At 45.2% G+C, this 576716-nt stretch overlaps 1 protein-coding gene across 1 annotated transcript; it reads left to right on the top strand.

The window, feature by feature from the left end:
• The first annotated feature begins 117393 nt into the window (after positions 1-117393).
• On the top strand, positions 117394-370659 carry SSC4D (scavenger receptor cysteine rich family member with 4 domains). The gene is made up of 9 exons (XM_069759824.1): positions 117394-117508; positions 257718-257750; positions 335734-336039; positions 346762-346833; positions 348235-348549; positions 354077-354157; positions 357796-358107; positions 366437-366514; positions 370343-370659. Exons 1-9 carry the CDS (start codon positions 117394-117396, stop codon positions 370657-370659), a joined length of 1629 nt encoding a protein of 542 aa, XP_069615925.1.
• Positions 370660-576716: the final 206057 nt, after the last annotated feature.

The raw sequence follows: 576716 nt of genomic DNA, 5'->3' as shown, positions 1-576716 counted from the left end.
TTGTGTGCCAGTCTTGACTCCTGGGTGTGCCATCTCTCTCTCTCTCTCTCTCTCTCTCCAATTGTGGTCCATAGAAAGCCTATATTTTTTTTCCTTGATTTGGGTTCCAAAATCTACCAGAGAAAATAACTCCATCAATCATTGGTAGAAAAATATTGGCCTCTGGGCTTGTGTGCCACTCCTGATTCCTGTGTGCGTCATCTCTCAGTCAGTGGGCCATAGAACGCCTATTTTTGGTTTTATTTGTTTTATAAATTCTCCCTGAAAAAATCATTTTATTTTATTTGGTTTCTAAATTCTTCCTGATAAAATCATATTTTTTTTATTATTTTTTTTTCTAAAGTCTCCCTGAAAAAAAAAAAAAAAAACAGTGGGAGATTAATATTGGCCTTTCTGCTTGTGTGCCAGTCTTGACTCCTGGGTGCGTCATCTCTCAGTCAGTGGGCCATAGAACGCCTATTTTTGGTTTTATTTGTTTTATAAATTCTCCCTGAAAAAATCATTTTATTTTATTTGGTTTCTAAATTCTTCCTGATAAAATCATATTTTTTTTATTATTTTTTTTTCTAAAGTCTCCCTGAAAAAAAAAAAAAAAAAAAAAAAAACAGTGGGAGATTAATATTGGCCTTTCTGCTTGTGTGCCAGTCTTGACTCCTGGGTGTGCCATCTCTCTCTCTCTCTCCAATTGTGGTCCATAGAAAGCCTATATTTTTTTTCCTTGATTTGGGTTCCAAAATCTACCAGAGAAAATAACTCCATCAATCATTGGTAGAAAAATATTGGCCTCTGGGCTTGTGTGCCACTCCTGATTCCTGTGTGCGTCATCTCTCAGTCAGTGGCCCATAGAAAGCATATAGTTTGTTACATTTGTTTTCTAAATTCTCCCTGCAAAAATCAATGTTTTTTTTTGGGGGGGGTTTCTAAAGTGTTCCTGAAAAAAATAAAAATAAAAAAAAAATAATAGTGTGACATTAATATTAACATTTGTGCTTCAGTGACAGTCCTGCGTGTGGGGCATCTCTCTAATTTGCAGCCACCAAAAAAAGAGTGTGTAACATTGGGCCTGATTTTCGCTGTGGTCTCACCAACCTGTAAAGGGGTAGCTAAATCATACTGAAGTTATAGCTCACCGTGTAAGTTGTGTGACTGCAACAAATAACGTTAGTTTGGTTACGTTTTTAAAACAATGAGGAAGTCTAGTGGAAGAGGTCGTGGCCGGGGGCGTTCATTGTCAGCTGGTAATGAGGGTAGTGGTAGTGGTGGAGCATCAGGTGGTCGTGGGGAAAAAAATATTGCACCTAAGTCTGGAGCTGTGGAGCCAGGTTCGTCGTCCGGCTACACAAGGCCTCGAACGCTCCCTTTTCTGGGATTAGGAAAACCGCTTTTAAAGCCGGAGCAGCAAGAGCAAGTTTTGGCTTATCTTGCTGACTCAGCCTCTAGCTCTTTTGCCTCCTCTCGTGAAACTGGTAAAAGTAAAAGCAGCGCGTCGTTAGTGGATGTTCACGGTCAGGGACAAGTCACTTCCTTGTCCTCTTCAGCAAAAACAACAACAGAGAAGAATGCAGCAGGCGACACAACGGGTTACTCCATGGAGCTCTTTACACATACCGTCCCTGGCTTAGAAAGTGAAGCAGTTAACAGTCCATGCCCATTACAAATTGAATCTGACATGGAGTGCACTGACGCACAGCCACAGCCAGACTACTATGCTGGTCCTTTGACTCAGACCACAACATTGCCCTCGCAGGGTGCTGATCAAGAATCAGACCCTGATGAGACTATGTTGCCCCATCACGAACGCTATACCACCGAACGACACGGTGACACAGACGAAGTTGCGCAGGAGGTACAAGAAGAGTTATTAGATGACCCAGTTCTTGACCCCGATTGGCAGCCATTGGGGGAACAGGGTGCAGGCGGCAGCAGTTCTGAAGCAGAGGAGGAGGAGGGGCCGCAGCAGGCATCAACATCGCCACAGGTTCCATCTGCCGGGCCCGTATCTTGCCCAAAACGCGTGGCAAAGCCAAAACCTGGTGGAGGACAGCGTGGCCATCCGGTTAAAGCTCAGTCTGCAATGCCTGAAAAGGTATCCGATGCTAGAAAGAGTGCAGTCTGGCATTTTTTTAAACAACATCCAATTGATCAGCGCAAAGTCATCTGTCAAAAATGTTCTACTTCCTTAAGCAGAGGTCAGAATCTGAAAAGTCTCAATACTAGTTGCATGCATAGACATTTAACCACCATGCATTTGAAAGCTTGGACTAACTACCAAACGTCCCTTAAGGTTGTTGCACCCTCGGCCAATGAAGCTAGTCATCAACGCAACATCCCTTCCGGCAGTGTAGGACCACCATTTAGCGCACCACCTGCTGTATCTGTGCAGGTATCTTTGCCAGGCCAAAGCAGTCAGGGTCAGGGAATCACCAGTTTCGTAGTAGGAAACACTGCATCTAGGGCACCGGCGGCAACAATACCATCTCCCACCGTCTCTCAGTCTGCCATGTCCACCGGCACCCCCGCTAGTTCCACGATCTCCATCTCTCCAGTCCAGCTCACCCTACATGAGACTATGGTTAGAAAAAGGAAGTACTTAGCCTCGCATCCGCGTACACAGGGTTTGAACGCCCACATAGCTAGACTAATCTCGTTAGAGATGATGCCCTACCGGTTAGTTGAAAGCAAAGCTTTCAAAGACCTGATGGACTACGCTGTACCACGCTACGAGCTACCCAGTCGACACTTTTTTTCCAGAAAAGCCATCCCAGCCCTCCACCAGCATGTTAAAGAGCGCATCGTCCATGCACTCAGGCAATCTGTGAGCACAAAGGTGCACCTGACAACAGATGCATGGACCAGTAGGCATGGCCAGGGACGTTACGTGTCCATCACGGCACACTGGGTAAATGTGGTGGATTCAGGGTCCACAGGGGACAGCAAGTTTGGGACAGTTCTGCCTAGCCCACGGTCTAGTAAACAGTTGTCTGTAGCCGTTCGCACCCCCTCCTCCTCCTCCTCCTCCTCGTCCTCCTGCAGAAGCAAGAGCTCGTCCACAGACCGCAGTCGCACAAACACTCCATCCGCACCTGCCACTGTTGCACACCAGGTCTCCCATTATGGGGCAGCTACTGGCATATGTCAGCAGGCTGTATTGGCTATGAAGTGTTTGGGCGACAATAGACACACCGCGGAAGTTCTGTCCGAGTTCTTGCAGCAAGAAACGCAGTCGTGGCTGGGCACTGTAGATCTTGAGGCAGGCAAGGTAGTGAGTGATAACGGAAGGAATTTCATGGCTGCCATCTCCCTTTCCCAACTGAAACACATTCCTTGCCTGGCTCACACCTTAAACCTGGTGGTGCAGTGCTTCCTGAAAAGTTATCCGGGGTTATCCGACCTGCTCCTCAAAGTGCGTGGACTTTGCGCACATATCCGCCGTTCGCCTGTACACTCCAGCCGTATGCAGACCTATCAGCGTTCTTTGAACCTTCCCCAGCATCGCCTAATCATAGACGTTGCAACAAGGTGGAACTCAACACTGCACATGCTTCAGAGACTGTGCGAACAGAGGCGGGCTGTTATGTTTTTGTGGGAGGATACACATACACGGGCAGGCAGTAGGATGGCAGACATGGAGTTGTCAGGTGTGCAGTGGTCGAAGATTCAAGACATGTGTCAAGTCCTTCAGTGTTTTGAGGAATGCACACGGCTGGTTAGTGCAGACAACGCCATAATAAGCATGAGCATCCCCCTAATGCGTCTGCTGATGCAAAGTTTGACGCACATAAAGGATCAGGCGTCTGCACCAGAGGAAGAGGAAAGCCTTGATGACAGTCAGCGATTGTCTGGTCAGGGCAGTGTACATGACGAGGTACCGGGCGAAGAGGAGGTGGAGGATGAGGAGGATGATGGGGATGAGTATATTTTTAATGAGGAAGCTTTCCCGGGGGCACGGGAAATTGGTGGCGTGGCAAGGCCGGGTTCTGGTTTTTTGAGGGACACAAGTGACGTAGATTTGCCTGCAACTGCCCCTCAACCAAGCACAACCGCAGATTTGACAACGGGAACTTTGGCCCACATGGCGGATTATGCCTTGCGTATCCTCAAAAGGGACACACGCATTACAAAAATGATGAACGATGACGATTACTGGTTGGCCTGCCTCCTTGATCCTCGCTATAAAGGCAAATTGCAAAATATTATGCCACATGAGAACTTGGAACTAATATTAGCAACAAAACAATCAACTCTTGTTGACCGTTTGCTTCTGGCATTCCCTGCACACAGCGCCCGTGATCGTTCTCACACGAGCTCCAGGGGCCAGCAGACCAGAGGTGTTAGAGGGGCAGAAATCAGAAGTGGCGTTGGCCAGAGGGGTTTTCTGACCAGGTTGTGGAGTGATTTTTCTATGACCGCAGACAGGACAGGTACTGCAGCATCAATTCAAAGTGACAGGAGACAACATTTGTCCAGTATGGTTACAAACTATTTTTCATCCCTTATCGACGTTCTCCCTCAACCGTCATTCCCATTTGATTACTGGGCATCCAAATTAGACACCTGGCCAGAATTGGCAGAATATGCATTGCAGGAGCTTGCTTGCCCGGCAGCTAGTGTCCTATCAGAAAGAGTATTCAGTGCTGCAGGTTCAATACTAACAGAAAAAAGGACTCGTCTGGCTACCCAAAATGTAGATGATCTAACCTTCATTAAAATGAACCACAACTGGATTTCAAAATCTTTTGCCCCACCCTGCCCGGCTGACACCTAGCTTTCCTATGAAAAGGTCTTGCCTGTGGACTATTCTGAATGACTTTTCCAATCTCGTAATTTTCTTCACCTGATTGTCCAGCATACGACATGTTTCCACCTCACGAAATGGCCAAACTCCCCACACGGGGCCGTGCTATCGCCACTTTGCGCTTGGACCCTTGAGAGTGCTGTTTGTCTGAAGAGGTGGGTGTGGCCGCTTTTGGTCGACGGTACTGCCACTGGGTCCCTCATAGTACAATAAAGTGTCTCTGGCGGTGGTGGTGCGCACCCAACGTCAGACACACCGTTGTAATATGAGGGGCCCTGTGCCTGTACCGCCGGCCACAAGCCAGTTCCCCCCCAGCTCAAACAGTGCTCTACCACTAGCAAAATGATCTCTCACAGCTTCACCAATGTGTAGTCTAGGCGCTGACATCCTTCAATGCCTGGCACTGACAATACCATTGTTTTGACATTTTTGTTATGTTAGGCCTTCGAAGCCTGTCTGCGGTCCCTTCTTTCTACAACTACTACACTGACCAGGCCACTGCTGGCCGTGTTACCCTGGAACCAATTTAAAAGTGCCTACAGTCAGCCCAATTTTGTTATGTTAGGCCTTCGAAGACTGTCTGCCGTCACTCCTTCCACTAGACTTCCACTGACCATACACTGCTGCCCATGTACCCCTGGAACCAATTTAAAGTGCCTACAGCCAGCCCAATTTTGTTATGTTAGGCCTTGGAAGCCTGTCTGCGGTCACTCCTTCCACTAGACTTCCACTGACCAGACCACTGCTGCCCATGTACCCCTGGAACCAATTTAAAAGTGCCTACAGCCAGCCCAAGTTTGTTATGTTAGGCCTTCGAAGCCTGTCTGCGGTCACTCCTTCCACTAGACTTCCACTGACCAGACCACTGCTGCCCGTGTACCCCTGGAACCAATTTAAAAGTGCCTACAGCCAGCCCAAGTTTGTTATGTTAGGCCTTGGAAGCCTGTCTGCGGTCACTCCTTCCACTAGACTTCCACTGACCAGACCACTGCTGCCCATGTACCCCTGGAACCAATTTAAAAGTGCCTACAGCCAGCCCAAGTTTGTTATGTTAGGCCTTCGAAGCCTGTCTGCGGTCACTCCTTCCACTAGACTTCCACTGACCAGACCACTGCTGCCCGTGTACCCCTGGAACCAATTTAAAAGTGCCTACAGCCAGCCCAAGTTTGTTATGTTAGGCCTTGGAAGCCTGTCTGCGGTCACTCCTTCCACTAGACTTCCACTGACCAGACCACTGCTGCCCGTGTACCCCTGGAACCAATTTAAAAGTGCCTACAGCCAGCCCAAGTTTGTTATGTTAGGCCTTGGAAGCCTGTCTGCGGTCACTCCTTCCACTAGACTTCCACTGACCATACACTGCTGCCCATGTACCCCTGGAACCAATTTAAAAGTGCCTACAGCCAGCCCAAGTTTGTTATGTTAGGCCTTCGAAGCCTGTCTGCGGTCACTCCTTCCACTAGACTTCCACTGACCAGACCACTGCTGCCCGTGTACCCCTGGAACCAATTTAAAAGTGCCTACAGCCAGCCCAAGTTTGTTATGTTAGGCCTTGGAAGCCTGTCTGCGGTCACTCCTTCCACTAGACTTCCACTGACCAGACCACTGCTGCCCGTGTACCCCTGGAACCAATTTAAAAGTGCCTACAGCCAGCCCAAGTTTGTTATGTTAGGCCTTGGAAGCCTGTCTGCGGTCACTCCTTCCACTAGACTTCCACTGACCATACACTGCTGCCCATGTACCCCTGGAACCAATTTAAAAGTGCCTACAGCCAGCCCAAGTTTGTTATGTTAGGCCTTCGAAGCCTGTCTGCGGTCACTCCTTCCACTAGACTTCCACTGACCAGACCACTGCTGCCCGTGTACCCCTGGAACCAATTTAAAATTGCCTACAGCCATGTTTTATTATTTTAGGCCTTCGAAGCCTGTCTGCGGTCACTCCTTCCACTAGACTTCCACTGACCAGACCACTGCTGCCCGTGTACCCCTGGAACCAATTTAAAAGTGCCTACAGCCAGCCCAAGTTTGTTATGTTAGGCCTTGGAAGCCTGTCTGCGGTCACTCCTTCCACTAGACTTCCACTGACCAGACCACTGCTGCCCATGTACCCCTGGAACCAATTTAAAAGTGCCTACAGCCAGCCCAAGTTTGTTATGTTAGGCCTTCGAAGCCTGTCTGCGGTCACTCCTTCCACTAGACTTCCACTGACCAGACCACTGCTGCCCGTGTACCCCTGGAACCAATTTAAAAGTGCCTACAGCCAGCCCAAGTTTGTTATGTTAGGCCTTGGAAGCCTGTCTGCGGTCACTCCTTCCACTAGACTTCCACTGACCAGACCACTGCTGCCCGTGTACCCCTGGAACCAATTTAACCCTCCGTCACATACAATATTCGGACTAACGAGTTCACATACAATGTGCCTGTCAGGCGCCTGCTGGAAAAATACCTATAATATCTAATGTTTGCAATTTCAGTGCTCTAAAAGTGATCAGTGACCTTCATAGGGATGTAATAAAAGAGACTACACATAATCAGTTGCAAAAAAAAACATTTACTTAACATAAAACTAATAACTATGAAATACAAACTTTTCAAAACTCCCGCCAAATAGTCCCCAGTTCGACTCTCTCAAAAAAATGTACAAAGAAAATTTTTGAACACAAACTTAATTTTAAGGTACCTTAAGTACTATTAAAAACATATTCAATCAGAAGTAGATACTGAGGTTTCCCCAGAAAAGTCACACTTGCAGAGCAAATAGCAAGAATTACACACCATTTTTGCATGTGTCAGGCAAATTGCTTTATGACATTTGAGACATTCATAATTTGAAAGCCTTCTGGTTCCGCTTTCCGTTTGGCAGGTGGTGCATCTCCTTCTTTTGTGAGGTGGTGCAGATGGTGACTTTTCACCATCATCTTCTGGGCGGAACCTTTTGAGCTGAACTTGAAGGCGAGAGGGGATACCGATTGTTTTCACGCTTCTCCTGCGTAGCTCTCCAAGTACTAGTTCATGGGCCAATTTTTTCAGATACAATTGTCTACGGAGTGGTTCAAGCTTGTTTTCAAGATAAATTACTTGTGAATTTATACCACCCAAATTCAACATAGCAAAAAATATGACCATTGGCCAGCGTTTGATGTTTCTGCTGACGTTGAAAGTGGAGCACATCTGATCTGCTGTATCCACACCCCCTTTGGTGGCATTGTAAAATGTAATTATCTCCGGTTTTTTTTCTGCCCCAGTCCCAGGATCGATGGCAGCATCATCATGAAGTGTTGATAGAAGAAGTACGATTTTTTTGGCATGTGGTACATAGGAAACTAAAGCCTTTCCATTATGGAATGCAAACATACTGCTGTACTGTTGTCTCTCTTTCACACTTACAAACTGTGGCGGCAATTCCCTTTTGTTTTTTCTTACAGTTCCCACATATGACAGCTTCTGAAATTTCAGATAATCAATCAGATCACAACTTGTAAACCAATTGTCAGCTGTAATATTGCGACCCGATCCAAATAAGGGTTCAGCCAGTCTTTTTACAACATCAATGGGTTTGTTGCTCACACAGTAAGGACCTTCTGGTTGTTTTCCTGCATAAACTTCCAGGTTGTAAGTGTAGGTCTTACTGGCATCAACAAGGGCATACATTTTTATTCCATATTTGTTTGGCTTTGATGGAATATATTGACGAAAGGCACATCTACCACAAAAACCAGGGAGCATTTCGTCAATAGTGAGATTCTCTCCAGGGTAATAACTTTGTTTACAGTTTACAACAAATCTTTGAAATATATCACGAATTGGAGCAAGTCGGTCATGTGTTTTGCGTTCGGTTCGGGTAGTTCTGTCGTCAAACCGAAGGGAACGAATTAGAATCTTGAATCTGTTTATGGACATAACAAGGCTAAATTTTTCAACTCCATCCCCATCTTTACCCCAAAGTTCCTCCAAACTTTGTCTATTTGCCCTATAAGCTCCTGCAAGGTACAGTAATCCAAAAAAAGCACGCAGTTCTATTTCATCTGTGGGCTTGATGGTTCTGTTGCAGATGTACTTGTCCTTTATAATGTCTATATATTGGTTGGTATATGTGACAATAGAGTCCAGAATGTCATCTGTAAATATACTGTTCCAGCATTCAACTGCAGTTTTTGCATTACGTGCAGTTCCTATTACTGCAGGAAGGTGAGTAATAATGTTTAAAGGTTCCCTACGTTTTTTCTGGAATGGCTTCTTGTTCCATTTAGTATTTTTATCTTTTCCAATATAATATGATCCAACTTCTTCATCCTCACCACTGTCACCATCTTGCTCTGTTTCAGAATCCAGGACACATTCTTCCACCTCATCATGAGAATCAATCTCACTTTCCTCTCCTAAATCCTCATTCAGTGTGAGGTCTCTATCATCTAACAGCATGTTTGTTACTTCCTCAACATCAAGTTGTTTGGATAAATTGTACATTTTCCTCTCCATTTCAGCAGATAATCTGAAGCAAGAGAAGGAATATGTTAGGGAACTACTGTATATGCCTGAGCAGCACACTTTCTTTTATAAAATCTCCCTTATTTCTATGAAATATCCTCACATTTTGTGCTATACATTCATAAAACAAGCTAAATAAACTATCGTGATGAATAAAAACATAAAATACCAACCTTACTGAATGTGACGTATTCACATACAATGAGCCTGAGAGATCTGTGCAGCTATATCCTCTCCCCTGAAGCTCTGAAATCCAACTGTGATATCAGGTTTCACAGACCTTCAAGAGACAGGAGACTACCTGGAGGGAGGGGGTTTCCTCACAATCTGGTGAGGAAGGAGAAATGAAAGTAAAAGAGAAGCGCCTGTCAGATCAGTTGTATGTGACGGAGGGTTAAAAGTGCCTACAGCCAGCCCAAGTTTGTTATGTTAGGCCTTGGAAGCCTGTCTGCGGTCACTCCTTCCACTAGACTTCCACTGACCATACACTGCTGCCCATGTACCCCTGGAACCAATTTAAAAGTGCCTACAGCCAGCCCAAGTTTGTTATGTTAGGCCTTCGAAGCCTGTCTGCGGTCACTCCTTCCACTAGACTTCCACTGACCAGACCACTGCTGCCCGTGTACCCCTGGAACCAATTTAAAATTGCCTACAGCCATGTTTTATTATTTTAGGCCTTCGATGCCTGTCTGCGGTCACTCCTTCCACTAGGCCTCCACTGACCACACCACTGCTGCCCGTGTACCCCTGGAACCAATTTAAAATTGCCTACAGCCAGCCCAATTTTTTTATTTTAGGCCTTCGATGCCTGTCTGCGGTCCATTCTTTCAACTACTACTACACTGACCAGGGCACTGCTGCCCAAGTACCCCTGGAACCAATTTAAAATTGACTACAGCCATGTGTTAATATTTTAGGCCTTCGATGCCTGTCTGTGGTCACTCCTTCCACTAGGCCTCCACTGACCACACCACTGCTGCCCATGTACCCCTGGAACCAATTTAAAATTGCCTACAGCCATGTGTGATTATTTTAGGCCTTCGATGCCTGTCTGCGGTCACTCCTTCCACTAGGCCTCCACTGACCACACCACTGCTGCCCGTGTAACCCTGGAACCAATTTAAAATTGCCTACAGCCATGTGTTATTATTTTAGGCCTTCGATGCCTGTCTGCGGTCACTCCTTCCACTAGGCCTCCACTGACCACACCACTGCTGCCCGTGTACCCCTGGAACCAATTTAAAATTGCCTACAGCCAGCCCAATTTTTTTATTTTAGGCCTTCGATGCCTGTCTGCGGTCCATTCTTTCAACTACTACTACACTGACCAGGGCACTGCTGCCCAAGTACCCCTGGAACCAATTTAAAATTGACTACAGCCATGTGTTAATATTTTAGGCCTTCGATGCCTGTCTGTGGTCACTCCTTCCACTAGGCCTCCACTGACCACACCACTGCTGCCCGTGTACCCCTGGAACCAATTTAAAATTGCCTACAGCCATGTGTGATTATTTTAGGCCTTCGATGCCTGTCTGCGGTCACTCCTTCCACTAGGCCTCCACTGACCACACCACTGCTGCCCGTGTAACCCTGGAACCAATTTAAAATTGCCTACAGCCATGTGTTATTATTTTAGGCCTTCGATGCCTGTCTGCGGTCACTCCTTCCACTAGGCCTCCACTGACCACACCACTGCTGCCCGTGTACCCCTGGAACCAATTTAAAATTGCCTACAGCCAGCCCAATTTTTTTATTTTAGGCCTTCGATGCCTGTCTGCGGTCCATTCTTTCAACTACTATTACACTGACCAGGGCACTGCTGCCCGTGTACCCCTGGAACCAATTTAAAATTGCCTACAGCCATGTGTTATTATTTTAGGCCTTCGATGCCTGTCTGCGGTCACTCCTTCCACTAGGCCTCCACTGACCACACCACTGCTGCCCGTGTACCCCTGGAACCAATTTAAAATTGCCTACAGCCATGTGTTATTATTTTAGGCCTTCGATGCCTGTCTGCGGTCACTCCTTCCACTAGGCCTCCACTGACCACACCACTGCTGCCCGTGTACCCCTGGAACCAATTTAAAATTGCCTACAGCCATGTGTGATTATTTTAGGCCTTCGATGCCTGTCTGCGGTCACTCCTTCCACTAGGCCTCCACTGACCACACCACTGCTGCCCGTGTACCCCTGGAACCAATTTAAAATTGCCTACAGCCAGCCCAATTTTTTTATTTTAGGCCTTCGATGCCTGTCTGCGGTCCATTCTTTCAACTACTACTACACTGACCAGGGCACTGCTGCCCAAGTACCCCTGGAACCAATTTAAAATTGACTACAGCCATGTGTTAATATTTTAGGCCTTCGATGCCTGTCTGCGGTCACTCCTTCCACTAGGCCTCCACTGACCACACCACTGCTGCCCGTGTACCCCTGGAACCAATTTAAAATTGCCTACAGCCAGCCCAATTTTTTTATTTTAGGCCTTCGATGCCTGTCTGCGGTCCATTCTTTCAACTACTACTACACTGACCAGGGCACTGCTGCCCGTGTACCCCTGGAACCAATTTAAAATTGCCTACAGCCATGTTTTATTATTTTAGGCCTTCGATGCCTGTCTGTGGTCCCTCCTTCCACTAGGCCTCCACTGACCTGTCTACTGCGGCCCGTGTACCCCTTGAACCAACCTAATAAAATATTTAAAAAATTAATTTGATTATAAAAAATAAGATCGTGTTGAGATCTCAAATGCAGACATTTTAACAATCAAAACAAACACACAACAAATATCTGGAACTGTACTACAAAGGTCCAACAGCTACAATTTCTTTCTCCTGCAAGAAGTTAACTGAAAGTTTTTTGGAGTTGTTAACACAGATATGGCATCCACCGAGTGTTGTCCTGTCGCGTCTCCTTTAAATTATTTCCAATAAGATGTTAAACTATTAATTTAATAAAATCAATAATTAAAAAAATAATTGAGTAAGTCAAAAGCACATTGCAAATAAACATTAATTACAAATCAAGAAGCATGGCGCGTCCGAGGGTGAGTAGATACCGAATAAGAATATAATCACCCTCGGACGCGCAATTTACAACAGCCTTCCTTCCTAAGAATCAGCCCTTCCGTGGTGTAGAGAGAGGTTGTGTTACACTCCAAGGTGTTCCCCAGGTTGCCTTTCCTGAGCTTCGATCTTCCGGCTCTCGTTTAGTAGCTGTTGGAAACTACGCTGCATTAGGCCTACTAATTGTGTATGGGGTGTAGAGACAGGTTGTGTTACACTCCAAGGTTTTCACCAGGTTGCCTTTCCTGAGCTTCGATCTTCATGCTCTCGTTTAGTAGGTGTCGGAAAGTAGGCTGCATTAGGCCTACAAATTGGGTATGGGGTGGAGAGAGATGGTGTGTTACACTCCAAGGTGTTCCCCAGGTTTCCTTGCCATTGCTTCGGTCTTCCGACTCTCGTTTAGTAGTTGTAGAAAAGTACACAGCATTAGGCCTACAAAATGGGTATGGGGTGGAGAGAGATGGTGTGTTACACTCCAAGGTGTTCCCCAGGTTGCCTTTCCTGAGCTTCGATCTTCATGCTCTCGTTTAGTAGGTGTCGGAAAGTAGGCTGCATTAGGCCTAAAAAATGGGGAATGGGGTGGAGAGAGATGGTGTGTTACACTCCAAGGTGTTCCCCAGGTTTCCTTGCCATTGCTTCGGTCTTCCGACTCTCGTTTAGTAGTTGTAGAAAAGTACACTGCATTAGGCCTAAAAAATGGGTATGGGGTGGAGAGAGATGGTGTGTTACACTCCAAGGTGTTCCCCAGGTTGCCTTTCCTGAGCTTCGATCTTCATGCTCTCGTTTAGCAGGTGTCGGAAAGTAGGCTGCATTAGGCCTACAAATTGGGTATGGGGTGGAGAGAGATGGTGTGTTACACTCCAAGGTGTTCCCCAGGTTTCCTTGCCATTGCTTCGGTCTTCCGACTCTCGTTTAGTAGTTGTAGAAAAGTACACAGCATTAGGCCTACAAAATGGGTATGGGGTGGAGAGAGATGGTGTGTTACACTCCAAGGTGTTCCCCAGGTTGCCTTTCCTGAGCTTCTATCTTCAGGCTCTCATTAAATTGTGGTTAAATGGAACAACTGCATTTGGCGTACTAGTTGGTTTGGGGCCTACTATCGGTGTCTGCCACTCCTTGCTGTTCTCCTGGTTTCCTGTCCTGAAATTCCATTTTCAGCCTCTCGTTAAGTAGTTGTTAATGTTAGACTGCATTTGGCCTACTAGTTGGGTTGGGGCCTACTATCGGTGTCTGCCACTCCTTGCTGTTCTCCTCCACTGAACAAAGCTGTGCCGCCTGTTTACTACGGTTGCCAATTTTGAACTGCATTTCGACTACTTACTGATTTGGCCCTACTCTCTGTGTCAGCCTCTCATTCCAGTTGTCCTCCACTGCAATGCCCCCTGGTTATTCCTGTGTTACCAATTTTGAACTGCATTTAGCCCACTTTCTTCTTTGGGCCTATATCTGTGTTTCCACTTCATCGTGCCCATTGCCCAGCCAGTGATAGATGAGTCTGCTGGTACATTGACCCATAACGCAACATTCCCCGTGCACGCTACACAACAACATTGTGACCCTGCTGAAAGTCAGGTTGCTCGTCCCGCATACCATACCACCTTACACGGGGACAAAGAGGAAGGTGCAGATGAAAGTGCAGGTTCCTTCATCAGGTGGGGGGAGGAATACTAGTTGGCGACGTCACTGGCACAGGGCCTCTCATAGTACGCAAAAGTGTTGCTGCCGGTGGGAGGCGCCCCCGCCGTGCAAACACACCGCTGTACTTTGAGGGGCCCTGTGCCAGTGCCAATGCCAACGAGTGGGCCCCCCCTGCTTGCTCAGGATCACAGCACTTGCAAAGTTGAAATACTTACCTCTCCCTGCTCCACTGCCGTGACGTGGTCCAGATTTACTGGGCCCACTAATTACTTGAACCAGCCCTACCCCCCACAACTTTAGCCAAATGACCCCCAATTTCAAATGCCTTCCAATTATTTTAAGGTAAATTACGCTTGACAAGCTTCATTAAGAAGAATGGATGGTTTTGACATTAAAATGGGCACTCTAGGTGTTTTCCTGGCCCCCACTCACTGCCGACTATGCTGCCCCATTGACTTGCATTGGGTTTCGTGTTTCGGTCGATCCCGACTTTACGTCATAATCGGCCGATTTCACTCGACCCGACTTTGGACATAGTCGGGTTTCGCAAAACCCGGCTCGACTCTAAAAAGGTCAAGGTCGCTCAACTCTAGTTGTCGGAAAGTAGGCTGCATTAGGCCTACAAATTGGGTATGGGGTGGAGAGAGATGGTGTGTTACACTCCAAGGTGTTCCCCAGGTTTCCTTGCCATTGCTTCGGTCTTCCGACTCTCGTTTAGTAGTTGTAGAAAACTACACTCCATTAGGCCTACAAAATGGGTATAGGGTGGAGAGAGATGGTGTGTTACACTCCAAGGTGTTCCCCAGGTTTCCTTGCCATTGCTTCGGTCTTCCGACTCTCGTTTAGTAGTTGTAGAAAACTACACTGCATTAGGCCTACAAATTGGGTATCGGGTGGAGAGAGATGGTGTGTTACACTCCAAGGTGTTCCCCAGGTTTCCTTGCCATTGCTTCGGTCTTCCGACTCTCGTTTAGTAGTTGTACAAAACTACACTGCATTAGGCCTACAAAATGGGTATCGGGTGGAGAGAGATGGTGTGTTACACTCCAAGGTGTTCCCCAGGTTTCCTTGCCATTGCTTCGGTCTTCCGACTCTCGTTTAGTAGTTGTAGAAAACTACACTGCATTAGGCCTACAAAATGGGTATCGGGTGGAGAGAGATGGTGTGTTACACTCCAAGGTGTTCCCCAGGTTTCCTTGCCATTGCTTCGGTCTTCAGACTCTCGTTTAGTAGTTGTAGAAAACTACACTGTATTAGGCCTACAAAATGGGTATCGGGTGGAGAGAGATGGTGTGTTACACTCCAAGGTGTTCCCCAGGTTTCCTTGCCATTGCTTCGGTCTTCCGACTCTCGTTCAGTAGTTGTAGAAAACTACACTGCATTAGGCCTACAAAATGGGTATCGGGTGGAGAGAGATGGTGTGTTACACTCCAAGGTGTTCTCCAGGTTGCCTTTCCAGAGCTTCGATCTTAATGCTCTCGTTTAGTAGTTGTTGGAAACTACACTGCATTAGGCCTCCAAATTGGCTATGGGGTGGAGAGAGATGGTGTGTTACACTCCAAGGTGTTCCCCAGGTTTCCTTGCCATTGCTTCGGTCTTCCGACTCTCGTTTAGTAGTTGTACAAAACTACACTGCATTAGGCCTACAAAATGGGTATCGGGTGGAGAGAGATGGTGTGTTACACTCCAAGGTGTTCCCCAGGTTTCCTTGCCATTGCTTCGGTCTTCAGACTCTCGTTTAGTAGTTGTAGAAAACTACACTGCATCCGGCCTACAAAATGGGTATCGGGTGGAGAGAGATGGTGTGTTACACTCCAAGGTGTTCCCCAGGTTTCCTTGCCATTGCTTCGGTCTTCCGACTCTCGTTTAGTAGTTGTAGAAAACTACACTGCATTAGGCCTACAAAATGGGTATCGGGTGGAGAGAGATGGTGTGTTACACTCCAAGGTGTTCCCCAGGTTTCCTTGCCATTGCTTCGGTCTTCCGACTCTCGTTCAGTAGTTGTAGAAAACTACACTGCATTAGGCCTACAAAATGGGTATCGGGTGGAGAGAGATGGTGTGTTACACTCCAAGGTGTTCTCCAGGTTGCCTTTCCAGAGCTTCGATCTTAATGCTCTCGTTTAGTAGTTTTTGGAAACTACACTGCATTAGGCCTCCAAATTGGCTATGGGGTGGAGAGAAATGGTGTGTTACACTCCAAGGTGTTCTCCAGGTTTCCTCGCCATTGCTTCGATCTTCCGACTCTCGTTTAGTAGTTGTAGAAAACTACACTGCATTAGGCCTACAAAATGGGTATCGGGTGGAGAGAGATGGTGTGTTACACTCCAAGGTGTTCCCCAGGTTTCCTTGCCATTGCTTCGGTCTTCCGACTCTCGTTTAGTAGTTGTAGAAAATTACACTGCATTAGGCCTACAAAATGGGTATGGGGTGGAGAGAGATGGTGTGTTCCACTCCAAGGTGTTCTCCAGGTTGCCTTTCCTGAGCTTCTATCTTCAGGCTCTCGTTAAATTGTGGTTAAATGGAACAACTGCATTTGGCGTACTAGTTGGTTTGGGGCCTACTAACAGTGTCTGCCGCTCCTTGCTGTTCTCCTGGTTTCCTGTCCTGAAATTCCGTTTTCAGGCGCTCGTTAAGTAGTTGTTAATGTTAGACTGCATTTGGCCTACTAGTTGGGTTGGGGCCTACTATCGGTGTCTGCCACTCCTTGCTGTTCTCCTCCACTGAACAAAGCTGTGCCGCCTGTTTACTACGGTTGCCAATTTTGAACTGCATTTCGACTACTTACTGATTTGGGCCTACTCTCTGTGTCAGCCTCTCATTCCAGTTGTCCTCCACTGCAATGCCCCCTGGTTATTCCTGTGTTACCAATTTTGAACTGCATTTAGCCAACTTTATTCTTTGGGCCTATATCTGTGTTTCCTCCTCATCCTGCCCATTGCCCAGCCAGTGATAGATGAGTCTGCTGGTACATTGACCCATAACGCAACATTCCCCGTGCACGCTACACAACAACATTGTGACCCTGCTGAAAGTCAGGTTGCTCGTCCCGCATACCATACCACCTTACACGGGGACAAAGAGGAAGGTGCAGATGAAAGTGCAGGTTCCTTCATCAGGTGGGGGGAGGAATACTAGTTGGTGACGTCACTGGCACAAGGCCTCTCATAGTACGCAAAAGTGTTGCTGCCGGTGGGAGGCGCCCCCGCCGTGCAAACACACCGCTGTACTTTGAGGGGCCCTGTGCCAGTGCCAATGCCAACGAGTGGGCCCCCCCTGCTTGCTCAGGTTCACAGCACTTGCAAAGTTGAAATACTTACCTCTCCCTGCTCCACTGCCGTGACGTGGTCCAGATTTCCTGGGCCCACTAATTACTTGAACCAGCCCTACCCACCACAACTTTAGCCAAATGACCCCCAATTTCAAATGCCTTCCAATTATTATAAGGTAAATTACGCTTGACAAGCTTCATTAAGAAGAATGGATGGTTTTGACATTAAAATGGGCACTCTAGGTGTTTTCCTGGCCCCCACTCACTGCCGACTATGCTGCCCCATTGACTTGCATTGGGTTTCGTGTTTCGGTCGATCCCGACTTTACGTCATAATCGGCCGATTTCACTCGACCCGACTTTTGAGATAGTCGGGTTTCGCGAAACCCGGCTCGACTCTAAAAAGGTCAAGGTCGCTCAACTCTAGTGACCATCATACTGTACATAACACAATTCACTATACCAAGACCAATACCACATGCAAGGAAGACATACCTCCACTGTTGTGAATTCTGTGGCTGAATTCACTCCTGTGGTCACAAGTGGTACTGCAGCTTCTGAGCTTCCTCCCTCAGGTGTTCTGGTGAGCTCGTTAACTGCTTCATTACTTAACTCCGCCTGATGCTGCTATCCTTGCTCCTTGTCAATGTTTCAGTGTTGGATCTGAGCTTCTCCTGATTGTTCCTGTGACCTGCTGCTCTGTATAGCTAAGTGCTTTTTGCTTTTTTGTTGCTTTTTTTCTGTCCAGCTTGTCTTTTGTTTTGCTGGAAGCTCTGAGATGCAAAGGGTGTACCGCCGTGCCGTTAGTTCGGCACGGTGGTTTTTTTTTTGCCCCCTTTGCGTGGTTTTGCTTTAGGGTTTTTTGTAGACTGCAAAGTTCGCTTTACTGTCCTCGCTCTGTCCTAGAATATCGGGCCCCACTTTGCTGAATCTATTTCATCCCTACGTTTTGTCTTTTCATCTTACTCACAGTCATTATATGTGGGGGGCTGCCTTTTCCTTTGGGGAATTTCTCTGGGGCAAGTTAGGCCTATTTTTCTATCTTCAGGCTAGCTAGTTTCTTAGGCTGTGCCGAGTTGCCTAGGTAGTTGTTAGGCGCAATCCACAGCCGCTTTTAGTTGTGTTTAGGATAGGATCAGGTGTGCAGTCTACAGAGTTTCCACGTCTCAGAGCTCGTTCTTGTATTTTTGGGTATTTGTCAGATCACTGTGCGCGCTCTGATCGCTAAGCACACTGTGTTTCTGGATTGCCTTCATAACACCTGTCATTAGCAAACATAACAGTACAAGGAGCCAAACTAATGATTCTCAATAGAGGGAAAGAGAAAATTCTGACATCATTTTTTTTTTTTTTTTCTCAGCTCTGTGTTCACTTTTTTTTTTTTTTTCCCCCTAGACATTTGGGTGATTCTGGACACAGGTGTGGACATGGATATTCAGGGTCTGTGCTCTTCAATGGATAATCTCGTTATAAATGTACAAAAAATTCAAGATACTATTGATCAGAAATCTATGTTAGAACCAAGAATTCCTATTCCTGATTTGTTTTTTGGAGATAGAACTAAGTTTCTAAGTTTCAAAAATAATTGTAAGCTATTTCTGGCCTTGAAACCTCATTCTTCTGGTAATCCTATTCAACAGGTTTTGATTATTATTTCTTTTTTGCGCGGCGACCCTCAAGACTGGGCATTTTCTCTTGTGCCAGGAGACCCTGCATTGAGTAGTGTCGATGCGTTTTTCCTGGCGCTCGGATTGCTGTACGATGAGCCTAATTCAGTGGATCAGGCTGAGAAAAATTTGCTGGCTTTGTGCCAGGGTCAGGATGATATAGAAGTATATTGTCAGAAATTTAGGAAATGGTCAGTACTCACTCAGTGGAATGAATCTGCGCTGGCAGCTTTGTTCAGAAAGGGTCTCTCTGAGGCTCTTAAGGATGTCATGGTGGGATTTCCTATGCCTGCTGGTTTGAATGAGTCTTTGTCTTTGGCCATTCAGATCGGTCGACGCTTGCGCAAGCGTAAATCTGTGCACCATTTGGCGGTACTGCCTGAGGTTAAACCTGAGCCTATGCAGTGCGATAGGACTATGACTAGAGTTGAACGGCAGGAATACAGACGTCTGAATGGTCTGTGTTTCTACTGTGGTGATTCCACTCATGCTATTTCTGATTGTCCTAAGCGCACTAAGCGGTCCGCTAGGTCTGCCGTCATTGGTACTGTACAGTCCAAATTCCTTCTGTCCATTACCTTGATATGCTCTTTGTCGTCGTTTTCTGTCATGGCGTTTGTGGATTCGGGTGCTGCCCTGAATCTGATGGATTTGGATTATGCTAAACGTTGTTGGTTTTTCTTGGAGCCTTTGCGGTGTCCTATTCCATTGAGAGGAATTGATGCTACACCTTTGGCCAAGAATAAACCTCAATACTGGGCCCAGCTGACCATGTGCATGGCTCCTGCACATCAGGAAGTTATTCGCTTTCTGGTGTTGCATAATCTGCATGATGTGGTCGTGTTGGGGTTGCCATGGCTACAAACCCATAATCCAGTATTGGATTGGAATTCCATGTCGGTATCCAGCTGGGGTTGTCAGGGGGTACATGGTGATGTTCCATTTTTGTCGATTTCGTCATCCACCCCTTCTGAGGTCCCAGAGTTCTTGTCTGATTATCAGGATGTATTTGAAGAGCCCAAGTCCGATGCTCTACCTCCGCATAGGGATTGTGATTGTGCTATCAATTTGATTCCTGGTAGTAAATTCCCTAAAGGTCGATTATTTAATTTATCCGTGCCCGAACACGCCGCTATGCGCAGTTATGTGAAGGAATCCCTGGAGAAGGGACATATTCGCCCATCGTCTTCACCACTGGGAGCAGGGTTCTTCTTTGTAGCCAAGAAGGATGGTTCGCTGAGACCGTGTATTGATTACCGCCTTCTTAATAAGATCACTGTTAAATTTCAGTATCCCTTGCCATTGTTATCTGACTTGTTTGCTCGGATTAAGGGGGCTAGTTGGTTCACTAAGATAGATCTTCGTGGTGCGTATAATCTGGTGAGAATCAGGCAAGGAGATGAATGGAAAACTGCATTCAATACGCCCGAGGGTCATTTTGAGTATCTAGTGATGCCGTTCGGACTGGCCAATGCTCCATCTGTGTTTCAGTCTTTTATGCATGACACCTTCCGTGAGTATCTGGATAAATTCCTGATTGTTTACTTGGATGACATTTTGATCTTCTCAGATGACTGGGAGTCTCATGTGAAGCAGGTCAGAATGGTTTTTCAGGTCCTACGTGCTAACTCTTTGTTTGTGAAGGGATCAAAGTGTCTCTTCGGTGTGCAGAAAGTTTCATTTTTGGGGTTCATCTTTACCCCTTCTACTATCGAGATGGATCCAGTTAAGGTCCAAGCCATCCAGGATTGGATTCAGCCGACATCTCTGAAAAGTCTGCAAAAGTTCCTGGGCTTTGCTAATTTTTATCGTCGCTTCATCTGTAATTTTTGTAGCATTGCCAAACCATTGACCGATTTGACCAAGAAGGGTGCTGATTTGGTTAATTGGTCTTCTGCTGCTGTGGAAGCTTTTCAGGAGTTGAAGTGTCGTTTTTGTTCTGCCCCTGTGTTGTGTCAGCCAGATGTTTCTCTTCCGTTCCAGGTCGAGGTTGATGCTTCTGAGATTGGAGCAGGGGCGGTTTTGTCACAGAGAGGTTCTGATTGCTCAGTGATGAAACCATGTGCTTTCTTTTCCAGGAAGTTTTCGCCCGCTGAGCGTAATTATGATGTGGGCAATCGAGAGTTGCTGGCCATGAAGTGGGCATTCGAGGAGTGGCGTCATTGGCTTGAAGGAGCTAAGCATCGCGTGGTGGTATTGACTGATCATAAGAACTTGACTTATCTCGAGTCTGCCAAGCGCTTGAATCCTAGACAAGCCCGTTGGTCGTTATTTTTTGCCCGCTTCGACTTTGTGATTTCGTACCTTCCGGGCTCTAAAAATGTGAAGGCGGATGCTCTGTCTAGGAGTTTTGTGCCCGACTCTCCGGGTTTATCTGAGCCAGCGGGTATCCTCAAGGAAGGAGTCATTGTGTCTGCCATCTCCCCTGATTTGCGGCGGGTGCTGCAAAAATTTCAGGCGAATAAACCTGATCGTTGTCCAGCAGAGAAACTGTTCGTCCCTGATAGGTGGACTAATAAACTTATCTCTGAACTTCATTGTTCGGTGTTGGCTGGTCATCCTGGAATCTTTGGTACCAGAGAGTTAGTGGCTAGATCCTTCTGGTGGCCATCTCTGTCACGGGATGTACGTACTTTTGTGCAGTCCTGTGGGATTTGTGCTAGGGCTAAGCCCTGCTGTTCTCGTGCCAGTGGGTTGCTTTTGCCCTTGCCGGTCCCAAAGAGGCCTTGGACACATATTTCGATGGATTTCATTTCTGACCTTCCCGTTTCTCAAAAGATGTCAGTCATTTGGGTGGTCTGTGATCGCTTTTCTAAAATGGTCCATCTGGTGCCCTTGGCTAAATTGCCTTCCTCCTCTGATTTGGTACCTTTGTTCTTTCAGCATGTGGTTCGGTTGCATGGCATTCCTGAGAATATTGTTTCTGACAGAGGCTCCCAGTTTGTTTCAAGGTTTTGGCGAGCCTTTTGTGGTAGGATGGGCATTGACCTATCCTTTTCCTCGGCTTTCCATCCTCAGACTAATGGCCAGACCGAACGAACCAATCAGACCTTGGAAACATATCTGAGATGTTTTGTTTCTGCAGACCAGGATGATTGGGTGTCCTTTTTGCCGTTGGCTGAGTTCGCCCTTAATAATCGGGCCAGCTCGGCTACCTTGGTTTCTCCATTTTTTTGCAATTCTGGGTTCCATCCTCGTTTCTCTTCAGGACAGGTTGAGTCTTCGGACTGTCCTGGTGTGGATTCTGTGGTGGATAGGTTGCAGCAGATCTGGACTCAGGTAGTGGACAATTTGATCTTGTCCCAGGAGAAAGCTCAACTTTTCGCTAATCGCAGACGCCGTGTGGGTCCCCGACTTCGTGTTGGGGATCTGGTTTGGTTATCTTCTCGTCATATTCCTATGAAGGTTTCCTCTCCTAAATTTAAACCTCGTTTTATTGGTCCGTATAGGATTTCTGAGGTTCTCAATCCTGTGTCTTTTCGTTTGACCCTCCCAGACTCCTTTTCCATACATAATGTATTCCATAGGTCGTTGTTGCGGAGATACGTGGCACCTATGGTTCCATCTGTTGAGCCTCCTGCCCCGGTTTTGGTGGAGGGGGAATTGGAGTATATTGTGGAGAAGATTTTGGATTCTCGTGTTTCTAGACGGAAACTCCAGTATCTGGTTAAATGGAAGGGTTATGCTCAGGAAGATAATTCCTGGGTTTTTGCCTCTGATGTTCATGCTTCCGATCTTGTTCGTGCCTTTCATGCGGCTCATCCTGGTCGGCCTGGGGGCTCTGGTGAGGGTTCGGTGACCCCTCCTCAAGGGGGGGTACTGTTGTGAATTCTGTGGCTGAATTCACTCCTGTGGTCACAAGTGGTACTGCAGCTTCTGAGCTTCCTCCCTCAGGTGTTCTGGTGAGCTCGTTAACTGCTTCATTACTTAACTCCGCCTGATTCTGCTATCCTTGCTCCTTGTCAATGTTTCAGTGTTGGATCTGAGCTTCTCCTGATTGTTCCTGTGACCTGCTGCTCTGTATAGCTAAGTGCTTTTTGCTTTTTTGTTGCTTTTTTTCTGTCCAGCTTGTCTTTTGTTTTGCTGGAAGCTCTGAGACGCAAAGGGTGTACCGCCGTGCCGTTAGTTCGGCACGGTGGGTTTTTTTTTGCCCCCTTTGCGTGGTTTTGCTTTAGGGTTTTTTGTAGACTGCAAAGTTCGCTTTACTGTCCTCGCTCTGTCCTAGAATATCGGGCCCCACTTTGCTGAATCTATTTCATCCCTACGTTTTGTCTTTTCATCTTACTCACAGTCATTATATGTGGGGGGCTGCCTTTTCCTTTGGGGAATTTCTCTGGGGCAAGTCAGGCCTATTTTTCTATCTTCAGGCTAGCTAGTTTCTTAGGCTGTGCCGAGTTGCCTAGGTAGTTGTTAGGCGCAATCCACAGCCGCTTTTAGTTGTGTTTAGGATAGGATCAGGTGTGCAGTCTACAGAGTTTCCACGTCTCAGAGCTCGTTCTTGTATTTTTGGGTATTTGTCAGATCACTGTGTGCGCTCTGATCGCTAAGCACACTGTGTTTCTGGATTGCCTTCATAACACCTGTCATTAGCAAACATAACACTCCACACCATGACTGGAGACTACATATTACTTTACCACCACATAGTGACAGAATAATATCACATACTGTACAAAGGAGAAATACCACCACACCTTAACCAGACTACATATTATCACAACATATTGACCAAATAACACTGCATACAAGGGAAAAATACCACCACACCATGACCAGATCACATAGTGATAGAAAAATACTACATACAAGGGAGAAATACCGCTATACCATGACCAGACCACATATTACCACCACATAGTGACTGAATACTACAATACAGATCATGAATAGAAACCACAATACTAACAACACTGTTATTACAACCAGTGACATTATACACATGAACTCTGTATATGATGTATAGTGCACAGGTAATAGTGATCACCAGTGACATTATACACAGGAGCTCTGTATATAGTGTCAGTGTACAGATAATACAGTGACTGATCATCAATGACATTATACACGTGAGCTCTATATATAGTGTCAGTGTACAGGTAATACAGTGATGACCAGTGACATAATACAAACAAGCTCTATATATAGGGTACAAGTAATACAGTGATCACCAGTGACCCGATACACAGGGGCCCGTGACAGGGCATCCGCATTTCGCTGTGATTTCCCCACCCGATGTTCCACTGAGAAGCTGAAGTTTTGTAGGGATTCCCCACCCGATGTTCCACTGAGAAGCTGAAGTTTTGTAGGGACAAGATCCATCTGGTGACTCGGGCATTCCTCTCTTTTGCATTTCTTATCCAGACGAGGGGTGAATGGTCCGTTACCAACCGAAACGAACGCCTGAGCAAATAGTAGCATAGGGACTCCAAGGCCATTTAAACGCCAGCACTCCTTCTCCACTACGCTATAATTTTTTCAGCCAGGGTCAGTTTCCGGCTCAAATAGTGACTGGATGCTTGTCCCCGTTCACCTCTTGTGACAGCACCATTCCTAAGCCAACCTCTGAGGCATTGGTTTGCACAATAAAGGTTTTCTTGAAGTTGGGGCTGATGAGGAAAGGCTGTTCACACAAAACTGACTTCAGAGACTGGAACGCTTCCTCCGCTTGAGGATTCCACTTGACCATCACCGTTTTCTTCCATTTCAACAGGTCCGTTAGGGGTGCTGATTTCCCAGCAAAATTGGGTATAAATCGACGGTAATACCCAATGATGCCAAGGAATGCCCTCACTTTCTTGGTACTTAAGGGCTTGGGCCAGTTTTGAATGGCCTCAATCTTGTTCACTTGGGGCTTGATAACCCCGCGGCTGATCACGCAGCCTAAGTACCGGACCTCCGTGAAACCTATCGCGTATTTCTTTGGGTTTGCTGTTAACCCTGTGACTCTAAGAGACTCCAGCACTGCTTGTACCTGGGACAGATGGGTATCCCAGTCAGTACTAAAGATGACTATGTCATCCAAATAGGCTGACGCGTAATCCCGATGAGGCGCTAACACAATGTCCATCAGCCTCTGGAATGTGGCTAGAGCCCCATGTAGCCCAAAAGGCAAGACAACGTATTGATAGAGACTCTTTGGAGTTATAAAAGTGGTCTTTTCTTTCGCTGACTCTGTTAAGGAGACCTGCCAGTAACCTTTTGTGAGATCCAGCGTGGTGAAGCCCACAATGCCCTTTTCCTGGCCAATATGCCCCTTGTAATGGCTTATATGCCCCTTGTTCTGACCCATATGCCCCTTGTTCTGGATCATATACTCCTTGTCCTGGCCCATATGCTCCTTGTTCTGGCCCATCTGCTCCTTGTGCTGGCCCATATACCCCTTGTACTGTCACATATGCCCCTTGTCCTGGCTCCCGCATCATGCTGCATCCACAGAAGAAAAAAAAGGATTCCTCTTACCGGCCTGCACTGCCTCGCCATGTCCTCTTCTTGTAGATCTGGTGCATTAGTGTAAAAATGGCCACTGACCTAGCAGAGGTCAGCAGCTGACGTGCATATGCCCATTGCAGGCGACGCATGACAGTGGTGTCATATGTCGGCGATGTCATTGTCATGTGCCGCCTGCAATGGGCGCTCTGAATTCAACCACCTGCCTCTGGACGGAGGCATGATTAACTATTGCAGTCGCGCCAGTGGGCCCCCTCTACATTATGCTTGAGGGCCCACCAATGACCATTGTCTGTACACAGGAGAACTGTCAGCCCTGCACTGTCTCTTCAAAATTCCCTTCCTACTCCCCCCTTTTCCTGACTGCTTACCTGCTTGTGAACTAACATAGGATCTCCCCCTCCTGTTATAACAGCAGCCACAGGTGGGAGAGGGCAGCACTTATCTCCCATTTCCTCAGAGCCTGCAACTTATTGTCCTCCAAAGAATAGGCCCACGCATCCTTTCCACTCACCTCCTCATGATGCTGTGTAGCAGCTCTGCACATGAATGAAGAATTCCTCTGCTGCACCTGATTCCAAGAAGAACCAAGGATTGGGAGAAGGAGCTGCCAGCAAACAGCGCAGGGCTGTGTGAGAGAAAACCTGGGTGTCTGCAAAAACTTAAAACGCTAACTAGAGATTTGGGGCAGTGTACTCATGATCTGGGCCCAGAATCTAAATACCTTGCAACGCCGCTGGTGCTTTTCATTATGGTACTTCTGTGAAAGCCAGCCTGTAGCTTGCGTTCATACTGTAGATGACCATGATTTTTGCTGCACATAACAGTGCTGCAGCACTGCTGTGTGTAGCACTGCTGTGTATAGCACAAGTGATCAGATGATTGCAGTTTCAAGTCCACTAAGGAGACTAAGATGAACAGTAAAAAGTTGCATTTAAAAAAAAACATGAAAAAATAAAGAAAATGAAAAAGTTAAAGTTACCCCTTTTTGATCCATTAGCAATAAAGCCATTCAAAAAAATAAAAATGCACAACTTTGGTATTGCTGCGTTCATTAACCCCTCTGTGACCTTAGACGTACTATCCCGTCGAGGTGCCCTGGGCTTATCTGACCCTGGACGGGATAGTACGTCATAGCCGATCGGCCGCGCTCACGGGGGGAGCGCGGCCGATCGCGGCCGGGTGTCAGCTGCTTATCGCAGCTGACATCCGGCACTATGTGCCAGGAGCGGTCACGGACCGCCCCCGGCACATTAACTACTGGCACACCGCGATCAAAGATGATCGCGATGTGCCGGCGGTGCAGGGAAGCACCGCGCAGGGAGGGGGCTCCCTGCGGGCTTCCCTGAGCCCCCCGCAGCAACGCGATGTGATCGCGTTGCTGCGAGGGTCTCCTCACCTCCCTCCCTGCTCGAGCCCCGGATCCAAGATGGCCGCGGATCCGGGTCCTGCAGGGAGGGAGGTGGCTTCACAGAGCCTGCTCAGAGCAGGCACTGTGAAGGCTGCAGCGCTGCATGTCAGATCAGTGATCTGACAGAGTGCTGTGCAAACTGTCAGATCACTGATCTGTGATGTCCCCCCCTGGGACAAAGTAAAAAAGTTAAAAAAAAATTTTCCAAATGTGTAAAAAAAATTAAAAAAAATATTCCAAAATAATGAAAAAAAAAAAAAAATATTATTCCCATAAATACATTTCTTCATCTAAATAAAAAAAAAAACCAATAAAAGTACACATATTTAGTATCGCCGCGTCCGTAACGACCCGACCTATAAAACTGTCCCACTAGTTAACCCCTTCAGTAAACACCGTAGGAAAAAAAAAAAAAACGAGGCAAAAAACAACGCTTTATTATCATACCGCCGAACAAAAAGTGGAATAACACGCGATCAAAAGGACAGATATAAATAACCATGGTACCGCTGAAAGCGTCATATTGTCCCGCAAAAAAAGAGCCGCCATACAGCATCATCAGCAAAAAAATAAAAAAGTTATAGTCCTGAGAATAAAGCGATGCAAAAATAATTATTTTTTCTGTAAAATAGTTTTTATCGTATAAAAGCACCAAACCATAAAAAAATGATATAAATGAGGTATCGCTGTAATCGTACTGACCCGAAGAATAAAACTGATTTATCAATTTTACCAAACGCGGAACGGTATAAACGCCTCCCCCAATAGAAATTCATGAATAGCTGGCTTTTGGTCATTCTTCCTCACAAAAATCGGAATAAAAAGCGATAAAAAAAGTCACGTGCCCAAAAATGTTTTCAATAAAAACGTCAACTCGTCCCGCAAAAAACAAGACCTCACATGACTCTGTGGACCAAAATATGGAAAAATTATAGCTCTCAAAATGTGGTATTGCAAAAAATATTTTTTGCAATAAAAAGGGTCTTTCAGTGTGTGACGGCTGCCAATCATAAAAATCCGCTAAAAAACTCGCTATAAAAGTAAATCAAACCCCCCTTCATCACCCCCTTAGTTAGGGAAAAATAAAAAAAAATGTATTTATTTCCATTTTCCCATTAGGGCTAGGGTTAGGGCTAGGATTAGGGCTAGGGTTAGGGCTAGGGTTAGGGCTAGGGCTAGGGTTAGGGCTAGGGTTAGGGCTAGGGCTAGGGTTAGGGTTAGGGCTAGGGTTAGGGCTAGGGTTAGGGCTAGGGCTAGGGTTAGGGTTAGGGCTAGGGTTAGGGCTAGTGTTAGGGTTAGGGCTAGGGTTAGGGCTAGGGTTAGGGCTAGGGTTAGGGTTAGGGCTAGGGTTAGGGCTAGGGTTAGGGTTAGGGCTAGGGTTAGGGTTAGGGCTAGGGTTAGGGCTAGGGTTAGGGCTAGGGTTAGGGTTAGGGTTGGGGCTACAGTTAGGGTTGGGGCTAAAGTTAGGGTTAGGGTTTAGATTACATTTACAGTTGGGAATAGGGTTGGGATTAGGGTTAGGGGTGTGTCAGGGTTAGAGGTGTGGTTAGGGTTACCGTTGGAATTAGGGTTAGGGGTGTGTTTAGATTAGGGTTTCAGTTATAATTGGGGGGTTTCCACTGTTTCGGCACATCAGGGGCTCTCCAAACACGACATGGCGTCCGATCTCAATTCCAGCCAATTCTGCGTTGAAAAAGTAAAACAGTGCTCCTTCCCTTCCGAGCTCTCCTGTGTGCCCAAACAGGGGTTTACCCCAACATATGGGGTATCAGCGTACTCAGGACAAATTGGACAACAACTTTTGTGGACCAATTTCTCCTGTTACCCTTGGGAAAATACAAAACTGGGGGCTAAAAAATAATTTTTGTGGGAAAACAAAAAGATTTTTTATTTTCACGGCTCTGCGTTATAAACTGTAGTGAAACACTTGGGGGTTCAAAGTTCTCACAACACATCTAGATAAGTTCATTGAGGGGTCTAGTTTCCAATATGGGGTCACTTGTGGGGGGTTTCTACTGTTTAGGTACATTAGGGGCTCTGCAAACGCAATGTGACGCCTGCAGACCAATCCATCTAAGTCTGCATTCCAAATGATGCTCCTTCCCTTCCGAGCCCTCCCATGCGCCCAAACGGTGGTTCCCCCCCACATATCGGGTATCAGCGTACTCAGGACAAATTGGACAACAACATTTAGGGTCCAATTTCTCCTGCTAACCTTGGAAAAATACAAAACTGGGGGCTAAAATATAATTTTTGTGGAAAAAAAAATATTTTTTATTTGCATGGCTCTGCGTTATAAACTGTAGTGAAATACTTGGGGGTTCAAAGCTCTCACAACACATCAAGACGAGTTCCTTAGGGGGTCTACTTTCCAAAATGGTGTCACTTGTGGGGGGTTTCTACTGTTTAGGTACATTAGGGGCTCTGCAAACGCAATGTGACGCCTGCAGACCATTCCATCTAAGTCTGCATTCCAAATGGCGCTCCTTCCCTTCCGAACCCTCCCATGCGCCCAAACGGTGGTTCCCCCCCACATATGGGGTATCAGCGTACTCAGGACAAATTGGACAACAACTTTTGGGGTCTAATTTCTCCTGTTACCCTAGGGAAAATACAAAACTGGGGGCTAAAAAATAATTTTTGTGGGAAAAAAATTTTGTTTTATTTTTATGGCTCTGCATTATAAACTTCTGTGAAGCCCTTGGTGGGTCAAAGTGCTCACCACACATCCAGATAAGTTCCTTAGGGGGTCTACTTTCCAAAATGGTGTCACTTGTGGGGGGTTTCAATGTTTAGGCACATCAGTGGCTCTCCAAACGCAACATGGCGTCCCATCTCAATTCCTGTCAATTTTGCATTGAAAAGTCAAACGGCGCTCCTTCCCTTCCGAGCTCTCCCATGCGCCCAAACAGTGGTTTACTGCCACATATGGGGTATCAGCGTACTCGGGACAAATTGGACAACAACTTTTGAGGTCCAATTTCTTCTCTTACCCTTGGAAAAATAAAAAATTGGGGGCAAAAATATAATTTTTGTGAAAAAATATGATTTTTTATTTTTACGGTTCTGCATTATAAACTTCTGTGAAGCACTTGGTGGGTCAAAGTGCTCACCACACCTCTAGATAAGTTCCTTAGGGGGTCTACTTTCCAAAATGGTGTCACTTGTGGGGGGTTTCAATGTTTAGGCACATCAGTGGCTCTCCAAACGCAACATGGCGTCCCATCTCAATTTCTGTCAATTTTGCATTGAAAAGTCAAACTGCGCTCCTTCCCTTCCGAGCTCTCCCATGCGCCCAAACAGTGGTTTACTGCCACATATGGGGTATCAGCGTACTCAGGACAAATTGGACAACAACTTTTGAGGTCCAATTTCTTCTCTTACCCTTGTAAAAATAAAAAATTGGGGGCAAAAATATAATTTTTGTGAAAAAATATGATTTTTTATTTTTACGGTTCTGCATTATAAACTTCTGTGAAGCACTTGGTGGGTCAAAGTGCTCACCACACATCCAGATAAGTTCCTTAGGGGGTCTACTTTCCAAAATGGTGTCACTTGTGGGGGGTTTCAATGTTTAGGCACATCAGTGGCTCTCCAAACGCAACATGGCGTCCCATCTCAATTTCTGTCAATTTTGCATTGAAAAGTCAAACTGCGCTCCTTCCCTTCCGAGCTCTCCCATGCGCCCAAACAGTGGTTTACTGCCACATATGGGGTATCAGCGTACTCAGGACAAATTGGACAACAACTTTTGAGGTCCAATTTCTTCTCTTACCCTTGGAAAAATAAAAAATTGGGGGCAAAAATATAATTTTTGTGAAAAAATATGATTTTTTATTTTTACGGTTCTGCATTATAAACTTCTGTGAAGCACTTGGTGGGTCAAAGTGCTCACCACACATCCAGATAAGTTCCTTAGGGGGTCTACTTTCCAAAATGGTGTCACTTGTGGGGGGTTTCAATGTTTAGGCACATCAGTGGCTCTCCAAACGCAACATGGCGTCCCATCTCAATTCCTGTCAATTTTGCATTGAAAAGTCAAATAGCGCTCCTTCCCTTCCGAGCTCTCCCATGCGCCCAAACAGTGGTTTACTGCCACATATGGGGTATCAGCGTACTCAGGACAAATTGTACAACAACTTTTTGGGTCCAATTTCTCCTGTTACCCTTGGTAAAATAAAACAAATTGGAGCTGAAGTAAATTTTTTGTGTAAAAAAGTTAAATGTTCATTTTTATTTAAACATTCCAAAAATTCCTATTAAACACCTGAAGGGTTAATAAACTTCTTGAATGTGGTTTTGAGCACCTTGAGGGGTGCAGTTTTTAGAATGGTGTCACACTTGGGCATTTTCTATCATATAGACCCCTCAAAATGACTTCAAATGAGACGTGGTCCCTAAAAAAAATGGTGTTGTAAAAATGAGAAATTGCTGGTCAACTTTTAACCCTTATAACTCCCTAACAAAAAAAAAATTGGTTCCAAAATTATGCTGATGTAAAGGAGACATGTGGGAAATGTTACTTATTAAGTATTTTATGTGACATATCTCTGTGATTTAATTGCATAAAAATTCAAAGTTTGAAAATTGCGAAATTTTCAAAATTTTCGCCAAATTTCCGTTTTTTTCACAAATAAACGCAGGTACTATCAAAGAAATTTTACCACTATCATGAAGTACAATATGTCACGAGAAAACAATGTCAGAATCACCAGGATCCGTTGAAGCGTTTCGGAGTTATAACCTCATAAAGGGACAGTGGTCAGAATTGTAAAAATTGGCCTGGTCATTAACGTGCAAACCACCCTTGGGGGTAAAGGGGTTAAAGTCTGATCTATCGAAATATAAAATAAATTAATCTCATCAGTAAACAGCATAACAAGAAGAAAATCAAACTGCCAGAATTACGTTTTTTTGGCTGCCACAACATTGCAATAAGAGGTGATCAAGACATCGTATCTACCCCATATTGGTATCAAAACAAACCCTCACAAAGCCCCATGTCGCAAAAATGTAACGTTACAGGTCTCAAAGAATGATGACACAAGCAAAATCTCTTTTTTTTTTGCAAATTTCCTAAAAAATGTTAATGCGGCGCCCCAGGGTCCTGGTCGTCACAGTGGTATTGCTTTCCTCTCGGGGAGAATGATGCTACGTTTGGAGGCAGTGAAGGAAAACTCTTTGTCAGGTAACACAATGCATGCAACATGTTCACACTCCAGACCAGAAGGGGGAGCTCTAAGCCTATTTAAGGTGAACTCCTCTAAAAGAACATCCTGATCTGGAGGGAAAGGGGTTCAGGTCCTGTCAGGAAGATGGAGGGAAAGGAAACAGAGGAGCCCTGTGGCCTGAAGTTCTGCAGCTCCTAGAAAACAGACGGATAGAAAGCAGAACATATTGCAGCAATCGTAAAGGAAGTCAGAGCAAAGGAGAGGATATCAGAGGGAGCCCAGCCAGGAGCAGGCTGCTTCCTTCTGAGACGCAGAAATCCGGTAGCCAGCACACCGAGGGAGTTAAGACCTTTATGCTTTACTTCAGAGACCGGCAGGACAGCTAATCGTAGGTTACCTGTCCGCACCTACACCCAGGAGGCACGGTGGCACCCCTCAGAGGCTGGGGCATGCTAGAGTCCCTACAAACAGCCTCAAGCCACCAGTCATACGGGTTTGTCCTATCCATTTGGGGGATAGAGAGAGAGACATAACATCTATAACATCTGTGAGGACCTTATGAGAAGCTTAGCAGTGAGGGACTACAACACCGCAGCGTTAGAGGAAGGCTACTAATATCCACCTGAAAAAAAACAAAACACCTAACTATATATCCTAATGGAAACCACTAGACAATATATAAACACCTATACAAGAAAAGCTCCATATCAAATCAAATCCATTTAAAATATATTATTTCATTTATTATTGTTTTAAAAAATCACAAAGAACTATTAAAAAAGTCCAGTATAATCCAAGGGTGAGGACCACATGTCCAGGAAAGAAAGGGTGGACACACCTGGAGGTAATACATATGTATGCAGTCACAAGTAGAAATATATATACATATGAGGTAATGAGTTGTTGAACATCACATAATACATGTCAAACAAAAGTCCTGTTTTATACAGACAACACACCCCTATCAAAGCTAGGCTAATGTTTATATAGACATTGTTTAGCCATACTGGAGAGGGTACTCACAACAAAATTAAGTAAAGGGGGTTTAGTATAGTCTAATTAATCCTATTAGCATGTATTCAACACATTAACATATATACAAAAGACGTAGACATTACCAGAGGTGACAGAGAGTCCAGGCGTCCACCCCACCCGACGCGCGTTTCGCAATGAAATGCTTCGTCCAGGGGTTAGGACCTTTATGCTTTACTTCAGAGACCGGCAGGACAGCTAATCGTAGGTTACCTGTCCGCAACTACACCCAGGAGGCACAGTGGCACCCCTCAGAGGCTGGGGCATGCTAGAGTCCCTACAAACAGCCTCAAGCCACCAGTCATACGGGTTTGTCCTATCCATTTGGGGGATAGAGAGAGAGAGACATAACATCTATAACATCTGTGAGGACCTTATGAGAAGCTTAGCAGTGAGGGACTACAACACCGCAGCGTTAGAGGAAGGCTACTGATTTCCACCTGGACAAAGGGGACTCTGGACTTGCCTCCAAACTGGATGGACTCTGCCTGCCCTGTGGTCTGGTGCTCTGGACTGTGGATTCTGATGCCTTGAGTAAAGGTAAAGAGACTGCAACCTTGTGTCCTCGTTCTTCACTGCGCCTCTCACCATCCACCATCTACACACTGGGAAGCCCTGGGAACACACTTTACCTGTGGGAAGGTATACCATCTAGCTGCCATAACATCACCCCAGCAGACCCCTTAAAGCAGCGTCGGTCACCCTGACCGAATACCACAGGTGGCGTCACGAACACAAACTTTACCCGATTAAAGACCTTTCCCTTTCACACGGACATCCTAGGGCCACGGACCGGGTCAGCCACCGTGACATATCCCTGAGAACCGAAGGACCCGGTACCAAGTACCCCGCTGCCCTTGGGGGCGATCCATCTTTGGCATCACAAACAGGATCTACTTAAGCCTGAAAATCGTGTCATGTGCGCCTAGAGACTGTGCCAGAATCGTGCTTGAGCTGTGATTTACTAAAGGACTGTGCATTGCGCATTGCCACCAAAAATTGCCGCCAAAATCCACAATTGTCGCGTGGAGCGCGAGGGGGAGGAGATGTACCTTCGTGGGCGGAGCTAGCCAAAAAGAGCGTGAAGCAGGAAGAACGGGTGCCGCGCTGCTGCCTGGAATGCTGGAAGTGAAGACTTCGTGAAGCAGAGCCGAAAGAAGAGACGCTGCAAAGAGCGGAGCACCGGAGGAACCGCTGCAGATTCCAGAGAGGAGCCCCGACTTCCGCCAGGTTAGCGAGGGGGAAGAACCATGTCTAACTTGGGAGGGGAGTTGGCGGCGGTCGCAGCCGCAGACCTAATAGCACCCCCATGCCTCACTGCGGACGGGCCCATCAGGCCCTGCGATAGATGCAGCCGCAGGCCTTGTACCGCCGCCAGGTCCCGCAGAGCCCGCCGCTCCCATCAGCCAGCCGGGCACCGCCCCAGTTACAGCGGCCATCATGCCCCTCTCCATGCCGTACATACCTGGAGCAGCCTGGCTCCCGAAGTATTCTGGAGAATCGCATACATTAGATGACTTTAAAGAAAGACTCTGCAGCCTGCTTGAAGTTTATCCCCTCACAGAGTATCAGAAAGTTCACATTATAACGGGCCAACTGTTTGGAGCGGCCCTGAGGGAGGTGACATTCTGGCCAGCTGCGGATAAAGAGACTGTGCAGCGGATCTTTGCTAAGCTTAAAACCACTTTTGACACCCGCACCACTACAGAAATCAAATTGAAGTTTTATGGGTGCAAGCAGAGGCTGCAGGATAGCCTACGGGACTATGCCCTTATTCTCCAGGAAGCACTGCGGACAATCAGGCAGGTTGATCCAACCAGCGTGCAAATGAAGACATACTCTTTAAAGAGCGGTTCATTGAGGGACTCCTGTGTAATAACCAAAAGGCCCAACTGCACCTCCTGGCCATGCAGAATCCGGACCTAGCCTTTGCGCAATTCAAAGACAAGGCCATCCAAGTGTTACAGGAATGGCAGCCCAGCCGTGCAGTACCCCCTAGGCATCAAGCCCTCACGTACCACCAGGAGGTGGCGCCAGATCCTCAAGTCCCTGCTTAGGCCAATGCCCAGATCCTTGAAGATGATTCTCCCGCAGGACTACGCCTCCAGCTGCGGGAGCTGACCAAGAACTTTGCTGTGCTAGCCCGGACTGTGCAATCCCTACAGGAGGCCCCCAAGGAGAAGATCAAGCTGGCTTCCAGACCAGAGGATGTTCCCTGGAGACGACAGAAGAGGATCCCGCCGACCAAAGGAAGAGACGACGATCGCTATCATCAGGACAGACGACCCATCTGCCGCCGCTGCAATCAGGCAGGCCACATTGCAAGGTACTGTCATTTAAACAAGCGACCCCTGGGGCAGAGGGCCAATCCCCAGGAGTAGGATGACCAGGCACAAACAACTGGCGAGCCAAGTATGTTGGAGGACGACCTGTTCTCCCCATTGTGATCGACGGTATCCCCATGAATGCTCTGTTGGACACGGGTTATAACTATGTCTTACATCCTTTATAAACGTTATTGGGCTGACACAGACATTACTCTTGGCCCTGATGATGATTTCACCGTAGTAGCCAGTAATGGTCAGCCCTTACCACAACTGGTATACAAAGAGGTCACCATTAAAGTGGGGCAGGTAAAGTTGAGATCCCAATTGATAGTGGTTGTTGATATTGATCACCGTGAATGTAACCCTATGATGACCATTGGTACTAATGTCATAGAAAATTGTCTTGCAGAGGTTATTGTCCTATTACAACAGGTGGCCAATACTGCGGGTTCCAGTGAGCAACGTGTTTTGCAGAAAGAAATGAGAGCTCTGGTACAGAGACAGCAAGTAGAACTATCTGGTGGAGAAATCGGCCGTGCCACAGTGAGTGATTCAATCCCCATCACAATACCCCCCATGAGTGAAATGTTAATATGGTGTCGAGAAGCAATAGGCCTCAGAGGTAAAGACTACCAGGCCTTGGTAGAACCTGTGTATTCAGACAGTAGGCCCACAATCCTGACAGCCAGAGGGGTGGTTGAAGTCCGTAAGGGGAGGGTGCCAGAACGTGTCCTTAACTGTGGAGAGAAATAGGTCCACCTAACCAAATATGCCACACTTTATTATTATTATTATTATTTATTGTTATAGCGCCATTTATTCCATGGCGCTTTACATGTGAGGAGGGGTATACATAATAAAAACTTGCTGTTAATAACACACTTGCTGTTTACTGATGATAATAATGTGATACAGGCAACAGAACCTTTGGTCCCGTCCAACCAGACAGAGGTCAATGGCTCTGCAGGACAAATGGAAGATTGGTGTCAGAAATTACACGTGGGCACTGACTCTACACCATCACACCAAAACAAGGGGCTTACAGGGTGGTCCATGAGTATGAGCGGGTATTCAGCAAATATCCACTAGATTATGGGCAGGTAAAAGGGATTCAACGTCATATCCCCACGGGAGATCAACCGCCCATTAAAGATAGATACCGTCCTGTACCTCCAGCTCATTATCAGTGTGCCAAGGACATGTTGCAAGAGATGAAGGAGGCTGGGGTAATCCGAGATAGTTGTAGCCCCTGGGCAGCTCCCTTAGTCCTCGTCAGGAAAAAGGACGGCACGATGAGAATGTGTGTTGATTATAGGCAGATAAACCGCATTACACACAAAGATGCATACCCACTGCCCAGAATAGAAGAGTCATTAGCTGCTTTAAAATCTGCTAACTACTGTACTTCTCTACCTTGGATCTCACCAGTGGGTACTGGCAGGTTCCCGTAGCAGAGGTGGATAAGGAAAAGACAGTCTTCACCACACCGATGGGTCTCTGTGAATTCAACTACATGCCGCTCGGACTGTGCAACGCCCCAGGAACATTACAGAGGATGATGGAGTGCTGTCTTAGACACAAGAATTTTGAAACCGTCTTGCTGTATCTGGACGATGTCATCGTCTTCTCCAAGACCTATGAGGACCACCTCAAGCACCTGGCAGAGGTGTTCGAAGCCCTGTCCAATTTTGGCATAAAGGTAAAACCATCCAAATGCCATCTGTTAAAGCCCAAAGTGCAGTACCTATGCCATATAGTGAGTGCTGAAGGAGTGGCCCCAGACCCTGACAAGGTCACTGTGATCAGAGACTGGCCGAAGCCCAGCAACCTCCATGAAGTCCAACAGTTCCTTGGGTTGGTAGGCTACCACCGAAGATTTATCAAAGACTTCACAAAGAAAGCAGCTCCACTACAAGACCTGTTAGTGGGCCAATCCAAGAAAACCAAGGGTAAGAATACCCCATTTGACTGGGACGATGGACTGGAGAGATCCTTCACTCATTTGAAGTTGACTCTGATGGGAGATGAGGTGCTGGCTTACCCTGAGTATGACCAACCGTTTGTGCTGTACACGGACGCCAGCAACCTGGGACTAGGAGCCATGTTGTCCCAGGTGCAAAGAGGCAAAAAAAGGGTAATTAAGTATGCCACCAGGAAACTTCGTCCCACTGAAAGGAACACTGAAAACTACAGTTCCTTTAAGCTGGAGTTTCTCGCCATTGTCTGGGCAGTGACGGAGAGATTTAAGCACTACCTGGCCTCGGCAAGATTCACCGTCTTCACGGATAACAATCAACTGACACACATGGATACAGCAAAACTTGGTGCCCTGGAGCAATGATGGATGGCCCGGTTGCCAATTATGATTTCACCATCACGTACCGCGCAGGGCACAAGAATGTGAATGCCGATACATTGTCCAGAATGCCCAACTTGCCAGAGATGGGAGAAGATTCAGAAACACTCGAAGAAATAGAATTGCCAGCTTTCCATTGCCCCAAGGCAACTCAGTATTCTCATCATGTGAGGAACCAGCACAGAAACAAGCCAGAAGCCACGCTGAATCCCCTGTCCCGCCATGGATGGGCAGAGACCCAGGACAGTGACCCCGCGGTCTGTTTGGTGAAAGAACTCCTGACGCGGGCAGGTGCACGCCCTGGTCTGGATGATCCACAAGAGACGCAACAACTGTGGAAGGAGAAGGGCAAACTATTTATCTACGATGGTAAGCTGTGCCGGAGAAACATCGACCCACGCACTCATGAGTTAGTTTGGCAGATAGTGGTCCCAAGACAAGATGCGCCAATGGTTCTGGAAGCATACCACGATGGAGCAGGACACTTCGGATGGAAGAAGTTGGAGAGTCTACTTCATGGAAGGTTCTACTGGGTTGGCATGAGAAAAGCCATCAAAAAGTGGTGCCAAGAGTGTGGCCCATGTAGCCTGCGCAGAAAGGACCGTGACAGTCAGAGGACTCTCCTACAGCCCATAGTCACCAAACAGCCACCTGAACTGGTGGCCTTAGACCACGTGAAGCTAACATCCAGCCGATCAGGCTATGTCTACGCTCTGACCATCGTGGATCACTACTCCAGATTCCTGGTAGTTGTACCTGTCAAGGATCTGACGGCAAGAACAGCAGCCAAGGCCTTCCAACAGCACTTCTGTAGACCACACGGATACCCAGAGAAGGTCCTTACTGATCAAGGTCCAGCCTTTGAAGCGGAAGTGTTTCAAGAATTCGGCAACCTGTACGGATGCAAAAAGATCAGAACAACACCGTACCACCCACAAACCAAAGGAATGTGTGAGAAGATGAACCAAATAGTGATTGACCTACTGAAAACCTTACCTATACAGGAAAGGAACTTATGGCCAGAAAAGTTGCCAGACTTGGTAGATTTGTACAACCACATTCCAGTGAATTCCACCAACTGTACTCCAGCATACCTGATGAGAGGAAGATCCAGCAAACTACCTGTTGATCTAGATATGGGAGTCCTAACCCCAGAAAATACCTCATCTGATGCAGATTGGGATACTGAGAGACAGCAAAAGTACCGTCAAGTACAAGAATGTGTAGAAAGAAGTCTATCTCAAGCCAGACAAAAACAAGAGAGAGACTACAACCAACGTGCTCCTGCAATTCACCAGGTGAACAAGTGTTAAAGCGTAAAAGGAGAATGAATAAACTTGATGATCAGTGGGAAGCAGAAGCATATACCATCTTACCTGTTATGATTAGGTAATTCAGTACCACAATGGACATGGAAGTCAGAGCACATACAGTGACCTGACAATAACCCAAAAACATAGAACGAGCTCTGAGACGTGGGAACTCTGCTGACCGCAATCCCTAATCCTCTCCAACCACACTAGAGGCAGCCGTGGATTGCGCCTAACGCTCCCTATGCAACTCGGCACAGCCTGAGAAACTAGCTAGCCTGAAGATAGAAAATAAGCCTACCTTGCCTCAGAGAAATACCCCAAAGGAAAAGGCAGCCCCCACATATAATGACTGTGAGTTAAGATGAAAAGACAAACGTAGAGATGAAATAGATTTAGCAAAGTGAGGCCCGACTTTCTGAACAGAGCGAGGATAGGAAAGGTAACTTTGCGGTCAACACAAAACCCTACAACAACCACGCAAAGGGGGCAAAAAGACCCTCCGTACCGACTAACGGCACGGAGGTACACCCTCTGCGTCCCAGAGCTTCCAGCAAGCAAGAAAAACCAAATAAGCAAGCTGGACAGAAAAAAACAGCAAACAAAATAACAAAAGCGGAACTTAGCTATGCAGAGCAGCAGGCCACAGGAACGATCCAGGAGGAAGCAAGTCCAATACTAGAACATTGACTGGAGGCCAGGATCAAAGCACTAGGTGGAGTTAAATAGAGCAGCACCTAACGACTTCACCACATCACCTGAGGAAGGAAACTCAGAAGCCGCAGTACCACTCTCCTCCACCAACGGAAGCTCATAGAGAGAATCAGCCGAAATACCACTTGTGACCACAGGAGGGAGCTCTGCCACAGAATTCACAACACTTACCATCCAACTTTGACAATACTAAAGTCTGTCTTATCAGCAAAGATGGAGGAGAAACTTCGACTGCAGTATCCAGAGACCATCTCAAGAAATGCCCTAATAAATTGAGGAACAGAGAAACTGATCCAGGAACATCTCCGCCTATGGAAGAGAAGATGATACATACTGTTCTTGGAGATTTTCCCCAGTCTTGGACTCAAGTACATCAGGTCATCGGGATACGTTTCTTAACGTTTCTTCAGCTGGAAATGCCAGAACAAAATGTGACTCAGAACCATCCAGAACCTGAAGAGATTCTGTACCAACAGGTTCAAGCAGCAATTGTCACCCCAGCAGTGGAACCAGACAATCCACCCTCTGCTATTAGTGAAACTGTTAGACCCATGGTGAATCTGAGACCACGCAGATTACTACCTAGTATACCTACACATAGTACATGCACTAGTGGGTACGCTACAACAGACACAGTAGATCAGGAACTACGCAGGACTACACGTAGCACCAAGAGTAAAATTCCAGCTCGTTACAGGGATTAAAAATGTTAATGACTGCTGTTATATGTTTGAATTGCTTGCTTATCTTTGTTACAGGTTTAAATATGGACATTGCGGTAATGGACAATGTTTACCCAAAGACTTTTCTTGTAAATAGTTTGGCACCCTCAAGGTGCACATTGGTTCTGCCCACTTTGCCAGCGTGGGTAGAGCTTTTCTGTGCTTCATCTGACCAAAGACAATAACAGATGTCCTCTTATAAACTTGTTTTCGTAACGTTCAAGTGTTCTTACCTCCCATAAAGGGAAGCACAGTTATATTAACTTGTTTTACAGCATTCAAAAATTTGTATGTCTTTTGCTAATGTATTGTTGTTTTCTTTTCCCAGTTCAGGAGTTCTGGATTTAACGGGGGTGGGGTGGGGGGGGTGTATTGCGGCGCCCCAGGGTCCTGGTTGTTGTAGTGGTATTGCTTTCCTCTCGGGGAGAGTGATGCTACGTGTGGAGGCAATGAAGGAGAACTCTTTGTCAGGTAACACAATGCATGCAACATGTTCACACTCCAGACCAAAAGGGGGAGCTCTAAGCCTGTTTAAGGTGAGCTCCCCTATAAGAACATCCTGATCTGGAGGGAAAGGGGTTCAGGTCCTGTCAGGAAGATGGAGGGAAAGGAAACAGATGAGCCCTGTGGCCTGAAGTGCTGTAGCTCCTAGGAAACAGACGGATAGAAAGCAGAACATATTGCAGCAATCGTAAAGGAAGTCAGAGCAAAGGAGAGGATATCAGAGGGAGCCCAGCCAGGAGCAGGCTGCTTCCTTCTGAGGCGCAGAAATCCGGTAGCCGGCACACCGAGGGAGTAAGGACCTTTATACTTTACTTCAGAGAATGGCAGGACAGCTAATTGCAGGTTATCTGTCCGCACCTACACCCAGGAGGCACGGTGGGACCCCTCAGAGGCTGGGGCGTGCTAGAGTCCCTGCAAACAGCCTCAAGCCACCAGTCATACGGGTTTGTCCTATCCATCTGGGGGACAGAGATAGAGAGACATAACTGTTGTGAATTCTGTGGCAGAGTTCACTCCTGTGGTCACAAGTGGTACTTCGGCTGATTCTCTCTGGGAGCTTCCGTTTGTGGAGGAAAGTGGTACTGCAGCTTCTGAGTTTCCTCCCTCAGGTGATCTGGTGAGGTCGTTAGCTGCTTCTCTACTTAACTCCACCTAATGCTTTGATTCATGCTTCCTGTCAATGTTCCAGTGTTGGACTTGTGTTTCTCTGGATCTTTCCTGTGGCCTGCTGCTCTGCATAGCTAAGTGCTTCTTTGCTATTTGTTGCTATTTTTCTGTCCAGCTTGTCTATTTGTTTTGCTGGAAGCTCTGGGACGCAAGGGGTGTACCTCCGTGCCGTTAGTTCGGTACGGAGGGTCTTTTTGCCCCCTTTGCGTGGTTTTCTTTAGGGTTTTGTGTAGACCGCAAAGTTATCTTTCCTACCCTCGTTCTGTCTAGAATATCGGGCCTCACTTTGCCGAATCTATTTCATCCCTGCGTTTGTCTTTTCTTCTTACTCACAGTCATTATATGTGGGGGGCTGCCTTTTCCTTTGGGGTATTTCTCTGAGGCAAGGTAGGCTTATTTTTCTATCTTCAGGCTAGTTAGTTTCTCAGGCTGTGCTGAGTTGCATAGGGAGCGTTAGCCGCAATCCACAGCTGCCTCTAGTTGTGTTTGGAGAGGATTAGGAATTGCGGTCTACAGAGTTCCCACGTCTCAGAGCTCGTTCCGTTATTTTGGGTTGTTGTCAGATCACTGTGTGTGCTCTGATCGCTATGTACATTGTGTTCCTGAATTGCCTAACACAACAGTACAGGAAGCCAAAAGTACTAATGTTTCTCAATAGAGGGAAAAAAGAAGTTCTGAGACCATTTTTTTTCCTTTGCACTATGTTTTGTCTTTTTTCCCCCCTAGACATTTGGGTGGTTCAGGACACAGGTGTGGACATGGATATTCAGGGTCTGTGCTCTTCAATGGATAATCTGGTTATAAATGTACAAAAGATTCAAGACTTGGTGGTTCAGAAGCCTATGTTAGAACCTAAAATTCCTATTCCTGATTTGTTTTTTGGTGATAGAGTCAAGTTTATGAATTTCAAAAATAATTGCAAGCTGTTTTTGGCCTTGAAACCTCACTCCTCTGGTGACCCAGCTCAACAAGTGAGAATTATTATTTCTTTTTTGTGTGGGGACCCTCAAGACTGGGCATTTTCCCTTGCGCCGGGAGATCCTGCATTAAGTAATATTGATTCGTTTTTCCTGGCGCTCGGATTGCTGTACGATGAGCCTAATTCAGTGGATCAGGCAGAGAAAAATTTGCTGGCTTTGTGTCAGGGTCAGGATGAGATAGAGGTATACTGTCAGAAATTTAGAAAGTGGTCTGTACTCACTCAATGGAATGAAGCTGCGCTCGCAGCGATTTTCAGAAAGGGTCTCTCTGAAGCCCGTAAAGATGTCATGGTGGGATTTCCTATGCCTGATGGTCTGAATGAATCTATGTCTTTGGCCATTCAGATCGGTCGACGCTTGCGTGAGCGTAAAGCTGTGCACCATTTGGCGGTATTACCTGAGATTAAACCTAAGCCTATGCAGTGCGATAGGACTTTGTCCAGAGTTGAACGGCATGAACACAGACGTCTGAATGGTCTGTGTTTCTACTGTGGTGATTCCACTCATGCCATTTCTGATTGTCCTAAGCGCTCTAAGCGTTTCGCTAGGTTTGCCACCATTGGTACTGTACAGTCAAAATTTCTTCTGTCCGTTACCTTGATATGCTCTTTGTCATCTTATTCTGTCATGGCGTTTGTGGATTCGGGCGCTGCCCTGAATTTGATGGACTTGGATTATGCTAAGCGTTGTGGGTTTTTCTTGGAGCCCTTGCAGTGTCCTATTCCATTAAGAGGAATTGATGCTACACCTTTGGCCAAGAATAAGCCTCAGTACTGGACCCAGCTGACCATGTGCATGGCTCCTGCACATCAGGAGGATATTCGCTTTCTGGTGTTGCATAATCTGCATGATGTGGTCGTGTTGGGGTTGCCATGGCTACAAGTCCATAATCCAGTATTAGATTGGAAATCCATGTCGGTGTCCAGCTGGGGTTGTCAGGGGGTACATGGTGATGTTCCATTTCTGTCAATTTCGTCATCCACCCCTTCTGAGGTCCCAGAGTTCTTGTCTGATTACCGGGATGTATTTGATGAGCCCAAGTCCGATGCCCTACCTCCGCATAGGGATTGTGATTGTGCTATCAATTTGATTCCTGGTAGTAAATTCCCAAAAGGTCGATTGTTTAATTTATCCGTACCTGAGCACACCGCTATGCGCAGTTATGTGAAGGAATCCCTGGAGAAGGGGCATATTCGCCCGTCATCGTCGCCATTAGGAGCAGGGTTCTTTTTTGTAGCCAAGAAGGATGGTTCGCTGAGACCTTGTATAGATTACCGCCTTCTTAATAAGATCACGGTTAAATTTCAGTACCCCTTGCCATTGTTATCTGACCTGTTTGCTCGGATTAAGGGGGCTAGTTGGTTCACAAAGATAGATCTTCGTGGTGCGTATAATCTGGTGCGAATTAAGCAAGGCGATGAATGGAAAACTGCATTTAATACGCCCGAGGGTCATTTTGAGTATCTAGTGATGCCGTTCGGACTTGCCAATGCTCCATCAGTGTTTCAGTCCTTTATGCATGACATCTTCCGAGAGTACCTGGATAAATTCCTGATTGTGTACTTGGATGACATTTTGATCTTCTCGGATGATTGGGAGTCTCATGTGAAGCAGGTCAGAACGGTTTTTCAGGTCCTGCGTGCTAATTCTTTGTTTGTGAAGGGATCAAAGTGTCTCTTTGGTGTGCAGAAGGTTTCATTTTTGGGGTTCATCTTTTCCCCTTCTACTATCGAGATGGATCCTGTTAAAGGGAACCTGTCACCCCGCTTTTTGAGATTGAGCTATAAATACTGTTAAATAGGGCCTGCGCTGTGTGTTACTATAGTGTATGTAGTGTACCCTGATTCCCCATGTATGCTGAGAAATACATTACCAAAGTCGCCGTTTTCGCCTGTCAATCAGGCTGGTCTGGTCAGGTGGGCGTGTTCACAGCGCTCTTTTCTTCCCCAGCTTTCCGTTGGTGGCGTAGTGGTGTGCGCATGTCCAGAGTTCCGACTTCCCTGCGCCCACGTGAAGACACAGCGCGCGATCTGCGCTGTAATCCCTTGCATCGGTGGGGGCGGCCATCTTCCTGTGGCCGCGCGTGCGCAGATGGAGTACTCTGCTGCACGGGGCTTCAGGAAAATGGCCGCGGGCAGCCGCGCGTGCGCATTAGAGATCGCGGCGGCCATTTTCCCAAAGCCGAGTTTGCATCTCGGCTTTGGGAAAATGGCCGCCGCGATCTCTAATGCGCACGCGCGGCTGCCCGCGGCCATTTTCCTGAAGCCCCGTGCAGCAGAGCACTCCATCTGCGCACGCGCGGCCCCAGGAAGATGGCCGCCCCCACCGATGCAAGGGATTACAGCGCAGATCGCGCGCTGTGTCTTCACGTGGGCGCAGGGAAGTCGGAACTCTGGACATGCGCACACCACTACGCCACCAACGGAAAGCTGGGGAAGAAAAGAGCGCTGTGAACACGCCCACCTGACCAGACCAGCCTGATTGACAGGCGAAAACGGCGACTTTGGTAATGTATTTCTCAGCATACATGGGGAATCGGGGTACACTACATACACTATAGTAACGCACAGCGCAGGCCCTATTTAACAGTATTTATAGCTCAATCTCAAAAAACGGGGTGACAGGTTCCCTTTAAGGTCCAGGCCATCCATGATTGGACTCAGCCGACATCTCTGAAAAGTCTGCAAAAGTTCCTGGGCTTTGCTAATTTTTATCGTCGCTTCATCTGCAATTTCTCTAGTATTGCTAAACCATTGACCGATTTGACCAAGAAGGGTGCTGATTTGGTCAATTGGTCTTCTGCTGCTGTGGAAGCTTTTCAAGAGTTGAAGCGTCGTTTTTCTTCTGCCCCTGTGTTGTGTCAACCAGATGTTTCTCTTCCGTTCCAGGTCGAGGTTGATGCTTCTGAGATTGGAGCAGGGGCTGTTTTGTCGCAGAGAGGTTCTGATTGCTCAGTGATGAAGCCATGCGCTTTCTTTTCCAGGAAGTTTTCGCCTGCTGAGCAAAATTATGATGTGGGCAACCGAGAGTTGCTGGCCATGAAGTGGGCATTCGAGGAGTGGCGTCATTGGCTTGAAGGAGCTAAGCATTGCGTGGTGGTATTGACTGATCATAAGAACTTGACTTATCTCGAGTCTGCCAAGCGCTTGAATCCTAGACAAGCTCGTTGGTCGTTGTTTTTTGCCCGTTTTGACTTTGTGATTTCGTACCTTCCGGGCTCTAAAAATGTGAAGGCGGATGCTCTGTCTAGGAGTTTTGTGCCCGACTCTCCGGGTTTATCTGAGCCGGCGGGTATCCTCAAGGAAGGAGTAATTGTGTCTGCCATCTCCCCTGATTTGCGGCGGGTGCTGCAAAAATTTCAGGCTAATAAACCTGATCGTTGCCCAGCGGAGAAACTGTTTGTCCCTGATAGGTGGACGAATAGAGTTATCTCTGAACTTCATTGTTCGGTGTTGGCTGGTCATCCTGGAATCTTTGGTACCAGAGAGTTAGTGGCTAGATCCTTTTGGTGGCCGTCTCTGTCGCGGGATGTGCGTACTTTTGTGCAGTCCTTTGGGATTTGTGCTCGGGCTAAGCCCTGCTGTTCTCGTGCCAGTGGGTTGCTTTTGCCCTTGCCGGTCCCGAAGAGGCCTTGGACACATATCTCTATGGATTTTATTTCTGACCTTCCCGTCTCTCAAAAGATGTCAGTCATTTGGGTGGTCTGTGATCGCTTTTCTAAGATGGTCCATCTGGTACCCTTGTCTAAATTGCCTTCCTCCTCTGATTTGGTGCCTTTGTTCTTCCAGCATGTGGTTCGTTTGCATGGCATTCCAGAGAATATTGTTTCTGACAGAGGTTCCCAGTTTGTTTCGAGGTTTTGGCGAGCCTTTTGTGGTAGGATGGGCATTGACTTGTCTTTTTCCTCGGCTTTCCATCCTCAGACTAATGGCCAGACCGAACGAACCAATCAGACCTTGGAAACATATCTGAGATGCTTTGTTTCTGCTGATCAGGATGACTGGGTGTCCTTTTTGCCTTTGGCTGAGTTCGCCCTTAATAATCGGGCCAGCTCGGCTACCCTGGTTTCACCGTTTTTCTGCAATTCTGGGTTCCATCCTCGATTCTCTTCAGGACGGGTTGAGTCTTCGGACTGTCCTGGTGTGGATACTGTGGTGGACAGGTTGCAGCAGATTTGGACTCAGGTAGTGGACAATTTGACCTTGTCCCAGGAGAAGGCTCAACTTTTCGCTAATCGCAGACGCCGTGTGGGTCCCCGACTTCGTGTTGGGGATCTGGTTTGGTTATCTTCTCGTCATATTCCTATGAAGGTTTCCTCTCCTAAGTTTAAACCTCGTTTTATTGGTCCGTATAGGATTTCTGAGGTTCTTAATCCTGTGTCTTTTCGTCTGACCCTCCCAGATTCTTTTTCCATACATAACGTATTCCATAGGTCATTGTTGCGGAGATACGTGGCACCTATGGTTCCATCTGTTGACCCTCCTGCCCCGGTTTTGGTGGAGGGGGAATTGGAGTATATTGTGGAGAAGATTTTGGATTCTCGTGTTTCAAGACGGAAACTCCAGTATCTAGTTAAATGGAAGGGTTATGCTCAGGAAGATAATTCCTGGGTTTTTGCCTCTGATGTCCATGCTCCCGATCTTGTTCGTGCCTTTCATGTGGCTCATCCTGGTCGGCCTGGGGGCTCTGGTGAGGGTTCGGTGACCCCTCCTCAAGGGGGGGGTACTGTTGTGAATTCTGTGGCAGAGTTCACTCCTGTGGTCACAAGTGGTACTTCGGCTGATTCTCTCTGGGAGCTTCCGTTTGTGGAGGAAAGTGGTACTGCAGCTTCTGAGTTTCCTCCCTCAGGTGATCTGGTGAGGTCGTTAGCTGCTTCTCTACTTAACTCCACCTAATGCTTTGATTCATGCTTCCTGTCAATGTTCCAGTGTTGGACTTGTGTTTGGCTGAGTAGATTACACAAGAAGGAAAACACACAGCAAGTCAGCAGGATCTAGGAGCAACATGGCAGATGTGACAACCTACATGGTGAGCTGCAGCATGTGCTACATGTTCACAGATCGACCAGAAGAAGAATCAAATTTCACCTGTCAGAAGTGTAGACTAGTGGCCCTTTTAGAAGAAAAGGTGCGGGGTCTGGAAGAAAGAATAGCAACTTTGAAACTCATCAAAGAGAATGAAGACTTTCTAGACAGAACAGAAGCATCTCTACTGGTCACAGAAGGTGAAAAGAGTGTCAGAGAACCTCCAAAAGCAGATGAGTGGAAGCATGTGACCAAAAGAAGCAAGAAGACCATGGAGAAATCACCAACCACACAACTGAAGAACCGATATCAAATCTTTGTAGAGGATGAAGATGGCACACCTAAGGATGAAGCAATACCAGCAAGCAAAAAAGAAAAGGGCACACAGCAACAAGTGACAGCAAAAAGTACAGCCAAGAAGCAACGAAGAGTGGTGGTGTTGGGAGACTCACTACTGAGAGGCACAGAAGCAGCCATCTGCAGACCGGACATAACTGCAAGAGAAGTATGCTGCCTTCCAGGTGCGATGATCAAGGATGTGACCGATAGGATACCAAAGCTCTTCAGCTCCAAGGACGTCCACCCATTTCTTCTGATACATGTTGGCACCAATGACACGGCAAGGAAGGACCTACTGACAATCTGCAAAGACTTTGAAGAGTTGGGGAAGAAAGTAAAGGAACTGGATGCACAGGTAGTTTTCTCTTCTATCCTTCCAGTAGACGGGCATGGCACCAGGAGATGGAACAGGATCCTTGATGCAAACAACTGGCTAAGACGATGGTGCAGACAACAAGGATTCGGATTCCTGGACCACGGTGTGAATTACTGGTACGATGGACTCCTCGCCAGAGACGGACTACACCTCAACAAACCTGGGAAACACACATTCGCCAGAAGACTCGCTACACTCATCAGGAGGGCGTTAAACTAGAAGAAGAGGGGACGGGAAGAAAAACATTAGACTTGAACAAAGAAGACCCAGGAAAACATACTCAGAAGGGAGGTAAGAACATTTCTAAAACAATCCACAGCGAGGAGATTGGAACAAAACAAAATCCTCTAAACTGCATGCTCGCAAACGCCAGAAGCCTGACAAACAAGATGGAAGAACTAGAAGCAGAAATATCTACAGGTAACTTTGACATAGTGGGAATAACCGAGACATGGTTAGATGAAAGCTATGACTGGGCAGTTAACTTACAGGGTTACAGTCTGTTTAGAAAGGATCGTAAAAATCGGAGAGGAGGAGGGGTTTGTCTCTATGTAAAGTCTTGTCTAAAGTCCACTTTAAGGGAGGATATTAGCGAAGGAAATGAGGATGTCGAGTCCATATGGGTCGAAATTCATGGAGGGAAAAATGGTAACAAAATTCTCATTGGGGTCTGTTACAAACCCCCAAATATAACAGAAACCATGGAAAGTCTACTTCTAAAGCAGATAGATGAAGCTGCAACCCATAATGAGGTCCTGGTTATGGGGGACTTTAACTACCCGGATATTAACTGGGAAACAGAAACCTGTGAAACCCATAAAAGCAACAGGTTTCTGCTAATAACCAAGAAAAATTATCTTTCACAATTGGTGCAGAATCCAACCAGAGGAGCAGCACTTTTAGACCTAATACTATCTAATAGACTTGACAGAATAACAAATCTGCAGGTGGTCGGGCATCTAGGAAATAGCGACCACAATATTGTACAGTTTCACCTGTCTTTCACTAGGGGGACTTGTCAGGGAGTCACAAAAACACTGAACTTTAGGAAGGCAAAGTTTGACCAGTTTAGAGATGCCCTTAATCTGGTAGACTGGGACAATATCCTCAGAAATAAGAATACAGATAATAAATGGGAAATGTTTAAGAGCATCCTAAATAGGCAGTGTAAGCGGTTTATACCTTGTGGGAATAAAAGGACTAGAAATAGGAAAAACCCAATGTGGCTAAACAAAGAAGTAAGACAGGCAATTAACAGTAAAAAGAAAGCATTTGCACTACTAAAGCAGGATGGCACGATTGAAGCTCTAAAAAACTATAGGGAGAAAAATACTTTATCTAAAAAACTAATTAAAGCTGCCAAAAAGGAAACAGAGAAGCACATTGCTAAGGAGAGTAAAACTAATCCCAAACTGTTCTTCAACTATATCAATAGTAAAAGAATAAAAACTGAAAATGTAGGCCCCATAAAAAATAGTGAGGAAAGAATGGTTGTAGATGACGAGGAAAAAGCTAACATATTAAACACCTTCTTCTCCACGGTATTCACGGTGGAAAATGAAATGCTAGGTGAAATCCCAAGAAACAATGAAAACCCTATATTAAGGGTCACCAATCTAACCCAAGAAGAGGTGCGAAACCGGCTAAATAAGATTAAAATAGATAAATCTCCGGGTCCGGATGGCATACACCCACGAGTACTAAGAGAACTAAGTAATGTAATAGATAAACCATTATTTCTTATTTTTAGGGACTCTATAGCGACAGGGTCTGTTCCGCAGGACTGGCGCATAGCAAATGTGGTGCCAATATTCAAAAAGGGCTCTAAAAGTGAACCTGGAAATTATAGGCCAGTAAGTCTAACCTCTATTGTTGGTAAAATATTTGAAGGGTTTCTGAGGGATGTTATTCTGGATTATCTCAATGAGAATAACTGTTTAACTCCATATCAGCATGGGTTTATGAGAAATCGCTCCTGTCAAACCAATCTAATCAGTTTTTATGAAGAGGTAAGCTATAGGCTGGACCACGGTGAGTCATTGGACGTGGTATATCTCGATTTTTCCAAAGCGTTTGATACCGTGCCGCACAAGAGGTTGGTACACAAAATGAGAATGCTTGGTCTGGGGGAAAATGTGTGTAAATGGGTTAGTAACTGGCTTAGTGATAGAAAGCAGAGGGTGGTTATAAATGGTATAGTCTCTAACTGGGTCGCTGTGACCAGTGGGGTACCGCAGGGGTCAGTATTGGGACCTGTTCTCTTCAACATATTCATTAATGATCTGGTAGAAGGTTTACACAGTAAAATATCGATATTTGCAGATGATACAAAACTATGTAAAGCAGTTAATACAAGAGAAGATAGTATTCTGCTACAGATGGATCTGGATAAGTTGGAAACTTGGGCTGAAAGGTGGCAGATGAGGTTTAACAATGATAAATGTAAGGTTATACACATGGGAAGAAGGAATCAATATCACCATTACACACTGAATGGGAAACCACTGGGTAAATCTGACAGGGAGAAGGACTTGGGGATCCTAGTTAATGATAAACTTACGTGGAGCAGCCAGTGCCAGGCAGCAGCTGCCAAGGCAAACAGGATCATGGGGTGCATTAAAAGAGGTCTGGATACACATGATGAGAGCATTATACTGCCTCTGTACAAATCCCTAGTTAGACCGCACATGGAGTACTGTGTCCAGTTTGCATCTCGGCTTTGGGAAAATGGCCGCCGCGATCTCTAATGCGCACGCGCGGCTGCCCGCGGCCATTTTCCTGAAGCCCCGTGCAGCAGAGCACTCCATCTGCGCACGCGCGGCCCCAGGAAGATGGCCGCCCCCACCGATGCAAGGGATTACAGCGCAGATCGCGCGCTGTGTCTTCACGTGGGCGCAGGGAAGTCGGAACTCTGGACATGCGCACACCACTACGCCACCAACGGAAAGCTGGGGAAGAAAAGAGCGCTGTGAACACGCCCACCTGACCAGACCAGCCTGATTGACAGGCGAAAACGGCGACTTTGGTAATGTATTTCTCAGCATACATGGGGAATCGGGGTACACTACATACACTATAGTAACGCACAGCGCAGGCCCTATTTAACAGTATTTATAGCTCAATCTCAAAAAACGGGGTGACAGGTTCCCTTTAAGGTCCAGGCCATCCATGATTGGACTCAGCCGACATCTCTGAAAAGTCTGCAAAAGTTCCTGGGCTTTGCTAATTTTTATCGTCGCTTCATCTGCAATTTCTCTAGTATTGCTAAACCATTGACCGATTTGACCAAGAAGGGTGCTGATTTGGTCAATTGGTCTTCTGCTGCTGTGGAAGCTTTTCAAGAGTTGAAGCGTCGTTTTTCTTCTGCCCCTGTGTTGTGTCAACCAGATGTTTCTCTTCCGTTCCAGGTCGAGGTTGATGCTTCTGAGATTGGAGCAGGGGCTGTTTTGTCGCAGAGAGGTTCTGATTGCTCAGTGATGAAGCCATGCGCTTTCTTTTCCAGGAAGTTTTCGCCTGCTGAGCAAAATTATAATGTGGGCAACCGAGAGTTGCTGGCCATGAAGTGGGCATTCGAGGAGTGGCGTCATTGGCTTGAAGGAGCTAAGCATTGCGTGGTGGTATTGACTGATCATAAGAACTTGACTTATCTCGAGTCTGCCAAGCGCTTGAATCCTAGACAAGCTCGTTGGTCGTTGTTTTTTGCCCGTTTTGACTTTGTGATTTCGTACCTTCCGGGCTCTAAAAATGTGAAGGCGGATGCTCTGTCTAGGAGTTTTGTGCCCGACTCTCCGGGTTTATCTGAGCCGGCGGGTATCCTCAAGGAAGGAGTAATTGTGTCTGCCATCTCCCCTGATTTGCGGCGGGTGCTGCAAAAATTTCAGGCTAATAAACCTGATCGTTGCCCAGCGGAGAAACTGTTTGTCCCTGATAGGTGGACGAATAGAGTTATCTCTGAACTTCATTGTTCGGTGTTGGCTGGTCATCCTGGAATCTTTGGTACCAGAGAGTTAGTGGCTAGATCCTTTTGGTGGCCGTCTCTGTCGCGGAATGTGCGTACTTTTGTGCAGTCCTTTGGGATTTGTGCTCGGGCTAAGCCCTGCTGTTCTCGTGCCAGTGGGTTGCTTTTGCCCTTGCCGGTCCCGAAGAGGCCTTGGACACATATCTCTATGGATTTTATTTCTGACCTTCCCGTCTCTCAAAAGATGTCAGTCATTTGGGTGGTCTGTGATCGCTTTTCTAAGATGGTCCATCTGGTACCCTTGTCTAAATTGCCTTCCTCCTCTGATTTGGTGCCTTTGTTCTTCCAGCATGTGGTTCGTTTGCATGGCATTCCAGAGAATATTGTTTCTGACAGAGGTTCCCAGTTTGTTTCGAGGTTTTGGCGAGCCTTTTGTGGTAGGATGGGCATTGACTTGTCTTTTTCCTCGGCTTTCCATCCTCAGACTAATGGCCAGACCGAACGAACCAATCAGACCTTGGAAACATATCTGAGATGCTTTGTTTCTGCTGATCAGGATGACTGGGTGTCCTTTTTGCCTTTGGCTGAGTTCGCCCTTAATAATCGGGCCAGCTCGGCTACCCTGGTTTCACCGTTTTTCTGCAATTCTGGGTTCCATCCTCGCTTCTCTTCAGGACGGGTTGAGTCTTCGGACTGTCCTGGTGTGGATACTGTGGTGGACAGGTTGCAGCAGATTTGGACTCAGGTAGTGGACAATTTGACCTTGTCCCAGGAGAAGGCTCAACTTTTCGCTAATCGCAGACGCCGTGTGGGTCCCCGACTTCGTGTTGGGGATCTGGTTTGGTTATCTTCTCGTCATATTCCTATGAAGGTTTCCTCTCCTAAGTTTAAACCTCGTTTTATTGGTCCGTATAGGATTTCTGAGGTTCTTAATCCTGTGTCTTTTCGTCTGACCCTCCCAGATTCTTTTTCCATACATAACGTATTCCATAGGTCATTGTTGCGGAGATACGTGGCACCTATGGTTCCATCTGTTGAACCTCCTGCCCCGGTTTTGGTGGAGGGGGAATTGGAGTATATTGTGGAGAAGATTTTGGATTCTCGTGTTTCAAGACGGAAACTCCAGTATCTAGTTAAATGGAAGGGTTATGCTCAGGAAGATAATTCCTGGGTTTTTGCCTCTGATGTCCATGCTCCAGATCTTGTTCGTGCCTTTCATGTGGCTCATCCTGGTCGGCCTGGGGGCTCTGGTGAGGGTTCGGTGACCCCTCCTCAAGGGGGGGGTACTGTTGTGAATTCTGTGGCAGAGTTCACTCCTGTGGTCACAAGTGGTACTTCGGCTGATTCTCTCTGGGAGCTTCCGTTTGTGGAGGAAAGTGGTACTGCAGCTTCTGAGTTTCCTCCCTCAGGTGATCTGGTGAGGTCGTTAGCTGCTTCTCTACTTAACTCCACCTAATGCTTTGATTCATGCTTCCTGTCAATGTTCCAGTGTTGGACTTGTGTTTGGCTGAGTAGATTACACAAGAAGGAAAACACACAGCAAGTCAGCAGGATCTAGGAGCAACATGGCAGATGTGACAACCTACATGGTGAGCTGCAGCATGTGCTACATGTTCACAGATCGACCAGAAGAAGAATCAAATTTCACCTGTCAGAAGTGTAGACTAGTGGCCCTTTTAGAAGAAAAGGTGCGGGGTCTGGAAGAAAGAATAGCAACTTTGAAACTCATCAAAGAGAATGAAGACTTTCTAGACAGAACAGAAGCATCTCTACTGGTCACAGAAGGTGAAAAGAGTGTCAGAGAACCTCCAAAAGCAGATGAGTGGAAGCATGTGACCAAAAGAAGCAAGAAGACCATGGAGAAATCACCAACCACACAACTGAAGAACCGATATCAAATCTTTGTAGAGGATGAAGATGGCACACCTAAGGATGAAGCAATACCAGCAAGCAAAAAAGAAAAGGGCACACAGCAACAAGTGACAGCAAAAAGTACAGCCAAGAAGCAACGAAGAGTGGTGGTGTTGGGAGACTCACTACTGAGAGGCACAGAAGCAGCCATCTGCAGACCGGACATAACTGCAAGAGAAGTATGCTGCCTTCCAGGTGCGATGATCAAGGATGTGACCGATAGGATACCAAAGCTCTTCAGCTCCAAGGACGTCCACCCATTTCTTCTGATACATGTTGGCACCAATGACACGGCAAGGAAGGACCTACTGACAATCTGCAAAGACTTTGAAGAGTTGGGGAAGAAAGTAAAGGAACTGGATGCACAGGTAGTTTTCTCTTCTATCCTTCCAGTAGACGGGCATGGCACCAGGAGATGGAACAGGATCCTTGATGCAAACAACTGGCTAAGACGATGGTGCAGACAACAAGGATTCGGATTCCTGGACCACGGTGTGAATTACTGGTACGATGGACTCCTCGCCAGAGACGGACTACACCTCAACAAACCTGGGAAACACACATTCGCCAGAAGACTCGCTACACTCATCAGGAGGGCGTTAAACTAGAAGAGGGGACGGGAAGAAAAACATTAGACTTGAACAAAGAAGACCCAGGAAAACATACTCAGAAGGGAGGTAAGAACTTTTCTAAAACAATCCACAGCGAGGAGATTGGAACAAAACAAAATCCTCTAAACTGCATGCTCGCAAACGCCAGAAGCCTGACAAACAAGATGGAAGAACTAGAAGCAGAAATATCTACAGGTAACTTTGACATAGTGGGAATAACCGAGACATGGTTAGATGAAAGCTATGACTGGGCAGTTAACTTACAGGGTTACAGTCTGTTTAGAAAGGATCGTAAAAATCGGAGAGGAGGAGGGGTTTGTCTCTATGTAAAGTCTTGTCTAAAGTCCACTTTAAGGGAGGATATTAGCGAAGGAAATGAGGATGTCGAGTCCATATGGGTCGAAATTCATGGAGGGAAAAATGGTAACAAAATTCTCATTGGGGTCTGTTACAAACCCCCAAATATAACAGAAACCATGGAAAGTCTACTTCTAAAGCAGATAGATGAAGCTGCAACCCATAATGAGGTCCTGGTTATGGGGGACTTTAACTACCCGGATATTAACTGGGAAACAGAAACCTGTGAAACCCATAAAAGCAACAGGTTTCTGCTAATAACCAAGAAAAATTATCTTTCACAATTGGTGCAGAATCCAACCAGAGGAGCAGCACTTTTAGACCTAATACTATCTAATAGACTTGACAGAATAACAAATCTGCAGGTGGTCGGGCATCTAGGAAATAGCGACCACAATATTGTACAGTTTCACCTGTCTTTCACTAGGGGGACTTGTCAGGGAGTCACAAAAACACTGAACTTTAGGAAGGCAAAGTTTGACCAGTTTAGAGATGCCCTTAATCTGGTAGACTGGGACAATATCCTCAGAAATAAGAATACAGATAATAAATGGGAAATGTTTAAGAGCATCCTAAATAGGCAGTGTAAGCGGTTTATACCTTGTGGGAATAAAAGGACTAGAAATAGGAAAAACCCAATGTGGCTAAACAAAGAAGTAAGACAGGCAATTAACAGTAAAAAGAAAGCATTTGCACTACTAAAGCAGGATGGCACGATTGAAGCTCTAAAAAACTATAGGGAGAAAAATACTTTATCTAAAAAACTAATTAAAGCTGCCAAAAAGGAAACAGAGAAGCACATTGCTAAGGAGAGTAAAACTAATCCCAAACTGTTCTTCAACTATATCAATAGTAAAAGAATAAAAACTGAAAATGTAGGCCCCATAAAAAATAGTGAGGAAAGAATGGTTGTAGATGACGAGGAAAAAGCTAACATATTAAACACCTTCTTCTCCACGGTATTCACGGTGGAAAATGAAATGCTAGGTGAAATCCCAAGAAACAATGAAAACCCTATATTAAGGGTCACCAATCTAACCCAAGAAGAGGTGCGAAACCGGCTAAATAAGATTAAAATAGATAAATCTCCGGGTCCGGATGGCATACACCCACGAGTACTAAGAGAACTAAGTAATGTAATAGATAAACCATTATTTCTTATTTTTAGGGACTCTATAGCGACAGGGTCTGTTCCGCAGGACTGGCGCATAGCAAATGTGGTGCCAATATTCAAAAAGGGCTCTAAAAGTGAACCTGGAAATTATAGGCCAGTAAGTCTAACCTCTATTGTTGGTAAAATATTTGAAGGGTTTCTGAGGGATGTTATTCTGGATTATCTCAATGAGAATAACTGTTTAACTCCATATCAGCATGGGTTTATGAGAAATCGCTCCTGTCAAACCAATCTAATCAGTTTTTATGAAGAGGTAAGCTATAGGCTGGACCACGGTGAGTCATTGGACGTGGTATATCTCGATTTTTCCAAAGCGTTTGATACCGTGCCGCACAAGAGGTTGGTACACAAAATGAGAATGCTTGGTCTGGGGGAAAATGTGTGTAAATGGGTTAGTAACTGGCTTAGTGATAGAAAGCAGAGGGTGGTTATAAATGGTATAGTCTCTAACTGGGTCGCTGTGACCAGTGGGGTACCGCAGGGGTCAGTATTGGGACCTGTTCTCTTCAACATATTCATTAATGATCTGGTAGAAGGTTTACACAGTAAAATATCGATATTTGCAGATGATACAAAACTATGTAAAGCAGTTAATACAAGAGAAGATAGTATTCTGCTACAGATGGATCTGGATAAGTTGGAAACTTGGCCTGAAAGGTGGCAGATGAGGTTTAACAATGATAAATGTAAGGTTATACACATGGGAAGAAGGAATCAATATCACCATTACACACTGAATGGGAAACCACTGGGTAAATCTGACAGGGAGAAGGACTTGGGGATCCTAGTTAATGATAAACTTACGTGGAGCAGCCAGTGCCAGGCAGCAGCTGCCAAGGCAAACAGGATCATGGGGTGCATTAAAAGAGGTCTGGATACACATGATGAGAGCATTATACTGCCTCTGTACAAATCCCTAGTTAGACCGCACATGGAGTACTGTGTCCAGTTTTGGGCACCGGTGCTCAGGAAGGATATAATGGAACTAGAGAGAGTACAAAGGAGGGCAACAAAATTAATAAAGGGGATGGGAGAACTACAATACCCAGATAGATTAGCGAAATTAGGATTATTTAGTCTAGAAAAAAGACGACTGAGGGGCGATCTAATAACCATGTATAAGTATATAAGGGGACAATACAAATATCTCGCTGAGGATCTGTTTATACCAAGGAAGGTGACGGGCACAAGGGGGCATTCTTTGCGTCTGGAGGAGAGAAGGTTTTTCCACCAACATAGAAGAGGATTCTTTACTGTTAGGGCAGTGAGAATCTGGAATTGCTTGCCTGAGGAGGTGGTGATGGCGAACTCAGTCGAGGGGTTCAAGAGAGGCCTGGATGTCTTCCTGGAGCAGAACAATATTGTATCATACAATTATTAGGTTCTGTAGAAGGACGTAGACCTGGGGATTTATTATGATGGAATATAGGCTGAACTGGATGGACAAATGTCTTTTTTCGGCCTTACTAACTATGTTACTATGTTACTATGTTACTATGTTTTCTCTGGATCTTTCCTGTGGCCTGCTGCTCTGCATAGCTAAGTGCTTCTTTGCTATTTGTTGCTATTTTTTCTGTCCAGCTTGTATATTTGTTTTGCTGGAAGCTCTGGGACGCAAGGGGTGTACCTCCGTGCCGTTAGTTCGGTACGGAGGGTCTTTTTGCCCCCTTTGCGTGGTTTTCTTTAGGGTTTTGTGTAGACCGCAAAGTTATCTTTCCTATCCTCGTTCTGTCTAGAATATCGGGCCTCACTTTGCTGAATCTATTTCATCCCTACATTTGTCTTTTCTTCTTACTCACAGTCATTATATGTGGGGGGCTGCCTTTTCCTTTGGGGTATTTCTCTGAGGCAAGGTAGGCTTATTTTTCTATCTTCAGGCTAGTTAGTTTCTCAGGCTGTGCCGAGTTGCATAGGGAGCGTTAGGCGCAATCCACAGCTGCCTCTAGATGTGTTTGGAGAGGATTAGGAATTGCGGTCTACAGAGTTCCCACGTCTCAGAGCTCGTTCCGTTATTTTGGGTTGTTGTCAGATCACTGTGTGTGCTCTGATCGCTATGTACATTGTGTTCCTGAATTGCCTAACACAACACATAACATCTATAAAATCTATGAGGACCTTATGAGAAGCTTAGTGGTAAGGGACTACAACACCGCAGCACTAGAGGAAGGCTACTGATTTCGACCTGGACAAAGGGGACTCTGGACTTGCCTCCAATCCGGACGGACTCTGCCTGCCCTGTGGTCTGGTTCTCTGGACTGTGGATGCTGAGGCCTTCAGTAAAGGTAAAGAGACTGCAACCTTGCGTCCTCGTTCTTCACTGTGCCTCTCACCATCCACCATCTACACACTGGGAAGCCCTGGAGACACACTTCACCTGTGGGAAGGTATACCATCTAGCTGCCATAACATCACCCCAGCGGACCCCTTAAAGCAGCGTCGGTCACCCTGACCGAATACCACAGGTGGCGTCACAAACACACACTTTACCCCTTTAAAGACCTTTCACTTTCACACGGATGTCCCAGGGCCACGGACCGGGTCAGCCACCGTGACATCCCCCTGAGAACCGAAGGACCCGGTACCAAGAACTCCGCTGCCCTTGGGGGCGATCCATTAACCACTTAAATAAAAACACGTTTGGTATGAACAAAATCATACTGATCTGGATAATCATATTACCAGTTCAGTTTTACTGTATAGTGAGCATGGTAAAAAAAAAAAAAAAACAGGCATGCAATTATACTTTTTTTTTCAGTTTCGATGCACTTTTTTTCCCACTTTCCAGTGCAGTACAAAATAAAATGATTCTAAAGCACCATTCGTCCCCCCAACAACAAGCCCTCAGCTGACTATGTGGATGGAAAAATGAAAAACTTATGACTTTTGGAAAAAGGGGAGGAAAAAACAAAAAAGAGAAGGGGTTAAGACACACTAATGTTCATAGGGGCTTTTCGGTAGTCCTCTGATAGTTGAATTCAACATGCATCATTTGTTATACATGCATGTAGACTGAGACCTATTAGTCCAGGGTACTGAGTGAGGAAAATTCACTGTCTCACTAGTCTACAGCACGGGGACTTATATAGTATGTTTTTCTTTGAAATGCCGCATCATTTCGGAGTCAGACATTCCTGGCTTAGTTCATACAGCCAGTTCCTGATAATGCTGCCTGTGGATTAGGCAGCATGTATCAGCTGTGAGGTCATTTTAAGTGCTTCTCATATTTTTAATTTACAGAGCAGTAAGAAGTAAGGCCGTCTGATTTGATCTTTACACTGTAATAACCACTTGGGTATTAAAGATTTTGACTTATTCTATTTGATGTTGATACTGTACTTAGGCTGTGTGCACGGGATGCGGAACTAGTGGGGATCCGCAGCGGATTTTTCTGCACAGAAACGCTGCAGTTCCGCACAGTGATTTACAGTACAATGTAAATCAATTAGAAAAAAAAGCTGTGCTAATGGTGCGGAAAAATCCGCATGAAATCCACTGCAGAACAAAAGAAGTAGCATGCTACTTCTTTTATGCGGAACTGCAGCGTTTCTGACCCTTTCCATAATAGAAATCTGCAGGGGTAAAAAACGCAGAAAATCCACCAAAATCCACATCAAAACCGCACAAAATCCGCAGCAAATCCGCACCTGCGGTTTCTGCCAGGAGATGCAGATTTTGTGCGGAAAAGTGGGCAGCAATGAAACTGTATCTAAATCCCATTGAACACCTGTGGAGAGATCTTGAAATTGCTGTTGGGAGAAGGCACCCTTCAAATATGAGAGACCTGGAGCAGTTTGCAAAACAATAGTGGTCCAAAATTCCAGTTGAGAGGTGTAAGAATCTTGTTTATGGTTATAGGAAGTGATTGATTGCAGTTGCAGGTACATCTCGCAAAATTAGAATATCATCAAAAAGTTAATTCATTTCAGTTTTTTAATACAAAAAGTGAAATTCATATATTAGATAGAGTCATTACAAACAAAGTGATGTATTTCAAATGTTTATTTCTGTTAATGTTGATGATTATGACTTACAATCAGTGAAAACTCAAACATCATTATCTCAGTAAATTAGAATACTTTATAACACCAGCTTGAAAAAATGATTTTAAAATCCAAAATGTTGGCCTACTGAAATGTATATTCAGTAAATGCACGCAATACTTGGTCGAGGATCCTTTGGGATCAATTACTGCATCAATGAGGCGTGGCACATAGGCGATCAGCCTGTGGCACTGCTGAGGTATTATGGAAGCCCAGGTTGCTTTGATAGCAACATTCAGCTTGTCTGGTTGGGTCTGGCGTCTCTCCTCTTCCTCTTGACAACACCTTATAGATTTTCTATGGGTTAAGGTCAGGCGAGTTTGCTGGCCAATCAAGCACAGCGATACTGTTGTTTTAAACCAGGTATTGGTACTTTTGGCAGTCTGGACAGGTGCCAAGTCCTGATAGAGAATGAAATTTCCAACTCCAAAAAGCTTGTCCGCAAAGGGAAGCATGAAGTGCTCTAAAATTTCCCGGTAGATGGCCGTGTTGACTTTGGGTCTTGATAAAACACAGTGGACCTATACCAACAGATGACATAGCTTACCAAACCATCACTGATTGTGGAAACTTCGCACTAGACCGTAAGCAGCTTGGATTGTCTGTCTCTCCTGTTGTGAATTCTGTGGCAGAGCTCCCTCCTGTGGTCACAAGTGGTACTTCGGCTGATTCTCTCTGTGAGCTTCCATTGGTGGAGGAAAGTGGTACTGCGGCTTCTGAGTTTCCTTCCTCAGGTGATATGGTGAAGTCGTTAGGTGCTGCTCTATTTAACTCCACCTAGTGCTTTGATCCTGGCCTCCAGTCAATGTTCTAGTATTGGACCTGTTTCCTCCTGGATCGTTCCTGTGGCCTGCTGCTCTGCATAGCTAGGTTCTGCTTTGCTATTTTGTTTGCTGTTTTTTCTGTCCAGCTTGTCTATTTGTTTTTTCCTGCTTGCTGGAAGCTCTGGGACGCAGAGGGTGTACCTCCGTGCCGTTAGTTCGGTACGGAGGGTCTTTTTGCCCCCTTTGCGTGGTTTTTGTAGGGTTTTGTGTTGACCGCAAAGTTACCTTTCCTATCCTCGCTCTGTTCAGAAAGTTGGGCCTCACTTTGCTAAATCTATTTCATCTCTACGTTTGTCTTTTCATCTTTACTCACAGTCATTATATGTGGGGGCTGCCTTTTCCTTTGGGGTATTTCTCTGAGGCAAGGTAGGCTTATTTTCTATCTTCAGGCCAGCTAGTTTCTCAGGCTGTGCCGAGTTGCATAGGGAGCGTTAGGCGCAATCCACGGCTGCCTCTAGTGTGGTTGGAGAGGATTAGGGATTGCGGTCAGCAGAGTTACCACGTCTCAGAGCTCGTTCTATGTTTTTGGGTTATTGTCAGGTCACTGTATGTGCTCTGACCTCTATGTCCATTGTGGTACTGAATTATCTTATCATAACAGTACTGGAGGCCGAAAGTACTAATTATTCTCAATAGAGGGAAAAAAGAAGTTCTGAGACCATTTTTTTTTCTCTGCACTGTGTTTTGCCTTTTTTTTCCCCTAGACATTTGGGTGGTTCAGGACACAGGTGTAGCGATGGACATTAAAGGTCTGTCTTCATGTGTGGATCAGCTCACGGCAAGAGTACAAAATATTCAAGACTTTGTGGTTCAGAATTCTATGTTAGAACCGAGAATTCCTATTCCTGATTTGTTTTTTGGCGATAGAACTAAATTTCTGAGTTTCAAAAATAATTGTAAACTATTTCTGGCTTTGAAACCTCGCTCCTCTGGTGACCCAGTTCAACAAGTTAGGATCATTATTTCTTTTTTACATGGCGACCCTCAGGACTGGGCATTTTCTCTTGCATCAGGAGATCCTGCATTAAGTAATATCGATGCGTTTTTCCTGGCGCTCGGATTGCTGTACGATGAACCTAATTCAGTGGATCAGGCAGAGAAAAATTTGCTGGCTCTGTGTCAGGGTCAGGATGAGATAGAGGTATATTGTCAGAAATTTAGAAAGTGGTCCGTACTCACTCAATGGAATGAAGGTGCGCTTGCAGCTATTTTCAGAAAAGGTCTCTCTGAAGCCCTTAAGGATGTCATGGTGGGATTTCCTATGCCTGCTGGTCTGAATGAGTCTATGTCTTTGGCCATTCAGATCGGTCGACGCTTGCGTGAGCGTAAATCTGTGCACCATTTGGCGGTATTACCTGAGCATAAACCTGAGCCTATGCAGTGCGATAGGACCTTGACCAGAGTTGAACGGCAAGAACACAGACGTCTGAATGGGCTGTGTTTCTACTGTGGTGATTCCACTCATGCTATCTCTGATTGTCCTAAGCGCACTAAGCGGTTCGCTAGGTCTGCCACCATTGGTACGGTACAGTCAAAATTTCTTCTGTCCGTTACCTTGATCTGCTCTTTGTCATCATATTCTGTCATGGCATTTGTGGATTCAGGCGCTGCCCTGAATTTGATGGACTTGGAGTATGCTAGGCGTTGTGGGTTTTTCTTGAAGCCCTTAAAGTGTCCTATTCCATTGAAAGGAATTGATGCTACGCCTTTGGCCAAGAATAAGCCTCAGTACTGGACCCAGCTGACCATGTGCATGGCTCCTGCACATCAGGAGGTTATTCGCTTTCTGGTGTTGCATAATCTGCATGATGTGGTCGTGTTGGGGTTGCCATGGCTACAAGTCCATAATCCAGTATTAGATTGGAAATCCATGTCTGTGTCCAGCTGGGGTTGTCAGGGGGTACATGGTGATGTCCCATTTCTGACTATTTCGTCATCCACCCCTTCTGAGGTTCCAGAGTTCTTGTCTGATTACCGGGATGTATTTGATGAGCCCAAGTCCGATACCCTACCTCCGCATAGGGATTGTGATTGTGCTATCGATTTGATTCCTGGTAGTAAATTCCCAAAAGGTTGACTGTTCAATTTATCTGTGCCTGAGCACGCCGCTGTGCGGAGTTATGTGAAGGAGTCCTTGGAGAAGGGGCATATTCGCCCGTCATCGTCGCCATTAGGAGCAGGGTTCTTATTTGTAGCCAAGAAGGATGGTTCACTGAGACCTTGTATAGATTACCGCCTTCCAAATAAGATCACGGTTAAATTTCAGTACCCCTTGCCGTTGTTATCTGATTTGTTTGCTCGGATTAAGGGGGCTAGTTGGTTCACCAAGATAGATCTTCGTGGTGCGTATAATCTTGTGCGTATTAAGCGAGGTGATGAATGGAAAACCGCATTTAATACGCCCGAGGGCCATTTTGAGTACATAGTAATGCCATTTGGACTTGCCAATGCTCCATCAGTGTTTCAGTCCTTTATGCATGACATCTTCCGAGAGTACCTGGATAAATTCCTGATTGTGTACTTGGATGACATTTTGATCTTCTCGGATGATTGGGAGTCTCATGTGAAGCAGGTCAGAACGGTGTTTCAGGTCCTGCGTGCTAATTCTTTGTTTGTGAAGGGATCAAAGTGTCTCTTTGGTGTTCAGAAGGTTTCATTTTTGGGGTTCATCATTTCCCCTTCTACTATCGAGATGGACCCTGTTAAGGTCCAAGCCATCCATGATTGGACTCAGCCGACATCTCCGAAAAGTCTGCAAAAGTTCCTGGGCTTTGCTAATTTTTATCGTCGCTTCATCTGCAATTTTTCTAGTATTGCTAAACCATTGACCGATTTGACCAAGAAGGGTGCTGATGTGGTCAATTGGTCTTCTGGTGCTGTGGAAGCTTTTCAAGAGTTGAAGCGTCGTTTTTCTTCTGCCCCTGTGTTGTGTTAACCAGATGTTTCGCTTCCGTTCCAGGTCGAGGTTGATGCTTCTGAGATTGGAGCAGGGGCTGTTTTGTCGCAGAGAAGTTCTGATTGCTCGGTGATGAAACCATGCGCCTTCTTTTCCAGGAAGTTTTCGCCTGCTGAGCGAAATTATGATGTGGGCAATCGAGAGTTGCTGGCCATGAAGTGGGCATTCGAGGAGTGGCGTCATTGGCTTGAAGGAGCTAAGCATCGCGTGGTGGTCTTGACTGATCATAAGAACTTGACTTATCTCGAGTCTGCCAAGCGGTTGAATCCTAGACAGGCTCGTTGGTCGCTGATTTTTGCCCGTTTTGACTTTGTGATTTCGTACCTTCCGGGCTCTAAAAATGTGAAGGCGGATGCTCTGTCTAGGAGTTTTGTGCCCGACTCTCCGGGTTTATCTGAGCCGGCGGGTATCCTCAAAGAGGGAGTAATTGTGTCTGCCATCTCCCCTGATTTGCGGCGGGTGCTGCAAAAATTTCAGGCTAATAAACCTGATCGTTGCCCAGCGGAGAAACTGTTTGTCCCTGATAGGTGGACGAATAAAGTTATCTCTGAGGTTCATTGTTCGGTGTTGGCTGGTCATCCTGGAATCTTTGGTACTAGAGAGTTAGTGGCTAGATCCTTTTGGTGGCCATCTCTGTCGCGGGATGTGCGTACTTTTGTGCAGTCCTGTGGGATTTGTGCTCGGGCTAAGCCCTGCTGTTCTCGTGCCAGTGGGTTGCTTTTGCCCTTGCCGGTCCCGAAGAGGCCTTGGACACATATCTCTATGGATTTTATTTCAGATCTTCCCGTCTCTCAAAAGATGTCAGTCATTTGGGTGGTCTGTGATCGCTTCTCTAAGATGGTCCATTTGGTACCCTTGTCTAAATTACCTTCCTCCTCTGATTTGGTGCCATTGTTCTTCCAGCATGTGGTTCGTTTACATGGCATTCCAGAGAATATCGTGTCTGACAGAGGTTCCCAGTTTGTTTCGAGGTTTTGGCGAGCCTTTTGTGGTAGGATGGGCATTGACTTGTCTTTTTCCTCGGCTTTCCATCCTCAGACTAATGGCCAGACCGAACGAACCAATCAGACCTTGGAAACATATCTGAGATGCTTTGTTTCTGCTGATCAGGATGACTGGGTGTCCTTTTTGCCTTTGGCTGAGTTCGCCCTTAATAATCGGGCCAGCTCGGCTACCTTGGTTTCGCCGTTTTTCTGCAACTCTGGGTTCCATCCTCGTTTCTCTTCAGGGCAGGTTGAGTCTTCGGACTGTCCTGGTGTGGATACTGTGGTGGACAGGTTGCAGCAGATTTGGACTCATGTAGTGGACAATTTGACCTTGTCCCAGGAGAAGGTTCAACGTTTCGCTAATCGCAGACGCTGTGTGGGTCCCCGACTTCGTGTTGGGGATTTGGTTTGGTTATCTTCTCGTCATATTCCTATGAAGGTTTCCTCTCCTAAGGTTAAACCTCGTTTCATTGGTCCGTATAGGATTTCTGAGGTTCTTAATCCTGTGTCTTTTCGTCTGACCCTTCCAGATTCTTTTTCCATACATAACGTATTCCATAGGTCATTGTTGCGGAGATACGTGGCACCTATGGTTCCATCTGTTGATCCTCCTGCCCCGGTTTTGGTGGAGGGGGAGTTGGAGTATATTGTGGAGAAGATTTTGGATTCTCGTGTTTCAAGACGGAAACTCCAGTATCTGGTTAAGTGGAAGGGTTATGCTCAGGAAGATAATTCCTGGGTCTTTGCCTCTGATGTCCATGCTCCCGATCTTGTTCGTGCCTTTCATATGGCTCATCCTGGTCGTCCTGGGGGCTCTGGTGAGGGTTCGGTGACCCCTCCTCAAGGGGGGGGTACTGTTGTGAATTCTGTAGCAGAGCTCCCTCCTGTGGTCACAAGTGGTACTTCGGCTGATTCTCTCTGTGAGCTTCCGTTGGTGGAGGAAAGTGGTACTGCGGCTTCTGAGTTTCCTTCCTCAGGTGATGTGGTGAAGTCGTTAGGTGCTGCTCTATTTAACTCCACCTAGTGCTTTGATCCTGGCCTCCAGTCAATGTTCTAGTATTGGACCTGTTTCCTCCTGGATCATTCCTGTGGCCTGCTGCTCTGCATAGCTAAGTTCTGCTTTGCTATTTTGTTTGCTGTTTTTTCTGTCCAGCTTGTCTATTTGTTTTTTCCTGCTTGCTGGAAGCTCTGGGACGCAGAGGGTGTACCTCCGTGCCGTTAGTTCGGTACGGAGGGTCTTTTTGCCCCCTTTGCGTGGTTTTTGTAGGGTTTTGTGTTGACCGCAAAGTTACCTTTCCTATCCTCGCTCTGTTCAGAAAGTTGGGCCTCACTTTGCTAAATCTATTTCATCTCTACGTTTGTCTTTTCATATTTACTCACAGTCATTATATGTGGGGGCTGCCTTTTCCTTTGGGGTATTTCTCTGAGGCAAGGTAGGCTTATTTTCTATCTTCAGGCTAGCTAGTTTCTCAGGCTGTGCCGAGTTGCATAGGGAGCGTTAGGCGCAATCCACGGCTGCCTCTAGTGTGGTTGGAGAGGATTAGGGATTGCGGTCAGCAGAGTTCCCACGTCTCAGAGCTCGTTCTATGTTTTTGGGTTATTGTCAGGTCACTGTATGTGCTCTGACCTCTATGTCCATTGTGGTACTGAATTATCTTATCATAACACTCTCCACTCTTCCTCCAGTCTCTGGGACCTTGATTTCCAAGGTCTAATGTGAAGTATCCACAATTAATGATGGTTTCAGGAGCCATGTAATCTGCTGGTGTAGATCTACTGTGTTTTATAAAGACCAAAGTCAGACAGACGTCTACCAGGAAATTTTAAAGCACTTGATGGTTACCTCTGCTGACAAGCTTTTTGGAGATGGAAATTTAATTCTTCAGCAGGAAGTGGCACCTGTCCACACTGCCAAAAATAACCAGTTCCTGGTTTAAAAACAGTATCACTATGCTTGATTGGCAAACAAACTCGCCTGACATTAACCCCATAGAGAATCTATGGGGTAATGTCAAGAAGAAGATGAGAGACACAAGATTCAACAATGTAGATGATCTGAAGGCTGCTATTAAAGCAACCTGGGCTTCCATAACACCTCAGCAGTGCCACAGACTGATATCCTTCATGCCATGCCGCATTGATGCAGTAATTGAAGCAAAAGTATGGGCTGCATTTACTGAACATACTTTTCTGAAGACCAACATTTCGGATTTTAAAATCATTTTTTCAAGCTGGTGTTATAAAGTATTCTAATTTTCAGAGATAATGACTTTTGGGTTTTCATTAACTGTAAGCCTTAATCATCAACATTAACAGAAATAAACACTTGAAATAGATCACTCTGTTTATAATGACTCTATATAATAATTGAGTTTCACTTTTTGTATAGAAGAACTGAAATAAATTGACTTTTTGATGATATTCTAATTTTGTGAGATGCACCTGTATTTATTCCAAAGGGTGTGCAACCAAATATTAAGCTGAGTGCCAAAAATTTTGTCCCACCCATTTTTGGGGTTTTGTGTGAAATTATGTCCAATTTACCTTTTTTTCTTTTTTTTTGTGTTGTTTCAATACACCAAAGGAAATAAACATGAGTATAACAAAATGTGTAATTTCAATAATTTTCTGGGAAAAATACTTCATTTTCAGGAAAAATTTAAAGTGTCTCAACACTTTCGCAAATAACTGTATAAACGGCACAAAGGGCTTTCAGGTCTTGGCCCTACTTTATATGAGAAAAACCTGGTGACAGGTTCCTTTTAGATGTTATTTTTTTATGTAGCTATCCCACATAGCTTGAATATGAAGCATTTTCTGTTATGATTGTAAAGCGATGTAAAAAAAATATTTGCAGGAATATTCCGAATGTTTTCCTTCCATGTATTGTAATATGTTCTGAACAAATTAATCACTGTATATTTCGGAGACTCCTCCTGAAAGCCTCTATCAGTCTCCACTTTCTATCATCAACCAGAGATTTGTAATTTTAGGCACTATCTGCTACTGCCTTCCTGAAACTTGAGCCACACTTTCCCTGAGCCCACCTCAAAGTCTTTTTCTAAGGCTCATTTTCTTGTGGTTTTCTCTTTATTTATCCACATCAGTAAGGTTTAGGAATAGAGACTTATTCCATTAATAGAAGCTACACATCAAAGGCATAAACTTTTGTCTAAGCTAGACTGACAAGCACTATTGTCCACATGACGAATGACAATTATTTTGCTTTTTTATGCAAGTTCCATGATCTTACCAAAAGCAGCAAAGCAGGTTTGGAAAATTGATACAGTAGTTCCTTTGGTCTTTGGGACGAAATTGAAGAAAATGAGGTATGTAAGTCTCTTTGTACAACCATATTTTTTTGTGCCGATTATTCAAGTGAAGACATTTATTTATCTGTGTTTGTGATATATAGTAGTATAAAAAATGCTAGAAATTCCAAAACACTATTTAAGCTGAATATATTCTAATCTTCTGTAAAGTTTTGAAAATTGTTGCCGTAAAAGGAATTAGAGAATTCGAAGTTTCAATCTGAATATCCTAGGAAATTTGTTCTATTCTCACTGTAGATAATATTATATAAAAAAATAATGTTACAAAGAATCATTCTACAACCTGTGCATACAAATAATAGGCCTGATGTATTACATGGACATGTAACAATTTCTATCATGTCGGTCCAATAAAAACAGCACGATTTCACAAGCAAAAAGGGTGAGTGCCGCATTTCTTTCAATTTTTTTATACAAATAATAGGACACGTAACATTTTTTGTGTGGCATGCTGTGATAGGCTTCCATGTTTTGAACCTAATGATCAGTAGATTGATAATAATTGCTAAAACAGTATGCAGAGAAATTAATCGTGCAAGGGTTTAATCTAACCTAATGTGTGTTTTGCTTACCTTGTGCAGTCAAGCAGAGCTATTTCTAATAATCCACATAACTGTATTCCTCATTGAGCTAGTATAATGACTGCATTAGTGGAATGACTCTGGTTATGTAAAATTAGGGGTGTGTGTGTGTGTGTGTTTTTCTAGTAAGATTCCTTAGATTAAAAGTAGCATAGGCAAGACCAATACATAAAGGAGACACAAACAATTATTCTTATTTCAGGCATGCTAAGATGAAAAGTATAACTATTTTAATAGCAATCTATATTTTCTAAAATTAAAAATAAAAAAAGTACTCAACTACTCTATAAAGTATACTCTAAAAAGTAATTACCTACTCTATAAATGATTTCATAGATTCACATTTGTCTATGTTTGATGCATTTTTTTACTTTAATTCTGGTCTGTATTCTGGTCTGTAACAAGTAACATGAAGCCTCAAGGCAAAGCATCAGGTGGGGCCTAGTTCTATCGCAATAATAAAGGTCTACCTCATGTCCTCTTTCCTAGGTTTCTCCTCAATATACAGTATATATACCTTTCTAAAAGCTGGTCATAAAGTTTTCTACTGGCTTTACCATAAACCTGCTTCCAGGGTTCTATGTTTAAATTAATTGGAAAAGGAGAATAAACTTATTTTCTGTGGAAATAATCAATAAACATTAATGAGACACCCATACACATGGAAAGTGAAACATCAGTTTTCATTAGCTTTTATCAGAAGTGTTCAGCTACTCATTTTTGCAGTTCATCGTCCACAATTGTCAATAATGATTGATGGACTTCTTAGTTGGTGGGCAACTTAGCAGCTACTATGTCTTCAATCCTGCTAGTAAAAACCCAAGTCTAAAATTATAAGGATATGTGTAACCCAGGGGTGTAACTTCAACAAGTGCAGGGGTTGCAATTGCACCCAGGCCCTGGAGCCTAGGGGGCCCTAAAAGTCCCTTTGGCCTATAGAAAAAGACTATTGCTATTAAAGATTTAAAATATTTGGGGGCCCCGTTTGACCTTTCGCATTGGGGCCCATGAGTTTCAAGTTACGCCACTGATGTAACCAACATATTTTTAGACGCCGGTGTAGCTGCCAAGTTTTTCAAGCTGAAGAATCTTTTTTTTACATCTTTTACGTTATTTGCTGTATTTTTATTTAATCATAGCAATCCTAATGAAGAATGGTCAGGTCAGTTCTTTTAACCACTTTGTTTGGAAAGGTGAAGTGGTTAAAAGAAGCTCTAAAGATTGAACATGCATTTCTCACCATAAGTGAGTTCACCCTCTTTGAAAAGTGAGATTTGAATTAATATCTCACTGAATACAAGAAAAATGTCCAAAATTATAACAAGACTGAGTTTTATAGAACTTTTTTAACCCATAACGTGAAGGTAAGGTTAATAATATAACTTTCATTATAAAATGTTCAATTTTACTCAAATTAGTTGAAGCAAAAAGGAATACACCCCACATCAATAACAACTACATCTAGTCTTTTGTATGACCTCCATGATTTTTAAGAACAGCCCCAAATCTTTTAGGTATGGAATGAACAGGTGGGTACATATTGCAACATCTATCTTTCCCCATTGTTCAAGAACAACCTCTTTTAGAGCCTGAATGCTGGATGGAGAGTGATGCTTAACTAGTCTCTTCAGAATTCCCTACAGGTGTTTGATTAGGTTCAGATCAGGAGACAGACTTCACCTCTGAATCACTTTCACTCTGTTCTTTTTCAGAAATGCAAGGGTACAGAGTGATGGTAGCATCTTCTCTTTCAATATAGAGCAGTACATTTATTAATTCATGATACCATCAAAGAAATGTAGCTCCCTGACACCAGCAGTACTCAAGCACTCATGCAACCCGACATAAGGAATTACCTAAGAAGAAAAACAACTTAAAAAATATGAAAACTGAATAAAGCAACACCTAATCGGCATTCGACGTGAACATTAACTCCTCATGTGTATGGGAGTGTACAGTGATACTGGACCCTCTGAACTATTAGGGTATGTTTCCACGTGCCGGAATGACTGCGCTTTGGATGCAGAGGATACTCTGCTCCGCCCAAATCCCTGCGCTCTTTTGTACATGCAGTGATTCCGCATGTGTTCATTCATCGTATACATAGATATGGTATTGTGGTATTTATCTTGTGGAAACGGAGCTTCTCCGCAAGATAAATAGACATGCTGCAGTCTATAAAGATGCACCAATTGCGGCCCTGCACGCATAGTGGAGACGGGATTTCATAAAATCCCATCCACTATGCTGTAACATCGGGACTCTGTGGATTGGATGCTGCGGATTGGACGCTGCGGCTGTACGCAGTGTCCAATCCGCAGCAAATCCTGATGTAATCCGGCACGTGGAAGCATACCCTAAGGGTCTTCAAATGGATAATGGCTAGATCGCTGACAAAAGCCATGCCATGTTTCCAATCTATGAAAAGGTAATATCCTGGAAAAAAAATATGGTGGTGATATCGAACTCCTGTAATCGTCAGGAGTGAAAATATCGTGAATGTTGGGAATATCATAATTTTCAGAAACTGAAGCCACATTCCATGACCAGCACTGTTGTGAGACATCAAGGGGAGGTGCGTGCGTGTAACGTAGGTGCTGATAAAAGGACAAGGCGAATTATGGTCTGTGTTCCATGCAGAGAAATGCATATCAGTGTATGCATTATAAAGAAGTGCAAGAGGGCAATAGCGTCTTATCCAGGTTAAAAGTTAGATGAATGAAAGGTAAAACCACTCACCTTGTAAGGTTGTGTGAGACAGGTCAATTAAAGAGCCTAGATACCAGATGCAGCGGCTTCCATAGAATATCAATAAAAGTAACTGGATTGAAGTGTTCCTGCACACTCTGGACTTTTGACACAAGTCAGTGGATAAACAAGTTAAATTGCAAATTTATTGTCGACGTGTTTCAGAGTCCACTGACTCCTGTTTCGGGACAACCATACAAAAATTTTTGTATGGTTGTCCTGAGCACTGAAACGCTTCCAATCTGATATCAGTGTATGCATGATTCCGTTCACTGGACGTCTCCTTCGCTAAGCTGAGCCATTTCTCTGACTTGCGTAGTAAGTTTCTTTTGTCTCTCTTTTTATTTAATGTAATTGTATATGATGTATTGTTTTGTCCCCTTTGTATCATCTTTTGTATCTTTTTTATAAACACTGTCTATTGTTTTGGATTAAATATAGTATGGATTAATAGTTCAGTTCCTTTTGTTCTGTAAACCACACTCCTGAAAGCCTTATGCTGCCTGAAATCAGGCGCCCAGTCGTACTGTATGAATGACTGATAGGACTGATGGTTGCAGTGAGTGGTTCTTGGGTTATCATGAAGTTAACAGTGACTGTATCAAGGTATATATATATTCCATGCTTTAAAAAAGGAGGTGTATATACCATGTGCTCACTGTTAGTTCTCCAATAACTGACCTATAAGTGTTAATAACCGCAGCCTCATTCATTAATCATTGGCCCACTGTGTAATTGTCCTGATGATAGGGGGCAGCAGAGGTCTGTTTTTGACAAAAAGGTAACAGCAGGGTAGTTAAGTGTGACACCTCTGGCTATGATCTTTGACAGTTATGGTAATTAATGTAAATACTTTGTGTTAAGGGCCGGCGGAACGCACCGAGTAAATAGTGAGATGATATTTGGTGTGTTCGCAGCCCGGAGTCCACCATGCAGGAGAGAACCTGCTGCTGGCAAATGGCGGCACTATATGGCGGTAGAAGCGAACTCCGTTACTTCACAGAGTCGCCTATAAAGAAAGCACTGTGTCCTGTTTAGCTCACAGGAGTACACAGCAACTGCCGAGCAGATAGCAGTCTGTGGTCATGCAGTCAAAGAGGCACTCATACAATCTCCTCACCGGAGGAGCCAGTATTCTAGTGGCTTATTTCTGCTGGGGCCCTACATACATACACACAATCTCCTCACCGGAGGTGCTGGTATTCTAGTGGTTTATTACAGCTGGGGCCCTGAATACACACATGTATAAACACATTGGCGCAAAACTCATGACATAAATTGATACTAGCGCATGGCCGTGCGGTCATGCGAACCTTTTATAGCTGCAGCAAGTACAGGACCTTCCCAGAAAGTAGCAGCGTACTAAGGACAAATTGCACAACAACTTTTGGGGTCCAATTTCTTCTGTTACCCTTAGGAAAATAAAAATCTGGGGGCGAAAAATCATTTTTGCGAAAAAATATGATTTTTTATTTTTACGGCTCTACATTATAAACTTCTGTGATGCACTTTGTGGGTCAAAGTGCTCACCACACATCTAGATAAGTTCCTTAGGGGGTCTACTTTCCAAAATGGTGTCACTTGTGAGGGTTTCAATGTTTAGGCACATCAGGGGCTCTCCAAACGAAACATGGCGTCCCATCTCAATTCCAGTCAATTTCGCATTGAAAAGTCAAATGGCGCTCCTTCGCTTCCAAGCTCTGTCATGCGCCCAAACAGTGGTTTACCCCCACATATAGGGTATCAGCATACTCAGGACAAATTGTACAACAACTTTTGCGGTCCAATTTCTCCTGTTACCCGTGTTAAAATAAAACAAATTGGAGCTGAAGTAAATTTTTTGTGAAAAAAAGTTAAATGTTCATTTTTTTAAACATTCCAAAAATTCCAGTGAAACACCTGAAGGGTTAATAAACTTCTTGAATGTGGTTTTGAGCACCTTGAGGGGTGAAGTTTTTAGAATGGTGTCACACTTGGGTATTTTCTATCATATAGACCCCTCAAAGTGACTTCAAATGTGATGTGGTCCCTAAAAAAAATGGTGTTGTAAAAATGAGAAATTGCTGGTCAACTTTTAACCCTTATAACTCCCTAACAAAAAAAAAATGTTGGTTCCAAAATTGTGCTGATGTAAAGTAGACATGTGGGAAATGTTACTTATTAAGTATTTTGTGTGACATATCTCTGTAATTTAATGGCATAAAAATTCAAATTTGGAAAATTGCCAAATTTTCATAATTTTCACCAAATTTCCATTTTTTTCACAAAATCAAATAAATTTTACCACTGTCATGAAGTACAATATGTCCCGAGAATTCAATGTCAGAATCATCAGGATCTGCTGAAGCGTTCCAGAGTTATAACCTCATAAAAGAACAGTGGTCAGAATTGTAAAAATTGGCAAGGTCATTAATGTGCAAAGCACTGAACGGGAAACCACTGGGTAAATCTGACAGGGAGAAGGACTTGGGGATCCTAGTTAATGATAAACTTACCTGGAGCAGCCAGTGCCAGGCAGCAGCTGCCAAGGCAAACAGGATCATGGGGTGCATTAAAAGAGGTCTGGATACACATGATGAGAGCATTATACTGCCTCTGTACAAATCCCTAGTTAGACCGCACATGGAGTACTGTGTCCAGTTTTGGGCACCGGTGCTCAGGAAGGATATAATGGAACTAGAGAGAGTACAAAGGAGGGCAACAAAATTAATAAAGGGGATGGGAGAACTACAATACCCAGATAGATTAGCGAAATTAGGATTATTTAGTCTAGAAAAAAGACGACTGAGGGGCGATCTAATAACCATGTATAAGTATATAAGGGGACAATACAAATATCTCGCTGAGGATCTGTTTATACCAAGGAAGGTGACGGGCACAAGGGGGCATTCTTTGCGTCTGGAGGAGAGAAGGTTTTTCCACCAACATAGAAGAGGATTCTTTACTGTTAGGGCAGTGAGAATCTGGAATTGCTTGCCTGAGGAGGTGGTGATGGCGAACTCAGTCGAGGGGTTCAAGAGAGGCCTGGATGTCTTCCTGGAGCAGAACAATATTGTATCATACAATTATTAGGTTCTGTAGAAGGACGTAGATCTGGGGATTTATTATGATGGAATATAGGCTGAACTGGATGGACAAATGTCTTTTTTCGGCCTTACTAACTATGTTACTATGTTACTATGTTACCCTTGGGGGTTAAGGGGTTAAGCACAATCGCAGTATCATGTTTCCAGAAATTCCAAGACAGTCTGTAAAAATTGGTCACTTTTTTGCTTTGTCCATAAAAAAATTAACGCTTCCATGATTTTTTTGAAGCTGAAGAAACTTACACAGATTATTGCAACTAATTATCATTTTACAGGTTACAGCTGATGTTTTTATATCAGAATTATGAACTGGAGACTGATGTATAACTTATGGTTTTTGTGGTAATTCTTTACATGCATGGTAGTGATCCCAGACAAGTACCTATAGAATAATATGTGATGGTGCCCACTTAAACAGCCTTCTTTAGTACTGATGTATAACTTGTAATCATAATGATTTCTAAAGAAAGCAAAAGAAAGTCAGCTTACTGGTGTATAGTTAATCCCTCAAGCCAACCAACGCCCAGCACAGATCGTGATGAGCCGCCACAATGCTTGAACAGGAAGAGAAAAAAATATCCAGCTGGATAAAAAAAAAAATAAAGGACAGACAATATTTTTTACGGACACATTGCAAAACCACCATAAATCATTATGTGAAACAAATATCCAGCTAGAAGCAGAGGTGGCTAAAATATATTTATTTAATCAACAACCGTAAGAAAAAAAAAAAAAAAAAAATATATATATATATATATATATAAATATATATATATACAACAACATGATGTCAGGCACCGGCACGCCATCGACGCAAAACAACCTAAGTTTTAGTGATCATGAACAAAAGTTAGGTTGAAAAACGTCAATCTATTTTTTAAAGTTGTTGATTAAATAAATATATTTTTTAGCCACCTCTGCTTCTAGCTGGATATTTGTTTCTCATAATGATTTATGGTGGTTTTGCAATGTGTCCGTAAAAAATATTGTCTGTCCTTGATTTTTTTTTATAATAGAGAGAAAACTGGGAAGCAAAGAAAGCAAAGCAAGCACAATAGGATCTTATCTGGTGGTAAGCAATGGTAGATGCAACAAAAACTTGCTCACTTGGTACAATTATGTATTACACAACAATATTTTTTTTTAATGAAATAGATTTTTATTGATCTATAAAATGCAATAAACATTTAACAATAACACGTGTTTTTCAATTCCCCCCCAGCATTAACCCCCCTTTACCCATCCCACCCCCCTTAATCCCCATCTCTCCCCCCTTTCCCACTTAGACAGCTCACATCCTTTTTTTTAATATGTCTTGTAGCATTATATACGATAGTATAATATAATGTCCCTCACTATGAATTTATATACCATTATTTTATAGGCGAAACCTCCTCAGGCCTATTTTCCCTTAATCTCCTCCTAACCCAATTCCAACCAAGGCGTCCACAATTTGTCATACAGAACCATTTTCCCTCTTTTCTGATATGCTCCCTTCTCTAAGGCTATGACCTTCCCCACATACTTGATGTATTCTCCCCTCGAGGGAGGCTCCTCTTTTATCCAGTTTCTTGCTATGACCTTCCGAGCCATGTATAACAGTCTAGCGATTGCTGTTTTCAATGTGTTATCTACAATTATCTCATCCACATATCCCAGCACGCACACCACTGGTTCCCTTGGAATTACACATGTATATGCCCCTTCTATCCGGCTGAGAACCACTAACCAGAAGACAGTCAACCTCGGACACGACCAGAGCATGTGGAACATTCCGGCATTATCATTCCTACACCTAGGGCATTCCGAATCAGGTCTCAACCCAGCTCTGTATAGAACATCCGGAGACCTATATACTCTGTGTATAACATAAAGCTGAGAAAGTCTATACGGCTCATTCATTGATAGCTTCGGTACCCATTCTAAAACAGATTCCCATATTTCATCCTCCAAGCGACCCAACTCTCTTTCCCATTTAGCCCTCATCCCAAATGGATATCCCAATAAGTAAGTATGGCGTAAGTCCTTATATAAAGAAGAGATAACATCCCTCGATGTTCCCGCACCGCAGATATATTCCAATACTAAGTCACTTTGGATTTTGAGGCAATCCCCCCTATTCTGAGCCAAAAAGGCAAGTCAACTTGTGCATATTGATAACCCCCGGATGTCTCGAGGCCATACTCAGACTGCAGCTGGGAAAAGGACTTCAACTCCCGTCGCTCTAAAATCTGTAAAACATATCTAATCCCTTTAGCCTGCCATCCTGATATACATCCCATTGCCAAAAATTCTGGTAAATTATTATTAAACCATCGTGGAGAAAACCTGGTAAGACAAGTGACCCCACGAATATGTTTGACTCTTCCCCATATTTTATATATCAAAAGCAATGTTGGATATATTTTCCCAAGCATCCCAAGGGAGCCATCCTCTAAACACTGTACCGCCGGACTTCTTTTGGCAATCTTTTCTATTAAGAGTTGCACCCCGTTGGCAGACGTCACCTGCTCCCAGCCCTTGAAATGTTGACATTGGGCTGCAAGGAAATATATCTCAGGATTAGGCAAGGCCAGACCACCCGCGTCTTTAGGCCACTGAAGCGTCTCCAACCTAATTCGTGGGTGCTGTCTCCCCCACACCAGACTTCTAAATAATGAGTTAATCAGTTTGAATTTCCCACGTGGTATCCAGATAGGTGAATTATGAAGAACATACAATATTTTAGGCATCAGAATCATTTTGATAAGGTTAACTCAACCCACAACAGACAAATGCAGCTCAGACCAAGTCCCTACCTTAGCCTTAAGAGTTTCCAGCACAGGTGTCAGATTCTTGTGCAAGTAATTTGTAATCGGCAAAGAGATTGATATCCCAAAATATTTGAATTGGTCTGCTATCTTAAGTCTACCACTTCCGTAGAATCACCCAGCTCACCTCCCACATCATCCACCATGAATAAAATTGATTTATTCCAGTTTATTTTTAGTCCTGATAGAGAGCCAAATCCCTCAATGAGCCGCATAGCATTGCTCAATGAGTCATGCGGGTCCCCCAGAAATAGCAGTATATCGTCAGCGTAGAGTGCTATCTTTTCTTCTATTGACCCATATTTGAACCCTAAAACCTCGGTGGACTGTCGAATTTTGGCGGCTAACGGTTCCACGGCCAGAGCACACAAAAGAGGGGAGAGCGGGCACCCCTGTCTCGTTCCTCTATGCAGCTGAATCGTGTAAGAAAGCTCGCCATTCACTCTCACTCTAGCTGATGGTTGCTCAAATAGCAGCTGAACCCAAGACGCGAAATGTGGGTCAAAGCCAAAAAAAGTGCAATACCTTCCACAGGTACCCCCATTCCACACTATTGAATGCCTTATGGGCATCTAAGGAAGCAATAACTCTATGCCCACCGCTATCAGCCCCCAGTTGTAAATTTAAAAAGAGTCTTCTTACATTCACTGCCGTAGACCTATCAGGCATAAAGCCGGACTAATCTGGGTGAATTAATTTAGAAACAACTCCTGTTAATCGGGCCGCTAACGCCCCGGCCAGGACCTCAACATCTGTAGTAAGTAGAGAGATCGGGCGATACTATTCAGGCCGTTGCAGATCTTTATCTTCCTTCGGAATTACTACTATTATGGTTTCCCTCATGGAAGCTGGCAAGGTTCCCCTAAGCTTGGCCTCCTCCAATACCACTCTTAATCTGGGTATTAACACCTCTTCCATCTCTTTATATAGCCCATCTACTCCTGGTGCCTTACCTCTTGCCATCGCCCTTAAAGCCTGACTTAGTTCTTCATCAGTAATAGGGCCCTCCAAACTTTCCCTATCCTCCTCACTCAGTCTCGGCATGGCGATGCCCTCTAAAAATGCCATATTGTCTCCCTCCGATGGGACCACACCACAGGAGCACAGATCCGCGTAGAATTCCATCAAGACTCTTAATATCTCAGAGGTCTCCGATACTTTCATACCATTGTCAAGTTCCAATGAATGCACGAATGATGCACTCCTCTGAGCAGAAGCCACCAATGACAACATATGTCCAACTACCTCTCCCTCCTGGTAAAACGCCAGATGTTGGAACTCTCTCTTCCTCTCTGCCCTCTCCATTAGAATTTTGTCCATGCGGTTCTGGGCTTCTTTTAGCAGTTTCCCAGCCTCAGGAGTACCCAGTGTAGTCAAATCATTTTCAGCAATTCTCAGCCTTTCCCTCGCGTCATTCTCCGCCTGTTTTGACTGACGTTTACATCTAGGGTTGAGCGAAACGGATCGGACAAATTCAAAAATCTCCGACTTTCGGCAAAATCGGGTTTCGTAAAAACCTGACCCGATCCTAGTGTGGGATTGGCCATGAGGTCGGAGATCATTGCGCCAAATTTGCATTGCGTATGACGCTTTCAGCGCCATTTCTCATCCAATGAAGGAGGACGCAGAGTGTGGGCAGCGTGATGACATAGGTCTCGGTCCCCACCATCTTAGAGAAGAGCATTACAGTGATTGGCTTGCTTTCTGCGGCGTCACAGGGGCTATAAAGGGGCGTGCACGCCGACCGCCATCTTACTTCTGCCAATCTTAGCATAGGGAGAGGTTGCTGCAGCTTCATCAGAAGAAGGGATATAGTTAGGGAGGGAAGATTAACCCAGAAACTACTTGTGCTGTAGCGATTTCCACTGTCCAACACCACCTTTTCTTTACAGTTCTGTTAGTTTGTCGTACATCTTCCAGCCACGTTCTGCCCCTTACATTGTATAGTGTACTACACTGGGCCTGAGTTTTCTTGCAGTCTCCCCCAAATAAAAGGGAGATTTAAATTTGCACTATGCAGCATGAAAACTTTCACTGGAGTAAGTGGTAACTATACTGACCGCAAATCCTGATCTTAACACCGCAACTAGAAGTAGCTGTGGGGTGTACCTAACAAACCCTAGACACCTCGTCACAGCCGGAGGACTAAATACCCCTATAGATGGAAATAGGAATACTGCCTTGCCTCAGAGCAGAACCCCAAAGGATAGGCAGCCCCCCCACAAATATTGGCTGTGAGTAGGAGAGGAAAGACAAACACAGGCAGAAAACAGGATTTAGCACAAGAGGCCACTCTAGCTAAAATAGGAAAGGATAGGACAGAGTACTGTGCGGTCAGTATTAAAAATATCCACAGCAGATTATACAAAAAATTCCTCCATCTAACTAAAGACGTGGAACGTATATCTGCAACTCCAGAGACTCCTACACACAGAGCAGGAATACAATCAAAAAACAAGCACACAGCTTGTGTGCCATAGAAAAAGAAACAGACACTTATCTTTGCTGAATTGGTAGCTAAGCAGGAGAAGCCAGACAGAGATCCAACACTTCCCAAGAAACATTGACAACTGGAAAGGACTAATGAGTCCTGCAAACCTAAATACCCCAGTCAGAATTGCAATCAGCAGATACACCTGTCCAGGACTGCTGCTCAGGGACAACTGCATTACCACCTACAACCACCGGAGGGAGCCCAAAAGCAGAATTCACAACACTACCCTCATTAATCTCAAAGAACTCCTCTACCTGTCGCTGTATGGTCTCCAAGCTCACACTATGCAACCAGTTAGGATTAATTTTCCACTCTCTCCTTTGTCGCGCCCATGTCCCCGCCGGCCTCAACTCCAACAGATTATGATCCGAGAACGCCCGTGGCAAATACCTGACATCTCCCACCAAAGTGTCAAACATGTTATTCCCGAGGGCCATGTCTATTCTAGATAGCGCGTCATGAGCCGGTGAGTAGCAGGAGTATCCCCTCTCCCCCCCCCCGTGTCGCACTCTCCACAGATCAATCATACCGATCTCTCGCACATATGTTCCAAATGCCGTAGTATGACTTTCCGTCCTACGATGTATGTTTTTATTTCTATCCCAAAAATCATCGCAAATGTTATTAAGGTCTCCAATAATTAAAAGTGGCAAAGGATCTCCCCGTCCAATCAATTCCAAAACTTCTCTAATTTTTTTGCTAGAATAGGGGGGAGGGATGTACATAGCCACCACATACATCAAAACCCCAAGCAGTCTACATTTCACTATCACATATGGCCCTTCCACATCAACATACACCTTCTCCTCTTCATAACGCACACCTGCTGGGACCAGCACCGATACTCCTCTTGCGTACGAAGAGAAAGTGGAGTGATATGACCTCTGCAGCCATCTCCTACTCAAGACACAGACCCTCTCACGTACCAAGTGCGGTTCCAACACACAACTATAAACTTGGAAGCAATCAGATGCTGCAGATCCACCAGTAAAATCAGACATGCCAAGGGAAAGATAAAGTGGTTCCTCTGCGCTGGTGGGGAAAATCCACAGGAATGACCCAGGAGACTCAATAAACTATGCTGTCTTGTAGTTATATCCAGCTGAAGAAGTTTGTGAACTTGTAAAATGCATAGATATTAAAAACCACATATCATTTATTGAGTCTTCTGGGTCATTCTTGTGGATTTTCACAAGCAGCGGAGAGGAACCACTTTATCTTTCCCTTGGCATTTCGTGATTTTTTTTGTAACCTGTCCAGAAAAAATTATAAAGTCAAATTGGCAACCCTGCGTGGTATGCAGTTTGGTTGTTTTGGCAGCTTAATGCCCTCAAGGCTGCCATCATAGTCCTCCTATGACTGAGCTTCATAGGGGTACATCAGTTTAATTATATACCAAAATACAGTAGTACTTCAGTATACACAACAAGTGATCAAATGATCATAGGTTGAAGGCCCTTAGGGATACTAACAAAGTAAAAGAATTAAAACATTTCTAAAAATCTTAATTACCCCTATTGTCCTGCTTTCACTTTCATGACCAGGCCAATTTTTACAATTCTGACCACTGTCACTTTATGAGGTAATAACTCTGGAGTGCTTCAACGGATCCTGGTGATTCTTGGAATGTTTTCTTGTGACATATTGTGCTTTATGATAGCATTAAAATTTCTTTGATATGACTTACGTTTATTTGTGAAAAAAAACGGAAATTTGGCGAAAATTTAGAAAATTTTGCAAGTTTCAAAATTTTAATTTTTATACCCTTAAATCAGAGAGTCATATCGCACAAAATAGTTAATAAATAACATATCCCACATGTCTACTTTACATGAGCACAATTTTGGAAACATAATTTTTTTGTTAGGAAGTTATAAATTTGCAAAACCATTTTTTTAGGGCCTACCTCATACTTGAAGTGACCTATATGACAGACAATACCCAAAAGGGACACTATTCTAAAAACGGTACCCCTCAAGGTACTCAAAACCACATTCAAGCAGTCTATTAACTCTTCAAGTGCTTCACAGGAATTTTTGGAATATGGAAGGAAAAAATAAACATTTACTTTTCTTTCACAAAAATTTTCCTTTAGACCTCATTTTTTTTTACTTTCGCAAGGGTAACAGGAGAAAATGGACATATTCATTTACATTTTGTTGTGCAATTTTTCCTGAGCATGCTGACACTCCATATGCGGGGGGAAAACCATTGTTTGGGCACACGGCATGGCTCAGAAGGGAAGGTTGCCATGTTGCGTTTGGGCGCACATCAGGGCTTGGAAGGGAAGGAGCGCCATTTGACTTTTTGAATGCAAAATTTGATGATTAGCAGACGCCATGTCCCATTTGAAGAGCACCTGATGTGCCTAAACAGTGGAAACCCCCCACAAGTGACACCATTTTGGAAACTAGACTCCTTTGGGAACTTATCTTGATGTGTATTGAGCACCTTTATCCCCCAGGTGCTTCACAGAAGTTTATAACCTTAAGCCATGAAAATAAAAAATAAAAATCACATTTTTCCCCCAAAAATCTTTTTAGCTACAAATTTTGTACTTTCACAAGAGCAAAAGGAGAAAATGGACCCCAAAGATTGTTGTGCAATTTCTCCTGAGTTCACTGATACTCCATATGTGGTTAAAAACTACTTTTGAGGCACAGCACAAAGCTCAGAGGGGAAGTAGTGCCATATTATAGTGCAGATTTTGCTGCACTTTCTTGAGGGTACCATGTTACATTGACAGAGCTCCTGAGGTGCCAGAACAGAAGAACCCCCCAAAAGTGACCCCATTTTACCAATTAAACCTCTCAATGAATTCACCCAGGGGTCCAGTGATTATATTGACACCACAGGTGTGTCACAAACTTTTATAAAATTGGGAAGTGAAGAAAAAATAATTTACATTTTTACCACCAAGATTGTGTGTTAGCCCCAAATTTTACATTTTCACACTGGGAAATGGCTAAAAATGGCACTAGAATTTGTCCCACAACTTCTGCTGAATGTAGAAATACCCCAAATGTGGCTGCACAGTACTACTTTGCCACACGGAGTGACTCGGGAGGGACAGAGCGCTATTTGCCTCCTGGAACACAGATCTTCCTAGACTAGTTTGTGGATTCTATATAAAGAGCCCCTAAGTGCTAGAAGAGCAGAAGTCCCCCTCAAGTGACCCCATTTTGGAAATTATAACCCTTTGGGAATTTATATACAGATGTAATGACAATTTTGACTCCAAGGGTGTTTTCTAGAAAGAGGCAGCAGTGAATGTTCCTGAGTGAAAATCGCAAACTACCATTGTAGTGACCAGTACGGTGTAGTGACCAGTACATTATTCCCATTCCATGCTTCTGGAGACACACACCTGTAAATTAGGCTCTCATAACTACAGAAATGCCAAACATGTGGGCGCTAGATGTTGTTTAGGCACACTGGGGCTCAGATTGACTTGAATGGATGGTGAAAAAATGCTGCAAATATGCAGGTTGACTTTTCTTGCAGTGTATTTGCAAGGTGACTTCACACTCGGCTCTGCTACATCTAGGTGGCAGGCTGCATGATGCGTCCATGCAGCCTGTCATCCAGCAGAGGGGACCCGAACCCCATTCACTTGAATGGGGGGTCCAACAATACAGTGTTTGACACGCTGTCATATGTATGACGGTGAAGCAAACACCGCTTCTGATCGGCGGGGATATTATCCCCGCCAGTCAGAAAGACGCGGTTCCCACGTTGTCAGAAGACAGCAGGGAGCGCTCATCTGTGATCGGAGGTATAAACTTTACCTCCGGTCACTGGTGTCAGCTAATGGGACTACTGCTCCCATCATCTAACAACTACAGCCGCTAATTACAGTGACAGCAGGAGCAGCGGATGGGAGTTTTCATCTGCCACTCCTGCGCTAAAAATAAATTTAAAAAAAAATGGCGTGGGTTCCCCCTATTTTTGATAACCAGCCAGACAAAACTCACAGCTGGGGGCTGCAACACCCAGCTGTCAGCTTCAGCAAGGCTAGTTATCAAGAATGGAGGGGTCCTCACACTTTTTTAAATTATTTAAAGCACAAGCAGGGCGCGGGAGCGCCGCTCAGCACAGCGTCTCAGACAGGTAAACGCACAGGGTCAGGCTTTCCTTGAAACCTTTACCACTGACCACCATTGATGTACACAGTTGTACCCACACATTATTCTCTTTACAGAATACCCTCATCTGGCCAGCAGCCACACATAGGCCATTGCATCTTCATTAGGTACCCTCTTCATCTGTACCTTTGGGCACGTATACTTCTCCTTTTGACTACATACTAATTTCATTTCACTGTTCCTTACAGTGTAAGTGTCACCATTGGGATCTCTTTCCCTCCTCCGTATGTTCCTTTCACACTGGAATAAGGTAATACCTTTTTTTCTGAAACTTGCATTTATATTTTGGACATATGCTTTATTACTGTGTATCCCATGGTTTATATTATCCTCTATATCCATGCTGCTTAGTGGATGGTGCCTATCTCGGGATTCCCTTCCCAGTCGCCTCGTTTGTACCATAGTGATTCCTGTCTTGTTCCCTGGGACAGCTCATAGGCCTCCTACATTGACCCAGAGATAACACTATAGTAGCAAAAGTGTTTTTATCATACGTACACTAGGATGTTGTAACGTCTTTCGTTTGTATATGTTTCTTCTTGTTTTTTTTCTCTCTCTTTATTTTGTTGTTTTATTTATTGGATATATATTTGCTTTATTTCACAGCGATCACGTGAAAAAGGCTCCGGCGGAGCCGAAACGTTGTGTCAGATCGCATGAGCTGCTTTATTCTGTTATGCTCCCAAATGTATAAATAAATCCACACTTTTATCTGCATGAATCCATTGTACAGAATCTAATTAGAGTGTGCGGTGAATTATAAAATTTACTATTATTTAGGACCCTTTGGTCCATTACACCAGCACCTCGCCTCTAGTAGACTGAGTGCACGCTAAAATCTCCCTTTACATTGTCACACACTAAAAGACGCTTTTTATTGCGAAAACTAGTTTTTGCATCACAATATTTTGAGAGCTATAATTTTTTCTATACTTTTTGTGGGACGAGCTGACGTTTTTATTGGTACCAATTTTGGGCACATGACATTTTTTGATCGCTTTCTATTCTGATTTTTTGGAAGACAGAATGAATAAAAACCAGCAATTCAGGAATTGCTTTTTAATTTTTTTATTTTATACCATTCCGCATGTAGTAAAATTGGTAAGACAGCCTTATTCTTTGGGTCAGTATGATTACAGCGATACCTCAATTATAGCTTTTTTTAATGTTTTGGCGCTTTTACACAATAAGAGCTATTTTATGGAAAAAATAATTATTTTTGCATCACTTTATTCTGAGAGCTATAACTTTTTATTTTTCTGCTGATTGAGCTGTATGACATTTTGTTTTTTGCAGGACAAGATGACGTTTCAGCTGTTCCATTTTTGTTTACATCTGTTTTTTTATCGCGTTTTATTGTACTTTTTGTTTGGCAGTATGATGATAAAGCATTGTTTTTTGCCTCGTTTTTTTTTTTTACGGTGTTCACAGAAGGGGTTAACTAGTGGGACAGCTTTATAGAGCGAGTCGTTATGTATGGGATGATACCAAATAGTTGTTTATTTTTTTTTATTTACATAAATAAATGTATTTATTGGTAAAATATTTATTTTATTTTTTTCTTTATTTGGGGATTTTTAAAAAAAAATATATTTTTACACATTATAATATTTTTTTTAATTTCATTACATTGTCCCAGTATGGGACCTTACTATATAATGTCAGATTGCTGATCTGACACTTACTGCTAAGCATCTGACAGGCAGGGAAGGAGGCATGCTGGCGTTTGCTCCTAAGCTTACAAGAGCTACCTCCCTTCAGGACCATGAAGGACCCCACGGCCATATTGGTGCCAGGGATCTCCATGGAGAACATCAGAGCAAAGTGATCGCATTACATTGTTCTGAGGGAAGCGCAGTGGCATCAGAGGGGTTAAATGCCCATCATCAGTGCTAGCACTGATCGTGGGCGTTGCTGCAGGGTGTCAGCTGTCACATACAGCTGACACCAGGACGCGATCGCTGCGGCACTCTGTATGAGGCCGCAGTGATCGCGACACCGTGCTAGTTCTGCTCTGGTCAAAAATGCATCTCCCGTAGAGCAGTACTAGTACAGCGAAGGTCTCAAAAGGGTTAAAGAGACTGAGAATGAGAGACTACAGGTTGGTAACAGTAAATTTGATTTACACAGCGACTATTCAGTAACCCTAAATGTCAATGCTGGATCTCTGGAGTATAAGGGTATGTGCACACGTTGTGGATTCCATTGCAGTTTTTTCCGCATGGATTCTGTAAAACGCCCTGTGCAGATTTTGTGCGGAATTCGTTCGCGTTTTTACACCTGCGGATTCCTATTGTGGAATAGGTGTAAAACGCTACGGAATCCGCACAAAGAATTGACATGCTGTGGAAAAAAAAACGCAGCGTTTCTGCGTGGAATTTTCTGCAGCATGTGCACTGCGGATTTGATTTTCCATAGGTTTACATGGTACTATACACCACATGGAAAACTGCTGCGGATCTGCAGCCAAATCCGCAATGTGTGCACATACACTTAGAGCAGGTTCCCAGAGGAATAAATAACTCCTGGCTCTATCATTGACTTTCTCTCCCTATTCTTATTTGGAGCTACTGGGATTGTGCTTACATCTTACATACTACTTACTTACTTACATACTACTTACTTACTACATACATCTTACATACCTACTTACATCTTACATACATACGTATCTAGAAAGGAACTGGAGTTTTCACAGCAGGGACCCTGGTTATATTAGAAGAATTACAGGACAATATTGCAATTTAAAATATAGATCACGCTTGTAGATAGAGCTTCTTGATAACAGAATATTAAAAAGGTACCGGAATACACTACTCTCATATCGACATAGTGTGGGTAAGGTAATATAAGGTGCTCTCTTACTGAGTGCTGGTAGAAGACATTGAGTTCACTCTATTGTTGTTCTGGTGAATAATTTCGAGTACCTTTTGCTGAAGGAGGTAATACCTAGGTGGACAAGAATATTGCAGATCATTTGGTACATATATGCGCACTGCCGGAAAAGTGTATAAGATTGTGTGAGTTTGCTAACAATAAGTGGTCTTAAAATAGACAGGAGATTTAACCTACTATATAGTTTAACAGCTCATAGCCCTGCCCTTAAGATCTAACATTTTTGAGTGGTTATATAAACAAAATACTATGCTTCATTATGGAATCAGGTGGAGCTAGACCTAAATCTTGTAATAGAACAGGAGAACACTCTACTAATAGAGCAAAAAGCTCAAAAGGGAAAGAAAACCCACGACAACTAACACTGTACCCTACTGAAGATGCACAAAATCTGCTTAGCTCTCCAAGGTCTAAACCACTTCCTAGGAGAGAGGAATTGTTTATTAAGCCAGCCAAATTTTCCTCAATACCCATTTTTAATAAAACCTCAAAAAATGGAAACTATATGAATCACATAGTTTCAAAATCCTGTCCTTAAAGTACTACTAATGGACAAAATGATGCTACTTTGGAGAGCAACATATCAGAAAGTATGGCTCTCTCAAAGACAACTAAAAGGAAGGGTTCAGACTCTAGAGCCCCAGATAACATAGTAACATAGTAACATAGTTATTAAGGTTGAAGGAAGACTTTAAGTCCATCTAGTTCAACCCATAGCCTAACCTAACATGCCCTAACATGTTGATCCAAAGGAAGGCAAAAAAAAACCCATGTGGCAAAGAGTAAGCTCCACATTGGGGAAAAAAATTCCTTCCTGACTCCACATATGGCAATCAGACTAGTTCCCTGGATCAACGCCCTATCAAGGAATCTAGTATTTATAACCTGTAACATTATACTTTTCAAGAAAGGCATCTAGTGCCCTCTTAAATTTTAGTAATGAATCACTCATTACAACATCATACGGCAGAGCGTTCCATTGTCTCACTGCTCTTACAGTAAAGAATCCGCGTCTGTTATTATGCTTAAACCTTCTTTCCTCCAGATGTAGAGGATGCCCCCATATTCCTGTCTCAGGTCTATGATTAAAAAGATCATCAGAAAGGTCTTTGTACTGTCGCCTCATATATTTATACATTAAAATAAGATCACCCTTAGCCTTCGTTTTTCCAAACGAAATAGCCCCAAGTGTAATAACCTGTCTTGATATTGCAGACCCCCCAGTCCTCTAATAACCTTGGTCGCTCTACTCTGCCCCCGCTCTAGTTCAGCTGTGTCTTTCTTATACACCGGAGACCAGAACTGTACACAGTATTCTAAGTGTGGTCGAAATAGTGACTTGTATAGATGTAAAATTATGTTCTCCTCATGAGCATCTATGCCTCTTTTAATGCAACCCATTATTATATTTGCCTTTGTAGCAGCTGCCTGACACTGGCCACTAAATGTGAGTTTGTCATCCACCCATACACCCAGGTCTTTTCCATTGACGGTTTTGCCCAGAGTTTTACAATTAAGCACATAGTTATACATCTTATTACTTCTGCCCAAGTGCATGACCTTACATTTATCCCCATTAAAGCTCATTTGCCATTTATCAGCCCAAGCTTCTAGTTTACATAAATCATCCTGTAATATAACATTGTCCTCCTCTGTATTGATTACCCTGCAGAGTTTAGTGTCATCTGCAAATATTGAAATTCTGCTCTGAATGTCCCCTACAAGGTCATTAATAAATATGTTAAAAAGAAGAGGGCCCAATACTGACCCCTGTGGTACCCCACTGCTAACGCGAACCCAGTCCGAGTGTGCTCCATTAATAACCACCCTTTGTTTCCTATCCCTGAGCCAGCTCTTAAACCACTTACACATATTATCCCCATATCCCCATTATTCTCATTTTATGTATCAACCTTTTGTGTGGCATCGTATCAAAAGCTTTTGAAAAGTCCATATACACTACATCCACTGCGTTCCCTTGGTCCAGTCCGGAACTTACTTCTTCATGGAAATTGATCAGATTAGTCTGACAGGAGCGGTCTCTAGTAAACCCATGCTGATATTGGGTCATGAGGTTATTCCTCTTCAGATACTCCAGCATAGCATCTCTTAGAATGCCCTCGGGGATGTATCCCATCCGGGCCCGAAGATAAGAACTTCTTAAATGCTGATTCAGACTGATTCAGACGAGTTCTCCCCCAGCATAAGTCCAAATAAACAATGTCCCAAAAAATACGCTCAAAGTTTACTAGTCCACCAGACACTCCATTCCCTGTTATAAGTTATGAGGATTTTGTCTCCTCAGACAGACAAGTACAGACTTTGAAAATCTATGCAAATCTTTCAATGACTCCATTAAGTTGGGTTTCGAAGCTTAAAACAAAGCAGGAAATGCAGGGTTCTTTCTCTCAAAGATAACAAAAGACAACAAAAAAAGAATCTCAGAGGTTGAGACAAAAACTAATTCCCTCTTAGATGAAAATTCTGTGCTTAAACAAGAAATTCTCGCTCTGAAGGTGAAACTTACAGACTTAGAAGACAGGAACAGATGCTATAATTTAAAAATAAGGGGGGTTTCTGAAAGCATAATGCAGAACGATCTCTCTAGCTACGTTAAAAATCTATTTAAAAAAGCTATCCCAAGATTATCGAATCTAGACCTCACCATAGACAGGATCCATAGGCTCCCACGACCAAAGAATATTGCTCCAGACAAACCAAGGGACATAATATTTCATATGCATTTCTTTGAAACCAAACAAAAAATACTGAATTATATTAGAGATAGGGGTATTTTCCTGGACCTGTATGTAAATATAAAAATCTTTGCCGACCTTTCCAAAGCGACAATGGAGGCTAGAAGGGATTTTAGAGAGGTTACCACAAAATTGAGATCTAGTTACATAGTTACATAGTTATTAAGGTTGAAGGAGGACTATAAGTCCATCTAGTTCAACCCATAGCTTAACCTAACATGCCCTAACATGTTGATCCAGAGGAAGGCAAAAAAACCATGTGGCAAAGAGTAAGCTCCACTGTGGGGAAAAAAATTCCTTCCCGACTCCAAATATGGCATTCAGACTAGCTCCCTGGATCAACGCCCTATCAAGGAATCTAGTGTATATACTGTTGTGAATTCTGTTGTCGAACTCCCTCCTGTGGTCGTGAATGGTACTTCGGCGAGTTCTGTCCATGGACTCCCTCTGGTGGCTGTTAGTGGAGCTGCTGCTTCTGAGGTTCCTTACACAGGTGACGTGGTTTATCCTTTGGTTGGCTGCTCTATTTAACTCCACTCAGATCGTTACTCCATGCCAGCTGTCAATGTTCCTGCATTGGTTCAATTCGCTCTTGGATCTTTCTGGTGACCTGTCTACTCCAGCAGAAGCTAAGTTCCTGCTAGTTATTATTTGTTCATTGTTTCCTTGTCCAGCTGGATATCATGATTTTGCCTTGCTAGCTGGAAGCTCTGGGATGCAGAGTGGCATCTCCGCACCGTTAGTCGGTGCGGAGGTCTTTTTGCACACTCTGCGTGGTCTTTTGTAGTTTTTTGTGCTGACCGCAAAGATACCTTTCCTATCCTCTGTCTGTTTAGTAAGTCTGGCCTCCCTTTGCTGAAACCTGTTTCATTTCTGCGTTTGTGACTTTCATCTTTACTCACAGTCAATATATGTGGGGGGCTGCCTTTTCCTTTGGGGAATTTCTCTGAGGCAAGGTAGGTTTTATTTTCTATCTCTAGGGCTAGCTAGCTCTTAGGCTGTGAAGAGGCGTCTAGGGAGTGTCAGGAACGCTCCACGGCTATTTCTAGTTGTTGTGATAGGATTAGGGGTTGCGGTCAGCAGAGCTCCCACATCCCAGAGCTTGTCCTGTGTGAGTTTAACTATCAGGTCGTGCCGGGTGCTCCTAACCACCAGGTCCATAACAGTACAGCTGGTCTAAAGTATTAATGCATCTCAATAGAGGGATAAGAGAAGTTCTGAGACCATTTTTTTTTCTTTGCACTGTGTTTTGTCTTTCTTTTCCCCTAAACCTTTGGGTGGTTCAGGACACAGGTGTAGATATGGACATTCAAGGTCTGTCCTCTTGTGTGGATCATCTCACTGCAAGGGTACAAAACATTCAAGATTTTGTGTTTCAGAATCCGATGTTAGAGCCTAGAATTCCTATTCCTGATTTATTTTCTGGGGATCGATCTAAGTTCCTGAATTTCAAAAATAATTGTAAACTGTTTCTATCTTTGAAACCCCGCTCCTCTGGTGACCCCGTTCAACAAGTAAAAATCATTATTTCTTTGTTGCGTGGTGACCCTCAAGACTGGGCATTTTCCCTTGCGCCAGGAGATCCTGCATTGCGTGATGTTGATGCGTTTTTTCTGGCGCTTGGATTGCTTTATGATGAACCAAATTCAGTGGATCAGGCAGAGAAAATCTTGCTGGCTTTGTGTCAGGGTCAGGATGAAGCGGAGGTGTACTGTCAGAAGTTTAGAAAGTGGTCTGTGCTTACTCAGTGGAATGAGTGTGCCCTGGCGGCAATTTTCAGAAAGGGTCTTTCTGAAGCCCTTAAGGATGTCATGGTGGGATTTCCCACGCCTGCTGGTCTGAATGAGTCTATGTCCTTGGCCATTCAGATCGATCGGCGCTTGCGTGAGCGCAAAGCTGTGCACCATTTGGCGGTATTCTCTGAGCATAGGCCTGAGCCTATGCAGTGTGATAGGACTTTGACAAGAGCTGAACGGCAAGAACACAGACGTCGGAATGGGCTGTGTTTTTACTGTGGTGAATCCACTCATGCTATCTCCGATTGTCCTAAGCGCACTAAGCGGTTCGCTAGGTCTGCCACCATTGGTACGGTACAGTCTAAATTTCTTTTGTGTGTTACTCTGATTTGCTCTCTGTCGTCCTATTCTGTTATGGCATTTGTGGATTCAGACACTGCCCTGAATTTGATGGACTTGGAGTTTGCCAGGCGCTGTGGTTTTTTCTTGGAGCCCTTGCAGTATCCTATTCCATTGAGAGGAATTGATGCTATGCCTTTGGCCAAGAATAAGCCTCAGTACTGCACTCAATTGACCATGTGCATGGCTCCTGCACATCAGGAGGATATTCGCTTTTTGGTGTTGCATAATCTGCATGATGTGGTCGTTTTGGGGTTGCCATGGCTACAGGTCCATAATCCAGTGTTGGATTGGAAATCTATGTCTGTGTCCGGCTGGGGTTGTCAGGGGGTACATGGTGATGTTCCATTGTTGTCAATTTCGCCCTCCACTCCTTCTGAAGTCCCTGAGTTTTTATCAGATTACCGGGATGTATTTGAAGAGCCCAAATCCGGTGCCCTACCTCCTCATAGGGATTGCGATTGTGCTATTAATTTGATTCCTGGTAGTAAGTTTCCTAAGGGCCGACTGTTTAATTTATCTGTGCCAGAGCACGCCGCTATGCGGAGTTATATAGCCAGCTAGCAAGGCAAAATCATGATATCCAGCTGGACAAGGAAACAATGAACAAATAATAACTAGCAGGAACTTAGCTTCTGCTGGAGTAGACAGGTCACCAGAAAGATCCAAGAATCCTTGGAGAAGGGTCATATTCGCCCGTCGTCGTCACCATTGGGAGCAGTGTTCTTTTTTGTGGCCAAGAAGGATGGCTGTTATGAAAGGTAATTCAGTACCACAATGGACATAGAGGTCAGCGCACATACAGTGACCTGGCAATAACCCAAAAAACAAGAACGAGCTCTGAGACGTGGGAACTCTGTTGACCGCAATCCCTAATCCTCTCCAACCTCACTAAAGGCAGCCGTGGATTTATCCTAACGCTCCCTATGCAACTCGGCACGGCCTGAGAAACTAGCTAGCCTGAAGATAGAAAATAAGCCTACCTTGCCTCAGAGAAATACCCCAAAGGAAAAGGCAGCCTCCACATATAATGACTGTGAGTTAAGATGAAAAGACAAACGTTGAGATGAAATAGATTTAGCAAAGTGAGGCCCAACTTTCTGAACAGAGCGAGGATAGGAAAGGTAACTTTGCGATCAACACAAAACCCTACAAAAACCACGCAAAGGGGGCAAAAAGACCCTCCGTACCGAACTAACGGCACGGAGGTACACCCTCTGCGTCCCAGAGCTTCCAGCAAGCAGAAAAAAACAAATTGACAAGCTGGACAGAAAAAAACAGCAAACAAATAGCAAAGAGGAACTTAGCTATGCAGAGCAGCAGGCCATAGGAACGATCCAGGAGGAAACAGGTCCAATACTAGAACATTGACTGGAGGCCAGGATCAAAGCACTAGGTGGAGTTAAATAGAGCAGCACCTAACGACTTCACCACGTCACCTGAGGAAGGAAACTCAGAAGCCGCAGTACCACTTTCCTCCACCAACGGAAGCTCACAGAGAGAACCAGCCGAAGTACCACTTGTGACCACAGGAGGGAGCTCTGCCACAGAATTCACAACAGTACCCCCCCCTTGAGGAGGGGTCACCGAACCCTCACCAGAGCTCCCAGGACGACCAGGATGAGCCATATGAAAGGCACGAACAAGATCGGAAGCATGGACATCAGAGGCAAAGACCCAGGAATTATCTTCCTGAGCATAACCCTTCCACTTAACCAGATACTGGAGTTTCCGCCTTGAAACACGAGAATCCAAAATCTTCTCCACAATATACTCCAACTCCCCCTCCACCAAAACCGGGGCAGGAGGATCAACAGATGGAACCATAGGTGCCACGTATCTCCGCAACAATGACCTATGGAATACGTTATGTATGGAAAAAGAATCTGGAAGGGTCAGACGAAAAGACACAGGATTAAGAACCTCAGAAATCCTACACGGACCAATAAAACGAGGTTTAAACTTAGGAGAGGAAACCTTCATAGGAATATGACGAGAAGATAACCAAACCAAGTCCCCAACCCGAAGTCGGGGACCCACACAGCGTCTGCGATTAGCGAAATGTTGAGCCTTCTCCTGGGACAAAGTCAAATTGTCCACTACATGAGTCCAAATCTGCTGCAACCTGTCCACCACAGTATCCACACCAGGACAGTCCGAAGACTCAACCTGCCCTGAAGAGAAACGAGGATGGAACCCAGAGTTGCAGAAAACGGTGAAACCAAGGTAGCCAAGCTGGCCCGATTATTAAGGGCGAACTCAGCCAAAGGCAAAAAGGACACCCAGTCATCCTGATCAGCAGAAACAAAGCATCTCAGATATGTTTCCAAGGTCTGATTGGTTCGTTCGGTCTGGCCATTAGTCTGAGGATGGAAAGCCGAGGAAAAAGACAAGTCAATGCCCATCCTACCACAAAAGGCTCGCCAAAACCTCGAAACAAACTGGGAACCTCTGTCAGAAACGATATTCTCTGGAATGCCATGCAAACGAACCACATGCTGGAAAAACAATGGCACCAAATCAGAGGAGGAAGGCAATTTAGACAAGGGTACCAAATGGACCATCTTAGAGAAGCGATCACAGACCACCAAATGACTGACATCTTTTGAGAGACGGGAAGATCTGAAATAAAATCCATAGAGATATGTGTCCAAGGCCTCTTCGGGACCGGCAAGGGCAAAAGCAACCCACTGGCACGAGAACAGCAGGGCTTAGCCCGAGCACAAATCCCACAGGACTGCACAAAAGTACGCACATCCCGCGACAGAGATGGCCACCAAAAGGATCTAGCCACTAACTCTCTGGTACCAAAGATTCCAGGATGACCAGCCAACACCGAACAATGAACCTCAGAGATAACTTTATTCGTCCACCTATCAGGGACAAACAGTTTCTCCGCTGGGCAACGATCAGGTTTATTAGCCTGAAATTTTTGCAGCACCCGCCGCAAATCAGGGGAGATGGCAGACACAATTACTCCCTCTTTGAGGATACCCGCCGGCTCAGATACACCCGGAGAGTCGGGCACAAAACTCCTAGATAGAGCATCCGCCTTCACATTTTTAGAGCCCGGAAGGTATGAAATCACAAAGTCAAAACGGGCAAAAAACAACGACCAACGAGCTTGTCTAGGATTCAACCGCTTGGCGGACTCGAGATAAGTCAAGTTCTTATGATCAGTCAAGACCACCACGCGATGCTTAGCTCCTTCAAGCCAATGACGCCACTCCTCGAATGCCCACTTCATGGCCAGCAACTCTCGATTGCCCACATCATAATTTCGCTCAGCAGGCGAAAACTTCCTGGAAAAGAAGGCGCATGGTTTCATCACCGAGCAATCAGAACTTCTCTGCGACAAAACAGCCCCTGCTCCAATCTCAGAAGCATCAACCTCGACCTGGAACGGAAGCGAAACATCTGGTTGACACAACACAGGGGCAGAAGAAAAACGACGCTTCAACTCTTGAAAAGCTTCCACCGCAGCAGAAGACCAATTGACCAAATCAGCACCTTTCTTGGTCAAATCGGTCAATGGTTTAGCAATACTAGAAAAATTGCAGATGAAGCGACGATAAAAATTAGCAAAGCCCAGGAACTTTTGCAGACTTTTCAGAGATGTCGGCTGAGTCCAATTATGGATGGCTTGGACCTTAACAGGGTCCATCTCGATAGTAGAAGGGGAAAAGATGAACCCCAAAAATGAAACCTTCTGAACACCAAAGAGACACTTTGATCCCTTCACGAACAAAGAATTAGCACGCAGGACCTGAAACACCGTTCTGACCTGCTTCACATGAGACTCCCAATCATCCGAGAAAATCAAAATGTCATCTAAGTACACAATCAGGAATTTATCCAGGTACTCTCGGAAGATGTCATGCATAAAGGACTGAAACACTGATGGAGCATTGGCAAGTCCGAATGGCATTACTAGATACTCAAAATGGCCCTCGGGCGTATTAAATGCAGTTTTCCACTCATCGCCTCGCTTAATACGCACAAGATTATACGCACCAAGAAGATCTATCTTGGTGAACCAACTAGCCCCCTTAATCCGAGCAAACAAATCAGATAACAATGGCAAGGGGTACTGAAATTTAACTGTGATCTTATTTAGAAGGCGGTAATCTATACAAGGTCTCAGTGAACCATCCTTCTTGGCTACAAAAAAGAACCCTGCTCCTAATGGCGACGATGACTGGCGAATATGCCCCTTCTCCAAAGACTCTTTCACATAACTCCGCATAGCGGCGTGCTCAGGCACAGATAAATTAAACAGTCGAACTTTTGGGAATTTACTACCAGGAATCAAATCGATAGCACAATCACAATCCCTATGCGGAGGTAGGGTATCGGACTTGGGCTCATTAAATAAATCCCGGTAATCAGACAAGAACTCAGGAACCTCAGAAGGGGTGGATGACAAAATAGTCAGAAATGGGACATTACCATGTACCCCCTGACAACCCCAGCTGGACACAGACATGGATTTCCAATCTAATACTGGATTATGGACTTGTAGCCATGGCAACCCCAACACGACCACATCATGCAGATTATGCAACACCAGAAAGCGAATAACCTCCTGATGTGCAGGAGCCATGCACATGGTCAGCTGGGTCCAGTACTGAGGCTTATTCTTGGCCAAAGGCGTAGCATCAATTCCTCTCAATGGAATAGGACACTGCAAGGGCTCCAAGAAAAACCCACAACGCCTAGCATACTCCAAGTCCATCAAATTCAGAGCAGCGCCTGAGTCCACAAATGCCATGACAGAATACGATGACAAAGAGCAGATCAAGGTAACAGACAGAAGAAATTTTGACTGTACCATACCAATGGTGGCAGACCTAGCGAACCGCTTAGTGCGCTTAGGACAATCAGAGATAGCATGAGTGGAATCACCACAGTAGAAACACAGCCCATTCAGACGTCTGTGTTCTTGCCGTTCAACTCTGGTCAAAGTCCTATCGCACTGCATAGGCTCAGGTTTAAGCTCAGGTAATACCGCCAAATGGTGCACAGATTTACGCTCGCTCAAGCGTCGACCGATCTGAATGGCCAAAGACATAGACTCATTCAGACCAGCAGGCATAGGAAATCCCACCATGACATCCTTAAGGGCTTCAGAGAGACCTTTTCTGAAAATAGCTGCGAGCGCACCTTCATTCCACTGAGTGAGTACGGACCACTTTCTAAATTTCTGACAATATACCTCTATTTCATCCTGACCCTGACACAGAGCCAGCAAATTCTTCTCTGCCTGATCCACAGAATTAGGCTCATCGTACAGCAATCCGAGCGCCAGGAAAAATGCATCGATATTACTTAATGCAGGATCTCCTGACGCAAGAGAAAATGCCCAGTCCTGAGGGTCGCCACGCAAAAAAGAAATAACGATCCTAACTTGTTGAACTGGGTCACCAGAGGAGCGAGGTTTCAAAGCCAGAAATAGTTTACAATTATTTTTGAAACTCAGAAATTTAGTTCTATCTCCAAAAAACTAATCAGGAATAGGAATTCTCGGTTCTAGCATAGAATTCTGAACCACAAAGTCTTGAATACTGTGTACTCTTGCCGTGAGCTGATCCACACATGAAGACAGACCTTTAATGTCCATTGCTACACCTGTGTCCTGAACCACCCAAATGTCTAGGGGAAAAAAAAGGCAAAACACAGTGCAGAGAAAAAAAAATGGTCTCAGAACTTCTTCTTTCCCTCTATTGAGAATCATTAGTACTTTTGGCCTCCAGTACTGTTATGAAAGGTAATTCAGTACCACAATGGACATAGAGGTCAGCGCACATACAGTGACCTGGCAATAACCCAAAAAACAAGAACGAGCTCTGAGACGTGGGAACTCTGTTGACCGCAATCCCTAATCCTCTCCAACCACACTAAAGGCAGCCGTGGATTGCGCCTAACGCTCCCTATGCGACTCGGCATGGCCTGAGAAACTAGCTAGCCTGAAGATAGAAAATAAGCCTACCTTGCCTCAGAGAAATACCCCAAAGGAAAAGGCAGCCCCCACATATAATGACTGTGAGTTAAGATGAAAAGACAAACGTAGAGATGAAATAGATTTAGCAAAGTGAGGCCCAACTTTCTGGACAGAGCGAGGATAGGAAAGGTAACTTTGCGATCAACACAAAACCCTACAAAAACCACGCAAAGGGGGCAAAAAGACCCTCCGTACCGAACTAACGGCACGGAGGTACACCCTCTGCATCCCAGAGCTTCCAGCAAGCAGTAAAAAACAAATTGACAAGCTGGACAGAAAAAAACAGCAAACAAATAGCAAAGAGGAACTTAGCTATGCAGAGCAGCAGGCCACAGGAACGATCCAGGAGGAAACAGGTCCAATACTAGAACATTGACTGGAGGCCAGGATCAAAGCACTAGGTGGAGTTAAATAGAGCAGCACCTAACGACTTCACCACATCACCTGAGGAAGGAAACTCAGAAGCCGCAGTACCACTTTCCTCCACCAACGGAAGCTCACAGAGAGAACCAGCCGAAGTACCACTTGTGACCACAGGAGGGAGCTCTGCCACAGAATTCACAACAGATGGGTCTTTGAGACCTTGTATTGATTACCGCCTTCTTAATAAGATCACAGTCAAATTTCAGTATCCTTTGCCGCTGCTGTCTGATTTGTTTGCTCGGATTAAGGGGGCTAGTTGGTTCACCAAAATAGATCTTCGAGGGGCGTATAATCTTGTGCGAATTAAACAGGGCGATGAATGGAAAACAGCATTTAATACGCCCGAGGGCCATTTTGAGTACCTGGTTATGCCATTCGGGGTTTCTAATGCTCCATCTGTGTTTCAGTCCTTTATGATTGTATATTTGGATGACATTTTGGTCTTTTCGGATGATTGGGAGTCTCATGTGAAGCAGGTCAGAATGGTGTTCCAGGTCCTTCGTACGAATTCCTTGTTTGTGAAGGGCTCAAAGTGTCTCTTTGGAGTTCAGAAGGTTTCATTTTTGGGTTTCGTTTTTCCCCTTCTGCTATCGAGATGGACCCTGTTAAAGTTCAGGCCATTTATGATTGGACTCAGCCGACATCTGTGAAGAGCCTGCAGAAGTTCCTGGGCTTTGCTAATTTTTACTGTCGCTTCATCACTAATTTTTCTAGTGTTGCTAAACCGTTGACTGATTTGACCAAGAAAGGTGCTGATGTGGTCAATTGGTCCTCTGCGGCTGTAGAGGCTTTTCAGGAGTTGAAGCGTCGTTTTTCTTCTGCCCCTGTGTTGTGCCAGCCAGATGTTTCGCTCCCATTTCAGGTTGAGGTTGATGCTTCTGAGATTGGAGCAGGGGCTGTTTTGTCGCAAAGAAGTTCTGATGGCTCGGTGATGAAACCATGTGCCTTCTTTTCTAGAAAATTCTCGCCTGCTGATCGCAATTATGATGTTGGCAATCGAGAGTTGTTGGCCATGAAGTGGGCATTCGAGGAGTGGCGACATTGGCTTGAAGGAGCTAAATATCGCGTGGTGGTCTTGACGGATCACAAGAATTTGACTTATCTCGAGTCTGCCAAAAACTTGAATCCTAGACAGGCTCGATGGTCGCTCTTTTTCTCCCATTTTGATTTTGTGGTTTCATACCTTCCGGGATCTAAGAATGTGAAGGCTGATGCCCTGTCAAAGGGTTGTGTGCCTGAATCTCTGGGTGTTCCGGAGCCGGCGGGTATTCTTAAAGAGGGGGTAATTTTGTCTGCCATCTCCCCTGATTTGCGGTGCGTGCTGCAGAAGTTTCAGGCTGATAGACCTGACCGTTGTCCAACGGAGAAACTGTTTGTCCCTGTTTGTCCCTGATAGATGGACTAGTAGAGTTATCTCTGAGGTTCATTGTTCGGTGTTGGCTGGTCATCCTGGATTCTTTGGTACCAGAGATTTGGTGGCTAGATCCTTTTGGTGGCCTTCTTTGTCACGGGATGTGCGTTCTTTTGTGCAGTCCTGTGGGACTTGTGCTCGGGCTAAGCCCTGCTGTTCTCGTGCCAGTGGGTTGCTTTTGCCCTTGCCGGTCCCGAAGAGGCCCTGGACGCATATTTCCATGGATTTCATTTCTGATCTCCCTGTTTCTCAAAGGATGTCGGTCATTTGGGTGGTTTGTGATCGCTTCTCTAAATTGGTACCCTTGTCTAAATTGCCGTCCTCCTCTGATTTGGTGCCATTGTTTTTCCAGCATGTGGTTCGTTTGCATGGCATTCCGGAGAACATCGTCTCGGACAGAGGCTCCCAGTTTGTTTCGAGGTTTTGGCGGTCCTTTTGTGCTAAGATGGGCATTGATTTGTCTTTTTCTTCGGCTTTCCGTCCTCAGACTAATGGCCAAACCGAACGAACTAATCAGACTTTGGAAACATATCTGAGATGCTTTGCTTCTGCTGATCAGGATGATTGGGTGTCCTTCTTGCCTTTAGCTGAGTTCGCCCTTAATAATCGGGCCAGCTCGGCTACTTTGGTTTCTCCTGTTTTCTGTAATTCTGGTTTCCATCCTCGTTTCTCTTCAGGGCAGGTTGAGCCTTTGGACTGTCCTGGTGTGGATACTGTGGTGGACAGGTTGCAGCAGATTTGGACTCATGTGGTGGACAATTTGACATTGTCCCAGGAGAAGGCTCAACGTTTTGCTAACTGCCATCGCTGTGTTGGTCCCCGACTTCGTGTTGGGGATTTGCTTTGGTTGTCATCTCGTCATGTTCCTATGAAGGTTTCCTCTCCTAAGTTTAAGCCTCGTTTCATTGGGCCATATAAGATTTCTGAAGTTCTTAATCCTGTGTCATTTCGTTTGGACCTTCCAGCTTCTTTTGCCATCCATAATGTGTTCCATAGGTCGTTGTTGCGGAGATACGTGCGCCTATGGTTCCCTCCGTTGATCCTCCTTCCCCGGTGTTGGTCGAGGGGGAGTTGGAGTATGTGGTGGAGAAGATTTTGGATTCTCGTGTTTCGAGACGGAAACTCCAGTACCTGGTCAAGTGGAAGGGTTATGGTCAGGAAGATAATTCCTGGGTTTTTGCCTCTGATGTTCATGCTGCCGATCTAGTTCGTGCCTTTCATTTGGCTCATCCTGATCGGCCTGAGGGCTCTGGTGAGGGTTCGGTGGCCCCTCCTCAAGGGGGGGTACTGTTGTGAATTCTGTTGTCGAACTCCCTCCTGTGGTCGTGAATGGTACTTCGGCGAGTTCTGTCCATGGACTCCCTCTGGTGGCTGTGAGTGGAGCTGCTTCTTCTGAGGTTCCTTACACAGGTGACGTGGTTTATCCTTTGGTTGGCTGCTCTATTTAACTCCACTCAGATCGTTACTCCATGCCAGCTGTCAATGTTCCTGCATTGGTTCAGTTCGCTCTTGGATCTTTCTGGTGACCTGTCTACTCCAGCAGAAGCTAAGTTCCTGCTAGTTATTATTTGTTCATTGTTTCCTTGTCCAGCTGGATATCATGATTTTGCCTTGCTAGCTGGAAGCTCTGGGATGCAGAGTGGCATCTCCGCACCGTTAGTCGGTGCGGAGGTCTTTTTGCACACTCTGCGTGGTCTTTTGCAGTTTTTTGTGCTGACCGCAAAGATACATTTCCTATCCTCTCTCTGTTTAGTAAGTCTGGCCTCCCTTTGCTGAAACCTGTTTCATCTCTGCGTTTGTGACTTTCATCTTTACTCACAGTCAATATATGTGGGGGGCTGCCTTTTCCTTTGGGGAATTTCTCTGAGGCAAGGTAGGCTTTATTTTCTATCTCTAGGGCTAGCTAGCTCTTAGGCTGTGAAGAGGCGTCTAGGGAGTGTCAGGAACGCTCCACGGCTATTTCTAGTTGTTATGATAGGATTAGGGGTTGCGGTCAGCAGAGCTCCCACATCCCAGAGCTTGTCCTGTGTGAGTTTAACTATCAGGTCGTGCCGGGTGCTCCTAACCACCAGGTCCATAACAATATACCCTGTAACATTATACTTTTCCAGAAATGTATCCAGTCCCCTCTTAAATTTAAGTAATGAATCACTCATTACAGCATCATATGGCAGAGAGTTCCATAGTCTCACTGCTCTTACAGTAAAGAATCTGCGCTGTTATTATGCCTAAACCTTCTTTCCTCCAGACGTAGAGGATGCCCCCTTGTCCCTGTTTCAGATCTATGATTAAAAAGATCATCAGAAAGGTCTTTGTACTGTCCCCTCATATATTTATACATTAAAATAAGATCACCCCTTAGTCTTCATTTTGAAGGAGTATTATTTAGATGGGGATTCCGCACAAAAATCCTGGTTTGGCACAGGGGCAAAACTACCCTATTATACCATCCATCCTGAAGAAGGAATGCACTTTATTTCTTCCCTTCAGGGGGTCCACGATAATAAAGATAATGGCTGAAGCTCTAAACTAATGGATACCTTGTTTCAATCTGATTCCTCAAATAATAGTGGTTTCCATTTTATTCAACAAATAGATCAATTTAATTAATAGATGGGCATGTCACGGGTTCATGCCCATTTTCAATGGGGATATCAAAATCTATTCCAAAATCTTAGCCGATCGAATAAAACATTTTCTTCCCTCACTCATTAAAGATGACCAAATCGGATTTATCACAGGGAGGTAGGTTTCAGATGGCTCAAGAAGGATATTAAATATATTAAACATAGTTAAGTTCCTGAATACCCCCTCACTTTTTGTAACTTTAAATGCAGAAAAGGCCTTTGATAGAATTAATTGGAATTACCTCATAGCAACTTTATTTAACCTTCCTCTAGTGTTAGCTTTCTGTTACTCATTCTTATGTTAATGGGTCGGTTTTGACCCGTGTCTTAAATCACCCCTAGGATACCCTAAAAACAGTTATTTATGATTCAATTTATTTCTTACCTCTTAGTTACCTTGTTAGGGTTTCTCATCCATGGAATGATTGATTTTAAAGGGACTCTGTCACCTGAATTTGGCGGGACTGGTTTTGGGTCATATGGGCGGAGTTTTCGGGTGTTTGATTCACCCTTTCCTTACCCGCTGGCTGCATGCTGGCTGCAATATTGGATTGAAGTTCATTCTCTGTCCTCCATAGTACACGCCTGCGCAAAGCAATCTTGCCTTGTGCAGGCGTGTACTATAGAGGACAGAGAATGAACTTCAATCCAATATTGCAGCCAGCATGCAGCCAGCGGGTAAGGAAAGGGTGAATCAAACACCCGAAAACTCCGCCCATATGACCCAAAACCAGTCCCGCCAAATTCAGGTGACAGGTTCCCTTTAATATCTTTGTTGTGGCCCCCTGGGCCTTTCATTTGAGAGCATACCCTTCATTTTCAATATAAAAATATTGTCAATTGACCCTCAAGAGAATAATATAAACTATACTCTGCAAAGTACCAACTCTAAAGGTACCGTCACACTAAGCGACGCTGCAGCAATACCGACAACGATCCGGATCGCTGTAGCGTCGCTGTTTGGTCGCTGGAGAGCTGTCACACAGACAGCTCTCCAGCGACCAACGATCCCGAGGTCCCCGGTAACCAGGGTAAACATCGGGTTACTAAGCGCAGGGCCGCGCTTAGTAACCTGATGTTTACCCTGGTTACCATCCTAAAAAGTAAAAAAACAAACGCTACATACTTACCTACCGCTGTCGGTCCTCGGCGCTCTGCTTCTCTGGTCTGGCTGTGAGCGCCGGGCAGCCGGAAAGCAGAGCGGTGACGTCACCGCTCTGCTTTCCGGCCGCTGTGCTCACAGCCAGACCAGAGAAGCAGAGCGCCGGGGACAGACAGCGGTAGGTAAGTATGTAGCGTTTGTTTTTTTTACTTTAACGATGGTAACCAGGGTAAACATCGGGTTACTAAGCGCGGCCCTGCGCTTAGTTACCCGATGTTTACCCTGGTTACCAGCGAAGACATCGCTGAATCGGTGTCACACACGCCGATTCAGCGATGTCTACGGGGAGTCCAGCGACCAAATAAAGTTCTGGACTTTCTTCCCCGACCAGCGACAGCACAGCAGGGGCCTGATCGCTGCTGCCTGTCACACTGGACGATATCGCTAGCGAGGACGCTGCAACGTCACGGATCGCTAGCGATATCGTCTAGTGTGACGGTACCTTTAGCTGATTTGGCCATACATGCCTGGACATGTCCCTAACTCAAGTTGTTGGAGGTAGAGCTGGCTGTGGGCTGTTGGTTTATATTGTGTTTATGAGTTCAGTTTTGGGACTTATTATTGTTTTTTTACTCTTATATTAGACCTGGGTCGAAATTGAGCCTAACAGCACAAATGTTATACTTTTAATAAGAGCATTTTACAATTTAGTAAAATTGTTTTATTTTATTGTATTTTGTTTAACAATAAGTTCCTGAAAAAGTCTAAAAGTCTTGATGCAATAAACAAATGTATGTAGAATTTGTATGCATTTAAAACCTAAAATGGGTCGGTCATGACCCTAACACTAGAGGAAGGATAAATTTGGATTCAATTATAAATTTATATCTTCCATTTTTGCACTATACTCAGACCCAAATGCCAAAGTTTATACCAAAAATCATCTCTCTAAATTGTTCCCCATAACAAATTGCACAAGACAGGGGTGCCCCTTATCACCTTTTCTCTTTGCTCTAGCAATGGAGCCATTGGCTGAAAACCTTTGATTAAATATTTCAATTACGGGATTTAATACTCCACACCGCCAGCATAAAATTACCTTATTTGCTGATTATATCTTTTTAACAATTAAGGACCCTTTAAAATCAATTACTGCCCTTAAATCAGATTTGGATTCCTTTTTGAAAATGTCATACTTTAAAATCAATCCTCAGAAATCTAAAATCCTACCTTTTTGCCTCAACCATACCTTGACCCAAGATATTAAACAGCATACTAATTATCTGTGGGAAGACAAAGATTGCGTATTTAGGAATCACACTAACAAATAAATTCCACTTGTTAATCCCTACGAATATAGACAACCTGACTAAAACCATATCCAAAGACTTTGCCAGCTTTAAATTCTTAAACTTATCTCTAGTAGGTAAAATCCTGGTGGTGAAATCCATCATTTTGCCAAAAATTCTATGCTTATTTCGAACCCTTCCTCCTCCTTAATAAAGATACAAAACTTAATAAAATTCTTTGTTTCGAATAACAGAAAGGCGAGGGTAGCTAACAGCATTCTTTATAAAAAGAAAAGCAGGGGAGGCATTGCCTTGCCAAATAACCTGGCCTATTACCAGGCTTCTATGATCAGGCATAGCCAAAACTGTTTTTGTGACAATTCCCAAGTATCCTGGCTGGACCTAGAAATAACTCAAAACAATAACACGTCTTTACAAGAATCTTTTTTTAGATATTTACTAGGACCTGCTCAAAAGGAGCATCATCAACCCATTTTTCAAGCTGTTTTGTCAGCATAGAAGTCACTGACTAGGCCAGGGAGGGGAGGTTCGAGGCTAAGTCAAATTAAGAACTGTCCCATGTCTTTAACCCCTTTACCCCAAGGGTGTTTTGCACGTTAATGACCTGGCCAATTTTTACAATTTTGACCACTGTCCCTTTATGAGGTTATAACTCTGGAACGCTTCAACGGATCCCAGTGATTTTGCCATTGTTTTCTCATGACATATTGTACTTCATGTTAGTGGTAACATTTCTTTGATATTACCTGCGTTTATTTGTGAGAAAAACAGAAATTTGGCGAAAATTTAGAAAATCTCTCAATTTTCCAACTTTTAATTTTTATACCCTTAAATCACAGAGTTATGTCACACAAAATACTTAAAGGGACTCTGTCACCTGAATTTGGCGGGACTGGTTTTGGGTCATATGGGCGGAGTTTTTGGGTGTTTGATTCACCCTTTCCTTACCCGCTGGCTGCATGCTGGCTGCAATATTGGATTGAAGTTCATTCTCTGTCCTCCATAGTACACGCCTGCGCAAAGCAATCTCGCCTTGTGCAGGTATGTACTATGGAGGACAGAGAATGAACTTCAATCTAATATTGCGGCCAGCATGCAGCCAGCGGGTAAGGAAAGGGTGAATCAAACAACCGAAAACTCCGCCCATATGACCCAAAACCAGTCCCGCCAAATTCAGGTGACAGGTTCCCTTTAATAAGAAACATTTCCCACATGTCTACTTCATATCAGCACAATTTCGGAAACAATTTTTTTGTTTGTTAGGGAATTATAAGGGTTAAAGGTTGACCAGCAATTTCTCATTTTTACACCACCATTTTTTTTTAGAGACCACATCACATTTGAAGTCACTTTGAGGGGTCTATATGATAGAAAATACCCAAGTGTGACACCATTCTAAAAACTGCACCCCCAAGGTACCCAAAACCACATTCAAGAAGTTTATTAACCCTTCAGGTATTTCACAGGAATTTTTGGAATGTTTAAAAAAAATGAACATTTAACTTTTTTTCACAAAAAATTTACTTTAGCTCCAATTTGTTTTATTTTACCAAGAGTAACAGGAGAAATTGGACCACAAAGGTTGTTGTACAATTTGTTCTGAGTATGCTGATACCCCATATGTGGGGGTAATCCACTGTTTGGGCGCATGGCAGACCTCAGAAAGGAAGGAGCGCCATTTGACTTTTCAATGGAAAATTGACTGGAATTGAGATGGGGCGCCATGTCGTGTTTGGAGAGCCCCTGATGTGCCTAAACATTAAAACCGCCCACAAGTGACACCATTTTGGATAGTAGACCCCCTAAGGAACCTATCTAGATGTGTGGTGAGCACTTTGACCCACCAAGTGCTTCACAGAAGTTTATAATGCAGAGCCGTGAAAATAAAAATTCTTTTTTTTTCCACATAAATTATTTTTTAGCCCCCAGTTTTGTATTTTTCCAAGGGTATCAGGAGAAATTGGACCCCAATAGTTGTTGTCCAATTTGTCCTGAGTACGCTGATACCCCATATGTGGGAGGGAACCACCGTTTGGGCGCATGGCAGAGCTCGGAATGGAAGGAGAGCCGTATGGAATGCAGACTTAGATGGATTGGTCTGCAGGCGTCACGTTGCATTTGCAGAGCCCCTGATGTACCTAAACAGTAGAAACCCCCACAAGTGACCCCATATTGGAAACTATACCCCCCAAGGAACTTATCTAGATGTGTTGTGAGAACTTTGAACTCCAAAATGTTTCAATACAGTTTATAACAAAGAGCTGTGAAAATAAACAATATTTTTTTTCCACCTAAATTATTTTTTAGCCCCTGGTTTTGAATTTTCCCAAGGATAACAGGAGAAATTGGACCCCAAATGTTGTTGTCCAATTTGTCCTGAGTATGGTGATACCCCATACGTTGGGGTAAACCCCTGTTTTGGCGCATGGGAGAGCTCAGAAGGGAAGGAGCACTGTTTTACTTTTTCAACGCAGAATTCACTGGAATTGAGATCGGACGCCATGTTGTGTTTGGAGAGCCCCTGATCTGCCTAAACAGTAGAAACCCCCCAATTCTAACTGAAACCCTAACCCAAACACACCCCTACCCTAATCCCAACCCTAACCACACCACCCCTTGTTAGGGCTAGCGGAACGCACCGAGTTAATATAGATGTTTTATTGTAATCGATGCGTTCGCAGCCCAGGGTCCACCGTGCAGGAGAACCTGCTGCTAGCAAACGGCGGCACTATTTGGCGGTATGAACTAGCTCTGTTATTTCACAGAGTAGCCGTGAAAACAAAGCACTGCGCCCGGTTAGACTTCACAGAGGCACAGGCTAACTACACAACTGAGAGCAGTCAGTGGTCATGCATGCACACAAAACTCCTCGCCGGAGGTGCTAGCATTCTAGGGGCTTATTTCAGCCAAGTCCCTGAATATACACAAACACAATCTCCTCGCCGGAGGTGCCAGCATTCTAGGGCCTTATTTCAGCCGGGTCTCTGAACACAATCTTACATGACCACACTGGCGCAAAGCACATAACTTAGAAAGATACTAGCGCATGGCCGTGCAGCCATGCGAGCTTTAAATAGTTGCAGCAAGTACATGACCTTCCTAGAAGGACCAATGAGAGGCTGCCACAGAGCCTGAGCACCTAAAGGACCTTCCTGAAGGACCAATGGATTTAGCTGCAGTATCTGAACATGTGACCCTCGATCTCCACTGAGAGATCGTACTCAGGGATGCTCAGAACGAGAAAAGCAGGACTTAGTTCTAGAAGCGTCTGCTCGCCGCTGCCCAGCACTGGCTTCAATGGCAGAAGCAGGAAAAGCAGCAGTAACTCTTTGTACAGAGTCAGACTGAGCAAGACGCTGGGACTGACGTCTCCGCTGAGCAGGCTCCACTGAGGCAGGAGAAGAATGGGAGACCGCAGCGGAGATGGCCTGAGATTCCCCCTGTGCAGAGGCGGGAACTCGACCCCTAACCCTAATCCCAAATGTAAATGTAATCCAAACCCTAACTTTAGCTCCAACCCTAACTTCAGCCCCAACCCTAACCCTAACTTTAGCCCCAACCCTAACCCTAACTTTAGCCCCAACCCTAACCCTAATTGGAAAATGGAACTAAATACATTTTTTAAAATGGTATTATTTTTCCCTAACTAAGGGGGTGATGATGGGGGGATTGATTTACTTTTATAGTGGGTTTTTTAGCGGATTTTTATGATTGGCAGCCGTCACACACTAAAAGACGCTCCACATTTTGAGAGCTATAATTTTTCCATATTTTGTTCCACAGAGTCATGTGAGGTCTTGTTTTTTGCAGGACGAGTTGACGTTTTTATTGGTACCATTTTCGGGCACGTGATATTTTTGGATCGCTTTTTATTCCGATTTTTGTGAGGTAGAATGAACAAAAACCAGCTATTCATTTATGTCTTCTGGAGGTCGGCGCTTATACCGTTCCGAGTTTGGTAAAATTGATAAAGTAGTTTTATTCTTCGGGTCAGAACAATTACAGTGATACCTCATTTATATAATTTTTTTATGTTTTGGCGCTTTTATACGATTAAAACTATTTTAGATAAAAAATAATTATTTTTGCATTGCTTTATTGTGATGACTATAACTATTTTTTCATTGATGATGCTGTATGGTGGCTCGTTTTTTGCGGGACAAGATGACATTTTCAGTAGTACCATGGTTATTTATATCCGTCTTTTTGATCGCGTGTTATTCCACTTTTTGTTTGGCGGTATGATAATAAAGCGTCGTTTTTTGCCTCGGTTTTTTTTTTTACGGTGTTCACTGAAGGGGTTAACTAGTGGGGCAGTTTTATAGGTCGGGTCGTTACGGACGCGGCGATACTAAATATGTGTACTTTTATTGTTTTTTTTAATTTAGATAAAGAAATGTATTTATTGGAACAATATTTGTTTTTCTTTATTTAGGAATTTTATTTTATTTTTTTACACATGTAAATGTTTTTTTTTTAACTTTTTTACATTTCTCCTGGGGGAACATCACTATATATATGATCAGATCGCTGATCTGACAGTTTGCAGTGCACTGTGTCAGATTAGCGATCTGACAGGCACTGCAGGGAGGCTTCCTGGCGCCTGCTCTGAGTAGACGCTTGTAAGCCAACTCCCTGCAGGACCCGAAAGGCCCCCCCATGGTGATCACATCGCGCTGATTCGAGAGTCTCAGGGAAGCACGCAGGGAGCCCCCTCCTTGCACGATCCTTCCCTGTGCTGCCGTAACGCTACGATTATCTTTGATCGCAGTGTTCCGGGGGTTAATGTACCAGGAGCGGTCCATAACCGCTCCTGGCACATAGTGCCGAATGTCAGCTGCGATAGTCAGCTGACACCCGGCTCCCCCCGTGAGCGCGACTGATCGCACTGGACGTACTATTCCGTCCATGGGAAGTAGGGCCCATCCCACATGGATGGAATAGTACGTCCAATGGTAGAAAGGGGTTAATAGCTATAATTTATAAAAATTTTATCCCATATATTTGGTCGGAAGTTGGATTAAACATCGTAGGCAACATTTACAATGGTGAATCATTCTATTCATACAGCGAAATCAAACATATTTATAACCTGCCTTCCTCCCAGTTTTTATTGTATTTAAAAGAAAATATCCAAAAATTATTATCATGTAGACCCTTAAACTTAGACATAAATTCTTCCCTATTCAAAAACACTGTAATCATTAAAACAGATGGAGCCTTAAAAACATCTACAGCCACTTCAATAAAGATCCTAATGAGACTAAAAATATTTATCTTCTAAGATAGGAATCTGACTTAAATAGAGTTTTTTCTACGGAAACATGGGAAAATGCTATCAAGCACACTTATGCGTCAAATATTTCCATTCCCCTCCATGAGTCCTTTTATAAACTGATCACGAGGTGGTATTTCACACCGATACGACTTTCACACATCAATGGAGATAACTCCCCCCTTTGTTGGAGAGGATTTGGACACCTGCTAACTTATATCATATTTTCTGGACATGCCCCAAAATAAAGAAACTCTGGAAAGACGCTATACTACATATCAATTCTCTTACACACATCTAACTCATAGTTATGCCACAACTGGCACTCACTCGATAGGACTCGAGAGTGTTAGCCAGTCAATTAAATATATAATTATTAATATCTTCCTGGTGATTCAAAATTCAATTCCATTGTGGTGGAAAAATCCCAAACACCAAAATTTTCGGATATTATTAATACAATTCAACTCCACAGCTCCATTGAAAAAAGGCTCGCTTTGAACAACAATTTTCTCCATAAATACCATATAAAATGGGACTTGTGGAATGCAAAATATCTTGCATTGTAGAAAAAATTTGACCTCTGGACGCTTGTTATAATTACTAATTTTCATATATGGTTATTCTTAGGTCTAAATATCTATGTAAATAGTTTGAATTCTCTATTTTTTCTTTTAAGATATCCTGCCCTTGTCTTTCCTCTCCTTTCCCCATACTTCCCCTGCTTCTATATAACTGTTTGAAAAGTTAATAAAAAATATTTGAAAAGAATAAAATAAACCTAAAGCACCACTCTTTTTTTAACTTAAGTGCTGGAGTGGTGCCATTAATCTAAGTTCTCTGACCTTAGTATTATACTCATTAGCCACAGTTTTGAGCTATTTGTGGAGCTGCTCTGGTCCTGTACCACCATCTTGTGATCACAACTTCTGACAGACAAGAAGTCTGAGGCAACAGTTCACAATGTTAAGTCTATGAATGCCTTGTTCTGGCTCTCATAGACTTACATTGAGGTGTGAGTTCTGGCTCGCCCATCAACAACTGTAGTCATCCGGCAAGTCAAAACCTGCAGAAGACTGACCAGAGTGATGCCGAAAACAGAAGAAGACAATGGCTAGTAAGTTTGAGACTAAGGGCAGGGAACTTAGATTACTAGCACCACTCCAGCTGTAAAATGGAGTGGTGATCTAAAGGCCTAGTAAGAGTTACAGATATGGTTAAAAGTTGGTTAACTAAGCTCATGTTTCTGGATGGGGCTGATTCACAAAGTAACAAACCGCTACCAGTTGCAGCAAAGTCTGTCCAACAATGTGCAAAAAGATGATCAGGGAAATCAGTGCATGTTAATAAATGGTTTGATCTCACCCAATTTCTAGGAACAGATATTTGATTTCCAAGAGCATGTAGGGGATCTAAAAGGTTAATGTCAGTCTATACATTTTCTAACCTCCCTGTTATGCCCCATGCATTTGCTCCCCCTCTTATGTAATGAGATGGACATATTGCCCTGTTCCCCTTTGATGACATCAATGTTATTGTTGTAATATGTTATGTGTTGCAATGTGAAGTGTGATGTATAATGTGAATTGTTATGTGTGCAGAAGATATTAGTAATATTGATAGTGAGTGTAGTTTGACAGTAGAGATAGAGAGTTAATTTTAGGGACTAGCCCAAAGTGTGAGGGGCTGAATTGAATAGAAAGTGACAATTTCCTGTTAAGAAATCAGAAAGAGTTTGGAGTACATAGAAAGATTATCTAAGGTCCATGGTGAGCAGTGCCGCATTCCAGGGTGTCCCTAAAGCGAGAGGAGACTGAAGGAAAGAGATAGCAAGATCAGGAGCAGAAGTAACTAAATGACAGAGTGATCTACCAGAGACAGGTCCTGGGAGAGGACGCATAGCAGTAAGGCCCAGAGTTTACAACTCACAAGGTAAAGGGCCTTGATAGGATTGAGTATGTGAGACAAATAGTTTGTCCCCCATGGGAGTTCCAAAGAGTCAGCACTAGAGAAGATAAGGACTGGCCATAGTGGCACCCTAAGGGGAAGGAAGACGCAGAACCGCGAGACGAGTAAAAGACTCTTGCTAAGCAGGACTATAAAGTTGAGCTTGGTTGTGGTGAAGTAGTGAGAAACAGTGGAGACAGAGGACAAGTAGAGAAAGTAAAGAGGAAAAGTAAAAATAGAAGAGAGAGTTAAAAGGAAGGAATCTGTGTATGGAAAATGCTTTGAGTTGTACAGGAAATGTTCATAAGACTGTGTACCCACTATTTCTAGTATATGTTCTGCACCAAGTTCCCATTCAGTAAAAAGTTTTTGCAGACTGTGGGCCTTCGCGGGCAGGGTCCTCCCTCCTTATCTACCTGTAATACTTGTTTTTTGCTCATGTTTAATTGTTTGTATATATTTGCCCCTTTGCACATGTAAAGCGCCATGGAATAAATGGCGATATAAAAATGTATAATAATAATACAATTTTCAAATGGTGGTCTCCCTCATTGAACTATAAAACATCTGGTCCTGGCAAACCAGCAGCATCAGTTACATGTGGTCTGCACAGACGTAGTGCCATCACAGCAAAAGTCCACACACCCAACCAGGAACCCTACCTTTGTGTAATGTACTGGGGTGTAAGAGACATGTACCTTGCCTAAAGGCCCCTTCACATTAAGCGACGCTGCAGCGATACCGACAACGATCCGGATCGCTGCAGCGTCGCTGTTTGGTCGCTGGAGAGCTGTCACACAGACAGCTCTCCAGCGACCAACGATGCAGGTAACCAGGGTAAACATCGGGTAACTAAGCGCAGGGCCGCGCTTAGTAACCCGATGTTTACCCTGGTTACCATCCTAAAAGTAAAAAAAACAAACAGTACATACTTACCTAACGCTGTCTGTCCTCCAGCGCTGTGCTCTGCACTCCTCCTGTACTGGCTGTGAGCACAGCGGCCGGAAAGCAGAGCGGTGACGTCACCGCTCTGCTTTCCGGCTGACCAACGCTCACAGCCAGTACAGGAGGAGTGCAGAGCACAGCGCTGGGGACAGACAGCGTTAGGTAAGTATGTACTGTTTGTTTTTTTACTTTTAGGATGGTAACCAGGGTAAACATCGGGTTACTAAGCGCGGCCCTGCGCTTAGTTACCCGATGTTTACCCTGGTTACCAGTGAAGACATCGCTGGATCAGTGTCACACACGCCGATCCAGCGATGTCCACAGGAGATCCAGCGACGAAATAAAGTTCTGGACTTTCTTCAGCGACCAACGATCTCCCAGCAGGGGCCTGATCGTTGGTCACTGTCACACATAACGATTTTATTAACGATATCGCTGCTACGTCACAAAAAGCAACGATATCGTTAACAATATCGTTATGTGTGAAGGTACCTTAAGACTACTGCCCTGAGCCACATTACACAAGGTCAGGTATGCAAGAGTAGAACTGCAACTAATGCTATACAGTAATCAAAATAGCTTCCTGATGCCAACTATGGAGGCAGTCATCATCTCCAAATGCACATTTAAAAAAAAACAAATGTGACCAGTACTCCTAACAGAATGAAGCAAATGTGAACAGGTTCAAGCTCCTATTACTGTATTATATACATGCCATAGAGTGCAGCAGCGCACTGTGTGCACCAAGATGTATGAAAAGATTGAATATTTTTGAAATTTAAGCTGCATTACTGCCATATTGACTATATTTATAAAATTAAGGTACTATGTGCACAAATTGGTCAATTTATGCAGTTTAACATTTCGTATATTCAATATATTAGCATATATCAGAATGTGTTGCTGCGCTTTTTGGAATTTGTCTATTTATATTGATATGGATAGCAGAATCTACCAGATATACACATAGAAAAAAAAGGATGTTTGTATACAGAGTTTATAGATAAAAAAAGAGAGATTGATTTGCTAACTATTGACTTTGTATTTCTTTTCTTTGATTCCAAATTATTTTTTAGACCTTAGGCACTGCAAGCAAAGATTCTCTACCCTGTTATAAATGTGTCTACTGCGGAGAAAACACAGAGCAAATGCCTTTGGAAGAACAGAACTGGTGTTGAAGTAAGTTTACCTTGCACATCGATGCCTAATAGATAAAAGAATATTATGTAAGCAGGTAGTGGGATGTAGTGAAAGACAGAAGGCACAGCAAGGGTTAACAAATTTAACAGTTTTAATTTAACAGGGGGGTTAACTCCTCGCAGGGAGATAAATGGTTAAATGAGGGTTAAACAGTTCAATGGCTAGCAGTAGGCAAAGTTAATGAGCAATAAACAAGATAACGGCAGTTATTTAAATCACTAATTGTGTCAGAGGCTTCCCAGTTCACAACTGAAGCTTTGAAGGCAGTAGCTCCAACAATGGGTGGCGCGTGCTTTTCCAGTGGGGTCCTGCAAACAACGGTCCATCTTCTGGGAGAGTCGGTCGGTCACTGGCACCTTCCGCTGAGCCCCTAGACCTTAAGTTGGTGTGGCCAAAGCAAACAGGGTCGCAGCACTGACAGAGTCCAACGTGGACTGGCAAGTGTCAACTGGCATGGTAGGCCCGCAAATGTCTGTCCAGTACTTGGCTTTCTCTATGCAGCACGTGCGCTGTACTCACAGTCACGGAGCGCACGTGTCTCTCTCTGAGCAGCTGCCATCACCTAAATGGCTGTTCTGCACGGCTCTGCTCAGTTTGCGCTGCTCTGTGCGTCCACCGATACCAGTAAGTCTCTCACACAGCAGTCCCAGATCTGTGCTCTACGGCTGGAAGCTTTTCCCAACCAACTCTCGCTCGGAGTACTCTGACCAACACGGGTGCTGCTACGTTTCTATTAGTCTTGGGGAACACACCTCAGTATCCTACACCCGGGCCCCGCTCCTCCGCGTGAGCACCGCATTCTGCACAGCCAGGCACACAGTGCTCTGCACACATTGTCTCACCGGAGCGTCCGCTGAAGCTCTGCTGGAGCACTGGTGCCTCTCTCACTGTGGAGCACACCGCACACCTGCCTCCGCTCTCACTGCCGGTGCGGAACTCACACTTTCTTCGCACGCTTTCTCCTCACTGCCCGGCTTAGCCACTCCCCCTCTTCCTGAGTCATAGGGCCTGTCCTGTCCCCTATTCTTTCCCCCAGGCAACATGGGATGCAGCCTCAGCAGTTCCGGTCCCACATGATGGTCTTCCTCCTTACAATTACAGCAAGGATGTCTCTACTGAAAAAAAGGAAAAGAGATTTTACCATTTTGTGCAGCCTGGAGTATATTATTTTCATTTGACACATATTTGTAATGAAAATGATTTTTTTGATTACATATAGTTTAAAAATTAAGATGTACTCCAATTCTACAAGTCTTACAACTGATATTTGGTGCAAGGGATAGGATTGTAGGATTGGATGCAATCCTTTGGGATTGATAAATGTTTTTCTTTTAAGCTATATGCATAACTTCAATGCAAATTTACTAACAGGGCTCCCACCTGTGTCTTTTTATGTATCAAGAGGGCCTCTATACCTTTCTGTCATTCAATCATTGTACTTTTGGATGCCCTTATCTATTTTTCCCAATAATTGTACTGGTAAATAAAGAAAAGAAATCCAAGTGCAGTAAATTGATGGCCTATCCGACATTGTATTCTTATTTTTTTGAGGGGGGAAGAACGTCATTTTTATGGTGTTCATTGTGCAGTTAGAAATCACCTGGCAAATGGGATTATCCAAGTCAGAATTAGTGTGGGGAAACTTATATAGTTTTTCTATTATTTAATTCATTAAAAAAAATTGTAAAAAAATGTGATTTGTGATCAGTGTGGTCAATGGGATCACAGTGTGGTCAATGGGACCCGGAGCACGCGAATTGGAAATTGCTCTATTTTAATGCCACTGTCACTGACAGTGGCATTTAAATTGTAAAATCGCATATTCTTGGTGACACAGGAAGATGTTGACTGTGTTACACAGTCGACATCTGCTGGGTATGGTGTTTCTTGATACACCAGCATCCAATATGTTTCATACTATTACATCACATGTCGGTACTCTGAGGACAAAACACAAGCAAGTCTGATGTCTTAAAATGTGTCTCAGCTGTTTGATAATAGTTGGTTCATTCTTCTTTTTAGGACACAGAAAGACACCAGTATTATAAATTTGTACATGGTAGGTTGGACTTTCTGTTACAGATTTTGTACTGGTGCTGAGAAGCTTCAAGTTACACCTTTAGATCCAGCAGTGCAGGATCAGAAAAGAGTGAAGCACAGACTTAGATATTTCTCCCTGTCAACATGATAGTTTCTCTTGGAACACGGAAAGGCCCTGGTTCCACACTGGCTTCTTTATACTGTTGCACCTGATGACAGTAACAGCAATACACAATGCATTGGAGGAGCTAAAGGGAGAGGGATTTAAGGAGGAGGGAGGTAACATGTCCTGCTTGGTCAGGAGGCTGGAGAAGGGATTCCTCCTTGATACTGATTCACCCTGAATGCATGAGCATCATTATAATGATTATAATGATTTATCAGTATAAAATACTAAAACAGCATACAACCATGTCCAATTTTCTAGAATTATACAATGGAAAATTTGTATTAAATTGTAAACGGTGATAACGATGGGAATAGTTTTCAATGTGACGATAATTTATACTATAATGTCAGTTGTCAGTTGTATTACAGTATTATTTCATAATAACAATGGTTGTAAGGGCTATATTATAGAGTTAAGCAGAAATATTGGCAGAACCCTGGTCCAGCAGCCACTTTGGTAGTCTGTCAGCTGTAACAGAGTCTTGAGAACCTCCTCCTACCCGCTGGTAGCCCCAGTGCCACTTTTAAATAGTGCCGGGCCTACTAATCAGAAGACATGTGTCAGAAGCTGGTAGGTAGTAGGAAGTTCCCAGAGCTCTTGATCTTTTTGCACAATTTTACAACATTACCATACAATTCTGTATTACTACTACAATACTTACTACATATTTCATGAAAAATGTATTTTTTATATATTTGTTTGCAAGTGGAAAAATTGATTAGTCTAATTTTAAAGGCAGGAAACCTAAATAAACCCTTTATATACAATTATTTTTCTTTAGGTTTTGGGACTCCTCCCAGAATTTAGGGGTTAAATGATTATTGGTGCTATAATATGACTAGAGAAATGAAAGAAAGTCCATACCACTTAGCTGAACATCGAATATTAAGACCAACTCTCTGGATGCTGACTGCTCACATTGTTCCAGCTGTTGTTTTCCTTCTTCTTGTCAGTCCATCAGGTATGGAGTTCATGTTTCAAATCTATTTAAATTGCATCTGAAACTTTTTGCGTCAAGTTTACTGTACATGTGAAAAATATAAGTGATGATCAAGGTTCCCTCTAAGCTCGTCCTTTAACGCTGATCAAAAATTTTCAGTAGCTGTCAGCTGAACCCCCATACATGGGTACAATTGACCAAATGTGCATGTGTTCTGATTGCTGAGAGATGAATAAACTGCTGATAGACACCTCATGTGGCAGATTGTCTTCCTTGAGACTCAAAAATCAGGCTTTTTTGAACTTCAATGTTTACCCCCCCAAATATCTGCCAACTGGAGATCACCTGATGAGCGAGTGTACTCGTTACACCATGTATTTTGGGCGTGCTCGTAGATTATGTTTGAGTCCCTGCAGCCGCATGATTTGCGGCTGCTAGACAACCTGAACACATTCAGGGATCGCATGTTTGTTAAGAAAACATAATTTACGAGAACGCCCAAAATGCTCGGAGAACACCTGAGCATGCTCGGAAAACTCGAGTAACGAGTACACTCGCTCATTACTAAGCATCACAAATTATAATTACCAAAATTAGTGCAAGAGGTATGAGCTTAGAGAGGAAAAGTTGAGTCTATTTTGCCATTATCATGCCCCCAAAGGCATGACGATATGATGGCAAGGTCCTCCGGAGCTCACATGTCCCTAAGATCACAGGAAATTGCTGTGACAAACCTCTGAAATGATCAGTATTTGTGGCCCAATGAGACATCATTCAAGTCTTTGTTTAGTATGACATCAACAGAATGGTCTAAACTTTTAATCACTTAGAATGAACCTTTTGGACTGTTTCAAATAATTATATTTTGTGGTACCAAATATTAAAAAGTGAATTTACCAAAACTGTAGGGAACTTTGCATGAATACAATGGGGGTGATAGGAATCAACATTAAAAGGCAAATAGCGCTTTGATGTTAGCTTATGGGTGTAAATCCTGCTGATAAGTTCATTTTAAGAGTGCAGAGCAGAGAGAGAACAGTTATGATGATGTATTGGTAATATGTACATTGACAAGTTGGCAACAACTAATACTAGAAGCAGAAATTTACAAACTAATTTAGTTGCTACATGATTTACATTTCTGTGACTTTGTCCATTGAAAAAATGCTGACGTTAAACTGTATTTATATGGTAATAACAGTTATTTATGATTTTATGCCTCAGACTCATCTGTGGCAATGGGTATTAATTAATGGAGTTTCTTTCACTTTTATCTACTATTAGTCAATGTTCCTACAGGATGTAATGCACAAGACTAATTACGATTTTCTTCTGCGTATCTTGAACTAAAAATTATCTAGCTGCTCTAGCCATCTTCTAGATAATAAATCAGTATATTATGTAATTGCTGTCAAATTGGTCAAAAAACTGCAGAACTAATCAATCAGTGGGATTTGTTTTAGAGCAATAAAACGTGATATCAAACAAAGATAGGAAGACAAAAAAAGAAAATACAGATATGTACCAAAGACTTTATAAAACATCATAAAACCCCATATTCAACTATGATCAAAACACAGTGTTAAAACAAACTATATGGCTTAAAATAAGTCACAACTTTTTATAAAGAACATTTTTAGAGCCGAAATTCTGTCTTGATGCTTTTCTCTTTATAGCAGTTTTAGATCAGATTTTTTTTAATATAAAGTTCCAATAAATATAGATTTAAAGGAGAACAAGCTAGCTGTCTACAGTCAGCACTTGAGTTTATAATTCAGGTATGTTAATCTTTTTTTAATACCATGTTTTTAAAAAAAATAGAAAAAAGGTCCAATCTCTATATTAAAAAACCCCTCAATCTTGAGTTTTGAAACCATCAGTAAGGATGGATACCCAGTTTAACTTTTAGAAAGCTGAAACTCCTGGCAAGGTTGTGGTTGAGAAACCTCTTCTATGCTTGATATATTCACAAATATGTATAATATGCATGTTTCATTTTTAAAGAAATTTGTGTTTTCAGAGGAGAAAGTTTCTGATTACAATGTTTGATTCAAATATACTGTATTGTTACTTACAATATTATATATTATTTGTCTCACCTTCATCAATGAAGAAAATTGTTCAGTGTAGACATTGTTTTCTCCTGTTTCACCATTGTTGTCTGTGAAATTCAGTGGTACTTGTTAATGATTAAGATCCTTTTGGTAGAGATTCGGCTCAGCACCCTAAACCTGTATGTAACTAGTCTAAGGAAAAGTTGCTTGTTGCTTCTGCTCCATCATCGTCCTGACAGCCCTTTTCAGCTATTTTTCTTTTTGGAATTGGAGGCAATAGAAATACAAAATTTTAAAGAAAGGATTTTAATATAATAGGATATGGGCAAATATAACATTGGTGTGACCTGTGCAGTTGTATATGGGCCCAAGAGATAACGGAGTCCACTTCCAATTCCCAAGTAGTGATCTGCTTTTGTCATTGATACATTATTGGGCTGAAAAGGGCCCATATTTTGCTCTACCACAAGGTCCCTCTTCTATCTGTGTCCACCCCTTTGATGGGAGCTATATGCTATATACTTGACTGTATAAATGAAATATATCAGTACATTATGACTCTAAGGCTTGGTTCACATTGCGTTCAGGGGCAATGTTAAACGGAGTACGTTACACCGCGGCATAATGTGGTGTAACGTACTCCGTTAACGCTGCCATTGAATGCAATGCCGGACGCATCGCCTGGCGCACGCCAACAATGGGCGTGCGCTAGTGATGCGCCGTCATTGAGTGACGGACCCGAGACGCTGGCTGCAGCGTTTCCGGGTCCGTCACTGCTAGCGCAGATGGCGCTAGCAGAAGCTCCATCTGCGCTAGCGTGATGTAGCGCCGGCACTTGCATTAGCAGCAGCCCGTTAGCGTATGTGCTGACCGGGCTGCTGCTAATGCAATGTGACCCTAGCCTAAGAATGAAGGTAACTATCAAAACTTTGTAAGTTGACTGAGAGACAGATAATTGGTCAAATGAATTGGATACAATATCTCAGGATTTACAAATATGTACTAGACATAGCTCACTGAGCATCATATAACAGAATGGAAAAATCAGGAATTCTTTCAACTTAGAGAGATGCTGAGAAAATGTCAAGCAAAGTATTGGAGAAATTCTGAATTGGCTGCCAAGACTGGAAACCAGAGACAGACGATTAGACGATAAACTAAAGAGCCAAAGTCATGTAATAGCAGGTTCAGGAAGCCTACAGGTTAGTCAACAGAGCACAGCAAATAGCTGAGACTAGACTGTTTTTTAGAATGGCTGTTGGAATAATCCTTTGCTTGGCACATATTCAAAGAGGTCCTATCTAGCACCTAGTTCACAATATAAAAATAGATGATGATCTTGTCTTGTAGAGCCAGGGGCAATACCTGGTAATGCAGAAATAAGTTGTCCACCCATAAAATTGATTTTAAAAAATACTGTAGATATGATTACAATAGTATGGTTTGTACACATGACAAATCTATATGTCAGTAGCTTGTATTTGGAGTACACGAAGCTTGTACTAGGTGCTATTAGTATTTGCCCCAATAGTCATGGAAATATCTTGGAAGGTAAACCAAACAGAAAATTTGCACTATAATGGGCCCATTTTGATATTTGCATTGTGATTCCATTCTCAATGTTTGGGTTGCAAAGACATTACCTAAAGGTGGTTAAATTGATTTGATTATCAAGTTTGTATCAAATATTTAGATATTTGCTGCACCTAGCAATTTCAAAAATTTACCATTCGCTGCCATCATTTTTTTTTTTAACAAATCCTTTTTATTTATTTTCCTAAATCAAAACATTAACAAAATCAACACAGTCACATTCCCATACAAATGAACAACTGTTAGAACATCCCAGAAAACCCATCCTATTCTTCACCATGTCCCAAAACCGAATAGCACCACCTTGCCTTCATCCCGGGAGCACTTCCACTCAATAAATTTCCTTCACTTATTGAAAAACTTCTCTGTTGGTTTTGTTTTATCCCTTTCAGCTTCCAGTTTTTCTAAATGCAACAACTGTTTAATATTATACAATTACTCACTTACGGTCGGAATCTCTGCTGTAATCCAATGTCTTAGTATACATTTCTTTCCTAGAATATATCATGTAGGAGTGACTTCTCTCTCCCCCGCTATCCCCCTGTGCAACATAATGAAAGATCCAAGACATTGGATCAAGCTCCCAGTCTTCTCCCCCAATCCCTTGGCTAAAGTGACATACTGATTTCCAGAACCTTTGTATGACACTGCATCCCCACAAACCGTGAAACATATCCGTGTGATCTGACCCACATTTCGGGCATTTCTGGATGTTGCTGAACTACCTGAGTGTTGTGGAAGATTGAAGCCATAAATCGTCCTATGTATAATTCTGAACTGAGTCTCCCTCCATTTCTCATTAATAATATTCTTTGTTAGCAAACACAAGCAAACCTGTATAATCTTGTCCATAGCGTCCATATCTCCCATCTGTCTTGCCCATGCTTTTGTGCATGTCTAGCGTCGTTTTGGCGTACGTCGCAATGCGTCATTTTGGAGAAAAAACGCATCCTGCAAAGTTGCCCGCAGGATGCATTTTTCTCTATTGACTTGCATTAGCGATGCATTGCGACGTATGGCCACACATCTCATCCGTCGTGCGACGGATGCGTCGTGTTTTTGGCAGACGCGACGCACAAAAAAATGTTCAATGTAATGTTTTTTTGTGTGTCGTGACCGCTATTTTCGACCGCACATGCATGGCCGAAACTCTGCCCACTCATCCCTGCTCATCGTAATGGGCAGCGGATGCGTTGTAAAACTGCATCCGCTGCCCACGTTGTGCTACATTTAACACACTGTCCGTCGGTACGTCGGGCCGACTCTAGTGTGAAAGTAGCCTTAGCCATTCTCTCAAGATACCATAAATCTTTGACACATTTAAACTGGGAAGGCCGCACTCCATCAAATCATCAAATTCATTCTTCTGTAGCTCTTTGGAGACATCCCGCAGTTCTCTCATTATGAATGTTTTTAATTGTGAATATTGCAAACTCTGAAATTTGTGAAGATCAAACTTCTCGACCACCTCTACTTCGTTCATCCATCTCCTTTCATTCACATGCATCAAGTCTTTCATTCTCAGATCACCCTTCTCCTGCCATGCTTTAAACAATCTGTTTTCCCTTCCTACTTAGAAGTTCGGGTGAGCCCTGGGATTAAGATATTTGGATACCTTCCATAATAGTCCCAGTTTTATCGTATCGCCTTCCAGGACACTGTTGTACCCCTACACGTCATCGACTCAAACAAGAAAAGGGGGAATGTAACACTGAAGCTAGGTCTCAAAGTTTGCAGAACTCACTCTCCAAACTAACGTTCGAGTGTCGGCTAGTCCCGCGCAACCAATCAATCAGATGTCTAGCTAAACAAGAAAGATTGTACCCCCTGATCCCTCCTCCTTCCATAGAAGACATGAGTGTGCTCAACTTTATCCTAGATTTTTTTCCCCCTCCAAAGAAACTTTGTATAAGCACTATTCAGCCTAGAAATCTTGCCATGTTTAAGCAGCAGGGGAATCATCTGAAGGGGATACAACAGCCCCGGAAAACTCATCATTATTATCAGGTGGCCCCTAGCCAGCAGCGACAATGGCAAACCACTCCAGCCTCTTAATAGTGATTCAATTTTTGAGATAAGTGGGCAGTCGAATATTTTGCTATTGGAATTCTCTATACCTCAAAGTGTTGGTTATGGTATATAGTCCGATCAGCTCCCTTCAGGAACAGCAGCTCACATTTTTTCTTGTTGAGCCTGAAGCCCACAAACTCCCCAAACCTTTCTATGAGATTCAGTGTCTGGGCTAAATCCTTATATGGATTACGCATAAATAACACAATGTCATCCGCAAACTATGCAGACCTCATCATTTTAGCCCCTATTTTTATTCCTTCATGGCTATCTCCATTACTGAGTATTCTCGACAAGTGTTCAATGGCCATGTTAAATAGCAGAGGTGACAACGGGCATCCCTGACGTGTACCCTTCCTCAAAGGGAATATATCCAATAAGAATCCAGGAGTGCACACCTGTTATGATCAGGTGACCTTGGAGCAGCATGAAAACTTTCACTGGAGTAGGTGGTAACTATACTGACCGCAAACCCTGATCTTATCACTGCAACTAGAAGTAGCCGTGGGGTGTGCCTAACAAAACCTAGACACCTCGACACAGCCGGAGGACTAAATACCCCTATAGATGGAAATAGGAATTTCTACCTTGCCTCAGAGCAGAACCCCAAAGGATAGGCAGCCCCCCACAAATATTGACTGTGAGTAGTAGAGGAAAAGACACACGTAGGCAGAAAACAGGATTAAGCAAATGAGGCACACACTAGCTAAATAGGAAAGGATAGGACAGGATACTAAGCGGTCAGTATTTAAAATCCTTCAAAAAATATCCACAGCAGAAAATATAAAAACTCCACCATTTAACTAAAGATGTGGAGCGTATATCTGCATCTCCAGAGAATCCAACAAGACCGAGAAAACACTGACACAGTCTAAGCTGGACAAGAGAAAAACAAATGAATAGCACAGAATATAAGCACACTGCATGTGTGCCACAGAAACAAAAACCAGACACTTATCTTTGCTGAATTGACAGCTGAGCAGAAGAAGCCAGAAAGTGATCCAACACTTCAGAAGAAACACTGACAACTGCAAGGACTAATGAATCCTGCACACCTAAATATCCCAGTCTGAACTGCAATCAGCAGATACACCTGGCCAGGACTGTGACTCAGAGACAACTGCATTCCCACCTACAACCACTGGAGGGAACCCAAGAGCAGAATTCACAACACACACCCTCACTTAAGGATTCGAATAGAGCATCTGCATGTACCTGCGTATCCTGCCATCCAGCCATGACCAATCCACATTATCGAATGCTCAGCATCACATTCTCAACATCCAAAGTGACTAAAGCTGGGCACTCTGTTTGATCCTCCTGGTCATAATTAACCGCAGGCATGATCAACATGGCCATTCTAAGATTGGATACTACAGAACGGCCTTTAATAAAACCCGACTGGTGTGATGAAATTACTCTAGGTAGAACCACAGCCAACCTATCTGCCAAGATTTTAGAGTTCAGCCTCAGGTCTTGGCTGATAAGTGAAATTGGTCGCTAGCTGGAAGATTCCCCCAAATTTTTATCCCCCTTTGGCACCAGCCTTATATATGCTGTGTTAGCATGATTGGAGATTCCCTCTCCCCATCATCTTATTAAACATGGGCGTTAGCGTGGGACAGATCTGGTCTTTTAGAGCTTTATGGAACTCACCACTGAATCCGTCGGGGCCCACTGCTTTACCATTGCCAAATCCTTTGATGGCTGTTTTCACCTCATCCACTGAGATCTCAGCATTCAGGAACTCTAGCTCTTGGTCCAAGAAACAAGGCATCTTTGCTTCCCTTAACCATTCCTCACCCCCCAGCATTCTGTGTCACCCGATAAAGCTCTCTGTAGAATTCCCCTAAAATCTTATTTATCTCCCTGGGATCAGAAGTCAGGCCCCCACCATTTTTGTTCAAACTTGGGATTAAAGTAATTTGCCTCCGTCCTATAGCCAGATTGGCCAGTAACTTCCCTGCCTTGTTCCCAAATCTATGGAGAGCCACTTTCTGTGTTCGGAGCAATTGCTCCTTTTTGTACGCCCACGAGTCAAAGCTAGTCTTAGCCTCCAACCACCTCTTTTTTGCTGAAGCAGAGTGATCCACCAGGAACCCCGTGTATGCCACCATTAAAAGTTCACTTGCCTTTGTGTATTGTTCGTTCCTTCTTTTTTTGAGTGTGGCAGTGTACCTCAACAGACGACACTGCAGGACCACCTTAGCCGTCTCCCAATACAGCAATGGATTTTGCTCATGTTCTTCATGTGTCGCCTTCAAATCCTCCCACCACTCTTTCAGTATCCTTTGAAAGTTTTCATCCCTGGTCAGGAATGACGGGAGCCTCCACAGGATGTCCGCTCCCCTTTGAATGTTATCTTGTATCCACAAGCTCACCGGCCATTGATATTACATATTGATTACATATGATCTCGGCTTTTATACTTAGATACAATTCTTTTACTTACTGGGGTATCCAGCTCACATATTCATATATACTTTGTGACCTGCCTATAGTGTTATATACTTATATGTTTTTTATGTGCACGTAAGAAAATTTTCTTTGATATAAATTATACATATACATAGTATTTTTATTCTTATATTTTATTGATTTCTGGCTGTTGCTACACAATAATAAAAGTAATATATTTCAATATTACCTGTCATCCTTTTCCTTTTTGGTCTGATTCATATTCGGTGAATGCTTCTTTTGCTCTTCTAGTGGTTCCACTATACTTTTTTGACACAGGTGGTGGCCAGGTTTATTATTGATACTTATTTATGGGCAAACTATCTATATAGTAGTTATTTATTCTATATATATACCTGGTTTTTACTCCTGTGTTCTTTTAAATCTTCCAGAGGGGCCCACGATCACTAGGTGCTGCCACCTCCCTTCAGAATCATGCTCCTCTAACAGCACCGAGTGATTAAAGCACCTGTTTATCAAAATAAAGCTACCTGCTTTCCTACCCTCAGCTGGTGAGCCAAATACTTTTCCTACCCAATACTTGTTCATTCTAAAATAATCCTCTTTCAGTAGGTGCGTTTCCTGTAAGAGAGCCACATCTACCCCCAACCTCTTTAAATGTCTTAAAACCATGGACCTTTCTCCCGGCGACCTCAGACCCTTGACGTTGAATGAAATAATTTTAACCATTATAAAATTTCTCCCTCTAGGCAACCTCACTAAATTATAATCGGTTTTGATAGAGTCTATCCGGTTCCCAACTTAACTTTTTCTCCTCTTCCCCTTCTCCCTCCCTCCTCAATAACAACCTGAACCTGAATCCCCACAAAAAGATAAAGTTCCTATACAATCATTTGCTTGACTTCCCTTATTCTGGCTGCCACACAAACGGTATTTGACGATGACCTGCCTGGCGTGGGGTATCGGTGTTTGGTCCCTGCCCTTGGAATTCTCTCTGGGGCCAGCTTGATCTCTCAATGGGCCTACTCTGTGGGATCTCTCCACTATACAATTGTACTTCAGGCCTAGTGCTTGTGGCAGCTCAAGTTCGCATAAGCCACCTAGCTGCCACGGCGACACAGACTCCGTAAGTCTGACTATCCTCAGGTTATTTAGCCTAGAGTTGTTTTTCAGGTCGTTAACCTTATTGCGCATGTCATCAGACAGCCGTCAAGTCCCTTATCTGTTTGTTTAATTAGATTAATGTATCCTCAGCGTTTTATATCCTTTGTTCAGCCTCCTTTATCTTATGATCATGTCTCTCAAACTTTGCTTCTAGCTTGAACAGAGCACTTTGGATAGCAGAATCTATGGTGCTCTTGAATTCCTCCGCCAAATGAGTCGCCATCTCATTAGCCAGTCGCCCATAATCAATGGAGCAGTGGTGTGCCTGCTGAATTTCAGATTTCCTGTGACTAGCACCTCGCCTCTTTCTCCTGCCTCTACTGTCACAGCTGGTGCTCCTTGAGCCTCCCTTGTCCCTGCCATCAGCGTCTCCAAAGTCCGCATAGGGCTGTAGGTATGTCTGGTTATGTGTAATGTCCGTTATTGGTGACTCAGGAAACCATGTGTCTTCTCCCCACTTTGCTGGCTCGAAGCCTCCCTTTTAGCCTTTGCAGTCTCTTCTCCAGACAGCCCGCTTTCATTGAGGGTGATCTTTGTTCCCAGCCGCCATTCTGTGCCCGCTCTCTCATCTTCACTGTGCCCATCATATTCTATCTGCGGTCGTGCCCGGCTTTCATAAAAGAGAGATATTCATGGGGTGCACACTATACTCTATTGACCTTAACCCTCTTTAGAAACTTTGGAGTATCCTCAAACAAAAGATTTATGAAGGTGGTGGGAGGCAGTTCATATCAAAATAGCAGCTTTGGGAGGCTATTCTGATATTCTGCAAAGAAATTCAAGCAGAAACTATCCAAAACCTCACAAGTTCAATCGATGCAACAATTAGGACTGTGATATCAAAAAAGGGTACTATGTTGACATGTACAGTTGTGCTCAAAAGTTTACATACCCCAGTAGAATTTTTGCTTTCTTGGCCTTTTTTCTGAGAATATGAATGAAAACACCAAACAGACCATTTTTCTTCAACTGCCTCCTTTATTGCGCATCTTGAAACAGCCATACCGCTAGTTTTCAGAGTCCAGTATTTCAGCTGATGTTATTTGTGGGTTTTTCTCTGCATCCAGAACAATTTTCCTGGCATTTGTCACAGGTCACAGGTGAGGATGTTACCTTTAGTAGCCATTCAAACCTATTTGTGTCAACTTCTGTGCATGTCATTGTGGCGCCCCAGGGTCCTGGTCATCACAGTAGCATCGCTTTTCTCACGGGGAGAGTGATGTTACGTTTGGAAGCGATGAAGGATAACTGTTATCAGGTAACCACCACACACAACATGTTCACACTCCAGGCCACAAGGGGGAGCTTTTGATCCTATTTCATAGGTGACTCCCCTATATATATTGTGGTTTTGGAGGGAAAGAGAGATTAGATTGTCAGAGAGACAGAAGAGAGCAGTCTATAGGACTGGAGGGGCCGTTCAGCCAGAAAAGTGCTGAAGCTCCTAGACAGAGATTATACCGACAGCAGAACATCGTTGAGTGAGCATGAAGGAGAGCGAAGCACAGGGGAAAGATATCAGGGGAGACCAGCTAAAAGCAGGCTGCCTCCCTCTGAGGCACAGATAACCGGTAGCCGGATCACCGAGGTTGTAAGGACTCTACGACTTACATAAGAGACTGGCAGGACAGCTGATCTGCAAGTTACCTGTCTGCCTTAATACCCAGGAGACACGGTGACACCTATAGAGCCCGGGGCATGCTAGAGTCCATGTAAAAAGGCTCAAGTCACCAGTCATACTGGTTATGTCCTATCCTATAAGGGGGACAGAGAGAACAACTGTGAGGACTTTATGTGAAGCCATAGGCAGTAAAGGACTACAACACCACCGCGCTTTAACGAAGGCTTTCAACTCCTACCTGGTAAAGGGGACTCTGGATTTGCTTCCAAGCCGGCTGGACCCTGCCTGCCCTGTGATCTGGTACCCTGGACTGTGGCTGCCTGAAAATTCAGTAAACCAGGTAAAGAGACTGCAAACCTGTGTCCTCGTTCTTTACTGTGCCATTCACCATCTTTCCTCTACACACTGGGAGTCCTGGGGATATACTTCACCTGTGGGAAGTTATACCATCTAGCTGCCATAACATCACCCCAGCATCGGTCCCCACTGACCAAATACCACAGAAGACGTCACAAACATAAGCTCTATTCACTAAATCCCTTTAAAGACTTTTCCCTTTTTACATGGGCGCCCAGGGCCACGAACCGGGTCACCATTGTGACATCCCCCTGTGAACACCGGACCCGGTACCGAGTACCCCATTGCCCTGGCAGGCGACTCATCATCAGGCCTAATTCACCAGTGTATGTAATCTTTTGATAAGGGTCATTTGGATGTTTTGGGTTGCCATTATGATTTAAAAAGAGAAAACACAGTAGTTTGACAATAAATGGCTTCACCCAACCACTAACCATGAGTGGAGAAAAAGTTTTGGTGTTATCATTCATATTCTCTCAAAAAAGGCCAAGAAAGCAAAAATTCTGATGGGGTATGTAAACTTTTGAGCACATCTGTAACTTGGCCAGCTAAAATGTTTTTGATTGAAAAAGCTTTTGATTTTTAGTAATTGTGACTAGAGATGAGTGAATCTTTTAGGCTATGTGCACACGTTGCGGATTAGGCTTAGGAATTTCTGGTGCAGATTCTGCTTCTCCTGGCAGAAAACGCACCTGCGGATTTGTCGCGTTTTTTGTGCGGTTCCGCAGCATTTTTGTGCGTTTTTGCTGCGGTTTTCTTGCGGATTTGCTGCTTTTTACCCCTGCGGTTTTCTATAATGGAATGGGTACAAAAACACTGCAGATTCACAAAAAAGAAGTGACATGCTACTTCTTTTAAACCGCAGCGTTTCCGCAGCGGATTTTGCGCAAAGTGTGCACAGCATTTTTTTTTCTCATTGGTTTACATTGTACTGTAAATCAATTGCGAATCTGCAGCGTTTCTGCACTGCAAAAAACGCTGCGGATCCGCAGAGAATCCGCAACGTGTGCACATACCCTTAAGGTTAGGTTCAGCTGGGATCTGCAAACTTGCCAACGTTCACTGAACAGTTTGCTGAACAGTTCACCAAACTTATCCAAACCCTATTGAATCCAATGGGAGGCAAAGCTCAACCCTTAGACGACACTTTCAAGGAGGCCCAAAAGCTGCCGAAACAGCTCAAATTAGGGGCAGACACCAGAGAAAGTGGCATCAATTGACCCAGAGTACAAATAATATATTTGTGCAGCATGGATGCATGGAACAGGATCTGGGACAGGGCTTGGACCAGCATCTCTAGCTTAAATATTGATTAGTAACAGGTGGATGGGTGACAGGTGTAGGCCTGGTGCTCTGAGAGCCCTGCCAAATTCAGGCAACACACATAAAGGAGACCCAACTTGGAGTACAAACATTTCCAAAAATTAGGGGCAGACACCAGTAAAAGTGGCATCAATTGATCTACAGTAGATGAGGTGGGTGAGGGACCCGTGTAGGCCTGCTGTGCTGGGAGCCCTGATACCTCTTGCAACAGCTCAAAATGCTTTTCTGCTCAGCCACACTCAGGTGGTACAAATATCAGCTTTGTAGACTACTACTGTTAGTGTCAGGACTCTGGATTCTCTGTTCATCTGTGGTGCTTTATTACCCTTTTTCAAGATGGCTTCTGCTGCCTCGCTTCAGCTCATGTGATCCTCCTTCCCTGTCTTTATAACCCTGATTAGCCTTCCAGTCCATGCTTGTGTATTCTGCTTGAATCCCTGACTCTGTGCTGCAAGAGACTGCTCATTTCCAATAGATCCGATTCAGTCCTTGCAGAAACCGCATCTTGCAGCAACCGCATCTGCATGTCTCCACCTGCATGCTTAGGACACGTAAGCTCGGCCTACTTCAGCTAACCTACTTGGTGTGCAGTGGCAATATTTGTGACTGTTGTGGACTTCCTAAGAGACTCACAGCCCTGCATGGTTTTCGGGACTCTTATTCGGAGACTGCCAGCCTTGTTGTGAACTGTGTCTTCTGAATGGCTTTCCCTAGTGTGTGCCTCGCTCAAGAGACTTTGCCTGCAGCATTGCTGCATATGAACTACTTCACTATCTCTGTTTGCTGTGTTATCTTGAACTGTTGCTCACTTGCTGCACCTGCGTTTATTTGTATAAATGCATACTTGTTACCGGACTTCTGTTCAGTTTACTCATTGTCTCAAGCCAAGAGGTTCCTGAGTGTTACACTATAATTGCTACAGTTAGAAACATTTAAGGATAGTAGCACAGGTAGTTTACTGACAGTAAAGGCTGGCTTGTCAGTTTGGGATCCCTACTGCTACAGGCAATACACATGAAGGCGACCCAATTTGAAGTTCAAACATTTCCAAAAATTAGGGGTAGACACCAGGAAATGTGGCATCAATTGACCCACAGTAGAAATTTTATAATGACGCAGCAGTCAGGCATGGGGCATGCATGAGTCAGGGTCTGTGCCAGTATTTACAGCTTTTAAATTAAGTTGAAATTAAGAGGTGGGTGAGGTATCGGTGTCGGCTTGTTGTGCAGGGAGCCCTGCTAAATTTTGGCAACACACATGAATTAGACCCAACTTGGAGTCAAAACATTTCCAAATATTAGGGACAAGCAACAGGAAAGTGGCATCAATTGACCCACAGTAGAAATGTTATAATGGTGCAGCATAGATGGATGGGACAGGGCCTGGCCCAACATTTCTAGCTTACAAATTGATCAGTAAGAGGTGGCTGAGTGACATGACTAGGCCTTGTGCTCTGAGACCCCTTCCACTACAGGCAACCCACCAAATGGAGACCCAACCTGGAGTCTCCCAACATTAAAAAAATATAGGCACACAACATTAAAGTGGCATCAATTTCCCCAGAGTAGAAATACAATAATGATGCACTGAGACCCCTTTCACTACAGGCAACCCACCAGTTGGAGACCCAAATAAGATCCTCCATTTAGCAAAAAAATGACTTGTTGTGATTCAGGAGGAAGCATATTAGAATATTATGTGCTTTAGAAAAAGGCAAATTGTAAAAGTAACAGCAGTGGGCACACCTTCTGATTGTGGCATAACCAATTGTGGCTTGTTAGTAATATCAGCAGCAGTAGCAACAGCAGCCACGACAAAGGTGTTACAGACTGCAATAATGCGAGATCACTGCAGCACACTGAAAACTACACCATTGCCTAATCTGCCAAGTCTGTGACTGGGGTGCAAAAGTCATTGGAGAGCCATGAATTGTTTATTGTGATGAAAGTTAGGCGGTCTACACTTTCACGGGACACATGGATATGCTTATTCATCAGGACACCACCAGCAGTGCTGAAGACACATTCTGAGAGAACGCTGGCTGCCAGGCATGACAAAATTTCCCAGGTGTCACTGGTGAGCTAAGGCTACTCTTCCATTTTTGAGGACCAAAATGAAAAAGGGTTCAACCCCCACTAATGGCATCGAAATGTGTGAAGCAACTCACAGAAATTGCTTCTGCCACTTACACTGCTGCTGCTAATGTTGTTGCATTGACAACTCGATGTTCCCAGGGTTGGAAGTCTAGAACTGCGATGCACACTGTGGGTCTCACTTCTCTCTTGGGAAAAACCACTCTTAAGATTGTCTCCAAGTGTGTTTCGATAGTCCAGCATGCGCATGTCCCTTTCCAGGGGTAGAAGCATCTGGCAAAATTTACTCTTGTACCGTGGATCTAACAGAGTGGCAACCCAGTAGTCAGCACTATTTATAATCCTAACAATACGGGCATCATCTTGCAGATAGTGCAGCAAGAAGGCACTTATGTGTTGGGCGCTTCCATGAGGTCCAAGTCCATGGTGTGTGGGTAGCGGGGTAACACTCAAGGTAGCTTTTTCCGTCCCCTTCCGCCAATCACAGACAACAAAGCAGGGATCATTATCCTCTTCATCTCCTTCCTGTTACCCACCCATCAACTCTTCCTCCACATCCTCCTCCATTTGTCCCTTGGCTCCTGCCACTTCACTAACAGTTTGTCTGGTACAATGAGTCCCTCTCAAATGCTGTAAAGCACCCCCCATGGCACCCACCTATTCAACGACTTTCCGGAACTTAAGGATATTGTTATCCCTTCCGTATCCTCCTCTTCTTTCTCCTCTTCCTCTGGGACCACCACCTTCTCCCGCAGACTATTAAAAAGGTTCTCCAGCATGTAGATGACCGGAATAGTGATGCTGATGATGGCATCATCAGCAATAAATATCTTAGTAGCCATTTAAAAACTGTGCAGAGGTCCTTTATTTGTGCTCACTCCGCAAGCGTGATTTGCATTACATCCGTACTGTGTTGGCCCAAGTTATGCAAAATGACTTGCTGCTGCCCACTTGCTGCAACATGTGCAGGGTGGAATTCCACCATTTGGGCACATCGCATATCAACCAGTTAACCAGCAGTCTGAATTACCTCTGTAGCAATGCAAGTCGATAAACCACGGGGTGCGAATGGCGGAAGTGAACACACAGCAACTGTGCTTTCTGCAGCAGTGCGTCCAGGCTGGGATGGTGGCAGAGAAATATCTGCAGCGGTTGAGGACGTGAGCCATGCAAGGCACCTGTGTGAGGTTGCCCCAATGTAGGGTCACCACCAGGTTTGCACCATTGTCACACATGGCCATCCCTGGCTGCAGGTTCAGTGGAGAGAGCCATTGCTCAAGCTCAGCCTGGAGAGCTGTCCACAACTCTTGAGCTGTGTAACTGCAATATCCAAGGCATAATAATTTAAACACTGTCTGATTGCAGTGAGCCCTGGCTGCGCAGTAGATAAGTGAGGGATTCTCTCTGCACTGTTGGAATGCGTGTCTGATTAATGGAAAGGTTGAGGGCGCAGGTGGAGGCCCTAGAGGAGGTGGAGGAGGCAGAAGCAGTGGAGGAAGTGTTAGGTACAGAGATTTGTCCCGCAGGCCTTAGGGATTTCAAGACTTGTGGAGCAGCCCCTTTCCCGCCTGTACTCACAGCCACCAAAGTCATCCAGTGCCCAGTCAGTAAGATGTAATGCCACTGGCCATGCTTGCTTGACCAGCTGTCAGTGGTGAAATGCACCTTGTCAGACAAAGATTTTTTCAAGGAATAGGTGATGTTATCTGCAACATGCTGGTGTAGCGCAGGCACAGCTTTCTTAGAAGAGTAACGAAGGCAACTGGTACTGGGGGACTGCGACAGCCATCAGCTTTCAGAAACCATCTGTATCCACCAGGTGGAAAGGCAGCATTTCCGTGGCCAACAAATTAGAGATCGTGAAGTTCAAGCTGTTAGCTTTGGCATCTGTAGGATGAAAAAATCTTTTATGCTTCCACAACTGGGGAACCAAGGGCTGGCTGCTGTATTGAGAGAGGTTGGAGTAAGGTGTACATGACAAATTGCTGGACTGTGGGTGAGGTGCAGGAGGAGATGTTATGGTGGATTGAGAAAGATGTGGTGTGCTCGGTGTCTGAGATCAGTTAAGAATGGCAGGCATATCCACTTACGTAACAGTTGACAGGCTCTCACTCACCCTGACTGTAGTGGTTAAACAAATGGAGACCTCTGTGAGAACACTTGCCATGGTGATGGAGGAGGATGAAGCAGTAGATGTGGCTGATGGGGCGGCCAGTGGTTGGCGATGCCCACTAGACCGCATTTTAGTGTAGTGAGACTCCCAGACTAACACATGCTGATTGATGATGTGTCTGTTGATGCATGCAGTAGTAAAATTGTGGCGTTATTTGCCTCTACTGAGTAATTTTTTACAAAGTTTGCAGATGACGAGAATTGGGCCACCCTTTGCAGTCTCAAAAAGGCCTAGGCTAGGAAACCCTAGCCACCCCTACAAATTGCAGACCCATGACCACTGCTGTTTTATAGGATTTTTTAATTTCAATTGAATTTCAAGAACAAAAGGAGAGGTCCACAGGAAGAGTTGTGGCTGAGGATTCAGTGCTAGTTGTGGTTTCATTATTCCATATCTGTGCAGGAAGCTGCAATGTAACCTTCTTATCTTTTTCCTGCTTCACATCCTCTGCTGAGCTACTTAGCTACGTGCCTCTGGATTCACACTAAGTGGGATCTACAACCTCATCATCTTCTCTGTTCTCCCACTCCTTGCCCTGAGAGTCACTATCCTCATCTTCCTGCCCTGACAGTACAGTACGCGTGCACCTCAGGTATCTGAGTCTCATCAAGTTGACTTTCCTCCTTTTCCTCCACCTTAACATCACAGACAGTACAGTCCTCAGAGGTGGCAACCCAAATACCCTTGTTTCCCCCCACATCACAACTCTCCAACCGCCCAACTGACTGGGGGAATCACAGATGGGCGAGTCTGCAGAGCTGTTCGCACATTCTATTCCATGATCATTCGAGGTCTGCTCCAAAGATTCCCAGACTCAAGAGGAGGACAATATCTGCACTGATGCCCCACATTTTTTTCAGTTGGAATGGGGCCAGATGAAGTAGGGTCTGGGTAGAATCCAGACTCTCTTCACCAGACATTAACTCCCGGGTGTGAAGGTGATCCTGATGGAGAGCTTGCCATCTACTGGAGCACATGCTCTTTTTGCCTTTCATCTACAAGGCATACCACTGTGTGGCTGCCAAAGAAAGGGAGTCAAGTAGCCCATCCAATAACAGAAGTTGTCAGTTGTCTTTGGATACGATGAGCCAGTGTTTGTTCTTTAGCGCTTTCAGTAACATTACAAACTACCCTACTACACCTCAAACAACACGCTTACTCCCCCTTCCACCACAAACTTGCTTTTTCCCGCTCATTATGGATGTACTTTTCCCCTCTTTTCACCAGCTATTTCACTACCCTAGGCCTAGACCTGCCAGGCACCCGTCACTAAACTAACAATCAGTATTCATTTGCTGACATAGTGTGGCTGGACCACAGAATTAGCACAAAAGATTTATATGCTGAAATGTGGACTGGTGGCTGGACCACACAATTAGCACAAAGGATTTAGATGCTGAAAAGTGGGCTGGTGGCTGGACCACACAATCAGCACAAAGGATTTATATGCTGAAATTTGGACTGGTGGCTGGACCACACAATTACCACAAAGGAGTTAGATGCTGAAATATGGACTGGTAGCTGGACCACACAATTAGCACAAAGGAATTACATGCTGAAATGTGGACTGGTGGCTGGACCACACAATTAGTACAAAGGATTGATATGCTGAAATGTGGTCTGGTGGCAGGAGCACACAATTAGCACTAAGGATTTAGCTGGTAAAATGTGGACTGGTGGCTGGGATTCAAAATCAGCAGTGTACTGTTTTAGAACTCACCATTTATTCTACTTTCAGGGTTTCAGGGATAGTAGGAATATAACTTGGAGAGATTCCCTATGTATAAAATGTAACTTTTATTTAAACCAAGATAAAATTAACTTTGGGCGTAAACATTGGTGACACAACACAAAATACAACATGCACATGAATAAGGTGCCAGTGCTACAACCAGTGCTCAATTAAAAAAATGGTTTGATCTCACCAATTTGCTGACTGTTCTCTGTAGCAGGTTCAAGTTACGTAGCAACAGCATATACAGATATACAGCTCTGGCAAAAATTAAGAGACCACTGCAAAATTTTCAGTTTGTCTGATTTTTGTCTTTATAGGTATATTTTTTAGTAAAATGTAAATTGCTCTTTTATTCTATAAACTATTGACAACATGTCTCTGAATTTCCAAGCAATACATTTTGTATTTATTTTCCGAAAATGAGAAATGTTCAAAACTCAGGAAGAGTTTAGAAATCAATATTTTGTGGGATAACCATGTTTTTTAATCACAGCTTTCATGCGTCTTGGCATGCTTTCCACCAGTCTTTCACACTGCTTTTGGGTGACCTTATGACACTCCTGGTACAAAAACTTAAGCAGTTCTTCTTGTTTTGATGGCTTGTGACCATACATCTTCCTATTGATTACTTTCCAGAGGTTTTCAATGGGGTTCAGGTCTGGAGATTGGGCTGGCCATGACAGGGATTTGATGTGGTGGTCCTTCATCCACACCTTGATTGACCTAGCTGTGTGGCATGCTGGAAAAAACAGTCCTCAGAGTTGGGGAACATTGCCTGAGCAGAAGGAATCAACTGTTTTTCCAGGATAACCTTGTATTGATTCATACATCCTTCACAAAGATTAACCTGCCCAATTCCAGCCTTGCTGGAACATCTTCAGATCATCACTGATCCTCCACCAAATTTCACAGTGGGTGCAAGACACTGTAGCTCTCCAGGTCTCAGTCTAACCTGTTGTGAATTCTGTGGTCAAGCTCCCTCCTGTGGTCATGAGTGGTACTTCGGCTGGTTCTGTCTATGAGCTTCCTCTGGTGGATGTGAGTGGGGCTGCGGCTTCTGAGTTTCCTTCCTCAGGTGACGAGGTTAAGTGGTTAGGTGCTGCTCTATTTAACTCCACCTAGTTCTTTGTTCCTGGCCTCCAGTCAATGTTCCAGTGTTGGTCTTGCTCTCTCCTGGATCGTTCTTGTGGCCTGTCTACCCTGCATAAGCTAAGTTTTGCTTGTGTTACTTTTGTTTGCTATTTTTTCTGTCCAGCTTGCTATATTGGTTTTTCTTGCTTGCTGGAAGCTCTGAGACGCTGAGGGAGCACCTCCGTACCGTTAGTCGGTGCGGAGGGTCTTTTTGCGCCCTCTGCGTGGTTGTTTGTAGGTTTTTGTGTTGACCGCAAAGCTATCTTTCCTATCCTCGTTCTATTCAGTAAGTCGGGCCTCACTTTGCTAAAATCTATTTCATCTCTGTGTTTGTATTTTCATCTTTACTCACAGTCATTATATGTGGGGGGCTGCCTTTTCCTTTGGGGAATTTCTCTGAGGCAAGGAAGGCTTATCTTTCTATCTTCAGGGCTAGCTAGTTTCTCAGGCTGTGCCCGAGGCGCCTAGGTCTGGTCAGGAGCGCTCCACGGCTACCTCTAGTGTGGTATGATAGGATTAGGGATTGCGGTCAGCAGAGTTCCCACGTCTCAGAGCTCGTCCTATGTTATTAGTAACTATCAGGTCACCTTGTGTGCTCTTAACCACTAGGTCCATTGTGGTTCTGAATCACCTGTTCATAACACTAACCATTGGACAACAGTCTAACCATTGGACAACCAGGTGTTGGGCAAAGCTGAAAATTAGACTCATTAGAGAAGATTAACGTACTCCAGTCCTCTATGGTCCATGTTGTGAATTCTGTGGCCAAGCTCCCTCCTGTGGTCGTGAGTAGTGTTGAGCATTCCGATACCACAAGTATCGGGTATCGGCCGATATTTGCGGTATCGGAATTCCGATACCGAATTCTGATACTTCCCGCGTATCGGATACCGGAATCGGAAGTTCCCAGAATTCAAACTGAACGCAGCAGCCAATGAGGAATGATTGGAAGTGTGGGCACATCCTGTTTAGCATGGTGGGCATGTAAGTACTGGCAAGGCTGTGATTGGCTGCTGAAATGATGTCACTCTGCACTATAAAAAACGCTGCCGCCATTTTGCGCTCACTCTGCTGTGATTTCAGTTAGGGACAGGACGCCGTGTTCTAACTGAGGGCCAGTTGAGCTAGCTAATTGCTTTATTTTCCTTTCCAAAGGCTAATTTAGCAAAACGCTGTGTGTTCTTCACTGTTCACCTTGCTCTTGCCTTGCAGCGCTGTTTTAACAGCGTTCTGCAAGGTCTGTGTGTGTGTGTGTGTGCAGCTCACTCTGTAGTCTGTGTGCAGCCATATACCCGGTTGTATTCAGCTCAGGGGGGGTTCACACTGCCTCACACAGTTGTCCTTTTTTGCTCATAGTGCAGCCTGCTGCACATTTTTTCTCAAATTTCCTATTAGTGTTTTTCCACCAGTCTCCAGCTAAATTGTGGAAAAACACTACATAGGATAACCTAGAGGGGGGTTTTTGGGCCTTGCAGCGCCGTTTACGGCTGTCTGCACGGTCTCCGTGTGAGCCCAGCTCGCCCTGTAGTCTGTGTGCAGCCATAGCCGGTTGGATTCAGCTCAGGGTTCGTTACTGGCTCATACCTTGAGAAAATTTTTCCTTTTTTTCAAATAGTGCAGCCTGTTTAAAAATTTTAAAAAAAATTCCCTATTAGTGTTTTTCCACCCGTCTCCAGCTAAATTGTGGAAAAACACTACATAGGATAACCTAGAGGGTTGTTTTTGGGCCTTGCAGCGCCGTTTACGGCTGTCTGCACGGTCTCCGTGTGAGCCCAGCTCGCCCTGTAGTCTGTGTGCAGCCATAGCCGGTTGGATTCAGCTCAGGGTTCGTTACTGGCTCATACCTTGAGAAAAATTTTCCTTTTTTTCAAATAGTGCAGCCTGTTTAAAAATTTTTTTAAAAAATTCCTATTAGTGTTTTTCCACCCGTCTCCAGCTAAATAGTGGAAAAACACTACATAGGATAACTTAGAGGGGGTTTATTGGGCCTTGCAGTGCCGTTTACGGCTGTCTGCACGGTCTCTGTGTGAGCGCAGCTCGCCCTGTAGTCTGTGTGCAGCTATAGCCGGTTGGATTCAGCTCAGGGTGCGTTACTGCCTCATACCTTGAAAAACAATTTCCTTTTTTTCAAATAGTGCAGCCTGTTTAAAATTTAAAAAAAAAAATTCCTATTAGTGTCTTTCCACCCGTCTCCAGCTAAATAGTGGAAAAACACTACATAGGATAACCTAGAGGAGGGTTTTTTGGCCTTGCAGCACCGTTTACGGCTGTCTGCATGGTCTCCGTGTGATTTAAACTAGCTCTGTAGCCCGATCTGCACAAAAAAAAAAGTAAAGTTCACCAAACACAACTTAACACTTGTGTAGGCCACATTTGAAAAATAATAAAGTTTAGTCCACACTTTACAACATTAGTGTTTCTTACACCTGTTAGGAGGAGCATTTCAGGAATAAGCACACTAAGGCCTTAGTACTTTTCTGCTTATCTTTATCTGTCAACCAAGATGAAGAGGGCAGGGAGTAAGGCACGTGGGCGTGGGCGCGGAGCAGGGAGAGGAGCAGGGAGAGGACGTGGTGATTCTGTGCCTGCTGCGGGCGCCGGTGACTCGTCGTCACTCAGTTTCAGCAGGGAACAGTCCTTCATGCGCAGCTTTGTCGGAGAGCGCCGTGCACCGCTGCTGCGTGAAGACCAAATTGAAGCCGTTGTCGGGTGGATGGCAGCTAACGCCTCGGCATCGACTTCAGTTAGTGCCACATCCTCTCAGGCACAGAGCACTGGAGAGCAGCCATCTGTCTCTTCACCACCTGCCAAATTGGCCAGGCAGTCAGAGAGCCCAGGACAGGAGCCGTCTCTGCTTCTGTTCTCTGAATCTCTTGGCTTTGAAACAGGGGGCCAGCCAAGCAGCATTGGAGAAATGGAAGAAGAGGCAGTGTGCAGTGATGCCCAACAGCTTTTTCTCTCTGACTCTGAAGAGGCAGGTGGGCCAGTGCCTCCGGTGACCACAGCGCAGTACGCATCTGATGATGAAACTCAGGTGCCTCTTTCTGATGCGTACTGTGCTGCCGAGACTACCCAGGAGGAGCAGTTGGTGGTAGAGGGTAGTGGAGATGATGAGGTCCTTGACCCATCGTGGCGTGAGGAACAGGAAGGTGGTGGTGAGGAAGAGCTTCCCCTTACGGGCCAAAGAGGGAGAGGGAGGGGGAAGACTGCAGAGCCTGTAGCCTCCACTTTGGCACCCGTTAGGAGCCTGTCTCTTTCCAAAGCCAAAAAGGGCGCTCCCAAGACTTGCAGTGCCTGGTCCTTTTTTGACACAGTTGCAGATGACATTTGTTTTGTCAAATGCAAGCTGTGTCATCAGAAAGTAAAAAGAGGGAAAAATGTCAGCAACCTCAATACCACAAATATGTGGAAACATGTGCAGACCAGGCACGCGGTGGAGTTACAGAAACAGACTGAAGATGTAGGCCAACCAACAGCGGCAGCTACCACCTCTTCAGCTCGTGTTGCCTCTTCCTCCAGCTCACGCACAGCTGGTTTGGCTTCCTCCCAGGATCGCCATGGAAGAACCTCTGGCACTGTTGTCCAGAGACCTTGTGTAATTCCACCCACAGCACCACCTTCCCAGTCATCCTCACACTCCCAGTCTACTCTACAGCCATCGGTAGTACAGGCATGGGAGAAAAGGCGGGCATTCTTGGCCAACCACCCCCGAGCACAGGCTCTGAATGCAGGCATTGCCAAACTGTTGTCCCTGGAAATGCTCTCGTTCAGGCTGGTGGAGACTGACAGCTTCCGTGACTTGATGGCATTGGCAGTCCCACAGTACAAGGTGCCCAGCCGCTTTTACTTCAGCAGGCAGGCTGTCCCTGCCCTGCACAGGCATGTTGAGGCAAACATAAAACATGCGCTACTGAACGCCGTCAGTAGCAAGGTCCACCTCACCACCGATGCGTGGACCAGTCAGCATGGACAGGGGCGATACGTTTCCCTCACTGCCCATTGGGTTAATGTTGTTGAGCCAGGTACAGATCGTGCGAGTGGCGCAGGACGTGTCCTGCCCACTCCAAGGATTGCAGGAATCCAGTCTGTACGCATCAACTCCTCCTCTTACACCAGTTCCTCAGATTCCTCTCTGCAGGATCCGTCACAGTCCACCTCCACATGGACCCGTGAACGTTTACCTATGACCGACATGAGCACAGCCGTGGCCAAACGTCAGCAGGCCGTCTTGAAACTAGTTTCATTGGGGCATCGAAGCCACACAGCGCAGGAGCTCTGGAATGCCATCAAGCAGGAGAGCGATGTGTGGTTACTGCCAGCGAATCTCCAGCCAGGCATGGTAGTGTGTGACAATGGCCGAAATCTGGTGGCAGCTTTGGCCCTTGGCAACCTCACTCACATCCCATGTCTGGCACATGTGCTCAATTTGGTTGTGCAGAGTTTTCTGAGGGACTATCCGGATCTTGATGCCCTGCTGCACAAGGTCCGCCTAGAGTGTGCTCACTTGCGGCGTTCCAGCTTGGCCAGATCCCGCATTGCTGCTCTGCAGCGCCAATTCCGCCGGAACACCGCATCATATGTGACCTACCTACCCGGTGGAATTCCACGTTACATATGTTGGAGCGGTTGTGTGAGCAGCAGCAAGCAGTTATGGAGTACCAGCTGCATCAGGTGCAAAGAAGTCGCAGTCAGCGCCGATCAGACTTCACAACCACAGAGTGGGCCACTATGAAGGACGTCTGCCAGGTTTTGCGTCCTTTTGATTATTCCACGCGGATGGCAAGTGCAGATGATGCACTAGTCAGCATGACTGTCCCCCTTATCTGCCTGCTTCAGCAAACTTTGCAAGGGTTAAGGGATGATGTTGTGGAAGAGGTGGAGGATGAGGAGTCACCTTTTCCATCAGCTTCTGGAGAGTCAGCGCCACGTGGTTCCTCACAAAGGGGTACGCAGGGGCCAATTTGTGAGGAGGATGAGGAGGAGTCAATGGAGGAGGAAGAGCTCCGTCCAGAGGAGGGAGTGACACAATTGTCCAGTGGTCAGTGTGTACAGCGAGGGTGGGGTGATGACGAGCGGGCAGAGATCATGTCTCAAGCAGGGGACAGCGTTTCTGGGTCAGTTGGCACTCTGCAGCACATGGTGGATTTCATGCTGCAGTGCCTGAGAAACGACCGCCGCATCGACCACATTCTCAACATGCCTGATTATTGGGTGTTCACCCTCCTCGATCCTCGCTACCGGGACAACGTCCAAAACCTCATCCCAGCGTTGACCCGGGAGCGTAAATTGCGGGAGTACTACGACACACTGGTGAATTCCATCATCTTCTCCTGTCCAACTGAGAGGAGTGCTGCTAGTGCTTTACAAAACAGCTCAGTGCGTCGAGGCAGTGGGGGAGGCTCTGCCCAAAGAGGGAGCAGAAGCAGTGCCTCTGCCCAAGGCAAGCCCAGTATGGCACAACTCTGGCACACTTTTGTGTGCCCGCCACAAATGTCTACACCATCACCGGCGGCTCCAGTCAGCAGGAGGCAACGGTTCCGTCAGATGGTGAAAGACTACATGGCTTGCCCTCTTACTGTACTCCCAGACGGCTCTTCCCCGTTCAAGTTTTGGGTCTCTAAGCTGGATACATGGCCAGAGCTAAGCCAGTATGCATTGGAGGTGCTGGCTTGCCCTGCGGCTAGTGTCTTATCGGAACATGTCTTTAGTGCCGCAGGTGGTGTACTAACAGACTGTCGCATGCGACTGTCCTCCGATAACGTTGACCGGCTTACTTTCCTGAAAATGAACCAGGCCTGGATCTAGCAGGAATTTGCCACTCCTCTGCCTGATTAAGTAATTGGGTGTCATCCAGGTCTCCTGCTGTGTTCATCTTTCTACCACCTGAACTGCTATTCCTGGGCTCCAACACCGCCAGTTGCGGCTCAGAAGTGCAGGCTGCACAGTAAAAACATACGACCCAGTGTTATTGGGTTTCAGTAACGTCAGCTGATCCCCAGCTGTGTAGCCGGCAATGTGTCCTGCGACCGCCACGCTGGCACAACAACCTAAATGTAAGGGAACCTGTCCCCCCCCCCCGTCGTTTGTTACTGAAAGAGCCATCTTGTGCAGCAGTAATGCTGCACAAGGAAAAGGTAGCTCTTTTGGTTTAGCTCCTTGCACACGCAGAACTTAACACTTATAAAATGTGTTCACTGATACCGTTATACCGTCCCGGAGCTGGGACTTTCCTTCGTAATGTGACGCAGCACAGCCGTCATTCCTACCCCCTTGGTGCCATGCGCTGCCTCCTCAGCGTTGTTTTAAGCTGTCACGGAGCCTGCGCTGTTCTGTTATCCCTTGGGCATGCCCTATTTGTGCTGCCTGTCTTCTGACTTAATTTGGTGTCAGGCTGGCTGCGCCTGTGCGGCCGCGCTGCCCGAGATCCCGCCTCGCAGTGTCTTCTGATTGAGTCACACTGCGGGCCTTGGATCCATGGGCATGCGCAGTGCATATACTAGCCTCTCACTCCCCTTCTTCACGCTTCTTCAGACTAGGCGGCGTCAGCTGATCCCTAATAGCATGCCACGGCCGTGACACAGTCTGAAGAAGCAGGAAGGAGGTGAGTGAGAGGCGATGATATGAACTGCGCATGCCCATGGATCCAAGGCCCGCAGTGGGATTACGTTAGACGAGACTGCGAGGTGGGATCTGGAGCAGCGTGGACGCACAGGCACTGACAGCCTGACACCAAATTATGTCAGAAGACAGGCAGCGCTAATTGGGCATGGCCAAGGGCTAACAGAACAGCGCAGGCTCCGTGACAGCTTAAAACAACGCTGAGGAGGCAGCGCACGGCACCAAGGGGATAGGAATGACAGCTGTGCTGTGTCCCATTACGAAGGAAATTTGCACCTCCGGGACGGTTGAACGGTATAAGGGGACACATTTTTAGTGTTTACTTCAGTGTTTGCAAGGAGCATAATTAAAAGAGCAACCTTTTCCTTTTGCATCCTTAGTGCTGCACAAGATGGCTCTTTCAGCTACAAACGTCTTGGGGGGGGTTAAAGGTTCCCTTTCAACTTGCTCCAATCAGGCTTCAGCCTACACTCTGTTCCTCTGCTCCTCCTGCTGACCCTGGGCTCTAACACCGCCAGTTGGTGCCTGGAAGTGCTGTGTGCACAGTTAACAGTCGCTCCTCTGTTATTGGGGTTCAGTAACGTCAGCTGATCCCCAGCTGTGTGTGCGGCAATACCTCCAATCTGCTCCTCCTGCTGTCCCTGGGCTCCAACACCGCCAGTTGGTGCCTGGAAGTGCTGTGTGCACAGTTAACAGTCGCTCCTCTGTTATTGGGGTTCAGTAACGTCAGCTGATCCCCAGCTGTGTGTGCGGCAATACCTCCAATCTGCTCCTCCTGCTGTCCCTGGGCTCTAACACTGCCAGTTGGTGCCTGGAAGTGCTGTCTGCACAGTCAACAGTCGCTCCTCTGTTATTGGGGTTCAGTAACGTCAGCTGATCCCCAGCTGTGTATCCGGCAACGTGTCATGCGACCGCCACGCTGGCACACCTAAAATGTAAGGGGACCTGTCCCCCTCCCCCCTAGGCGTTTGTTACTGAAAGAGCCACCATGTGCAGCACTAATACTGCACAAGGGAAAGGTCGCTCTTGAAATTATGCTCCTTGCAAACGCTGAACTACACACTCATGTAATGTGTCCCCTCACACCGTCCAACCGTCCCGGAGGTTGGACTTTCCTTTGTAATGTGACGCAGCACAGCCGTCATTGCTACCCCCTTGCCACCATGCGCTGGCTCCTTAGCGTTGTTTGATTCCGTCATGGACCCTGCGCTGTTATGTTATCCCTTGGCCATGCACAGTTTGCGCTGCCCGTCCTCTGACATCATTTGTTGTCGTCCTGGCTGCGCCTGTGCGTCCACGCTGCCCGAAATCCCACCTCGCAGTGTCGTCTAATGTGATCCCACAGTGGGCCTGGTATCCATGGCCATGCGCAGTGCATATACTAGCCTCTCACTCCCCTTCTTCACGCTTCTTCAGACTAGGCGGCGTCAGCTGATCCCTAATAGCATGCCACGGCCGTGACGCCGCACAGTCTGAAGAAGCAGGAAGGAGGTGAGTGAGAGGCGATGATATGCACTGCGCATGCCCATGGATCCCTGGCCCGCAGTGGGACTACATTAGATGACACTGCAAGGTTAGATCTCGGGCAGCTTGGACGCACAGGCACTGCCAGCCTGACACCTACATGATGTCAGAAGACGGGCACCGCTAACTGTGCATGGCCAAGGGATAACATTACAGCGCGGGCTCCGTGACAGAACCAAACAACGTTGAGGAGGTGGCGCACGGCACCAAGGGGGTTGGAATGACGGCTTTGCTGTGTCACATTACAAAGGAAAGTCCCACTTCCGGGACGGTTTGACAGTGTGAGGGGACACATTATATGAGTGTGTACTTCAGCGTTTGCAAGGAGCATAATTTTCAGAACCACCATTTTCCATGTGCAGTATTACTGCTGTACAAGATGGCTCTTTCAGCAACAAATGCCTGGGGGGGGGGGGGTTAAAGGTTCCGTTTCAACTTGCTCCACTGCAGGCTTCGGCCTACACTCTGCTCCTCTTTGATTCCCTGGGTTTCAACACTGTCAGTTGCCACCTGGAAGTGTTGTCTACACAGAAAAAACACTAGGTGATGTGTCAGTGGGGTTCAGCACCGCCAGCTGTTCCCCTGCTGTGTAGTCGGCAACGTGTCCAGCACAAGCCACGCTGGCACAACAGAACAAAAGCTGCCACCAGTGCAGGCTTCGGCCTACACTCTGCTCCTCTCCTCCTCCTGCTGACCCTGGGCTTAAACACCGCTAGTTTTTGCCCGGAAGTGCTAGCTGCACAGAGAAAAACACCAGCCAATGTGTTAGTGGGGTTCAGCAACGCCAGCTGTTCCCCTGCTGTGTAGCCGGCAACATGACCTGCAAACGCCACGCAGGCACATGAACTGAAATTAAAGGGAACCTGGCCCCACCCCCCCAGGTGTTTCTATGTATAACAGCCACCTAGTACAGCAGTACTGCTGCATTTGTACAAGGTGGCTGTTTTTTTATCCTTGCCCATGTAGAATTAAACACGTAAAATATGTGTCTCATTACAGACCATTACAATGTCCCTGAGGTGTGACTTTCCTTTTTAATGACACGCACCACCCCCCTTGGTAGCGCTGCCCGTCTTCTGACATCATTGGTTGGCTGCCTGTGCCTGTGCGTCCGCCCTGCCCGACACAACCCCCCTCGTTTCATATATTTTGGCTGCGAGGGTGTGATTGATGGGCATGTGCAGTGCATATGTTCGCCTGTCTTAACTCATCTCCTTCCGCCTTCTTCAGACTGTGCGGCCTCCTGGCCGTGGTAGGCGATAAGGGATCAGCTGAGGCCGCCCAGTCTGAAGCAGGTGTAAGGACATGTGTGAGCGGCAAACATATTTACTGCACAAGGCCACGAATCCCAGCCACGCAGTGTTATTTTTTGAAAAACACACTGTGGGCCTGGGATTCATATCCATTGCTAACCGCAACGGCCAACATGAAATGAGGTGAGAAGACAGGCAGCGCTCACAGCGCATGGCCAAGGGATCACAATAGCGCAGACTCCTGTACAGCTAATAACAACGCTCAGGAATCTGCGCCCACCACCTAGGTGTAAATTTTGACACCTGTGCTGCGTCTCCTTAAAAAGACAAGTCACGCCTCCACTACTTTTTGACAGTATAATGGGCTAAATAGTCTACGTGTTTTATTCAGCGTGTGCAAGGAGCAAACTAAATAGAGCAACCTTTTACTTGTGCAGCATTAATGCTGCACAAGGTGTGGCTCTTGTACCTTGCAACACCTGAGGGGGGGTTAAAGGTTACCTTTGAAATTGGTTCAACTAGGCTTCAGCCTACACTCTGCTCTTCTCCTCCTCCTGCTGACCCTGGGCTCTAACACCGCTAGTTTTTGCCCGGAAATGCGAGCTTCACAGAGAAAAACAACAGCCAATGTGTTAGTGGGGTTCAGCAACGCCAGCTGTTCCCCTGCTGTGTAGCCGGCATCGTGTCCAGCACAAGCCACGCTGGCACAACCGACCAAAAGCTGCCACCAGTGCAGGCTTCGGCCTACACTTTGCTCCTCTCCTCCTCCTGCTGACCCTGGGCTCTAACACCGCCAGTTTTTGCCCGGAAATGCGAGCTTCACAGAGAAAAACACCAGTCAATGTGTCAGTGGGGTTCAGCAACGCCAGCTGTTTTCCTGCTGTGTAGCCGGCATCGTGTCCAGCACAAGCCACTCTGGCACAACCGACCAAAAGCTGCCACCAGTGCAGGCTTCGGCCTACACTTTGCTCCTCTCCTCCTCCTGCTGACCCTGGGCTCTAACACCGCCAGTTTTTGCCCGGACATGCGAGCTGCACAGAGAAAAACACCAGTCAATGTGTCAGTGGGGTTCAGCAACGCCAGCTGTTCCCCTGCTGTGTAGCTGGCAACGTGTCCTGCAAACGCCACGCAGGCACATGAACTGAAATTGAAGGAAGCCTGCCCCCCACCCCCAGGTGTTTCTATGTATAACAGCCACCTTGTACAGCAGTACTGCTGCATTTGTACAAGGTGGCAGACTTTTTCTCCTTGCCCACGTTTAATTAAACACGTACTAAATGTGTCTCATTGAGACCATTCCACTGTCCCTGAGGTGTGACTTTCCTTTCTAATGATACGCAGCACCACCCTTGTTAGCGCTGCCCGTCTTTTGACATCATTGGTTAGCTGGCTGCGCCTGTGCGTTTGCCCTGCTCGAAACAACGCCCCTCGGTGTCTTATTTTTTTGGACAACGAGGATGTGATTGATGGGCATGTGCAGTGCATATGTTTGCCTGTGTTCACTCATCTCCTTCCGCCTTCTTCAGACTGGGTGGACTCATGACCGCGGCATGCGATAAGGGATCAGATGAGGCCGCCCAGTCTGAAGCAGGTGTAAGGACATGTGTGAGCGGCAAACATATTTACTGCACAAGGCCACGAATCCCAGCACCGCAGTGTGATTTTTAGAAAACACACTGTGGGTCTGGGATTCATGTCCATCGCTAACCGCATCGGCCGACATGAAATGAGGTCAGAAGACAGGAAGCGCTCACAGCGCATGGCCAAGGGATAACAAGAGCGCAGACTCCTGTACAGCAAATAACAACGCTCAGGAAGCTGCGCCCATGCACCAAGGTGTTATTTTCGACACCTGTGCTGCTTTTCTTTAAAAAGACAAGTCACGCCTCCACTACTGTTTTACAGTAGAATGGGCTAAATAGTGTACGTGTTTTATTCAGCGTGTGCAAGGAGCAAAATTAATTGAGCAACCTTTTACTTGTGCAGCATTAATGCTGCACGAGGTGTGGCTCTTGTACCTTGCAGCACCTGAGGGGGGTTAAAGGTTACCTTTGAAATTGGTTCAACTAGGCTTCGGCCTACACTCTGCTCCTCTCCTCCTCCTGCTGACCCTGGGCTCTAACACCGCCAGTTTTTGCCCGGACGTGCTAGCTGCACAGAGAAAAACACCAGCCAATGTGTTAGTGGGGTTCAGCACCGCCAGCTGTTCCCCAGCTGTGTAGCCAGCAACGTGACCTGCAAACGCCACGCAGGCACAACAGAACAAAAGCTGCCACCAGTGCAGGCTTCGCCCTACACTCTGCTCCTCTCCTCCTCCTGCTGACCCTGGGCTCATAACACCGCCAGTTTTAGCCTGGAAGTGCTAGCTGCACAGAGAAAAACACCAGCCAATGTGTTTGTGGGGTTCAGCACCGCCAGCTGTTCCCCAGCTGTGTAGCCGGCAACGTGACCTGCAAACGCCACGCAGGCACAACAGAACAAAAGCTGCCACCAGTGCAGGCTTCGGCCTACACTCTGCTCCTCTCCTCCTCCTGCTGACCCTGGGCTCATAACACCGCCAGTTTTAGCCTGGAAGTGCTAGCTGCACAGAGAAAAACACCAGCCAATGTGTCAGTGGGGTTCAGCACCGCCAGCTGTTCCCCAGATGTGTAGCCGGCAACGTGCCCTGCAAACGCCATGCAGGCACATGAACTGAAATTGAAGGGAGCCTGCCCCCCACCCCCAGGTGTTTCTATGTATAACAGCCACCTTGTTCAGCAGTACTGCTGCATTTGTACAAGGTGGCTGACTTTTTCTCCTTGCCCACGTGGAACTCAACACGTACAAAATGTGTCTCATTGAGACCATTCCACTGTCCCTGAGGTGTGACTTTCCTTTGTAATGATACGCAGCACCCCCCTTGGTAGCGCTTCCCGTCTTTTGACATCATGGTTAGCTGGCTGTGCCTGTGCATCCGCCCTGCGTGAAACAACGCCCCTCGTTGTCTTATTTATTTTGTCAGCGAGGGTGTGGTTTATGGGCACGAGCAGTGCATATGTTCGCCTGTCGTCACTCATCTCCTTCTGCCTTCTTCAGACTGTGCGGCCTCCTGGCCGCGGCATGCGAAAAGGGATCAGCAGAGGCCGCCCAGTCTGAAGCAGGTGTAAGGACGTGTGTGAGCGTCGAAAATATTTACTGCTCAAGGCCACGAATCCCAGCACCGCAGTGTGACTTTATGAAAAGGCAGTGTGGGTCTGGGATTTATGGCCATCGTTAACCGCAGCGGCCAACATGAAATGAGGTCATAAGACGGGCAGCGCTAACAGGGCATTGCCAAGGGATAACACAAGAGCGCAGACTCCTGTACAGCAAAAAACAACGCTCAGGAAGCTGCGCCAAGCACAAAGGCGTTATTTGGGACACCTATGCTGCGTCTCCTTAAAAATACAAGTCACGCCTCAACTACAGTTTGACTGTAGAATGGGCTAAATTGTGTACGTGTTGCATTCAGCGTGTGCAAGTAGACAAATTAATAGAGCAACCTTTTCTTGTGCAGCATTAATGCTGCACAAGGTGTGGCTCTTGTACTTTGTAACACCTGAGGGGGAGTTAAAGGTTACCTTTGAAATTGGTTCAACTAGGCTTCGGCCTACACTCTGCTCCTCTCCTCCTCCTGCTGACCCTGGGCTGTAACAACGCTAGTTTTTGCCCGGAAGTGCTAGCTGCACAGAGAAAAACACCAGCCAATGTGTTAGTGGGGTTCAGCACCGCCTGCTGTTCCCCAGCTGTGTAGCCGGCAACGTGCCCTGCAAACGCCATGCAGGCACATGAACTGAAATTGAAGGGAGCCTGCCCCCCACCCCCAGGTGTTTCTATGTATAACAGCCACCTTGTTCAGCAGTACTGCTGCATTTGTACAAGGTGGCTGACTTTTTCTCCTTGCCCACGTGGAACTCAACACGTACAAAATGTGTCTCATTGAGACCATTCCACTGTCCCTGAGGTGTGACTTTCCTTTGTAATGATACGCAGCACCCCCCTTGGTAGCGCTTCCCGTCTTTTGACATCATGGTTAGCTGGCTGTGCCTGTGCATCCGCCCTGCGTGAAACAACGCCCCTCGTTGTCTTATTTATTTTGTCAGCGAGGGTGTGGTTTATGGGCACGAGCAGTGCATATGTTCGCCTATCGTCACTCATTTCCTTCTGCCTTCTTCAGACTGTGCGTCCTCCTGGCCGCGGCATGCGAAAAGGGATCAGCAGAGGACGCCCAGTCTGAAGCAGGTGTAAGGACGTGTGTGAGCGTCGAAAATATTTACTGCTCAAGGCCACGAATCCCAGCACCGCAGTGTGACTTTATGAAAAGGCAGTGTGGGTCTGGGATTTATGGCCATCGTTAACCGCAGCGGCCAACATGAAATGAGGTCATAAGACGGGCAGCGCTAACAGGGCATTGCCAAGGGATAACACAAGAGCGCAGACTCCTGTACAGCAAAAAACAACGCTCAGGAAGCTGCGCCAAGCACAAAGGCGTTATTTGGGACACCTATGCTGCGTCTCCTTAAAAATACAAGTCACGCCTCAACTACAGTTTGACTGTAGAATGGGCTAAATTGTGTACGTGTTGCATTCAGCGTGTGCAAGTAGACAAATTAATAGAGCAACCTTTTCTTGTGCAGCATTAATGCTGCACAAGGTGTGGCTCTTGTACTTTGTAACACCTGAGGGGGAGTTAAAGGTTACCTTTGAAATTGGTTCAACTAGGCTTCGGCCTACACTCTGCTCCTCTCCTCCTCCTGCTGACCCTGGGCTGTAACAACGCTAGTTTTTGCCCGGAAGTGCTAGCTGCATAGAGAAAAACACCAGCCAATATGTTAGTGGGGTTCAGCACCGCCTGCTGTTCCCCCACTGTGTAGCCGGCAAAGTGTCCTGCAAACGCAACGCAGACACAAAGCTGACTCCAGTGCAGGCTTCGGCCTACACTCTGCTCCCCCTGCTTACCCTTTGCTCCAACACCGCTAGTTGGGGCTGTAGGAAGACAATGTTTGATAGGCAAAGCATCCGGGTTCCAGCACCGCAAGCTGGTTCTCGGCAGTGTTTTTGTCACAGGTACTCCCTCGTGCCAAACCTGGTTTCAGCACCGTCAGCTGTTTCCGGGTTGTGTCAAACTCGCTGAGACGCCTATGCTTGCCCCGTCGTGTTGCGGTCGGGTTAGCCAACTCCAGGGTGCCTCCAGTTTAGGAGCTTCCTATGTGGGCTGCGTGAACTGGTAGTCAATGCTGGTTCTGTAGTGCCAGTAGGCCCAGCTCCCCCTGTAGGACTGTTGGGGTTTGGTAACTGCGGCTGCCTCGCGGCCTAGCTGTTCTCTCCTCTCCTGTGGGCCTTGGGGTCCACCACCTGGTTCCAGCACCGTCAGCTGGTTCCGGGCCGAGCCTTTGGCTTAGGTGCCTCCTCCTGGGTATCCGAGTTCCGCCAACGTCAGGCGGTCCTTGGTAGTGATTTTAAGCGCGGGCACCTACAGCTTAGTAACCGGGTTCCAGCACCGTCAGCTGGTCCTCGGTCGTGCCATTGGCTCTTGCACACTGGGGCAACGCATCCGGGTTCCAGCACCGCCAGCTGGTTCTCGGCAGTGTTCTTGTCACAGGTACTCCCTCGTGCCAAGCCTGGTTTCAGCACCGTCAGCTGTTTCCGGGTTGTGTCAAGCTCACCGAGACGCCTATGCTTGCCCCGTCGTGGTGCGGTCGGGTTAGCCAACTCCAGGGTGCCTCCAGTTTAGGAGCTTCCTATGTGGGCTGCGTGAACTGGTAGTCAAGGCTGGTTCTGTAGTGCCAGTAGGCCCAGCTCCCCCTGTAGGACTGTTGGGGTTCGGTAACTGCGGCTGCCTCGCGGCCTAGCTGTTCTCTCCTCTCCTGTGGACCTTCGGGTCCACCACCTGGTTCCAGCACCGTCAGCTGGTTCCGGGCCGAGCCTTTGGCTTAGGTGCCTCCTCCTAGGTATCCGAGTTCCGCCAACGCCAGGCGGTCCTTGGTAGTGCTTTTAAGCGCGGGCACCTACAGCTTAGTAACCGGGTTCCAGCACCGTCAGCTGCTCCTCGGTCGTGCCATTGGCTCTTGCACACTGTGGCAACGCATCTGGGTTCCAGCACCGCCAGCTGGTTCTCGGCAGTGTTTTTGTCACAGGTACTCCCTCGTGCCAAGCCTGGTTTCAGCACCGTCAGCTGTTTCCGGGTTGTGTCAAGCTCACTGAGACGCCTATGCTTGCCCCGTCGTGGTGCGGTCGGGTTAGCCAACTCCAGGGTGCCTCCAGTTTAGGAGCTTCCTATGTGGGCTGCGTGAACTGGTAGTCAAGGCTGGTTCTGTAGTGCCAGTAGGCCCAGCTCCCCCTGTAGGACTGTTGGGGTTCGGTAACTGCGGCTGCCTCGCGGCCTAGCTGTTCTCTCCTCTCCTGTGGACCTTCGGGTCCACCACCTGGTTCCAGCACCGTCAGCTGGTTCCAGGCCGAGCCTTTGGCTTAGGTGCCTCCTCCTGGGTATCCGAGTTCCGCCAACGTCAGGCGGTCCTTGGTAGTGCTTTTAAGCGCGGGCACCTACAGCTTAGTAACCGGGTTCCAGCACCGTCAGCTGGTCCTCGGTCGTGCCATTGGCTCTTGCACACTGGGGCAACGCATCCGGGTTCCAGCACCGCCAGCTGGTTCTCGGCAGTGTTCTTGTCACAGGTACTCCCTCGTGCCAAGCCTGGTTTCAGCACCGTCAGCTGTTTCCGGGTTGTGTCAAGCTCACTGAGACGCCTATGCTTGCCCCGTCGTGGTGCGGTCGGGTTAGCCAACTCCAGGGTGCCTCCAGTTTAGGAGCTTCCTATGTGGGCTGCGTGAACTGGTAGTCAAGGCTGGTTCTGTAGTGCCAGTAGGCCCAGCTCCCCCTGTAGGACTGTTGGGGTTCGGTAACTGCGGCTGCCTCGCGGCCTAGCTGTTCTCTCCTCTCCTGTGGACCTTCGGGTCCACCACCTGGTTCCAGCACCGTCAGCTGGTTCCGGGCCGAGCCTTTGGCTTAGGTGCCTCCTCCTGGGTATCCGAGTTCCGCCAACGTCAGACGATCCTTGGTAGTGCTTTTAAGCGCGGGCACCTACAGCTTAGTAACCGGGTTCCAGCACCGTCAGCTGGTCCTCGGTCGTGCCATTGGCTCTTGCACACTGGGGCAACGCATCCGGGTTCCAGCACCGCCAGCTGGTTCTCGGCAGTGTTTTTGTCACAGGTACTCCCTCGTGCCAAGCCTGGTTTCATCACCGTCAGCTGTTTCCGGGTTGTGTCAAGCTCACTGAGATGCCTATGCTTGCCCCGTCGTGGTGCGGTCGGGTTAGCCAACTCCAGGGTGCCTCCAGTTTAGGAGCTTCCTATGTGGGCTGCGTGAGCTGGTAGTCAAGGCTGGTTCTGTAGTGCCAGTAGGCCCAGCTCCCCCTGTAGGACTGTTGGGGTTCGGTAACTGCGGCTGCCTCGCGGCCTAGCTGTTCTCTCCTGTGGACCTTCGGGTCCACCACCTGGTTCCAGCACCGTCAGCTGGTTCCGGGCCGAGCCTTTGGCTTAGGTGCCTCCTCCTGGGTATCCGAGTTCCGCCAACGTCAGGCGGTCCTTGGTAGTGCTTTTAAGCGCGGGCACCTACAGCTTAGTAACCGGGTTCCAGCTCCGTCAGCTGGTCCTCGGTCGTGCTATTGGCTCTTGCACACTGGGGCAACGCATCCGGGTTCCAGCACCACCAGCTGGTTCTCGGCAGTGTTTTTGTCACAGGTACTCCCTCGTGCCAAGCCTGGTTTCAGCACCATCAGCTGTTTCCGGGTTGTGTCAAGCTCACTGAGATGCCTATGCTTGCCCCGTCGTGTTGCGGTCGGGTTAGCCAACTCCAGGGTGCCTCCAGTTTAGGAGCTTCCTATGTGGGCTGCGTGAACTGGTAGTCAATGCTGGTTCTGTAGTGCCAGTAGGCCCAGCTCCCCCTGTAGGACTGTTGGGGTTTGGTAACTGCGGCTGCCTCGCGGCCTAGCTGTTCTCTCCTCTCCTGTGGGCCTTGGGGTCCACCACCTGGTTCCAGCACCGTCAGCTGGTTCCGGGCCGAGCCTTTGGCTTAGGTGCCTCCTCCTGGGTATCCGAGTTCCGCCAACGTCAGGCGGTCCTTGGTAGTGATTTTAAGCGCGGGCACCTACAGCTTAGTAACCGGGTTCCAGCACCGTCAGCTGGTCCTCGGTCGTGCCATTGGCTCTTGCACACTGGGGCAACGCATCCGGGTTCCAGCACCGCCAGCTGGTTCTCGGCAGTGTTCTTGTCACAGGTACTCCCTCGTGCCAAGCCTGGTTTCAGCACCGTCAGCTGTTTCCGGGTTGTGTCAAGCTCACCGAGACGCCTATGCTTGCCCCGTCGTGGTGCGGTCGGGTTAGCCAACTCCAGGGTGCCTCCAGTTTAGGAGCTTCCTATGTGGGCTGCGTGAACTGGTAGTCAAGGCTGGTTCTGTAGTGCCAGTAGGCCCAGCTCCCCCTGTAGGACTGTTGGGGTTCGGTAACTGCGGCTGCCTCGCGGCCTAGCTGTTCTCTCCTCTCCTGTGGACCTTCGGGTCCACCACCTGGTTCCAGCACCGTCAGCTGGTTCCGGGCCGAGCCTTTGGCTTAGGTGCCTCCTCCTAGGTATCCGAGTTCCGCCAACGCCAGGCGGTCCTTGGTAGTGCTTTTAAGCGCGGGCACCTACAGCTTAGTAACCGGGTTCCAGCACCGTCAGCTGCTCCTCGGTCGTGCCATTGGCTCTTGCACACTGTGGCAACGCATCTGGGTTCCAGCACCGCCAGCTGGTTCTCGGCAGTGTTTTTGTCACAGGTACTCCCTCGTGCCAAGCCTGGTTTCAGCACCGTCAGCTGTTTCCGGGTTGTGTCAAGCTCACTGAGACGCCTATGCTTGCCCCGTCGTGGTGCGGTCGGGTTAGCCAACTCCAGGGTGCCTCCAGTTTAGGAGCTTCCTATGTGGGCTGCGTGAACTGGTAGTCAAGGCTGGTTCTGTAGTGCCAGTAGGCCCAGCTCCCCCTGTAGGACTGTTGGGGTTCGGTAACTGCGGCTGCCTCGCGGCCTAGCTGTTCTCTCCTCTCCTGTGGACCTTCGGGTCCACCACCTGGTTCCAGCACCGTCAGCTGGTTCCAGGCCGAGCCTTTGGCTTAGGTGCCTCCTCCTGGGTATCCGAGTTCCGCCAACGTCAGGCGGTCCTTGGTAGTGCTTTTAAGCGCGGGCACCTACAGCTTAGTAACCGGGTTCCAGCACCGTCAGCTGGTCCTCGGTCGTGCCATTGGCTCTTGCACACTGGGGCAACGCATCCGGGTTCCAGCACCGCCAGCTGGTTCTCGGCAGTGTTCTTGTCACAGGTACTCCCTCGTGCCAAGCCTGGTTTCAGCACCGTCAGCTGTTTCCGGGTTGTGTCAAGCTCACTGAGACGCCTATGCTTGCCCCGTCGTGGTGCGGTCGGGTTAGCCAACTCCAGGGTGCCTCCAGTTTAGGAGCTTCCTATGTGGGCTGCGTGAACTGGTAGTCAAGGCTGGTTCTGTAGTGCCAGTAGGCCCAGCTCCCCCTGTAGGACTGTTGGGGTTCGGTAACTGCGGCTGCCTCGCGGCCTAGCTGTTCTCTCCTCTCCTGTGGACCTTCGGGTCCACCACCTGGTTCCAGCACCGTCAGCTGGTTCCGGGCCGAGCCTTTGGCTTAGGTGCCTCCTCCTGGGTATCCGAGTTCCGCCAACGTCAGACGATCCTTGGTAGTGCTTTTAAGCGCGGGCACCTACAGCTTAGTAACCGGGTTCCAGCACCGTCAGCTGGTCCTCGGTCGTGCCATTGGCTCTTGCACACTGGGGCAACGCATCCGGGTTCCAGCACCGCCAGCTGGTTCTCGGCAGTGTTTTTGTCACAGGTACTCCCTCGTGCCAAGCCTGGTTTCATCACCGTCAGCTGTTTCCGGGTTGTGTCAAGCTCACTGAGATGCCTATGCTTGCCCCGTCGTGGTGCGGTCGGGTTAGCCAACTCCAGGGTGCCTCCAGTTTAGGAGCTTCCTATGTGGGCTGCGTGAGCTGGTAGTCAAGGCTGGTTCTGTAGTGCCAGTAGGCCCAGCTCCCCCTGTAGGACTGTTGGGGTTCGGTAACTGCGGCTGCCTCGCGGCCTAGCTGTTCTCTCCTGTGGACCTTCGGGTCCACCACCTGGTTCCAGCACCGTCAGCTGGTTCCGGGCCGAGCCTTTGGCTTAGGTGCCTCCTCCTGGGTATCCGAGTTCCGCCAACGTCAGGCGGTCCTTGGTAGTGCTTTTAAGCGCGGGCACCTACAGCTTAGTAACCGGGTTCCAGCTCCGTCAGCTGGTCCTCGGTCGTGCTATTGGCTCTTGCACACTGGGGCAACGCATCCGGGTTCCAGCACCACCAGCTGGTTCTCGGCAGTGTTTTTGTCACAGGTACTCCCTCGTGCCAAGCCTGGTTTCAGCACCATCAGCTGTTTCCGGGTTGTGTCAAGCTCACTGAGACGCCTATGCTTGCCCCGTCGTGGTGCGGTCGGGTTAGCCAACTCCAGGGTGCCTCCAGTTTAGGAGCTTCCTATGTGGGCTGCGTGAACTGGTAGTCAAGGCTGGTTCTGTAGTACCAGTAGGCCCAGCTCCCCCTGTAGGACTGTTGGGGTTCGGTAACTGCGGCTGCCTCGCGGCCTAGCTGTTCTCTCCTCTCCTGTGAACCTTCGGGTCCACCACCTGGTTCCAGCACCGTCAGCTGGTTCCGGGCCGAGCCTTTGGCTTAGGTGCCTCCTCCTGGGTATCAGAGTTCCGCCAACGTCAGGCGGTCCTTGGTAGTGCTTTTAAGCGCGGGCACCTACAGCTTAGTAACCGGGTTCCAGCACCGTCAGCTGGTTCTCGGTCGTGCCATTGGCTCTTGCACACTGGGGCAACGCATCCGGGTTCCAGCACCGCCAGCTGGTTCTCGGCAGTGTTTTTGTCACAGGTACTCCCTCGTGCCAAGCCTGGTTTCAGCACCGTCAGCTGTTTCCAGGTTGTGTCAAGCTCACTGAGACGCCTATGCTTGCCCCGTCGTGGTGCGGTCGGGTTAGCCAACTCCAGGGTGCCTCCAGTTTAGGAGCTTCCTATGTGGGCTGCGTGAACTGGTAGTCAAGGCTGGTTCTGTAGTGCCAGTAGGCCCAGCTCCCCCTGTAGGACTGTTGGGGTTCGGTAACTGCGGCTGCCTCGCGGCCTAGCTGTTCTCTCCTCTCCTGTGGACCTTCGGGTCCACCACCTGGTTCCAGCACCGTCAGCTGGTTCCGGGCCGAGCCTTTGGCTTAGGTGCCTCCTCTTGGGTATCCGAGTTCCGCCAACGTCAGGCGGTCCTTGGTAGTGCTTTTAAGCGCGGGCACCTACAGCTTAGTAACCGGGTTCCAGCACCGTCAGCTGGTCCTCGGTCGTGCCATTGGCTCTTGCACACTGGGGCAACGCATCCGGGTTCCAGCACCGCCAGCTGGTTCTCGGCAGTGTTCTTGTCACAGGTACTCCCTCGTGCCAAGCCTGGTTTCAGCACCGTCAGCTGTTTCCGGGTTGTGTCAAGCTCACTGAGACGCCTATGCTTGCCCCGTCGTGGTGCGGTCGGGTTAGCCAATCCAGGGTGCCTCCAGTTTAGGAGCTTCCTATGTGGGCTGCGTGAACTGGTAGTCAAGGCTGGTTCTGTAGTGCCAGTAGGCCAAGCTCCCCCTGTAGGACTGTTGGGGTTCGGTAACTGCGGCTGCCTCGCGGCCTAGCTGTTCTCTCCTCTCCTGTGGACCTTCGGGTCCACCACCTGGTTCCAGCACCGTCAGCTGGTTCCGGGCCGAGCCTTTGGCTTAGGTGCCTCCTCCTGGGTATCCGAGTTCCGCCAATGCCAGGCGGTCCTTGGTAGTGCTTTTAAGCGCGGGCACCTACAGCTTAGTAACCGGGTTCCAGCACCGTCAGCTGGTTCTCGGCAGTGTCTTTTGCTCTTGTACCTTCTGCTCCCCATCCTGGTTCCAGTACCGTCAGCTGGTTCCGGGCAGAGCCTTTGGCTTAGGTGCCTCCTTCTGGGTATCCAAGTTCCACCAACGTCAGGTGGTCCTTGGTAGTGCTTTCAGGCACGGGTACCTCCTGCTTAGTAACCGGGTTCCAGTAACGTCAGCTGGTCCTCGGTAGTTCCATTGGCTCTTGGACCTTCGGCTACCCATCCGGGTTCCAGTACCGTCAGCTGGTTCTCGGCAGTGTCTTTTGCTCTTGTACCTTCTGCTCCCCATCCTGGTTCCAGTAACGTCAGCTGGTTCCAGGCAGAGCCTTTGGCTTAGGTGCCTCCTTCTGGGTATCCGAGTTCCGCCAACGTCAGGCGGTCCTTGGTAGTGCTTTTTAGCACGGGTACCTCCTGCTTAGTAACCGGGTTCCAGTAACGTCAGCTGGTCCTCGGTAGTTCCATAGGCTCTTGAACCTTCGGGTAGCCATCCGAGTTCCAGTTCCATCAGCTGGTTCTTGGCATTTTCTCAGCCTTCTTGTACCTTCTGCTACATTTCCAAGTTGAAGACCCTAAAGTCGACGACCCGGAAGACCACCCCGATGACGACGACGACCCGGAAGACCACCCCGATGACGACGACGACGACGGCGGAGACGACGACGGCGGAGACGACGACGGCGGAGACGACGACGGCTGAGACGACGATGGCGGAGATGACGACACTGGAGACGACGACCCTGGAGACGACGACATGGAAGACCGAGAAGCAGAGGAACAAGATGCTGCAGAACAAAGAGCAGAAGAACATTAAGCATAAGACTTAATATCAGAGCAAAAGATATTATCTAAATTATATGCAGAAGAAGACTAAGCAGTGTATGGGGGTGAGTCCGTCCCTCCTCGTGGTGCCCCTGGATAAAGCCTGATGCTGCAGGCCAAACTGAACGCGGACAAATGTAACTTTTGTGACTGGCAGAACGGAAGGTGTAATCTTCAAACTTTTATAGATAACAACTATGGGAATGCCTGTCACAAATGAGAATATGATGAAGAAGTAGAATAGGAAGAATAATAACAGTGGAATAAAAAGAATATGTAGAATAGGAAGAATAATAATAGTTGAATAAAATGAATATGAAGAATGTAATCAAAAAAAAAAAAAAGGTAAAGGATGAAGAAGAAGATGAATAAGGTGAAGAAGAAGTTGATGTCAAAGATGCTGATGATGATGATGAAGATGAAAGTGTGGGAAAAGTAAAAAAAAAAAAGAAAAAAAAGAAGGGGAAGGGCGTGGAATAGTGAAACATCAATATCTGACAAAATAAAAAAAAAAAATTTACATAGTCAATATCTTTGTCACTCCGAACGTCTTAAAAAAAACAAAAAACATGCTATTCTATTTGATTGGGATAAACCTCTATGACTTTAATGTCTCCGCCACCTCCCCAAATACATCCGGCATTATTCTTAGTTGTTTTCCTTCATGTAGAATGAACCTACAAGGCAAGAAAGGGTTTATTTTAATTCCGATATTTTGGTCCCATTGACTTGCATTGGGATCGGGTATCGGTATCGGCAATATCCGATATTTTTTGAATATCGGCCGATCCTATCCGATACCGATACTTTCCGATATCGGAAGGTATCGCTCAACACTAGTCGTGAGTGCTACTTCGGCTGGTTCTGTCTATGAGCTTCCTTTGGTGGATGAGAGTGGTACTGCGGCTTCTGAGTTTCCTTCCTCAGGTGATGAGGTTAAGTCGTTAGGTGCTGCTCTATTTAACTCCACCTGGTGCTTTGATCCTGGCCTCCAGTCAATGTTCTAGTATTAGTCTTGCTTCCTCCTGGATCGTTCCTGTGGCCTGTCTATCCTGCATAAGCTAAGTTCTGCTTGTGTTACTTTTGTTTGCTATTTTTTCTGTCCAGCTTGCTTGGGGAATTTCTCTGAGGCAAGGTAGGCTTATTTTTCTATCTTCAGGGCTAGTTAGTTTCTCAGGCTGTGCCGAGTTGCATAGGGAGCGTTAGGCGCAATCCACGGCTACCTCTAGTGTGGTGTGATAGGATTAGGGATTGCGGTCAGCAGAGTTTCCACGTCTCAGAGCTCGTCCTATGTTTTTGGTCAATGTCAGGTCACTTTGTGTGCTCTGAACTTCAAGGTCCATTGTGGTTCTGAATTACCTGTTCATAACAGTACTGGAGGCCCAAAGTACTAATGCTTCTCAATAGAGGGAAAAGAGAAGTTCTGAGACCATTTTTTTTTCTTTGCACTGTGTTCTGTCTTTCTTTTCCCCTTTACATCAGGGTGGTTCAGAACACAGGTGTGGACATGGACATTCAGGGTCTGTCCTCTTTGATGGATAATCTCACTATAAGAGTACAGAACATTCAAGATTTAGTGGTTCAGAATCCTATGTTAGAACCTAAAATTCCTATTCCTGAGTGATTTTCTGGAGATAGAGCTAAGTTTTTGAATTTTAAAAATAATTGTAAACTATTTCTGGCTTTGAAACCCCGCTCCTCTGGTGACCCAGTTCAACAAGTTAAGATCATTATTTCTTTATTACGTGGCAACCCTCAGGACTGGGCATTTTCCCTTGCGCCAGGAGATCCTGCATTATGTAATATTGATGCGTTTTTTCTGGCGCTCGGATTGCTGTACGACGAACCTAATTCAGTGGATCAGGCAGAGAAAAATTTGCTGGCTCTGTGTCAGGGTCAGGATGAGATAGAGATTTATTGTCAGAAGTTTAGAAAGTGGTCCGTGCTCACTCAATGGAATGAATGTGCGCTGGCAGCTATTTTCAGAAAGGGTCTCTCTGAAGCCCTTAAGGATGTCATAGTGGGATTTCCTATGCCTGCTGGTCTTAATGAGTCTATGTCTTTGGCCATTCAGATCGGTCGACGCTTGCGTAAGCGTAAATCTGTGCACCATTTGGCGGTATTATCTGAGCATAAACCTGAGCCTATGCAGTGCGATAGGACTTTGACCAGAGCTGAAAGGCAAGAACACAGACGTCAGAATGGGCTGTGTTTCTACTGTGGTGATTCCACTCATGCTATCTCCGATTGTCCTAAGCGCACTAAGCGGTTCGCTAGGTCCGCCACCATTGGTACGGTACAGTCGAAATTTCTTTTGTCCGTTACTTTGATCTGCTCTTTGTCTTCCTATTCTGTCATGGCATTTGTGGATTCAGGCGCTGCCCTGAATTTGATGGACTTGGAGTTTGCTAGGCGCTGTGGGTTTGTCTTGGAGCCCTTGCAGTGTCTTATTCCATTGAGAGGAATCGATGCTACGCCTTTGGCCAAGAATAAGCCTCAGTATTGGACCCAGCTGACCACGAGCATGGCTCCTGCGCACCAGGAGGATATTCGCTTTCTGGTGTTGCCTAATCTGCATGATGTGGTCGTGTTGGGGTTGCCATTGCTACAAGTCCATAACCCAGTATTAGATTGGAAATCAATGTCTGTGTCCAGCTGGGGTTGTCAGGGGGTACATGGTGATGTTCCATTTCTGTCTATCTCATCATCCACCCCTTCTGAGGCCCCAGAGTTCTTGTCAGATTACCGGGATGTATTCGATGAGCCCAAGTCCAATGCCCTACCTCCGCATAGGGATTGTGATTGTGCTATCGATTTGATTCCTGGTAGTAAGTTTCCTAAGGGTCGACTGTTTAATTTATCTGTACCTGAGCACGCCGCTATGCAGAGTTACGTGAAGGAGTCTTTGGAGAAGGGTCATATTCGCCCGTCATCGTCGCCATTGGGAGCGGGGTTCTTTTTTGTGACCAAGAAGGATGGTTCGCTGAGACCTTGTATTGATTACCGCCTTCTAAATAAAATTACGGTCAAATTTCAGTACCCCTTGCCGCTGCTGTCTGATTTGTTTGCTCGGATTAAGGGGGCTAGTTGGTTCACCAAGATAGATCTTCGTGGTGCGTATAATCTTGTGCGTATTAAACGGGGCGATGAATGGAAAACAGCATTTAATACGCCCGAAGGCCATTTTGAGTACCTGGTTATGCCATTCGGGCTTTCTAATGCTCCATCAGTGTTTCAGTCCTTTATGCATGACATCTTCCGAGAGTACCTGGATAAATTCCTGATTGTATACTTGGATGATATTTTGGTCTTCTCGGATGATTGGGAGTCTCATGTGAAGCAGGTCAGAATTGTGTTCCAGGTCCTGCGTGCTAATTCTTTGTTTGTGAAGGGGTCAAAGTGTCTCTTTGGTGTTCAGAAGGTTTCATTTTTGGGGTTCACTTTTTCTCCTTCTACTATCATGATGGACCCTGTTAAAGTTCAGGCCATTTATGATTGGACTCAGCCAACATCCCTGAAGAGTCTGCAGAAGTTCCTGGGCTTTGCTAATTTTTATCGTCGCTTCATCAATAATTTTTCTAGTATTGCTAAACCGTTGACTGATTTAACCAAGAAGGGTGCTGATGTGGTCAATTGGTCTTCTGCTGCTGTGGAAGCTTTTCAGGAGTTGAAGCGTCGTTTTTCTTCTGCCCCTGTGTTGTGCCAACCAGATGTTTCGCTTCCGTTCCAGGTCGAGGTTGATGCTTCTGAAATTGTAGCAGGGGCTGTTTTGTCGCAGAGAAGTTCTGATTGCTCGGTGATGAAACCATGCGCCTTCTTTTCCAGGAAATTTTCGCCTGCTGAGCGAAATTATGATGTTGGCAATCGAGAGTTGATAGCCATGAAGTGGGCATTCGAGGAGTGGCGTCATTGGCTTGAAGGAGCTAAGCATCGCGTGGTGGTCTTGACTGATCACAAAAACTTGACTTATCTCGAGTCTGCCAAACGGTTGAATCCTAGACAGGCTTGTTGGTTGCTGTTTTTCTCCCGTTTTGACTTTGTTGTTTCGTACATTCCAGGCTCTAAAAATGTGAAGGCGGATGCCCTGTCTAGGAGTTTTGTGCCCGATTCTCCGGGTTTGCCTGAGCCGGCGGGTATTCTCAAAGAGGGGGTAATTTTGTCTGCCATCTCCCCTGATTTGCGGCGGGTGCTGCAAATATTTCAGGCTAATAGACCTGACCGTTGCCCAGCGGAGAAACTGTTTGTCCCTGATAGGTGGACGAATAAAGTTATCTCTGAGTTTCATTGTTCGGTGTTGGCTGGTCATCCTGGAATCTTTGGTACCAGAGATTTGGTGGCTAGATCCTTTTGGTGGCCGTCTCTGTCACGGTATGTGCGTTCTTTTGTGCAGTCCTGTGGGATTTGTGCTCGGGCTAAGCCCTGCTGTTCTCGTGCCAGTGGGTTGCTTTTGCCCTTGCCGGTCCCGAAGAGGCCTTGGACACATATCTCTATGGATTTTTTTTCGGATCTCCCCGTCAATCAAAGAATGTCGGTCATTTGGGTGGTTTGTGATCGCTTCTCTAAGATGGTCCATTTGGTGCCCTTTTTATAAATTGCCTTCCTCCTCTGATTTGGTGCCATTGTTTTTCCAGCATGTGGTTCGTTTACATGGCATTCCACAGAACATCGTTTCTGACAGAGGTTCCCAGTTTGTTTCGAGGTTTTGGCGAGCCTTTTGTGCTAGGATGGGCATTGATTTGTCTTTTTCCTCGGCTTTCCATCCTCAGACAAATGGCAAGACTGAACGAACCAATCAGACGTTTTTCTGCAATTCTGGGTTCCACCCTCGTTTCTCTTCAGGGCAGGTTGAGTCTTCGGACTGTCCTTGTGTGGATACTGTGGTGGATAGGTTGCAGCAGATTTGGACTCATGTAGTGGACAATTTGACTTTGTCCCAGGAGAAGGCTCAACGTTTCGCTAACCGCAGGCGCTGTGTGGGTCACCGACTTCGTGTTGGGGATTTGGTTTGGTTGTCATCTCGTTATATTCCTATGAAGGTTTCCTCTCCTAAATTTAAGCCTCGTTTCATTGGTCCATATAGGATTTCTGAGGTTCTTAATCCTGTGTCTTTTCGTTTGACTCTTCCGGCTTCTTTTTCCATCCATAACGTGTTCCATAGGTCATTGTTGCGGAGATACGTGGCACCTGTGGTTCCATCTATTGATCCTCCTGCTCCGGTTTTGGTTGAAGGGGAATTGGAGTATATAGTGGAGAAGATTTTGGATTCTCGTGTTTCGAGACGGAAACTCCAGTATCTAGTTAAGTGGAAAGGTTATGGTCAGGAAGATAATTCCTGGGTCTTTGCCTCTGATGTCCATGCTGCTGATCTGGTTCGTGCCTTTCATGTGGCTCATCCTGGTCGGCCTGGGGGCTCTGGTGAGGGTTCGGTGACCCCTCCTCAAGGGGGGGTACTGTTGTGAATTCTGTGGCCAAGCTCCCTCCTGTGGTCGTGAGTGGTACTTCGGCTGGTTCTGTCTATGAGCTTCCTTTGGTGGATGAGAGTGGTACTGCGGCTTCTGAGTTTCCTTCCTCAGGTGATGAGGTTAAGTCGTTAGGTGCTGCTCTATTTAACTCCACCTTGTGCTTTGATCCTGGCCTCCAGTCAATGTTCTAGTATTAGTCTTGCTTCCTCCTGGATTGTTCCTGGGGCCTGTCTATCCTGCATAAGCTAAGTTCTGCTTGTGTTACTTTTGTTTGCTATTTTTTCTGTCCAGCTTGCTATATTGGTTTTTCTTGCTTGCTGGAAGCTCTGAGACGCAGAGGGAGCACCTCCGTACCGTTAGTCGGTGCAGAGGGTCTTTTTGCCCCTCTGCGTGGTTGTTTGTAGGTTTTTGTGTTGACCACAAAGCTATCTTTCCTATCCTCGGTCTATTCAGTAAGTCGGGCCTCACTTTGCTAAATCTATTTCATCTCTGTGTTTGTATTTCATCTTTACTCACAGTCATTATATGTGGGGGGCTGCCTTTTCCTTTGGGGAATTTCTCTGAGGCAAGGTAGGCTTATTTTTCTATCTTCAGGGCTAGTTAGTTTCTCAGGCTGTGCCGAGTTGCATAGGGAGCGTTAGGCGCAATCCACGGCTACCTCTAGTGTGGTGTGATAGGATTAGGGATTGCGGTCAGCAGAGTTTCCACGTCTCAGAGCTCGTCCTATGTTTTTGGTAAATGTCAGGTCACTTTGTGTGCTCTGAACTTGAAGGTCCATTGTGGTTCTGAATTACCTGTTCATAACAGGTCCAATCCTTATGGTCTTTGGCAAACGTCAGCCTGGCTCTCCTTTGCTTATCGTTGATGAAAAGCTATTTTCTAGCTTTGCATGACTTGAGTCCTGCCTCTAGGAGCCTGTTATGAACTGTTCTTGCCGTGCACTTCACCCCAGCTGCCATTAGCCATTCCTTTTGTAGGTTACCTGATGTCATCCTGCGGTTGTTGTGTGACATTCAAATGAGATCACAGTCATCCCGGTCAGTGGAGAGTCGTTTTTGCCCTCTGCTGGTCTGTAGCTTTGTTGTCCCTAATGTCTGCTGCTTAACCTTGTTGTAATGGACTGCCATCTTAGATATTTTAAGAATGGTGTAATGAAACCTCCACCAGGGGGAGCTGGTGAGGGAAGAGAGGTTAAACATTAAGCGAATAAACATAGAGCTCAGGCACAGGTATCACAGGTAATGAGAGAGGTCAGACAAGCCAAAGTCGTACACAAAGATATCAGCACTGTACAGAGGGGCAGTCAGGAGAATAATCAGGGACATGCAAGGAATCAGAGCCTACCGGGAACATGGTAACCAAATTGTGATACGTAAGACAAAGTCGGGGCACAAGCAAAGTCAGAACCAGGAGGTGCACTCTAGTTGGAATTCAACTGACACTGGAATGGATTGGCTGTCAGACATGTAGGGAAGCTGAATTTTATAAAACTGTGCAGTGGTCTCTTAATTGTTGCCAGAGCTGTATATGAGGGTGAGGACGAGTTCTCTGTTATTCCTTGTTGTGCCCCTGCATTGCTCCTGCCCTCACAAGGACAGTCCCCAAGTGTAGGCTGCTACAATTTACCCACCGGTAATGTATATAAATAAAACTCCCATGTGTATATGTTGAAGTAGCATCTGGTCCCTGTACCACAGAATCAGCAGCACCATGGATTTATATGCTGAAGTGGTGACTGGTCACTGTACCACAGAATCAGCAGCACTATGGATTTACAGTATATATGCTGAAGTGGCGACTGTACCACAGAATCAGCAGCACTCTGTATTTATATGCTGAACTGACAACCACAGAATTAGCACTCCAGATTTATATGCTGGAAGGTCGATTTGACACAGGATCCTATCAATCTGAACTAAGTTGAGAATAAACCACCTAGCTAACTACATGACTACTTGCAGCAGCTGCCTCACTATGCTGTTACACTGTCAAAATGGCGCCAAAGCCACTTGTCCACTTTTTATATGGAGAGGGACATGTGACTTTGGCAGCCAATGACACAAGCTCTTGTGTCTGGATGTTGTGGATGGTCTCTGCGCCCTGCTTGGCTGCTGGAATCTCCACACATTAGGTTAATAATAAAAAGAATAACAGTCTGCCGCTCTTCTGAACTCTCCTTACCCCCTCCCATCATCAAACATGTCTCATCATATAGCATCACTATCCTAGCCAAAGTCCTAACAAAACCATTAGTTGAAACTCAATCATTTACCAGACTTTGAATGTGCAAGGTACATGCCGAATTTGAGATTGAAGAACCTTTTCCAAACAAGTTCGCTGATCTCTAATTGTGACCTCTTAGGCTAGTTTCACACTAGCGTTTGGCAGGGCTGCGGAGGGCTGCAACTTCCTCCGTGAGGACCCGCTCACTGCCATGCCTCTTCCTTCAGCTCCGCCTACGGCTGCATGCGTCCTGCGTACCCTATCTTTAACATTGGGTATGCAGGCCATGCGAATGTATGCAGATGCCTCCACATGCATCGTCTTGATGCTGCGCTGACCTGCGTCAAATGCAACATGTTAGGATTTTGTTGCGGTCGGCGCAGCTTCAAAACGACAAATACAGAGGCTTACGCATACATCCGCATGGCCTGCATACCCAATGTTAAAGATAGGGTATGCAGGACGCAGAACCATCATTTAGCCAACACCTATCATTCATGCTTGAGAGCACGAAAATTAGTGTATAGTGTGTCAAGAAAAGGAAATAATATAGAGTTTGAATTGATTGAACAGAGAGATGGGATAGCTGACAATGATTGATAACAGTTGCTACTGTATATTGCTGCTGCTGTATTTCAATTACATATTTTTCTGCATTCATGCTGAAAAAAAATAAAAAAATGTTAACTTTGAGACGTCTTCACAAAGTGTACGTGTCATAAAGTACCAATTTTTTTTGCCATCTGTTATATTAGTCTAATTTGCTGTACATAAACACCAAATATTGTGAACTGTTGCTGCTGTTGTTTTTTGGGCATGTACTCTGCATTCCTTGATCAGTGATTTTTTGGGTAATGCAGAATTGTGTTAAAAAACACACACACAAAAAAAACAATTTAATTGAGTGGATGTTTGCCTCGCAAAGTGTTTGTCACAAACTACAAATTGTTTCTACATTAGTATTATTAGTAAATTGATTTTAATAGCTTGGTAAGGGGCCATAGATATTGCCACCTTCCCAGGTTACCAACATCAGTCCTCAGCTGCCCCAGAAATGATGCACCCACAAGATGAGCCAAATCCAGAGCTTAGCATCCCTCTCCCCACTTTCCCTGTGGCAGAGGCAATTTGGGTAATAGGGATGGAGTTGATGTCCATTTTGTATTGGCAGCTGACATCAAGCCCAGGGGTTAGTAATGGAGAGACGTCTATAATACACCCCCATTACTAACCCCATGGTAAGTTTAGAAATAAATACACAGCAAGAATAAAATCCTTTATTTGACATAAAACTCAGCACCCTGTTTTACACATTTATTTAAAAACAAAGTTATACTCACCTTTACGCCTAGAATCCATTAAAACCCATGTCCCCTTTAAAAAAAAAACTAAAATAATAAACAACTATATCCCTTACCTGTCTGACGTGAAGATAGTCCTCTGATGCCCATTGTCCCCTGTTTTTAATAGGTACGTCAGACAGGTGAGGAATATGGTTATTCTGGGTGTTTTTTTAACAATTTGACTATGGGGTCAGTAATGGGGGCATCTTATAGATGCATCTCCACTACTAACCCCTGGGCTTGATGTAACCTGACAATACAAAGGTGACATCATCCCCCAATACTATGACCTCACTTGCCACCGCACCAGGGCAAGTGGGAAGAGTGAGGCTAAGTGCCAGATTTGGCGCATCTTATGGATGCACCATTTCTGGGGCGGCTGAGAGCTGACGTTTTTAGTCTAGGACGGGGCCAATATTCATGGCCCCTTCCTAGGCTATTAATATCAGCCCACAGCAGTCTGCCTAGCCTTTGGTGGTTACTAATTATAGGGTAATCCTAAGTAATTTTTTGGGCGGGTCCCCCATTTTAACCCCTTCACCCCAAAGCCTGTTTTCACCTAAGTGACAGGGCCAATTTTTACAATTCTGACCACTGTCACTTTATGAGGTCATAACTCTGAAACGCTTCAACGGATCCTGGTGATTCTGACATTGTTTTCTTGTGACATATTGTACTTCATGATAGTGGTAAAACTTCTTCGATATGACTTGCATTTATTTGTGAAAAAAACAAAAATTTGTCGGAAATTATGAAAATTTAGCAATTTTCAAACTCTTAGTTTATATGCCCTTAAATTAGAGAGGTATATCACATAATATAGTTAATAAACAACATTTCCCACATGTCTGCTTTACATCAGCACAATTTTGGAAACATAATTTTTTTTTGTTAGGACGTTATAAGGGTTAAAAGTTGACCAGCGATTTCTCATTTTTGCAACAAAATTTGCAAAACCATTTTTTTACGGACCACCTCACACTTGAAGTGACTTTGAGGGGTCTATATGACAGAAAATGCCCAAAAGTGACACCATTCTAAAAACTGCACCCCTCAAGGTACTCAAAACCACATTCAAAAAGTTTATTAACCCTTCAGGTGCTTCACAGGAATTTTTTGAATGTTTAAAAAAATTGAACATTTAACTTTTTTTTCACAAAATTTTTACTTCAGGTCCTATTTGTTTCATTTTACCAAGGGTAACAGGAGAAATTGGACCACAAAAGTCGTTGTACAATTTGTCCTGAGTACGCCGATACCCCATATGTGGGGGTAAACCACTGTTTGGGCACATGGCAGAGCTCGGAAGGGAAGGAGCGCCATTTGACTTTTCAATGCAAGATTTGCTGGAATTGAGATCGGAGCCCATGTCAGGATTGGAGAGCCCCTGATGTGCCTAAACAGTGGAAACCCCCACAAGTGACACCATTTTGGAAAGTAGACCCCCTAAGGAACTAATCTAGATGTGTGGTGAGCACTTTGAACCTCCAAGTGCTTCACAGAAGTTTATAATGTAGAGCCGTAAAAAAAAATTTATATTAATTTTCACAAAAAATGATCTTTTTGCCCAAAATTTTTTATTTTCCCAAGGGTAAAAGGATAAATTGGACCCCAAAAGTTGTTGTGCAATTTGTCCTGAGTACGTCGATACTTCATATATGGGAATAAACCACTGTTTGAGCGCATGGCAGAGCTCGGAAGGGAAGGAGTGCCATTTGACTTTTCAATGCAAAATTGGCTGGAATTGAGATCGGACGCCATGTCGCATTTGGAGAGCCCCTGACGTGCCTTAACAGTGGAAACCCCCCACAAGTGACCCCATTTTGGAAAGAAGACCCCCTAAGGAACTTATCTAGATGTGTGGTGAGCATTTTTAACCCCCAATTGTTTCACTAAAGTATAGAATGTAGCATTGTGAAAATTAAAAAATCATTTTTTCTTTCCACAAAATGATGTTTTAGCCCGCAATTTTTTTCCCCAAGGGTAACAGGAGAAATTGGACCACAAAGGTTATTGTCCAATTTGTCCTGAGTACGCTGATACCCCACATGTGGGGGGGAACCACCGTTTGAGTGCATGGCAGAGCTCGGAAGGGAAGGAGCACCGTTTGAAATGCAGACTTAGATGGAATGGACTGCAGGTGTCATGTTGCATTTGCAGAGCCCCTGATGTACCTAAACAGTAGAAACCCACCACAAGTGACCCCATATTGGAAACTAGACCCCCCAAGGAACTTATCTAGATGTGTTGTGAGAGCTTTGAACCAACAAGTGTTTCACTACAGTTTATAACGCAGAGCCGTGAAAATAAAAAATATTTTTTTTTCCACGAAAATGATATTTTATCCCCTATGTTTTTATTTTCCCAAGAGTAACAGGACAAATTGGACCCCAAAAGTTGTTGTCCAACTTGTCCTGAGAACGCTGATACCCCATATGTTGGGGGGAACCACTGTTTGGGTGCACGGCAGAGCTCGGAAGGGAAGGAGCGCCATTTGAAATGCAGACTTAGATGGATTGGTCTGTAGGCGTCATGTTGCATTTGCAGAGCCCCTGATGTACCTAAACAGTAGAAACCCCCCACAAGTGACCCCATATTGGAAACTAGACCCCCCAAGGAACTTATCTAGATGTGTTGTGAGAGCTTTGAACCAACAAGTGTTTCACTACAGTTTATAACGCAGAGCCGTGAAAATAAAAAATATTTTTTTTTCCGCGAAAATGATATTTTATCCCCTATGTTTTTATTTTCCCAAGGGTAACAGGACAAATTGGACCCCAAAAGTTGTTGTCCAACTTGTCCTGAGAACGCTGATACCCCATATGTTGGGGGGAATGTTATGAGAGGCAATTCAGTACTACAATGGACATAGCGGTCAGAGCACATACAGTGATTTGACAATAACCCAAAATCATAGAACGAGCTCTGAGACGTGGGAACTCTGCAGACCGCAATCCCTAATCCTCTCCAAACAACACTAGAGGCAGCCGTGGATTGCGCCTAACTCTGCCTATGCAACTCGGCACAGCCTGAGAAACTAACTAGCCTGAAGATAGAAAATAAGCCTACCTTGCCTCAGAGAAATACCCAAAAGGAAAAGGCAGCCCCCCACATATAATGACTGTGAGTTAAGATGAAAAGACAGACGTAGAGATGAAATAGATTCAGCAAAGTGAGGCCCGACTTTCTTAACAGATCGAGGATAGAAAAGGTAACTTTGCGGTCTACACAAAACCCTAAAGAAAACCACGCAAAGGGGGCAAAAAGACCCTCCGTACCGAACTAACGGCACGGAGGTACACCCTTTGCGTCCCAGAGTTTCCAGCAACAAATTAGACAAGCTGGACAGAAAAAATAGCAACAAATAGCAAAGAAGAACTTAGCTATGCAGAGCAGCAGGCCACAGGAATGATCCAGGGAAAAGCAAGTCCAACACTGGAACATTGACAGGAAGCCAGGATCAAAACATTAGGTAGAGTTAAGTAGAGAAGCACCTAACGACCTCACCAGATCACCTGAGGGAGGAAACTCAGAAGCAGCAGTACCACTTCCCTCCACCAACAGAAGCTCACAGAGAGAATCAGCCGAAGTACCACTTGTGACCACAGGAGGGAGCTCTGCCACAGAATTCACAACAGTACCCCCCCCTTGAGGAGGGGTCACCGAACCCTCACCAGAGCCCCCAGGCCGACCAGGATGAGCCACATGAAAGGCACGAACAAGATCGGAAGCATCAGAGGCAAAAACCCAGGAATTATCTTCCTGAGCATAACCCTTCCATTTAACCAGATACTGGAGTTTCCGTCTAGAAACACGAGAATCCAAAATCTTCTCCACAATATACTCCAATTCCCCCTCCACCAAAACCGGGGCAGGAGGATCAACAGATGGAACCATAGGTGCCACGTATCTCCGCAACAATGACCTATGGAATACGTTATGTATGGAAAAAGAATCTGGAAGGGTCAGACGAAAAGACACAGGATTAAGAACCTCAGAAATCCTATACGGACCAATGAAACGAGGTTTAAACTTAGGAGAGGAAACCTTCATAGGAACATGACGAGAAGATAACCAAACCAGATCCCCAACACGAAGTCGGGGACCCACACGGCGTCTGCGATTAGCGAAACGTTGAGCCTTCTCCTGGGACAAGGTCAAATTGTCCACTACATGAGTCCAAATCTGCTGCAACCTGTCCACCACAGTATCCGCACCAGGACAGTCCGAAGACTCAACCTGTCCTGAAGAGAAACGAGGATGGAACCCAGAATTGCAGAAAAATGGCGAAACCAAGGTAGCCGAGCTGGCCCGATTATTAAGGGTGAACTCAGCCAAAGGCAAAAAGGACACCCAGTCATCCTGATTGGCAGAAACAAAGCATCTCAGATATGTTTCCAAGGTCTGATTGGTTCGTTCGGTCTGGCCATTAGTCTGAGGATGGAAAGCCGAGGAAAAAGACAAGTCAATGCCCATCCTACCACAAAAGTCTCGCCAAAACCTTGAAACAAACTGGGAACCTCTGTCAGAAACGATATTCTCTGGAATGCCATGTAAACGAACCACATGCTGGAAGAACAATGGCACCAAATCAGAGGAGGAAGGCAATTTAGACAAGGGTACCAGATGGACCATCTTAGAAAAGCGATCACAGACCACCCAAATGACTGACATCTTTTGAGAAACGGGAAGATCAGAAATAAAATCCATAGAGATATGTGTCCAAGGCCTCTTCGGGACCGGCAAGGGCAAAAGCAACCCACTGGCACGAGAACAGCAGGGCTTAGCCCGAGCACAAATCCCACAGGACTGCACAAAACACGCACATCCCGCGACAGAGACGGCCACCAAAAGGATCTAGCCACCAACTCTCTGGTACCAAAGATTCCAGGATGACCAGCCAACACCGAACAATGAACCTCAGAGATAACTTTATTGGTCCACCTATCAGGGACAAACAGTCTCTCCGCTGGACAACGATCAGGTTTATTAGCCTGAAATTTTTGCAGCACCCGCCGCAAATCAGGGGAGATGGCAGACACAATTACTCCTTCCTTGAGGATACCCGCCGGCTCAGACAAACCCGGAGAGTCGGGCACAAAACTCCTAGACAGAGCATCCGCCTTCACATTTTTAGAGCCCGGAAGGTACGAAATCACAAAGTCAAAACGGGCAAAAAACAGCGACCAACGAGCCTGTCTAGGATTCAACCGCTTAGCGGACTCAAGATAAGTCAAGTTCTTATGATCAGTCAATACCACCACGCGATGCTTAGCTCCTTCAAGCCAATGACGCCACTCCTCGAATGCCCACTTCATGGCCAGCAACTCTCGATTGCCCACATCATAATTTCGCTCAGCAGGCGAAAACTTCCTGGAAAAAAAAGCGCATGGTTTCATCACTGAGCAATCAGAACCTCTCTGCGACAAAACAGCCCCTGCTCCAATCTCAGAAGCATCAACCTCGACCTGGAACGGAAGAGAAACATCTGGTTGACACAACACAGGGGCAGAAGAAAAACGACGCTTCAAGTCTTGAATAGCTTCCACAGCAGCAGAAGACCAATTGACCAAATCAGCACCCTTCTTAGTCAAATCGGTCAATGGTTTGGCAATACTAGAAAAATTGCAGATGAAGCGACGATAAAAATTAGCAAAACCCAGGAACTTTTGCAGACTTTTCAGAGATGTCGGCTGAGTCCAATCATGGATGGCTTGGACCTTAACAGAGTCCATCTCGATAGTAGAAGGGGAAAAGATGAACCCCAAAAATGAAACCTTCTGCACACCAAAGAGACACTTTGATCCCTTCACAAACAAAGAATTAGCACGCAGGACCTGAAAAACTGTTCTGACCTGCTTCACATGAGACTCCCAATCATCCGAGAAGATCAAAATGTCATCCAAGTACACAATCAGGAATTTATCCAGGTACTCTCGGAAGATGTCATGCATAAAGGACTGAAACACTGATGGAGCATTGGCAAGTCCGAATGGCATCACTAGATACTCAAAATGACCCTCGGGCGTATTAAATGCAGTTTTCCATTCATCTCCTCGCCTGATTCGCACCAGATTATAAGCACCACGAAGATCTATCTTGGTGAACCAACTAGCCCCCTTAATCCGAGCAAACAAATCAGATAACAATGGCAAGGGGTACTGAAATTTAACCGTGATCTTATTTAGAAGGCGGTAATCTATACAAGGTCTCAGCGAACCATCCTTCTTGGCTACAAAAAAGAACCCTGCTCCTAATGGTGACGATGACGGGCGAATATGCCCCTTCTCCAGGGATTCCTTCACATAACTGCGCATAGCGGCGTGCTCAGGCACGGATAAATTAAACAGTCGACCTTTTGGGAATTTACTACCAGGAATCAAATTGATAGCACAATCACAATCCCTATGCGGAGGTAGGGCATCGGACTTGGGCTCATCAAATACATCCCGGTAATCAGACAAGAACTCTGGAACCTCAGAAGGGGTGGATGACGAAATTGACAGAAATGGAACATCACCATGTACCCCCTGACAACCCCAACTGGACACCGACATGGATTTCCAATCTAATACTGGATTATGGGCTTGTAGCCATGGCAACCCCAACACGACCACATCATGCAGATTATGCAACACCAGAAAGCGAATAACCTCCTGATGTGCAGGAGCCATGCACATGGTCAGCTGGGTCCAGTATTGAGGCTTATTCTTGGCCAAAGGCGTGGCATCAATTCCTCTCAATGGAATAGGACACTGCAAGGGCTCTAAGAGAAACCCACAACGCTTAGCATACTCCAAGTCCATCAAATTCAGGGCAGCGCCTGAATCCACAAATGCCATGACAGAATACGATGACAAAGAACAGATTAAGGTAATGGACAGAAGAAATTTTGACTGTACCGTACCAATGGTGGCAGACCTAGTGAACCGCTTAGTGCGCTTAGGACAATCAGAGATAGCATGAGTGGAATCACCACAGTAGAAACACAGCCCATTCAGACGTCTGTGTTCTTGCCGTTTAACTCTGGTCAAAGTCCTATCGCACTGCATAGGCTCAGGTTTAAGCTCAGGTAATACCGCCAAATGGTGCACAGATTTATGCTCACGCAAGCGTCGACCGATCTGAATGGCCAAAGACATAGACTCATTCAAACCAGCAGGCATAGGAAATCCCACCATGACATCCTTAAGGGCTTCAGAGAGACCCTTTCTGAACATAGCTGCCAGCGCAGATTCATTCCATTGAGTGAGCACGGACCACTTTCTAAATTTCTGACAATATACCTCTATCTCATCCTGACCCTGACAAAGAGCCGGCAAATTTTTCTATGCCTGATCCACTGAATTAGGTTCATCGTACAGCAATCCGAGCGCCAGGAAAAACGCATCGATATTACTCAATGCAGGATCTCGTGGCGCAAGAGAAAATGCCCAGTCCTGAGGGTCGCCGCGCAAAAAAGAAATAACAATCAAAACCTGTTGAACTGGATCACCAGAGGAGCGAGGTTTCAAGGCCAGAAATAAGTTACAATTATTTTTGAAACTCAGAAACTTAGTTCTATCTCCAAAAAACAAATCAGGAATAGGAATTCTTGATTCCAACATAGCTTTCTGATCAATAGTGTCTTGAATCTTTTGTACTCTTGCCGAGAGCTGATCCACAAATGAAGACAGACTTCTAATGTCCATCGCTACACCTGTGTACTGAACCACCCAAATGTCTAGGGGAAAAAAAGGCAAAACACAGTGCAAAGAAAAAAAAATGTTCTCAGAACTTCTTTTTTCCCTCTATTGAGAATCATTAGTACTTTGGGCTTCCTGTACTGTTATGAGAGGCAATTCAGTACTACAATGGACATAGCGGTCAGAGCACATACAGTGATCTGACAATAACCCAAAATCATAGAACGAGCTCTGAGACGTGGGAACTCTGCAGACCGCAATCCCTAATCCTCTCCAAACAACACTAGAGGCAGCCGTGGATTGCACCTAACTCTGCCTATGCAACTCGGCACAGCCTGAGAAACTAACTAGCCTGAAGATAGAAAATAAGCCTACCTTGCCTCAGAGAAATACCCCAAAGGAAAAGGCAGCCCCCCACATATAATGACTGTGAGTTAAGATGAAAAGACAAACGTAGAGATGAAATAGATTCAGCAAAGTGAGGCCCGACTTTCTTAACAGATCGAGGATAGAAAAGGTAACTTTGCGGTCTACACAAAACCCTAAAGAAAACCACGCAAAGGGGGCAACAAGACCCTCCGTACCGAACTAACGGCACGGAGGTACACCCTTTGCGTCCCAGAGCTTCCAGCAACAAATTAGACAAGCTGGACAGAAAAAATAGCAACAAATAGCAAAGAAGAACTTAGCTATGCAGAGCAGCAGGCCACAGGAATGATCCAGGGAAAAGCAAGTCCAACACTGGAACATTGACAGGAAGCCAGGATCAAAGCATTAGGTGGAGTTAAGTAGAGAAGCACCTAACGACCTCACCAGATCACCTGAGGGAGGAATCTCAGAAGCAGCAGTACCACTTCCCTCCACCAACAGAAGCTCACAGAGAGAATCAGCCGAAGTACCACTTGTGACCACAGGAGGGAGCTCTGCCACAGAATTCACAACAGGGGAACCACTGTTTGGGTGCACGGCAGAGCTCGGAAGGGAAGGAGCGCCATTTGAAATGCAGACTTAGATGGATTGGTCTGCAGGCGTCATGTTGCATTTGCAGAGCCCCTGATGTACCTAAACAGTAGAAACCCCCCCACAAGTGACCCCATATTGGAAACTAGACCCCCCAAGGAACTTATCTAGATGTGTTGTGAGAGCTTTGAACCAACAAGTGTTTCACTACAGTTTATAACGCAGAGCCGTGAAAATAAAAAAATATTTTTTTTTCCACGAAAATGATATTTTATCCCCTATGTTTTTATTTTTTATTTTCCCAAGGGTAACAGGACAAATTGGACCCCAATAGTTGTTGTCCAACTTGTCCTGAGAACGCTGATACCCCATATGTTGAGGGGAACCACTGTTTGGGCACACAGGAGAACTCGGAAGGGAAGGAATCCTGTTTTACTTTTTCAAAGCAGAATTTATCTGGAATTGAGATCGGACGCCATGTCGCGTTTGGAGAGCCCCTGATGTGCCTAAACAGTGGAAACCCCCAATTATAACTGAAACCCTAACCCCAACCCTAACCCTAGCCCTAACCCTAACCCTAGCCCTAGCCCTAACCCTAGCCCTAACCCTAGCCCTAACCCTAGCCCTAACCCTAGCCCTAATGGGAAAATGGAAATAAATACATTTTTTTACATTTTATTATTTTTCCCTAACTAAGGGGGTGATGAAGGGGGGTTTGATTTACTTTTATAGCGGGTTTTTTAGCGGATTTTTAGGGTTGGCAGCCGTCACACACTAAAAGACGCTTTTTATTGCAAAAAATAGTTTTTGCATCACCACATTTTGAGAGCTATAATTTATCCATATTTTGGCCCACAGAGTCATATGAGGTCTTGTTTTTTGCGGGACGAGTTGACGTTTTTATTGGTAACATTTTCGGGCAGATGACATTTTTTTATCGCTTTTTATTCCGATTTTTGGGAGACGGAATGAACAAAAAACAGCTATTCATGAATTTCTTTTAGTGGGGGCGTTTATACCGTTCCACGAGTGGTAAAATGGATAAAGCAGTTTTATTCTTCGGGTCAGTACGATTACAGCGATACCTCATTTATGTAATTTTTTTTATGTTTTGGCGCTTTTACACAATAAAAACTATTTTATATAAAAAAATAATTGTTTTTGCATCGCATTATTCTGAGAGCTATAACTTTTTTATTTTTCTGCTGATGATGCTGTGTGGTGGCTTTTTTTTTGCGGGACAAGATGACGTTTTCAGCGGTACCATGGTTATTTATATCCGTCATTTTGATCGCGTGTTATTTCACTTTTTGTTCGCCTGTATGATAATAAAGCGTTGTTTTTTGCCTTGTTTTTTTTTTTTTTTTTTGCGGTGTTCACTGAAGGGGTTAACTAGTGGGATAGTTTTATAGAGCGGGTCGTTACGGACGCGGCGATACCAAATATGTGTACATTTATTGTTTGTTTGTTTTTTTATATAAATAAATGGATTTATTGGGAAATGTTTTTTTTTTTTTATTTGGGGATTTTTTTTAATTTTTTTTTTACACATTCTATTTTTTTTTTTTTTTACTTTCTAACATTGTCCCAGGGTGGGACATCTCTGTATTAGATCAGATCGTTGATCTGACACTGTGCATAGCACACTGTCAGATCAATGATCTGACAGGCAGTTTAGGTGGCTTTCTGGCGCCTGCTCTCAGCAGGCGCCGGCTAGCCAGGTCACTTCATGACCCGGAAGGAGTCCGGCGGCCATCTTGGATCTGGGCACTCCTTCCGGGTCACCGGAGCAACGCGATCTCATTGCGTTGCTCCGGTGGGAGAGCGCAGGGAGCCCCCGTCCCTGCGCGATCCCCCTCTATGCCGCTGTCACTACTGACAGCGGCATCAGAGGGGTTAAATGCCCGCGATCGGCGATAGCGCCGATCGTGGGCATTGCTGCGGGGTGTCAGCTGTCATATACAGCTGACACCCGCACCCGATCACGGCGGCGCTCAGCGCGAGACCGCGGTGATCGGTGCGCCGTACTAGTACTGCTGCTGGCACTAATGCAGTGTCGGCAGCGCAGTACTAGTACGGCGCATGTCACGAAGGGGTTAATAACCATTGAATGCTCAGTATACTGCTGTGAGCTGATATTAAGAGCCTGAGAAGCTCCATGGGTATTACCCACTTTCCAGGATATAAATATCTGCCCCAAGCTGTCTACATTCCCTCTGCTGGTTAATCCAATTTCAGGAGACCCAATGTAATTTTTTTCCATAAAATAATTTATTTATTAATAAACTACATGTACAGTAAGATTCAAACATACTGACCATTTGGCTATAAAGCCAAATTAAATCAAGAAGTGTCTGTTATTTTTTCTTTTTAAAAAAGATCAACTTACGCATGTTTTGCGTTATGCTTCTTCCTAAGGAGATTCAGGGCATTGGAAGGTCTGGCGTGTCACTCGGCACTTTATCTGTGAACTCGTGCAGCCATTCAGGTAATATGTTTTGTATGGGACTCCTATTTCTCTATAGGCTGTTTTAGCAGCGTTTAAATATGTGATCATACTGTGCACTGTGGTAATTTAATGATAGACTGATTGTGATGATTTCATCTGAGTGAGCCGTCTGGCATAGCTCAGGAGCGGGTGTTCACAGAGCATTTGAAGTTCTTTGGAATACAACCAACTGCTTATCAATTCTGTGATATTTACATGGTATTCCATCTTAATTAATTCATGCTTATGCTACACACGAAATACATCTCTTGAGATTTCTCTGGCTTTTTGCTCTTTAGAATTAGGAGCGTATAAGGCTGCTTTCACACATCAGGTTTTTTCTTTCAGGCACAATCTGGATCCGTTTTTTTCTTACGCCGGATCCGTTTTTTTCCCATAGAGTTGTATTAGCGCCGGATTGTGCCTGAAGGACATGCGTTTCATCCGTTTTGTGACGGATCCGTCCCTTCAGGCTTTTTTGCTGGACACAAAAAACGTCTACTGGCGAAAAAGCCTGAAGGGACGTTTACGGCAATAAATGCATGGAACGGATATGTGAATGAACGTTTCTGGCTACCGAATCCGTCTTTTACACACTGAGCATGCCCAGAAGCTTTGTTTTGATTCTGGCATGAAAAAAATCTCTCTCTCTCTTTTAATAAATTTGTAAATAAAAGTTGAACTTTTTATAAAAAAGAAAAAATAAGAGACACTTCTTGATTTAATTTAGCTTAACCCCTTTACCCCCAAGGGTGGTTTGCACGTTATGGACCGGACCAATTTTTACAATTCTGACCACTGTCCCTTTATGAGGTTATAACTCTGGAACGCTTCAACGGATCCCGGTGATTCTGACATTGTTTTCTTGTGACATATTGTAATTCATGATAGTGGTAAAATTTCTTTGATACTACCTGCGTTTATTTGTGAAAAAAACAGAAATTTGGCGAAAATTTTGAAAATTTTGCAATTTTCCAAATTTGAGTTTTTATGCAGTTAAATCAGAGATATGTCACACAAAATACTTAATAAGTAACATTTCCCACATGTCTACTTTACATCAGCACAATTTTGGAACCAAAATTTTTTTTGTTAGGGAGTTATAAGGGTTAAAAGTTGACCAGCAATTTCTCATTTTTCCAACACCATTTTATTTTAAGGACCACATCTCATTTGAAGTCATTTTGAGGGGTCTATATGATAGAAAATACCCAAATATGACACCATTCTAAAAACTGCACCCCTCAAGGTGCTCACTCAAAACCACATTCAAGAAGTTTATTAACCCTTCAGGTGTTTCACAGGAATTTTTGGAATGTTTAAATAAAAATTAATATTAAACTTTTTTTCACAAAAAATGTATTCAGCTCCAATTTGTTTTATTTTACTAAGGGTAACAGGAGAAAATGGACCCCAAACGTTGTTTTACAATTTGTCCTGAGTACGCCGATACCCCATATGTGGAGGTACACCACTGTTTGGGCGCATGGGAGAGCTCGGAAACGAAGGAGCGCCATTTGACTTTTCAATGCAAAATTGACTGGAATTGAGATGGGACGCCATGTTGCGTTTGGAGAGCCACTGATGTGCCTAAACATTGAAACCCTCCACAAGTGACACCATTTTGGAAAGTAGACCCCCTAAGGAACTTTTCTAGAGGTGTGGTGAGCACTTTGACCCACCAAGTGCTTCACAGAAGTTTATAATGCAGAACCGTAAAAATAAAAAATAATTTTTTTCACAAAAATTATCTTTTCGCCCCCAATTTTTTATTTTCCCAATGGTAAGAGAAGAAAATGGACAAAAAAAGTTGTTGTACAATTTGTCCTGAGTACGCTGATACCCCATATGTGGGAGTAAACTACTGTTTGGGCGCATGGGAGAGCTCGGAACGGAAGGAGCGCCGTTTGACTTTTCAATGCAAAATTGACAGGAATTGAGATGGGACGCCATGTTGCGCTTGGAGAGCCCCTGATGTGCCTAAACATTGAAACCCCCCACAAGTGACACCATTTTGGAAAGTAGACCCCTTAAGGAACTTATCTAGATGTGTGGTGAGCACTTTGACCCACCAAGTGCTTCATAGAAGTTTATAATGCAGAGCCGTAAAAATAAAAAATCATATTTTTTCACAAAAATTATCTTTTTGCCCCCAATTTTTTATTTTCCCAAGGGTAAGAGAAGAAATTAGACCACAAAAGTTGTTGTGCAATTTGTCCTGAGTACGCTGATACCCCATATGTGGGTGTAAACCATTGTTTGGGCGCATGGCAGAGCTCGGAAGGGAAGGAGCGCCATTTGACTTTTCAATGCAAAATTGACTGGAATTGAGATGGGACGCCATGTTGCGCTTGGAGAGCCCCTGATGTGCCTAAACATTGAAACCCCCCACAAGTGACACCATTTTGGAAAGTAGACCCCTTAAGGAACTTATCTAGATGTGTGGTGAGCACTTTGACCCACCAAGTGCTTCATAGAAGTTTATAATGCAGAGCCGTAAAAATAAAAAATCATATTTTTTCACAAAAATGATATTTTGCCCCCAATTTTTTATTTTCCCAAATGTAAGAGAAGAAATTAGACCACAAAAGTTGTTGTGCAATTTGTCCTGAGTACGCTGATACCCCATATATGGGTGTAAACCATTGTTTGGGCGCATGGCAGAGCTCGGAAGGGAAGGAGCGCCATTTGACTTTTCAATGCAAAATAGACTGGAATTGAGATGGGACGCCATGTTGCGTTTGGAGAGCCCCTGATGTGCCTAAACATTGAAACCACCCAAAAGTGACACCATTTTGGAAAGTAGACCCCCTAAGGTACTTATCTAGATGTGTTTTGAGAGCTTTGAGCCCCCAAGTGTTTCACTACAGTTTATAACGCAGAGCCGTGAAAATAAAAATTCTTTTTTTTTTTCACAAAAATTATTTTTAGTCCCCAGTTTTGTATTTTCACAAGGGTAACAAGATAAATTGGACGCCAAAAGTTGTTGTCCAATTTGTCCTGAGTACGCTGATACCCCATATGTGGGGGGGAAGCACTGTTTGGGAGCATGACAGAGCTCGGAAGGGAAGGAGCGCTGTTATGAATAGGTAATTCAGAACCACAATGGACCTTGAAGTTCAGAGCACACAAGTGACCTGACAAAAACCACAAAACATAGGACGAGCTCTGAGACGTGGAAACTCTGCTGACCGCAATCCCTAAACCTATCAAACCACACTAGAAGTAGCCGTGGATTGCGCCTAACGCTCCCTATGAAACTCGGCACAGCCTGAGAAACTAGCTAGTCCTGAAGACAGAAAAATAAGCCTACCTTGCCTCAGAGAAATTCCCCAAAGGAAAAGGCAGCCCCCCACATATAATGACTGTGAGTTAAGATGAAAATACAAACACAGAGATAAAATAGATTTAGCAAAGTGAGGCCCGACTTACTGAATAGACCGAGGATAGGAAAGATAGCTTTGCGGTCAACACAAAAGCCTACAAACAACCACGCAGAGGGGCAAAAAGACCCTCCGCACCGACTAACGGTACGGAGGCGCTCCCTCTGCGTCTCAGAGCTTCCAGCAAGCAAGCAAAACCAAAAAAGCAAGCTGGACAGAAAATATAGCAACAAAAGTAACACAAGCAGAACTTAGCTTATGCTGAGCAGACAGGCCACAGGAACGATCCAGGAGGAAGCAAGACCAATACTAGAACATTGACTGGAGGCCAGGATCAAAGCACTAGGTGGAGTTAAATAGAGCAGCACCTAACGACTTAACCTCATCACCTGAGGAAGGAAACTCAGAAGCCGCAGTACCACTCGTGACCACAGGAGGGAGCTTGATCACAGAATTCACAACAGTACCCCCCCCTTGAGGAGGGGTCACCGAACCCTCACCAGAGCCCCCAGGCCGACCAGGATGAGCCATATAAAAGGCACGAACAAAATCGGCAGCATGGACATCAGAGGCAAAGACCCAGGAATTATCTTCCTGACCATAACCCTTCCACTTAACCAGATACTGGAGTTTCCGTCTCGAAACACGAGAATCCAAAATCTTCTCCACTATATACTCCAACTCCCCCTCCACCAAAACCGGGGCAGGAGGATCAACAGATGGAACCACAGGCGTCACGTATCTCCGCAACAATGACCTATGGAATACTTTATGGATGGAAAAAGAATCTGGAAGTGTCAAACGAAAAGACACAGGATTAAGAACCTCAGAAATCCTATACGGGCCAATGAAACGAGGCTTAAACTTAGGAGAGGAAACCTTCATAGGAATATAACGAGATGACAACCAAACCAAATCCTCAACACGAAGTCGGGGACCCACACAGCGTCTGCGATTAGCGAAACGTTGAGCCTTCTCCTGGGACAAGGTCAAATTGTCCACTACATGAGTCCAAATCCGCTGCAACCTGTCCACCACAGTATCCACACCAGGACAGTCCTGCCCTGAAGAGAAACGAGGATGGAACCCAGAAATGCAGAAAAACGGTGAAACCAAGGTAGCCGAGCTGGCCCGATTATTAAGAGCGAACTCAGCCAACGGCAAAAAGGACACCCAATCATCCTGATCAGCAGAAACAAAACATCTCAGATATGTTTCCAAGGTCTGATTGGTTCGTTCAGTCTGGCCATTTGTCTGAGGATGGAAAGCCGAGGAAAAAGACAAATCAATGCCCATCCTAGCACAAAAGGCTCGCCAAAACCTCGAAACAAACTGGGAACCTCTGTCAGAAACGATGTTCTCTGGAATGCCATGTAAACGAACCACATGCTGGAAGAACAATGGCAACAAATCAGAGGAGGAAGGTAATTTAGACAAGGGTACCAAATGGATCATCTTAGAGAAGCGATCACAAACTACCCAAATGACCAACATTTTTTGAGAGACGGGGAGATCCGAAATAAAATCCATAGAGATATGTGTCCAAGGCCTCTTCGGGATCGGCAAGGGCAAAAGCAACCCACTGGCACGAGAACAGCAGGGCTTAGCCCGAGCACAAATCCCACAGGACTGCACAAAAGAATGCACATCCCGCGACAGAGACGGCCACCAAAAGGATCTAGCCACCAAATCTCTGGTACCAAAGATTCCAGGATGACCAGCCAACACCGAACAATGAACCTCAGAGATAACTTTATTCGTCCACCTATCAGGGACAAACAGTTTCTCTGCTGGGCAACGATCAGGTTTATTAGCCTGAAATTTTTGCAGCACCCGCCGCAAATCAGGGGAGATGGCAGACACAATTACTCCCTCTTTGAGAATACCCGCCGGCTCAGGCAAACCCGGAGAGTCAGGCACAAAACTCCTAGACATGGCATCCGCCTTCACATTTTTAGAGCCCGGAAGGTACGAAACCACAAAGTCAAAATGGGAGAAAAACAGCAACCAACGAGCCTGTCTAGGATTCAACCGTTTGGCAGACTCGAGATAAGTCAAGTTCTTGTGATCAGTCAAGACCACCACGCGATGCTTAGCTCCTTCAAGCCAATGACGCCACTCCTCGAATGCCCACTTCATGGCCAGCAACTCTCGATTGCCAACATCATAATTTCGCTCAGCAGGTGAAAACTTCCTGGAAAAGAAGGTGAATGGCTTCATCACCGAGCAATCAGCACCTCTTTGCGACAAAACAGCCCCCGCTCCAATTTCAGAAGCATCAACCTCAACCAGGAATGGAAGCGAAACATCTGGTTGACACAACACAGGGGCAGAAGAAAAACGACGCTTTAACTCTTGAAAAGCTTCCACAGCAGCAGAAGACCAATTGACCACATCAGCACCCTTCTTGGTCAAATCGGTCAATGGTTTAGCAATACTAGAAAAATTATTGATGAAGCGACGATAAAAATTAGCAAAGCCAAGGAATTTTTGCAGACTCTTCAGAGATGTCGGCTGAGTCCAATCATAAATGGCCAGGACCTTAACAGGGTCCATCTCGATGGTAGAAGGGGAAAAAATGAACCGCAAAAATGAAACCTTCTGAACACCAAAGAGACACTTTGATCCCTTCACAAACAAAGAATTAGCACGCAGGACCTGGAACACCATTCTGACCTGCTTCACATGAGACTCCCAATCATCCGAGAAGACCAAAATATCATCCAAGTATACAATCAGGAATTTATCCAGGTATTCTTGGAAGATGTCATGCATAAAGGACTGAAATACTGATGGAGCATTGGCATGTCCGTATGGCATAACTAGGTACTCAAAATGGCCCTCGGGCGTATTAAATGCAGTTTTCCATTCATCGCCCCGTTTAATACGCACAAGATTATATGCACCGCGAAGATCTATCTTGGTGAACCAACTAGCCCCCTTAATCCGAGCAAACAAATCAGATAGCAGCGGCAAGGGGTACTGAAATTTGACCGTGATTTTATTTAGAAGGCGGTAATCAATACAAGGTCTCAGCGAACCATCCTTCTTGGCCACAAAAAAGAACCCTGCTCCCAATGGCGATGACGACGGCCGAATATGACCCTCCTCCAAGGATTCTTTTACATAACTCCGCATAGCGGCGTGCTCAGGTACAGATAAATTAAACAGTCGACCCTTAGGAAACTTACTACCAGGAATCAACTCGATAGCACAATCACAATCCCTATGCGGAGGTAGGGCATTGGACTTGGGCTCATCGAATACATCCCGGTAATCAGACAAGAACTCTGGGACCTCAGAAAGGGTGGATGATGAGATAGACAGAAATGGAACATCACCATGTACCCCCTGACAACCCCAGCTGGACACAGACATTGATTTCCAATCTAATACTGGGTTATGGACTTGTAGCCATGGCAACCCCAACACGACCACATCATGCAGATTTTGCAACACCAGAAAGCGAATATCCTCCTGGTGCGCAGGAGCCATGCACATGGTCAGCTGGGTCCAATACTGAGGCTTATTCTTGGCCAAAGGCGTAGCATCAATTCCTCTCAATGGAATAAGACACTGCAAGGGCTCCAAGACAAACCCACAGCGCCTAGCAAACTCCAAGTCCATCAAATTCAGGGCAGCGCCTGAATCCACAAATGCCATGACAGAATAGGAAGACAAAGAGCAGATCAAAGTAACGGACAAAAGAAATTTCGACTGTACCGTACCAATGGTGGCAGACTTAGCGAACTGCTTGGTGCGCTTAGGACAATCGGAGATAGCATGCGTGGAATCACCACAGTAGAAACACAGCCCATTCTGACGTCTGTGTTCTTGCCTTTCAGCTCTGGTCAAAGTCCTATCGCACTGCATAGGCTCAGGTTTATGCTCAGATAATACCGCCAAATGGTGCACAGATTTACGCTCCCGCAAGCGTCGACCGATCTGAATGGCCAAAGACATAGACTCATTCAGACCAGCAGGCATAGGAAATCCCACCATGACATCCTTAAGGGCTTCAGAGAGACCCTTTCTGAAGATTGCTGCCAAAGCACATTCATTCCATTGAGTGAGCACAGACCACTTTCTAAACTTCTGACAATAAATCTCTATCTCATCCTGACCCTGACACAGAGCCAGCAAATTTTTCTCTGCCTGATCCACTGAATTAGGTTCATCGTACAGTAATCCGAGCGCCAGATAAAACGCATCAATATTACATAATGCAGGATCTCCTGGCGCAAGGGAAAATGCCCAGTCTTGATGTTCGCCACGTAATAAAGAAATAATAATCTTAACTTGTTGAACTGGGTCGCCAGAGGAGCGAGGTTTCAACGCCAGAAACAGTTTGCAATTATTTTTGAAACTCAGAAATTTAGCTCTATCTCCAGAAAACAAATCAGGAATAGGAATTCTTGGTTCTAACATAGAATTCTGAGCCACAAAGTCTTGAATATTTTGTACTCTTGCAGTGAGAAGATCCACACATGAAGACAGACCTTTAATGTCCATCACCACACCTGTGTCCTGAACCACCCAAATGTCTAGGGGAAAAAAAAGGCAAAACACAGTGCAAAGAAAAAAAAATGGTCTCAGAACTTCTTTTTTCCCTCTATTGAGAAGCATAGTACTTTGGGCCTCCAGTACTGTTATGAATAGGTAATTCAGAACCACAATGGACCTTGAAGTTCAGAGCACACAAGTGACCTGACAAAAACCACAAAACATAGGACGAGCTCTGAGACGTGGAAACTCTGCTGACCGCAATCCCTAAACCTATCAAACCACACTAGAGGTAGCCGTGGATTGCGCCTAACGCTCCCTATGCAACTCGGCACAGCCTGAGAAACTAGCTAGTCCTGAAGACAGAAAAATAAGCCTACCTTGCCTCAGAGAAATTCCCCAAAGGAAAAGGCAGCCCCCCACATATAATGACTGTGAGTTAAGATGAAAATACAAACACAGAGATGAAATAGATTTAGCAAAGTGAGGCCCGACTTACTGAATAGACCGAGGATAGGAAAGATAGCTTTGCGGTCAACACAAAAGCCTACAAACAACCACGCAGAGGGGCAAAAAGACCCTCCGCACCGACTAACGGTACGGAGGTGCTCCCTCTGCGTCTCAGAGCTTCCAGCAAGCAAGCAAAACCAAAAAAGCAAGCTGGACAGAAAATATAGCAACAAAAGTAACACAAGCAGAACTTAGCTTATGCTGAGCAGACAGGCCACAGGAACGATCCAGGAGGAAGCAAGACCAATACTAGAACATTGACTGGAGGCCAGGATCAAAGCACTAGGTGGAGTTAAATAGAGCAGCACCTAACGACTTAACCTCATCACCTGAGGAAGGAAACTCAGAAGCCGCAGTACCACTCGTGACCACAGGAGGGAGCTTGATCACAGAATTCACAACAGAGCGCCATTTGGAATACAGACTTAGATGGATTGGTCTGCAGGCGTCATGTTGCATTTGCAGAGCCTCTGATGTACCCAAACAGTAGAAACCCCCCACAAGTGACCCCATATTGGAAACTAGACCCCCCAAGGAACTTATCTAGATGTGTTGTGAGAACTTTGAACCCCCAAGTGTTTCACTACAGTTTATAACGCAGAGCCGTGAAAATAAAAATTCTTTTTTTTTTTCACAAAAATGATTTTTTAGCCCCCAGTTATGTATTTTCACAAGGGTAACATGACAAATTGGACCCCAAAAGTTGTTGTCCAATTTGTCCTGTGTACGCTGATACCCCATATGTGGGGGGGAAGCACTGTTTGGGCGCATGGCAGAGCTCGGAAGGGGAGGAGCGCCATTTGGAATACAGACTTAGATGGATTGGTCTGCAGGCGTCACGTTGCATTTGCAGAGCCCCTGATGTACCCAAACAGTAGAAACCCGCCACAAATGACCCCATATTGGAAACTAGACCCCCCCAAGGAACTTATCTAGATGTGTTGTGAGAACTTTGAACCCCCAAGTGTTTCACTACAGTTTATAACGCAGAGCCGTGAATATAAAAATTCTTTTTTTTTCACAAAAATGATTTTTTAGCCCCCAGTTATGTATTTTCACAAGGGTAACAGGATAAATTGGACCCCAAAAGTTGTTGTCCAATTTGTCCTGCGTACGCTGATACCCCATATGTGGGGGGGAAGCACTGTTTGGCCGCATGGCAGAGCTCGGAAGGGGAGGAGCGCCATTTGGAATACAGACTTAGATGGATTGGTCTGCAGGCGTCACGTTGCATTTGCAGAGCCCCTGATGTACCCAAACAGTACAAACCCCCCACAAGTGACCCCATATTGGAAACTAGACCTCCCAAGGAACCTATCTAGATGTGTTGTGAGAACTTTGAACCCCCAAGTGTTTCACTACAGTTTACAACGCAGAGCCGCGAAAATAAAAAAAATCTTATTTTTCCCACAAAAATGATTTTTAGCCCCCCACATTTTTATTTTTATTTTCCCAAGGATAACAAGAGAACTTGGACCCCAAAAGTTGTTGTCCAATTTGTCCTGAGTACGCTGATACCCCATATGTTGGGGTAAACCCCTGTTTGGGCGCACCGGAGAGCTCACTGTTTTACTTTTTCAACGCAGAATTGGCTGGAATTGAGATCGGACGCCATGTCGCGTTTGGAGAGCCCCTGATGTGCCTGAACAGTGGAAACTCCCCAATTCTACCTGAAACCCTAACCCTAACACACCCCTAACCCTAATCCCAACGGTAACCCTAACCACACCCCTAACCCTGACACACCCCTAATTCTAATCCCAACCCTAATCCCAACCGTAAATATAATCCAAACCCTAACCCTAACTTTAGCCCCAACCCTAACCCTAACTTTAGCCCCAACCCTAACCCTAACTTTAGCCCCAACCCTAACCATAACTTTAGCTCGAACCCTAACCCCAACCCTAACCCTAGCCCCAACCCTAGCCCCAACCCTAACCCCAACCCTAGCCCCAACCCTAGCCCCAACCCTAGCCCTAACCCTAGCCCTAACCCTAGCCCCAATCCTAACCCTAGCCCTAACCCTAACCCTAGCCCTGATGGGAAAATGAAAATAAATACATTTTTTTAATTTTATTATTTTTCCCTAACTAAGGGGGTGATGAATAGGGGTTTGATTTACTTTTATAGCATTTTTTATATCGGATTTTTATGATTGGCAGCCGTCACACACTAAAATACGCTTTTTTTTATAGCAAAAAAGTTTTTGCGTCTCCACATTTTGAGACCTATAATTTTTCCATATTTTGGTCCACAGAGTCATGTGAGGTCTTGTTTTTTGTGGGACTAGTTGATGTTTTTATTGGTAACATTTTTGGACACGTGACAGTTTTTGATCACTTTTTATTCCGATTTTTGTGAGGCAGAATGACCAAAAACCAGCTATTCATGAATTTCTTTTGGGGGAGGCGTTTATACCGTTCCGCGTTTGGTAAAGTGGATGAAGCAGTTTTATTCGTCGGGTCAGTATGATTACAGCGATACCTCATTTATATCATTTTTTTATGTTTTGGCGCTTTTATACGATAAAAGCTCTTTTATAGAAAAAATAATTATTTTTACATCGCTTTATTCTCAGGACTATAACTTTTTTATTTTTTTGCTTATTATGCTGTGTGGCAGCTCGTTTTTTGCGGGACAAGATGACGTTTTCAGCGGTATCATGTTTATTTATATCCGTCTTTTTGATCTCATGTTATTCCACTTTTTGTTCAGCAGTATGATAATAAAGCGTTGTTTTTTGGCTCGTTTTTTTTTTTTTCTTACGGTGTTCACTGAAGGGGTTAACTAGTGGGACAGTTTTATAGGTCGGGTCGTTACGGACGCGGCGATACTAAATATGTGTACATTTATTGTTTTGTTTTTTAGATAAAGAAATGTATTTATGGGAATAATATTTTTTTATTTATTTATTTATTTAGTATTTTTTTGTATTTTTTTTTTACACATGTGGAAATTTTTTTTTTTTACTTTTTTACTTTGTCCCAGGGGGGGACATCACAGATCGCCGATCTCACAGTTTGCACAGCTCTCTGTAAGATCGGTGATCTCACTGACATCGCTGCAGGCTTACCAGCACCTGCAGGCGACCTGGAAGTACTCCCTGCAGGACCCGGATGCAGCCCCGTGGCCATTTTGGATCCGGGGACTGCAGGGAGTAGACGCTCGGTACACGGTGAGTACGTCACCGTGTACCGATCGTCTCAGGGAAGCACACAGGGAGCCCCCTCCCTGCGCGATGCTTCCCTGTACCGCCGGCACATCGCGATCATGTTTGATCGCGGTGTGCCGGGGGTTAATGTGCCGGGAGCGGTCCTTGACTGCTCCTGGCACATAGTGCCGGATGTCAGCTGCGATAGTCAGCTGACACCCGGCCGCGATCGGCCGCGCTCCCCCCGTGAGCGCGGCCGATCGCATATGACGTACTATCCCGTCACTGGGAATTAAGTCCCAGGTCACCTGGACGGGATAGTACGTCATATGGGATTAAGGGGTTAAACATGTCAGAGAGTCAGAGGTTTAGATCTTAGGGGATCAAATCAACACCCAGATCAAAATTTCTAACATGACTCTATGACATGTCAAAGTGCAGTTACACTTAAACGCTATATTCACACAAAGTTTTTATTTTGTCCCAGTGCTGTCCATGGAAAAAACAGAGCGATCAGACCAATGTTATTCAATGGGGCTGTTGAGATGACTGTTTTTTTTTCACGTGGACCAAATGTCCACATGAAAATTATTGCAAATCTAGTGTTGTGCAAAAAAATTGGATCCCATATGGATCAACTGCACAGCAATTTTTACAGATCTAGTGCAATTCTTTAACATGAGAAACTGTATTTGATCTTGTCACTCAGCTTTAAAAGTGCTGATGTATAAAAATGAAAGCAATACAATACCATATGAATTGCACACAAATGACATTACAGATGAAAAATCGTACACTTTTTTCTGGGTGAACAAAAGCACGATTTTTTTATTGTGTGAACTTAACCTAAAAGGGATCTGTCACCTGATTTCACAGTATCGACTGTTCATATCATCATTACATTTCTTAGATCTTATGAGGCTTATTATCTTACTTTGAAAAATGGCAAAAATACATAAATTTTTTAAAACTGATATAAAAATGATTGTTTTTCTGCATGGTAAAACAATGTCTTCTTTTCTCATTCATCTCAATGAAAAAACAAGCATTAAAAACGCCCGAAAAATTGATATGAGGTGTTTAAAAAAAAATGACACCAATCAAAAAAAATAAATAAATAACTTGTCAGTGAATTTAATGTCCCTTAATATGCTCTGGAGGCTGTCTACTGACTCCAGAGAATAATAAATAATAATAAGTAAAAAATGTAAAAATTCTTTACTTACCGATACCTTACCGCTCACCTCTATGGTCTCTCTGCTCTTCACACCACCACTTGCCCAGTCCTTTCCTCATCTTCAGATAGCTATTCGCACTGAGATCCTTAGGACTATCACGCTGGGCTGGAACTTTCGGCTTAGCTGGAGCCCAGGAAGGTTCTGAGCATGTGACATCATGATGGTATGACCTTTCACGTACTTGCACTGAACCCTCTACTTTACTGTGTTAATGATTTTTTTTATGTTAAAGAACAACAAAAGAAATAGAAATACAGAGAAAGTGACTAGTAAATTAAATTGTAGGACTTCTCTTCAATACATACTGTATAATGCAAAAATCTAATTATTTCCATAAGTACTACTTGACCAGTCACATACCTGACCACCAATTCTCTATGAGGCTGCGGGAAAAAAACAAGCCTAAGGCCTCTTTCACATGTCCGTGTCACCGGTATGTGTGATGATAGTTTTCAAGCGGACCAGAGACACGAACACACGTAGACCCATTCAAATAAATTGGTCTGTGCACATCAGTGTGTTTCCACGGACATACAGCATCATTCACCAGCGGTGATATCATCAAGACCGGGCTGAACTGCGGTGACCTCAGGACCGTGGGAAAAGGCCGATGATGATGTCACCGCTGGTGAATGATACTGCACACTGAGCAGCTCATTAACTGGTGGTTTTCAGTCAGGTCGCATCTTGGCACCGACCAGGTTAAAAACTCCCCCAGACATAGATTACAGTGTGGGACACAATGATGGACATGTATGGTGTATTGTTGGTTTCTTATTTTACTTTTATTGAAAAAAGTAGAAGCAAAGGAGAGATGTTAACCTACCCAGGCATCCAGACAAATGCAGGATGCAGTGGACCCACCTAGCAGAGGTGCAATAAAAGCCAATGAGACAATAACTTACGACCTGCCAATCCATGGAGGAGGTGGTTGCTTGGCATATTAATGCACAAAAAAAAATGTTTGTCTGTCTGTGGCGCTGTTCACACAAAGGCGATGCAGAGCATCTGGCTTACAGCCTATTGGTCACGCCCCTACTATTAGATTAGGCGGGCTGGCCAGTGCTATCCAGAATGCATCCCATGTGAACAGACACCACAGTTCACAGAGTCAAATGGGCCCAACTGCATACTGAAAAATAAAGTGCAAAAAACACATACAAAAATATGTGAGGTATTAGTTGATACTTTGGCCAAAATATAAGCTCGTAACCCACGTCACGGGTCCTCACGCTTACAAGTCCTGACTCTATTCCTAAGCAGCAAAAAAAGGACTTAAAAATCCTACAAAACATTGAGAAAAGTATAAACAGAGTAGAGATGTTTACCTGCCCAGACTTTATTATTTTACTTTTATTACAGGAGATCGAGGGCGTCGGAGAATTAGGTGTTGCAGTAAGTATAGTTTAATTTAGAACATTAAAGGAGTCTGCGTAATTTTTTCAAATAATAATAATTAATCTGGCCGTATCTTTATTTAACATATAACTATAGGATTAGTAATGAATAGGTGTCTTATAGACGCCTCTCCATTACTAAGCCATGGGCTTGATGTCACCTGAAATGTGACATCAATCCCACAAATATTACCCCACTTGCCCCACCGCTACAGGTCAAGTGGGAAGAGCCAGGCAAAGCGCCAGAAAAGGCGCATCTAATAGATGCGCCTTTTCTGAGCAGCTGCCATCTGCTGTTTTTAGGCTGGGGGGCCTATATCAATGGCCCCATACCAGCCTGGGAATACCAGCCCCCAGCTTTGGAGCTTTAGCAAGGCTGGTTATCAAAAATGGGGGGTACCCTATGCCGCTTTTTAAATTATTTAAATAACTTAAAAAAACAGCGTGGGGACCCCTCTATTCTTGATAACCAACCTTGCAGAAGCTGACAGCTGAGGGTTACAGCCCCCAGCTAGCCATGCGTTTTGTCTGGTTGGTTCAAAAAAATAAGGAAGCAGGTGATGGATGATGGGAGTAAGAGTCCTAAAAGCCCCCACCTACTGTCATTTGGACTTTAATATAACTCTCATCATTCTCCTCTGCTCGCCGGCAGAGCAGGGGAGAATGATGAGAGCTGTGGCTTCAGCACCCGGCGCCGGAGAACAGCGCTTACTGTAGCGCTTCTTCCCTGGTGGCTGTTCGTGTAGTACTGATACGGCACACGGGTGGCACACAGTTGCCACACGTGTGCCACACGTAGTACACACATGGACACACGGACATGGATATCTCAGGTACCGTTTTTTTCAGGTACCGGAAATAAACGGACGTGTGAAACCAACCTTAGAGAGTGAAGTGGACAGTCATCACTAGATAATGTTCACAGCCAAGATGAGAAGGACCCACAGTCAAATAGTCAATCATCAGCAATTCTAAGGGAGCAGAGGTCACTATGGTCTGGGTAGGAGCTCTCTGCTCCAGAGGTTTAGTCAATTTGCAGCTTCAGCATCACTGACAGGCCTCCTCTTCTGCAATCTTCAAGCGAGGATGATAAACCAACTTCTCTAGCCACTGCAACGTCTTCTCCGGACCGAAGTGAGCCCCCTCTCATGGGCCTCCGTGGCCACTATACCGATCAACTTGTCGGCAAGTACCACTTGCCAGGTGGTCCCCAGCTCACGTACCAACTGCACTTTTCGATACAGCAAGCCATCTTTCAATTGAAGTCTTTCCCATTATCTGAGAATCTGCAAAGCCCCTGGGGACAGGGTACCTCTTTCCTCTCGGCTGGGGAGCCGCTTCAAAGCTACCCACTGTCTCAGTTGAGCAAGTGCCTTATCTTCCTGCTGCAGCTGCACCCAGTCATCTCGAGGTCGCCCCAGTACCTGTTCCCTGGACACCTCGCCGATCTGTCCCTGCGTCCCGGAAGCCAGGAATTTCTTTTGCCTCCAACTCTTCATCCTTATCACGGTCTGGGTGCTCATGAGTCACTCTAGATAGAGCATCTGCTTGTGTATTTTCAGCTCCCTTCCGATAAGCAATCTTATACCGATATTTCCCCATGCGGGCCACCCATCTTTGTTCCAGGGCTCCCAGTTTTGCATTTTCCAGATGAGCACAAGGGATGTTGTCGGTTCGCACCAAGACTTCGAATCTCGACAAACTTTTCAGTCATCGCCCACACCAGCACCAGAAGCTCCACTTTTAAGGAACTGTAAATGTCAGGGTTCCCCTGGAGGGATCAGCTTGTGTAGGTAATCACTCGTTCTTTCCCATCTTGCATTTGAGAGTGTATGGCCCCCAGATCATGGAGACTTTCATCAGTGTGCAGAATGAAAGGTTGCGAGAAGTCGGCATAGGCCAAGATTGGAGCTTCTGTTAGAGTCATCTTCAAGTCTTGGAAGGCCTTTTCCTGGCTGATCTCCCACTGAATGGTCTGATTCTTCAACCCTGATGGTACCCCCTTGAGTAGTTCCAACAGTGGATTGGCAATACGGGTGAAATTGTTCACGAACCTTCGGTAGTACCCAGTGAGCCCCAGAAAGGCCCAAACATATTTCACTGTCTTGTGTGGGCCAGTCTTGTACTGCCGCTATCTTTTCCTGAGCAGGCCTTACTCCGTCAGCGGATATGATGTGTCCCAGATACTCGATTTGTTTGCGGAAAAGTTGGCATTTTTGGGGCTTCACTTTCAGGCCATGTTTCTGCAGTCAACTCAGTATTTGTTCTAATCACCAAAGATGTTCTTCAAAGGTGGCTGCGTAGAAAATGATGTCATCCAGGTAGATAAGGGTTGCCTCGAAGTTCAGATCCCCCAAACACCTTTCCATGAAGCGCTGAAATGTCCCAAGAGCGTTAGTCAGGCCGAAGGGCATCTGATTGAACTCAAATAATCCCATAGGCAGAATGAACGCTGTCTTTGGCCAGTCCTGCTCAGCCATGAGCACCTGTCAATATCCACTGGCCAGGTCTAGAGATGACAAATACTTCGCCTTTCCCAAGGCAGATAGTGACTCCTCAATTCTGGGTAAGGGGTACGAATCCTGCACTGTGCAGGCATTCAGTCACCTATAGTCGACAAAGAAACGCAGGGTCCCATCTTTCTTCCAAACCAGAACGATGGGAGCCGCCCACGGACTTTGGCTCTCCCGGACGACTCCACTCTGCAGCATCTATGTCAACATTTCCTTCACCTCTTGGTACGTCTGGGGCGGAATCTGGCTGCACTTCCTGTGGGTATCTCATGGGTGATAGCAGTAGTCCACCCGATGTCATCCTCGTGACGGGCAAAGACATCTTGCTAATGCTCCAGCATGGCTTCCACCTGTTGCACCTGCTGTGGGGAGAGTACCGACAGTTCGGCCCGCATCTGTTCCAAGATCTAGCACCCTTCTTTGGTACTTACAGGTGTATGCTCTGGGGTCATGGTGACAGCTGCAGTCCACGGATCTCCTTGTTTCACTGCTAACTGGACGGTCTATGGCGACACCAGTTCTTCTGGCATACCAAGCACCTGTGCCACTTCACTTCTGGATGAGAGGGTCAACTTGTCTTCCCCTAGGTTGACACACCACACCACTGTTACTGTCACGACAGTGGCCAATGTCTGAGCAATGAGGAGTCCCAGGAGTATCTGCAGGGCCGCCATCAGGGCATTACAGCCATTACATGTGTAAGGGGCCCGGTGAGGAGAGGCAAGGAGGGAGGGCCCGGACTGACCAGACACGCAGTCAGTATGTCTCATACACTTTGGGCCCCACCTCTTTTCCTGCCGGTCTGGAGGCATTATGAGGTGATTGCATCGCTCCTGTCTGATGTGGCCGCACTCACTGCAGCAGACGCTGCACAAGGACTTGGGCTTTTGCTCTGTGCAGAGCTCGGTGCCGCCTCCAGCATCTCTCATCCTCACCTACTCCAGAACATAACAGCAGCAGTGACCGGAGCTCTGAGTCTGCAGGAAGAGATTGAAGCCAGTAAAGGTCAGCAATTCTGTGATGCTGCCTCCTAGTGGCTCCAGAACTAGGGCTTCACTGGGCTGCAGGAGGGACCCCGGGGCCCCACTATTCCTGTGGGAACAAGCTGCCGGCACTAGGCTACACTTCTCTGTCCCTCCATAACACCAGTGCTAGGAAACTGCTGTGTAGGAAGTCTCCCTGTACTCATCACTTGCAGTCGGGACAGGGGGAGGGGGTGACCAAGAGTCTGCACTGGAAGAGAAAGCAGCCGCTCCTATTATAGTCTCCTGCTGACTTCTGCCCTAGCTGTCTGCTGGCCTGGGATAATGGTGCAGGTGGTGAAGGCCCTGCAGCATAGGTAAGTACAGTGGGGCAAAAAAGTATTTAGTCAGTCAGCAATAGTGCAAGTTCCACCACTTAAAAAGATGAGAGGCGTCTGTAATTTACATCATAGGTAGACCTCAACTATGGGAGACAAACTGAGAAAAAAAAATCCAGAAAATCGCATTGTCTGTTTTTTTATCATTTTTTTTGCATATTATTGTGGAAAATAAGTATTTGGTCAGAAACAAACAATCAAGATTTCTGGCTCTCACAGACCTGTAACTTCTTCTTTAGGAGTCTCCTCTTTCCTTCACTCATTACCTGTAGTAATGGCACCTGTTTAAACTTGTTATCAGTATAAAAAGACACCTGTGCACACCCTCAAACAGTCTGACTCCAAACTCCACTATGGTGAAGACCAAAGAGCTGTCAAAGGACACCAGAAACAAAATTGTAACCCTGCACCAGGCTGGAAAGACTGAATCTGCAATAGCCAACCAGCTTGGAGTGAAGAAATCAATAGTGGGAGCAATAATTAGAAAATGGAAGACATACAAGACCACTGATAATCTCCCTCGATCTGGGGCTCCACGCAAAATCCCACCCCGTGGGGTCAGAATGATCACAAGAACGGTGAGCAAAAATCCCAGAACCACGCGGGGGGACCTAGTGAATGAACTGCAGAGAGCTGGGACCAATGTAACAAGGCCTACCATAAGTAACACACTACGCCACCATGGACTCAGATCCTGCAGTGCCAGACGTGTCCCACTGCTTAAGCCAGTACATGTCCGGGCCCGTCTGAAGTTTGCTAGAGAGCATTTGGATGATCCAGAGGAGTTTTGGGAGAATGTCCTATGGTCTGATGAAACCAAACTGGAACTGTTTGGTAGAAACACAACTTGTCGTGTTTGGAGGAAAAAGAATACTGAGTTGCATCCATCAAACACCATACCTACTGTAAAGCATGGTGGTGGAAACATATCCAACAGCAGGTTAGAAATTACACGTTAAAACTTAACTTTTACTTATATTTGTTAAAATCACGAACGTGACCGTGAGCGAACAAGGTGCCAGTGTTTTTAAAAACCAAAAAATCATAACAAAGACCACAACACGACGAACAGGTAAGAGTTCAAATGGAACAGTATTTGTGGAGCATATGTTTCAAAATCTATCATACATATGACACTATACCACAATGAGCAAGCTCAAAAAACCGTATAGGGTGGGTCAATCTCCAACCTATTAAATTTATACCACCAATAGCACTAGAATACATATATGCCTCACCACATTAATAATGCACACCAGCATATGTTCGGTAAGTGTCTATGCGTGGATTCATCTAGCAACAGCGTTTATAATTTATACTCATCCTTCTGGGACCGATGCTGCCAGCGGTGCCTCCTTAGAGTTTCTGGGGCTTAGGGGCGGATCATGCCGCACTAGCCATAGTTCCCCGTTATATCCAGTGTCTCCCGACGCGTTTCTTCTTTTAATTCATCAGGGGGGTAGTGACAAAAGATGCTGTCAAATCCTCGAGCATTGTGGAAACATCATGCTTTGGGGCTGTTTCTCTGCAAAGGGGCCAGGACGACTGATCCGGGTACATGAAAGAATGAATGGGGCCATGTATCGTGAGATTTTGAGTGCAAACCTCCTTCCATCAGCAAGGGCATTGAAGATGAAACGTGGCTGGGTCTTTCAACATGACAATGATCCAAAGCACACCGCCAGGGCAACGAAGGAGTGGCTTCGTAAGAAGCATTTCAAGGTCCTGGAGTGGCCTAGCCAGTCTCCAGATCTCAACCCTATAGAAAACCTTTGGAGGGAGTTGAAAGTCCGTGTTGCCAAGCGAAAAGCCAAAAACATCACTGCTCTAGAGGAGATCTGCATGGAGGAACGGGCCAACATACCAACAACAGTGTGTGGCAACCTTGTGAAGACTTACAGAAAACGTTTGACATTGCCAACAAAGGATATATTACAAAGTATTGAGATAAAATTTTGTTTCTGACCAAATACTTATTTTCCACCATAATATGCAAATAAAATGTTAAAAAAACAGACAATGTGATTTTCTGGATTTTTTTTTCTCAGTTTGTCTCCCATAGTTGAGGTCTACCTATGATGTAAATTACAGACGCCTCTCATCTTTTTAAGTGGTGGAACTTGCACTATTGCTGACTGACTAAATACTTTTTTGCCCCACTGTATATATAAAATAGTGTGCGTATGATACTATGTGTATATAGTGTATGTAATATATAGTGTGCAGTATATGTATTTTCTTGTTTGTAAATAAGTGTATGGATATACTGGAGATGATTCTTGTATATGTAATAGTGTATCTGCAGTATATAGTGTAGTTAATGTATAGCATACAGTGTGTGTATGTATATATATATATATATATGTATCTATATATATAATTGCCTAAGGGTTTTTCCGTCTGTCTGTCTTTCTGTCTGTCTGTCTGTCTTTCTGTCTGTCTGTCTGTCCTGGAAATCCCGCGTCTCTGATTGGTCGAGGCCGCCAGGCCTCGACCAATCAGAGACCGGCACAGCATCGACGTAGAAATCCCGCGTCTCTGATTGGTCGAGGCCGCCAGGCCTCGACCAATCAGCAACGGGCACAGCGACGATGATGTCATAAAGGACGTAGACATCCCGCGTCTCTGATTCAGCGACGGGCACAGTATCGACGTAGATGTCATAATGGTTGCCATGGCGACGATGATGTCATAAAGGTTGCCTCGACCAATCAGCGACGGGCACAGTCTGCCGCGAATTCTGGAATCATCATTGTCCATATACTACGGGGACATGCATATTCTAGATTACCCGATGCGTTAGAATCGGGCCACAATCTAGTATATATATATGATCCTTGTATCTGTAGTATATATTGTACGTAATGTATAGTGTACAGTGTGTGTGTGTATATGTGTATGTATATATATTACTAGATTGTGGCCCGATTCTAACGCATCGGGTATTCTAGAATATGCATGTCCCCGTAGTATATGGACAATGATGATTCCAGAATTCGCGGCAGACTGTGCCCGTCGCTGATTGGTCGAGGCAACCTTTATGACATCATCGTCGCCATGGCAACCATTATGACATCTACATCGATACTGTGCCCGTCGCTGAATCAGAAACGTGAGATGTCTACGTCCTTTATGACATCATCGTCGCTGTGCCCGTTGCTGATTGATCGAGGCCTGGCGGCCTCGACCAATCAGAGACGCGGGATTTCCAGGACAGACAGACAGACAGAAAGACAGACAGACAGACAGAAAGACAGACAGACGGAAAAACCCTTAGGCAATTATATATATAGATAGTTCTATCATTGTAGAGATGCCATGTCTACAGAGGAGTGCTTCACTCTGTACCCTAATGCCAGCACACAATGCACGTGTGTATTTTTATGAATTATCTTTAATAACACACCTCACCTATAATGCGTGAGAAGACGTCATGTGCTGGTATACTGTATGTATATATGTGAGCAATTTACAGGGCCGCCATCAGGGCATGACGGCCGTGACTGGCGTATGGGGCCCGGTGGGCAGAGTGGGCCCGCATCGGGCCCCGTCTCATCTGCTCACCGGGCCCCTACCGGCAGCCGCAGGCTAACCGGGCCCTTAGCACCGATGCTGCAGCTGTTTAAAGCTATTGACGCGGGTCAATAGTTAACAGCCGCCAGCCAATCTGAGGCTGGCAGCTGACGTCAGCCGCAGCGTGTGTGCATGTCGCCGGCGTCTGACATCATTGTCAGTTGCCGGCGAGTGCTCGCTGCAGCTGCGTGGAGACAGATAACTTCGCCCGCCGCAGGAGCACGGCCAGGTAAGAAGAACTTTTTTTTTTTTTTTTCCTTGAGAGCGGCGATCCGGGGGGCCCAGGGAAGAACGCTGGACACAGAGGCAAAAAGCTGGACAGAGATGGGGCAGAGTGCTGGACAGAGATGGGGCAGAGTGCTGGACACAGATGGGGCAGAGTGCTGGACACTGATGGGGCAGAGTGCTGGACACAGATGGGGCAAAGTGCTGGACAGAGATGGGGCAGAATGCTGGACACAGATGGGGCAGAATGCTGTACACAGATGGGGCAGAGTGCTGGACACAGATGGGGCAGAGTGCTGGACACAGATGGAGCAGAGTGCTGGACACAGATGGGGCAGAGTGCTGGACACAGATGAGGCAGGATTGGAAACAGATGGGGCAGAGTGCTGGACAGAGATGGGGCAGAGTGCTGGACACAGATGGGGCAGAGTGCTGGACACAGATGGAGCAGAGTGCTGGACACAGATGGGGCAGAGTGCTGGACACAGATGGGGCAGAGTGCTGGACACAGATGAGGCAGGATTGGAAACAGATGGGGCAGAGTGCTGGACACAGATGGGGCAGAGTGCTGGACACAGATGGGGCAGAGTGCTGGACACAGATGGGGCAGGATTGGAAACAGATGGGGCAGGTCAGGATTGGAAACAGATGGGGCAGAGTGCTGGACACAGATGGGGCAGAGTGCTGGACACAGATGGGGCAGAGTGCTGGAGACAGATGGGGCAGGATTGGGCACAGATGGGGCAGAGTGCTGGACACAGATGGGGCAGGATTGGAAACAGATGGGGCAGAGTGCTGGACACAGATGGGGCAGGATTGGACACAGATGGGGCAGAGTGCTGGACACAGATGGGGCAGAGTGCTGGACACAGATGGGGCAGAGTGCTGGTGACAGATGGGGCAGAGTGCTGGACACAGATGAGGCAGGATTGGAAACAGATGGGGCAGAGTGCTGGACACAGATGGGGCAGAGTGCTGGACACAGATGGGGCAGAGTGCTGGACACAGATGGAGCAGAGTGCTGGACACAGATGGGGCAGAGTGCTGGACACAGATGTGGCAGAGTGCTGGACACAGATGGGGCAGAGTGCTGGACACAGATGGGGCAGAGTGCTGGACACAGATGGGGCAGGATTGGACACAGATGGGGCAGGATTGGAAACAGACGGGGCAGAGTGCTGGACACAGATTGGGCAGAGTGCTGGACACAGATGGGGCAGAGTGCTGGACACAGATGGGGCAGGATTGGAAACAGATGGGGCAGAGTGCTGGACAGAGATGGGGCAGAATGCTGGACACAGATGGGGCAGAGTGCTGGACACAGATGGGGCAGAGTGCTGGACACAGATGGGGCAGAGTGCTGGACACAGATGGGGCAGAGTGCTGGACACAGATGGGGCAGAGTGCTGGACACAGATGAGGCAGGATTGGAAACAGATGGGGAAGAGTGCTGGACACAGATGGGGCAGAGTGCTGGACACAGATGGGGCAGAGTGCTGGAAACAGATGGGGCAGAGTGCTGGACACAGATGGGGCAGGATTGGACACAGATGGGGCAGGATTGGAACCAGACGGGGCAGAGTGCTGGACACAGATGGGGCAGAGTGCTGGACACAGATGGGGCAGAGTGCTGGACACAGATGGGGCAGGATTGGAAACAGATGGGGCAGAGTGCTGGACACAGATGGGGCAGAGTGCTGGACACATATGGGGCAGGATTGGAAACAGATGGGGCAGGTCAGGATTGGAAACAGATGGAGCAGAGTGCTGGACACAGATGGGGCAGAGTGCTGGACACAGATGGGGCAGAGTGCTGGAGACAGATGGGGCAGGATTGGACACAGATGGGGCAGAGTGCTGGACACAGATGGGGCAGAGTGCTGGACACATGGGCAGAGTGCTGGACACAGATGGGGCAGGATTGGAAACAGATGGGGCAGAGTGCTGGACACAGATGGGGCAGGTTTGACACAGATGGGGCAGAGTGCTGGACACAGATGGGGCAGAGTGCTGGAGACAGATAGGGCAGAGTGCTGGACACAGATGAGGCAGGATTGGAAACAGATGGGGCAGAGTGCTGGACACAGATGGGGCAGAGTGCTGGACACAGAAGGGGCAGGATTGGACACAGATGGGGCAGGATTGGAAACAGACGGGGCAAAGTGCTGGACACAGATGGGGCAGAATGCTGGACACAGATGGGGCAGAGTGCTGGACACAGATGGGGCAGGATTGGAAACAGATGGGGCAGAGTGCTGGACACAGATGGGGCAGGTTTGACACAGATGGGGCAGAGTGCTGGACACAGATGGGGCAGAGTGCTGGAGACAGATAGGGCAGAGTGCTGGACACAGATGAGGCAGGATTGGAAACAGATGGGGCAGAGTGCTGGACACAGATGGGGCAGAGTGCTGGACACAGATGGGGCAGAGTGCTGGACACAGATGGGGCAGAGTGCTGGACACAGATGGGGCAGAGTGCTGGACATAGATGGGGCAGAGTGCTGGACACAGATGGGGCAGAGTGCTGGACACAGATGGGGCAGGATTGGACACAGATGGGGCAGGATTGGAAACAGACGGGGCAAAGTGCTGGACACAGATGGGGCAGAATGCTGGACACAGATGGGGCAGAGTGCTGGACACAGATGGGGCAGGATTGGAAACAGATGGGGCAGAGTGCTGGACACAGATGGGGCAGAGTGCTGGACACAGATGGGGCAGGATTGGAAACAGATGGGGCAGGTCAGGATTGGAAACAGATGGGGCAGAGTGCTGGACACAGATGGGGCAGAGTGCTGGACACAGATGGGGCAGAGCGCTGGACACAGATGGGGCAGGATTGGACACAGATGGAGCAGAGTGCTGGACACAGATGGGGCAGAGTGCTGGACACAGATGGGGCAGGATTGGAAACAGATGGGGCAGAGTGCTGGACACAGATGGGGCAGGATTGGACACAGATGGGGCAGAGTGCTGGACACAGATGGGGCGGAGTGCTGGACACAGATGGGGCAGAGTGCTGGAGACAGATGGGGCAGAGTGCTGGACACAGATGAGGCTGGATTGGAAACAGATGGGGCAGAGTGCTGGACACAGATGGGGCAGAGTGCTGGACACAGATGGGGCAGGATTGGAAACAGATGGGGCAGGTCAGGATTGGACACAGATGGGGCAGAGTGCTGGACTCAGATGGGGCAGAGTGCTGGACACAGATGGGGCAGAGTGCTGGACACAGATGGGGCAGAGTGCTGGACACAGATGGGGCAGAGTGCTGGACACAGATGGGGCAGAGTGCTGGACACAAATGAGGCAGGATTGGAAACCGATGGGGCAGAGTGCTGGACACAGATGGGGCAGAGTGCTGGACACAGATGGGGCAGAGTGCTGGACACAGATGGGGCAGAGTGCTGGACACAGATGGGGCAGAGTGCTGGACACAGATGGGGCAGAGTGCTGGACACAGATGGGGCAGGATTGGAAACAGATGGGGCAGGTCAGGATTGGAAACAGATGGGGCAGAGTGCTGGACACAGATGGGTGTTGTGAATTCTGTGGCAGAGCTCCCTCCTGTGGTCACAAGTGGTACTTCGGCTGATTCTCTCTGTGAGCTTCTGTTGGTGGAGGGAAGTGGTACAGCTGCTTCTGAGTTTCCTCCCTCAGGTGATCTGGTGAGGTCGTTAGGTGCTTCTCTACTTAACTCCACCTAATGCTTTGATCCTGGCTTCCTGTCAATGTTCCAGTGTTGGACTTGCTTTTCCCTGGATCATTCCTGTGGCCTGCTGCTCTGCATAGCTAAGTTCTTCTTTGCTATTTGTTTCCTATTTTTTCTGTCCAGCTTGTCTAATTTGTTGCTGGAAGCTCTGGGACGCAAAGGGTGTACCTCCGTGCCGTTAGTTCGGTACGGAGGGTCTTGTTGCCCCCTTTGCGTGGTTTTCTTTAGGGTTTTGTGTAGACCGCAAAGTTACCTTTTCTATCCTCGATCTGTTAAGAAAGTCGGGCCTCACTTTGCTGAATCTATTTCATCTCTACGTTTGTCTTTTCATCTTAACTCACAGTCATTATATGTGGGGGGCTGCCTTTTCCTTTGGGGTATTTCTCTGAGGCAAGGTAGGCTTATTTTCTGTCTTCAGGCTAGTTAGTTTCTCAGGCTGTGCCGAGTTGCATAGGCAGAGTTAGGCGCAATCCACGGCTGCCTCTAGTGTTGCTTGGAGAGGATTAGGGATTGCGGTCTGCAGAGTTCCCACGTCTCAGAGCTCGTTCTATGATTTTGGGTTATTGTCAGATCACTGTATGTGCTCTGACCGCTATGTCCATTGTAGTACTGAATTGCCTTTCATAACAGATGGGGCAGAGTGCTGGACACAGATGGGCAGAGTGCTGGACACAGATGGGGCAGAGTGCTGGACACAGATGGGGCAGAGTGCTGGCCACAGATGGGGCAGAGTGCTGGACACAGATGGGGCAGAGTGCTGGACACAGATGGGGCAGGATTGGAAACAGATGGGGCAGAGTGCTGGACACAGATGGGGCAGGATTGGACACAGATGAGGCAGAGTGCTGGACACAGATGGGGCAGGATTGGACACAGATGGGGCAGAGTGCTGGACACAGATGGGGCAGAGTGCTGGACACAGATGGGGTAGGATTAGAAACAGATGGGGCAGAGTGCTGGACACAGATGGGGCAGAGTGCTGGACACAGATGGGGCAGAGTGCTGGACACAGATGGGGCAGGATTGGAAACAGATGGGGCAGAGTGCTGGACACAGATGGGGCAGGATTGGACACAGATGGGGCAGGATTGGAAACAGATGGGGCAGAGTGCTGGACACAGATGGGGCAGGATTGGACACAGATGAGGCAGAGTGCTGGACACAGATGGGGCAGGATTGGACACAGATGGGGCAGAGTGCTGGACACAGATGGGGCAGAGTGCTGGACACAGATGGGGTAGGATTAGAAACAGATGGGGCAGAGTGCTGGACACAGATGGGGCAGAGTGCTGGACACAGATGGGGCAGAGTGCTGGACACAGATGGGGCAGGATTGGAAACAGATGGGGCAGAGTGCTGGACACAGATGGGGCAGGATTGGACACAGATGTGGCAGAGTGCTGGACACAGATGGGGCAGAGTGCTGGACACAGATGTGGCAGAGTGCTGGACACAGATGAGGCAGGATTGGAAACAGATGGGGCAGAGTGCTGGACACAGATGGGGCAGGATTGGACACAGATGGGGCAGAGTGCTGGACACAGATGGGGCAGAGTGCTGGACACAGATGGGGCAGAGTGCTGGACACAGATGGGGCAGGATTGGACACAGATGGGGCAGAGTGCTGGACACAGATGGGGCAGAGTGCTGGACACAGATGGGGCAGAGTGCTGGACACAGATGGGGCAGGATTGGAAACAGATGTGGCAGAGTGCTGGACACAGATGGGGCAGGATGGGAAACAGATGGGGCAGAGTGCTGGACACAGATGGGACAGGATTGGACACAGATGGGGCAGAATGGAGACAGATGGGGCAGGATTGGAGACAGATGGGGCAGGATGGATACGATGGAGACAGATGGGGCAGGATGGGGAGATCATATGGGGCAGGATGGGAGAACATATGGCTGACGCCAGGAATGAGACACACGGGGGCTAGGATGGCGATATTACCATAGGGGCTAATTAAGGGATATTATTATTGCAGTGATGCATTTATTTTATTTTTTGAGTATACTGTTTTAAATGGGGGGGCGGTCCTGTTACTGTGTAGAGTGATACTATGTTGCCTTCTTCATGTGGTGTAATGTAGAAGTTGGGAAAATTAAGTAATGTGTTCTACAAGCGGAACTCGAGATAACTGTGTTATTTCCTGCAGAGACGAGTCCTGGCTGGATGAAGTGATGGCGGTCTGTGCTGGATGAAAGATGAAGGACTTCACTTAGAGACGTCACTGGTGAGTCAGTGTTACCTATACACTGACACTATACACTGTATACTATATACAGAGGTCCTGTGTATAATGTCACCAGTGATCACTGTATTACCTCTACACAGACACTGCATACTAAGTACAGATCTCCTGTGTATAATGGCACTGATGGTGATAGTATTGTGGCTTTTTTTTATTACTGATCAGTATTGTAGTATTCAGTCATTGGTGGTAATATGTGGTCTGGTCATGGTGTAGCGGTATTTGTTCCTTGTATTTTATATTATTCGATCACTGTGGTGGTAATATGTCATCTGGTCATAGTGCTGTGGTATTTGTTCCTTGTATGTAGTATTATAGGTCATTTTAAAAATTGAAAAATAAATAAAAATATACCTAAATTGTATTGCATATTTTAACAAATATTTAATAGGTTACAGCAGAGTAGGGCCCGGCCAAAAGTGTCTACCGTGTTATCGTGGCGGCTTGAAAAATCTTTTGGCCAAAACAAAAGCTGCCGGCTATATGTGTGATCTGGTGATGGGAACTGTTAATGTGTGATAGGTGAGAAGTGAAGATTTTCCAAGAGAGAGCGGTGGGACTGTGGACAGTTCGAGGGGTGGAGCCTGGAGGCGGGGCTGGGGTGGAGCCTGGGCGGAGTTTCAAGGGGGCCCCGAAAATTTTGCCAGTATGGGGCCCCAAAATTTCTAGTGGCAGCCCTGAGTATCTGATCCACTGTGGTTGATTCAATCTGGACTTCCACCCCTTCAAGCGGCATGCAGGCTCATGCAGGTAGGGTGGGCATCGTCTAACCAGGCAGTAAAGTGAGCTTTGTAGCATCAGGGATGACCACCTTTCTTAGGATCTTTCTATCACTTGACGTCTCTTGTGCCTGGGCAACCCGAATCAGTTGCTGGAACACTTTCTTTTGAGGGGTCCGGGGCTCCACCGATCAAGAAAGGCATCTGGTGGCTCACTGATCAGAAGAGTTCCGAGGTCTTTCAGCATATTCATCCTGAGGGTCACCGGAGGGCTGTCACCAGGGTCACCAGTGAACAACACTATTCCTTTTTGGCCTACATCTTTGCTGCATACGGTATCTTGCATCCAGACACCCCATGCGACTGGGATGGGTAATTGGTTGGCCACCTTCAGCCTAATTACTGGGCCCCATTCGGGCCATGTGGCCCCAGAGAAATGACGTCTGAAGTATGCTTCGGGCATAGTCGTGACCTGGGAACTGGTGTCAACTAAGCAGCGTACGGCTCGGCCATCCATTTCAGCCCATATGAGAGGACTCAGGGAAACTAAACTTTTGGGATTACCTTCTCTCCTTCTTTGCTGTTCAGGTTCCAGGCGTTGCCCCCCGGCCATGGAGCCCACTAGTTTAATGGGTGCGCAGTCTTCGACGCTTCATGCACCCTCAGGCATAGTGTCCAGTGTCTCCACATCTGAAGCAGATCGCCTGTCTCTCTGTCTTGGGCAAGTGGGTCTCAGGGCTAGTCCTGTCTCTGGACGGATCTGGGGCCACCGGAGGGGTTCTTCTGAAGTCAGACTACTCTTCTACTCTTCCCACATTCCCTGTATCTCCTTCCGGATCTCTCTGACCCATCTTGGTTCAGCTTCAGGCAAAGCTGGTAACTCCCCACTCCAGACCTTCCTTGCCGAGGCTGCCGTCCCCTGCTCTTGCTCGCACGCGCACGCCTCCTCACCAATTTCTAGAAAGGACATGTGATGATTAATGTGCAAGTGCTCTCGCAGGGCTTGCTTAAGCAATGGGCTTCTAAGACGAGCTATCAGTTGGTCTTTCAGTACCACATCAGGAGGCACTCACCCACATCATCCTGCTTTGTGATTGCTGTTTGAATCTCTTGCAAGGCATTCATATATTGGGTCATGGACTCCCTCTCACTTTGCACTCGGCTAAACAGGCACATGCACAATTCCCCAATATCTGTGGAATCCCCATGCATCGCCTCTAAAATTTGCAGAACCTTAGTAAAGGTGTTCTGCTCGTGGGGGTGGGGGGTGAAACATTACAGAACATCTGGCTTCCCCATCCAGAGCCATCAGAGCAATCTCTGCCTGCATAGCGTTTGTCATGAGGTGACTTCTCAGCATTCCCTTGACTCGCTTGGTCCAATCCCATGCAGTGAATTGGTCCCTGTAAATTTGGGAGATTGCTGAGCAAGACCCCAATGGCAAGCTGGCCCTTGGGGCACCCAGGGCCGCTTGATCTGCTGTCTCTGTGCTTGTAGAATGCATTCTGGCGACTATGCCAAGTGTGAGCAGCTTGCGGGATGCAGTGACGCACAAGAGGCAGAACAAGGGTTAACAATTTAATTTAACAGTGGGATACTCCATGCAGGGAGGCAAACAGTTAAATGAGGGAATAAACAGTTAAATTGTAATGGCTATGCAAAGTTAATGAACAATGAATAAAGTTCTCTCAAACACTTATAGGGTCAGATGTTCCTCAGGCTGCAGATTATTCTTGGGAGTCAGTAGCACCAACAACGGCTTGTCCAATGTGGTCCTGCAGGCAACAGTAGTCTGTCTTCTGGCGGTAGCGGTCAGTCTCCGGTACCTGCCGCTGAGCCTCTAGTCCATAGTTGAATAGTTGTATGCGGCCAATGCAGTACTGTCAGGGTCCCGGTTGAGTGGCGTGGCAATGACCAGCAACGACAGCAGCGGAGTACAGTCCTGCACCCTGGTCAGCTCTTTTGGAACTCCTAAAGTGAACCCGCAGAACCATGACAACGAACCTCCCAAGGGTGAGCTGGCCTGGTGGACCACCCCCAATACAGGGAGTGTTTGGGGCAGGCCCGAGGGAAACTATTGCCGCAGAAGCTGATACCCGGGGACAGGAAGTAGGAGCGGAAAAGACACAGAACTGGCTATGACGGAGACACAGGACAGACTGGCAATGACTGAGACTAAGAATATGCTGTATGTGGTGGACGCCCAGGACAGACCGGATATGGCGGACGCCCAAGATGGACTGGATATGGCGGAAACACAGGTCAGGCAGGGTATGGCGGAAACACAGGACAGGCAGGGTATGGTGGAAACACAGGACAGGCAGGGTATGGCGGACACATAGGGCAGAGCAAGGTACGGCAGAAACACTGGACAGGCAGGGTATGATGGACGCACAGGACAGAGCAAGGTATGGTGGAAACACAGAACAGGCTGGGTATGACGGACGCACAGGACAGAGCAAGGTATGAAGGGACCTGGGTCAAATGAGGACAAATGACAATCAGGCAAGGAGGCAGAGGAAGAGTTACCTTAAATAGAAGACATACAGAAGGACTTCTGGGTCAGGGTCCTCCAGGGTCAAAAATAGGAGAAGCGGTGCACCAGTATATCAAAAGGGAAAGTGCGTGTGCGCAGAGGGAGCTGGAGTGCGAGGTGCGCACGCGTAGCCGGCGGAATCCCAGAAGCTGCGGTGAGTCATGAAGAGGAGAAGGAAGAATGTGCACCAGCAGGAGGAGCGCGCCGAAGCAGGTAAGTATGCCGGTGAGTGGAGAAGGGAGCAAGGGGCAGAGCGTCATGCAGGGCAGCAGGAGCGGCAGCACAGAGCGGAGCCGTGACAGTACCCCCCTTTACTCCCCCTGTTTCTAGGACCTGAAAGAAATCTATCTAACATCTGAGGAGCCTGTATGTTCTCACGGGGCTCCCAAGACCTCTCTTCGGGACCAAAACGCTTCCAATCAACCAAAAGAGGGTTCTACCTCTAGATCTTTTCATGGCAAGAATATCTTTAACCTCAAAAACATCTGGGTCGGAAACAGGCAAAGGAGTTAGAGCAGGGGAAGCATGGAACTGATTGAAAACGACAGGTTTAAGAAGGGAAACATGAAAAGAGTTGGGTATGCAAAGTGAAGTGGGCAACTTCAACTTGTAGGAAACATCATTGATACGAGCCAAAACCTCGAAGGGACCTATGTACCATGGACCCAACTTATACGAGGGGATCTTAAGACGAATGAACCTGGAAGACAACCAGACCTTATCACCCGGCCGATATAACGGAGGATCCAGGCGTCTCTTATCGGCATGTTTCTTAATCCTGACCTGTGCCTGTTCAAGAGCAATTTTGGTCTCCTACCAGACCCTGGAGAACTCTTTGGACAGAAGATCGGCTGCTGGCACACCCGAGACAGGAAGCACCGGCAGAGGAACTCCAGGATGTTGCCCATAAACGATGAAGAAGGGAGATTTGAAAGAAGAGTCATTGATATGGTTATTGTACGTGAACTCGGCCCACGGAAGCAAATCAGCCCAGTTATTATGATGACTGCTGGAAAAATGACGGAGATAGGTCATTCGAATTTGGTTAGTGCTCTTAGCTTGTCCGTTGGTCTGTGGATGGTAAGCAGTAGAGAAATCCAAAGTAACATTCATTAGCTTGCATAGAGCGCACCAGAGTCAAGAGGTGAACTGGACTCCTCTATCAGAGACTATATGTAGAGGAAAACCGTGAATCCGGAAGATGTGAGCTATGAAGGTTCTTGCCAACTCTGGAGCGGAAGGTAAATCAGGCAAAGGGACAAAATGAGCCATCTTGGAAAATCGATCCACGACTACAAAAATGACCGAATGTCCAGAAGAGCGAGGAAGATCAGTAATAAAATCCATGGCGATATGTTGCCAGGGAGCCGAAGGAACTGGAAGTGGATACAAGAGACCAGAAGACAAATGTCTTGGAACCTTGTTCCTTGCACAAGAAGGACATGAGGCGACAAAACTTCAGACGTCTTGTAGGAGAGACGGCCACCAATAATAGTGTGTGATGAGAGCGAGTGTCTTCTTGTTCCCTACATGGCCTGCTAATTTGGAGGCATGACCCCAACGTAGAATTCGAGACCTCTTGTTTGCCTGGACAATGGTCTTACCTGGAGGTAAGGAAGACATGCTGATCGGAGCTACTAGAATAATCTTGCTGGGATCCATGATATGTGACGGTTCTTCTTCAACATCGGATGCAAGAAAAGATCTGGACAAGGCATCAGCTTTGAAGTTTTTGTTGCCAGGACGGAAATGTAATTCAAAGTCAAAGCGGGCAAAAAATAAAGACCATCTGGCCTGTCGGGGATTTAGTCTATGCACAGAACGGATGTATTCCAGATTCTTGTGGTCAGTATAGATCTTGAAAGGGTGAGCAGCTCCTTCCAGCAATTACCACCACTCCTTAAGCGCCAACTTGATGGCCATAAGTTCTTTGTCGCCAATGGCGTAATTTCTCTCTGAGACGGAGAAGATTTTGGAAAAGAAACCACATGTAGGCAGTTGTCCGGAAGATGATCTCTGGGAAAGTACCGCGCCATCGCCAATGGCAGAAGCATCTACCTCAAGGATAAAAGGTGTCATGATCTGGTAATTCAGTACCACAATGGACATAGGAGTCAGAGCACATACAGTGACCTGACAATAACCCAAAAACATAGAACGAGCTCTGAGACGTGGAAACTCTGCTGACCGCAATCCCTAATCCTCTCCAACACAACTAGAGGCAGCCGTGGATTGCGCCTAACGCTCCCTATGCGACTCGGCACAGCGTGAGAAACTAGCTAGCCTGAAGATAGAAAATAAGCCTACCTTGCCTCAGAGAAATACCCCAAAGGAAAAGGCAGCCCCCACATATAATGACTGTGAGTTAAGATGAAAAGACAAACGTAGAGATGAAATAGATTTAGCAAATTGAAGCCCGACTTTCTGAACAGAGCGAGGATAGGAAAGGTAACTTTGCGGTCAACACAAAACCCTACAAACAACCAAGCAAAGGGGGCAAAAAGACCCTCCGTACCGAACTAACGGCACGGAGGTACACCCTCTGCGTCCCAGAGCTTCCAGCAAGCACGAGAAAACAAATAAGCAAGCTGGACAGAAAAAAACAGAAAACAAAAAGCAAAAGCGGAACTTAGCTATGCAGAGCAGCAGGCCACAGGAACGATCCAGGAGGAAACAGGTCCAATACTAGAACATTGACTGGAAGCCAGGATCAAAGCACCAGGTGGAGTCAAATAGAGCAGCACCTAACGACTTCACCACATCACCTGAGGAAGGAAACTCAGAAGCCGCAGTACCACTTTCCTCCACCAACGGAAGCTCACAGAGAGAATCAGCCGAAGTACCACTTGTGACCACAGGAGGGAGCTCTGCCACAGAATTCACAACAGTACCCCCCCCTTGAGGAGGGGTCACCGAACCCTCACCAGAGCCCCCAGGACGACCAGGATGAGCCATATGAAAGGCACGAACAAGATCGGGAGCATGGACATCAGAGGCAAAGACCCAGGAATTATCTTCCTGAGCATAACCCTTCCACTTAACCAGATACTGGAGTTTCCGTCTTGAAACACGAGAATCCAAAATCTTCTCCACAATATACTCCAACTCCCCCTCCACCAAAACCGGGGCAGGAGGATCAACAGATGGAACCATAGGTGCCACGTATCTCCGCAACAATGACCTATGGAATACGTTATGTATGGAAAAAGAATCTGGAAGGGTCAGACGAAAAGACACAGGATTAAGAACCTCAGAAATCCTATACGGACCAATGAAACGAGGTTTAAACTTAGGAGAGGAAACCTTCATAGGAATATGACGAGAAGACAACCAACCCAAATCCCCAACACGAAGTCGGGGACCCACACAGCGTCTGTGATTAGCAAAACATTGAGCCTTCTCCTGGGACAAGGTCAAATTGTCCACTACATGAGTCCAAATCTGCTGCAACCTGTCCACCACAGTATCCACACCAGGACAGTCCGAAGACTCAACCTGCCCTGAAGAGAAACGAGGATGGAACCCAGAGTTGCAGAAAAATGGCGAAACCAAGGTAGCCGAGCTGGCCCGATTATTAAGGGCGAACTCAGCCAAAGGCAAAAAGGACACCCAGTCATCCTGATCAGCAGAAACAAAGCATCTCAGATATGTTTCCAAGGTCTGATTGGTTCGTTCGGTCTGGCCATTAGTCTGAGGATGGAAAGCCGAGGAAAAAGACAAGTCAATACCCATCCTACCACAAAAGGCTCGCCAAAACCTCGAAACAAACTGGGAACCTCTGTCAGAAACGATATTCTCTGGAATGCCATGCAAACGAACCACATGCTGGAAGAACAATGGCAACAAATCAGAGGAGGAAGGTAATTTAGACAAGGGTACCAAATGGACCATCTTAGAGATGCGATCACAGACCACCCAAATGACTGACATCTTTTGAGAGACGGGAAGATCTGAAATAAAATCCATAGAGATATGTGTCCAAGGCCTCTTCGGGACCGGCAAGGGCAAAAGCAACCCACTGGCACGAGAACAGCAGGGCTTAGCCCGAGCAAAAATCCCACAGGACTGCACAAAAGTACGCACATCCCGCGACAGAGATGGCCACCAAAAGGATCTAGCCACTAACTCTCTGGTACCAAAGATTCCAGGATGACCAGCCAACACCGAACAATGAACCTCAGAGATAACTTTATTTGTCCACCTATCAGGGACAAACAGTTTCTCCGCTGGGCAACGATCAGGTTTATTAGCCTGAAATTTTTGCAGCACCCGCCGCAAATCAGGGGAGATGGCAGACACAATTACTCCTTCTTTGAGGATACCCGCCGGCTCAGATAAACCCGGCGAGTCGGGCACAAAACTCCTAGACAGAGCATCCGCCTTCACATTTTTAGAGCCCAGAAGGTACGAAATCACAAAGTCAAAACGGGCAAAAAACAGCGACCAACGAGCCTGTCTAGGATTCAACCGCTTGGCAGACTCGAGATAAGTCAAGTTCTTATGATCAGTCAAAATATACAATCCAAAAACAAAGAACGCACATATATCACTGCACAGCTGATGAATCCAACTCACCGACCAAACAGTGCAACACCAAGCAGGAAAAAATGGGCTGAACGTATCCTCCACACCAAATGGATCAGGGGTGCCGCTTCCAGAAACATATGCAGAGTCCAAAAGTAGAAAAATAAGAAAAAATAGGAGCGCACTTACCCTGGTGTGGTATGCATCACTTTATTGAAACATAGAAAGTGGACAGCAGGGAGGGGCAGGATCGGCCATGGACAACGGCCGTTTCGTGCTTACTGGCACTTCAACGGGACCCGTTGAAGTGCCAGTAAGCACGAAACGGCCGTTGTCCATGGCCGATCCTGCCCCTCCCTGCTGTCCACTTTCTATGTTTCAATAAAGTGATGCATACCACACCAGGGTAAGTGCGCTCCTATTTTTTCTTATTTTTCTACTTATGATCAGTCAAGACCACCACACGATGCTTAGCTCCTTCAAGCCAATGACGCCACTCCTCGAATGCCCACTTCATGGCCAGCAACTCTCGATTACCCACATCATAATTTCGCTCAGCAGGCGAAAACTTCCTGGAAAAGAAGGCGCATGGTTTCATCACCGAGCAATCAGAACTTCTCTGCGACAAAACAGCCCCTGCTCCAATCTCAGAAGCATCAACTTCGACCTGGAACGGAAGCGAAACATCTGGTTGACACAACACAGGGGCAGAAGAAAAACGACGCTTCAACTCTTGAAAAGCTTCCACAGCAGCAGAAGACCAATTGACCACATCAGCACCCTTCTTAGTTAAATCGGTCAATGGTTTAGCAATACTAGAAAAATTGCAGATGAAGCGACGATAAAAATTAGCAAAGCCCAGAAACTTTTGCAGACTTTTCAGAGATGTCAGCTGAGTCCAATCATGGATGGCTTGGACCTTAACAGGGTCCATCTCGATAGTAGAAGGGGAAAAGATGAACCCCAAAAATGAAACCTTCTGAACACCAAAGAGACACTTTGATCCCTTCACAAACAAAGAATTAGCACGCAGGACCTGGAACACCGTTCTGACCTGCTTCACATGAGACTCCCAATCATCCGAAAAGATCAAAATGTCATCCAAGTACACAATCAGGAATTTATCCAGGTACTCTCGGAAGATGTCATGCATAAAGGACTGAAACACTGATGGAGCATTGGCAAGTCCGAATGGCATTACTAGATACTCAAAATGGCCCTCGGGCGTATTAAATGCAGTTTTCCATTCATCGCCTCGCTTAATACGCACAAGATTATACGCACCACGAAGATCTATCTTGGTGAACCAACTAGCCCCCTTAATCCGAGCAAACAAATCAGATAACAACGGCAAGGGGTACTGAAATTTAATTGTGATCTTATTTAGAAGGCGGTAATCTATACAAGGTCTCAGTGAACCATCCTTCTTGGCTACAAAAAAGAACCCTGCTCCTAATGGCGACGATGACGGGCGAATATGCCCCTTCTCCAAGGACTCCTTCACATAACTCCGCATAGCGGCGTGCTCAGGCACAGATAAATTAAACAGTCGACCTTTTGGGAATTTACTACCAGGAATCAAATCGATAGCACAATCACAATCCCTATGCGGAGGTAGGGTATCGGACTTGGGCTCATCAAATACATCCCGGTAATCAGACAAGAACTCTGGAACCTCAGAAGGGATGGATGACGAAATAGTCAGAAAAGGGACATCACCGTGTACCCCCTGACAACCCCAGCTGGACACAGACATGGATTTCCAATCTAATACTGGATTATGGACTTGTAGCCATGGCAACCCCAACACGACCACATCATGCAGATTATGCAACACCAGAAAGCGAATAACCTCCTGATGTGCAGGAGCCATGCACATGGTCAGCTGGGTCCAGTACTGAGGCTTATTCTTGGCCAAAGGCGTAGCATCAATTCCTCTCAATGGAATAGGACACTGCAAGGGCTCCAAGAAAAACCCACAACGCCTAGCATACTCCAAGTCCATCAAATTCAGGGCAGCGCCTGAATCAACAAATGCCATGACAGAATACGATGACAAGGAGCAGATCAAGGTAACGGACAGAAGAAATTTTGACTGTACCGTACCAATGGTGGCAGATCTAGCGAACGGCTTAGTGCACTTAGGACAATCAGAGATAGCATGAGTGGAATCACCACAGTAGAAACACAGCCCATTCAGACGTCTGTGTTCTTGCCGTTCAACTCTGGTCAAAGTCCTATCGCACTGCATAGGCTCAGGTTTAAGCTCAGGTAATACCGCCAAATGGTGAACAGATTTACGCTCACGCAAACGTCGACCGATCTGAATGGCCGAAGACATAGACTCATTCAGACCAGCAGGCATAGGAAATCCCACCATGACATCCTTAAGGGCTTCAGAGAGACCTTTTCTGAAAATAGCTGCGAGCGCACCTTCACTCCATTGAGTGAGCACGGACCACTTTCTAAATTTCTGACAATATACCTCTATCTCATCCTGACCCTGACACAGAGCCAGCAAATTTTTCTCTGCCTGATCCACTGAATTAGGCTCATCGTACAGCAATCCGAGCGCCAGGAAAAACGCATCAACATTACTCAATGCAGGATCTCCTGGCGCAAGGGAAAATGCCCAGTCTTGAGGGTCGCCACGCAAAAAAGAAATAATAATTCTCACTTGTTGAACTGGGTCACCAGAGGAGCGAGGTTTCAAGGCCAGAAACAGTTTGCAATTATTTTTGAAATTCACAAACTTGGCTCTATCACCATAAAACAAATCAGGAATAGGAATTTTTGGTTCTAACATAGGCTTCTGAACCACCAAATCTTGAATCTTTTGTACATTTATAACGAGATTATCCATTGAAGAGCACAGACCCTGAATGTCCATGTCCACACCTGTGTCCTGAACCACCCAAATGTCTAGGGGAAAAAAAAGGCAAAACACAGTGCAGAGAAAAAAAAATGGTCTCAGAACTTCTTTTTTCCCTCTATTGAGAATCATTAGTACTTTTGGCTTCCAGTACTGTCATGATCTGGTAAATCAGTACCACAATGGACATAGGAGTCAGAGCACATACAGTGACCTGACAATAACCCAAAAACATAGAACGAGCTCTGAGACGTGGAAACTCTGCTGACCGCAATCCCTAATCCTCTCCAACACAACTAGAGGCAGCCGTGGATTGCGCCTAACGCTCCCTATGCAACTCGGTACAGCCTGAGAAACTAGCTAGCCTGAAGATAGAAAATAAGCCTACCTTGCCTCAGAGAAATACCCCAAAGGAAAAGGCAGCCCCCACATATAATGACTGTGAGTTAAGATGAAAAGACAAACGTAGAGATGAAATAGATTTAGCAAAGTGAGGCCCGACTTTCTGAACAGAGCAAGGATAGGAAAGGTAACTTTGCTGTCAACACAAAACCCTACAAACAACCACGCAAAGGGGGCAAAAAGACCCTCCGTACCGAACTAACGGCACGGAGGTACACCCTCTGCGTCCCAGAGCTTCCAGCAAGCATGAGAAAACAAATAAGCAAGCTGGACAGAAAAAAACAGAAAACAAAAAGCAAAAGCGAAACTTAGCTATGCAGAGCAGCAGGCCACAGGAACGATCCAGGAGGAAACAGGTCCAATACTAGAACATTGACTGGAAGCCAGGATCAAAGCACCAGGTGGAGTCAAATAGAGCAGCACCTAACGACTTCACCACATCACCTGAGGAAGGAAACTCAGAAGCCGCAGTACCACTTTCCTCCACCAACGGAAGCTCACAGAGAGAATCAGCCGAAGTACCACTTGTGACCACAGGAGGGAGCTCTGCCACAGAATTCACAACAGAAAGGCTTGTTGACCTCAGGACTACGAAGTACAGGAGCGGAAGCAAAGGCTTGCTTGAGAGACCAAAATGCTTCTTCAGCTTCCGAAGTCCAGATGTGAGGATTAGACCCTTTGCGAGTCAAGGCAGAAATTGAGGAGACCAGAGTAGAGAAATGAGGAATAAACTGCCGGTAGTAACTTGCGAATCCGAGAAAGCGTTGAATTGCCTTTACCCCTTGAGGACTTGGCCAGTTAAGAATGGCAGACACTTTATTCGGATCCATCCGTAAGCCCGAGTCAGAGATGACATAGCCGAGGAACGGTAGCGAAGATTGTTCAGACACACTTCTCGAGTTTGGCATAAAGATGATTCTGTCTAAGACGAGATAGGACTTGACGGACATCTCTCCTGTGGGAAGCTAGATCCGAGGAAAACACAAGAATGTCGTCCAAATATACCACCACCCAGGAGTAGAGTAGATCCCGAAAGACATCATTCACAAACTCCTGGAACACCGCTGAAGCATTACACAGACCGAAAGGCATTACTAGATACTCATAGTGGCCATGTCAGGTGTTAAAGGTGGTTTTCCACTCGTCTCCAGAACGAATACTGATTAGGTTGTAAGCTCCGCGAAGATCCAATTTCGTGAAAATTCATGCTCCCATGAGGCGATCGAACAACTCTGGAATAAGAGGAAGAGGATATTTGTTTTTGATTGGGAGATTGTTGAGGCCTCGGTAGTCAATACAAGGACGGAGGAATCCATCCTTCTTCTTAACGAAGAAAAAACCAGCACCTGCAGGAGAGGAGGACTTGCGAATAAAGCCTTTATCCAAATTTTTCTAGACATATTCAGTCATAGCCTGGGTCTCGGTTCAAGACAGCAGATAGATACAACCCCGGAGTGGAGTGGAGCCTGGTACAAGATCGATTGGACAGTCGTATGGTTGATGTGGAGGTAGGATCTCTGCTTCTTTTTTGTCAAAGACATCCAAGAAAGACAAATATGAGGAAGGTAAGTTAGCAGGCACAGAAATTGGACGAGGAGATTTTCTTGGCTGAACAGGAAGCAAGCAGTTACTCTGACAGAAGAGTCTCCAGCGCAGGATTTCACCAGACCGCCAGTCTAGACAAGGCTCGTGAGTCTTCAACCAAGGAAGACCAAGCAAAATAGTATGGGACAAGGAGGGCAGCACATTATTATTATTATTATTTATTTATATAGCACCATTAATTCCATGGTGCTGTACATGAGAAGGGGTTACATCAAAATACAAATATCACTTACAGTAAACAAAACTAAAAATGACAGACTGGTACAGAGGGAAGAGGACCTTGCCCTTGCGGGTTTACATTCTACAGGATTATGGAGAAGGAGACAGTAATAGAAGATGATCTTCTCCCGATGCAGGATTCCAATTTGGAGTTCCAACTCTTCAGTAACCAAGGTAACGGACTCCCGCAGAGGTTGACCATCGACCAACGCAATCTTTTGAGGAGTCTCCAGGGATCTGACTGGAATCTGCAATCTTCTAACTGCCACGAGTTGGATGAAATTCCCGGCCGCCCCGGAATCTATGTAAGCAAAATCAGAAAAATGCTTATTTCCCAGATGCAAAAGAACTGAAAGAGTGAGGGGTTGAGAGGGTTCATGTTATGATACGGTGGTCTAGGAGCAACATGGAACAAGCTCTGAAGGACATGGTAACTGTACTGACCGCAGTCCCTAAGCTCAACAAAACAGTAGAAGTAGCCGTGGAATGCTCCTAACTCTCCCTAGGCATCTCGTCACAGCCTAAGAGCTAACTACCCCTAAAGAAAGAAGCAGGAAAACTATCTTGCCTCAGAGAAAATCCCCAAAGGATAGATTAGCCCCCCACAAATAATGACTGTGAGTGGAGAGGGAAAAGACATACACAGAATGAAACCAGGATGAGCACAGGAGGCCAGTCTAGCTAAATAGATAGGACAGGATGGAATACTGTGCGGTCAGTATAAAACACTACAAAAATCCATGCAGAGTTTACAAAAAAAACTCCACACCTGACTAAAGGTGTGGAGGGCAAATCTGCCTCCCAGAGCTTCCAGCAAGACAGAATAAATTCACACTGATAAGCTGGACAAACATAGAAAGCACAGAATGGATAAGTCCACAAACTATGGACAGAATAGAGCAAGCAAAAACTTAGCTTAGCTGAACTGGTCAGGATAACAGGGAACTCCAAAGAGATGTGAATCCAACCAGGAACCATTTACAAGTGGCACTGGCTGAAGACAGAGCTAGACCTAAATAGCCGAGCAGAAGAGAAGATAAGTGGAGGCAGCTGATGACAGCTAACTCCAAGGAGCAGCCATACCACTAGAAACCACAAGAGGGAGCCCAAGAGCAGAACTCACAAAAGTGCCACTTACAACCACCGGAGGGAGCTCAAGAGCAGAATTCACAACAGTACCCCCCCTTGAGGAGGGGTCACCGAACCCTCACCAGAGCCCCCAGGCCGATCAGGACGAGCCAAGTGAAAAGCACGAACCAAATCGGTGGCATGGACATCGGAGGCAACAACCCAAGAATTATCCTCCTGGCCATAACCCTTCCACTTGACAAGATACTGAAGCCTCCGCCTCGAAAAACGAGAATCCAAAATCTTCTCAACCTCATATTCCAGCTCTCCCTCAACCAACACCGGGGCAGGAGGGTCAACCGAGGGAACAACGGGCACCACATATCTCCGCAACAAAGATCTATGTAAAACATTATGAATGGCAAAAGAGGCAGGAAGAGCCAAACGAAAAGACACCGGATTAATAATTTCAGAAATTTTATAAGGACCAATAAACCGAGGCTTAAACTTAGGAGAAGAAACCTTCATAGGAACATGACGAGAAGACAACCAAACCAAATCTGTTATGATACGGTGGTCTGGGAGCAACATGGAACGAGCTCTGAAGTGTTGTGAATTCTGTGGCTGAATTCACTCCTGTGGTCACAAGTGGTATTGCAGCCTCTGGGCTTCCTCCCTCAGGTGTTTTGGTGAGCTCGTTGGCTGCCTTGCTATTTAACTCCACCTGAGTCTGTCTTCCTTGCTCCTTGTCAATGTTCCAGCGTTGGATCTGAGCTACTGCATCTTTCCTGTGGCCTGCTGCTCTGCTAGATAAGTGTTACTTTGTTTTTGTTTCCGTTTTTTCTGTCCAGCTGTGCTATTCTCTTTTGCTGGAAGCTCTGAGACGCAAAGGGTGCACCGCCGTGCCGTTAGTTCGGCACGGTGGGTCTTTTTGCCCCCCTTTGCGTGGTTCTGCTTTAGGGTTTTTTGTAGACTGCATAGTTCTCTTTGCTATCCTCGCTCTGTCTAGAATATCGGGCCTCACTTTGCTGAATCTATTTCATTCCTACGTTTTGTCTTTTCATCTTGCTAACAGTCATTATATGTGGGGGGCTGCCTATTCCTTTGGGGTATTTCTCTGAGGCAAGTCAGGCTTGTATTTCTATCTTCAGGCTAGTCAGCTCCTCAGGCAGTGCCGAGTTGCATAGGTAGTGTTAGGCGCAATCCACTGCTGCTTTTAGTTGTGTGAGGATAGGTTCAGGTATTGCAGTCTGCAGAGATTCCACGTCTCAGAGCTTGTTCTATTGTTTTTGGGTTATTGCCATATCACTGTATGTGCGCTGATTACTGCACACTGTGTTGCCTGATAGCACAGCATAACACTGAAGGACATGGTAACTGTACTGACCGCAGTCCCTAAGCTCAACACAACACTAGAAGTAGCCGTGGAATGCTCCTAACTCTCCCTAGGCATCTCGTCACAGCCTAAGAGCTACCTACCCCCAAAGATAGAAGCAGGAAAGCTATCTTGCCTCAGAGAAAATCCCCAAAGGATAGATTAGCCCCCCACAAATAATGACTGTGAGTGGAGAGGGAAAAGACATACACAGAATGAAACCAGGATGAGCACAGGAGGCCAGTCTAACTAAATAGATAGGACAGGATGGAATACTGTGCGGTCAGTATAAAACACTACAAAAATCCACGCAGAGTTTACAAAAAATCTCCACACCTGACTAAAGGTGTGGAGGGCAAATCTGCCTCCCAGAGCTTCCAGCAAGACAGAATTAATTCACACTGATAAGCTGGACAAACATAGAAAGCACAGAATGGATAAGTCCACAATCTATGGACAGAAAAGGGCAAGCAAAAACTTAGCTTAGCTGAACTGGTCAGGATAACAGGGAACTCCAAAGAGATGTGAATCCAACCAGGAACCATTTACAAGTGGCACTGGCTGAAGATAGAGCCAGACTTAAATAGCCGAGCAGAAGAGATGATAAGTGAAGGCAGCTGATGACAGCTAACTCCAAGGAGCAGCCATACCACTAGAAACCACAAGAGGGAGCCCAAGAGCAGAACTCACAAAAGTGCCACTTACAACCACCGGAGGGAGCCCAAGAGCAGAATTCACAACAGGTTCAGAGATACATAGGGAGACCTTTCTTACCTGACCTAGGTTGAGGTGTTTCCTGGCCTCAAAGGACAGGAACACAAAAGATGAGCCACACTGCCACAATAGAAACAGAGACCTTGAACCAGTCCCTCTTTCCATCGCTGTTCTGCCAGTTTGAGACGATTCACCTGCATGGGCTTTGGGACAGAAACAGCAGAAGTCGTCACAGGACGTGGACGGAAAGGACTCAGAGTAGCTGAAGGAAGACAAGGAACTCTCCTCTCCCTAGCGGATTCTCAGGTATGCTTTTGGAAACGTAAGTCTATGCGGGTTGTCAGGGATATAAGGAAGTCAGAGTATCCCGACCTGCCAATTCGTCTTTAATTCGAGATGAAAGCCCTCGCCAAAAGGCTCCCACCAATGCCTCATTGTTCCATCCTAATTCAGATGAAAGTGTGCGAAACCAAATGGCATATTGACCCACAGAAAAAGACCCCTGGTGGAGGTCAAAAAGAGACTCGGTGGTAGAGGCCAAACAACCCGGTCCGTCGAATACTTTACGAAAAGTATCTAAAAAGATGGATAATTGAGAGACAAGAGGGTCATCTCGCTCCCAGAGAGGGTTTACCCAAGCTAAAGCCTCTCCCTCTAAGTGGGAAATTACAAAGGCCACCTTTGCTCGGTCAGTAGGATACTGCATAGGGAGCAACTCAAAATGGAGTTGGCACTGGTTCTGAAACCCCCTACATAATTTAGGATCCCCACTGTAACGAGGTGGTTTAGCCAGACGAGGCGGTGGGTGAGGGGCAGAGGACTGAGAGGAAACAGGAGCAGGAGACTGGAGGACACAAAGACGATCATCCACAGATGCCATGAAATTAAGGATGTGAGCTTGAGTGTCACACTTCTGAGCAAGATCCTCTTGGAGGCCTGCCAGTTGCGAAGCACTCCCAGGGTCGGAGGCCTGCAGAGACGAGAGACGAGACTCCATGGATTTCAAGAAGGACATGATCCTAGACTGCTTCTCCCAGAGGAACAGTAGTTCCTTATGGGTAGGAGTCGGGGTACTAGCGGGGTCCATGGCCTGATTGTACTGTCAGCTCTTTCGGAACTCCTAAAGTGAACCCACAGAACCACGACAACGAACCTCCCAAGGGTGAGCTGGCCTGGTGGACCACCCCCATTACAGGGAGTGTTAGGGGCAGACCTGAGGGAGACTATTGCCACAGTAGTTGATACCCAGGGACAGGAAGTAGGAGCGGAAAAGACGCAGAACTGGCTATGACGGAGACACAGGCAGACTGGCAATGACAGAGACTAACAATAGGCTGTATGTGGCGAATGCCCAGGACAGACCGGCTATGGCGGACGCCCAAGACGGACTGGATATGGCGGAAACACAGGTCAGGCAGGGTATGGCGGAAACACAGGACAGGCAGGGTATGGTGGAAACACAGGACAGGCAAGGTATGGCGGACACACAGGACAGAGCAAGGTACGGCGGAAACACTAGACAGGCAGTGTATGATATACGCGCAGGACAGAGCAAGGTATGGCGGAAACACAGGACAGGCTGGATATGACAGACGCACAGGACAGAGCAAGGTATGAAGGGACCTGGGTCAAATGAGGACAAATGACAATCAGGCATGGAAGCAGAGGAAGAGTTACCTTAAATAAAAGAGATGCAGAAGGACTACCGGGTCAGGGGCTTGACAAAGGTCTTCGGACCGAAACGTTGCCGCAGGAGGCAGAATAAATATGTGAGCTGCTTTTCACTATCCGGTGTGGCAATGTCCTTTTCTTCAGTTTGGATTTGGATGTTCTGTCTGGGATGGACCCCCTGGTGAGGACGTGCGCCACAATGTCCACAGAGACTATATAATTATAGGGTGCGGCTTTACTGCTTTCTTTGAAACTTAGGCTGGATATGACAGACACACAGGACAGAGCAAGGTATGAAGGGACCTGTGTCAAATGAGGACAATGACAATCAGGCATGGAGGCAGAGGAAGAGTTACCTTAAATAGAAGAGACACAGAAGGACTACCGGGTCAGGGTCCTCCAGGGTCAAAGAGAGGAGAAGCGGCACGTCAGTATATCAAAAGGGAAAGTGCACGTGCGCAGATGGAGCTGGAGCTTTGGTGACTGGACCACCAGTCACCGAAGCCCCGCTCCCTGCATTTCAATCATTCCCCAGTCGTTTACAGCCGGGAGCAGTCGCATTAGCACCGCTCTGGGTTGTAAATGTATTTAACCCCTTGAGATGGATTACTGCGTGGGACTTGACTGTACGGCGGACAGGTATGGGATATTGTCTCTTTTTTATTTTGGAATTTTTTACTGGAGAATGAGATCTTACTGGAGAAGAGTTAAAACTTAAACATCCCTTTATGGGAGGTACGATTCTTGAACGTTGCATAACATTAACATAAGTGCACACAGGAAAAAGTGTAAACATTTGAATAACAATAAGGTGTATTGACTAATCCTGGTCTCCACTGCGCTGTACAGTTCTTCTGTAAAGAACCAAGGCAAACAAGACCCTACCCACGCCGGCAAGTGGGCAGAACCAGGGTGCACCTTAACAGGTGCCAACTATTTACAGGAACAGTTCTCAGGTAATCATTGTCCATTACCCTGTTGTCTCTTTAACTGTAAAGGAAACATCAATTAATCATTATTTACATTATTTTCACGCAGGTGAATATCTCTTTAATTATTCTACTAGGGCAGGTCCTGGTGTGCACAGCTTCCTGACCGGGGAAGTCCTTTGGCAGATGTCACAACTGGTGACTCAATAGGAAACAGTCCATCAATAGGAGTTTGTGTAGCCTGGGTATGCGTTCCACTTTCAGTGGCTACACGGATATGGATTTGCTGTCCTGAGCACCTTTTTACAGGTAGGGCATAATATCCTGATCCTAATGGTCCACTGTCTGCAGGTTTAGCTTTGCGGGACCTAGTTTTTGCTAGTATCTCCGCACGGTTAGCTGCTGTATGGACCTCTACTGGGAGTGCCATAAGGTCAGTTTTTGGGTGCTTCCAGCGTATGGCTTCTTTTGGTCTGTACACCTTCAGGGGCAATGATTCAGGTGTCATTGGGTCCGTTAAATCATTTCTCAAGTCTATCATGTTATCCCAGGTTACAGTAACTGTGTCTGACTGACCAAGTGGTAAAGTTGGTGGGGTTGCTAAGGGTCTCACTAGGGTGTCTTCAGATAGAAGAGGGTCAGGGCAGTTTGCGTACCTGTCTCGCCGGTGCTGGTGTCCTTCTTCTCCGCTGGGGTCAGGATCACTTGTTGCGGCTCCTGGTCTACGGGCTGCAGGGACTGGTGCTGCAGCGTTGTCATCTCCGTTTGCAGTATCTCACTTTCCGGCGTGCCTTACTTTCTGGCTCCGTCGGGGTTACAGGTGCTGACTCCGGATCTGTCGCTGGCACCATCTCCTGCTGCAGCATCGCTCCTCCTGGCCCTGCTGGGGCTGTGAGCGCTGGTGATGTGGTCTGGATCTGCGTGGTCTTCATCCTCCGGATCAGGGACTCCTTTTCCATGCGGTCACCTCTGTCATCTGGGTCCGCAGGAGTCGTCGGGCCAGCTCCTCCATCTCTGTGCCGAGATGCTCCAGATCCATGGTGGTCATCAGGTCAATGGTTTCTTGCGGCTGCTGACTGGGGACACCCTCTCTGGTGTCGGCAGGTCCTGGCGGCTCTTCACTGCTGTCCGCCAATGCAGTTACTGAGTAGCGTGCAGCCATGCTGCGGCCACGCTTTCCCGCGTCTTCCTCCTTTTTTTACTCCATTTCGTGGGCGGTGTCTGCTCCACTTTCCCGCCGGCCATCTCCTGGGGCGGATCTGTCCTGGTGACAGACATGTTTTATTGGCATTACAGTCTCTGTAGGGGATGGATCCAGCTTTCGCGCCGGTTCTTGAACTCCACCCATGGCAACACATCTTCTTCCTCCTTTACCCACCTCGTGGTACAGCAATGGTGGCCATATTACAATTTCACACAGTATAACACAGTCCATTATAATCCATGGCGCACAGGACCCATTTCAATGGTTCGGTCCATTCTGTTCGTGATGCCAAAGTTGGAGCGCCCCACAAGGGCCGTGGGGTACTCGGTGCCGGGTCCGGTCAGCTATTAAAGGGGATGTCACGGTGGCTGCGACCGCCACTGGTCTGTGGCTCTGGGCGTTTAATTAAAGGGGAAGGTCTTTTAAGAGAATTTGTAATGTTTATGTTCGTGACGCCACCTGTGGTTTTCGGTCAGTGAGGACCGATGCTGCTTAAAGGGATCCTCTGGGGGATGTTGTTGCAGCAATGATGGTGATGATTTCCACAGGTGAAGTGGGGTCCCCAGGGCTTCCCACGTGTATGGCAAGATGGTGTAAGCCGATAAATGAGCAAAGAATGAGGACACAGGTTAGCAAAGTCTTTACCTGGTTTACTGATGGTAGTTGTAGTCCTCAGTCCAGTGAACCAAGTGCAGGGTTGCTGTGGTCTGGCTGGCTTGGAGGCAATAGGAGATCCCTCTCCCAGGTGAGGTCCGTAAGTCTTTCCTACTTGTGCTGTTCAGTTGGTAAGGTCCCTGCTGCTTGAAGCTTAGTGTAAGTCCCCTCTCTCCTGTCCTAAGACAGATGTCTGTATGATAGAGTCCCTATAAACAGGCTCGAACTGCCTATCATGCCCCTTGCTCTAAAGTTACTGCTTCACCTCAGACTTGATGCAGGCAATCTACATACAGTCCTATGCACTCCGGTTCTGCTAAGTGTCCTAGAGTCCCACTATAGCCTCGGGCTCCCGGTACCCGGTTCTGAGCTCTGGCTCCCAGGGTGTCCTTCCGCTGTTCCCCTGCTAGGCCTCTTCATCCTCTGTGCTTCTTCCCTCTAAGCTCCTCCACATTTCAACTCCTCAAAATATCTCTCTTTCCAGACGTAGCAGCTCCCTCTTGGCTGCTTGGCCCCCATGTCTGCTCCAGACATCCTTCTTCCTCTCCTGGAGACCATTTGTCTCCCTCCACTGTCTCCCTCAGATTTACTAGCTCCTCCTCCAGAACAGGAAGCCTATAGCTAAGGGAAGCTCCCCTGAATCCGGGTCCTGAGCTCCCCCTCCTGGCCTGGATTCAGATGTGTTGAATGCGAGTGCCTTACCTGATAGAGAGAATCCCCCTGGCCTACAAGCATGACATAACCCTCCCCGAAGGCAAGGCAACATCACTGCAGCAACCGGTTCATGCTACAGAGTTTATATGAGTTCATGCAGCCAGGGGGCGCAGCTTCGGTGACGTCGCCTCTAGTCATCGAAGCCCCGCTCCCTGCATTTCATTCATTCCCCAGTCGTTTACAGCCAGGAGCGGACGCATTAACACCGCTCTGGGTTGTAAATGTATTTAACCCCTTGAGATGGATTACTGCGTGGGATTTGACTGTACGACGGACAGGTGTGGGATATTGTCGCTTTTTTATTTTGGAATTTTTTACTGGAGAACGAGATCTTTGCTTGGATTGAGCATACAATAAAGATATTAAAAACCTGTGTGTTTGATTCTTTCATTAAAATACTTTATTCTTAATGTGTGTGTATTTGTAACACTTTCATACTAGTGGATTAATAATGGATAGGTGTCTTATTGACACCTCTCCATTATTAACCAGGCTTAATGTCACCTTACAATAGCAAGGTGACATTAACCCCTTATCACCCCATATGCCAATGCTACAGGGTAGTGGGAAGAGAGAGGCTAAGTGCCGGAATAGGCACATCTTACAGATGCGCCTTTTCTGGGGTGGCTGGGGGCATATGTTTTCAGCCAGGGGGGGCAATAGTCCCTTTCTAGGTGATTAATATCTACCCTCAGTCACTGGCGTTCCCTCTCTGGTGGAGAAAATTGCGCGGGAGCCACGCCAGTTTTTTCCGTGAATTAATCCTTTAAATTAACCCCTACAGCTCCAAAATTTTACACACACACACACTACTAACATTATTTGTGAGAAACATATAAAAATCTAATGGATATGCAATGGTTTACTGTGTGCAAACCATGTGTCATATCATGTCGGATTCTGCACTGATTTTACAGTACCCGACAATTGAATTATCAGCTATTCTGCTATCTAACTCTCTGTGGAATCTAGTAAAGATATATATATGTGTCTCACTGACATACTGTATATATATGTATATACAGTATATACATATATATATACATATATATGCGTGCGAGTGCTGTGCAATTTTTTTCTCGCACCCATTGACTTACATTGGCGAGTCTCATCCGAGCATCACAGCAATATGAAGCAGGCTGCGATTTTTTTTCTCAGTACGATATCAGCTGAGAAAAACATCGCAGATGAGATGTAACTCATTGAATAACATTAGTCCGAGTGCAATCCGATTTTTTATCGGATTGCACGTGTCCATTTCTTGCACAAATGAGTATGAGCCATGAGGATCAGAATAGGACATGCTCAATGCGTCTGTAAAATCGGGCAGCACAATGACACTGCACACAGATACAGGCATGTATAGCACGGTCCCTTAGTATATAGCGTACTCACTTAGTATGTAAAGCACAGTCCCTTAGTTTATAGTGTACTCACTTATTAGGTATAGCACAGTCCCTTAGTATATTGTGTACGCACAGTGGTTCAGTGGTTAGCACTGCAGTGCTGGAGTCCTAGGTTCATATTCCACCAAGGACAACATCTGCAAGGAGTGTGTATGTTCTCCCTGTGTTTACGTGGGTTTCATCCTGGTACTCCGGTTTCCTCCTACATTCCAAACACATACTGATAGGGAATTAAGATTGTGAGCCCCATCGAGGACAGCGATGATAACGTATGCAAACTGTAAAGCGCTGAGGAATATGTTAGCGCTATATAAAGATTATTATTACTATGTATAGTACCGTCCTTAGATAGTTTCCTCTTTTATTATATATAACACCATCCCTTATTGCGTACCATTTTCTCTAGTTATATATGGTGCCGTCCCTTATTATATAGCTTCCTCTACTGTTATGTACAGCAGTGTCTCTTACATAGTATATTATTGTTATTTTTGTTCACAGCACCTTCTTTTATTATAAAGTCCTCTCTTGTTTAAATATAAAACGACTGCTGATGGAGCAGTCGGTGACCAGACAACCAGTCCATCAGCTCCTCTGTTAGAAAAAAAGCTTTCCAATGCCAGCCGTCATTGCATTATACCTTTAACAAGACAGGAGGGTATGTAATAAAGACAGAGCTCTATATAATCCGATATGTAAGGGACGGTGCTGTACATAGCAAGAGAGGGCACTGTGTAATAAGGGACATATACATAACAAAGGAGACTATGTACCGTATGTGTGTGTGGCTATATATATATATATATATATATATATATATATATATATATACTAGATGGTGGCCCGATTCTAACGCATCGGGTATTCCAGAATATGCATGTCCACGTAGTATATTGCCCAGCCACGTAGTATATTGCCCAGTTACGTAGTATATTGCCCATTTACGTAGCATATTGCCAAGCCACGTAGTATACAGCACAGAGCCACTTAGTATAATGCCCAGTCATGTAGTATATTGCCCAGCCACGTAGTATATTGCCCAGCCACGTAGTATATTGGCCAGCCACGTAGTATGTTGCCCAGCCATGTAGTATATTGTCCAGCCCCGTAGTATATTGCACAGTGACGTAGTATATTGCCCAGTGACGTAGTATACAGCACAGAGGCACGTAGTATATTGCACAGCGACGCAGTATATTGCCCAGCCTTGTAGTATACAGCACAGAGGCACGTAGTATATTGCACAGCGACGCAGTATATTGCCCAGCCTTGTAGTATACAGCACAGAGACACGTAGGATATTGCCCAGTGACGTACAATAATACCGAGCCACGTATGTCACAGGTTAAAAAAATAATGCGTTACCGCCGGCATTAGCCCTGTGTTAGCGGTGACCGGAGGGGAGTATGGAGCGGGCGCCGGGGACACTGACTGCGGGGAGTAAGCAGCGGAGCGCCGGGGACACTGACTGTGGGGAGCGGAGCGCCGGGGACACTGATTGCGGGGATTATGGAGCGGCCATTATCTTCCGGACTGTGCCCGTCGCTGATTGGTCGTGGCTGTTTTGCGGCGACCAATCAGCGACTTGGATTTCCATGATAGACAGAGGCCATGACCAATGAATATCCGTGACAGAAGGACAGACAGACAGACGGAAGTACCCCTTAGACAATTATGTATATAGATATATATATATATTCCACAATTAGATGCACTAAAAATGTGCTTTATGGTTAGTATATTCCATAGCTCCTGGCTAGGGGAGGAAGCCTAATTGAGTATACAGGCAGCACAGCAGGGGATTGCAGCCGCTGCATTCTGTGAGCTAACATACAGTGGGTACGGAAAGTACCGTATATACTCGAGTATAAGCCGACCCGAGTATAAGCCGACCCCCCTAATTTTGCCACAAAAAACTGGGAAAACTTATTGACTCGAGTATAAGCCTAGGGTGGAAATGCAGCATTTACCGGTGAATTTCAAAAATAAAAATAGATCATTATTTCCCCATAGCTGTGCCATATAGTGCTCTGCACCGTTCATATTTCCCCATAGGTGTGAACCATATAGTGCTCTGCACCGTTCATTGTGCCCCCTAGCTGTGCCATATACAGTGCTCTGCACCGTTCATTGTGCCCCATAGATGTGCCATATACGGTGCTCTGCACCGTTCACTGTGCCCCATAGCTGTGCCATATACGGTGCTCTGCACCGTTCACTGTGCCCCATACATAGCTGTGCTGTGCCATATACGGTGCTCTGCACCGTTCACTGTGCCCCATAGCTGTGCTGTGCCATATACGGTGCTCTGCACCGTTCACTGTGCCCCATAGCTGTGCTGTGCCATATACGGTGATCTGCACCGTTCACTGTGCCCCATAGCTGTGCTGTGCCATATACGGTGCTCTGCACCGTTCACTGTGCCCCATAGCTGTGCTGTGCCATATACGGTGCTCTGCACCGTTCACTGTGCCCCATACATAGCTGTGCTGTGCCATATACGGTGCTCTGCACCGTTCACTGTGCCCCATAGCTGTGCTGTGCCATATACGGTGCTCTGCACCATTCACTGTGCCCCATAGCTGTGCTGTGCCATATACGGTGCTCTGCACCGTTCACTGTGCCCCATAGCTGTGCTGTGCCATATACGGTGCTCTGCACCGTTCACTGTGCCCCATAGCTGTGCTGTGCCATATACGGTGCTCTGCACCGTTCACTGTGCCCCATACATAGCTGTGCTGTGCCATATACGGTGCTCTGCACCGTTCACTGTGCCCCATAGCTGTGCTGTGCCATATACGGTGCTCTGCACCGTTCACTGTGCCCCATAGCTGTGCTGTGCCATATACGGTGCTCTGCACCGTTCACTGTGCCCCATAGCTGTGCTGTGCCATATACGGTGCTCTGCACCGTTCACTGTGCCCCATAGATGTTCCACATAAATTTGTGCCGCCGCTGCCGCAATAAAGAAAAAAAAACACATACTCACCTCCCTTGATTGCAGCTCCCGGCGTCTCGTTCCGGCGCCTCCATCTTCCCGGCGTCTCTGCTCTGACTGATCAGGCAGAGGGCGCCGCGCACACTGTATGCGTCATCGCGCCCTCTGCCTGAACAGTCAGAGAGCAGAGACGCCGGGAAGATGGAGGCGCTGGCCGGGAAGATGGATCGGCGCCCGGCGGCTGGAACGAGGACAGGTGAATATGCTATACTTACCTAGTCCTGGCGATCCTCGCGCTGTCCCCTCCTGTCTTCGGTGCCGCAGCTTCTTTCTCTATCAGCGGTCACCGGCACCGCTGATTAGAGAAATGAATAAGCGGCTCCGCCCCTATGGGAGGTGGAGCCGCTTATTCATTTCTGTAATGAGCGGTCCCACGTGACCGCTGAAGAGGGGAAGAAACTGCAGCGCCGAAGCCCGTGGGACGGCAGGGACAGCGCGAGGATCGCTGGGACTAGGTAAGTATACCTCAGCGCCCTCACCCGCCGACCCCACCGCTACCGTGACTCGAGTATAAGCCGAGGGGGGCACTTTCAGCCCAAAAATTTGGGCTGAAAATCTCGGCTTATACTCGAGTATATACGGTATTCAGTCCCCTTTAAATTTTTCACTCTGTTTCTTTGCAGCCATTTGGTAAATTAAGAAAAGGTAATTTTTGTTCTCATTAACGTACACTCTGTACCCCATCTTGACTGAAAAAGCAGAAATGTAGAAATTTTTGCAAATTTATTAAAAAAGAATAAGTGAATTATCACATGGCCATAAGTATTCAGACCCTTTGCTCAGTATTGAGTAGAAGCACCCTTTTGAGCTAGTACAGCCATGAGTCTTCTTGGGAATGATGCAACAAGTTTTTCACACCTGGATTTGGAGATCCTCTGCCATTCTTCCTTGCAGGTCCTCTCTAGTTCCATCAGGTTGGATGGTGAACATTGGTGGACAGCTATTTTCAGGTCTCTCCAGAGATGCTGAATTGGGTTTAGGTCAGGACTCTGGCTGGGCCAGTCAAGAATGGTCAGAGTTGTTCTGAAGCCACTCCTTTGTTATTTTAGCTGTGTGATGAAGGTCATTCTCTTGTTGGAAGGTGAACCTTCGGCCAAGTCTGAGGTCCAGCCGCATTCATGTTTCCTTCAATGGTTACCAGTCATCCAGTCCCTGCAGCTGAAAAACGCCCCCATAGCATGATGCTGCCATCATCATGTTTCACTGTTGGGATTGTATTGGGCAGGTGATGAGCAGTGCCTTGTTTTCTCAACACATACAGCTTAGAATTATCACCAAAAAGGTCTACCTTTGTCTCATCAGACTAGAGAATCTTATTTCTCATAGTCTGGGAGTCCTTCGTGTGTTTTTTAGCAAACTCTATGGGGGCTTTCATATGTCTTGCACTGAGGAGAAGCTTCTGTCAGGCCACTCTGCCATAAAGGCATGACTGGTGGAGGGCTGCAGTGATAGTTGACTTTGTGGAACTTTCTCCCATCTCCCTACTGCATCTCTGGAGCTCAGCCACAATGATCTTGGGGTCCTTCTTTACCTCTCTCACCAAGGCTCTTCTCCCACGATTGCTCAGTTTGGCTGGACGGCCAGACTTCCGGTGGTCCCAAACTTCTTCCATTTAGGGATTATGGAGGCCACTGTGCTCTTAGGAACCTTGAGTACTGCAGAAATTCATTTGTAACCTTGCCCAGATCTGTGCCTTGCCACAATTCTGTCTCTGAGCTCTTTGGCCAGTTCCTTTGACCTCATGATTCTCATTTGGTTTAACATGCACTGTGAGCTCTGAGGTCTTATATAGACAGGTGTGTGCCTTTCCAAATCAAGTCCTATCAGTTTAATTATACACAGCTGGACTCTAATAAAGGCATAGAATCATTTCAAGGAGGATCACAAGGAAATGGACAGCATGTGACTTCAATATGAGTGTCTGAGCAAACGGTCTGAATACTTATCACTAGGGTTGAGCGACCTTCACTTTTATAGGATCGGGTCGGGTTTCACGAAACCCGACTTTTGGAAAAGTCGGGTCGAGTGAAATCGGCCGATCCTATAAAAAAGTCGGGGTCGGGGTCGGCCGAAACTCGAAACCCAATGCAGTGCATTGGGTTTCCATGGTTCCCAGGGTCTGAAGGAGCGGAAACTCTCCTTCAGGCCCTGGGATCCATATTTAAGTGTAAAATATAGAATTAAAATAAAAAATATCCTTATACTTACCCTCTGACGCGCCCTGGTACTAACCGGGAACCTTCCTTCCTTAGAATCAGCCTTCCAGGACCTTCGGTGACGTCGCGGGTGACGTCGCGGCTTGTGATTGGCCGCGCGGCCGCCCATGTGACCGCTCGCGCGGCCAATCACAAGCCGCGATGTCACCCGCGACGTCACCGAAGGTCCTGGAAGGGCTGATTCTTAGGAAGGAAGGCTGTCGGAAGGAAGCAGGGCGCTTCCGAGGGTGAGTATATTCCTATTAGGTATATACTCACCCTCGGAAGCGCCCTGCTTCCATCCGACAGCCTTCCTTCCTAAGAATCAGCCCTTCCAGGACCTTCGGTGACGTCGCGGGTGACGTCGCGGCTTGTGATTGGCCGCGCGAGCCGTCACATGGGCGGCCGCGCGGCCAATCACAAGCCGCGACGTCACGGCAAGGTCCTAGAAGCGCGGATTCGAAGGAGGAAGGCTGCCGGTTAGTACCAGGGCGCGTCAGAGGGTAAGTATTGCAATATTTTTTATTTTAATTCTATATTTTACACTTTAATCTGAATTCCGATACCAATTCCCGATATCTTAAACATATTGGGAATCGGGATCGGAATTCCGATTCCAGATTCAAAAGATCGCCGACTTCATGGCCGACCCCCCACTGGGCTCGGGTCGGGTTTCATGAAACCCGACCTTGCCAAAAGTCGGCGACTTTTGAACAATTTCGACCCGTTTCGCTCAACCCTACTTATCACCATGTGTTATTTCAGTTTTTCTTTTTTAATAAATTTGCAAAAAGGTTTCTACATTTCTGTTTTTTTCAGTCAAGATGGGGTGCAGAGTGTACATTAATGAGAAAAAAATAACTTTTCTGAATTTATCAAATTGCTGCAATGAAACAAAGAGTGAAAAATAGGGTTGAGCGACCTTGACCTTTTTAGAGTCGAGCCGTGTTTCGCGAAACCCGACTATCTTAGAAGTCGAGTCGAGTGGAATCGGCCGATTATCGCGAAAAGTCGGGGATCGACCAAAACACGAAACCCAATGTAAGTCAATGGGGGAGCATAGTCGGCAGTGAGTGGAGGCCAGGAAAACACCTACACTGCCCATTTTAATGGCAAAAACATCCATTCTTGTTACAGAAGCTTGTCAATCGTAATTTACCTTATAATAATTGGAAGGCATTTGAAATTGGGGGTCATTTGGCTAAAGTTGTGGGGGGTAGGGCTGGTTCAAGTAATTAGTGGGCCCAGGAAATCTGGACCATGTCACGGCAGTGGAGCAGGGAGAGGTAAGTATTTCAACTTTGCAAGTGCTGTGATCCTGAGCAAGCAGGGGGGGCCCACTCGGTGGCATTGGCACTGGCACAGGGCCCCTCAAAGTACAGCGGTGTGTTTGCACGGCGGGGGCGCCTCCCACCGGCAGCAACACTTTTGCGTACTATGAGAGGCCCTGTGCCAGTGACGTCGCCAACTAGTATTCCTCCCCCCACCTGATGAAGGAACCTGCACTTTCATCTGCACCTTCCTCTTTGTCCCCGTGTAAGGTGGCATGATATGTGGGAAGAGGAACCTGACTTTCAAGCAGGGTCACAATTTTGTTGTGTAGCGTGCATGGGGAATGTTGCGTTATGGGTCAATGTACCAGCAGACTCATCTATCACTGGCTGGGCAATGGGCAGGATGAGGAGGAAACACAGATATAGACCCAAAGAATAAAGTTGGCTAAATGCAGTTCAAAATTGGTAACACAGGACTAACCAGGGGGCATTGCAGTGGAGGACAACTGGAATGAGAGGCTGACACAGAGAGTAGGCCCAAATCAGTAAGTAGTCGAAATGCAGTTCAAAATTGGCAACCGTAGTAAACAGGCGGCACAGCTTTGTTCAGTGGAGGAGAACAGCAAGGAGTGGCAGACACTGTTAGTAGGCCCCAAACCAACTAGTACGCCAAATGCAGTTGTTCCATTTAACCACTATTTAACAACAGCCTGAAGATAGAAGCTCAGGAAAGGCAACCTGGAGAACACCTTGGAGTGGAACACACCGTCTCTACACCCCATACCAAATGTGTAGGCCTAATGCAGTGTAGTTTCCAACAACTACTAAACGAGAGCATTAAGATTGAAGCAATGGAGAGGAAACCTGGGGAACACCTTGGAGTTGAACACACCGTCTCTCTACACCCCATACCCAATTTGTAGGCCTAATGCAGTGTAGTTTCCAACAACTACTAAACGAGAGCATTAAGATTGAAGCAATGGAGAGGAAACCTGGGGAACACCTTGGAGTGGAACACACCGTCTCTACACCCCATACCAAATGTGTAGGCCTAATGCAGTATAGTTTCCAACAACTACTTAACGAGAGCATTAAGATTGAAGCAATGGAGAGGAAACCTGGGGAACACCTTGGAGTGGAACACACCGTCTCTCTACACCCCATACCCAATTTGTAGGCCTAATGCAGTATAGTTTCCAACAACTACTAAACGAGAGCATTAAGATTGAAGCAATGGAGAGGAAACCTGGGGAACACCTTGGAGTGGAACACACCGTCTCTCTACACCCCATACCCAATTTGTAGGCCTAATGCAGTATAGTTTCCAACAACTACTAAACGAGAGCATTAAGATTGAAGCAATGGAGAGTAAACCTGGGGAACACCTTGGAGTGGAACACACCATCTCTCTACACCCCATACCAAATTTGTAGGCCTAATGCAGTGTAGTTTCCAACAACTACTAAACGAGAGCATTAAGATTGAAGCAATGGAGAGGAAACCTGGGGAACACCTTGGAGTGGAACACACCGTCTCTCTACACCCCATACCCAATTTGTAGGCCTAATGCAGTGTAGTTTCCAACAACTACTAAACGAGAGCATTAAGATTGAAGCAATGGAGAGGAAACCTGGGGAACACCTTGGAGTGGAACACACCGTCTCTCTACACCCCATACCCAATTTGTAGGCCTAATGCAGTGTAGTTTCTAACAACTACTAAACGAGAGCATTAAGATTGAAGCAATGGAGAGGAAGCCTGGGGAACACCTTGGAGTGGAACACACCGTCTCTCTACACCCCATACCCAATTTGTAGGCCTAATGCACTGTAGTTTCCAACAACTACTAAACGAGAGCATTAAGATTGAAGCAATGGAGAGGAAACCTGGGGAACACCTTGGAGTTGAACACACCGTCTCTACACCCCATACCCAATTTGTAGGCCTTATGCAGTGTAGTTTTCACCAACTACTAAACGAGAATAGGAAGATCAAAACAATGTGGACGAAACCTGGGGAACACCTTGGAGTGTAACACACCGTCTCTCTACACCCCATACCCAGTTTGTAGGCCTAATGCAGTGTAGTTTCCAACAACTACTAAACGAGAGCATTAAGATTGAAGCAATGGAGAGGAAACCTGGGGAACACCTTGGAGTTGAACACACCGTCTCTACACCCCATAACCAATTTGTGGGCCTTATGCAGTGTAGTTTTCACCAACTACTAAACGAGAGTAGGAAGATCGAAGCAATGTGGACGAAACCTGGGGAACACCTTGGAGTGTAACACACCAACTCTCTACACCCCATACCCAATTTGTAGGCCTAATGCAGTGTAGTTTCCAACAACTACTAAACGAGAGCATTAAGATTGAAGCAATGGAGAGGAAACCTGGGGAACACCTTGGAGTGGAACACACCGTCTCTCTACACCCCATACCCAATTTGTAGGCCTAATGCAGTGTAGTTTCCAACAACTACTAAACGAGAGCATTAAGATTGAAGCAATGGAGAGGAAACCTGGGGAACACCTTGGAGTTGAACACACCGTCTCTACACCCCATACCCAATTTGTAGGCCTTATGCAGTGTAGTTTTCACCAACTACTAAACGAGAGTAGGAAGATCGAAGCAAAGTGGACGAAACCTGGGGAACACCTTGGAGTGTAACACACCGTCTCTCTACACCCCATACCCAATTTGTAGGCCTAATGCAGTGTAGTTTCCAACAACTACTAAACGAGAGCATTAAGATTGAAGCAATGGAGAGGAAACCTGGGGAACACCTTGGAGTTGAACACACCGTCTCTCTACACCCCATACACAATTTGTAGGCCTAATGCAGTGTAGTTTCCAACGACTACTAAACGAGAGCATTAAGATTGAAGCAATGGAGAGGAAACCTGGGGAACACATTGGAGTGGAACACACCGTCTCTCTACACCCCATACCCAATTTGTAGGCCTAATGCAGTATAGTTTCCAACAACTACTTAACGAGAGCATTAAGATTGAAGCAATGGAGAGGAAGCCTGGGGAACACCTTGGAGTGGAACACACCGTCTCTCTACACCCCATACCCAATTTGTAGGCCTAATGCACTGTAGTTTCCAACAACTACTAAACGAGAGCATTAAGATTGAAGCAATGGAGAGGAAACCTGGGGAACACCTTGGAGTTGAACACACCGTCTCTACACCCCATACCCAATTTGTAGGCCTTATGCAGTGTAGTTTTCACCAACTACTAAACGAGAGTAGGAAGATCAAAGCAATGTGGACGAAACCTGGGGAACACCTTGGAGTGTAACACACCGTCTCTCTACACCCCATACCCAGTTTGTAGGCCTAATGCAGTGTAGTTTCCAACAACTACTAAACGTGAGCATTAAGATTGAAGCAATGGAGAGGAAACCTGGGGAACACCTTGGAGTTGAACATACCTTCTCTCTACACCCCATACCCAATTTGTAGGCCTAATGCAGTATAGTTTTCACCAACTACTAAACGAGAGCATTAAGATTGAAGCAATGGAGAGGAAACCTGGCGAACACCTTGGAGTGGAACACACCGTCTCTACACCCCATACCAAATGTGTAGGCCTAATGCAATGTAGTGTTGTGAATTCTGTGGCGGAGCTCCCTCCTGTGGTCACAAGTGGTACTTCGGCTGATTCTCTCTGTGAGCTTCTGTTGGTGGAGGGAAGTGGTACTGCGGCTTCTGAGTTTCCTCCCTCAGGTGATCTGGTGAGGTCGTTAGGTGCTTCTCTTCTTAACTCCACCTAATGCTTTGATCCTGGCTTCCTGTCAATGTTCCAGTGTTGGACTTGCTTTTTTCCTGGATCATTCCTGTGGCCTGCTGCTCTGCTTAGCTAAGTTCTTCTTTGCTATTTGTTTGCTATTTTTTCTGTCCAGCTTGTCTTATTTGTTGCTGGAAGCTCTGGGACGCAAAGGGTGTACCTCTGTGCCGTTAGTTCGGTACGGAGGGTCTTTTTGCCCCCTTTGCGTGGTGTTCTTTAGGGTTTTGTGTAGACCACAAAGTTACCTTTTCTATCCTCGATCTGTTAAGAAAGTCGGGCCTCACTTTGCTGAATCTATTTCATCTCTACGTTTGTCTTTTCATCTTAACTCACAGTCATTATATGTGGGGGGCTGCCTTTTCCTTTGGGGTATTTCTCTGAGGCAAGGTAGGCTTATTTTCTATCTTCAGGCTAGTTAGTTTCTCAGGCTGTGCCGAGTTGCATAGGCAGAGTTAGGCGCAATCCACAGCTGCCTCTAGTGTTGTTTGGAGAGGATTAGGGATTGCGGTCTGCAGAGTTCCCACGTCTCAGAGCTCGTTCTATGATTTTGGGTTATTGTCAGATCACTGTATGTGCTCTGACCGCTATGTCCATTGTAGTACTGAATTGCCTTTCATAACAGTACAGGAAGCCAAAAGTACTAATGATTCTCAATAGAGGGAAAAAAGAAGTTCTGAGACCATTTTTTTTTCTTTGCACTGTGTTTTGCCTTTTTTTTCCCCTAAACATTTGGGTGGTTCAGTACACAGGTGTAGCGATGGACATTAGAAGTCTGTCTTCATTTGTGGATCAACTCTCGGCAAGAGTACAAAAGATTCAAGACACTATTGATCAGAAAGATATGTTGGAACCAAGAATTCCTATTCCTGATTTGTTTTTTGGAGATAGAACTAAGTTTCTGAGTTTCAAAAAAAATTGTAAATTATTTCTGGCCTTGAAACCTCGCTCCTCTGGTGATCCAGTTCAACAGGTTTTGATTGTTATTTCTTTTTTGCGCGGCGACCCTCAGGACTGGGCATTTTCTCTTGCGCCAGGAGATCCTGCATTGAGTAATATCGATGCGTTTTTCCTGGCGCTCGGATTGCTGTACGATGAACCTAATTCAGTGGATCAGGCAGAGAAAAATTTGCTGGCTCTTTGTCAGGGTCAGGATGAGATAGAGGTATATTGTCAGAAATTTAGAAAGTGGTCCGTGCTCACTCAATGGAATAATCTGCGCTGGCAGCTATGTTCAGAAAGGGTCTCTCTGAAGCCCTTAAGGATGTCATGGTGGGATTTCCTATGCCTGCTGGTTTGAATGAGTCTATGTCTTTGGCTATTCAGATCGGTCGACGCTTGCATGAGCGTAAATCTGTGCACCATTTGGCGGTATTACCTGAGCTTAAACCTGAGCCTATGCAGTGCGATAGGACTTTGACCAGAGTTAAACGGCAAGAACACAGACGTCTGAATGGGCTGTGTTTCTACTGTGGTGATTCCACTCATGCTATCTCTGATTGTCCTAAGCGCACTAAGCGGTTCGCTAGGTCTGCCACCATTGGTACGGTACAGTCAAAATTTCTTCTGTCCGTTACCTTGATCTGCTCTTTGTCATCGTATTCTGTCATGGCATTTGTGGATTCAGGCGCTGCCCTGAATTTGATGGACTTGGAGTATGCTAAGCGTTGTGGGTTTCTCTTAGAGCCCTTGCAGTGTCCTATTCCATTGAGAGGAATTGATGCCATGCCTTTGGCCAAGAATAAGCCTCAATACTGGACCCAGCTGACCATGTGCATGGCTCCTGCACATCAGGAGGTTATTCGCTTTCTGGTGTTGCATAATCTGCATGATGTGGTCGTGTTGGGGTTGCCATGGCTACAAGCCCATAATCCAGTATTAGATTGGAAATCCATGTCGGTGTCCAGCTGGGGTTGTCAGGGGGTACATGGTGATGTTCCATTTCTGTCAATTTCGTCATCCACCCCTTCTGAGGTTCCTGAGTTCTTGTCTGATTACCGGGATGTATTTGATGAGCCCAAGTCCGATGCCCTACCTCCGCATAGGGATTGTGATTGTGCTATCAATTTGATTCCTGGTAGTAAATTTCCAAAAGGTCGACTGTTTAATTTATCCGTGCCTGAGCACGCCGCTATGCGCAGTTATGTGAAGGAATCCCTGGAGAAGGGGCATATTCGCCCGTCATCGTCACCATTAGGAGCAGGGTTCTTTTTTGTAGCCAAGAAGGATGGTTCGCTGAGACCTTGTATAGATTACCGCCTTCTAAATAAGATCACGGTTAAATTTCAGTACCCCTTGCCATTGTTATCTGTTTTGTTTGCTCGGATTAAGGGGGCTAGCTGGTTCACCAAGATAGATCTTCGTGGTGCGTATAATCTGGTGCGAATCAGGCGAGGAGATGAATGGAAAACTGCATTTAATACGCCCGAGGGTCATTTTGAGTATCTAATGATGCCATTCGGACTTGCCAATGCTCCATCAGTGTTTCAGTCCTTTATGCATGACATCTTCCGAGAGTACCTGGATAAATTCCTGATTGTGTACTTGGATGACATTTTGATCTTCTCGGATGATTGGGAGTCTCATGTGAAGCAGGTCAGAACAGTTTTTCAGGTCCTACGTGCTAATTCTTTGTTTGTGAAGGGATCAAAGTGTCTCTTTGGTGTGCAGAAGGTTTCATTTTTGGGGTTCATCTTTTCCCCTTCTACTATCGAGATGGATCCTGTTAAGGTCCAAGCCATCCATGATTGGACTCAGCCGACATCTCTGAAAAGTCTGCAAAAGTTCCTGGGCTTTGCTAATTTTTATCGTCGCTTCATCTGCAATTTTTCTAGTATTGCCAAACCATTGACCGATTTGACCAAGAAGGGTGCTGATTTGGTCAATTGGTCTTCTGCTGCTGTGGAAGCTTTTCAAGAGTTGAAGCGTCGTTTTTCTTCTGCCCCTGTGCTGTGTCAACCAGATGTTTCTCTTCCGTTCCAGGTCGAGGTTGATGCTTCTGAGATTGGAGCAGGGGCTGTTTTGTCGCAGAGAGGTTCTGATTGCTCAGTGATGAAACCATGCGCTTTTTTTTCCAGGAAGTTTTCGCCTGCTGAGCGAAATTATGATGTGGGCAACCGAGAGTTGCTGGCCATGAAGTGGGCATTCGAGGAGTGGCGTCATTGGCTTGAGGGAGCTAGGCATCGCGTGGTGGTATTGACTGATCATAAGAACTTGACTTATCTTGAGTCTGCTAAGCGGTTGAATCCTAGACAGGCTCGTTGGTCGCTGTTTTTTGCCCGTTTTGACTTTGTGATTTCGTACCTTCCGGGCTCTAAAAATGTGAAGGCGGATGCTCTGTCTAGGAGTTTTGTGCCCGACTCTCCGGGTTTGTCTAAGCCGGCGGGTATCCTCAAGGAAGGAGTAATTGTGTCTGCCATCTCCCCTGATTTGCGGCGGGTGCTGCAAAAATTTCAGGCTAATAAACCTGATCGTTGTCCAGCGGAGAGACTGTTTGTCCCTGATAGGTGGACCAATAAAGTTATCTCTGAGGTTCATTGTTCGGTGTTGGCTGGTCATCCTGGAATCTTTGGTACCAGAGAGTTGGTGGCTAGATCCTTTTGGTGGCCGTCTCTGTCGCGGGATGTGCGTGTTTTTGTGCAGTCCTGTGGGATTTGTGCTCGGGCTAAGCCCTGCTGTTCTCGTGCCAGTGGGTTGCTTTTGCCCTTGCCGGTCCCGAAGAGGCCTTGGACACATATCTCTATGGAATTTATCTCTGATCTTCCCATTTCTCAAAAGATGTCAGTCATTTGGGTGGTCTGTGATCGCTTTTCTAAGATGGTCCATCTGGTACCCTTGTCTAAATTGCCTTCCTCCTCTGATTTGGTGCCATTGTTCTTCCAGCATGTGGTTCGTTTACATGGCATTCCAGAGAATATCGTTTCTGACAGAGGTTCCCAGTTTGTTTCAAGGTTTTGGCGAGCCTTTTGTGGTAGGATGGGCATTGACTTGTCTTTTTCCTCGGCTTTCCATCCTCAGACTAATGGCCAGACCGAACGAACCAATCAGACCTTGGAAACATATCTGAGATGCTTTGTTTCTGCCGATCAGGATGACTGGGTGTCCTTTTTTCCTTTGGCTGAGTTCGCCCTTAATAATCGGGCCAGCTCGGCTACCTTGGTTTCGCCATTTTTCTGCAATTCTGGGTTCCATCCTCGTTTCTCTTCAGGACAGGTTGAGTCTTCGGACTGTCCTGGTGTGGATACTGTGGTGGACAGGTTGCAGCAGATTTGGACTCATGTAGTGGACAATTTGACCTTGTCCCAGGAGAAGGCTCAACGTTTCGCTAATCGCAGACGCCGTGTGGGTCCCCGACTTCGTGTTGGGGATCTGGTTTGGTTATCTTCTCGTCATATTCCTATGAAGGTTTCCTCTCCTAAGTTTAAACCTCGTTTCATTGGTCCGTATAGGATTTCTGAGGTTCTTAATCCTGTGTCTTTTCGTCTGACCCTTCCAGATTCTTTTTCCATACATAACGTATTCCATAGGTCATTGTTGCGGAGATACGTGGCACCTATGGTTCCTTCTGTTGATCCTCCTGCCCCGGTTTTGGTGGAGGGGGAATTGGAGTATATTGTGGAGAAGATTTTGGATTCTCGTGTTTCTAGACGGAAACTCCAGTATCTGGTTAAATGGAAGGGTTATGCTCAGGAAGATAATTCCTGGGTTTTTGCCTCTGATGTCCATGCTCCCGATCTTGTTCGTGCCTTTCATGTGGCTCATCCTGGTCGGCCTGGGGGCTCTGGTGAGGGTTCGGTGACCCCTCCTCAAGGGAAGATCGAAGCAATGTGGACGAAACCTGGGGAACACCTTGGAGTGTAACACACCGTCTCTCTACACCCCATACCCAATTTGTAGGCCTAATGCAGTGTAGTTTCCAACAACTACTAAACGAGAGCATTAAGATTGAAGCAATGGAGAGGAAACCTGGGGAACACCTTGGAGTGGAACACACCGTCTCTACACCCCATACCAAATGTGTAGGCCTAATGCAGTGTAGTGTTGTGAATTCTGTGGCGGAGCTCCCTCCTGTGGTCACAAGTGGTACTTCGGCTGATTCTCTCTGTGAGCTTCTGTTGGTGGAGGGAAGTGGTACTGCGGCTTCTGAGTTTCCTCCCTCAGGTGATCTGGTGAGGTCGTTAGGTGCTTCTCTACTTAACTCCACCTAATGCTTTGATCCTGGCTTCCTGTCAATGTTCCAGTGTTGGACTTGCTTTTTTCCTGGATCATTCCTGTGGCCTGCTGCTCTGCTTAGCTAAGTTCTTCTTTGCTATTTGTTTGCTATTTTTTCTGTCCAGCTTGTCTTATTTGTTGCTGGAAGCTCTGGGACGCAAAGGGTGTACCTCCGTGCCTTTAGTTCGGTACGGAGGGTCTTTTTGCCCCCTTTGCGTGGTGTTCTTTAGGGTTTTGTGTAGACCGCAAAGTTACCTTTTCTATCCTCGATCTGTTAAATAGTCGGGCCTCACTTTGCTGAATCTATTTCATCTCTACGTTTGTCTTTTCATCTTAACTCACAGTCATTATATGTGGGGGGCTGCCTTTTCCTTTGGGGTATTTCTCTGAGGCAAGGTAGGCTTATTTTCTATCTTCAGGCTAGTTAGTTTCTCAGGCTGTGCCGAGTTGCATAGGCAGAGTTAGGCGCAATCCACGGCTGCCTCTAGTGTTGTTTGGAGAGGATTAGGGATTGCGGTCTGCAGAGTTCCCACGTCTCAGAGCTCATTCTATGATTTTGGGTTATTGTCAGATCACTGTATGTGCTCTGACCGCTATGTCCATTGTAGTACTGAATTGCCTTTCATAACAGTGTAGTTTCCAACAACTACTAAACGAGAGCATTAAGATTGAAGCAATGGAGAGGAAACCTGGGGAACACCTTGGAGTTGAACACACCGTCTCTACACCCCATACCCAATTTGTAGGCCTTATGCAGTGTAGTTTTCACCAACTACTAAACGAGAGTAGGAAGATCGAAGCAATGTGGACGAAACCTGGGGAACACCTTGGAGTGGAACACACCGTCTCTACACCCCATACCCAATTTGTAGGCCTAATGCAGTATAGTTTCCAACAACTACTAAACAAGAGCATTAAGATTGAAGCAATGGAGAGGAAACCTGGGGAACACCTTGGAGTGGAACACACCGTCTCTCTACACCCCATACCCAATTTGTAGGCCTAATGCAGTGTAGTTTCCAACAACTACTAAATGAGAGCATTAAGATTGAAGCAATGGAGAGGAAACCTGGGGAACACCTTGGAGTGGAAGACACCGTCTCTCTACACCCCATACCCAATTTGTAGGCCTAATGCAGTATAGTTTCCAACAACTACTAAACGAGAGCATTAAGATTGAAGCAATGGAGAGGAAACCTGGGGAACACCTTGGAGTGGAACACACCGTCTCTCTACACCCCATACCCAATTTGTAGGCCTAATGCAGTGTAGTTTCCAACAACTACTAAACGAGAGCATTAAGATTGAAGCAATGGAGAGGAAACCTGGGGAACACCTTGGAGTGGAACACACCGTCTCTCTACACCCCATACCCAATTTGTAGGCCTAATGCAGTGTAGTTTCCAACAACTACTAAATGAGAGCATTAAGATTGAAGCAATGGAGAGGAAGCCTGGGGAATACCTTGGAGTGGAACACACCGTCTCTCTACACCCCATACCCAATTTGTAGGCCTAATGCACTGTAGTTTCCAACAACTACTAAACGAGAGCATTAAGATTGAAGCAATGGAGAGGAAACCTGGGGAACACCTTGGAGTTGAACACACCGTCTCTACACCCCATACCCAATTTGTAGGCCTTATGCAGTGTAGTTTTCACCAACTACTAAACGAGAGTAGGAAGATCAAAGCAATGTGGACGAAACCTGGGGAACACCTTGGAGTGTAACACACCGTCTCTCTACACCCCATACCCAATTTGTAGGCCTAATGCAGTGTAGTTTCCAACAACTATTAAACGAGAGCATTAAGATTGAAGCAATGGAGAGGAAACCTGGGGAACACCTTGGAGTGGAACACACCATCTCTCTACACCCCATACCCAATTTGTAGGCCTAATGCAGTGTAGTTTCCAACAACTACTAAACGAGAGTAGTCTGATCGAAGCAATGTGGATGAAACCTGGGGCACACCTTGGGGCGGCAGACACCGTTAGTAGGCCCTACCAAAGTTGTAGCCCCAATGCAGTTTTAAAATTCCTAGAGGCTGAAAACAAGACTATTGACGCTCAGCTTTTTTCAATGGAACACAGCTGTATTGAGTGGCGCAGACAGACACAGGTAGTAGGCCTTAAACCAAAAATGTGGCTCACTGCAGCTTAAAAAAGGTTACAGGGGTACACAGGCAGCATTGCTCTGGGCAGTGGAGGACAATTTCAATAGTGGACCGCAGACAGACTTTGTACGCCTACTATTAAAAAAAGGATGCTCTATGCAATTAAAAATAGGTTCCAGGGGTACACGGGCAGCAGTGGTCTGGTCAGTGGAGGAGTAGTAGAAAGAACGGGCCGCAGACAGGCTTCGAAGGCCTAACATAAAAAAATATTGGGCTGTAGGCACTTTTAAATAGGTTCCAGGGGTACACAGGCAGCAGTGGTCTGGTCAGTGTAGGAGTAGTAGAAAAAACGGGCCGCAGACAGGCTTCGAAGGCCTAACATAACAAAATATTGGTCTGTAGGCACTTTAACATTGGTTCCAGGGGTACACGGGCAGCAGTAGACTGGTCAGTGTAGTAGTAATAGAAAGAACGGGCCGCAGACAGGCTTCGAAGGCCTAACATAAAAAAATATTGGGCTGTAGGCACTTTAACATTGGTTCCAGGGGTACACGGGCAGCAGTAGACAGGTCAGTGTAGTAGTAGTTGAAAGAACGGGCTGCAGACAGGCTTCGAAGGCCTACAATAAAAAAATATTGGGCTGTAGGCACATTAACATTGGTTCCAGGGGTACACGGGCAGCAGTAGACTGGTCAGTGTAGTAGTAGTAGAAAGAACGGGCCGCAGACAGGCTTCGAAGGCCTAACATAAAAAAATATTGGGCTGTCGGCACTTTTAAATAGGTTCCAGGGGTACACAGGCAGCAGTGGTCTGGTCAGTGTAGTAGTAGTAGTAGAAAGAACGGGCCGCAGACAGGCTTCGAAGGCCTAACATAAAAAAATATTGGGCTGTAGGCACTTTTAAATAGGTTCCAGGGGTACACAGGCAGCAGTGGTCTGGTCAGTGTAGGAGTAGTAGAAAAAACGGGCCGCAGACAGGCTTTGAAGGCCTAACATAACAAAATATTGGGCTGTAGGCACTTTAACATTGGTTCCAGGGGTACACGGGCAGCAGTAGACTGGTCAGTGTAGTAGTAGTAGAAAGAACGGGCCGCAGACAGGCTTCGAAGGCCTAACATAACAAAATATTGGGCTGTAGGCACTTTAACATTGGCTCCAGGGGTACACGGGCAGCAGTAGACTGGTCAGTGTAGTAGTAGTAGAAAGAACGGGCCGCAGACAGGCTTCGAAGGCCTAACATAAAAAAATATTGGGCTGTAGGCACTTTAACATTGGTTCCAGGGGTACACGGGCAGCAGTACACAGGTCAGTGGAAGCCTAGTGGAAGGAGGGACCGCAGACAGGCTTCGAAGGCCTAACATAATAAAATTGGACAGGCTGTAGGCACTTTATAATTGGTTCCAGGAGTACACGGGCAGCAGTAGACAGGTCAGTGGAGGCCTAGTGGAAGGAGGGACCGCAGACAGGCTTCGAAGGCCTAACATAATAAATTGGGCTGGCTGTAGGCAATTTAAAATTGGTTCCAGGGGTACACGGGCAGCAGTACACAGGTCAGTGGAGGCCTAGTGGAAGGAGGGACCGCAGACAGGCTTCGAAGGCTTAACATAATAAAATTGGACAGGCTGTAGGCACTTTATAATTGGTTCCAGGAGTACACGGGCAGCAGTAGACAGGTCAGTGGAGGCCTAGTGGAAGGAGAGACCGCAGACAGGCTTCGAAGGCCTAACATAATAAATTGGGCTGGCTGTAGGCAATTTAAAATTGGTTCCAGGGGTACAAGGGCAGCAGTACACAGGTCAGTGGAGGCCTAGTGGAAGGAGGGACCGCAGACAGGCTTCGAAGGCCTAACATAATAAATTGGGCTGGCTGTAGGCAATTTAAAATTGCTTCCAGGGGTACACGGGCAGCAGTACACAGGTCAGTGGAGGCCTAGTGGAAGGAGGGACCGCAGACAGGCTTCGAAGGCTTAACATAATAAAATTGGACAGGCTGTAGGCACTTTATAATTGGTTCCAGGAGTACACGGGCAGCAGTAGACAGGTCAGTGGAGGCCTAGTGGAAGGAGGGACCGCAGACAGGCTTCGAAGGCCTAACATAATAAATTGGGCTGGCTGTAGGCAATTTAAAATTGGTTCCAGGAGTACACGGGCAGCAGTAGACAGGTCAGTGGAGGCCTAGTGGAAGGAGGGACCGCAGACAGGCTTCGAAGGCCTAACATAATAAATTGGGCTGGCTGTAGGCAATTTAAAATTGGTTCCAGGGGTACACGGGCAGCAGTGGTCTGGTCAGCGGAGGCCGATTGTAATGAGTGTCTGCCAGTTAGTAGTCCAAAACAATAAATAAATGTGAATGTCTCGCATTAAAACAAAACGAAAACACTGAAGGGTGCAATCATTAGGTACAGGGGTGGGATCCTCTGCGTAGTTTCAGACCTACTAATTTAGCGCAAAGTATTTACTGTGGTAAATAGTGGACACTGCCCCTGACTATGTTAAGTACCATCATACATGTCAACACAATGGTATTGTCAGTGGCAGGAATGGAAGGATGTCAGCGCATAGACTAAACATTGGTGGAAGTGTGAGAGATAACTGTGGAAGTGGTAGAGCAATGTTTGACCTGGGGCTGGGTGAACTCTCTTGTGGCCTGCGGTACAGGCCCAGGCCCCCTCATGTTACAACAGTGTGTCTGACGTTGGGTGCGCACCACCACCGCCAGAGACACTTTATTGTACTATGAGGGACCCAGTGGCAGTGCTGTCGACCAAAAGCGGGCACACCCACCTCTTCAGACAAACAGCACTCTCACGGGTGCTTGCGCCAAGTCGCGATACCACGGCCCCGTGTGGGGAGTTTGGCCATTTAGGGAGGTGTAAACATGTCGTATGCTGGACAATCAGCTGCAGCAAATTAGACATTAGAAAAGTAATTCACAGTAGTCCACAGGCAAGAGCTTTTCATAGGAAAGCTAGGTGTCGGCCGGGCAAGGTGGGGCAAAAGAATTCGAAATCCAGTTGTGGTTCATTTTAATGAATGTTAGATCATCAACATTTTGGGTAGCCAGACGAGTCCTTTTTTCGGTTAATATTGAACCTGCAGCACTGAATACTCTTTCTGATAGGACACTAGCTGCCGGGCAAGCAAGCTCCTGCAATGCATATTCTGCCAATTCTGGCCAGGTGTCTAATTTTGATGCCCAGTAATCAAATGGGAATGACGGTTGAGGGAGAACATCGATAAGGGATGAAAAATAGTTTGTAACCATACTGGACAAATGTTGTCTCCTGTCACTTTCAATTGATGCAGCAGTACCTGTCCTGTCTGCGGTCATAGCAAAATCACTCCACAACCTGGTCAGAAAACCCCTCTGTCCAACGCCACTTCTGATGTGTGCACCCCTAACACTTCTGGTCTGCTGCCCCCTGGAGCTCGTGTGAGAACGATCACGTGCGCTGTGTGCTGGGAATGCCTGAAGCAAACGATCAACAAGAGTTGATTGTTTGGTTGCTAATATTAGTTCCAAGTTCTCATGTGACATAATATTTTGCAATTTGCCTTTATAGCGAGGATCAAGGAGGCAGGCCAACCAGTAATCGTCATCGTTCATCATTTTAGTAATGCGTGTGTCCCTTTTGAGGATACGTAAGGCATAATCTGCCATGTGGGCCAAAGTTCCAGTTGTCAAATCTGCGGTTGTGATTGGTTGAGGGGCAGTTTCAGGCAAATCTACGTCACTTGTGTCCCTCAAAAAAACAGAACCCGGCCTTGCCACGCAACCAATTTCCAGTGCCCCCGAGAAAGCTTCCTCATTAAAAATATACTCATCCCCATCATCCTCCTCGTCCTCCACCTCCTCTTCGCCCGCTACCTCGTCCTGTACACTGCCCTGACCAGACAATGGCTGACTGTCATCAAGGCTTTCCTCTTCCTCTGGTGCAGACGCCTGATCCTTTATGTGCGTCAAACTTTGCATCAGCAGACACATTAGGGGGATGCTCATGCTTATTATGGCGTTGTCTGCACTAACCAGCCGTGTGCATTCCTCAAAACACTGAAGGACTTGACACATGTCTTGTATCTTCGACCACTGCCCACCTGACAACTCCATGTCTGCCATCCTACTGCCTGCCCGTGTATGTGTATCCTCCCACAAAAACATAACAGCCCGCCTCTGTTGGCACAGTCTCTGAAGCATGTGCAGTGTTGAGTTCCACCTTGTTGCAACGTCTATGATTAGGCGATGCTGGGGAAGGTTCAAAGACCGCTGATAGGTCTGCATACGGCTGGAGTTAACAGGCAAACGGCGGATATGTGAGCAAAGTCCACGCACTTTGAGGAGCAGGTCGGAGAACCCAGGATAAGTTTTCAATAAGCACTGCACCACCAGGTTTAGGGTGTGAGCCAGGCAAGGAATGTGTTTCAGTTGGGAAAGGGAGATGGCAGCCATGAAATTCCTTCCGTTATCACTCACTACCTTGCCTGCCTCAAGATCTACTGTGCCCAGCCACGACTGCGTTTCTTGCTGCAAGAACTCGGACAGAACTTCCGCGGTGTCTGTTGTCGCCCAAACACTTCATAGCCAATACAGCCTGCTGACGCTTGCCAGTAGCTGGCCCATAATGGGACAACTGGCGTGCAACAGTGTCAGCTGCCGATGGAGTGGTTGGCCGACTGCGGTCTGTGGAAGAGCTCTCTCTTCTGCAGGAGGACGAGGAGGAGGAGGAGGGGGTGCGAACGCCTACAGCCAACTGTTTCCTAGACCGTGGGCTAGGCACAACTGTCCCGAAATTGATGTCCCCTGTGGACCCTGCATCCACCACATTCACCCAGTGTGCCGTGATGGACACGTAACGTCCCTGGCCATGCCTACTGGTCCATGCATCTGTAGTCAGGTGCACCTTTGTACTCACAGATTGCCTGAGTGCATGGACGATGCGCTGTTTAACATGCTGGTGCAGGGCTGGGATGGCTTTTCTGGAAAAAAAGTGTCGACTGGGTAGCTCGTAGCGTGGTTCAGCGTACTCCATCAGGGCTTTGAAAGCTTCGCTTTCAACTAACCGGTAGGGCATCATCTCTAACGAGATTAGTCTAGCTATGTGGGCGTTAAAACCCTGTGTACGCGGATGCGAGGATAAGTACTTCCTTTTTCTAACCAGAGTCTCATGTAGGGTGAGCTGGACTGGAGAGCTGGAGATCGTGGAACTAGCGGGTGTGCCGGTGGACATGGCAGACTGAGAGACGGTTGGAGACGGTGTTGTTTCCGCCGGTGCCCTAGATGCAATATTTCCTCCTACAAAACTGGTGATTCCCTGACCCTGACTGCTTTTGGCTGGCAAAGAAACCTGCACAGATACTGCCGGTGGTGCGGAAAATGGTGGCCTTACAGTGACGGAAGGGATGTTGCGTTGCTGACTAGCTTCATTGGCCGAGGGTGCTACAACCTTAAGGGACGTTTGGTAGTTAGTCCAGGCTTGAAAATGCATGGTGGTTAAATGTCTATGCATGCAACTTGTATTGAGACTTTTAAGATTCTGACCTCTGCTTAAGCTAGTTGAACATTTTTGACAGATGACTTTGCGCTGATCAATTGGATGTTGTTTAAAAAAATGCCAGACTGCACTCTTCCTAGCATCGGATCCCTTTTCAGGGATTGCAGACTGAGCTTTAACCGGATGGCCACGCTGTCCTCCAACAGGTTTTGGCTTTGCCACGCGTTTTGGGCCAGATACGGGCCCGGCAGATGGAACCTGTTGCGATGTTGATGCCTGCTGCGGCCCCTCCTCCACCACTGCTTCAGAACTACTGCCGCCTGCACCCTGTTCCCCCAATGGCTGCCAATTGGGGTCAACAACTGGGTCATCTATTACCTCCTCTTCTAGCTCGTGTGCAACTTCGTCTGTGTCACCGTGTCGGTCGGTGGTATAGCGTTCGTGATGGGGCAACATAGTCTCATCAGGGTCTGATTGTGGATCAGTACCCTGAGAGGGCAATGTTGTGGTCTGAGTCAAAGGACCAGCATAGTATTCTGGCTGTGGCTGTGCATCAGTGCACTCCATGTCAGAATCTACTTGTAATGGGCATGGCCTGTTAACTGTTTCACTTTCTAAGCCAGGAACGGTATGTGTAAAGAGCTCCATGGAGTAACCCGTTGTGTCGCCTGCTGCATCCTTCTCTCTTGTTGTTTTTGCTGAAGAGGACAAGGAAGCGACTTGTCCCTGACCGTGAACATCCACAAACGACACGCTGCTTTTACATTTACCAGTTTCAGAAGAGGAGGCAAAAGAGCTAGAGGCTGAGTCTGCAAGGTAAGCCAAAACTTGCTGTTGCTGCTCCGGCTTTAAAAGCGGTTTTCCTACTCCCAGAAAAGAGAGCGTTCGAGGCCTTGTGTAACCAGACGACGAACCTGGCTCCACAGCTCCAGACTTAGGTGGAATATTTTTTTTCCCACGACCACCTGATGCTCCACTACCACTACCATCATTACCAGCTGACAATGAACGCCCACGGCCACGACCTCTTGCACCAGACTTCCTCATTGTTTTAAAAACTTAACCAAAGTAACTTTATTTGTTGCTGTCAAACAACTTACACGGTGAGCTATAACTTCAGTATGATTTCAATATCCCTTTACAGGTTGGTGAGACCACAAGGAAAATCAAGCATAATGTTACACACTCTGTTTTCTGTGGCACCAAATCACAGAGATGCCACACACGCAGGACTGTCACTCAAGCACAAATGTCAATATTAATCTCCCACTGATTTTTTTTTTTTTTTCAGGGAGACTTTAGAAACAAAATAAAATAAAATGATTTTTTCAGGAATTATTTAGAAACCAAATAAAATAAAATGATTTTTTCAGGGAGAATTTAGAAACCAAATAAAAAAAAAAAAGGCTTTCTAGGGCCACTGAGTGAGAGATGGCACACACAGGAGTCAGGAGTGGCACACAAGCCCAGAGGCCAATATTTTTCTCCCACTGATTGATTTATTGATTTTTTCAGGTAGAATTTAGAACCCAAATCAAGCAAAAAAATAAATAGGCTTTCTATGGCCCACTATTTGAGAGAGAGAGAGAGAGAGATGGCACACCCAGTAGTCAAGACTGGCACACAAGCAGAAAGGGCAATATTAATCTCCAACTGTTTTTTTGTTTTTTTTTCAGGGAGACTTTAGAAGCAAAATAAAATAAAATGATTTTTTCAGGAAGAATTTAGAAACCAAATAAAATAAAATAATTTTTTCAGGGAGAATTTAGAAACCAAATAAAAAAAAAAATAGGCTTTCTATGGCCCACTGAGTGAGAGATGGCACACACAGGAGTCAGGAGTGGCACACAAGCCCAGAGGCCAATATTTTTCTCCCACTGATTGATTTATTGATTTTTTCAGGTAGAATTTAGAACCCAAATCAAGCAAAAAAATAAATAGGCTTTCTATGGCCCACTATTTGAGAGAGAGAGAGAGATGGCACACCCAGGAGTCAAGACTGGCACACAAGCAGAAAGGGCAATATTAATCTCCCACTGTTTTTTTTTTTTTTTTTTCAGGGAGACTTTAGAAACAAAATAAAATAAAATGATTTTTTCAGGAAGAATTTAGAAACCAAATAAAATAAAATGATTTTTTCAGGGAGAATTTAGAAACCAAATAAAAAAATAGGCTTTCTATGGCCCACTGAGTGAGAGATGGCACACACAGGAGTCAGGAGTGGCACACAAGCCCAGAGGCCAATATTTATCTCCCACTGATTGATGTAGTGATTTTTTCAGGTAGATTTTAGAACCCAAATCAAGCAAAAAAATAAATAGGCTTTCTATGGCCCACTGAGTGAGAGATGGCACACACAGGAGTCAGGAGTGGCACACAAGCCCAGAGGCCAATATTTATCTCCCACTGATTGATGTAGTGATTTTTTCAGGTAGATTTTAGAACCCAAATCAAGCAAAAAAATAAATAGGCTTTCTATGGCCCACTGACTGAGAGATGGCACACACAGGAGTCAGGAGTGGCACACAAGCCCTGAGGCCAATATTTTTCTCCCACTGATTGATGTAGTGATTTTTTCAGGTAGATTTTAGAACCCAAATCAAGCAAAAAAATAAATAGGCTTTCTATGGCCCACAATTTGAGAGAGAGAGAGATGGCACACCCAGGAGTCAAGACTGGCACACAAGCAGAAAGGGCAATATTAATCTCCCACCTATGTTTTTTTTTTTCAGGGAGACTTTATAAACAAAATAAAATAAAATGATTTTTTCAGGAATAATTTAGAAACCAAATAAATAAAATGATTTTTTCAATGACAATTTAGAAACCAAATAAAAAAAAAAGGCTTTCTATGCCCCACTGAGTGACAGATGGCACACACAGGAGTCAGGAGTGGCACACAAGCCCGGAGGCCAATATTTTTCTCCCACTGATTGATGTAGTGATTTTATCAGGTAGATTTTAGAACCCAAATCAAGCAAAAAAATAAATAGGCTTTCTATGGCCCACTGACTGAGAGATGGCACACACAGGAGTCAGGAGTGGCACACAAGCCCTGAGGCCAATATTTTTCTCCCACTGATTGATGTAGTGATTTTTTCAGGTAGATTTTAGAACCCAAATCAAGCAAAAAAATAAATAGGCTTTCTATGGCCCACTGACTGAGAGATGGCACACACAGGGATGGCACTCTAGCAGAAATGTCAATCTTAATCTCCCACAAAAAAAAAAAAAAAAAAACGGAGTGTCCAACAATTACTATCTCCCTGCAGTAATCTCAGCCAGGTATGGCAGGCAGCAATAACGAGTGGACTGATGCACAAATTAAATAAAAAGTGTGGACAAACAAAAAAGATAGCTGTGCAGAAAGGAAGGAACAAGAGGATTTGTGCTTTGAAAAAAGCAGTTGGTTTGCACAGCGGCGTACACACAGCAATGCAGCTATCAGGGAGCCTTCTAGGGCAGCCCAATGAGCTACAGCGCTGAGAGAGAGAGAAAAAAAAAATGTAGCTTCCACTGTCCCTGCACACCGAAGGTGGTGTTGGACAGTGGAAATCGCCACAGCACAAGCAGTTTGGTGGTTAATGGACCCTGCCTAACGCTATCCCTGCTTCTGACAAAGCGGCAGCAACCTCTCCCTAAGCTCAGATCAGCAGCACTAAGATGGCGGTCGGCGGGAACGCCCCTATATAGCCCCTGTGACGCCGCAGACAGCAAGCCAATCACTGCAATGCCCTTCTTTAAGATGGTGGGGACCAGGACCTATGTCATCACGCTGCCCACACTCTGCATTCACCTTCATTGGCTGAGAAATGGCGCTTTTCGCGTCATTGAAACGCGACTTTGGCGCGAAAGTCGCATACCGCATGGCCGACACCGCACAAGGGTCGGATCGGGTTTCATGAAACCCGACTTTGCCAAAAGTCGGCGACTTTTGAAAATGAACGACCCGTTTCGCTCAACCCTAGTGAAAAATATAAAAGGGGTCTGAATAATTTCCGTACCACTGTATTTCCTTTCACATTTATTTTATCACAGGAGCAAGTGTTTCTATCATGTCACCAGTCCTGTGAGCTCATCATAAATCAAATCTATGACATACAAGCTCAGTGTCTGCTGGAGCTCATGTGTCACAGACTTGATTTATGATCAGTTCATATGGCTGCAGACAGAGGAGAAACACTCCTTGCTGTGATAAAACAAACACAGAGATGTGTCATTTGTATAATCTCTCATGCTCCCTCCCTTCCTCTGGAGTTGTGGGTATGCATCAAACATTATCTTGAGCAGCTCTGCATAGTCAGATAAGGCAAATAGCACAGTATAAATCAGGGGCATATTTCTAAGATTAACTCAGCATAGGAACTTTTTTTTAATACATTTGTTGATTAAAATGTACTTTAAGGTGAGACAACCCCTTTAATAATCTTTTGTAGTCACTTAAAGCCCATCAATTCATCATTAGGAGTAAAAATAGCTAATATTTGATGCATTAGCATTATAAATGGGTATCATTATTCTCCCACTGATTCTTTCTTTTTCATAAAGATATGTTAGATCAATGATTGTTTCAGATATTTTAAGCAGATATAATTTGTAAGACTTAAAATAAGTTTATTATGAACTATTTATCTCTTGTATTTTTTTTTATTTGTAGAAATTATATCAGTGATGAGAAGAGAAGAAGCAGGTAAAACCACATTACTACTTAAACTGTTATGCTAATTTCAGCTGCAATATAGTTTCTATTACTATTGCATAATTGTTATTGAGTTTTTATAAATCTCTGAAATGGGATTAAATGTACAATACCTAACAAACTCTAATGTAGAAAAAAAAAACAGAATATTTAAAACCAATGCCCACAAAAATCTCAAAATTAAAAGTCATATTAACCTCTTCCCAACAATTACCATACATACGGTATACAGCGCAGATGTGTGTGGACCAAGTTAGTGAGCTGAGCATGCACCATGCACCATGCACAGTGGGTGCCAGCTGTGTTATGCAACCAGCACCCTTCTCTAACAACAGCTATCAGAGCTAACTGTTTAACCACTTAAGTGCTAATGTCAATTTCTGACAGCAGCTTTTTTTCTAAAAATCCTGATAGGGTGTTAATTTGGGTGGTCGTTTCTTCCTCATAGGGTGCCAATGGGTTTCTATGGCCCTCATTGCCACCATCTTTGTACTTCTGTGAAGTAGTGTATAAAACAAATGATAAAACAATCACAGATTTAAGTTTTCTAGGAGACAAAAAAGTATAAAGCCATGAAAAAAATATTTAAAAATAAAAAAAATATTCACCAACCGTTCTCAATGCAAAAATAAAATAATAGTAATAAAAAAAATTAGCATAATCAACTATTTAGCTTTATGTTTGGTGCAGTAAAGTAAACTACTTTAGCATTGATGACCTATCCTTAGGATAGATCATCAATGTCTGACTGATCAGGGTCCGACATCCCTGCCATTAGCTGTTATTAGTGTCGGCAGTGGCTACTGGCTGGAGGTACTCACTTGAGGAGCTGACCGTTTGCTATAGTGGCCACCACAGGGTACTACAAATCTGCCTCCTGTTGATTTGAATAGGAGGTGGATGTGTAGTACCAAGCCTCAACCACTATTAAAAGATGGCTAGCTCCATAAGGGAGTACCTCTGACTGCCGAAGCCGGATGTCGGACCCCGACCGATCAGACATTGATGACCTATCCTAAATAGAGGTCATCAATGCTTAAGTAGTGGACAACCTCTTTAACCTCTTCATGACCGTCCAGAGTAGATATACGCCGGTGTTTGCTGGGCTTTGTGCAGCGCCGACGTTTATCAATGGTGGGTGGTCAAGCAGTGCTCAGGACCCCAGGGCCCTGCAAGCGCTGCGATTCCTGTGTAGAGCAGTTGCTCTGACAGGTGACATCATTGGGACCTGATTATATGTATGTGTAGAAAGAGGATCTAAGCCTTATATAGATTGACCTGCCAACAGCAAATGGTCTAATGAACCCCGCAGACTGCGGGTGAACTTTAATACAATATAATGAGTTTAGTTTCCACCGGAATTAAAAGTCTACCTTTATTAAACCAATATAATATCAAACATATAAAAAATGGATTCTGATTAAAAACAACAACCACACACCTGCCAAGTTAGTAAAAAACAAAGAAAATATCTATAAAAAACACAGAAAATATCTATAAAAAAATTTTTATAAAAAAAAACAAAACAATTTTTTACATTTTTGATTTTTTTTTAAAATATTTAAAAAAAAATTAAATTTTTTTAGGGAAATATATAGTATTTGAATATTTTAATATATAGTATATATACTGTTTAAAGAGGGGGAAAAGAAATACAGTAATAAAATTAACAATAAACTGTTAGGTGTCACCTCATGATTATTAACCCCTTTACCCCCAAGGGTGGTTTGCACGTTAATGACAGGGCCAATTTTTACAATTCTGACCACTGTCCCTTTATGAGGTTATAACTCTGGAACGCTTCAACGGATCCCAGTGAATCTGACATTGTTTTCTCGAGACATATTGTACATCATGACAATGGTAAAAATTCTTTGATAGTACCTGCGTTTATTTGTGAAAAAAACGGAAATTTGGCGAAAATTATGAAAATATCGCAATTTTCCAACTTTGAATTTTTATGCAATTAAATCACAGAGATATGTCACACAAAATACTTAATAAGTAACATTTCCCACATGTTTACTTTAAAAAAAATTTTGTTAGGGAGTTATAAGGGTGAAAAGTTGACCAGCAATTTCTCATTTTTACAACACCATTTTTTTTTAGGGACCACATCTCATTTGAAGTCATTTTGAGGGGTCTATATGATAGAAAATACCCAAGTGTGACACCATTCTAAAAACTACACCCCTCAAGGTGCTCAAAACCACATTCAAGAAGTTTATTAACCCTTCTGGTGCTTCACAGGAATTTTTTGAATGTTTAAATAAAAATGAACATTTAACTTTTTTTCACAAAAAATGTAATTCAGCTCCAATTTGTTTTATTTTACTAAGGGTAACAGGAGAAAATGGACCCCAAACATTGTTGTACAATTTGTCCTGAGTATGCCAATACCCCACATGTGGGGGTAAACCACTGTTTGGGCGCATGGCAGAGCTCGGAAGCGAAGGAGTGCCATTTGACTTTTCAATGCAAAATTGACTGGAATTGAGATGGGACGCCATGTTTCGTTTGGAGAGCCCCTGATGTGCCTAAACATTGAAACCCCCCACAAGTGACACCCTTTTGGAAAGTAGACCCCCTAAGGAACTTATCTAGAGGTGTGGTGAGCACTTTGACCCACCAAGTGCTTCACAGAAGTTTATAATGCAGAACCGTAAAAATAAAAAATCATATTTTTTCACAAAAATTATCTTTTCGCCCCCAATTTTTTATTTTTCCAAGGGTAAGAGAAGAAATTGGACCCCAAAAGTTGTTGTACAATTTGTCCTGAGTATGCTGATACCCCATATGTGGGGATAAACCACTGTTTGGGCGGATGGGAGAGCTCGGAAGGGAAGGAGCGCCGTTTGACTTTTCAATGCAAAATTGACAGGAATTGAGATGGGACGCCATGTTGCGTTTGGAGAGCCACTGATGTGCCTAAACATTGAAACCCCCCACAAGTGACACCATTTTGGAAAGTAGACCCCCTAAGGAACTTATCTAGAGATGTGGTGAGCACTTTGACCCACCAAGTGCTTCACAGAAGTTTATAATGCAGAACCGTAAAAATAACAAATCATATTTTTTCACAAAAATTATCTTTTCGCCCCCAATTTTTTATTTTCCCAAGGGTAAGAGAAGAAATTGGACCCCAACAGTTGTTGTACAATTTGTCCTGAGTACGCTGATACCCCATATGTGGGGGTAAACCACTGTTTGGGTGGATGGGAGAGCTCGGAAAGGAAGGAGCGCCGTTTGTCTTTTCAATGCAAAATTGACAGGAATTGAGATGAGACGCCATGTTGCGTTTGCAGAGCCCCTAATGTACCTAAATAGTAGAAACCCCTCACAAGTGACACCATTTTGGAAAGTAGACCCCCTAAGGAACTTATCTAGATGTGTCATGAGCGCTTTGACCCACCAAGGGCTTCACAGAAGTTTATAATGGAGAGCCGTAAAAATAAAATAAAAATTTTTTCCCACAAAAATTATTTTTAGCCCCCAGTTTTGTATTTTCCCGAGGGTAAGAGGAGAAATTTGACCTCAAAAGTTGTTGTCGTCCAATTTGTCCTGAGTACGCTGATACCCCATATGTTGGGGGGAACCACCGTTTGGGCGCATGGGAGGGCTCGGAAGGGAAGGAGTGCCATTTGGAATGCAGACTTAGATGGAATGGTCTGCAGGCATCACATTGCGTTTGCAGTACCCCTAATGTACCTAAACAGTAGAAAACCCCCACAAGTGACCCCATATTGGAAACTAGACCCCCCAGGGAACTTATCTAGATGTGTTGTGAGAACTTTGAACCCCCAAGTGTTTCACTACAGTTTATAACGCAGAGCCGTAAAAATAAAAAATCCTTTTTTTTTCCCACAAAAATTATTTTTAGCCCCCAGTTTTGTATTTTCCCAAGGGTAACAGGAGAAATTGGACCCCAACAGTTGTTGTCCTATTTGTCCTGAGTACGCTGATACCCCATATGTTGGGGTAAACCCCTGTTTGGGCACATGGGAGAGCTCGGAAGGGAAGAAGCACTGTTTTACTTTTTCAACGCAGAATTGGCTGGAATTGAGATCGGACGCCATGTCGCGTTTGGAGAGCCCCTGATGTGCCTAGACAGTGGAAACCCCCCAATTATAACTGAAACCCTAATCCAAACACACCCCTAACCCTAATTCCAATGGTAACCCTAACCACACCTCTAACCCTGACACACCCCTAACCCTAATCCCAACCCTATTCCCAACTGTAAATGTAATCTAAACCCTAACTGTAACTTTAGCCCCAACCCAAACTGTAGCCCTAGCCCTAACCCTAGCCCTAGCCCTAACCCTAACCCTAGCCCTAACCCTAGCCCTAACCCTATCCCTAACCCTAACCCTAGCCCTAACCCTAACCCTAGCCCTAACCCTAACCCTAGCCCTAACCCTAACACTAACCCTAGCCCTAACCCTAGCCCTAACCCTAACCCTAGCCCTAGCCCTAATGGGAAAATGGAAATAAATACATTTTTTTAATTTTTCCCTAACTAAGGGGGTGATGAAGGGGGGTTTGATTTACTTTTATAGTGGGTTTTTTAGCTGATTTTTATGATTGGCAGCCGTCACACACTGAAAGACGCTTTTTATTGCAAAAAATATTTTTTGCATTACCACATTTTGAGAGCTATAATTTTTCCATATTTTGGTCCACAGAGTCATGTGAGGTCTTGTTTTTTGCGGGACGAGTTGACGTTTTTATTGGTAACATTTTCGGGCATATGACATTTTTTGATCACTTTTTATTCTGATTTTTGTGAGGCAGAATGACCAAAAACCAGCTATTCATGAATTTCTTTTGGGGGAGGCGTTTATACCGTTCCGCGTTTGGTAAAATTGATAAAGCAGTTTTATTCTTTGGGTCAGTACGATTACAACAACACCTCATTTATATCATTTTTTTTATGTTTTGGCGCTTTTATACGATAAAAACTATTTTATAGAAAAAATAATTATTTTTGCATCGCTTTATTCTCAGGACTATAACTTTTTTATTTTTTTTGCTGATGATGCTGTATGGCGGCTCCTTTTTTGCGGGACAAGATGACATTTTCAGCGTTACCATGGTTATTTATATCTGTCTTTTTGATCGCGTGTTATTCCACTTTTTGCTCGGCAGTATGATAATAAAGCGTTGTTTTTTGCCTCGTTTTTTTTTTTTTCTTACGGTGTTTACTGAAGGGGTTAATTAGTGGGCCAGTTTTATAGGTCGGGCCGTTACGGACGTGGCGATACTAAATATATGTACTTTTATTGTTTTTTTTAGTTATTTAGATAAAGAAATGTATTCATGGGAATTATATATTTTTTTTTTTTTCATTATTTAGGAATATTTTTTTTTATTTTTTTTTTACACATTTGGAAATTTTTTTTTTTAACTTTTTTACTTTGCCCCAGGGGGGGACATCACAGATCGGTGATCTGACAGTTTGCACAGCACTCTGTCAGATCACCGATCTGATAGCAGTGCAGGCTGCTTCACAGTGCCTGCTCTGAGCAGGCTCTGTGAAGCCACCTCTCTCCCTGCAGGACCCGGATCTGTGGCCATCTTGGATCTGGGTCTGGAGCAGGCAGGGAGGGAGGTAAGACCCTTGCAGCAACGCGATCACATCGCGTTGCTGCGGGGGGCTCAGGGAAGCCCGCAGGGAGCCCCCTCCCTGTGCGATGCTTCCCTGCACCGCCGGCACATCGCGATCATCTTTGATCGCGGTGTGCCAGGGGTTAATGTGTCTGGGGCGGTCCGTGACCGCTCCTGGCACATAGTGCCGGATGTCAGCTGTGATTTCATGAGGAAATGTCCGGACGCACAATTTGTATGCCGCAAAAGTGTATACCCTTTAGGGATTGCCCGTGTTTCTCCCTGAAATGCCGTAAGAGTGGATGTTGTTGTGAATTCTGTTATCGAACTCCCTCCTGTGGTCATGAATGGTACTTCGGCGAGTTCTGTCCATGGACTCCCTCTGGTGGCTGTGAGTGGAGCTGCTGCTTCTGAGGTTCCTTTCACAGGTGACGTAGTTTATTCTTTGGCTGGCTGCTCTATTTAACTCCACTCAGATCGTTACTCCATGCCAGCTGTCAATGTTCTTGTACTGGTTCAGTTTGCTCTTGGATCTTTCGGGTGACCTGTCTACTCCAGCAGAAGTTAAGTCCCTGCTAGTTTATTATTTGTTCTTTGTTTTCTTGTCCAGCTTGCTATCATGATTTTGCTTTGCTAGCTGGAAGCTCTGGGATGCAGAGTGGCACCTCCACACCGTGAGTCGGTGCGGAGGTCTTTTTGCACACTCTGCGTGGTCTTTTGTAGTTTTTTGTGCTGACCGCAAAGATACCTTTCCTATCCTCAGTCTGTTTAGTTAGTCTGGCCTCCCTTTGCTGAAACTTGTTTCATTCCTGTGTTTGTGACTTTCATCTTAACTCACAGTCAATATATGTGGGGGGCTGCCTTTTCCTTTGGGGAATTTCTCTGAGGCAAGCTAGGCTTTATTTTCTATCTCTAGGGCTAGTTAGCTCTTAGGCTGTGAAGAGGCGTCTAGGCCGAGTTAGGTACGCTCCACGGCTATTTCTAGTGTGTGTGATAGGATTAAGGGTTGCGGTCAGCAGAGCTCCCACTTCCCAGAGCTTGTTCTGTGTTAGTTAACCATCAGGTCGTTCCAGGTGCTCCTAACCACCAGGTCCATAACAGGATGTCCTGTGAATCCTCTTTGTATATTCTTACAATGCTCTTTTATTCGTACTTGTAGTTGTCTCTTTGTACGCCCCACATACAATTTCTTGCATGGACACTGAATTAAATAGATCACTCCGGTGGTGTGGCAGGACATAGAATCTTTAATTGTAAATTGTTTGATTCCGTCCGAGTCAAAGAATGTTAATTGTCTTGCTTTTTTAAAACTAGTGTGCATGCATCCGTAGCACCCTTTACACGGTAGAAATCCTTCTTTGGAAGAATTAGGAACTGACATACCCCCTGATTGTTTTGTGAGGACCATTCTAGTGGTGGGGGCTATCAGATGGCCTAGGGATTGGGCCTTGCGGTATATAAACCTAGCATGGCTCGGGAGGTGCTCTCCTATTACCTTGTCCTTTTGTAGGACCGACCAGTGCTTGCGTATAATGTTGGTAAATCTATTGTGCCTTGCATGAAACTGCGTTATGAATGGTAACTCAAAGACTTGCTGCTGTAAATTTGGAACTGCTGTTGTGACGGTCGTATTATTGGTGTTATTATTATTACTCTTCAACAAGATTTCCCTTGACAGTGAGGCCACTTCTCTATATGCTTTTTCCAACACCGGTCTGGGGTACCCTTTTTCCAAGAATTGTTGTGTTAAATGACTAGCTTCCTCATTATAGTCCGCCATCTTTGTACAGTTGCGTCGTACCCTAGTATATTGGCTTTTGGGTATGTTTAGTAGCCATACTGGTAGATGACAACTCGTCATGTGGATGAAGCTATTAGAGTCAACCTCCTTGCGGTAACAACTAGTGCATAGCTGATTACCGTCCACATAAATTTTCAGGTCCAGAAAATTGACACTGGTGGTGCTAGTGTTTGGTGTAAACTCTAGGCCGTATTGATTATTGTTTAGACCTGAGATAAAAACTTCTAGATCCTTATGGAAACCTTCCCATATAAAGAGGATGTCGTTGATGAATCGATGCCAGATCACTAACCCTGGATATAGCTGGCCATTCTTACTGATATGGGATTCCTCCCAGTTGGCGACATAAATGTTGGCATAACTAGGCGCAAACCACGTGCCCATGGCGGTACCCCATGTTTGAATATAGTACTCCTCTTCATACAGGAAATAGTTGTGCTGTAATATAAATTTGATGCATTCCAGAATATATTCTATTTGTATTGCAGTGTATATGTTTAAGCCCTGAAGGGAGTGATGGACCGCCTGACACCCTTTTTCCTGATTTATTACTGTGTAAAGTGACTTGATGTCAAGGGTCCCTAAGATGTAATTACTTTTCCACTCAATTCCCGCCAGAACCTCTACTGTGTGTCCAGTATCCTTTAGGTACGCTGGGATCAACTTCATGCATTTCTGCAAATGTACATCAACATATCTAGATAAATTAGCTGTTAAGCTATTGATACCCGATATGATGGGCCTAGCGGGAGGGTTGATGGTGCTTTTGTGTAACTTAGGGATGTGGTAGAAAATGAATTTTTCTTTATTTTGAACAAAAACCCCAGCAGGGCCATTTTCTACCACATCCCTAAGTTACACAAAAGCACCATCAACCCTCCCGGTAGGCTCATCATATCGGGTATCACTAGCTTAACAGCTAATTTATCTAGATACTTTGATGTACATTTGCAGAAATGCATGAAGTTGATCCCAACGTACCTAAAGAATACTGGACACACATTAGAGGTTCTGGCGGGAATTGAGTGGAAAAGTAATTACATCTTAGGGACCCTTGACATCAAGTCACTTTACACAGTAATAAATCAGGAAAAAGGGTGTCAAGCGGTCCATCACTCCCTTCAGGGTTTAAACATATACACTGCAATACAAATAGAATATATTCTGGATTGCATCAAATTTATATTACAGCACAACTATTTCCTGTATGAAGAGGAGTACTATATTCAAACATGGGGTACCGTCATGGGCACGTGGTTTGCGCCTAGTTATGCCAATATTTATGTCGCCAACTGGGAGGAATCCCATATCAGTAAGGATGGCCAGCTATATCCAGGGTTAGTGATCTAGCGTCGATTCATCAACGACATCCTCTTTATATGGGAAGGTTCCCATGAGGATGTAGAAGTTTTTATCTCAGGTCTAAACAATAATCAATACGGCCTAGAGTTTACACCAAACACTAGCACCACCAGTGTCAATTTTCTGGACCTGAAGATTTATGTGGACGGTAATCAGCTATGCACTAGTTGTTACCGCAAGGAGGTTGACTCTAATAGCTTCATCCACATGACGAGTTGTCATCTACCAGTATGGCTACTAAACATACCCAAAAGCCAATATACTAGGGTACGACGCAACTGTACAAAGATGGCGGACTATAATGAGGAAGCTAGTCATTTAACACAACAATTCTTAGAAAAAGGGTACCCCAGACTGGTGTTGGAAAAAGCATATAGAGAAGTGGCCTTACTGTCAAGGGAAATCTTGTTGAAGAGTAATAATAATAACACCAATAATACGACCGTCACAACAGCAGTTCCCAATTTACAGCAGCAAGTCTTTGAGTTACCATTCATAACGCAGTTTCATGCAAGGCACAATAGATTTACCAACATTATACGCAAGCACTGGTCGGTCCTACAAAAGGACAAGGTAATAGGAGAGCACCTCCCGAGCCATCCTAGGTTTATATACCGCGAGGCCCAATCCCTAGGCCATCTGATAGCTCCCACCACTAAAATGGTCCTCACAAAACAATCAGGGGGTATGTCAGTTCCTAATTCTTCCAAAGAAGGATTTCTACCGTGTAAAGGGTGCTATGGATGCATGCACACTAGTTTTAAAAAAACAAGACAATTAAAATTCTTTGACTCGGACGGAATCAAACAATTTACAATTAAAGATTCTATGTCCTGCCACACCACCAGAGTAATCTATTTAATTCAGTGTCCATGCAAGAAATTGTATGTGGGGCGTACAAAGAGACAACTACAAGTACGCATAAAAGAGCATTGTAAGAATATACAAAGAGGATTCACAGGACATCCACTCTCACGGCATTTCAGGGAGAAACACGGGCAATCCCTAAAGAGTATACACTTTTGCGGCATACAAATTGTGCGTCCGGACAAAAGGGGGGGGATTTCCTCATGAAAATGTCGAGACTTGAATGGATTTTTTCCTTAGACAGTTTATACCCCAAAGGGTTGAATTGGGAACTTGAATTATAAGCATTTTAATAATCATGAGGTGACACCTAACAGTTTATTGTTAATTGTATTACTGTATTTCTTTTCCCCCTCTTTAAACATTATACATACTATATATTAAAATATTCAAATACTATATATTTTCCTAAAAAATGTTAAATTTTTTTAAATATTTCAAAAAAAATTCAAAAATGTAAAAAAAAAATTTTTTTTTTTTTATAAAATTTTTTTTAATAGATATTTTCTGTGTTTTTTATAGATATTTTCTTTGTTTTTTACTAACTTGGCAGGTGTGTGGTTGTTGTTTTTAATCAGAATCCATTTTTTATATGTTTGATATTATATTGGTTTAATAAAGGTAAACTTTTAATTCCGGTGGAAACTAAACTCATTATATTGTATTAAAGTTCACCCGCAGTCTGTGGGGTTCATTAGACCATTTGCTGATGGCAGGTCAATCTATATAAGGCTTAGATCCTCTTTCTACACATACATATAATGAATGAATTTTTTTTAAAAAGTAGATATATCAGCAGGATTCATATACATCCGGTTTTACATTCACCATTTTTTTCATTGCGGGGGCAGATTAAGGTGGTTTCATTAGGACAATGTAGTGTGACAGTTAAATTGGACCTATAGCTAGGATGGGGCTCTCAGCGGGGTGCCCGCAGATATGCTTATATACTGAGCAAGTTACGTGGGGTGGTAACCCTGATGAAGGAGTGCGGTATACTCCAAAACGCGTTGGTTAGTCTTTTGCCCTAGTCAGGCTCCGTAGGCCTGTGACGTCACACGCTGTTCTGACAGCGTCGGCCATCTTTTCCCAGTGTAACCAGGGACGCCTCCGGCCGGGACGTTCCCTGGCTCTGCACCGCGCAGCAGCAACTTGCACTTAGTACGGGCAGCTGAGGCTGCCCTGCTCCCACCCCACTCCAAGCTCCTGCAAGCCACCTTGCCTCCACCTACGCCAGGATCCCCCAGGGAAGGGCGGCACTCTGTTCCTGGTACTCTCCGTGGACATTGCACGCAGACAGCACTAGCTGGTGTGCGCCTATTCTATTATTAGCTCCTGTGAGCCACTTGGCCCCAGCACTCACCGCTGACACCGGTGAAGGACAGCGTTCTACTCCAAACACGGTCGGCTCCACATCTATTCAGGCTGGCGGTCAACTCACGCGGTAAGGAACCTACTTATAACAGCTACAAGCACGCAGATTTTATACATCTATTTACTGTGGCCTCTATATTCATTTATTGAGTATTATGCAGCATGTGCATGCTCAATAGGTAGAGCATTATTCAGTACCATAGAAGTGCAGACCATTTTCATCTAGGTGGAATATACAGTGGGGCAAAAAAGTATTTAGTCAGTCAGCAATAGTGCAAGTTCCACCACTTAAAAAGATGAGAGGCGTCTGTAATTTACATCATAGGTAGACCTCAACTATGGGAGGCAAACTGAGAAAAAAAAATCCAGAAAATCACATTGTCTGTTTTTTTATCATTTTTTTTGCATATTATGGTGGAAAATAAGTATTTGGTCAGAAACAAACAATCAAGATTTCTGGCTCTCACAGACCTGTAACTTCTTCTTTAAGAGTCTCCTCTTTCCTCCACTCATTACCTGTAGTAATGGCACCTGTTTAAACTTGTTATCAGTATAAAAAGACACCTGTGCACACCCTCAAACAGTCTGACTCCAAACTCCACTATGGTGAAGACCAAAGAGCTGTCAAAGGACACCAGAAACAAAATTGTAGCCCTGCACCAGGCTGGGAAGACTGAATCTGCAATAGCCAACCAGCTTGGAGTGAAGAAATCAACAGTGGGAGCAATAATTAGAAAATGGAAGACATACAAGACCACTGATAATCTCCCTCGATCTGGGGCTCCACGCAAAATCCCAGCCCGTGGGGTCAGAATGATCACAAGAACGGTGAGCATAAATCCAAGAACCACGCGGGGGGACCTAGTGAATGAACTGCAGAGAGCTGGGACCAATGTAACAAGGCCTACCATAAGTAACACACTACGCCACCATGGACTCAGATCCTGCAGTGCCAGACGTGTCCCACTGCTTAAGCCAGTACATGTCCGGGCCCATCTGAAGTTTGCTAGAGAGCATTTGGATGATCCAGAGGAGTTTTGGGAGAATGTCCTATGGTCTGATGAAACCAAACTGGAACTGTTTGGTAGAAACACAACTTGTCGTGTTTGGAGGAAAAAGAATGCTGAGTTGCATCCATCAAACACCATACCTACTGTAAAGCATGGTGGTGGAAACATCATGCTTTGGGGCTGTTTCTCTGCAAAGGGGCCAGGACGACTGATCCGGGTACATGAAAGAATGAATGGTGCCATGTATCGTGAGATTTTGAGTGCAAACCTCCTTCCATCAGCAAGGGCATTGAAGATGAAACGTGGCTGGGTCTTTCAACATGACAATGATCCAAAGCAGACCGCCAGGGCAATGAAGGAGTGGCTTCGTAAGAAGCATTTCAAGGTCCTGGAGTGGCCTAGCCAGTCTCCAGATCTCAACCCTATGGAAAACCTTTGGAGGGAGTTGAAAGTCCGTGTTGCCAAGCGAAAAGCCAAAAACATCACTGCTCTAGAGGAGATCTGCATGGAGGAATGGGCCAACATACCAACAACAGTGTGTGGCAACCTTGTGAAGACTTACAGAAAACGTTTGACCTCTGTCATTATCAACAAAGGATATATTACAAAGTATTGAGATGAAATTTTGTTTCTGACCAAATACTTATTTTCCACCATAATATGCAAATAAAATGTTAAAAAAACAGACAATGTGATTTTCTGGATTTTTTTTTTCTCAGTTTGTCTCCCATAGTTGAGGTCTACCTATGATGTAAATTACAGACGCCTCTCATCTTTTTAAGTGGTGGAACTTGCACTATTGCTGACTGACTAAATACTTTTTTGCCCCACTGTATACTGCACCGAGCAGGTGTGAGATTTTGATTTAGTTGTTTATTTATTTATTCATTTATTTAGTTATTTACTCATCCACTTGTTTTAGGCAGCCATTCATTGTTCTTTAGGCTCTGGTAGCGCGGTATTTTCCCCTAAACCAGTTCATCCTTATTTTGGCAGAGCAGGCACAGGCCTGCCTAAATACCTGCAGCACCTGGACCCTCTTCATAGTATAGCGCCAGTGTATCCCATTCATGTCTCATATCTAGTGTTGAGCATTCCGATACCGCAAGTATCGGGTATCAGCCGATACTTGCGGTATCGGAATTCCGATACCGAGTTCCGATACTTTTGTGGTATCGGGAATCGGTATCGGATCCATATTAATGTGTAAAATAAAGAATTAAAATAAAAAATATTGATATACTTACCTCTCCGGAGGCCCCTGGACATCACCGCTGGTAACCGGCAGCCTTCTTTGTTTAAAATGAGCGCGTTTAGGGACTTCCATGACGTCACGGCTTCTGATTGGTCGCGTGCCGCTCATGTGACCGCCACGCGACCAATCAGAAGCCGCGACGTCATTCTCAGGCTCTAAACTCCTCATTCTAGGAATTTAGGACCTGAGAATGACGTCGCGGCTTCTGATTGGTTGCGTGGTGGTCACATGAGCGGCACGCGACCAATCAGAAGCCGCGACGTCATTCTGAGGTCCTAAACGCACTCATTTTAAGCAAAGAAGGCTGCCGGTTACCAGCGGTGGTATCCAGGGGTCTCCAGAGTGGTAATTATATCAATATTTTTTATTTTAATTCTTTATTTTACACATTAATATGGATCCCAGGGCCTGAAGGAGAGTTTCCTCTCCTTCAGACCCTGGGAACCATCAGGATACCTTCCGATACTTGGTGTCCCATTGACTTGTATTGGTATCGGGTATCGGTATCGGCGATATCCGATACTTTTCGGGTATCGGCCGATACTATCCGATACCGATACTTTCAAGTATCGGACGGTATCGCTCAACACTACTCATATCATGTCGGGTTTGGAAAGGAGATGGCAAAAGCCGGCAATTGAATTGACGGCTTTTAAGCTATCTAGCGCTGTATGAAATATTAATATATATACATATATGTGTCTCACTGACATATATATATATACCCCTATACTATGTGTAGAAATTTATTTTAGCTATTCTATTGTAACCTGTCAGTGTGATTTTACTGTACACCGCACTGAATTGCCGGCTTTTCTATAGAACACCGCTGCATATTTCTCGCAAGTCACACTGCTGGTCCGTGTGTAATCCGTATTTTTCTGGCCCCCATAGACTTTCATTGGCATATTTTTTGCGCAATACAGTGACAAACGAAGCATGCGGCGATTTTCTACGGCCGTAGAAGACCGTATAATACGGATCAGTAAAATACGGCAGATAGGAGCTGGGGCATGGAGAAGCATTGTACCGTATGCAATCCGTATTTTCAGCACCTCTCTTATGTCCGTAAAACACGCTAGTGTGAGGCCGGCCTGAGGCTCAGCGCACATTTATCCCGTGCACTGCGCTGAGCGCTTACACCGGGGTTTCCATGTAAATCTCTGAAATAGGTGATTCAGAATGGAACCCCCATTGGAAGACTCCATATAATGAGGCAGACGGAGACACTGTGGATGCCATAAGACATGTGATCCGGCGGTGTCCCTCTTTTTAGTCATACATAAAAGCGTGGTCAGCCAGTTTTGTTCACCTCTGAAAAGAAGGACACAGCTGAACAGAGGCCAGACGGAGTCCAAAGTAACTCTGCTGCCTCATTATAGTGAATGGATCGGAGGTTTCATCTGTCATGTCACTCAGATTTAGATAGAAACCCCAAGGTAAGTTCTGAGCATAGAGCACCGGATAAATGTGATCCCAATCGTTATGTAAAATGTTCCCAATAAAAGCTTCCACTCAATCCACAAAAAAATCAAGTCCTCACTCAGGTCTGTCATCTGTTAGCGGAAATATAGAGGGCTTCCACAGTACTAGTAGTACAAAGACTCTGGAAAACTGTTATGGCTACTCACTCCCCTAAAAGAAATTCTGCGCTCCCAAATTCAAATGCCCCCCTCCCTTCTGAGCCCCACAGTGTACCTAAACCGCATATATCATCCACATGTTTGGCATTTTTGTAGTGATGAGAGCCCGCCTAATTTATGGGTGCATCTATCCAGAAGCACGGGCTGGGCATAACGTACTACAGCAGTTTGCATTTTTCACTCAGCAACATCCACTGCTGCCTGTTTTTGGAAAACACTTATGGAGTAAAAATCATCACTACACTTGTAGATAAATTCCTAAATGGGTATAATTTCCAAACTGGGGTCACTTGAGGGCGGATTCTGCTTTTCTGGCAGTGCTCTACAGCCACATATGGGGTATTGCCAAGTTCAGAAGAAATTGTCTAACACATTTTGGCACCATTTTTACCCATTTCACAGTGTGAAAATGTAAAATCTGGGGCTTAAACAATTTTTTGTGGTAAAAATATAATTATTTTTTCTTCACTGCCCAATGGTATCAAATAATAATAATAATAATAATAATAATAATAATAATAATAATCTTTATTTTTATCAAATTCTGTGACACACTTGTGGTGTCAATATGATCACTGCACCCCTAGATGAACTTATTGATAGGTGTAGTTTGTAAATTGGGGTCACTTACGGGGGTTTCTGCTGTTATGGCACCTCATGGGCTCTGCCAATGGGACATGGCTCCTTCAAACCAATGCAGCAAAACCTGGACTGTAATATGGCACTCCTTCCCTTTCATGCCCTGCTGTGCTCCCAGACAGTAGTTTTCCACCATATATTGGGTATTGGCATACTCAGGAGAAATTGCACAACAAACTTTGGGGTCAGTTTTTTCTAGCTACCCTTGTGAAAATAATATAAAATAGCTAATAGCATTTTTGTGGTAAAAATGTTTTTTTTTTATTTTGACGGTTCAATATTATAAAATTCTGTGAAGCCCCTGGAGGTTCAAGGTGCTCACTAGACATCTAGATAAGTTCCCTAAGGGGTCTAGTTTCCAAAATTGTGTCATGTTATGGGGGTTTCCACTGTTTAGGCACATCAGGGGCTCTCCTAACGCGACATGGCAACTGCTAATTATTCCAACATATTTTACTTTCAAAAAGTCAAATGGCGCTGCTTCCCTTTTGAGCCCTGTCGTGTGCCAAACAGTAGATTTCCCCCACATATGGGGTATCGGCATGCTCAGGAGTAATTGCAAAACAAAATTTATAGTCCATTTTCTCCTGTTACCCTTGAGAAAGTAAAAAAAATAGGTCTAAAGAAAAAATTTTGTGAAAGAAAACTAAATGTTTATTTTTTCCTTCCACATTCCATTCATTCCTGTGAAGCACCTGAAGGGTTAATAAACTTCTTGAATGTTGTTTTGTACACCTTGAGGGGTGCAGGTTTTAGAATGGTGTCACTTTTAGGTATTTTCTCTCACATAGACCCCTCAAAGTGACTTCAAATGTGAGGTGGTCCTTAAAAAAAATGGTTTTGTAAAATGTTGAAAAACTTAAACTCGCTGGTCAAATTTTAACCCTTATAACTTCCTAAGAAAAAAAAAGTTGTTACAAAATTGTGCTGATGTAAAGTAGACATGTGGAAAATGTTATTTATTAACTATTTTGTGCGATATGACTCTCTGATTTAAGGGCATAAAAATTAAAAGTTTGAAAATTGTGAAATTTTCAAGATTTTTGCCAAATTTCAGCGAATTTTCACAAATAAATGCAAGTCATATCGAATAAATTTTAGCACTATCATAAAGTATGTCACGAGAAAACATTCTCAGAATCACCGGGATCCATTGAAGCATTCCAGAGTTATTACCTCATAAAGTGACACTGGTCAGAATTGAAAAAATTGGCCTGGTCACATAGGCAAAAACAGCCTGGGTACGAAAGGGTTAAAAGAAAAAAAAAATTTGAGAATGTTCAATTAATATGTAATAGATACAACTGAGAAGATCATGTCAGTAAAGTCTGATCTCAGAATACCAAAATGAAAAGACTCTATACAGAACTCAAACTGATTTGTCACTGCTCAGAGATTACTGTTAATGAATGTATGACACAATACAAGTAAAGAACTGTACTGTTTTAAGTGTGTACCTTTTAAGTGCATATGACGCGCCAAATTTGAATGTGGCCTGAGATTTTAAAAATGCATAAATAACAATAAATATATAAATATTTGGCATAATAACATAATTGAAGGGAACATGAAAGGAGATTCATGCTTCCCAGACCACATGCAGCAAGAATCAGACACTGACTAAGTTATTGCATGCATGTTTAACCCCTTCCTTTGATGTGGGCTCTGGAACTGAGCCCACATCATTTCCGGCACATATCAGCTGTATTGAATAGCTGACATGTGCCACTAACAGCCGCAGGAGGAATCTCGATCCTCTTGTGGCTGTTAACGTGTTAAATTCCACTGTCAAACTCTGACAGCGAGATTTAACACGCGCTTCCGTCAAGCATGCCAGAAATCCACCTATCGGTGACGCTCGTCACGTGATCGCTTGTCACTTCCAGATTACTATGAGCGCCGCCTGGTGGATGGCATTCATAGCAAGTCAGCAATTTTGCTACATACAGGCGATCTGATTATTGCCTGTACACTGTGTTCCAAATTATTATGCAAATTGGATTTAAGACCCAAAGATTTAATTGTTTTGTTTTTCAAATAAACTCGTGGATGGTATTGCGTCTCAGGGCTCAATGGTTCACTGAAATCAATCTTAAACACATGTGATAATTAGTTTTCCAGGTGATACTAATTAAAGAAAAACTACTTAAAGGGACTCTGTCACCTGAATTTGGAGGGAACAATTTTCAGCCATAGGGGCGGGGTTTTCGGGTGTTTGATTCACCCTTTCCTTACCCGCTGGCTGCATGCTGGCTGCAATATTGGATTGAAGTTCATTCTCTGTCCTCTGTAGTACATGCCTGCACAAGGCAATCTTGCCTTGCGCAGGCGTGTACTATGGAGGACAGAGAATGAACTTCAATCCAATATTGCAGCCAGCATGCAGCCAGCGGGTAAGGAAAGGGTGAATCCAACACCCGAAAACCCCGCCCCTATGGCTGAAAATTGTTCCCTCCAAATTCAGGTGACAGAGTCCATTTAAAATGATGTTCCACGTTATTAAGCAGGCCACAGGTTTCAAGCAATATGGGAAATAAAAAGAATCTCTCTGCTGCTGAAAAGCGTTAAATAGTGCAATGCCTTGGACAAGGTATGAAAACATTAGATATTTCACGAAAACTTAAGAGTGATCATCATACTGTGAAGAGATTTGTGACTGAAACAGAGCACAGACAGAGTTCATGCAGATAAAGGCATAATGAGAAAGGTTTCTGCCAGAAAAATTCATTGGATTAAGAGAGCAGCTGCCAAAATACCATTACAAAGCAGCAAACAGTTATTTGAAGCTGCTGGTGCCTCTGGAGTCCCTCGAACCTCAAGGTGTAGAATCCTTCAAAGGCTTGCTGTGGTTCATAAACCTACTATTCGGCAACTCTTAAACAGTGTTGACAAGCAGAAACGGTTGCAGTGGGCCCAGACATACCTGAAGACTAATTTTCAAACAGTCTTACTGATGAATGTCGAGCAACCCTGGATGGTCCAGATGGATGAAGTAGTGGATTTTTGGTGGATGACCACCATGTCCCAACAAGGCTATGACGTCAGCAAGGAGGTGTAGGAGTCATGTTTTGAGCCGGAATCATGGGGAAACAGCTGGTAGGGCCCTTTAAGGTTCCTGAAGGTGTGAAAATCACCTCTGCAAAGTATATAGAGTTTGACTGACAATTTTCTTCCATGGTATAAAATGCAGAAACGTGCCTTCAGGAGCAAAATCATCTTCATGCATGACAATGCACCATCTCATGCTGCAAAGAATACCTCTGAGTCATTGGCTGCTATGGGCATAAAAGGAGATAAACTCATGGTGTGGCCACCATATTCCCCTGACCTCAACCCTATAGAGAACCTTTGGAGTATCATCAAGCAAAGATCTATGAGGGTGGGAGGCAGTTCACATCAAAGCAGCTGCTCTGGGAGGCTACTCTGACTTCATGCAAAGAAATACAAGCAGAAAATCTCCAAAAAACACACAAGTTCAGTGGGTGCAAGAATTGTGAAGGTGATATCAAAGAAGGGTTCCTATGTTAACATGTAACTTGGCCTGTTAGGATGTTTTGGAGTTAAATAGCTTTTTTGTTCAGTGAATGTAACCTTCTAATGCTGCAAATTCAACAAATGAGCATTTTCAGTTCTTTAAAACATATCAAATGTTTAGAAATTATTATTTATTTCTATAGCACCATTGATTCCATGGTGCTGTACATGAGAAGGGGTTACATACAAATTACAGGTATCACTTACAGTAAGCAAACTAAATGACAAACTGATACAGAGGGGCGAGGAACCAGCCCTTGCGGGCTTACATTCTACAGGATGGTGGGGAAGGAGACAATAGGTTGAAGGTTGCAGGAGCTCCGGTGTTGATGAGGCAGTAGCGGTGAGGAGGCAGCAGGGCCAGTGCAGGCTGTAGGCTTTCCTGAAGAGGTGAGTTTTCTGGTTCCATCTGAAGGATCCGAGTTGATAGTCGGACGTGTTTGGGGCAAAGAATTCCAGAAGATGGGGGATATTCGGAAGAAGTCTTGGAGGCGGTTGGGTGAGGAGCGCATAAGTGTGGAGGAGAGAAGGAGGTCTTGGGAGGACCGGAGATTACGTGAGGGAAGGTATCGGGAGATTAGTTCAGAGATATATGAGGAGACAGGTTATGGATGGCTTTGTAGGTTAGTATAAGTAATTTGAACTGTATACGCTGAGAGAATGGGAGCCAGTGAAGACATTTTCAGAATTAGTCGGGCAGCAGAGTTAAGGATGGACTGGAGAGGTGCAAGGGTGTTAGCAGGGAGGCCACAGAAAAGGATGTTGCAGTAATCAAGGCGGGAGATGATGAGGGCACGCACAAGCATTTTAGTAGATTGACAGTTGAGGAAAGGACGGATTCTGGAGATATTTTTGAGCTAGAGGCGACAGGAGGTGGAAATTCTACTGTGCCTAATAATTTGGAACAGTGCATCTTGAGTTTTTATTCATTTTGGAGATTGTACTGTTATCATTGGAAGGTTTCTCCAATAAAATTTGATGTATACTCTAACGGGTGATGACTTTAATTAGACTAACTGTCATTTGCACCGACCATTTAAGAAAATGTCATTTGCATAATAATTTGGAACATGGTGTATGTAGCAGAGGCGATCAGGTTATGGCAGCTTCGAGTCTCCCATATAGACTATTGAAGCATTCAAAAAGTTAAAAAAAATGTTTTAAAAAGATAAAAAAAATAAAAAAAAACTGTAAATGTTCACATCACCACACTTTCGCCCCTTTCAAAATAAAACAATAAAAAAATCAAAACATACACATACACATATTTGGTATTGCCGGATTCAGAATCGCCCGATCTATAAAAAAAAGGATTAACCTGATTGCTAAACGGCGAAGCGAGAAAAAAGTAAAAACTCCAGAATTACATTTTTTTGATCATAATGCAATAATGGGCGATCAAAAAATTGTATCTGCACTGCAATGGATCATTAAAAATGTCAGCTCGGCATGTAAAAAATAAGCCCTCACCCAACGCGAGATCATGAAAAATATGAGCATCGGAAAATAGCGCAATTTTATTTTTTTTTAACAAAGCTTGGAATTTTTTTTCACCACCTAGATAGAAAAAGAGCTTAGACATGTTTGGTGTCTATGAACTCATAATGACCTGGATAATCATAATGGCAGGTCAGTTTTAGAATTTAGTGAGCATATTAAAAAAGCAAAACAAAAAAACAACTGTGGGATTGCACTTGTTTTGAAATTTCACCGCACTTTGAATTTTTTTTCCCGTTTTCCAGTACATGATATGTTAAAACCAATGGTGTCATTGAAAAGTACAACTCATTCCTCCAAAAACAAGCCCTCACATGGCCATTTTAATCAAAAAATAAAAAAAAGTTATGGCTCTGGTAAGTGTCATGATCCAGTTCTGAGTTTGTGTTCAGCTGTCTTATCTCTGGACTGGTCATGTAGGAGTTGATCCCCTCTGCCTCACTTTGAAGCTGGCTGAGCTATTTAAAGGGAACCTGTCACCCCGTTTTTTCAGTACGAGATAAAAATACTGTTAAATAGGGCCTGAGCTGTGCGTTACTATAGTGTATTTTGTGTACCCTGATTCCCCACCTATGCTGCCGAAATAGCTTACCAAAGTCGCCGTTTTCGCCTGTCAATCAGGCTGGTCAGGTCATATGGGCATGTTTGCGCATGCCCATCTTCTGAATCCACTGGGCTGGAGAAGAAAAAACGCGCGATCGGCGCTATTTCCCTGGTGATCTGTGGGGGCGGCCATCTTCCTGAGGCCGCGCGTGCGCATATGGAGTCCTCTGCTGCCTGGGGCTTCAGGAAAATGGCCGCGGGATGCCGCGCGTGCACAGATGGAGATCGCGGCGGCCATTTTCCTGAAGCCGAGATGCGAAGGCAATACATACACACATAGGGTCAGACCTGCCAGAGTATGAGAGCGGGGAAGGGTATGCTGCTTACAACCTATTTTCAATTGGTTACACTGTGTAACGGACTGGGTGGTGGAACCACTTTGCTGTGATCCGAGGAGAGCCTGGAAGGGCGTGACTAGGTTGCTCACCAAGTCCGACCGCGGGTGCACGGCAGCAGATGATACTGTGATCTGAGGTGGAATAAGGGAAACGGGACTAGTTGTTACATCAAGACTAAACTCGGGTAGATGGCAGCTGACGCTCAAGATGGACAAATGTCTTTTTTCGGCCTTACTAACTAAGAAGAAAGAGGCACGAATGGGCAGACTGACAGGCAGGCATGGCTGAGGGGCAAGCATTTGGCCTAAACTGATAGGCAGGCGGGCACAGCTGATAGGCAGAAAGGGAGGCGGGCATGGCTGGTAGACACAGACTGGCACGCAGACTGCTAGATATGCAGGCACGGCTGATAGACACGCAGGCGGACGGCCACGGTTGATTGACAGGTATACAGGAATAAGAGTACTGGGACCTGAAAACTAGCAAATGTGTTAGATACAGTATACAACATTGCACAGGCACCTCCATGCCTTAAATACTACTTGTCTGCCTGCCATTGGCTAATGACACCTTAGGACAGTGCACACGCTGCCAATTTAAGAAGGGGAGAGCACAGGCACACCCTTACCACAGTGCCTGGGGATCTGCATGCTGAGCGTATACAGTGGGGAAAAAAAGTATTTAGTCAGCCACCGATAGTGCAAGTTCCCCCACATAAAAAGATGAGAGACGCCTGTAATTGACATCATAGGTAGACCACAACTATGAGAGTCAAAATTGAGAAAACAAATCCAAAAAATCACCTTGTCTGATTTGGCAAGATTTAGTTTTCAAATTATGGTGGAAAATAAGTATTTGGTCACCTAAAAACATGCAAGATTTCTGGCTCTCATGGACCTGTAACTTCTTCTTTAAGAGGCTCCTCTGTCCTCCACTCATTACCTGTTGTAATGGCACCTGTTTGAACTTGTTATCAGTATAAAAGACACCTGTCCACAACCTCAAACAGTCACACTCCAAATTCAATTATGGTGAAGACCAAAGAGCTGTTGAAGGAAACCAGAAACAAAATTGGCAAGTGCCTTTTCTGGGCAGCTAGGGGCTGCTATTTTTAGGTTGGGGGGTCAATATCAATGGCCCCTTGCCAGGCTGAGAATAGCAGACCCAGCTGTGAGCTTTAGCAAGGTTGCTTGTCAAAAATGGGGGGGATCCCCACGTTGGTTATTTTAATTATTTATTTAAATAATTAAAAAAAAAACCAGCTTGGGGACCCTTCTATTCTTGATAACCAACTTTGCAGAAGCTGACAGCTGAGGTTTGCAGTCCCCAGGGGGACACCCACATCGGGTTGTTCATTCATTTATTTAGTTAAATCGAATATGGCGGCTGTGGAATACCCCGGTCATCCGCTCCTGCTGTCACTGTTATTAGCGGCAGCAGGTGTCAGATGATGGGGTAAGAGTCCCAAATGCGCTCACCTGTTGTCATAGTTTGGACATCATTCTCCTCTGCTCACGCCAATCGCCGGCAGAGCAGGGGAGAATGATGAGAGCCGGCTTCAGCACCAGCTGCCGGGGAACAGCACTTACTGTAGCGCTTCTTCCCTGGCAGCTGTCCGTGTGGTATTGATGCGGCACACGGTTGCCACACGTGTGCCTCACATACATACACAGACACACAGGCATGGATATCTCCGGTACCGGTTTTTCCAGTACTGGAAATATCAGGGCATGTGAAACCCTCCTTACTGTTTGGGTTTGGCTGCCTTAGTACCGAGTGTTTATCATGCTGTCATGTGCATGACGGCGTGGCAAACGCTGCTTCTGATCGGCGGTAAAATTATCCCAGCTGTTGAGAGAGCCGCAGTTCCCACGCTGTCAAAAGATAGTGTGAGCACTCAACTGTGATCAGAGGTATAACGTTTACCTCCAGTCACTGGCATCAGCTGATGGGACTACTGCTCCCATCATCCGACTCCTGCTGCTGCTAATAACGGCGAGAGCAGGAGCGGCTGATGGGAGTACACTATGTTCCAATTTATTATGCAGATGACATTTTTCTCAGATTTTCCTAAATGGTCGGTGCAAATGACAGTCAGTCTAATAAAAGTCATCACCCGTTAGAGTATACATCAAATTTTATTGAAGAAACCTCCCAATGATAACAGTATGATCTCCAAAATGAATAAAAACTTAAAATGCACTGTTCCAAATTATTAGGCACAGTAGAATTTCTAACCATTTGATATGTTTTAAAGAACTGAAAATGCTCATTTGTGGAATTTGCAGCATTAGGAGTAGAGATGAGCGGAGTTCGAGTCGAGCTGTTCGCCAATTTCAAATTCGAGCTGTTTTGGGCGGTGTTTGAGACGTTCGACGAACTCGAACAATAAAATTCGGCTGTTCAAGTTTCTGTTCGATAACTGTTCGTTCACCAAAAGCCTAACTTGATTTGCACATTAAAACTGTTTATCATTGTTAATAGACTGTTTCAGTGTATAGTGGGCGGGGGGGCTTGGAGGGGGATAGATCTGTGCTGAAATGATGCCGATCTCCATTTTTGTTTTCTTTCCCGCATTTACATTGGGGCGGTGCAGTCTCTCAGCCTATCAGCAGTGCACACACACACAGCAATGTGCATGTGATGCACACAAGCAAGGGCATGTGTCATTGGCTGTGTATGTCACATGTCCTTGCCCTATAAGAACCAGCCATTTGCCCCATTGCCACCATTTCCTCACTGCTGCAGCTTAGTTTTAAATGGCACCGCTGCTGCTGTGGGCGCTATACAGTCTAAGTGTTTTTTTGGAGCGAATTTTCAGAGAGATAGGTTTAGGGAGTCGGGAGGAGTCAGGACTAGTTGTAATATCAGCCCTTTTTAGGGTAGGTTACAGCAGTTCATAGCACTGTTTGCCAGGCAGGTCTGTGCCAGTGCTGTGCAAGTGTTTGTCACATCATTTGGTGTAATCTAGCTCAGCCAATCCTTTTAAGCTAGAAGCATTGTCTGATAGTCATCTGAGTAGCCCGCCTGTGAAGCTAGCTACACCGCCTGTGTGTTGTGAATTCTGTTGTCGGGCTCCCTCCTGTGGTCATGAATGGTACTTCGGCTGGTTCTGTCCGTGGATTTCCTCTGGTGGGTGTTTCTGAGTTTCCTTCCACAGGTGACGAGATTAATTCGTTAGCTGCTGCTCTATTTAACTCCACTTAGATCTTTGCTCCATGCCACCTGTCAATGTTCCAGTATTGGTCTAGTTCACTCCTGGATCGTTCTTGTGACCTGTCTTCCCAGCAGAAGCTAAGTTCCAGCTTGTATTTCTTTGGTTTGCTATTTTTCTGTCCAGCTTGCTATTTTTATTGTTGTCTTGCTTGCTGGAAGCTCTGGGACGCAGAGGGAGCGCCTCCGCACCGTGAGTTGGTGCGGAGGGTCTTTTTTGCGCCCTCTGCGTGGTCTTTTTGTAGGTTTTTGTGCTGACCGCAAAGTAACCTTTCCTATCCTCAGTCTGTTCAGTAAGTCGGGCCTCACTTTGCTAAATCTATTTCATCTCTGTGTTTGTATTTTCATCTTTACTCACAGTCATTATATGTGGGGGGCTGCCTTTTCCTTTGGGGAATTTCTCTGAGGCAAGGTAGGCTTTATTTTTCTATCATCAGGGCTAGCTAGTTCCTTAGGCTGTGCCGAGTTGCATAGGGAGCGTTAGGCGCAATCCACGGCTATTTCTAGTGTGTTTGATAGGATTAGGGATTGCGGTCAGCAGAGTTCCCACGTCTCAGAGCTTGTCCTGTATTATTAGTAACTATCCGGTCATTCCATGTGCTCTTAACCACTAGGTCCATTATTGTCCTGACCACCAGATCATAACAGTACAGGTGGCCAAAAGTACTAATGCATCTTAATAGAGGGATAAGAGAAGTTCTGAGACCATTTTTTTTTCTTTGCAGTGTGTTTTGTCTCTCTTTTCCCCTTTACCTCTGGGTGGTTCAGGACACAGGTGTAAACATGGACATTCAAGGTCTGTCCTCTTGGATGGATAATCTCACTACAAGGGTACAAAACATTCAAGATTTTGTGGTTCAGAATCCGATGTCAGAGCCTAGGATTCCAATTCCTGATTTGTTTTTTGGTGATAGATCTGAGTTCTTGAATTTCAAAAATAATTGTAAATTGTTTCTTGCCTTGAAACCTCGCTCCTCAGGTGACCCTGTTCAACAAGTAAAGATCATTATTTCTTTGTTACGTGGTGACCCTCAAGACTGGGCATTTTCCCTTGCGCCAGGAGATCCGGCTTTGCGTGATGTTGATGCGTTTTTCCTGGCGCTTGGATTGCTTTATGACAAACCTAATTCAGTGGATCAGGCAGAGAAAATCTTGCTGGCTCTGTGTCAGGGTCAGGATGAAGCGGAGATATATTGTCAGAAGTTTAGAAAGTGGTCTTTGCTCACTCAGTGGAATGAATGTGCCCTGGCAGCAATCTTCAGAAAGGGTCTATCTGAAACCCTTAAGGATGTCATGGTGGGATTTCCCATGCCTGCTGGTCTGAATGAGTCTATGTCCTTGGCCATTCAGATCAATCGACGCTTACGTGAGCGTAAAACTGTGCACCATTTGGCAGTACTATCTGAGCATGGGCCTGAGCCTATGCAATGTGATAGGACTTTGACCAGAGCTGAACGGCAAGAACACAGACGTCAGAATGGGCTATGTTTTTACTGTGGTGATTCCACTCATGCTATCTCCGATTGTCCTAAGCGCACTAAGCGGTTCGCTAGGTCTGCCACCATTGGTACGGTGCAGTCTAAATTTTTATTGTCCGTTACTCTGATTTGCACTTTGTCATCCTATTCTGTTATGGCATTTGTGGATTCAGGCGCTGCCCTGAATTTGATGGACTTGGAGTATGCTAGGCGCTGTGGTTTTTTCTTGGAGCCCTTGCAGTATCCTATTCCATTGAGAGGAATTGATGCTACGCCTTTGGCCAAGAATAAGCCTCAGTACTGGACCCAATTGACCATGTGCATGGCTCCTGCACATCAGGAGGATATCCGCTTTCTGGTGTTGCATAACTGCATGATGTGGTCGTTTTGGGGTTGCCATGGCTACAGGTTCATAATCCAGTATTGGACTGGAAATCTATGTCTGTGTCCAGCTGGGGTTGCCTGGGGCTACATGGTGATGTTCCATTTTTGTCTATTTCGTCCTCCACTCCTTCTGAAGTTCCAGAGTTTTTGTCGGATTATCGGGATGTATTTGATGAGCCCAAAGCCAGTGCCCTACCTCCTCATAGGGATTGCGATTGTGCAATTAATTTGATTCCTGGTAGTAAGTTTCCTAAGGGCCGATTGTTCAATTTATCTGTGCCAGAATATGCCGCTATGCGGAGTTATATTAAGGAATCCTTGGAGAAAGGCCATATTCGCCCGTCGTCATCACCGTTAGGAGCAGGGTTCTTTTTTGTGGTCAAGAAGGATGTTTCTTTGAGACCTTGTATTGATTACCGCCTTCTTAATAAAATTACAGTCAAATTTCAGTATCCTTTGCCGTTGCTGTCTGATTTGTTTGCTCGTATTAAAGGGGCTAGTTGGTTCACCAAGATAGATCTTCGAGGGGCGTATAATCTTGTGCGTATTAAACAAGGCGATGAATGGAAAACAGCATTTAATACGCCCGAGGGCCAGTTTGAGTACCTGGTTATGCCATTCGGGCTTTCCAATGCTCCATCAGTATTTCAGTCCTTTATGCATAACATCTTCCGAGAGTACCTGGATAAATTCCTGATTGTGCATTTGGATGATATTTTGGTGTGTTCGGATGATTGGGAGTCTCATGTGAAGCAGGTCAGAATGGTGTTCCAGGTCCTTCGTGCGAATTCCTTGTTTGTGAAGGGGTCAAAGTGTCTCTTTGGAGTTCAGAAGGTTTCATTTTTGGGGTTCATTTTTTCCCCTTCTACTATCGAGATGGACCCTGTTAAAGTCCAGGCCATTTACGATTGGACTCAGCCGACATCTGTGAAGAGCCTGCAAAAGTTCCTGGGCTTTGCTAATTTTTATCGGCGCTTCATCGCTAATTTTTCTAGTGTTGCTAAACCGTTGACTGATTTGACCAAGAAGGGTGCTGATGTGGTCAATTGGTCTTCTGCAGCTGTAGAGGCTTTTCAGGAGTTGAAGCATTGTTTTTCTTCTGCCCCTGTGTTGTGCCAGCCAGATGTTTCGCTCCCGTTTCAGGTTGAGGTTGATGCTTCTGAGATTGGAGCAGGGGCTGTTTTGTCGCAAAGAAGTTCTGATGGCTCAGTGATGAAGCCATGTGCTTTCTTTTCTAGAAAGTTTTCGCCTGCTGAGCGCAATTATGATGTTGGTAATCGTGAGTTGTTGGCCATGAAGTGGGCATTCGAGGAGTGGCGTCATTGGCTTGAAGGAGCCAAGCATCGCGTGGTGGTCTTGACAGATCACAAGAATTTGACTTATCTTGAGTCTGCCAAACGGTTGAATCCGAGACAGGCTCGATGGTCGTTATTTTTCTCCCGTTTTGATTTTGTGGTTTCGTACCTTCCGGGCTCTAAGAATGTGAAGGCTGATGCCCTGTCAAGGAGTTTTGTGCCTGACTCTCCGGGTGTTCCTGAGCCGGCGGATATTCTCAAAGAGGGGGTAATTTTGTCTGCCATCTCCCCTGATTTGCGGCGGGTGCTGCAAAAATTTCAGGCTGATAGACCTGACCGTTGCCCAGCGGAGAAACTGTTTGTCCCTGATAGATGGACTAGTAGAGTTATCTCTGAGATTCATTGTTCAGTGTTGGCTGGGCATCCTGGAATCTTTGGTACCAGAGATTTGGTGGCTAGATCCTTTTGGTGGCCGTCTTTGTCACGGGATGTGCGTTCTTTTGTGCAGTCCTGTGGGACTTGTGCTCGGGCTAAACCCTGCTGTTCTCGTGCCAGTGGGTTGCTTTTGCCCTTGCCGGTCCCGAAGAGGCCCTGGACGCATATTTCTATGGATTTTATTTCGGATCTCCCTGTCTCTCAAAAGATGTCGGTCATTTGGGTGGTTTGTGATCACTTTTCTAAGATGGTCCATTTGGTACCTTTGTCTAAATTGCCTTCCTCCTCTGATTTGGTGCCATTATTTTTCCAGCATGTGGTTCGTTTACATGGTATCCCGCAGAACATCGTTTCTGACAGAGGTTCCCAGTTTGTTTCGAGGTTTTGGCGATCCTTTTGTGCAAGGATGGGCATTGATTTGTCTTTTTCCTCGGCTTTCCATCCTCAGACAAATGGCCAAACCGAACGAACTAATCAAACTTTGGAAACATATCTGAGATGCTTTGTTTCTGCTGATCAGGATGATTGGGTGTCCTTTTTGCCGTTGGCTGAGTTCGTCCTTAATAATCGGGCCAGCTCGGCTACTTTGGTTTCGCCGTTTTTCTGCAATTCTGGTTTCCATCCTCGTTTCTCTTCAGGGCAGGTTGAGTCTTCGGACTGTCCTGGTGTAGATACTGTGGTGGATAGGTTGCAGCAGATTTGGACTCATGTGGTGGACAATTTGACATTGTCCCAGGAGAAGGCTCAACGTTTCGCTAACCGCCGGCGCTGTGTGGGTCCCCGACTTCGTGTTGGGGATTTGGTTTGGTTGTCGTCTCGTTATGTTCCTATGAAGGTTTCCTCTCCTAAGTTTAAGCCTTGTTTCATTGGTCCGTATAAGATTTCTGAGGTTATCAATCCTGTGTCATTTCGTTTGGCCCTTCCTGCTTCTTTTGCCATCCATAATGTGTTCCATAGGTCGTTATTGCAGAGATACGTGGCGCCTGTGGTTCCATCCGTTGATCCTCCTGCCCCGGTGTTGGTTGAGGGGGAGTTGGAGTATGTGGTGGAGAAGATTTTGGATTCTCGTGTTTCGAGACGGAAACTCCAGTACCTGGTCAAGTGGAAGGGTTATGGTCAGGAAGATAATTCCTGGGTTTTTGCCTCTGATGTTCATGCTGCCGATCTGGTTCGTGCCTTTCATTTGGCTCATCCTGGTCGGCCTGGGGGCTCTGGTGAGGGTTCGGTGACCCCTCCTCAAGGGGGGTTACTGTTGTGAATTCTGTTGTCGGGCTCCCTCCTGTGGTCATTAATGGTACTTCGGCTGGTTCTGTCCATGGACTTCCTCTGGTGGGTGTTTCTGAGTTTCCTTCCACAGGTGACGAGGTTAATTCGTTAGCTGCTGCTCTATTTAACTCCTCTTAGATCTTTGCTCCATGCCACCTGTCAATGTTCCAGTATTGGTCTAGTTCACTCCTGGATCGTTCTTGTGACCTGTCTTCCCAGCAGAAGCTAAGTTCCAGCTTGTATTTCTTTGGTTTGCTATTTTTCTGTCCAGCTTGCTATTTTTATTGTTGTCTTGCTTGCTGGAAGCTCTGGGACGCAGAGGGAGCGTCTCCGCACCGTGAGTCGGTGCGGAGGGTCTTTTTTGCGCCCTCTGCGTGGTCTTTTTGTAGGTTTTTGTGCTGACCGCAAAGTAACCTTTCCTATCCTCAGTCTGTTCAGTAAGTCGGGCCTCACTTTGCTAAATCTATTTCATCTCTGTGTTTGTATTTTCATCTTTACTCACAGTCATTATATGTGGGGGGCTGCATTTTCCTTTGAGGAATTTCTCTGAGGCAAGGTAGGCTTTATTTTTCTATCTTCAGGGCTAGCTAGTTCCTTAGGCTGTGCCGAGTTGCATAGGGAGCGTTAGGCGCAATCCACGGCTATTTCTAGTGTGTTTGATAGGATTAGGGATTGCGGTCAGCAGAGTTCCCACGTCTCAGAGCTTGTCCTGTATTTTTAGTAACTATCAGGTCATTCCGTGTGCTCTTAACCACTTGGTCCATTATTGTCCTGACCACCAGGTCATAACACCTGTGTATCTCAATTTTTACTGCATCTAATCCAGTTAATAGTTTTGGGCCTAGGAGCAGTGTCTGTACGTCAGCAGAGTAGCCCGCCTGTGAAACGAACTACACCGCCTGTGTATCTCTATTTTTACTGCATTTAACCCAGTTAATAGTTTTGGGCCTAGTTTCACAGTTTGGTCACTCAGTTCTGCTCGGTTTTCATCCATCGGTTGTTGTGCCAACAACTACAGATCCAGAGTTGCTAATTAGTTAAGCACTAAAATGAGTGGCAAAAGGCCTGCTGCTGGTGGAAAGGGGAATAGGTGTGTTGGAAAGGGAAAGAAAAGGTTGTGTCCGTGGGGTAGGTGGTAAAGCAACAGTAACATCTGCAGAAGAAAGACCATCTTCCAGCCAAAGTAAGATGTCTACTTCTTTTCGTGGACAATCTGATATGATCCCTTTCTTACGACCATCGCTACAAGCATTGCCAAAAATTCCAGATGAGGCACAAAAACAGCAGGTGCTTGAATGGATATCAAGTGCTCGTTCAAGTGGGCTCTCCTCCATGTCAACTTCAACATCACAACTACTCCAGTCCTCAGAGTTGTCACCCCAATCGCACTTGCTTCCTTACAGCTTCCAAGTCTCCAGCCGCCCGTCTGAGCATGGAGTAACACAGATGGTTGAGTCTGTAGAGCTGTTTACGCATACTATAGCCTGGGAATCAGAGGTCTGCTCCAGAGCTTCTGTGAATCCAGACAAGGAAATGATCTGCACTGATGCCCAGAATCTTTGTGAGTCAGATCCAGGCCCAGAGGAAGAAGGTTCCAAGCATAATGTAGACCCTCGTTCCCAAAACTGTAACTCCTGTTGGTGGAGACAATGAGAAAGATGATGATGAGACTGAGATACCTGATTGGAACTTTTCTTTTGGGTCGGGGCAGGAAGAGGTTGGCTCTGAGGACGACTAGTGTGAGAACACACAGGATGATGATGACGAGGTTGTAGACCTCACTTACTGTCAACCCCCAGTCCGCCAGTCCATGAGGTCAGCAGAGGAGGTGGAGGAGGATGGTAGTGACGAGTCTGAGGACGAGGTAACGTTGCACCTTCCTGGACAGAGATGGAGTACTGGAAGCACGTCAACAACTGCATCCTCAACCCCAACTGTGCCTCAGACCAGAAGTCGTGGTGGCTCTTCACGTCGCACGGGCTCTAAGCCTTGCATAGCCTGGGCATTTTTTGACATTGCAAAGAATGACCCAACTCATGTTGTCTGTAAGATTTGTCAACAAAATCTCAGTAGAGGACAAAAAATGACTAGCTTGAGTACTTCATGCATGAACCGTCACATGGATATGAGGCATAAGTTGCAGTGGGAAGCTCACTGTGCTACAATGCGGCCTAGTGGGCCGGGCCAACCACCGTCTGCCCCATCAAGTGCATCCGCGTCCTCTTCATCCTCTGTGACTGTGGGGACAGCAGTCGCACATGGTTTTGGACACAGACCTTACACCTATTTACCAGCAACAGACAGTGTGATTGGCAGGTTGTCAGGACATTTGCAAGTGGAAACACCTGCTGTTGTTGAGTGCTCTCCGACATCGACACCACATTTTGATCAAGGCAACATAACATCTCCGCCTGCACCTTCCTCACAGACCAGCATTTTGCCAGGGACACCCTACACCAGGGGTCCCCAACTCCAGTCCTCAAGGCCCACCAACATGTCATGTTTTCAGGATTTCCTTAGTCTTGCCCAGGTAATAATTGCATCACCTGTGCAATGCAAAGGAAATCCTGAAAACATGACCTGTTGGTGGGCCTTGAGGACTGGAGTTGGGGACCCCTGCCCTACACAACTCCGTCTAAGCACGGCAGCAAGCCCTCAGTCCCTCAGATGTGGACAAGTAAAAGACCATTTCCTCCTAGCCATGACAAAGCTAAGAGGTTGAATTTCTCCATCTGCAAGCTGTTGGCTACAGAAATGCTGCCTTTCCACCTGGTGGACACAGAGGATTTTCGAGACCTTATGTCTGTTGCAGTGCCCCAGTACCAGATGCCCAGTCACCACTACTTCTCAAAGAAAGCTGTGCCTGCGTTACACCAGCATGTTGCACACAACATCACCGCTTCCTTGAGAAACTCTGTGTGTGACAGGGTGCATTTCACCACAGACACTTGGAAGAGTAGACATGGACAGGGGCGTTACAGGTCGGTGACTGGGCACTGGATAACTACGGTGACATCAGGAGAAGGGGCTGCTGTACAAGTCTAGCCATCCCCACGAGTTGCTCATCGATCCTCTGTATCTAGAAGTTCCTCCACTGCTTCTGCCTCCTCAACCTCCTCTCAGTCCAACACTAGCACCCAAAGCCTGTCTGGTAATGCCACCTGCGTTGTAACTGCGCAGAAGGAATCCTGCACACCTCCTCACTATGCTGTCACCAGGGCTCAATGGCATCAGGCAGTGTTTACATTGAAATGTCTGGGAAATGTGAGTCTCACAGCTGAGGAGTTGTGGTCAGCTCTGGAGACCGAGTTCCATCAATGGTTATCTCCACTCAACCTGCAGCCAGGGAAGGCTGTGTGCTACAATGCTGCAATCCTGGGTGCGGCCCTTCGCTGGGGCAATGTCACACACGTGCCTTGTATGGCTCACGTTTTGAACCTGGTTGTCCAACAATTTTTATCCCACTATCCCGGACTAGATGGGCTTCTGCAGAGGGCACGGTCGCTGTGTGCTCACTTCCACCGTTCGCATCCCGCAGCTCAACGACTTACATCTCTACAGAAGTCGTTGGGCCTGCCAGTTCACCGGCTGAAATGCGATGTGGCCACATGGTGGAATTCAACTCTGCACATGTTGCAGCGACTGTGGCAGCACCGACGAGCCCTGGTGCAATACGTTATGACGTATAGCCTGGGCCAACGAGATCAAGAGGTGGGGCAAATCACGCTGCAGGAGTGGTCTCAGATCAGGGACCTATGCACCCTTCTGCACAGTTTTGAAATAGCAACGAAGATGTTTAGTGCTGACGATGCCATTATCAGCATGACCATTCCGGTGATTTACATGCTGAAGCACACCTTACACAGTGTTTGGAGTCAGGTGGTGGAACAAGAGGAGGAACAGGAGGAGTCGTATGCAGAAGGGATCATATCTCCAAGGTCAAGAAGGTTGGCAGCACCAAGGCATCTGGCATTGGAGGCTGGGGGAGAGGGGTTACTGAGGGCGCATGGTAGCAGCCAAACTGTTGAGGAAGGTGCAGGAGGCGAGTAAGAAGTGGAGGACGAACTGGCACTGGGCATGGAAGACTCATCAGATGAGGGAGACCTTGATCAAATTTCTGTTGTGCGAGGTTGGGGGGAGAGGGCAGACGAAGGAAGCATGATTCTCACCTCGCCACCACCAAGACAACAAGGACTTGGTCCTCCTGGATGCGCAAGACACATGAGTGCCTTCTTGCTGCACTACCTGCAACATGACCCTCGGATTGTCAGAATCCGAAGTAATGCCGACTACTGGGTTGCCACACTCTTAGATCCCCGATGCAAAAGCAAATTTGGCGAAATAATTCCTGCCATAGAAAGGGATTCACACATGCAGGAGTATCAGCAGAGACTGTTACAGAATCTAACATCTGCTTTTCCACAAAACACCAGTGGTGCACGTAGTGAATCTCTGAGTTCTAACTTGCCAACCGTGGGACTGTCGAGTCATCACTCAAACCGTAACAGTAACATCGTATCTAGTGGTAACAGCAATTTTTTCCAATCATTTCAAGATTTTTTTAGACCATCCTTTGCAAGGCCACAGGAGACAAGAAGTCTCACGCACAGCCAACGCCTAGAGAGGATGGTACAAGGTATCTCCAAGTTAACATTGATGCCATGACTGTGGAACTGGACCCTTGCTCATTTTGGGCTTCCAATCTTGAAAAATGGCCTGAGCTCGCCACTCATGCCTTGGAGATCTTGTCATGCCCTGCAGCCAGTGTTCTCTCTGAACGTGTGTTCAGCGCTGCTGGTGGTGTGCTGACAGATAAGCGCACGCGGCTGTCCAGTGACAATGTAGACAGACTAACGTTCATCAAGATGAACAAATCCTGGATCCGCAAGGACTTTTCTACCCCTGTGTCATCTTGGGGAGACTAAAAGCTTGATTATTTTTGAAAATCACCTCACCACCCGTTTTAAAAAACTCTGGCGAAATTGATGCCACTTAAGTGGTGTCTGTGGCCGAATTTTTGGAAAAAATGGAGACTCTTTATTTAGTCCCCTTGCTGATTATTACATGATGTTGCCATCGTAAATTCCAGGTGGGTGGGGTCGTCTATAGAGTTGTTTACTCATACTATGGCCTGGGATTCAGAGGTCTGCTCCAAAGCTTCAGTGTTTGCTAGTCAGCAGAGTAGCCCAGCCACCCACCGCCTGTTTACCTAAGTACTATTTTTAACGGCATCTGGCCCAGAAAATCCTTTTGGGCCTAGTAGAATTTGGTGCTACTCAGCAGCGTACCCCACCCATGAAGCAAGCTACACCGCCTGTTTACCTAACTACTATTTTGTAACGGCATCTAGCCCAGGAAATCCATTTGGGCCTCGTAGAATTTGGTGCTGCTCAGCAGCGTACCCCACCCATGAAGCAAGCTACACCGTCTGTTTACCTAACTTCTATTTTGTAACGGCATCTAGCCCAGGAAATCCTTTTGGGCTTAGTAGAATTTAGTGCTACTCAGCAGCGTACCCCACCCATGAAGCAAGTTACACTGCCTGTTTACCTAACTACTATTTTGTAACGGCATCTAGCCCAGGAAATCCTTTTGGGCCTAGTAGAATTTAGTGCTACTCAGCAGCGTACCCCACCCATGAAGCAAGCTACACCGCCTGTTTACCTAACTACTATTTTGTAACGGCATCTAGCCCAGGAAATCCATTTGGGCCTCGTAGAATTTGGTGCTGCTCAGCAGCGTACCCCACCCATGAAGCAAGCTACACCGTCTGTTTACCTAACTTCTATTTTGTAACGGCATCTAGCCCAGGAAATCCTTTTGGGCTTAGTAGAATTTAGTGCTACTCAGCAGCGTACCCCACCCATGAAGCAAGTTACACTGCTTGTTTACCTAACTACTATTTTGTAACGGCATCTAGCCCAGGAAATCCTTTTGGGCCTAGTAGAATTTAGTGCTACTCAGCAGCGTACCCCACCCATGAAGCAAGCTACACCGCCTGTTTACCTAAGTACTATTGTTTTAACGGCATCTGGCCCAGGAAATCCTTTTTGGCCTAGTAGCAATTTCTGCTACTGAGCAGAGTACCCCACCCATGAAGCAAGCTACACCGCCTTCTTTCTTTCTCAATCTAACCCCTGGGCTCTGGGGTGTCCACTCTCCCTCCAGCTCTCTCCTTCTCACAGGTGGACTACCGCGGGTTTTCACACTGTGGCGAATCATTTGGGCCCAGGCATAAGAAGTCGTCGAGGTAATGGATAATATGTGCCGCCTTAGAAATGTCCATGACGACACATTCGAGGAAGCAACTAAATGCCTCAAATAGTGAGCAGGATATGGAGCACCCCATGAGCAAACAGCGATCTATGTAGTATGCTCCTTCACAGACGCAGCCCAATGGGAGGACACTATTCAGAGGCACAGGTAGTAACCGGAACGCCCCCTCAATGTCTGTTTTGGCCATTAGGGTGCCCCTTACCAACTTATTGACCCGCCTGATTGCCTCGTTAAAGGAGGTACAGTACATAGTACTGTACTTGGTTCCGCGTTGATGTTGTCGTTTACTGACCTGCCCCTTGGATATGACAAATGGTGGATTAGTCTGAATGTATTGGGTTCATTTTTTGGCACAACTCCCAACGGGGGTACCACTACGTCTTCTAAGGAAAGTGTTCTCAATGGACCCGCCGCCATTCTACCTAAAGATATTTCTTTTTTTATTTTTTTTGTCAAGACGTCTGGGTGTTGGTAGAGTGATTTTTGATTTTTACTCCAGCCTTTCTTGATTTTAGAAGGGCATGACATGCCTATATCTGTGTCTCCTCCTCCTTTTACTCCTCCACCTATTTTCTTTTCGCATGACTATATGTAGTTGTGACTTTTCCATGTGTTTGTTGTGTCTTCTGAGCAGTTTGTCAGCTTTTGGACACCTTTTAAGGTGTTTTCCATGTGTTTGTATGTGTTTGTGTTTGCCTGCCATTGGTTTCAATGGGGTTCGACGGTGTTCGACGAACATTCGTCGAACACGTCCTTGTTCGACGAACCGAACCGAACCCGAACACTACGGAGGTGGCTCAACACTAATTAGGAGGTCACATTCACTGAACAAAAAAGCTATTTAACTCCAAAACATCCTAACAGGCCAAGTTACATGTTAACATAGGAACCCTTCTTTGATATCACCTTCACAATTCTTGCATTCTTGAGTTTTTGGAGAGTTTCTGCTTGTACGTCTTTGCATGAAGTCAGAATAGCTTCCCAGAGCTGCTGTTTTGATGTGAACTGCCTCCCAACCTCATAGATCTTGTGCTGGATGATACTCCAAAGGTTTTCTATAGGGTTGAGTTCAGGGGAAGATGGTGGCCACACCATGAGTTTATCTCCTTTTATGCCCATAGAAGCCAATGACTCAGAGGTATTCTTTGCAGCATGAGATGGTGCATTGTCATGCATGAAGATGATTTTGCTCCTGAAGGCACATTTCTGCTTTTAGACCATGGAAGAAAGTTGTCAGTCAGAAACGCTATTTACTTTACAGAGGTCATTTTCACATCTTCAGGAACCTTAAAGGGCCCCACCAGCCTTTTCCCCATGATTCTGGCCCAAAACATGATTTCTCCACCTCCTTGCTGACGTTGCAGCCTTGTTGCGACGTGATGGCCATCCACCAACCATCCACTACTCAATCCATCTGGACCATCCAGGGTTGCTCGACACTCATCAGTAAATAAGACTGTTTGAAAATTAGTCTTCATATATGTCTGGGCCCACTGCAACCGTTTCTGCTCATGAACACTGTTTAGGGGTGGCCGAACAGTAGGTTTATGCACCACAGCATGCCTCGGAAAGATCATACACCTTGAGGTTTGAGGGACTCCAGAGGCACTAACAGCTTCAAATAACTGTTTGCTGCTTTGTAATGGTATTTTGGCAGCTGCTCTCTTAATCCAATGAATTTGTCTGGCAGAAAGCTTCCTCATTATGCCTTTATCTGCATGAACTGGCTCTATGCTCTGTTTCAGTCACAAATCTCTTCACAGTATGATGATCACAAAGTTTTTGTGAAGTATATAATTTTTTTCATACCTTGTCCAAGGCATTGCACTATTTAACGCTTTTCAGCAGCAGAGAGATCCTTTTTATTTCTCATATTGCTTGAAAATTTTGGCCTGCTTAATAATGTGGGACATCATTTTTAAGTAGTTTTCTTTTAATTAGAATCACCTGGAAAACTAATTATCACATGTGTTTAAGATTGATTTCAGTTATCTATTGAGACCTGAGACACAATACCATACACAAGTTTAAACCAAATTTCCATAATAATTTGGAACACAGTGTATTCATTAGCCGACTCCTGCGCTGTAAATAAATAATAATTTTAAAAAAATGGCGTGGGTTCCCCTGTATTTTTGATAACCAGCCAGGCAAAACTCACAGCTGGGGCTGCAACCCTCAGCTGTCAGCTTCAGCAGGCTGCTTATCAAGAATAGAGGGGTCCCCACACAAAATTTTTTAATTAGTTAAATAAATAATTTTAAACAGACAGCTAGGGGTTGGTATTATCAGGCTGGTAAAGGGCCATGGATATTGCCCCTCCAACCTAAAAATAGCAGCCCACAGCCGCCCAGAAAAAGCACATCTATTAGATGCACCAATTCTATCACTTTGCCCGCTTAATCCCACTTGCCCTGTAGTGGTGGCAAGTGGGGTTAATATTTGTGGGGTTGATTTCACCTTTAGTATTGTCTGGTGACATCAAGCCCACGGTTTAGTAATGGAGAGTTGTCTATAAGGCACCTATCCATTACTAATCCTATATTTGTATGGTAAATAAAGACACAGCCAGAATAAAGTGTTTTATTTGAAATAAAACAAAAAAACACACTTTGGCCATGTTCACACAATGCGTTTTTTACTGCGGAACCGCCGCGATTTTGCCGCTGGGGGTCCGCAGCTGTTTTCCATGCAGGGTACAGTACAATGTACCCTATGGAAAACAGGAACTGCTGTGCCCACATTGCGGAAATTCACTAAAAAAGCCGCGCTGAATAGCTGCGGTAAAAAAGAAGGACCATGTCACTTCTTTGTGCGGAACAGCAGCGGTTCTGCACCCATTGACCTCCATTGTGAGGGTCAAACCCACAGTAAAACCCGCAGACGAAAAAAATATCTGCGGGTTTTCTGCGGTTTGTGGCGCAGAACCGCTGCAGCAGGAAGTGCGTGGGCGGAGTGTGGCTGTCCCCCCGTGCTCCAATCCCACCCCCCCATGCTCCGATGTCACCCCCCGTGCTCCAAAGCCCCCCCCCCGTGCCCTCATCTCCCCCCCTTATACTTACCAGGCCTCCCGGTGTCCGTCCGTCCGTCTTCTCCCTGGGCACCGCCATCTTCCAAAATGACGGGCGCATGCGCAGTGCGCCCGCCGAATCTGCCGGCCGGCAGATTCGTTCCAGGCACATTTTGATCACTGTGATAACCTCACAGTGATCAAAATTAAAAAAAAGTAAATGACCCCCCCCTTTATCACCCCCCATAGGTAGTAACAATAATAAAATGAAGAATTTTTTTTTCCCCCCACTACAGTTAGAACTAGGGTTAGGGTTAGGGGTAGGGGTAGGGTTAGGGATAGGGGTAGGGTTAGGGGCAGGGTTAGGGGTAGGGTTAGGGTTAGGGTTAGGGGTAAGGTTAGGGGTAGGGTTAGGGTTAGGGTTAGGGGTAGGGTTAGGGGTAGGGTTAGGGTATTTTCAGCCATTTTAACCCTAAAAAAACTTCTTAGAAAACACACAGACTCTGCAGAGAAAATTGCATAAAAAAACGCACTAAAAACCGCATAAAAAAACGCACCAAAAACGCACCAAAAAACGCACCTGCGTTTTCTGCCAAGAGCTGCGGTTTTTAGTGCAGAAAAAACAGCAGGGAAATCAGGAAGGTGTGAACATGGCCTTTTACTTTTTTTATTTAAAAATAACAAACACAGTTATTGGATCGCCCCCAGACACAGGGCCACGCGTTTCGGTACCGGGCCTCTCTGCTTCGGTTCTGAGGCTGTCACGGTGGCTAGACCCGGTCCGCGACCCTGCTAAGGGGCGTCCAATAAAGGTGGTGGTACAGTCTGTCAGGGGTTCATGACGCCACCTGTGGTGTTCGGTCAGGGTGACCGACGCTGCTGTGGGGTCCGCTGGGGTGATGGAATGGCAGCCGGATGGTATACCTTCCCACAGGTGAAGTATGTCCCCAGGGCTTCCCAGTGAGGTGGATGGCGATGGTGAGAGGTGCAGTCAATAACGAGGACACAAGGTTGCAGTCTCTTTACCTCTTTACTGAAGGCTTCAAGATCCTCAATCCAGAGTACGTTTAACAGGGCTATCAGAGACCGGCCAGTCCGATGGGCACATCCAGAGTTTCCTTCGCAGATGGAAATCATTGCCTACCACTAGCACCTGTGTGTTGTAGTCCTACCCTGCTGAGCATTCGGAATAGTCCTCACAACTGCTGTTCTCATTCATTCGTTCTCTACAGCTCTCTCTCTCTTCACTTCCAGATGTTACTAGTTTCTCGTCCCCCAGGTAGATTTTGGCTAGGACGCACCCGTATGACGGGAAGGCTTGGAGGTCTTCCGGGACCCTAGAGACGCCCCTCTCCCAATGTTGCCCCCTATGTCTTCTTAGGAAATTTAAGGTAGACACCCAACCTATAATTAACTGTCCAGCGGAGTTTGAAGTAAGGCCTGAAGTCAGTTACTCCTACGGTGTTCCGGCCACCGACTACGCGCCTCAGTAAGATGTTGCCTCTCTCTCTCGGCACGACTCTTACTGGCTCTCCTTTGTGCTTGATCTCGTTTACACGGTTCCACAATATCCTTCCCTTTCTTATCTCTTTCTTAGGATGCCGCCGCAGGAGGTGCAGGCACGGCTCCGTAACGTTCTGTTCTGTTCGCTAGGCACCTGCCAGGTTCCCACGCCTGACAGGGACCCCCCTGTGTCTTCTCCCTGCAACACCCCCTGCCACGGGATGTTGCCTGAATCCAACCCAGTCAGCTTCTGACTAACTTCCTCCCCAGCCCCTAGTTTTACCAGTGTGAGGAGTGGCCCAATAAATAAAGCCTTTTGCTCCCCCTAGTGGCCGGAGTGTGAAGTGTAATGTGTTCTGGTGATACCTGGTCAGGAGAACTCCTTAGTGCCATCAGACGTACCGCCACTCCCCTTAGCGGCAGAGTGCCATACTGCAACGACCAGGTCTCTGGGGCGCTGCACTTTCCCCCGGTTAAATCTAGTACTCCTGGACTGGGAAGAAGAACAACAATACATAGCAGCATAAGACATACAAAATTTTTGAAATGCTTAGAACAGTAAATAGAAAAGGTGCTTCCCTTTATGGGAGGTAAGGACACTTGAACGTTACAAACAAAAATAAAAGTTAAATATTCTTAAATAACACTTTGACTATAAATAACTCTCAGTACCCAGCTGGGTATTCTACTAAGTGCAACTTTGAGTAATAAATTAACCTTTCCTTTAAGGGCGTATAAGCTGAACCCACTAAAGGCCTACTATAACATACTATAATAACAATTCAACTTTCTTTCTGTTCCAACTTCACCAATGCAGGACCGCCTAGCTCCTTGGCTGGGCCTACTGTCATTGTGCCGACCATCTTTCTACATCTCTCAGGAGGACTCTCTCTCTCTCTCTCTTTCTTTCAATGTTCTTTTTATTGAAAACATGTTTATACAATCATTATCAGTGAGTTAACGATAACATAAATCAATTTTAGAATATCTCTCTAACCCCCACGGGTTCACTTCAAGCTTTCCTGTCCTCAATCTTTATTTACATTATCAAATTTTATTAGCCTTCAACATTATTAACGTTCAACTTTTATTAGAGCCATCATGTAAACATTCCCTTTAAGAGGGACCCAAGTCTCTAGTGCAGATTTTCTCTCTGTCTGCAAGTTCACTGAAAGCAAGACCTTCTGCGTCACGTCCAGAAGCATTATCTTCGCAAAGTCTTCTTTCACTTGTAAAACCAGTAGGGAGCACCTTTAAGAAGGTGCAAACTATATACAAAACAGTTCTGAATCATTCACCGTCCATGATCCGGCAGTCTTAGAAACAATGACGAACTTTGTGCAAAAGTAGAAAAGAAATAGAAAACATCAGGGATCCCGGGTAAACAAAGGGATCTCTAGGAGTTAACCCTGGACGGGTTTAAAGTAGCAGCAACAGCAGGAAACAGTTAACTATATACATTTTTCAGGTCTCCGAGGTTTAGTGCTGCGATGATGGTTGTGGTCTCACCTCGCAGACCACTCCTCTCCGTTGAGCACGGGTGGGATCCACAGTAGCGCGCGGGGCCAGGTCAGCCCGGCGATCCACAGCGGGACTCTCATCCTCTGGCGTCCCAGCTGCGACCTGCAGCACCGTGCACTGCTGAACGCCCCTCGCTGTCCAACCGGTCCCCCTCGACCAGCGGGTGTAGGTTACTGCATCTTCAGGTCTCAGGTCGCGGTCCTCGACCGTCCCATAGCACGGCTCCACCTCGCTCCGGTTAAAGTGGACTCGCACGGGCTCTCCGATCTCTTGGATAGCTCATCTTTCCTCCCTGGGATAGAAAAGGACCACCACTCCCCAGTGCGACGGTGAGACCTCCACCTCCTCCGTGAGGTTGACTACGGTCACGGGCTGAGGCTGCTTCCTCCGAGCTGCCACCAGACGTCGCTGGTGCTCCGTCACCGTCAACATCTTTAGATCCGACCCCTGCGGTACACGATCCCCTGGCCGGGTTCGGGGGTCCGCTGCAGTGGGAACGGGTATAGGAGGAGACATGGGCGACAGGCGAACTTCCGTCGGGTGTCCCAATCGGGAACTCACACAAGCTTGGGCCCTCCGGCAGCATGCCAGATGCCGGGCCTCGGCCGCAGCCATTCCGCCGTCGGGCACCCATTGCCGGGTTTTCCCTCAGGCTGCTCCGCGATGGGAAACCTCTGCAGCGGTGGTGACTTTGAAATCACTGCAGGGATTGCGGGTCTATGCCTGGCCGGATCGTCGCCATGCGGTGGTCTGGACGTCGCCATCTTTGTCTCCTCCTCTGGATCTTCTTCCCGGGCTCTATTCCGAGGGCGGCCCCGTCTCCATTGTCTCCACTAGGGTTGAGCGACCTTTACTTTTATAGGATCGGGTCGGGTTTCACGAAACCCGACTTTTTCAAAAGTCGGGTCGAGTGAAATCGGCCGATCCTATAAAAAAGTCGGGGTCGGGGTCGGCCGAAACTCGAAACCCAATGCAGTGCATTGGATTTCCAATGGTTCCCAGGGTCTGAAGGAGCGGAAACTCTCCTTCAGGCCTTGGGATCCATAATTAAGTGTAAAATAAAGAATTAAAATAACAAATATCTCCATACTTACCCTCTGACACGCCCTGGTACTAACCGGGAACCTTCCTTCCTTAGAATCAGCCTTCCAGGACCTTGCGGTGACGTCACGGTGATGTCGCGGCTTGTGATTGGTCGCGCGGCCGCCCATGTGACCGCTCGCGCGACCAATCACAAACCGTGACGTTACCGAAGGTCCTGGAAGGGCTGATTCTTAGGAAGGAAGGCTGCCGGAAAAAAGCAGGGCGCGTCCGAGGGTGAGTATATTCCTATTAGGTATATACTTACCCTCGGACGCGCCCTGCTTCTTTCCGGCAGCCTTCCTTCCTAAGAATCAGCCCTTCCAGGACCTTCGGTGACGTTGCGGTGACGTCGCGGCTTGTGATTGGTTGCGCGAGCGGTCACATGGGCGGCCGCGCGACCAATCACAAGCCGCGACGTCACCGCGACGTCACCGCAAGGTCTTGGAAGGCTGATTCTAAGGAAGGAAGGTTCCCGGTTAGTACCAGGGCGCGTCAGAGGGTAAGTATGGCGATATTTTTTATTTTAATTCTTTATTTTACACTTAAATCTGAATTCCGATACCAATTCCCGATATCTTAAACATATCGGGAATCGGTATCGGAATTCCGATTCCAGATTCAGAAGATCGCCGACTTCATGGCCGACCCCACACAGGGGTCGGGTCGGGTTTCATGAAACCCGACTTTGCCAAAAGTCGGCGACTTCTGAAAATTTTCGACCCGTTTCGCTCAACCCTAGTCTCCACCCTCCATGGAGGATGAAAAGGCGGATCTCCGCTGCTGACGGACATGCCCTCAGGATACAGCAATACTTAGACTGGGCGGCCATTATTTTTCGCGCTCTCCAACTTACTTACGCCCACTTCCACGCCCTTCTTCTTCTCTTGCGCTCCTCGTGGCGCTATAATGGCCGCAGTTTCGACGGGAACCTTGCGACAATAGTAGTACACAGTCTTTGCAATAGATCACAATCCAACACGCTTCAATCACAGTTCCAAGGCACACATGACCTGTTTCTCAGGCTTAAGCACGATTCTGTTCGTGACGCCAAGTTGGATCGCCCCCAGACACAGGGCCACGCGTTTCGGTACCGGGCCTCTCTGCTTCGGTTCTGAGGCTGTCACGGTGGCTAGACCTGGTCAGCGACCCTGCTAAGGGGCGTCCAATAAAGGTGGTGGTACAGTCTGTCAGGGGTTCGTGACGCCACCTGTGGTGTTCGGTCAGGTGACCGACGCTGCTGTGGGGTCCGCTGGGGTGATGGAATGGCAGCTGGATGGTATACCTTCCCACAGGTGAAGTATGTCCCTAGGGCTTCCCAGTGAGGTGGATGGCGATGGTGAGTGGTGCAGTCAATAACGAGGACACAAGGTTGCAGTCTCTTTACCTCTTTACTGAAGGCTTCAAGATACTCAATCCAGAGTACATTTAACAGGGCTATCAGAGACCGGCCGGTCCGATGGGCACATCCAGAGTTTCCTTCGCAGATGGAAATCATTGCCTACCACTAGCACCTGTGTGTTGTAGTCCTACCCTGCTGAGCATTCGGAATAGTCCTCACAACTGCTGTTCTCATTCATTCGTTCTCTACAGCTCTCTCTCTCTCTTCACTTCCAGATGTTACTAGTTTCTCGTCCCCCAGGTAGATTTTGGCTAGGACGCACCCGTATGACGGGAAGGCTTGGAGGTCTTCCGGGACCCTAGAGACTCCCCTCTCCCAATGTTGCCCCCTATGTCTTCTTAGGAAATTTAAGGTAGACACCCAACCTATAATTAACTGTCCAGCGGAGTTTGAAGTAAGGCCTGAAGTCAGTTACTCCTACGGTGTTCCGGCCACCGACTACGCGCCTCAGTAAGATGTTGCCTCTCTCTCTCGGCACAACTCTTACTGGCTCTCCTTTGTGCTTGATCTCGTTTACACGGTTCCACAATATCCTTCCCTTTCTTATCTCTTTCTTAGGATGCCGCCGCAGGAGGTTCAGGCGTGGCTCCGTAATGTTCTGTTCTGTTCGCTAGGCACCTGCCAGGTTCCCACACCTGACAGGGACCCCCTGTGTCTTCTCCCTGCAACACCCCCTGCCACGGGATGTTGCCTGAATCCAACCCAGTCAGCTTCTGACTAACTTCCTCCCCAGCCCCTAGTTTTACCAGTGTGAGGAGTGGCCCAATAAATAAAGCCTTTTTCTCCCCCTAGTGGCCGGAGTGTGAAGTGTAATGTGTTCTGGTGATACCTGGTCAGGAGAACTCCTTAGTGCCATCAGACGTACCGCCACTCCCCTTAGTGGCAGAGTGCCATACTGCAACGACCAGGTCTCTGGGGCGCTGCATTATACTCACCTAACACCTCTTCCACCTAAGCCCTCATCTTCTGTAATGAAACAAAAATTAAAAAACAACCATATCCCTCACCTATCTGTCGTTCTGTCCCATGCCGTAATCCATGTCTGGGGGATACATAGTTTTCAACCTTGACGGTGCCAAGATGCGATCGTCCAGGCTGAGAACTGCTGGTTAATGAGCTGCTGTGTGCACAGCCTCAGTGACCGGCGCTGACATCATCGAGGTTACCTTCAGTCACTAAGGCTGCGTTCCCAGCTAGGCTGAACTGCGGTGACCTCGGTGAGATCCTCGCTAGCACCGTGAGAGTTTTACAAATCAAAATTATTTAAAAAAATATTTTTATTTTTTTATTTTTTTTTGAATAATTTTGAGATTAATTATTGATTATATTGTAATTGGGATTATTTTCTTTTGTAGTTCTGAGGTAGGCCATTACGGACGAAGCGTTAATTGAATATTATATCACCTGTCTATGCAAGGCTGGTTGTCAAAAATAGGGGGGACCCAATGCTGTTTTTTTAAATTATTTATTTAAATAATTTAAAAATACGGCATGGGGATCCCTCTACTCTTGATAACCAGCCTTGCTGAAGCTGACAGCTGAAGGTTGCAGCCCCCAGCTGTGAGTTTTGCCTGGATAGTTATCAAAAATACAGGGGATCCCATGCCATTTTTTTTATCATTTATTTACAGCGCAGGAGCCGGCTAATGAATACACCCATCAGCCACTCCTGCTCTCGCTGTTATTAGCGGCAGCAGGCATTGGATGATGGGAGCAGTAGTCCCATCAGCTGACACCAGTAACCGGATGTAAACTTTATACCTCCGATCACAGCTGAGCGCTGAGCGCTGAGCTGGTAGCGCTTCCTGGAATACCACGAGGATTGAAAAAGATGGCTGTTAGGCTCCTCCTACCAGTGTCGTCACTTGGAGTATGGATCGCTGAAGCACTCACAAAAGAGATAAGGGAACTAACCAACACGTTTCGAAGAGGTTAAGCTTTTCTTCGTTGTGCCGTAACCCTAGACATTCAGATGGATTCACCTCCAATAGTGCACCGCTAACAGTGTTTCACCACCTGATACAGACAAGGCCGCAGCCCCGGGTACCTGCGGCCTGGAATCAGTACGCTGCTGCAGCTCATATACCTAGGTAAGCTGGCAGCCACAGTTGTCTTTTTGGTGGTATGATTGTACATTTAAGAGGTGGTCAGTTCAATGAATGATTTTACTATTTGATTGTTGCTACTATCGTTCCTCTAGTGGAGCAGCATTGTTACTCTTCTGGGGAGGTTTTATCTTTCATTTTTGATCCTTGGATTATTCCAGTATCTATGTTTTTTTCTCCTTAAGCGCGGTTTCTATTTCATTTTGATTTTATACCACGTATACGGGTGGGCACTACCCGAGTTGATCCCAGCAGCTAAGGAGTATTGTACTTTTGGGAGAGCGCCAGTGTTTTGATATTCTAAACCTGTTAAACTGTTTTACTCCTTATCCCTGTGAGTGTGTACTGAGTGTGGCAGGGGCTTCCTGAGTCAGCCCCTGGCAGATGATTACAGTTCTTCTGCAGTCCCAGAGAGAGAGTTTCAATCAAGATTCGGGTGGAGACACTGCGCCCTGGAGAGGTGAGACCCCCCATAATACCCAGTACCCAGTATACCGTGGTAGCCCTAAAGAGGTGTTACACTGGCATGTCAGACAAAATATCAACAAGAACAGATTGATCCGTGTCAATCACTCTTTGTAGTCGAAACAAGAGATTAAGAGATATTTATGACTGTAATAGATGGTGGCCCGATTCTAACGCATGGGGTATTCTAGAATATGTATGTAGTTTATTTATGAAGATTTCAGAATAATGCAATGAATACACAGGATTTCTGGGTAAAATATATTTATTATCATTAAATTTTATTGCTCATAGAACTTAATACAATTGAATGAAATTATGAAACAGATCATCAAAATACATAAGCCATTACATGAATATCTAACAGAATATAAATAAATCATCGAAAAAAAGAAGTACATCGACACCAATATATACGTTAACAATATCAACCCAAAATATTTTTGTACACCACTTTTTTTAGTGAATACCTTTTGACTACCTATAAGCAACTTTCCTTGCAACGGGGTAGGAAGAACATGCACCTTGATGTTGGATCTCATTTTAACTCTTGAAAATGCAACGTAGAGTTGTCCATGACCAAAAACGGGCTCCGGTAGATATGTGCCAACACTGTGTAGAGTTTGACCTTGTGACTTGTTTATTGCCATGGCAAAAGCTGGTTTAACTGGAAACTGTCGACGCCGAAGCCTAAATGGAAGACCGGAGTCTGAAGGACATAAATCAATGCTTGGAATGAACACTTCATCTCCTTTTCCTGATCCAGTGATCACTCTTGCATTAATGACGTTAGAATGAAGTCCAGTAACAATAAGGCGAGTTCTATTACATAGACCATTTTTTGTATTTAGATTCCGCAGCAACATTATGATTGTTCCAACTTTGAGTTGTAGTCTGTGGGATGGCATTCCTGATGGCGTAAGGCTATTTAAAAATTCAACTGGATAATGTTCTCGTTCATCTTCTTTATCTACATCTACTGAATCATCACTTTTGTACAACTTATACTTTCCAGGCATTCTATCCATCACACGGGAATTTAGCAGAGCTACCTCATCTTTCTTGGGACAGAGAATTGCATGAGAAGAGGCGCTCTCAACACTACTTTGGTCATTCACATCAATTTCTATGTATTGTCCAAAAACATCACTTACAATGCAGTCAGTGCACAACATGTCTTCTGGTATTTCAATAATGTCTTCTCCAAGGTTGTATTCGTTGCTAAGTTCACCATTACCAAGTTTAAGAAGCCAGTTGCTATACTCTGGGTCAGAAGATCGCATGTTGTTAATTAGTTGGAGTTTATTAAACTGTTTCCAAAGGTCAGCCATTTTTAAGCTGGACTCAATAACATCTGTTCTTGTTCCATTTGGTATGACTGGAAGGCATTGCCTAAAATCTCCGCCAATGACAAAAACTTTACCCCCGAATGGAATTTAATTTTTTTAGCAACATTTGTAGTCATTACTTCACACAGAAGTCTGTCAATTAAGGTCAATGTGTATCTGGGTGCCATGGTGCACTCGTCAAGTATGAAAAGATTTGCATTCTTTAACAGTCTTCCTGCAAATGTATCTTGTTTTATTCTGGAAACAGAGATTTCGTTGTCTGGAACTGGTATCCCAAAGAGTGAATGGCTAGTGTGCCCTCCTCGTAAAAGGTTTGCTGCAATACCTGTTGTAGCCGATGGCAATACGACTTTTCCCAACCCTCTAACGTGATGCATTAAAACTTCATAGATGTATGTTTTACCGCTCCCTCCTGGACCGTCAATAAACAAACATTTTGGCCTTGCATCTGTTTGATATTTTATAGCGCTCACATTAGTGTCATATGCAATCCGTTGTTGTTCATTTAAGGAGTTTCTTTTCTCTGTTGCCAACAATAATTCGCAAGCTTCGTCATACTCTGGAACTTGTGGAACTTGAATTGCAGGCTGTGGCAAATTATAGTCTGAAAACGTTTTTCCATGCAGTAGTAACACATTTTGGACTTCTTGCATGGCATAAGATTTGCAATTTTGACAATTTCCACTTCTGTTGTGAAAATGTAAGCAGTAATCCTCGATTAGATCTTCTTTAAAATTTGCCCAAAGTTGAGCCGGATTTCTAGGTGGTCCAAATACACAGATGTAGGCAAACAATTCACGAAGTTGCTTAGGCATATGTAGGGTAACTGCGTCTTCTAAAGTAAGTCTCCACACACTATCATCCAATAGAAGTCCTAAAGCCAAAGCTGCAGCTTTAAATGTATCCTGCAATACTCCTTTAACTGTTTTCAAATCCTCATAACTTGTAGCTCCTTTGACATGCAGTAGTAACAGCCGAAGGCAATATCTTTCTTGATCCTTGACACTAACAGTATACATGCGTCCAATTATTCTGCTAACTCCTCGTTGTCTTGGATTCCAAGTTTTATTCCAAACGTAATGCTCTGGAATCTATCGGTACAAATACTGCCTTGCGTTTTCGTCACGTTGGTTCAGCAAAAACCATTCCATTAATGTTGACGTCGTGCTTAAAGTTTTTGAGACATCTTTGACTTCAGCATCTTCAAAGAAATAAAGCTGCTGTTGATTTGGTAAATGAATAGTTAAACGTATAATGGCATGAGACTGTGAATGCATTGGAAACGCAAATATCCTCCAAGCAGCTTCTGGAGCACTGACGTATCTTGAGTCAACAAAAGTTGATGATTCATCATGATTGACTGTTTTCTGTTATATTTCGATGTTAGCTTTGTCATGCCCCTTGTAGATATACTTGAAAATATATTTTACACTTTTTATTGAAGCACAGATTTCTACGTTGATGTGACCGTTGTAGCGTTTTGATAAGTACGGGTTGTATGGGACTATCCATGAGTTATTTATAATTTTTTTGTTGCAAACAATGTTATCAATGTGTCGCCGGTAGGATGGGTAGCCATCCAAGTCTTTAATAGTGTGCTGTTTCAACTCCTTTGGAAACCCTTTTGTACACTTTCCATTTTCCATGCATGGACTTTTTGGATTTGCTACACCACATGGGCCATGAACCATATGAGAGACTACAATATTATACAATTCAGGATACTTTTCATGGTTAGGAATTTCAGCCGATACTATGTTGTCAATTTCTTCCTCCGTACGAAACTTGGAATCTGCATCTAATATAATTAGTATATGCGCATGTGGGAGACCTCCTTTCTGAAACTCTATGACGTGTACCATTGCTACGACTGTTCCAAAAAGCCCATTTTTTTATGTCTTTCAAAAGGCTGCTGTGTTTCAGTCGAAATACGCGTGTGACTAAGTCCGGTCTGTGTTCAACTTTTTGCCAGGGTTCTAGATTTTTGGTAATTTCCGGCCATTTAGGATTACAGGTCATTGTCACAAAAATGTCAGGTCTTCCATACTTTGTTACTATTGCCATTGCATCTTGATAACGCTGTTGCGTGTTGCGGGTCTACCTCCAAACGATGATGGGAGAATTACTGTTTTTCCAATTGGAATTTCTTTTTCAATTGCTTGTTTTTGCAAATGTTCTTGAAGAACGCAGTAGTCTTCAATTTTAAGTTGTTTTTGGTTAATTCTTATGAAATTTAGACGATTAGCTTCAATTTTAACATATGCGTCAACGAAGTACTGTTGTGTCAGTTTCCCACCGTTTAAAATAGGACTGAAGTAATTTCGGACAGACAGAAGAAAACTGTAGTATTGCAGCTGTGTAATTCTTCTTGAAGTTCCTTGCTGGTTTAGGTTTTCATGCCACCCTCGATCACCTCTTGGAAAGAATAGCGGATACAGAAGAGCATCAAAGTTGCTGTGCAAAATGCTAATTCGTTGTGTCTTAGGAACCATAGGATTGTTTTGGTCTGGCTTAAGATGGACTAATATATCCCTTTGAAAAGGAGGCTCTCCATCATCGTTTTGAAAAACAACTGTGACCTCACTTACACGTGGTTTGTTGTAAAGTCGGGGATCCTGTTTACGTTCTTGTTTAATGGCCATGACAATAGAAGGCATTTCAGTACCATTTTGTATAGCCTTCTGTTCCTCCTCAGCTTCGACGTTTTTAGCATGCGATATGCGGCAGCAAATGGGCTTATTTTTTGTAAATGTACAGCAATTTGGTTCATCAGTTCAGCATCACACTTTGTTTTATTTCAGGTTCATCCTTTGGTCTGTAGCCTCATTTGTATCAATGATGTATAATTGTGCAAATTTTGGTGGTTGTCCTATTTCTGGGTGAAGTGTTCCAGTGCGGTGGTAGATCTGGCCGTGAATTTTAAAACAATATGGTCCGAATCCAGGGGGCGGTGCAATGTTGGCACCAAATGAAGCAAAGGCATGAGAACTGTTGATGCTTCTGATATTTTCCATAAAATTTCTACTCTGTTGATGCGTTCCTTTCATCAACTGCTCAAACAGATCTGAAGACACAAAAGAGCATAGTAGAACCAAAAGCACTCAGTTTCAAAAAATCTCAGTAATCCGCAAGTGCTAGTAAAAAGATGTAAAAAACAGGGTATTTGGTTGATACGGTTTTTGCAAAAAATGTATGCTAAGCTGCTCCGCCAAACGTCAAGGTATACCCATATCAAAGCAGTCCTAACTGATGTATGCAATCCCTATCTGATGTATTTAAAAAGCTGATCATCTGTATATTACCTGTGTGAACAGGGTTCAGAGAGGGAAAGTCCATGTGGACATGCTGAGTGGAACAGCTTTTGTGCAGATAGCCCAAGAGGAGTGGTGGGTAACTCTCTAGTCTTGTAGACACAAGAGAACAATTATGGAAACAGGAACACATGGGCTACTTGCACAGTGAACAAGTCTGTAGGAACATGCTCACACACCACCAAGTAGCCTATGTGTTCCTGTTTCAAACAGATCTGAGTAGTGTGGTCTCGGTAGCATAACTTTTCCTTTTTGGCAGCATTGAGTGAACTGATTGTCAGATTGTTTTTTATCAATGAAATTCTGAGAGTCGCATTTAGAGCAAGCTGCATCCATATTCCCACAGTAGTGTTAAATAATTATACTTTCATTGTCTGTAACAGACATTACGTAACGTAATGTATAAGATGTTGAATATTGTCCTGAGCTTGCCTTAGTTGGTAGAGCATTCGTTTTTTAGGAATTTGGCGATCATGTTGTTCCTGTCATACAACAGTTTGTTGTGGTGTCTCCTGTTGGCGACGTGGTCTGTGAGATTTCGCATCCTGGGCTTGTCTGGCGGCAGTTTGTTGTGATGTCTCCTGTTGGCGATGTTGCCTGTGAGATTCCACATGTGGTGTCTCCTGTTCCTGACGTAATGTGCAAGATGTTGAATATTGTCCTGAGCTTACCTTAGTTGGTAGAGCATTCTTTTTTATGAATTTGGCAATCATGTTGTTCCTGTCGTACGACAGTTTGTTGTGGTGTCTCCTGTTGGTGACATTGTCTGTGAAATTTCGCACCCTGGGCTTGTCTGGCGGCAGTTTGTTGTGATGTCTCCTGTTCCCGACATTCTGTGAGATTCCACATCCTGGGCTTGTCTGGCGGCAGTTTGTTGTGATGTCCCCTGTTCCTGATGTTGTCTGTGAGATTCCACATCCTGGGCTTGTCTGGCGGCAGTTTGTTGTGATGTCTCCTGTCCCCAACGTTGTCTGTGAGATTTCACATCCTGGGCTTGTCTGGCGGCAGTTTGTTGTGGTGTCTCCCGTTCCTGACGTTGTCTGTGAGATTCCACATTCTGGGCTTGTCTGGCGACAGTTTGTTGTGATGTCTCCTGTTTCCGACATTGTGAGATTCCGCATCCTGGACTTGTCTAGCGGCAATTTGTTGAAGTGTCTGTTGCTCTCGACGTTGTCATTGCCTTGCTGCTGCTGCTTTTCTGTCATCATCATTGGCGTATTTTCGCTTACGACCCATTCTAAGACAGAAAGCGTAAATCGTTTTAGCGTACAGTAAAGAAGTATCTGTTTAGTGCGCTGTGACTGACAGAACATGTTAATTAAACGTGACTGAACTACGTGGCACTATGACTGACAAAGTGTTTATTAAACGTGACTGAACTACGTGGAGCTATGACTAACAGAAAATGTTCATTAAACGTGACTGAACTACGTGGAGCTATGACTGACAGAAAATGTTCATTAAACGTGACTGAACTGCGTGGCGCTATGACTGACAGAAAGTGTTCATCAAACGTGACTGAACAACGTGACACTATGACTGACAGAAAGTGTTCATTAAACGTGACTGAACTACGTGGCACTATGACAGAAAATGTTCATTAAACGTGACTGAACTACGTGGCACTATGAATGACGGAAAATGTTCATTAACCGTCACTTTGTGACTGACAGAAATTGTTCATTAAACGTGACTGTGAGTGACAGAAAATGTTCATTAAATTTGACTAAACTACATGGCACCGTGACTGACCTGACAGAACTTATTCAGTAAACTTCAGTGAACTACATCTTGCTGTGAGTGGGGGTTAAATTGTGCGCCAATATCGCTGATTGGTCGCGGCCAGCGGGCGTGACCAATCAGAAAAGCTTGGTTCAAATCACGCTCCAATTCGCGGCCGGACTGAGCCTGTCCCACCCCCGGCCGCGAATTGGCGCATGATTTAAATCATAAAATGTTCATTAAACGTGACTGAACTACGTGGCACTATGACTGACAGAAAGTGTTCATAAAACTTGACTGAAATACGTGGCACTATGACTGACAGAAAGTGTTCATTAAACGTGACTGAACTACGTGGCACTATGACTGACAGAAAATGTTCATTAAACTTGACTGAACTACGTGGCACTATGGCTGACAGAAAATGTTCATTAAACGTCACCGAGCTTTGTCACATTGTGACTGGCAGAAAGTGTTCATTAAACATGACTGAGTGACAGAAAATGTTCATTAAACGTAACTGAACTATTAGGCCGGCCTCACACTAGTGAGTTTTACGGACGTAAGAGCGCAGAAAATACGTCCATAAAACTCGCAAAACAAACAGCACAATTATTCTCTATGCCCCTGCTCCTATCTGCCGTATTTTACTGATCAGTATTATACGGCTTTCTACGGCCGTAGAAAATCGCAGCATGCTGCGTTTGTCACCGTATTGCGCAAAAAAACCACCAATGAAAGTCTATGGAAGCCAGAAAAATACGGATTACACACGGACCAGCAGTGTGACTTGCGAGAAATACGCAGCGGTGTTAGAGAGAAAAGCCGGCAATTCAGTGCGGTGTACAGTAAAATCACACTGACAGCTTACATTAGAATAGGTAGAATAAATGTGTACACACAGAATAGGTGTATATATATATATATATATATATATATATATATACAGTTAGGTCCATATATATTTGGACAGAGACAACATTTTTCTAATTTTGGTTATAGACATTACCACAATGAATTTTAAGCAAAACAATTCAGATGCAGTTGTAGTTCACACTTTCAGCTTTCATTTGAGGGTATCCACATTAAAATTGGATGAATGGTTTAGGAGTTTCAGCTCCTTAAAATGTGCCACCTGTTTTTAAAGGGACCAAAAGTAATTGGACAGATTCAATAATTTTAAATAAAATGTTCATTTTTAGTAGTTGGTTGAAAACCCTTTGTTGGCAATGACTGCCTGCAGTCTTGAACTCATGAACATCACCAGACGCTGAGTTTCCTCCTTTTTGATGCTCGGCCAGGTCTTCACTGCGGTGGTTTTCAGTTGCTGTTTGTTTGTGGGCCTTTCTGTCTGAAGTTTAGACTTTAACAAGTGAAATGTATGCTCAATTGGGTTGGGATCAGGTGACTGACTTGGCCATTCAAGAATATTCCACTTCTTTGCTTTAATAAACTCCTGGGTTGCTTTGGCTTTATGTTTTGGGTCATTGTCCATCTGTAGTATGAAACGATGACCAATCAGTTTGGCTGCATTTGGCTGGATCTGAGCACACAGTATGGCTCTGAAGACCTCAGAATTCATTTGGCTGCTTCTGTCCTGTGTCACATCATCAATAAACACAAGTGACCCAGTGCCACTGGCAGCCACGCATGCCCAAGCCATCACACTGCCTCCGCCGTGTTTTACAGATGATGTGGCATGCTTTGGATCATGAGCTGTACCAAGCCTTCGCCATACTTTTCTCTTTCCATCATTCTGGCAGAGGTTGATCTTGGTTTCATCTGTCCAAAGAATGTTCTTCCAGAAATGTGCTGGCTTTTTTAGATGTTTTTTAGCAAAGTCCAGTCTAGCCTTTTTATTCTTGATGCTTATGAGTGGCTTGCACCGTGCAGTGAACCCTCTGTATTTACTTTTATGCAGTCGTCTCTTTATGGTAGATTTGGATATTGATATGCCTACATCCTGGAGAGTGTTATTCACTTGGTTGGCTGTTGTGAAGGCGTTTCTCTTCACCATGGAGATTATTCTGCGATCATCCACCACTGTAGTCTTCTGTGGGCGCCCAGGTCTTTTTGCATTGATGAGTTCACCAGTGCTTTCTTTCTTTCTCAGGATGTACCAAACTGTAGGTTTTGCCACTCCTAATACTGTAGCAATTTCTCAATTGGGTTTTTTCTGTTTTCGCAGCTTAAGGATGGCTTGTTTCACCTGCATGGAGAGCTCCTTTGACCGCATGTTTACTTCACAGCAAAACCTTCCAAATGCAAGCACCACACCTCAAATCAACTCCAGGCCTTTTATCTGCTTAATTGAGGATGACATAACGAAGGGATTGCCCACATCTGTCCATGAAATAGCCTTGGAGTCAATTGTCCAATTACTTTTGGTCCCTTTAAAAACAGGGTGGCACATGTTAAGCAGCTGAAACTCCTAAACCCTTCATCCAATTTTAATGTGGATACCCTCAAATGAAAGCTGAAAGTGTGAACTTCAACTGCATCTGAATTGTTTTGCTTAAAATTCATTGTGGTAATGTCTATAACCAAAATTAGAAAAATGTTGTCTTTGTCCAAATATATATGGACCTAACTGTATATATCAGTGAGACACATATATGTATATATATTATTATTTTATACAGCGCTAGATAGCTTTAAAGCCGGTAATTCAATTACCGGTTTTTGCTATCTCCTTCCTAAACCCGACATGATATGAGACATGGTTTACATACAGTAAACCATCTCATATCCCCATTTTTTTGGCATATTCCACACTACTAATGTTAGTAGTGTGTATATGCAAAATTTGGCCGTTCTAGCTATTAAATTAAAGGGTTAAATGGCGGAAAAAATTGGTGTGGGCTCCCGCGCAATTTTCTCCACCAAGAGTAGTAAAGCCAGTGACTGAGAGCAGATATTAATAGCCTGGAGAGGGTCCACGGTTATTGGCCCCCTCCTGGCTAAAAACATCTGCCCCCAGACACCCCAGAAAAGGCACATCTGGAAGATGCGCCTATTCTGGCACTTGGCCACTCTCTTCGCATTCCCGTGTAGCGGTGGGATATAGGGTAATGAAGGGTTAATGCCACCTTGCTATTGTAAGGTGACATTAAGCCAAATTAATAATGGAGAGGCGTCAATTATGACACCTATCCATTATTAATCCAATAGTAGTAAAGGGTTAAAAAATACACAAACACATTATTAAAAATTATTTTAATGAAATAAAATCAAAGGTTGTTGTAATAATTTATTCTACGCTCAATCCAATCACTGAAGACCCTCGATCTGTAACCAAAAAAAAAAATAAACCAACAATATCCATACCTTCCGAAGATCTGTAACGTCCAACGATGTAAATCCATCTGAAGGGGTTAAAATATTTTGCAGCAAGGAGCTCTGCTAATGCAGCCCTGCTCCTTGCTGCAAAACCCTGGGGAATGAAGGTAAAGTAGGTCAATGACCTATATTTACCTTCATTTGCGGTGAGGCACCCTCTGCTGGTTGTTCCTAGATCGTGGGAACTTTCCTAGAAAGCTCCCAGGCTCGAGTTCATAAGAGGCGCCCTCTGCTGGTTGTCCTCATATGAACTCGAGCCTGGGAGCTTTCTAGGAAAGCCATACGGATTACATACGGAGGATGCCATGTGTTATGTTTCCTAATGACAGGTGTTATGAAGGCAATCCAGAAACACAGTGTGCTTAGCGATCAGAGCGCACACAGTGATCTGACAAATACCCAAAAATACAAGAACGAGCTCTGAGACGTGGAAACTCTGTAGACTGCACACCTGATCCTATCCTAAACACAACTAAAAGCGGCTGTGGATTGCGCCTAACAACTACCTAGGCAACTCGGCACAGCCTAAGAAACTAGCTAGCCTGAAGATAGAAAAATAGGCCTGACTTGCCCCAGAGAAATTCCCCAAAGGAAAAGGCAGCCCCCCACATATAATGACTGTGAGTAAGATGAAAAGACAAAACGTAGGGATGAAATAGATTCAGCAAAGTGGGGCCCGATATTCTAGGACAGAGCGAGGACAGTAAAGCGAACTTTGCAGTCTACAAAAAACCCTAAAGCAAAACCACGCAAAGGGGGCAAAAAAAACCCACCGTGCCGAACTAACGGCACGGCGGTACACCCTTTGCGTCTCAGAGCTTCCAGCAAAACAAAAGACAAGCTGGACAGAAAAAAAGCAACAAAAAAGCAAAAAGCACTTAGCTATACAGAGCAGCAGGTCACAGGAACAATCAGGAGAAGCTCAGATCCAACACTGAAACATTGACAAGGAGCAAGGATAGCAGCATCAGGCGGAGTTAAGTAATGAAGCAGTTAACGAGCTCACCAGAACACCTGAGGGAGGAAGCTCAGAAGCTGCAGTACCACCTGTGACCACAGGAGTGAATTCAGCCACAGAATTCACAACAGCCATGCGCAAAAAACGCTGAAACACCTTGCCTACGGAGGAGCTACGGACCACTATTTTGGGGACTTTTCAGCGTATTACGGCCGTAATATACGGACCGTATTTTTCAACGCTGAGTGTGAGGCCGGCCTTACTCAATGTGACTGACAGAAAGTGTTCATTAAATTTGACTGAAGTACGTGGCACCGTGACTGACCTGACAGAACTTATTCAGTAAACTTCAGTGCACTTCGTCTCGCTGTGAGTGGGGGTTAAATTGCGCGCCAATATCACTGATTGGTCGCGGCCAGCGGGCGCGACCAATCAGAAAAGCTTGGTTCAAATCCCGCGCCAATTCGCAGCCAGACTGGGCCTGTCCCACCCCCAGCCATGAATTGGTGCGTGAATTAAATCATGCTTTGCTGATTGGACGCTGCTGGCATGCCGTGACCAATCAGAAACAAGTGCAGTCTGGCCTGAAGCATGGTTCAAATCCCGCACCTATTCACGGCCGTACTACGCCTGTGGCTGATCAGCGACAGGCGCAGTCCAGCTGCGAAATGGCGCGGGATTTAAATCCCACTTCGCTGATTAGTCGTGCCCAGCCGGCGCTGGGCGCGACCAATCAGTGAAGCGGGATTTAAATCCCGTGCCAATGTCGGCTGGGCGCGCCCAATCAGCGAAGTGGGATTTAAATCCCGCTGCAATGTCGCTGATTGGTCACGCCGGCTGGGCGCGACCAATCAGCGAAGCGAGATTTAAATCCCGCGCCAATCAACGGAGCATCAGTGCTGGATCAGGGGTAGCGAAGAGGCCAGGACCACCGGAGCATTAGTGCTGGATCAGGGGGCGCTCCCAATCAGCGAAGAGGGATTTAAGTCCTGCGGCAATGTCGCTGATTGGTCGCGCCCAGCCGGCGATCAGCAAAGCGAGATTTAAATCCCGCGGCGATGTCGCTGATTGGTAGCGCGGTGCATTGCGGTCTTGCGAGATGATGATGTGGTGGTCTCACGAGATGATGCCGTAGTGGTCTCGCGAGATGATGACGTCGTGGTCTCGCGACACCGTCATGTCATCATCTCGCGAGACCACAATGCATGGACTTGAGCGTCGCGAGGAACGGGAAAGGCCTAGGCTGGATCCGGCGGCCGACAGAAGGTAAGTATATAATGATTTTTTTAAATTCTTTTTAGTATTTTTAACATTAGATCTTTTTACTATTGATGCTGCATAGGCAGCATCAATAGTAAAAAGTTGGCCACACAGGGTTAATAGCAGCGTTAACGGAGTGCGTTACACCGCGGCATAACACGGTGTAACGCAGCCATTAACCCTGTGTGAGTGCTGACTGGAGGGGAGTATGGAACGGGCACTGACTGTGGGGAGTAAGGAGCGGCCATTTTGCTGCCGGACTGTGCCCGTCACTGATTGGATGTGGCTGTTTTACCATGACCTATCAGCGACTTTGTCTTTCTGTCTGACACAGAAATCCAGACAGACAGACAGAAGTGACCCTTAGACAATTATATAGTAGATTAGTATATGCAGAAGCATTGCTCCCAACCATCCCAGATTAAACAGGACAATCCCGCTATATCAGCGATTTGTCCCGACTTCCACTACCCACTCTCTTCTTTCTGGCATGTTCTTTTCATTGCTCATACTCAGGGGGCGGGGTTGCATCTCTGCTCTGCATACTCTCATTTTAATTAAATAAACAATTTTCTTTTCTTGTTTTCCCTGGAAACAAACTCACAACCTCTTATATTGTAGGCAGTGACTAAAGCTTTTAGCCACAGCATACACTGTTGAAGCTAGAAGAGTTTTGTATACTTAAAGCTGTACTGCAGGCAGTGAACCCTCAGGCAGATTAAAGTGATACATAGAGATTAGTGATGAGCGAGTGTACTTGTTGCTCGGGTTTTCCCGAGCACGCTCAGAGTATTTGTTAGTGTTCGGAGATTTAGTTTTCATCACCTCAGCTGTATGATTTACAGCTACTACCCAGCCTGAGTACATGTGGGGGTTGGCTGGTTGCTAGGGAATTCCCACATGTAATCAAACGGTCTAACAGTCGCAAATCATCCAGCTGCTGCGAGGAAAACTAAATCTCTGAGCAGTCATAAATACTCGGAGACTACCTGAGCATGCTCGAGAAAACCCAGGCAACGAGTACACTCGCTCATCACTAATAGAGATACATCTGTACATAGCAGTGTATTTCTATGTATCTGTATTCTAGAGGTGAAGACATTTTTTTTGTTTCTATTAAACCACTAAATAATAATGAAAATTAATTATAAAACATATTTTTCTTTCTTTTTGTGAGATTGAGACGCCCCAGGACTTGAACCAACAACCTACATCATTACAGGCAGCAACTAAAGCTATGAGTCACAGCCTACATTGACAGACATGGGAGGATATTATGTATTCTAGAGGAAAAATAAAAAGATTGTTTTCTTCCTATAAAATGACTAAAAAATAATGAAAAACAATTATACTAATGTAATTTTAATGCACTTTAAAAAAAAAAAAAAAACAATAAACATCACATATCAGCAAATAACATGCACATATTTGGTGTCCCTGTAATTGTAACGACCCGCACAACACAGTGATCAGATTATTTATGATGATCAGTAAATAGCATAAAAAATGGCGTGATTAATTTTTTTCTCTACTAAACCAATAAAAATGTTAAAAAAAAACATGTAACGCTGAGTCCGTGTTCACACGTAGCTACATGCTGAGTTTTTTCTCCTGCATGTTGTCTGTTCGTGTCCACACCACGATGCAATAACAATCTTCTTTGATTATTGCATTTTATCTGCATTTTTTTTTTGCATTTTCCCCTTTATTTGATATTTTTTGAGCAGATGTGAAGCAGCATTTTACTGCTTTTTTAGTATAGAAAAGCTTTAGCTCTGCGCTTAAAAATGAAACTGTGCTTTTTTTTACATGTGTCTTTTTCCTAGCTCCACATAGAAGCCTAAAGAGAAAAAAGCACCAAAACCGTTGAGTTCAGCAGCATCTTTAGAAGCCCCAAGGGAAAGATTTAATGAAATCTAATCAACTTTGCTTGGATATTTAGGCCATGTTCATTTGTAGAGTAAATGTTGCTTTTTTTCTACTGCTTTTATTCTGCATGTTTTCTGTTGGTGTCCGCACCACCCGATGCAATAACAATCTTCTCTGATTATTGCATTTTATCTGCGTTTCTTTTGAGTTTTCCCCTTTGATAGGTTTTTGGTGCATTTTAAGGCTTTTTTTAATAGTATAGAAAAGCGTTTATTCTGCGCTTAACCCCTTAACATCCAATGACGGGCACAGTCTGTCATTGGACACCTCCCCCTGTTTGGTGTGGACTCTGGCGATGAGCCTGCAACTTTTCCGGCACATGACAGCTGATCTGAGCTGATATGTGCCCCTAATAGCCATGGGTATAATCGTGATTGCGATGTGCAAGACCAAAGAGCTTTATAAGCATGTCAGGGACCAGATCATAGACCTGCATAAAGCTGGAATGGGCTTCAAAACCATAAGTAAGACGCTGGGTGAGAAGGAGACAATTGTTGGTGCAATAGTAAGAAAATGGGAGAAATACAAAATGACTGTCAATCGACATCAATCTTGGGCACCATGCAAAATCTCACCTCGTGGGATATCCTTGATCATGAAGAAGGTGAGAGATCAGCCTCAAACTACACAGGGGGAACTTGTTAATTATCTCAAAGCAGCTGGGACCACAGTCACCAAGAAAACCATTGATAACACATTATGCCGTTAAGGTTTAAAATCCTGCAGTGCCCGCAAGGTCACCCTTCTCAAGAAGGCAGATGTGCAGGCCCGTCTGATGTTTGCCAATGAACACCTCGATGATTCTGAGAAGCTATAATGATGCTCTACTCCTGTCCCAATGCTAGGGTTGGGGTGAATGGATTCTATTCGGGTACATTAGAAATACACAATGGAACCAGACAAGATTGCCCTCTTTCCTCCTCCCTTTTTAGCTTAGTCATGGAAATGCTTATCCAAAAAAATCAGACAAGATCAATCCATTCACGGGCTTAGAATTGGACATCTAGAGATAAAGACAGCTGCTTTCGCTGATGATCTTCTGCTCCTAATAACAAACCCTATTCAGGCCTTTTCCAGATTAATGGATCTTTTTTCTGATTTTCGGTGAGCTATCCAATTTCAAGATAAATTTTGACAAATCCGAAGCACTAAATATCTCTGCCCTCCAAAATGGTACACATCTCTGATAATTCTAATATTCTATTTCACAAAAAGTTTCCCTGTCTGATCGAAAATATTAAAAACTTATTAAAATCTAAAGACATACCAAATATTACGTGGATTGGGAAAGTGAACATTAAGTCATTCATCCTGCCGAAATGTATAGTGTTATGAACATGCTTCCAATAAATCTACCAAACTCTTTCTTCCTATCTTTTAAACAAATTATTTCCAATTATATATGGAAACATAAAAAAGCTAGGCTTGCTCATAAAATACTTTCCCTTCGCAAAAAATTAGGAGGTTTGGGTCTCCCGGATCTTAGGTCTTACCACAAAGTGATTCATATGGCTAGATGTCTAAAATTAACATATCTTTATAGGATTGGTGACAAAAATATGTTGGAATTAGGTCTGTTGGGTAAAGATGCCAGTAGATACCTATGGTCTTACAGTATACCTCCAAGCAAGTTTCACATACTTGGGCGAAGCAATACTTTGCTACCTTAAAAATTAGAAGGGACATCGTTCAGGAATTATTAGGCAATCCCTTACCTTTTGGATCTTAATTACATAGATATATATGATCTATATTTCTCACTACCAAACCTTCCTGTAATGTGCTGCTGCAGTGCAGTATAGAGCAACCTCCACCAGGGGGTGCTGATTAAGGAAAGGAGGCTGCACACACAGCACAGCAACACTGAACAACAACACAGGTGTCACAGGTAATGAAAGGCACATGAAACAAGCCAAGGTCATACACGGAGATAGCAGCACAGTACAGAAGGGGCGAGCAGAGAATCGTCGGGGACAAGCAAGATGTCAGAACCTACCGGGAACGTGGTAACCAAAACGTGAGACGTAAGACGGAGTCGGGGTACAGGCCAAAGGTCAGAACAAGTAACAAACGGGTGCAGGCAGTCAGAGGCAAAGAGGAACACTAGAACAGGGATCCAGGTCAGGAGCTCAAACAGTGCAGGATGAACTATAGCTGACACTGGCCCACAGGCTGCAGAGGACTTAAATAGCTCAGCCAGCTCCAGGGTGAGGCAGAGAGGATTAACTCCCACATGACCAGTCCAGAGACAAGAGAGCTGAACATAATCTCAGAACTGGATCATGACACTTCCTATTTTGCATTTCAAATCTAACAAAATACCGTTATTCAACCTCTGGCCAAGAGATGCCAAAAAACATCCCACGAACTTCTTGCAACTCCAACATATAAAACATATTTTAAACCGATTCCACATAAAAGTGGAATCCCTAAAGAATGGACATGGCTAGACTTTCTAACAAAATTGAAGTTCCCTATCCCCAAAATTCTTTCAAAACTATAAAATAATGTTTTCCCTCCAATAAATAACTCAATTTAAACATATATTTTTTTTTTTAATTCGCTTATTAAACAAACATGATAAGTATAAAATATACATATTTGGTGCATGATCAAATCACCATAAATATATTTGTATCATAGTGTATGGAACGGGTCATACAAATCTTAAAGAATCACAAATTGTCTAGGATACCTATACTAAAACCTTAGAAAAAACAAAAGGAACAAAACATAACCATATCCTGCTGCCAAAACCATCCCCATCATATCGATTGTTGAATATTGAAGCTAGGCATGATCCAATGTTCATTACATCTTATTATAGTGGAGTTAGGCTATCTACCATGAGTCGACACAATGAGAGGTGATGAATTCCATACATCCCATATTTTGCTAAATTTCCCCAAGCAGCCTCTTTTTTGGTATAACGTTCGTTCGTAGGGTATAATAGAATTTACCAAATCAATCCAGTTCCTAAGAGATAGATGAGCATTTCCCATCCAGTAATGAGCTATTACTTTCCTCCATTGCGTGGCATCTTAGACATTCTGAGGAGTTAGACCATCCCATTTTAAATAACCGTACTGGGGTTAGATATACTTGATGTAAGATATACATTTGGATCATTTTATTATTAGCCGAAGGAAACACTCCCATTGGGGATTCAAGAAACATCTCCCAATCCTCTTCTTGAAGATCAGGAATTAGGAATTTCCATTTTTCTTTAACTGCCAATACAACGGAATCAGTACCTACAGCCAACATGTGTGTGTACAGTGCGGAGATACAGTGCCTACAAGTAGTATTCAACCCCCTGCAGATTTAGCAGGTTTACACATTTGGAATTAACTTGGCATTGTGACATTTGGACTGTAGATCAGCCTGGAAGTGTGAAATGCACTGCAGCAAAAAAGAATGTTATTTCTTTGTTTATTTTTTTTTTTAAATTGTGAAAAGTCTTTTCAGAGGGTCATTTATTATTCAACCCCTCAACCCACCAGAATTCTGTTTGGTTCCCCTAAAGTATTAAGAAGTAGTTCAGGCACAAAGAACAATGAGCTTCACATGTTTGGATTAATTATCTCTTTTTCCACCCTTTTCTGACTATTTAAGACCCTCCCCAAACTTGTGAACAGCACTCATACATGGTCAACATGGGAAAGACAAAGGAGCATTCCAAGGCCATCAGAGACAAGATCGTGGAGGGTCACAAGGCTGGCAAGGGGTACAAAACCCTTTCCAAGGAGTTGGGCCTACCTGTCTCCACTGTTGGGAGCATCATCCGGAAGTTGAAGGCTTATGGAACTACTGTTAGCCTTCTACGGCCTGGACAGCCTTTGAAAGTTTCCTCCCGTGCCGAGGCCAGGCTTGTCCGAAGAGTCAAGGCTAACCCAAGGACAACAAGGAAGGAGCTCCGGGAAGATCTCATGGCAGTGGGGACATTGGTTTCAGTCAATACCATAAGTAATGTACTCCACCGCAATGGTCTCCGTTCCAGACGAGCCCGTAAGGTTCCTTTACTTTCAAAGCGTCATGTCAAGGCTCGTCTACAGTTTGCTCATGATCACTTGGAGGACTCTGAGACTGACTGGTTCAAGGTTCTCTTGTCTGATGAGACCAAGATCGAGATCTTTGGTGCCAACCACACACGTGACGTTTGGAGACTGGATGGCACTGCATACGACCCCAAGAATACCATCCCTACAGTCAAGCATGGTGGTGGCAGCATCATGCTGTGGGGCTGTTTCTCAGCCAAGGGGCCTGGCCATCTGGCCTGCATCCATGGGAAGATGGATAGCACGGCCTACCTGGAGATTTTGGCCAAAAACCTCCGCTCCTCCATCAAGGATCTTAAGATGGGTTGTCATTTCATCTTCCAACAAGACAACGACCCAAAGCACACAGCCAAGAAAACCAAGGCCTGGTTCAAGAGGCAAAAAATCAAGGTGTTGCAGTGGCCTAGTCAGTCTCCTGACCTTAACCTAATTGAAAACTTGTGGAAGGAGCTCAAGATTAAAGTCCACATGAGACACCCAAAGAACCTAGATAACTTGGAGAAGATCTGCATGGAGGAGTGGGCCAAGATAACTCCAGAGACCTGTGCCGGCCTGATCAGGTCTTATAAAAGACGATTATTAGCTGTAATTGCAAGCAAAGGTTATTCCACAAAATATTAAACCTAGGGGTTGAATAATAATTGAACCCACACTTTTATGTTTAAAATTTATAAAAATTTAACTGAGCAACAAAACTTTTTGTTTTGTAAGATTTATGCATCTGTTAATAAATCCTGCTCTTGTTTGAAGTTTGAAGGCTCTAACTTATTTGCATCTTATTAAACCTGCTAAATCTGCAGGGGGTTGAATACTACTTGTAGGCACTGTAAGACCACAGGGTCCCTGATATTTAAGGATCCCTATTAATGGGAAAGATGATATTATTTGACTGGCCCTGATGCAACGTACATGTGATTGTATTGCCGATCTGAGTTGTAAATAGCGAAAAAATTGGGGTCCCGGAATATTGTGTTTAATTTGTAATTGTTCAAAACACATTAAAGTGCCTTGTTCATATAACTCATTAACTGAAACAACACCATGTAAAATCCAAAATTGTGTAGATGGGCGATTCAATAGCCCTGGAAAGTACATATTATTCCATAATGGCATTTCGGCTACAATACCATCAAAGTGGGTCACCTTCTTTGCCTGTTTCCAAACCAGCCTCACTAACCGGAGTAATGGTAGTAATCTAGGAGTAGTGGGTCTATCTATTTCCAAAAAAACCTATCGGACAATCTGATCTTGCAGCCTGGATTAAATGGCTCTCCGAAATATGGTAAAAAGTTTTCTGGCATCCATTTACTCAATGCCCTAAGCTGTCCAACTAAATAGTATAAGAAAAAAACAAGCAACGACGCTCCTCCCATTTGCTTAGATCTATGTAAAGTAGATATTTGAGTTTAGGTTTGGCTTTCCCCCAGATAAATGATGAAATTAAAGAGTTTAAATTTGAAAAGAAGGATTTGGGAACAGGAACTGCACTATGTTGAAGTGAGTAATTAAGCTTCGGGAGCAATATCATCTTAATCAGATTTATACGGCCAGAGACAGATACTGGTAACTTACTCCAGACTGCAAATTTATATTTAACCAAGTCTAGTAACGGGAGAAGATTAAATTGTGAATCAAGCATACTATATTTTGGTATAATTATTCCTAAGTATTTAAAGCTAGATACTACCGGTAATGAGGAGAGTCTTTCAAGATGATCTGTTGAATCATGGGTAAGAGGCATCAAAGCAGACTTATCCCAATTAATATATAACCCCAGAACGCTTACTAAATCCATCTATAATAGTGATCACATGTGGCAAGGTCTCTTGTACATTATCCATAAATATTACCATATCATCCGAATATAAACCAATGACATCCGTGCGATCAGCTATCTCAATACCTTTAATAGATGGAATGGATCTCATACGTATTGCTAATGCTTGAATCGCAAGAGCAAACAAAGCTGGGGAGAGCAGGCACCCCTGACGGAGTTCCTCTTTTCAGGGAAAATGTTTCTGACATGGAGTTATTAATAATTATCTGGGCTTTAGGTTTTAGATAAATTGCACTAATCCATCTTTGAAATTTAGGACCGAATTAGTATCTCTGTGAGCATGCGGATAAAAAGGCCACTCTAGAGAGTCAAATGCCTTGGCCGCGTCCAGCGAGGCCAAGGCCCATCTTTCCTCCATTACCAATGAATTATACTGGGCAATTGATTGAACTCTCCTAATATTAATGGATGTACTTTTACCTGGCATAAATCCTGTCTGGTCTGGGTGTATTATGTCCAAAATTACCGTGATTAATCTAGTAGCTAAAATTTTAGTAAAAATTTTATATTTAACATTAACTAATGAAATAGGGCGATAGGATCCACAATCCAGGGGGTCTTTTCCTTTTTTAACACTATAATATTTGCTTGATAGTACGAGTCTGGTAGAGAACCCCCCTTCCAAATACCCTGGAATACCTTCAAAAGACTCGGCGCTAAAATGTCTCGATATTTTCTGTACATTTCTATGGGGAACCCATCTGGGCCTGGTGCCTTTCCAGAGGCCATATCTGCTATAGCCAGGTTAATCTCTTCCAAAGTAAAGTCTGCATCCAGAAAAGCTTGTTGTGTAGGGCTAAGTGTAGAAAATTCAATATCTAAGACAGAGGTGTCAAACTGCATTCCTCGAGGGCCGCAAACAGGTCATGTTTTCCGGATACCCCTGTCTGGTCTGGATTTCATAGGGGCACATTCTATGGTGTAATCACTGAACCATACTGTTTATCTGGCACCATACTTTATGGTTGCTAAGTTCCCCTTCTTTCTTTCTTTTTTTCGGTTTATATGTATTAGCTGACGGGGGTTGCCCTTTGGTAGCTTCTAGGGTTTTCTCTTAGGTGAACATGTTTTCCGGATTTCCTTGTATTGCACAAGGTGCTGGAATAATTCTGTGCAGGTGATTAAATTATCACCTGTGCAATACAAGGAAATCCTGAAAACATGACCTGTTTGCGGCCCTCGAGGAATGCAGTTTGACACCTCTGATCTAAGAGGTAATCTATGCAGCTTGAATTATCAAAATCCCCTTTGGATCTATATAATTCTTTATAATAATCATGGAAGCATTGGAGGATATAATCTGTGGAGGTCACAATTGTACCATCTAATTTACGGATTTTAAGTATAGTTTTAGATGTGTTGTGTCGTCGTACCATAAAAGCTAAGAGTTTACTTGACTGATTCCCCAATTCAATATATGCTTGCCTAGTAAACAGTTTACGCTTAGATTTAGTATCTACATACTGGGTATATAATCTATGGGAGTGTAACCACTCAGCCCTATTCTCACTGGTTTGGGTAGCTACATAAGCTGCTTCTGAGTCTTTCAGACGTTTTTCCATATCATCATCCTCTTGTGAGGTCACACGTTTAATATGTGAGATTGAAGAGGATAAATAACCTCGCAGATACGCCTTGAGAGCATCCCAGAACATATTAATATTTTGCGGCTCTGGATCAGACGTTATAAAACAGTCTAGCTGATCTACAGTCCTGTCCTCGGGGTCTATTAACTTTAGCCAAAATGGGTTTAACTTCCACACTACGTTGTGCCTTGCCTGACCAAACCTAAGCGTAAGTATGACCAGGCTATGGTCTGAAATACTCCTATTCCCATGCTCTACTCCTCCCACCCACATTGCTAAATTACTGGATCGAAATATGTAGTCCAAGCGGGAGAGAGTACATCTAATGGATGAGTGACAGGTGTATTCTCTTACATCAGGATGATGCAGTCTCTACAGATACAACCAGCCACATCCTTCCATAAATATTGACAGATGAGATGAAGGGGAGGCCAGCCCCGGAACCGCACCATCCAATCTGAGCCTATCAAGGAAATCATCCATCACCAGATTAAAGTCTCCCATACACATAACATGCGCATCTGGGTAGTTTAAAGCAAAACTCACCGCCTTTTTTTTTTAATAATTGATAGATTAGCAGGGGGAGGATTATATATACACATTATAACAATCTCTCATATTAGCCCATGCATGTACAAAAATAAAGCGGCCATCGGGATCTCTCCGTACCTCCCCGACCTCCCATCTGACATCTCTATGTATCAAAAGACAGACCCCTCTAGAATAGCTAGTATGAAACGTATGTACAGACCATTGTACCCATGGTTTCTGCTAATAGCGAGCTGAGTCCCTAGTCAAGTGTGTTTCAACCAGGGTTACAATATGAGGATGATATCGTCGTGTTTGAGAAAACACTTTAACTCTCTTTCGCGGTGACCGAAGACTTCTCACATTCCAAGTCATGCACTTAAGGTCAGATGTCATACCCCTTCATCCACATTGTCACGCCTATTACCCTTCTGGTACATAATGGAAAAAAACATGGCACCAGTTGTTATATAACCAACAACTAACAATACTAAAACAAAATAGAACCCAGTATATTTCAAAAGGGAGCAATACCTCATGCTCCTATCACAGTCCAAAAAAGTGGGTACCATCTCTGAATACAGAGTCCGGTATAGTTATTTTCCCTGGACTTGGATGGAAAGAGCTCCAATCATTGAAGAAAAAACAAAAACAAACACCCAATGAGAGAGTTCCATTTCCTGTATATCCATATATATATAGGAACAGCAGACAGTTTAGGAATTGACCCTTCTCCATTCGCCCCCACACATGACCGCATCCAATCTTCGGCTTCCGCTGGGGTTGTAAAGAAAGAGGAAGAGCCCTTGTAAACAACCCTGAGTCGAGCAGGATAGAGCATTGAATATAAGATGTTTTTTTTTCCCGAGTTGCTTCTTTATCTCCATGAACTGAGCTTGTTGTTTTTGTAGTTCCATTGAAAAATCTGGAAATATTGAGACAGTAGCATTATTATATTTAATAGGGCTTTTCTTGCCATGCGAAGGGTGACATCTCTGTCTCTGCAATTTAAGAGGCTCGCCAAAAAAGGCCTTAGTGGGGCGCCCGGAGGCAGAGGCTTTGTTGGAACTCTATGGGCCCTTTCCACAGAGAATGTGGGGGAGAATTAATCTCCCAAAGTGCCTTTCAGCCAGCTCTCCAAGAATTTTTCGGGATGTTGACCTTCTGAGCGCTCTGGCAGGCCAATAATACGGATATTATTCCAATGTAATCTGTTCTCAAGATCATCTGCTTTCTGTTTCCAAGCATTTATAGAGCTGGCTACTTTTGGCAATTTAGTCTCCATGGGTACAGATTTATCTTCCAGGCAAGATACCCGCGATTCAACCTCTGTGATATGACCCCTCATGGATTACATATCTTGCCGAAGGCGCCCCACCTCAGAGGGCACCTCCTCTATCTTCCCAGTCAGGGATGTCCAGGTTAAAGATATAGCTTGCATCAGTTGTTCAGATGCCTGCTTCAAAGTTAACTCTTCCTGATCTCGCTCCTCTTCCTCCTCACTATCTGAAGTACGATGTTTTGACTGACTAACTGCCTTGACTTCAGGAGAGTTATTTTTATTTGACCGCAAATTATCAGGAGGGTCAGAATGCACATATTTTCTAAGCTTCTTGTCAAGTTGCACTTGAGGTTTTAGAGCGATGCATAGTTGCTATCTTAGCTTTAATAGGACGTAGTCACCACGTGGTTAATGAGCCAGTGTGTTGCAGTGTGGAATAGCTCCTTGGTAATTAACTGCACAACTTGCACAGTTCCTACAGGCAAAATAATGTTTTGCAGTTCAGTGATTTAATGCAGCCGTTGCACCTATAGTCACAGAGGAGGGGGAGAAACAGGGGAGCAAATCCAACAGCAGTAACAGCTCAGTATCTATGGTGAAGATAGGTCTCCTCCAAGTAATGAAAGGGTATAATAAAGGATTTGTTTAAAGTCTCCAGCGGAACAGTTATTAGACCTGGCTGTCAGCCAGTGATAACAGATTCTGCAGCTGCAGTCTAAGTGGCAGGGGCCAAGGGAGAAGCACCAGTTCCAGTGCGGACGTCGGGGCAGCCAGAGTTTATATGATGTAAAGGAGGGGGGAGCAGGTTGCCCATCTCTCAGGGCTTACACCACGCAATCCCCCTCTCATACCTCTAGACGGTTCCCCAATGTCTAGCCAGCTCCCCCGCAACCAAGCGTCACGCTCTGTTTCCTCCACTGCCGACACACGTGGCAAGGGAAATGGCTGCCGTCTCCTGCAGACTCCGTCCTCTGTCTGGGTTTTCCCCGGAGCTCACCTGACCGGAGCCGCACTCCGCACCTCCTCAGAAGCCAGGTGCCTCCAGGCATCCAGGGGAGCACAGCAGTGTCCAAGGAAATGCTCTCAAGGGGAGTTTAAAGCAGGATTTAGATCAGGATTATGGGAGCTTCAGACAGACGCATCCTCACAGCTCCACTACATCGCCACGCCTCTTAAACCTATATATTTGATATCTCGGGAAAAGGAACTTAATACCAAATTATCTAATGAAGAAATCCAGAGCATCATCAACAACTCACATGGATTTTCCAGAGGCACTCTTTTGCAGGAAAATGCCTATAAAATAGTTTCCCGATGGTATAGGACCCTGGAAAACTTATAACTAGTGTTGAGCGATACCGTCCGATACTTGAAAGTATCGGTATCGGATAGTATCGGCCGATACCCGAAAAATATCGGATATCGCCGATACCGATATCCGATACCAATACAAGTCAATGGGACATCAAGTATCGGAATGTATCCTCATGGATCCCAGGGTCTGAAGGAGAGGAAACTCTCCTTCAGGCCCTGGGATCCATATTAAAGTGTAAAATAAAGAATTAAAATAAAAAATATTGTTATATTCACCTCTCCGGCGGCCCCTGGACATCAGCGGGAGGATCCGGCGTCCGACACGGCTTCTTTCTTCAAAATGCGCGCCTTCAGGACCTGTGGAATGACGTCCCGGCTTCTGATTGGTCGCGTGCCGCCCATGTGACCGCCACGCGACCAATCAGAAGCCGCGACGTCATTCCTCAGGTCCTAGAAGGCGCTCATTCTAGGACTTTAGCTGAGAAATGACGTCGCGGCTTCTGATTGGTCGCGTGGCGGTCACATGGGCGGCACGCGACCAATCAGAAGCCGGGACGTCATTCCACAGGTCCTGAAGGCGCGCATTTTGAAGAAAGAAGCCGTGCCGGACGCCGGATCCTCCCGCTGATGTCCAGGGGCCGCCGGAGAGGTGAATATAACAATATTTTTTATTTTAATTCTTTATTTTACACTTCCGATACCGATACCCGATATCACAAAAATATCGGATCTCGGTATCGGAATTCCGATACCGCAAGTATCGGCCGATACCCGATACTTGCGGTATCGGAATGCTCAACACTACTTATAACACCTTGGATTGTCAGAGACAAATATGTGTTGGAAATGTAATTCCAACATAGGAAATTTAGCCCATACATTATGGTTTTGCCCAGACTTGAAACATTTTTTTGGATGATATTAATAAGACACTGGAATCACTCCAAATCCTGACTTCGGACCTGACTGCCTTGGAAGTACTGTTGTCTTGCCCTATAGCAAATTATAAAACAAAAACACAAAAAAGGCACCAGAAAATACTCTGTTGCAGAAAATATCAGTAAACAGCAAGTGCTAGTAAAAAGCTGGAAAAACACAGGGTATTTGGTTAATACGCTTTTTGCAAAAAATGTATGTTAAATTATTAAATTATAAAACAAGAAAACCTGGATTACTTCCATTATTAGTGAGCGCCGCTAAACATCTGATATCAGTGCACTGGAAGCAAACCACCCCTCCTTTCTTAAGAGAATGGATTGAAAAAGTACGCTTAAACTATAGACTAGAAGAACTTTCCAGCTGGGAAATACACTCACCCACTTTTTTTTAAAGATATGGGCTCCTTGGATACACAAATTTGGGGGTGTTTTGGGCTAATTCGCAGTCTCCTCTTTCTTACTTTGTCTTAGCTTTTTTTCTTTACTCCTATAGTCTGACCTGTGGGTTTTTGACGGGTTTGATGCCGCCATAACCACTCCATAGTCCCGTGACAGGATCCATTATTTGTTCCTTATCTTAATTCTTAATTTTGCCATGTCATAATGAGTCTTTTAATATGCAAGTCTCATATGTTTAATCATGCCATCTGTTATGACTGTCGATTGTTGTTTTTTTGTTATGTTTTCTGTTCTTACTCATTGGGAATATTTAGTTTGGAAAATAAGTTGTATACTTATGCTATGTAATTGCCTTGTTTTGGCATGTTCCACTCTTTGCTGTACACATATTGGTTAAAATATAGAATTGATGAAAAAAAAAGAAGGCACATGTGCAGGCCCATCTGAAGTTTGCCAATGAACACCTGGATAATTCTGTGAGTGACTGGGAGAAGGTGATGTGGTCAGATGAGACAAAAATTGAGGTCTTTGGGTATTAACTCAACCTGCTGTGTTTGTACGAAGATAAATGCTGCCTAGGACCCAAAGAACATGATCCCCACTGTCAAGCATGGAGGTGGAAACATTATGTTTTGCGGGTGTTTCTCTGCTAAGGGCACAGGACTACTTCATGGCATCAGTGGGAGAATGGATGGAGCCATGTCCCGTAAAATCCTGAGTGACAACCTCCTTCCCTCCACCAGGACATTTAAAATGAGTCATGGCTGGGTCTTCCAGCAAGACAATGACCCACAACATACAGCCAAGGCAACAAAGGAGTGGCTCAAAAAGAAGCACACTAAGGTCATGGAGTGGCCTAGCCAGTCTGCAGACCTTAATCCCATAGAAAACTTATGGAGGGATTTGAAGCTCTGAGTTGCCAAGCGACAGCCTCAAAATCTTAATGATTTAGAAATGATTTGCAAAGACGAGTGGACCAAAATTCCTCCTGACATGTGCGCAAACCTCACCATCAACTACAAAAAACATCTGACTGCTTTGCTTGCCTGAGCTTCATATAGGCTACGTTCACATGACAGTATTTACAGTCTATGGAAAAATCTGACAGCACTTGGACCAATATTATTCAATACATTAATCTACTGAATAACATTGGTCCAAATGCTGTCCATTTTTTCCAGTGACAGTACTTGGATTAAAATCAAGTTGCCTGAATGTAGCTTATATCTGTAATTGAAATTATGTTTGAGAGTTTAACTGCACTTAGTTCTAAGCCTTAGTAAATCCATTCATCTCATGTACATGTATTCATATCTATGCTCAGACAGTGTTTTCTGAAAATGATAATAACAGAAACGTTTCAGTAAAACTTTTTCATGTCACCAAACAGACATCTATAGTGCATGAAAAGCTATATTCTCATTTGTGGACATTTTTCTCTATATTAATGAGATAAAGAATACCCACAGGGGATGTTTTTCAAAGCGAGTGCTTTTTTCATATCTGTGCTTGTTGCTTAGATACACTTTATAATACCACATAGAAGGTTACCAGAAATAAAGGTCCAATCACCTTGGTTAGGACTAAGGGGCTACATAGAAAATTGTGCATGATGTACAGTATCTGGTTACTGTTGGCATAGTTAAAGAACAGCAAAAACGCAAACAGGGTAAATGTATTTTTAATACGTAATCCTCATTTACAGAGAACATGTTCAATATTATATGATTAGACGTTCTCTCTAGAATATCACATTAACTCGTTCAGTGCTGAGCAGTCTGTTCAGTGTTTGACAGCTCAGTTATCCAGTCCGATGCAGGGGCGTGCTGAGATGTCTGTGAAGTGATTGACGGCCCAGTTGACCAGTTTGGTACAGGGGCATGAAGAGCTGTCTGTGTTTTGATTGATAGCTCGACCGTCCAATCTGAGACCGGGAGGTGCTGAGCACTCGTTAGGTGCTCCGAGTTCCCATTATTATTCAGCTATTTACTGTAACTGAGCTGGCAATACCAGATAGCTGTCAGCCATAGCTTCAGCTAAATGTGGTTGGTTTACTCTATGACTTGTATTTTGCTTATTGATCTATTGCCGCCTGTCCTTGGACCTCGTTCTGACCATTCCTCTGTTTAACGCCTTTGCTCTGATTCGCTATGCTCCTGGTATTTTGACCTAAGGCCATTACCTATGACTTTGTCTCTTCCCTCTGTTCACAACATACCCTCCTAACTATTGACCATGGACTCTTCGATTATCCCAACTCACGGCTTGTCCGTGAGAAGTAACTCAGCATCACATAAAATAAATTAAATGATTTTATGTCCATTCATCTGTATTTATTAAGGTTATTTGTACCATAAAGGACATCCAGTTATTGTGATATCCATCTCCAGTTGCCCCTATTTTCTTTGCATATGAGTGTAGGTCCCATCTTTTCCACAGTCATCAAGCGATTCTAAGTATATTCAGAGACCTGAATATTGATTAAATAGGCAATCAATATTTCATTGATGGGTGTTTGACACTCCGATCTATGTGTTGTGGCTCAGATTCATTCAAGTGAACAGTGTGTAGTACCAGGACTAGCTATAACAGCATGTACGGCACTGGATAGATTAGGGGAGTTTATTCTGTATCTCACTTTCTCCTTTTTACTGATTGTTCTCATTGAAATAATAAAATGTATATGTTTTTTGATACCTGGGCGATTTTTACTTAGTTTCCTTTTGGGTATCTTACCTTTTGTAAGTGCCCCCTTTTTTGCTTGGCTCTACATTGGTATTAAATATATGGCACTGTGCCTGAGCAATATAGCTAATTCATTCTGCTATTTGGTAATCCTATGCCATTGCCATAATGGTGCAAGAAGAGTCAAGCCTTTTAACACAAACTGCAAGAACAATATATAGGCTCTTTGCAGCCCAATGGCTCATCATAATGCACAATTCCACCTGCTTTGGAGAGTCGTAGTGCACCCCTTCAACTCTTGGACCCCTATGTGACCGCACTGGTTGCACCAATGATATGTCCATCCCAGATTCTAGTATTAGGATAAATATACTATATGCATGCAGAAGTCTCAAAAGTAAATTCCTAACATCCACAGGTTAAAGTACAACAGAAGAACATGCATAAACAGCAGGGCAAAATGCATAAAGACCTAGATAGAGCAAAAAACCCCAACACATGTATTGCCATTGCTTTGTTCAGGGCTTTTTGAAGCCTTGCTATGGTATATACAGTGGGGCAAAAAAGTATTTAGTCAGTCAGCAATAGTGCAAGTTCCACCACTTAAAAAGATGAGAGGTGTCTGTAATTTACATCATAGGTAGACCTCAACTATGGGAGACAAACTGAGAAAAAAAAATCCAGAAAATCACATTGTCTGTTTTTTTATCATTTTTTTTGCATATTATGGTGGAAAATAAGTATTTGGTCAGAAACAAACAATCAAGATTTCTGGCTCTCACAGACCTGTAACTTCTTCTTTAAGAGTCTCCTCTTTCCTCCACTCATTACCTGTAGTAATGGCACCTGTTTAAACTTGTTATCAGTATAAAAAGACACCTGTGCACACCCTCAAACAGTCTGACTCCAAACTCCACTATGGTGAAGACCAAAGAGCTGTCAAAGGACACCAGAAACAAAATTGTAGCCCTGCACCAGGCTGGGAAGACTGAATCTGCAATAGCCAACCAGCTCGGAGTGAAGAAATCAACAGTGGGAGCAATAATTAGAAAATGGAAGACATACAAGACCACTGATAATCTCCCTCGATCTGGGGCTCCACGCAAAATCCCACCCCGTGGGGTCAGAATGATCACAAGAACGGTGAGCAAAAATCCCAGAACCACGCGGGGGGACCTAGTGAATGAACTGCAGAGAGCTGGGACCAATGTAACAAGGCCTACCATAAGTAACACACTACGCCACCATGGACTCAGATCCTGCAGTGCCAGACGTGTCTCACTGCTTAAGCCAGTACATGTCCAGGCCCGTCTGATGTTTGCTAGAGAGCATTTGGATGATCCAGAGGAGTTTTGGGAGAATGTCCTATGGTCTGATGAAACCAAACTGGAACTGTTTGGTAGAAACACAACTTGTCGTGTTTGGAGGAAAAAGAATACTGAGTTGCATCCATCAAACACCATACCTACTGTAAAGCATGATGGTGGAAACCTCATGCTTTGGGGCTGTTTCTCTGCAAAGGGGCCAGGACGACTGATCCGGGCACATGAAAGAATGAATGGGGCCATGTATCGTGAGATTTTGAGTGCAAACCTCCTTCCATCAGCAAGGGCATTGAAGATGAAACGTGGCTGGGTCTTTCAACATGACAATGATCCAAAGCACACCGCCAGGGCAACGAAGGAGTGGCTTCGTAAGAAGCATTTCAAGGTCCTGGAGTGGTCTAGCCAGTCTCCAGATCTCAACCCTATAGAAAACCTTTGGAGGGAGTTGAAAGTCCGTGTTGCCAAGCGAAAAGCCAAAAACATCATTGCTCTAGAGGAGATCTGCATGGAGGAATGGGCCAACATACCAACAACAGTGTGTGGCAACCTTGTGAAGACTTACAGAAAACGTTTGATCTCTGTCATTGCCAACAAAGGATATATTACAAAGTATTGAGATGAAATTTTGTTTCTGACCAAATACTTATTTTCCACCATAATATGCAAATAAAATGTTAAAAAAACAGACAATGTGATTTTCTTAATTTTTTTTTCTCAGTTTGTCTCCCATAGTTGAGGTCTACCTATGATGTAAATTACAGACGCCTCTCATCTTTTTAAGTGGTGGAACTTGCACTATTGCTGACTGACTAAATACTTTTTTGCCCCACTGTATGTTCAGTTTTACCTGCCTTCTTGTGCTTTTATCTGGAACTGATTGTACTTTCTCTTTCAGTAAAATTGCTTTGTATCTCAAAAGTAATACAGGCATTTAATCATCAACTTGCACTAGTCGTTTTTTCCAAATCTGCTAAAATAGAAGTTATCATAATATTATAGGGTAAACACTTGTTTAACAGAAAATGCAAAATGAAAATAAATATTATAAAAGATTTTAAGATGTAAAAAATAAATTAATTAAAATGCTCAGTAACTGTGGATTTTCTGTTACAGTTGCTTTCTGTGTCCTTACACCTCAACAATTAACTTTTGTCCTACTAACTGTTGCCATACATATGATCTTGTTTTTAGATATTCGTCTTGTAAATGGGGAAAGTCACTGTCAAGGACGAGTTGAAGTTCTTCATAATGGGACTTGGGGAACAGTATGTGATGATGACTGGGACATTGTGGATGCCAATGTAGTTTGCCGACAGATGGGCTGTGGTCACGCAATTGCTGGACCTCATCGACTCGCATTTGGCCAAGGCACAGGACCTATTTTTTTAGACAATGTGGACTGCAAAGGAACAGAAACAGCATTGAGTCAGTGCAGGAGCCTTGGATGGGGAATACACAACTGCTACCACTACGAGGATGTTGCTGTCACCTGTAATGGTAAAAAGGTTTGGTACCAGTCTGTCACGGAAAATGATTAAGAGGCTATAAATACTTTTTTATGTAGACAATATAAAATATGTATGTGTATATGTGTGTACAGTTGTGCTCAAAAGTTTACATACCCCGGCAGAATTTTTACTTTCTTGGCCATTGTTTCGGTAATAAATAATAGAGTAAGGAGATCTACTAGAGCAGAGTTTTCCAAACTCCAGTCCTCACAATCCACAACAGATCAGGTTTTCAGGATTTCCTTAGTATGAGGTGAGAACCTGTGGCAGTTTCTGATGCCTTGATAATAATTATATCGTCTTTGCATTACTAAGGAAATTCTGATAACATGTTGTGCTGAGGGCTGTGATGACTGGAATTTGTTGAACACTGGTATAAAGGAACAGAGTGATGTATCATAGTAATGCACCAAAGATTGGTGACCTCAAATGGAAGATATGAGATATATATCCACTATATAATTGTCTAAGGGTCACTTCCGTCTCTCTGTCTGTCTTTCTCTCTGTCCTTCTGTCTGTCACGGATATTCATTGGTCATGGCCTCTGTCTGTCAAGGAAATCCAAGTTGCTGATTGGTCGTGGCTGTTTTGCCGCAACCAATCAGCGACAGGCATAGTCCGGAAGAAAATGGCCACTCCTTACTCCCCGCAGTCACTGCCCGGCGCCCGCATACTCCCCTCCGGCCACCGCTAACACAGGGTTAACACACGGTTAATGCCGGCAGTAACAGTAACGGACTGCGTTATGCCGCGGGTAGCGCACTCCGTTACCGCCGGTATTAACGCTGTGTGTCCCCAACCTTTTACTATTGATGCTGCCTATGCGGCATCAATAATAAAAAAATGTCATGTTAAAAATAATAAAAAAACAAAAAACCTGCTATACTCACCCTCCGTTGTCCGCTGAGCCGCGCGCGGCCTCCGCCATCTTCCTTTCCCATAGATGCATTGCGAAATGACCCAGAATACTTAGCAGTCTCGCGAAACCGCTAAGTCATCTGGGTAGTTTCGCAATGCATTCTGGGAATGGAAGATGGCGGCAGCCGTGCACGTATCCCCGGAGCTTCGGTGGATCCCGCCGGAGGGTGAGTATATAACTATTTTTTATTTTCATTATTTTTTTAACAGGGATATGGTGCCCACACTGCTGTATACTACGTGGGCTGTGTTACATACCACGTGGCTCTGTGCTGTATACTACATAGGCAGTGTTATATACTATGTGGGCTGTGTGATATACACCGTGGGCTGTGCTATATACTGCGTGGGCTGTGCTATATATTGGGCAGCTTTACCATCTGAGAAAATAAAGAACCTCATTCATAACTACCACAAAAGACTTCAAGCTGTCATTGATGTTAGAGGGGGCAAAAGACAGTATTAAGAAAAGGGGTATGTGAACTTTTGATCAGAGTCACTTGGATGTTTTGGGTTCTCATTATTTAAAAAGAGAAAACACAGTAATTTGACAATAAGTGGCTTCACCCAACCACCAACCATGAGTGGAGAAAAACATTGTGGTGTTATCAGTCATATTCTCTGAAAAAAAAGCCAAGAAAGCGAAAATTCTGCCGGGGTATGTAAACTTTTGAGCACAACTGTATATATATATATATATATATATATATATATATATTTGAGGTCACCAATCTTTGGTGCATTACTATGATACATCACTCTGTTCCTCTATACCAGTGTTCAAGCTCCAGTCATCACAGCCCTCAATACATCATGTTTTCCTTAGTAATGAAAAGATGATATACCGTATATACTCGAATATAAGTCGAGCTTTTCAGACCCAAAAAAATGGCTTAAAATGCCCTTCTCGGCTTATACTTGAGTCATGGTCGGCGGGTGAGGGGGAGTGACGACGGTCACATATTCACCTGCTCCTGGCGCTCCTGATGTGGTCCCTGCATGTCCCATAGTCTCCGGCGCCAGCAGCTTCTTCCCCTGTTCAGCGGTCACGTGGTACCGCTCATTAAAGTAATGAATATGGACCCCACTCCCATAGGGGTGGAGCCACATATTCATTACTGTAATGAGCGGTACCAGTGACCGCTTAACAGAGAAGAAGCTGCCGGCTCCCAGATACCATCTCTCCGGGAGAAGCTGCCAGGGACAGTGTCGGGAGCAGGTGAGTATTTCATATTCACTTTCCCTCATTCCACTGTTGCTCCGTCTTCCACGTCCTCTGCAGTGACTGTTCAGGTCAGAGGGCGCGATGATGTATTAGTGTGCGCGTCCCCCTCTGCCTGAACAGTCAGTGTGGAGAGACGGGACGCAAAGGAGCAGCAGGCAGCGATGAGAGGTGAGTATGTCATTTTTTTTTTTATTGCAGCAGCAGCATTATATGTGGCACATTGTTATATGGAGCATCTTATGGGGCCATAATGAACTGCATGGAGCATTATATGTGGCACATTGTTATATGGAGCAACTTATGGGGCCATAATGAACTCTATGGAGCATTATATTTGGCACATTGTTATATGGAGCATCTATAGGGCCAAAAGGAACTGTATGGAGCATAACATGTGGCACATTGTTATATGGAGCAACTTATGGGGCCATAATGACCGGCATAGAGCATTACGTGTGGCACATTGTTATATGGAGCATCTATGGGGCCATAATGAACTGTATGGAGCATTACATGTGGCACATTGTTATATGGAGCAACTTATGGGGCCATAATGAACTGCATGGAGCATTACATGTGGCACATTGTTATATGGAGCATCTATGGGGCCATAAAGAACTGTATGGAGCATTACATGTGGCACCATGTTATATGGAGAAACTTATGGGGCCATAATGAACTGCATGGAGCATTACATGTGGCACATTGTTATATGGCGCATCTATGGAGCCATAATGAACTGTATAGAGCATTACATGTGGCACATTGTTATATGGAGCATCTATGTGACCATAATGAAATGTATGGAGCATTACATGTGGCACATTGTTATATGGAGCATCTTATGGGGCCATAATGAACTGCATGGAGCATTATATGTGGCACATTGTTATATGGAGCATCTATGGGGCCATAATGAACTGTATGGAGCATTACATGCGGCACATTGTTATATGGAGCAACTTATGGGGCCATAATGAACGTCATGGAGCATTACATGTGGCACATTGTTATATGGAGCATCTATGGGGCCTGTTATGATCTGGTGGCCTTGGAGCAGCATGAGACGTACTCTGGAGTAGGTAGTCCCTGTACTGACCGCAAACCCTGAACCTAGCAGCACAACTAAAAGCAGCCGTGGGGGGTATCTAACACTCCCTAGACCCCTCGACACAGCCTAAGATCTAACTACCCCTAAAGACAGAAACAGGAAACCTATCTTGCCTCAGAGAAAATCCCCAAAGGATAGATAGCCCACCACAAATATTGACTGTGAGAGGAGAGGAAAAAACATACGCAGATATGAAATCAGATTTTAGCATAGGAGGCCATACTAGCTAAAAAGAAAGAATAGAACAGAGTACTATGCGGTCAGTATAAAAACACTAGAAAAATATCCACCGCAGAAAATACGGATCACCACATCTGACTAAAGACATGGGGGGTATATCTGCATCTCCAGAGAAATAGCTAGACTGCAAAAAATCCTTCACAGACCAATCTGGACAGGACAAAAACATGAAAATGCACAGAACTATAAGGTCCACTGCAGGTGGACAGCAAAAACAAAGCCAGGACTTATCTTTGTAGAAAAACACAGCAAACTGGACAGACCAGCAGGGAAGTGAATCCTTCAAGAACAATGGACAACTGGCACTGACCAAAGGATCCTGCAAAGCTATAAACCCCAGTCAGTCCTGCAATTAGTAGATACACATGTCCACTCCTGCAATCCAGGCCCAACTGCATTACCCTCTACAACCACCGGAAGGAGCCCAAAAGCTGAATTCACAACAGTACCCCCCCTTTGAGGAGGGGTCACCGAACCCTCACCAGAGCCCCCAGGCCGATCAGGATGAGCCCGATGAAAGGCCTGAACCAAATCAACGGCATGGACATCAGAGGCAGAAACCCAAGAGTTATCCTCCTGGCCATAACCCTTCCACTTGACAAGGTACTGAAGCTTCCGCCTCGAAAAACGAGAATCCAAAATCTTCTCAACAACATATTCCAACTCCCCATCGACAAATACAGGGGTCAGAGAATCAACAGAGGGAACAACGGGCTCCACATATTTCCGCAACAAAGATTTATGGAAGACATTATGAATAGCAAACTAAGCCGGAAGCGCCAGGCGAAAGGACACCGGAATAATAATCTCAGAAATCCTATAAGGACCAATAAATCGAGGCTTAAACTTAGGGGAAGAAACCTTCATAGGAACATGACGGGAAGATAACCAAACCAGATCCCCAATCCGAAGCCGGGAACCAACACACCGACGACGATTAGCAAAACGTTGAGCCTCCTCCTGAGACAGCACCAAATTGTCCACCACATAAGCCCAAATCTGCTGCAACCTGTCGACCACAGAATCCACACCAGGAAGGTCAGAAGGCTCAACCTGCCCAGAAGAAAAACGAGGATGAAAACCAAAATTACAAAAAAAAGGCGAAACCAAAGTAGCCGAACTAGCCCGATTATTAAGGGCAAACTCGGCCAATGGCAGAAAAGCCACCCAATCATCCTGATCAGCAGACACAGAGCATCTCAAATAGGTCTCCAAGGTCTGATTAGTTCGCTCAGTCTGGCCATTTGTCTGAGGATGAAATGCAGAAGAAAAATACAAATCAATGCCCAGCTTGGCACAAAAGGCCCGCCAAAACCTAGAAACAAATTGGGAACCTCTGTCGGACACAATATTCTCCGGAATACCATGCAAACGCACCATATGCTGAAAAAACAACAGAACCAAATCAGAAGAAGAAGGCAATTTAGGCAAAGGCACCAAATGAACCATCTTAGAAAATCGGTCACAGACAACCCACATAACCGACATTCTTTGGGAAACAGGAAGATCAGAAATAAAATCCATAGAAATATGTGTCCAGGGCCTCTCGAGGACCGGTAATGACAAAAGCAACCCACTAGCACGGGAACATCAAGGCTTAGCCTGTGCACAAATCCCACAGGACTGCACAAAAGAATGCACATCCCGCGACAAAGAAGGCCACCAAAAGGACCTACTAACCAAGTCTCTGGTACCAAAAATCCCAGGATGGCCAGCCAACACAGAACAATGAACCTCAGAAATCACTTTAGTAGTCCATCTATAAGGAACAAACAGTTCCCCACAGGAAAGCGGTCAGGCTTATCAGCCTGAAATTCCTGAAGAACCCATCGCAAATCAGGGGAGATGGCAGAAAGAATCACCCCTTCCTTCAAAATGCCGACCGGCTCAAGAACCCCAGGGGAATCAGGAAAAAAACTCCTAGAGAGGGCATCCGCCTTAACATTCTTAGTACCAGGAATGTACGAGACCACAAAATAAAAACGGGAGAAAAACAGGGACCATCGAGCCTGTCTAGGATTCAGCCGTTTGGCAGACTCGAGGTAAATCAGATTCTTATGATCGGTCAGGACCACAATACGGTGCTTGGCCCCCTCAAGCCAATGTCGCCACTCCTCAAATGCCCACAATTGCGTTCCGCAGGTGAAAACTTCCGAGAAAAGAAGGCACACGGTTTCATCAAGGAACCATCAGAACTCCTCTGAGACAAAACGGCCCCTGCCCCAATCTCAGATACGTCAACCTCAACCTGAAATGGAAGAGAAACATCTGGCTGACGCAACACAGGGGCAGAAGTAAATCGGCGTTTAAGCTCCTGAAAGGCAGAAACAGCCGCAGAGGACAAATTCGTCACATCAGCGCCTTTTTTGGGCAAATCGGTCATAGGTTTAACCACACTGGAAAAGTTGGCAATGAAACGACGATAAAAATTAGCAAAGCCCAAGAATTTCTGAAGGCTCTTCACAGATGTGGGCTGAATCCAATCATGAATGGCATGAACCTTAACCGGATCCATTTCTATAGATGAGGGAGAAAAAATGAAACCCAAAAAAGAAACCTTCTGCACTCCAAAGAGGCACTTTGACCCCTTCACAAATAAAGCATTATTACGGAGGATCTGAAATATCATCCTGACCTGTTTCACATGAGACTCCCAATCATTGGAAAAAATCAAAATATCATCCAAATATACAACCATGAATTTATCAAGATAACTCCGAAAGATATCATGCATGAAGGATTGGAACACAGATGGGGCATTAGAGAGTCCGAATGGCATCACAAGGTATTCAAAATGGCCTTCAGGCGTATTAAATGCAGTTTTCCATTCGTCACCCTGCTTGATACGAATAAGATTATATGCCCCTCCAAGGTCAATCTTAGTAAACCAGCTAGCCCCCTTAATCCTAGCAAACAAATCAGTAAGCAAAGGCAAGGGGTATTGAAATTTGACCGTGATCTTATTCAAGAGGCGATAATCAATACAGGGTCTCAAGGAGCCATCCTTCTTGGCAACAAAAAAGAACCCCGCTCCCAATGGTGAAGAGGATGGCCGAATATGCCCTTTCTCCAAAGACTCCTTAATATAGCTCCGCATGGCGGTATGTTCAGGCACAGACAGGTTGAAAAGTCGACCCTTAGGGAACTTACAACCTGGAATCAAATCAATAGCACAATCACAGTTCCTATACGGTGGAAGGGAACTGGATTTAGGCTCATCGAATACATCCTGGAAGTCAGACAAAAACTCAGGAACTTCAGAAGAGGGGGAAGAGGAAATTGACATCAAAGGAACCTGATCATGAACCCCCTGACAACCCCAACTAGTCACAGACATGGATTTCCAATCTAACACTGGATTATGTAGCTGCAGCCATGGAAAACCCAGCACAATATCATCATGCAAATTATGCAACACCAGAAAACGACAATCTTCCTGATGGGCTGGCGCCATGCGCATGGTCAGCTGTGTCCAAAACTGAGGTTTATTTTTAGCCAACGGTGTAGCATCAATGCCCTTCAAAGGAATAGGGTTCAGCAAAGGCTGCAAGGGAAAACCACAACGTCTGGCAAATTCTAAGTCCATTAAGTTCAGAGCGGCACCTGAATCCACAAATGCCATGACAGAAAATGATGATAATGAGCAGATCAAGGTCACAGATAACAGAAATTTAGGTTGTATAGTACTGATGGCAACAGAACTAGCGATTCTCTTAGTACGCTTAGGGCAATCAGAAATAACATGAGCAGAATCGCCGCAGTAAAAACACAACCTATTCTGACGCCTGAATGTTTGACGTTCAGCTCTAGACAAAATCCTATCACACTGCATAGGCTCAGGGCTCCGCTCAGAGGACAACGCCACAGTGTGCACAATTTTGCGCTCGTGCAAGCGCCGATCAATCTGAATGGCCAGAGACATTGAATCACTCAGACCAGCAGGCGTGGGGAACCCCACCATAACATCTTTAACGGATTCAGAAAGACCCTTTCTGAAAATTGCCGCCAAGGCATCCTCATTCCATTTAGTCAGTACAGACCATTTTCTAAATTTCTGGCAATACAATTCTGCCGCTTCTTGACCTTGACACAGGGCTAACAAGATTTTCTCAGCCTGATCCACAGAATTAGGCTCATCATACAACAACCCCAATGCCTGAAAATGCCTGAAAGAACAAATCAACATTAAGCAAAGCAGGATTGCCAGATTCCAGGGAAAATGCCCAATCCTGTGGGTCACCACGCAGCAGAGATATGATGATTTTAACCTGCTGAATAGGATCACCAGAAGACCGGGGTCTTAATGCAAAAAACAGTTTACAGTTATTTTTGAAACTCAAAAATTTGGATCTGTCACCAAAGAAGAAATCAGGAGTGGGAATCTTAGGCTCTAAGGCAGGAGTCTGAACAATGAAATCTGAAATCCCCTGTACCCTAGCAGCAAGCTGATCCACCCGAGAAACCAACTCCTGAATATTCATGTTAATACTAGACTCCGTAGCCACCCAGAGGTAAAGAGGGAGGAACAGACCAAACAGGCTAAGGAAAAAAAATGTCTCAAAATATTTCCACCCTTCTTCTGAGATGCAATTAACTCATTGTTGGCCAGTTGTACTGTTATGATTTGGTGGCCTTGGAGCAGCATGAGACGTACTCTGGAGTAGGTGGTCCCTGTACTGACCGCAAACCCTGAACCTAGCAGCACAACTAAAAGCAGCCATGGGGGGTACCTAACACTCCCTAGACCCCTCGACACAGCCTAAGATCTAACTACCCCTAAAGACAGAAACAGGAAACCTATCTTGCCTCAGAGAAAATCCCCAAAGGATAGATAGCCCCCCACAAATATTGACTGTGAGAGGAGAGGAAAAAACATACGCAGATATGAAATCAGATTTTAGCATAGGAGGCCATACTAGCTAAAAAGAAAGAATAGAACAGAGTACTATGCGGTCAGTATAAAAACACTAGAAAAATATCCACCGCAGAAAATACGGATCACCACATCTGACTAAAGACATGGGGGGTATATCTGCATCTCCAGAGAAATAGCTAGACTGCAAAAAATCCTTCACAGACCAAGCTGGACAGGACAAAAACATGAAAATGCACAGAACTATAAGGTCCACTGCAGGTGGACAGCAAAAACAAAGCCAGGACTTATCTTTGTAGAAAAACACAGCAAACTGGAGAGACCAGCAGGGAAGTGAATCCTTCAAGAACAATGGACAACTGGCACTGACCAAAGGATCCTGCAAAGCTATATACCCCAGTCAGTCCTGCAATTAGTAGATACACATGTCCACTCCTGCAATCCAGGCCCAACTGCATTACCCTCTACAACCACCGGAGGGAGCCCAAAAGCTGAATTCACAACAGGGGCCATAATGAACTGTATGGAGCATTACATGTGGCACATTGTTATATGGAGCAACTTATGGGGCTATAATGAACTGCATGGAGCATTCCATGTGGCACATTGTTATATGGTGCATCTATGGGGCCATAAAGAACTGTATGGAGCATTACATGTGGCACATTGTTATATGGAGCAACTTATGGGGCCATAATGAACTGCATGGAGCATTACATGTGGCACATTGTTATATGGAGCATCTATGGGGCTATAATGAACTGTATAGAGCATTACATGTGGCACATTGTTATATGGAGCATCTATGTGACCATAATGAACTGTATGGAGTATTACATGTGGCACATTATTATATGGAGCATCTTATGGGGCCATAATGAACTGCATGGAGCATTATATGTGGCACATTGTTATATGGGACATCTATGGGGCCATAATGAACTGTACGGAGCATTACATGTGGCACATTGTTATATGGAGCATCTATGGGGCCATAATGAACTGTATGGAGCATTACATGTGGCAAATTGTTATATGGAGCAACTTATGGGGCCATAATGAACTACATGGAGCATTATATGTGGCGTATTGTTATGTGGAACATCTTATGGGGCCATAATGAACTGTATGGAGCATTATATGTGGCACAATGTTATATGGAGCATCTCATGAGGCTATAATGAACTGTATGGAGCATTATATGTGGCACATTGTTATATGGAGCATCTTATGGGGCCATAATGAACTGTATGGAGCATTATATGTGGCACATTGTTATATAGAGCATCTTATGGGGCCATAATGAACTGTATGGAGCATTACATGTGGCACATTTTTATATGGAGCGTCTTATGGGGCCATAATGAACTGTATGGAGCATTATATGTGCCACATTTTTATATGGAGCATCTTATGGGGCCATAATCAGCATTTGTGCAGCATATATATGGGGCATAATAGTCTATGGAGCATTTTATGAGGCCATAATCAACATTTGTGCAGCATTATATGGGGCATATTTTAATATGGAGCATCTTATGGGGCCATAATGAACTGTATGGAGCATTATATGTGGCACATTGTTATATAGAGCATCTTATGGGGCCATAATGAACTGTATGGAGCATTACATGTGGCACATTTTTATATGGAGCGTCTTATGGGGCCATAATGAACTGTATGGAGCATTATATGTGCCACATTTTTATATGGAGCATCTTATGGGGCCATAATCAGCATTTGTGCAGCATATATATGGGGCATAATAGTCTATGGAGCATTTTATGAGGCCATAATCAACATTTGTGCAGCATTATATGGGGCATATTTTAATATGGAGCATCTTATGGGGCCCATCATAAACTGTATGGAGCATTATATGGGGCGTATTTTGTATGGAGCATCTTATGGGGCTCATCATGAACTGTATGAAGCATTATATGGGGCTCCTGATTCAATATGAATATTCAAAAACACTTAACCTACTGATGTCTCAATTAATTTTACTTTTATTAGTATCTATTTTTGTTTTTGACATTTACCGGTAGCTGCTGCATTTTCCACCCTAGGCTTATACTCAAGTCATTAAGTTTTCCCAGTTTTTTATTGCAAAATTAGGGGGGTCGGCTTATACTCGGGTAGGCATATACTCGAGTACAGTATATACGGTAATTATTATGAAGGCATCAGAAACTGCCACAGGCTTTCTCACCTCATACTAAGGAAATCTTAAAGGACTGGAGTTTGGGAAACTCTGCACTAGTAGATCTCCTTATTCTATTATTTATTACCGAAACAACTTTATACATTTTCTTTTAATGAATAATATTTGTTTTTCTTTTAGAGATTTTGCCAACTCCTAGTAACAAGGGTCAGCTCACAAAACCTTCTACCACACCCTCTCAAAATGTTCTTCGTAAGTAACCATTCTCTGTTTTGTAAACTTATGTGTTGGAATTGGTGTCTTCCATTAGCTAACATCAAATAATGTTCTACAGAGACCTTTCACTGCATTGCTTGATAAGGGCAATGATTACATAAAGGTGGGCCGTGTATAAGATCCATGAAAGGACAATAATCTAATGATTGTTTAAATAGCTAAAACTTTAGTAGTCAGTGCTTCCTACTTTTAGGTCGGCATCACACTGGCGTTTTAAACGGCCGAGTGCAACGCGATAAAAAAATCGCATTGAACTCGCACCAATGTTAAGCTATGGGGCAGCTCCCAGGAGCAGACTTTTTGTCGGCCGTTTTCCTGCGATTGTCTCGGACCGAGGAAAACTCTCGACTCACTCGCACCCATATAAGCCAATGGGTGCGAGTGAGACAGCGTACACCACTCAGATATCATCCGAGTGATGTGTGTTATAAGCGGACTCCAGCAATGGAGGAGATAGAGAAATTCATTTCTCCGCCTCCTCCGCAGCTGTGCTCCGATCCTCCCCGTGCGAGAGAATCGTAGCCAAGACGCCTGACACTCGGCTCCTGCTCTGCTACGAGCAGGAGCCGAGTGTCATTAGCATATCGCATCCGATGCTCTCGCATCGGATGCAATACGCCAGTGTGATGCCGGCCTTAGGGCCAATGTCAGCGCACCATTGTTCTCAGGGAAGTGAAATTTATGTTACATACTGGTTATTGAATAACCTTTAATCTGCTGTTTAACCACTGGATTCCCTATTAGATTTCACCTTTGGACTTCCTCACCACTCTCTTGCATAATATTTCTGTCTGACCTCCTAGGATTGACCCTGATTTTCTTTGACTACATTTTTTGATGACTATATAGTGACTGTCCCTTCCTCCCTGGCTCTAAACATGTGCACTTTATCCATCTACCCATTTACCAGCCACCAGCTATTCTGTCTATGAAACCCAGTGCCACTTCAGGAAAACCCTGATCTTTATACAAGGGTGAAAGGGTGAGCATCGGGGAGTTCTTGGGACTTACTAAACTAGATGGCTTATGCAAAGGCTGTCCATGGATGATAGACTGCTATTGGTCTTTGGATGCCAAAAGATGGTGACAATGTTTGTAAAGTGCTGTGGAATATGTTGTGCTATATAAGCATGTATAGTAAGACACCACTATGATAAATATGATGCGTTTTAAGACTAACTAGTCTATATTTGCCTAAGTTTATCTATAAGAATTAGAATGTATTGATTATGCTCAGTATCGTATATATGTACCCATCTCAGTAACCATTGTCTCTGCAAAAACGAGGTTCACATGAGAGTCCTATGGTTAATTTTTGGTTTGTGTTATCTATATTCTGTATATTACCATAACTGCTTTACTTGCGTGTCATTTCAGGAGATGGCAGTATAAGATTGGTCAATGGAGCAGACTCCTGTCAAGGGAGAGTAGAAATCTTCTACAAGGGTAACTGGGGAACAATATGCGATGATGACTGGGGAATGAAGGATGCAATTGTTGTATGCAGACAGATTAACTGTGGCGAAGCCTTGGACTATAAAAGCAATGCTTACTTTGGATATGGAACTGGTCTAATACTACTGGACAATGTGAATTGTGATGGATCAGAGTCATACCTATCTGCTTGCTATAGTCTTGGCTGGGGAATTCATAACTGTGGCCACCATGAAGATGCTGGAATCATCTGTGCTGGTAAGTGACATATTGAATATATTAAATCTTCTTGACCCTTCCATTCTAAGAAGCAATAAGTTACAGTGAAGATCCCTGAATAGCAGGCCTTTTTTAATTTATTCTCTGCTACGTTTCTTCTTTTAAAACATTCATAATCGCTGTACTGCAACCCACACTCTTTTTTGTGATCTGGGAATTAGGAAGACAACACATTTAACCTTTTGCCTATGTTGTCACCTTTATCAGGTGGTCAAGAATAAACGCTATTCATATAAAGTACACTTCTGTTAATTAGACATAAGTCTGTAAAAAATGTGCTTGTTTTTTTTTTCAAATGTTATTGAAATTCCATATGACAGAGAGGATGGTGCATATTATAGAGACACATTGGAGACACAGTTAACCGTCCTTTATTGTCTGCATTAAGGTGTGTATAACTTATAGAAGCTGAAAAGTTCAAGGGAGTCAGAGAATTGACGAAGAAATCTCATTGATCAACTCCAGAAATATATTTTTAAGCCATTTTAAGACTTTTCTTTTTGCATTTTTAGATTTTTTGTTTTTTCTTCCTTAACTTTTTTTCTTGTTTTTTTTTCTCAGCACAGCCATATGATGACTACTTTGTTATGGCACAAATGGTACTTTTGAATAACCTTGTTCATTTAACCATATAATTCACTGAACAAATTGTAAAACATTCCAAGTGCAGTGAAATCTAATATATAAAGCTGAATGTGTGTGTATGTATGTATGTATGTATGTATGTATGTATGTCCGGGATTGGCATCTGCACCGTCGCAGCTACAGCCAAAAAATTTTGCACAGTCACACGTCTGGACCCTGAGAGCATCATAGGCTATGTTGTGAGGTGAAATTTTAACCCCGTGCTTTCCAATTCACCAAACAATTTTGCCCCCATCTACATAATGGGGAAAAAGTGAAAGGAAAAGTGTTGGAGGCGTCGCAGCTACAGCCACAAAATTTTGTACAGTCACACGTCTGGACCCCGAGAGCGTCATAGGCTATGTTGTGAGGTGAAATTTTAACCCCGCGCTTTCCAATTCATCAAACAATTTTGCCCCTATCTACATAATGGGAAAAAATGAAAGGAAAAGTGTAGGAGGCAAATTGACAGCTGCCAGATGTGAACAAGGGGGACTTAAAGAATGAGAGAATGGCGCCAAAGAGTATATACTGTACAGTTGCTAAGGTGGGGCCCCGACATGGGATACTCACCACACACGGGGATATGAACACACACACAAAATGCGCCACACACTACCACGTGCTTGAACACATATTACCCTCAGCACACATTTTACCACAAATACACCAACTTCGCCACATAAAAGTCGAAACACAAAAGTCGCCACTCAAAACTCGCCACCTGGACCCGTTGAAGCGCCTTGCGCGAAACGGCCGTGGTCCTTACCGGTTCCCCGCACCCTCTCCTGTTCACGTCCTGCCGCCTCTCCATATGTACCTGATTGCTGTTCGTAGCAAATAAAGGACTTCATCACAGCATCTCCAGGGGTGAGTGCCATACTTTCTTTTCTGATATACCGTCAGTGAAGCCTTTGGTCCTTTGTAGATTGTTCTGTGAGCACCACCCCGAGCTGTTTTTTCTTGATAGTGCTGCAGCCGACGCTGCCAACGCTTTTCCACACACATGTGAAAAATTGTGGTTCTAGTGCCGCACGGCTACCATTCTTTGGTTTGGTTCTGGTTGCAGATATATACTATATACAGTGGAGATGACACACAGGTATATACTATATACAGGAGGAGATGACATACAGGTATATACTATATATAGAAGGAGATGACATTCAGGTATATACTGAGGTGATGAGGTGAAAATGAGAGGTGTGAGTGCAAAATGAAAGGAGTGAGGAAAATAGTGGAGTGATCAGAAAATGACAGATGTGAGGTTGAAATGACAAGTGTTAGGGGGGAATGAGAGGAGTGAGGGGGGAATGAGAGGAGTGAGGTGGAAAATAAGAGGAGTGAGGGGAAAAATGAGGTGTAAGGGAGAAAATGAGAGGCGTGATGGGAAAATAAGATAAGTGAGGTGCTAACCACAGATATTTACTATGCCCAGGCAACGCCGGGCTCTTCAGCTAGTGATGAAAATAAAATCTGCCATTATTTGGGGGGTTTTGATTTTTTGACGTTCATTGACTAATAAAAATGACCAGGCAGCATAACTCTGTACAATAAGGCTGTGTTCAAATACGGCATTTTTTTTTTGGCGGTGTTGTTATTCTTCAGAAAAGAAGCTGTGTTTTATGGTACTGGTAAAAGCTATCAGATTTCATAAATCTCAAGTGCATGTGTTTTTTCCCTGTATGAATTTAAGAAATGCAAAAATTTTTAACCTCTCCCCCCCCCCCCCGAAGGTGGTTTGCATATTAATGACCAGGCCAAATTTTACAATTCTGACCACTATGACTTTATGTGGTCATAATTCTGGAACACTTCAACGGATCCCGGTGATTCTGAGATTGGTTTTTCATGACATATTGTACTTCATGGTAGTGGTAAAATTTCTTTGATATGTCTAAGGGGTATCGTTTCTCCTTATGGAGAGTAACATACCAGCTGGCTTGTCAAGGTAAGGATACTTATTTGCCGTGCAATGCTCCTCTGGGAAATTAAATTTGCAAATTGCCTCTTCTGAGAAAAAGAGGACTTAAACTCTATAGCGCCACCTGTTGGAAGTAGCGATCCTACAAGTCACAATCAACCCTTTAACAAGTCGTGCAATATGACTTAGAATATAAACCAAATCAGTATCTCAATTCGCAGAAACGGTGTTTCGGGCTTTTGGCCCTCGTCAGTGCGAAGCATGAGAACTGATTTGGCTAGGTGAGAGGCTCTGGACTGGGGTCAAGGGGTAATGTTTCTCCTTATGGAGAGTGACATACCAGCTGGCTTGTCAAGGTAAGGAGGCTTATTCGCTGTGCAGTGCTCCTCTGAAATTAAATATGCAAATTGCCTCTTCTGAGAAAAAGAGGACTTAAACTCTATAGCGCCACCTGTTGGAGAGCCCCTGGTGTGCCTAAATATAACAATGGTGGGAGCTGATGGATTGCTCCCTGACACTCAAAGGTTAAATGTATTTGATCCTCATGTATGTGATAAAGGTATTACACCCACTGGGGCTGCAGTTAGCTGGGACAGGGTTAACTGTAGTGGAACGCTCAGTTTGGGAGGGGGAACTAAGTGTTAGTGGCAAGTTCAGAAAGTGACAGTCAGTCAGTGTGAGGGCAGCAGTGAGTAACGTAGCAGTACTGAGGCTTCTAGGAACAGTGTGAGCCTAATTCTCGGGGCAGTGGATTGCCGCAAATACCCTTCTGTGTGATTTGATCTAGTGGTTTGAGGCAACCTCGAGATGGACGTCGGGGACCAGAGGCACACTCAGCCTGTGAAGCTACCGGGAAAGAAGGACTCAGACTACATGGGGCAGAAGGTATTGCAATCCAGATATACTGCTAGAGGTGAGGAGTTAGGAAAGCTAGACATAGGGACATGCCATCTATACCGAGAACAAAGGCTGAAGTTGTATCCGATAACTGTGTGAAAGATGACAACCCATTGGGCCTTATCCTTTGAATCTGCTTGTACAGACTGCCATTCACAAAGTAAAAGTTTGTTTTTTATGAACCACGTGTCTCCTGAGTTAATTGCTGCCCTGGTTCCAGAAGAAGGATTCCTGGAGTCATAAGAAGCCTACAGGCCAGAAATAAGTGGAAAGCACCACATACTCAGCAGCACACTGGGACTGAGACACTCCTGGTCTGTAGAATGCCAAAGCGAGTGGGGACCAAAGCTCACCCACGACTACCTCACTTGGGCTTCTTACATTTTGCGTAGTCAGCAGGATGCGATTACCTCACGTGAAGAAAGCGGGGAAAATATGGTTTATGGCGCAGATGAAAGAGTGGTGGAATACATGCAGCCCAAGATGGCTGCACGAAGCATGGATTCCAAGATGGCGACTGCGGCAGTGAAGAGAAGCGCCGCCTATCGTGGGTGTGCATGGCGCCCGAGAGCGCAAAAAGATGTTCAGACCCCCCGAGTGACTGCCTAAAGAATGATGGTCCCAGTGGTCAGAGGTCAGCCTGAAATAGGATATACATTCTGGAGGTAGGTGTGATGCAGTGTGAGGTGTAGCGCGATATGTGAGAAAATGCGCTGGAAGGGTCCACGTCTAAAGGCGGAGCAGCTGGGAGTGTAGTGTGACGCAGCGGTCATGCCAGTAGTTTGGCCTTGGAAGAGGTGGAGTCAGGCACACATGAAGGCATTCTGCACCATTTTTCCTGTGACAAGCGAGAGGCGAGACCCGCAGCAGGAGGATCTCACAGAAAATGGCACACAGTTGTCAGAACTCGTGCGGGTTGTACAGCAGTCGATGAGGAAGAGCTGGTGGAAATCATCACCCCCAGGGCCGCAACAAGCAGCCAGCATGCAGATGGACCCGTAGAAGCGCTGTTTCAAGCGCGAAACGGCCGTCGTCTCCTCCTGCACACTCCTCTCACTGCCCTGTTTCCCTGAGCCATGAAGATGTTTTTTCCACACATTTGAATAAAGGAACTTCTGACTACAGGACCGTTGAGTGCTGCCGCATTTGTTCTATGATTTGCTATGACTTGATTTCTCATTTTAATGCGAGCACCTCCGTCTATGTATTGGATTACCACTGACTGAAAGTCTCCATTTAGCGTCTTTTTGGATAATGCAGCTGTGCAGCTCACTTTTTCTTTTTGTTTCATTAGATACTGACAACTAGATAGCGGAACAGAGATAGATTTATTGAATGTGAGTAAAGTGCCTAAGTGCAAAATTGCATACATATTCACATAAAAATAAAAAAATTATACACACCTTAATGCCCAATCCCCGATGCCCTAATCTAGAAATAATGTAAAATAATTAACCAACACATACTCCCCTATCTGCTGTAGTCCAGGAGTCCCACGGCGATCTCACATGTAGAACAGTCACATCGACTGCTCTACCCGACCGCCGGCGATACACTGACAGGAGGTAATCGCTCCCGCAGTGTATCACTGAGCTGCCGTGAGAGTTCACCATAGTTCATCAGCTCCGGTGCTCTCACTTACGGCATCACTGCTTGAGAACTTTCCCATGCAACAGTGATGCCGTAAGGGAGATCACTGGAGCTGATCAGCTGATGAACTCCAGTAAACTCTCTCATGGCAGCTCAGTGATACACTGCGGGAGCAATTACCTTCTGTCAGTGTACCGACGGCTGTCTTTGAGAGCAGTCACATCACTGAGCTGCTGTATTTTCCAAGCACGCGTTATTGCATGTCAAAAACTGTACGTACCTTGCCCTGGGTTGTTACCAACCCAAGCTGTGACAATGCATGTATACTTATCAAACATGACATAGAATAAACAACGCATAGAATAAATTATACTTTCAATATATTTCCATTTTTGTATAATTTAAAAAAAACTGAAATATCTTAATCCACATATTTTTTCTCTTGTTGTGTTATAATTTACTAATGTCCAGGTCTGGGAATTTTAACTACAACTCCAAGCAGCAGTCCTATGGCCCATGACACTGCAGAGTCATTTAGTGACACTGCCACAGGTAAATGAGACATATTAACTTGAGGTATTTATATGGTATATTTGATAACACACAATTTACTATGCATGTTCTCTCTGTTTATAGTTACATGGAGAGGAAGTCAACCTTCTTCAGAGAGAGATTTGATCACAACAGTATTTTTACAGCCGTGGAGGAAAAGTTAGTTATTTTCTTTTTACCTTTTTTCCTAATATTTATATCCTTTGCTATCAAATTAAACATAGTAAAGAAATATCTACACACCTCTATAATATTAGAAACCTAAGAGACATGCACATTTATTCCATATATTTTAATTTTTATTGGGATACTTACAAACCTTTACCAATATCACCAGTCCAACAATTGATACTTTTCATGCAGAAATGATTCTGAAATATTCCAGGACATGCGATGGAAATCTGGGAGCTGTGGATAAGGTCCCATACAGTGGGTACAGAAAGTATTCAGACGCCTTTAAATTTTTCACACTTTGTTTCATTGCAGCCATTTGGTAAATTCTAAAAAGTTCATTTTTTTCACATTAATGTACACTCTGCACCCCATCTTGACTGAAAAAAACAGAAATGTAGTAATTTTTGCTATTTTATTAAAAAAGAAAAACTGAAAGATCACATGGTCATAAGTATTCAGACCCTTGAGTTGCTCAATTGGGTTTAGGTCATGGCTCTGGATGGGCCAGTCAAGAATGGTCACAGAGTTGTTCAGAAGCCACTCTTGTTATTTAAGCTGTGTGTTTAGGGTCATTGTCTTGTTGGAAGGTGAACGGCAGAAATTCTGTTGTAACCTTGGCCAGATCTGTGCCTTGACACAATTCTGTCTCTGAGCTCCTTGGCAAGTTCCTTTGACCTCATGATGTGAGGTCTTAGGCTGGTTTCACATTTGCGTTTTTTGCCGCTGCGTTTTAGCGCAAAAAACGCATGCTTTTTTTTCTATACTTAACATTAAAAACGCATGCGTTTTTTGCATGCGTTTTGCCGTGTTTTGACGACGCATGCTTAGTTTCTATGCTTGCGTTTTGTTGCAGAAATGCAACATGTAGTAATTTCTAGCGGCGTTTTTTTGCCACAAAAATACACATGCTGTCTATGTAAATGCATGCGTTTTTAAGCACATGCGTTTGCATGCGTTTTTAAACGCATGCGTTTCAATAGAAAAACACAAGAATACACACTGATAAGCCACCCCCCAACCCTAACCCCAACCCTAACCCTAAAGGGATCCTAACCCTAACTCTAACCCTAACCATAACCATAGGGATCCTAACCCTAACCCTAACCATAACCCTAACCCTAAGGGTTAGGGTTAGGATCCCTAGGGTTAGGATCCCTAGGGTTAGGGTTAGGGTCCCTAGGGTTAGGGTTAGGATCCCTAGGGTTAGGGTTAGGATCCCTTAGGGTTAGGATCCCTAGAGTTAGAGTTAGGGTTAAGGTCCCTAGGGTTAGGGTTAGGATCCCTAGGGTTACTAGGGATCCTAACCCTAACCCTAGCTAATTATGTTTATAGTGGGTTTTCTAGTTGATTTTGATGATTGGCAGCTGTCACACACTTCTCATCATGAGTTTCAAAAACGGAAACGCAGGAAAAAACGCATGTAAATGCGTCAAAACGCCGCGTTTGTTTTAACACATGCAAAAATGCATGCGTCTAAAAAACGCAGCGTTTGCACGCATTTACATGCGTTTTTTTCACCACATGCGTTTGCGTTTAAAACGCTGCATTTTTAAATGCAAATGTGAAACCAGCCTTATATAGACAGGTGTGTACCTTTCCACATTAAGTCCTATCAGTTTAATTAAACCCAGCTGGCTTCCAATGAAGGAGTAGAACCATCTCAAGAAGGATCACAAAGAAATGGACAGCATGTGACTTAAATATGAGTGTCTTAGCAAAGGGTCTGAATACTTACGACCATGTGATATTTTAGTTTTAGATTAGTTTTATGATAATTCGGAGAGGAAGGGCTAGTCATGAACACACACAGCAGAGAGGAGAGAGAGAGGTCTGAAACACTTAGGAGAAGCAAGGTACTGCTGGGAAATTTAGTTTTAGAAGATGAGAATAGGACCGTCCATTCAGCTATGTGAAATACTTATTGTCACCATATTTACATTGTGGTACAATGTAGGCTAAATATGAAAAGGTTTTGTCCAAACTGGTAGCCTTCAGATGTGCCCATGATGATGTAATTTTCTACAATGTAGTTTTTCAGAACTCAAACTCTGCAACTCCAGTGCACCAGCTCTTCCACTTGAGCTATTCAGCTCTCTAGACAGTTCTTTGCCAGTCCAGATACCACTACCTGTATTGTTTCTGATAGGCTTGATCTTGTGATTTCCTGATTGAACACCCTATATAAACGAGCCCCCTCCCAACCAGAGACCATAATACCAGCTGACCCTGGTACCATAGAGGATAGCTGGAAGTGATGACTCTGCTCACATGCATTGTTCTTCCACAGTCGTAGGCATGTCCCACCTGTTGCAGTCTCCTCACGGATCTTCTCTGCTTGACCGTCGTTGGAAGTCTCTCAGGATTAGACTTAAGTGGACCAGGCCTCGGCTCTTGAAGGGCGACATCTGGTCTCTTGAGCTTTACTGGCGTGGTGCACGGATGATAATGTGTGCAAACTGTAAAGCGCTGCGGAGTATGTTAGCGCTATAAGGGCCTTGTCAGGCGATGGCCGACACCTTGCTGTCATAGGCTTTCTGTTGAGGCCAGTGTAGGCCTCAGCAACATCCCTGGAGCCAAATCTGTCTGCGATTTGGTACACAGGGCTTTAATATCCAGGAAGTCCTTCCTGTGAGTCACCTGATCAGGTCCAGCACACAAAGTCGCTCCCCCTGCAAATATTCCAGCACCATTCGGTTCCGCTTGATTTTGCCTGGCCTGCTGATGGCAGTCTCTCCTCATTAATGGCACATCCTGCAAAGGCTTTTCAGGGATTTCACTGCTTCTTGTTAAACTGACACGCCTGTGGACCGACTTCTGATTTCCCTACTGACTATGCTACCACCCTGTCATCCCACTAGTGATTGTAATAGTAAAACCTCCAATCCAGTCCAGATCATAACATAATTAGATTATTTGTTTTAAAGCAGAATTTTCAATGTTTAGAGATATATGCAACTGTTTGATCCATACATAAAATACACTGAAGCATGTCGACCCTTGCATTTAGGGACAACAGATCAATTATCATGTAAGAAAGCATTTCTAATGGAGTCTCCTTTGGTTTGAATAAACTTCTTTGTAATTACTATAAATCAATTTAAACAGACCTCAATTTCACGAGACAAAGAAGCCAATTACCTACATAAAATAGTAGCAATTTAAAGGAGGCAATACCTCTTTCATACACCCAACTAAACTTCTTTAAAGAAATAAAGGAAAAATAAAGGCAGATTATTGCTTTTCAGAAGAAAATAATATCCAATGCAATCAGAAAATGATGCAAGGTTGCATTTTCATAATTTTAATTGAAGTAATAAACCACAAATGTAAAATAATTGTTCAATACTAATTGTTCTACATAAAAGAAAATAAGCAGTCTTATTTAGGTAAAAACTGTTAGCTTTGTATTAAAAAAAAACCAACATATTTTGTTACATTAATTGTTCTTCCCTTTTACCCACCAGGTGGCAGTATTAGACTAGTAAATGGAAATAGCAGCTGCCAAGGAAGAGTGGAAGTGCTTTATCAGAATACTTGGGGTACTGTATGTGATGATGACTGGGATTACAACAACGCACAGGTGGTTTGCAAGCAGATGGGTTGTGGTCCTGCCATTGTGGCTACAACTCTTAGTTATTTTGGCTATGGCAGTGGTCCCATCCTCCTTGATAATGTAGATTGTGTTGGTACTGAGAAAGATCTAATCGAATGCTTCAACCTAGGTTGGGGGCAGCATAATTGTGGACATCATGAAGATGCTGGTGTAATTTGTCAAGGTGAATATGTTTTACCTGATTCATAAGCCAACTGTATAACCAAAAGGCAACGTGAATGTAGCCTATTATGTTGTGTTTTCTCCATGGTGTCATGGTTAGTGATGAGCGAGTATACTCGTTGCTCTGGTTTTCCCGAGCACGCTTAGGTGATCTCCAAGTATTTTTATGTGCTCAGAGATTTAGTTTTTGTTGCCCCAGCTGAATGATTTACAGCTGCTAGCCAGCCTGAGTACATGTGGGGGTTGCCTGGTTGCTAGGGAATCCCCACATGTATTAAAACTGTGTAGCAGATGTAGATCATTCAGCTGAGGCGATGAAAACTAAATCTCTGAGCACTTACAAATACTCGGAGATCACCCGAGCAACGAGCATACTCGCTCATCACTAGTCATGGTGTTTCAGGGCCAGATCTGTGAAGTTCCGACATAAAAACTATGACACTTTTAAAACAAAGAAAGTAACTCTGGAGCACACAGTACCGCACTAATAAGTGAACTACTCTACATTCTTGCATTTCTCTATGTACGAGTTTCATTATAAAAGTGTAAAATGGCTTAAAGCACCACTCCAGCGTTTTATTTCAGTCTTGGAGTGGTGCTACTAAACTAAATTCCCTTACCCTAGTCTTGTACTTACCAGCCACCATCTTCAGCTCTTCCCTGCACTGCTCTAGTCCCGATCCGCCATCTCCTAACCACGACTTCTGACTGACCAGAAGTCAGAGGTAACAGTCACAAGTTCTCAATGTAAGGGCAGAGACAGACTGCCATATTTAACGTGCGAGAATCGCATCGTAAACCTTGTACTGGCTGTTGGCTCTCCTGACCTGAGCTTGACAGCTGCATCGTAATCCATCACACTCTCTTGGGCTAGTTTCACATTTGCATTAAAAAATGCAGCGTTAAAAACGCATCCACAGGTGGTGAAAACAACGCATGTAAATGCGTTCAAACGCTGTGTTTTTTAGACGCATGCGTTTTCGTATGCAGTAAAAAAAGCTGCGTTTTGACGCGTTTACATGCGTTTTTTACCGCGTTTGCATTTTTTAAAAGCATGATGAGAAATTTCACAAGAGAAAAATCAAGATCCAGACACCGCCAATGGGACTACAGAGGGCGTGTGACATGACTCTGTGGACCAAAATATGGAAAAATTGTAGCTATCAAAATGTGGTAACGCAAAAAAATATTTTTTGGAATAAAAAGCGTCTTTAGTGTGTGACAGCTGCCAATCATAAAAATCAACTAGAAAACCCACTATAAATGGAAATGGCTAGGGTTAGGGTTAGGGTTTGGATCCCTAGGGTTAGGGTTAGGTTTTGGATCACTAGGGTTAGGGTTAGGGTTAGGGTTTGGATCCCTTTATCACCTTGATGGGTTAGGGTTAGGGTTTGGATCCCTAGGGTTAGGGTTAGGGTTTGGATCCCTAGGGTTAGGGTTAGGGTTTGGATCCCTTTATCACCTTGATGGGTTAGAGTTAGCGCTAGGGTTTGGATCCCTTTATCACCTTGATGGGTTAGGGTTAGGGTTAGGGTCCGGGTTAAGGTCCCTTTATCACCTTGATGGGTTAGGGTTAGGGTTTGGATCCCTTTATCACCTTGATGGGTTAGGGTTAGGGTTTGGATCCCTTTATCACCTTGATGGTGGGGGGTGGCTTATCAGTGTGTTAAAAAACGCAACCAAACGCATGTGCTTAAAAACGCATGCGTTTACATAGACATCAATACGTTTTTTGCGGCAAAAAAACATCTCTAGAAATTATTACATGTTGCATTTCCGCAACAAAATGCAAGCATAGAAATGACGCATGCGTCGGCAAACGCGGCAAAACGCATACAAAAAAAAGCATGCTTTTTTAATGTTAAATATAGGGAAAAAAACGCAGCGTGTTAGGAGTCGAGTTTCCTCTGCTGCACAGGAGGAATCTCGATCCGTGTCTGCTGCGGTCTCCCATTCTGCATCGGCCGCAGTGGGGTCTGCTCAGCGGAGGCATCGCTCCCAGCGTCTTGCTGGGACTGATTCTGTGCAGAGGGTTACTACTGCCTTTTCTGGCTCTCCTGTTGTACCCTGCACTGATCTGCAGCGAGCAGGCTTCTCTGGGACTAAGTCCTTATTTTCACACACTGAGCATGCCCAGGGCAAGATCTCCCGTTGGATATCAAGGGTCACATGCTCAGGTACTGCAGCACATTCCATTGGTCCTCCAGGAAGGTCCTGAAAGGGCAAAACTTCGGTAGCAGCTTACTGTGCTGCAACTATATAAACTGCGCATGACCGCACGGCCATGCGCTAGTATTGTCTTGATAATATGTGTGTGTGTTGTGAGTGAAAGTCGCTCTTTAAAATACCCTCCCTATTGGATGACTGTTCGCGGAAGGTGTATGTTTGCTATCTAGCGCCTGACTTATCCAACAGCACGTTACACACATAACAGCGTCTAGTTGCTGTGACCGCCTGTACGGCGCCGTGCGCTTCCTCTGCGCTTTCCTTACCCAAGCCTGGGTGATTAGTGGCGTCCGTCAGTGCGGCACTGCATGCACTCTCGTGCCTTTATATACTATTTTAATAGTTTCCTTACACACCCAGTTGCGGTGTTGTGCCAGCAAGTGGTCTAATTGGACTTCAATCCTGTGTTGGGATTGTGTTCGCTGACTTCTTGCTCGCGCTCTATGTGCGGTACCGCGGTCCTGTGACTCAACAGGATCGCTTCCTTCACGCAGGGTGAAGTTAACCCGTGCGTGTATACTTATAGTACCGCCATATAGTCCGTCTTACTAGCAGCTGCGTTTTTACCTGCACGGTGGACCTCGGACTGCGAACGCACCTAGTTTCATATCATCTATACTTGGTGCGTTCCGCCAGTCCTTAACACAGCGTCAGCGTTAAAACGCAGCGGCAAAAAACGCAAATGTGCAACCAGCCTTGCTCAGGACAGGAGAGGTGCCAGCCAGTCAGTGCAGTGCGATGCGGTTCTCGCACGAAAAATACGACAGTCTGTCTCTGCCCTAAGTCTGAGAACGGCTCTCTGGCTTTCAGACTCACACTGAGCTATTATGACCTCTGGCTTGCCCAGCAAACACTGGAGCGATTCAGCAGGTCACAAACTGCTTGAGACTGACCATAGCAGCAGAGCTGCGTCAATAAAAGATGAAGACAGAGGCTGGTAAGTATAAGACTAAATGCAGGGAACTTAGATTAGTGACACCACTCCAGTGCTGCAGTAGAAAACTCAACAGGAGTGTGGTTTTAAAAGAGTTTTACCAAGGTAAAAATTGCATCTCATCTAGAAGATCTTGGAAGAATAATGCACTTCAGAAATCGTATTCAATACCAGAAATGTACCATTTTATTTACATTAGGCATACCTTTGTAACCCAATCATTGGTCTTCTAATTTGCTTCAAATCGCATTGTTCATCAGCACCCTTCGCCTGCTATAGCTGAGCATGCATTCATGATATCTGTTAGTATTCAGACAGAGAGCACACATGTGTAAGGAAGTGGAGGTACTGCCCACAACTGGTCTTGAAGATATGATGTTAGTATGTAATGCATTGCATAGTTTTAAATGTGATTTAGTCTGTTTAGTAATTTGCATGCTCTTAGTTGGGTATAGTTAGAGTTAATAGTTGGGACTAGCCCAGAATGGGAGGTCCAGAGACAGATTCATGGTAGTGAATCAGATAGGGCCTAACATTTAGTAGTGAAAGACCTAAGGTGTAATAGCTTGCAGAATTGCATGTTAAAAAGTGTGTTGTATGATAAGGAAGAAATCAGATAATACGTCCTAAGGACCAGAAAATGTTAAGAGACATTTAACAGATTGAAATCCAGGCCAGGGAGGCCAATTAAATGCTACAGAACTTTTCCCAAGGGGGAGTAGAAGGCCCATTTAAAGAGGATTGAAAGCAGTGAAAGAATAGTGTCAGCAGGATGCTAGTGAACAGTGGTCTATGGTGAAAGGAAGCTCAATTGTCTATATTCAAAGGAAGCTATTGTTGACATATTGGGACCTAAATTCTCCTACGGAAAGCAACGGACTTTCTAGTGAGGAGTTGTACCAAAGTACCTCAAACAGTGTGGTCCTCAGTCAGTTGGGAACTGAAAGTAGCTGTGAGCAGCCATAGCATTACGCCTCAACCCATGCGGCCCTCACAAGGGAGGATGATGTCTCGAATAATCGGTTTCTGGATTATCATGAGGTGCAAGAGTATAACGTGCAAGGAAGATGAAGCATTATTAAATGCAACCGAGAAGTACCCATGTCTGCCTAATGTAATAGAAACATTTGTGAAGAATTGTGCCCATTATCTGATATACATAGTTCTTTTCAAGTTCATGGTCAGTAAAAGAAGTCTATTTATGGACTTTGGTCTCCCTCACTCGTCGCTGTAACATTTGGTCCTAGCCTGCCAAGTAGAACAGCAGCATATGGTCTTTAGAGGTGTTACGCCCAGGTAACAAGAACATACAGCTAGCAAGGACCCCCATTTTCATGTAGCGTGGTGGGGTGTGGAAAACAATATTTCGCCCATGGCCACCACCCTGCAACATGCTACATATAGGCTCTTACTGGCAGGGGCGTTCTAATTTGGTTAAAGCTATTTAGAATACTAGTTATAAGGCAACATAGGTAAGGCCTCATTCAGACATCAACTTTTTTTTCACGTGAGAAAAAAGGACCGAGTTCCATCAATGATTTTAATAAGATTTTTATCAGTGGGTCATCCAAGTTTTGTTAAAGTTTGGTCGGATTTTCATCAGTTTTTTTTCGAATGTGAATTTTTTTCCCACCTTCCTCTATTTGTGAAAACTGTCTGTGATGGCATCTGAGTGCTGTCCAATGTTTTTCACAGAGTCATAGACTTACATTGTCAAGTTTGATCCGACAGTTGGATTATTCTCTGTGAGTTTGCATGAACAACTCAGTCCGCTAAAAATCATAGACACGTGAACAGCCCCGCAGTCTATCATAGGTACGAGTGCTATGTGTGAAAAACACAAATAGCACTTTACACAAAATACCTGACATCTGAATGAGCCCTAAGCCTGACATAGAAAAAGGGTGCATTTCCCTTTAGATAAGATCCATTTTTATTGTAATAAAACCCATTTAAAAGTGTTCTATTTAAAAGGAATGTGTCATAAAGAAAAATATAAATTGGAAAAAATATTAATGCCTTAATTTTTTTTTTAAATATTGAATTATTTAAAAAGTTTTGATATGTTCAACTTTTAAACTCTGGGGGAGCAGCTGTTAAAATCTTTCATGAAAACCTAGTGTGCGGCTAGTTCAGATTACAACTGTAGTAAAAGTGGGCGGGATCTGCTCATGTGTGTGATGTCACTTCTCCTCCCCTTCTGGGCATTTGCAAAAAGATCACTATAATGTGATACTGACATGTGAACAGTGTCACTGAAGTCTGTTGTCAGCGTTGATTCTGACTTTTCTGCTAAGTGAAATGAAAATTAAAATGGTGTCCATTCCCCACAGTGCAGTATGAAAATGCAACACAATTCCTCAATTTTTGTGGAGATTTTATTAACATTCACTGCATGATAAAAATGATAATTTTTTTAAATATATTGTTGAGCAAAAGATCAGAAGTTAAAAAAATTAAAATATAGAAAAAAATTTGTTTTGTGGCACCATTTTCTAAAACCCGTTTATTTGCCCATCGATGGAGAGATGTGAGGGTTTTTTTTATTTTGTGTGATGAGCTGATGCTTTTATTGATACGTGCAGTGGGGGAAATAAGTATTTGATCCCTTGCTGATTTTGTAAGTTTGCCCACTGACAAAGACATGAACAGTCTATAATTTGTTAAGGAGGTGGGGTGACCGAAAAAAATACATTCTGCCTTTTTGATTATATTTCTGTCTATAGCATATACCATAAAATTACATTTTGATAGTGGACTTATAAATGCGGTGATAGAAAGTATTTTCAGTTTTTTAATTTATTTGTAAAGAAGAACTCCCATTAATATTTGTATTCCTGCAACCTGTGTAAAATTGTAAGTACTGTAGTGAAATGTATTGATTTACTCACATAGCGCCATCTTCACTTTGTTCACAGCTCTGCTCCGGTCCTCTCAGTCATGATGGTGATTGAGACCAGTTGGATCACACTGCAGTTTGTGTGCTTATATTGTAAAAGTGTCTTCCAGCTGTGAGGATAACTATATAGTCTAGCATTAGCAACCACAGCCCTGAACCTTCTCTCACCACCGCTGTCCAGACTTCCTGTCACTACACACCGCTGAACACTGAGCAATTGGGGGGATATCGTAGTTCAGTGCAGAGTACTGGCAGGGGCGGATTATAATAGGGTCAATCTGGGCGGTAGCCCAGGGCCCAGTGGTGTGGGGGGGCCCTGGGCTACCGCTCAGATTGCCCGCCGCCATCAGGGCATTACTGCCCGTGCCCTGACTGGCGTATCATTTATGGGCCCGTTGGGCAGAGAGGGGGCCTGCATTGGGCCCCATCTCATCTGCTCACTGGGCCCCTACCGGCGCTGCGGCAGTTTCACCTATTGACGTGCGGACGCGCGCCTGCATGTCAATAGTTAACAACAGCCGCCAGCCAATTGGAGGCTGGCAACTGAATTCGGCCGCAGGCGCAGTGCACACGTCGCCGGTGTCTGACGTCATTGTCGAGTGCGCACTGCTGGAGGGAGCTTGCCACGTGGAGCGCAGGTCAGGTGAGGAGAGCTCGTTTTTTTTTTGCTAACGGCAATCCAGGGGGCCCGGGCAGGCCAGAATGCTGGACACTGTCTGGGGGCAATATGCTGGAGGACACACTGGGGTAGATGATTGCTGGACACACTGGCGGCAATGCTGGAGACACTGGGGCAATGCTGGACACACTGTCTGGGGCAATGCTGGACACACTGGGGGCACAGATGCTGGACACACTGGGGGCAGAGATGCTGGACACACTGGGGGGCAGAGATGCTGGACACACTGGGGGGCAGAGATGCTGGACACACTGGGGGGCAGAGATGCTGGACACACTGGGGGCAGAGATGCTGGACACACTGAGGGCAGGACTGGAGACATGGGCAGAATGTAGATACGGGGGCATAATTGGAGACATGGGGCAGAATGAAAGACATAGGGCAGGATTGGAGACAAATCAGGCAGGATCATGGGGCAGGATGGATACAATGGAGACTGATGGAGCAGGATGGGAAGATCATATGGTGCAGGATGGATTCTCATGAGGGCAGGATGGGAGAACATATGGCTGAAGCCAGGAATGAGATACACGGGGCCAGGATGGGGGATATTATTACCATAGGGGCTAATTAAGGGATATTATTACTAAAGTGATGTATTTACTTAATTTTTTGAGTATACTGTTTTAAATGGGGGAGGGCGGTCCTGTTACTGTGTAGAGTGACACTATGTTGCCTCTTTTTCTTCATGTGGTGTAATGTAGAAGTTGGGAAAAATTAAGTAATGTGTTCTACAAGCGGAGCTTGAGATAACTGTTATTTCCTGCAGAGACGAGTCCTGGCTGGATGAAGTAATGGCGGTCTGTGTTGGATGAAAGATGAAGGACTTCACCTAGAGACGTCACTGGTGAGTCAGTGTGACCTATACACTGACACTATACACTGTATACTATATACTGAACTGAAGGGTAAATTGACTAGATCAATGGATGTTTGACAGGTTATAGTTTAACACAGCAACTATTTTTCTGGAATAATCTGTTTCAGGTATATGATGACCCCGTCGCATGACCCCGTCACATGACTGGGTGGCCCACAGTGTCTGAACAGCCCGGGGCCCTGGCTATCCTTAATCCACTCCTGAGTATTGAGCTACAAAAAATGCTACCTGGTTCCCCAGACATCTTTGTGCTGGGCAGCCCAGGGTGTGTGCTGAGTTTACAGCAGAGGAGGCCACAGTTTAGGAGATACAGTCACTCACTACCCACAGTTTTGTATGGCCAGAAAGTGCTGTATTTGCGATATGTAAATGTCATGCTCAGACACTTGCACAAAAGCAAATAAAAATGGCAGCCCCAGTGGCTGCAGATAAGAAAATGTTAAAAATATAAATGTTAAAACAGTACATTTTATCTTGTTTTATAAAAAAAATGTGATTATCATCAAAACTTATGAATAAAAAAACCATTTTGAGACATTCCCTTAAATGAATCTTCTTTACATTCTTAAATAAATGCGCTTTGGTTGGAGCACACTTCAATAATGTCGTGTCCAGATTATGAATAGCACAATATGCTGCATATTTCTATTACTAACCTTGAATGTTGCCATTATTATTCTATTAAGAAATAACAATATATTACATTTCTTAGGTGTGAGAGACTCCGAATTGTTTTTCAAAGGAAGCAGCTTTGATGTGACCACTAAATTAGCAACACCTCCAAAAGATGGTATGTATGGCCTAAGACTCAATGGAATCTCTTAAGAGTTGATAAAATTGATTTTCAGGACCCTGGTCAGTACTCCTACAGAACTCTGTCACAGCTGGACCAGATCACAGTGTACTTGCTATTACTTGACACAATTCTCCGTGCCTCTACTGATTTGTAGGTCCTGCAACTTTATGACAATTGTAGACATTCCACTCTGCAGTGTGTAACAAATTCCAAAGTGCTCACTGGACATCATTGTTGAGTGAAGTAGTTTCCAGCTTCCCCTCTCATGTGATTTGTGTCATGATGTCCAGGTTAACAAGTAGACAGAATCATGCCATATAAATAGAATGGACGAGAGGGTAAGGTGACCCAAGGCAAAAATGTGGCCTCAATTTGGTAGGAGGAAGTAGTGGCCCTTGCACAATATGTGAGATGCAACCTTTAAGGAGACAATTCGAAGAGACCGGTTAATGAAAGAATATGATTGGAGCACCTAGCCCCTTCCCACAAAAAAGGCATACTATGTTGTACTTATTGGAGGGTTCTAATTGCCATAGGACATAATAGTATCTCTAGTGGATGGCACAGCCATATGGCCTGGTGAAAGAGCTAAGATAAAAGAAGGCCCAGATCTATTCACCACTTAGGCACTGCAGTCAATAGCACCCATAGCATGTCACATTTGACAGAAGCATATGGTTCCTTTGGTTAGTCCACTGTGGTAGAGGGTCCATGGGTTCTGAAGACAGCTGGGATACAGCATGTTTAATATTGGCAGAATTGTACTGCAGGGTGCATTTCTGTAGCTTAAAATGGTAGCCATAAAACCTAAAACTTGTTCTGTAAAAAAGCCTTCAAACAGCTTTGTGAATTGAAAAACAAAAATTGATGGCTCTTAGAATGCATTGATGAAAATCGATCAAAAGATCTCATGTAGAACACTAAAAAATGTCTATGTTGGGAAGGCCTAAAATAGGGCAAGTCTTCAAATGGTAAACAAAGTCTCCATTTTAAAGAATTTCAGCTTTATTTTTGCTGATATAAAGTATTATAGAATTGGTAATTTGATCTGAAATTACTTATTACTGCAGTAGATCTGAACCCAAGGACCCATCTTATCCAAATTGATATCTATATCCAACATTACGAACCCTAATCAAGAGTTTCAAGTTCACGTACCCAGTTGACCAGATTGGTTTTATTTAAAATGGTTTACCTAAAAAAAAATACTTTTCTAAATGTAATATGTTTAAAAAGCTTGTCCAGAACTAGCAAATGCATGAACTATTGACTGGATAGCTCATCAGAATCAGATTGTAGCTGTTCCAACATCAATTGCACTTGTCAGCTTTTATCTGTTTTAGCAATTGTAAACAATGTACAGAGTTAGAATAGCATGGCTCCATACATTGTTTAATGTCCATTCCTGGGTACTGCCGCTTATTTCCTATTCAAGTTAATTCACCCCCCACTGATTGAATATTCATGACCTATCCTATAGAAGGATAATATTTTAGTCCTGGTCAACTCCATTCAAATGTTAAAAATTGCTTTTTTGTGCCAACTACATTATTTAAATAACCCAACATTCTATAAACTTCTGGGTAATGAATCTCAACATATACAAGGCCTCTGTCTAAAAGAAGTTAGTTTTTCAAATATAGGCACAAAGAAGCCACTTTTATGTACAGATAACTGTCAAAGATCTGATTTATCCAAAGGACATTAATAGTTAATAAAGGGAACTGTTACTAGACTTTTACTACCCCATCTCCGAGTAGGAAAGCGTAAGGCCAGAAACCATGATTACAGTGATGTACAGTGGCATGAAAAAGTTTGGGCACCCTTGGTCAAAATTACTGTTATTGTGAACAATTAAGGAAATTGAAGATGAAATGATCCCTAAAAAGCCTAAGGTTAAAGATGACACATTTCCCTTTGTATTTTAGGCAATATTATATATATATTGTTTTTTCATTTTAAAAATTACAAAAAGGAAAATCGGCTCATGCAAAAGTTTGAAATTTGGGCACACTTGGAGATTTGAGCACTCCGATAACGTTACCAACTTTTCAGACCTTAGACTGTGAGGGTTATGGTTTGCTCATTATCATCTTTAGGAAAGGCCAGATGACTCAAATTTCACAGCTTGATCAAAACCAAGTGTCCTCTAACTTTGTGCCAAAAAACAGCAGCAATGGGTTCTTCTAAACAGATGCTTAGCACTCTAAAAATGAAAATGGTGGAGGCCCAGAAGGCAAGTGAAGGCTGAGTAGATGGCAAAGCATTTTCAAGTTAAAACTTCCTCAGTTTGAAATGTAATTAAAAATGGCAGTTAACAGGAAAAGTGGAGGTCAAAATAAGGTCTGGAAGAACAAGCAAAATTTCAGTGACAGCTGCTCGTAGAATTGCTAGAGAGGCAAATCAGAACGTGTTCTTGAATGCAAAAGACCTCCAGAAAGATTTAGCAGACTCTGGAGTTGTTATCTTCTTCTATTGTTCAGAGACACTTGCATAAATATGGCCTTACTGCAAAATTCATCAGAAGAAAACCTCTCCTGTGTCCTCACCACAAAGCTCAGCATGAGAAGTATGCAAGAGAACATCTAAACAAGCCTGATGCATTTTGGAAACAAGTGCCGTGTGGAGAAAAAAGGACATAGAATTTCAGGAAAAGAATCACTTATGCTTCGGGGTTGTGTTGCAGCCAATGGCATCGGGAACATTTCACAGGTAGAGAAGTATGGATTCAATAAAATTTTAACAAATGTGTGAAGCAAACATAACATCTGTAAAAAAGGCTGAAGTTGAAAAGCTTCTACAAATGAATAATGATCTTAAACACACGTCAAAATCCACATTAAACTACCTCAAAAGATGTGAGCTTAGGGTTTTAGAATGGCCCTCACAGTCCCCTAATCTGAACATCATTGAAAATCTGTGGCTAGACCTCAAAATAGCAGTGCACGTAAGGCGACCCAGGAATCTCAAAGAACTGAAAGAATTTTCCAAGAAGGAATGGATGAAAATCCCTCAAATGAGAATAGAAAGACTTTAGGCTGGCTACAAAAACTGTTTACAAGTTGTGATACTTTCAAAATGAGATGCTACTAGGTACGAACCATGCAGGATGCCCAAGCTTTTGCATTGGCCCATTTTCCATTTTATAATTTTTAAAATGAAAAAAAAAATGACAATATAATATTTTTTTGCCTAAAATACAAGGGAAATGTGTCATGTTTAACTTTAGGCCTTTTAGAGATCATTTAATCTTCAACTTGCTTAACTGTTCACAGTAACAGTTATTTTGACCAGGGGTGTCCAAACATTTACATGCTACTGTATATGGCAGCAGATTTATTAGTCCTCTAGTAATAATCTCCTGCTGATAAAAGCTACAGCAAGCAGCCAAGTAAATGACACATCGCTAGAATGAGGGTCTGTCTCTACATTACGCTGCTCTCTGATTAGGTGGCAAAAACCTGGTGATGGCTCCATATTAATAAATGGCCAAATTACAATAAAGGCACAATTGTTAATAGCAATGAAAATATATATTCTGTATACAGTTGACTATTGACCTATTCTTATAACCTAGTTGTTGAAGTGTTAGAATAAAGCTTTTTAAAACATTTAAGGAGCGTTGAACCATTAATTATCTTCTGACATGTCCGTGAGCTGTGACTCCCATCAATTCCAGAAAGTTTTCAGAACAATCTCCGATACAGAGCTTTATTGTGACATCTCTGAAGTGTCAGATGATAACCGAAGGTGAAATAGAAGTTTATAAAAATGTGCAACCATTAGAATTACAAAATACCATATTTTTCTCTGTGTTTCCAGGGTCTATCCGGTTAGTGAATGGAAGCCATCGATGTGAAGGGCGTTTGGAAATATTTTTTTTATTGCAGTGGGGAACTGTATGTGATGATGCATGGGACCTAAAGGCAGCAAAAGTGGTTTGCCGTTCTTTAGGCTGTGGAGCAGCCATGAAGGCATGGGGAGAAGCATGGTATGGACAGGGCACTGGCATAATATTCCTTGACAACGTCAAGTGTCAGGGAAATGAAAGTTCCCTATTGCAGTGCTCCTATATCCGCTGGAATGTCCATAATTGTGACCATTCTGAAGATGCTGGGGTCAAGTGTGGAATTTTGTAAACTCCATCTTCAGCCATACTGAACATATGTAAATGTATACATTATGTACATAATTCTGTATTGTCTCTTGACTGTATTTTTGCACTTTATTAACCCATTAAAACCAAAAATACATGATGGTAAATGGAAAAAAAATTACAATGAGAGAAATAGTTGTTTTTTTATTTAATAAAATACACATACTGCAGTTTGAAAATGACCTTTAAAAAGTAGCTCAGCTTTTTTTATTTAATTAATCTCCTGGCACCGCAACGTTTTTGCAGTAAACATAATTATGCTATTATGCCTCCTTCTATCCTAAGCACTATCCTTCAGTGCTGTTTCAATGTTCACGTTATTCTCTTTTAGTAGTTCCCTTCAACTGCTGATCAGCAAGGTCTATACACTATATTCAACCATTATAAGCTGTGAGACTCAGATGGAAAGTAACACAGACTGCTAAATATAAGTGTAGAAATCTTGCTGAGCAACAGATGAAAGCAGCTTTACAGGAACTATTGAAATAGCACTGCAGCCTGGTGTTTGGGAGAAAAGAAAAGAAGGTAATGAAATAAATTATAACAATTCATTACTTTGTAATGATTGAAGGGTAATTAAATACAAACAGTATGGTTGCTTTTTAAATTAAAGGATAGTCCAATTAGATGTAAAATAAGTAGTCTGCTAACCTGTGTTATTACACATGCAAATGATTCTTGATCCTAAAGACTTGAAGGTAATCCACAGCTGAAGTGGTATGTGCTAAAAGGTAAATTGCTAAAATCCGTATACATCTCTAAGTTTGTACTAAACTTGTAACATCAAGTCTAGCAGAGCAGTAAGTTCCAGTGGAAGCACTTGTTGATGCGTTTCAAAACCTCATTGGTTCCATTTTAATAGTAGGAACCATTGAGGTTCGAAAAACAAAACTAGTTTGAAACGCTCCAACCAGTGCTTAACCTGGGACCTTTTCGTTTGCGAGACAGGATATATGCATTCTTCAGTATCAAGGATTTAATAAATTGACATCTACTGCAGTGGATTATTTTCCTATCTAAGTTTTAGTCGTCTGTTTTAAGAGTTCACCTATGGAATGCTTCTTCCTTTGAAATGTAACACCTATATTCCTCTATTATTACATTTTTGTAGGGCAATCGAATAGGATAGTTATCACACTGTATGTATAAAATATTAGGCATATTCAAACCAAGGCTGTATGATGGAAAACGGAAGGAAAATTACAATATGATAAACAATAAGTGTCCTTTGATTTAATAATATACACACAATGTAGTTTGAAGTTAACCTTTAAAGGATTGTCCAATCTACATAACAGTTTTCAGGGCACTGAGATCAGCTACGGAATATTTCTTCCTTCAAATTCTGTTCTGACACATATAATGAAAAATTTGTATTCCTCTGTTATTGCAGTTTTTAGGGCAATCTAATAGGGCTAGTTATTATATAGGATACATCATTAATTAGGCCCAGTTTTAGATTTCTATGTTGTGAAAAGTGTCAGCACAAAATTGAAAACAAGCCACAAATCAAGGGATAATTTTGTTTGAGGCATCAATCATCTTAAAAGGGATGTCCAGTCTAAAATGATAAGTCTGCAGTCTCCGCACTGTGGCTCCAATTTCCCTTACTTGTGAATTCCTGGAAAACTGGATTCAAATGTATGTGCTGATGGGGCCACTGACTGTAATGATGCAGATGGTGTCACTGTATGCTCTGTATGAATCATTTACAGACATATCCACCTATATCAAAATGCTGTCAATAACCTTTTTGTTTCCCGCCTTAAATTGGCATATCTGGCAAAAAATGATGGCCAAATCAGCACACAGTAAGTCCTGACTGAGTCACTGATGTGAGAAGCAAACAAACTTGGTCTTATGTAAATAATCTTTACTATGGAACCTAATATCACAGAATCTAACTCTTATAAATCGAAACCAAATTGTTGTAAAATGTTATGGTCACCATAAAGTCTTACATTTCTTAAAATATGGATTTCTTCTGTGGTTATTGTTCGAGTTTTATCATATAAACTGAGAATATGGGCACAACTTTTTGCAGGGTGTTAGTCAACTTGTCTTGTCATATATTGTAAGTCAATGGTAGGCTGCATTAACCAGTAACATAGTTAGCAAGGCCAGAAAAAGACGTTTGTTCATTCAGTTCAGCCTATATTCCATCAGAATAAATCCCCAGATCTACGTCCTTCTAACGAAACTAATAACTGTAAGGCTGGGTTCACATTGCGTTTACAGCAGCCCGTTCAACACATATGGTAATGGGCTGCTGTAAACGCAAGTGCCGGTATGGCAGCACGCTAGCGCAGATAGAGCATCTGCTAGCTCTATCTGCGCTAGCGGTGACTGACCCGGAAACACTGCAGCCCACGTCTCGGGGTCCGTCACTCAATGACGGCACATTGCTAGCGCACGCCCATTGTGGGTGTGCGCTAGCGATGCATCTGACATTGGATTCAATGGCATTAATGGACTACGTTATGCCACGGTGTAACGTAGTCCGTCTAACGGGCGGGTTCAACGCAATGTGAACCTAGCCTAAGATACAATATCGTTACGCTCCAGGAAGACATCCAATCCTCTCTTGAACCCCTCGACTGAGTTCACCATCACCACCTCCTCAGGCAAGGAATTCCAGATTCTCACTGCCCTAACAGTAAAGAATCATCTTCCATGTTGGTGGAAAAAACCTTCTCTCCTCCAGATGCAGAGAATGCCCCCTTGTGACCGTCACCTTCCTTGGTATAAACAGATCCTCGGAGAGATATTTGTATTGTCCCCTTATATACTTATACATGGTTATTAGATCGCCCCTTAGTCGTCTTTTTTCTAGACTAAATAATCCTATTTTGCTAATCTCTCTGGGTACTGTAGTTTCCCATTCCCTTTATTAATTTTTTGTTGCCCTCCTTTATAATCGCTTTAATTCCATTATATCCCTCCTGAGCACTGGTGCCCAAAACTGTACACAGTACTCCATGTGCGGTCTAACCAGGGATTTGTAAAGAGGCAGTATAATGTTCTCATCATGTTTATCCAGACCCCTTTTTAGTGATTTTAAAGGTCTTGGACTAGGGATTTTATATAATTAAAAAAAATATGACTTGACTGATATTTCTTAGCTGATATGAAAACAATCTTAAATCTATAGACATTTGACTCAATATGTACTGATCACTAATGTTAGTTAAAACAAGATTTGACAGTTCAACCTCCCAGAGCAATGGGCTCCTTCCCTGTCCCTCAAGCTAGGAGGATCCTAGACTATCTCTGTTCCACAGATTAACTCTGATGGTGGAGATGATGGGGTCTCATATCTTACTGCGCTGCGGTCCTATATGCACGCTGATCTGTTTCCTCCCCTACCCTGGAAGATATGGGCAGAAGTGTATAGGATACCACAAACCTGACTGACAGGGGGAACAGACAGGGATGAAAGAAAACTAAAATCATACAAACACATTAACAAAACCACCGAGTGGAAATCAAGGAAACAGTAGGAGTGATAAACCAAATAAGAAAGAAGATTAGGATTAACACGCAATACCAAATCCACGTAGATATCTTTGCTAACAGCACCAAAAGACTGATGCCAATTCAGGATTCTACTTCACCACCAACCCAGGAAATTGTAAACTATCACCAGCAATTCCCTAGTGCAAGAGATGAGCATAAATATCTGAGAGGAGTGGCAAACACGACAGCTGAGACAATTCAGGACCGAGAACTCTAGGAGGTAGACAGAACTGATTAACCCGTGCAATAACAGATCAAGGAAGACCTGCACTTCGAAAAGGAAGGTGAATCATATAATACATGCAGGGGTTTGTATAACCAGATGCCGCAATCCTTTGGTCTCTCTTTGTTGAAGGTTTCCTGTGACAGTGATTCTGGTGATGTAATCATATACAGTATTGGTACTGGTGCCATATTCCTGTATTGGTTCTGGTGACACTCATGTGCTAATAGTACTGGTGCTTTATTCTGGTTCTGGTGATATACAGGCAGTGATTGTTGTTCAGCTGCTGTATTCATTTGCTTCTGATGGCTCTGGTGAAGTATTCACATAGTGATGATGTTTTCATCACTAGAACAATTATCACAATTATCACTACATCAATTTGAAAACAAAATCATAATCAGCACATAAATAGAACACCAGAGTCATCAATAGTACATGAATATGGCACCAGAGCCATCATCCATAAATAAATGTCACTAGAACAACCATCAGTGCATTAATACATCACCAGAACGGGCATCAGTACACGAATGTATCACCAAAAACACTATCAGTACACTATACATCACCAGAGCCATTAATATTACATGAATACATCATTAGCACCATGATCAGTACATGAATACCTTAAGTACTTGAACATAAGAACCAAGCTTTGGGCAAAATTGCAGACAAAAGGCCTGATAATATCAGTATACCATGTAGATAATTATTGCTGCAGAAACATATAATATGGAACAAGCAATTGCAGGTATATAAAATAAAGACAATGAAAGGAGAGGAGAAAAGGTGATTAAAGTGCCTGTGCAAATAGTGCCTGGGATTGGATAGCAGCAGGCAGTGTAAAATGAATCAGACAACGGTAATGACAAAGATAGTCAAGCCAGAGATAATTGTTATACAGATAACCTGTTGCTGAAAGAGATATTAATAAAATTAGTACTTGATGCAAGTAGGATTGTCCCTTGGATGTGTAGGGGAAACCTGTATGGAAAGTTTTAGGAGAAATTCAAAAGGTTTGATGCATTTGCCAGTTTTCATCAAATCAGGGAGTCAATCGATTGGAGACAAGGGCACACAAACAGGATCTCTTGGTGTACTGGCTTGTCTGACTTTCAGAAGCCCAGTCACAAGTTTTTATTACAAGCACAGAGATAAGAAAAGTGTGAATTACTTACTAAGACAGAAGATATTTATGTTGGGAATAACAAAATCGTAAATTATGGATTCTGTCAAAATTCCATTCTAACCAGATGACTATACTTTCAGAGACAAAAGAAGTGTTTAACACAGATACCTCTACAGCAGAGAGAACTCCCTCTGTTATTGCTTTTATGAATAACACTTATAAATCTAATACTGAAATTAAAATTATCTTTATTGGCATTAGATAAAAATATATAATAGAATAAAGTGAAATCAAACTTCTGGAACATACGAGGAATACGGGAGCATCAGGACACAAAGTGAATATCAGCACATAGGGTATTACACTACATAGTATCAGGAAAAAGAAAAAAAGATTTTCCATACAAAAAAAAAAATTGGACATGGAATCAATTCCAATTCATGAATATCATGCAAAGTGCATAGTGCATATATAAACAATTATCATGAACTGTTAAATTGGCTTTGCCTAGTCTCAATGAAAAAGTGGCAAGTGCGTAGACAAGGGAAAGGCTAATATGTAGCTCACAGTATTATGTGTAGTACAATACCTATAAAGTGCTGGATGTAAAGGTCCCCGCTGCCTCACGCTCTCACCCCGACAGCATAGTTTCATATAATGCTTCTTCCATGGAAGAAGCATCACTTCCATCACTTGCCACTTTCATTGAGACTAGGCAAAAGCCCATTTAGCAGTTAATGAAAATTGTTTACATCTGCATTATGTACTTTACATGATATTCATGAATTGGAATTGATTCCATGTCCCATTTTTTGTATGGAAAGTCTTTTTTCTTTTTCCTAATACTATGTATGTAGTCTGGTCAAGGTGTGTGTTGTGAATTCTGTTGTCGGGCTCCCTCCTGTGGTCATGAATGGTACTTCGGCTGGTTCTGTCCATGGACTTCCTCTGGTGGGTGTTTCTGAGTTTCCTTCCACAGGTGACGAGGTTAATTCGTTAGCTGGCTGCTCTATTTAACTCCACTTAGATCTTTGCTCCATGCCACCTGTCAATGTTCCAGTATTGGTCTAGTTCACTCCTGGATCGTTCTTGTGACCTGTCTTCCCAGCAGAAGCTAAGTTCCAGCTTGTATTTCTTTGGTTTGCTATTTTTCTGTCCAGCTTGCTATTTTTATTGTTGTCTTGCTTGCTGGAAGCTCTGGGACGCAGAGGGAGCACCTCCGCACCGTGAGTCGGTGCGGAGGGTCTTTTTTGCGCCCTCTGCGTGGTCTTTTTGTAGGTTTTTGTGCTGACCGCAAAGTAACCTTTCCTATCCTCGGTCTGTTCAGTAAGTCGGGCCTCACTTTGCTAAATCTATTTCATCTCTGTGTTTGTATTTTCATCTTTTCACTGTGGTTTTTTCTTGGAGCCCTTGCAGTATCCTATTCCATTGAGAGGAATTGATACTACGCCTTTGGCCAAGAATAAGCCTCAGTACTGGACCCAATTGACCATGTGCATGGCTCCTGCACATCAGGAGGATATCCGCTTTCTGGTGTTGCATAATCTGCATGATGTGGTCGTTTTGGGGTTGCCATGGCTACAGGTTCATAATCCAGTATTGGACTGGAAATCTATGTCTGTGTCCAGCTGGGGTTGCCAGGGGGTACATGGTGATGTTCCATTTTTGTCTATTTCGTCTTCCACTCCTTCTGAAGTTCCAGAGTTTTTGTCGGATTATCGGGATTTATTTGATGAGCCCAAAGCCAGTGCCCTACCTCCTCATAGGGATTGCGATTGTGCAATTAATTTGATTCCTGGTAGTAAGTTTCCTAAGGGCCGATTGTTCAATTTATCTGTGCCAGAACATGCCACTATGCGGAGTTATATAAAGGAATCCTTGGAGAAAGGCCATATTCGCCCGTCGTCATCACCGTTAGCAGCAGGGTTCTTTTTTGTGGCTAAGAAGGATGGTTCTTTGAGACCTTGTATTGATTACCGCCTTCTTAATAAAATTACAGTCAAATTTCAGTATCCTTTGCCGTTGCTGTCTGATTTGTTTGCTCGTATTAAAGGGGCTAGTTGGTTCACCAAGATAGATCTTCGAGGGGCGTATAATCTTGTGCGTATTAAGCAAGGCGATGAATGGAAAACAGCATTTAATACGCCCGAGGGCCATTTTGAGTACCTGGTTATGCCATTCGGGCTTTCCGATGCTCCATCGGTGTTTCAGTCCTTTATGCATGACATCTTCCGAGAGTACCTGGATAAATTCCTGATTGTGTATTTGGATGATATTTTGGTCTTTTTGGATGACTGGGAGTCTCATGTGAAGCAGGTCAGAATGGTGTTCCAGGTCCTTCGTGCGAATTCCTTGTTTGTGAAGGGGTCAAAGTGTCTCTTTGGAGTTCAGAAGGTTTCATTTTTGGGGTTCATTTTTTCCCCTTCTACTATCGAGATGGACCCTGTTAAAGTCCAGGCCATTTACGATTGGACTCAGCCGACATCTGTGAAGAGCCTGCAAAAGTTCCTGGGCTTTGCTAATTTTTATCGGCGCTTCATCGCTAATTTTTCTAGTGTTGCTAAACCGTTGACTGATTTGACCAAGAAGGGTGCTGATGTGGTCAATTGGTCTTCTGCAGCTGTAGAGGCTTTTCAGGAGTTGAAGCGTTGTTTTTCTTCTGCCCCTGTGTTGTGCCAGCCAGATGTTTCGCTCCCGTTTCAGGTTGAGGTTGATGCTTCTGAGATTGGAGCAGGAGCTGTTTTGTCGCAAAGAAGTTCTGATGGCTCGGTGATGAAGCCATGTGCTTTCTTTTCTAGAAAGTTTTCGCCTGCTGAGCGTAACTATGATGTTGGTAATCGTGAGTTGTTGGCCATGAAGTGGGCATTCGAGGAGTGGCGTCATGGGCTGGAAGGAGCCAAGCATCGCGTGGTGGTCTTGACAGATCACAAGAATTTGACCTATCTTGAGTCTGCCAAACGGTTGAATCCGAGACAGGCTCGATGGTCGTTATTTTTCTCCCATTTTGATTTTGTGGTTTCGTACCTTCTGGGCTCTAAGAATGTGAAGGCTGATGCCCTGTCAAGGAGTTTTGTGCCTGACTCTCCGGGTGTTCCTGAGCCGGCGGGTATTCTCAAAGAGGGGGTAATTTTGTCTGCCATCTCCCCTGATTTGCGGCGGGTGCTGCAAAAATTTCAGGCTGATAGACCTGACCGTTGCCCAGCGGAGAAACTGTTTGTCCCTGATAGATGGACTAGTAGAGTTATCTCTGAGATTCATTGTTCAGTGTTGGCTGGGCATCCTGGAATCTTTGGTACCAGAGATTTGGTGGCTAGATCCTTCTGGTGGCCGTCTTTGTCACGGGATGTGCGTTCTTTTGTGCAGTCCTGTGGGACTTGTGCTCGGGCTAAGCCCTGCTGTTCTCGTGCCAGTGGGTTGCTTTTGCCCTTGCCGGTCCCAAAGAGGCCCTGGACGCATATTTCTATGGATTTTATTTCGGATCTCCCCGTCTCTCAAAGATGTCGGTCATTTGGGTGGTTTGTGATCGCTTTTCTAAGATGGTCCATTTGGTACCTTTGTCTAAATTGCCTTCCTCCTCTGATTTGGTGCCATTATTTTTCCAGCATGTGGTTCGTTTACATGGTATCCCGGAGAACATCGATTCTGACAGGTTTGTTTCGAGGTTTTGGCGATCCTTTTGTGCTAGGATGGGCATTGATTTGTCTTTTTCCTCGGCTTTCCATCCTCAGACAAATGGCCAAACCGAACGAACTAATCAAACTTTGGAAACATATCTGACATGCTTTGTTTCTGCTGATCAGGATGATTGGGTGTCCTTTTTGCCATTGGCTGAGTTCGCCCTTAATAATCGGGCCAGCTCGGCTACTTTGTTTTCGCCGTTTTTCTGCAATTCTGGTTTCCATCCTCGTTTCTCTTCAGGACAGGTTGAGTCTTCAGACTGTCCTGGTGTAGATACTGTGGTGGATAGGTTGCAGCAGATTTGGACTCATGTGGTGGACAATTTGACATTGTCCCAGGAGAAGGCTCAACGTTTCGCTAACCGCCGGCGCTGTGTGGGTCCCCGACTTCGTGTTGGGGATTTGGTTTGGTTGTCGTCTCGTTATGTTCCTATGAAGGTTTCCTCTCCTAAGTTTAAGCCTCGTTTCATTGGTCCGTATAAGATTTCTGAGGTTATCAATCCTGTGTCATTTCGTTTGGCCCTTCCTGCTTCTTTTGCCATCCATAATGTGTTCCATAGGTCGTTATTGCGGAGATACGTGGCGCCTGTGGTTCCATCCGTTGATCCTCCTGCCCCGGTGTTAGTTGGTTGAGGGGGAGTTGGAGTATGTGGTGGAGAAGATTTTGGATTCTCGTATTTTGAGACGGAAACTCCAGTACCTGGTCAAGTGGAAGGGTTATGGTCAGGAAGATAATTCCTGGGTTTTTGCCTCTGATGTTCATGCTGCCGATCTGGTTTGTGCCTTTCATTTGGCTCATCCTGGTCGGCCTGGGGGCTCTGGTGAGGGTTCGGTGACCCCTCCTCAAGGGGGGGTACTGTTGTGAATTCTGTTGTCGGGCTCCCTCCTGTGGTCATGAATGGTACTTCGGCTGGTTCTGTCCATGGTCTTCCTCTGGTGGGTGTTTCTGAGTTTCCTTCCACAGGTGACGAGGTTAATTCGTTAGCTGGCTGCTCTATTTAACTCCACTTAGATCTTTGCTCCATGCCACCTGTCAATGTTCCAGTATTGGTCTAGTTCACTCCTGGATCGTTCTTGTGACCTGTCTTCCCAGCAGAAGCTAAGTTCCAGCTTGTATTTCTTTGGTTTGCTATTTTTCTGTCCAGCTTGCTATTTTTATTGTTGTCTTGCTTGCTGGAAGCTCTGGGACGCAGAGGAAGCACCTCCGCACCGTGAGTCGGTGAGGAGGGTATTTTTTGCGCCCTCTGCGAGGTCTTTTTGTAGGTTTTTGTGCTGACCGCAAAGCTACCTTTCCTATCCTCGGTCTGTTCAGTAAGTCGGGCCTCACTTTGCTAAATCTATTTCATCTCTGTGTTTGTATTTTCATCTTTACTCACAGTCATTATATGTGGGGGGCTGCCTTTTCCTTTGGGGAATTTCTCTGAGGCAAGGTAGGCTTTATTTTTCTATCTTCAGGGCTAGCTAGTTCCTTAGGCTGTGCCGAGTTGCATAGGGAGCGTTAGGCGCAATCCACGGCCTTGTAGATTGTGAGCCCTCGCGGGCAGGGTCCTCTCTCCTCCTGTACCAGTTGTGACTTGTATTGTTCAAGATTATTGTACTTGTTTATTATGTATACCCCTCCTCACATGTAAAGCACCATGGAATAAATGGCGCTATAATAATAAATAATAATAATAATATTTCTAGTGTGTTTGATAGGATTAGGGATTGCGGTCAGCAGAGTTCCCACGTCCCAGAGCTCGTCCTTTATTATCAGTAACTATCAGGTCATTCCGTGTGCTCTTAACCACCAGGTCCATTATTGTCCTGACCACCAGGTCATAACAGGTGTGGTGGTATTTGTTCCGTGTATGTGGTATTATTTGGTCATTATGGGTGGTAATATCGTGTCTGGTCATGGTGTGGTGGTATTTGTCCCCTGTATGTGATATTATTGCTCATTTTAAAAATAGAAAAATAAATACAAATATACCTAAATTGTATTGGATATTTTAACAAATGTTTAATAGGTTAGAGTAGAGCCTGGCCAAAAGAGTCTACCTTGTCATGGCGGCTTCTTAAAAAAATCTTTTGACTGTGGAAAGTTCGAGGGGTGGGGGCGGGGCGGGTTTGGAGCCTGGGCAGAGTCTTAAGGGGGACCAGAAAATTTGCCAGTGTGGGGCCACAAAATTCCTAGTGGCAGCCCTGCATGGGAGCAAAGGCATATGCAAGTGGGATAAGGGACCAGGTAGTAACCAGTACAGACTGGAGGGAACAAGAGCCACAGGGTCAGAGTGAGAGCAAAGCAGAGCCACATGACGCAGAGAGCAGAGCAGAACGCAGAGAGCAGAACCGCAGGACCCGGAGACTGCAAGATGCGGAGAGCAGAGCCGCTGGATGCGGAGAGCAGAGCGGAGCCACAGGACGGGAGCAGACAAGGATACACACACCCGAGTAGGGAAGGCAACAGATAAGGATACAAACAGGTATAGGAAACAGACTTAGTACAGACTAGGATGGACATGGGAACAAGTTCAGGATAAAGCATTCAGGCCTGGGTATAGGTATACAGCCTCCCAGGGTGGCAGGAACAGGACACACAGGAACAGGCCTGGATATGCAGCCCCCAAAGTGGCAGAAACGAGACATACAAGAAACAGGAACAGGCCTGGGTATACAGCCCCCAGGGTTGAAGAAGCAAAAATAGTAACAGGACAGAACCTGGCAACTCAGTAGCAGAACACAGATTGAGAATGTTGCTCAGGCATCTCCCTATGGGTGGAGGTGCCTTAAGTATCTGGTGCCTCTGGCAATTGGCTGGGGACACCCGAGGAAGGTGCACAGTGCCCCTTTAAGACTCAGGAAGTGCCGATGCCACCACCCTAAGCATACAGCAAGCAAGGACATAAGGTTCACAGCTAGAAGCCAGCACAGGACAGAACTTACATCATGGCCTAGAGTGGTGAGTAAGATTGGAGATGGGAAGCCAAGCAGTGATGCTGGCAGGGAAGTTACGCTCTGACTTCTTGGAGTCCAGCTTTCTCCAGCCATTGGTAGAATTTCTCCATGTCAGTCACTTCCATTATCTGTCGATGGTACATGTTCCTGTTCTTCCTTCCAGATCTGTTGTTGTTGCTGCCCTTAGGCTTTCTCTCTGCATCTCAACTTTTGGTGCCAATTTTCTGAAATATTCCTGGATACTCCTTGTTTCATCAGTGAAGGTTTGTTTCTGTTGATATACAATCTTTGGGAGTTAGACTTAGGGTAGAGACTTCCATGCATTGTGAGGAGCTTTCGGGATTCACATCTGCAGCTTCCATCTCTTCTTTTGGCTAGCACACTATGCCAGCAGGGTATCTGATAACTGGCAGGGAATATGTATTGATGGCATGGATATTATTCTTCCTATTGAGCTGGCTCTTCAGGACATGTCTTACCCTTTGATGGTGTTTGTATGTTGCTGCTTTCCTTGCCTCCTCATCTTGGTTACCATATCTCTGTGGGAGCTGAGGTACTTGTACATCTGCTATGTGGCCTTTTGTAATTCCATTCCATCAGTCATGACTACCTTGCCTCTCTTTATTATATATTATTAGCTGAATAGTCCACCATTGCCCGGCCATAGTAACTGACCTGTGGATAGTTATAACAAATTCTAATGATTATATTGCACATAAAAACATTTCGCATCATATATTCAACACTACAGATTTGCAACACAAATTAACTAAATGATTACCCAAGTATTGATAGCATTTTATTTTCAACTCATTCAAGAGCCTTTTGATGAACAACATTTTTGGTTTTTCGTTCCGGTGCAAAGATGAACAGATTTTTGGCATTTCCAACTCTTGAACAGGCCATGTAAATTTGACCATGAGAAAAGCATGGAGATTGCAAATCGATCCCTACTACTTTCAAGGACTGTCCCTGAGCCTTGTTAATAGACATTGCAAACGTCAGTCGAACTGGAAACTGGAGGCGTTTAAAATCAAAAGGCAAATCAGATGGAATGAGTGGAATTCTTGGAATGAAAATGTCCTCTCCTTTGGCACATCCTGTCAAAATGGTTGCTTCAATTACATGTTTAAACAGTTTCTTAAATCAAGAGTCTTGTTCCATTACACAACTTTGGTGGATCTAAATTTTTCAACAGCAGAATAGATGCTCCAGGTTTTAGAAAGAGTTTATGCGGAGGAAGTCCTTGTGGTTACATGGAGTTGAGGAACTCTATTGGATAGAATAATGCTTGATCAGGATCTGATACTGTATCCACTGAATTGCAGTCGTGCACATACCTGGAAGGAGACTTAAAATTTGAAGACTGATCCTGTTTACACTTTCATTTTTTGGGAGTTAGAATAACCGTTTCACACAGCCAGCCAGACTTTCTGAATTTGCATTGAATGTTTGGAAAAACCTTTTCTTTTAGCTCCTCAATTAATATAACTATGCAGCAAAAGTTACTTAGAAACATGATCTGTCCAGTGATTGAGTTTATTGGTACCTTGCCATCTCCAATAGTTAACAGCTGGCTTGAGAACAGTCCAATAGAAACATCAGCTGTCATGTGGACCCTCATGTTTGTGTTCAGCAACATTTTCTTCAATTGTCTCCAAAAGGTATGATGCTTTTAGGCAAGCATTGAGTTCATCTACAGGGGTTGATCTTGGTAGAACGGGTAGTGTTTGTCGAAAGTCACCTGCCAAAACAATAACTACACCTTCCATGATAGAATTGTTTCCACGCAAGTCTTACAGCAGTCTGTCCACTGCTTCCAGAGCCCTCTTGTGTAACATCGTGCATTCATCCCACATTGTGGCACTGCACTTTTGAAGCAGTTTGACCTGTCCTGATCCTTTGGCAATGTTGCAAACTGAGCTGTCACTGTGACAAGTGGTAGCTTGAATGTCAAACGTGCCATCCTACCACCAGTTAAGTGTAGCTGCAATTCCAGAAGATGCTACTGTTAGTGCAATCTTTTGTTGTTGCCGAAATTTTGCAAGGAGCAAGTTGATTAAAAATGTCCTTCCTGTTCCACCTCACTAGGAAGACAATCGCACTTTGGTTGGTGGCAATGAAACTTAAAATTTGGTTGTAGGCATCTCTTTGGTCTGCTACCAATAGTGGCTCATTGTGAGATACCAATGCTGTGAGTTCAACAATGTTGTAGTTTGTTTCTCCGAAAATCTCCCTGCACATTTGGTTAGATTCCCGATTTCTTGTTGGAGTAGGCAAGCCAAGTAGGTGTAATGCTTTTCCAGGAAAAAAGGAAAAACCAGCACTAGGTGATTTCCATAAAAATTCAAGTTTTGTCTTTTAATTAATCCATTGTTTGTAAAAAGTTAAAAACATACATATCATAGAGTCTCAAGGGGCAAACATCCCCTGCACGCCTGATGCATTTTCTGACTTTATGTCCTTACTCATAGGATGCTTATCAGTAAGGACATAAAGTCTGAAACAAGGAAGAGGAAGAGAAAACTGTGGGGGCAACCCTGATTGACATAGGGCCAGCAATCCTCTGCGTGGGGAGGATGTGTTTCATCCCAAGGTCTGACTGGGTCCTTGCTTCCACTATGTTAACCCAGTGTGCCGTCATTGATATGTACCGTCCCTGCCCACAAGCACTTGTCCACGTGTCCGTGGTTAGGTGGACTTCCCTGTAACAGCATTGTTGGGGGCACGGGTAATGTTGTGGGACACATGCTGGTGTAATGCCGGCATGGCACATCGGGAGAAATAGTGACGACTGGGGACCGAGTACCATGGGACAGCCACCGCCATCAGGTTGCGGAAAGCTTCTGTCTCAACAAGCCTAAAAGGTAGCATTTCTAGCGCAAGCAGAAGAGAAATATTAGAATTGAGGACTGTGGCCTGTGGGGCGTTGGCGGGGTATTTCCGCTTGCGTTCCAAAGACTGGGTTATAGACAACTGAACGCTGTGCTGGGACAAGGATGTGGACGGGCTTGCTGATGGTGTTGCTGAACTGTGGGCCACAACAGGTGCAGGGCTAGAGGCATCTTCACATGCACGGTGTACTGGGAATTGGCTTCTACACAAAACAGTGGAAGAAGCAGTGGTGTGACCAGCAGGCAATGGTCCTGGAGCCTTGGGTTTGGCCCACAAAGTCGGGTGCTTTGCTTGCATGTGCCTGATCATGCTGGTGGTGGTCAGGCTGGTTGTTTTGCTACCCCTGCTGATGCGGGCATGGCAGGTGCTGCAAATAGCCTGTTTGGGGTTATCAGCAGAGTCTTTAAAAAAAATAACCAGACTCGGGAAGATCTAACAGTAGGAATGGCAACTTCCCTCATGTTGATGTTACTGGGAACGGATGCACGCCTTCTGTCTGTGGCCACCACACTGCTTCTTCCTGCCTGTTGGGGGGATATACCTCCTTCCCCATTTGTGCTGCTGTCCTCGCTATGCATGTCCTCCTGCCAGGTTGAGTCAGTCACTATGTCATCCACCACGTCGTCTTCCACATCCGCACCCTGCTCCTCCTCCTGACTTTCTGGCAATTCTCTCAAAAGAACAAGAAAACCACCATAGAGAATGCACACCACTATTAAATAAATATAAAAGGTAAACTTTTATTGACACACTGTTTAAAAACAATTAAAAACCAACCAACACATCCCACGCATGTGAATAACCCCACAATAGTACAGGCATATGGCACAATATTGCATGTGAATGTACAGTATAAACATAATTACGACATTAAACGTCAGACCATTGTATGACCATAATAATGTCATATACCTCAACCATAATAACCCCTGCACACCCCTGATAATAGCAAGAAGATCCTAAATGTAGGATAATGAGGAAAAAACCTCTCAGAGCAATAATATGCAAATATAACCACAGGAAAGCAAAAAATACGCCAAAAGGACACAATGCGTCAATTGCCCATGATCAGAGCTAAAGTGCCCGTGGGCCTGCTGAAATGAGCTATCTACCTGAGTCCACATAAAGGGAATAACCCCCAAAGTGATCACAGCATAAATGCTGAAGGGACTAGGAGCGGTGAAGTGGACTGCTAGCATATGCAGATAGAGCCAAGGCGTGCAGTTCCCGAGGAGAGAAGAGCCAGGAGGAGGGGAGCGGGGAAAGCGTGGGAGGCAGGAGCCCAACGCGTATCGCCGTTGCACGGACGGCTTCGTCAGGGGAAGTGTGAGGTGTAATGTCAAAACCAAAGTATAAATACCTTATAGTCCTCGCATCAGTGAGCGCAGGTGTGTGAGCCTGGTCAGCCGGCGAAAAACCGGAACCGGAGGTGATGTAAGACACAAAAACTAAGGGCAGACGTCTCTGCCCATGCAATCCAATGCACACGCACCAGACATAGTCAGTGCGGTGCATTGGAAAGAAAATTGACCACCAGAGGGCGCATGCATATAATGAAAAGTGACTCAAAGCAGACCAAGCTAATAGATGAAGGCAGCCGAAAAGTAAGATTACAGCAGGAGCAAAGAATAACGCTATGGAACTTAGGAAAACTGCACATATTCAATAATAATACATACAATAAACCAAAATAAATAAATGGACACATATAAATCAATGAAGAAAATAACATAAAATAAATAATACAAAAAATGGATGAATAAATAAAGAAAACTAAATAATAACAAACAAAAATACAAATAATGAAATAAATAAATAAAATAAACGGTCAAAGACTATTGTTATAATGCTCCTGAATATCAATGCTGCAAACAGTATAACCACATAACAAGATCCAGAGTGTAATAGGAGGCAAAGTCCACTGCTGACTGGAAAATAGTCCATTGGCGTAATAGGCCACAAAATCTTCGCAACCATTGGTACATTAAGCCGTTCCGGACACAAAGCATGGACCCATATTGATAAAATCCGATCCATTCCGATAATATTGCCGTGATCACAAGAGCCATGATGTCAAAAAGGAAGTTCCAAATCCAATGGATCCACAGCATCTGCTGTAAATCCGTGTCCAAAGTACATAGTTCTACCAGCCGTGGTATAAACTTGATGACCTGAGGGAAGTATAAGATCAGTGAAATTCAAAACGAAGCAGGTAAGTTACCCAAGAAATCCCGTAAATAGGAGATCCTCATTCATGCCATCCGGCACTGAGGAGTGTAACAAGAAGATCCACCTTGCTTCAATTTGTAACAGTTTTTGAGCCAGTGAACCACCTCTGTCCGAGCACCTAATGTGCTCAAGACCCACAACCCTCGTATTTAGGCACCTACCTCCATGGTGAGTCAAATAGTGGGAGGCGACTGAGGTCAGAGTTTTGCCTTTCCGAGAGTCCACCCGAGCCGTATCAATTGTGGAAAAATGCTTTTGAATACGACGACGTAGCTCTTGCGTTGTCTGACCTACATAGACAAGTGGGCATGGACACACAATCGCATAGATAACATTAGTTGTCTTACAATTAATGTATGTCTTAAGTCTATGCTCCAATGAGTCAAAAGGATTGCAGAAACTGTCTCTTACAGGGTGCATATATTGGCAAATATTACAATTCCCGCAGGGAAAAGAACCCCTCAGAGACACACCCCGATTAAGCCTAACAACAGGTCTAGCGTAATGACTCCTGGTGAGAATGTCTTTGAGGTTTGGTGCCCTCCTGGCCGTAATGAGCGGGCGCTCACTCACAACCTTAGATGTCTGTAGGTCTGTCGTAAGCACACCCCAATGTTTTTGTAAGATCTGTCTCACCTGGGGCCAATGGGTATTATAACCCGTAATAAATCGGACATGGTTGTCAGGCATCTTCCTCTTGGGTTCCGATAAAGACCCCTGTGACTGCAGCTTGGCTCTCTGATACGCCCTTGAGATGCATTTCTTGGGATACATCCTTCTTGCAAATCTGGAGGTTAGATCACCAGCCTCTCTACGAAAATCATCATCATGCGTGCAATTCCTCCTCGCCCTTAAGAACTGACCAATCGGCACGCCGTTTTTGGTGTGTAACGGATGGAAGCTGCGGTATTCCAGAAGACTATTTGTGGACGTAGGTTTACGATACAAATTGGTGGACAGATGACCATTGTGACTGATGACATTGAGATCCAGGAAATTCACTAAGGAAGATGAACACGAGTACGTTAAAAAGATGTTAAGATTATTATCATTGAGAGACTCTATAAAGTTGGCAACCTCCTCCTGAGATCCCGACCACACAAAGAAAATATCATCAATGAACCTAACCCAATGTCGTACCTTGGTTCTGTACCATGTGGACTTATAGACAATGGAGGCCTCCCACCACCCTAGAAAGAGGTTTGCCAGAGCCGGTGCGCAACGAGCCCCCATTGCCACTCCCGATATCTGTAGAAAAAACGTCCTGTCAAATAAAAAGAAATTGTGTTTCAAAACAAAATCAAGCAAATCAATGAGAAAGGAATCATGCATCCTATCGGAACCCTGTTGAAGGTCCAACCATGAAAGCACTGCCTGTATCCCATCCTCATGTTTGATGTTTGAATACAAGGATTCAACGTCACAGGTGACCATTAGATCTCCCGGAGCAAGCGTGAACCCTTGCAGCCGTGTGATAAAGTGTGATGAATCCCTGATGTGGGACGGCAGTTCCAGTACCAATGGTTGCAGGAAAAAATCAATATAGACGCATGCCCTCTCACAAAGGCTCCCAATGCTTGAAACAATTGGGCGCCCGGGCGGTTTGTTAACATCTTTGTGAACTTTAGGCAACATATAAAATGTTGACACAACGGGATGTTCTATCCAGATAAAGTCACGTTCACCAACATTAATTATGCCCAGCTCAAATGCCCGATCAAGAAGCGTTCTCAACTTCGTGGAAAATACACCAGTAGGGTCCGATGGGAGTCTGCGATAAAATTTGGAGTTGCCCAGTTGCCTGTGGGCCTCCTCTAGAAATGGCCAAGAAAGATATTGAGGGACTGCCTGATAAACTACCTACTATGGCCAATTTGACACCTCCAGAGAGCCGGGCGCTCACCAGCCTAAAGACTAACAGTAACTTCATTATACGGGAAGCCGATAAGGGCGGTAACATCGTCCTGTGGCCTCATGACCTCTATCTAGAGGAGGCCCACAGGCAACCATTGGTACTGGAACTGCCGTCCCACATCAGGGATTCATCACACTTTATCACACGGCTGCAAGGGTTCACGCTTGCTCCGGGAGATCTAATGGTCACCTGTGACGTTGAATCCTTGTATTCAAACATCAAACATGAGGATGGGATACAGGCAGTGCTTTCATGGTTGGACCTTCAACAGGGTTCCGATAGGATGCATGATTCCTTTCTCATTGATTTGCTTGATTTTGTTTTGAAACACAATTTCTTTTTATTTGACAGGACGTTTTTTCTACAGATATCGGGAGTGGCAATGGGGGCTCGTTGCGCACCGGCTCTGGCAAACCTCTTTCTAGGGTGGTGGGAGGCCTCCATTGTCTATAAGTCCACATGGTACAGAACCAAGGTACGACATTGGGTTAGGTTCATTGATGATATTTTCTTTGTGTGGTCGGGATCTCAGGAGGAGGTTGCCAACTTTATAGAGTCTCTCAATGATAATAATCTTAACATCTTTTTAACGTACTCGTGTTCATCTTCCTTAGTGAATTTCCTGGATCTCAATGTCATCAGTCACAATGGTCATCTGTCCACCAATTTGTATCGTAAACCTACGTCCACAAATAGTCTTCTGGAATACCGCAGCTTCCATCCGTTACACACCAAAAACGGTGTGCCGATTGGTCAGTTCTTAAGGGCGAGGAGGAATTGCACGCATGATGATGATTTTCGTAGAGAGGCTGGTGATCTAACCTCCAGATTTGCAAGAAGGATGTATCCCAAGAAGTGCATCTCAAGGGCGTATCAGAGAGCCAAGCTGCAGTCACAGGGGTCTTTATTGGAACCCAAGAGGAAGATGCCTGACAACCATGTCCGATTTATTACGGGTTATAATACCCATTGGCCCCAGGTGAGACAGATCTTACAAAAACATTGGGGTGTGCTTACGACAGACCTACAGACATCTAAGGTTGTGAGTGAGCGCCCGCTCATTACGGCCAGGAGGGCACCAAACCTCAAAGACATTCTCACCAGGAGTCATTACGCTAGACCTGTTGTTAGGCTTAATCGGGGTGTGTCTCTGAGGGGTTCTTTTCCCTGCGGGAATTGTAATATTTGCCAATATATGCACCCTGTAAGAGACAGTTTCTGCAATCCTTTTGACTCATTGGAGCATAGACTTAAGACATACATTAATTGTAAGACAACTAATGTTATCTATGCGATTGTGTGTCCATGCCCACTTGTCTATGTAGGTCAGACAACGCAAGAGCTACGTCGTCGTATTCAAAAGCATTTTTCCACAATTAATACGGCTCGGGTGGACTCTCGGAAAGGCAAAACTCTGACCTCAGTCGCCTCCCACTATTTGACTCACCATGGAGGTAGGTGCCTAAATACGAGGGTTGTGGGTCTTGAGCACATTAGGTGCTCGGACAGAGGTGGTTCACTGGCTCAAAAACTGTTACAAATTGAAGCAAGGTGGATCTTCTTGTTACACTCCTCAGTGCCGGATGGCATGAATGAGGATCTCCTATTTACGGGATTTCTTGGGTAACTTACCTGCTTCGTTTTGAATTTCACTGATCTTATACTTCCCTCAGGTCATCAAGTTTATACCACGGCTGGTAGAACTATGTACTTTGGACACGGATTTACAGCAGATGCTGTGGATCCATTGGATTTGGAACTTCCTTTTTGACATCATGGCTCTTGTGATCACGGCAATATTATCGGAATGGATCGGATTTTATCAATATGGGTCCATGCTTTGTGTCCGGAACGGCTTAATGTACCAATGGTTGCGAAGATTTTGTGGCCTATTACGCCAATGGACTATTTTCCAGTCAGCAGTGGACTTTGCCTCCTATTACACTCTGGATCTTGTTATGTGGTTATACTGTTTGCAGCATTGATATTCAGGAGCATTATAACAATAGTCTTTGACCGTTTATTTTATTTATTTATTTCATTATTTGTTTTTTTGTTTGTTATTATTTAGTTTTCTTTATTTATTCATCCATTTTTTGTATTATTTATTTTATGTTATTTTCTTCATTGATTTATATGTGTCCATTTATTTATTTTGGTTTATTGTATGTATTATTATTGAATATGTGCAGTTTTCCTAAGTTCCATAGCGTTATTCTTTGCTCCTGCTGTAATCTTACTTTTCGGCTGCCTTCATCTATTAGCTTGGTCTGCTTTGAGTCACTTTTCATTATATGCATGCGCCCTCTGGTGGTCAATTTTCTTTCCAATGCACCGCACTGACTATGTCTGGTGCGTGTGCATTGGATTGCATGGGCAGAGACATCTGCCCTTAGTTTTTGTGTCTTACATCACCTCCGGTTCCGGTTTTTCGCCGGCTGACCAGGCTCACACACCTGCGCTCACTGATGCGAGGACTATAAGGTATTTATACTTTGGTTTTGACAATACACCTCACACTTCCCCTGACGAAGCCGTCCGTGCAACGGCGATACGCGTTGGGCTCCTGCCTCCCACGCTTTCCCCGCTCCCCTCCTCCTGGTTCTTCTCTCCTCGGGAACTGCACGTCTTGGCTCTATCTGCATATGCTAGCAGTCCACTTCACCGCTCCTAGTCCCTTCAGCATTTATGCTGTGATCACTTTGGGGGTTATTCCCTTTATGTGGACTCAGGTAGATAGCTCATTTCAGCAGGCCCACGGGCACTTTAGCTCTGATCATGGGCAATTGACGCATTGTGTCCTTTTGGCGTATCTTTTGCTTTCCTGTGGTTATTTTTGCATATTATTGCTCTGAGAGGTTTTTTCCTCATTATCCTACATTTAGGATCGTCTTGCTATTATCAGGGGTGTGCAGGGGTTATTATGGTTGAGGTATATGGCATTATTATGGTCATACAATGGTCTGACGTTTAATGTCGTAATTATGTTTATACTGTACATTCACATGCAATATTGTGCCATATGCCTGTACTATTGTGGGGTTATTCACATGCGTGGGATGTGTTGGTTGGTTTTTAATTGTTTTTAAACAGTGTGTCAATAAAAGTTTACCTTTTATATTTATTTAATAGTGGTGTGCATTCTCTATGGTGGTTTTCTTGTTCTTTTGAGGTCATTTCAGCTTTATTACCACTAGTTTGCACCCCTGTGATATGTTATACTGGTAGTGCGCCATCTCTCTCTTTCTCATAATTCGTTTTCTGGCAATTCTGTCTCATCATCGTCCACCTCTTGTGACACTTTCCCACCATCGACTTTATGTGACCGGGGCTGGTCAAAGCTTAGCTCTACATGCGATCTCATCTTTCCCCATTTCAAGTTGACCGACAGAGATTTCTGAATCTTGAAATGGAAAACTTAACAGCTCTTCAGATTGTCCAAGTGTGGGATCAGTTGTCTCAGGGCACTTGGCATTGTGGGAGGAAGGAGGATCAGGGTGAGGAATGTCCTGGCCACACTCACGGCTACTCAGACTTGACCGTGTGAAAGACAAGGTGGTGGTGGTTAAGTGACTGGAAGTATTATCCGCTATCCAACCAACAACCGTTTCACACTGCTCTGGCTTCAATAGTGGTGTGCTGTGGTCCCCTAGAAACTAGGACAGGAAGGTCGAGCGAGAACATGTGGAGCTTTAACCTTGGCCAAAGCCTCGTCCTCAGGATGCACCATCACGTCCACTTCCCCGTCCCTTGTCTTAACCATTTTAAATGGACTACTGCACTATTTCAAATGCTCAACACAATTGTCTTTATTAGTAGCAAAATAATATCTGATCAGTATGCCTGCAAATCTACGATTTTTCAAACCCAAACACCAGGCAGGCCTCAGGCTGACCCAACAGACTTTATTCAATTTTTTTGGCTTTTTTTAGGTTAATTTATGCAAAATAGTGCTGTATATAATTTTAGTCTAAGAGAAAAAAAATTAGTACACCGGCCTACAATGCCCAAACTTTGGAGCAGAGATATATGAGGGCTCTCATGGAAATACCACACTGGCAAATATGTGGCCTGTTTATATTATTGTATGCTAAATAGGGCTGTATAAAATTTCAGTTAGGGTACGTGTCCACGTTCAGGATGGCAGGCGGTTTTGACGGAGCGGCAAACTCGCTCCGCCCCCTTCTAGAGACGCGATGATGCCGGATGTGTTCATTGCACACATCCAAAATCATCGCACCCCACACATAGGGCCCTGTGTTTATCCTTGCAGCAGCGCTGCAAGGTAAACGGACATGCTGCGATCTAAAAAGATGCGCCACATGTCTGGAATCGCAGGGCTGCCGGATGCGTGTTACCACGCATAGTGGAGACGGGATTTCATAAAATCCCTTCCACTATGCTGTAACATCAAGGCGCTGCAGATTGAACGCTGCGGCTCCACGCAGCGTTCAATCCGCAGCTAGTCCGGATGTAAAATGGCCCGTGGATACATACCCTAACACAGCAAAAAAAAGTGGTTCTCCGGCCATCGTTCCGATGACCAAACTTGGAACGCGCAGATATATGACGGCTGTGACAGAAATACCACACTGGCAAATCTGTGGCCTTAGAATTTTTTTAATGCTAAATAGTACTGTATAGAATTTGAGTATCAGACAGCCCAAAAATATGTACATCGGCCTACAATGCCCATACTTGGAGCACAGAAAAATATGAGGCCTTTTTTGGTGAATTTAAAACACAAGGTTAGCACACACAACTATGCTACGAATGCCTGACAAACTATGATTTTTCAACAGCCCCTTCAGTCTGACAGAACAGACTGTATATTTTTTGGGGGGGTTAATTTTTGGAAAAAAAATTAGGTATATAGTAAATAAGCTGCGGCAGCAGGTAGTTATGGAGCTTTGAGAAGGATGCAGTGGGAGCAATGGACGCACATACAGTGCCTGCAGGCCTTGCACTGATGTGGATATGCCGTGCCTACTTAGCGCTGCAATATCGGGACCCACGAATTAGCCCTAAAAAGAACTTTTGGTTTCTGAGGAGTTGTGGATGTAAGAGTTGCAGACATACACCAACTCTTAAAACCACGATTCTGACCCTATTTCGGCACCAGCTCTCCCCACTTTCGCTGAAACAGGAACAGAATGCAGCGAGCAGGGCGGCGCCAGGTCTCTTATACTCAGGATGATGCTGTGCGGCCAAGCCAATCAATCAATGTAATCAGTTTGTTCAACACAATAAATGCATGTACATGCAAAAAAACAAACAAGTGCAACATCGGACACAACCGGAACATAGCAAAATAAATATTGAATATTATGAATGATCATTAGGTCAAAAAAAAAAAAGTCATCAAGAGCCATAAACTGACCATATACCCGTCTCTTATACTGATACCTGCCCAGCCACAATCTGCTTAACATTTGCAATCCGACACGGGCATAAACGTTCTACAAGTAATACGTTCCCATTGGGTCTGATGTAAACAACAAAACCACAAAAGACAACCAGTCACAGAGTGGATATAATAACAGATTTGTAGGTATATAGAAAAAACATCAGCGAAGGGGCACTTCCCACCTAAGTTACAGAGGGCAAAATAGATTTTCATATGGGACAGGGTAAGTATATAATAGAAAGTTAAAAACAATACACTGATGAAGAGCTATATTAGAACCACAGATTACTAGAGAAAACAATTCTGCTGATATTCAATATTCATCCCCTTTGGATAAAGGGTATCAAGTTCAAAAATCCATTTCAATTCCTTCTTCTTCAAAAAGGGAGATACGAGACCGGTCAGTGAGACCATGAGCAGCACTGGTCGGGGGTCTCACTGGGAAGTCTCTTATATGAGAGGTTAAAAAAGGAAACACAAGGAGGAGACGCCGGCAGGAGCCCGCAGCACTGCAGTCAGAAGGCGCCATTACTGCTCCCTCGTGGAGCCCCTGTGGTGAAGGAGCGGCGAGAGACAGAGTCCTGGAGTGGGCACAGTACCGCGAGGCAAGGAGGGGGACTGCGGCGCAACGCAGAAGGACCCGGTGCAGGCGACGCGTGGTGAGGTGAGCGGCAGCAGCAAGAAGCTCGCAGACCCCCGCTGAGCTAAGGAGGCAGTGAAGGAGAGACCCTCCCGCCCTTGGATTCCCAGCGGCGCCTGCCGTGAGAGCACCGCAGGCGTGCTCAGCTGGAACCCCTGCGGGTGAAGTACGCGGACCGCGCTTCTCAGGTCCCCTCAGGCTCTGCGGACGGCACAGGGAGGCTCAGCAGGCAGCGCATGGTGAGCACCCACAAAGAGAACGCTGCGGGTATGCTCAGCCAGAATCCCTGCTGGGGAAACTTTGAAGAGTGCGCCTCACTAAAGAAGGCAAGGAGGGTAGGACTGATATAGGGGGCACCCGCCATTGTGCTGGCAGCGCTGACTGTTTTCCCGCCACTGAGAGGGTGGGCGCCATCTTGGGGATGGGGCCCCCCATAGAGAAGCACCGTCCTAGGGCGGGCGTACCCAAGATACCCGGCACCCCTGCATATTGCTCTGCCTATCATCCTTGCTGCAGAAGTGGTGCGGCCACCCCACCATAGCCCTTCACTGCGCTATCATTGTGCCTCATATACAATAGCATTAGAGAGAGGGGGCAGAGGGGAAAAGGGGGAAAGAAAAAAAAAAAAAAAGTGAGGAAAAAAAAAAAAAAAAGAAGGAAAGAACTCCAGCACACCACGTAACAAGCCTACAATTTACAAGCCCAGACCTCTGGTGACACCTAGTGCTGGAATTGTTTATAACATCTAGAGGCTCCCTTTTCCTGGATCAGGACATTGTATATGCCCCACTAACTTCAAATCATAATCAATGCACCTCGGAGGGGGCTTGCTGATGGGGGGCTTTGCCTGATGTGGTGACCGCTGCATCCCCATGTTCCCCTGAACACTACCACGGACAATTAATAGCAGCAGACATATATGGGTAAAACTAAGAGGTCTTCTGGGCAACCCACAAGCTTACACAAGGAGCCTCCTATAGAGGACATGGAACGGTTCTTAAACCAGCCACTTCAAACAAGGAACACCAGATCAACAATGTCGCAAACCCCACATAAAAATAGTTCCTCCTCAAGGGAGCCACAGACCCCACATATCTCCCCTAAAAAAACAACTGGCAACAGTGGTGGAGATGGAGACATGCCAGAGGACATGAACATAGCTGAACTGAGTAAATACATTAAAGCCCTTCCAACCAAAACGGATCTGGAAAGTTTTGCGTGCAGGCTTGAGAACTCGTATAAAAAGAAGATACATAACTTACAGGCAGAATTCACATCGCGTATAGAGGATGTGGAAAAGACATAAGAAGATATCTCTCAGGAACTTCAGGCACACAGAGAAATCTTAATGGACCACACCATGAAACTGGAGGAAATGTCATCTGGTCTTGAGGATCTGGAAAATCGCAATAGGCGTAACAATATCCGTATACGTGGCCTCCCAGAATCTGTCAGTCCTCAGGACCTAGACCGTACAGTTCAGAGAATATTTCTGGACATTCTTGGCGATAACACCATTGAGTTCGACAGGATTCACAGATCCCTTGGTCCTAAACCCACGTCTGAGTCGCGCCCTAGGGACGTCATCTGCAGGGTGCACTATTTCAGAATTAAGGAGGCTATCATGATGGCTTCTAGGAAAAAGGGATCCCTCCAGTTTGAAGGTCATCCAATCCTACTCCTGTCAGATCTATCCAGGCGCACTCTATTCTTGCGCAAAGCTCTGAAACCCTTGCTGGAGGTTCTCAAGGAAAGAGATATCCCCTACAGGTGGGGGTTCCCATTTCAACTAACAGCATTCAAAGGTGGCAAAAGCGCATACTTTCGCCGGATTGGGGATCTGGCTAACTTCCTGGGCACGTTTGAACTTCCACTAATAGATCTTCCCGATTGGCCTCTGGCTCCGACACTTCCAGATGCTCCTCCAAGGTGGCTCAAGGTCCCCCGTTCCAAGAATCGTCATACCACCGAAGGCTTCTCAGATCCTCCATGAAGTTTTTCTCTCTTCTCTTGTTCCATTTTCTTCTTAGTTTCGATTAGTTTCTAATCATTGCTGCAATATACTCAGATAATCGGCTGAGTCTCCTGGCGGGGCGGTCTGTCTCACCATGGGCTCGCCTTGAAGGTTTGATCCTATTCTTTGAACACCTGGACGCGTGGTGTCCTGCCTGTCATCGGTGAATTTGTCCTTCTTCCCTCTCCCCTAAATTCCTTCCCCCCCCCTTTTTTTTTTTCTGATGGCATGCAGGACATCTCGCTGGTGCAAGGACTATTACAATGTTTAACTAGACGTTACATGTTCGCAAGTTCTCGTTTATGGGACCCACCAAGTTCGGGGGGATGGGGGGTCAGTGTTTCCCTTGGCTTCCCTTATCCACCTAAGGTGCACGGGTGAAGGGAGGGGAGGAGACTTCTCCTTCTCCATTCTTTTGCCCTAACTACACAGATGTATAGTCTGACCTGGTGCGTCAATCCTAACGCACCTTCTTTTATGTTTTCCATGTTCTATTATTTCTTCTCTACCCCGCCTTTTTCCCTTCCCTCCTACTGTCTCTTCCCTACTACCCCTGGCTGTCGCGTGTTCTGGCGGATGGGGCGCATGGTATTGCAGAATGGCGTAAAGGTATTTGATAATGGATGAAGTTAAATTTTGCTCCTTCAACGTTAAGGGGCTAAATATACCAGAAAAAAGACGGCGGGTCCTATTTGATAGCCACAAACAAAGGGTCTCTGTGCTACTGCTCCAAGAGACACATTTCAAAACTGGTGTGGTGCCACACTGTATCGCGAAAAATTATCCTAAATGGTATCACTGCTCAAATCCATTTTCAAAGTCAAAAGGTGTCTCAATAGCCTTCCACAAATCCTTTGTGCCTGAGATCTTAGACTCACAAATTGACAAACACGGCAGATATATCTTCCTACTCATCACATGGGCAGCACATAAACTTGTAATTGCTAACGTATATTTCCCAAAACAAGGGCAACAGAAGTTTGGAGCCGAATGCAAAAGACGTCTCGAGGAGTTTGCTGGTTCCTCTCCTGTGATACTTGGGGGCGACTTTAATATTCCTATGAACCCTGCGGTGGATGTCTCTTCGGGTAAGTCTTCATATCCTGCATCTTCTATTAAAAAAATAAGATCCCAGCTACACAGCATGAGACTGGTAGATGTTTGGAGGGTTCTTAACCCAACAACTAAGGACTTTAGCTTCTTCTCAAAAATACATAACACTTACAGTAGACTTTTCTCGTTGAATATTTGATCCAACTGTGGAAAAGATATTATGCCATATTAGCTATTATTGAATAATATATGCATAGCATGGGTATTGTGTATGTATGTGTATATATATACTTCCAATTTATGGGCACTTTATATACATATTTATACTATTGTCACACTAGACATGTGTTCCCCCTTTCTTTTAATGTACTTAGTGTAGGTATACATGTCACTTATCTCCAACTTTAGTACCATTCACTATATTCATTAATATTTTGTCGTAGCTGTGCCCGTGTGTGCTGGTGCGTTTTTTCCGGGACGCGACCCCCCGTGGCTTGTCCGCGTGGTGTTGTGTTTTGGCTTATGAGCGCACGGCATAAACGATGCACTCATGCGACACCTGTATAGTTCTTGCTCCTTCCCATATCTGTCCCGGTTATTATTATATTATATTTTTTTGTCCTCATAACTGCCCATGTTGTGCTGGACGTGGTGCGCGTGCGCGTCTGACGCCGCGGTGTTCGGGCTGTCTGTGGTGATCATGTTACGTTCCTGTGGCAGTGATTTCCATGGTCTGTCTCGGGCACCGGGTTTTGCTTGGACAGCGCATGCGCCACTTACACAGCCAGCATTAAGCATCGGCTGAGTCAATTCTTCTTACTTGCTCATATCGGGCCCACAGCAGTGCGTGTGCGCGCCCGACACTCTGCGGTCCGGATCATAGCGTCATAGTGACCTTGGCAATGTCATGTGCTATCATGTGCGTCCGGTCACGTGATGCTTGATCTCGGACTTCCGGTGTGTTTGGGCGGCGCATGCGCCGTATATGCTGTGGACGCTGACATTGGCGCTGTGACTCATTACATGCGAGCTATATAACCCCTCGGTCTCGACCTAAAGTACCCCCTGACGAAGGAACTTCTGGGTCCGAAACGCGCGTCGGGGTGCACATCCTCATACATTTGGCGGTCCTGGTGATATCCCCCCAGTCTTTGATAGTAAGTAGTAACTGTTCATTCATATATTTATCACTGTCCTGGATGGATAATGCTCGGTGTATCTGGCATATCTTATTATAACTAGCACATTATAACTAGCACACTGCACTTTCCCTTACAGCATGGGCCTTATGTGAGCCTTCACACCTTATTGTTTAGCAGCACATTGCACCTTCTTTTAAGGTCTTCCCACATATGTTTACACTTAGCACTTTGTAGCCAGTTAGACCAGATATGGATATATTTTTTTAATAATTTTTTAATATATAGATTTTTTACAGATATTGCTTACTTTTTTAATTACTGGGTATCCAGATTATATATTTTTACTGTTATTATTTTTTGACTTGCCCATTTGATTCATATATTGAGGTTTTTATGTGCCCATAAATTAATACAAGTACACATGTATTATATACATATATACATATATATGTATATATGATTGTATAGATTTATGTAATATTTTAATTTCTATTTTTTGTCTTGCTATTGCACAATAATAAAATAATATATTTTAATATTCCCGGTTATCTTTTGTATCCTTTGGTCTGATCCATATTTGGTATATGCTATCAATGGGAACTTGTATCCTAGACCTTTATCACAGTAAAAACAACAAAAAGTGGGTAAACCTAGAAAACGATCTTAATGGATGCGACTCCCAAGTTGTTCTTTGGACTGGAGGCAGGGGGCTAGGACCAGGCACTTACATACCCTTCCTCACACGAAACATATTGCTTCTTATTAAAAACCGAAACAAAGACCTTCAGCTCACAACTCTCCCGGGCCCCTTAATTCCAATTTATGACAATTCTGCTTTTCCGGCGGGACTGAATAGAGAGACATTTCTAAATAAGAGAAAAGATTCCAAACCCATCATCCACGACTACTTAAAAGAAACTGGGATGAAGTCCCTTCGGGAATTATTCCCAGAGGAGGAATCACACTCTGTTGATTGGTTCTTCTATGAACAACTAAAAAGTTATATCCACTCAATCTCTAAACAAACCAATATTGGCAGGCCGCTAACTCCCTTTGAGATGCTTTGCATATCAGCAAACCCCCCGGACCATACTGTCTCGCTGCTATATAAAATCTTTCAAGAAGGGAGGGCTCCACTGCAGGGTTGGCCTTTGTTTTTCTCGAAATGGGAGGGCGATCTGGGAAGGCCCTTGTCATCTGAAGACAGGGGAAAAATTCTTCTCTTCTCGTCCAGATCGTCATTATGCGCGGTATCACAGGAGAGGAGCTATAAGATTCTAGCAATATGGTATAGATGCCCCTCCATGGTGCATGCGGTGTTCCCCACGACTCCTGACACCTGCTGGAGATGTCTAAAGGTACCGTCACACATAGCGACGCTGCAGCGATACCGACAACGATCCGGATCGTTGCGCAGGGCCGCGCTTAGTAACCCGATGTTTACCCTGGTTACCATCCTAAAAAGTAAAAAAACAAACGCTACATACTTACCTACCGCTGTCTGTCCTCGGCGCTCTGCTTCTCTGGTCTGGCTGTGAGCGCCGGGCAGCCAGAAAGCAGAGCGGTGACGTCACCGCTCTGCTTTCCGGCTGACCGACGCTCACAGCCAGAGCAGGAGGAGAGCAGAGCACAGCGCTGGAGGACAGACGGCTGTAGGTAAGTATGTAGTGTTTGTTTTTTTACTTTTAGGATGGTAACCAGGGTAAACATTGGGTTACTAAGCCCGGCCCTGCGCTTAGTTACCCGATGTTTACCCTGGTTACCAGCAAAGACATCGCTGAATCGGTGTCACACACGCCGATTCAGCGATGTCTGCGGGGAGTCCAGCGACCAAATAAAGTTCTGGACTTTCTTCCCCGACCAGCGATCTCCCAGCAGGGGCCTGATCGCTGCTGCCTGTCACACTGGACGATATCGCTAGCGAGGACGCTGCAACGTCACGGATCGCTAGCGATATCGTCCAGTGTGACGGTACCTTAAAGGAGACTGGCTCTTACATTCATATCTGGTGGGACTGCCCTCCCATAAAGGATTTGTGGTTGGCCGTCTTTGAACTTCATAATAAGCTGTCTATCACACAGATCCAACCTTCACCAAGTATAGCATTGTTGTCTCTATGCGACTTGTCAATATCTAGGTTCAAGAGGGGTATCCTCAGACATTTTCTTACCGCAGTCAGAAATCTAATCCCTCGGTTTTGGAAACAAGAAAAATTTCCTTCCCGTACAGAATTTGTGGCAGAACTTAATAACATTTATAGAATGGAGCAGCTGATACACCAGTCACCAGGTAACGCAGAAAAAACCTACAACGTATGGGCCCCCTGGATCGCTTTTAGGGAAACTCCTGAACTAGACCTCTGGGTTTCCAGAACCCGACACATTATATAGCCTATTTTCGTGTGCGTCCGGGCCGTTTCTTGGCATGCGTTCTGTCCGCTGGGATGCGGAGGCAGCCACACTCCTTCCCTGAATTTCCCTCACCCTCTTCCATCCCTCTCTTCTTCTCCCTACCCTCCTTTCTTTTCCCTCTCTGACTTTCTATGTTTGTCCTCCCCATACCCAGTTTGATTATATATATATAGTATTTTAAATGAATACAAAGGAACCTATCAATGGTTACCAACTATCCCGGCTGTTTTCTATTGTTATTACCTCATAATCTCAGGACAGCCAATAGCAGTACTAATCAGAAAGTTAAATTATAAGTCTTAAATGCTGTAACAATGCTCCTCTTGTTTGACTTGTAATTACTGCCTATCATTGCACAGATTTTCCAGTTTGTATTGTTTACCTTTATTCTTTATTGCTGTGCTCAATAAAAATGATTTATACAAAAAAGGGAGATACGATCACCTCCCTGTCCCAAGGTCGGCATGTCATCTATTACTCTAAATCTCAACTGATTTATTGAATGACCCATACTCAGAAAATGTCTAGGCACGGGGAGTTCAGTCAGTCCAGTCCTAATGGTACATAGACTACGAAACTACTCGTGCACGTAAACCTCCTACGTATCTCATAATTCTTCCCCATATGTGGATGGCAGAAAGAGGAACCCTTAATCATTTTATTACAACAAGCACATCCCAAGCAAGGGAAATTACCCAAACTTGGGCGGCTAAATGTAGTTTGCAAATCTTTTTTCGTACTTCCTATATCCGATACTACCAATTGGTCTTTCAGATTCCTATTCCGTCTATAGGAGAACAATGGAGGCTGTTGAAATTCCACAATATCAGTATGACCCCTACTCAAGAGTGGCCAATGTCTACGTATAATATTAGAGACTTGCTTACTCATTCCATTATAGGTGGTAACAAATGGTATCATTTTCTGGGATTACACAGCCATCTTTGGGACCAAGAGTTCATCCCGACTTCTGCTCAAGGCACGTTGTCTAAATTTATCAAGTTCAACCTTTGGGTATCCCCTGCAAAGAAACTTTTTACACATTTCATCAAGTCTCTTATCAATATGTGTCTCACACAAAACAATTCTTCTCACTCTTAATAGCTGACTCCATGGTAGGGATTCCACCATCCTCTGTGGATGTTCACTAGAAAAGTGTAAAATGTTATTTCTATCCATACCTTTCTCAAATAGATCCGTGTGTAACTTCCCCCCACCATACACACACACACACACACACACACACACATACATGTATCCAAAAACATCATTTTTGTTTGAGAACAGTCCATAGTAAACCCAAGTTCTGGGTAAATGTCATTCAGATATTGAAAAAAACAATTCCAATTCATCCCTATCACCATCCCACACCAGGAAGATGTCATCGATGCAACGCCGCCAACCCCTAACATGGCCCCAAAACCTAGAACTGTACACATGTTCGCCCTCCAGAACAGCCATATAGATGTTTGCGTACGTAGGGGCCACATTGGACTCCCAACCCATAACATGGCCCCAAAACCTAGAACTGTACACATGTTCGCCCTCCAGGACAGCCATATAGATGTTTGCGTACGTAGGGGCCACATTGGACCCCCAACCCCTAACATGGCCCTAAAACCTAGAACTGTACACATGTTCGCCCTCCAGGACAGCCATAGAGATGTTTGCATATGTAGGGGCCACATTGGACCCCATGGCTGTCCCGCGATGCTGCAGATAGTAACCGTCACCAAAAAGGAAAAAATTCCTTTCCAGGACAAACTCCAACAGCATCAGGGCGAACCGTGCTCAGTCCGGGGCCATGTCGGAGCCGGCCAGCGTCACCTCGACCGCTGACAGCCCCCTGGTGTGTTCAATGGATTTGTATAGGGATGTTACGTCAAATGAAACCAACCATGTGGAATCAGTCACCTGTAAATCCGTAAGAGACCCAATAAAGTCACTCGTGTCCCTTGTATAGGAAGGGGCCAAAATCGCAAATCTCCTCAGTACACGATCCAAGAAAATTGAAACCTTGTTACACAAAGAACCCCTGCCCGACACAATTGGTCAACCAGGGGGTCTCCGAAGATCCTTGTGGATCTTCGGTAAAGTGTACAGTATTGGTACCACCGGATATTCAACCTTCAGATACTTAGCCAATTTAGAATCAAGTATACCCCCAAAGAGAGCCTCAAAGAGATTTAAGCTGGAGCTTGAAGAGATCAGAGTGGGATTCATCTGTAATTTTTCATAGACATTGGGGTCCGAAAGTTGTGAATAAATTTCACCGATGTATTGTGAAGTATCCATCACCACCAAAGCCCCGCCTTTGTCGGCTGGCTTGATGGTGATGGATTTATTAGATTTAAGGACCCCAATCTCCTTACGCTCAGCATAACTCAAATTGGGATGACCACAACCTCCCCTTTTCCATCTCAATTTAGCCATGTCCGCCTTCACAAATTTTGAGAATGTCTCTATAATTGGATCATGGTCCGGAGGTATAAAATCACTCCTATCAGAGAGACCCAATGCACTAAGTGAAAAACCCTCATGTATGGTTGGAGTCACAGGTTTCTCTTTACCAGAAAAAAATACTGATAAACGCAACCGTCTAAAAAAGAAAAAAGGTCATTATCAAGTTTAAACCAATTGGTACCACTAGATGGACAAAACGATAGCCCCTTAGAGAGCACTTGTACCTGGAAATCAGAAAGAGTTAAAGAGGATATATTTACCACCAAAGATGACTCCTCCATCACCTCTTGCTCACCTTGGATCTCGTAGTCAGACCTTGGATCCCTCTTCCGGTGATTCCTGCCACCCCTGTGGCCCTTCCTTCTCCTTGGGGTGCCGGACTCTGTTGTTTGGCTAAAAAACTCGATGTAGCAATGTTGAGGGAGGATCTAAATTGATCCTTCACGGTTGACTCAGTGATTTCCAAATTAATTAACAGGGCGTTGCCGGCAACTGAAAATGACCAGACGGAGATGCATGTCTCTGTATGGGGGAATCGAGCAGATCTCTGGGCCCCCCGTTTATTGTGTTGCAGTTTTATCATATTAGCAAATTCTACTTCAACCAATCAGCATAAGAACACGCTCACAGTTCTTAACCTATAAGAATGCAGGAAAAACGTAACCCATAAAGATACAGGAAAAAACGGAAACTACAGATATGGTCGTGTCTTTTTGGCATAAAAACATGTTAACATATTATACAGTCTTGTATAGCGATACACCCCGAGTCTCTTATCTGGCTCGAGTTAGAACACTCATGGTCTTTATATCAATTATGAACCATAGCCTAGTTGAATAACAGGCTTGTGAAAAACAAGATAAAATTACTTCATGGCAGCTGTAACCTTCTACCTAATTAAATAACAGAATTTATCTTTGACCAACAAGAAAACGGAGTCAAAGCACAAAATGGAGAATCTAGCACAAAATGGAGAATCTTTCATAATTTGTTCCTTCACATTCCCCCCATAGATAAATTTTGTTAATTATTGTCCAGCACCAGAGGTACTATCCCAAGCTATAAGCTCGAGGGGTACTGGTCTTCACATGACTGGTGCCATGTTACCAGCCATGGCTGTTGCGGCGTACCCGTCCCCCCTGTATGCTAGAATTTACGAATAACAATTATTGATAACCGTGGTGGGGATCTTTTGATAGTAGCCATGCGCTTGGCTTCAACATCTTCATCAGATAACTTTGTGAAATCGGTGTAGAGAAGAGCAGGGGTGGCAACACTTTTGGTTTCATCATTAGTTGTCTTAGTGCAGGATTTCCTAATGCATACAGAAATACACCAAAGAACAAGTTTTAGTATTACATACATGACAAGGATGAAGGCAGCGATGTGTAACAAACTTTGCAAGATTCCAGCTATCCAGCCCCAAAATCCATTAAACCAATTGGCTGGATTAAGAAAGGAGAAGGTGTCTGCCCACCAACTGTCCCTATTACAGTCATTGTCTTTATCATATTGATCTCTGAGTCTTTGAATGTCCTCTAACTTTAACTTTAAAGTACTATTGGGATCTGTATAATGACAGAAAGCGGGTCCAATAATCTGACACATACCACCCTGTGCTGCTGTTAAGTAGTCCAGTACTACAGTGTGTTGATTAGTCATAAGTCCAAATATATAGAAATATACAAATTTTATTAAATAATAGATAACAGGTGCGCAGTAAAAAGTGGGAAAACCACCCGTGCCATCAACAGCACACACAAATGGACAGGAGATGATGCACTCTAACCCATATCATAAGTATTATAACCATATAGATACACAGCATGTATATAGATCCAATAGACACATCATAGCAATCAATAGCAATGTCCAAATACATACATACCGGCAGTCTAAGGTGGGTGTATATGTGCATCCAGGACCCGTCCCCCCCAATGCGCGTTTCGGCGAATGCCTTTCTCAAGGGGTGACTGGTACAAAATGCTCATACAGTAGCAAGGGCATATACCCATTGGTGACAAAAAAATTAGTAAAATAGTAAAAATAAAAAATATGAAAAAATAAATTATAATGTATTAATAAGAGAAAAATGCCTATACCGATGGTGTGTCCCTGTGGATTACAATTATATATATATATATATATATATATACATATATATATATATATATATATATATATATCTCACTCCTTCTCCCGATATACAAATACAGGGAGCACACATATGTGTGTAACATACCCAACACATAATCACATATAAAAAAGTATACTAGATGGAACATATGAACAATGTAGTAATCTAACATATATTACATATGTACACACACACACACATGTGTCTGCCCCACATATAACCACCATCTTTTACGGGACACAACACTGCATATATACAAAGGCTATTCTTCATCTCCATATATGTCACACTAGGGACGTCCATCATATCCTCTTCAAAGGCTCTGGATGGGAATCCTCAAAAAGTTTTTTCGGCTTCACTTATTCAACCACAAGGGTCACCAAATGTCATATATCATGGTCCGTAATACTATAAAAAAGGATAAAATCAATTAAAATCAAAATAAAACACACATATGCGGAAGATGTGCACTAGGAGGAAAGAAACAGCAAACGGTGGACTACAGAAAAGGGGCAAAGGACAAATTCTCATTAAGTCCATCAGGATGGACAGTTTGGAGACGCCATATCCATTGGGTCTCTAATTTTGCTAGTCTTTTGGACAATTGTCCACCCCTAATATTAATTTTTAAGGCTTCAATGCCCCTCACCCTCAATAGTGTTGCATTACATTCATGGTGTTCCCAGAAATGTCTTGGTATAGTTTTCAATGTAGATCCATCCATGTGGCCAGAGGCCGCCTGTATCCCCAGTACATGCTCTCTAATGCGGACTTTTAATTGGCGAGTAGTAAGGCCAATGTATATTAGCCCGCAAGGGCACATAGCATAATAGACAACATACCTTGTCATACAAGTAATATGTTGTCTAATTAGAAAGGATTTAGTGCCCTTGGAATTAAGGAAAGAAACACTCCTTTCCACATTGGGGCAGGCGACACAATGGCCACACGGACTACAACCAAGCTTGGGTAAAAAATTGTCCAAAAACGTCCTAGTTTGCTGACCACTGTAGTGGCTCCGGACTAAATGGTCCCTGAGGTTCCTCGCATGCCGGAATGTCAGAGAAGGCCGATCAGGGAGGAACTTCTTGATAGTGAAATCAACCATTAAAATTGGCCAGGCTTTTTGTAGTATCTGGCATACCTGATGTGATTTAGTACTATAGGAGGTAATAAACCTCAACTTATCACTACCACCCGTCATTGCACGGTCTGAAGAACCATAGATTAGATTATCACGTGTAGTGTGTTTAGCTCTTAGATAGGCCCTTTTGATCAATCTACCGCTATATCCGCGTTCTCTAAAACGTCTCCTCAGTTCATCCGCCCTCTTCTCAAAGTCACAATCGGTGGAGCAGATCCGTCTGAGACGAAGGAACTGTCCCACCGGTATGGATCGAATCATATGGGCCGGATGCCCAGAGGAGGCGTGCAGTAGAGTGTTCGTAGATGTTTCTTTGAGGAAGATGTCAGTATTTATCATTCCCGTAGGGCCCTTCTTAATAGTGACATCCAAAAAGTCGATAGATACAGCACCGGCCATAAATGTGAGGTGAATATTCATGTCGCTGCTGTTCAGTCGAGACATATTGACCAAGGTCGACGGATGTGCCCTGCCAGATGAAGAAGATATCATCAATATATCGTGTCCACAATGGGACACGATCTATTGATCCCTGTTCATCTGACAGGAGGAGGTCCCTCTCCCACAGCCCCAAGAAGAGACCGGCATAAGAGGGCGCAAAGGCCACCCCCATGGCGGTCCCCTGGAGCTGCAGGTAGAAGGACCCCTTAAAACACAAAAAAATTGTGGGTGAGAGTGAACTCTAGAAGCTCCAGCAGAAGTGCTCTCATACCCACAGATAATGATGAAGTGTCAAGAAAAAATCTCACGGCATTAATGCCGTCCCTATGTCTGATATTGGTATAGAGAGATTCCACATCTGCTGTAACCAATAGAGTTCCATCCTCCAAACACAATCTTGCTCCACAATTGTAACAGACGTCTCTCCACTGAGAATTAGTAACTCTGCATACATCACAAATCCACCCGACAGCATCATAGGGTGGGGGCGCACTGAGTCTTGGCAACCCAGGATATACTGGAGCTTTGGCGTTTATGGACACAGAGCTTACAGTCGGGAGAAGAGGCTTGATTTCCTGGGGAGGGACCTTATCATCTAGCAGGGAGACCCCCTGTTCCAGATCATCTTTTTTCATTGTTTGTCTTTCTGACACATTACTCTCAATCGCTTTCTCAATACCTTCCTGCACCACAAAACATCCGTTTTTTTTTGTCATAGTAATAGACAACTTTCCTTTTTTTTTTTAACTTACAATATTCTTTTCTATTGCAAAACAATATTGTTTCTTTAAACAAAACATACTACACAAGGATAGAAAATTTAGAGAACACAGCTACGTGCCCCCTCCATACCAGACACACAGAAGAGATAAGAATATCACAGCATTCCTCAACACAAAAGAAAGCAATAAAGCAGCTGTTTGACTCCCCCCTCCCATCGGGTATCTTAGAAATATACACAGAAACAGAATACAGCAGTTCTCAGACTTAATTCATTTCTACAAAACCTTCATCACACAATTCTTATGCCAGAACACCTTAGAAAAAACAATGATTGAGAATAGGTTTCCAGCATTCCTGACAGATTTATTTCCCCATCTTTGGGCTAACAATATCAGATTCATCACACAAATTCAAAGTCTTCTTTTAATTCCACAGAAACTGATTCTCTTTTAGAGCTAAATATCCTTATTTTAGTCGTGCATAGTACTAGAGCGGCCGGATAGTCTATTCCACTGGGTCTACCTGTCCCCCGCTGGGACAACCCAAAAACGCGGTACTCAGTGAAAGGAGGAGGGCGTCTCAGACTTCCCTCCGGATACCTCTGGATATATTTATATCAATATATACCCGAGTTACGTATCCTACTCAATCTTCGATCACCTCACCGCGCCTGATTCTAACAGTGATCAGGAATTCAGGATATTTTGACTATAAAGAGAATTACATCACTGGTCAATCTGGGGTGTCCGTCCCTTATGAGGTACGGTTCGAGCACTGGGCTCCCCACGGAACTACCCCTCTATATGATTCCACCCAAAAATCACCCCACCATTGGGGACAAATCTCAGATCCTCTTTGCAGCACAAACACAGGAAAACCACATCAAACGGTCAGTCTAGACAGTATAACTGCCAACTTACCGTGGTTGTTGTGGGGGATGATCAGTCCCAATTTTCCAGTGCCTGTGTCCAGTCCGTGGGTCCTTTGTCTTGTTGTCCTCCTGGGGGCAGAGGCGTTCCTGTTTGGGGACCCACGTTTCGGGCGCCAAGCTGTTGAGGGAGGATCTAAATTGATCCTTCACGGTTGACTCAGTGATTTCCAAATTAATTAACAGGGCATTGCCGGCAACTGAAAATGACCAGACGGAGACGCATGTCTCTGTATGGGGGGATCGAGCATAAAAAACATTAACAGATGCCTCAGTCTTGTATAGCGATACACCCCCGAGTCTCTTATCTGGCTCGAGTTAGAACACTCAAGGTCTTTATACCAATTATGAACCATAAACCAGGGGGCACTCCTGCAGCGATATTAAACATGGGTAAGCACTAACTTTATTTACTATGTTTCCATGGGTGTCTGAGCGTAATTAGGCTGGTATTATCGGGGTTTATTCACATAATATTAGGACCTTAAAGGATTTGTATGTGAGCCTCTGTTACTAGACCAAGGTTACATTTCTCTATAGTAATAGTACGCTTCCCAGGAGATATATAAGTACATTCCTGCTGCTTAAATATGGAATTCTGTCAGAGTCTTTTTGATATCCTCATACCGTATTTTTGTATTATTTTAAAATTGTTTTTCAATAAACTTTATTGATTTTATTATATGTGTGTGTCATAGTGGTCTGTGGGTGCTTTTATGCACTCATATTTTGGTTAAATCAATTATGAACCATAGCCTAGTTGAATAACAGGCTTGTGAAAAACAAGATAAAATTACTTCATGGCAGCTGTAACCTTCTACCTAATTAAATAACAGAATTTATCTTTGACCAACAACAAAAATGGAGTCAAACACAAAATGGAGAATCTAGCACAAAATGGAGAATGTTTCATAATTTGTTCCTTCACAGCAACATTAGCGGTACAACCATCATCAGTAGAATCCGATTCGCCACCCGTAAAACCAAATGACGTTTGTGGTGTCACATGCTTATGGTGGGGTCTCTTTGGTCTCCTCGTATTATATCTACGGCGACCAATCCCCGGCATAGATTTGCTTGGAAAAGAATTCTCAAATTACCAGCCATACACTCGACCACTATTATAGTCTTCTAGGTCTCTAAACCACTTGGACCTTTTAGTATCCTCCAGTCCAGCTCTGAACTTATTGAGGTTCATCTCAATTTTGGAGCTAATACTGCCAAGTTCATCAACAGAGGCAACAGCCATGAGAAGATTCTTAGTTTCATCTTGTTTAATTTTCAAAAGTTTCAATTTCCTTTTTCAGAAACTCAATGTTAAGTAGCATAATATCAAATGCATACTTATTGCCAATAGCCTCAAACTTGGCGCAAAACTGAGTATTATTGGGCATTAGGGTAGGTCTCAAACTCGGCCTCAACCCCCTTGGTATCCTTTCGGCCTTATAGTACTCCACCAAAGTCCCGGCATGTAGCTCCAAAGAGATGAGTTTGCTCTTCTCAGTCTCCCATTGTATTTTCAACATTTCAGTGGATGGCTTACTCAAAAATTCATTATCCACACCAGCATCTGAAAATTCTTGCAGCATCCTCAGTGTAAAAAAAGCAGGCAGTCACTGGTTCACCTCCACCTAAACCAGCATAAGTATCCATGCTTAGCATTCACAGTGTCGGATTGTGAATGCTAAGCAGCTTGAGGCTGGGCAGATATCGGTATGGGAGACGGGTATATGGTCAGTTTATGTCTCCTTGAGACTCTTTTTGACCTAATGATCATTCATTATTTACTCTGCTATGCTCCAGTTGGGTCTGATGTTGCATTTACATTTATTGTGTGGAACGAATTGATTACACAAATTACACGTAGTATAACTGTATATGGATATGTAGGTTGTCTTGATAATCCATCCACATTTATGGCAGCATATATGGTTTTCCCCTTTTGGGAATTAAGATTTTCCATATGTATAATATTTTGGATTTTATGTACCCTGAGCACATTCTCGATCCAGTAGCTGCACTGCTGAAAAAGTGATGTAAAGAAAATGGGTTCGCTGTTGCGACCCTGGGAGGTGTGCGCGGTTTGGCAGACCAGAGGGAGCCTTTGGATTGGGACATGCGCAGCGAGTGCCTTTCGGTACTTAGACACCACTGACTGGGAAGGACTTTGGATGACATGCGCAATACTTTCACTGGAGAAGTGCAAGCCGGGGTTAACTTGGACATGCGCAGTTTGGCCAGCTGTGTGCTCACCAGAGGATTGATTCAACTACGCACATGGAGGAACTCACGATTCACAGCTGCATCGATCTCGCCTATCAATGTTTGATTGATAGGGTCTGGACATTGCGAGTGGACATGGACACTGGTGTGTGCTTTGGGTTGGGGTGTAGCTACTACCGTGATTGGCTTGTGCACTAAAAGGGCATACCTGTGGGGGTAGTTATTGCCATGGGGACTGTAATGCTGTGTATTGATTGGTGGTATCACTTTGTTTATAATTTAAGGGATGGGAGCTCTAAAATGATATGATTTACTCATAAGAGTGATCAGAGCTACTTAACTGCCTAGTATGTGAAGGGCCTTTGTGGTAATGACTCTATGGGACTGTTTTTAATATTTTTGTATGTGTGTTAAGGTTATTATGTGTTTTTCACTTTTGTATTGACACCCTAATGGTGCTATGTTAATTAGTGGGAGGGGTTATGTGTATATAATGGTGGTTAGAATGCTGTATATTGTGCTTGATAAAAGTCTGTTGACCGAAACGTCGCAACAGGAGGCAGAATAAATGTAAGCTCTTATTTTTTCACAATCCATTGTGGCGCTGTCTTTTTGTTCTTTGTGGTTTTGTTTCAAAAATGCATCAGGCTTTTTTAGATGTTCTTTTTCATACTTCCAACTCTTTATGGAGAGGGTACAGAAGAGGTTTTCTTCTGATGATGTTTCCATGAAGGCCATATTTGTGTAGGCGTCTTTGAATAGTAGAACAATGTACCACAACTCCAGAGTCTGCTAAATCTTTCTGAAGGTCTTTTGTAGTCAAGTTGGGGTTCTGATTTGCCTCTCTAGCAATCCAATGAGCAGCTCACTGAAATTTTGCTTGGTCTTCCATACTTTATCTTGACCTCCACCATTCCTGTTAACTGCCAGTTCTTAATTACACTTCAAACTGAGGAAAGACCAACTTGAAAATGCTTTCACACCTTCTCCTGTTCTGTGGGCCTCAACCATTTTCAGAGTTGCTGCTGTTTTTTGGCACAACATCAGAGGAGGCTGGGTTTTTGTAAATATAAAGCTGGGAAATTTGCATCACCTAGCCTTTCCTAGTTATCTGAGGACACAAATTTCCAAGGGTGCCCACACTTTTGCATCTGCCTATTTTCCATTTACAATATACCGTATATACTCGTGTATAAGTTGAGTTTTTCAGCACATTTTTTTGTGCTGAAGATGCCCGCCTCCGCATATACACGAGTCAATTGTCCCAGAAAGCTAGCAGGAGAAGGGGAGCAGTGGGTGACAGAGGCAGGAGTCGGCAGCTGTGGCTAAAGCCTGTGCTGCTGCTAAAGAGAAATGAATATTTATTTCTCTCATAGCTTGCACAGTGATACCAGAAGACATCCTACTCACCCTCCTGCGAGCCTTCACAGCATCTCATTGGTCCTGGTGCCCTCACAGCATATCGTTGGTCCCGACGTTAGCAGCTCTTCCTGTGCCAAGCTTAATGAGCGGGGCCATGTGATCGCTCAGCACAGGAAGAGCTGCCGGCGCCAGGACCAACGAGATGCTGCGAGGGCATGTGGAAGGTTAGTAGGATGTTTTTTGTTCTCTTTTAACAGGAACTATTCATACAAGGATAGGGGATAAGGAGCCATGCATACCAGGACAGTGATGGGGCAGCCATGCATACCAGAACAGGATGGGGAGCCATGCATATCTGGATAGGACGGGGGAGCCATGCATATCAGAACAGAGATGAGAGGAAAATGCATACCTCGCTTATACTCGAGTCAATAAGCTTACCCAGTTTTCCGTGGCAAAATTAGGTGCCTCGGCTTATAATTGGGTTGGCTTATACTCGAGTATATACGGTATACCTTTTTCAGCTAATACAAAGGAAATGTGTCAGCTTTCACTTAAGATTTCGAAGGTGCTAAAGACACTGTAGCTGCTGGTAACAAGGAAAGTTGAGTATTGGGGGGCTTCCGGTGGTACTAGGCTCCCCCCAACTCACCAGCCCCAAGCATGTGTCTCCCCCCATTCGTCCATGGCCCCAGCACTTGCCTGGGTTTGCTGGGTGGTGTTGCCGGCCCTAGTCATGGCAGCAGGTTAAGTCTGCGTGCACCTCTGCCTCCTGCACTTTTAAAGGGCCCTTGTCCCTAAAACCTTTTTTTGTTTCCCCCTCTCACCTCTCTGGGGCCCGCCTGGCATTTCACCAGCACCCCACCAGACCAGTCCAACACTGAATGTAATCCATTACAATCAAAGCAGACGTCATCTGTGAATAATTGGATTTATCTATACGGTATTCATTTATTCTTTAGGGTATGTGCACACGCTGCGCAGCGGTTTCCCATGAGTTTACAGTAGCATGTTAACCTATGGGAAATGAAATCCACAGTGCACATGCTGCGGAAAAAACTGTGCGGAAACGCAGCGGTTAACATTCCGCAGCATGTCAATTCTTTGTGCGGATTCCACTGCGGTTTTACACCTGCTCCAATAGAAAACTGCAGGTGTAAAGCCGCAGCGGAATCCGCAGTAGAAACCATGATAAATCTGCAGGAAAAAACGCAGCATTTTGCACTGCGGTTTTTCCAAATCTGCTGCGGAAAAATCCGCAGTCCTCCAGAATACGTGTGCACATACCCTTAGAATGTTTGTGTAGAACTTGGATCTATCACCATAGTCACTTTTTTGGTCTTTCAGTATTTTTTTACTATGTAAATAAGTTATTTAGTCACTATATAGTGTTAATGGTAGATATTTAGCCACTGCTAAAGCCCTGCTATATGAAGCACGAGCGATCAGATGATCGCAGCTTCAAGTTTCCTAAGGGGACAATTGAAAGTAAAAAAAAAAAAAGTTTAAAAAAAAAATATAAAAGTTCAAATCACCGCCATTTTGCCCTGTCAAAATTAAACTATATATATATATATATATATATATATATATATATATATATATATATATATATATTTATTTATTTTTTTTTTTATATATATATATTTTTTTTTTTTAAATACACATTTAATGTGTGATGCAGTGGTAGGACCATACACAGTGAAACGGCAGTGACCCGAGCAAGTTCAAACTAAACGTTTTATTGTGTTAGTTCACACAGTCAATATAGTATACAGCTTCTTCATACAGTTCATTAATAATGCATGGCTATATGATGCAGTCAATACACAGATCGAACTTCCCTCTGTCCAGTTTCTCTGGGTGACCACACACCGGTAACAAGTCTCTGTACTCAGCGCACTGCACTCTTTATCCTCTGGAGTGCAGCCGGGTACACATAAGACAGCCGAAGACGCACGGTGTCAGTCTCTCTGGTTCCTTTAGCCTCTGTGTTGCTCCACACTGCCCTGTCTGCTTCCAAGAACACACCTCCCCCACTACTACAGGGCGTTTTAAATCAGTCACTGCTTCACTATTCTAATTACAGCCACACCTGTGTCTGTAGTACGCCCTCACTACGCTCCCATGCACATTCTGGAGAGCACATACAGCGCCCACTAGCTGTAACAGGGGTCACTGCCTCACATATCCTCCCCTCCCTGTTCATACATGTGGGGTTGAACATTTGTTACCCGTAAAGGCAAAAGACAGGGCATCGGTTTGACCCCCTGACATCCCCGCTCGACACTACATTAAACCAAATTAGGGACCGGTACCATCGATCGACGCACGCATCCCTCCCCTTTGCGTTTCTCCTCCATATTTCATTACGGAACCACCCACCCCGATCTCCATTGCAGAAGCCAAACCCTCTTTTCTGACTAACCGCAGATTTGGGCCAGTTTTGGGTGGTCTTTACTTTAGGTTCACTAACCCCACGTGTCATCCTGTCACCTAAGTATCTGCTTTCGGTCCCCGGGTACCGTTTCCTCTGTACCCTTACCCGTGCCTCAGTGACTATCATGCTGAAATGCCGCGGACCGCGCTGGCAATTCTGAGCATATATCTGTACTACGCCGCACCCGAACCTCCCGACACTGCTGTCTAGCAAGCCTCCATTTAATTTACCCTTACCCCCATCCTTGACTGGTGCCAGAGGGTTCGTGCTGCGCACGTCCCCAGTCGCCTCTGCGACCATACACTCTCGGCTCTTCTCATACCAGCGTGTCCGAAAGGGACCCTGGATCTGAGTTGTCCCAACCTTACCTGGGAACACCTTCAGCTCAGGGTTCAATGGGGTCCCCACAACCTCTACAGGGAGCCTATCGGAATTACACTCTAATCCTAAATTGGGAACCCCTGTGGCATACATCTTAGGATCTTCGGGTTCTACACTCAAAACATCTTTAGTTTCTCCTGCCAATACCTCTAGGGGGAGCATATCAGGATTACACTCTGTCCCTAGGTTGGCGACCCCTATGGCAGGTATCTCAATATCTTTGGGTTCTGCACCCAGTACAACACTTTCCTTGAGAGGGTTGACCCTGGTCTCCCACAGGGACCAAAACAGAGGCAAATCTCTCCCCAACACAACCACATATGGAAGTGTCTTCACCACTCCCACCACATGTTTAATGTCCCCACATGGTGTGGAAAAATTAACCTCCATGGTCGGGATTTCCTCGTGGATACCCATCACCTCCACTTTCGGTCCTTTGTGGTTGTCACCGGCAACAAGGGACCCATGGACCAAGGTCACTATGCTCCACAAGTCCAGGAGGACCTCTGTTTGGTACCTGTTCACAAGTACCTGGCACAGCTGGGGTTCGCTGTGGGCGGTAACTGTAGTGGTGGTACCGACTGGCTGAGCTTACATAGAAATATGGCGGCCATACCTGCAGTCCATGGGTTCAGACACCAACGGGCAGTTAGCAGCCACATGGCTGGGCCCATGGCTGGGCCCATGGCAGCGCCAACAACTGATCGCTGCAGCATGACTGTGCCCAAGAACAGTTTTAGTTTTCCCTGGCTCCTGGGCTGGGAAAACCTTACGTGACAGCCGAAATGGAGCAGTGTCCCGTATAAAGTCCTGAGTCGCTGTATATCGCTCTACCAATTCCACCAATTCATCCAGAGGGCCTGGGTCCCCTTGCCCCACCCAATGCTGTATGGCTGCTGGCAGAGCCCTCACCAGGTGTAACAACTCTGCTGGCATCACAGCATGGCCTCACATCTCTCACACAATCTTACCCACTGCTCCAGGCCATGATGGGGTTTCTGTTTAATGCCAGCTCCATGTTCTGTGTCTCTGCTCTGTGCATGCTTCATGACTATGTGTATAGGGGGCCGGAACTCTCTGGTTCTTATAGGAATCAGGTGCATCTGTCTAATCAGTTCCTGACCAATTATCAAGAGGCCTCCTGTATATAGTGCAGCTCCACCCTGTGGTCTGGGCCTGTGCAATGTGTTAGCTCAGTTAGTGTTTAGCTGCTGAGTTTGCCTGGCCTTGCTCTGAGTTTCTCCCTCTGAGCTTTTCTCTGTGCTATTGCCTTGATCTTGTAGTCCGCCCTCCAGGAGGCAGAATATCCTGGTCCCTGTGTCTTTGTCCCTGTGTCTTGTTCCATTGCCTTGTCTGTACTTTGTCTTTTCTCGGTCTCCTTGCCTGTGGCTTCCTTCCCTGCTTTGTCTTTCCTTGTGTTCTCAGTCTGCTTACACTCCGCACTCTTGCGGCTCTGCACTCAGACCTTGCTTCACACTCTCTGGCTTTGCTCTGTGGCTCCGCTCTTTGCGGTTCTATCTGGCTCCGCTCTTTGAGGTTCTATCTGGCTCCGCCTCCTGTGTTTCTGCACTTGGCTCCGTCTCTGCTCTTGGCTCCACCTCCAGCGTCTCTGCTCTTGGCTCCGCCTCCAGCGTCTCCGCTCTTGGCTCCGCCTCCAGCGTCTCCGCTCTTGGCTCCGCCTCCAGCGTCTCCGCTCTTGGCTCCGCCTCCAGCGTCTCCGCTCTTGGCTCCGCCTCCAGCGTCTCCGCTCTTGGCTCCGCCTCCAGCGTCTCCGCTCTTGGCTCCGCCTCCAGCGTCTCTGCTCTTGGCTCCGCCTCCAGCGTCTCTGCTCTTGGCTCAGCCTCCAGCATCTCTGCTCTTGGCTCCGCCTCCAGCGTCTCCGCCTCTTGCGGCTCCGCCCTTGGCTCTGCCTTCTCCTTCTCTTCTTAGTTCCACCTTCTACTCGTACTCAGCCTCCTGCGTTTCTGTTCTTGGTTCTAGCTCTTGTGCTTTCTCTCTGCATCCGCTCTTGCGGTCTTTCTCTACTTGTTACGTAGTCCTCCTGTCTGAACAGGTTCCAACCTGTTTCACATACCTGCCTGCAGACCGGTCCCTACCGGTTCTTCCTATGTTCCAGCCGTACCCGCCTGCCTACCAGAGAGCAAGTCGTGTACGCCTGCCCGCCAGTGTCTCTGTTGTACCCGTCTGCCTGCCTGTGTCCCAGCCGTGCCCGACTGTCAGCCAGAGTGCCAGCCGTGCCCGCTCCGTTCCTTAGTGGGATCAGCAGCCACAGCCAGACATCACCCTGGAGTGGCACCTGGTAGCTTCCTATTGCACAAGTCTGACCTCCCCATCAGAGGCTCCAGCGAACACCTAGGAAGCTACTTAGTTACGCCCCTTCCAGGGAAGTTTGGTCTGTGGTCCAGTGGGGCCACACCCCCGTATGCCCGCGCCAACCAGTCTGGGCGCGTGCGTGACACCAGGCGGTCAACTACCACCCTCTCTACCATCTGGAATGGGGTTAATGTCTTAGGCTGAAGCCATTTTTTAACCCCTTCACCCCCGGAGCTTTTTCCGTTTTTTCATTTTTGTTTTTCGCTCCCCTCCTTCCCAGAGCCATAACTTTTTTATTTTTCCGTCAATATGGCCATGTGAGAGCTTATTTTTTGCGGGACGAGATGTACTTTTGAACGACGCCATTGGTTTTACCATGCCGTGTAACAGAAAACAGGAAAAAAATTCCAAGTGTGATGAAATTGCAAAAAAAGTGCAATCTCACACTTGTTTTTTGTTTGGCTTTTTTGCTAGGTTCACCAAATGCTAATACTAACCTGACATTATGATTCTCCAGGTCATTACGAGTTCATAGACACCTAACATGTCTAGGTTATTTTTTATCTAAGTGGTGAAAAAAAATTCCAAAGTTTGCTAAAAAAAAAAAAAAAAAAATTGCGCGATTTTCCGATACCCGTAGCGTCTCCAATTTTCGTGATCTGGGGTCAGGTGAAGGCTTATTTTTACGTTCTTTTGATATTATATAGTAATCTACCGCACTCCCTAGGTGGAATATCTTTTCAAAATGCTAATTTATTTAAATACAACAGGTAACTTTGACATAGTGGGAATAACCGAGACATGGTTAGATGAAAGCTATGACTGGGCAGTTAACTTACAGGGTTACAGTCTGTTTAGAAAGGATCGTAAAAATCGGAGAGGAGGAGGGGTTTGTCTCTATGTAAAGTCTTGTCTAAAGTCCACTTTAAGGGAGGATATTAGCGAAGGGAATGAGGATGTCGAGTCCATATGGGTTGAAATTCATGGAGGGAAAAATGGTAACAAAATTCTCATTGGGGTCTGTTACAAACCCCCAAAGATAACAGAAATCATGGAAAGTCTACTTCTAAAGCAGATAGATGAAGCTGCAACCCATAATGAGGTCCTGGTTATGGGGGACTTTAACTACCCGGAAATTAACTGGGAAACAGAAACCTGTGAAACCCATAAAGGCAACAGGTTTCTGCTAATAACCAAGAAAAATTATCTTTCACAATTGGTGCAGAATCCAACCAGAGGAACAGCACTTTTAGACCTAATACTATCTAATAGACCTGACAGAATAAATCATCTGCAGGTGGTCGGGCATCTAGGAAATAGCGAACACAATATTGTACAGTTTCACCTGTCTTTCACTAGGGGGACTTGTCAGGGAGTCACAAAAACACTGAACTTTAGGAAGGCAAAGTTTGACCAGCTTAGAGATGCCCTTAATCTGGTAGACTGGGACAATATCCTCAGAAATAAGAATACAGATAATAAATGGGAAATGTTTAAGAACATCCTAAATAGGCACGGTAAGCGGTTTATACCTTGTGGGAATAAAAGGACTAGAAATAGGAAAAACCCAATGTGGCTAAAAAAAGAAGTAAGACAGGCAATTAACAGTAAAACGAAAGCATTTGCACTACTAAAGCAGGATGGCACCATTGAAGCTGTAAAAAACTATAGGGAGAAAAATACTTTATCTAAAAAACTAATTAAAGCTGCCAAAAAGGAAACAGAGAAGCACATTGCTAAGGAGAGTAAAACTAATCCCAAACTGTTCTTCAACTATATCAATAGTAAAAGAATAAAAACTGAAAATGTAGGCCCCTTAAAAAATAGTGAGGAAAGAATGGTTGTAGATGACGAGGAAAAAGCTAACATATTAAACACCTTCTTCTCCACGGTATTCACGGTGGAAAATGAAATGCTCGGTGAAATCCCAAGAAACAATGAAAACCCTATATTAACGGTCACCAATCTAATCCAAGAAGAGGTGCGAAACCGGCTAAATAAGATTAAAATAGATAAATCTCCGGGTCCGGATGGCATACACCCACGAGTACTAAGAGAACTAAGTAATGTAATAGATAAACCATTATTTCTTATTTTTAGGGACTCTATAGCGACGGGGTCTGTTCCGCAGGACTGGCGCATAGCAAATGTGGTGCCAATATTCAAAAAGGGCTCTAAAAGTGAACCTGGAAATTATAGGCCAGTAAGTCTAACCTCTATTGTTGGTAAAATATTTGAAGGGTTTCTGAGGGATGTTATTCTGGATTATCTCAATGAGAATAACTGTTTAACTCCATATCAGCATGGGTTTACGAGAAATCGCTCCTGTCAAACCAATCTAATCAGTTTTTATGAAGAGGTAAGCCATAGGCTGGACCACGGTGAGTCATTGGACGTGGTATATCTCGATTTTTCCAAAGCGTTTGATACCGTGCCGCACAAGAGGTTGGTACACAAAATGAGAATGCTTGGTCTGGGGGAAAATGTGTGTAAATGGGTTAGTAACTGGCTTAGTGATAGAAAGCAGAGGGTGGTTATAAATGGTATAGTCTCTAACTGGGTCGCTGTGACCAGTGGGGTACCGCAGGGGTCGGTATTGGGACCTGTTCTCTTCAACATATTCATTAATGATCTGGTAGAAGGTTTACACAGTAAAATATCGATATTTGCAGATGATACAAAACTATGTAAAGCAGTTAATACAAGAGAAGATAGTATTCTGCTACAGATGGATCTGGATAAGTTGGAAACTTGGGCTGAAATGTGGCAGATGAGGTTTAACAATGATAAATGTAAGGTTATACACATGGGAAGAAGGAATCAATATCACCATTACACACTGAACGGGAAACCACTGGGTAAATCTGACAGGGAGAAGGACTTGGGGATCCTAGTTAATGATAAACTTACCTGGAGCAGCCAGTGCCAGGCAGCAGCTGCCAAGGCAAACAGGATCATGGGGTGCATTAAAAGAGGTCTGGATACACATGATGAGAGCATTATACTGCCTCTGTACAAATCCCTAGTTAGACCGCACATGGAGTACTGTGTCCAGTTTTGGGCACCGGTGCTCAGGAAGGATATAATGGAACTAGAGAGAGTACAAAGGAGGGCAACAAAATGAATAAAGGGGATGGGAGAACTACAATATCCAGATAGATTAGCGAAATTAGGATTATTTAGTCTAGAAAAAAGACGACTGAGGGGCGATCTAATAACCATGTATAAGTATATAAGGGGGCAATACAAATATCTCGCTGAGGATCTGTTTATACCAAGGAAGGTGACGGGCACAAGGGGGCATTCTTTGCGTCTGGAGGAGAGAAGGTTTTTCCACCAACATAGAAGAGGATTCTTTACTGTTAGGGCAGTGAGAATCTGGAATTGCTTGCCTGAGGAGGTGGTGATGGCGAACTCAGTCGAGGGGTTCAAGAGAGGACTGGATGTCTTCCTGGAGCAGAAAAATATTGTATCATACAATTATTAGGTTCTGTAGAAGGACGTAGATCTGGGGATTTATTATGATGGAGTATAGGCTGAACTGGATGGACAAATGTCTTTTTTCGGCCTTACTAACTATGTTACTATGTTAAAAGACATTAGATCAAATACGAGGTGATTGATATACAATGCAAATGCGACACAACAGTGGAGACGTTTCGACCCTCCCGGGTCTTAGTCTAAGGTTGCTGTGAAAAAAAAAACAACATACAAAGATAAATACAATAAACATAATATTACAGAATACCATATTGGAAGTAGTTTACATTTGTGTAAGTACTAGTATTATTAGCCCAGGGCAAAATAACATTTACATATGCAATGAGGCTAAAATGGTTGTTTCACCGAACCTAATGTAATACATAAACCGGTATCCACGGAGAACCCCATCAATGGTAATCGGATATTACCTTAATCCAGGTGCTGTGAATGGTTCTTATGGACCAAGGTATCCCTGTAATGTCCAGGGGCTAAAAGGAATAATAGTGGTATTAACATTGTGTGGATAAATGGTAGCTTACCAGCCTGATAGGGTTTTTTATTTTTATTTATTAATTATTTATTTTTATTTATTACCGTTTAAACCTTTTAGAATGTATGACCTGGTAGTTGATCCGTATAAGATGGCACACCTAAGGGTTATAAATGTGGTGGTGAGGGAAAGTGCAGTGTTATAGTAGATTTTGGTCTATAGCAGGTTTTAATAAGGTGCCCTCTGTGCTCAGGAATAGTATTTACCTTCATTGCCTATGTTTGCCTATGTTTTTAAGCGGCGCCTCTGCGTTGTTCTTTTGATCGCCCATTATTGCATTTTAATGCAATGTCGTGGTGACCAAAAAAACATAATTTTGGAGTTTTGATTTTTTTTCTCGCTACGCCATTTAGCGGTCAGCTTAATCCTTTGTTTTTATTGATAGATCGGGCGATTCTGAACGCTGCGATACCAAATATGTGTATGTTTGATTTTTTTTTTTTTTTTATTTTGATTGGGGCGAAAGGGGGGTGATTTGAACTTTTATATATTTTTTTTATATTTTTAAAAACTTTTTTTTTTTAAATTTTGACATGCTTCAATAGCCTCCATAGGAGGCTAGAAGCATGCACTACACGATCGCCTCTGCTACAAAGAGGTGAAGTACAGATCACCTCTATGTATCAGAAATGCATGTGTACTTTGAACGCCGACTACAGGGTGGCGCTCAAAGCAATTGGCCATCAACAACCATAGAGGTCTCAAGGAGACCTCTGGTTGTTATGGCAATGCACCGCTGACCCAGTTAAATGCCGCTGTCAGCGCTTGACGGCAGTATTTAACTAGTTAATGGGCGCGGGCGGATCGCGATTCTGCTCACGCTCATTGCGCGCACATGTCAGCTGTACAAAACAGCTGATATGTCGCGGCTTTGAGATGGGCTCAACGCCGGAGCCCACCTCAAAGCAGGGAATCTGCCAGCTGACGTACTATTCCGTCAGCTGGCAGAAAGGGGTTAACCAGTTGCAGCAAGTCATGCGCCTTAGATCGGGCAGGGTGAGTCTCGGAAAAGGACCACTGGAACACCCGTTGGGCCCGCACATATGTATTAACCCCCAGTCTAGCAAGGATCTCACCTTTCAGCTTCCCATAGACCAGGGCATCGTCCCGATTGAGGTCTGTGAAGGCTTTCTGGGCATCTCCCATCAGGAAATTGGACACCACATTAGCCCACTGAGTCACCGGCAAGCTCTCCCGCTTCCCAGTGCGTTCAAAAATGGTGAGAAAAGCCTCCATGTCGTCCTCAGGCTCCATCTTCCTCAGCGCTGACCTGACCTTGTACCTCAGACCGGAATGCTGTCCCTGGTGGACCTGCCTCTCGCATAACCATGATCTGCTGCATCAACAATTCAGTAGTCTGCTGCTGTTGCAACTGCAGCACCTCTTGCTGCTACTGCTGTGCTGCTTCAAAAGCTCCTCCATCTATCTGCTGGCTTAAACTGTTGCTTTGCAGGCTTAATCACTGACATGCAGCACGCTTTGGGTATGCCTCAGTATTATACGGTCTTCTACGACCGTAGAAAAACGCAGCATGCTGCGTTTGTCACCGTATTGTGCAAAAAATACGCCAATGAAAGTCTATGGGGGCCAGAAAAATACGGATTACACATGGACCAACAGTGTGACTTGCAAGAAATACGCAGCGGTGTCTATAGAAAAGCCGGCAATTCAGTGCGGTGTACAGTAAAATCACACTGACAGGTTAGAATAGAATAGGTAGAATAAATGTCTACACATAGTATAGGGGTATATATATATATATATATATATATATATATATACAGTGGGGCAAAAAAGTATTTAGTCAGTCAGCAATAGTGCAAGTTCCACCACTTAAAAAGATGAGAGGCGTCTGTAATTTACATCATAGGTAGACCTCAACTATGGGAGACAAACTGAGAAAAAAAAAATCCAGAAAATCACATTGTCTGTTTTTTTAACATTTTATTTGCATATTATGGTGGAAAATAAGTATTTGGTCAGAAACAAAATTTCATCTCAATACTTTGTAATATATCCTTTGTTGGCAATGACAGAGGTCAAACGTTTTCTGTAAGTCTTCACAAGGTTGCCACACACTGTTGTTGGTATGTTGGCCCATTCCTCCATGCAGATCTCCTCTAGAGTAGTGATGTTTTTGGCTTTTCGCTTGGCAACACGGACTTTCAACTCCCTCCAAAGGTTTTCTATAGGGTTGAGATCTGGAGACTGGCTAGGCCACTCCAGGACCTTGAAATGCTTCTTACGAAGCCACTCCTTCGTTGCCCTGGCGGTGTGCTTTGGATCATTGTCATGTTGAAAGACCCAGCCACGTTTCATCTTCAATGCCCTTGCTGATGGAAGGAGGTTTGCACTCAAAATCTCACGATACATGGCCCCATTCATTCTTTCATGTACCCGGATCACTCGTCCTGGCCCCTTTGCAGAGAAACAGCCCCAAAGCATGATGTTTCCACCACCATGCTTTACAGTAGGTATGGTGTTTGATGGATGCAACTCAGTATTCTTTTTCCTTCAAACACGACAAGTTGTGTTTCTACCAAACAGTTCCAGTTTGGTTTCATCAGACCATAGGACATTCTCCCAAAACTCCTCTGGATCATCCAAATGCTCTCTAGCAAACTTCAGACAGGCCCGGACATGTACTGGCTTAAGCAGTGGGACACGTCTGGCACTGCAGGATCTGAGTCCATGGTGGCGTAGTGTGTTACTTATGGTAGGCCTTGTTACATTGGTCCCAGCTCTCTGCAGTTCATTCACTAGGTCCCCCCGCGTGGTTCTGGGATTTTTGCTCACCGTTCTTGTGATCATTCTGACCCCACGGGGTGGGATTTTGCGTGGAGACCCAGATCGAGGGAGATTATCAGTGGTCTTGTATGTCTTCCATTTTCTAATTATTGCTCCCACTGTTGATTTCTTCACTCCAAGCTGGTTGGCTATTGCAGATTCAGTCTTCCCAGCCTGGTGCAGGGCTACAATTTTGTTTCTGGTGTCCTTTGACAGCTCTTTGGTCTTCACTATAGTGGAGTTTGGAGTCAGACTGTTTGAGGGTGTGCACAGGTGTCTTTTTATGCTGATAACAAGTTTAAACAGGTGCCATTACTCAGGTAATGAGTGGAGGAAAGAGGAGACTCTTAAAGAAGAAGCTACAGGTCTGTGAGAGCCAGAAATCTTGATTGTTTGTTTCTGACCAAATACTTATTTTCCACCATAATATGCAAAAAAAATGATAAAAAAACAGACAATGTGATTTTCTGGATTTTTTTTCTCAGTTTGTCTCCCATAGTTGAGGTCTACCTATGATGTAAATTGCAGATGCCTCATCTTTTTAAGTGGTGGAACTTGCACTATTGCTGACTGACTAAATACTTTTTTGCCCCACTGTATATATCAGTGAGACACATACCGTATATACTCGAGTATAAGCCGACCCGAGTATAAGCCGACCCCCCTAATTTTGCCACAAAAAACTGGGAAAACTTATTGACTCGAGTATAAGCCTAGGGTGGAAAATGCAGTAGCTACTCATAAATTTCAAAAATAAAAATAGATGCTCCATACTGTTCATTATGGCCCCATAGATGCTCCTTATAAAGCTGTGCCCCATATATATTGCTCTGCACCGTTCATTATGGCCCCATAGATGCTCCTTATAATGCTGTGCCATATATGCTCTGCACCGTTGATTATGGCCCCATAGATGCTCCTTATAAAGCTGTGCCCCATATATGGTATATTGCTCTGCACCGTTCATTATTTCCCCATAGATGCTCCTTATAAAGCTGTGCCATATATAATGCTCTGCACCATACTTTTTGGCCCCATAGATGCTCCTTATAAAGCTGTGCCATATATAATGCTCTGCACCGTACTTTTTGGCCCCATAGATGCTCCTTATATAATGCTGTGCCATATATAATGCTCTGCACCGTTCTTTATGGCCCCATAGATGCTCCTTGTATAATGCTGTGCCATATATAATGCTCTGCACCGTACTTTTTGGCCCCATAGATGCTCCTTGTATAATGCTGTGCCATATATAATGCTCTGCACCGTACTTTTTGGCCCCATAGATGCTCCTTATATAATGCTGTGCCATATATAATGCTCTGCACCATACTTTTTGGCCCCATAGATGCTCCTTATATAATGCTGTGCCATATATAATGCTCTGCACCGTTCTTTATGGCCCCATAGATGCTCCTTATATAATGCTGCTGGTGCTGCCATAAAAAAAAAAAAATCACATACTCACCTCTCTTGCTCAGGATGCCAGCGCTTTCAATATTTACCTGCTCCTCGTGCGGCTCCATCTCTACCACTGACGCTCAGCAGAGGGCGCGCACTGACTACGTCACAGTGCCCTCTAACCTGAGCGTCACTGCTAGAGGACGCTGCAGACGGAGCCACACTGGAGCGAGGAGCAGGTAAATATAGCGCAGCGCTGTGCTCCCCTTACCTGCTCCTGGCGCGGTCCCTGCAGTCCCTGGCTTCCCCGGCGCTGCAGCTTCTTCCTGTAATTGAGCGGTCACAGTTACCGCTCATTTACAGCAATGAATATACGGCTCCTCCCCTGTTATGAAAGGCAATTCAGTATAACAATGGACATGGAGGTCAGAGCACACACAGTGATCTGACAATAACCCAAAATAACAGAACGAGCTCTGAGACGTGGAAACTCTGCAGACCGCAATCCCTGATCCTCTCCAAACACAACTAGAGGCAGCTGTGGATTGCGCCTAACGCTCCCTATGCAACTCGGCACAGCCTGAGAAACTAACTAGCCTGTAGATAGAAAAATAAGCCTACCTTGCCTCAGAGAAATACCCCAAAGGAAAAGGCAGCCCCCCACATATAATGACTGTGAGTAAGATGAAAAGACAAACGTAGGGATGAAATAGATTCAGCAAAGTGAGGCCCGATATTCTAGACAGAACGAGGATAGGAAAGATAACTTTGCGGTCTACACAAAACCCTAAAGAAAACCACGCAAAGGGGCAAAAAGACCCTCCGTACCGAACTAACGGCACGGAGGTACACCCTTTGCGTCCCAGAGCTTCCAGCAAAACAAATAGACAAGCTGGACAGAAAAAATAGCAACAAATAGCAAAGAAGCACTTAGCTATGCAGAGCAGCAGGCCACAGGAATGATCCAGAGAAACACAAGTCCAACACTGGAACATTGACAGGAAGCATGAATCAAAGCATTAGGTGGGGTTAAGTAGAGAAGCACCTAACGACCTCACCAGATCACCTGAGGGAGGAAACTCAGAAGCAGCAGTACCAGTTTCCTCCACAAACGGAAGCTCCCAGAGAGAATCAGCTGAAGTAACACTTGTGACCACAGGAGGGAGCTCTGCCACAGAATTCACAACACTCCCCTATGGGAGGTGGAGCCGCCTATTCATTTCTGTAATGAGCGGTGCCATGTGACCACTCAGTACAGGGAGAATCTGCAGCGCCGGGGAAGCCAGGGACTGCAGGGACCGCGCTGGGAGCAGGTAAGTATAACTACACAGCCCCCGCTCCCCCTCCCCTGCTGACCTCCCGGTATATGACTCGAGTATAAGCCGAGAGGGGGACTTTCAGCCCAAAAAAGTGGGCTGAAAATCTCGGCTTATACTCGAGTATATACGGTATATGTATATATATTAATATTTCATACAGCGCTAGATAGCTTTAAAGCCGGTAATTCAATTGCCGGCTTTTGCTATCTCCTTCCCAAACCCGACATGATATGAGACATGGTTTACATACAGTAAACATCTCATATCCCTTTTTTTGTGCATATTCCACACTACTAATGTTAGTAGTGTGTATGTGCAAAATTTGGGCGCTCTAGCTAGTAAATTAAAGGGTTAAATCGCGAAAAAAATTGGCGTGGGCTCCCGTGCAATTTTCTCTATGTAATGTCTATGTTCGTGATGCCACCTGTGGTTTTTGGTCAGTGAGGACCGACGCTGCTTAAAGGGGTCCTCTGGGGTGATGGTATGCAGCAAGATGTTGATGCTTCCCACAGGTGAAGCAGGGTCCCCAGGGCTTCCCAAGTGTATGGCAAGATGGTGTAAGCCGATAAATGAGCAAAGAACGAGGACACAGGTTTGCAAAGTCTTTACCTGGTTTACTGATGGTAGTAGTAGTCCTCAGTCCAGGGTACCAAATGCAGGGTATGTGGTCTGGCCGGCCTGGAGGCAATAGGAGATCCCTTTCCCAGGTGAGGTCTGTAAGCCTTTCCTACTACTGATTAGTTGGTTAGGTCCCTGGCGCTTGAAGCTCAGAGCAAGTCCCCTCTCTCCTGTCCTAAGACAGATGTCTGTACGATAGGCAGTTCGAGCCTGTTTATAGGGACTCTATCATGCCCCGGGCTCTAAAGTTACTGCTTCACCTCTGACTTGATGCAGGCAATTGACATACAGTCCTATGCCCTTTGGTTCTGCTAAGTGTTCTAGAGTCCCACTATAGCCTCAGGCTCCCAATACCCAGTTCTGCGCTCTGGCTCCCAGGGTGTCCTTCTGCTGTTCCCCTGCTGAGCCTCTTCCTCCACTGTGCTTCTTCCCTCTAAGCTCCTCTACAATTCATATCCCCTTCTGCTTCTCACTCTTTCCAGGGGTAGCAGCTCCCTCGTGGCTGCTCGGCCCCTACGTCTGCTCCAGAAGTCCTTTTACTATCCTCTCCTCTCTCAGACTGGCTAGCTCCTCCTCCAGACCAGAATACATAAAGTGTAAGGAAGCTCCCCTGAATTTGGGTCCTGAGCTCCCCCTCCTGGCCTACAGTCAGATGTGTTGAATTACCTAATAGAGAGAATCTCCCTTGCCTCCAAGCGTGACATCGCCCTCCCCGAAAGGAAGGCAACATCACTGCAACAACCAGCTCCTTATCAAACCCGACAGGATATGAGACATGGTTTGCATACAGTAAACCATTTCATATCCCTTATGTTTTTACATATTCCTCACTAATAATGTTAGACGAGTCTGTGTGTAAAATTTGGGAGCTCTAGGTGTTAAAATAAAGGGTTAAATCACGTAAAAAAGTGGCGTGGGCTCTCGCGCAATTTTCTCCTTCAGAGTGGGAAAGCCAGTGACTGAGGGCAGATATTAATAGCCTAGAGAGGGACCATGGTTATTGCCCCCCTGGCTAAAAATATCTGCCCCCAGCCACCCTAGAAAAGGCACATCTGTAAGATGCGCCTATTTTGCCACTTAGCCACTCTCTTCCCACTCCCGAGTAGCGGTGGGATATGGGGCAATAAGGGGTTAATGTTACCTTGCTAATGTGAGGTGACTTTAAGCCAGGTTAATAATGGAGAGATGTCAATAAGACACCTATCCATTATTAATCCAATACTAATAAAGGGTTAAATAAGCACACACATTATGAATAAAGTAATTTAATGAAATAAATACACATGGGGTTTTAATGTCTTTATTGCACTCTCAATCCAACTGATGACCCTCAATCTTCTGGAAAAAATGGAAAAATAAAAAAACACCAATATCCCATACCTGTCCGCCGCACATGTCATGACATGTCCCACGATGTAAATCCATCTGAAGGGATTACATAATTTTACTGGGGAATTAATAGAATGCAGCTTCGGTGACTTGCGGTGCTGCTCCCCCTTGTGGCATAAACTCATATGAACTCTAGCGTGGAAATTTTTCTGAACATTTTCTCACGCTAGAGTTCATATGAGTTTATGCCTGCAGGGGGCGCAGCACCGCAAGTTCCAAAGTTGCATTCCATTCATTCCCCAGTTTTTACAGCCATAGAGAGAGAGAGAGTGTATGTATGTTTTCATGAATATTTGAGCCCATGGATCCACTGTATGTCCATTTTGTAAGCCGGCGGGAAAATCTCACCATACGATGCCAAACGGAGGTTTACATGCGCAAAATACACAACCACACCTTGCCAACGGATGACATATGGATCACTGTTCAGGGAACATTTCTGCGTATTTGGTCCGTAAAAAATGGATTGTATTTTTATACATTGTGTGTGACTACAGCCTCATACTCACCTAATGCCCATTACATGGAAGCCCTCGTCTTCTGTAAAATATAAAACAACCATATCTCTCACCTGTCTGTGTTTTTGTCCCTTGCCGTAATCCATGTCTGTGGATGAATTGTTTTCAACCTGGATGGTGCCAAGATGTGACCGTCCAGCCTGAGAACCACTGGGAGAATGAGCTGCTGCGAGTTCAACCTCAGTGACCAGCGGAGATGTCATTGAGGTCTTGGCTTGTTGTCAAAAATGAAAGGGACCTTATGCCATGTTTTTTTAGTTATTTATTTAAATAATTTAAAAATAGAACATGGGGACCTTTCTGTTCTTGATAACCAGCCATGCTAAAGCTGTACAGCTGAGGGTTGCAGCCTCCAGCTGTGAGTCTTGCCTGGCTGTTTATCAAAAAAATTAGGGGAACCCACACTGTCTTTTTATAAGTTATTTATGTAGAGCACAGGCGGCGGTGGCTGATGAATACTCCCATCAGCCGCTGCCTGCTCTTGCTATTATTAGGGGCAGCAGGTGTAGGCTGATGGAAGCACTAGTCCCATTAGCTGACGCCAGTGACCAGAGGTAAACTTTTTACTTCCGATCACAGCTGCGGCTCACGCTGTCATTTGACAGCATGGGAACCACAGCTGTCTGACTGATGGTAATGATTTTACTGCCGATCAAAAGCAGCGTTTGCCAAGTGAATTAGGTCCGGTTTCGGGTTTGGGTTCGGGTACTGTTCTGGTTGGCTGAACTCGCCAGACCCAGACATCTATGGGTCTGCCCATCTCTATTCATGTTTCCTTTGTATAGCCATCATATACTGAGTGGCATGCAAGCAACATACACATTTATAAAATGCTAGATGGTGGCCCGATTCTAATGCATCAGGTGTTAGAGGTCGAGTTCCTCCCTCTGCACAGGGGGAATCTCGAGCCATCTCTGCTGCGGTCTCCCATTCTTCTCCTGCCACAGTGGAGCCTGCTCAACGGAGGCGTCAGTCCCAGCGTCATGCTCAGTCTGACACTGTGCAAAAGGTTACTGCTGTCCTTCTAGCTTCTGCTATTGTAGCCAGTACTAGTCAACAGTGAGCAGATGTCTTTGGGACTAAGTCCTACTTTTCCCCTTTGGAGCATGCCCAGGGTAAGCTCTCTCATTGGAGATCAAGGGTCACATGCTCAGGTACTGTAGCTATTCCCATTGGTACTGTAGGAAGGTCCTGAAGTTGCTCAAGTTCTGTGTCAATTTCCCATTGGTCCTTTTTTGGAAGTTCCTGTAGTTGCTGCAGCTATATAAGGTGCATATGTCCGCACGGCCATGCGCTAGTATCTTTCTGAGTTATGTGCTTTGCGCCAGTGTGGTCATGTGAGATTGTATTCAGGGACCCGGCTGAAATAAGCTCCTAGAATACCGGCACCTCCGGTGAGGAGATTATGTGTTTGAGTGTATTCAGGGACCTGGCTGAAATAAGCCCTTAGAATACTGGCACCTCCGGTGAGGAGATTGTGTGCATGCATTACCACTGACTGCTCTCTGTTGGGCAGTTAGCCTGTGCTCCTGTGAAGTCTAACAGGGCGCAGTGCTTTCCTTTCACGGCTACTCTGTGAGGTAACAGAGCTAGTCTATACCACCATATAGTGCCACCATTTACTAGCAGCAGGTTCTCCTGCACGGTGGACCCCGGGCTGCGAACGCATCAATAATAATAAACATCTATATTTACTCGGTGCGTTCCGCTAGCCCTACCATCGGGTATTCTAGAATATGCATGTCCACGTAGTATATTGCCCAGCCACGTAGTATATTGACCAGCCACGTAGTATATTGCCCAGTCACATAGTATATTGCCCAGTCACATAGTATATTGCCCAGTCACATAGTATATTGCCCAGTCACATAGTATATTGCCCAGCCACGTAGTATATTGCCCAGTCATGTAGTATATTGCCCAGCCACGTAGTATATTGCCCATCCACGTAGTATATTGCCCAGTCACATAGTATATTGCACAGTGATGGAGTATACAGCACAGAGCCATGTAGTATATTGCCCAGCCATGTAGTATATTGCGCAGCGATGGAGTATACAGCACAGAGCCACGTAGTATATTGCCCAGCCACATAGTATATTGCCCAGCCACAAAGCATATTGCCCAGCCACGTAGTATATTGCCCAGTCACATAGTATATTGCCCAGTCACATAGTATATTGCCCAGCCACATAGTATATTGCCCAGCCACGTAGTATATTGCCCAGTCACATAGTATATTGCACAGTGACGGAGTATACAGCACAGAGCCATGTAGTATATTGCCCAGCCATGTAGTATATTGCGCAGCGATGGAGTATACAGCACAGAGCCATGTAGTATACAGACTTAAAATAAAAAATAAACATATACTCACCCTCCGTTGAAGTCCTGGCCCTGTGTGCGGTGCATGCGGCAGCTTCCGGTCCCAGGGGTGGTATGGGCGCAGGACCTGTGATGACATCACGGTCACATGACCGTGACATCATGGCAGGTCTTTCTCGCAGGACCTGTGATGATGTTGTGGTCACATGACCGTGACATCATGGCAGGTCCTTGTCGCATACCATTCTTGCCACTGGAACCTGCTGCTTGCATGGAGCGGTCACCGGAGCGTCACGAGGAGCGGGAAAGGCGCTGGAATGTGAGTATATGATGATTTTTTTTTTTTTCGATTATTTTTAACATTAGATCTTTTTACTATTGAAGCTGCATAGGCAGCATCAATAGTAAAAAAAGTGGTCACACAGGGTTAATAGCAGCGTTAAAGGGAAGGTGCCACCAGTTTTCTTGTATTTTGTTTTTTTGTGAAATTAAGCTTAAAATAGTAATTAAAATGTATTAATGCAATGTTTGCACTGTTTGCAAACATTTCTATATGAAAAATATTATATATTTTTCTACAAATATACATATTTACCACTAGGGGGAGCATTTTCCGTTTTAGACCTCAAGCAGCTATAGTAAGATTTAGCAGCTCTGCCCCAGGGATATTAAACCACCCAAAAGGGGAGGGAAATGGTGATGTCAGCAGTTACTGCCCCAATTTTGCTGCTAACAGTAAGAATGAAGAGCAGCATCACAGGGCAGAGCCATTTTGTGCGTGACTGCCCTGTGATCTGCTATCACCAGCAGTTACTGCATCAGAGGCACAGCTTGTTTACAGAGGAGCAGAACACAGTGGGCTCAGCAGCATTTTTTGTGAATAACATTCTTGCTATTACCCTTCCCCCGCCTTAATCCCTGTCCTGTCAGCTCCCCTGCTCTCTCTCTCCAGGTGTCACCTCCCTCTCTGCAGGCTGTGAGTGCAGCTTACTGGAGATCACAGGGACTGTGTGTGAGGGGGAGGGGGAGACACAGCAGGAGAAGCACACAGGGCAGCCTTTGAGGAGCAGAGGATGTGTGCCTGCTTGGAGTACAGAGGACCAGTGAGGGCTTCTTCTGTCCTGTGATAGAGAGCACAGGGCTATAATAAAATGGCGGCTAGTCACACCTACAGCAGTGAGTTGTGCAGCCCACAGAGGCGTGCCCAGCTCACTGCTAATGCGGCTGCAATGTTAGAGATAGGGTCAGCGCCAGTCTATTGTCTCCTATGTCCATGGGGTGCTGTAATCTGACACTCATAGTGCCCTGCTACTGCTGCAAAACCAAAATGTCAGCCCCCAGTGCATTCTTTAAACTCATATAAAACATGAAATCTGTTTCACATGAATTTCAAACTTGCTTATAGCAGCATGTTATGCTACATTACAGTGATTTATTAATGACCTACAAACGCGGTACCTTCCCTTTAATGGAGTGCGTTACACCGCGGCATAACGCGGTCCATTAGTGCTGCCATTAACCCTGTGTGAGAGCTGACTGGAGGGGAGTACGGAGCAGGCACTGACTGCGGGGAGGAAGGTGCTGCCATGTTGCCGCCGGACTGCGCCTGTCGCTGATTATTCGTGGCAATGGTCGTGGGCGTTTTGCCATGACAAATCAGCGACTTGGATTCCATGACAGACAGAGGCCACGACCAATGAATATCCGTGACAGACAGAAGGACAGACAGAAGGACAAACAGAAAGACGGAAGTGACCCTTAGACAATTATATAGTAGGTTAGCTAAGATGTTGTGCAATAAGCAATCAAGGCACTCACACACGCAATATTCAAACTCTAAAATGGCAAATGTTTCACACTTTCTATCTACGTAATTCACATGTATTTTATGAAAAGCTTTTATAACAAACCCCACATGATTAATATGTTTCTATTAGCTCCATGTACAATAGCAGAATAATGGAAAAGATATTGATGAAACTGACTTTTATGTTTAAAAACTTGATTTAAAAGGTTCTATCTAACATGAAGTGGAGTAGGTGTTTCAAAAGTAACACAAATAGATGAATGGTAGTGGGATGCTAAATATCCTGTACTTAAAGTACAAAATATAAAATGTAACATCAATACTCTTGTATTATTTTACTTCAATAAGTTAAATGTGTAAAATTACTCAGAGTAGGAGGGATCGTTGACTGGAACATTTAATAGAATCATAGAATGTTAGAGTTGGAAGGGACCTCCACGGTCATCATGTCCAACCCCCTGCTCAATGCAGTATTCTCTACCTACACCAGACAGATGTCTGTCCAGCCTCTGTCTGAAGACTTTCATTGAAGGAGAATTCACCACCTCTCGTGGCAGCTTGTTCCACTCATAGATCATCCTTACTGTCAAAAAGTTTTTTCTAATATCTAATCGGTATCTTCTCCCTTTTAGTTTCATTCCATTGGTTCTGATGTTTCCATGTGCAAATAAGAATAAGGATGATCCCTCTACACTGTGACATCCCTTCAAATATTTGTAGAGACAGCTATTAAGTCTCCCTTTAGCCTTCTTTTTTGCAAGCTAAACATTCCCAGATCATTTAATCACTACTCATAGGACATACTTTGCAGTCTACTTCTCTGAACTTGCTCCAGTTTTTCAATGTCCTTTTTAAAATGTGGTGCCCAGAACTGGACACAGTATTCCAGATGAGGCCTGACCAAGGAGGAGTAGAGGGGGATAATTACTTCACGTGATCTAGACTCTATGCTTCTCTTAATACATCCTAAAACTGTGTGTGCTGTTTTTTGCTGCTGCATCACACTGTTGACTCATGTGCAGTCTGTGGTCTATAAGTATACCCAAGTCTTTTTCCACATGTGCTGTTGCTTAGTTCTATTCCTGCCATTCTGTATATGTAAGGCTTCTTTCACACTTGCATTGGTACGCAGCCGTTGCTGAGCGTCGGCGCGACGTACCGACGAACGTTGTGAAAATTCGGCACAACGTGGGCAGCAGATGCAGTTTTTCAACGCATCCGTTGCCCATTCTAAAGTCCCGGGCAGGAGGGGGCGCAGTTCCGGCCACGCATGTGCGGTAGGAAATGGCAGATGCGACATACGAAAAAATGTTCCCGTGAATGTTTATTCGTGACGACGGTCCGCCAAAACATGACGCATCCAGTGCACGACTGAAGCGACAGTCATACGTCACGATCCGTCGGCAATACAAATCTATGGGGAAAAAATGCATCCTACGGGTACATTTGCAGGATGTCTTTTTTCCCAAAATGACGCATTGCGACGGAGGCCAAACGACGCAAGTGTGAAAGAAGCCTAACTTTTGTTTTTCTTGTCCAGATGTAGAGTCTTGTATTTGTATTGTTCAAGCTTATCTAGATCCTTCTGAATCCTTTATCTGTCTTTTCTAGTGTCAGCTATTCCTCCTAGCTTTGCATCCTCTGTAAATTTGATTACTTTACCTTCAGTTCTCCTATCTAGATCATATATAAAAATGTTGAACAACACTGGGGCCAGGACAGAGTCTTGTTCATATAAAATTAAAGATGGAGCAGACACATATTTTAGAAAGGAAGTTTTGGACACAAAATCTAAAAAAAATATAACCACGCTGAAGTAAAATAATCAACTTTATTAAGACAAAAAAATTAAAATCCATAAAATGACATAGTGATGGATAGATAAAAGGTGTACCAAATAATTTATGACAAAATAATTGCAAAACACCTGGGTAGGTATGAAGCAAATCCCAATTGCTCAATATGCATTACAGTAGGACTCAAAGTAATATTGTACCAATAATGAGGAAAGTGTTTACAATTAGGAGATGACAAAACATCAGTCTCAAAAAGAAATAATAAATAACCTGAGATAGCCAAGTTACATATATTAGAAGTAGGTAAGGCATGCAAAGCACAGCCATAATGATGGTAAATGTATTCTAACAGTCACAAGTAAAAACTGAAGTGATCCTTAAAGTACATAGTTGTCATGAGCTCATTGTGAATGGATAATGTGTAATAGGTATTACCTTGAAACAACACTCGGTGTGCATTTCGCTGAGGCTTCTTCTTTGGGGAGATATTAGTGTATAGTAAAAAATAAAGTCAGTGAAATAAAGAGAAGGGACAAATATATTAAACAGAGATCTGATTGGACAAAAGGGGAATGGGCCATATCAATGGCAAGGGTAGTGTGCTCCATACGGGGTGTAGGCGGCATCAAAATTCAGAAATGAAACATAGTGGAAATACACGTTCCAGCAGGCTGGCAGCAGACGGAATCTCGATCGATATGCTTGTTGAAGCAAAAGGAATCCCGATGGATATACTTGCTGAATACTATTGCTCTAAATAGTTTAAACATTAGTATTGTCCACTTCCGCTAAGATACAATTTTAATTTCTTGGCGTTTACTTTTTTACATTGATGATGTATTTTTTTTGTGTTTCTTATGCATCTCATATTCTTTTTTTTATTGCAGTGTTTTTTATTTCTTTATTGACAGATGTTTCTTTCAATCTTAGAAGACCTATTACCCCTCATACCATCATCTCTGCTTTCTGTATTGTGATTACAATATGCGTCTGTTTGTTTGATGTGCCTCTCCCTATATATCTCTATATGGCCCCAGACAATTGTTACTAATAGAAATAGTTTTGACTTATTGATGCAATATATCCATTTTATCTTTCTATCCATTTTTATCAACTGTGTTTATTTATTTTGTAATATTTTATTATCGATTACTACTACTATCAATTATCAATACCCATAAATGTATTTTTGTACACTACTAGTTGGCTATTTATTAATTTACACTGTTATCCTCACTTCACATTTATCCGTCATAGGATGAATGACTTATTCCATCCACACTATATAAGAAAAGGAAGAAAGAAGTAAGGATCCTACATCTTTTTTTAAGAAATGTTCATGTCTTTAACTTTTTTTAATTATTCAGCATGCTTATATCATTTTTTGTGTTTCGTGTTTATTTATTTGCACTTTCACTCAATAAATTTAACTTTCTCTATCTTTAGTTTACAGTGGGGATTGACCAGTGCATATCCCCTCCCTATTCAGGCCTAGCTTTAGGCCGGTTTCACACGTCAGTGGCTCCAGTATGTGAGGTGACAGTTTCCTCACATACCGGAGACACTGACTCACGTAGACATATTAAAATCAATGTGTCTCTGCACATGTCAGCGTGTTTTCACGGACCGTGTGTCCGTTTGGAAAACACGGAGACATGTCAGTGTTCGTGGGAGCGCACGGATCACACAGACCCATTAAAGTAAATGGGTCCGTGTAAAACACATACCGCACACGGATGTTGTCCGTGTGCAGTCCGTGTGCAGTGCAGGAGACAGTGCTACTGTAAGCGCTGTCCCCCCCGCGTGTGGTGCTGAAGCCCCATTCATTTCTTCTCTCCAGCAGCGTTTGCTGGAAAGAAGGAATGAATAATCTTTTTTTTTAATTTATTTTTGTTTTTAAAATAAAGTTGTTGGTAATCTGCCCCCTCCCACCCCCTGTGCGCCCCCCCCCCCCCCCGCTGGCATTAAAATACTTACCCAGCTCCCTTGGTGCTTACATCCTTTCAGCGTCACTGCTTGTCCTGTATGAGCGGTCACGTGGTGCAGCACATTACAGTGATGAATATGCGGCTCCACCTCCCATAGGGGTGGAGCCGCATATTCATTACTATAATAAGCGGCACCACGTGACTGCTCATACAGGACAAGCAGCGACGCTGAGAGGATGTAAGCGCCGAGGGAGCTGGGTAAGTATTTTAATGCCAGCGGGGGGGCGCACAGGGGGTGGGAGGGGGCAGATTACCGGCAACTTTATTGTAAAAACAAAAATAAATTAAAAAAAGATTATTCATTCCTTCTTTCCAGCGAACGCTGCTGGGAAGAAGGGATGAATACCGGCTTCAGCACCGCATGCAGGGGACAGCACTTAACTCTAGCGCTGTCTCCTGCATGGTCCGTGTGGTCCTCAGTCGGCACACGGCTGCCGCACGTGTGCCACACTGATGTTCAACGTAAGCACATGGATACGGATAATTCCGGTACCGATTTTTCCGGTACCGGAATTATCTGGATGTGTGAGACTGGCCTTAGGGAGATACAGGACTTAGGTTCCTGCTTGGCGATTGATGAGGAACCAATTTAGGAATGGTAGGGCAGGTAGGGTGTTATCAGATCTGCCTATGGGTCTCCACTAACCTTTTCTCTAGTGTCTGGGCTTCCTTCCCCTTATCCCTTTGTGTTGCACTTAGGGTATGTGCACACGTAGAAAGCTCCTCTGCAAATTTTTCCGCACCGGATTTGATAAATCTGCAGTGCAAAACCGCTGCGGTTTTTCCTGCGGATTTATCACGCTTTCTATTGCGGATTCCGCTGCGGTTTTACATCTGCAGTTTTCTATTGGAGCAGGTGTAAGAAACGCTGCGGATTCCGCACAAAGAATTAACATGCTGCGGAAAATAAAACGCTGCGTTTCCGCGCGTTTTTTTCCGCAGCATGGGCACAGCGTTTTTGGTTTCCCATAGGTTTACATTGTACTGTAAACTCATGGGAAACTGCTGCGGATCTGCAGCTGTGGAAATGCTGTGGATCCGCAGCAAAATCCGCAATGTGTGCACATACCCTTAGTCTTCCCACACTGTGTGTGGCATTATCACCGGCCGTGCATATTAAGAGGAAAAAAAAACAAACTGACACGTGATTTTGTTTGTGTATGGTTTTTTTTCTGGGCTTGCAAACTGTATTTTAAACTTCGTCCTCACTCCTCTGGAAATGAGGAATAACCAGTTGGTATTGTGATCTCTCTGCTACAAGGAGATCCTCAATCCTGGTATTTCACTTCACAGCAGAATTCGGTTTGACTCCAGTCTGTGGAGGGATTTTTTGGGGCTCTAGTTCTTATATATGATGACCCTGACAAGTCACTTTGGCTGAGTCTAGGTTGCATTGCCTTCAGCAACGGAATCGGTCAGGGGAGACTTATTGCTCTGAATTCTGCAGATGGGCAACTGATATTAAATGGAGTGACCCGACTCTCAGAAGCCAATTTCTTCAGGGCCTTACTGAAAGGTTGAAGGATGCTTTGGCAATGTACGAAATCCCTGAGTCCTTGGAGGTTGTTATGTCGTTGGCTATTCACATTGATAGATGCCTTCGGGATCGGTGGGTAAGACCCTCTTTTTCGGAGTATTGCCCCTTTTCCAGGGGAGCAGTTTAATGGTGAACCAGTTCTGGGGGAGATGGAGGAACCCATGCAGTTAGGAGGTGCCTCTGCATCGTACATTTCCCCAGAGGTTTGCAAAAAAAAAGGTAGTGTTTTTTTGTGGAAAAAAGGGACATTTTATTGGGGTCTGTCCTTTGATGCCTAAGCAAAAGGTGACTCGTTTAACCCCTGGAAGTCTGGAGTTAAATAAGCAAGGGGTGCTTTTATCATCAATCTGCAGTTCCCGCTTTGTCCTGACAGCAGAGATGGTGCTAGAGAGCAAAACTGAGGAGATTTCTTTGTTTGCTGACAGTGGAGCTGAAGTCAGCATGATTGATGAAGAGTTTGCTAGAACTCATGGGCTGGCTTGCTGTATGTCATGGTTAGGACATGATTAATGTCCTGTTCTCTCAGGGTTAATGATGTTGACTTGGTTCTAGGGACCAAAAAGATTATACAGTCTGGACTTAGGAAGTTTAGCTCTGAGGGTCAAATTAATAGGACAGTCATATGTACGGTGAGGAGACAAATCCTGACACCCCTTCTCAGAAAAAAAGTCCTCAAAACCCAACAAAAATGTAGGTACAGTTGCTGTAGAGACTGTAAAATAAATATTTAAACAGCTCATGGCAATAATCCCCCCAATCAACTATCTCCTTGGCTTGCCAATCCGCCAACGGATTATGTTTCAGCAACCAGGGAAGACCCAATACAATTGGGGTGGGAAGACCATCCACGACATAGTAAGGAATTACCTCACAATGAAGCAAACCCACCCTCAGTCTTACATTATGTACAACCTGAGTCAGAGCTTTTTGTGCTGAATTGATGCTGAAGATGGGAATAGGCTTAAGTAAAGTACAGTGTCACGACTCCCAGGTAATACTACTGTGGGAAACGATGCACACAGCTGTACGGGAACTGAACAAAATGCCAGGTTACTAACCTAGTTACAAACAGGACCTGAAACATTGACAGAGTGGGAGGTGGTCAGGGGCGGAGCCAGATGCCAGGTGCAAAGAAAGGATAAACACAAGAGAGTTGTCAAGCAAACAAAGATCAAAGCCATGAGATCATGAAATACCAAAGGGGAGAGGCAGAAGATTGTCAGAAGTAGGGTTGAGCGAAACGGATCGGTCATTTTCATAAGTCACCGACTTTTGGCAAAGTCGGGTTTCATGAAACCCGACCCAATCCCAGTGTGGGATCGGCCATGCGGTACGCGATCTTCGCGCCAAAGTCGGGTTTCATATGACGCGTTCAGCACCATTTCTCAGCCAATGAAGGTGGACGCAGAGTGTGGGCAGCGTGATGACATAGGTCCTGGTCCCCACCATCTTAGAGAAGGGCATTACAGTGATTGGCTTGCTTTCTGCGGTGTCACAGGGGCTATAAAGGGGCGTGACCGCCATCTTACTGCTGTCGAGCTGAGCATAGGGAGAGGTTGCTGCCGCTTCGTCAGAAGTAGGGATAGCGTTAGGCAGGGTACATTAACCCCCAAACTGCTTGTGCTGTAGCGATTTCCACTGTCCAACACCACCTTTTGTTTGCAGGGACAGTGGAGGCTAGATTTTTGTTCATCAGCTCTGTAGCTTATTTGGCTGTCCTAGAAGGCTCCCTGATAGCTGCATTGCTGTTTGTACGCCGCTGTGCAAACCAACTGCTTTTTTCAAAGCACAAATCCTGTTGCTCCTTCCTTTCTGCACAGCTATCTTGTTTGTTTGTCCACACTTTAGACTTTTTTTGTGCAGCAGAGCAGTCCTTTTTATTGCTGCCTGCCATACTTTTCTGAGTTTGCTCTAGGGAAATAGTAATTGTAGTACAGTCCCTTTTTTTTTTTTTTTGTTATATCTCTTCAAGCCACTTTCTGCCACAGAAAATATACTCTAATACAGTGGGCCTGATTTATTCACAATTCTCCCAGAAAAAATAAAACAAGTGGGAGATTAAGATTGGCAAATCTGCATCACTGCCAGTCCTGTCTGTGGCATCTGTCTTTCATTTTCTGCCACAGAAAATATACTCTAATATAGTGGCCCTGATTTCTTCACAATTCTCCCAGAAAAAAATAAAACAAGTGGGAGATTAAGATTGGCAAATCTGCATCACTGCCAGTCCTGTCTGTGGCATCTGTCTTTCATTTTCTGCCACAGAAAACCTACTGTAATACAGTGGCCCTGATTTCTTCACAATTCTCCCAGAAAAAAAATAAAACAAGTGGGAGATTAAGATTGGCAAATCTGCATCTGTGCCAGTCCTGTCTGTGGCATCTGTCTTTCATTTTCTGCCACAGAAAATATACTCTAATACAGTGGCCCTGATTTCTTCACAATTCTCACAGAAAAAAATAAAACAAGTGGGAGATAAAGATTGGGAAATCTGCATCACTGCCAGTCCTGTCTGTGGCATCTGTCTTTCATTTTCTGCCACAGAAAATATACTCTAATACAGTGGCCCTGATTTCTTCACAATTCTCCCAGAAAAAATAAAACAAGTGGGAGATTAAGATTGGCAAATCTGCATCACTGCCAGCCCTGTCTGTGGCATCTGTCTCTCGTTTTCTGCCACAGAAAACCTACTGTAATACAGTGGCCCTGATTTCTTCACAATTCTCCCAGAAAAAAATAAAACAAGTGGGAGATTAAGATAGGACTGGCAGTGATGCTGATTTGCCAATCTGTGGCATCTGTCTTTCATTTTCTGCCACAGATAATATACTGTATAAGAGTGGGCCTGATTTCTTCAATATTCTCCCAGAAAAAATAAAAAGGGGGAGATTTTTATTGGTAGTGTGTGCATCTGCATCAGTCCTGTTAGTGGCATATCTGTCTGCCACTTAAGCTGTGTACTGTTATACAGTGGGCCTGATTTTCCCTGCAGTCTCACCCACCTATAAAGGGAGATATAAATTCACCACAAGTTTGAGTACACCTTGTAACTGGTTTTAGAGTAACAAATACGAATTGTTTGTTTGGTTACGTTTTTCAAACAATGAGGAAGTCTGGTGGAAGAGGTCGTGGCCGTGGGCGGTCATTGCCAGCTGGTAATGATGGTAGTGGTGGTGGAGCATCAGGTGGTCGTGGGAAAATCAATATAGCACCTAAGTCTCGAGTTGTTGAGCCAGCGTCATCGTCTGGCTACACAAGGCCTCAAACGCTCCCTTTTCTGGGAGTAGGAAAACCGCTTTTAAAGCTGGAACAAGTTTTGGCTTTCCTTGCTGACTCTGCCTCTAGCTCTAGCTCTTTTGCCTCCTCTTTGGAAACTGCTAAATGTAAAAGCAGCGCGTCGTCAGTGGATGTTCCCAGTCAGGGACAAGTCGCTTCCTTGTCTTCTTCACCAAGAACAACAGAGAAGGATGCGTCAGGCGACACAACAGGTTACTCCATGGAGCTCTTTACACATACCGTTCCTGGGTTAGAAAGGGAAATTGTTAACAGGCCATGCCCATTACAAGATGAATCGGACATGGAGTGCACAGATGCACAGCCACAGCCAGATTACTATGCTGTTCCTTTGACTCAGATCATAACATTGCCCTCGCAGTGTACTGATCCAGAATCTGACCCTGATGAGACTATAGAGCCCCGTCACGAACACTATAGCACCGGCTTACACGGTGACACAGAAAAAGTTGAACATGACATAGAAGAGGAGGTCATAGATGACCCAGTTGTTGACCCCGATTGGCAGCCATTGGGGAAACAGGGTGCAGGCGAAAGTAGCTCTGAAGCGGAGGAGGAGGAGCCGCAGCAGGCATCAACATCGCAACAGGTTCCATCTGCCAGGCCCGTATCTGACCAAAAACGTGTGGCAAAACCAAAACCAGTTGTAGGACAGCGTGGCCATCCGGTTAAAGAAGCTCAGTCTGCAATGCCTGAAAAGGTATCCGATAGTAGGAAGAGTGCAGTCTGGCATTTTTTTAAACAACATCCAAATGATCAGCGCAAAGTAATCTGTCAAAAATGTTCAAGTACCTTCAGCAGAGGTCAGAATGTTAAAACTCTAAATACAAGTTGCATGCGTAGACATTTAACCACCATGCACTTGCAAGCCTGGACTAACTACCAAACGTCCCTTAAGGTTGTAGCGCCCTCTGCCAATGAAGCTAGTCAGCAACGTTACATCCCTTCCCTCACTGTAAGCCCACCGTTTACCGCACCACCTGCAGTAAATGTGCAGGTTTCGTCGCAAGGCCAAAGCAGTCAGGGAATCACCAGGTTCGTGGTAGGAAACACTGTATGTAGGGCACCAGCAAGAATACCATCTCCAACCCTCTGTCAGTCTGACATGTCCACCGGCACCCCCGCTAGTTCCACCATCTGCAGATCTCCTGTCCAGCTCACCCTACATGAGACTCTCATTAGGAAAAGGAAGTACTCATCCTCGCATCCGCGTACACAGGGTTTGAACGCCCACATTGCTAGACTAATCTCGTTAGAGATGATGCCCTACCGGTTAGTTGAAAGCAAAGCTTTCAAAGCCCTGATGGACTACGCTGTACCACGCTACGAGCTACCCAGTCGACACTTCTTTTCGAGAAAAGCTATCCCAGCCCTCCACCAGCATGTAAAACACCGCATCGTCCATGCACTCAGGCAATCTGTGAGTACAAAGGTGCACCTGACAACAGAGGCATGGACCAGTAGGCATGGCCAGGGACGTTACGTGTCCATCACGGCACACTGGGTTAATGTGGCGGATGCAGGGTCCACAGGGGACAGCAATATTGGGAAAGTTCTGCCTAGCCCACGGTCTAGGAAACAGTTGGCTGTAGGCGTTCGCCCCCATTCCTCCTCCTCCTCATCCTCCTGCAGAAGCGAGAGCTCGTCCACAGACCGCAGTCGCACGAGCACTCCATCCGCAGCTGCCACTGTTGCACACGAGGTGTCCCATCATGGGACAGCTAGTGGCAAGCGTCAGCAGGCTGTATTGGCTATGAAGTGTTTGGGCGACAACAGACGCACCGTGGAAGTTCTGTCCGAGTTCTTGCAGAAAGAAACTCAGTCATGGCTGGGCACTGTACATCTTGAGGCAGGCAAGGTAGTGAGTGATAACGGAAGGAATTTTATGGCTGCCATAGCCCTTTCACAACTGAAACACATTCCTTGCCTGGCTCACACCTTAAACCTGGTGGTGCAGTGCTTTCTGAAAAGTTATCCGGGGTTACCTGACCTGCTCCTCAAAGTGCGCAGACTTTGCTCGCATATCCGCCGTTCGCCCGTACACTCCAGCCGTATGCAGAACCATCAGCGGTCTTTGAACCTTCCCCAGCATCACCTAATCATTGACGTTGCAACAAGGTGGAACTCAATACTGCACATGCTTCAGAGACTGTGCGAACAGAGGCGTGCTGTTATGTATTTGTGGGAGGATACACATACACGGGCAGGCAGTTGGATGGCAGACATGGAGTTGTCAGGTGTGCAGTGGTCGAAGCTACAAGACCTGTGTCAAGTCCTTGAGTGTTTTGAGGAATGCACACAGCTGGTTAGTGCAGACAACGCCATAATAAGCATGAGCATCCCCCTAATGCGTCTGCTGATGCAAAGTTTGACGCACATAAAGGAGCAGGCGTCTGCAGCCGAGGACGAGGGAAGCCTTGATGACAGTCAGCCATTGTCTGGCCAGGGCAGTCTACAGGACGAGGTGGCGGGCGAAGAGGAGGAGGACGAGGAGGATGATGGGGATGAGTATTTTTGGGATGAGGAATCTTCTCAGGGGGCAATAGAAACTGGTGGCGTTGCAAGGCCGGGTTCAGGGTTTTTGAGGGAGACAAGTGACGTTGATTTGCCAGAAACTGCCCCTCAACCCAGCACAAGTGCAGATTTGACAACTGGAACATTGGCCCACATGGCGGATTATGCCTTGCGTATCTTCAAAAGGGACCCACGCATTATAAAAATGATGACCGATGACGATTACTGGTTGGCCTGCCTCCTTGATCCTCGCTATAAAGGCAAATTGCAAAATATCATGCCACATGAGAACCTCGAACAAATATTGGCAACTAAACAAGCAAGTCTTGTAGACCGTTTGATTCAGGCATTCCCAGCACACAGCGCCGGTGATGGTTCTCACACGAGCTGCAGGGGGCAACAGGGCAGAGGTGTTAGAGGTGCACAAATCAGAAGTGGCGTTGGACAGAGGGGTTTTCTGACCAGGTTGTGGAGTGATTTCGCAATGACCGCAGACAGGACAGGTACTGCAGCATCAATTCAAAGTGACAGGAGACAACATTTGTCCAGTATGGTTACTAACTATTTTTCATCCCTTATCGATGTTCTCCCTCAACCGTCATTCCCATTTGATTACTGGGCATCCAAAATAGACACCTGGCCTGAATTAGCAGAATATGCATTGCAGGGGCTTGCTTGCCCAGCAGCTAGTGTGCTATCAGAAAGAGTATTCAGTGCTGCTGGTTCAATATTGACCGAAAAAAGGACTCGTCTGGCTACCCAAAATGTTGATGATCTAACCTTCATTAAAATGAACCACTCATGGATTTCTCATTATTTTGCACCACCTTTCCCGACTGACACCTAGCTTTCCTATAAAAAGGTCTTGCTTGTGGACTGATCTTACTGACTGTTCCAATCTCTTAATTTGCAGCTGCCGTTTGTCCAGCATACGACATGTTTACATCTCCCTAAATGGGCTAACTCCCCCCACGGAACCGTGGTCTCGCCACTTGGTGCAAGCACCCGTGAGAGTGCCGTTTGTCTGAAGAGGTGGGTATGCCCTCTTTTGGTCGACGGCACTGCCACTGGGTCCCTCATAGTATAATGAAGTGTCTCTGGCGGTGGTGGCGCGCGCCCAACGTCAGACACACCGTTGTAACATGAGGGGCCCTGGGCCTGTACCGCCGGCCGCAAGAGAGTGTTCCCCCCAGCTCAAACAGTGCTCTACCACTTGCAAAATTATCTCTCACAGCTCCACCAATGTTTAGTCTATGCGCTGAAATCCTTCAATGCCTGGCACTGACAATAACAATTTGTTGACATGTATGATGCTAGTTAAAATAGTCAGGGGCCGTGTCCTATATTTACACCAGTAAATGCTTTGCGCCAAATTACTATTAGGGTTGAGCGACTTTTACTTTTATAGGATCGGGTCGGGTTTCACGAAACCCGACTTTTTCAAAAGTCGGGTCGAGTGAAATCGGCCGATCCTATAAAAAAGTCGGGGTCGGCCGAAACTCGAAACCCAATGCAGTGCATTGGGTTTCCAATGGTTCCCATGGTCTGAAGGAGAGGAAACTCTCCTTCAGGCCCTGCGATCCATATTTAAGTGTAAAATAAAGAATTAAAATAAAAAATATCGCTATACTCACCCTCGGACGCGCCCTGGAACTAACCGGGAACCTTCCTTCCTTCGAATCAGCGCTTGCAGGACCTTGCGGTGACGTCGCGGCTTGTGATTGGTCGCGCGACCGCCCATGTGACCGCTCGCGCGACCAATCACAAGCCGCGACGTCACCGCAAGGTCCTGCAAGCGCTGATTCTTAGGAAGGAAGGCTGCCGGAAAGAAGCAGGGCGCGTCCGAGGGTGAGTATATTCCTTTTAGGTATATACTCACCCTCGGACACGCCCTGCTTCTTTCCGGCAGCCTTCCTTCCTAAGAATCAGCGCTTGCAGGACCTTGCGGTGACGTCGCGGCTTGTGATTGGTCGCGCGAGCGGTCACATGGGCGGTCGCGCGACCAATCACAAGCCGCGACGTCACCGCAAGGTCCTGCAAGCGCTGATTCGAAGGAAGAAAGGCTGCCGGTTAGTACCAGGGAGCGTCAGAGGGTAAGTATAGCGATATTTTTTATTTTAATTCTTTATTTTACACTTAAATATGGATTCCGATACCGATTTCCGATATTGCAAACATATCGGAACTCGGGATCGGAATTCCGATACCAGATTCAGAAGATCGCCGACTTCATGGCCGACCCCACACAGGGGTCAGGTCGGGTTTCATGAAACCCGACTTTGCCAAAAGTCGGCGACTTCTGAAAATGGCTGACCCGTTTCGCTCAACCCTAATTACTATGTCTGAAAGTCAGCAGAGGAGCCCACCCCTGTACCTAAGTATGCCACCCTTTTTTTTGTTGTTGTTTTGCGAGACATTAACATCTATTTATTTTTTGGGAGTACTAACTGTGTCAGACACTCCTTCTAATTATCCTCCGCTGACCACACCAATGCTGCCTGTGTACCCCTACCACATAATAGAAGCTGCATTGAGCCTAATTTCTTTATGTTAGGCCTACTAAGTCTGTCTGCGGTCCCTCCTTCAAATTGCCCTCCGCTGACCACACCAATGCTGCCTGTGTACCCCTGCCACATAAAAGAAGCTGCATAGAGCCTATTTTGTTATTTTAGGCCTACTAAGTCTGTCTGCGGTCCCTCCTTCAAATTGCCCTCCGCTGACTACACCAATGCTGCCTGTGTACCCCTGCCACATAATCGAAGCTGCATAGAGCCTATTTTGTTATTTTAGGCCTACTAAGTCTGTCTGCGGTCCCTCCTTCAAATTGCCCTCCGCTGACTACACCAATGCTGCCTGTGTACCCCTGCCACATAATCGAAGCTGCATAGAGCCTATTTTGTTATTTTAGGCCTACTAAGTCTGTCTGCGGTCCCTCCTTCAAATTGCCCTCCACTGACCACACCAATGCTGCCTGTGTACCCATGCCACATAATAGAAGGTGCATAGAGCCTATTTTGTTATTTTAGGCCTACTAAGTCTGTCGGCGGGCCCTCCTTCAAATTGCCCTCCGATGACCACACCAATGCTGCCTGTGTACCCCTTTCACATAATCGAAGCTGCATTGAGCCTATTTTGTTGTTTTAGGCCTACTAAGTCTGTCTGTGGTCCCTCCTTCCAATTGTCCTCCGCTGACCACACCAATGCTGCCCGAGTACCCATGTAACCTTTTTGTAAACCTGCAGCCAGCCAACTTTGTGGTGTAAGGCCTACTAGCAGTGTTTGTCTGCGCCACTCAATGCAACTGTCCTCCTCTAAAAAAAAAAAAGCTGAAATTGTCTGGTTTTCAGCCTGTCGGAATTTTAAAACAGCATTGGGGCCACAAGTTTCGTTGGGGTCTACAAACTGAGTCTTCCGCTCCAAGGTGTTCTCCATGTTGCCTATCCCTAGCTTCTATCTTCAAGCTCTCGTTAAGTAGTTGTTGAAACAACACTGCATTAGGCCTACAAGTTGGGTCTGGGTTCTACAAACGGTGTCTTCCGCTCCAAGGTGTTCTCCAAGTTGCCTTTCTCTAGCTTCTATCTTCAGGCTCTCGTTAAATTGTTTTTAATATAACACTGCATTTGGCCTACTTGTTTTGTTGGCCCTACTAACGGTGTCTGCCACTCCTTGATGTTCTCCACTGAACAAACCAGTGCCGCATGTTTACTTCTGTTACCAATTTTGAACTGCATTTAGCCTACTTACTGATTTGGGCCTACTCACTGTGTCAGCCTCTCATTAGAGTTGTACTCCACTGAACAAAGCAATGCCCCCTGGTTAGTCCTGTTACCAATTTTGAACTGCATTTAGCCCACTTTATTATTTGTGCCTATATCTGTGTTTTCTCCTCATCCTGCCCATTGCCCAGCCAGTGATAGATGAGTCTGCTGGTACATTGACCCAGAACGCTACATTCCCCGTGCACGCTACACAGCCAGAATGTGACCCTGCTGAAAGTCAGGTTCCCCTTCCCGCATACCATACCACCTTACACGGGGACAAAGAGAAAGGTGCAGATGAAAGTGCAGGTTCCTTCATCAGGTGGGGGGGGGGAATACTTGTTGGCGACGTCACTGGCACAGGGCCCCTCATAGTAGGCAAAAGTGTCGCTGCCGGTGGGAGGCGCCCCTGCCGTGCAAACACCCCCCCCCCTGCTTGCTCAGGATCACAGCACTTGCAAAGTTGAAATACTTACCTCTCCCTGCTCCACTGCCGTGACGTGGTCCACATTTCCTGGGCCCACTAAACACTTGAACCAGCCCTACCCCCCACAACTTTAGCCAAATGACCCCCAATTTCCAATGCCTAACTATTATTATAAGGTAAATTAAGATTGGCAAGCTTCAGTAACAAGAATAGATGCTTTTGCCATTAAAATGGGCACTGTAGGTGTTTTCCTGGCCCCCCTCTCACTGCCGACTATGCTTCCCCATTGACTTGCATTGGGTTTTGTGTTTCGGTCGTTCCCCGACTTTTCGAGAAAATCGTCCGATTTCACGCGACTCGACTTTTGAGATAGTCGGGTTTCGCAAAACCTGACTCGACCCCCAAAAAAGAAAACATCTGTGGGATCATTTGAAGAGGGCTGTCCATGCTCGGCGACCATCAAACTGAACTGAACTGGAATTGTTTTGTTTTGTAAAGAGGAATGGTCACAAATACCTTAATCCAGGATCCAGGAACTCATTAAAAGCCACAGGAAGCGACTAGAGGCTGTTACAGTTATATGAAAAAGTTTGGGCACGCCTATTAATCTTAAGCTTAATGTTTTATAAAAATTGTTTTTCTTTGCAACAGCTATTTCAGTTTACATATATCTAATAACTGTTGGACACAGTAATGTTTCTGCCTTGAAATGAGGTTTATTGTACTAACAGAAAATGTGCAATCTGCATTCAAACAGAATCTGACAGGTGCATAAGTATGCGCACCCTTATCATTTTCTTGTTTTAAATACTCCTACCTACTTTTTACTGACTTACTAAAGCACTTTTTTTGGTTTTCTAACCTCACTGAGCTTTGAACTTCATAGCCAGGTGTATGCAATCATGAGAAAAGCTACTTAAAGTGGCCACTTGCAAGTTGTTCTCCTGTTTAAACCTCCTCTGAAGAGTGGCATCATGGGCTCCTCAAAACAACTGTCTAATGATCTGAAAACAAAGATTATTCAACATAGTTGTTCAGGGGAAGGATACAAAAAGCTGTCTCAGAGATTTAACCTGCCAATTTCCACTGTGAGGAACATAGTAAGGAAATGGAAGAACACAGGTACAGTTCTTGTTAAGGCCAGAAATGGCAGGCCAAGAAAAACATCAGAAAGGCAGAGAAGAAGAATGGTGAGATCAGTCAAGGACAATCCTCATACCACCTCCAGAGAGCTGCAGCATCAACTTGCTGCAGATGGTGTCACTGTGCATCAGTCAACTATACAATGCACTTTGCACAAGGAGAAGCTGTATGGGAGAGTGATGCGAAAGAAGCCGCTTCTGCAAGCATGCCACAAACAGAGTCGGCTGAGGTATGCAAAAGCACATTTGGAGAAGCCAATTTCTTTTTTGGAAGAAGGTCCTGTGGACTGATGAAACCAAGATTGAGTTGTTTGGTCAAACAAAAAGGCGTTATGCATGGCGGCCAAAAAATACAGCATTCCAAGAAAAACACTTGCTACCCACAGTAAAATTTGGTGGAGGTTCCATCATACTTTGGGGCTGTGTGGCCAATGCCGGCACCGGAATCTTGTTAAAGTTGAGGGACGCATGGATTCCTCTCAGTATCAGTGTCATGCAGCTGCGTGCAATACAGCGCAACCTCCACCAGGGGGAGCTTGGTAGGGAAGCCAGACTGCACACACAGAGCAACAGAACAGACGCCACCTAGTGGCGAGGGCAAGGTCAGGAAAGTCGAGTCAGATCACAAGACAACACAATAGTACACGATGGACATAATTATTCTCACCATTGAGTATCTTCATAAGGAACTTTCAACAATCGAAGAACAGATTACCTCTATTCAACAACAACTGAGTAGTACATTAACCACTGATAAATTTGACTCTATTTTACAGAAAACCAACAAAACCATTGAGGAATTCAGATCTCAACTCCAAGAGAGAAAACGATCCAAATTCTTGCGTGACGCTGAGGACTATCATCGTGAACAAGTTTATAGATGGCGGGATCAAAATTATTTCAAGGAAAGAAGGGGTTACCGTCGTGGCAACTCCTCAACGTCATCAGGTTCCGAGAGCGAACTTACATCACGTACTCCCCTACCTTTTTTAGAGCAGAGGCGGGGAAGAAGTACAAAAAGCCGACGAGGAGGGGCCGCAGACAACATAATCTTCGAGGGTTCACGGATACGCACACGATCTCAGGTAGGGACAACCAGATTGTCTACAACATATCATCCTATAATCTCTCACCCACTGAGTACAACGTCCTTCAAAAAGGACTATCCTTCTGCCCTACCCCCTCCTTCAACGGTTTTACATTAGACCAAGAATTACACCGTTTCTTTAGGTCTTTAAGACTTAAAGTACACTTTCGTAATAACCCTGTTGAGGAAATGACTACTGGTGTTGACAATTCTAATCAATTCACAACAGCATTTCATTTGAAACAATTAGGCCTCAGAGTCCCTAGTAACTATAATCCTCCACGTGTTTATCATCCTATTGAGACATATATCTCTCTTGTTAAAAGGGATGTTGAATCTGACTTGAAATCTATTCGAAAAGGCTCTATGCATATTCACAGAAATTTATCTGTGATAGAAAAAGAGGCACTGAGGAGTTTGCAAGAGAATAAGCGGATAATAATTAAGCCCGCCGATAAGGGGGGCTCAATTGTTGTCATGGACAAATCCCATTATACATCTATTATACAAATGCAACTAAGTGACGGGACTTCTTACCAACCTATTGATAGAGATCCTACTTTTGATATAGCGAGAGAAATACGTCAGATGGTGGAAAAATATAAAGAGAAAGGTATGATTGATGTTAAGCTTAGTGAATACCTTATAAATACTCAGCCTATGACACCGGTGTTTTATATATTGCCGAAAGTGCATAAAGATCTAATGAACCCACCAGGACGGCCAATTGTGGCGTCAACTAATTCACTTCTCTCCCCTCTGGCGATTACACTGGACCGTATCCTCACTCCATTATTACAGAATATCTCTTCGTACCTTAAGGACACTACAGACTTTCTCTCTAAATTACATGCTATCACTCCAGTAGCTTCAGGGTGCACACTGGTTACGTTAGACGTGAATAGTCTGTATACATGTATTAATCATCAAACGGGTGTTGAGGCTGTCCAGTGGTTTTTGACTAAATATACCGATTTTTCTCCTGATCAACTTCAATTTTGTGTAGATTTATTGGTCCTTGTTTTAAACAAGAATTTTTTTCTGTTCGGTGATCAATATTATATACAAAAGACTGGGACGGCCATGGGCTCAAACATGGCACCACCATATGCAAACATTTTTATGGCATCCTTTGAGGAGACTTATGTCTATACACACTCATTATTCCAAAAATATTCTATTTACTGGAAACGGTATATAGATGACGTTTTCATGATTTGGAAGGGGGATGAAAATCTTCTCCTTCAGTTTGTTAGTGATATGAATTCCTGTGTTCCCAATTTAACGTTTTCTATGCAGAAGAGCACAATATCCATTAATTTCTTGGATACTATGATAACATTGGAAGCTGACGGTAACCTTGATGTGGATCTATATTGTAAACCAACCGATAAGAACAGTCTATTGCACTACAGCAGCTGTCATCCTCGACATGTTAAACAGTCCTTACCCCTTTCTCAATATCACCGACTGTCACGGATAATATCCAATGAAGGCAAACAGGCTATACGACATCAGGAAATGTCAAATAAATTCTTACAACGTGGCTATCCTCTGAGAACACTTCAGAAAGCCAGAATTAATATCACTAATAAAGAAGAAAATTTGGGGAGACAGAGAATACCCTTTGTCAGCACATTTCATCCATATCTTTACAAAATAAAATATTGTGTCTTACGTCATTGGGATTTGCTGGGTAAAGCTTATCCCAATATACGTGAATTTAAAGATAAGCCGATTATGTGTTACAAAAAACCTTCCAATCTTAGAAACCTTTGGTGAGAGCTGACATCGGTTCCGATAGACCTAATTACACACAGAGGACTCTTGCTACACAAAAACGGGGCACGTTCCCTTGTCTTCATTGTTTACAATGTTCGAACATTACTAAGGGGGAGACTTTTTCACACCCCCGGTCGGGAAAGTTGTTTAATATAAATGGTTTCTTTACATGTAATTCGTCCTATGTTGTATATTTGATTAAGTGTCCATGCGGTCTCGGATATGTTGGGGAGACTACCCAACATATCCGAGACCGCATATCTCAGCATAAATCCACCATTAGGTGTCAGAAACTCATGTTACCCGTCCCAGCATATTTTGCCGCCGCTGGACACAACGTGTCACAATTGAAATATCAAGTGATTGAGCACGTAGCTTTGCCCAGACGAGGGGGAGATAGGATCAAGAGGCTTAAATCTAGGGAATCTTTTTGGATTTTTACGTTACAAACACTGGAACCGTGGGGGCTAAACAGGGAGTATGAGATTAGTTATTGAATATGTTATTATTTATACATATCGCATGGTTTAATCCTTGCTTATTTTTATATTAATATTTTTTTTCTTTTTGTCTTGTTATTGTAGGTGTCTTGATGCACTGGTAATGTATCCCCTCTTATATCTTTTCTCTTTTTCTTTTCCTGTTCTCTTTTTGTGTTATTTCTTTTCTACGTTCGTTTTTTTCTTCTATTCATTAGCGGTATCTTATTCGCTTGCGGCTGCGCGGTATTTCACTTTTCCTGTTTCTTCACCGTGCTCTTCGGCTCTCTTCGGATATTTCCGGCCTTATGTCAGGACGCATGCGCATTTCTCTGCGGCTCTACATTCCTCGGCGCTTGCGCTGTCTTTCTTGGCTTACTTCGGATGTTCCAGTTTCACCGCCAGCACGCATGCACACTACTCCGTGTCCTATTTCGGCTTGTCTCGGGGCCTTTCGGCTTTATCACATGACAGGCAGGATATTACATCACTGCCCTATATAAGGTCCTCTCGCATGCCGGCATACTACCGCTCTGGGACTGCCGTCTGGAACTTTGTTTCTTATACAGGTAACATTTTCATTCCACATATTTGGATTTTTTTGTTTGCCACTTGTTTCTCTCCTTTTGGTTCTTTGGGCTTGTCGCTGGGGATACATTTCCATTAGCTCTCGAGGGTTCATCTAGATTGTGGTTGATTCACCACATTGTTTGTTTAGGACCTGCATATTGCGGATCCTTGATAATGTTAATCATTTTATCAATTGATATATGTTTGGTTTTTTTGCCCGATTTTTCACAAGACTGACTTCTTATGGGGTTATATATTTTTTATTTTTTATTTTTTCATGTGTATTATTCACTTTGAAGGACTGGTTTTGTGAACCATGCTTTCTTCTGCCCTTATTGATCCTTGATTGGAGTATGTACAATGCTTATTGGCTCGAGTAGAATATACCCTAGGTGTATATATATATATATATATATATATATGTATTTGAATATATACAAATTTTTCTTTTTCTTTTTTCTTATGAGAGTGCACACATATATAAATTATTTAGGTTCATTGTGTAACAGTAATATTGTACACTCGTGTTACAATAATTTTTTCTTTTTTATTGTTGTGTACTTATACTGTATTATGTTTTTTTCATATAGATTGTACCCTTGACAAAGACCATTTTATGGTCGAAACGTTGGGAAAATTTTCTGTTATATCCCGTTGTTATGGCTGTGAACTCCCAGAACAAATGACTATAATAAAGAATTGAACATTTGATACAAGACCCCTTTTTTTCTCTCATGAGAGTGCTGGAGGTTGTTCTATTATATATATATATATAACACAATAGTACAAACGGATTTAGACAGAATGAATAGTCAGGACATAGCAGGGGATAAGTAAACCAGGACGGGCAAAATACGGTACAATAGCGACAAACTGAAACAGAGTCAAAGAGCCAAGCCAAGAGATCATAACCAGGGAGTCAAGAAGATATACAGACAAACAAAGAGACACTGAGAAAGGGCAGGCAGGGGGGGGATAACAGACACAGGACAAGTCAGGGTTCACAGTAGGACAAACCAAGGGCTTCCAGAGTCAGGTTCACACGCCAAAGACAGAGCTATAGCTGACACAGCCAGCAAGATTCATGGGAGCTAAATAGCAAACCTGAACCCAGAAAGAGGCAGAGCAAAGTTAACCCTTGACATGATCCGTCCAGAAAAAAGAGCAGACACTAATAAACTCTGGAACGGATCATGACAGTACCCTCCTCTCAAGGGGGGCCACCGGACCCCCAGGTTTCCCAGGATAACGTGCATGAAATGCCCGGACCAATCGATCAGCATGGACAGATCGCGCCGGGACCCAAGATCGATCCTCAGGACCATAACCCCTCCAATGGACCAAATACTGAAGAGAACTATGGACCATGCGAGAAGCCATGATCCGTTCTACTTCAAACTCGGACTGACCATCCACAGAGAGAGGAGGCGGAGGGGATGGAGGCCCAGCGGAAGTTGGTACAAAGGACTTAAAGGGACTCTGTCACCTGAATTTGGCGGGACTGGTTTTGGGTCATATGGGCGGAGTTTTCGGGTGTTTGATTCACCCTTTCCTTACCCGCTGACTGCATGCTGGCTGCAATATTGGATTGAAGTTGATTCTCTGTCCTCCATAGTACATGCCTGCACAAGGCAATCTTGCCTTGCGCAGGCGTGTACTATGGAGGACAGAGAACGACCTTCAATCCAATATTGCAGCCAGCATGCAGCCAGAGGGTAAGGAAAGGGTGAATCAAACACCCAAAAACTCCGCCCATATGACCCAAAACCAGTCCCGCCAAATTCAGATGACAGGTTCCCTTTAAGAAGGGATTTATGGAACACATTGGGGATCTGAAGCGACTGAGGAAGGTGTAAACGAAAGGCAACTGGATTGACCACCTCAATGATCTCATAAGGACCAATAAACCTGGGACCAAGCTTAGCAGAAGGAATCTTTAGACGAATGTTCTTGGTAGACAACCACTCTTTATCTCCTACCAGGAATATAGGTCCTATAGACCGTCGCTTATCAGCAAAAAATGTATGTTTGCCCTGAGCCTTCCTAATGTTCTTTGGGCCTCCCTCCACACCTCCCCCAACCATTGTACTGCCGTATCAGCCCCTGGACATCCTGAATCCAGCCTAGAAAATTCACCAAAATGGGGATGAAAACCGTAGTTACAGAACAATGGAGAGGTGCCCGTGGACTGGTTAATCCGATTATTAAATGCAAATTCAGCCACGGCAATGAAGAACACCAATCATCCTGCTGAGACGTAGCAAGACACCTCAAAATCTGTTCAAGTGACTGATTGGTCCTCTCCGTCTGCCCGTTGGTCTCAGGATGGTAAGCAGAGGAGAAGGTCAAATAAATACCCAATCTTTTACAAAATGCCCTCCAAAATTTGGACACAAATTGTACTCCTCTATCAGAAACCACACTCAAAGGCACGCCATGCAGCCATACAACGTGCTCAACAAACAATCAAGATAGTGTCTCAGCATTAGGCAATCCTGCCAGAGATACAAAATGCGCTTGCTTACTGAATCTGTCAACCACTACCCAGATTACAGTTTTGCCATTGGAAGGAGGGAGATCAGTGATAAAATCCATGGACAAATGAGTCCAAGGTCTATCAGGAATTGGCAATGGCACCAATTCCCTGGCCGGCCGGTTATGGAAGCTCTTAGCACGGGCACAGGTATCACAAGCAGACACAAACTCAATTATATCAGAATTCATGGAGGGCCACCAAAACAGCCTAGCAATAGCTTTCCGGGTGGCAGAGATCCCCGGGTGACCACTAAGAGCAGAATCGTGGAACTCCTGGAGAATCCTCAATCGGTACTGAACTGGGACAAAAAGCTTATTGTCAGGCAAAGAGGGAGGAGCAAGAGACTGAGCCTTTCGAATCTCCTGCTCCAATTCAGAGGATATCCCCGCAACAACCACCCCGTGCTGAAGAATGGAGGAAGGAGGTTCGGGGGGTGATATCGGATCAAAACTGCGAGATAAGGAATCAGCCTTGACATTCTTGGAACCAGGCCGAAAAGTGATTGAAAAATGAAAACGAGAGAAAAAAAGCGACCACCTAGCCTTTCTAGGAGTTAACCGTTTGGCAGTTTCAATATAAGACAAATTCTTGTGGTCAGTATCACCGTGATCCGATGAACCGCCCCCTCCAAAAAATGCCTCCATTCTTCAAAAGCCAATTTTATGGCCAATAACTCCCGATTCCCAACATCATAGTTCCTCTCAGCAGAAGAAAACTTACGGGAGAAAAAGGCACATGGTCTCAAGTTGGCCAAAGTAACGGGTCCCTGAGACAACACCGCCCCTACTCCCACCTCTGATGCGTCCACCTCTACAATGAATGGTTTAGATGGATCGGGCTGAACTAATACAGGAGCAGACATAAAACATTTTTTTAATGTAATAAATGCTTCAACTGCCAAGGATGACCAAACTTTGAGATCAGCCCCTTTGCAAGTGAGATCGGTGAGTGGCTTGACTACCTGAGAAAACCCTGAGAATTTTCGGTAATAATTGGCAAAACCCAGAAAACGCTGCAACCCCTTGAGGTCTCTGGGTTGCACCCAATCAACAATGGACTGTACCTTTCCGGGATCCATCCGAAACCCATTCGCAGAAAGGATGATCCCCAGAAAAGAAAGATCCTGGACACAAAACAAACATTTCTCTGGTTTAGCAAACAAAGAATTTCCCCGTAACCGGTGAAGAACAGCACGTAAATGACCAATGTGAGATTCCTTGTCAGGCGAGAAAACAAGGATATCATCCAGGTATACAACCATAAAGCACCCGATAAAATCAGAAAAAACATCATTCATGAAGTTCTGAAACACCGCGGGCGCATTTGTGAGACCAAAAGGGCATGACCACATTTTCAAACAGGCCCTCAGAGGTGAGAAATGCCGTTTTCCACTCATCCCTTTCATGAATGCGGATAAGGTTATATTCTCCCCTAAGATCGAGTTTGGAAAACCACTTAGCCCCAGACAATTGGTTATAGAGATCAGGAATGAGTGGGAGAGGGTAGGTATTTCTCACCGTAATTTTATTTAGTTCCCAGAAATCGAGGCATGGGCGTAAACCACCATCTTTTTTCTTGACCAAAAAAAAAACCTGCGGCCACAGGTGAGACAGAGGGACGGATGTGACCTTTGCGTAGACTATCAGAGATGTAGTTTTTCATAGCAGTACATTCCGGGCCAGAAAGATTGTACAAATGGGCTTTGGGCAATTTAGAACCCGGAATAAGGTTGATGGTACAATCATAAGGACGATGGGGTGGTAAGACTTCAGCCTCTTTTTCGGAGAACACATCACCAAAGTCCTTTAGGTACTCCGGAATACCCTCCGGACTAATGGTGGACACAAACACAGCAAAAGACAACCATTGGAACAATTAGGACCCCATTTAACAATATCACAAGATCCCCAGTCTATAACAGGATTATGTCTCTGCAGCCAGGGGAACCCCAGCACCAGTCCCGCAGGAAGATTATTCATAACATAACATGAAATTCGTTCCTGGTGCAAAGAACCCACCTTGAGGAGGAACTCCTCAGAGATAAATTTAAGGACATTTTGAGCCAACGGTGTCTTATCAGTGGCAACGATATGGATTGGAGTCTCTAGCTAACTGTCAATGGAGTTCATGGAAGATCCACAGTCCACAAATGCTGAAGTGGATGCAAAAACACCTCCATAACACAGTTCCACCTCTAACAAAACTTTTTCAAATGACAAAAATGGTACCTGTGAGTCTGGATGACCTCCTACACCATCACCCAGACTCGGCAGCTTGTTACTCGATGGACAAGAGGGGCAGTCCTTCTTCCAATGTCCCGGATCTCCACAGTAAAAACATAGTTTCCCATCACATCGCCGTTTCCTCTCCTTCTCCTTGAAATTGATGGCACCAACTTCCATAGTCTCCTTGAATGACATCACCTCAAACTTTAAACATAAGGATGAATGACCTCGGGGAGATCAAAACATCCAACACCGCGGAGACACCATCACGTGTTTCTCAATGCAGTGTTCCAGAATACTGCCCCCATCCCTTATGGGAAATATGCAAATGCATGTAGAAAAGCCGCGGAGACACCATCACGTGTTTCTCAACGCAAGCAATAAATAGCCAGGTCTTTCACCTGGAAGGAACAACCACGGGAAGGGCAGCATCCAAAAAGTTAAACCACCTATGCCAAAACATGGTATCCACAGACAGCTGTTTCGGGGTATTTGCCCCTCATCATTGTGGAGTAGGAAACTGGCTATTAGGAACAGTGCCTAGTAAAAGGACTATAAACATAAGGATGAATGACCTCGAGGAGATCAAAACATCCAACACTGCAGAGACACCATCACGTGTTTCTCAACGCAGTGATCCAGAACGATGCCCCCATCCCTTATGGGAAATATGCAAATGCATGTAAAAAAGCCGTGGAGACACCATCATGTGTTTCTCAACGCAAGCAATAAATAGCCAGGTCTTTCACCGGGAAGGAACAACCACGGGAAGGGTAGCATCCAAAAAGGAAAACCACCTATGCCAAAACATGGTATCCATCCACAGACAGCTGTTTCTTTTTTTTTTTCCCTCAGATGGGAAAATCCAGGGTCCAGAAATCCAAGACCAAAGAAAAATCCCAAACAGCTGCGTCAAATCCAAAACACAAAAGCTGTTCCCATCATCATCAGAAAATTTCAGTTTAATACAACATCAGAAAAAACAAATCATGACATATTTACAAGGTATCTCCACTTCTTCACCTTCCAAATCCCTTCGGATATCCACCTCCCCCCTTCTTCTTTTATCCCATAGAAAACACACATACATCTTCCCCAAAATCACTTTTAGATTATTCTTTACTACAATTTCCTTTCTCTTAAAAACATACACATTCCTCACATCCCATAATACTTCCTATATACATGCTACTATTAACCACAACACTCTCTCCTTCAATCCATCACACATTCCCAAGCCAAACATGAACAACTCGAATGATAACAAGCTCACACCACACAATTCTTTACACAACGGTCCCATTCTTCCAATCACCTCCCTAGCATAATGACAATTCCAAAACACATGTATTACACTTTCCCTTCCACCACACCCACCTCTCGGACACATATCACTTCTCCCCAACCCACGATTCTTCTGAAATTCTCTAACTGGTAACACTCCATGCAAAGACTGCCACACAATCTCACTCTGTCTATTCGTCATACCGTCCAACCGTACTTTCTTCCATACTTTTTCTATATCATTCCCTATAACCATGTTTATACCACACTCTGTCGCTCTACATTCAATCATCCTATACACAGCCTTCTTATTACTCAACAACCTAACATCCACATCACACAACTCATACTTCACCAAAAATTTATAAACACACACATCAGATCCCTCTCTCGCCACCTCAAACGAAATAAATACGCCCCAAACAAAAACCTACACAGGCAAGAAAACTTGCCATCCATCCTAATCACCCTCAACACAAAAACCACAATATTTACACCAAAAAACACCTCAAGGTTTGGAAAACCCAACCCACCTTTTTCTAAACGTTTCACCAAAACCTCCCTCCTAGCCCTCTCCATTCTAGAATTCCACAAAAACACAAACAGAATCCTATTTAACCCCCTCATACACATATACCCCGGCGGAAAGACCACTGCAATATATAAGAAAATAGGCAAAATCACACTTTTAATAACTAAGATTTTTCCAAAAAATGAAAGACTTCTCATCTTCCAAAAACATAACTTCCGCTCAACCTTTCCTTTCGCATCATCCCAACTTTCTTTCCCATCCAAACTCTCTGAAAATGTCATCCCCAAAACCTTAATAGACCCAGTCACCTCATTCACTCCTACATCCTTACTTAAAACCCCTCCCCCAAAAACCTTACACTCACTCTTCTCCCAATTCACCTTAAATGCTAACGCACCACAAAAAATAGACACTAATAACTTCACCCACCTCACAGAATACTCTGAATCACACAACACACACACGTCATCCATATAACCACTAACCTTCCATTCCCTTACCCCACCTCCGGGCACTTGTACACCTCTAATCACTTTATCTTTCCTCAACATACAAAGCAATGGTTCAATCGCACAAATAAAAACCACATGAGACAAAGGACAACCTTGTCGCACACCTTAAAAAACATTCACTCTTCTACCCACATAACCATTCATCAAAACACAACTATAAATGTCTTTATATAAGCTCCTCACCCTCCAAACAAAATCAGGCGGAAACCCCATTCTCAATAATACCCGGAACAAAAAACTATGTGCTAACCGATCATACGCCTTTTCAAAGTCCAAACTCAAAACAAATACACTCTTCTTCCGACTCATACAGTCCCACAAACAATCTCTCAACATACACACACACTCATGTATACGTCTCCCAAGCACCGCACAACACTGTTCATCCCCAATCACACTCTCTATCACATCACGCATCCTATTCGCCATTACTTTCGCATAGATCTTATAATCGCAATTCAACAATGTTATCGGTCTCCAATTTTTTAAACTCTTCAAATCTCCTTTTTTAGGTATTAACACAACCATCCCTGCATGCATACTCTCAGCCACCTCCATACTAGACCACATATACTTACACACATCCACAAAATCCTTACCAATCACATGCCACATCACCCTATAAAACTCTGTAGGAAGACTGTCCTCTCCTGGAGTCTTATTTAACGCCGTGCTATTCATTACCTTCCATACCTCATCACCTGTCACCTCACCCATCACTCTCTCTCTCTCCATCTCACTCAATTTATTTTCTAATACACTTAGTACATCCTCCTCCAAAGCCTCATCCCTCCACTTCACTGCATACAGCTCCTCATAAAACTTAGCCACCTGTTCACACATATCCTCCCCACTTACCTCTATTCCATCCACTGTATTCAAAACACTCATACTCTGCTTTTTCCCAAAAACCTTTTTAAAGAAAAACCTCGAACACCTTTCATCTTGCTCCATTCTATCAATTTTTGCCCTAAAAATAATACTTTTCCCTTTCTCCTCCAAAAACTCATTAATTTCTTTTTTAACCTTTTTTATCCCCTCTTCCATCTCCATTCCTTCTTCCCTCAATTTATACAATAAACATAAACGGGCATTCAACTTAACAAACTTTTCCCTCTTAATTGCCGCAAATTCATACCCCACACTTTTAAAAAACTTTTTTGTCTGCCTCTTAACCCAATCCCACCACTCACAAACATTCCCAAAATTGTCCTTACTCTTACACCACTGTTCATACTTTCTCGCATACTCCTTCCTCACAGCTTCATTTTCCAACAATTTCACATTTACCGTATATACTCGAGTATAAGCTGACCCGAGTATAAGCCGACCCCCCTAATTTTGCCACAAAAAACTGGGAAAACTTATTGACTCGAGTATAAGCCTAGGGTAGAAAATGCAGCATTTACCGGTGAATTTCAAAAATAAAAATAGATGCTCCATACCGTTCATTATTGCCCCATAGATGCTCCATATACAACTGTGCTATATAGAATGCTCTGCACCGTTGATTATGGCCCCATAGATGCTCCTTATAATGCTGTGCCATATATGCTCTGCACCTTTGATTATGGCCCCATAGATGCTCCTTATAATGCTGTGCCATATATGCTCTGCACCTTTGATTATGGCCCCATAGATGCTCCTTATAATGCTGTGCCATATATGCTCTGCACCTTTGATTATGGCCCCATAGGTGCTCCTTATAATGCTGTGCCCCATATATGCTCTGCACCTTTATGGCCCCATAGGTGCTCCTTATAATGCTGTGCCCCATTTATGCTCTGCACCTTTATGGCCCCATAGGTGCTCCTTATAATGCTGTGCCCCATATATGCTCTGCACCTTTATGGCCCCATAGGTGCTCCTTATAATGCTGTGCCCCATATATGCTCTGCACCTTTATGGCCCCATAGGTGCTCCTTATAATGCTGTGCCCCATATATGCTCTGCACCTTTATGGCCCCATAGGTGCTCCTTATAATGCTGTGCCCCATATATGCTCTGCACCTTTATGGCCCCATAGGTGCTCCTTATAATGCTGTGCCCCATATATGCTCTGCACCTTTATGGCCCCATAGGTGCTCCTTATAATGCTGTGCCCCATATATGCTCTGCACCTTTATGGCCCCATAGGTGCTCCTTATAATGCTGTGCCCCATATATGCTCTGCACCTTTATGGCCCCATAGGTGCTCCTTATAATGCTGTGCCCCATATATGCTCTGCACCTTTATGGCCCCATAGATGCTCCTTATAATGCTGTGCCCCTTATATGCTCTGCACCTTTATGGCCCCATAGGTGCTCCTTATAATGCTGTGCCCCTTATATGCTCTGCACCTTCATGGCCCCATAGGTGCTCCTTAGAATGCTGCTGGTGCTGCCATAAAAAAAAAAAAATCACATACTCACCTCTCTTCTCAGGACGCCGGCGCTTTCAATAATTACCTGCTCCTCTGCGGCTCCGTCTCCAGCACTGACGCTCAGCAGAGGGCGCGCACTGACTACGTCACAGCGCCCTCTAACCTGAGCGTCACTGCTAGAGGACGCTGCAGACGGAGCCGGAGCGAGGAGCAGGTAATTATAGCGCTGCGCTCCCCTTACCTGCTGCGGCGCGGTCCCTGCAGTCCCTGGCTTCTCCGGCGCTGCAGCTTCTTCCTGTAATTGAGCGGTCACGTGGCACCGATCATTTACAGCAATGAATATGCGGCTCCTCCCCTATGGGGGTGGAGCTGCCTATTCATTTCTGTAATGAGCGGTGCCATGTGACCGCTCAGTGCAGGAAGAATCTGCAGCGCCGGAGAAGCCAGGGACTGCAGGGACCGCGCTGGGAGCAGGTAAGTATGATTACACAGCCCCCGCTCCCCCTCCCCTGCTGACACCCGGGTATATGACTCGAGTATAAGCCGAGAGGGGGACTTTCAGCCCAAAAAAATGGGCTGAAAATCTCGGCTTATACTCGAGTATATACGGTAATTTCCACAAACCCTTTCCAAACACACCACTAACATTAATATTTAACTCGCACAACACACAAACATGGTCCGAAAAAATGACCCTATCCTGCTTATATCCAACAGGAATAATATTTTTAGAAATAAAACAATAATCCAACCTGGACCGTGCTCTTCCACTATCAGAAAAAAGGTATCTAACAAAGGGTTAACCTTACACACACGCTGCATATCACTCAAATCAAAGTCAGTAACTAGCTCCAGCAAAACTTTTCCAGACAGATCCACATTCACTCCCCCACATCACAATTCATATCACCCACAATCCCCACAGGCACTCTTCCTGGAACAAAAAGCTTCACTTTTTCAAATAATAACTCACACTCATTTTTTCTACTGGCGCATAAATATTGATAACACAAAACTTAGCATTTTTATATTCAAAATTTGCTAACATACACCTCCCCACCTCCACCACCAAATAATTATTCAAAACAACCTCCTGCCCCTTAACTAAAATACCACACCATCATTTCTATTATTTGCACTACCAGACATTACACCATAAGACCACTCATACCCTGTTAGGTCTCGAGTTCCCGCTTCTGCACAGGGGGAATCTCGAGCCATCTGCGGTCTCCCATTCTTATCCAGCCGCAGTGGAGTCTGCTCAGCAGGGACGTCGGTCCCAGCGTCTTGCTCAGTCTCACTCTGTACAGAGAGTTACTGCTGCTTCTTCAGCTTCTGAAAAAAGTCACAGCAAAAAGCAGAGATGTTTTACCTGCTGAAGCCTCCAACTGAATGCACCACCAGATGCCTTGCATTGCGTGTGTGAATTATGCCATATACAGACTAGTATCTCTTATCTTTTTGTGCACTAATGCCAAACAGCCAACACTGGATTGAAAGTGGTTGTTTCATCGGTATTTTTTGCACCTGTGTGTTTGCCATCATTCATCAGGTCCGCTGCGCCCTGCTGGTGCATTCAGTTGGAGGCTTCAGCAGGTAAAACATCTCTGCTTTTTGCTGTGACTTTTTTGAATTTTTTGGAGGATTTGTAAGTCCTCTTTTTGTGTCGGTGAGCTTTTATTCAATGTTTAGCGTTAGGACTGGCAAATTGTAAGGACCCGTGACGTGGGTTGCCAGCTTACGTATTGAGGCCCCAATATAAACTAATACCTTACATACATTGATATGTGGTTTTCTTTTTGCACTTTATCTTGCAGGGCGCAGTCGGACCATGATGGCTCTGTAAACTATTGGCCTCTGTTCACACAGCATGCATTTTGTAGCACTGGGCAGCCCGCCTGTATGTGCGTTACTAATAGGTTGCAAACCAGATGCCTTGCATTGCGTGTGTGAATTATGCCATATACAGACTAGTATCTCTTATCTTTTTGTGCACTAATGCCAAACAGCCAACACTGGATTGAAAGTGGTTGTTTCATCGGTATTTTTTGCACCTGTGTGTTTGCCATCATTCATCAGGTCCGCTGCGCCCTGCTGGTGCATTCAGTTGGAGGCTTCAGCAGGTAAAACATCTCTGCTTTTTGCTGTGACTTTTTTGAATTTTTTGGAGGATTTGTAAGTCCTCTTTTTGTGTCGGTGAGCTTTTATTCAATGTTTAGCGTTAGGACTGGCAAATTGTAAGGACCCGTGACGTGGGTTGCCAGCTTACGTATTGAGGCCCCAATATAAACTAATACCTTACATACATTGATATGTGGTTTTCTTTTTGCACTTTATCTTGCAGGGCGCAGTCGGACCATGATGGCTCTGTAAACTATTGGCCTCTGTTCACACAGCATGCATTTTGTAGCACTGGGCAGCCCGCCTGTATGTGCGTTACTAATAGGTTGCAAACCAGATGCCTTGCATTGCGTGTGTGAATTATGCCATATACAGACTAGTATCTCTTATCTTTTTGTGCACTAATGCCAAACAGCCAACACTGGATTGAAAGTGGTTGTTTCATCGGTATTTTTTGCACCTGTGTGTTTGCCATCATTCATCAGGTCCGCTGCGCCCTGCTGGTGCATTCAGTTGGAGGCTTCAGCAGGTAAAACATCTCTGCTTTTTGCTGTGACTTTTTTGAATTTTTTGGAGGATTTGTAAGTCCTCTTTTTGTGTCGGTGAGCTTTTATTCAATGTTTAGCGTTAGGACTGGCAAATTGTAAGGACCCGTGACGTGGGTTGCCAGCTTACGTATTGAGGCCCCAATATAAACTAATACCTTACATACATTGATATGTGGTTTTCTTTTTGCACTTTATCTTGCAGGGCGCAGTCGGACCATGATGGCTCTGTAAACTATTGGCCTCTGTTCACACAGCATGCATTTTGTAGCACTGGGCAGCCCGCCTGTATGTGCGTTACTAATAGGTTGCAAACCAGATGCCTTGCATTGCGTGTGTGAATTATGCCATATACAGACTAGTATCTCTTATCTTTTTGTGCACTAATGCCAAACAGCCAACACTGGATTGAAAGTGGTTGTTTCATCGGTATTTTTTGCACCTGTGTGTTTGCCATCATTCATCAGGTCCGCTGCGCCCTGCTGGTGCATTCAGTTGGAGGCTTCAGCAGGTAAAACATCTCTGCTTTTTGCTGTGACTTTTTTGAATTTTTTGGAGGATTTGTAAGTCCTCTTTTTGTGTCGGTGAGCTTTTATTCAATGTTTAGCGTTAGGACTGGCAAATTGTAAGGACCCGTGACGTGGGTTGCCAGCTTACGTATTGAGGCCCCAATATAAACTAATACCTTACATACATTGATATGTGGTTTTCTTTTTGCACTTTATCTTGCAGGGCGCAGTCGGACCATGATGGCTCTGTAAACTATTGGCCTCTGTTCACACAGCATGCATTTTGTAGCACTGGGCAGCCCGCCTGTATGTGCGTTACTAATAGGTTGCAAACCAGATGCCTTGCATTGCGTGTGTGAATTATGCCATATACAGACTAGTATCTCTTATCTTTTTGTGCACTAATGCCAAACAGCCAACACTGGATTGAAAGTGGTTGTTTCATCGGTATTTTTTGCACCTGTGTGTTTGCCATCATTCATCAGGTCCGCTGCGCCCTGCTGGTGCATTCAGTTGGAGGCTTCAGCAGGTAAAACATCTCTGCTTTTTGCTGTGACTTTTTTGAATTTTTTGGAGGATTTGTAAGTCCTCTTTTTGTGTCGGTGAGCTTTTCTTCAGCTTCTGCCATTAAAGCCAGTGCTGGTCAGCAGCGAGCGGACTTCTCTGGGACTAAGTCCTTGTCTGCACACACTGAGCATGCCCAGGGCAAGATCTCCCGTTGGAGATCGAGGGTCATGTGCTCAGGCTCTGCAGCACATTCCATTGGTCCTCTTGGCAGGTCTTGGAAGGGCAAAGTTTCTGTGGCCACTTCCTGTGCTGCAACTATATAAACTGCGCATGACCGCACGGCCATGCGCTAGTGTACATTTGCTTACGTGTGTTTGTTGTGAGTGCAAGTCGTCCTTGGATACCCCTTCCCTATTGAATGTCTGTTCGCGGAAGGTGTATGGTTGCTATCTAGCGCCCGACTTATCCTACAGCACTAATCACACGTTACAGCGTCCACCAGTTGCTGTGACCGCCAGTACGGCGCCGTGCACTTCCTCTGTGCTTTCCTTACCCAAGCCTGGGTGGTTAGTGGCGTTCGTCAGTGCGGCACCGCATGCACTCTTGTGCCCTAATATTGTTATTCAGCTTCCTTACACACCCAGTTGCGGTGTTGTGCCAGCAAGGGTCTAATCGGACTTCAATCCTAGTTGGGGTTGAGTTCGCTGACTACTTGCTCGCCCTCTATGTGCGGTACCGCGATCCTGTGACGCAACAGGATCGCTTCCTTCACGCTGGGTGAAGTTTAACCCACGTGTGTATACTTATGAGTACCGCCATATAGTCCGTCATTGCTTGGCAGCAGGTTCCATCTCTGCACGGTGGACCCCAGGCTGCGAACGCACCACACACTATCTGTCTTATTATTTGGTGCGTTCCGCTAGCCCTAACATTACACTAGCGCCAGGGTCTGGCTAGTAATGACGGACAAACAGCAATCCTTGCGGTATATCCAGCAGCTGGAGGGTAGGTTGGCGGCTCTTGAGAGCGCAACTTCAGCTGTGGATGTTACCACAGTTGCTGTACAGGCTGCTAGCGTGGCTGCAGCAACCTTGTCCATTGCCACCCCTGCTCCGACATTTTCTCGCCTCCCGCTGCCAGAAAAATTTTCTGGTGATAGCAAATTTTGTAGGGGATTTGTGAGTCAGTGCTCTATTCACCTCGAGCTCCTGGCTGCACGTTTTCCCACAGAGCGGGTTAAGGTGGGATTTATAGTGTCTCTCTTGTCGGACAGGGCGTTGGAATGGGCTACGCCGCTGTGGGAGCGTGGCGATCATGTGGTGCAGAGTGCTCCGCTGTTTCTGAGCACTCTGAAACAGGTCTTTTTAGGACCTCAAGTCACCCATGATACTGCGCTCCAACTACTGGCATTAACTCAGGGTGAGTCCTTGGTCAGTCATTTTGCCGTCCAATTCCGCACTTTAGCTTCTGAGCTGGATTGGTCGGATAAAGCTCTTATCCCCATATTTTGGAGGGGCCTGGCTGACCACGTTAAGGACGCTCTGGCCACCAGGGAGATTCCTGCCACACTGGAGGAGTTAATAACTGTCTCCACTCGAATTGACCTCCGTTTTAACGAGCGGAGGTTAGAGCGAGCCCAGTGTAGGCAGAGGTTTCGGCTGGCTCCTACCTTCGCCAAACCTCTGGAATCTCCGGTCCTGGTTCCTGAGTCACATGAGGCCAGGGAAGTGTCACAAGCGGGATCTAAGTCTCGGACCGCTTGTGCACTCAAGGTCTGTCATGTTTGCCAGCTGTCAGGACATCTAGCTACCAGATGTTCTCAGCGGTCGAGGAAACGTCAGCGTCTAGTGGTAGTAGGTGGAGGTACACTAGACACGGCGACATTTGCCTCTAAATTGTCCTTTAAGGGGACAATTACTATAGGCTCATTCTCCCACTCGGTAGAGCTCTGCGTGGATTCTGGGGCGGAGGGCAATTTTATGTCTTCTGCCTTCGCCCAACGTCACGCAATACCCCTGGTTATGCTAGCTCAACCAGTAACGGTACGAGTGGTGAATGGGTCGACACTGCCCTCACAGATAACACACCAGACCATCCCTTTTACTCTGTCCATGTCGCCATCTCATCAGGAGATTATATCTCTGCTCGTCATTCCTGAGGGAATTGATGAGGTCCTGTTGGGAATACCTTGGCTACGGTACCACTCTCCTCATATCGAGTGGTCCTCTGGCAGAATCCTGGGATGGGGCGAATCTTGTGGGGGTAGGTGTCAGAGGGAGTGCGTTCAGGTTGCTACTACAGAGGTACCCGCAGATCTTTCCTCTCTCCCCAAGCAGTATTGGTCTTATGCAGACGTGTTCTCCAAAAAGGCGGCAGAGATCCTTCCGCCCCATCGCCCCTATGACTGTCCTATTGATCTCTTGCCTGGTGCTGAGCCTCCCCGGGGTCGGGTCTATCCGCTATCTCTCCCGGAGACGGAGGCAATGTCACAGTACATCCAGGAAAATCTGGCAAGAGGATTCATTAGGAAGTCAGTGTCACCTGCTGGGGCAGGGTTCTTCTTCGTGCAGAAGAAGAATGGGGAACTGCGTCCATGCATAGACTACAGGGGTCTTAATGCCATCACCGTTAAAAAAAAGTATCCTTTGCCCTTGATATCTGAGCTCTTCGATAGGCTTCGGGGAGCAAGGGTGTTTACTAAACTAGATCTGCGGGGTGCTTACAACCTGATTCGCATCCGTGAGGGGGACGAATGGAAGACGGCTTTTAACACCAGGGATGGGCACTATGAATATCTGGTGATGCCCTTCGGGCTCTGTAATGCCCCAGCTGTTTTCCAAGACTTTGTGAATGATATCTTCCGGGATATGCTTTCCACCTCGGTCGTAGTCTATCTGGATGATATTCTCATCTACTCTCCAGATATTGACTCCCACCGGAGAGATGTTTGCAAAGTCTTCGACCTCCTACGGGCAAACTCCCTCTATGCCAAGTTGGAGAAGTGTATGTTTGAGCAGGAGTCCTTACCTTTCCTAGGCTACATCATCTCTGCCCAGGGATTGGCTATGGATCCTGCCAAACTACAGGCTGTGATGGACTGGCAGGAACCCCATTCTCTTAAAGCGGTGCAGCGCTTTATGGGGTTCATTAATTATTATCGCCAGTTCATTCCGCACTTCTCAACTTTGGTAGCTCCCTTGGTTGCCCTCACCAAGAAGGGGGCGAATCCCAAATTGTGGTCTGAGGAGGTCTCCAAGGCCTTTAACTCTATAAAGTCACACTTCGCTAGCGCTCCCATCCTACATCGCCCCGATGTTGATAAGCCATTTATCATGGAGGTGGATGCCTCTTCTGTTGGTGCTGGAGCAGTCCTCTTCCAAAAGGATGCTCAAGGTCGGAAGCATCCTTGCTTCTTTTCCTCCAAGACCTTCTCACCAGCAGAGAGGAATTATTCCATCGGGGACAGGGAGTTGCTAGCCATGAAGTTGGCTTTCTCGGAGTGGAGACATCTCTTGGAGGGAGCACGTTTTCCCTTCCAAGTCTTCACAGACCATAAAAATTTGGTGTACCTGCAGACAGCCCAACGGTTGAATTCTCGCCAGGCCAGATGGTCCTTATTCTTCTCCCGGTTTCATTTCACCCTCCATTTTCTTTCTGGGGAGAAGAACATTCGGGCCGATGCTCTCTCTCGCTCCATTGTGTCATCTGCGGAGGAGGAGGAGGAGCCTCGGCTTATTGTCCCCACCGAGAGCTTGAGAACTGTGGCCCTGGTTTCGCTAGAGTCTGTGACTCCGGGCAAGACTTTTGTACCATCCAGCTTGCGACCGGAGGTTCTTTCTTGGGCACACTCGTCCAGGGTGGGTGGACATTTTGGTACCAAAAGGACATCTGAGTTACTGGCGAGGACATACTGGTGGCCGCATATGGCTCGTGATGTCACAGAGTATGTTCGGGCGTGTGTCTCTTGCGCCAAGAACAAGACTCCTCGGCAACGGCCAGCTGGTTTGCTTTATCCTCTGCCGGTGGCGGACAGGCCCTGGGAGATGGTCGGGATGGACTTTGTGGTGGGCTTACCCAAGTCTCGTAACTGCACCATTATCTGGGTGATCACCGACCATTTTTCCAATATGGTGCACTTGGTGCCTCTTCCACGGCTACCTTCTGCACGGGCGTTGGCTGTCTTGTTCGTCAAGCATATCTTTCGCCTACACGGTATGCCAGACAAAATTGTTAGTGACCGGGGTCCCCAGTTTGCGTCTCGATTCTGGAGAGAGCTTTGTCGTCTACTCAGTATTGAGTTGAATTTTTCTTCGGCATATCATCCCGAGACGAATGGGTTGGTAGAGAGGGCCAACCAGACCTTGGTCACATATTTATGACATTTTGTTTCTGCCAGGCAGGATGACTGGGCATCCTTGCCACCGTGGGCAGAGTTTGCACTTAACAATGCCATAGCCGACTCCACCGGTCAGACTCCATTCCTCCTAAATTACGGCCAGCATCCGCGTGTTCCTGTGCCCATGCCTGTGTCTTCTGCTGACTCCAGGGTGGCAGACTGGGCTGTGGAGGCACGGGACATTTGGGACCGCACGCAGGATGCCATTCGGGCCTCCAAGGAGAGAATGAGGTCCTCCGCCGATGTTCATCGGCGCCCCGCTCCGACCTTTGCTCCTGGCGACTTGGTGTGGCTCTCCGCCCGTAACATCAGGCTGCGAGTTGAGTCCACTAAGTTTGCTCCTCGCTACTTGGGTCCCTTCAAGGTTCTCGAACGGGTTAATCCTGTGGTCTACCGTTTGGCTCTTCCTCCACGCTTGGGTATCACCGACACCTTTCATGTGTCCCTCTTGAAACCCGTATACATGTCCCGGTTTTCCGAGTCATCTGCCGGGACATCGGGTTCGTCTACGGACGATTACGAGGTGAACGCTATTTTGGGGTGCAAGGTGGTACGCGGCAAAAAGTTCTATCTGGTGGATTGGAAGGGTTATGGCCCAGAGGACAGGTCATGGGAGCCTGCTGAATACATTCGGGCCCCACAGCTCATTGCTGCCTTCGAGCGTAGCGAGGCCCAAGGAGGGGGGGCCCTAGGAGGGGAGGTAATGTTAGGTCTCGAGTTCCCGCTTCTGCACAGGGGGAATCTCGAGCCATCTCCGCTGTGGTCTCCCATTCTTATCCAGCCGCAGTGGAGTCTGCTCAGCAGGGACGTCGGTCCCAGCGTCTTGCTCAGTCTCACTCTGTACAGAGAGTTACTGCTGCTTCTTCAGCTTCTGCCATTAAAGCCAGTGCTGGTCAGCAGCGAGCGGACTTCTCTGGGACTAAGTCCTTGTCTGCACACACTGAGCATGCCCAGGGCAAGATCTCCCGTTGGAGATCGAGGGTCATGTGCTCAGGCTCTGCAGCACATTCCATTGGTCCTCTTGGCAGGTCTTGGAAGGGCAAAGTTTCTGTGGCCACTTCCTGTGCTGCAACTATATAAACTGCGCATGACCGCACGGCCATGCGCTAGTGTACATTTGCTTACGTGTGTTTGTTGTGAGTGCAAGTCGTCCTTGGATACCCCTTCCCTATTGAATGTCTGTTCGTGGAAGGTGTATGGTTGCTTTCTAGCGCCCGACTTATCCTACAGCACTAATCACACGTTACAGCATCCAGTTGCTGTGACCGCCAGTACGGCGCCGTGCACTTCCTCTGTGCTTTCCTTACCCAAGCCTGGGTGGTTAGTGGCATTCGTCAGTGCGGCACCGCATGCACTCTTGTGCCCTAATATTGTTATTCAGCTTCCTTACACACCCAGTTGCGGTGTTGTGCCAGCAAGGGTCTAATCGGACTTCAATCCTAGTTGGGGTTGAGTTCGCTGACTACTTGCTCGCCCTCTATGTGCGGTACCGTGATCCTGTGACGCAACAGGATCGCTTCCTTCACGCTGGGTGAAGTTTAACCCACGTGTGTATACTTATGAGTACCGCCATATAGTCCGTCATTGCTTGGCAGCAGGTTCCATCTCTGCACGGTGGACCCCGGGCTGCGAACGCACCACACACTATCTGTCTTATTATTTGGTGCGTTCCGCTAGCCCTAACATACCCTTTCACACCATCCACAATCCCACATTCTTGCAAACAAAAAGATGCACTCTGCATAGCTAAAAAATCCAAAATTGCTGCTCTCCTCCTCGCTTTCTTAAAAACTCTCACATTTTGAGAAGCTATAGAAAAACCCATACTACAAAAACAAAAAACACAATGCAAAAATTACCACAAAACTACACACATTACACAAAAAGCCCTTGACAAAGGTCAAGACTCACAGAAAGGAGAGAAAAAAAAAAAACAACAGATCCACTGAGCTTTTATTCTACCCAGTATCACCATTGTCCTCCTCTGCCATTCGGACTGAACAGCAAGTCTCTGAACCACTAACCCCTTCGTGCTCACTCCATTTTTTTTTAGCTGGCCCAATTTTCCTCTTAGGCATACTACTGCATGCCTCATCACTTTCCCCATCCTCCTCCCTTTGACACTTATTCCCACCCCTATCCTCATCTGAAGAAAGCCCTCCAATATTCTGAGGATCTGAGGGGTGCACAGGGCTCACAGCTTCAGAAATGCGCATGTCTTCCTCCGTTGCATCCATTGCTTCCTCAAGAGAAAACATTTCAGGCACAGTAGAGTCATCATCTTCTTCCTGATCTTCTTCCTTATTAAACCCCTTCTCTACTTTTTTTGCCGCCAACCAAAACTCCTTATCTTCCTTCTGAGCATCACTCATAGCACCACGGGGTGCTAGCACATTGTCATCTGGAGTCACAGAGCTTCTTTCCCTCTCCCTCTCCCTCCTTTCCTCTCTCTCCATTCTTTCATATTCCTTTCTGATAATCGCCAACCTCCTCCTTCTCTCCTCCTCCTCTCTCCATTCACTCTCTGAGCGTCTAGGTGCCCTCCGCGGACAATCCTTATACATGTGGTCACTACTAACACACGTCACAAGTCTTAGCCATCGGGCAATCACCAGCCATATGCCCCTCCTTCTTGCAGTTTTGGCAACACTGCCCCTTCTGGCAGTCTGCCTGGACATGTCCAAAAGAGAAACATCTCCTGCAAAACAGAGGCTGCCCAGGGTATGTGAGGAAACCCCTATGCCCTGCCACAGAAAAGTTCGCAGGAGGGTGTCTGAACCCACCCACACTGCCAGGATCTCTTCTGAACCTTACACGATACTTGTATCGACAATTGAAGATTCCTAAGCAGTTCACTTGCTTCTCTCCCTTTGAAAAAAAGTCACAGTACTGTGAGAGGAAGCTCTCCAACAATGCAGATTCAGTAAAGGGGTTATAGACAGTGATGGTCACCTGCCTTTCCTGAAGACCAAACAGTGGTTCACATTTGACTCCCTTCAAACAGAGATCTCCAGCATGATTCCGAAACCACTCATAGACATTCAGGCAATAATGCTCCGACATAAAAGTAACCTCGTAGTTACCTTGATTAGGGAACTCATTGATACTATAGATGTTCTCCCATTTTCCTCCAGCCTTTTCCTCCTTTTTCTAGGTGACGAACAATAAAGACCACGCTGTTCCTTGACCGGATAGATGGCTCCAACGTCACTCGGATGGTGTTCTTCACGTAACTCATCTTTAAAGCTGTGTACCTGTCTACCACAGAAAAAAAACAGAATTCTCTGCAAAAGAGTCTGGAATCCTCCAGAAGACCTCACTCCAGACAGCTGTTTCGGGGTATTTGCCCCTCATCAGTGTGGAGTAGGAAACTGGCTATTAGGAGCAAGCAGTGCCTAGTAAAAGGACTATAAACATAAGGATGAATGACCTCGGGGAGATCAAAACCTCCAACACCGCGGAGACACCATCACGTGTTTCTCAACGCAGTGATCCAGAACACTGCCCCCATCCCTTATGGGAAATATGCAAATGCATGTAGAAAAGCTGCGGAGACACCATCACGTGTTTCTCAACGCAAGCAATAAATAGCCAGGTCTTTCACCGGGAAGGAACAACCACGGGAAGGGCAGCATCCAAAAAGGAAAACCACCTATGCCAAAACATGGTATCCATCCTCAGACAGCTGTTTTGGGGTATTTGACCCTCATCAGTGTGGAGTAGGAAACTGGCTATTAGGAGCAGTGCCTAGTAAAAGGACTATAAACATAAGGATGAATGACCTCGGGGAGATCAAAACATCCAACACCGCGAAGACATCATCACGTGTTTCTCAACGCAGTGATCCAGAACACTGCCCCCATCCCTTATGCGAAATATGCAAATGCATGTAGAAAAGCCGTGGAAAACCACCTATGTCTGTGGATGGATACCATGTTTTGGCATAGGTGGGTTTCCTTTTTGGATGCTGCCCTTCCCGTGGTCGTTCCTTCCCAGTGAAAGACCTGGCTATTTATTGCTTGCGTTGAGAAACACGTGATGGTGACTCCGCAGCTTTTCTACATGCAATCACCTCAGACTTGGCAGGCAAAACAGGAATCTCACGATGGATAATTCTTCTGTCCTGTAACCTCCGGTCCATACGAATGGCCTGAGTCATGGCCTCTACCAGGGAACTGGGTGGTGTATGAAGGGCCAGCGCATCCTTGAGAAAATCCTCTCTCAAACAGCCGCTTCAGAGCAAGTCACCCCAAGACACCTCAACGGACCACCGCCTAAACTCAGAACAATACTGTTCAGCAGTGAGTTCATTCTGGGAGAGACTCATGATCATGTCCTCTGCTACTCTGACCCGGTCTCGTTCGTCATAAATCAGTCCCAAAGCCTCAAAGAATTTGTCCACAGACACACGTTCAGGGGCAGAAGCAGGTAAAGAGAAGGCCCATGACTGAGGTCCCTCCCACAGTAAGGAAATGATTATCCCTGTTGTGAATTCAGCTTTTGGGCTCCCTCCGGTGGTTGTAGAGGGTAATGCAGTTGTGCCTGGACTGCAGGAGTGGACAGGTATATCTACTAATTGCAAAACTGAGTAGGGTATATAGCTTTGCTGGATCCTTTAGTCAGTGCCAGTTGTCCATTGTTCTTGAAGGATTCACTTCCCTGCTGGTCTCTCCAGTTTGCTGTGTTTTTCTACAAAGATAAGTCCTGGCTTTGTTTTTGCTGTCCACCTGCAGTGGACCTTATTGCTCTGTGCATTTTCATGTTTTTGTCTTGTCCAGCTTGGTCTGTGAAGGATTTTTTGCAGCCTAGCTATTTCTCTGGAGATGCAGATATACCCCCCATGTCTTTAGGCAGATGTGGTGATTCGTATTTTCTGTGGTGGATATTTTCTAGTGTTTTTATACTGACCGCATAGTACTCTGTTCTATTCTTTCTTTTTAGCTAGCATGGCCTCCTATGCTAAAATCTGATTTCATATCTGCGTATGTTTTTTCCCTCTCCTCTCACAGTCAATATTTGTGGGGGGCTATCTATCCTTTGGGGATTTTCTCTGAGGCAAGATAGGTTTCCTGTTTCTGTCTTTAGGGGTAGTTAGATCTTAGGCTGTGTCGAGGGGTCAAGGGAGTGTTAGGTACCCCCCACGGCTGCTTCTAGTTGCGCTGCTAGGTTCAGGGTTTGCGGTCAGTACAGGGACCACCTTCTCCAGAGTACGTCTCATGCTGCTCCAAGGCCACCAGATCATAACATATCCCCACCCGTTGACTCTCATCTCCAGAAGATCTGGGTCTAAGAGAAAAAAAAAGCTTGCAACTCTCTTTAAAAGTAAAAAATCGCTCCCTCTCCCCAGAGAAGGTATCTGGGAGCTTGACTGTAGGTTCAGGAGAGTGCAAAGAGACATCAACAGTGTCAGATCGCTTACAGTCAGTCTGCAATGATTTAACTGTGTCTGAAAGCTCCCTTTGCAGGTGGTTATGAGAAGAGGACAAGGCCCTCTGTTCCACAAACAGGTCTTGTATCATAACTGTCAAGCTATCCATTTGATCAGCCAAGGTATGGAGCGGATCCATAGCAAACAGAGCAGAGAAAAAGAAAAAATGCAGAAATCCCTTTAAATGTGTGGGTCAGCTATAATGTCATGCAGCTGCATTGCAGTACAACGCAACCTCCACCAGGGGGAGCTTGGTAGGGAAGCCAGACTGCACACACAGAGCAACAAAACAGACGCCACCTAGTGGCGAGAGCGAGGTCAGGAAAGCCGAGTCAGATCACAAGACAGCACAATAGTACAAACGGATTTAGACAGAATGAATAGTCAGGACATAGCAAGGGATAAGTAAACCAAAACGGGCAAAATACGGTACAATAGCGACAAACTGAAACAGAGTCAAAGAGCCAAGCCAAGAGATCATAACCAGGGAGTCAAGCAGATATACAGACAAAGAGACACTGGGAAAGGGCAGGCAGGGGGAGATAACAGACACAGGACAAGTCAGGGTTCACAGTAGGACAAACCAAGGGCTTCCAGAGTCAGGTTTACACGCCAAAGACAGAGCTATAGCTGACACAGCCAGCAAGATTCATGGGAGCTAAATAGCAAACCTGAATCCAGAAAGAGGCAGAGCAAAGTTAACCCTTGACATGATCCATCCAGAAAAAAGAGCAGACACTAATAAACTCTGGAACGGATCATGACAATCAGCAGATTCTTGACAATAATGTTCATGAATCAGTGACAAAGTTGAAGTTACGCAGGAGATGGATCTTTCAGCAAGACAATTTTAGGACTGGCGGAACGCACCAAGTACAGGATGAAATGGAACTAGGTGCGTTCGCAGTCCGAGGTCCACCGTGCAGGTAAAAACCCTGCTGCTAGTAAGACGGACTATATGGCGGTACTACAAGTATACACGCACGGGTTAACTACACCCTGCGTGAAGGAAGCGATCCTGTTGCGTCACAGGACCGCGGTACCGCACATAGAGCGCGAGCAAGTAGTCAGCGAACTCAACCCCAACTAGGATTGAAGTCCGATTAGACACTTGCTGGCACAACACCGCAACTGGGTGTGAAAGTAAACTAAATAAGAATATAAAGGCACAAGAGTGCGTGCGGTGCCGCACAGACGGACGCCACTAACCACCCAGGCTTGGGTCAGGAAAGCGCAGAGCAAGCGCACGGTGCCGTACAGGCGGACACAGCAACTGGTAGCTGTAATGTGTGTTACGTGCTGTTGGATAAGTCGGGCGCTAGATAGCAAACATACACCTTCCGCGAACAGACATTCAATAGGGAGGGTTATTTAAAGAGCGACTTTCACTCACAACACACACACATATTTACAAGACAATACTAGCGCATGGCCATGCGGTCATGCGCAGTTTATATAGCTGCAGCACAGGAAACAGCTACAGATGTTTTGCCCTTTCAGGACCTGCCAAAAGGACCAATGGGATGTGCTGCAGTACCTGAGCATGTGACCCTCGATCTCCAACAGGAGATCTTGCCCTGGGCATGCTCAGTGTGTGTTCAAATAAGGACTTAGATCCAGAAACGTCCACTCGCCGCTGCCCAGCACTGGCTTCAATGGCAGAAGCAGGAAAAGCAGCAGTAACTCCTCGCACAGAGTCAGACTGAGCGAGACGCTGGGATCGATGTCCCTGCTGAGCAGACTCCACTGCGGATGGAGGAGAATGGGAGACCACAGCGGAGACGGATCGAGATTCCCCCTGTGCAGCAGAGGAAACTCGACTCCTAACATTACCCCACCTCCTTGGGCCTCGCTACGTTCGAAGGCAGCAATGAGCTGCGGGGCCCGAATGTGCTCAACAGGCTCCCAGGACCTGTCCTCGGGGCCATAACCCTTCCAGTCTACCAAATAAAAATTTTTCCCACGTACCACCTTGCACCCCAAAATAGCGTTCACCTCATAATCGTCCGTAGACGAACCCGATGTCCCAGCAGATGACTCGGAGAACCGGGACATATACACGGGTTTCAAGAGGGACACATGAAAGGTGTCGGTGATACCCAGGCGTGGCGGAAGGGCCAAACGATAGACCACAGGATTAACCTGCTCGAGGACCTTGAATGGGCCCAAGTAGCGAAGAGAAAATTTAGTGGACTCAACTCGCAGCCTGATGTTACGGGCGGAGAGCCACACCAAGTCGCCAGGAGCAAAGGTCGGAGCGGGGCGCCGATGAGCATCGGCCGAGGACCTCATTCTCTCCTCAGAGGCCCGAATGGCATCCTGAGTGCGGTCCCAAATATCACGTGCCTCCACAGCCCAGTCTGCCACCCTGGAGTCGGCGGAAGACACGGGCATAGGCACAGGTATCCGTGGATGCTGACCATAGTTGAGGAGGAATGGGGTTTGTCCAGTGGAGTCGGCTACGGCGTTGTTCAGTGCAAACTCTGCCCATGATAGCAAAGATGCCCAGTCATCCTGCCTGGCTGAAACAAAATGTCGCAGGTATGTGACCAAGGTCTGGTTGGCCCTCTCTACCAACCCATTCGTCTCGGGATGATATGCGGAAGAGAGATTTAACTCAATGCTGAGAAGACGACAAAGCTCTCTCCAGAACCGAGACGCAAACTGGGGACCCCGGTCACTGACAATTTTGTCTGGCATGCCGTGTAGGCGGAAGATGTGTCTTATGAACAACGCTGCCAAGGCCCGTGCAGAAGGTAACCGTGGGAGCAGCACCAAATGCACCATTTTCGAGAAATGATCGGTAATAACCCAAATGACGGTACAGCCACGAGACTTGGGCAAACCCACTACAAAGTCCATCCCGACCATCTCCCAGGGCCTGTCTGCCACCGGCAAGGGATAGAGTAACCCAGATGGCCGTTGTCGAGGAGACTTATTTTGGGCGCATGAGACACATGCCAGAACGTAATCTCTGACATCTCGGACCATATGCGGCCAACAGTACGTCCTCGCCAGTAGCTCAGATGTCCTCTTTGTCCCAAAGTGTCCACCCACCCTGGACGAATGAGCCCAAGAGAGAACCTCCGGTCGCAAATTAATGGGCACAAAAGTCTTGCCCGGAGGCACAGACTCTAGCGAAACCGGCGCTACGGTTGTCAGGCGCTCGGAAGGGACAATAAGCCGAGGCTCCTCTTCCTCCTCCTCAGTTGACATAAGGGAGCGAGAGAGAGCGTCAGCACGGATATTCTTCTCCCCGGCGAGATAATGAAGGGAAAAGTGGAACCGGGTGAAGAACAGGGACCATCTGGCCTGGCGAGAATTTAGCCGCTGGGCTGTCTGCAAATAGACCAAATTTTTGTGGTCCGTGTAAACTTGGAAGGGAAACCGCGCACCTTCCAGAAGGTGTCTCCACTCCGAAAAGGCCAACTTCATTGCTAGCAACTCCCTGTCCCCGATGGAGTCGTTTCTCTCCGCTGGCGTGAAGGTCTTAGAGAAGAAGAAGCATGGATGCTTCCGACCTTGAGCAGCCTTTTGATAGAGGACTGCTCCAGCACCAACGGACGAGGCATCCACCTCCATTAGGAATGGCTTATCCACATCGGGACGATGTAAGATGGGAGTGCTAGCAAAGTGGGACTTAATAGAAGTGAAGGCCTTGGAGACCTCTGCCGACCACAATTTGGGATTCGCTCCCTTCTTGGTGAGGGCTACCAAGGGAGCTACCAGAGTTGAGAAGTGGGGAATGAACTGGCGGTAATAGTTTATGAACCCCATAAAGCGCTGCACCGCTTTAAGAGAATGGGGCTCTTGCCAGTCCATCACAGCCTGTAGTTTGGCAGGATCCATAGCCAATCCCTGGGCGGAGATGATATAGCCCAGGAAAGGTAAAGACTCCTGCTCAAACATACACTTCTCCAACTGTGCATAAAGAGAGTTTGCCCGTGGGAGGTCGAAGACTCTGCCAACATCTCTCCGGTGGGAGTCAATATCTGGAGAAAAGATGAGAATATCATCCAGATAGACTACAACTGAGGTGGAAAGCATATCCCGGAAGATGTCGTTGACAAAGTCTTGGAAAACGGCTGGGGCATTACAGAGCCCGAAGGGCATTACCAGATACTCATAGTGCCCATCTCTGGTGTTAAACGCCGTTTTCCATTCGTCCCCCTCACGGATGCGAATCAGGTTGTAAGCACCCCGCAGATCTAATTTAGTAAACACCCTTGCTCCCCGAAGCCTATCGAATAGCTCAGATATCAAGGGCAAAGGATACTTGTTCTTAACGGTGATAGCGTTAAGACCCCTGTAGTCTATGCATGGACGTAGTTCCCCATTCTTCTTCTGCACGAAAAAGAACCCTGCCCCAGCAGGTGACACCGACTTCCTGATGAACCCTCTTGCCAGATTCTCTTGAATGTACTGAGACATTGCCTCTGTCTCCGGGAGAGATAATGGATAGACTCGACCCCGGGGAGGCTCGGCACCAGGCAAGAGATCAATAGGACAGTCATAGGGGCGATGGGGCGGAAGGGTCTCCGCCGCCTTTTTGGAGAACACGTCTGCATAAGACCAATATTGCTTGGGAAGAGAGGATAGATCTGCGGGTACCTCTGTAGTAGCAACCTGAACGCACTCTCGGTGACACCTACCCCCACAAGATTCACCCCATCCCAGAATTCTGCCTGAGGACCACTTGATGTGAGGAGAGTGGTACCGTAGCCAAGGTATCCCCAACAGGACCTCATCAATTCCCTCAGGAATGATGAGCAGAGAAATAATCTCCTGATGGGATGGCGACACGGACAGGGTAAAAGGGATGGTCTGATGTGTTATCTGTGAGGGCAGTGTCGACCCATTCACCACTCGTACCGTTACTGGTTGAGGTAGCATAACCAGGGGTATTGCGTGACATTGGGCGAAGGCAGAAGACATAAAATTGCCCTCTGCCCCAGAATCCACGCAGAGCTCTACCGAGTGGGAGGATGAGCCTAATGTTATTGTCCCCTTAAAGGACATTTTGGAGGCAAACGTCGCCGTGTCTAGTGTACCTCCACCTACTACCACTAGACGCTGACGTTTCCTCGACCGCTGGGGACATCTGGTGGCAAGATGTCCTGACTGCTGGCACACATGACAAACCTGGAGTGCATGAGCGGTCCGGGACTTAGATCCCGCTCGTGACACTACCATAGGCTCATGGGACTCAGGGGCCTGGACTGGAGATTCCAAAGGTTTGGCGAAGGTGGGAGCCAGCCGAAACCTCTGCCTACACTGGGCTCGCTCTAACCTCCGCTCGTGAAAACGGAGGTCAATACGAGTGGATAGTTATTAATTCCTCCAGTGTGGTGGGAATCTCCCTAGTGGCCAGGGCGTCCTTAACGTGGTCAGCCAGCCCCCTCCAAAATATAGGAATGAGGGCTTTATCCGACCACTCCAGCTCAGATGCTAGGGTGCGGAAGTGTACGGCAAAATGGCTGACCAAGGACGAGCCCTGAGTCAATGCCAACAGTTGGAGCGCCGTATCATGGGTGACACAAGGTCCTAAAAAGACCTGTTTCAGAGTGCTCAGGAATAACGGAGCACTCTGCACCACATGATCGCCATGCTCCCACAGCGGCGTAGCCCACTGCAACGCCCTGTCCGACAGGAGAGACACGATAAACCCCACCTTTGCCCGCTCTGTAGGGAAACGAGAGGCCAGAAGCTCGAGATGTATAGAGCACTGACTCACGAAACCCCTACAAGACTTACTGTCACCAGAAAATTTCTCTGGTAGCGGGAGGCGAGATAGAGTTGGAACAGGGGTGGCAGTGGACAAGGTAGCTGCAGCCACGCTAGCAGCCTGAACAGCGACAGCAGTGACATCCACAGCTGAGGTTGAACGCTCTAGAGCCGCCAACCTTCCCTCCAGCTGCTGGATGTACCGCTGTAAACGCTGATCGTCCGCCATTTACTAGCCAGACCTTGGCGCTAGTATTATGTTAGGACTGGCGGAACGCACCAAGTACAGGATGAAATGGAACTAGGTGCGTTCGCAGTCCGAGGTCCACCGTGCAGGTAAAAACCCTGCTGCTAGTAAGACGGACTATATGGCGGTACTACAAGTATAATAAAGAAAGAAGAAAAGAGAAGCGCAAAGAGGTGCACACTGAGCCAATGTAATCAATATAAACAAATCTTTATTGAGACCAAAACTTATTTAATATGTCCTGGTGGCTTCGTCAGGGGAAGATTTTCCCCTGATTTTCCCCTGACGAAGCCACCAGGAGTGGCGATACGCGTAGGGAGCTTCCAGACCCTGTCTCCTAGTGAGTATATTACTTATTTATCTTCACATGTAGTGGGTGATGCCTGTGGTTCCATTTCTGTCTTTTTTTTTTTTTTCTAAATGTATCATAATATTGTTTATGTGCATTTCCATGCCCACAATATATGAAGGGCTCATTGTTTAGTACTTAGTGGACATATTAAATGGATATCTGCATGTTCTTAATTAGTCATCTAAACCTTGGGATATCATAGTATTATTATATATAACAAGAGCCGGATATCTATTTTGGACATTATTAAACCACGTCAGGACGGCACCACAGGACACTTATCTGCATTGCTCTGACTTTATACTATTTTGCAACTCACGGAGCTACGCCACAGGATTATTTTTCCTAGGGGGTCTGGTTTCTATCATGTCCCCATACAGAGGACATTGAAAGTAGTGTGTATAGGCATATGTTTTATGCTGTTTTTAATGTATGTTTTTAAAGTTTAGCACTGAAGTTTTGGTCTCAATAAAGATTTGTTTATATTGATTACATTGGCTCAGTGTGCACCTCTTTGCGCTTCTCTTTTCTTCTTTCTTTATAGTACTGTATTTATAAGCGCATTGGTAGCACCGGGCATATATGGTGAGAAATATTTAGGTGGTGCCCGCTCGACTTTCTTTTTCTGCCTATGGTACTACAAGTATACACGCACGGGTTAACTACACCCTGCGTGAAGGAAGCGATCCTGTTGCGTCACAGGACCGCGGTACCGCACATAGAGCGCGAGCAAGTAGTCAGCGAACTCAACCCCAACTAGGATTGAAGTCCGATTAGACACTTGCTGGCACAACATCGCAACTGGGTGTGAAAGTAAACTAAATAAGAATATAAAGGCACAAGAGTGTGTGCGGTGCCGCACAGACGGACGCCACTAACCACCCAGGCTTGGGTCAGGAAAGCGCAGAGCAAGCGCACGGCGCCGTACAGGTGGACACAGCAACTGGTAGCTGTAATGTGTGTTACGTGCTGTTGGATAAGTCGGGCGCTAGATAGCAAACATACACCTTCCGCGAACAGACATTCAATAGGGAGGGTTATTTAAAGAGCGACTTTCACTCACAACACACACACATATTTACAAGACAATACTAGCGCATGGCCGTGCGGTCATGCGCAGTTTATATAGCTGCAGCACAGGAAACAGCTACAGAAGTTTTGACCTTTCAGGACCTGCCAAAAGGACCAATGGGATGTGCTGCAGTACCTGAGCATGTGACCCTCGATCTCCAACAGGAGATCTTGCCCTGGGCATGCTCAGTGTGTGCAAATAAGGACTTAGATCCAGAAACGTCCACTCACCGCTGTCCAGCACTGGCTTCAATGGCAGAAGCAGGAAAAGCAGCAGTAACTCCTCGCACAGAGTCAGACTGAGCGAGACGCTGGGATCGATGTCCCTGCTGAGCAGACTCCACTGCGGCTGGAGGAGAATGGGAGACCACAGCGGAGATGGATCGAGATTCCCCCTGTGCAGCAGAGGAAACTCGACTCCTAACAGACAATGATCCAAAACACCACTCCAAATCTACTCAGGCATTCATGCAGAGGAACAATTACACTGTTCTGGAATGGCCATCCCAGTCCCCAGACCTGAATATCATTGAACATCTGTGGGATCATTTGAAGAGGGCTGTCCATGCTCGGCGACCATCAAACTTAACTGAACTGGAATTGTTTTGTAAAGAGGAATGGTCAAAAATACCTTCATCCAGGATCCAGGAACTCATTAAAAGCTACAGGAAGCGAATAGAGGCTGTTATGTTTGCAAAAGGAGGATCTACTAAATATTAATGTCACTTTTCTGGTGGGGTGCCCATACTTATGCACCTGTCAAATTTTGTTTGAATGCAGATTGCACATTTTCTGTTAGTACAATAAACCTCATTTCAAGGCAGAAACATTACTGTGTCCAACAGTTGTTAGATATATGAAACTGAAATACTGTAGCTGTTGCAAAAAAAACAATTTTTATAAAACATTAGGCTTAAGATTAATAGGGGTGCCCAAACTTTTTCATATAACTGTAGTAAGCTTGGTTCTGTTACACATATCTTTGCAGTAAGCTTGGCTGTTACATTACCTATCTATCTTGTAAGCGCTGTTCTTTTGCTGTAGCTATATAGTAAGTACTAAGATTGGTTATGTTCTCGTATCTGTATATTAAGTTTGTTTTTGTTCCCATATCTCTGTAGTAAACTCAGGTCTGCTCCTTTATCTATGTATTAAGCTTCTATCTGTTCATGTATTTATGTAGTATTCTCAGTTCTGGGATCATATTTATGCAGTAAACTTTGTTCTGTTCCTGTATCTATGTAGTAGGCTTGGTTCTGTTCACTTATCTGTGCTGCAGTTTTTTGCTGCTCCTGAATCTATTTAGAAAGCTCCATTTTGGTCACATATCTAAGTACCAGCCACCATTATGTTTAAAGTTTGTTACCTCTGCTGCTGTAATGCAGCTGCCAGAGATAGCAGGCTAAAGATGTGCCACCGCAACTTGAGGGCCACTGCTTTGTGATTGCCTCGCAGGCCAAAATTTGCCAGCCCTTGGAGAGAACCCAGCTGAGCTGACCAGAGGAGTCTACCCTGTTCAGGTAAGAGAGAGGACCCGGCTGACAATAATAGTTTACAGCACTGCTCCCCAACTCTGGTCCTCAAGAGCCACCAACAGGTGGTGGAATTCTTGCCTTTCCAGGTAATGCAATTATCACCTGGGAAATGTTAACAAAATCCTGAAAATATAACTTGTTGGTGTCTTTTGAGGACCGGAGTTGGGTTTACAGTCTGCAGAAGAAATAGACTTACCCAGTGACTCTGGAGATGGTAATGACTCTGCCATACAAACTGTGCTTCACTGGGAAGGGTTGATCTGTAATGGCACTGCTCTGAGCATTATGAGAAGACCCACACTGCAATGCACAGTTATATTTGCCTGCACTCTGATGCCTCAGCAGTGGGAAATGGGTCCAGGCAAGTGTTCTGGTTCCTTTATAAAAAATTGAATCTCAACGTTCGAATTTGATTGAAACTGAATTTCAGGAAATTTTACTGCAACTCAGTCCTTTGTGGATTGATCCCCTCATCTCTAGCTTTCAGAATAATGTTTTATTTCTGGTGATCTATCGTCATTCTTTTTTAATGCAGTAATTCTAAGTCGGTTGGTACATTGCGCTTAAGATTTATCGAAATATTGCTCAGTACACTATTTCTACTTCATTATACGCTGAATCACATTGAGTAACTTCTCATTACTTCCATTACTTCCATAACTTAATACTACTTATCCTGATGTGAACTCGTCATGTTCTCTGTAAATTGCATTATTTTGACTGAAATATGAAACTTCCTTGTGACTACTAAAATAATATGGTTAAAACAATAGACAGTACTGTAAAAGACAAGAGATAAACAATTGCATATGGAACTCATTGGAATGGGATTTTCAGAGAGGCAAAGACATAGACACAAACATTTAAACGGGTTTTCCTGCCAGGTAAAAATATTTTTTAAATACTTAAGTACGTTATGTTATCAAGTAACAAAAAAGCCATAGTTTATTGGTGCCCCACTAGTTTTCCTGCTTACTTACTTCCTGCTCCAGTGATGGTGTCCTGACCCAAACATGTGCCTGCTATAGCCAATCACTGGTCACAGTGATGATCCACTACATTATTGTTGCTGGCTGTTGGGCTCATACAAATAGGCCAATTTGTGTGCTAAGTACATTCATTTTTTTAATGTGTTTTCTACAAGCAGTAATGCAGTTCCAATTTCCAATATATGATGTTTACATATTATGGCATTTCAGAGAGCAATTCTAATTTGATAGTTAGATAGAGTGACTCTTAGCTGGCTCCTGTTCACTCTTGACTTTGTGCATGGAATTGTCGGTCAGTATTTTGATACTGGCTTGTGACTGGTTCATACAGCTTTAAATGAATTACCTTATTTATTATAAAGTTGGCTGAACCCTATACTACAAGTACTTTTCCCATACTGCACATAGTGTCATCTCCACTATCTTATAGACTGTAAGCCCTTGAGAGCAGGACCCTCACTCCTCCTGTTAAAATTGGTGAACTCCGTGTTACTCTTTAATATCTGATATTGCTTGTACACATTACTTTTCAATTTCTAAGGACTGCAAAATATGTGCTGTTTTATAAATACAATTATTATTATTATTGTTATTATTATTATTAATGAATAATAATGAATTATTGAAAATTGTGATTAAATTCTTAACAATCCGATGCAACAAACTTTCAACAAATCCGATGCATTTGGAATTATCTGACAGCTGAAATTCGTTTTTTTGGCCGGCATAAGCAGTTGGACATTCTTTTATAACTTTTTTCTTTAATAAATGGGCCCAAAAGACAACTACAGTTTGAACACATGTGCTATTCTTGAATGTTTTCTATTGGTGTGAGAAGATAAATATTTTAAAATCTTATGTAAATCTAAAGCATATTAGATTTAATTTGTGATAAAATTAGACTTAAAATCATAAATATTGGCCACAGTATTTTATGAAATTTCACAACATTTCATCATACAGAAATTTAGTTTTATTGTGTTGGTACGAGAATGGTTTCCTTAATCTCTTCCTGGCATTTACAAGATATAGATGTCATGGTTGGGAAGTACTTCCAAACCAATGCATTATACATACATCATGGTGATCTCCCGCACACAGAAGGCTGTGCACGGGAGATTGCCGCCATGTGTCAGCTGATTCTGACCGCTGATAACCAGCAGTGCCAGTGTTACTGCAGCGCCCCAGGGTCCTGGTCGTTGCAGTAATGTCATTCTTCCACCAGGGGGAGTGATGTTATGTCTGAAGGCAATAAAGGAGATCACTTTAGCAGGTATCACAAACCACACAACACACTTCACACTCCAGTTCGCCAGGGGGAGCCATGCTCCTATCTATTAGGGCACTCCTCACAATTAGGTAAAACTGGTGGTCTGGACAGGAAGTTGGGAGAAGCGAGCTGGGTTTCACCCAGGCAGCAACAGTCTGGCAGATGTTGGCTGGGCTACACTCAGTAAGCTGCTATCTGAGCTCCGCTCAGGTAGTGGGTCCCTGACAGGGGTGGGATCCTGTCAGAGGCCTAGACAGAAGGACACGGAGCTGCGCCTGCTTACCAATGCGGCAGCATCCAAAGAAAGACATTGAAAGGAATTGCGTTGCTGAGAGTGAGAAACAAAGTCATAGCAAAAGGAGAGGAAACCAGAAGGAGTTCTGCCCTGTAAAAGGCTGCCTCCTTCTGAGGTGCAGAAGCCGGTAGCCAGAACACCGAGGGAGTCATCGTCTCCAAGCCTGGCTCCAGAGACCGGCAGGACAGCTAGTTCCATATTAGTTGTCCGACCCTACACCCAGGAGGCACGGTGGCAACTTGTGGGGGCTGGGGCGTGATAGAGTCCCTGTAAAAAGCCTCAGGACATCAGTCATATGGGTTTGTCCTATCCTTACCATCAGGGGGACAGAGAGAGAAAGACATAACATCAACAACAGTTGTGAGGACCTTACCGAGACGCACAGCAGGGAGGTACTACAACACCTAGGCGCTAGAGGAAGCCTACTGATTTCCACCTGGATAAGGGGACTCTGGATTTGCCTTCAGATCGGCCGGACTCTGCCTGCCCTGTGATCTGGTGTTCTGGACTGTGGACACTGAAGCCTTCAGTAAAGGTAAAGAGACTGCAACCTTGTGTCCTCGTTCTTCACTGCGCCTCACACCATCCACAATCTACACTCTGGGAAGCCCTGGGGACATACTTCACCTGTGGGAAGGTATATCATCCAGCTGCCATAACATCACCCCAGCGGTCCCCTAAGCAGCGTTGGTCACCCTGACCAAATACCACATGTGGCATCACGAATAGTGTTGAGCATTCCGATACTGCAAATATCGGGTATCGGCCGATATTTGCTGTATCGGAATTACGATACCGAGTTCCGATATTTTTGCAATATCGGAAATCTGAATCGGAAGTTCCTATAAGTTCCCAGTCATCTTCGGCGTGTGCGGTGCGTATGGTTCCCAGGGTCTGGAGGAGAGGAGACTCTCCTTCAGGCCCTGGGATCTGTTGTGAATTCCGCTCTTGGGCTCCCACCGGTGGTTGTAAGTGGCACTTTTGTGAGTTCTGCTCTTGGGCTCAATCTTGTGGTTTCTAGTGGTATGGCTGCTCCTTGGAGTTAGCTGTCATCAGCTGCCTCCACTTATTGTCTGCTATTTAAGTCTGGCTCTTTCTTCAGCCTTTGCCACTTGTCAATGTTCCTGGCTGGATTCACATCTCTGCTTGGATTCTCCTGGTTTCCTGACCAGTTCTGCAAAGATAAGTTCTGGCTTTGCTCATTTCAGTCCACATGTTGTGGACTTATTGTTCTGTGCATTCTATATTTGTCCAGCTTGTCAGTATGGATTTTTTCTGTTAGCTGGAAGCTCTGGGAAGCAGATTTACCTTTAGTCAGGTGTGGAGATTTTGTAAATTCTGTGTGGATTGTTTTGTAGTTTTTATACTGACCGCACAGTATCCTTTCCTGTCCTATCTATCAAGCTAGACTGGCCTCCTATGCTAAAATCTGATTTAATTTCTGCGTATGTTATTTTCTCCTCCTCTCACCGTCAATATTTGTGGGGGGCTATCTTTCCTTTGGGGATTTTCTCTGAGGCAAGATAGGTTTCCTGTTTCCATCTTTAGGGGAAGTTAGATCTTAGGCTGTGCCGAGGGGTCTAGGGAGCGTCAGGTACCCCCCACGGCTATTTTTAGTTGCGCTGCTAGGTTCAGGGTTTGCTGTCAGTACAGATACCACCTCCTTCAGAGCTAGTCTCATGTTGTTCCTAAACCACCAGATCATAACAGTACAAGTGGCCAAAAATGAATTAAATGTATCTCAAAAGAAGGAAAAGAAAGTTCTGAACCATTTTTTTTTCTGTGCTTTGGTTTGTCTTTTTTTTTCCTCTTGATATCTGGGTGGTTCAGGATATATGCTTTGGCATGGATGTTCAGGGTTTGTTTTCTCGTGTGGATCAACTTGCTGCAAGAGTACAGAATATCCAGGACTATGTTGTCCAGACTCCGGCTTTAGAGCTCAGAATTCCTACTCCTGATTTGTTTTTTTGGGACAGATCCAAGTTTTTGAACTTTAAAAATAACTGCAGATTGTTTTTTGCTTTGAAACCCCGTTCTTCTGGTGATCCCATTCAGCAGGTAAAAATCATCATATCCTTGCTGCGTGGGGATCCTCAAGACTGGGCTTTTTCTCTTGAAACAGGGGATCCGGCATTATTGAATGTAGATGCATTTTTTCAAGCGCTCGGATTAATGTATGACGAACCTAATTCTGTGGATCATGCAGAAAAGTCCCTGTTGGCCTTGTGTCAAGGTCAGGAAGCGGCAGAGTTATACTGCCAGAAATTTAGAAAATGGTCTGTGCTCACTAAATGGAATGAAGAAGCTCTGGCTGCTATTTTCAGAAAAGGTCTTTCTGAAACCCTTAAAGATGTTATGGTGGGCTTTCCTACGCCTGCCGGTTTGAGCGAATCTATGTCTCTAGCCATTCAGATTGATCGGCGTCTGCGCGAGCGCAAAGCTGTGCACCATATGGCAGTATCCTCTGAGCATAATCCTGAACCTATGCAATTTGATAGGATTTTGACTAGAATAGAACGGCAGGAATTCAGACATCAGAATAAGCTGTGTTTTTACTGCGGTGATTCGGCTCATGTTATCTCTGATTGCCCTAAGCGTACTAAGAGAGTCGCTAGGTCTGTTACCATTAGTACTATACAGCCTAAATTTCTCTTATCTGTGACCCTGATTTGCTCATTGTCGTCCTGTTCTGTCATGGCATTTGTGGATTCAGGCGCTGCCCTGAACTTAATGGACTTAGAATTCGCCAGGCGCTGTGGTTTTTCCTTGCAGCCTTTGCAGAGCCCTATTCCTTTGAGGGGCATTGATGCTACACCCTTGGCCAAGGATAAACATCAGTACTGGACACAGATGACTATGTACATGGCTCCTGCACATCAGGAAGATTGCCGTTTTCTGGTGTTGCATAACCTGCATGATGTTGTTGTGCTGGGATTTCCATGGTTACAGGAACATAATCCGGTGCTGGATTGGAAAACTATGTCGGTGACTAGTTGGGGTTGTCGAGGAGTACATAGTGATGTTCCTTTGATGTCAATTTCCTCTTCCCCCTCTTCTGAGGTCCCTGAGTTTTTGTCGGATTTCCAGGATGTATTTGATGAGCCCAAGTCCAGTTCCCTTCCTCCACATAGGGACTGTGATTGTGCTATTAACTTGATTCCTGGTTGTAAGTTCCCTATGGGCTGACTTTTCAATCTGTCTGTGCCAGAGCATGCCGCCATGCGGAGCTATGTTAAGGAATCTTTGGAGAAAGGGCATATTCGGCCCTCTTCGTCACCATTGGGAGCGGGTTTCTTTTTTGTTGCTAAGAAGGATGGCTCCTTGAGACCCTGTATTTATTATCGTCTTCTTAATAAGATCACGGTTAAATTCCAATACCCCTTGCCTCTGCTTACTGATTTGTTTGCTCAGATTAAGGGGGCTAGTTGGTTTACTAAGATTGACCTCCGAGGGGCATTTAATCTTGTTTGTATTAAACAGGGTGACGAATGGAAAACTGCATTTAATACGCCCGAAGGCCATTTTGAATACCTTGTGATGACATTTGGGCTCTATAATGCTCCATCTGTGTTCCAGTCTTTCATGCATGATATTTTCCGCAATTATCTTGATAAATTGATGGTCGTATATTTGGATGATATTTTGATTTTTTCCAATGATTGGGAGTCTCTTGTGAAGCAGGTCAGGATGGTGTTCCAGATCCTTCGTGATAATGATTTATTTGTGCAGGGGTCTAAGTGCCTATTCGGAGTTCAGAAGGTCTCTTTTTTGGGTTTTATTTTTTCTCCCTCGTCTATAGAAATGGATCCTGTTAAGGTCCAAGCTATTCATGACTGGATCCAACCCACATCTGTGAAGGGACTTCAAAAATTTTTGGGCTTTGCTAATTTCTATCGCCGTTTCATTGCCAACTTTTCCAGTGTGGTTAAGCCCCTTACTGATTTGACGAAGAAGGGCGCTGATGTGACGAATTGGTCCTCTGAGGCTGTTGAGGCCTTTCAGGAGCTTAAACGCCGATTTACTTCTGCCCCTGTATTGCATCAACCGGATGTTTCTCTTCTTTTTCAGGTTGAGGTCGACGCTTCTGAGATTGGGGCAGGGGCCGTTTTGTCTCAGAGACAGTCTGATGGTTCTTTGATGAAACCGTGTACTTTTTTTCCAGAAAGTTTTCGCCTGCGGAACGCAATTATGATGTCGGCAATCAGGAGTTGTTGGCTATGAAGTGGGCGTTTGAGGAGTGGCGACATTGGCTTGAGGGAGCTAAACACCGTGTTGGGGTCCTGACCGATCATAAGAATCTGATTTAACTCGAGTCGGCTAAGCGTCTGAATCCTAGACAGGCTCGATGGTCCCTGTTTTCTCCCGTTTTGATTTTGTGGTCTCGTATCTTCCGGGATCTAAGAATGTTAAGGCTGACGCCCTCTCTAGGAGTTTTTCGCCTGATTCTCCTGGAGTCCTGGAGCCGGTTGGCATTCTTAAGGAGGGGGTGATTCTTTCTGCTATCTCCCCTGATTTGCGGCGGGTGCTTCAGGAATTTCAGGCTGATAGGCCTGACCGCTGTCCAGTGGGGAAGCTGTTTGTTCCTGATAGATGGACAAGTAAGGTAATTTCTGAGGTTCATTGTTCAGTGTTGGCTGGTCATCCTGGGATTTTTGGTACCAGAGATTTGGTTGCTAGGTCCTTTTGGTGGCCTTCCTTGTCTCGCGATGTGCGTGCTTTTGTGCAGTCCTGTGGGACTTGCGCCCCGGCCAAGCCTTGCTGTTCCCACGCTAGTGGGTTGCTTTTGCCTTTGCCGGTCCCTGAGAGGCCCTGGACGCATATTTCCATGGATTTTATTTCGGATCTTCCTGTTTCCCAGAAGATGTCTGTTATCTGGTTTGTTTGTGACCGGTTCTCTAAAATGGTCCATCTGGTACCTTTGCCTAAGTTGCCTTCCTCCTCAGATCTGGTTCCATTGTTTTTTCAGCATGTGGTTCGTTTGCATGGCATTCCGGAGAATATTGTGTCTGACAGAGGTTCTCAGTTTGTCTCTAGATTTTGGCGGGCCTTTTGTGCTAGGATGGGCATTGATTTGTCTTTTTCTTCGGCGTTTCATCCTCAGACTAATGGCCAAACTGAGCGAACTAATCAGACCTTGGAGACCTATTTGAGATGCTTTGTGTCTGCTGATCAGGATGATTGGGTGTCTTTCTTGCCGTTGGCCGAGTTTGCCCTTAATAATCGGGCTAGTTCGGCTACTTTGGTTTCACCTTTCTTTTGTAATTTTGGTTTTCATCCTCGTTTTTCTTCTGGGCAGGTTGAGCCTTCTGATTGTCCTGGTGTTAATTCTGTGGTGGACAGGCTGCAGCAGATTTGGACTCATGTGGTGGACAATTTGACGTTGTCTCTGGAAAGGGCTCAACGTTTTGCTAACCGCCGTCGGCGTGTTGGTCCCTGGCTTCGTGTGGGGGATTTGGTTTGGTTGTCTTCTCGTCATGTTCCTATGAAGGTTTCTTCTCCTAAGTTTAAGCCTCGGTTTATTGGTCCTTATAAAATTTCTGAAATTATTAATCCGGTGTCTTTTCGTTTGGCTCTTCCTGCCTCTTTTGCCATTCATGATGTTTTCCATAGATCTTTGTTGCGGAGATATGTGGTGCCCATTGTTCCCTCGGTTGACCCTCCTGCCCCGATGTTGGTTGAGGGAGAGTTGGAATATGAGGTTGAGAAGATTTTGGATTCTCATTTTTCGAGGCGGAGGCTTCAGTATCTTGTCAAGTGGAAGGGTTACAGCCAGGAGGATAATTCTTGGGTTGTTGCCTCCGATGTCCATGCTACCGATTTGGTTCGTGCTTTTCACTTGGCTCGTCCTGATCGGCCTGGGGGCTCTGGTGAGGGTTCGGTGACCCCTCCTCAAGGGGGGGGTACTGTTGTGAATTCCGCTTTTGGGCTCCCTCCGGTGGTTGTAAGTGGCACTTTTGTGAGTTCTGCTCTTGGGCTCCCTCTTGTGGTTTCTAGTGGTATGGCTGCTCCTTGGAGTTAGCTGTCATCAGCTGCCTCCACTTATTGTCCGCTATTTAAGTCTGGCTCTTTCTTCAGCCTTTGCCACTTGTCAATGTTCCTGGCTGGATTCACATCTCTGCTTGGATTCTCCTGGTTTCCTGACCAGTTCTGCAAAGATAAGTTCTGGCTTTGCTCATTTCAGTCCACATGTTGTGGACTTATTGTTCTGTGCATTCTATATTTGTCCAGCTTGTCAGTATAGATTTTTAGTCAGGTGTGGAGATTTTGTAAATTCTGTGTGGATTGTTTTGTAGTTTTTATACTGACCGCACAGTATCCTTTCCTGTCCTATCTATCAAGCTAGACTGGCCTCCTATGCTAAAATCTGATTTAATTTCTGCGTATGTTATTTTCCCCTCCTCTCACCGTCAATATTTGTGGGGGGCTATCTTTCCTTTGGGGATTTTCTCTGAGGCAAGATAGGTTTCCTGTTTCCATCTTTAGGGGAAGTTAGATCTTACGCTCTAGGGAGCGTCAGGTACCCCCCACGGCTATTTTTAGTTGCGCTGCTAGGTTCAGGGTTTGCGGTCAGTACAGATACCACCTCCTTCAGAGCTAGTCTCATGTTGTTCCTAAACCACCAGATCATAACAGGGATCCATATTCATGTAAAAAATAAAGAATAAAAATAAAAAATATGGATATACTCACCCCTCCGACGAACCCTGGCTGTCACCGCTGCAAGCGTCTGCCTCCGTTCCTAAGAATGCAGAGAGTGAAGGACCTTCGATGACGTCGCGGTCAGGTGACCGGTCACTATGGACTATCGGCATACTGAGAAGTTGCACAACAAATTTTGGGGTCCATTTTCTCCAGTTACCCTTGTGAAAAATAAAAAAATTGGGGTTTAAAGAGCATTTTTATGGGAAAAATTTGATTTTTTTTAATTTCACGGCTCTGTTATAAACTTCTGTGAAGCACCAGGGGTTTCAATGTGTTCACCACACATCTAGATAAGTTCTCTCAGGGGTCACATTTCCAAAATGGTGTCACTTGTGGGGGTTTCTACTTTTTAGGCACATCAGGAGCTCTGCAAACGCGACATGACTTCCACTAATTATTTCAGTTAATTTTACATTCAAAATGTCAAATGGTGCTGCTTCCCTTCTGAACCCTGCTGCATACCCTGTGTGTTTTCCCCTTATATTGGGTATCAGCATGAAGGAGAAATAGGACAACAAATTTTGGGGTCCATGTTCTCCTGTTACCCTTGTGAAAATAAAAAAAATTGTGTATCAAATTAAAGTTTTGTGAACAAAATGTAAATTTTAATTTTTTCTTTCACAATCCATTAATTCCTCTGAAACACCTGAAGGGTTAATTAACTTCTTGAATGTGCTTTTGAGAACCTTTTGGAATGCAGTTTTTAGAATGGTGTCACTTTTGGATATTTTTTGTCATATAGACTGCTCAAGTCACTTCAAATGTAATGTGGTCTCTAAAAAAAGGTTTTGTATATTTTGTTGCAAAAGTGAGAAATCGCTAGTCAACTTTTAACTCTTATAACTTATTAAAAAAATTGTTTAAAAAATTGTGTAAGTTTGAAAATTTTCACCAAATTTCCATTTTTTTTCTAAAAAACCCAAGTCATATTGAACAAATTTTACCACTATCATGAATTATTATATGCCACAAAACAGTCTCATAATCAGTGTGATTGGTTGAAGCATTCCAGAGTTATTACCTCATAAAGTGACACTGGTCAGACTTGAAAAATTTGGCTTGGTCACGAAGGTGAAAACAGGCTCGGAGGTAAAGGGTTAAAGGAAATCTCTCATGTCCCCAAACACTGTTAACATACAGATATGGGGTCAATTGCGTTCTAAAGCTCTACCACCGAAGTACTGAAAATCCTGCTACCAAGATGTAATTAACTCCATCCCGCCCAATTTTTTACCTTCAAAAGATGCCAGTCCAGCGTCAAAACGCACTGTTGTAATAAAAACCTTCATTTTAAACTATATCGCCACTACCAGGACTCCTTGTTCTTCTTTAGATTGAAGGTAGTTCTTAAAGGCAATCTTTCACCAGGTTTTTGCTACCCCTTCTGAGAGCAGCTTATATACACGTATTCCCCTGACCTTACCCCTGCTGTACTACAGAACGCCAGTGACTGTCTGTCCGCATTCTCCAACATCATGTCCGCACTCTGTCTGAAACTCAACCTCTCGAAAACTGAACTTCATCTGCTCCCACCATCTACTAACCTCTCTAAACCTGACATTTCCCTCTCTGTGGGTGGCACCATAATAACACCCCGGCAGCAGGCATGCTGTCTGGGTGTTATGTTTGACTCCAATCTCTCCTTCACCTCCCATATACAATCTCTTGCCCGCTCGTGCCGCTTACACCTAAAGAACATCTCTAGAATCTGCCCTCTTCTCACTATAGAAGCAACAAAAACCCTCACTGTCGCCCTGATCCACTCCCGCCTGGACAACTGCAACGCTCTATTAATTGGCCACCCTGTTACTCGACTTTCCCCTCTCCAGTCCATCCTTAATGCAGCAGCCAGGGTTATCCCTCTGGCGAATCAGCACTCGGACGTGTCCGCTCTGCACCAGTCGTTACATTGGCTGCCCATTCATTATAGAATCCAATTCAAAGTACTTGTTCTCACCCACAAAGCTCTCCACAGTGCCGCACCCCCTTACATCTCCTCCCACATTTCTGTCTATCGTCCTAGCCGATTGCTGAGATCTGCAAACGACTTTCGACTAACCTCTGCACTAATCCGTACCTCCCACTCCCGACTCCAAGACTTCTCCCGTGTTGTGCCAATCCTCTGGAATGCTCTATCCCAAGATATTAGGACCATCCACAACTTGCATAGTTTTAGGCGCTCGCTCAAAACACATTTGTTTAGAGCGGCCTATCATGTTCACTAATCAAAGTCATTTTATGTGTAAGTGTGCATGTGTAGCCCATTCACCAGCTCCATCTATTCCTCAAGATGGCTGGACCATCATTGTATATACATCATTGTAAATACACATCTGTACTTTGTATCTCCCCCACCTCATTGTAGATTGTAAGCTCTCACGAGCAGGGTCGTCTTATTTTGCTTTAATGATTGTATTGCTAACGTTGTTACTTATGACTTGTGTTTTGAAACTGTTAAACTGTAAAGCGCTGTGCAATATGTTGGCGCTATAAAAATAAAGATTATTGTTATTATTATTTTTGGGGCAGACATTCTGATTCTAGTAATGTATCACTTACTTCACTGGGTGCTACAGTTTTGATTAACGGGAATCTGTCACTCCAAAAATTGTATATGAGATAAGGCCACCGGCATCAGGGGCTTATCTACTGCATTCTGGAATGCTGTAGATAAGCCCCCGATGTAACCTGAAAGGCAAGAAAAACAGGTTATATTATACTCACCCAGGGGCGGTCCCGCTGCGGTCCGGTCTGATGGGCGTCGTGGTCTGGTCCGGCTCCTCCTATCTTCATGTGTTGACGTCCTCTTCTGGTCTTCCTGCCACGGCTCCGGCGCAGGCGTACTTTGTCTGCCCTGTTGAGGGCAGAGCAAAGTACTGCAGTGCGCAGGCGCCGGGAAAGGTCAGAGAGGCCCGGCACCTGCGCACTGGGTATAATATAACCTGTTTTTCTTACCTTCAGGATACATCAGGGGCTTATCTACAGCATTACAGAATGCTGTAGATAAGCCCCTGATGCCGGTGGCATTATCTCATATACGATTTTTGGGGAGACAGATTCCCTTTAAAAACTGTTTTATAATAAGGTCTTAAGGTGCTTTGGAATTAATGGTGCTACATAAGTGAGTAAAATAAATAAATAAAATCTGCTGAAGATCTACCAGTTCTCTGAATGATGAGTTCGGTATAAGCCTGCCCCCAGGGGCGTAACTACAACAGGTGCAGGGGTTGCAATCGCACCCAGGCCCTGGAGCCTAGGGGGCCCTAAAAGTCCCTTTGGCCTATAGAAAAAGACTATTGCTATTAAAGATTTAAAATATTTGGGGGGCCCTGTTGGAGCTTTCACATCAGGGCCCATGAGTTTCAAGTTACGCCACTGCCTGCCCCCATCACAGATTGGCAGCTTTATGTGTACATTGTGCATAAGCAGATAGCTGCCAATCAGTGATGAGGGTGGAGTTGGACAACCTGGCAGCAGGTTAAGTAGTCCCCTACTGATAATCTCATGCTGATAAGTGATTTTATAGAAACTACACCAAGCAGCCTAGTAATTGACACATCACTGTAATCGGGGTCTCTATCTCTACATCATGCTGTGCTCAGATTAGGTAGCAAAACCTGTTGATAAATTCCATTTAATAACATTGGCACTATGAATCCATATTATCAATTACATATACGGTACATTCTGATGCTACCTTATTACAATCATTTATTATTTCTACTGGATTGCTGCATCTGTCTCAAACATTCTATCCTAATCTGATATTCTAAAGCACATATATGTATTTGCTGCATCCATACGAACAATTGCTGTATAATATTTAGCAGGGTATAAATCTCACAATATATGATATAACGAACAATTTAAGTTGTCATCTAGCAGAGGAGTAGACAGCTCAAACCCTGTAGGTTAAAATGTGGTGTCTTGTGAATGCAGAGGTTTAATGTTCATTACAGTTGCACGAACACATCACATGGCTTTCCTATAGTCTGCAGTCTCCGCAGAGCTCTCCTGAGGGATGCAATGAAGTGCTGGTAGAATTTTAGCAAGCTTGACCCTGGCTAATGCACAAAATCCTTCTTTGTAATGCCTCTGTGCTTCACTAATCCTAATGTAAAATTAGAGAGTGACTACTAGAGGAATGCAAACAATACCCATAATGGGACACATAAAAGGGAAGCATATAATGACAATTCATAATTAGAGCATGGTTCAAATTTAATTAGGCTTTTTTTAAATACGGTTTATTGCTATGATGCTGATAAATCCCCAGAAATACAAGTGAGAATATTTAATACTTTGTTATAAGTTGTCAGATGGGTGTTTAAATAGGTGTCCTCATAGAGCAACATTTAATTTTAAAGGGAATCTGTCAGCAGGTTTTTGCTACCTCATCTGACAGCAGCCTGATGTAGGCAAAGAGAAGCTGATTGTAATGATGTATCACTTTTACATTACTGGATGCAGCCATTCTGACACATTATGACACAATCAGGATTCTTAGATATAGCAATGCAGCTGTCATGGGGAAACCAAAAGAAAATGGGATCAGACGATGATACATCTGGTGATACATACACCTGCGGTAGTTACAACGGATTCACCGTTCAATTAGCAGTTCTGGCTTTCCTTGCTTTGGCGCTGCAAGGGTTAAACTTTTAGTTGGAGTTCTCTGTCTTGGGTGATATCAGCTGTTATGAGTTTGATATGCCCACCAACTATAAGAACCCTCCTTCTTGCTTCTGACCTTGCCAGTGATAGTTCATTCTGCTTGGTTTGGTGTTGGAGGAGCAGTTTGTGTTTGGAGTAGGAGTTTAGAGAGTTATTCTGGAGATTGCTCAGTGGATTTGGTTTGATTGCTCATCCTTATCCTCACTAGTGATAAGCGAACCTTTAAATTTCAAATCGGTTCGCCAAACAGTTTGTCAAACATACCCGAACCCCATTGAATTCCATTGGGGGCAAAACACAACGCATAGACAACATCTTTAACTCCTTTCTGACATATGACGTACTATCCTGTCGAGGTGGGGTGGGCCCGTATGACCACCGACGGGATAGTACGTCATACGCGATCGGCCGCGCTCACGGGGGGAGCGCGGCCGATCACGGCCGGGTGTCAGCTGACTATCGCAGCTGACATCCGGCACTATGTGCCAGGAGCGGTCACGGACCGCCTCTGGCACATTAACCCCCGGCACAGCGCGATCAAACATGATCGCGGTGTGCCGGCGGTATAAGGAAGCATCGCGCAGGGAGGGGGCTCCCTGCGGGCTTCCCTGAGACCCCCGAAGCAACGCGATGTGATCGCGTTGCTGCGAGGATCTCTTACCTCATCCTCCCTGCAGCAGGCCCGGATCCAAGTGGCCGCGGCATCCGGGTCCTGCAGGGAGGTGGCTTCACTGCGCCTGCTCAGAGCAGGCGCCGTGAAGCCAGGAGAAGTGCACGTCAGATCGCTGATCTGACACAGTGCACAGCAAAGTGTCAGATCAGCGATCTTACACTATAACACGATGCCCCCCCTGGGGCAATGTTATAGTGTAAAAAAAAAATATTCACATGTGTAAAAAAAATAAAACACATATTTAGTATCGCCGCGTCCGTAACAACCCCACCTATTGTTAGGGCTAGCGGAACGCACCAAATAATAAGATAAAATAAGGTGTGTTCGCAGCCCGGGGTCCACCGTGCAGAGATGGAACCTGCTGCCAAGTAATGACGGACTATATGGCGGTACAATGTGAATACACACACGAGTTAACTTCACCCTGTGTGAAGGAAGCGAACCCTGTTGCGTCACAGGGCCGCAGTACCGCACGTAACAAATCTAATAATTAAATAGCATGAGAGTGCTAACTGTGCCGTACTGGCGGACGCCACTAACCACCCAGACTTGGGCTAAAGAAGCGCTCTAATGGCGAGTGGCGCCATACTGGCGGTCATAGCAGTAGGCACTGTTTCGTGTGTTAACGCTGTGAGTTCAGCCAGGTGCTAGATTGCAGCCATACACCTTACGCGAACAGTCATACACAAGGGATGGGTTTTTTAAGGAACGACTTGCACTCATCAACACACACACGATTACAATTGTATACTAGCGCATGGCCGTGCGGTCATGCGAACCTTATATAGCTGCAGCATGTACATGACCTTCCCAGAAGGACCAATGGGAGGCTGCCACAGAAGTTGAGCACCTTCAGGACCTTCCTGGAGGACCAATGGGATCTGCTGCAGTATCTGAGCATGTGACCCTCGATCTCCAACGGGAGATCTTGCCCTGGGCATGCTCAGAAGGGAAAAAGCAAGACTTAGTCCCAAAAGCGTCTGCTCGCCGCTGCCCAGCACTGGCTTCAATGGCAGAAGCAGGAAAAGCAGCAGTAACCCTATGCACAGAGTGAGACTGAGCAAGACGAGGCAGAAACTCGACACCTAACACCTATAAAACTATATCACTAGTTAACCCCTTCAGTGAACACCGTAAAAAAAAACGAGGCTAAAAACAACGCTTTATTCTCATACCGCCAAACAAAAAGTGGAATAATACGCGATCAAAAAGACTGATATAAATAACCATGGTACTGCTAAATACATCATCTTGTCCTGCAAAAAATGAGCCACGATACAGCATCATCAGCAAAAAAATAAAAAAGTTATAGTCCTCAGAATAAAGCGATGCAAAAATAATTATTTTTTCTATAAAATAGTTTTTATCGTATAAAAGCGACAAATCATAAAAAATTATATAAATGAGGTATCGCTGTAATCGTACTGACCCGAAGAATAAAACTGCTTTATCAATTTTACCAAACGCGGAACAGTATAAACGCCTCCCCCAAGAGAAATTCATGAATAGCTGGTTTTTGGTCATTCTGCCTCACAAAAATCGGAATAAAAAGTGATCAAAAAATGTCACGTGCCTGAAAATGTTAACAATAACAACGTCAACTCGTCCCACAAAAAACAAGACCTCACATGACTCTGTGAACCAAAATTATAGCTCTCAAAATGTGGTAACGCAAAAAATAGTCTTTCAGTCTGTGACGACTGCCAATCATAAAAATCCACTAAAAAGCCTGCTATAAATGGTAAATAAAACCCCCCTTCTTCACCACCTTAGTTAGGGAAAAATTTAAAAATTAAAAAAATGTATTTATTTCCATTTTCCCATTAGGGTTAGGGCTAGGGTTAGGGCTAGGGTTAGGGTTAGGGTTAGGGCTAGGGCTAGGGTTAGGGTTAGGGCTAGGGTTAGGGTTAGGGCTAGGGCTAGGGTTAGGGTTAGGGCTAGGGTTAGGGCTAGGGTTAGAGCTAGGGTTAGAGTTAGGGTTAGAGTTAAAGCTACAGTTAGGGTTGGGGCTAAAGTTAGGGTTAGGGTTGGGACTAAAGTTAGGGTTAGGGTTTGGATTACATTTATGGTTGGGAATAGGGTTGGGATTAGGGTTAGGGGTGTGTCAGGGTTAGGGGTGTGGTTAGGGTTACCATTGGGATTAGGGTTAGGGGTGTGTTTGGATTAGGGTTTCAGTTATAATTGGGGGGTTTCCACTGTTTAGGCACATCAGGGGTTCTCCAAACGCGACATGGCGTGCAATCTCAATTCCAGCCAATTCTGCGTTGAAAAAGTAAAACAGTGCTCCTTCCCTTCCGAACCCAAACAGGGGTTTACCCCAACATATGGGGTATCAGCGTACTCAGGACAAATTGGACAACAACTTTTGGGGTCCAATTTCTTCTCTTACCCTTGGGAAAATACAAAACTGGGGGCTAAAAAATAATTTTTGTGGGAAAAAAATTATATTCACGGCACTGCGATATAAACTGTAGTGAAACACTTGGGGGTTCAAAGTTCTCACAACACATCTAGATAAGTTCCTTGGGGGATCCAGTTTCCAATATGGGGTCACTTGTGGGGGTTTCTACTGTTTAGGTACATTAGGGGCTCTGCAAACGCAATGTGACGCCTGCAGACCAATCCATTTAAGTCTGCATTCCAAATGATGCTCCTTCCCTTCCGAGCTCTGCCATGCGCTCAAACGGTGGTTCCCCCCCACATATCGGGTATCAGCGTACTCAGGACAAATTGGACAACAACTTTTAGGGTCCAATTTCAACTGTTACCCTTAGAAAAACACAAAACTGGGGGCTAAATATCATTTTTGTTGAAAAAAAATATTTTTTATTTTCACGGCTCTGCGTTATAACCTGTAGTGAAACACTTGGGGGTTCAAAGTTCTCACAACCATCTAGATAAGTTCCTTGGGGGGTCCAGTTTCCAATATGGGGTCACTTGTGGGGGGTTTCTACTGTTTAGGTACCTTAGGGGCTCTGCAAATGCAATGTGACGCCTGCAGACCATTCCATCTAAGTCTGCATTCCAAATGGCGCTCCTTCCCTTCCGAGCCCTCCCATGCACCCAAAAGGTGGTTCCCCCCACATATGGGGTATCAGCGTACTCAGGACAAATTGGTCAACAACTTTTGGGGTCCAATTTCTCCTGATACCCTTGGGAAAATACAAAACTGGGGGCTAAAAAATAATTTTTGTGGGAAAAAATGTTTTTTATTATTTTTACGGCTTTGCATTATAAACTTCTGTGAAGCCCTAGGTGGGTCAAAGTGCTCACCACACATCTAGATAAGTTCCTTAAGGGGGTATACTTTCCAAAATGGTGTCACTTGTGGGGGTTTCAATGTTTAGGCACATCAGTGGCTCTCCAAACGCAACATGGTGTCCCATCTCAATTCCTGTCAATTTTGCATTGAAAAATCAAACGGCGCTCCTTCCCTTCCGAGCTCTCCCATGCTCCCAAACAGTGGTTTACCCCCACATATGGGGTATCAGCGTACTCAGGGCAAATTATACAACAACTTTTGGGGTCCAATTTCTTCTCTTACCCTTGGGAAAATACAAAACTGGGGGCTAAAAAATAATTTTTGTGGGAAAAAAATTATTTTCACGGCTCTGCGTTATAAACTGTAGTGAAACACTTGGGGGTTCAAAGTTCTCACAACACATCTAGATAAGTTCCTTGGGGGGTCTAGTTTCCAATATGGGGTCACTTGTGGGCGGTTTCTACTGTTTAGGTACATTAGGGCAGGGGTCCCCAACTCCAGTCCTCAAGGCCCACCAACAGGTCATGTTTTCAGGATTTCCTTAGTATTGCCCAGGTGATAATTGCATTACCTGTGCAAAACAAAGGAAAACCTGAAAACATGATCTGTTGGTGGGCCTTGAGGACTGGAGTTGGGGAACTCTGCATTAGGGGCTCTGCAAACGCAATGTGACGCCTGCAGACCAATCCATTTAAGTCTGCATTCCAAATGATGCTCATTCCCTTCCGAGCTCTGCCATGGGCTCAAACGGTGGTTCCCTCCCACATATTGGGTATCAGCATACTCAGGACAAATTGGACAACAACTTTTAGGGTCCAATTTCAACTGTTACCCTTGGAAAAATACAAAACTGGGGGCTAAAATATAATTTTTGTGGAAAATAAAATATTTTTTATTTTCACGGCTCTGCTTTATAAACTGTAGTGAAACACTTGGGGGTTCAAGGCTCTCACAACACATCTAGATAAGTTCCTTAGGGGGTCTACTTTCCAAAACGGTGTCACTTGTGGGGGTTTCTGTTGTGAATTCTGTGGCTGAATTCACTCCTGTGGTCACAAGTGGTACTGCAGCTTCTGAGCTTCCTCCCTCAGGTGTTCTGGTGAGCTCGTTAACTGCTTCATTACTTAACTCCGCCTGATGCTGCTATCCTTGCTCCTTGTCAATGTTTCAGTGTTGGATCTGAGCTTCTCCTGATTGTTCCTGTGACCTGCTGCTCTGTATAGCTAAGTGCCTTTTGTTTTTTTTGTTGCTTTTTTTCTGTCCAGCTTGTCTTTTGTTTTGCTGGAAGCTCTGAGACGCAAAGGGTGTACCGCCGTGCCGTTAGTTCGGCACGGTGGGTTTTTTTTGCCCCCTTTGCGTGGTTTTGCTTTAGGGTTTTTTGTAGACTGCAAAATTCGCTTTACTGTCCTCGCTCTGTCCTAGAATATCGGGCCCCACTTTGCTGAATCTATTTCATCCCTACGTTTTGTCTTTTCATCTTACTCACAGTCATTATATGTGGGGGGCTGCCTTTTCCTTTGGGGAATTTCTCTGGGGCAAGTCAGGCCTATTTTTCTATCTTCAGGCTAGCTAGTTTCTTAGGCTGTGCCGAGTTGCCTAGGTAGTTGTTAGGCGCAATCCACAGCCGCTTTTAGTTGTGTTTAGGATAGGATCAGGGTTGCTGTCTACAGAGTTTCCACGTCTCAGAGCTCGTTCTTGTATTTTTGGGTATTTGTCAGATCACTGTGTGCGCTCTGATCGCTAAGCACACTGTGTTTCTGGATTGCCTTCTGGCCTTGAAACCTCATTCTTCTGGTAATCCTATTCAACAGGTTTTGATTATTATTTCTTTTTTGCGCGGCGACCCTCAAGACTGGGCATTTTCTCTTGCGCCAGGAGACCCTGCATTGAGTAGTGTCGATGCGTTTTTCCTGGCGCTCGGATTGCTGTACGATGAGCCTAATTCAGTGGATCAGGCTGAGAAAAATTTGCTGGCTTTGTGCCAGGGTCAGGATGATATAGAAGTATATTGTCAGAAATTTAGGAAATGGTCAGTACTCACTCAGTGGAATGAATCTGCGCTGGCAGCTTTGTTCAGAAAGGGTCTCTCTGAGGCTCTTAAGGATGTCATGGTGGGATTTCCTATGCCTGCTGGTTTGAATGAGTCTTTGTCTTTGGCCATTCAGATCGGTCGACGCTTGCGCGAGCGTAAATCTGTGCACCATTTGGCGGTACTGCCTGAGGTTAAACCTGAGCCTATGCAGTGCGATAGGACTATGACTAGAGTTGAACGGCAGGAATACAGACGTCTGAATGGTCTGTGTTTCTACTGTGGTGATTCCACTCATGCTATTTCTGATTGTCCTAAGCGCACTAAGCGGTCCGCTAGGTCTGCCGTCATTGGTACTGTACAGTCCAAATTCCTTCTGTCCATTACCTTGATATGCTCTTTGTCGTCGTTTTCTGTCATGGCGTTTGTGGATTCGGGCGCTGCCCTGAATCTGATGGATTTGGATTATGCTAAACATTGTGGGTTTTTCTTGGAGCCTTTGCGGTGTCCTATTCCATTGAGAGGAATTGATGCTACACCTTTGGCCAAGAATAAACCTCAATACTGGGCCCAGTTGACCATGTGCATGGCTCCTGCACATCAGGAAGTTATTCGCTTTCTGCTGTTGCATAACCTGCATGATGTGGTCGTGTTGGGGTTGCCATGGCTACAAACCCATAATCCAGTATTGGATTGGAATTCCATGTCGGTATCCAGCTGGGGTTGTCAGGGGGTACATGGTGATGTTCCATTTTTGTCGATTTGGTCATCCACCCCTTCTGAGGTCCCAGAGTTCTTGTCTGATTATCAGGATGTATTTGAAGAGCCCAAGTCCGATGCTCTACCTCCGCATAGGGATTGTGATTGTGCTATCAATTTGATTCCTGGTAGTAAATTCCCTAAAGGTCGATTATTTAATTTATCCGTGCCCGAACACGCCGCTATGCGCAGTTATGTGAAGGAATCCCTGGAGAAGGGACATATTCGCCCATCGTCATCACCACTGGGAGCAGGGTTCTTCTTTGTAGCCAAGAAGGATGGTTTGCTGAGACCGTGTACTGATTACCGCCTTCTTAATAAGATCACTGTTAAATTTCAGTATCCCTTGCCATTGTTATCTGACTTGTTTGCTCGGATTAAGGGGGCTAGTTGGTTCACTAAGATAGATCTTCGTGGTGCGTATAATCTGGTGAGAATCAGGCAAGGAGATGAATGGAAAACTGCATTCAATACGCCCGAGGGTCATTTTGAGTATCTAGTGATGCCGTTCGGACTTGCCAATGCTCCATCTGTGTTTCAGTCTTTTATGCATGACATCTTCCGTGAGTATCTGGATAAATTCCTGATTGTTTACTTGGATGACATTTTGATCTTCTCAGATGATTGGGAGTCTCATGTGAAGCAGGTCAGAATGGTTTTTCAGGTCCTGCGTGCTAACTCTTTGTTTGTGAAGGGATCAAAGTGTCTCTTCGGTGTGCAGAAAGTTTCATTTTTAGGGTTCATCTTTACCCCTTCTACTATCGAGATGGATCCAGTTAAGGTCCAAGCCATCCAGGATTGGATTCAGCCGACATCTCTGAAAAGTCTGCAAAAGTTCCTGGGCTTTGCTAATTTTTATCGTCGCTTCATCTGTAATTTTTCTAGCATTGCCAAACCATTGACCGATTTGACCAAGAAGGGTGCTGATTTGCTTAATTGGTCTTCTGCTGCTGTGGAAGCTTTTCAGGAGTTGAAGCGTCGTTTTTGTTCTGCCCCTGTGTTGTGTCAGCCAGATGTTTCTCTTCCGTTCCAGGTCGAGGTTGATGCTTCTGAGATTGGAGCAGGGGCGGTTTTGTCACAGAGAGGTTCTGATTGCTCAGTGATGAAACCATGTGCTTTCTTTTCCAGGAAGTTTTCGCCCGCTGAGCGTAATTATGATGTGGGCAATCGAGAGTTGCTGGCCATGAAGTGGGCATTCGAGGAGTGGCGTCATTGGCTTGAAGGAGCTAAGCATCGCGTGGTGGTATTGACTGATCATAAGAACTTGACTTATCTCGAGTCTGCCAAGCGCTTGAATCCTAGACAGGCCCGTTGGTCGTTATTTTTTGCCCGCTTCGACTTTGTGATTTCGTACCTTCCGGGCTCTAAAAATGTGAAGGCGGATGCTCTGTCTAGGAGTTTTGTGCCCGACTCCCCGGGTTTATCTGAGCCAGCGGGTATCCTCAAGGAAGGAGTCATTGTGTCTGCCATCTCCCCTGATTTGCGGCGGGTGCTGCAAAAATTTCAGGCGAATAAACCTGATCGTTGTCCAGCAGAGAAACTGTTCGTCCCTGATAGGTGGACTAATAAACTTATCTCTGAACTTCATTGTTCGGTGTTGGCTGGTCATCCTGGAATCTTTGGTACCAGAGAGTTAGTGGCTAGATCCTTCTTGTGGCCATCTCTGTCACGGGATGTACGTACTTTTGTGCAGTCCTGTGGGATTTGTGCTAGGGCTAAGCCCTGCTGTTCTCGTGCCAGTGGGTTGCTTTTGCCCTTGCCGGTCCCAAAGAGGCCTTGGACACATATTTCGATGGATTTCATTTCTGACCTTCCCGTTTCTCAAAAGATGTCAGTCATTTGGGTGGTCTGTGATCGCTTTTCTAAAATGGTCCATCTGGTGCCCTTGGCTAAATTGCCTTCCTCCTCTGATTTGGTACCTTTGTTCTTTCAGCATGTGGTTCGGTTGCATGGCATTCCTGAGAATATTGTTTCTGACAGAGGTTCCCAGTTTGTTTCAAGGTTTTGGCGAGCCTTTTGTGGTAGGATGGGCATTGACCTATCCTTTTCCTCGGCTTTCCATCCTCAGACTAATGGCCAGACCGAACGAACCAATCAGACCTTGGAAACATATCTGAGATGTTTTGTTTCTGCAGACCAGGATGATTGGGTGTCCTTTTTGCCGTTGGCTGAGTTCGCCCTTAATAATCGGGCCAGCTCGGCTACCTTGGTTTCTCCATTTTTTTGCAATTCTGGGTTCCATCCTCGTTTCTCTTCAGGACAGGTTGAGTCTTCGGACTGTCCTGGTGTGGATTCTGTGGTAGATAGGTTGCAGCAGATCTGGACTCAGGTAGTGGACAATTTGATCTTGTCCCAGGAGAAAGCTCAACTTTTCGCTAATCGCAGACGCCGTGTGGGTCCCCGACTTCGTGTTGGGGATCTGGTTTGGTTATCTTCTCGTCATATTCCTATGAAGGTTTCCTCTCCTAAATTTAAACCTCGTTTTATTGGTCCGTATAGGATTTCTGAGGTTCTCAATCCTGTGTCTTTTCGTTTGACCCTCCCAGACTCCTTTTCCATACATAATGTATTCCATAGGTCGTTGTTGCGGAGATACGTGGCACCTATGGTTCCATCTGTTGAGCCTCCTGCCCCGGTTTTGGTGGAGGGGGAATTGGAGTATATTGTGGAGAAGATTTTGGATTCTCGTGTTTCTAGACGGAAACTCCAGTATCTGGTTAAATGGAAGGGTTATGCTCAGGAAGATAATTCCTGGGTTTTTGCCTCTGATGTTCATGCTTCCGATCTTGTTCGTGCCTTTCATGCGGCTCATCCTGGTCGGCCTGGGGGCTCTGGTGAGGGTTCGGTGACCCCTCCTCAAGGGGGGGGTACTGTTGTGAATTCTGTGGCTGAATTCACTCCTGTGGTCACAAGTGGTACTGCAGCTTCTGAGCTTCCTCCCTCAGGTGTTCTGGTGAGCTCGTTAACTGCTTCATTACTTAACTCCGCCTGATGCTGCTATCCTTGCTCCTTGTCAATGTTTCAGTGTTGGATCTGAGCTTCTCCTGATTGTTCCTGTGACCTGCTGCTCTGTATAGCTAAGTGCCTTTTGTTTTTTTTGTTGCTTTTTTTCTGTCCAGCTTGTCTTTTGTTTTGCTGGAAGCTCTGAGACGCAAAGGGTGTACCGCCGTGCCGTTAGTTCGGCACGGTGGGTTTTTTTTGCCCCCTTTGCGTGGTTTTGCTTTAGGGTTTTTTGTAGACTGCAAAGTTCGCTTTACTGTCCTCGCTCTGTCCTAGAATATCGGGCCCCACTTTGCTGAATCTATTTCATCCCTACGTTTTGTCTTTTCATTTTACTCACAGTCATTATATGTGGGGGGCTGCCTTTTCCTTTGGGGAATTTCTCTGGGGCAAGTCAGGCCTATTTTTCTATCTTCAGGCTAGCTAGTTTCTTAGGCTGTGCCGAGTTGCCTAGGTAGTTGTTAGGCGCAATCCACAGCCGCTTTTAGTTGTGTTTAGGATAGGATCAGGTGTGCAGTCTACAGAGTTTCCACGTCTCAGAGCTCGTTCTTGTATTTTTGGGTATTTGTCAGATCACTGTGTGCGCTCTGATCGCTAAGCACACTGTGTTTCTGGATTGCCTTCATAACACCTGTCATTAGCATACATAACAGGTTTCAATGTTTACGCACATCAGTGGCTCTCCAAACGCAACATGGCGTCCCATCTCAATTCCTGTCAATTTTGCATTGAAAAGTCAAACGGTGCTCCTTCCCTTCTGAGCTCTCCCATGCGCCCAAACAGTAGTTTACCCCCACATATGGGGTATCAGCGTACTCAGGACAAATTATACAACAACTTTTGTGGTCCAATTTCTTCTCTTACCCTTGGGAAAATTAAAAATTGGGGGCGAAAAGATAATTTTTGTGAAATAATATGATTTTTTATTTTTACAGCTCTGCATTATAAACTTCTGTAAAGCACTTGGTGGGTCAAAGTGCTCACCAAACATCTAGGTAAGTTCCTTAGGGGGTCTGCTTTCCAAAATGGTGTCACTTTTGGGGGGTTTCAATGTTTAGGCACATCAGTGGCTCTCCAAATGCAACATGGCATCCCATCTCAATTCCTGTCAAATTTGCATTGAAAAGTCAGACAGCGCTCCTTCGCTTCCGAGCTCTGCCATGCGTCCAAACAGTGGTTTACTCCCACATATGGGGTATTGGCGTACTCAGGGCAACAACTTTTGGGGTCCATTTTCTCCTGTTACCCTTGGTAAAATAAAAAAAATTGGAGCTGAATTAAATTTTTTGTGAAAAAAGGTAAATGTTCATTTTTATTTAAACATTCAAAAAATTCCTGTGAAACACCTGAAGGGTTAATAAACTTCTTGAATGTGGTTTTGAGCACCTTGAGGGGTGCAGTTTTTAGAATGGTGTCACGCTTGGTTATTTTCTACCATATAGACCCCTCAAAATGACTTCAAATGAGATGTGGTCCCTAAAAATAAATGGTGTTGTAAAAATGAGAAATTGCTGGTCAACTTTTAACCCTTATAACTCCCTAACAAAAAAAATGTTGGTTCCAAAATTGGGCTGATGTAAAGTAGACATGTGGGAAATGTTACTTATTAAGTTGGAAAATTGCAAAATTTTCAAAATTTTTGCCAAATTTCCATTTTTTCACAAATAACTGCATGTAATATCAAAGAAATTTTACCACTATCATGAAACACAATATGTCACAAGAAAACATTGTCAGAATCGCCAAGATCCATTGAAGTGTCCCAGAGTTATAACCTCATAAAGGGACAGTGGTCAGAATTGTAAAAAATGGCCTGGTCATTAACGTGCAAACCACCCTTGGTGGCAAGGTGGTTAAAGGGACCAAAAAGCTGCCAAAACAGCTCAAATTAGGGGCAGACACCAGGAAAACTGGCATTAATTGATCCAGAGTAGAAATAGTATAAATTCACAGCATGGATGCATGGGGCAGAGCTTGGATAAGCATTTCTAGCTTAAACATTGATCAGTAACAGGTGGATTAGTGACAGGTGTAGGCCTGGTGCACTAAGTGTCCTGCTAAATTCAGGTAACACACATGAAGGACACTCAACTTGGAGTCCAAACATTTCCAAAAATTAGGGGCAGATACCAGGAAAAGTGGCATCAATTGACCCACAGTAGGAATTTGATAATAGCACAGCAGCATTTAGGCTGGGTTCACATTAGCGTTTCTGTGCGCTGTGTATGATCCGCATGCATCATGCGTACATATCTTTAACATAATATATGCAGGGACATGCGTACACATGCGTCGTTTTGCGCTGTGCGTCGGTGTACGGCGAACACAGCATGTTGCATTTTTTGAGGCGTCAAATACTGTGCAATCATCCGCATGCGGACTATTGTGTAAAAAAAGCATTACTGTCTATGGGAACGCACTGGTACGCAAGGACATGCGTACGCATGCGTTCGATACGCAATGCGTTCTACACACTAATCATGTCCAGGAAATGATATTAACACCTACAAAATCACTGATGTATAAAAGGGGGTCTGGAGACAGGTAGTCCATTACTCTCAAGACTCTGGATGGAAGCACAAGACTCACAACAAGACTCTGCATGTACTGTAAGCATAGAAGCTTTGAAAATGTCTGTTTCTCTTTGCAGTCTGTACTCTATACTATTTTTTTCCTGTTCCTTGTAGACTGTTTGCTGCTCCGGTCCTGTTGCTGCCATCCTGTGTACTGTGTACTAATATTTTTATTTTCCTTGTAGACTGTTTGCTGCTGCCATCCTGATGCTGTTGCCGTCCTGGTGCTGCTGCCATCCTGGTGCTGCTGCCGTCCTGGTGCTGCTGCCGTCCTGGTTGTGCTGCTGTCCTGGTGCTGCTGCTGTCCTGGTGCTGCTGTCCTTGTGCTGCCTGACTGCTGTGTTGTTGGACTAATGCCTGTAATGTATGTATTGTTGTCCATTGTTCTTTTTTGTTGTGCTACATTGTGTTTGGCTCTTAACAAGTTTCATTTTTCTTATCTGTTCTTTTCTCTAGTGTTTCACTTGACTATTGCCTGCTCTTCCAACAAGTCCTCCACTGAAGCTTCCGAAAGTGGACACTGATTATGTAATCACATTTCATTTACTGATTGGTATGTATTGACTGTCAATACTAGACATACGTTAAATCATGTATTTTCTTTACAGGTACCTGACAGTGCAGAAGGGCAGGAGCAGTCGAATGGAAATGATTCTTCCCAGGGTCTTCGGCCTCAAGTTGCTGAGGAGGAAAGATGGGGTGTAAGTAGCCTTTATCTGAGTTGTAATTGAATTTGTTTTCAGTTTAACTTACAATTTATTGTATTTCATCTATAGGTTCCTGTTGTGAATTCTGTGGCCAAGCTCCCTCCTGTGGTCGTGAGTGGTACTGTGGCTGGTTCTGTCTATAAGCTTCCTTTGGTGGATGAGAGTGGTACTGCGGCTTCTGAGTTTCCTTCCTCAGGTGATGAGGTTAAGTCGTTAGGTGCTGCTCTATTTAACTCCACCTGGTGCTTTGATCCTGGCCTCCAGTCAATGTTCTAGTATTGGTCTTGCTTCCTCCTGGATTGTTCCTGTGGCCTGTCTATCCTGCATAAGCTAAGTTCTGCTTATGTTATTTTTGTTTGCTATATTTTCTGTCCAGCTTGCTATATTGGTTTTTCTTGCTTGCTGGAAGCTCTGAGACGCAGAGGGAGCACCTCCGTACCGTTAGTCGGTGCGGAGGGTCTTTTTGCCCCTCTGCGTGGTTGTTTGTAGGTTTTTGTGTTGACAACAAAGCTATCTTTCCTATCCTCGGTCTATTCAGTAAGTCGGGCCTCACTTTGCTAAATCTATTTCATCTCTGTGTTTGTATTTCATCTTTACTCACAGTCATTATATGTGGGGGGCTGCCTTTTCCTTTGGGGAATTTCTCTGAGGCAAGGTAGGCTTATTTTTCTATCTTCAGGGCTAGTTAGTTTCTCAGGCTGTGCCGAGTTGCATAGGGAGCGTTAGGCGCAATCCACGGCTACCTCTAGTGTGGTGTGATAGGATTAGGGATTGCGGTCAGCAGAGTTTCCACGTCTCAAAGCTCGTCATATGTTTTTGGTAAATGTCAGGTCACTTTGTGTGCTCTGAACTTCAAGGTCCATTGTGGTTCTGAATTACCTGTTCATAACAGTACTGGAGGCCAAAAGTACTAATGCTTCTCAATAGAGGGAAAAGAGAAGTTCTGAGACCATTTTTTTTCTTTGCACTGTGTTCTGTCTTTCTTTTCCCCTTTACATCAGGGTGGTTCAGAACACAGGTGTGGACATGGACATTCAGGGTCTGTCCTCTTTGATGGATAATCTCACTATAAGAATACAGAACATTCAAGATTTAGTGGTTCAGAATCCTATGTTAGAACCTAAAATTCCTATTCCTGAGTTATTTTCTGGAGATAGAGCTAAGTTTTTGAATTTTAAAAATAATTGTAAACTATTTCTGGCTTTAAACCCCGCTCCTCTGGTGACCCAGTTCCACAAGTTAAAATCATTATTTCTTTATTACGTGGCGACCCTCAAGACTGGGCATTTTCCCTTGCGCCAGGAGATCCTGCATTATGTAATATTGATGCGTTTTTTCTGGCGCTCGGATTGCTGTACGACGAACCTAATTCAGTGGATCAGGCAGAGAAAAAATTGCTGGCTCTGTGTCAGGGTCAGGATGAGATAGAGATTTATTGTCAGAAGTTTAGAAAGTGGTCCGTGCTCACTCAATGGAATGAATGTGCGCTGGCAGCTATTTTTAGAAAGGGTCTCTCTGAAGCCCTTAAGGATGTCATGGTGGGATTTCCTATGCCTGCTGGTCTGAATGAGTCTATGTCTTTGGCCATTCAGATCGGTCGACGCTTGCGCGAGCGTAAATCTGTGCACCATTTGGCGGTATTATCTGAGCATAAACCTGAGCCTATGCAGTGCGATAGGACTTTAACCAGAGCTGAAAGGCAAGAACACAGACGTCAGAATGGGCTGTGTTTCTACTGTGGTGATTCCACTCATGCTATCTCCGATTGTCCTAAGCGCACTAAGCGGTTCGCTAGGTCTGCCACCATTGGTAAGGTACAGTCGAAATTTCTTTTGTCTGTTACTTTGATCTGCTCTTTTTCTTCCTATTCTGTCATGGCATTTGTGGATTCAGGCGCTGCCCTGAATTTGATGGACTTGGAGTTTGCTAGGCGCTGTGGGTTTGTCTTGGAGCCCTTGCAGTGTCCTATTCCATTGAGAGGAATTGATGCTACGCCTTTGGCCAAGAATAAGCCTCAGTATTGGACCCAGCTGACCATGTGCATGGCTCCTGCGCACCAGGAGGATATTCGCTTTCTGGTGTTGCATAATCTGCATGATGTGGTCGTGTTGGGGTTGCCATGGCTACAAGTCCATAACCCAGTATTAGATTGGAAATCAATGTCTGTGTCCAGCTGGGGTTGTCAGGGGGTACATGGTGATGTTCCATTTCTGTCTATCTCATCATCCACCCCTTCTGAGGTCCCAGAGTTCTTGTCTGATTACCGGGATGTATTCGATGAGCCCAAGTCCAATGCCCTACCTCCGCATAGGGATTGTGATTGTGCTATCGATTTGATTCCTGGTAGTAAGTTTCCTAAGGGTCGACTGTTTAATTTATCTGTACCTGAGCACGCCGCTATGCGGAGTTACGTGAAGGAGTCTTTGGAGAAGGGTCATATTCGCCCGTCATCGTCGCCATTGGGAGCGGGGTTCTTTTTTGTGGCCAAGAAGGATGGTTCGCTGAGACCTTGTATTGATTACCGCCTTCTAAATAAAATTACGGTCAAATTTCAGTACCCCTTGCCGCTGCTGTCTGATTTGTTTGCTCGGATTAAGGGGGCTAGTTGGTTCACCAAGATAGATCTTCGTGGTGCGTATAATCTTGTGCGTATTAAACGGGGCGATGAATGGAAAACAGCATTTAATACGCCCGAAGGCCATTTTGAGTACCTGGTTATGCCATTCGGACTTTCTAATGCTCCATCAGGGTTTCAGTCCTTTATGCATGACATCTTCCGAGAGTACCTGGATAAATTCCTGATTGTATACTTGGATGATATTTTGGTCTTCTCGGATGATTGGGAGTCTCATGTGAAGCAGGTCAGAATGGTGTTCCAGGTCCTGCGTGCTAATTCTTTGTTTGTGAAGGGGTCAAAGTGTCTCTTTGGTGTTCAGAAGATTTCATTTTTGGGGTTCATTTTTTCTCCTTCTACTATCGAGATGGACCCTGTTAAAGTTCAGGCCATTTATGATTGGACTCAGCCAACATCTCTGAAGAGTCTGCAGAAGTTCCTGGGCTTTGCTAATTTTTATCGTCGCTTCATCGCTAATTTTTCTAGCATTGCTAAACCGTTGACTGATTTAACCAAGAAGGGTGCTGATGTGGTCAATTGGTCTTCTGCTGCTGTGGAAGCTTTTCAGGAGTTGAAGCGTCGTTTTTCTTCTGCCTCGGTGTTGTGCCAACCAGATGTTTCGCTTCCGTTCCAGGTCGAGGTTGATGCTTCCGAAATTGGAGCAGGGGCTGTTTTGTCGCAGAGAAGTTCTGATTGCTCGGTGATGAAACCATGCGCCTTCTTTTCCAGGAAATTTTCGCCTGCTGAGCGAAATTATGATGTTGGCAATCGAGAGTTGCTAGCCATGAAGTGGGCATTCGAAGAGTGGCATCATTGGCTTGAAGGAGCTAAGCATCGCGTGGTGGTCTTGACTGATCACAAAAACTTGACTTATCTCGAGTCTGCCAAACGGTTGAATCCTAGACAGGCTCGTTGGTCGTTGTTTTTCTCCCGTTTTGACTTTGTGGTTTCGTACCTTCCGGGCTCTAAAAATGTGAAGGCGGATGCCCTGTCTAGGAGTTTTGTGCCCGATTCTCCGGGTTTGTCTGAGCCGGCGGGTATTCTCAAAGAGGGGGTAATTTTGTCTGCCATCTCCCCTGATTTGCGGTGGGTGCTGCAAAAATTTCAGGCTGATAGACCTGACCGTTGCCCAGCGAAGAAACTGTTTGTCCCTGATAGGTGGACGAATAAAGTTATCTCTGAGGTTCATTGTTCGGTGTTGGGTGGTCATCCTAGAATCTTTGGTACCAGAGATTTGGTGGCTAGATCCTTTTGGTGGCCGTCTCTGTCGCGGGATGTGCATTCTTTTGTGCATTCCTGTGGGATTTGTGCTCGGGCTAAGCCCTGCTGTTCTCGTGCCAGTGGGTTGCTTTTGCCCTTGCCGGTCCCGAAGAGGCCTTGGACACACATCTCTATGGATTTTATTTCGGATCTCCCCGTCTCTCAAAGAATGTCGGTCATTTGGGTAGTTTGTGATCGCTTCTCTAAGATGGTCCATTTGGTGCCCTTGTCTAAATTGCCTTCCTCCTCTGATTTGGTGCCGTTGTTTTTCCAGCATGTGGTTCGTTTACATGGCATTCCAGAGAACATCGTTTCTGACAGAGGTTCCCAGTTTGTTTCGAGGTTTTGGCAAGCCTTTTGTGCTAGGATGGGCATTGATTTGTCTTTTTCCTCGGCTTTCCATCCTCAGACAAATGGCCAGACTGAACGAACCAATCAGACCTTGGAAACATATCTGAGATGTTTTGTTTCTGCTGATCAGGATGATTGGGTGTCCTTTTTGCCTTTGGCTGAGTTCGCCCTTAATAATCGGGCCAGCTCCGCTACTTTGGTTTCGCCGTTTTTCTGCAATTCTGGGTTCCACCCTCGTTTTTCTTCAGGGCAGGTTGAGTCTTCGGACTGTCCTGATGTGGATACTGTGGTGGATAGGTTGCAGCAGATTTGGACTCATGTAGTGGACAATCTGACTTTGTCCCAGGAGAAGGCTCAACGTTTCGCTAACCGCAGGCGCTGTGTGGGTCCCCGACTTCGTGTTGGGGATTTGGTTTGGTTGTCATCTCGTTATATTCCTATGAAGGTTTCCTCTCCTAAATTTAAGCCTCGCTTCATTGGTCCATATAGGATTTCTGAGGTTCTTAATCCTGTGTCTTTTCGTTTGACTCTTCCGGCTTCTTTTTCCATCCATAACGTGTTCCATAGGTCATTGTTGCGGAGATACGTGGCACCTGTGGTTCCATCTATTGATCCTCCTGCTCCGGTTTTGGTTGAAGGGGAATTGGAGTATATTGTGAAGAAGATTTTGGATTCTCGTTTTTCGAGACGGAAACTCCAGTATTTGGTTAAGTGGAAGGGTTATGGTCAGGAAGATAATTCCTGGGTCTTTGCCTCTGATGTCCATGCTGCCGATCTGGTTCGTGCCTTTCATGTGGCTCATCCTGGTCGGCCTGGGGGCTCTGGTGAGGGTTCGGTGACCCCTCCTCAAGGGGGGGGTACTGTTGTGAATTCTGTGGCCAAGATCCCTCCTGTGGTCGTGAGTGGTACTGCGGCTGGTTCTGTCTATAAGCTTCCATTGGTGGATGAGAGTGGTACTGCGGCTTCTGAGTTTCCTTCCTCAGGTGATGAGGTTAAGTCGTTAGGCGCTGCTCTATTTAACTCCACCTGGTGCTTTGATCCTGGCCTCCAGTCAATGTTCTAGTATTGGTCTTGCTTCCTCCTGGATCGTTCCTGTGGCCTGTCTATCCTGCATAAGCTAAGTTCTGCTTATGTTATTTTTGTTTGCTATATTATCTGTCCAGCTTGCTATATTGGTTTTTCTTGCTTGCTGGAAGCTCTGAGACGCAGAGGGAGCACCTCCGTACTGTTAGTCGGTGCGGAGGGTCTTTTTGCCCCTCTGCGTGGTTGTTTGTAGGTTTTTGTGTTGACCGCAAAGCTATCTTTCCTATCCTCGGTCTATTCAGTAAGTCGGGCCTCACTTTGCTAAATCTATTTCATCTCTGTGTTTGTATTTTCATCTTTACTCACAGTCATTATATGTGGGGGCTGCCTTTTGCTTTGGGGAATTTCTCTGAGGCAAGGTAGGCTTATTTTTCTATCATCAGGGCTAGTTAGTTTCTCAGGCTGTGCCGAGTTGCATAGGGAGCGTTAGGCGCAATCCACGGCTACCTCTAGTGTGGTGTGAAAGGATTAGGGATTGCGGTCAGCAGAGTTTCCACGTCTCAGAGCTCGTCATATGTTTTTGGTAAATGTCAGGTCACTTTGTGTGCTCTGAACTTCAAGGTCCATTGTGGTTCTGAATTACCTGTTCATAACAGGTTCCACAACGTGAGGAAGGACAACCGGATATTGATAATGAAGTACTTATTCATAGTAACATAGTAACATAGTTACCAAGACCGAAAAAGACATTTGTCCATCCAGTTCAGCCTATATTCCATCAGAATAAATTCCCAGATCTATGTCCTTCTAAAGAATCTAATAACTGTAAGATACAATATTGTAACGCTCCAGGAAGACATCCAGGCCTCTCTTGAACCCCTCGACTGAGTTCGCCATCACCACCTCCTCAGGCAAGCAATTCCAAATTCTCACTGCCCTAACAGTAAAGAATCCTCTTCTATGCTGGTGGAAAAACCTTCTCTCCTCCAGATGCAGAGAATGCCCCCTTGTGACCGTCACATTCCTTGGTATATATAGATCCTTGGAGAGATATTTGTATTGTCCCCTTATATACTTATACATGGTTATTAGATCGCCCCTCAGTCGTCTTTTTTTTAGACTAAATAATACTAATTTTTCTAATCTCTCTGGGTATTGTAGTTCCTCCATCCCCTTTATTACAGAACATTTCAGGTACATTTGACTAAACCATTTCATCTTGCCATGACATGTCCAATATCAGAGACAAGAAATTAGGCAGCCAATTTTTCTGTCATTTGGACAACTTCCACTGTAGTCCTTAAAGGGTGAGCATGATAATCCGGTAATGTGGTATTAACAGGTTCCTCAAGTTCGAAGTGGGGTTGCTCTTTTGCCAGGATGTAATTGTGCAGAACATACTTTGACAACCACATCAATTGCCTCAGATTTTAGATTGATGGCTGTTCCCAAAGTGCGCCATTTAGCTGCCAGCAAACCAAAGGCACACTCCACAGTTCTTCGTGCCCTTGTCAGTCTGTAGTTAAAAATCCTTTTGGTGTGCTTCAAGTCCCGACTTGAGTACGGTTTTATGAGGTTGGCACACATTTGAAATGCCTCATCCCCAACAACAAATGGCATTGGTGGTCCTTCAGTTTTTGGAAGAGGTTGTGGTGGTGGAAAATTAAAATTATTAGCATACAAATGTTGTCCCATGTCAGAGTTTTTGAGAGTCTATGAATCATTTCCTCGTCCAAATGAGCCAACGTCAACGGTGACAAATCAACATTCAGCATCCGCAATCGCCTTGAGATCAATGGAAAAGTTTTTTTATGATTGAAGTACTCGGATCCACTTCCAGTAGGTTTTACAATCCGAAGTTTGCCATCCACAGCCCCCACACAGTTTGGAAAATTACAAATTTTCTTGAATTTTTCAGCCAGAGTTCAGTTGTGGGTTAGGAGAGGAGTTCTGCATGCAGAAGGTCACACAATGCACGGCAAGTGTCTCTAACAATCCCATAAAGAGTGGACAATCCAATCCAAAATTAAAAATGTCTAGATCTTGGGGTCTCTCCGGTAGCCAGGAATCTGTAGAGAAGAAAATGGAGGAAAAAAATCAGTACATGGCTTTTATAACAAGAAGATTAATGACAGGTGTTTCTTAATCAACTTTACGTACCTTAGGGTCACCAACAGATGTTCTTCAGCAGGAATTGCTCTACGTAATTGCGTGTCCTGCCTGGTGATGGATCCTCGCACATGATGCAACAATTCTTGAGAGCTCTGTTCAGACATCCAGAAAAAAATAAAACAAGTTGGAGATTAAGATTGGCAAATCTGCATCACTGCCAGTCCTGTCTGTGGCATCTGTGTTGTGAATTCCGCTCTTGGGCTCCCTTCGGTGGTTGTAAGTGGCACTTTTGTGAGTTCTGCTCTTGGGCCCCCTCCGGTGGATTTAGCAGTCTGCAGCTGCTTCCACTGATTGTCTTTCTGCTCGGCTATTTATGCCTGGCTCTTCCCTTCAGCCAGTGCCACTTGTCAATGGTTCCTGGTTGGATTCACATCTCTCTTGGATTTCCCTGAGATCCTGACCAGTTCAGCAAAGATAAGTTCTTTCTTTGCTCTTTTATGTCCACACGTTGTGAACTTATTCGTTCTGTGCATTCTATGTTTTCTCCAGCTTGTCAGTATGGATTAATTCTGTTTAGCTGGAAGCTCTGGGAAGCAGATTTACCCTCCACACCTTTAGTCAGGTGTGGAGATTTTTGTAAACTCTGTGTGGATTTTTGAAGTTTTTAATACTGACCGCACAGTATTCCATCCTGTCCTATCTATCTAGCTAGACTGGCCTCCTGTGCTACATCCTGGTTTCATTCTACGTATGTCTTTTCCCTCTCCACTCACAGTCATTACTTGTGGGGGGCTATCTATCCTTTGGGGATTTTCTCTGAGGCAAGATAGTTTTCCAGTTTCTATCTTTAGGGGTAGTTAGTTCTCAGGCTGTGACGAGGTGCCTAGGAAGTGACAGGAGCATCCCATGGCTACTTCTAGTGTTGTGTTGAGCTTAGGGAGTGCGGTCAGTACAGGTACCACCTCCGTCAAAGCTCGTCCCATGTTGCTCCTAAACCACCAGATCATAACAGTACAAGTGGCCAAAAATGAATTAAATGCATCTCAAAAGAAGGAAAAAAAATTCTGAGCTATTTTTTTTTCTGTGCTCTGTTTTGTCTTTTTTTTCCTCTTGATCTCTGGGTGGTTCAGGATTTATGCTCTGGCATGGATGTTCAGGGATTGTTTTCTCGTGTGGATCAACTTGCTGCAAGAGTACAGAGTATCCAAGATTATGTTGTCCAGACTCCGGCTCTGGAGCCTAAAATTCCTACTCCTGATTTGTTTTTTGTGGACAGATCCAAGTTTTTGAACTTTAAAAATAACTGCAAATTGTTTTTTGCTTTGAAACCCTGTTCTTCTGGTGTTCCCATTCAGCAAGTTAAAATCATCATATCCTTGCTGCGTGGTGACCCTCAGGACTGCGCATTCTCCCTTGAATCAGGGGATCCGGCATTGCTGAATGTAGACGCATTTTTTCAAGTGCTCAGATTATTGTATGACGAACCTAATTCTGTGGATCATGCAGAAAAAACCCTGTTGGTCCTGTGTCAAGGTCAGGAAGCGGCAGAATTATACTGCCAGAAATTTAGAAAATGGTCTGTGCTCACTAAATGGAATGAGGATGCTCTGGCTGCTATTTTCAGAAAAGTTCTTTCTGAAGCCTTTAAAGATGTTATGGTGGGCTTCCCTGTTATGTTTGCTAATGACAGGTGTTATGAAGGCAATCCAGAAACACAGTGTGCTTAGCGATCAGAGCGCACACAGTGATCTGACAAATACCCAAAAATACAAGAACGAGCTCTGAGACGTGGAAACTCTGTAGACTGCACACCTGATCCTATCCTAAACACAACTAAAAGCGGCTGTGGATTGCGCCTAACAACTACCTAGGCAACTCGGCACAGCCTAAGAAACTAGCTAGCCTGAAGATAGAAAAATAGGCCTGACTTGCCCCAGAGAAATTCCCCAAAGGAAAAGGCAGCCCCCCACATATAATGACTGTGAGTAAGATGAAAAGACAAAACGTAGAGATGAAATAGATTCAGCAAAGTGGGGCCCGATATTCTAGGACAGAGCGAGGACAGTAAAGCGAACTTTGCAGTCTACAAAAAACCCTAAAGCAAAACCACGCAAAGGGGGCAAAAAAAACCCACCGTGCCGAACTAACGGCACGGCGGTACACCCTTTGCGTCTCAGAGCTTCCAGCAAAACAAAAGACAAGCTGGACAGAAAAAAAGCAACAAAAAAGCAAAAAGCACTTAGCTATACAGAGCAGCAGGTCACAGGAACAATCAGGAGAAGCTCAGATCCAACACTGAAACATTGACAAGGAGCAAGGATAGCAGCATCAGGCGGAGTTAAGTAATGAAGCAGTCAACGAGCTCACCAGAACACCTGAGGGAGGAAGCTCAGAAGCTGCAGTACCACTTGTGACCACAGGAGTGAATTCAGCCACAGAATTCACAACAGTACCCCCCCCTTGAGGAGGGGTCACCGAACCCTCACCAGAGCCCCCAGGCCGACCAGGATGAGCCGCATGAAAGGTACGAACAAGATCGGAAGCATGAACATCAGAGGCAAAAACCCAGGAATTATCTTCCTGAGCATAACCCTTCCATTTAACCAGATACTGGAGTTTCCGTCTAGAAACACGAGAATCCAAAATCTTCTCCACAATATACTCCAATTCCCCCTCCACCAAAACCGGGGCAGGAGGCTCAACAGATGGAACCATAGGTGCCACGTATCTCCGCAACAACGACCTATGGAATACATTATGTATGGAAAAGGAGTCTGGGAGGGTCAAACGAAAAGACACAGGATTGAGAACCTCAGAAATCCTATACGGACCAATAAAACGAGGTTTAAATTTAGGAGAGGAAACCTTCATAGGAATATGACGAGAAGATAACCAAACCAGATCCCCACACGGCGTCTGCGATTAGCAAAAAGTTGAGCTTTCTCCTGGGACAAGATCAAATTGTCCACTACCTGAGTCCAGATCTGCTGCAACCTATCCACCACAGAATCCACACCAGGACAGTCCGAAGACTCAACCTGTCCTGAAGAGAAACGAGGATGGAACCCAGAATTGCAAAAAAATGGAGAAACCAAGGTAGCCGAGCTGGCCCGATTATTAAGGGCGAACTCAGCCAACGGCAAAAAGGACACCCAATCATCCTGGTCTGCAGAAACAAAACATCTCAGATATGTTTCCAAGGTCTGATTGGTTCGTTCGGTCTGGCCATTAGTCTGAGGATGGAAAGCCGAGGAAAAGGATAGGTCAATGCCCATCCTACCACAAAAGGCTCGCCAGAACCTTGAAACAATCTGGGAACCTCTGTCAGAAACAATATTCTCAGGAATGCCATGCAACCGAACCACATGCTGAAAGAACAAAGGTACCAAATCAGAGGAGGAAGGCAATTTAGCCAAGGGCACCAGATGGACCATTTTAGAAAAGCGATCACAGACCACCCAAATGACTGACATCTATTGAGAAACGGGAAGGTCAGAAATGAAATCCATCGAAATATGTGTCCAAGGCCTCTTTGGGACCGGCAAGGGCAAAAGCAACCCACTGGCACGAGAACAGCAGGGCTTAGCCCTAGCACAAATCCCACAGGACTGCACAAAAGTACGTACATCCCGTGACAGAGATGGCCACCAGAAGGATCTAGCCACTAACTCTCTGGTACCAAAGATTCCAGGATGACCAGCCAACACCGAACAATGAAGTTCAGAGATAAGTTTATTAGTCCACCTATCAGGGACGAACAGTTTCTCTGCTGGACAACGATCAGGTTTATTCACCTGAAATTTTTGCAGCACCCGCCGCAAATCAGGGGAGATGGCAGACACAATGACTCCTTCCTTGAGGATACCCGCTGGCTCAGATAAACCCGGAGAGTCGGGCACAAAACTCCTAGACAGAGCATCCGCCTTCACATTTTTAGAGCCCGGAAGGTACGAAATCACAAAGTCGAAGCGGGCAAAAAATAACGACCAACGGGCCTGTCTAGGATTCAAGCGCTTGGCAGACTCGAGATAAGTCAAGTTCTTATGATCAGTCAATACCACCACGCGATGCTTAGCTCCTTCAAGCCAATGACGCCACTCCTCGAATGCCCACTTCATGGCCAGCAACTCTCGATTGCCCACATCATAATTACGCTCAGCGGGCGAAAAACTTCCTGGAAAAGAAAGCACATGGTTTCATCACTGAGCAATCAGAACCTCTCTGTGACAAAACCGCCCCTGCTCCAATCTCAGAAGCATCAACCTCGACCTGGAACGGAAGAGAAACATCTGGCTGACACAACACAGGGGCAGAACAAAAACGACGCTTCAACTCCTGAAAAGCTTCCACAGCAGCAGAAGACCAATTAACCAAATCAGCACCCTTCTTGGTCAAATCGGTCAATGGTTTGGCAATGCTAGAAAAATTACAGATGAAGCGACGATAAAACTTAGCAAAGCCCAGGAACTTTTGCAGACTTTTTAGAGATGTCGGCTGAATCCAATCCTGGATGGCTTGGACCTTAACTGGATCCATCTCGATAGTAGAAGGGGTAAAGATGAACCCCAAAAATGAAACTTTCTGCACACCGAAGAGACACTTTGATCCCTTCACAAACAAAGAGTTAGCACGCAGGACCTGAAAAACCATTCTGACCTGCTTCACATGAGACTCCCAATCATCTGAGAAGATCAAAATGTCATCCAAGTAAACAATCAGGAATTTATCCAGATACTCACGGAAGATGTCATGCATAAAAGACTGAAACACAGATGGAGCATTGGCAAGTCCGAACGGCATCACTAGATACTCAAAATGACCCTCGGGCGTATTGAATGCAGTTTTCCATTCATCTCCTTGCCTGATTCTCACCAGATTATACGCACCACGAAGATCTATCTTAGTGAACCAACTAGCCCCCTTAATCCGAGCAAACAAGTCAGATAACAATGGCAAGGGATACTGAAATTTAACAGTGATCTTATTAAGAAGGCGGTAATCAATACACGGTCTCAGCGAACCATCCTTCTTGGCTACAAAGAAGAACCCTGCTCCCAGTGGTGATGACGATGGGCGAATATGTCCCTTCTCCAGGGATTCCTTCACATAACTGCGCATAGCAGCGTGTTCGGGCACGGATAAATTAAATAATCGACCTTTAGGGAATTTACTATCAGGAATCAAATTGATAGCACAATCACAATCCCTATGCGGAGGTAGAGCATCGGACTTGGGCTCTTCAAATACATCCTGATAATCAGACAAGAACTCTGGGACCTCAGAAGGGGTGGATGACGAAATCGACAAAAATGGAACATCACCATGTACCCCCTGACAACCCCAGCTGGATACCGACATGGAATTCCAATCCAATACTGGATTATGGGTTTGTAGCCATGGCAACCCCAACACGACCACATCATGCAGATTATGCAACACCAGAAAGCGAATAACTTCCTGATGTGCAGGAGCCATGCACATGGTCAGCTGGGCCCAGTATTGAGGTTTATTCTTGGCCAAAGGTGTAGCATCAATTCCTCTCAATGGAATAGGACACCGCAAAGGCTCCAAGAAAAACCCACAACGTTTAGCATAATCCAAATCCATCAGATTCAGGGCAGCGCCCGAATCCACAAACGCCATGACAGAAAACGACGACAAAGAGCATATCAAGGTAATGGACAGAAGGAATTTGGACTGTACAGTACCAATGACGGCAGACCTAGCGGACCGCTTAGTGCGCTTAGGACAATCAGAAATAGCATGAGTGGAATCACCACAGTAGAAACACAGACCATTCAGACGTCTGTATTCCTGCCGTTCAACTCTAGTCATAGTCCTATCGCACTGCATAGGCTCAGGTTTAACCTCAGGCAGTACCGCCAAATGGTGCACAGATTTACGCTCGCGCAAGCGTCGACCGATCTGAATGGCCAAAGATAAAGACTCATTCAAACCAGCAGGCATAGGAAATCCCACCATGACATCCTTAAGAGCCTCAGAGAGACCCTTTCTGAACAAAGCTGCCAGCGCAGATTCATTCCACTGAGTGAGTACTGACCATTTCCTAAATTTCTGACAATATACTTCTATATCATCCTGACCCTGGCACAAAGCCAGCAAATTTTTCTCAGCCTGATCCACTGAATAAAGGTACTGTCACACTAGACGATATCGCTAGCGATCCGTGACGTTGCAGCGTCCTCGCTAGCGATATCGTCCAGTGTGACAGGCAGCAGCGATCAGGCCCCTGCTGGGAGATCGCTGGTCGGGGAAGAAAGTCCAGAACTTTATTTCGTCGCTGGACTCCCCGTAGACATCGCTGAATCGGCGTGTGTGACACCGATTCAGCGATGTGTTTGCTGGTAACCAGGGTAAACATCGGGTAACTAAGCGCAGGGCCGCGCTTAGTAACCCGATGTTTACCCTGGTTACCATCCTAAAAGTAAAAAAACAAACACTACATACTTACCTACCGCTCTCTGTCCTCCAGCGCTGTGCTCTGCACTCCTCCTGCTCTGGCTGTGAGCGTCGGTCAGCCGGAAAGCAGAGCGGTGACGTCATCGCTCTGCTTTCTGGCTGCCCGGCGCTCACAGCCAGACCAGAGAAGCAGAGCGCCGAGGACAGACAGCGGAAGGTAAGTATGTAGCGTTTGTTTTTTTACTTTTTAGGATGGTAACCAGGGTAAACATCGGGTTACTAAGCGCGGCCCTGCGCTTAGTTACCCGATGTTTACCCTGGTTACCGGGGACCTCGGGATCGTTGGTCGCTGGAGAGCTGTCTGTGTGACAGCTCTCCAGCGACCAAACAGCGACGCTGCAGCGATCCGGATCGTTGTCGGTATCGCTGCAGCGTCGCTATGTGTGACGGTACCTTTAGGCTCATCGTACAGCAATCCGAGCGCCAGGAAAAACGCATCGACACTACTCAATGCAGGGTCTCCTGGCGCAAGAGAAAATGCCCAGTCTTGAGGGTCGCCGCGCAAAAAAGAAATAATAATCAAAACCTGTTGAATAGGATTACCAGAAGAATGAGGTTTCAAGGCCAGAAATAGCTTACAATTATTTTTGAAACTTAGAAACTTAGTTCTATCTCCAAAAAACAAATCAGGAATAGGAATTCTTGGTTCTAACATAGATTTCTGATCAATAGTATCTTGAATTTTTTGTACATTTATAACGAGATTATCCATTGAAGAGCACAGACCCTGAATATCCATGTCCATACCTGTGTCCAGAATCACCCAAATGTCTAGGGGAAAAAAAAAAGGGAACACAGAGCAGAAAAAAAAAAAAAAAAGATGTCAGAACTTTTTCTTTCCCTCTATTGAGAATCATTAGTTTGGGCTCCTTGTACTGTTATGTTTGCTAATGACAGGTGTTATGAAGGCAATCCAGAAACACAGTGTGCTTAGCGATCAGAGCGCACACAGTGATCTGACAAATACCCAAAAATACAAGAACGAGCTCTGAGACGTGGAAACTCTGTAGACTGCACACCTGATCCTATCCTAAACACAACTAAAAGCGGCTGTGGATTGCGCCTAACAACTACCTAGGCAACTCGGCACAGCCTAAGAAACTAGCTAGCCTGAAGATAGAAAAATAGGCCTGACTTGCCCCAGAGAAATTCCCCAAAGGAAAAGGCAGCCCCCCACATATAATGACTGTGAGTAAGATGAAAAGACAAAACGTAGGGATGAAATAGATTCAGCAAAGTGGGGCCCGATATTCTAGGACAGAGCGAGGACAGTAAAGCGAACTTTGCAGTCTACAAAAAACCCTAAAGCAAAACCACGCAAAGGGGGCAAAAAAAACCCACCGTGCCGAACTAACGGCACGGCGGTACACCCTTTGCGTCTCAGAGCTTCCAGCAAAACAAAAGACAAGCTGGACAGAAAAAAAGCAACAAAAAAGCAAAAAGCACTTAGCTATACAGAGCAGCAGGTCACAGGAACAATCAGGAGAAGCTCAGATCCAACACTGAAACATTGACAAGGAGCAAGGATAGCAGCATCAGGCGGAGTTAAGTAATGAAGCAGTCAACGAGCTCACCAGAACACCTGAGGGAGGAAGCTCAGAAGCTGCAGTACCACTTGTGACCACAGGAGTGAATTCAGCCACAGAATTCACAACACTTCCCTACGCCTGCTGGTTTGAGCAAATCTATGTCTCTAGCCATTCAGATTAATCGGCGTCTGCGCTAGCGCAAAGCTGTGCACCATATGGTAGTGTCCTCTGAGCAGAGTCCTGAGCCTATGCAATGTGATAGGATTTTGACTACAACAGAACGGCAGGAATTCAGACGTCAGAATAGGCTGTGTTTTTACTGTGGTGATTCTGCTCATGTTATTTCTGATTGCCCTAAACGTACTAGGAGGGTCGCTAGGTCTGTTACCATTAGTACTATACAGCCTCAATTTCTTTTATCTGTGACCCTGATTTGCTCATTGTCGTCCTTTTCTGTCATGGCATTTGTGGATTCAGGCGCTGCCCTGAACTTAATGGACTTAAAATTCGCCAGGCGCTGTGGTTTTTCCTTGCAGCCTTTGCAGAGCCCTACTCCTTTGAGGGGCATTGATGCTACACCATTGGCCATGGATAAACCTCAGTACTGGACGCAGATGACCATGTACATGGCTCCAGCACATCAGGAAGATTGCCATTTTCTGGTGTTGCATAACCTGCATGATGTTGTTGTACTGGGCTTTCCATGGTTACAGGAACATAATCCGGTGCTGGATTGGAAAACTATGTCTGTGACTGGTTGGGGTTGTCAAGGGGTACATAGTGACGTTCCTTTGATGTCAATTTCCTCTTACCCCTCTTCTGAGGTCCCTGAGTTTTTGTCGGATTTCCAGGATGTATTTGATGAGCCCAAGTCCAGTTCCCTTCCTCCACATAGGGACTGTGATTGTGCTATTAACTTGATTCCAGGTTGTAAGTTCCCTAAGGGCCGACTTTTCAATCTGTCTGTGCCAGAGCATGCCGCCATGCAGAGTTATGTTATGCAATCTTTGGAGAAGGGGCATATTCAGCCGTCTTCATCACCATTGGGAGCGGGTTTCTTTTTTGTTGCTAAGAAGGATGGCTCCTTGAGACCCTGTATAGATTATCGTCTTCTTAATAAGATTACGGTCAAATTTCAATACCCCTTGCCTTTGCTTTCTGATTTGTTTGCTCAGATTAAGGGGGCTAGTTGGTTTACTAAGATTGACCTTCGAGGGGCATATAATCTTGTTCGTATTAAACAGGGTGACGAATGGAAAACTGCATTAAATACGCCCGAAGGCCATTTTGAATACCTCGTGATGCCATTCGGGCTCTCTAATGCTCCATCTGTATTCCAATCTTTCATGCATGATATTTTCCGCAATTATCTTGATAAATTCATGGTGGTATATTTGGATGATATTTTGATTTTTTCCGATGATTGGGAGTTTCATGTGAAGCAGGTCAGGATGGTGTTCCAGATCCTTCGTGATAATGCTTTATTTGTGAAGGGGTCTAAGTGCCTATTAGGAGTTCAGAAGGTCTCTTTTTTGGGTTTTATTTTTTCTCCCTCGTCTATGGAAATGGATCCTGTTAAGGTCCAAGCTATTCATGACTGGATTCAACCCACATCTGTGAAGAGCCCTCAAAAATTTTTGGGCTTTGCTAATTTCTATCGCCGTTTCATTGCCAACTTTTCCAGTGTGGTTAAGCCCCTTACTGATTTGACGAAGAAAGGCGCTGATGTGGCGAATTGGTCCTCTGCGGCTGTTGAGGCCTTTCGGGAGCTTAAACGCCGATTTACTTCTGCCCCTGTGTTGCGTCAGCTGGATGTTTTTCTTCCTTTTCAGGTTGAGGTTGACGCTTCTGAGATTGGGGCAGGGGCCGTTTTGTCTCAGAGGGATTCGGATGGTTCTTTGATTAAACCGTGTGCTTTTTTTCCAGAAAGTTTTCGTCTGCGGAACGCAAGTATGATGTCGGCAATTGGGAGTTGTTGGCTATGAAGTGGGCGTTTGAGGAGTGGCGACATTGGCTTGAGGGAGCTAAGCACCGTATTGTGGTCCTGACTGATCATAAGAATCTGATTTGCGGCGGGTGCTTCAGGAATTTCAGGCTGATAAGCCTGACCGCTGTCCAGTGGGTAAACTGTTTGTTCCTGATAGATGGACAAGTAAGGTAATTTCTGAGGTTCATTGTTCAGTGTTGGCTGGTCATCCTGGGATTTTTGGTACCAGAGATTTGGTTGCTAGGTCCTTTTGGTGGCCTTCTTTGTCGCGGGATGTGTGTGCTTTTGTGCAGTCCTGTGGGACTTGCGCCCGGGCCAAGCCTTGCTGTTCCCGCGCTAGTGGGTTGCTTTTGCCTTTGCCGGTCCCTGAGAGGCCCTGGACACATATTTCCATGGATTTTATTTCGGATCTTCCTGTTTCCCAGAAGATGTCTGTTATCTGGGTTGTTTGTGACCGGTTCTCTAAAATTGTCCATCTGGTACCTTTGCCTAAGTTGCCTTCCTCCTCAGATTTGGTTCCATTGTTTTTTCAGCATGTGGTTCGTTTGCATGGCATTCCGGAGAATATTGTGTCTGACAGAGGTTCTCAGTTTGTCTCTAGGTTTTGGCGGGCCTTTTGTGCTAGGATGGGCATTGATTTGTCTTTTTCTTCGGCGTTTCATCCTCAGACTAATGGCCAAACTGAGCGAACTAATCAGACCTTGGAAACCTATTTGAGATGCTTTGTGTCTGCTGATCAGGATGATTGGGTGGCTTTCTTGCCGTTGGCCGAGTTTGCCCTTAATAATAGGGCTAGTTCGGCTACTTTGGTTTCACCTTTCTTTTGTAATTTTGGTTTTCATCCTCGTTTTTCTTCGGGGCAGGTTGAGCCTTCTGATTGTCCTAGTGTGGATTCTGTGGTGGACAGGCTGCAGCAGATTTGGACTCATGTGGTGGACAATTTGACGTTGTTTTAGGAAAAGGCTCAACGTTTTGCTAACCGCCGTCGGTGTGTTGGTCCCCGGCTTCGTGTGGGGGATTTGGTTTGGTTGTCTTCTCGTCATGTTCCTATGAAGGTTTCTTCCCCTAAGTTTAAGCCTCGGTTTATTGGTTCTTATAAGATTTCTGAAATTATCAATCCGGTGTCTTTTCGTTTGGCTCTTCCAGCCTCTTTTGCCATTCATAATGTTTTCCATAGATCTTTGTTGTGGAGATATGTGGTGCCCGTTGTTCCCTCGGTTGATCCTCCTGCCCCGGTGTTGGTTGAGGGAGAGCTGCAATATGAGGTTGAGAAAATTTTGGATTCTCGTTTTTCGAGGTGGAGGCTTCAGTATCTTGTCAAGTGGAAGGGTTATGGCCAGGAGGATAATTCTTGGGTTGTTGCCTCCGATGTCCATGCCGCCGATTTGGTTCGTGCTTTTCACTTGGCTCGTCCTGATCGGCCTGGGGGCTCTGGTGAGGGTTCGGTGACCCCTCCTCAAGGGGGGGTACTGTTGTGAATTTCGCTCTTGGGCTCCCTCCGGTGGTTGTAAGTGGCACTTTTGTGAGTTCTGCTCTTGGGCTCCCTCCGGTGGTTTTAAGTGGAATGGCTGCTCCTTGGATTTAGCAGTCTGCAGCTGCTTCCACTGATTGTCTTTCTGCTCGGCTATTTATGCCTGGCTCTTCCCTTCAGCCAGTGCCACTTGTCAATGGTTCCTGGTTGGATTCACATCTCTTTTGGATTTCCCTGAGATCCTGACCAGTTCAGCAAAGATAAGTTCTTTCTTTGCTCTTTTCTGTCCACACGTTGTGGACTTATTCGTTCTGTGCATTCTATGTTTTCTCCAGCTTGTCAGTATGGATTAATTCTGTTTAGCTGGAAGCTCTGGGAATCAGATTTACCCTCCACACCTTTAGTCAGGTGTGGAGATTTTTGTAAACTCTGTGTGGATTTTTGTAGTTTTTAATATTGACTGCACAGTATTCCGTCCTGTCCTATCTATCTAGCTAGACTGACCTCCTGTGCTACATCCTGGTTTCATTCTACGTATGTCTTTTCCCTCTCCACTCACAGTCATTACTTGTGGGGGGCTATCTATCCTTTGGGGATTTTCTCTGAGGCAAGATAGTTTTCCTGTTTCTATCTTTAGGGGTAGTTAGTTCTCAGGCTGTGACGAGGTGCCTAGGGAGTGACAGAAGCATCCCACGGCTACTTCTAGTGTTGTGTTGAGCTTAGGGACTGTGGTCAGTACAGGAACCACCTCCGTCAGAGCTCGTCCCATGTTGCTCCTAAACCACCAGATCATAACACTCGTGTATTCAAAAAACTTTTGCGGGTTTTCACGAAGCTCGGTGTACAATGTCTTCCTGGAGCAGAACAATATTGTATCATACAATTAGGTTCTGTAGAAGGACGTAGATCTGGGGATTTATTATGATGGAATATAGGCTGAACTGGATGGACAAATGTCTTTTTTCGGCCTTACTAACTATGTTACTATGTTACAATGAGTGGTAGGCTACACGGCTCTTTCGGACTTCAAAGATAGGGTGCTGCCTATAGCGACGATGACCTCTTCTCCGTCTTTCTCTTCTCCTTTCTTCCTCACAAGCCAAATCAAAAGCCAATTTCAATGATAAATCCAGACTCAGATTGAAGCTCTCCACGCTAAGATCCATCTTGCAGCAGGATACAGCATCAAAAGAGAATTTAATCTGTGCAGGGTCTATATATACAAATTCTAGAAGCCTTGTCCATTGGTAAAGAACGTATGCATGAGCATAAACAATGCAAAAGCATGCAAAAATGCATACAAACGCATGTACACACAGCGTTTTTTGGCCATCATGCGTAAGATTATGTGGATAAAAAACGCTGCATAAATATGTGTTTGCATGCGTTTTGGCATGCGGTTGTGCATGCAGATGATATGCTGTGCACAGAAACGCTAGCCTTAGAGCTTTGAATTTAAGTTTAAATTAAGATGTGGTGGGTGAGGGACCGGTGTAAGCTTGCTTTGTGGGGAGCCCTGATACCTAATGCAACAGCTCAATCTGCTTTTCTGCTCAGCCACACTCAGGAGGCACAAATAGCAGCTTCATAGACTGATACTATTTAAAAAATGTAAGGAGAGTAACACAGGTGGTTGACTAAAAGTAAGTGCAGGCCTGTCAGTCTGGGTGCCCTACTGCTACAGGCAGCTCACATGAAGGAGACCCAACTTGGAGTCCAAACATTTCCAAAAATTGGGGGCAGACATCACTAAAGTGGCATCGATTTCCCCAGAGTAGAAATAGTATAATGGGGCTCTGACACCCCATCCACTACAGGTAACCCACCAGATGGGGACCCAACTTGGAGTCTCCATATTTAAAAAAGTTATTACCAAACATCACTAAAATGGCATCAATTTCTCCACAGTAGAAATAGTGCAATTGCGCAGCATTTTGACAACTTCTGTTACTGAACAGGGTACTCGACTTCCGTTCTTTAGCAGCCACATAGCGGTATTATTATTATTATTATTTATTGTAATAGTGCAATTTATTCCATGGCGCTATACATGTTAGCCCCTTCATGACCCAGCCTATTTTGACCAGTGTCCCTTTATGAGGTAATAACTCGGGAACGCTTCAACGGATCCTAGCGGTTCTGAGATTGTTTTTTCGTGACATATTGGGCTTCATGTTAGTGGTAAATTTAGATCAATAAATTCTGCGTTTATTTGTGATAAAAATGGAAACTTGGCGAAAATTTTGAAAATTTCGCAATTTTCACATTTTGAATTTTTATTCTGTTAAACCAGAGAGTTATGTGACACAAAATAGTTAATAAATAACATTTCCCACATGTCTACTTTAAATCAGCACAATTTTGGAAACAAATTTTTTTTTTGCTAGGAAGTTATAAGGGTTAAAATTTGACCAGCAATTTCTCATTTTTACAACGAAATTTACAAGGAAGGAAGTTATAAGAGTTAAAAGTTGACTAGCGATTTCTCACTTTGGCAACAAAATATACAAAACCTTTTTTAGGGACCACCTCACATTTGAAGTCAGTTTGAGAGGTCTATATGGCTGAAAATACCCAAAAGTGACACCATTCTAAAAACTGCATCCCTCAAGGTGCTCAAAACCACATTCAAGAAGTTTATTAACCCTTCAGGTGCTTCACAGCAGCAGAAGCAACATGGAAGGAAAAAAGGAACATTTAACGTTTCAGTCACAAAAATGATTTTTAGCAACAATTTTTTTATTTTCCCAATGGTAAAAGGAGAAACTGAACCACGAAAGTTGTTGTCCAATTTGTCCTGAGTACGCTGATATCTCATATGTAGGGGTAAACCACTGTTTGGGCGCACGGCAGGGCTCGGAAGGGAAGGAGCGCCATTTGACTTTTTGAATGAAAAATTGGCTCCACTCTTTAGCGGACACCATGTCGCGTTTGGAGAGCCCCGTGTGCCTAAACATTGGAGCTCCCCCACAAGTGACCCCATTTTGGAAACTAGACACCCCAAGGAACTTATCTAGATGCATAGTGAGCACTTTAAACCCTCAGGTGCTTCACAAATTGATCCATAATAATGAAAAAGTACTTTTTTTTCACAAAAAAATTCATTTAGCCTCAATTTTTTCATTTTCACATGGGCAACAGGATAAAATGGATCCTAAAATTTGTTGGGCAATTTCTCTTGAGTACACCGATACCTCATTTGTGGGGATAAACCACTGTTTGGGCGCACGACAGGGCTCGGAAGGGAAGGAGCGCCATTTGACTTTTTGAATGAAAAATGATCTCCATCATTAGCGGACACCATGTCGCGTTTGGAGAGCCCCTGTGTGGCTAAACATTGGAGCTCCCCCACAAGTGACCCCATTTTGGAAACTAGACCCCCCAAGGAACTTATCTAGATGCATAGTGAGCACTTTAAACCCTCAGGTGCTTCACAAATTGATCCGTAAAAATGAAAAAGTACTTTTTTAAAAAAAAAAAATTTTAGCCTCAATTTTTTCATTTTCACATGGGCAACTGTTGTGAATTCTGCTCTTGGGCTCCCTCCGGTGGTTTTAAGTGGAATGGCTGCTGCTTGGATTTAGCTGTCAGCAGCTGCTTCCACTGATTGTCTATTCTGCTCGGCTATTTAGCCTGGTTCTTTCCTTCAGCTTGTGCCACTTGTCAATGGTTCCTGGTTGGATTCACATCTCTTTGGATTTCCCTGTTATCCTGACCAGTTCAGCAAAGCTAAGTCCTTGCTTGCTCTTTTCTGTCCACAGGTTGTGGACTTATCCGTTCTGTGCTTTCTATGTTTGTCCAGCTTGTCAGTATGAATTAATTCAGTGATGCTGGAAGCTCTGGGAAGCAGATTTACCCTCCACACCTTTAGTCAGGTGTGGAGATTTTTGTAAACTCTGTGTGGATTTTTTGTAGTGTTTTATACTGACCGCACAGTATTCCATCCTGTCCTATCTATCTAGCTAGACTGGCCTCCTGTGCTCATCCTGGTTTCATTCTGTGTATGTCTTTTCCCTCTCCACTCACAGTCATTACTTGTGGGGGGCTATCTATCCTTTGGGGATTTTCTCTGAGGCAAGATAGTTTTCCTGTTTCTATCTTTAGGGGTAGTTAGTTCTCAGGCTGTGACGAGGTGCCTAGGGAGTGTTAGGAGCATCCCACGGCTACTTCTAGTGTTGTGTTGAGCTTAGGGACTGCGGTCAGTACAGGTACCACTTCCTTTAGAGCTCGTCCCATGTTGCTCCTAAACCACCAGATCATAACAGGCAACAGGATAAAATGGATCCTAAAATTTGTTGGGCAATTTCCCCTGAGTACACCAATACCTCACATGTGGGGGTAAACCACTGTTTGGGCGCACGACAGGGCTCGGAAAGGAAGGAGCGCCATTTGACTTTTTGAATGAAAAATTATCTCCATCTTTAGCAGACACCATGTCGCGTTTGGAGAGCCCCTGTGTGCCTAAACATTGGAGCTCCACCACAAGTGACCCCATTTTGGAAACTAGACCCCCCAAGGAACTTATCTAGATGCATAGTGAGCACTTTATACCCTCAGGTGCTTCACAAATTGATCCGTAAAATGAAAAAGTCCTTTTTTTTTACAAAAAAATTCTTTTAGCCTAAATTTTTTCATTTTCACATGGGCAATAGGATAAAATGGATCCTAAAATTTGTTGGGCAATTTCTCCCAAGTACGCCGATACCTCATATGTGGGGGTAAACCACTGTTTGGGCACACGGCATGGCTCGGAAGGGAAGGCGCGCCATTTGACTTTTTGAATGGAAAATTAGCTCCAATCGTTAGCGGACATCATGCTGCGTTTGGAGAGCCCCTGTGTGCCTAAACATTGGAGCTCCCCCTCAAGTGACCCCATTTTGGAAACTAGACCCCCAAAGGAACTAATCTAGATGTGTGGAGAGCACTTTTAACCCCCAAGTGCTTCACAGAAGTTTATAACGCAGAGCCATGAAAATAAAATAAAAAATTTATTTTCTCAAAAATAATTTTTTAGCCCAGAATTTTTTAATTTTCCCAAGGGTAACAGGAGAAATTTGTCCCCAAGAGTTTTTGTCCATTTTCTCCTGAGTATGCTGATACCCCATATGTGGGGGTAAACCACTGTTTGGGCACATGCCGGGGCTCGGAAGTCAAGTAGTGACGTTTTGAAATGCAGACTTTAATGGAATGTTCTGCGGGCATCATGTTGCGTTTGCAGAGCCCCTGATGTGGCTAAACAGTAGAAACCCCCCACAAGTGACCCCATTTTGGAAACTAGACCCCCAAAGGAACTTATCTAGATGTGTGGTGAGCACTTTGAACTCCCAAGTGCTTCACAGAAGTTTATAACGCAGAGCCGTGAAAATAAAAAATAATTTTTATTTTCTCAAAAATTATTTTTAGCCCGCAATTTTTTATTTTCCCAAGGGTAACAGGAGAAATTTGACCCCAAAAGTTGTTGTGCAGTTTCTCCTGAGTCCGCTGATACCCCATATGTGGGCGTAAACCACTGTTTGGGCACACGTCGGGGTTTGGAAGGGAAGTAGTGACGTTTTGAAATGCAGACTTTGATGGAATGCTCTGCGGGCGTCATGTTGCGTTTGCAGAGCCCCTGATGTGCCTAAACAGTAGAAACTCCCCACAAGTGACCCAATTTTGGAAACCAAACCCCCAAAGGAACTTATCTAGATGTGTGGTGAGCACTTTGAACCCCCAAGTGCTTCACAGAAGTTTATAATGGAGAGCCGTGAAAATAATAAATAAGTTTTCTTTCCTCAAAAATAATTTTTTAGCCCAGAATTTTTTAATTTTCCCAAGGGTAACAGGAGAAATTTGTCCCCAAGAGTTTTTGTCCATTTTCTCCTGAGTATGCTGATACCCCATATGTGGGGGTAAACCACTGTTTGGGCACATGCCGGGGCTCGGAAGTCAAGTAGTGACGTTTTGAAATGCAGACTTTAATGGAATGTTCTGCGGGCATCATGTTGCGTTTGCAGAGCCCCTGATGTGGCTAAACAGTAGAAACCCCCCACAAGTGACCCCATTTTGGAAACTAGACCCCCAAAGGAACTTATCTAGATGTGTGGTGAGCACTTTGAACTCCCAAGTGCTTCACAGAAGTTTATAACGCAGAGCCGTGAAAATAAAAAATAATTTTTATTTTCTCAAAAATTATTTTTAGCCCGCAATTTTTTATTTTCCCAAGGGTAACAGGAGAAATTTGACCCCAAAAGTTGTTGTGCAGTTTCTCCTGAGTCCGCTGATACCCCATATGTGGGCGTAAACCACTGTTTGGGCACACGTCGGGGTTTGGAAGGGAAGTAGTGACGTTTTGAAATGCAGACTTTGATGGAATGCTCTGCGGGCGTCATGTTGCGTTTGCAGAGCCCCTGATGTGCCTAAACAGTAGAAACTCCCCACAAGTGACCCAATTTTGGAAACCAAACCCCCAAAGGAACTTATCTAGATGTGTGGTGAGCACTTTGAACCCCCAAGTGCTTCACAGAAGTTTATAATGGAGAGCCGTGAAAATAATAAATAAGTTTTCTTTCCTCAAAAATAATTTTTTAGCCCAGAATTTTTTAATTTTCCCAAGGGTAACAGGAGAAATTTGTCCCCAAGAGTTTTTGTCCATTTTCTCCTGAGTATGCTGATACCCCATATGTGGGGGTAAACCACTGTTTGGGCACATGCCGGGGCTCGGAAGTCAAGTAGTGACGTTTTGAAATGCAGACTTTAATGGAATGTTCTGCGGGCATCATGTTGCGTTTGCAGAGCCCCTGATGTGGCTAAACAGTAGAAACCCCCCACAAGTGACCCCATTTTGGAAACTAGACCCCCAAAGCAACTTATCTAGATGTGTGGTGAGCACTTTGAACCCCCAAGTGCTTCACAGAAGTTTATAACGCAGAGCCGTGAAAATAAAAAATAATTTTTCTTTCCTCAAAAATAATTATTTAGCCCGCAATTTTTTATTTTCCCAATGGTTACAGGAGAAATTGGACCCCAAAAGTTGTTGTCCAGTTTCTCCTGAGTACGCTAGTACCCCATATGTTGGGGTAAACCCTTGTTTGGGCACACGGGAGAGCTCGGAAGGGAGAGAGCACCATTTGACTTTTTCAACGCAAGATTGTCTGGAATCAATGGTGGCGCCATGTCGCGTTTGGAGACCAACCTGATGTGCATAAACAGTGGAAACCCCTCAATTCTAACTCCAACACTAACCCCAACACACCCCTAACCCTAATCCCAACCCTAACCACAACCATAACCCCAACACAGCCCTAGCCCTAGTCTTAACCCTAATTCCAACCCTAACTCTAATTCCAAACCTAACCCACGTTGTGGATTTGTGTGGGGATTTTTCCGCATCGTTTTTTAAAAATCTGCAGGTAAAACGCACTGCGCTTTACCTGCGGATTTACTGCGGATTTCCAGTGTTTTTTGTGTGGATTTCACCTGTGGATTCCTATTATGGAGCAGGTGTAAAACGCTGCGGAATCCGCACAAAGATTTGACATGCTGCGGAAAATACAATGCAGCGTTTCCGCGCTGTACTTTCCCGCACCATGGGCACAGTGGATTTGGTTTTCCATAGGTTTACGTGGTACTGTAAATGTGATGGAAAACTGCTACAAATCCGCAGCGACCAATCCGCTGTGGATCCACAGCCAAATCTGCACCGTGTGAACATAGCCTAATTCTAACCCTAATTCCAACCCTAGCCCTAATTCTAACCCTAACCCTAATTGTAACCCTAATTCTAACCCTAGCCCTAAGTGCAACCCTAGCCCTAAGTGCAACACCAGCCCTAAGTGCAACCCTAGCCCTAAGTGCAACCCTAACTCTAAGTGCAACCCTAATCCTAAGTGCAACCCTAACCCTAAGTGCAACCCTAAGTGCAACCCTATCTCTAAGTGCAACCCTAACCCTAAGTGCAACTCTAACCCTAAGTGCAATCCTATGTGCAACCCTATCCCTAAGTGCAACCCAATCCCTAAGTGAAACCCTAACCCTAAGTGCAACCCTAACCCTAAGTGCAACCCTAAGTGCAACCCTATCTCTAAGTGCAACCCTAACCCTAAGTGCAACCCTAACCCTAAGTGCAACCCTATCTCTAAGTGCAACCCTATCTCTAAGTGCAACCCTAACCCTAAGTGCAACCCTAACCCTAAGTGCAACCCTAACCCTAAGTGCAACCCTAAGTGCAACCCTATCTCTAAGTGCAAACCTAACCCTAAGTGCAACCCTAACCCTAAGTGCAACCCTAAGTGCAACCCTATCTCTAAGTGCAACCCTAACCCTAAGTGCAACCCTAACCCTAAGTGCAACCCTATCTCTAAGTGCAAACCTAACCCTAAGTGCAACCCTAACCCTAAGTGCAACCCTATCTCTAAGTGCAACCCTAACCTTAAGTGCAACCCTAACCCTAAGAGCAACCCTAACCCTAAGTGCAATCCTAACCCTAAGTGCAACCCTAAGTGCAACCCTAACCCTAAGTGCAACCCTAACCCTAAGTGCAACCCTAACCTTAAGTGCAACCCTAACCCTAAGTGCAGGATGGCGCTGAGGACAAAATGGAGGGGTAGGGAACACTGACGGTGGCTGCAGATCGCCACCGTCAGTTGGTGGGGGGGCCAGATCGGGGTCTCCAGCCATGGCCGATATTGCAGCATCGCCCATGGCTGGATTGTAATATTTCCATAATTTTCATAGGTGAAATATTACAGATTGCTCTGATTGGCTGTTTCACTTTCAACAGCCAATCAGAGCGATCGTAGCCATGGGGGGGCAAAGCCCCCCCTGGGCTAAAGTACCACTCTCCCTGTCTCTGCAGGCCGGGTGAAATTGGAGTTAACCCTTTCACCCGGCCTGCAGGAACGCGATCATTCTGTGACACAGCATATGCGTCACAGGTCGGATTGGCACCGACTTTCATGACGCATACGCTGTGTCAAAGGTCAGGAAGGGGTTAAAATGGGGAATACATAAAAACATGTACAATAATCTTAAATAATACAAGTCACCTACTGGTAAAGGAGGAAAGAGGACCCTGCCCGTGATGGCTCACAGTCTACAAGGGATGGGTGAGGATAAAATAAGTGAGGGTAGAGCTGGTGATGCAGTGATATGGTGGAACGATGGCTACTGTAGGTAGTAGGCTTGTCGGAAGAGATGGTTCTTCAGGTTCCTTTTGAAGATTTCCATGGTACCGTAGTACGCAAGAGTCTGATATGTTGGAGTAGAAAGTTCCAGAGAAGAGAGGATGCTTGGGAGTAATCTTGAATGCGATTGTGGGAAGAGGAGATAAAAGGGAAGTAGTAAAGTAGATCTTGTGAGGATCGGAGGTTGCATGCAGGTAAGTACCGAGAGACTAGGTCACAGATATATGGAGGAGACAGGTTGTGGATGGAATTATATGCCATGGTTAGGGTTTTGAACTGGAGTGTCTGGATAATGAGGAGCCAGTGAAGGGATTGACGGAGAGGAGAGACTGGGAAATAGTGTGGGGATAGGTGGATTAGTCAGGCAGAAGACTTTAGAATAGATTGGAGGGGTGCAAGACTGTCGGAAGGGAGGCCCTCATCAAAAGATGTTAACCCTCGGGGTGGAGGTGAACCTGATGAGACTCAAATACCTGAGGCACATGCGGACTGTATGGTGCTCTCGGGGCAGAAAGAGGAGGAGGGTGACTCTCAGGGTGAGGAGTGGGAGAACAGAGAGGATGATAATGAGTTTGTAGAGCCCACTTGGCGTGAACCCAGAGGCACACAGCTGAGGAGGAGGAAGACGAGAAGGTAATGTTCCAGCTTCCCGCACAGACATAGAGTAATGCAACCACGACAAGCACAGTACCCTCAGCCACAATTCTGTTGTGGCCAGCAGCGGTTTTGGGACTGTACTTCGCATGGGCAGAAAGGGTTGCCTATCCTGGGCCTTTTTTGAGACTGAAAAGGATGACCCAACTCACGTTGCCTGACAACTTTGTAAAAAAAGACTCAGTAGAGGCAAAAAATCCAGTAGTTTAACTACTACATGCATGAACTGGCAAATGCACGATCAATATGCATTGGTCTGGGAATCTCACTGCGCTAAAATGCAGCCTAGTGGACCTCGCTATCCACTGGCTGCTCTATCAACCGCATCTGCTGCTTCTTCCTCCTCCATCACCGTGGCAAGTGTTATTACACTGGTCTCCAGCCGCAGAACCTCCACCTGTTTACCCACTAGAGTCAGGGTGAGTGAGAGCCCTTCAGCTGTTATGGAAATGAACATGCTTGCTGTTTTTGGTCACGTAATAAAAGATTGTTTTCTCCAAGACATGCCAACATTAAGAGCTTGAACTTCACCATCTCCAATCTGTTGGCCATGGAAATGCAATCTTTCTGCTTGGTGTATACAGACACTTTCCGAAAGCTGATGCCCATTCCAGTCTCCCAGTACCAGTTGCCCATTCGCCATTACTTTTAAAAAAAGATGTGCCTGCGCTACACCAGCATGTCACAGACAACATCACCCGTTCCTTGAAAAAATCTATATATGCCAGGGTGCACTTCACCACTGACACCTGGATGAGCAAGCATAGCCAGGGGTGACTGGGCACTGAGTGACTCTGGTAGCTGTGGGGCAGGCAGGGAAGGGTCTGCTTCACAAGTCTTGGAATCCCCAAGGCTTATAAGAGGAGATAAAAGGGAAGTAGTAAAGTAGATCTTGTGAGGATCGGAGGTTGCATGCAGGTAAGTACCGAGAGACTAGGTCACAGATATATGGAGGAGACAGGTTGTGGATGGAATTATATGCCATGGTTAGGGTTTTGAACTGGAGTGTCTGGATAATGAGGAGCCAGTGAAGGGATTGACGGAGAGGAGAGACTGGGAAATAGTGTGGGGATAGGTGGATTAGTCAGGCAGAAGACTTTAGAATAGATTGGAGGGGTGCAAGACTGTTGGAAGGGAGGCCCTCATCAAAAGATGTTAACCCTCGGGGTGGAGGTGAACCTGATGAGACTCAAATACCTGAGGCACATGCGGACTGTATGGTGCTCTCGGGGCAGGAAGAGGAGGAGGGTGACTCTCAGGGTGAGGAGTGGGAGAACAGAGAGGATGATAATGAGTTTGTAGATCCCACTTGGCGTGAACCCAGAGGCACACAGCTGAGGAGGAGGAAGACGAGAAGGTAATGTTCCAGCTTCCCGCACAGACATAGAGTAATGCAACCACGACAAGCACAGTACCCTCAGCCACAATTCTGCTGTGGCCAGCAGCGGTTTTGGGACTGTACTTCGCATGGGCAGAAAGGGTTGCCTATCCTGGGCCTTTTTTGAGACCGAAAAGGATGACCCAACTCACGTTGCCTGACAACTTTGTAAAAAAAAGACTCAGTAGAGGCAAAAAATCCAATAGTTGAACTACTACATGCATGAACTGGCAAATGCACGATCAATATGCATTGGTCTGGGAATGTCACTGCGCTAAAATGCAGCCTAGTGGACCTCGCTATCCACTGGCTGCTCTATCAACCGCATCTGCTGCTTCTTCCTCCTCCATCACCGTGGCAAGTGTTATTACACTGGTCTCCAGCCGCAGAACCTCCACCTGTTTACCCACTAGAGTCAGGGTGAGTGAGAGCCCTTCAGCTGTTATGGAAATGAACATGCTTGCTGTTTTTGGTCACGTAATAAAAGATTGTTTTCTCCAAGACATGCCAACATTAAGAGCTTGAACTTCACCATCTCCAATCTGTTGGCCATGGAAATGCAACCTTTCTGCTTGGTGTATACAGACACTTTCCGAAAGCTGATGCCCATTCCAGTCTCCCAGTACCAGTTGCCCATTCGCCATTACTTTTAAAAAAAGATGTGCCTGCGCTACACCAGCATGTCACAGACAACATCACCCGTTCCTTGAAAAAATCTATATATGCCAGGGTGCACTTCACCACTGACACCTGGATGAGCAAGCATAGCTAGGGGTGACTGGGCACTGAGTGACTCTGGTAGCTGTGGGGCAGGCAGGGAAGGGTCTGCTTCACAAGTCTTGGAATCCCCAAGGCTTATAGGGCACTTGGGGATGGTGAACTAAACCACTACACACCAGAGGATGAAGAGCTAAACTACAAGGCAACACTGGTTGGAGAACTAACCTATTAAACACCTAGGTTTGGATAACTAACTCAACCTCTCCAAAACTGAACTTCTTCTGCTCCCGCCTTCTACTAACCTCCCTAAATCTGACATTTCCCTCTCCGTGGGTGGCACCATAATAACACCCCGGCAGCAGGCACGCTGTCTGGGTGTTATGTTTGACTCTGATCTCTCCTTCACCTCCCACATACAATCTCTTGCCCGCTCGTGCCGCTTACACCTAAAGAACATCTCTAGAATCCGCCCTTTTCTCACCATGGAGACAACAAAAACTCTCACTGTAGCCCTAATCCAATCCCGTCTGGACTACTGTAACGCTCTATTAATTGGCCTCCCCCTCACGCGACTTTCCCCTCTCCAGTCTATCCTTAATGCGGCAGCCAGGGTTGTCCATCTGGCTAATCGTTACTCGGACGTGTCCGCTCTTCGCCAGTCATTACACTGGCTGCCCATTCATTATAGGATACAATTCAAAGTACTTGTTCTCACCCACAAAGCTCTCCACAGTGCGGCACCCCCTTACATCTCCTCCCTCATTTCTGTCTATCGGCCTAGCCGACCTTTGCGCTCTGCAAATGACTTTCTACTAACCTCTGCACTAATCCGTACCTCCCACTCCCGACTACAAGACTTCTCCCGTGCTGCGCCAATCCTCTGGAATGCTCTACCCCAAGATATTAGGACCATCCACAACTTGCATAGTTTTAGGCGCTCGCTCAAAACTCATTTGTTCAGAGCGGCCTATCACGTTCCCTAATCAAACTCATTTTATGTTTGTGTGTGTGTGTAGCCCATTCAGTATCTCCATCTACCCCCCACTCCATGAAGATGGCTGGACCATCATTGTAAATACATCATTGTAAATACACACCTCTACTTTGTATCTCCCCCACCTCATTGTAGATTGTAAGCTCTCACGAGCAGGGTCGTCTTATTTTGTCTTATTTTGCTTTATTACTGTATTGTTAACATTGTTACCTATGACTGTTGTGTTTGAAACTGTTAAACTGTAAAGCGCTGCGGAATATGTTGGCGCTATATAAATAAAGATTATTATTATTATTATTATTATTAACTAAACCACTACACAACAGGGGATGGAGAACTAAACTACTAGACACCAAGTCTTCGACTCCCCAAAGTGACTAACTTCTGTATCTAACACTTCTTCCACTGTTTCTGTCTCCTCCATCTCTCCCAAGGCTTCCACCTGCTCTTTTAATCTCTCCTTTAATGAGACATACATTACAACAGTGTAGAAAGAATCCTCTGTAGTGCACAGCAAGTGCTCACTGCAATCAGGTAGTGTTTAAATGAATATGCCTTGGAGATCTCAGTCACACAGCTCAAGAGTTGTGGACAGCTATCCAGGCTGAGTTTGAGCAATGGCAATCTTCACTGAATCTGAAGGCAGAGAAGGACGTGTGCGATAACAGTGCAAACCTGGTGGCGGATGTACACCGGGGCAACTTCATACACAAGCCTTGTATGACCAGTGTCCTCAGTCTGGTGGTACAACAATTTCTCAATCATACTAGTCTGGATGCACTGCAGCAGAAAGCAGGGTTGCTGTTTGTTCACTTCCACCGTTTGCACCACGCGAGTCATTGAATTGCATCGCTACAGAGGTCTTTCTGGCTACCGGTTAACCCATTGATATGTGATGTGTCGACACAATAGATTTCCACTCTGCATATGTTGCAGTGAATGTGGCAGCAGTGATGAGCCCTGATGCAGTATGTCATGTCGTATAGCCAGGGACAACGCAGAATGGAGTGAGCACAGATGAAGGACCTCTGCACCGTTCTGTGCAGATTCAAAATGGCTACTAAGATGGTTAACGTTGACGATGCCATCAACAGCATCATTAATCCAGTCATCTACCTGCAGGAGCACACTTTGAATAGTCTGCGGGAAGAGGTGGTTTTCACAGAGGAAATGGTGGAAGCAGAGGAGGATGCAGAAGGGATAACAATATCTTTACGTTCCGGACTGTCGTTTCACAGGAGTGTGCCATGGGAGGGTAGATTACAGCAATCAAGGGGGGTTCATGGTACCAGACAAACTGTTATTAAAGGTGCAGGAGCTGAAGAACAAATAGAGGAGGACGAGGAGGAAGAGGTAATGGGCGCATAACAGTCACGAGATGAAGAAAGAGGATAATAATCCCCTGTCTGTTGTCCATGGTTGATGGTGAGGATGGAAGAAGCAAGCTTGAGAGTTACCTCACCACCAGCACACCAAGGACTTGGACCTCATGTAAGCGCCCGCCATATGAGCACGTTAATGAGTGGTTTTACCAAAACAGCAGTGATGCACACAGTGTACATCGCAGTTATAGACTTCCAACGCCAGGAACGTCGAGTCATTAATGCAAAAAGATTAGCAGCAGTGTAAGTGTAAGCAATTTCTGTGAGTCGTTTTACACATTTTTTAGACCAGCTTGCGCATCAGCAGAACAGAGTACAAGTCTGAAGCATAGTGGACAACTAGAGAGGATGGTGAAGGAGTATCTCGAGCTCAATAACATTGCCATCATGAGGAGTTTGGACCCTTTTGCATTTTGGTCTTCAAAAATGGAAGAGTGGCCTGAGCTCACCAGTCACATCTTGAAGATTTTTTCATGCCTGGCAGCCATTGTTCTCTCAGAACATGTCTTCAGCAGTACTGGTGGTGTGGTGAGGGATAAGAGCATCTGGCTGCTGCTGGAAAGTGTAGACCACCTAACTTTCATCAAGATGAACAATTCATGGATCTCCAATGACTTTTGCAGCCCAATCACAGACTGGACAGACTAGGCGATGATGTAGTTTTTCACCTGCTGCATTGATCTCGCATTATTGCAGTCTGTGACACCTTTGTCGTTGTTTTTCTGCCTGCTGTTGCTACTGCTGCTGATATTGCTAACAATTTTTTGAAATGTGTGTCTCTATCTGGTGGGTTGCCTGTAATGGAAGGGGTGATATTTGTGCCACCTGAGTATGGCTGAGCAGAAAACCAGTTTGAGCTGTTGCATATGGTATCAGGACTCTCATCATAGCAGGTTTAGGCTGGTTTCACATTAGCATTCGTCTGAGCTGTGGAGGGCTGCATACTTCCTTCGTTAAACTCCGACTACTTCCACACTTCTTCCATTTAGCTCTGCCTACTTCTGCATGCGTCCTGTGTACCTATCTTTAACATTGGGTATGCAGGACATGCAGATGGATACGGATGTATATGGATGCATCATTTTGACGTGCCTGCCGAATGCACAGAAACACTACACTACAGAGTGTCACCCTTCTGCTGACTCACCCGGATAAGAGCAGCTGTGACTTCAGAGCTTCCAGGGCTGTCTACTCCACTTGTGGCACACACACCAAGAGGAGGTAACGACAAGCTTAGGAAGATGACAGTCCATTAAGGTACAAGGCCAGTTGACCAGAGTGTCACAACCTGGTTTCAGCTTCCAGGGCCAACTACCCCACCTGTGGCACGCAGAGAGAGAAGGTATCGGAAAGCTTAGGAAGATTACAGTCCATTCAGGCACAAGGCCAGATGACCCAAGGGTCACAACTTGACTTTTCCAAACATCTCCATAGAGCCAAGCGACTGGCGGGTCCCATTCCTGGCCCACACAAGCGTCTCCATGGGGCCCAGGCAACCAGTGGGTCCAAATCCTGACTACCCCAAACGTATCCATGGATTCATGATGGTCAATGGAGCAGATCTGTATTCTTCCAGCTGGGGCTGAAGTCCCCTAAGCTGGCATCCTGTAGAATGACAAATATATGTCCCTCATGATGAAGCCATGATGTATTGGCTGATGTCCTGTAAAGAGTCTCTGCTTCTTTGGATCTCTTGGCTGTCTGGATGTCTTTCTCTTTATATCTGGAGGTATCTCTCCTTTTTATATTTAACAAGTGTCCTTCAAACCAGCATTCTCAGGTAAAGGGGAAGAATGATGATCTATTTGCATAGTTTTTCCTCCTCTGTTTTGCAAGTCGGCAATCTAGCTGGCCTGGACAATGTGTAACTAGCATATCAGCAAACATCATTATTCAAACAATGACCTTGCATGAAAGAAGAGTCAACATTTCAGACTCTTGCCAAAATGAAGAAAAAAATCATAAATTCAAAAGTCAGCATATAGATAACAGTCTATTCTTCCTGGCTTGCTGAAAATAGACGTCTGGTTAATTAAGATAAAATTTTGTATCCCCACACCTTGTGTCTCTCTCTATGTTGTGGATCATTTCTGCGTTCAGATTGACAGCCAGAATCTCCACAAATTAAGTTAAAAAAACCTACAGTCGGGCGTCCCTCATCAAACACGTCCCCCTCGCTCATCATACATCACCACTATCCTACCCAAAGTCCTAGCAAAAGCATTAGTGGAAACGCGATCATTTACTGAACTGTGGCCAAATTTTGCAGAATTTTGAGGAAAAATGCTTGGGAATCCAAATCCGAATCCGAATGTGCTATTTTCATGCCGAATATGAGATTGGTGAAAGATCCATTCTTTTTTCTCTTATAAGAGTTAACAAGAATGAACTCTCATTGCCATACAATAAGAGAAAAAAGAATGGTTCTACCTGTGGCAATACATTTCTGTCTCCCGGATCATAACATTATGGACATGAAATTACTTGTATTAAAAGGTAGCTTCAAATCTCAAAGAGACAGAAGAATATGGGAATATAAGCTGATTATGACCTTTGACACTCTTAGTGCAGAAATGAATGTGTCGCATGGATTTATGTCTTTTTACATCAACTAAGGAACTAAGGAATTTGCCCCTCAGACCATGTTGGGTCATCACAACAGAACCAGACCCCAATCAGAGGACAATAAAACACTCCTTATCTAAGAACTGGTCCAATATTTATGGACATAACTGTTTAACACTCATGGTAATTCTGCTTCATGTCACCTGTCTTATCCATGTTTTTTTCTGCTTTTTTTCTGTTATGTGTTGTGCATAAATATGTGATTCTCCAGAATTTCTTTTAGTCTATGCCTGATGAAGAGACCTGTGTAGTCGCGAAAGCTTGCAATTTGTTACCATCTTTTCAGTTAGCCATTAAAAGGTATCAACTACTGAGGACTCTCAATTTTAAATATTTTTATATAGATGCACTTACTTTAGTTGTGCTACATTGGAACACTATTAGGGTACGTTTCCACAAAGCATTTCTGCTGCAGACATGTACAGTGGAAAGGCCACAGTGAAATCATTATCAGTAGATAGCAATGTAGGTGGTGTTAAGCAGCACACTTCATCCTTCACATTTCTAATCTGCAGTGCTGACTGTAGTAAAAATATGTATTTGTAGGCGATGTATGCAGTAAATTAGCATCTGTTCTTAGGCTGCAGCTCTTCACAAAGGTCATAGCCTATGTTATCATGAGAAAAGACAGCTTTCCTGGTCATAGGGTCTCAGACACCAGGGTGCCTTACTGAGAACATAGAGTTTGAAACATTTCACACCTCTGATACCTTTGAAGGAATATGCCAAATGGGACCTAGTGCAGCCTGACAATTTCTATTTGCTATGGGAAAGAAAGGTTATGACAAAAAGCCTTTATAGGAAAAAATTATGTATTCATTGGTAAAGTAGCCATGGTCCAGTCATAAACTAGGAATTAGACTATTAACATGAAAGGCTGGTCTAGAAATCTGTTCTCCATGCTAAACCTATAAAATGGGCCCTACACAAATAAAGTTGTTCACAATTGAGGGCAGTCCAGCTGATGTGATCCATTTCATATCCCTTCCCCCTCAGGGAACAGAATACCAGACTTCAAAGTTTAGATGTTTCTGTAAGTTTCTCCCTTTTATTTTATAACTGTTTTGCATATTTGTATGTAACTTTTTATTTCCAGATTTTGATATCCTTTTATTGTGAGTACTGTACATTTTCCATTAAAGCTTAAAACTTTAATAAGTTTTAACCTTGTATACTCTGAAAGAATCCATAGCCCTAAAGTGTGTGACCCTGCTGATTAGCAGAAAGAAGTAGCAGTATTTTCGGACTCATCGTCCGGATGATCAGTGAGTGGTGGCAGCTAGGGTTGAGCGAAACGGATCGGACAAATTCAAAAATCGCCAACTTTCGGCAAAGTCGGCTTTCATGAAACCCGACCCGATCCTAGTGTGGGATCGGCCATGAGGTCGGCGATCTTCGCGCCAAAGTTGCATTTCGTATGACGCTTTCAACGCCATTTTTCAGCCAATGAAGGAGGACGCAGAGTGTGGGCAGCGTGATTACATAGGTCTCGGTCGCCACCATCTTAGAGAAGGGCATGACAGTGATTGGCTTGCTTTCTGCGGCATCGCAGGGGCTATAAAGGGGCGTGCACGCCGACCGCCATCTTACTTCTGCCGATCGTAGCATAGGGAGAAGTTGCCGCAGCTGCATCAGAAGAAGGGATATAGTTAGGGAGGGAAGATTAAGCCCCGAAACTGCTTGTGCTGTAGCGATTTCCACTGTCCAACAACACCATTTGTTTGCAGGGACAGTGGAGGCTATATTTTTGTGCATCAGCTCTGTAGCTTATTAGGCTGCCTTATAAGGCTCCCTGATAGCTGCATTGCTGTTTGCACACCGCTGTGCAAACCAACTGCTTTTTTAAAAGCAAAAATCCTGTTGCTCCTTTTTGCACAGTTATCTTGTTTATTTGCTCACACTTTTGTGTGCAGCAGTCCTTTTTATTGCTGCCATACGTTTCCTGAGATCATTGTAGGGAGATTGAAATTGTACTACAGTCCTTGCATTGTTTCATATATCTTCCAGCCACTTTCTGCCACTTAGATTGCGTTATTATATACACTGGGCCTTAGTTTAGGGTCAGTCTCCCCCCAAAAAAGGGGAGATTCAAATTCTCACAAAGTGGATCTACTGCAGTCCTGTTAGTTTGGTGTATGTCAGCCAGCCACTTTCTGCCACTTAGATTGCATTGTTATATACACTGGGCCTGAGATTTGGGTCAGTCTCCCCCCAAAAAAGGGAGTTTCAAATTCTCACAAAGTGGATCTACTGCAGTCCTGTTAGTTTGGAGTATATCAGCCAGCAACTTTCTGCCACTTAGATAGCATTGTTATATACACTGGGCCTGAGTTTTGGGTCAGTCTCCCCCCAAAAAAGGGGAGATTCAAATTCTCACAAAGTGGATCTACTGCAGTCCTGTTAGTTTGGTGTATGTCAGCCAGCCACTTTCTGCCACTTAGATTGCGTTGTTTTATACACAGGGCCTGAGTTTTGGGTCAGTCTCCCCAACCAAAAAAGTGAGTTTCAAATTCTCACAAAGTGGATATACTTCTGTCCTGTTAGTTTGTGGTATATCAGCCAGCCACTTTCTGCCACTTAGATTGCGTTGTTATATACACTGGGCCTAAGTTGTGGTTCAGTCTTTCAAAAGAAAAGGGGAGATTCAAATTGTCACAAAGTGGATATAATTCTGTCCTGTTAGTTTGTCGTATATCAGCCAGCCACTTTCAGCCACTTACATTGTGTTGTTTTTTGCCCAGGGCCTGATTTTTTGTTCAGTCTCCCCCCCAAAAAAGGTTGATTTAAAATCTCAACACGTTAATATACACCTTCTACCTTGTTTTACAGTACCATATAACGGTTGTTATTTTGGTTAGATTTTCCAAAAAATGAGGAAGTCAGGTGGAAGAGGCCGTGGGCGGTGGTTGCCAGCTGGTACTGATGGTGGTGGTGGTGCATCTGGTGGTAGTGGCAAAAGCACAATAGCACCTAAGGCTGGAGGTGTTGAGCCAGTGTCATCGTCTGGCTACACAAGGCTCCCTTATCTGGGAGTAAGAAAACGGCTTTTAAAGCCGGAGCAGCAGGAAAAAGTTTTGGCTTTCCTTGCTGACTTAGCCTTTAGCTCTTTTGCCTCCTTTTCAGAAAGAGAATGACCAGTCAAAAGTTATCTGTAAGAAATGCTCAAAGACCTTTAGCAGAGGGAAGAATCTTCAAAATTTAAATACAACGAGCATGCTTAGTCATTTAACCAGCATGCACTTGCAAGCCTTGACTAACTACCAAATGTCCTGTACCATTGGTGCACATGCTCAGAATGAAGGTAGTCAGCAACGCTACATTGCTTCCCTCACTGTAAGCCCACCGGTTAGGACACCACCAGCAGCAAATGTGGAGGTATCGTCTCAAGGCCAAAGCAGTCAGGGAATAACAAGGTTATTGGTAAAAAACACTATATGTAGGCCAACATCGAGAATACCATCACCAACTCTCTCTCAATCCGCCATGTCCACCACCACCACCACCGCTAGTTCCACCATATGCACCTCTCCAGTCACCCTACAAGAGACTCTCGTTAGGAAAAGAAAGTACTCATCCTCTCATACACGTACACAGGGTTCGAACACCCACATTGGTAGACTAATCTCGTTAGAGATGATGCCCTACCGGTTAGTTGAAAGCGAAGCTTTCAAAGCCCTGATGGCCTACGCAGTACCACGCTATGACCTACCCAGTCGACAATTCTTTGCAAGAAAAGCCATCCCAGCCCTTCACCAGCATGTCAAAGACCGCATTATCCATGCGCTGAGGAAATCAGTCAGTAGAAAGGTGCACCTCACAACAGATGCATGGACCAGTAGGCATGGCCAAGGACGTTACGTGTCGATCAACGCCCACTGGATTAATGTGGTGGATGCAGGGTCCACAGGGGACAGCCATAGTGGGACAGTTCTGCCTAGCCCACTGTCTAGGAAACAGTTGGCTGTAGGCATTCGCCACCCCTCCTCCTACTCCTCCTCCTCCAGAAGCGAAAGCTCATCAACAGAGCGCAGTCGCACGACCACTCCATCCGCAGCTGCCAGTGTTGCACACGAGGTGTCCCATTATCAACAGCTAGTGGTAAGCGTCAGCAGGCTGTTTTAGAAATGAAGTGTTTGGGCGACAACAGACACACCGCGGAAGTACTGGCCGAGTACTTGCAGCAATAAACTCAGTCATGGCTGAGCAGTGTACATCTTGAGGCAGGCAAGGTAGTCAGTGATAACAGAAGGAATTTTATGGCTGCGATAGCCCTTTTAGAACTTAAACACATACCTTGCCTGGCTCACACCTTGAACCTGGTGGTGCAGTGCTTCCTAAAAAATTATCCGGAGTTACCAGCCCTGCTCCTGAAGGTGCAAAGACTTTGCTCGCACATCCGCCGGTTGTCCATACACTCCAGCCGTATGCTGAACCATCAGCGATCGCTGAATCTTCCCCAGCATCGCCTAATAATCGACGTTGCAACAAGGTGGAACTCCACACTGCACATGGTTCAGAGGCTGTGCGAACAGAGGCGTGCTGTGATTAATTTGTGGGAGGATACACATACACGGGCAGGCAGTTGGATGGCAGACATGGAGTTGTCTGGTGTGCAGTGGTCGAAGCTCCAAGACCTCTGTCAAGTCCTTCAGTGTTTTGAAGAATGCACACAGCTGGTAAGTGCAGACGACACCAGCATAAGCATGAGCATCCCACTAATGCGTCTGCTGATGCAAAGTTTGACTTAGATTAAGGAGCTGGCTTCTGCAGACGAGGAGGAGGGAAGCCTTGATGACAGTGAGCCAATGTCTGCTCAGGGAACTCTCCTGGACGAGGGGACAGACGAAAAGAGGAGGAGGATGTGGATGAATATTTATGGGAGGAGGATGCTTCTCAGGGGGCAATAGAAACTGGTGGCGTTGCAAGGTCTGGTACAGGGTTTTTGTGGGACACAAGTGATGTTGATTTGCAAGAAAGTGCTCCTCAACTCAGCACAAGCAGTGAATTGACACCTGGAACATTGGCCCACATGGCTGAGTATGCCTTGCGTATCCTAAAAAGGGACCCCCGCATTATCAAAATGATGACCGATGACGATTACTGGTTGGCCTGCCTCATGGATCCACGATAAAAAGGAAAGTTACAAAATATCATTACACATGAGATCCTTGAGCAAATATTGGCTACCAAACAAGCAACTCTTGTAGACCGTTTGGTTCAGGCATTCCCAGCACACAGTGGCGGTGATGGTTCTCACACGAGCCGTAGGGGGCAACATGGCAGAGGTGTTAGAGGTGTACAAATCTGAAGTGGCGTTGGACAGAGGGGTTTTATGACCAGGTTGTGGAGTGATTTCACAATGACCGCTGACACGACAGGTACTGCTGCATCGATTCAAAGTGACAGGAGACAGCATTTGTCCAGTATGGTTACCAACTACTTTTCCTCCCTTATCGATGTTCTCGCTCACAGGTCATTCCCCTTTGATTACTGGGCATCTAAAATAGACACCTGGCCTGAATTGGCAGAATATGCATTACAGGAGATCGCTTGCCCTGCTACTAGTGTGCTATCAGAAAGAGTCTTCAGTGCTGCTGGTTCAATACTGACCGAAAAAAGGGCACTCTGGCTACCCAGAATGTTGATGATCTAACCTTCATTAAAATGAACCAATCATGGATTTCAAATTATTTTTCCCCACCTTCTCCTGCTGACACGTAGCTTGCCTGAAAAATGTCTTGCTTTTGGCCTCCTCTTACTGACTTCTCCAATTCTGCCATTTGCAGCTGCTGAATGTCCACCATAGGCCATTTTTATACCTCCCTAAATGGGCTGACTCCCCCCACAGGGCTGTGATCACCACCTGGCGGTGCGAGTGCCGTTTGCCTGGACAGGTGGGTGCGCCCACTCTTGGGCGACGGCACTGGCACAGGGTCCCTCATAGTACAATGAAGTGTCTCTGACGGTGGTGGTGCACAACCAACGTCAGACACACCGTCATAATATGAGGGGCCCAGTGCCAGTACCGCCGCCCACGAGAGCGTGTTCCCCCAGCTCGAACAGTGCTTTACCACTTGCAATACTTACCTCTCCCTGCTCCACCACTGTGTAGTCTGTGCTGTTAAATTCTTCAATGGCACTGCCAATACAAATTTGTTGAAATGATAGATGATTGTTATGAACAGGTGATTCAGAACCACAATGGACCTAGTGGTTAAGAGCACACAAAGTGACTTGATAGTTACTAACATAGGACGAGCTCTGAGACGTGGGAACTCTGCTGACCACAATCCCTAATCCTATCATACCACACTAGAGGTAGCCGTGGATTGCGCCTAACGCTCCCTACGCAACTCGGCACAGCCTGAGAAACTAACTAGCCCTGAAGATAGAAAAATAAGCCTACCTTGCCTCAGAGAAATTCCCCAAAGGAAAAGGCAGCCCCCCACATATAATGACTGTGAGTTAAGATGAAAATACAAACACAGAGATGAAATAGATTTAGCAAAGTGAGGCCCGACTTACTGAATAGACCGAGGATAGGAAAGATAGCTTTGCGGTCAGCACAAAAACCTACAAACAACCACGCAGAGGGGCAAAAAGACCCTCCGCACCGACTAACGGTACGGAGGTGCTCCCTCTGCGTCTCAGAGCTTCCAGCAAGCAAGAAAAACCAATATAGCAAGTTGGACAGAAAATATAGCAAACAAAAGTAACACAAGCAGAACTTAGCTTATGCAGGGCAGACAGGCCACAAGAACGATCCAGGAGAGAGCCAGACCAATACTGGAACATTGACTGGAGGCCAGGAACAAAGAACTAGGTGGAGTTAAATAGAGCAGCACCTAACGACTTAACCTCGTCACCTGAGGAAGGAAACTCAGAAGCCGCAGCCCCACTCACATCCACCAGCGGAAGCTCATAGACAGAACCAGCCGAAGTACCACTCATGACCACAGGAGGGAGCTTGACCACAGAATTCACAACAGTACCCCCCCCTTGAGGAGGGGTCACCGAACCCTCACCAGAGCCACCAGGCTGACCAGGATGGGCCAAATGAAAGGCACGAACCAGATCGGCAGCATGAACATCAGAGGCAAAGACCCAGGAATTATCTTCCTGACCATAACCCTTCCACTTAACCAGGTACTGAAGTTTCCGTCTCGAAATACGAGAATCCAAAATCTTCTCCACTATATACTCCAACTCCCCCTCAACCAAAACCGGGGCAGGAGGATCAACGGATGGAACCACAGGTGAAATGTATTCATGATTAAGGGTACTTAGTCACCGGAAACGCGTTGACCTTGTTTTTATAATTTTTTCTGTATGCTGATGTTTTGTCCTTTCACTATATTTTAAGTGAAATAAATTATGGATTTTTCACTATTTCATTGAGCTGGATCTCCTTCTCTTTCCTGTTCGTCCACGCCCTGACACAGCGGTTCCGTGCTCCGAGCCCTTGGGAATGTCGGTATGGTGAGCTGGATTTTGTTTTCTTTTGAAATGTATCTCCGCAACAATGACCTATGGAATACGTTATGGATGGAAAAAGAAGTTGGAAGGGTCAAACGAAAAGACACAGGATTAAGAACCTCAGTAATCCTATACGGACCAATGAAACGAGGCTTAAACTTAGGAGAGGAAACTTTCATAGGAATATAACGAGATGACAAACAAACCAAATCCCCAACACGAAGTCGGGGACCCACACAGCGCCTGCGGTTAGCGAAACGTTGAGCATTCTCCTGAGACAATGTCAAATTGTCCACCACATGAGTCCAAATCTGCTGCAACCTATCCACCACAGTATCCACACCAGGACAGTCAGAAGACTCAACCTGCCCTGAAGAGAAACGAGGATGGAAACCAGAATTGCAGAAAAACGGCGAAACCAAAGTAGCCGAGCTGGCCCGATTATTAAGGGCGAACTCAGCCAAAGGCAAAAAAGACACCCAATCATCCTGATCGGCAGAAACAAAACATCTCAGATATGTTTCCAAGGTCTGATTGGTTCGTTCAGTCTGGCCATTTGTCTGAGGATGGAAAGCCGAAGAAAAAGACAAATCAATGCCCATCCTAGCACAAAAGGCTGGCCAAAACCTCGAAACAAACTGGGAACCTCTGTCAGAAACGATGTTCTCCGGAATGCCATGTAAACGAACCACATGCTGGAAGAACAATGGCACCAAATCAGAGGAGGAAGGCAATTTAGACAAGGGTACCAAATGGACCATCTTCTAGAAGCGATCACAAACAACCCAAATGACCGACATTTTTTGAGAGACGGGGAGATCCGAAATAAAATCCATAGAGATATGTGTCCAGGGCCTCTTCGGGACTGGCAAGGGCAAAAGCAACCCACTGGCACGAGAACAGCAGGGCTTAGCCCGAGCACAAATCCCACAGGACTGCACAAATGAACGCACATCCCGCGACAGAGACGGCCACCAAAAGGATCTAGCCACCAAATCTCTGGTACCAAAGATTCCAGGATGACCAGCCAACACCGAACCATGAACCTCAGAGATAACTCTACTCGTCCATTTATCAGGGACAAACAGTTTCTCCACTGGGCAACGGTCAGGTCTATTAGCCTGAAATTTTTGCAGCACCCACCGCAAATCAGGGGAGATGGCAGACAAAATTACCCCCTCCTTGAGAACACCCGCCGGCTCAGACAAACCCGGAGAGTCGGGCACAAAACTTCTAGACAGGGCATCCGCCTTCACATTTTTAGAGCCCGGAAGGTACGAAACCACAAAGTCAAAACGGGAGAAAAACAGCGACCAACGAGCCTGTCTAGGATTCAACCGTTTGGCAGACTCGAGATAAATCAAGTTCTTATGATCAGTCAAGACCACCACGCGATGCTTAGCTCCTTCAAACCAATGACGCCACTCCTCGAATGCCCACTTCATGGCCAGCAACTCTCGATTGCCAACATCATAATTACGCTCAGCAGGCGAAAACTTCCTGGAAAAGAAGGCGCATGGTTTCATCACCGAGCCATCAGAACTTCTTTGCGACAAAACAGCCCCTGCTCCAATCTCAGAAGCATCAACCTCGACCTGGAACGGGAGCGAAACATCTGGTTGACACAACACAGGGGCAGAAGAAAAACGACGCTTCAACTCTTGAAAAGCTTCCACAGCAGCAGAAGACCAATTGACCACATCAGCACCCTTCTTGGTTAAATCAGTCAACGGTTTAGCAATACTAGAAAAATTATTGATGAAGCGACGATAAAAATTAGCAAAGCCCAGGAACTTTTGCAGACTCTTCAGAGATGTCGGCTGAGTCCAATCATAAATGGCCTGAACTTTAACAGGGTCCATCTCGATAGTAGAAGGGGAAAAAATGAAACCCAAAAATGAAACCTTCTGAACTCCAAAGAGACACTTTGACCCCTTCACAAACAAAGAATTTGCACGCAGGACCTGGAACACCATTCTGACCTGCCTCACGTGAGACTCCCAATCATCCGAGAAGACCAAAATATCATCCAAGTATACAATCAGGAATTTATCCAGGTACTCTCGGAAGATGTCATGCATAAAGGACTGAAACACTGATTGAGCATTGGAAAGCCCGAATGGCATAACCAGGTACTCAAAATGGCCCTCGGGCGTATTAAATGCTGTTTTCCATTCATCGCCCTGTTTAATGCGCACAAGATTATACGCACCACGAAGATCTATCTTGGTGAACCAACTAGCCCCCTTAATCCGAGCAAACAAATCAGACAGCAGCGGCAAGGGGTACTGAAATTTGACCGTGATTTTATTTAGAAGGCGGTAATCAATACAAGGTCTCAGCGAACCATCCTTCTTGGCCACAAAAAAGAACCCTGCTCCCAATGGCGACGACGACGGGCGAATATGACCCTTCTCCAAGGATTCCTTTACGTAACTCCGCATAGCGGCGTGCTCAGGCACAGACAAATTAAACAGTCGACCTTTAGGAAACTTACTACCAGGAATCAAATCGATAGCACAATCACAATCCCTGTGCGGAGGTAGGGCACTGGACTTGGGCTCATCAAATACTTCCCGGTAATCCGACAAGAACTCTGGGACCTCAGAAGGGGTGGATGATGAAATAGACAGAAATGGAACATCACCATGTACCCCCTGACAACCCCAGCTGGACACAGACATTGATTTCCAATCCAATACTGGGTTATGGACCTGTAGCTATGGCAACCCCAACACGACCACATCATGCAGATTATGCAACATCAAAAAGCGAATATCCTCCTGATGCGCAGAAGCCATGCACATGGTCAGCTGGGTCCAGTACTGAGGCTTATTCTTGGCCAAAGGCGTAGCATCAATTCCTCTCAATGGAATAGGATACTGCAAGGGCTCCAAGAAAAACCCACAGCGCCTAGCATACTCCAAGTCCATCAAATTCAGGGCAGCGCCTGAATCCACAAATGCCATGACAGAATAGGATGACAAAGAGCAGATCAAAGTAACGGACAAAAGAAATTTCGACTGTACCGTACCAATGGTGGCAGAGCTAGCGAACCGCTTAGTGCGCTTAGGACAATCGGAGATAGCATGAGTGGAATCACCACAGTAAAAACACAGCCCATTCCGTCGTCTGTGTTCTTGCCGTTCAGCTCTGGTCAAAGTCCTATTGCATTGCATAGGCTCAGGTTTATGCTCAGATAATACCGCCAAATGGTGCACAGTTTTACGCTCACGTAAGCGTCGATCGATCTGAATGGCCAAAGACATAGACTCATTCAGACCAGCAGGCATAGGAAATCCCACCATGACATCCTTAAGGGCTTCAGAGAGACCCTTTCTGAAAATTGCTGCCAGAGCACATTCATTCCATTGAGTGAGCACAGACCACTTCCTAAATTTCTGACAATATATCTCTACCTCATCCTGACCCTGACACAGAGCCAGCAAGATTTTCTCTGCCTGATCCACTGAATTAGGTTAATCATAAAGCAACCCGAGCGCCAGAAAAAACGCATCAATATCACATAATGCAGGATCTCCTGGCGCAATGGAAAATGCCCAGTCTTGAGGGTCGCCACGTAATAAAGAAATAATGATCTTTACTTGTTGAACTGGGTCACCAGAGGAGCGGGGTTTCAAAGCCAGAAATAGTTTACAATTATTTTTGAAATTCAGAAACTTAGCTCTATCTCCAGAAAATAACTCAGGAATAGGAATTTTAGGTTCTAACATAGGATTCTGAACCACTAAATCTTGAATGCTCTGAACACTTATAGCGAGATTATCCATCAAAGAGGACAGACCTTTAATGTCCATGTCTACACCTGTGTTCTGAACCACCCTGATGTAAAGGGGAAAAGAAAGACAAAACACAGTGCAAAGAAAAAAAATGGTCTCAGAACTTCTCTTTTCCCTCTATTGAGAAGCATTAGTACTTTTGGCCTCCAGTACTGTTATGAACAGGTGATTCAGAACCACAATGGACCTAGTGGTTAGGAGCACACAAAGTGACCTGATAGTTACTAACATAGGACGAGCTCTGAGACGTGGGAACTCTGCTGACCGCAATCCCTAATCCTATCATACCACACTAGAGGTAGCCGTGGATTGCGCCTAACGCTCCCTATGCAACTCGGCACAGCCTGAGAAACTAACTAGCCCTGAAGATAGAAAAATAAGCCTACCTTGCCTCAGAGAAATTCCCCAAAGGAAAAGGCAGCCCCCCACATATAATGACTGTGAGTTAAGATGAAAATACAAACACAGAGATGAAATAGATTTAGCAAAGTGAGGCCCGACTTACTGAATAGACCGAGGATAGGAAAGATAGCTTTGCGGTCAGCACAAAAACCTACAAACAACCACGCAGAGGGGCAAAAAGACCCTCCGCAACGACTAACGGTACGGAGGTGCTCCCTCTGCGTCTCAGAGCTTCCAGCAAGCAAGAAAAACCAATATAGCAAGTTGGACAGAAAATATAGCAAACAAAAGTAACACAAGCAGAACTTAGCTTATGCAGGGCAGACAGGCCACAAGAACGATCCAGGAGAGAGCCAGACCAATACTGGAACATTGACTGGAGGCCAGGAACAAAGAACTAGGTGTAGTTAAATAGAGCAGCACCTAGCGACTTAACCTCGTCACCTGAGGAAGGAAACTCAGAAGCCGCAGCCCCACTCACATCCACCAGCGGAAGCTCATAGACAGAACCAGCCGAAGTACCACTCATGACCACAGGAGGGAGCTTGACCACAGAATTCACAACAGATGATAGTTAAAATATACAGGGGCCCTGGCCTCCATTTAGACCAGTTAATACTTTGCGCCTACTACCACTGTCTGCTACTCAGCAGAGGAGCCCACCCAAGTACCTAGCTATGCCACCTGTTTAGTCCTGTTACCAATTTTGAACTGCTTTTAGCCTACTTTTGTATTTGGGCCTACTATCCGAGTCTGCGCCACTCATTACAGTGATCCTCCACTGAAGAAAGCTATGCCGCCTGTTTAGTCCTGTTAACAATTTTGAACTGAATTTAGCCTAATTTTTTATTTTGGGCCTACTACCTGTTTCTCCGCCACTCGTTACAATTGTCCTCCACTGAACAAAGCAATGCCGCCTGTTTAGTCCTGTTACCAATTTTGAACTGCTTTTAGCCTACTTTTTTATTTTGGGCCTATATCTGTGCTTCCTCCTCATCCTGCCCATTGCCCAGCCACTGCTAGATGAGTCTGCTGGTACATTGACCCAGACCACTACATTCCCCTTGCACTCTACACAGCCAGAATCTGAACCTGCTGAAAGTCAGGTTCCCCTTCCCGCATACTATACCACCTTACACGGGGACAAAGAGGATGGTGCAGATGAAAGTGCAGGTTCCTTCATCAGGTGGGTGGGCATACTCGTTGGCACTGGAACAGGGCCCCTCATCGTACGCAAAAGTGTCTCTGGCAGTGGGAGGCGCCACCCACCATCAAACACACCACCGTACTATGAGGGGCCCTGTGCCAGTGCCAACTAGTGGAGCCCCCACTGCTTGCTCAGGATCACAGCACTTGCAAAGTGAAATACTTACCTCTCCCTGCTCCACCGCCTTGACGTATTCCGCGTTTCCTGGGCCCGCGAAAATCTTGAGCCAGCCCTACCCCCCCACAACTTTAGCCAAATGACCCCCTGCTTTCAATGCCTAACTATTATTATAAAGTAAATTAAGATTGACAAGCTTAAGAAATAAGAATTGATGTTTTTGGCATTAAAATGGGCACTGTAGGTGTTTTCCTGTCCTCCACTCACTGCCGACTTTGATTCCCCTTTGACTTGCATTGAGTTTCGTGTTTCGGTCCGTCCCCGACTTTTTGCAATAATGGGCCGATTTCACCCGACTCGCGAAACCCGACTCGATCCTAAAAAAGTAAAAGTCGCTCAACCCTAGTGGCAGCGTGTGTGAAGCGGGGTGCGTGGTTCGTGTCTGGGTGTGACTTATGCTCCCTTTGCAGCATAGGTCAGAGGTTGAAAGTTGGATTGAGTGAGCAGAGAAAGATTAACCCTTGCAGGCGCAACCCCTAGTCACGTTCTGAGAAGTGGGTACGTGACACTGACCATTAATGCTGTGAATATGCTCCGCAACACGTGTATGAGAGTGTGGGAACATACAGAGAGATCTTGACCTCACCAGCAATGAGGCTTTTCTGCAATATCAGGTCACAACTCCATGTACAAGAGAGGCACTAGAACAGAATTTTTTTTATAACATGCATCTCCTTTAGGTAATGCAGTTATGTAATTTCAGTGTATCACTAGGTCGTTGCTTGCTTTCATTTTGATCCAGAATTTCTCTTGCTTGCAATATCCCTCCTATTCTATTACTATCCATCATTTAATGGCATGATGAGAGGAGCTACTATAACGCATTACTGCATTGCTATTAGCAGTACATTTGATAACAGACTACTAATAAATGGAGACTCTGGTGCTCACGCAGCCTTATTATGTAACCATTTATTACTAGCCAGACTACGCAGCCACCACTAGTTGGTGTGTCAGGTCTCCTTCACGGATGGAAGTGTGCTTTCCACTGTGCTTTTGATTGGCTGCCTTGAACAATTTGTATGCTGTGCTTCACTGGGTTATGACAGCCTTCCCTAGAGATGCTTTCCATTTATTGAACTAACCGTGCCTGCGGCAATTACCTTAACCTATTCAGTGCCAGAAAATCCTGCCAGGAATTGCAATGTATTAAAAAGGAAATGTACACATCCAAGAGTGATTCCCAAGAAATGCTTCCTATAATCTCCCTATGACTGTTCAAGTTCTGTTTCTGTGAATATAACAAGTACCTACCCTGTGTAGCTGCAGTGATGTTGGTTGTTTCCAGGGTTTCTGAATAAATCTTTCACCCATTTTGCACACAAACCACTAAAGAACATAAGGTAATGATTGCAACTATATTACATGTTATTGGGCTTTGGACTACAAAAGACAATGTCTGGTTAGTATTGAAACCATCTTATTCTAGACTGCAAACGATGCATAAACGATACATAATACATGTATTTTATGAGCTTCCAACTGGATACAGACGATTGTATGAAAATTCATCTGATTGTTATCCAGAAAAAAAAAACGGACGCAGTCTCTATGGGGACCGTCAGGCAGGGGGGCCCGCCTGCCGCCAGAACCAACTCCCCCCGCTGCCACCGCATTGAACTGTAGCGGCGTCATAGTACAGTTCAAAGCAATGATGGAAGAGACAGCGTCAGCTGATGCTCCCTATCCCATCATTCCCCTCTGACACTGCGGGTGCACGATGATGTCATATCATTGCGCACCCACTGTGTGTCGGGCCCGGGCAGTGCAGCTGCTGAGACCGGAGCCGGGAGCAGCGCGGGGCACGAGGAGGGGTGAGGATTGTGGGGTTCTTGTTTTTAATATATACCTGAGAACTGGACTGTTGCACTTTTGGAAGGGGGGACTACATTATATTCTATTGAGGAGGCTGTGTTATATACCATGGGGGGTACATTATATTCTATGGAGGAGGCTGTGCTATATACTATGGGGGTACATTATAGTCTATGGAGGAGGCTGTGTTATATACAGTACTATGGGGGGACATTATATTTTATGGAGGAGGCTGTGTTATATACTATGGGGGTACATTATATTCTTGGAGAAGGCTGTGTTATATACTATGGGGGGCACATAATACATTATATTCTATGGGGAAAGTTGTAGTATATACTATGGAGGGTACATTATATTCTATCGAGGAGACTGTGTTATATACTATGGGGGGCACATTATATTCTATGGAGGAGGCTGTGTTATATACTATGGACGGGGGCACATTATATTCTATGGAGGAGGCTGTGTTATATACACTGCTCAAAAAATAAAGGGAAAACATCTCAGTACCAATGCTTTCTGGCTGATGTTTTGGTCACTTTTGAATGTTGGTTGTGCTTTCACACTCGTTGTAGCATGAGACGGACTCTACAACCCACAGTGGCTCAGGTAGTGCAGCTCATCCAGGATGGCACATCAATGGGAGCTGTGGCAAGAAGGTTTGCTGTGTCTGTCAGGGTAGTGTCCAGAGGCTGGAGGCACTACCAGGAGACAGGCCAGTACACAGGAGATGTGGAGGGGCAGTAGGAGGGCAACAACCCAACAGCAGGACCACTACCTCAGCCTATGTGGCAGGAAGGAACAGGAGGAGCACTGCCAGAACCCTGCAAAATGACCTTCAACAGTCCACAAATGTGCATGTGTCTGCAAAACGATTAGAAACTGACTCCATGAGGATGGTCTGAGTGCCCGACATCCACAGATAGGGGCTATGCTCACAGCCCAACCCAACACCGTGCAGGACGCTTGGCATTTGCCACAGAACACCAGGATTGGCAAATTCGCCACTGGTGCCCTGTGCTCTTCACAGATGAAAGCAGGTTCACACTGAGCACACGTGACAGATGTGACAGAGTCTGGCGACGCCGTAGAGAGCGATCTGCTGTCTGCAACATCCTTCAGCATGACCAGTTTGGGAGTGGGTCAGTAATGGTGTGGGGTGGCATTTCTTTGGAGGGCCGCACAGCCCTCCATGTAGCCTGACTGCCATTAGGTACCAAGATGAGATCCTCAGACCCCTTGTGAGACCATATCTTAGTGCGGTTGGCCCTGGGTTCCTCTTAATGCAGGACAATGTCAGACATCATGTGGTTGGAGTGTCAGCAGTTCCTGCAAGATGAAGGCATTGAAGCTATGGACTGGCCCACCCGTTCCTCAAACCTGAATCCGATTGAACACATCTGGGACATCATGTCTCGCACCATCCACCAACGTCACGTTGCACCACAGACTGTCCAAGAGTTGGTGGATGCTTTAGTCCAGGTCTGGGAGAGATCCCTCAGAATACCATCCACCGCCTCATCAGGAGTATGTATGCCCAGGCGTTGTAGGGAGGTCATACAGGCACGTGGAGGCCACACACACTACTGAGCATCATTTCATTGTCTTGAGGCATTTCCACTGAAGTTTTATCAGCCTGTAACTTCATTTTCCACTTTTATTTTGAGCATCATTCCAACTCCAGACCTCCGTGGGATATTAGTTGTGATTTTTATTGCTCTCAACACATTCCACTATGTAATGAATAAAGATTTACAACTGGAATATTTTATTCAGTAATATCTAGAATGTGAGATTTTAGTGTTCCCTTTATTTTTTTGAGCAGGGAATATATATATATATATATATATATACCTATTCTATGTGTAAACATCTATTCTATTCTAACATGTCAGTGTGAGATTTTACTGTACGCCGCGCATGAATTACCGGCTTTTCAAAGGACACCGGTGCGTAAAAAAAGGACAGCACTCGCATGGTGCGAGTGCTGTGCGATTTTTTTTTCTTTTTTCCCTCGCACCCATTGACTTACATTGGTGAGTCTCATCCCAGAATCGCAGCAATACGCAGAATGCTGCGATTTTTTTTCTCAATCCGATTTCGGCTGAGAAAAAAATTGCAAATGAGATGTCACCTATAGAATAACATTGGTCCGAGTGCAATCCGATTTTTTTTTATCGGATTGCACTCGTCCGTTTCTCACACAAATGAGTATGAGCCCTTGATGAAATTCTCGTGCCTTAAGGCGGGGTTCATGTATGTGGTGCTCTGAATATGAAATCATAATGCAGACTGCTAACAGGTCACTAATCCCTCAGTGACCTGCCCCCTAGTTTGCATAATGAATATATGTACATAGTGGAGGAAAAGTGCTTCTGCAGGCAGATGTCAGCCGAGGCACCTGCGCTGCTTTGCACTTAATCCCTTTTGCTGATTTAATAGAGCGAGGACAAAAAAAAGGCAATCTGAAAATGGCGCCTGCCGCAGCTGCGCAGTAGCAGCTATTGGTGTGTATAGATTTCATAGCTGCTATTGAGCACGCGCCGGCGGTGCCATCTTGCTGGATAAGAAAAAAAAGATTCCTCCTCTAAGAAGGCATTTTCAAATTGCCTTTTTTTTGCAGCCAATTTGGGACTTGTGTTGTGGTACCTCAGACAGTGACCAGGGAGCTGTTGTCACGCTGTATGGTGGTCAAGACCAGGACATCCCCCTTGTCCTTATACTTGACCACCAGCATGTTGTCACTGAGTTGGGTTCTGCAGTCGCCTTTTCTCTGCAGCTGCCCAATTAGCGGCTTAGGGAGGCCTCTCTGATTTTTTCACATGGTCCGCATGCAATGGTACCTCTGGCAGAGAGGGTCCTGAAGGGTGGGATGGTTATCTATGTAGAGGTGATGATAATGCAGCGCCCCAGAGGCTGGTTGGAGTGGGTTACAGCCAGCTCCAGAATGTGGCCTGCGGAAGACGAGGGTACACAGAGCTGCGCCTTCATCCCATGCGGCAGCATCCGAAGAAAGAGACTTTGAAAGGAATTGTGTTGCAGTGAATGAGCAACGAAGTCATAGCAACAGGAGAGGAACATCAGAGGGAGACCAGCTACAAGCAGGCTGCCTCCTTCTGAAGCGCACTACCGGTAGCCAGAACACCAAGGGAGTAAGGATCTCTATGCCGTTACTTCAGAGACTGGCAGGACAGTTGATTCCACGTTGACTGCCCGACCATATACCCAGGTGGCAGGGTGGCAACTTGTGGGGGCCGGGGCGTCTCTAGGGTCCCTATAAAAACCCTCAGGCTACCAGTCATATGGGTTTGTCCTATCCGTCAGGGGGACAGAGAGAAGAGACTTAACATCTACAATAGTTGTGAGGACCTTACCGAGTTGCTCAGCAGGGAGTGACTACAACGCCCAGGCGCTAGAGGAAGGCTATTGAATTCCACCTGGATAAGGGGACTCTGGATTTGCCTTCAGACCGGCCGGACTCTGCCTACCCTGTGGTCCCTACCCTGGACTGTGGATGCTGAAGCCTTCAGTAAAGGTAGAGACTGCAACCTTGTGTCCTCGTTATTCACCCCGCCTTACATCATCCACCATCCACCATCTACACTCTGGGAAGCCCTGGGGACATACTTCACCTGTGGGAAGGTATACCATCTAGCTGCCATAACATCACCCCAGCGGACCCCTAAGCAGCGTCGGTCACCCTGACCAAATACCACAGGTGGCGTCACGAACATTATCCCTTTAGAGACCTTTCCCCCACAACTTCAACGGACCTCCCGAGGGCCACGGACCGGGTCCGCCACCGTGACATCCCAACTGAGAACCGAAGGACCCAGTACCGAGTACCCCATTGCCCTATTGGGGGCGCTCCAATAACCTTAATCCAGTAGTGGGTGAAGCAATTCCTTCACAATTTTCCCACTCATCCCCTAGAAAAGGGGGCATTCAAAGGAGTCAATCTGGGATTCTTTCCCCTTATAGACCCTAAATCTGTGGGTGTACCCTGAGGTATTTTCGCACAGCTTGTACAGATTAATTCCGCACCTGGCCCTCTCACTGGGCAGGTATTGGTGGAATTTTAGCCTCCCTCTGAAGAGAACCAGAGATTCATCTATAAAGATGTCACCTTTGAGGATTGTACTCATCAGCAAATTTGCTGCTGAAGTGGTGAACTACTGGCCGAATTTCATATAGGCGATCAAAGTTTGGATTGTCTCGGAGAGGACAGTGCGCATTATCACTATGATGCAAAATTTTTTGGATCCCTTCAAATCGAGTCATTGTCATGGCCATATGGAATACTGGTGTGATGTAGAGTATATCAGTACTCCAGCATTGCCGAAGCTCTGTCTTTTTTTACTATGCCCATATGCAGCACAATGCCCCCAAATGTCATAATTTCTCCTTTATTGACAGGGGTCCATCTGGCATATGATGATGTGGGATTTTGGGTGAAAAATTGATGGGCATATAAATTTGTCTGGGCCACCATAAAATTTATTATTTCGTCGCTGAAAAGTAATAAAAAAAACAATTTTAGTGAGGCTTGTAACATCAAATTGGATTCTTGAGCTGCACATGGAATCCAGAATAAAAGCCTGATAATTTTCTGGGGGTTGAGTCCATATTGGATCGACTGCTGTAGGGGCTGTCTGGGTTCTAGGGTGCCTTGCTGGGAGTCACTCCTCAGTAGATGAAGAGGAGGATGAAGAGGAATAGAAGAATGTTGGATCTTCCTCACTGGCTGAATCCTTACTGGAGGCAAGGAAAGCGTATGCTTCCTCTGGTGAATAGCGTCTTGACGAATTGGGCCATTTTTATTTTATTCTTCAAAACACTGGGGATGTATACAGTACGTAAGTCGAGCATTTACACTTGTATTCTGTATTTATTATAAAAGTAGATAAGAAAGAAGTAGATGAAAAAATTAAAATGGAAACATTTAGAAAAAGCACTTAGAAGAAAAAAAAATCAGTAGATGTAAAAAAAAAAAAAAACGTTTGTATTAAAGAAAATACAGGGATGTTCACCACACTAATGCCACACCGATAAAGTTACTTATCGCTAAAAAAATTTAATTTTCCCAAAAGAAAAATGGATGTCACTAACAATGCTAGTGCACTAGCTAAAAATTTAATCAACGCAAACAATTCTTATTTTTTTGTGAAAGGAAAATGGACGTCACTAACAATGCAAGGTACGCTCCCCTAATGCACTAGCCAAAAATTTACTCGACGCAAACAATTCTTTTTTTTTTGCTGAAGAAAAATGGACATTACTAGCAATGCAACGTATGCTCCCCTAATGCAATACCTAAAATGTACTCAATGCAAATATTTCTTTTTTTTTTTTTTTAAAGAAACCGAGGTCACTAACAACGCGACTTAAGCTCCCTTAATGCACGCTAATTCTAACTCCCTATAAAGCTACTCTGCACTAACTTTTTTTTCTAAAAGAAAATTGGACATCACTTACACTGTGACGTCTGCTACTAGAATAGGCTACACTACTATCTATGAAGCTACACTGTGCTAACTTTCTAAAAAAAAAAAATCAGACTTCACTTGCACTTCAACATCTGCTAATCTAATTATTCAAATAACAAAAAAGTCCCTTGGCACAGTCTCTGATCAGCAACGATGCGCCGCAGCCACTGAAAGATCATGAATGCTCAGTGCAGGACGCAGAACACATGAAAAAAGTCAAAAAAGTGTGCAAAAAATACAATTGGAAGTGGTGGGGATTGGGGAGGAGAGAACGGGAGAGAGGGGACTGGAACTGGGATTGGGGAACTGCCGCAATCGCAGATCAGTCACACAGCACACAGCACAGATCGCAGCAGGCACAGATGTCAAGACGCACTGGAGGACATAGATTACAGGAGGATCACACCGGCCGCCAATGATTTTTCTTTCTCTTAGGTACTACACAATTACTCTGCACTTCAACTCTAAGGTAAAGATTGCACGCAGAGGTGGACATCGCTATTTGAGATGAACTCTTTTGGTGCTGATTGATCAAGAGCGATTGTTCAGCCAACCAGCGACAAAGGGGTTAATCAGGAGAGGTGACGCAATGATCACCCCATCCATTGTGACTGCTGTGTTTGGTGCTGTGTCAGACAGCACCAATTACAGCAAGCCTATGGGTTTTTTTTTTACAACTTTATTGTCACATCACTGTGATTGACTGATCAATTCTCATCAGCCAATCACAGCGATCGCCAATGCGGGAGGGTGGTACAGACCCTTGGAGTGACTTGCAGGGATGGCCTTCTGTCACAGACAGCAGCCATCTTCACTCCATTTCGCTGTGACTGGAAATAGCGGCACCGTATATATACTGCGCTTTGTGGGAATGCAGCTCCCGCTGCCGCCGTATATATACAACACATGTCGGGGTGTAGTTAAATCTTTGTATTAGGAGTTGAATTACAAACAACGTATTATATATGCCCCGTGTATAAAATGATAACACAGTATATGATGCCGACCAGGGGCAGACATACCATTGGTGCAACCAGTGCAGCTGCACAGGTGCTCAAAGGATAAGGGGGAGGGGGCAACTTCTCCAAAACAGTTATATTGTGCATTATGAATGATTGAACTGCAAAGGGCCCAAATATTGTTTTTGCACAGGGGTCTTCTTCGTGTGTGTTCACCCTTGATGCAGACAGAAGTGAATGTGCATATGATCTGAGGCAAAGGTTTCACAAATTATTTCCACCAGTAAATCCCAAGATCCTGCAGATTCCTAGATTCCAAGGACTTCTTCCCGAACATAAAATCAGTGCATGAAACACATGTATTAACAGGGATTGGCTGCAGTTATTAGAGATGTTAGATCTTGGAGAAAAGCATAAAACACTGCAAATGGAACAGCTGCTAAATCAATCTAACCATTAAGATGTAGGAAATTGAATTTTACATATGAACAATGAAGTTTTAAATTCTAGAAATCTGATGTGTCGTGATTTGTGAACAACTATTTCAGCCCTAAGTGCTGCATATGCGGTATTTCTGCAGACTTATTAAATAAGAGCTGACATCTGGGCTCTGACCAGACTGCTTAATTATTAAAGGAATCCCTTCACAGCCACAACTCATTTTCGGAGCATAAGAATCCAGTGCTTTCTCCCAGTTTCTGCGTTATTGCCTCTAGCTGCAACTAGCTTATATAATCAGTATGTATGTCATATTTGTATTACACACACATAACTTTTAATTAAATATAAAAACCGTTGCACAGGTAGAACAATACATCTACAGGGCATTTACCAGCATGATTAATCGTATAATAATAATAATCTTTATTTTTATATAGCGCTAACATATTCCGCAGCGCTTTACATTTTGCACACAGTATCATTACTGTCCCCGATGGGGCTCACAATCTAAATTCTCTATCAGTATGTCTTTAGAATGTGGGAGGAAACCGGAGTACCCGGAGGAAACCCACGCAAACACGGAGAAAACATACAAACTCTTTGCAGTATCTGATTTGTTTGCACAATAATGTACAGTAAACATGTATAATAACTATGACTAAAGAGTATTGTTAACATACTATATATTAAAATCATTAAAATGTGTTCCCTCTAGTACTGATCCAAGGGACCACAGCTGTGAGAGACAATGGGCCCGATTTATTAAGACGTCAGTCTTAATGAAAGGGACCACTAAATAAAGTGGTGCACACTACATATAATTAGGTGTATCTTACAACTGGTGTGATTCTCTGCCAGTATTATACAGTTCTGGTTAAATTAACGTCACTAAAGTGGTAAACATTTTGAATAATTAGATGGGATGGCTTAGTCACGCTCTGCCAATTTTGGTAAAGCTAGCAAAGGCTAATATATACACTTTTGCACAACTTTGAGTTGTTTCTTTATTTCTGCACTAATACTTACACAGTTTCCAATATGTTAAAGGCAGAGTGCCTGTACATATACTTGACTTGTTCTACGGGAAACCACAGCAAACTAGTTTAACTCCACAACTGAAAATTCCTTACACACAAGGTTGCTTCTGCAAAATATGCAAGCATTTTTACAAACTCCATTCATATTGCTTCTAGGATAGAAACAATCCATACATGCATACATACAGTGCCTGAAGGAAAATGTTTGGAAGCATACTGATGCTGCTACAGAGCCGCGGTACATGCTCCGTGTATGCAGCTGTGCTGTATTCATGAAGTTTAAGAGTTCATTATTGTTCTTCCAAAAATGGTTCTCAATTCCTGCAGGTAGGTAGGCATTAGGTAGAGTTCGCACAGGCACTGAATTCTTTAGTCCAAACAATATAACGTTTAGTTCCACAAGTTGCACAGCACCAGGGCTGGCGTCAGCATCCGGCAAGTGCCGGGGCCCTGAGCAGGAAAAAGGGCCCACTCACTGTCCGGGACACCAGTACGCTACGGGGTACCGGTGCCTGTGCAAGTGCCGAAGACCACAAGTGGGCCCCCCACGAAGACCACAAGTGGGCCCCCCGCTTACTCCAGGCCCCAGTATTTGCGATACTCACCACTCCCTTTCCCACTGCTGCGGCATCTTCTGTCCTCTTACTGTGACGTTCAGGTCAGAGGGCGCGATGACGTGACTAGTGTGTGCCCTCTGCCTGAGCAGTCACAGTGCAGAGAGCCAGAAGATTGCGGTGCTTAGGAGTCCAGAGCAGGGCAGCGTCCAACAAGGAGAGTTTTTTTTTTTTTTTTTTAATGTTTGGAGCAATATATGGGGCCAATTGCATATGGAGCAATATATGAGGCCAATTACATATGGAGCATCTTATGGGGCCAATAACATATGGAGCAGTATATGGGGCCCATCATATACTTCAGCAAGATTTGTCAGAAGTATATTCTGTATGGAGCATTATATGGGGCCCATTCTGTATGGAGCAATATGTAGGGCCCATCATATACTGTATGGCGCATTATATGGGTCTCATTATTCTGTATGCAGCATTATATGAGGTCCATTATTCTGTATGGAACAATATATGGGGCTCCTTATTCTGTATTGAGCACTATATGGTGCCCATAATACTGTATGGAGGACTACAGGATGGGCCTCCATACAGGAAGGCCTCCGGATGCTGGATGCTTGTGCTAGCGTTTCTTCTGCGGTGTTGCTATCAGTGTGTCAAGAGTGAGAGAAGAGGGTTGCATTGACAATCCAACACAATGGGCAGCACTTTGAACACATTTTATAAGTGGTCATAAACTTGTAAATAACTCATAAAAGAATAAAGTTACATTAAAACCACGCACACCATTGTTTTTCTTGTGAAATTCTCAATAAGATTGATGTGTCACAGACTCACATGACCCTCTTTCCATTGAAAAAAATAAAGTTGGATCCAAAATGACCGACTTAAAAATGGCTGCCAAGGTCACCACCCATCTTGAAAAGTTTACCCCCTCCCATATACTAATGTGCCACAAACAGAAAGTTGATATAACCAACTGTTAGGGGTCAAGTTCCCGTTTCTGCTGTGGTCTCCCATTCTTCTCCTGCCGCAGTGGAACCTGCTCAGCAGAGACATCGGTCCTTGCGTCTGGCTCAGTCTCACTCTGTGTTAGGCTTGCTGTTGCTTCTCCAGCTTTTGCCATTAAAGCCAGTGCTGGGCAGCAGCGAGCGGACACTTTTTGGACTAAGTCCTGTTTTTTCCCTTCTGAGCATGCCCAGGGTGAGATCTCCCATTGGAGATCGAGGGTCACATGCTCAGATGCTGCAGCGGTTCCCATTGGTCCTCCTGGAGGGTCCTGAAAGGGCTAACTTCTGTGGCAGCTGCCCATAGGTCCTTTATTGGAAGGTCCTGAACGTACTGGAGCTATATAAGCTTCGCATGACCGCACGGCCATGCGCTAGTGTACAATTGTATACGTGTGTTTGTTGTGAGTGCAAGTCGTTCATTAAATACCCCTACCCTATTGTATGACTGTTCGCGTAAGGTGTATGGCTGCTATCTAGCGCCCGACTAACCACTCAACGTGTCACACACCAATCAGCGTCCATTGCTGTGACCGCCAGTGCGGCGCCACGCGCCTGTAGTGCGCTTCCTGACCCATGTCTGGGTGCTTAGTGGTGTCTGCCACCAAGGCACAGTTCGCACTTCGGTGCTCTATCTAAATCAGTTACCTAACACACCCAGTTGCGGTGTTGTGCGCAAGTAGTCTGAACGGACTTCAACCCTGAGTCTTGGGATTGAGTTCGCTGACTCCATGCTTGCACTCTTTAGTGTGGTATTGCGGACCTGTGGCTTTACAGGGTTCGCTTCCACCGCCATATCGCGCTGCCATTTACTAGCAGCAGGTTTTCACCTGCACGGTGGACCCCGGACTGCGAACGCACCTATTAATATTTCATCTTATACTTTGTGCGTTCCGCCAGTCGTAACAGAACATTAGCGCCAGGGTCTGGCTAGTAAATGGCGGACGATCAGCGTTTACAGCGGTACATCCAGCAGCTGGAGGGAAGGTTGGCGGCTCTAGAGCGTTCAACCTCAGCTGTGGATGTCACTGCTGTCGCTGTTCAGGCTGCAAGTGTAGCCACAGCCAGTATGTCCGCTGCCACCCCTGCTCCGACTTTATCCCGTCTCCCACTTCCTGACAAGTTTGCTGGTGACAGTAAACAATGTCGCGGATTCGTGAGCCAGTGCTCCATACACCTAGAGCTCCTGGCATCACGTTTCCCTACGGAACGGGCGAGAGTGGGATTTATTCTATCTCTCTTGTTGGGCAGAACGTTGGAGTGGGCAACGCCACTTTGGGAGCGTGATGATCGTGTGGTACAGAGCGCTCCTCTCTTCCTGGACACTCTGAAGCAGGTCATTTTAGGACCTCATGTTACCCACGATACCACGCTCCAATCCAGTTATTGACCATTACTCAGGGTTCGTCCGTGGTCAGCCAGTTTGCCGTCCAGTTCCGGACTCTAGCTTCAGAGTTAGAGTGGCCAGACAAAGTTCTAATTCCGGTGTTCTGGAAGGGACTGGCAGATCACGTGAAGGATGCCTTGGCCACCAGGGAGATACCTGCCACACTGGAGGAGCTTATTTCTGTATCAACCCGCATCGACCTCCGTTTTCACGAGCGGAGGTTAGAGCGGACTCAGTGTAGGCAGAGGTTTCGGCTGGCTCCCACCTTCACCACACCTCTTGAATCTCCTGTCTTGGCGTCCGACTCCCATGAGGCCATGGAGGTTTCTCGAGCGGGACCTAAGTCTCAGGCCACTCGAGTACCCATGGTTTGTAAAAACTGTCATCAACTAGGACATTACGCAAATAAATGTCCACGGCGGTCGGGAAACAATCACGTCTAGTAAACATTGGGGGAGGTTCACTAGACAGCTGCATTTTCCTCCAAACTGTCCTTTAAAGGGACAATCCTGTTAGGCTCCTCCACTTTAACAGTCGAGCTTTGTGTGGATTCAGGAGCAGAGGGAAACTTTATGTCCTCTGCTTTTGCTCTGCGCCACGCTATACCACTAGTAATGCTCGCCAAACCTGTAACAGTTAGGCCGGCTTCACACTCAGCATATGAAAATACGGTCTGTTTTTTACGGCCGTAATACGCTGAAAAGTCCCCAAAATAGTGGTCCGTAGCTCCTCCGTAGGCAGGGTGTTTCAGTGTTTTTTGCGCATGGCATCCTCCGTATGTAATCCGTATGTCATCCGTACTGCGTGTTTTTATCGCAGGCTTGCAAAACCGACATACGGCTATACAAGGGATCCATGTGTAAAAAAAACAAACATATATACTGTCTATATGTCAGTAGACACATATATGTATATATATTAATATTTCATCCAGCGCGATATAGCAGAAAGCCGGTAATTCAATTACCGGCTTTTGCTTTCTCCTTCCTAAACCCGACATGATATGAGACCTGGTTTACATACAGTAAACCATCTCATATCACCAGTTTTTTTGCATATTTCACACTACTAATGTCAGTAGTGTGTCTATGCAAAATTTGGCCGTTCTAGCTAGTAAATTAAAGGGTTAAATGGAGGAAAAAATTGGCGTGGGCTCCCGCACAATTTTCTCCGCCAGAGTAGTAAAGCCAGTGACTGAGGGCAGATATTAATAGCCTGGAGAGGGTCCATGGTTATTGCCCTCCCCCCGGCTAAAAACACCTGCCCCCAGCCACCCCAGAAAAGGCACATCTGGAAGATGCGCCTATTCTGGCACTTGGCCACTCTCTTCCCATTCCCGTGTAGCGGTGGGATATGGGGTAATGAAGGGTTAACGTCACCTTGCTATTGTAAGGTG

This window comes from Ranitomeya imitator, chromosome 3, assembly GCF_032444005.1.
Source record: "Ranitomeya imitator isolate aRanImi1 chromosome 3, aRanImi1.pri, whole genome shotgun sequence".
Classification (NCBI taxonomy): Eukaryota; Metazoa; Chordata; class Amphibia; order Anura; family Dendrobatidae; genus Ranitomeya; species Ranitomeya imitator.
Note: the sequence above shows the minus strand (reverse complement) of the source record. Positions and strands in the feature narration are given on the sequence as shown.

Excerpts from the sequence above, each read along its gene's own strand:
- SSC4D (XM_069759824.1), top strand. The coding sequence starts at position 117,394 with ATGAAAGAAAGTCCATACCACTTAGCTGAACATCGAATATTAAGACCA. Across the intron at positions 257,751-335,733 it reads GATGAGAAGAGAAGAAGCAG|ATATTCGTCTTGTAAATGGG; the intron begins GTAAAACCACAT and ends TCTTGTTTTTAG. Across the intron at positions 336,040-346,761 it reads TGTTGCTGTCACCTGTAATG|AGATTTTGCCAACTCCTAGT; the intron begins GTAAAAAGGTTT and ends TTTTTCTTTTAG.